The sequence below is a fragment of the Dendrobates tinctorius genome, unplaced genomic scaffold, assembly GCF_039654945.1.
Source record: "Dendrobates tinctorius isolate UK_male_01 unplaced genomic scaffold, ASM3965494v1 ptg000007l, whole genome shotgun sequence".
Taxonomy (NCBI): domain Eukaryota; kingdom Metazoa; phylum Chordata; class Amphibia; order Anura; family Dendrobatidae; genus Dendrobates; species Dendrobates tinctorius.
Genome location: NW_027361675.1, coordinates 54,190,095 through 54,766,810, shown reverse-complemented (window position 1 = coordinate 54,766,810; position 576,716 = coordinate 54,190,095). Strand labels below are relative to the sequence as shown.

General features: G+C 43.3%; 2 protein-coding genes across 5 annotated transcripts; one reads left to right on the top strand and one right to left on the bottom strand.

Annotated features, from left to right (window-relative positions):
* Nucleotides 1-117,755: 117,755 nt before the first annotated feature.
* Nucleotides 117,756-393,292, top strand: CASTOR2 (cytosolic arginine sensor for mTORC1 subunit 2). 2 transcript variants are annotated; one of them, XM_073574914.1, is made up of 10 exons: nucleotides 117,756-118,050; nucleotides 118,275-118,490; nucleotides 241,713-241,783; nucleotides 341,862-342,055; nucleotides 358,541-358,673; nucleotides 362,108-362,231; nucleotides 364,676-364,786; nucleotides 365,877-365,959; nucleotides 367,306-367,400; nucleotides 380,048-393,292. In XM_073574914.1, the coding sequence occupies exons 2-10, from the start codon at nucleotides 118,378-118,380 to the stop codon at nucleotides 380,111-380,113; spliced, it is 990 nt and encodes a 329-aa protein (XP_073431015.1). In that variant the 5' UTR covers nucleotides 117,756-118,050; nucleotides 118,275-118,377; the 3' UTR covers nucleotides 380,114-393,292. The 2 variants fall into 2 exon arrangements, with proteins under 2 accessions (XP_073431015.1, XP_073431012.1); XM_073574911.1 differs by having other exon boundaries at nucleotides 117,756-118,120.
* Nucleotides 393,293-515,670: 122,378 nt separating this feature from the next.
* On the bottom strand, nucleotides 515,671-575,847 carry RCC1L (RCC1 like). Of its 3 annotated transcripts, XM_073574906.1 has the most exons (13): nucleotides 575,689-575,842; nucleotides 575,205-575,555; nucleotides 571,468-571,758; nucleotides 564,999-565,128; nucleotides 562,414-562,542; nucleotides 560,947-561,013; nucleotides 553,163-553,214; nucleotides 541,203-541,287; nucleotides 528,090-528,271; nucleotides 524,193-524,280; nucleotides 519,713-519,886; nucleotides 517,728-517,813; nucleotides 515,671-516,488 (listed from the first exon to the last, which is right to left on the bottom strand). In XM_073574906.1, the coding sequence occupies exons 3-13, from the start codon at nucleotides 571,744-571,746 to the stop codon at nucleotides 516,411-516,413; spliced, it is 1,350 nt and encodes a 449-aa protein (XP_073431007.1). In that variant the 5' UTR covers nucleotides 571,747-571,758; nucleotides 575,205-575,555; nucleotides 575,689-575,842; the 3' UTR covers nucleotides 515,671-516,410. The 3 variants fall into 3 exon arrangements, with proteins under 3 accessions (XP_073431007.1, XP_073430999.1, XP_073430991.1); XM_073574898.1 differs by lacking the exon at nucleotides 575,205-575,555 and having other exon boundaries at nucleotides 575,689-575,847; XM_073574890.1 differs by lacking the exon at nucleotides 575,205-575,555 and having other exon boundaries at nucleotides 571,468-571,752.
* Nucleotides 575,848-576,716: the final 869 nt, after the last annotated feature.

Below are 576,716 nucleotides of genomic sequence, written 5' to 3'. Positions count from 1 at the left end.
GTTCCACTCGAAAGGAAGACTTTTGTTCTTGGCCTTCTTGGATTGGCCCACTAGAAGATCTTGCAGCGGTGCTGCTATCTTGGTGAAGTCCTTGACAAATCTTCGATAGTAGCCTACTAACCCAAGAAATTGCCTCACTTCATGAATAGTCAGTCCCGGATAACGGTGACTTTGTCAGGATCGGGTGCCACACCTTCCACACTCACCACATGGCCTAGGTACTGCACCTTGGGTTTCAAAAGGTGACATTTGGACGGTTTTATTTTCAGGCCAAAGTTTGACAGGGCTTCGAATACCTCGGCCAGGTGCTTCAAATGGTCTTCGTAGGTTTTGGAGAAGACAATGATGTCGTCCAGGTACAGCAGAACGGTTTAAAAGTTTTTATGTCCAAGGCAGCATTCCATTAACCGCTGAAATGTTCCTGGTGCATTGCTGAGCCCGAATGACATGTAGTTAAACTCGCAGAGGCCCATTGGTGTTGTAAATGCTGTCTTCTCTTTGTCTGCCTCTGCCACAGGAACCTGCCAATACCCACTGGTGAGATCTAAGGTAGAGAAATAATTAGCAGTTCTCAGTGCAGCTAGTGATTCCTCAATTCTAGGCAATGGGTAAGTGTCTTTATGTGTAATGCTGTTAATCCGCCTGTAGTCTACACACATTCTCATAGTACCATCTTTCTTTTCAACGAGGACTAATGGAGCTGTCCAGGGGCTACAACTATCTCTAGTTACCCCAGCCTCCATCTTCCGTAACATACTCTTGGCACATTGATAGTGTGCTGGGGTACAGGCCGGTGTCTCTCTTTAATGGGTGGATGATCTCCGGTGGGAATATGATGTTGGACCCCTTTTGCCTGCCCAAAGTCTAGAGGATGTTTGCTGAAGATCCGTTCAAATTCTCGAGCCACCCGGTAAGCCCCATGCTTTTGGTGCGAAGGGGTGGAGTCAGTGCTGCTGACACCAATCCTCCTGCTGCCCTTCAGAGCCATTCTCTTCCACCTTGTCAGACGGAAGCAAGGGTTCTAGTGTCTCTATTGCATTGTTACTGACAGTGAACAATTTAGCAGGGGTGGCATACCAGGGTAACTGGACCTCTCTCTCCCCACAATTTAAGATGCGTATTGGTACTCTCCCATTGCGGACATCAACTACCCCTCTGGCTGTCAGGATAGTGGGTCTACTATCAGAGTACATGGGTTCTACCCGGGCTTGGTAATCTTGACCCCTTAGGCCTATTGCTGCCCGACACCAAATTAACATTTCACTTCTGGGAGGTACTGCAATGGGGAGAGGATCACTTACTCTGACACTGCCGACTTCTCCATCAGACAGCTCTACCTGTTGTCTCTGCAGGGCTCTGATCTCCTTTTGCAGGACCCATTGCTGACTGGAGCTGGCGGTCTCGGCTACCTGTTGTAACAAAGCAATAATTTCTCCAAGACAATTTTCAATTACATTAGTGCCTAAAGTGATCATAGGATGGCATTCTCGTTTGTCAATATCAACTATAATCAAACCTTGCGATTGCAATTCTACTCGGCCAATCTTGATGGTCACCTCTTTATATCCCATCTGAGGCAAGGGCTGACAATTGCTGGCAAAAATGGCAAAGTCTTTATCTGGGCTATGAGTTATGTCTGAATCTGCCCAGTACTGCTTAAAAAGAACATATGGTAACGTTGTCACCTGGGAGCCGGTGTCCAGTAAAGCGTTCATCGGAAAACCATCAATCACGACAGGCAAGACTGGTCGTCCTCCTACGTACTTGTCTCACCAATTTAGTGGGCCTGGTCGTCTTACTCCTGAGGGTTGGCCCTTTGCCTCAGGGGTTGCTTGTTTAAATGACAGGATCTGGCTAGGTGTCCCGCCTTGTTGCAGCGGCAACAGATGGACTGTCCGTCCTTGTCGTAACGATCACTGATCACTGTCTCTCCCTCTGGTCGGTGGGATCCTCTTCTGCTGTTGCCACGGGACATCTTCTGGACTGGAGGCCAGCTGGATCTTCTTCTTTGAAGTCACTTGCAGGGACTGCACAGTTTTTGTGAGTGCAGCCACACTTTTGGTTAGTTCCTTGACTTGGAGACGTAAGTCTGCAGCAGAATCATCATCTTGGGATGGCTTGTCAGTCTCAATAGAGGTCTTTGGAAAGGATGCTGTCTCCTGCTGGTTTGTAATTGCAGGATGCTTAGAGGGCTCTGTGCTGCTAGGATTCGGTTCACGTAGCACCCGTATGGCTCTATCCTTAAAGTATGCAAAGTCCAATTCAGGATTTTGTAGGGCCATTATGCGCAGCTGTGTCCTTTGGTTGTTAGACTGGAGTCCCTATATGAACTGCTCTGTTAGTAATCTATCTTCATCTTGCACGCTCTCAGGGTCAACCTGCTTTACGGCCCATAGCGACTCCTGAAGACTAAGGGCATAGTCCCGTATACTGTCCTGCACTCTCTGTTTGCACCCAAAGAATCTCATTTTTATCTCTGTTGCAGTGTGGGTATCAAAAGTGTTCTTCAGTCTGGCCAAGATTTGTTGGACAGTCCCTTTATCAGTGTCCGGCCAGGACTTTACTTCCCTCTGGGCTGTACCAGTTAACTGGCCAATGATGATGCTGACTTTTTGGCTTTCTGACAGGGGGTACACTTTGCACAAACTACATAGTCTTTCTTTAAAATCGCTCAGAGTGTGCGACTCCCCTGAGTACTGAGGTAACCAGGCTGCTCCTGGTATATATGGCATTGATAGCGGCATTATGGTGGCTGCGGCTGCGACCGCCGCTGAATCTTCACCAGAGTTGGGCATTTTTCTTCCTGCTTTTTCACTTGCTCACAATAGAGCGCAGCTCCAGCTTCACTGGCACGCCCCTCTCTGCTCGCACGCACTGTGTGACACAGTTTTGGCGGTTACTTGAAAGCTCAGTCAAATCTTTAGCACTCAATTTAATAAAGTCTATGGCACAGTGCCCAGCTTTGCTAGGCTCGCTAAATCCTGTTCGTGATGCCAGGTAGAGCACCTGGGAACTCGGTACCGGGCCCGTTGACTTCAAAGGCGGATATCACGGTGGCAGTGACCCGGTCTGTGGCCCTGGGGCATCCATTAAATAAAATGATGAAAGGGGAAGGGGAAAAGTTGTTGGTGATGTGGTAAAAATGAAGATAAAGTTTATAGATGGTTAAATACGTGACGCCACCTGTGGTATTCTGGTCAGAGGTGACCAGCGCTGCTGTGTTGTTCCCCTGAGACTGTTGATGTGGTGCAGCTGAGGTGAAAATAGCTCTTCACAGGTAGAGCAATAGTCCCAGGGCAAACATGTTAGATTGATAGTCAAAATGGCTGTGAACGTTGGGGTGCAGAGAAATTAGAGGAGGACACAGAAAGGTGCAGTTTCTTTACCTTTTACTGGTAATTGGTTGCAATCCGGAGTACCACAACAGGTGATGGAATGAGTCCAGGTCGCCTGGAGGCATTCAAGGGTTCCACCTTGCCAGGTGGGGGTTTAGGACCTTCCTTCTGTGCTTTGTGTGTGGGTCTCCACTGTTTATAACTATGCTGCAACCCTCAATTGCGTGATGATTTCACTAACCTGTACGGCTGTCAGCATGAGCCTATTCCACGGGTACCGTCCTTTTCACCGTCAGCCCCGGGCTCCTTATCTGCTGCCGTGCCCTCAGGTGTTCAATGTCGCACAGGAATTTACAATCCCCTGTACTTTCAGATTCGGCGATCAGGACATACAACTCCTCACCACCAAGGACTCTGACGTCCCTTTTGTCAGAGACACCGCACTGCACTTGCTCATAGAGCCAGTGCGCGTGTCCTGAGTACAGAAGCAGTGCTAAACGAGGTACAGGAGGAATAAACAGACGGGAGGTCAGACAAAGCCAAAGGTCATACACAGGATCACAGTACAGTACCAGGGATGAGACAGAGTGGATAATCAGGGCCAAGCAGAGATCAAAACCAAACAGACATAGGAGGTACCAGGCAGAATCCAAAGCGATATCCAGGAAACAGACCGAGTCATACACAGAGAATCAAGTAACCAGAACACAGCACAAACACACTCAGGGGTCACCACACAATGCCAAGGGCGAAAGTATAACTGACAGGGATGGGAGCGTCCTGAGGCTATAAGAAGCCTCCCCCAGAACCAGGGAGAGGCCACAATCATAGCCCCAGGTGTGCAGGTAAGCCTGCACCAGGATCACAACCTTTAACCCCAGAAATGCCAGTCATCAGTACTGGTTCCATACATTAACCCCACGTGTGCGAGTCAAACCCGCACTGAGATCATGACAGTACCCCCCTCTCAACGGGGGGCCTCTGGACCCCCAGGCTTGCCTGGGTACTTAGCTTGGAAAGCCCGCACCAGGCGATCAGCATGCATGAACCGGGCCGGTACCCAGGACCTGTCCTCCGGTCCATACCCCTTCCAATGAACCAGGTACTGTACCGACCGCCGTACCAACCTGGAATCTACGATATGACCAACCTCGTACTCCACCTGCCCCTCGACCAAAACAGGAGGAGCAGCAGGCTCGGAGTCTCCCCGGACTGCTTCAAAAGGTTTCAGTAGAGATTTGTGGAAGACGTTAGGGATCTTGAAAGAGGGTGGAAGGCACAGCCTATACGCCACTGGATTGATTTTTTCCACAATCTTGTACGGGCCAATGAATTTGGGTCCCAACTTGGCTGACAAAATCTTTAACTTAATGTTTCGCGTGGAGAGCCAAACTTTCTCTCCCACCCGAAACATGGGACCAGGTGTTCGTTTCCTGTCCGCGAAAAACTTATACCTGCCTTGAGACCTAGATATGCGCCGCTGGACTTCTGCCCATGTATCTTTTAACCGCTGAACAGAGTCCTCAGCCCCAGGACACCCCGAATCCAGACGAGAAAACTCACCGAAATGAGGACTGAACCCATAATTGATCAAAAAAGGAGTCATACCCGTGGATTGACTCACCCGACTATTGAAGGCAAATTCAGCCAACGGCAGTGCATCGCACCAGTCATTCTGTCTAGCAGAGGTTAGACACCTGAGGATCTGTTCCAGGGACTGGTTAGTGCGCTCCGTCTGCCCATTGCTCTCAGGATGGTATGCAGACAAAAAGGACAGAGACATACCTAATTTTTTGCAGAAAGCACGCCAAAACTTAGCCACAAACTGCACACCACGATCAGACACCACATTCAGGGGTACCCCATGCAACCGGATCACATGCTGCACAAACAACCTGGACAACGTCTCAGCTGATGGTAGTGCGGACAGGGGTACGAAGTGAGCCTGCTTAGAAAACCTGTCCACCACTACCCATACCACTGTATTACCCTTAGATGGAGGGAGATTGGTAATAAAATCCATGGATAAGTGAGTCCATGGCCTTTCGGGCACTGCCAAGGGTATCAGCTCCCCTGCCGGCCGGCTATGAGAGCTTTTAGAACGAGCGCAGACCCCACAACCAGCAATTAATTTTTTTATGTCCGAACCAAGGGTAGGCCACCAAAAGATCCTAGCCACCGCCAGACGTGTGGCCGAAATACCAGGGTGAGCACTCAGCTTGGATTCATGGAACTCCTGCAAGAGTTTCAGATGAAGTTGCTCTGGGACAAACAACTTCCCCTCCGGCTTGGCCGCCGGGGCCAGCGACTGGGCTCCCTGAATCTCCCGTTCCAATTCAGATGAGACCTCTGCTATCACAACCCCAGGGTGAAGAATGGAGGACGGTGGCTCAGGGGGCGACACCGGCTGAAAACTGCGTGATAAGGCGTCAGCCTTGACATTCTTAGACCCTGGACGAAACGTAATCGTAAACTGAAAACGGGAAAAAAAAAGTGACCAATGGGCCTGTCTGGGCGTTAGTCTTTTAGCAGACTCAATGTACGACAATTTTTTGTGATCCGTGATCACCGTAACCGGGTGACTGGCCCCCTCCAAAAAGTGCCTCCATTCTTCAAACGCCAATTTGACCGCAAGAAGCTCTCTATTGCCTACGTCGTAATTTCTTTCCGCAGCAGAGAACTTCTTGGAAAAGAAAGCACATGGCCTGAGGTTGGTTAGAGTGGCAGGCCCTTGGGACAACACCGCCCCCACCCCCACCTCAGAGGCGTCCACTTCCACGACGAATGGTTTGGACGGATCTGGCTGCACTAACACAGGAGCAGACATAAAACATTTTTTCAGCGTTGCAAAGGCCTCTTTTGCGAGCGAGGACCAATTTCTCACATCCGCAACTTTGCATGTAAGATCCGTGAGAGGTTTGACCACTTGCGAAAACCCCCGGATAAATTTGCGGTAATAATTGGCGAACCCCAAGAAGCGCTGAAGACCCTTAAGATCTCGGGGTTGCACCCAATCCGCAATGGCCTGCACCTTCTTGGGGTCCATGCGAAAACCCTCACCGGATACAATTAACCCCAAAAAGGACAACTCTTGTACACAGAATACACATTTCTCCAATTTGGCATACAAATGATTTTCTCTAAGCCTTTGGAGCACAGTTCGTACATGTTCCAAATGAGAATACTTGTCGGGGGAATATATCAAAATATCATCTAAGTAGATAACGACAAAACGACCAATGAGATCTGAGAATACCACGTTGATGAAATTCTGAAATATGGCAGGGGCGTTGGTAAGACCAAACGGCATGACTAAATTTTCAAATAGTCCCTCGGTCGTGAGGAACGCGGTTTTCCATTCATCCCCCTCCCGGACCCTTATCAAATTATATGCCCCCCGAAGGTCCAGTTTAGAAAACCACTTTGCCTCTGATAGTTGGTTACATAAATCGGGAATCAACGGAAGGGGGTACGTATTCCGTACAGTAATTTGATTAAGCTCCCGGAAGTCGAGACAGGGACGTAACCCACCATTTTTTTTCTGTACAAAAAAGAACCCTGCCGCCACAGGTGAGACTGAAGGACGTATGTGTCCTTTGCGCAGACTTTCAGTAATGTACTCCTTCATAGTCAAGCGCTCAGGACCAGACAAATTAAACAGATGGGCTTTGGGTAATTTAGCCCCCGGGACCAGCTCAATAGCGCAGTCAAAGGGTCTATGTGGCGGTAACGCCTCGGCCTCGCTTTCGGAGAATACATCTTCGAAGTCCTTCAGGCATTCCGGAATACCTTCCAGCTCGACAGATGATACAGACACAGATTTAACAGGTTCAACCGGCAGTGCGGATTTATCACATAACTCAAAATCATTAAAACCCCATTGAACAATCTCCCCCGTTTTCCAGTTAATAACTGGGTTAAGGCGTTGTAACCAGGGCATGCCCAACACCAACCCTGCAGGTAGATTGTCCAGCACAAAACAACTTATGTTTTCCACATGAGTAGCGCCCACTCTGAGCGAAAACACATCAGACATAAAGCGAATTCCCTCCTTAATGAGGGGAGATGAGTCAATGGCCATCACCTTGATCGGAACCTTGAGCCTAACTGTCCCTATCTTGCAGTGTGTGACCAATTGGGAGTCAATAAGATTAATAGATGATCCGCAGTCCACGAAGGCTGTAGAGGAAAAAGAACTACCATCCACAAACAGTTCCACAGGCAGTACTACTTTAGAAAATGAGGAAAATGGTACCTGAGGGTCTGAGCAGCCTCCACGTCGACTACCCAGACCTAGTCGTTTCCCGCCGACCGGGTTTGAAGACGGGCAATTCGGGCACTCCCTTTTCCAATGTCCCGTTTTACCTCAGTAAAAGCATAACTGCTTGTCCTTCCGTCGTTTCCTCTCCATATCCTTCAGGGAGAGGGCGCCTACATCCATGGGCTCAGGGGCAGTCTCTTTTCCACTGGGGAATAATGGAGTATCCACCTGCATCACCCCTCTGGCCCACAGCCTGCGGTCCATCCGGACGGCCTGGGTCATGGCGTGCTCGAGAGAGTTAGGTGGGGGATGTAACGCCAAAGCATCCTGCAGCCGCTCGGACAAGCCTCTGCGAAAGAGTCCTCGGAGTGCGGTGTCGCTCCAGGAGACCTCTGCTGCCCAGCGGCGGAACTCAGAACAAAACCACTCAGCTGAGTGTTTCCCCTGACAGACACTCATCAACATGTCCTCTGCCAATCGCACTCGGTCAGGTTCATCATAAATGTGCCCGAGGGCCTCAAAGAATGCGTTCACTGACATACGTTCAGGAGCAGAGGAAGACAGAGAGAAAGCCCATGCTTGCGGAGCCCCCCGAAGTAGGGAAATAATGACCCCCACCCTCTGGAACTCATCCCCGGAGGAGCGGGGCCTTAGAGAAAAAAAAAGCTTGCATCCTTCTCTGAAAGACCTGAACTCCTTTTTATCCCCTGAGAAAAGGTCTGGCAATTTGACCGGAGATTCGGGGCACGCTAATGACACATCCCTACCCCCAGAACTAGAAGCCCCTGCATCGACAGCCCCCTGCACAGTAACCACCAACTGTTGCTGGGTCTGGGCCAACGTGTGTTGTTCCACATTGAGCTTATGGAACATTTGGGTCAGGTGCTTGACCTGATCAGCCAAGGCTTGTATGGGATCCATGAGGATAACACACACTTTTTTTTTTTTTTTCCTTTCAGAGAAAAAAAAAAAACTGAAATGGTCAGTTATAAAGTCAGAGACACCGCACTACACTTGCTCATAGAGCCAGTGCGCGTGTCCTGAGTACAGAAGCAGTGCTAAACGAGGTACAGGAGGAATAAACAGACGGGAGGTCAGACAAAGCCAAAGGTCATACACAGGATCACAGTACAGTACCAGGGATGAGACAGAGCGGATAATCAGGGCCAAGCAGAGATCAAAACCAAACAGACATAGGAGGTACCAGGCAGAATCCAAAGCGATATCCAGGAAACAGACCGAGTCATACACAGAGAATCAAGTAACCAGAACACAGCACAAACACACTCAGGGGTCACCACACAATGCCAAGGGCGAAAGTATAACTGACAGGGATGGGAGCGTCCTGAGGCTATAAGAAGCCTCCCCCAGAACCAGGGAGAGGCCACAATCATAGCCCCAGGTGTGCAGGTAAGCCTGCACCAGAATCACAACCTTTAACCCCAGAAATGCCAGTCATCAGTACTGGTTCCATACATTAACCCCACGTGTGCGAATCAAACCTGCACTGAGATCATGTCATGACACCTTCTCTCTATTAGTGCTTCGCACTGGGGGCTGCTATACGTAGTTTTTAAGCTTCCCCAGAGCCTCTCCATCTCTGCTCTTGTCCTTTCCCTCTTCACAGATCAGCTCTCCCTCACCAGCTCCTCACAGATCAGCTCCCTGTCTTGAACTGACTGGATCTTCCAGAAAGATCTTTTTACCTCACGTTTAACTGTCTTGTCATTACCTCACAGCTCACAGCTGCTCTCGTTTCCGTGACAACCCCCTCAGCTCATTTCTAGCTGACTTGCCAACCCCCTCTGCTGGCCAGAATTTATAAGGCAGCTTCCTTTTCTGATCTGCAGCAGGAATTGTAATATAATCTATGCTACCTGACATGGGGGTCCCCTTTCTGCCTCCAAGCATGACTTCACCTCTTAGAGGGAGGCAATGTCACTGTGACAACCGGACTCTGGGGTGTCACAAATGCTTTTACTTAAATGTTCTAGTTTCATGATATAATATCCCTGTAGAGTGAACTTTTTACATTTTACATAAATTTCACCCGAAAGCCAAATATCCCTAACTTTTTGTGTGTAGTGGTCTATAATAATAATGCACTTTTTGCCCTGTCTGTAAAAAAAATAAATCCAGTAGAAATACACTGCCGAAAATTATACATGACAGCACGCATTCGCTCTGTTTGCACCATAACTGTCTATGGCCCTGTTGGCGCATACACTTGAATCTAGCTTTGCTTTGGGTTTCAGACGCAAGTCAATGAACAAGTGCCTGAATGTGAAAGCACCCTACCGAACTCTGTAAGATGTAACAATGCTCATTTTCAAGCATCTCTACGCTTCATCGCAGTACTGAAGTCTTGGATCTAAGTTTGACCAGAGTTGTTTTGTCATATTGTTTTTATGCTTATTTGCTGATTTTTTTTGGATTTCCTATGAGCAATTTAGTTTTTCCCCACGCTTCAAAAATATGCCGATACTGATTGAGACTAGCATGCATGTTGCTGAGATATGGACCATGAGTCTCACTGGGATTGGGGTACGTGAACACAGTTAAGTACTACAGCTAAATGTACCAAATTGTAGCTCAATTTGGACTGAAAGCTTTATGTATACGTTTCTTTCAATCAGGATATTTGGCCTGTTTAAAGAGTTTGGTAAGGTAGGAGAGCGACCTAACATTTTTGACAAGTTACGCCAATATTTTTGTGCAATTTAATGGTGTTAAGTTGGACAAAAGTTTTTAAATCTTTTATGACTCTTGGATTTTCTGTTTTTGCATTTTCATTGTTTGCATCCTTCTTCCCAGAGCCATAACGTTTTTATTTTACTGTCAACATGGCCGTGTGAGGGCTTGTTTTATGCGGGATGAGTTATTCTTTTGAATGACACCATTGGTTTTACTATATACTGTACTGGAAAACAGTAAAAATATTCCAAATGCAGTGAAATTGCAAAAAAAGTGTAATTCCACAATTGTTTTATGGGTTTTTTATTACTATGTTAGCTAAATGGTAAACTGACCTGCCATTATGATTCTCCGGGTCCTTATGGGTTTGCAGATATCAAACATGCATGGGTTCTTTTTTATTTAAAATCCAAAGTTTTTAAAAGAATAAAAATGCTGCTATTTTCCGAGACACATAGTGTCTCCATTCTTTGTGGTCTGGGGCTAAGTGAGGGCTTATTTTTTGCACGCCGAGCTTACTTTTTCATTGATACCATGTTGGGGTTGATACAATGTTTTGATTGCCTGTTATTGCATTTTGTTGCAATATTGCACTGACTAAAAAAAACATTATTCTGGAGTTTTGATTTTTTTTATACTCGGTACGCCGTTTACCGATTGGATAAATTCTTTTTATATTTTCACAGATCGGGTGTTTCTGAAAGCGGTGTTACCAAATATGTGTAATTTTTTTAATTATTATTATTGTTTTATTTTGAATGGGGAAAAAGGGGAGTCATTTAAACTTTTATTTTTTTAATATTTAATGTTTTATTTTTTTTTACACTTTTTACCTGCCTCAAAAATTCCCATAGGAGACTTGAAGCTTTGATCTTTTGATCACTTTGGGCTGGTAATGTCACCAAGGAACTTCTCCGTAGAAAATCCAGATGGATTTATAATCTAAAAAGTATGGCCCCAGAGGGACTGAATGAGAAGCTATTGTTTTCTGGGTTCTATAGTTGATCATTAATATTATCTTGGTTTATTGTGGATTCGTTCTCTTTTCAGATCTCGTCTGGATGCCACCACCCTTCCACCTGGAATTGTCTCAGACACAGTCATTTATATGGCCTAAGAATGTGTCTTTGATTCTACTTGTCTTGACAGATAATTTTGTCCCTTGGTTGTCGCCACTGCCAGCCTTGTTCTTCTTGAGTCTCCTTTTCAATAGGAATATATGTATATGTCTTTCACTGAACTGAACTTATCAAATCTTACTAACATATTTCTCCTATCCATGGCACCATTTGCTGTGACATGATAATTATATTTACCTTTGGTCTTTCTCTGGTTGACGGACCGTTGCATCAGTTTTTAATTGTATGGGTCCAAACCACCAACACCAATGTCCACTAATTGCATCTGCCACTGGCCTGTTCACGGTCATTGGCTTTTACCAACAGGTCTTCTTAATTGTATGGGATTTGTCTTGGACCATCAGTGTCTACTATTCTTGAAAGCCTATTCATAGCACCGTATTGGTCTTAATGAACTTTTTTGTTCGACCGGTTTGGGCGTTTCTTTATATGTCGGGGATGTTTACTCATCAATCTTGTTTACAGCACTACATCACTTTATTCTTATCTTCATTCATTATGCCTTAGTCATCCAACTAGTCTTGGATTACAGTTTATTAGTGTGAGGCCTTGGTGAGGGTTCATACTATTATTGTTCATCATATTTTTTTATATGCATTTATATGTTTCACATTGTCTTGTTTGAACATTTGGGTTACCATTTTCTCTAATTCAGGATCCAGTAACATGTCTGCCATGTCCGTTCATCAGTGTTCTATTGTATTGCATCACTTTATCTGCATTGTCTCAAAATCACTTTGAAGTATTATGGCCAATAGGCATCCAAATATTTCACATATGGATACCTAATCTTCCATTATACCTTTTTTTGGAAGATTTATTTCCTCCATCAAGGTTGCTTTCTAATGTGTATAGATATATATCATCAATAGGATCTATTATCTTCTGGCACCAAAGAATATTCACAATACAAGAGAATGTATTTTTAATATGTGAAAAACTGAATTATGGTTGAAGCACACATTTGATCTGTGTCTACCACACAATACTTGTGTTATTTGTCCTCATTACTTATATTTGTCTGACTCAGTAAAGTATTATTGTCAAGGATTCTCTTTTTTTGTTTATAGACTTTTAAATTTATTTTTTTTAATTTTAATTTTTTTTTTATTTTTCTGCCTGCTTTTCAACACTCATCTGTCATCATGTTATGTGTGCAGTTTGTTGTGCATTGGTTATTTTATGTTTCATGGTTATATGTAATTGTCATTCATCAGTCACACTATCGTCATACCACTTTATGTATGTCTTTGATATCTGTCATCATTACGCATCTTTCATTACTTTAGTGTTTGCCATTTGTTGTCTTATTGTCTTTTGTGCATTGTTTTTCTTACAAATGTTTTTTGCTGCTTACAGACAATTGGCGCATGCGCATTATCTTTTTTTGACTAGCATACTTAATATACATTTTTTAATATTTCAGCCATTTTCATTTATTTTCTGAACCAGTTCAGTTTATTTAATTCATTGAGTGCATGTATGCAATATTTAATTTTTATTTATTTTTTCTATTTTTGACGTTGTTCACATCTATTTGAAACGCTTGCTCTTTATCGCCTGCTTTCGGCGCATGCGCCGGCATCTTCCTCTCTATGCTCTCAGATGGCCTTTAGCGTACGGGGCTGAGTGCGCTCTCATTTTCGGCACATGCACAATAGAAACCTCAATGAGCTTTATAGACATGTAACACTCATCAACCATTAACAAGATGGCCGCGACCGTTCTGACCATACATGCGGGCTCTCTTTGGTTAGTACTTTATTCATGCTAATTAGTTGATTGCTTTCCATGATTTGCATTTGCATATATACCCTGCACATCTACACAGCACTCCTGACCACTTGGAGCAGCCTTCTTTTTCTTTCTGGCTCATAATGATTGTGTTCATAAATATGGTGCTATGATTAGGCATATGCAGTTCTATTTATTTGCATTTTTTTGAATGTTGGCATTAGAGCACATTGTTCATCAGTGTGCCTTTTTTCCCTTTCTTTGGAGCCTTGTCTAGTCAATTGTGCTAGCTGTCAGGGGTTTGGTGTGGGATAGTTATTGCCACATTATGGGCATAACTATATGTCTTTTCATCCATTGTTTTTAAATGTTTTTATTGAGCTTTGCTGTGTTTTTTTGCATGTGTTGTCATTATTCAATAAAATTTAAAAACTTTTTGCCTTTTATGAATTGTGGGTGTTCCCAAGGTTCTATGCATGCTTCTTTGTTCTTTTGTTTCCTTCCATCTTCTGATCACTTTTGCTACACATTGCAGGGCTTCAGCAGAATTGATCATCTGCTATGAACGCTGGCCACGGGGCAGCACTCATAACAGATCAGCAATGACAACCACAAAGGTCTCCTGCCAACCCATCGGCGCACCTGCGATCATGTGACAGGGGCACCGATGGGTGGAGCTAATGACGTGCTTCCACCGCAATCATGTTAAATTTCGATGACAGAGATTGACAGCGGCATTTAACATGTTAACAGCTGCAGAAGCATCGCGATTCCACCCGCGACTGTTAGGGGCACATGACAGCTGAACACATCAGTTGTCAAGTACCTGAAAATTTGCAGGCTCAGCCCGTGACCTATACATCATAGGTCGTGAAGTGGTTATCCCTTTTACCCCCCAAGGCTGTTTGCACCCTCATGACCAGGCCAATTTTTACAATTCTGACCAGTGTCAATTTATGCGGTAGTAACTCTGGAACGCTTCAACTGATCCCATTGATTCTGAGAATGTTTTCTCATGACATATTGTACTTCATGTTAGTGGTAAAAAATTTTCAATGTGACTTGCGTTTATTTGTCAAAAAAAATGGAAATTTGGCAAAATTTTCAAAGGTTTCATTTTTATTACTTTAAATCAGGGTTACGACTCACAAAATAGTTAATAAATAACATTTCCCACATGTCTACTTTATATCAGTACAATTTTTAAACCACTTTTTTTGTTAGGAAGATATAAGGGTTAAAAAATAACCAGTCATTTCTCATTGTTTCAACAAAATTGACAATACCATTTTTTTAAGGACCACATCACATTTGAAGTGACTTTGAGGAGTCTATCTGACAGAAAATACCAAAAAGTGACACCTTTCTAAAAACTGCACACCTCAAGGTGCTCAAAACCACATTCAAGAAGTTTATTAACCATTCAGTTGCTTCACTGGAATTTTTAGAATGTAGAAGGAAAAAATTAACGTTTAACTTTTTTTCACAAAAAAATTAATTTAGACCCAAATATTTTTATTTTTGCAAGGATAACAGGAAAAAATTTACAGCAAAATTTGTTGTGTAATTTATCCTCAGCATGTCAATACCCCATATATGGGGAAAACTAATGTTTGGAGACACAGCAGAGCTCAGAAAGGAAGGAGTGCCGTTTGACTTTTGACTGCAAATTTTTCTGTAATACTTAGTGGACACCATGTCGTGTTTGGAGAACCCCTGATGCGCCTAAATAGTGGAAACCCCCACAAGTGACACCAATTTGGAAAGTAGACCCCCTCAGGCAACTTATCTAGGTGTGTGGTGAGCACGTTGAACTCCCAGGTGCTTCACAGCCGTGAAAATTTAAAAAAAAAAAAAATCACATATTCTGACAAAAATATTTTTTTCCCAAAATTTTGCATTTTTCATAAGGGTAACAGGAGCAATTGCATGATATAATTTGTTGTGCAACTTATCCTGAGAATGTCGATACTCAATATGTGGAGGAAAACTGGTAAACAGTGGAAACCCCAAAAGTGACACCATTTTGGAAACAATACCTCTCAAGGAACTTATCTAGATGTATGGTGAGCACGTTGAACCCCCAGGTGCTTCACACAAGTTTATAACATAGAGCTGTGAAAATTTAAAAAAAAATAACTTTTCACAAAAAAAGTTTTTTTTAGTCCCAAAAATTTTATTTTCACAAGGTAACAGGAGAAAATGGACCACAAAATTTGTTTTGGAATTTCTCCTGAATACACTTATATGTGGTTTAAAACTACTTTTGAGGCACAGTACAAAGCTCAGAAAGGAATCTGTCAGCATTTTTTGGCTATTTAATCCCAGAGCAGCATAATATGGGAGCAGAGAGCCTGATTCAGATGATGGGTCACTTATTAAGCTGTGTGCTGTAGTTTCAATACAATCAGTGTTTTCTCATTAGGAGATTATCATTAGAGGTCTACATCTCACGTGCAGGTAAGTCAGGCTAATCTGTGTAACCCCACCACCACCGAGTAGCATCTTGCTAGTGTACACAGGAAGATGCCAGTCAGGGGGTAGCCGTCTACCAGGAAATTTTAGAGCACTTTATGCTTCCTTCTGCCGACAAGCTTTTTAGACATAGACATTTCATTCTCCAGCAGGACTTGGCACCTGTCCACACTGCCAAATGTACCAATTCCTGGTATAAAAACAACAGTATCACTGTGTTTGATTGGCCAGCAAACTCCCCTGACCGTAACCTCATAGAGAATCCATGGGGTATTGTCAAGAGGAAGATGAGAGACACCAGACCTAACAATGCAGATGAGCTGAAGGCTGCTATCAAACCAACCTTGGCTAACAGAACATCTCAGCAGTGCCACAGGCTGATGACGACCATGCCACGCCGAATTGATGCAGTAATTGATGCAAAAGGAGCCCCGACCAAATATTGAGTGCATTTACTGAACATACTTTCAGTAGGCCAACATTTCAAATTTAAAATCGATTTTTCAAGTTGGTGTTATAAAGTATTCTAATTTATTGAGATAATGACGTTTGGGTTTGCACTGGCTGTAAGCCATAATCATCAACATTAACTGAAATAAACACTTGAAATAGATCACTCTGTTTGTAATGAGTCTACAGTATATAATATATGAGATTCACTTTTTGTATTGAAGAACTGAAATAAATTAACTTTTAAGATGATATTCTAATTTTGTGAGATGCACTTGTAAGTTTGTCCGTAATCATGAATTATGTTAGAGAAAATACATATTGTTTAAAAAAAGAGCAAAGCAGAGGTAAGGCTCTGTGGTAAGAAAATGGATTGGATATTGGAGACCTGATAAATAAGCGATTCTCCACTTGTGAGCTATTTGGATTAACTAGAATCTCATATCCAAAAAGCAGTAACTTTGTCAGACCTCCAAGATCCAGTCCATATGCTTACCCCTCCTCCCTTTGTTTTTCTTAGAAGGTGTGCCTAGCTCTGTTTAAACAATGCATATTTCCGTAAACATAATCCATAACTAAGGACAAAGTTATGTCTAAAACCCATAGGATAATGCACCAAAAATGTTTAAATTGTACCTAGAATATGCTGATATAAAAATGAAGAAATAACTTTTAAAATGTATTTATTAGATTGCATAAGAAGCAATAGAGACGTAAAGAACTAAGTATGCCATATTCATAATTAACGGCAAGTAATATAGTACAACGCAGAACAACAAGACGGTGGGGTTCTTCATTCTCGAATAGTTCCGATAGTGACAGTTCCAAAGTTCCTTTTCGTTCATCTGATCAAAAACGGGGAAGAGGACAGAGTAATTGGAATAAAAGAGGAAATCAAGGAGGGACCGATACAACGACAGCTCGTAGACAGACCGGCTCTCAGGTAACTCCAGATCAATTGGTGTACAATATTTCTTCTCACATCCTATCCCCGCCTGAGATTTCTGCCCTTCAAAAGGGACTTTCATTTAGTCCAACACCAAGATTCAATGAATTCATCTTGGATCAACAAATTCATCTTTTTTTAGGTCCCTACGTTTAAAAGTTAATTTCTCTAATGATTTTTCTTCCACACAGCCTTCGTTGGACAATATTTCATCTAGTTCTAGTCCTAATAAGGACCTATTGACTTTAAAGGAATTGAATCTTTACAAGCCTAGTAATGATAATCCACCAAAGTCCTACCATCCAGTAGAGGCTTATATTGGATTGGTTAAAAAGGACATGAAAAAGCAACTACAACAGATTCATAATGGTCAATTTCATATTCTGAACAATATGTCTAGGACTGAACGTATGGCCATTGATATCAAACCGGCTGATAAAGGCGGCTCCATTGTTGTGATGGATAGACAATATTATGTTAATGAGATTTATGCTCAGCTTAATAATGTAGACTTATCTCCCTGTTCCTTCCGATCTATCCTCCTCCATTGCTATTGAGATCCGTGATACTGTTCAACATTTTTTATCTTTGGGCGTCATTGATATTAAATTGAGTGAATTTTTGATTAATCCTCATCCCATCATACCGTTTTTTTATACACTCCCAAAGATACATAAAAACCTCACACAACCACCTGGCAGACCGATTGTTGGTTCTACTAACTCACTATTACCACCATTATCCATAGTTCTCAAAAAGATCCTTTCTCCTCTTCTACATCTGATCCCCTCATGGCTTAGGGATACATCACATTTTTTATCTTGTATAAGAGATTTGAACTTGACTTCAACTAATTATTATTTGGTCACTTTGGATGCTACAAGTCTGTATACTAGTATCAGCCACACAAAGGGTATCCAAGCAGTAAAAAAATTTTGGAGTATAATACAGATTTTTCCAGTGATATTAAAACTTTTTGTATTTCTATGTTAACTCACGTTTTGACAAAAAAAATTTCATGTTTGAGGATAAGTTTTTTAATCAATTAACTGGTACAGCAATGTGTTCAAGTGTGGCGCCCCCATACGCCAATATTTATATGGCAGAATTTGAGCTTGAGTTTGTCTATTCACATCCTCTCTTCCAGCCGTACTCTGTACTATGGAAGAGATATATAGATGACATTTTTCTCATTTGGTCAGGTGATTTGATCTCCCTTAAGGCTTTTTATCAGGATATTAACACAAAAGTGGAGGGTTTATCCTTTACTATGCAATATGATTCGGTTGCAATTTCTTTTCTTGACACCAAGGTTATTAGAGTTATTGATGGTTCTCTCTCCACAGATTTGTTTGTAAAACCAACTGACAAAAATAGCCTCTTACATGTCACCAGCTGCCATCCTTAACACATAAAGAAATCTCTCCCGAGATCACAATTTTATCGAATTGACCGTATAGTTTCGGATAGTCATAATGATAATACTCGTTTTGCGGAAATGAAATTAAAATTTGTATCTCATGGTTATCCGGACTCATTATTGACTTTTCCTCCTCTTTCCACACCTAAACCGACAATGAAAATGAACAGGGTAGCCTTTGTGAATACATACCATCCATTTATGCATCTCTTTCATAAAATTATTCGCACACATTGGCCTCTTCTTTCTAATTCTTACCCACAGATTTCAGAATTTCAGGTTCCACCTTTGATTTGTCACAAAAAACCTCCCAACTTACGGAATCTTTTGGTTAGGGCAGATATAGGTAGCTCACGTGATACAACTAGACAAATGTTATTTAGGCCCCAACGTAAAGGGACATTTCCATGTTTGCATTGCTTGCAATGTTTCAACATTTCTAAAGGTGATACTTTTTCACATCCTAGATCTGGAAAAATGTTCCCTATTAAGGACTATTATAATTGTGAGTCATCTTATGTAATATATTTAATTAAAAGTCCTTGCGGTCTCGGATATGTTGGCAAGACCACCCAACATATCCGTGACAGCATTTCACAACACAAATCTACAATCCGTTGTAAGACAACTTTACTACCCATTCCGGCCCATTTCATTTCTCACAATCACAGTATTTCTCAACTTCGTTATCAAATCATTGACAGTGTACCTTTGGGCCGACAAGGAGGTAATAGAATACAAAGATTGAAAGAAAGAGAGGCCTATTGGATTTTTGTTCTCCAAACATTAGAGCCTTTTGGCCTTAATAGGGAGTATGAGGTTTTTTTTATTGATCCTTCTTTGCATTTCTTCACTCCTACTCCTATTGTTTACGTTATGGAATGGGGCGCCAAAGTCTTCTACTAGTAAAATATTATATCGTGTAAGAATAGTACATTGAGTATGTGTGTGTGTGTATATATATATATAGATATATATATATTTATGTATATATATGTGTATGCACATGTATTTTACATGTACATGTAGGTGGGTGTATGTTTCTGTATGGATACATATTGTATGTCATATATGTGTTTATAGATAGATATTATATTATTATATGTATTGTATCCATACATTATTATTTCACTATGTTCATTATGTTTATATTTATATTGTGGAAATTATTATTTTTCTAATTTCATATTTGTCCCTCCCTTTTTTTTCTCTCTACAGACCTAATTGCTGAAATAAGGTATACACTTTCGTTTTTTTTCTGTTTTCTTTTTCTTTTACTTGGTGATTGTCTTCCTGCTCTCTTTTCATTACATGTAGGCATTCTTGATTATTTCGATATATCTTAACATGGTGAAACATGTACATGGGCAGCTAATTTTGGTGGGACATGTCTGTATATGTTTGTGTACAGTTAGGCCTTTTACGGTTTAATTTATTTTATTTTTATTTTAATTTTCGTTTTTTTCATATGCGCAATTTAGCGATATTTGACATTCTTCCTGTTTACTTTTACTTATTATACCCACTTCCGTCTTTGGTGATGTACTGCGCAGGCGCCATGTTGCCTGCCTTTGTGCATATAACTCATATGCTTCACTTCTGGTTTCGGACTTATTATGCCCCACTTCCATCCTGGTAGACGGTTTGCGCATGCGCGTCATCGGCGCGATCCGGTGTCTTTCATTTCACACAGCTGCACTGCATTTTATCTCACGTTGTGAGTATAAATGGACACATTATTTAGATCTCTCTCACATTTGCATGAGGCAGCAGCGTGGTCCCGTTTTTCCGCTCATCTCCTGACACAGGTGGGTTAATATCAGACATACACCGCTCATATGCATACAGGACATGATGGTCTAATTGCTTTCTTATGCTATATCTTGATCTTTATCTTATTTTTCTTTTAGAACTTTGAAATTGATCACATAGCCACACAGGTACTTATACCCTATATCTTTATTTAACACCGTTTTTCTGATACCCGAAAGCTGCTTTAGGCTGTAGGTGATTTGTGCATTTTGTGCTTCAGTTTTTTGTCTCTTTTGTCTTCACAGCAATTACAATTGATTAATTTCGATGATGGAATCTTACTTTGATTTTTTCGTCATTTGTTTGTCATAATTTACTTTTTGTGGTCTATATGTATTCTATGTCCCTCTTTTATGTATTTGATTTTTTTCTTTTGTACATCAGTCATTAAAACTTTATGAGTGAGATTTCTAATTTGATATTATTGTCATATTTCTTTTAGATAAAACCCTTGATAAAGGCCGAATCGGCCGAAACGTTGGACACTCTGTGACTGATTATGTGAATAAACTTGCAAATTCAAAAACAATTTTTTATAGCCCAAAGTTTCATATTACTTATAGATTTAATTTTCCTGACGTCTTGGCTTGCCTCCCCCATACTTATTATTATTTATAATATCCATAAAGATTGTCATAAGGAATGTGACGTAACATCTTGACTTAAGATCATTAGTCGTACGAAAGTCTTAGAAACAATTATTCACTAAAAAGACAATGTAAAGTCTCTTTATAACATCAACCAAATATAAGATCTAAGACAAGAGAGAACCAGATTGAAGAAAAGAGAAAGAGAAAACAGGAGAGAAGACAGAAGGGTAGAAGGGCGGTGGCTCTATGTTCAGTGATCTTCGATATATATGCCTGATATCCTGCAGAAGGTCTAAAATCGGGCCAGTTAAAACAAGTTCTTTCATCACCATCACTTCACTTATTTTAAAGAACCTGAGGGACATTGTCGGAGTAGTATCTTTTTTCCAAAGAATGGGGAAGCACACAGGAACAGTCAAAATCAATTGTGTCAGTATAGAATGGCCTGTATATTTTTAGTGGGATGTTGCAGTGATGGAGAAGGACAAGAGCAAGAGTCAAGTCAAGCACGAGATCTCTGAATTTTCGTAACGCTAATTGTACGTTATCCCAAAAAGGAGTGATTAGCTTGCCTGTCCAAAAAATGTGCAGTAGATCACCTTCCTCATTGCCACATCTCCAACACATGGGGTTAGTCTCAGGGAAAACTCAATGGTGTCTATTTGAGACTCTACTCTGTACCATGGAGATAACAATTTATAACTGGCATCATGAAAACGAGAACAGATCGACATTAAAGAGAAAATTTACTCTATTGATGTTTCGATAAAGAGAAGCCCAAATGCCCTTCCCACTGTATCTGAAACCTGGAGACAGGCTGGTCTGAACAGTCAATCAGCCGAGAGTATGAGAAAGACAAAGTGTGCCTCAGAGCTTGTGCATTCGAGCAATCTGTATTGAAAGTCATTTTTTACTATGGAATAATTTTATTCTGAACTGGAGAATTAGTTTTGCTGTTAAAAATAAGTTTTAGTAGCTAAACTGTACATCCATTAACAATTTCTTTGAAAACAGGACTGACTTGCTACATGGTCACTATATGGCAACTCGCACTTGACCCCTTAACAACCGCCAATACTTCTTTTAATGGTGTCAGTTAAGGGTACTTATGTCTCAGCGCCGCTTTTTAATGGCACTGAGAAATAAGTGAATAGTGCCCCCCAAAGTAGGAATTTCTCCGTTGTCTCCCCAGAGAACATGATTCGGGTCTTTTTTTGGCGGTTTATAACGGCAATCGCAAAAAAAGTCCAATTTCTTATTTATTTTCTCTCTCCTCCGATGTGATCGCATATCAGAGATGAGAGAAATGGGGTCTCCTGATTTCCCCCGATACCTCCGGTTTCCCTGTCCCTCTTGCATCCTCCCTGGCTGCTGGCATCTTCTCCTGGGAAGAAATTGGCAGGCGCACGCACAGTACGCCCGCCGGTATCTGTGGGCAAGCACCTGGCAACAATAGGAAATTTTTCCTATTACTTCATTAAAAAATTTAAAAAAATATTTATTTCCATTTTTCCATTAGGCTTAGGGTTGGGCTAAAGTTAGGGTTAGGGTTGGGCTAAAGTTAGGGTTGGGCTAAAGTTAGGGTTGTGGCTATGGTTGGGAATACAGTGAGGGTTGGGATTAGGCTTAGGGGTGTGTTAGAGTTAGGTTTGTGGTTAAGGTTATGGTTAGAGTTAGGCATGTGTTGGGGTTCGGGTTGTGGTTAGGGTTGGGATTAGGGTTAGGGGTGTGTTGGGGTTAGAGTTGGAGTTAGAATTGAAGGGTTTCCACTGTTGAAAAAAATGAAGAAAAAAAGGTACTCCAGTGTAGAAAAATATAAAACTGTCTTTAATTGAAAAAATTCATAAAAACAGGCACAATGAGGACAATATATATATCCCAGAGAGCTACCAACAGACGCGTTTCGACACTCGGGTCTTAATCATGGTTCCAAAGTAAACTTTTTATGAAAAAAGTAAAATGTTAATTTTTTCCTTACACATTTTAAAAATTCCAGCGAAGCACCTGAGGGATTAATAAACTTCTTGAATGTGGTTTTGCGCACCTTGAGGAGTGCAGTTTTTAGAATGATGTCACTTTTAGGTATTTTCTGTGATATTGACGCCCCAAACTCACTTCAGATGTCAGGTGGTCCTTAAAAAAAATGGTTTTGTAAATTTTGTTGGAAAAATGAGAAATCGCTAGTCAACTTTTAACCCTTATAGCGTCCTAACAAAAAACATCATGTTTCCAAAATTGTGCTGATGTAACGTTGACATGTGGGAATTCTGTGCGGTATGACGCTCTGATTTAAGGGTGCAAAAATTTAAAGTTTGAAAATTGAAAAATGTTCAACATTTTTGCCAAATTTCCATTTTTTTCATAAATAAACACAAGTTATATCGAAGACTTTATACCACCCACATGAAAACATGTCAGAATCAGTGAGATACTTTGAAGAGTTCCAGAGCTATAACCTCATATAGCGACAGTGGTCAGAATTGTAAAAATTGGCTTGGTAATTACCAAATTGGCTCTGTCACTAAGGAGCTAAGAGGAATCTATAATCAGAAAATGAACTAGTTTCAAAATCAGGATTTTGAGTTACATTTATCTTAAAAAAATGTTGGCAATGTTTATTTTTTTTATATTACAATCTTTGTTAAAAAATGTAAATTAGTAATCTCTATAGAGAGTGGATAACACAAGATCCACCATTCCTAACAGGTAATGTCACAGCTGACCCTATGGATCACAATAACCTTTGTACAGGCTCATTAGACGTTATGCAAAAGATATGGTCGGGTTCTGACCATTATGGCTAATATATATATGTGTTATTTCCTCAAGCTATAATCAGAAAAAGACCAAGTGGCCATTGTGAAAATTGAAAGATTCTTATTTTCATATTTTTAATACAGATTCGGAGATATTAAAAAAAACAAAAAAAACTTTTTTATGTGCATGTAAAACACAAACCTTATTTAAACCATAGGTCATTTTCTGACTACGTCTCTTTAATAATTATACAGCTTTGAACCTGTAACTTCACTTTGTACATTTTAGAGGTAAACAAGGTGCATGTGTCTTTATTCCATCGTTCTGACATTACTGGAATTATCTACTGACTCAGCTACTTGTTTTTCATACTTTGTTCATCAATGCTTTCACGAGCTGCAGCTGAAATTAGATAACAGGTTTTTGTTTTTCACATTCATGAGTCAGTGGCACAGTCATTTAATGATTGTTCACGTAGTGTGAGTGATTCCATAAAATCTCATTCACTTTGCTACTACTATAATATGCAGCATATTTTCCGCAAACAAATCCGTGGTGGAAAATCTGCGGCATATAATATGCTACCCTTATATAAAATAGCCATGGAAACGGGGTTTCCGGTCTAAAGAGAAATGTTTGAAGTCACACTATGAAACAGCGTGTAATGTGCACACTGTCATGATTCCCCTATGTCCCCATGTGGGAGGTTACTTGAAGGTGTGTATGCGATTAGCTGGCTTCTCCCAATAGAAGAGAATTGTAAGAAGCCAGATGAGACTAGTATGTAAATCGCATACATGTGGTCAACTGATTGCAGACTTGCGCAGGGCATGCAGGAGAATGGTAACAGTGTGCACACCTGACACTGTCATTATTTGCAGGGCTGTGGAGTCGGAGTCGGAGCTCATTTTGGTGGAGTCGGAGTTGGTATAAAATGGTCTGACTCCTAAAATATATAATATATTGGGTACAGTAGTTCAATGCAGAATGTGCTGAATATTTTTTCATAGGAATTTGGGAAAGTTATGAAATGTCCTATAAATGGCTGTTCTATTACTGATCTAAGGCTACATTCACACACAGCGTTTTTGCTGTGTTTTTTGAGGATACGTTTTTCGGCTGCAAAAGCAGATCAATTTTTTAAAAAAACGCATCACCTGAAAGGTTTTTGAGCACATAGATGTTTTCAATAGCAAAAGCAGATTAGAAAAATGCTCTATCTATCCATTTATCCATATCTGTCTATCCATATCGTATCTGTACCAAAAAGAATGAAAGCCGGGTAGCACACAGACTAAAGGTACTGTCACACTTAGCGATGTACCAGCGATCCCGACCAGCGATATGACGCGGTCAGGATCGCTGGTACATTGCTAAGTGGTCGCTAGTGAGCTGCCATACAGTTAGATCTCACTAGCGACATCGCTGGGGACGGGGGTCGCTATTTACCTGTCACACTAGGCGATCCTGCGTCCTCCCGCCCGGCTCCACGCGTCGCTCGTCGTCACAGCAGGAAGCGCTGCAGGAAGCTGACGACGAGAAACAGTCCTGGACGTTCTCGCGCGATCAGCGATAACCAGCGGGGGAGCCGGTCGTAGGTAAGTATCAGACACAGCGATATCGCTAGCAATATCGCTATAACGTCACAAGTTATAGCGATATTGCTAGCGATATCGCTTAGTGTGACATGCCCTTAACACTCCTTTTTTTTTTTTTAGCACCAGTCAAGTACACCTCATAGCTGCCCAAAAGGACGCCGAGGACAGGCATTGCTCGTCTTCAGTAACACATCAACATCAATTGATAGTTGGAATAAATAGACTGCATTCACCACATCTTAAGGTGCAGGTTTTATTTTCAAGTGTAGGGGTGTGCAGTATAAGGTTCTGCAGCAGCTGAGGTGTTCAGTATGAGATTCTGCGGAACAGTATGAGGTTCTGCACCCCCTAGTTTTGATCCTGGCTAATTTAAGATCACATCCTCAAAGCACCTCAAAGTTCATAGTAGATTGCTGAAGATAATGTTGCAAAGCTGATTACAAGCTCCAATTTTTACTGGAGAGCGTAGAGCTAGTAACTTGGAATTATGTAGCCTACTTTGTTGTTATTGTTATGAAGACCATAGCTGCTATAAGGACTATATAGATCGCTCTGCTGTCAGGGTCCAAACTCACCTGAAAACTGAAACTCACCCATCAGTCACTGCATGGAAGCTCCAAAACTAAAGTGGCCTATTCAATAGGTATAAATAGGCATATCTGTCCCCTTCCCTGATGGACTCACTAAATATATAGTAAAGACCTAAGCGTGAACAAAAAAGATTATGGTATTCTCCTAATGGTGCTTGAGAAGGACAACCTTTGGCTATAGATAGATATAATAGGTGCACAGCTGGTAATCCTGGTTGCTGCTTTAGAGATACAATGGTTGGCAGGGGGCATTTTAGTTAGTTTTATTATAACATGGCTGGGGCCTTCTTGCCAGCCGTAATTATATTATTGGTATTTATTAACCAATATCAGTGGTACCACTTGAATTGCTTTCAACAGACAATGTATTAAAACTGGTGGAAAGAAAAGTGAGGTGGTTGCTCATGCCATCAAAAAACTGGAGTTGTTGCGTTTGGCAACCAGTGTACTTTTTTGCACCAGTTTTGATAATATCACTAACCATATGCTTCAGTTATACAGACCTGATGTCTGACATGAGCTTAAAGGGGTTCTACAGCAAAATAAAAAATTACATAACAAAAGGAAAGATTATTATAAATAATTTCATAAATACCCTTAATTAGCAAATCATAATAGTTTTGTCTAGGGAGGTAATCACTATAGACTTAAACCGTGATTACTCTTGTAGCACAGACTAAAGGTACTGTCACACTTAGCGATGTACCAGCGATCCCGACCAGCGATATGACGCGGTCAGGATCGCTGGTACATCGCTAAGTGGTCGCTAGTGAGCTGCCACACAGGCAGATCTCACCAGTGACATCCCCAGTGACGGGGGTCGCTTCTTACCTGTCACACTAGGCGATCCTGCGTCCTCCCGCCCGGCTCCACGCTCGTCTCTCCACAGGAAACGCCGCAGGAAGCTGACGACAAGAAGCGGTCCAGGATGTTCTCGCGCGATCAGCGATAACCAGCGGGGGAGCGGGTCGTAGGTAAGTATCAGACATAGCGATATCGCTAGCAATATAGCTATAACGTCACAAGTTATAGCGATATTGCTAGCGATATCGCTTAGTGTGACAGTACTTTAACACTGACAAAAACTTTTCTAGAATGTTATTACGGGTGCCTGTGAGCATGAGCAGTAGGGAGCTCCACTGCAGTGACCTGGAGATAATTTACACTATGTGGGAACTTGATTACTTTGTGGAGGCACAGATGGGAACTATTAACATTTTGAAGGCACAGTGAGCTGCAGACGACACATGGATGGAAGAAATCATGCTAACTTTCTCCACCAAATGTAGAACAAAATGGAAAATTAATGACTATGATCAGAGCTGATGACACTTGTGAGTCACTGGATGTACATGGACTGTATACACATATCTACAGAGCGCTTGTGTAAAACGGATATCAATATATGGTGACTGTAAGATAGTTTTGTTAGTGTCATATAGTATTATAGTGGGGAAAAAAAGTATTTAGTCAGCCACCAATTTTGCAAGATTTCCCACTTAAAAAAATGAGAAAGTCCTGTAATTGACATCATAGGTAGACCACAACTATGAGAGTCAAAATGAGAAATCAAATCAGGAAAATCACCTTGTCTGATTTCGCAAGATTTATTTTTCAAATTATTTGTGGAAAATAAGTATTTGTTCACCTAAAAACATGCAATATTTCTGGCTCTCACAGACCTGTAACTTCTTCTTTAAGAGGCTCCTCTGTCCTCCTGTAGTAATGGCATCTGTTTGAACTTGTTATCAGTATAAAATACACCTATCCACAACCTCAAACAGTCACATTCCAAACTCCATTATGGTGAAGACCAAAGAGCTGTCGAAGAACACCAGAAACAAAATTGTAGCCCTGCACCAGGCTGGGAAGACTGAGTCTGCAATAGGCAAGCAGCTTGGTGTGATGAAATCAACTGTGGCAGCAATAACAAGAAAATGCAAGACATACAAGACCACTGATAATCTCCCTCAATCTGGGGCTCCACGCAAGATCTCACCCCGTGGGGCCAAAATGATGAGAAGAATGGTGAGCAAAAATCCTAGAAAGACACGGGGGACCTAGTGAATGACCTGCATAGAACTGGGACCACCATAACAAAGGCTACCATCAGTAACACACTACGCTGCCAGATACTCAGATGCTGCCGTGCCAGATATGTCCCCCTGTTTAAGCCAGTACTTGTCTGGGCCCGTCTGAAGTTTGCTAGAGAGCATTTGGATTATCTAGAAGAGTATTGGGAGAATGTCATATGGTCTGATGAAACCAAAGAAGAACTGTTTAGTAGAAACAAAACTTGTCGTGTTTGGTGGAGACAGAAAGCCGAGTTGCATCCAAAGAACACCAAACCTACTGTGAATCACGGGGGTGGCAACATCATGCTTTGGGGCTGTTTCTCTGCAAAGGGACCACGATGACTGATCCATGTATATGAAAGGATGAATGGGGCCATGTATCATGAGATTTTGAGTGCAAACCTCCTTCCATCAGCAAAGACATTTAAGATGAAACGTGGATGGGTCTTTCAGCATGATAATGATCCCAAGCACACCGCCAGGGCAGCAAAGGAGTGGTTTCATAAGAAGCATTTGAAGGTCCTGCAGTGGCCTAGCCAGTCTACAGATCTCAACCCCATAGAACACCTTTGGAGAGATTTGAAAATCCGTTTTGATCAGCGACAGGCCCAAAATATCACTGCTCTAAAGGAGACCTGCATGGAAGAATGGGTCAACATACCACCAACAGTGTGTGCCAACCTTGTGAAGACTTAAGGCCCCTTCACACAGCTAGAGATATCGCTAAAGCATCACCGATTTTGTGACGCAACAGCGATATCGCTAGCGATCTCGCTAAATGTGACACTTACCTCCGACCCGCCTCCCCGCTGGATATGGCTGATCGCGCGAGATCGTCCTGGTCCATTTCTTGTCGTCGGCTTCCTGCTGGCGCCGTCGAGCGACTCCATGGGTTTTGGGGCTGGACGCTACGCACATGCACTTTTGTAATGGGTAAGCATGATCACCTTTCTACAAAATTCCCAAAAAAATTCCCCAATTTTTCTTGCACATAGCACTTTATTGGAAAGTTGTTGTATGAACTCCCCATGCTGCGTGCTATGCACTTCACTTTGCTAGTAATACTTGACGGTTAAATGGGAGACTCTTTAGCATGGGTACCTACTTTCATGCATTCCTTTGGGGCGTTGTAATTTGACTTGTTGGTATCATTGCATTTACCATGCATGTGCGGTGTATCCATCCCCTTTATCTTTGTAGTGTCATATCCGACATCTGATCATATGATTATATTTTGTAATGTACACTTTTTATGCACCTGTATCAATAAAGAGCGAATATTTTTTGACATTATAACCTATTTTATTGACTTCATGGCGTTATACTCCATTTTCTATGTAGGTCTATATATTTCCAAGGGAGTTGCCCTCTTGTTTATGCCATTATGAACTTTCTTTTTCCTAGATAGGAAAACGCATTATGTTCATTATTATGTTGGATTATGTTAAAATAAAGACTCCATGGACGCGGGAGGAAGTCATCACCAGAGCTGCCGCCTGACAGGTAAGTAACGACCGCCGACCGCTGCTACGTTGCTGGTGAGATCTGCCTGTTTGGCAGCTCACTAGTGATAATTTAGTGGTGCACCAGCGATCCTGACCGGGTCGTATCGTAGTCGGGATCGCTGGTGCATCGCTAAATGTAACAGTACCTTTACAGAAAATGTTTGACCTCTGTCATTGCCAACAAAGGATATATAACAAAATATTGAGATGAACTTTTGTTAATGACCAAATACTTATTTTCCACCATAATTTGCAAAATAAATCTTGCCAAATCAGACAAGGTGATTTTCTGGATTTGTTTTCTTATTTTGACTCTCAAAGTTGTGGTCTACCTATAATGTCAATTACAGGCCTCTCATCTTTTTAAGTGGGAGAACTTGCACAATTGGTGGCTGACTAAATACTTTTTTTCCCCCACTGTATCTGTGATGTAATATTGGTCTTAAGGTGACATCTACTTCCACTTTAAACAGTTGTCACTGTGTTATTGTGGTGTTACATTATGGCTGCAGGTAACATATACTAGAGAGTTATCACTACGTGTAATCCGGTGTGCTACATCGGACTTTCGGTAATGTCTACTATATTACATGTAAAGGCCCCACATAAAAATTAGCGTAAACTAATCCCACTGATATCGGTGGTCTTGGCCAACATTACAAAGTAAAGTGTATGTGGCTTTACTACTTACTACTAATAGATGATTTTTCTTGAGAGATAAGAAACCAGTATGTACCACTTTTGGACTGCCAATCCTTTTTTTCTCAGTGAGAGATGAGTCGGTGCTGGGAGAGTCTGGCAAGAGCTTTCTCATAGAGAACACAAGAGCACTCAGCACAATCATCATTAAGTCTACAGCTATCCATTTTGTAAAGGGAGCTTAACTTCAAGAAACTCCACAATGCAATTGAGAACTTCATAAAATCCAAAATCTTCTTTTATTGCAAAACAATTGAAACATGTACAGACAGATGTAAAGTAGTAGTAACCTATTTGATATGAGCCATAAAGTTCTTCTACACAGTACCATTATTTTTAAAACAAATTTAAAAAATATTTTGGATTTTTTGAAGCTGTGTAGCACAATGTGGTTTTCGTTGGCGTTACTGATGCCTTGCTAACCTAAAGATCTTGCAATATGCAGGATTTGGATATACGGCTTTCCACTATAAAAGAGATAATCTCCCGTGTTTTATTCTTGTTTTTATACATTAACTGTATGCAGAGCGTTATCACTGTATGATATCAGTGATGCTACATAGGACTGCTGGCAACATGTACCACATATGTACTCAAGAATTAACACTCTTGGTCTGATTAAGGGGTCTACACCAGAATTCTGACATAAAACACCATAAGTTGTAATATTTGGGGTGACAAATAGATGGAATAATAATAATAATAATAATAATAATCTTTATTTATATAGCGCCAACATATTCCGCAGCGCTTTACAGTTTAACAGTTTCAAAACACAAGTCATAAGTAACAACGTTAACAATACAATAATTGAAGCAAAATAAGACGAAATGAGACGACCCTGCTCGTGAGAGCTTACAATCTACAATGAGGTGGGGGAGATACAAGGTACAAGTGTGTATTTACAATTGTGTATTTACAATGAAGGTCCAGCCATCTTGAGGGAGTGAAGGATGGATGGAGATAGTGAATGGGCTACACAAGCACACTTACACAGAGAATTACTTTGATCAGTGAACGTGATAGGCCGTTCTGAACAAGTGTGTTTTGAGGGAGCGCCTAAAACTATGCAAATTGTGGATAGTCCTGATTTCTTGGGGTAGAGCATTCCAGAGGATAGGAGCAGCACGGGAGAAGTCTTGGAGTGGGGAGTGGGAGGTACGGATTAGTGCAGAGGTTAGTCGAAAGTCGTTTGCAGAGCGCAGCGATCGGCTAGGCCGATAAACAGAAATGAGGGAAGAAATGTAAGGGGGTGCTGCACTGTGGAGAGCTTTGTGGGTGAGAACAAGTACTTTGAATTGTATCCTATAATGAATGGGCAGCCTGTTGTGAGTTCATTTTCCCCTTCACTACTGAGGCCCGAGGAACTCCCTCTTCTGGTGAAGAAAGGTAGTGAGCCTGATTGTCAAACACCTGGGGCTGATGATGATGACTGGCTGAGTGGAGTTAATGACTGGATATAAGGCTGCCGTATATAAGGCTGCCGACGCCCTTCTGGCCTGCGGGTGATTTCTCTGTGGACTTCTAGGAAACCAGTCTGATTCCTGCTCATCTAAAGCTAAGATTTCTGCTTTGCCTTTTTGTGTTAGTGTTTTGTTTTCCTTGCTTTTCTGGATTCTGCCATTCCCTGCTGGGGTGAGCTGAATCTCCTTTTGCCTGTTGCTCTGTCTTCAGAATATTCCTGAGTACTGACATAGCTTTTTTGAAGCCTAGCGTCTTCAGGGCCTTTTTTACTGTCAGTTGGTTGGCTCTTATTTTCATAGGGTTTTTCACGGATTGCAGACAGCAGCCTTCCTGTCCTTTCCTATCTAAGCTAGCGTGGGCCCCATCTTTGCTCAGTCTATCTTTCTGTCTGTGTTTTGTTCTTTCTTCTTGCTTCACCGTCATTATATGTGGGGGGCTGCCTTTTGCTTTGGGGTCTGCTCTGGGGCAGTTTAGATTTCCCTTTCTGTCTTTAGGCTATGTAGTCCTCCGGCTGTGATCGAGGGGCCTAGGGCATCGTAGGAGCCCCCCACGGCTACTGCTAGTTGTGTTGATAGGTTCAGGGGTCTGCAATCCGATAGCTGCCAACTTCTCTGGTTTTCTGGACTTAGCTAGCATTTCTATTTTTGCCTCCTACGGTGACTCAATCATAACAGAATCACCCGCCATACCGCAGATTCTAGGGTACTCAATAGCAGGAAAGAATTGTAAAAAAAAAAAAAAAAAAAAAAATGTGTATATTTCTTCCTCTATATCTCTGAGGCCGTAGGGGGAATTTTTTTTTCTCTCAATGGAGATAAAGCAATTGTCTGATCGTGTGGAGCAGCTCGCTGCGGAAGTGCGGGGAATTTCCACCTACCTTGCTCATTCACATGCTGCTGAACCAAAGATTCCTACACCTGATGTATTTTTTGGGGATCGGTCTAAATTTTTGAATTTCAAAAATAATTGTAAATTATTTTTTGCCTTGAAGCCTAACTCGTCAGGGAGCTCCGTGCAGCAGGTTAAAATTGTCATCTCTTTGCTGCGTGGCGATCCCCAGGATTGGGCGTTTTCTTTGAAACCAGGTGATCCTATTCTGACTAATGTGAACGCATTTTTTCAGGCCTTGGGGTTGTTGTATGACGAACCTAATGCCATTGATCAGGCTGAAAAGACCCTGCTGGCATTGAACCAGGGTCGTGATTCTGCAGAATTGTACTGTCAAAAATTCCAAAAGTGGGCAGTACTTACTACCTGGAATGATAATGCCTTGGCTGCTCTCTTTCGGAAGGTGTTGTCAGAAGCCATAAAAGATACTATGGTGGGATTTCCTGTTCCCTCTGGTCTTGACGATTCTATGTCTTTAGCCATTCAGGTTGATCGGCGTTTACGCGAACGCAGAGCTGCACGAGAGGTGTTGCCACCTGTTGAACAGATGTCTGAACCTATGCAATGTGATAGTTTTTTCCAGAGAGCAGCGTCAGGAGTTCAGAAGGCGTAATAAGTTGTGTTTTTTCTGTGGAGATGCCTCGCATATTATTTCTGTCTGTCCTAAACGCGAGAAACGCTTTGCACACACGTTTTCTGTTGGTGGTGTTCAACCTAAGTTTCTTCTGGCTATTACTCTGATCTGCTCCCTGTCCACATTTTCCGCCAAGGCTTTTGTGGATTCGGGAGCAGCTCTAAACCTAATGGACTTGGATTTTGCTAAACGTTGTGGATTTCCGATGACACCTCTGCAGACGCCTGTCCCTTTGAGGGGGATTGATGCTACTCCTTTGGCTAAAAATAAACCTCAGTTTTGGACCCAGGTGGTAATGCGGGTCGCCCCAGACCATCAAGAAAATTGCAGGTTTTTGGTGTTACATAATCTGCATGATACTATTGTTCTGGGGTTTCCCTGGTTACAATTTCATAATCCATGACCACAAAGGTCCCTTTGTGGTCGTGGCATTCTCTTTCAAAAATTCATAATCCAGTTTTGGATTGGAAATCTGTGTCTGTGGTGAGTTGGGGTTGTCGGTGTGCCTTTAGTGAGGCTCCGGTGTTTTCCACCTCTCCTCAGTCGCATGATGTTCCTGATTATTTGGCGGACTTTTATGATGTATTTAGTGAGAATGAGTCTGCGTCTCTGCCTCCTCATAGGAGTTATGACTGTGCTATTGAACTGAGCCCGGGGTGTAAATTTCCCAAGGGTCGGCTCTTCAATTTATCTGGACCCGAGCACGAGGCTATGCGATCCTATATTAAGGAGGCGTTGGAGAAGGGTCATATTAGACCATCCTCGTCACCCTTAGGTGCCGGGTTTTTTTTTTTGTAGCCAAAAAGGATGGATCATTAAGACCTTGTATTGATTATCGTGCTCTCAACAAAATTACTGTTAAATATCAGTATCCGTTACCCCTGATTTCTGATCTATTCTCCAGAGTTAAAGGTGCTTGCTGGTTTACCAAGCTTGACCTTAGGGGGGCGTATAATCTTATTCGCATTAAGCATGGGGATGAATGGAAGACGGCGTTTAATACTCCGGAGGGACATTTTGAGTACTTGGTGATGCCCCTTCTGTCTTCCAGTGCTTCATGAACGATATTTTCCGAGATTTTGTCGATAAATTTTTGATTATCTATCTGGATGATATTTTGATCTTCTCCAAGGATTGGGATTCTCATGTGGAACATATTCGGACTGTGTTCCGGATCTTGAGGGAGAATTCCCTGTATGTCAAAGGATCTAAATGCCTTTTTGGAGTACAGAGGATTTCTTTTTTGGGATTTATTTTGTCCCCATCAACTATTGAAATGGACCCGGCCAAGGTACAGGCCATTTACGATTGGGTTCAGCCCACTTCTTTGAAGGTCCTCCAGAAGTTTTTGGGTTTTGCTAATTTTTATCGGAAATTTATAGCAAAATTTTCTAGTATTGCCAAGCCATTGACTGATTTGACTAAGAAGGGTGCTGATGTGTTAAATTGGTCTCCGGAGGCTGTTTCTTCCTTTCAGGAGCTGAAGCGAAGATTCACCTCCGCCCCGGTTTTGCGGCAACCTGATGTCTCACTTCCGTTCCAGGTAGAGGTGGATGCTTCTGAGATTGGTGCAGGAGCTGTTTTGTCCCAAAAGGATCCTGTAACATCTAAAATGAATCCCTGTGCTTTCTTTTCCCGAAAGTTCTCTCCATCTGAACGTAACTATGATGTGGGGAATCGGGAACTGTTAGCCATGAAATGGGCATTTGAGGAGTGGAGACATTGGTTGGAGGGAGCTAAGCATCAAGTCGTGGTCCTCACTGACCACAAGAATTTGATTTACCTAGAGTCAGCTAAGCGCTTGAACCCTAGACAAGCTAGGTGGGCCTTGTTTTTTTACACGTTTTGATTTTGTGGTTTCTTTTCTTCCTGGAACTAAGAATGTCAAGGCTGACGCCCTCTCTAGGAGCTTCTTTGCTGATTCTCCTGTGGTGACCAAGCCTGCTACCATCTTAGGCGAAGGGGTAGTTCTTTCTGCCATCTCGCCCGATTTGAGACGTGCTCTGGAAGAGTTCCAGGAGGACAAACCTGAGCGTTGTCCCAGTGGAAAGTTGTATGTTCCTGACCAGTGGAAGAACAGAGTGATGTCTGAAGTTCATTGCTCTGCATTGGCTGGTCATCCAGGTATTTTTGGTACTAGAGATCTGGTGAGACGGTCTTTTTGGTGGCCCTCCTTGTCTCGTGATGTCAGGAATTTTGTGCAGTCCTGTGGGACGTGCTCCCGGTCTAAATCGTGTTCTCGCTCTAGTGGGTTGTTGATGCCTTTGCCTGTCCCCAAGAGGCCATGGACCCATATTTCAATGGATTTCATCTTTGATATGCCTGTCTCTCAAAGGATGACTGTTATTTGGGTGATTTGTGATAGGTTCTCTAAGATGGTTCATCTTGTACCACTCCCTAAGTTGCCGTCTTCCTCTGAATTGGTGCCCCTGTTTTTACAACAGGTGGTTCGCTTGCACGGGATTCCTGAGAACATTGTATCTGACAGAGGAGTCCAGTTTGTGTCTAGATTTTGGAGAACTTTCTGTTCCAAGCTGGGAATTCAGTTGTCCTTCTCCTCTGCTTTTCACCCTCAGACCAATGGGCAGACAGAGAGAACAAACCAGACCTTGGAGTCATATTTGAGATGTTTTATTTCTGCTGATCAGGATGATTGGGTTTCATTTTTGCCCGTGGCCGAATTTGCTTTAAATAATAGAGCTAGTTCTGCCACTTTGATGTCTCCTTTTTTTTGTAACTTTGGGTTTCATCCTCGATTTTCTTCAGGGCAGGTGGAGCCCTCTGCCTGCCCAGGGGTTGACACTGTGGTGGAGAGAATGCACCAGATCTGGGACCAAGTGGTGGATAAGTTATCTCTCTCCCAGGAAAAGGCCCAGCGGTTTTCCAACCGACATAGGACCATTGGTCCCCAATTTAAGGTTGGTGATATGGTGTGGTTATCATCAAAAAATATTGCTATGAAGGTGGCTTCTCCTAAGTTTAAGCCTAGATTTATAGGACCTTACAAGATTTTGGAGATTATTAATCCGGTCTCTTTTCGTTTGGCTCTTCCTGTCACATTTAAAATCCATAATGTGTTCCATAAATCTTTGTTGAAGAGGTTTGTTGAACCTGTTGTTCCGGGGGTTGCACCTCCAGACCCTGTATTGGTTGAAGGTAACATGGAATATGAGGTAGAGAAAGTACTGGATTCCCGTCTGGCTAGACGGAGACTCCAGTATTTGGTTAAGTGGAAGGGTTATGGTCAGGAGGATAATTCCTGGGTCTCTGCCTCTGATATTCATGCCAAAAGATTGGTGCATGCCTTTCATTGGGCTCACCCTGATCGCCCTGGTGGCGTGGTTGAGGGTTCGGTGACCCCTCCTCAAGGGGGAGGTACTGTTGTGAATTCATTTTCCCCTTCACTACTGAGGCCCGAGGAACTCCCTCTTCTGGTGAAGAAAGGTAGTGAGCCTGATTGTCATACACCTGGGGCTGATGATGATGACTGGCTGAGTGGAGTTAATGACTGGATATAAGGCTGCCGTATATAAGGCTGCCGACGCCCTTCTGGCCTGCGGGTGATTTCTCTGTGGACTTCTAGGAAACCAGTCTGATTCCTGCTCATCTAAAGCTAAGATTTCTGCTTTGCCTTTTTGTATTAGTGTTTTGTTTTCCTTGCTTTTCTGGATTCTGCCATTCCCTGCTGGGGTGAGCTGAATCTCCTTTTGCCTGTTGCTCTGTCTTCAGAATATTCCTGAGTACTGACATAGCTTTTTTGAAGCCTAGCGTCTTCAGGGCCTTTTTTACTGTCAGTTGGTTGGCTCTTATTTTCATAGGGTTTTTCACGGATTGCAGACAGCAGCCTTCCTGTCCTTTCCTATCTAAGCTAGCGTGGGCCCCATCTTTGCTCAGTCTATCTTTCTGTCTGTGTTTTGTTCTTTCTTCTTGCTTCACCGTCATTATATGTGGGGGGCTGCCTTTTGCATTGGGGTCTGCTCTGGGGCAGTTTAGATTTCCCTTTCTGTCTTTAGGCTATGTAGTCCTCCGGCTGTGATCGAGGGGCCTAGGGCATCGTAGGAGCCCCCCACGGCTACTGCTAGTTGTGTTGATAGGTTCAGGGGTCTGCAATCCGATAGCTGCCAACTTCTCTGGTTTTCTGGACTTAGCTAGCATTTCTATTTTTGCCTCCTACGGTGACTCAATCATAACAGCAGCCAGTGTAAGGACTGGCGAAGAGCGGATGCATCCGATGGAACAGGGAGTGGTGACGCATGCCCATCAAATTCATGAAAAGATACACGACTCTGGTGGTATATTAACACAGTGTCACAAAATTATATAGTGGCAAAAAGCGTTTATTTTTCAACATGAAGATAACACCTCAGATAATGAAGTGAGGAAAGATGATATATTGCAAATTTTTAAGATTACAAAACAAATTTTTATTGTTATTATGACATTGTAAAAATGGAAAAAAGTGTTTAAAAATTAAAGCTATGGAACATGAGGAAGCACTCTAGCACGGAAATAAATTACTTAGAATGACTATAATTGTATGCACAATTATGACTCTGATACTTACTCAAGGTAAGAAAAAGAAAGAGAAATGAAAAATTGCAGACTGCATTCAGAATGTAAAAAATGTGTGATGTCTGTGTACTGTTTAAATTTCAAAGGAATGACCTGTGAAGTGATCACAATATAAATATAAAGTGCAAAGTGCATATGTAATAATGTGGACCACTAAATTGCCAGTGTAAACATCGCAGCAGATATGCAGAGTTGGATTATTTTTCGTTTTTTACTCCCCTTCTTCCCAGCGCGATAACTTTTTTATTTTTCCGTCAATATGGCCATGAGAGGACTTATTCTTTATGGGACGAGTTGTACTTTTGAACAACATCATTGGTTTTACCATGTCATGTAAACGAAAACGGGAAAAAAAATTCCAGTTGCAAAAAAGTGCAATCCCACAGTTGTTTTTTGTTTGAATTTTTGCTTCACTAAATGCTGAAAATGACCTGTCATTATGATTCTCCAGATCATTACGAGTTAATAGACACCAAACATGTCTAGGTTCATTTTTATCTAAGTGGTGAAAAAAAATTACAAATTTTGCAACAACAAAAAAAAAATTGCGGCATTTTCCAAGACCCGTAGCGTCTACATTTTTCGTGATCTCGGGTTGGGTGAGGGCTTATTTTTTGTGCGCCGAGCTGATGTTTTTAATTACACCATTTCTGTGTAGATATGATCTTTTGATCGCCCATTATTGCATTTAAGTGCAATGTCGTGGCGACAAAAAGAACATAATTCTGGGGTTTTCATTTTTTTTCTAGGTACGCCATTTAGCGATCAGGTTAATCATTTTTTTATTGATAGATCGGGCGATTCTGAACGTGGTGATACCAAATATTTCTATGTTTGATTTTTTTTTTACTGTTTTGTTTTGAATGGGGCAAATGGGGTGTGATTTGAACTTTTTTTTTTTTTTTCATATTTTTGAACACTTTTTTTTTTTACTTTTGGCATGCTTCAATAGCCTCCATGGGAGGCCAGAAGCTGACACAACTTGATCGGCTCTGCTTCATAGAGGTGATGCTCAGATTGCCTCTATATAGCAGAATTACAGGCTTGCTATGAGCGCCGTCCACAGGGTGGCGCTCATAGCAATCCGGCATGAACAACCATAGAGGTCTCAAGGAGACCTCTGGTTGTCATGCCGACGCACTGATGACCCCCGATCACGTGACGGCTGGAAGCGCGCGTTAAATGTCGCTGTCAGAGTTTGTCAGCAGCATTTAACTAGTTAATAGGTGCGGGCGGATCGCGATTCCACCCGCGCCTATTGCGGGCACATGTCAGCTGTTGAAAACAGCTGACATGTCCTGGCTTTGAGGTGGGCTCATCATCGGAGTCCACCTCAAAGCGGGGGATTCTGACTTCGGATGTACTATCTTGTCCAACGTCAGAAAGGGGTTAAAAGGTGACTTGTGCAAATCACTACATAGAAAATAATGCAAAATAAGCATAGAGTAAGTAGGCAATTAAAATTCAGCTGAGTTTCAGCAATAGTACTTATAAAGTGACATGTGCATGTTCCTGGCTGCTGCGTGTTCCAGCCCCGACAGCACCGTTTCGCATATGAGCTTCTTCCCAAGGGGAACATGCACATGCCACTTTGTAAGTACTATTTCTGAAACTCGGTTAAACTTTAATTGCCTACTTACTCTATGCTTATTTTGTATTATGTTATGTTCTACTCAGTGATTTGCACAAGTCACCTTTAATAATCCAACCCGGCATATCTGCTGTGATGTTTACACTGGCAATTTAGAGGTCCACATTATTACATATGCACTTTGCACATTACATTTATATTGTGGACCACTTCACAGGTCATACCCTTGAAATGTAAACAGTATACAGACATCACATATTTTTACATTCTGAATGCAATCCACAATTTTTTAATTCCTTTTTCTTACCTTGGGTAAGCATCAGAGTCATAATTATGCATACAATTAGGGTATATTCCCACAGTCAGTAAACGCTGCATGTTTGACGCTGCATACATCTGGAGCATCAATCCCGCAGTGGCCAAATATTACAGCATGGTGGATAGGATTTCAAGAAATCCCATGCCCACTATGCGTTAAGTACGTCTGCGGCATCCCTGCGTGAACGGACATGCGGCACGTCTTTCCAGACCGCAGCATGTCTAATTACATTGCAGAGACGCTCAGTCTCCGCAGCCTAAATTACCCATAGGATCAGGGGTGGATTAAGGGTAGCCAGGGCCTGGGCTGTTCAGACTCTGTGGGCCCCCCGGTCATGTGACGGAGTCATGTGACTGGGTCGGGAAGTCACTAGTTTTCATGACGCATACTGTGCGTCAAGGAGCGGGAAGGGGTGAAATACTGAGGTAAAAAAACTCAGCAAATACACAACGTGTGCACGAGGCCTCACAAATACTGAGGTAAAAAACACCAAATACTCAGCGTGTCCATGAGGCCTCACAAATGCTGAGGTGAAAAACACCAAACACTCAGCGTGTCCATGAGGTTTTAAAAATACTGAGTGAAAAACTCACCAAATACTCAGCAAGTGCACGAGGCCCTATATATACTGGAAGGCTTCCACCCAACATCTAGTCCTGACTCACCTGTACCTAACATCAAAACCAGCTAATAGTCTTCAAACACCCGCTGACATGGACCCATAACCTGTCAGACAAGTTACTTCACATGAGTCACACAGAGGCTTCTGCTTCATGAACTTCCCCAGATAGAAGCAGCCTCCGGTGTGCAGCCTGTGGCCAGATACACAGGAAGAGATGCTCCTCCTCACAGGCTGTGCCCAACATGGCAGCAGAGGGGTTAATGCCACAGACAAGTCGCCATCTCCTCACACACTGGACACGACACTGCATCTGGCGACGAACAAGTGCGCATTGCGCAATGTTAGTCATGTCTCAGATGTTCAGCATGTGGAGGACCAAGGGGAGACAAAAAAGACCCCAAGATTGGAAGAGGAGCATGGGAAAGTGGACGGTGGTCGGAGTGGCAGGGTTTATATAGGGGTCGGAGTAAGTAAATATATATATATATATATATATATATATACATACTAGCTGAAGAGCCCGGTGCTGCCCGGGCATAGTAACTAACTGTGGTTAGTTATAACAAATTATAATTATCCTCCATCCCATAGTCCCGTGCCCATATACCCATCATACATATCCGCCATCCCATAGTCCCGTGCCCATATACCCGTCATACATATCCTCCATCCCATAGTCCAGTGCCCATATACCCATCACACATCATCCATCCCATAGTCCCGTGCCCATATACCCATCACACATCCTCCATCTCATAGTCAACCATTATGACATCATAATGAGCGGCGGGGCTTGCAACCTATGATGAATCAGCATCACCATGGCAACCATTGTGACATCATAATGAGGGGCGGGGCTTGATACGCACACACTGTTTCCCCATTATGTAGATAGGGGCATTATGACATCATAATGAGGGGCGGGGCTTGACATGCACACACTTTTTCCCCAGTATGTAGATAGGGGTAAAATTGTTTGGTGAATTGGAACGTGCGGGGTTAAAATTTTGCCTCACAACATAGCTTAGGACGCTCTCAGGGTCCAGACGTATGACTGTGCCAAATTTTGTGGCTGTAGCTGCGACGGTACGGATGCCTATCCCGGACATACACACACACACACACATACATACATACATACACACTTTGAGCTTTATATATTAGATATATATATACACACACTCACATATTACTACATGCGGGCAGCGCACACATGCACAATCCTCAGGTTGTACAACTTTCAACTGGTCAAAACATTTCTCTCAGTAGGCCAAGAAAGAGAATGTGGCAGGAATAAAGTACACCTCATAGTAACTTATGTGTGGGGCAGAGGTGACAAGACCCGCCATCTCGTGCCCACCTTACTAGAGGTGCCCACTGCTCACATATAACAAAGTTGATGGAAACAGACGACTTCCACTATAATGATTGGTGGTTACCGGCCGCCCGACCACACCCATTTCACAACTAGTCACACCCATGTCCACGCCTCAACCACACCCATTTAGCACTGCTGATCACACTGACTGGCACTGAGGGCACAGTGGCTGGCACTGTGGGCACACTGACTGGTACTGAGGAAAAGAAGGAAAGAACAGAGAGAGAGAAAAAAAGAAAACAGAGAGAAAGAAAGAAAGGAGAGAGAGAGAGAAAGAAAGAAAGAGGGGAAAGAAAGAATAGAGAGAGAAAGAAAGAATAGAGAGAGAGAAAAAGAAAGAAAGAAAGAGAGAAAGAAAGAAAGAAAGAAAGAAAGAAAGAAAGAAAGAAAGAAAGAAAGAAAGAAAGAAAGAAAGAAAGGGGAAATAAAGAAAGAACAGAGAGAAAGAAAAGAGATAGAAAGAAAGAAAGAACAGAGGGAGAAAGAAAGAGGGGACAGAAAGGAAGAACAGAGAGAGAAAGAAAGATTAGAGAAAGAAAGAGGGGAAGAGAGAAAGAAAGAAAGAAAGAAAAAACAGAGCGAAAGAAAGAACAGAGAGAAAGAACAGAGACAGAAAGAAAGAACAGAGAGAGAAAGAAAGAACAGAGACAGAAAGAAAGAAAGAACAGAGAGAGAAAGAAACAGAGAGAGAAAGAAAGAAAGAAATATTCTATAAAGATACCATACCAGTCCAGCTCACATTGTAGTGCCCACCTGAGCCTCCTGGTGCAGAACATATCATGATCCACTCACATGGCCAACATCCCCGAGTCCAAGGCGATCTCGCTGTCCGTGCTGTCGGAAGAGGACATGGTGATGATCTGAAGCATTCCCTGAAGTGCCTCCAATGTTCCGTCACCATCTCCTCCCGAAATTACCTCATTTCCGGTCAGCTTCCAGCACGTCACTTCCGATGGAATGTCACATGCGAGTTTTCAAGTGCTCCTCGAAGCTCCGCTGTGTACTCCTGTGTCCACGGGAAAAGTCAGCTCCCGGTCGGGGCAGACTCTCAAAATCTGGGACGGTTGGGAGGTATGAATGCTCCCCATCATACACCTTGAACACGCATGGCTCCGCACACCTCATACACACACTGTTCCGCTTTGTATGCCTCGTTCACACACAGCTCCACTCAGTACACACATGGCTCTGCTCCTTAAACCTTGTACACATGCGGCTCTGCTACGTACACCTTGTACACACGCGACACGCTCTGTAAACCTTGTACACATGCGGCTTTGCTCCATACACCTCATACACATGCGTCTTCGCTATGCTCCATAAACACACGGCTCAGCTCCGTACACTTTTACACACAGGGCTCCACTCTGTACACCTCGCCCACGCGCGACTCCACTCCATACACACATGCGGCTCTGCTCCATACATCTTGTACACACACGGCCACGCTCTGTAAATCTTGTACACATGCGGCTTTGCTCCATACACCTCGTACACACACGGTTCCGCTCCGTACACCCTGTTCACACGTGGCTCCGCTCAGCACACCCCATACACACATGGCTCTGCTCCGCTCCGATAACACATGGCTCAGCTCTGTACAAACATGGCTCCGCTCCTTACACCTCGTACACACACCCGGCTCCGCACTGTACACCTCGTAAATGTGCGGCTCTGCTCCGTACACCTTGTACACACACGGCTCCACTCCGTACACACTCGGCTCCGCTCCGTACACCTCGTACATGCGCGGCTCCGCTCCGTACATATCGTACATGCGCGGCTCCGCTCCGTACACATCGTACACGCGTGGCTCCGCTCCATACACATCGTACATGCGTGGCTCCACTCCATACACATCATACACACTCGGCTCTGCTCCGTACAACTCATACACACTCGGCTCTGCTCTGTACACATCGTACACACTCGGCTCAGCTCCGTACAACTCATACACACTCGCGGCTCCGCTCCGTACACCTCGTACACACACGGCTCCACTCCGTACACCTCGTACACACGCGGCTGTACCCTTGGCTGGTGGGCCCCCCCACACCACTGGGCCCTGGGCTACTGACCATATTGACCTCATTATAATCCGCCACTGCATAGGATTTAATTAGATGAGGTAAAAATGCATTATATTTATAGTCATATGCATATTAAGTGTGGGAACGCAGCTGACTACGCATGGGAAGTAATTTAAATAAAGATGTACCTTGTGCCACAGCTGGAAGTTCGTGTCCACTGCAGTTCTCACCATGAGCTGAGATGACCGCGAGAACTGCAGTGCACGTGACCGCCAAGGACATCTCCGGTCACTTGCTAAGTTCTCACGATCAGCTGATCATGAGAACTGCAGTGCAGGTGACCGCCGGGGACCAAGTTATCACCAGTGGTCATCTACAAGCTCCACTGTGTCTGGATGTCAGAGGTGGTGTAATGCCACCATTCAGCCAAAGGCATCCAGATGTAGCAGAGCACTACTCGTCGCAGGACAGTATGCATAACTTCTCTGCGGAGAGGTAAGGATGTTGTTTTTTTATTTTATTTCTCTTAAAGGAGATTGAGGGTGTCGGTAGAATTAGGCGATGCAGCAAGTATGGATTAATTAAGATTATTAAAGTAGTCTGTGTATTTATTTCAAATAAAATACTTTATTCTGGCTGTGTCTTTATTTACCATGTAACTATAAGATTAGTAATGGATAGGTGTCTTATAGACGCTTTTCCATTAGTAATCCATGGTCTTTATGTCACCGGCCAATACAAAGGTGACATCAACCCCCAAAAATATTACCCCACTTGCCACAGCTGCATGGCAAGTGGTAAGAGCCAGGTAAAGTGCCACAATTGGCGCATCTATAGGCTGCTATATTTAGGCCGGTGAGGGCCAAAATCCTTGGGCCTCATCAGCCTGAGAATACAAGGCCACAGCTTTCTGCTTTTTTCTTTGCTGGTTAACAAAAATAGGGGGACCCCATGCTATTTTTTTGGGAGGGGATCCCACTATTTTTGTTAACATCCACGGTTAGCAGACTGCTGTGGCCTGGTATTATCAGGCTGGTAAGGTTCATGGACACTGGTTCCTTACCAGCCTGAAATACCAGTCCCAGTAGTCTGCTTCACTCTGTCTGGTTAACAAATATAGGGGGACTCCATGCCATTTTTTAAAATTATTTATTAAAAAGAAGGGGACCTCTCTCTGTGCTTTCCTCCACTTTCTGTGTCATGTACTTCCAGCTGTGTCACAAGATTCACCATTATGTAAATTAGCACAAATGCGTAGTAAGCTGCGTTCCCGCACTTAATACGCATGTGACTAGGAAGATAATGCGGTTTTACTGCATCTAATGAAAGTGTAAGGGTAATTTATACAGTGGAGACTGAGCGTCTCCACTACATAAATTAACATGCTGCTGTCTACAAAGATGCGCCGCATGTCCGTTTCTGCGGGTGAGCCGCGGGCATTGCATCAGTGACCTCAGATGCAGATTTGGTGTAGATATCACCTGTGTGAAATCTGAGCAAATACTGAGCCATTCCTGATCATTTGCACATACCCTTAGAGGCATTCTCAGTAATTTATTTCCATGCTAGAGTGCATCCTCATGTTCCATAGCTTGAATTTTTAAACACTTTTGTCATTTTTACAATGTCATAATAATAATAAAAATAATAAAGATTTGTTTTTTAATCTTAAAAATGTGCGATTTACCGTCTTTCCGCACTTCATTATCTGAGGTTGGGTATGGTCACTACTCTGGTCGTGTAAATTACTGCAGGAATGTACATCAGTCCCTGACTGAAATTCGCTTCTGGCAGCGGAACATGCCAATTAACAGATGCCCCTAATTAATTAAGTGGTGTGGGCTTTTTAATGATTTAGGCTCATTGTACTCCAGCAAGCCCCATCATTGAAACTGAAGTACGAAATGCCATTCTTAGTAAAACGGCTACTCTGTGTTTCCCATTTTGTTACATAGGCCTGCAGGTAAAGGAACCCATACGCATTAGATAAATGTCAGCCAATTGGTCACTCAACCTATAACAATCTTCCCCGATCCCCAATACACAGGACCGCTTGGTTCGGCTGAACGTTTCAGAGATCTCTATGAGAGAGTTGCTACCAGACTGCTCAAGCAGCAGCTTATCTTTCAGAGAATAAAAGAATTGGCCTTACGAAATCCAACAAGTTGGTTCTGTCATCTGTTGGGGGAAAGATGGGAGGCCTTTATACACATTTGACTGTCAGTCGATCACAAGGATATCAGCAGGTTCAGCCAACTTTAGTCTAATATATATGTGTGCCTTAAAATCTACTACATTATCTGAGTCAGATAGCTATGTGAACAATCTTTCTCACTGTAGAATTGCTTTATAAGCCTTCCCAGATTGATAGGCAGAAACAATTACTTCTCTAAGATCACTGCTGATGGCTTTTCTTGGTTTTCTGTTAACACACACCTGAATGCTCCAGACCAGCAAACTTCCAAAACTTCTGCTTTTATATAGGAGGGTCATACTTGCTTATCAACATCTAACCAAGGGCATTTTAAACAAGAGAAAATCCACTAAATAATTGTAGATGCCCTCCTAAATGACAACATATACACCTATAGCAATATGGAGGGAGTACACTAAATCAACATATTTATCCTCTTTGTGACAAAGCCAATTTTGTACCTAATTGGCCAATTTTTACAATGCTAACCACGGTCACTTTATGAAGTTATAGCTCTGGAACGCTTCAATGGATCCCACTGATTCGGAGAATGTTTTTTCGTGACATATTGAACTTCATGTTAGTGGCAAAATTTCTTCGATATGACTTGAATTTATCTATGAAAAAATGTAAATTTGGCAAAAAAATGTAAAATTTTGCAATTTTCAAAACTTTAAATTATTGTGCCCTGAAATTAGAGAGTCATCTCGCACAAAATAGTTAGAAAATAAAATTTCCCACATGTCTACTTTACATCAGCAGAATTTTGGAAACATAATTTTTTTGTCAGGATGTTATAAGGGTTAAAAGTTGAACAGCAATTTCTCATTTTTCCAACAAAATTTACAAAACCTATTTTTAGGGACCACACATTTGAAGTGAGTTTGTAGGGCCAATATAACAGAAAATACCCAAAAGTTACACCATTCTAAAAACTGCACCCCTCAAGGTGCTCAAAACCACATTCAAGAAGTTTATTAACCCTTCAGGTGCTTCACGATAACTAAAGCAACGTGGAAGGAAAAAATGAACATTTTACTTTTTTCACAAAAAATTTACTTTGGAACCAAACTTTTTTATTTTCACAAGGGCTCCAGGAGAAAATGGACCACAAAATTTGTAGTGCAATTTCTCCTGAGTTCGCCGATTTCTGTATGTGGGGGAAAGCCACTGTTTGGATGCATGGCAGGGTTCAGAAGGAAGGGAGAACCATTTGACTTTTTGTACGCAAAATTGGCTGGAATCAATGGCAGGCGCCATGTCGCGTTTGGAGACCCCCTGATGTACCTAAACAGTGGACCCCCCAATTATAAATCCAACTCTAACACAGCCCTAATCCCAAACCTAACCCCAACACACCTCTATCCCTAAGCCCAACCCTATCCATAGCCCAACCCTAACCCTAGCTATAACCTCACATAACCCTAATGGAAAAAAAACTTTTTTTATTTTATTATTTTTAAGGCTGTGTTCACATTGCGTTAGGGGGCAATGCGCTGACGGATCCGTTACATAGCAGCACTAACGCTATGTAACGGACCCGTTAACGCTGCCATTGCCCGCAATGAATGTAGCGCATACTAACGCATGCCAAAATCGGCATACATTAGCAAGTATGCGTTAATTCATGGCGCATCCTTGAACACTGCATGCAGCATTTTTGGGTGCGTTGGCAGTAATGCACAGCGAACGTACCCGTTCGCTGTGCATAGAACTGTATGGGCTAACGCATGGTAGTGCATGGTACCTTAGCGCTACCATGCGTTAATGCATACCGTTAGCGCTAGGTCCTAAAAGATGTCAAAAATGACATCAGCGTTAGCGCATCCGTTTAACGGATCCGTTAAACGGATGCCCTAATGCAATGTGAACCTAGCCTAACTAACTAAGGGGGTGATAAAAGGGGTTTAATTTACTATTTTGTTCTATTTTTTTAATTTACTAATTTTTTTATCACTGGGTCTATCACAGTGATCAAAATGAACCAATAGGAAAATCTCCTATTGTTGCCGGGTGCTGGCCGGCAGATCTCAGTGGTCGCACTGCGCATGCTCCCACTATATTCTTCCCCGAAGAAGACTCCGAGGGCCGGGGGACACCAAAGGTAAGGGGGGAGCTCAGGGGTCCCCATAACGTTCTACTCTATGTACTAGATCATATCAGAGGAGAGAGAAAAATAGGAAAACAAGCTTTTTAGTTTTTTTGCGGTCGCCATTATTTTTAAGAATAATCGCGATCATAACACTGAGTTCAGCAAAAGCCAACCTGAAAGAAGTTCTCCTGGGTCTCAGCTACCCCTTGTAGCCGAGACCATGGAGATTTTCCAATGCTGGGGGGCGCTATAACCTTATTTCTCAGCGCAGTTAAAAAGCGGCGATGAGGAATAAGTACTCTTAACTGCATCTGTTAAGAGGCGTATCGGCAGTCATTAAGGGGTTAAAAAACATTCAAAAGTTTATGGAATATATACAATATGAATAGTTGAAAAAATAGTCTCATATACTGTAAATCAGAAAGAATTATAAATGGATCTCCGCAAAATGCATGGCACACACTCAGAGAATCCAGAAAACGCTAATGCCCCTAGAATATGTATGATATTCAGGCATTGGTAAATACTGCAGATCAGTGGCGTAACTACAAAGTTATGGGCCCCGGTGCGAACTTTCAAATGGGCCCCCCATGCCAAAATACATGCACATCTCCGCTTCGTGCACGCGCGGCTCCACTCTGTACACCTCGTACACGCTCTGCTAACCTCGTACACACACGGCTCCGCTCCGTACACACACGGCTGCACTCCATACACACACGGCTCCACTCCGTACACCTCGTACACACACAGCTCCGCTCTGTACATCTCATACACACGGCTGCGCTCCATATACTTTGCGCACACGGCTCTGCTCCATACACCTCGTACACACACGGCTCCGCTCCGTACACCTCGTACACACACGGCTGCACTCCATACACACACGGCTCCACTCCGTACACCTAGTATACACACGGCTACGCTCTGTACACCTCGTACACACGGATGCGCTCCATACATGTCGAACACACGGCTCTGCTCCGTACACCTCGCACACACACGGCTGCACTCCGTACACCTCGTATATACACGGCTCCGCTCTGTACACCTTGTAAACACGGCTGCGCTCCATACACGTCGAACACACGGCTCTGCTCCGTACACCTCGTACACACACGGCTCTGCTCCGTACACCTCGTACACACACGGCTCTGCTCCGTACACCTCGTACACACACGGCTCCGCTCCGTACACCTCGAACACACACGGCTGCGCTCCGTACACCTCGTACACACATGGCTGCGCTCCGTACACCTTGCACACACACGGCTGCGCTCCATACACCTCGTACACACACGGCTGCGCTCCATACACCTCGTACACACACAGCTGCACTCCATACACACATGGCTCCACTCCGTACACCTCGTATACACACGGCTCCGCTCTGTACACCTTGTACACACACGGCTGTGCTCCATACACGTCGAACACACGGCTCTGCTCCATACACCTCGTACACACACGTCTGCACTCCATACACACACGGCTCCACTCCATACACCTCGTATACACACGGCTCCGCTCTGTACACCTCGTACACATGGCTGCGCTCCATACACGTTGATCACACGGCTCTGCTCCGTAAACCTCGTACACACACGGTTGCGCTCCATACACCTCGTACACACACGGCTGCGCTCCATACACCTCGTACACACACGGCTGCGCTCCATACACCTCGTACACACACGGCTGCGCTCCATACACCTCGTACACACACGGCTTTGCTCCATACACCTCGTACACACAAGGCTGCGCTCCATACACTTCGTACACACGGCTCCTCTCCATACATTTCGTACACATACGGCTCCCCACACCTCATACACACACAGCTCTGCTACATCCACCCTGTAAACCCCTCACCCCACACATAAACTTACCCTCATCCAGCAGTGCACCATGAAAACCAGCACGGCATACACTGTCCTGCATACACTGAGGGCTGTGCGCACAGGATCTGTGATGAGGTCACAGGACGGGAGTCAGCCTCGGACAGAGGACCCTGATCATGTAACCCCTGACTCCTCCCATCCTGTGACCTCATCACAGGTTCTGTGCTCACAGAGCAGCCAGTTGCAGCCAAAGAATGGAGCCAATGAGCAGCTGCAGCTCCGCGATCTGGCCCCTGAGGACTCCGGGTCCCGTCACGGCTGCGACCGCTATGACCGCGATAGTCCCGCAGCTGCTGCAGATCAAAATACAACAACCTATAAATTTGACTTGAGATCTATTATATGAGAGACTTGCAATAGAATATGAATATGCAATTGTTAAAGTCTCAAAAATTCATGCAGAAACTTCTACAATGAAAATAACTTCCATAAAGCAACCAGTGCAATATTAGATGCAAGTCACTGTTGAGGGCAATAATAGTGAAAAGTAGAGTTGAGCAACTTTGGGGTCGGGTTTCGGATGAAACTCCGACTTTTTTTGCCCTAGTCGGACCAGTTTCATCTGAAACGAATTTTGTTTCATTAAACCCGATCAGACTAAAGTCGCTCAACTCTAGTGAAAAGCAGATTCCAAATCAATGCAACCTATGATCAAAGCAGTGATAAAAAGCAGTGATAATATTGATCATTACCTTTTGCCATAATGTGCTCTATTTACTGGATGTTAGACCGGTGACACGATGCTATTACATTGTGGGAATCAGCCTTTACTGAATGTGTCACATGGCACACTATACAGGAGACGCGTCGCTGGAGTGCGCACCTCCCCACAACGCCAAGGCAGAGCATGCTAAGTGCACGCTCAAATCAGTCCAAGCAAACTGTTAAATACAGTAGAAAGTACATAAATAGAGGATACCGCACATAGATATAGCTAAATTAGGAGTACCACAGCTAGTATAAAGTAATTACTTATAATGGTCGAAAAAATATACTAAAGAATGGACTAATATGGGCCATGTTATGCTACAAGTGCAAATGCAAAGTATAAAAGGCTTACGTATTTAATAATAATATGACTAGCAAACCCGTCAAGATTATGGCATATACAGTGGGGAAAAGAAGTATTTAGTCATCCACTCAATGCCGACTTTTATTCTCTATTGACTTGCTTTGGGGTCGGGTTTCGGACGAAACTCCGACTTTTTTTGCCCTAGTCAGACCAGTTTCATCTGAAACGAATTTTGTTTCATGAAACCCGATCCGACTAAAGTCGCTCAACTCTATTGGCCCATTCCTCCATTCAGATCTCCTCTAGAGCAGTGATGTTTTGAGCCTGTCGCTGGGCAACATGGATCTTCAAATCAAAACAAAACAAAGGTTTTGTGCTTGGGATCATTATCATGCTGAAAGACCCATCCATGTTTCATCTTCAATGCCCTTGCTAATGAAAGGAGGTTTGCACTCAAAATCTCACAATACATGATCCCATTCATTCTGTCATGTACACGGATCAGTTATCCTGGTCCCTTTGCAGAGAAACAGCCCCAAAGCATGATGTTGCCACCCCCATGCTTCACAGTGTTCTTCGGATGCAACTCAGCATTCTGTCTCCTCCAAACACGACGAGTTTTGTTTCTACCAAATAGTTCTACTTTGGTTTCATCAGACCATATGACATCTCCCAATACTCTTCTGGATAATCCAAATGCTCTCCAGCAAACTTCAGATGGGTCCGAACATGTACTGGCTTAAGCAGGGGGACACGTCTGGAACTGCAAGATCTGAGTCCCTGGCGGCGTAGTGTGTTACTGATGGTAGCCTTTGTTATGGTGATCCTAGCTCTATGCAGGTCCTTCACTAGGTCCCCCTGTGTGGTTCGGTGATTTTTGCTCAACATTCTTATGATCACTTTGACCCTATGGGGTGAGATATTGCGTGGAGCTCCAGATCGAGGGAAATTATCAGTGGTCTTGTATGTCTTCCATTTTCTTATTATTGCTCCCACAGTTGATTCCATCACACCAAGCTGCTTGACTATTACAGATTCAGTCTTCCCAGCCAGGTGCAGGACTAAAATATGATTTTTGGTGTCCTTCGACAGCTCTTTGGTCTTCACCATAGTGGAGTTTGGAGTGTGACTGTTTGAGGCTGTGATCAGGTATCTTTTATAATGATAACAAGTTCAAACAGGTGCCATTACCACAGGTAATGAGTGGAAGACAGAGGAGCTGTCATGGCTCAGTATGGGATTTCCTTCCCTGTCCTGGGTTTGTCGGGGTTAACTCTGCATGGCCACCCTTTGGTTTGGGGAGGGCTATTTTAACCTGTTCTTGTGCTGGGCTCATTGTCAGTGATACTTCCGTTCTCTACTGAGCAGCTGACCTAAGTGATACTAGTGTATACCGCTTGTTCATCTGTGTGCTTGTACTGTGTATGATTCGGCTTGTCCCTCATTTTGTGTCTGCATTCTGATTCGATACCTCTGATAATTCTCCGATTCTGACCTTTGGGTAAGTTCTCTGACTTCCCAATTGTCTGCGCCCCTTGTTACTACGTTCCTGACTTCGGCTTGTATTGCACCATTCCTCTGTCTCATCCCTAGGACACTGCGTTACCCTCTGGTTACCAAACTCGACTAGTCTGACCTCTCTCCCGGCACCGCTGGCTCCCGCTTTCATGCTCTCTCTCGCACGGGGGTTAGATCCACCTCCTGCCATTCCCCCGGTGGTCACGTGTTAATTTTTTTAAAGTGTTTGTTTGAATAAAGATGGATTATGACTTACCTATATTTGTCGTATACGCCCAAGTTTTTGTAGGTATTTTCTGGAATTGGGCAGGGTAATCTTTGCAAAGGTCATATGAATCAAGCCGCATACAAGGTTATCCTGGAAAAACAGTTGATTCCTTCTGCTCAGGCAATGTTCCCCAACTCTAAGGACTGTTTTTTTCCAGCAGGACAATGCGCCATGCCACACAGCTAGGTCAATCAATGTGTGGATGAAGGACCACCACATCAAATCACTGTCATCTCCAGACCTGAACCCCATTGAAACCTCTGGAATGTAATCCAGAGGAAGATGGATAGTCGCAAGCCATCAAACAAAGAACTGCTTACATTTTTGTACCAGGAGTGGTATAAGGTCACCCAAAAGCAGTGTGAATGACTGGTGGAAAGCATGCCAAGACGCATGAAAGCTGTGATTAAAAGTCATGTTTATTCCACAAAATGATTTCTGAACTCTTCCTGAGTTAAAACATTTGTATTGCTGTTTCCAAATGATTCTGAACTTGTTTTCTTAATTATTTAAAGTCTGTAAGCACTGCATTTTTTTTGTTATTTTGACCATTTCTCTTTTTCTGAAAATAAATACAAAATTTAGTGCTTGGAAATGCGAAGACATGTTGTCAGTAGTTTATAGAATAAAAGAGCAATTTACATTTTACTCAAAAATATACAAAAATCGGACAAACTGAAAATTTTGCAGTGGTCTCTTAATTTTTGCCAGAGCTGTATATATATAAAATATTGCTCAACTGAATTATTAATTTTCTCAATCTGACCACTCATTTGAGGGTTTTAACAGGGAAACATCCAGGGAAATTCTCAACTTAAAAACTTCCTTGACCAAGACTTGAATCAACCACAGAGCAGAAGGCAAACCAGATAATGAGATAAAATGCACAATCTTGGAGATTTGTCAGATAGTGGTGAAATCTTTGCAAGTGGCAAGATCTGTGATAAAGTCCATAGATAGATCAGATCCAGGTTTCTTAAGGAGGGGCAGAAGTTGTAAGGGCCTGAGAGGTGTTAGACAAGAGGACTTTTCACAATGGATACACACAGCAACAAACTCCTTCACATCAGGTCTCTATTTGGGCTAAAAGATTATAAGATCAGGAGACTGTGTCAACTCTTTCTTTCTCCCAAGGAGTGATAGGTGGGGAGGAGAACTTGAACTGAGAAAACAAAAAAGAGTGCCCAATCAATATACATGGAGAATTTAACTTTTTAGAAGATTGAAGTTATTCAAGGTTTTTTTTATCAATAGAGTAGGTGACACTCTTGAGAAATTGCATAGTGTATGCCAGTCTTGAGGAAGTTTATGTACACAGACATGATTCATGAAGTGATGTTCAAATTATGCCATAAATGTACAATGGCTGGGGGCTGGTGTATTTTTCAGATTTATTTAACTTTTAGCGGCGTAACTTTTGACTGAATAGTACTACTATATTGATCATTAACAAAAACCACAGTAACAAAAAACACCAATATTATCAACAGTGTCATTCATTTACAGGCACTTTGTAGATTATTATTATTAAACATTTATATAGCGTCTGTTATTCCATGGCGCTTTACAGGGAAAAGGGGAAATATAGACAAGTACAATAAACATGTGCAAGACAAGGGACACACAAGTACAGAAGGAGAGGACCCTGCTCGTGAGGGCTCACAGTCTACAGGGATGGGTGAGGATACACTAGCATATAGTGTAAGTGTACAGGTAAATCCAGTGATGTCTCCAACTGAAATAATTTATATGAGCTTTTCTTCTTCATCTGGAGCATACCGCTGTGACTTCTTCCCAGAAGCACTCATCTTTCTCTTCAGAATGAACCACAACAACATCTGTGGTTGATCGCTTCTAGAGCGCCCTCCCCACTTTTTCCCTCATTTATACACTGCATCAGATGAAGAAAGAAAAGTGCTGTATGGTCGCCAGGCAGCCTACAAAGTAACAGTACATTTTGTTCCCCCCAGTAATAGGATCAGTTAAAATAAAATATACAGTACCCTGAAAAAGTGAACTTTACCACATTTTTTCAGGTTACACTCACAAACGTAAATGTTTTTTATTGGAATTTTATGTGATATACCAACACAAAAGTAAGAATTATTTTAAGTGTAAAGGAAATGATACATGGTTTTTTAAATATTTTAAAAATATAAATCTGAAAATTGTGACATGTATTTAAATTCAGCCACCCTAAGTCAATACTTTGTAGGACCACCTTTCACTGCAATTAATGCTGAAAGTCTTGTAGAGTATGTCTCTACCAACTTTGCGCATCAAGAGGCTAACATTTTTGCCCATTCTTCTTTGCAAACTCTAAAGGGGGCTTTACACATAGCGATATCGCTAAAGCGTCACCGATTTTGTGATGCAACACCGTTATCGCTAGCGATCTCGCTACATGTGACACTTACCTGCGACCGCCCCCCCCCGCTGGATATCGCTGATCACGCACGAACATCCAGGGCCATTTTCTCCTCATTGGCGTCCCGCTGGCGCCGACTACCAACGCATGGACGCAGGCGGAAGCTGTCATCACCACTGCCGTGTGACAGGTAAGGATGACTGCCAAGCATCACTGGATTGCTGCTGCGTCGCTGGTGAGATCTGCCTGTTTGGCAGCTCACTAGCGACCATTTAGCAATCCTGACCGGGTCGTATCGTTGTCGGGATCGCTGGTGCATCGCTAAATGTAACGGGACCCTAACTCAGTGAGACTGGATGGAAAGAGTCAGAGAAAAGTAATTTTCAAGTCTTGCCACTTTGACGGCGCCATTCAAACACATGAATATGTTTTGATCTTAACCATTTTATTGTAGCTCTGGCAGTTGTCCTGCTGGAAGGTGAATATAAGCCCCAGTCTCGCCTTTTACAGGTTTTCCTCAGGATTGTCCTGTACTTGTCTCCATTCATCTTCCCAACAACTTTTATAAGATTCTCTGTCCCTACTGAAGAAAAGCATCCCCAAAGCATGATGCTGTCACTACCAAGTTTGACAATGGTGGTTTCAGGGGACTGTGCCATGTTCATTTTCCTCCACACATATGCATTTAGCCCAAAAAGTTCTAGTTTGGTCTCATCTAACCAAACCACTTTCTTCCACATGCCTTAAGGTACTGTCACACTTATCGCTGGTCAGGATCGCTGGTGCATCGCTAAGTGGTCGCTAGTGAGCTGCCACACAGGCAGATGTCACCAGCGACATAGCAGGGGTCGTGGGTCGCTACTTACCTGTCAAACGAGGCGATCCTGACATTCTCCCGCCCGCATCCACGCGTCGCTTGTCTCCACAGCAGGAAGCCCCAGCAGGAAGCTGATGACGAGAAACGGTCCAGGACGTTCTCGCGCGATCAGCGATAAACAGCGGGGGAGCGGTCGGAGGTAAGTATCAGACATAGCGATATTGCTAGCGATATCGCTTAGTGTGACAGGCTCTTTAGAGTGCGTGACCCTGCTGATTTGCAGACAGTAGTAGTAGTAGATTGTAAGCTTGCGAGCAGGGACCTCACTCCTAATGTCACTGTTTAAATTGTCTTAACTTGTATTGAATTTATTGTCTGTACATGTCCCCGCTTAATTGTAAAGTGCTGCGGAATATGTTGGCGCTATATAAAAATTATTATTATTAGTACTTCCATGACTCATCGCCCGTATGTTCGGTGAGTGGTGGTAGTGGGGGTGCGTGGTTTGTGTTGGGGTGTTATTGATGCTCCAAGTGCAGCATAGGACAGAGGTTGAATGCTGGACTGAGTAAGAGGAGTCACATGCCGAGAAGTGGGTATGTGACAACGGTGTTTACCAAGTACCGTACATTATTTATAAGCACATTTATAGCAGGGTATGTTTATTTTGCTTCTCTCTTGAGTTTTGTCTAAGTAGAAAAGCAGCCAAGATGCCCAGGGTCACTCTGGAGGAGCTTCTTGCTGAGACACGAGGGTCAGTGGGTGCTCTCGTCCACCAACCCGGCTATCTTTAGTAAGACCACATGGACCAGGTTTCATTCCACTGAATGCCTGCTCTCCTTTCCTATGGGCAGAATACCACTCCAGACAACACAGGGTGAGGGTGAAACAGTGTAGCAATACTTTATTGAACCAACAGACAATAACACATAGTCTCACCCTTCCAATGGCTCGACGGGAATTAGAACATCTGTGACTTTAGGGCTTCCAGGGCCAACTACCCCAACTAGTGCCACCCCGCTTTTGGCAGGCATCCACAGAGAGAAGATAGCAGGAAACTGATAGAGTCCATTGTAGGTATGTGGCCAGGTGGCCTGATTGTCCCAACCTGTGTGCTCCAATTGTCTATCTGCTCAATGATGGGCATTGGATCAAATCTGTTTTCCTCCGGTTGGAGCCATGATGCCTTGCTGCTGTTCTGGAAAGTTTTCCTGTAAAAGGTCCCTTTTTATACCCACATCTGTCTTTCAGGCCCTTATCCACAGGTCAGGGGGAAGGTGGGAAGAGGTCAACTCTCATTGATTAAATACTCAAACAATCGGCATAGTTTATTCTTCAATGTTTCCAGATCAACAAGATGCATGGACTGGTACAATGGGTAATCAACATATCAGCAAACATCGATAGTTAAATGACCCTGTGTCCCTGTCCTTCAATGATAGTAGGAAAATAAGCTGCAAGGACCGATTCACTAGGTAAACAGCAGCTATTCAACAATAAACAAACATCAATTCAACATATAGCAAGAATCAACATTCAGACTCATGAACAATAGCTCATGTCCCTGTGCCTATGGATATACACTCACTGGCCACTTTATTAGGTACACCTGTCCAACTGTGTGTTAAGACTTAATTTCTAATCAGCCAATCACATGGCGGCAACTCAGTGCATTTAGGCATGTAGACATGGTCAAGACAATCTCCTGCAGTTCAAACCGAGCATCAGTATGGGGAAGAAAGGTGATTTGAGTGCCTTTGAACGTGGCATGATTGTTGGTGCCAGAAGGGCTGGTCTGAGAATTTCAGAAACTGCTGATCTACTGGGATTTTCACGCACAACCATCTCTAGGGTTTACAGAGAATGGTCCGAAAAAGAAAAAAAATCCAGTGAGCGGCAGTTCTGTGGCCGGAAATGCCATGTTGATGCCAGAGGTCAGAGGAGAATGGGCAGACTGGTTCGAGCTGATAGAAAGGCAACAGTGACTCAAATTGCCACCCGTTACAACCAAGGTAGGCAGAAGAGCATCTCTGAACGCACAGTGCGTCGAACTTTGAGACAGATGGGCTACAGCAGCAGAAGACCACACTGGGTACCACTCCTCTCAGCTAAGAACAGGAAACTGAGGCTACAATTTGCACAAGCTCATCGAAATTGGACAGTAGAAGATTGGAAAAACGTTGCCTGGTCTGATGAGTCTCGATTTCTGCTGCGACATTCGGATGGTAGGGTCAGAATTTGGCGTAAACAACATGAAAGCATGGATCCATCCTGCCTTGTATCAACGGTTCAGGCTGGTGGTGGTGGTGTCATGGTGTGGGGAATTTTTTCTGGGCACTCTTTGGGCCCCTTGGTACCAATTGAGCATCGTTGCAACGCCACAGCCTACCTGAGTATTGTTGCTGACCATGTCCATCCCTTTATGACCACAATGTACCCAACATCTGATGGCTACTTTCAGCAGGATAATGCGCCATGTCATAAAGCTCGAATCATCTCAGATTGATTTCTTGAACATGACAATGAGTTTACTGTACTCAAATGGCCTCCTCAGTCACCAGATCTCAATCCAATAGAGCATCTTTGGGATGTGGTGGAACGGGAGATTCGCATCAGGGATGTGCAGCCGACAAATCTGCGCCAACTGTGTGATGCCATCATGTCAATATGGTCCAAAATCTCTGAGGAATGCTTCCAGCACCTTGTTGAATCTCTGCCACGAAGAATTGAGGCAGTTCTGAAGGCAAAAGGGGGTCCAACCCCTTACTAGCATGGTGTACCTAATAAAGTGGCCAGTGAGTGTATGTCTGGCATAATTAAAAATAAGTGCTTTGTCGTCACACTTAGCTTTTGTCTGCCTTATGACCTGGGATGTTTAGGTACAGCATAGGTCGCCTTTCTCCCTTTGATTCAGGTCCTGGCTTAGAGCCCACATCTTTTCAAGCACATTACAGCTGATCTGATCCATCTGCAGCCTTTAACCTGTTAAATGCCGCCCTCAATCTCTGACAGCGGCATTTAAGTTGTGCTTACCGGAAGCGTATCACAAACCCCGCCCATCATTCCCCCTATCACATGTTTGTGGAGTGCCAATGGGTTGGCATGACTGAAGATCCCTGTGCCCGTTACTCCAGATCTCTTACGGGCCAGCATTCATAGAAGATGATCATTTATGTGTAGCACAAGCTATCGGATAATTGCAGCTTCAAGTTTCCTAAAGGGACTATTAAAGCTAGTAAGGCTAGTTTCACACTAGCGTTTTGGAGCGCAGCGACGGCCTGCGCACGGCCGCCGCTAAGCCCCGCCCCCTACCGCTCCCCCGCCGGTAGCTCCGCCCACCGGCGCATGACGCTGCATGCGCCCTGCGTCCCCTATCTTTATCACAGGGGGAGCAGGCCGTGCGCAGTATGCGTTTGGCGGCGCATGCGCCTTTTTGACGGTGTGCCGACGCAACCAAAATGCAGCAGGTTGCGTTTGGCGCAGGTCGGCGCACCGTCAAAAGGACGCATGCGCTGCCAAACGCATACTGCGCACGGCCTGCGCCCCCTGTGATAAAGATAGGGGACGCAGGGCGCATGCAGTGTCATGTGCCGGTGGGCGGAGCTACCGGCGGGGGCGCGGCAGGGGGCGGGGCTTAGCGGTGGCCGTGCGCAGGCCGTCGCTGCGCTCCAAAACGCTAGTGTGAAACTAGCCTAAAAAAATTAAAAAAAACCAAAACATTCAAATCACCCACCTTTTTACCCCATTCAAAATAAAACAATAAATAGAAATAAAATACGTTTGGTCTCGCTGCTTTCACAAATGCACAATCAAAATATAAACTAAAATTAATTTGATCGGTAACAAGATAAAAATAAAAACAGACTACGTGGGTTTTTTTGTTACCGCAACAATGCAATAAAATTAAATAACAGATCAAAACATTGTACCTACCCCAAAATGGTATAAAAAATGTCAGCTCAGCAGGCCAAAAATAAGACCTCATTCAACCCCAGATCCTGAAAAATGAAGGTACTGTGTCTCGTAAAATGGCGCTTTCTTCTTTTACAAACTTTTTTTCACCACTTACATGAAAAAGAACATATACATTTTTGTATCTACAAACTCCTAATGACCTCTGGAGAATCATAATTTAAATTAATCCATAAATTATCACTCTGGGAAGAAGGGGAGAAAAAAACGAAAACGCAAAATCTCAAGGTCGTGAAGGGGTAAATGGCCAGTGTGAACATGCTTCTATTTTTCATGAATAACAACTTGTACTCCAGTTCATTTATTGGTTAAGCTTTACTTTTCTATTTGGTAAACTTTTTGCTTGGAATGTTAGTTTTGGGTGAACCCCTATGTCTTGATAGGAGTATCAGAAGGGAAGGAGCGCCGTTTGACTTTTTCAACGCAAAGTTGACTGGAATTGAGATCAGACGCCATGTCGCGTTTGTAGAGCCTCTGATTTGCCTAAACAGTGGAAACCCCCACAAGTGACCCTGTTTTGGAAACTAGACCTCCATGGAACGTATCTGGATATGTGGTGAGAACATTGAACCACCATGGACTTCACAAGTTTATAACGTACAGCCGTAAAATTTAAAAAAATCATGGTTTTTCCACAAAAATGATCTTTTCACCCCCTATTTTTATTTTCCCAAGGTTAACAGGACCCCAAAAGTTATTGTGCAATTTGTCCTGAGTACGCTGATACCCCATATTTGGGGATAGACCACTGTTTGGGTGCATGGCAGAGCTCGGAAGGGAAAGAACGCCGTTTGATGCAAAATTGGCTGGAATTTAGATTGGGAACCATGTCGTGTTTGGAGAGCCCCTGATGTGCCTGAACAGTGGAAACCCCCACAAGAGAACCAATTTTGGAAACGAGACCCCCCCAAGGAACTTATCTAGATGTGTGGGGAGTAGAGTTGAGCGACTTTGGTCGGATCGGGTTTTGTGAAACCTGAATGAAACAAAATTTGAGTCAGACGAAACTGGTCCGACTAGGGCAAAAAAAGTCGGAGTTTCGTCCGAAACCCGACCCCTATGCAAGTCAATGGGAAATAAAAGTCGGCATTGAGCGGATGACATTCCTCCGACTCAAATTTTGTTTCATTCGGGTTTCACGAAACCCAATCCGACCAAAGTCGCTCAACTCTAGTGGTAAGCACTTTGAACCCCCAAGTGCTTCACAGAAGTTTATAACGCCCGGGCGTGAAAATAGAAAAATCATATTTTTTCCACAAACATGATCTTTTAGGCCCCAATTTTTTATTTTCCCAAGGGTAACAGGAGAAATTGGATCCCAAAAGTTGTTGTCCAATTTGTCCTGAGTACGCTGATACCACATATGTGTGAGAAAACTACTGTATGGACACACGTCGGGGCTAGGAAGTGAAGTAGTGATGTTTTGGAATGCAGACTTTGATGGAATGGTCTGGGGGTGTCATGTCGCGTTTGGAGAGCCCCTGATGTGCCTAAACTGTGGAAACCCCCCACAAGTGACCCTATTTTGGAAACTAAACCCCCCCAAGGAACTTATCTAGATGTGTGGTGAGCACTTTGAACCCCCCCAAGTGCATCATAGAAGTATATAACAGAGCCATTAAAAAAAAAATCATTTTTTTCCACAAAAATGATATTTTTGCCCCCAATTTTTATTTTCCCAAGGGTAACAGTAGAAATTGGACCCCAAAAGTTATTGTGCAATTTGTCCTGAGTACGCTGATACAACATATGTGGGGGTAAACCACTGTTTGGGCGCATGACAGAGCTTGGAAGGAAAGGAGCACCGTTTGACTTTTTCAACGCAGAATTGGCTGGAATTAAGATCAGACGCCATGTTGCGTTTGGAGAGCCCCTGATGTGCTTAAACAGTGGAAACCCCCCAATTCTAACTCCAACACACCCCTAACCCTAATCTCAGCCCTAACGGGAAAATGGAAATAAATACTTTTTTTAATTTTATTAGTTTTCCCTAACTAATGGGGTGATAAAGGGGGGTTTGATTTACTATTTATGGCGGGTTTCATGTTTGGCAGCTGTCACACGCCAAAATGTTTTTTATTGTAAAAATAGTTTTTGCATCACCATATTTCGAATGCTATAATTTTTCCATATTTTAACCCACAGAGTCATGTGAATTCTTATTTTTTGTGGGACGAGTTGACGTTTTTATTGGTACCATTTTTGAGCACGTGACATTTTTTGATCGCTTTTTATTCCGATTTTTGGGACGCAGAATGAACAAAAAACATCATCTCCTGAATTTCTTTTGGGGGGGTTTGTTTACACAGTTCTGGGCATGGTAAAATTGATAAAGCGGTTTTATTCTTCGGGTCAGTACGATTACAGCGATACCTCATTTATATCTTTTTTTATGTTTCAGCGCTTTTATACAATAAAAACAATTTTATATAAAAAATAATTATTTTTGCATCACTTTATTCTGCGAGCTATAACTTTTTTTTTGTAGGACAAGATGACGTTTTCAGCGGTACCATGGTTATTTATGTCTTTTTGATCGAGTGTTATTGCACTTTTTGCTCGGCGGTATGATGATAAAGCATTGTTTTTTGCTTTTTTTGAAGGGGGTTCACTAAAGGGGTTAACTAGTGGGACAGTTTTATAGGGCGGGTCATTACGGATGTAGTGATACTAAATATGTGTACTTTTATTGTTTTTTTTTATTTGCAAAAAAGAATTTATTAGGGAATATTTTTTAAAAATTATTTTTATCCTTTTCTTTTACTTCATTATATTGTCCCAGTGTGGGACATTACTATAAAGTGTCAGATCGCTGATCTGACATTTTGCAGTGCACTGTGTCAGATCAACGATCTGACAGGCACTGCAAAGGCTTTCTCAGTTACAAAGAAATAAAGCACTGGCAGCTCACCAGTAACCACCGCAGAAACCTCGGAACTCCGCTGGACAGATGGGGAGCCAATGACGAAAAAAAGAATTTGTAGTTCCAGCTGCGTTAAAAATACTTTAGCTTGCTTTATTCATTTTCAATAAAACATGTGTCAAATTACAAGAAAAACTCTCCAGAAATTGCTGCCAATACACGTGGGACAAGCTTTACGCATTTCGATCTACACGATCTTTGTCAAAAGCCATGTCAGTACCTCTACACAAACTTCTAAATAGGCAAAATTAACCAATGATGTTACATTGTAGAATCATGTGATATGCACACATGTGAAAGTAGAGGAAAACAAAAAACAGTCCCAAAAAGATGAAAGAATTAAAACTATTCTTTTATATGCTTTAAACCATGTCACATATAAAAACGTACATCTAGCAATAGTGTAGCGCCAGATCATTACGTTTATTTAAACCATATGGAAATCTTGTATTGAGGCGGTATATCCAATACGCCTCCCTAGTGAGAAGACGTCGTTTAGCATCGCCTCCTCAGAAGGGTAAATTAACAAATTTCAATACCGTGTACCTGAAAACTATTGGTGCTCCTGGCATGATGAACAATAAAATGATGTGAAGCCGCAGAAACATTTCTCTCGACGGTATTTGTACTTGTAATATCATATAAATGCTCCCTAATATGGGCTTTTAATTTCCTGGACGTACATCCAATATATGATAATTTGCAAATTTTGCAACTTATCTTGTATACCACATTTGTGGAATTACAGTTAATGTAGTTTTGAATTTTAAATTTATTCAGACCACCACTTGCAGAAAAATCCTTAGTCACTATCGCATGTGTGCAAGTTTTACAATTGTTAGAACCGCACCTATAAAAACCTTCACAATTTAATCAGTTCTTTGGAGGTTTTCTTTTATGTAGAAATAACATGCTAGGTGATAATTTGTTACCCAAGGTGGGCGCTCGTCTGGATACTACATTTACACCTGTATGCAGCACTTACCGAGTTTCTCATCCTCATATACTATCGGTAAGTATTTATTTATAATTTCCTTGATTTGCATAAATAGCGGACTGTATTGGAGACATACATAAGGTTTACTATTCCATTCTTTACTATGATCTTTCTTGACATTGGGCACGATTAATTCCGCACGGCTTTTATTCTGTACTATATTTTGAGCCCTGTTCAGCATCCACATTTGGTATTTGCGGTTATTAAGTTTTTTGAAACCTGTTTGAATTCATTAAGGGGATTATGAGTTACTTTTTGATACACTGATTGATCAGACAATAAATGCATAATACTCTCATAATAATCTGTCGAATTTAGAACGACTACCACTCCTCCCTTATCAGACATTTTTATTGTCAGATCAGTCATGTTTTGTAAAGGTACTGTCACACTAAGCGATATCGCTTGCAATATCGCTATAACTTGTGACGTTATAGCGACATTGCTAGCGACATCGCTGTGTCTGATACTTACCTACGACCCGCTCCCCCGCTGGTTATCGCTGATCACGCAAGAACGTCCTGGACGTTCTCGTTGTCAGCTTCTAGCGGCGCTTCCTGCGGAGAGACGAGCGATGAGCGTGGAGCCGGGCGGGGGGACGTCAGGATCGCCTAGTGTGACAGGTAAGTGGCGACCCCCGTCCCCAGCGATGTCGCTAGTGAGATCTGCCTGTGTGGCAGCTCACTAGCGACCACTTAGCGATGCACCAGCGATCCTGACCGCGTCATATCGCTGGTCGGGATCGCTGGTACATCGCTAAGTGTGACAGTACCTTAACTCCTTCAAGGCTATATGTTGATCCCTAGAAAAATTCCTATTTGTTTTTTTTATATTCATGAGATCTGATTTTATTATACAACATAAGCAATTCTTTTTCCACTAGATCTTGAAAGCGGTCCATACAATCTGATCTGGTCTGGGTAAAAATAAGGATTTTTTATGGAAAAACTATATGACTGATCAATGACTCTGTTGTTAATTGAAGATTCCGTGTCCAAAAGCTGCAAAGAGACTAACGCAACTTGCTCTTTAAAGTCCATGTTGAAGAATTCATTATGCGTTTCTTCCGCATCGTTAGTAATAGGCTGGCCATGTTCTTCTTCTGATTGCAAATCATTTAAAAAATGCTTCTTAATAGTCAAGTTGCGCATAAATTTATTAATGTCCAAAATAGTGGTGAATGGATCAAAATCTTGGTCCGGCACAAAATTTAAGCCCAATGATAAGGCTTGTATTTGAGTTGGAGTTAAACTTCTCGAAGATAAATTCAATACATTAGTGCACTCAACTATTTGCTCAGATTCTTCCTCCTGCCTGTAATTATTCCTAAGTCATGTGCGGTGTTTTCTACCGCCACGCCTCTTGCGTTTTTTGATTGCCGATAATCTTTCTTTGGTACTGCTGTAGTGCTCTCATTTAAAGAAATGTCCGAAGTACTTAAGTGATTGTCTGAGGAGTCCGGGTCTGATGATATAAAATAAACATGCGGTTTGGTTACTTTTTTGGAGTTTTTTCTCCTATAACAAGCATGGCTAGATTTCAAAATAGACCTGGGAGTTCTATTCAGATTTTCCCAGTTCCCCCAGTCATAGACCTTATTGGTGGCATAATCAATAAGGTCTCTGGTAAACTTTCTTTTTTTGCGATCCATGATTTCTTCTTCCAATGTTGTGATGTTTTTATTCATGGCAGCAATCGATGAATCAAATTGCGCTAAGGATTTAAATTCAGTCATGGAGGAATTCAAAGCTTCCATTTCCTGCTGAACATCTTTTAATTTGATCTCCTCATATTTGATTATCAAGCGCATTAGATTCAGTGCACAATTGCTTAAAATCTGATTCCAATCCTTATTAAATTCCTCTGAAAACATGGTAGTCTGTATTTTTTTGATGCGCAAGCCTCTCGGGATCATGTCCTTGGCCAAATAATTATTCAATGTTGCATGGTCCCACCAGACTTTAGTTTCATGTGTCATAAGTCTCTCCAGTTTACCAAGACTCATTAAAACCTGGAGCACCTGCATTAGTATCAGGTTGATCAGAAAACACATGTGCTGCCTTGCTAGACCGATCCCTGGTCAAATCAGTGGCCATGGTTAAACAATATAATACATAAAAACAAATGAAAGTCCTTTCGTGTAGGCAATTTAAATAATTCAAATTCAAATGTGCACTTATATTTTTGCTGGAGAGCAAACTGGGGGCAAGGCCGTCAACATGCAAGATACAAAGAAATAAAGCACTGCCAGCTCACCAGTAACCACCACAGAAACCTCGGAACTCCGCTGGACAGACGGGGAGCCAATGAAGATAAAAAGAATTTGTAGTTCCAGCTGCGTTAAAACACTTTAGCTTGCTTTATTCATTTTCAATAAAAGATATGTCAAATGACAAGAAAAACTCTCCAGAAATTGCTGCCAATACACGTGGGACAAGCTTTACGCATTTCGATCAACACGATCTTTGTCAAAAGCCATGTCAGTACCTGAGAAAGCCGCCTCCCTGCAGGACCTTGATGGCCCCCGTGGCCATATTGGATTCGGGGGCCTGCAGTCAGGAGACCCACGGAGCAACGCGAGCACATCGCGATCATGTTTGATCGCAGTGTGCCAGGGGTTAATGTGCCGAGGGAGGTCTGTGATCGCTCCTGGCACATCGTGTCAGCTGTGATAATCAGCTGACACCCGGCCACGATCAGCGGCGCCCCCCGTGAGGGCCGCTGATCGCGGTGACGTACTATCCCGTCCATGGTCCTAGGTCACATGGATGGGATAGTACGTCACATGTCAGAAAGGGGTTAAAGAACAGCTGTAGTTATACTGAGAAAAAAAAAATTACACACAACTTGGCTCAATTTACTAATTATGTGATGTGTGAAGGCAGTTGGTCACTCAGAATTTAATTTAGGGTATCAGCCTACAGGTGGCTGAATATAAATGCACATCACAGTTTTCAGATTTATAAATTTTAAGTACTTAGAAAACCATGTATAATTTCCTTAGCACTTTACAAATAATTGCTACTTAGTATTGGTATCAAATAAATCCCAGTAAAATATTATTGAAGTTTGTAATGTGAAAAAATGTGGAAAGGTTCACAGGGTATGAATACTTTTTAAAGGAACTGTATTATATTAGTGATATTCCCCATTCTGATCCCCTGACAGTACAATTGTCTACCTACAGGGGGTCCCCTATTCAATAATTATGCATATATACCCTTATGTGGCCCCTATATGATAGTAAAATTCCCCTTTGTTCCCCCTGTGATGCAGTGAGGGGAATTATATGCGAGGGTTGGTATGTATCCCCCTGCATTCGCATAGAAACGTATGGAGGCCACAGATTTCATTTAAAAACCCTGCAGCAAAGGTTTGCAAGCTGCAGAGCAGGTGGATCTGCAACATCCGGCTTATGTGTGCTGTGAACACAGAGCCAAGGGAAGCAAACGCCTGGCGCCCTCTCAGTGTGACACAGTGGTGCAGTCACCCACGGCAACAGGTCTCGAATATGGACTATTTTGATGCCCCAGCTGCGATCCAGAGGATACTACTTGCTTTGCATTTGTGAGTTTTTGGACATTAAAGACATTTTGCTTTGAAATTTACTGGGTCATTGCTTCATTATCACACGGTGTGAACACCGCCGCACTACACCCTATACAATAGTAATGTTCATCTTTGTGCTCAAATATAGCAGTAATGTCCACCTCCCCAATGGCAACATACATTTTTCCACCTTTTATGTCTTAATACAGTTGCAACAGCAAAAATTGTGGCCTCATAAATAATATAGGAGACCACAAGGATGGCACTGAATGTATGTGGTCACAATGGAGGACATTATATACCTTATACATTAAAGTTCTCCATGGTGGTGCCATGCAGTACTAATGTCCATTTTAGACCCCATACAGTAATGTCTCCCATTTTGGAGCTCAAACAGTAATAATGTCAACCTTTCTGCCCTAATATAGAAATAAGGCCCCCCAATTGGTATCATAACTGTTACACTCCCAGACTCTTACCCGGGGGTCTCCTCCTCCTGGCACCCTTCCAAGCCGCTCTCACGCCACTCCCCGCCTGGATTTCCTGAACCAGTGCCGCCTCCACCTTGAACTCCTGCCTCTGCAATATCCCACTGATCAGGCCAAGGTGGCTTTTATTGTCTCCCACCTTGAGGGAGACGCTTTGGCATGGGTTAACCCTCTCTGGGAGTGTGACGATCCTGTGGTCTCCCAGCTAGCCACCTTTCTGGAGACGTTTCGTCGAGTGTTCGATGAGCCGGGTCGCCTGGCCTCTACCACGGAATCTTTATTTAACCTTCACCAGGGGTCCCAAACAGTGGGTCAGTACGCCATCCGGTTTCGTACCCTGTCCTCTGATTTGGGATGGAATAACAAAGCGTTGGTGGGGGCGTTCTGGCGAGGTCTTGCGGGTCGAATTAAGGATGAGTTGGCTGGTCGCGATACCCCCACTGCCTTAGAAGATCTGATTTCGCTCGTCACTCGGATCAATCTTCGATTCCAAGAACGTGCTCGTGAGAGGAGGCTTCCTCGTTCTTCCCCAGCCATCCGTGGACTGTCTTGTCCTCAGTCCGGGACGTCCGCTTCAGTCCCTATGCCAGAACCCATGCATGTGGACCGGTTCAGACTATCTGGACAACGTTGTGAGAGGCGCACCAAGGGTGTCATGATCCAGTGTTGGATCTGGCGGTATTAAAAGCACAAAGTGAACGTGGTGGGGTCGCAGTGATGGAGTCAGCGGGAAGTGTCTGCATGGTCTGGTGGAGTGGCTACTATGGAGAGTGGCACTCACCATGTGGGACTTGGCCGCTGAGCTGGACTCAAGCATGCTTGACTTAGTGGCAGAAGCTGAACACTTCCTTGGGACTCTGGTACTAAGCAGCTGCAACTGGTGCTGGACTCTGCTCCAAGGTTGCACTAAGGTGAAGGATCCTGTTACGGTGATGGATCCAGGTGGAGGAGTTATAGTTGTTATAGTTTCCCAGGTTCCCCCTTTATTATTTGATTATTGTATGTATAACGTGTAATACCCAAATTCGCCAGGTGGAGGCGGCGTATCCACCTGCACGTTTTGTTATTTAAATTCGCCCCACTGGAGGCGGTGTATCCAGGGTCACGTGTGTTATGGGTCCGCCTTGCGGTAACATCTGCGACCCGACACACGTGACCATGACATTATCACAGGCCCTACAGTTTTTTTTTCTGGTGAGCTTTGGCCATGTGGAGACCGCTGAGTAATTGCTGCCGGGCCTCACTGATGTGAGTGGGGAGCGGCAAGGTGTTTAGAGCCGCTGCAGCAGCAGTTATCACGGTCTGGGGCCTCTGCTCAGATAACCAGAGAAAAAAAAAATGGCGGCTGCGGTCTGGCAAAAGCCCCTAGAGTCGCTGCTGGGGAGCGGGACTTGCTCTCGCACGGGGAGGTACCCAGGCAGGTGGGAGGAATGGTGCCCCACGGAGCTGCCTGGTATTCCCCGAGGTGAAGGGGTACATCCCTGTGGTGAGCAGACTAGGTGTGTAGTCGCTGATGGGGAGCGGGACTTGCTCTTACAGGGGACGCACCCAGGCAGGTGGGAGGAATGGTGCCCCACGGAGCTGCCTGGTATTCCCCTAGGTGAAGGGGTACGTCCCTGTAGTGAGCAGATTGGTGAATAGTCCGCGGGGCTCATGCCAAATCTTCGATGCCGCCCCTCCTGGTCGTGTGGAGGCGACCAGCGAGTGTATATATTTTCCTCCATATTCCTGCGGCTATGGTACTAATACCCCCTAGAGTCGCTGCTGGGGAGCGGGACTGGTTCATGCATGCGGGCGCACCCAGGCAGGTGGGAGGAATGGTGCCCCACGGAGCTGCCTGGTATTCCCCGAGGTGAAGGGGTACGCCCCTGTGGTGAGCTGACTGGTGTGATAGTCCGCGGGGTTTACGCCATATCTTCTATGCCATCGAAGAAGCCGCCCTCCTGGTCGTGTGGAGGCGACCAGCGAGAGTATATTTCCTCCATTTCCCGGTCCCCTTCTCCTCCTGGTGTGTGCAGCAGGTGTGCTGCGGGGGAGTAGGGACACATCTCTACCCTCGCCATTAAACAACCATAGGAGGCGCAGTCCTCATGGTGAAAGGGTTGGAGGGTGGTGTCCCTTGGTGTATAGTGGGGGTGTGAGTGTGGTGACACAGGGGGACGCCTCTGTTGAGTCCGGAGTGAGTTCACCAAGTTATGACATATGTATGTGTGCAATAAACGTTCAGGTCCGGACCTGTGTGTGAACAAGCATGTATGGGTGCCACCAAAAAACATCTTGTGGAAATTTGTTGTGGAGTCTGATCAGCTCTGAGCAAACCTACACATACATTAACTCGTTCCCCAGGTCGGTGCTGGGGAGATGAGTGGTGCCTCCAAAATGAACATGTATTGCCAATACCAGCGGTGTTTGTCATGAACCTGAAGTGTCAGGTAATGGTGGGGTGAACTCAGGGCCTGGGCGTCCCTGCTGTAGGTGTTTCCCTGATGAGGGGTGGTCTTGAGGGTCCAGAGGCCCCTCATTAAGGAGGGGGTACTGTCATGATCCAGTGTTGGATCTGGCGGTATTAAAAGCACAAAGTGAACTTTTTTTTACTTTGGTTAAGTTCAAAGGTGTTTTGACTGTCCCCGGTGGTGGTTATGGTATTGCACTTTGGGTTTTTGTGCACTTAATTAGGTATCAGGTGTGACACCCTATAAAGGTGTGCTAGAGGTGTGCAATCACTGCCTGTGATATTGTGAGTTTGTGTTCACTCTGTTTTTGGAGAGCCTGGATGATGGATGGAGCTGGTGAGGAGTCCTGCGCAGCTTAGCCAGGGGGGACGTGTTGCAGCTATGGTGTCTGGATGAAGGGCTCGCATGGCGTGGTGGGGGTCGCAGTGATGGAGTCAGCGGGAAGTGTCTGCATGGTCTGGTGGAGTGGCTACTATGGAGAGTGGCACTCACCATGTGGGACTTGGCCGCTGAGCTGGACTCAAGCATGCTTGACTTCGTGGCAGAAGCTGAACACTTCCTTGGGACTCTGGTACTAAGCAGCTGCAACTGGTGCTGGACTCTGCTCCAAGGTTGCACAAAGGTGAAGGATCCTGTTACGGTGATGGATCCAGGTGGAGGAGAAGATGCACTCAGGTGGAGGGCTCTGTTGCTAGGAGCGCATGCAACAGAGCAAAGCTAAGTGGTGTTTCCCCTGTATTGTCTCTTTCCTCATGTGTGTTATTAGTGCAGTGGTGGGATTAGTCTCCGCACCGACCCATTCCCTAGTGAGGGTTTAGGGTCAGGGTGAGCAAGGGCGTTAAGGTACACGTGCGGCGACAGGTGCGGAGCCTGTTTAGGGAATGTAAGGAGTGCAGGGACACTGGCTCAGGGGAGCTTAGGAGGTCTCCATTTCCCAATTCCATATCGCAGGGCCCACCATTGTAATAGTTTCCCAGGTTCCCCCTTTATTATTTGATTATTGTATGTATAACGTGTAATACCCAAATTCGCCAGGTGGAGGCGGCGTATCCACCTGCACGTTTTGTTATTTAAATTCGCCCCACTGGAGGTGGTGTATCCAGGGTCACGTGTGTTATGGGTCCGCCTTGCGGTAACATCTGCGACCCGACACACGTGACCATGACACAGGGTCTCTGTTTCTACTGTGGCAGTGCCTCTCATTTGGTCTGTGCCTGCCCGGAATGTCCAGAAAACTCCTCTGCCTAGGTCAGGTAAGAGGCCTCCCTAGGTGTGTGTGATACCTCTCTACCCCTCACTCTGTCCGTCTTGTTGCACATTGATGGTAAATGTTTTTCTTTGGCAGGCTATGTGGATTCCGGTGCAGCAGGAAATTTTATTAGGCTCGAGGAGGTCCTTAAATTTTCGGTCTCAGTTAAAACTTTGGAAACTCCATGGATCCTCGCTTCCGTAGACGGCAAACCCCTACAAGAGACCATTACCCTAGTCACCCAGGAGGTAGAACTCCAGGTAGGGGCCTTGCACAAGGAGAGAATTGCTTTTTATGTCTTAGTGGGCCTCTCTCATCCTATTCTCGGCCTTCCCTGGTTACGGGCGCACGAGGCTACCTTGGACTGGCATAATGGCAATATTTTGAACTGGGGGGAGTCCTGTAGGGTGAGGTGTCTGCTGCCTGTGCGTCACGTGGGTGGTCCCCATTCCCTCTCCATTTCCACCGGGTTGCCCATTGCTTACAGTTCCTTTTCGGACGTCTTTGACAAGGGGGCCGAGAACCTCCCGCCGCACCGACCTTACGATTGCCCCATCGATCTCGTCCCAAGAGCCATCCCTCCGAGGGGTAGGATTTATCCGCTCTCACCTGCAGAGACGCAGTCCATGTCGGAATACGTTCAAGAGAATCTGGCCAGGGGTTTCATACGAAAGTCTTCCTCTCCTGCAGGCGCAGGCTTTTTTGTCAAAAAAAAATAAAAAAATAAAAAAGGATGGCTCTCTCCATCCGTGCATCGACTACAGAGGTTTAAACAGCATCACGGTAAAGAACTAGTACCCATTGCCCCTCATCCCCGAACTCTTTGATAACCTGAGGGGAGCACAAATATTTACCAAACTTGATCTTCGAGGAGCTTATAACTTGGTCCGACTTCGTGCTGGGGATGAGTGGAAGACCGCGTTTAACACTTGTGATGGTCACTATGAGTACCTTGTTATGCCTTTTGGCCTCTGTAACGCGCCAGCAGTGTTTCAGGAGCTCGTCAATGATATTTTTTGGGATCTCCTCTACTCCTGTGTCGTGGTTTATCTGGATGACATTCTTAGAATCATAGAATCATAGAATCATAGAATCGTAGAGTTGGAAGGGACCTCCTGGGCCATCTGGTCCAACCCCCTGCTCAAAGCAGGATTCGCTAAATCATCCCAGTCAGATGCCTGTCCAGCCTCTGTTTGAAGACTTCCATTGAAGGAGAACTCACCACTTCTCGTGGCAGCCTGTTCCACTCATTGATCACTCTAACTGTCAAAAAGTTTTTTCTAATATCTAATCTGTGTCTCCTCCCATTCAGTTTCATCCCATTGCTTCTAGTCTTTCCTTGTGCAAATGAGAATAAAGTTGTTCCTTCTACAATGTGACAGCCCTTTAGATATTTGTAGACAGCTATTAAGTCTCCTCTCAGTCTTCTCTTTTGCAAACTAAACATTCCCAAATCCTGCAACCTTTCCTCATAAGACAGGGTTTGCAGACCGGTCACCATTCTGGTCGCTCTTTTCTGAACTTGCTCCAGTTTGTTGATGTCTTTTTTAAAATGTGGTGCCCAAAACTGGACACAATATTCCAGATGAGGTCTGACCAAAGAGGAGTAGAGGGAAATAATGACTTCACGTGATCTAGACTGTATGCTTCTGTTAATACATCCTAGAATTGCATTTGCCTTTTTTGCTGCTGCATCACACTGTTGACTCATATTCAGTCTGTGATCTATTAGTATACCCAAGTCTTTTTCACATGTGCTGTAACTTCCTCCCATTCTATATATGCTTTTTTCATTTTTATTGACCAGATGTAGTACTTTGCATTTCACCCTGTTAAAAACCATTCTGTTAGTTGCTGCCCACTTCTCCAGTTTATTTAAATCTTTTTGAATCCTCTCTCTCTCTTCTCTAGTATTAGCTATCCCTCCTACCTTTGTGTCATCAGCAAATTTGATCAGTTTACCCTCAATTCCTTCATCTAAATCATTGATAAAGATGTTGAACAATACAGGGCCCAGGACAGAGCCCTGTGGTACCCCACTTGAGACATTCCTCCAACTGGATGTGTAGCCATTTATGACCACTCTTTGGGTCCGATCACTAAGCCAGTTATGAATCCACCTAACAGTTGCCTTGTCCATTCCATACTTAGTCATTTTTTCAATAAGGATTGTATGAGAGACTTTGTCAAATGCTTTGCTGAAGTCAAGATATACTATATCTACAGCATTTCCTTGATCCACCCAATCAGTGATACCGTCATAGAAGGAAATTAAGTTAGTCTGACATGACTTATTAGTTACAAACCCATGCTGACTCTGTTTAATCACTTCATTCTTATCCAGGTACTTACATACATGTTGTTTAATAATTTGTTCAAAGATCTTTCCTGGTATAGAAGTCAGGCTCACCGGCCTATAGTTGCCTGGGTCCACCTTCTTCCCCTTTTTGAAGATAGGAACAACATTTGCTCTTCTCCAGTCTTCTGGGACTTCTGTTCTCCAAGAATTTTCAAAGATTATGGAGAGGGGTTCAAAAATTTCTTCTGCTATCTCCTTCAGTACTCTGGGGTGTAATTCATCTGGACCTGGAGACTTGAATTCATTTAGGTTAGCTAAGTGTTTCCTCACTATCTTTCTGTTTATAGATATCCTGGATTCTTCTATTCCCTTAATAGGACAGTGAATAACAGTTGATGTTACATTTCCTTTCTGAGAGATCTCAGAAATTGTCTTTTCTCCGGATCTCTCTACCCATCGACAAGACATACGACAAGTTTTACAACGTCTAAGAGAGAACCACCACTTTGCCAAGTTGGAGAAATGCGTCTTCAAGCAACCGTCCCTGCCTTTTCTAGGTTATATCGTCTCGAAGTCTGGTCTGAAGATGGATCCAGAGAAAGTGTCCGCTGTCCTTAACTGGCCCCGTCCCCTTGGACTCAAAGCCATTCAACTCTTTCTCGGCTTTGCCAGTTATTATAGGCAATTCATCCCTCATTTCTCCACCTTAACCAAGCCTATTTCTGCTCTCGTACGCAAAGAGGCAAATCCCAACCGCTGGTCCTCTGAAACAGAGGACGCCTTCCAAACGCTGAAGAATTTTCTACGGCGCCTGTCCTCAACCGTCCGGATGCCAATTGGCCCTTCTGTTGTGAGTTCATTCTCTGGTTCACCAGTTGTGAGTTCTCCTTCCAGACTCCCTCTGGTGGTAACAGGAGGTAGTGAGGCTGATTTGATCGGTGGAGTTCGGCCACCTGTGAATGAGGATGACGTTTGGACCTCAGGATTCTCAGATTGGATTTAAGACAGCCGACGCCCTATTCAGTTGCTGGTGATTCCTTCTGGCTTGTCAGCTCTTGGTTTTCAGCTCTGTTCCAGTCATCTAAAGCTAAGTTTTTCTGCTAAAGTTCACACTTGATTTTGTTGGTCTATTCAGTTTTTTGTGTGGTCAGCCAGCCCCGGCTGGGGGCTGTGCTGAATTTCCACTCTTATTTATCAGTATTTTGCCAATTGGCTTTTTGTCCCTTACTAGTTCGGTCTCTTTTTGCTCTGTCTCAGAATATTTCAGAGTGCTGATATAGTGGGAGAAGTCTAGTAACTTCAGGGTTAATTTTGCTATCAGAAGTGTTGGACATTATTTTTGTAGGGTTTTTTGGAAGTTGCAGACAGTGTCTTTCCCTTCCTGTCTAGTTGGTTTGGGCCCCATCATTTGCTCAGCCTATTTTCCTGCCTGTGTTTGTGCCTTCATCTTGTTTCACCGTCAATACATGTGTGGGGGCTATCTATTCCTTTGGGGTCTGCTCTGGGGCAGTTAGTTTTCCCTTTTCTTGCTTTAGGCTTTAGTCCTCCGGCCGTGACGAGGTATCTAGGTTCATCGTAGGCACGCTCCATGGCTGCTGCTAGTTGTGTGGTAGGATCAGGGATCTGCAATCTGCATAGTTACCAACCTCTCTGGTTTTCTGTGACTTAGCTTGTTTTACTTTTTACTCCTCCGTGACCCATTCATAACAGAATCACCAGCCATACCGCAGATTCTAGGGTACTCAAAAGCAGGAAAAAGTTGTTAAAAAGAAGAAAAAAAGAAAAGAAAAAAAAGTGTCAATTTTTTTAATATATTTTTTCCTCTTTTTTCTCTGGGGCCGTAGGAGGATTTTTTTTTTCTTTTTCCTAATGGTGTGGAGCAGATGGCTGCTGAGGTGCAGGGAATTTCCACCTACCTCATTCAGTCACATGCTGCTGAACTTAAGATCCCTACTCCTGATTTGTTTTCTGGGGATTGATCCAAATTTCTGAATTTTAAGAATAATTGTAAATTATTTCTGGCCTTGAAGCCTAATTCATTGGGGAGCTCTGTGCAGCAGGTTAAAATTGTCGTCTCCTTGCTGCGCGGCGAACCCCAGGATTGGGCTTTTTCTCTGACACCTGAAAATCCTATTCTGACTAATGTGGATGCATTTTTTCAAGCCTTGGGGTTGTTGTATGATGAACCTAATGCTGTTGATCAAGCTGAGAGAACCCTGTTGGCATTAAACCAGGGTCAGGATTCTGCAGAGTTATACTGTCAAAAATTCTGAAAGTGGGCGGTCCTTACTACATGGAATGATAGTGCATTGGCAGCTCTCTTTTGGAAGGGTTTATCAGAGACCGTAAAAGATGTTATGGTGGGATTTCCTGTTCCCTCTGGTCTGGTCATTAGCCATTCAAGTTGATCGGCGTTTACGTGAACGTAAAACTACACGGGAGTTGCTGTCACCTTTTGAACAAACGTCTGAACCTATGCAATGTGATGGGGTTTTGTCTAGGGCGCAACGTCAGGAGTTTAGAAGGCGTAATAAGCTGTGTTTTTTCTGTGGAGACGTCTATCATACTATTTCTGTCTGCCCAAAATGAGAGAAACGTTTTGCACACACATTTGCTGTGGGCAGTATACAACCTAAGTTTCTTTTGGCAATTACTCTGATCTGCTCCTTATCCACATTTTCCACGAAGACTTTTGTGGATTCAGGAGCAGCGTTGAATCTGATGGATTTAGACTTTGCTAAACGTTGTGGGTTTTCCATGACGCCTCTGCGGATGCCAATTCCTTTGAGGGGTATTGATTGTATACTAGGAGTTATTTTTATATGGTTTCAGTCACCAGGGGAAGAGTCTTGAGGAGATCATTTGCATATTCCCAGTTCCTTCTGGGATAAGTGAAGAGTCTCCGCGAGCTCAACAATCACTGGGTTTTGGCCGTTGCAGCTGAAAAGAGGAAATCGGAAAACTGCAAATTTTGGCTCGTCTTTCACCGTTTTTAAGAAATCTGAATATGGAAGAGGCCAGGAGGCATTTGGTGAGCTGCATTTCTTGCTACATGTTCACAGACTTACCAGTGGAAAAGCCAAACTTCACATGCCACAAATGCAAGCTTGTGTCCCTGTTGGAGGAAAAGTTGCAAAATCTCAAAGAGAGGTTAGCTACGTTGAAGATCATTAAGGAAGGTGAAGAGTTCTCAGACAGAGCAGAATTATCTCTTCATGTTACAGAAAGAGAAGAAATTCGAAGTGCACCTGAAGAAACAGAGGAATGGAGACATGTGACCAAGAGGAGCAGGAGGATCAGGAGGCAGTCAGCACCCATACTGCTCAGGAACCAGTACCAGGCTCTCACGCAGGAAAATGATGAAGAAATACATCAGGATAAGACTTTGCCAACAAACAGCAACCTTGTACGCCTTCAGAGTCCTCCTGGATGGAGAAAGAAAAATGTTGTGAAGAAGAAACGGAGAGTGGTGATCATGGGGGATTCCCTGTTGAGAGGAACAGAGGCCGCTATCTGCAGACCGGATATAACTTCAAGAGAAATGTGCTGTCTTCCAGGTGCAAAAATTAAAGATGTGTCTGACAGGATATCAGGACTCTTCAGACCTACAGATGACTACCCGTTCCTGCTACTACATGTGGGGATAAATGACACCGCAAGAAACGACCTGAAAACCATCTGCAGTGACTTTGAAGACTTAGGCAAGAAAGTGAAAGAACTGGGAGAGCAGGTGGTCTTCTCTTCCATCCTGCCAGTGGATGGCCATGGAACAAGGAGGTGGAATAAGATTCTGCAGGTGAACAACTGGCTACGTCGATGGTGCCATCAGCAATGATTTGGATTTATGAATCACGGAGTGAATTACCTTTACGATGGACTACTTGCTAGAGATGGGGTGCACCTTACGAAGACTGGAAAACATGTATTTGGAAGTCGCCTTGCTACACTTGTAAGGAGAGCTTTAAACTAGAACAACATGGGAAGGGAAGCAAAAGACCAGAAAAAGCCATACACCTGACAAATGCTATTGAGAACTCTGCTATTAGAAGTGGAAAGGAAGAACAAAGACAAAAGAATCTAATTAATAAAAATATTGGAGAAAGAGAAAACAATCACAAACTAAAATGTTTCTATACTAATGCACAAAGCATGGGCAACAAACAAGGAGAATTGGAACTACTAACACAGGAAAAGAAATATGATGTCATTGGAATCACTGAAACTTGGTGGGACGATACACATGATTGGAATACAAGACTAGAAGGATACAACTTATTTGCAAGAAACAGACTTGATAAACGAGGAGGGGGTGTCGCATTGTATGTTAGAAACGCGTATATCTGCACAGAGATTGAAGCTTCTGAGACCGGGAATTCTGTGGAAACTGTTTGGGTAAGAATACAAGGACAGAACAATGGAAAGGACACCATTGTAGGCATTTACTACAGGCCGCCTGTGCAAGCTGAAGATATGGATGAACTCTTTATGCATCAAATGGCCAAGTTATCCAAAAAATATGACATAGTTGTCATGGGAGATTTCAACTATCCAGACATTTGTTGGGAATCTCTCTCAGGCAAAACTAACAGGTCAAGAAAATTCTTATCCTCTCTTGCTGACAACTTTATCTTCCAAAAGGTAGGGGTGAAAACAAGGGGAACTGCTACCTTGGATCTAATCCTTATAAACAGGGAGGAAATGGTTGAGGAGGTAAAAGTGGCTGGGACCCTAGGAGGTAGCGACCATGCTATTTTAGAATTTTGGATAACTAGAGGAGGAAGACCTGTGAAGACTCAGACGTCAAGGTTAGATTTCAGAAAGGCAGATTTTAAGGGATTCAGAAAGAGAATTGGAGGGATCCAATGGCTGGATATCCTTATGGACAAAAATGTCCAGGAAGGATGGGAAATCTTGAAAAATGAAATTCTCAAAGCAAAATTGTTAACAATTCCGAAAAGAGGGAAGAATAGAAAGCATTTAAGGAAACCAGGATGGATGAACACAGAACTTAAGCACATGCTAAAAAGGAAGAAAGAAATGTTTATAAAATGGAAAGAGGGAGGCATATCTAAAGAAGAATATAATGCTGTCTGCAGAACCTGCAGGGAACAAATTCGATTAGTAAAGCTGAAAATGAATTGAGGCTTGCAAGAGATGTCAAAAGCAATAATAAAGGATTTTGGGGATATGTCAAAAGTAAAAGAAAAGTCAAAGATGCTATAGGATTTTTACAGGATGAAAATGATGAAATGGTAAGACAGGATGTTGAGAAGGCCGAACTTTTAAATTCCTATTTTGCATCTGTCTTCTCTCAGAAAGGAAATGTAACATCAACTGTTCTTCACTGTCCTATTAAGGGAATAGAAGAATCCAGGATATCTATAAACAGAAAGATAGTGAGGAAACAGCTAACCTAAATGAATTCAAGTCTCCAGGTCCAGATGAATTACACCCCAGAGTACTGAAGGAGATAGTAGAAGAAATTTTTGAACCCCTCTCCATAATCTTTGAAAATTCTTGGAGAACAGAAGTCCCAGAAGACTGGAGAAGAGCAAATGTTGTTCCTATCTTCAAAAAGGGGAAGAAGGTGGACCCAGGCAACTATAGGCCGGTGAGTCTGACTTCAATACCAGGAAAGATCTTTGAACAAATTATTAAACAACATGTATGTCAGTACCTGGATAAGAATGAAGTGATTAAACAGAGTCAGCATGGGTTTGTAACTAATAAGTCATGTCAGACTAACTTAATTTCCTTCTATGACGGAATCACTGATTGGGTGGATCAAGGAAATGCTGTAGATATAGTATATCTTGACTTCAGTAAAGCATTTGACAATGTATCTCATACAATCCTTATTGAAAAAATGACTAAGTATGGAATGGACAAGGCAACTGTTAGGTGGATTCATAACTGGCTTAGTGATCGGACCCAAAGAGTGGCCGTAAATGGCTGCACATCCAGTTGGAAGAATGTCTCAAGTGGGGTACCACCAGGCTCTGTCCTGGGCCCTGTATTGTTCAACATCTTTATCAACGATTTAGATGAAGGAATTGAGGGTAAACTGATTAAATTTGCTGATGACACAAAGCTAGGAGGGATAGCTAATACTAGAGAAGAGAGAGAGAGGATTCAAAAAGATATAAATAAACCGGAGAAGTGTGTAGCAACTAACAGAATGGTTTTTAATTGGGAAAAATGCAAAGTACTACATCTGGGCAATAAAAATGAAAAAAGCATATACAGAATCGGAGGAATAGGGCTAAGCAACAGCACATATGAAAAAGACTTGGGTATACTAATAGATCACAGACTGAATATGAGTCAACAGTGTGATGCAGCAGCAAAAAAGGCAAATGCAATTCTAGGATGTATTAACAGAAGCATACAGTCTAGATCACGTGAAGTCGTTATTTCCCTCTACTTCTCTTTGGACAGACCTCATCTGGAATATTGTGTCCAGTTTTGGGCACCACATTTTAAAAAAGACATCAACAAACTGGAGCAAGTTCAGAAAAGAGCGACCAGAATGGTGACCGGTCTGCAAACCCTGTCTTATGAGGAAAGGTTGCAGGATTTGGGAATGTTTAGTTTGCAAGAGAGAAGACTGAGAGGAGACTTAATAGCCGTCTACAAATATCTAAAGGGCTGTCACATTGTAGAAGGATCAACTTTATTCTCATTTGCACAAGGAAAGACTAGAAGCGATGGGATGAAACTGAATGGGAGGAGACAGATTAGATATTAGATAAAACTTTTTGACAGTTAGAATGATCAATGAGTGGAACAAGTTGCCACGAGAAGTGGTGAGTTCTCCTTCAATGGAAGTCTTCAAACAGAGGCTGGACAGGCATCTGACTGGGATGATTTAGCGAATCCTGCTTTGAGCAGGGGGCTGGACCAGATGTCCCAGGAGGTCCCTTCCAACTCTATGATTCTATGATTCAATCAGTTTAATATAATATACACTGAGATGAGGTAAGCAAAAGGTCACTGAAACTTACTTAAGATAAAGGAATGTAAATTACTGGTCGTTTATCCATCAACAAAGGACCACTGATATTCAAGGCAACTACCTTAATTAGATTGGGTGTGTTAACTTTCCCAAGGATGTTATCTTGTGCTCTGAAGCCCCTCCTCCAGCTTGCTGTATTTCTGCTATGTGGCACACATGAGCCCCCCTCTAGCTTCCTGTATTATATACTGGTTAAAACAGGTATTGAGGGGATGTGTTTATAGCCAATGGACAATAGACTTATGACTTCATTCCCCACATGGTGGGGCTGGACACATCTTTTAGCTGGACATTTAAAAGAACTAGGACACATGTGCTCACTCTCTTGTCTCCTGGAGGATGAGTGGTCGACGTCTATCTGAATAATGTAACGTATGAATAATGCTTGTTTCTGATTAATGCATTTGTATTTATAGTTTTATATTGTTTATTATTTAATCTTATCATTTATTAAGTAAATCAATTTAGTAATTCAATTCTTGTGTGAGCATTTTCTTATTCATTACAATCCATTGGAAACCCTTACAATACAAACTGGTGTCAGAAGTGGGATTGTTTTGAATAAAAATGTTTGCAAAATTGAATAAGTTTGTTAAGAGTAGGAAAGCAGTTGAGAGTAGAATCAGATCTTTGCCAGAATGGGTGTTACCAGGAAAGTGGACTGAAATGGCACAGGAATGTAACAAATATATGGAGGGACAGGGCTTATCAAATCCTCAGGATGTGGCTGGCAAATTTGATCTCTCAAGGTATGATGCAAAAGAGCAGAAAGCAGATTAGGGATTTCCAACCTAGGCTGGCAACGTTCTATCTCATCCCGAAGGTACACAAGAATCCTTTGGATCCCCCAGGACGACCAATTGTGGCCGGAAATGGGAGTCTTTGTGAGGTTGTCTCTGATGTGGTAGATTATTTTTTGAAACCTATTGTCTCTACCCTTCCATCTTTCATTAGGGATACGAATCAGGCTTTAAAACATATAGATCAGGTAGAACTGGAGGAAAATATGGTTCTTGTAACTGCAGACGTGGAAGCTCTTTATACCTCAATAAGGCACAAAGATGGTTTGGCGGCCACATCCTGGTTTCTACGCTCGAGCAATATTGATGGTCATCTGGTGGATCTCATCTTAATCCTATTGGAATTCGTTCTGACACAATGTGTTTACTTTTAATGGAAAAATCTACCGCCAATTACAAGGTACAGCTATGGGAGCTTCATGTGCCCCCTCCTACGCTAACCTTTTTTTGGGAGCGTGGGAATGGGACATTTTCATGGGAGATAATTTTAAAGAAATGGGAAAAGTACAAAATTGGATGAGATATATCGATGATATTCTCTTTGTATGGGAGGGTACGGATGTGGACTTGGTTAAGTTGTTTCACAAATTAAACAATAATGATATTAATGTGAAACTTACATTTAAAACAGGCAGGTCTTTGGAATTTTTGGATATTTGGATTGAGGCAACATCGGATGGAATACTCCACACGGATATATTCAGAAAACCTACTGCCACTAACTCTTATTTGATGGCTGATTCTTCCCATCCAGAAAGTACCATCCATGGTATCCCCATTGGCCAATTTTTAAGGGCAAAGAGAATCTGTTCGGATCCCTTTCTATTTGAAAAACAAAGTCAGGAGCTCACCATGAGATTTAAGGACAGAGGATATAGCCGCAGAATGATCCAGAGAGGGTATGAGAGCTTCAACCACTCCTAGGAATGAACTGCTGTTTGGTGGGAAAAGGAAATTGATAGAAGATAATACACAGGTACGTTTTATATCAACGTTCAATGGCCAGTGGCAGAATGTGCAGGAGATTATCCTACGACATTGGAACATCTTATTAACTGATCCTATCTTAAAACAGATCTTACCGGAGACACCTCAATGTGTTTCTCGGCAATCAGCCAACTTTAAGGACCTTTTGGTCCATAGTCATTATGATGCCGGTAAAACTACAAAAAATGGGAAAGTATCTAATCCAGGGTTTTTTCCATGTGGCCTGTGTAAGGCATGTTTAAATCTCACCAAGAGTAAAACCTTCAAAAATGCTGATGGATCCAGGGTTTTCCATATTTGGAAACATCTTAGGCCGGTTTCACATTAGCGCATTTTATGCGCACGCACGGCCGGGGGTAGCTCCGCCCCCGATCCGGCTCTCTGCCCGGCGTGCCCGCCCCTTCCTTGTAGCGCCGCCTCCTAGCGGACAGCGGCGCCTGCGATCGGCGCACCCTATCTTTAGCATAGGGTGCGCCGATCGTGCGCAGGCCGTGCGCTAGTTGCGCTTTGACCTGCGCTGCGCACTTTTGACGGTGCGCCGTGCGCGCCAAAATCAAACTTTTCGGATTTTGGCGCGCACGGCGCACCGTCAAAAGTGCGCAGCGCAGGTCAAAGCGCAACTAGCGCACGGCCTGCGCACGATCGGCGCACCCTATGCTAAAGATAGGGTGCGCCGATCGCAGGCGCCGCTGTCCGCTAGGAGGCGGCGCTACAAGGAAGGGGCGGGCACGCCGGGCAGAGAGCCGGATCGGGGGCGGAGCTACCCCCGGCCGTGCGCGCGCTGAAAAAGCGCTAGTGTGAAACCGGCCTTACATGCACATCTAAGGGGGTAATATACCATGCGGAATGCTCTTGTGGGAAAGTATATGTGGGGCTCACCACAAGAGAATTCAAACTGCGAGTAAGAGAACATGTTCTCGATATTGAAAAAGCGGCCACGGTAGAAGATATCACTTCTTTAAAAAGCATACCAAGACATTTTAAGGCATATCATGATTGTAATCCTCGGGGGTTACGTCTGAAGGTGATTGATCAATGGGATTTGGGCTTCAGAGGTGGAAACTTAAGTAAGGCTCTAGCCCAATTGGAATGCCGGTGGATTTACCGCTTAGGTACCCTTAGTCCTATGGGCTTGAATGAGAGTATGGGTTTTTCTTCCTTTTTGTAGAGGTGTTTTCCTTTTTATGGCGGGTATATTGTTTTTAGTGTTTTTCTTGATCTGATTTTAATTATTTCTTTTTAAGTTTTACTTAGGCCTTCTTGAGAGTTTTCCTGTGATTATTACGTCGGGGTCGTCTTTGAATGCTAGCACGGAGTTGAATGAAGAAGCCTTAATCATTTTCGTATATATTGCCTTATCTTGTATCTGGTTCCTCGTATCATTGTCTGTGCATATGTCCTATGTTTCATGTTTGTTATTGTTATGCATCTTTCACATTAGCTGCAATTTAAGAGTATAGTCTTGTTACTTGAGTGTAGCACTGTCACTTTGTAGCTCCTTGTTTGGAGAATAACCCCTTTCTTCCCCCCCCTTTTTTTATGGCCCTGTTGGGTCCTTTTATAGTCCTTATATTTGTAAGGATAAGCACTATCACTTTATTTGTCTCCTACATAAACTTATGATTGTGAATGGATGGTGACTTACCATTTTTATTATTCATGTCACGTGATGTATTTATATTAATATGCAGAATCTTCACATTATACTTTTTGTCACTTTTCTTTGTTGTACCCCTTTTTGAGTGAAATTAAATACATAGATAGGAATGTATTCATCTGGGGTTTTTCTGTGTTCCATCTGCTTACTAGAGATATACCATACTGATTTGGAGGCTCCCCTATTTCTTTCTTTTTTCATTTATTTATATCCTCTTGTTTGTGTTTCACGATGGGTATATGAGCGGTTTCGTTTTTGGCTTCTTTCTCTTTGTGCCGAGGTAATCGGTAGTGCGCATGCGCATCCACTTTCACTCCGATGTTTCCAATGATGCTCACACACTGACGCGCAGCACTGGTGGCTGTCGTGTCATTGAGCGCCGGCAGGAAGCAGACACGGGGTGAGGGGCGGGTGCGCATGACGCCGACTATACCAATAGACCCCGCCCCTTACCAATGCCGTCTCTCTATGATTGGCCATTTGTGATTTAAAAACATGGTTACCACCACCGATAGACACGCCCCTGGAAGAAGCAGGTGGCGAAACGCGCGTCGGGGTGTGGGGACACCGCTGTGCCACAGGTAGATATATTTATTTACTCCGCTCCTTTACCTTTTATCCGGTTAATTATATACCGGTTCCATTAGATGGCTATTATGGAGCTGAGTTCTCGGGCATTATTTCGACTTCATTAGCAATGGTATGGTATATCTCTCTTTGCAGTATGGGCTTTTTATGGTGTTTGCTACAGCCATTGTGTCTGGGGATTACTCTATTGTAGAGCTTATATTTATGCATTTACTATAATAAAGCACTGCATATCTTTTATATATATATATCTTTTTTATGTAACCATATGTTTACTGCATGTTTATATGCCACGCTGCATGCATATATAGTCCTGATAAAGGCCTTTGCGGTATGTCCTCTTCATGGCAATCTTGCTGCTATTTCACGCTGGTTTTAGTGATTTTTTCAATAAAGTATACACCTTGTTTATTACATTATATTGTGGGATCTCTTCCTTTTCCTACTATGTGATATGTGGGATTTGTTGTGTAATACTACAACCCCTGCCAAGATTCCCTCATGGAGTAATTATAAAAGTTGTGGAACATCCCTGAAAATTGTTGTTTGAACAGTTTTGCCATTTTTTGATGTCTAATGATGTTTGTTTTCGTTCTAGAGTTTCTTAGAGAAATATTCCTGTGAGCATACTATGAAGTATGCGCTGGCTGATATATGAAGATAAATACTCCTGTGAGCATACTGTGACGTATGCACTGGCTGATATATGATGAATTGGGTTTGGTCTTGGTGATGCATAAATGTGCATTCCTCACCTGAGGGTTTGTAATAGACCTTGATGTTTTAAAAGGCAAAAGACCACAGCAGATATTATATGATTCTGTGTGTGGGAGCCATTGTGAGAGAAACATACAAGGCAAAAAGGGAGTGACAGTACAGACAATGAATTTAAGACTGACCTAAAGTTAGATGTCTGATAATATACTGGGGGGTTGACAAGACAAATAGATGACTTATTTGTACTATGTGCTGTATTGTCATTGTATGTGCTTTGTGTATTTGTCATGGATATCCCTTGATAAAACTGGTTCACAGCCAAAGAAAAAATCCACGTGGTATTTTTATTTTTACTTTTTATTTGGTATATTTTTATTTTTTATGAACTCATTTTCTAAATTTTAATTGTACTGTGTTTAGTATTCTTGGTTTTTAAAGGAATTGTTTCTTCTCTTTTCAGTCCACTACATGTTGGATTGGGGGGGTGGGGGGGTGTAATTAACCTTTTGTTTGTTTGCAGGAGTGAAAGAAGAAACCATGGCCATTTAATTAACATGTAAATACAGTGCACAGTAAATAGTTCATTTCTGCAGTAATGAAAAAGGAGTCCATCTACCTAATATAAGATTATATTTTATGAATTATTTTTGAGTTTTAGCATTTTTATTTTTTACCCAAAGTGTGTGTTTGTCTATATATAAATGAAAATCTCTCCTGCTTACTGAATGAGTGCATTAGGTTTAGCCAGAGTGTGTGTTGATGTAATGTGTATATTATGTAAAAATAATAATTTGCTAGAATTAGGTTAATAGTAGTGTTGAGCATTCCGATACCGCAAGTATCGGGTATCGGCCGATATTAGCGGTATCGGAATTCCGATACTGACTTCCGATACTTTTGTCATATCGGATTCCGGAATCGGAAGTTCCCATCATGCTATGAGCCTGCTTGCTTTGATTAAGCCAATGGGAATCCTCCGAAGTGTGGGCACATACTGTTAGGCATGTAGGCATGTTAACTATTGGCATGGCTGTGATTGGCTGCCGAAATGATGTCATGATGCACTATAAAAGCCACCGCAGCCGCCATTTCTGGTCACTCTGCTGTGAATTCAGTTAGGGACAGGCTGCTGTAGAAGACTGTGAGGGACAGTTAGAAATAGCGATTCCACCAAACATCGAGTGCTTTACCCAGGCTACATAAACCACCACTGTAGCCTTCTTTGCCCTAGCAGCAGTGTTCACAGCTGTCTGCAAGGGCTGTGTGAGTGCAGCTCACGCTGTGGAGTGGGTCCTGCAGCCACGTCAGGCTGTAGGCCACCCAGTGTGATCACTGCTGCCTCATACATCTTTTATTTTTTGAGCTGCATTTTTTACATAATTTCAATCTAGTGTGCTTCCATCCGTATCCATATACGTTGGTTGCAAACACTAGTAGTAGACAGCGGAGCCTTTCTGCAGCCTTTCAGTGCTAGTGTCCACTTTGCTGCACTGTTCACGGCTGTCAGAGAGGTCTCTGACTGTGTGTGAGTGCAGCTCACGCTGAGTAGAGTGTCCTGCAGCTACGTCTGGTTGTAGGACGCTCAACGTGCGTCACTGCCTCACACATATTTGTCTTTGAGTACAGCTCATTTTTTCTTCTCCTATTAGTGTGCATCCATCCGTATCCATCAACATTGGTTGGTTGCAAACACTATATAGGAGTAGATAGAGGAGCCTTTTTTTCTGGCTTGTGCCCTGCCGGCGCAGCCAGATTAGTATTACCCAATTTTTTTGGAGCCTCATCTTTTGCATTGTAGGTTACCTGCCTGCATTGTAATAGCTCCAAAAAGTTGGTGATACTATCAGTTTCAATTCTTTGTTCACATACTTTGAGTTTGTTTCCAACAAAGAAACCACAAAAAAAGTTCACCAAACACTACATTTGGAACTTGTGTAGGCCACATCAGCTCCTATTAAAGTGTAGTCCACACACACACACTTCATAAAATTAGTGTTTCTTGTACCTGTAACCAGCTGTTCAGGAATAAGCACACTAAGGCCCCCCTTTGTACTTTTCTGCCTATCTTAAGCAGTCTGGCAAGATGAAGAAGGCAGGGAGTAAGGCGCGTGGGCGTGGGCGTGGAGTTTCAGCAGGGAGAGGACGTGGGGATTCTGCAGGGAGAGGACGTGGGGATTCTGCAGGTAGAGGACGTGGGGATTCTGGGCCTGCTGCGGGCACCAGTGGATCAGCATCCCCCAGTTTTAGCAGGCAACAGTCCTTTATGCGCAGCTTTGTAGGACCTCAACGTACCCCACTGCTGCGGGAGGAACAAATTGAAGCCGTTGTAGGATGGATGGCAGCTAAAGCATCGACTTCAATTACTTCCGCATCCTCTCAGGATCAGAGCACCTAAGAGCAACCATCTGTCTCTTCACCACCTGCCAAAGTGCCCAGGCAGTCAGAGAGACATGGACAGGAGCCATCACAGTCTCTACTTCTGTTCTCGGAATCTGTTGGCTTGGAAAGAGGGGGCCAGCCAAGCAGCATTCCTGAATGTGAAGAAGAGGGAGTATGCAGTGATGCGCAACTTCTTTGTCCCTCTGAATCTGAAGAGGCGAGTGGGCCAGTGCCTATGGTCAGCACACCTCAGTACGCATCAGATGATGACGAGACTCAGTTGCCACTTTCTGGTGCGTACGGTGCTGGCGAGACAACCCCGGAGAAGCAGCTGTTTGAAGAGGGGAGGGAAGATGATGAGGTCCTTGACCCATCATGGCGTGAGGAACAGGAAGGTGGTGGGAGCAGCTCGGAGGAAGAGATTCCCCTACCGGCCAAAACAGGAGGCAGAGGGAGGGGGAAGACTTGGTTGCCTGTACCCTCCACTTCGGCACCCGTTAGGAGCATTCCTCATTCCAAAGGCAAACCGGGCGCTCCCAAGAGTTGCAGTGCGTGGTCCTTTTTTGACACAGTTGCAGATGACATTTGCTTTGTCAAATGCAAGCTGTGTCATCAGATAGTCAAAAGAGGGAGAAATGTCAGCAACCTCAATACCACAAATATGTGGAAACATGTGCGCACCAAGCACGAGTTGGAGTTGCAGAGACACCCTGAAGACGTAGGCCAACGTACAGCACCACCTACCACCTCTTCAGTTCGTGTTGGGGCCTCTTCCTCCAGCTCACACACTGCTGGTTCGGCTTCCTCACAGGATCGCCAAGGAAGAACCTCTGCCACTGTTGTCCGGAGACCCTGTCAGATTCCACCCATAGCAGCACGTTCCCATCCATCACAGCCATCGGTAGCACAGGCATGGGATAAAAGGCGCCCTTACTCGGCAAACCATCCCCGAGCACAGTCTCTGAATGCTGGCATTGCCAAACTTCTGGCAGTTGAAATGCTGTCATTCAGGCTGGTGGACACTGACACCTTCCGGGACTTAATGGCATTGGCAGTCCCCCAATACAACGTGCCCAGCCGCTTTTATTTCAGCAGGCGAGCCGTCCCTGCCCTGCAGAAACATGTTGAGGGCAAAATAAAACATGCGCTACTAAACGCCGTTAGTAGCAAGGTCCACCTGACCACCGATGCGTGGACCAGTAACCATGGACAGGGACGATACCTTTCCCTCACTGCCCACTGGGTCAATGTTGTGGAGCCGGGTACAGATCTGGAGAGTGGCGCTGTACGTGTTCTTCCAACGCCACGGATTGCAGGACTCCAGTCTGTACACATAGACTCCTCCTCCTACTCAAGTTCCTCAGAAACAGCAGAGGAGGAGCCTGTTACGACCGATATGAGCACAGCCGTGGCCAAACGTCAACAGGCTGTACTCAAATTAATTTCTTTGGGGAATCGAAGCCACACAGCGCAGGAGCTCTGGAATGCTATCAAGCTGGAGAGCGATGTGTGGTTTGGGCCAGCGAATCTCCAGCCGGGCTTGGTAGTGTGTGACAATGGCCGAAATCTGGTGGCAGCTCTTGGCCTAGGCAACCTCACACACATCCCATTTCTGGCACATGTGCTTAACTTGGTCGTGCAGAGCTTTCTGAGGGACTATCCGGATCTTGATGCACTGTTGCACAAGGTCCGCATAGAGTGCGCTCACTTGCGACGTTCCAGCACGGCAAGATCGCGCCTCGCTGCTCTGCAGCGACGATTTGGCCTTCCGGAACATCGCATCATATGTGACCTACCCACCCGGTGGAATTCAACGTTACATATGTTGGAGCGGTTGTGTGAGCAGCAGGCAGCAGTCATGGAGTACCAGCTGCATCAGGCGCAAACAAGTCGCACTGTGCGCCGTTCACACTTCAGCACCATTGAGTGGGCCTCTATGAAGGACATCTGCCTCGTTTTGCGTGCCTTCGATGAATTCACGCGGATGGCGAGTGCAGATGATGCACTAGTCAGCATGACTGTCCCCCTTATCTGCCTGCTTCAACAAACACTGCAAGCACTAAGGGATGAGGTTTCGGAAGAGGTGGAGGATGAGGAGTCCCAAATGCCATCTGCTTCTGGACAGTCTGCGCTACGTGTTTCCTCACAAAGGCCTAGGCAGGGGACACTTTGTGAGGAGGATGAGGAGGAGTCGATGGAGGAGGAAGACATCTCTCCAGAGGAGGGAGGTACACAAACCTCTACTCAGTATGTACAGCGAGGGTGGAGTGATGCAGAGCAGGCCGAGGTCACGCCTCAAACAGGGGACAGCGGTTCTTTGGCAGTTGGGAGTCTGCAGCACATGGTTGATTTCATGCTGCAGTGCCTGAGAAACGACCGCCGCATCGCCCACATTCTCGTCTCGGCTGATTATTGGGTGTACACCCTCCTAGATCCTCGCTACCGGGACAGCGTACAAAGGCTCATACCAACGTTGAACCGGGAGCGTAAACTGCGGGAGTACGAAGAGTCACTGGTGCAGTCCATAATGTTTTCCATTCCACCCGACAGCATTGTTGCTAGTGCTTTACAAAGCAGCTCTGTGCGTCGAGGCAGTGGAGGAAACTCTGCACAAAGAGGGAGCAGAGGCAGCGCCGCAGCACAAGGCAAGACCACTATGGCCCAAAAGTGGCAAAGTTTTGTGTGTCCACCACAATTGTCTACACCATCAGCGACGCCTCGAGTCAGCAGGAGGCAACGCTTCCGTCAGATGGTGTCAGACTACATGTCTTGCCCTGTCGCTGTACTCCCAGATGGCTCTTCCCCCTTCAAGTTTTGGGTCTCTAAGCTGGATACATGGCCAGAGCTTAGCCAGTATGCATTGGAGGTGCTTGCTTGCCCTGCTGCCAGTGTATTATCGGAACGTGTCTTTAGTGCCGCAGGTGGTGTACTAACAGACCGTCGCACGCGACTATCTTCCGATAATGTTGACCGGCTGACTTTTCTGAAAATGAACAAGGCCTGGATCTCCAAAGACTTTGCCATTCCTCTTACAGACTAAATTAGTGGTTGGCAACTGTATACAGGTCTGCTGGTGTGTTCATTTTTCTACCACCTGAACTATAATCCCTGTGCTTCAACACAGCCAGTTGTCGCTCAGATGTGTCGTCTGCACAGAGAAACACACTAGCTCCTGTGTTAGTGGGGTTCAGTAACGCCAGCTGATCCCCTGCTGTGTGGACGGCAAAGTCACCAGCTCCATCAACATTCAAACCACTACTGATTTTTAACCGTGCCCAACTTAGGTCTCTGGCTCCACTGTCTCTACTATTTCCCCTGACCTCCAACCCCGCCATCTACATCTCTGAAGTGGCGTCAGCACAATCTACACTTGTTCCTGTGTTCCTGTGGCTCAGTCCCATCAGTTTATCCCCTAATGTGTGTCCGGCAAGGTCTCCTGCTCTGTCCACATTCCCATAACCAGTAGTGGGAATGAGGACAGAGCTGGCGAACTTGCCGGACAAACATCAGGGGATCAACTGACGGGACTGAGCACCAGTAACACAGGAACAAGTGTAGATTGTGCTGACGCCACTTCAGAGATGTAGCTGGCGGGGTTGGAGGCCAGGGTAAATAGTAGAGACAGTGGAGCCAGAGGCCTAAGTGGAGCATGGTTAAAATCAGTAGTAGTCAACAACCTCCATAAAAACCGCTGCCCATTGGCCTCTGCATGCGGCATGCGTAATCCTGGGCTCCAACAGTGTCAGTTGGTGTTCAGAAGTGTCGTCTCCACAGAGCCAAACACATTCGTTCAAGTGTTAGTGGGGTTCAGCACTGCCAGCTGTTCCCCTGCTGTGGAGATGGCAAGTCTCCTGCTGCCTTCACCTGCCAAAAGCAACAGGCCCCAGCCTGCTCCTCGCCTAATCCTGGGCTCCAACAGCGTCAGTTGGTGTTCAGAAGTGTCGTCTCCACAGAGCCAAACACATTCGTTCGAGTGTTAGTGGGTTTCAGCACTGCCAGCTGTTCCCCTGCTGTGGAGATGGCAAGTCTCCTGCTGCCTACACCTGCCAAAATCCAGTAGGCCCCAGCCTGCTCCACGCCTAATCCTGGGCTCCAACAGCGTCAGTTGGTGTTCAGAAGTGACATCTCCACAGAGCCAAACACATTCGTTCGAGTGTTAGTGGGTTTCAGCACTGCCAGCTGTTCCCCTGCTGTGGAGATGGCAAGTCTCCTGCTGCCTTCACCTGCCAAAAGCAACAGGCCCCAGCCTGCTCCTCGCCTAATCCTGGGCTCCAACAGCGTCAGTTGGTGTTCAGAAGTGTCGTCTCCACAGAGCCAAACACATTCGTTCGAGTGTTAGTGGGTTTCAGCACTGCCAGCTGTTCCCCTGCTGTGGAGATGGCAAGTCTCCTGCTGCCTACACCTGCCAAAATCCAGTAGGCCCCAGCCTGCTCCACGCCTAATCCTGGGCTCCAACAGCGTCAGTTGGTGTTCAGAAGTGACATCTCCACAGAGCCAAACACATTCGTTCGAGTGTTAGTGGGTTTCAGCACTGCCAGCTGTTCCCCTGCTGTGGAGATGGCAAGTCTCCTGCTGCCTTCACCTGCCAAAAGCAACAGGCCCCAGCCTGCTCCTCGCCTAATCCTGGGCTCCAACAGCGTCAGTTGGTGTTCAGAAGTGTCGTCTCCACAGAGCCAAACACATTCGTTCGAGTGTTAGTGGGGTTCAGCACTGCCAGCTGTTTCCCTGCTGTGGAGATGGCAAGTCTCCTGCTGCCTTCACCTGCCAAAAGCAACAGGCCCCAGCCTGCTCCTCGCCTAATCCTGGGCTCCAACAGCGTCAGTTGGTGTTCAGAAGTGACATCTCCACAGAGCCAAACACAGTCGTTCGAGTGTTAGTGGGTTTCAGCACTGCCAGCTGTTTCCCTGCTGTGGAGATGGCAAGTCTCCTGCTGCCTACACCTGCCAAAATCCAGTAGGCCCCAGCCTGCTCCACGCCTAATCCTGGGCTCCAACAGCGTCAGTTGGTGTTCAGAAGTGACATCTCCACAGAGCCAAACACATTCGTTCGAGTGTTAGTGGGTTTCAGCACTGCCAGCTGTTCCCCTGCTGTGGAGATGGCAAGTCTCCTGCTGCCTTCACCTGCCAAAAGCAACAGGCCCCAGCCTGCTCCTCGCCTAATCCTGGGCTCCAACAGCGTCAGTTGGTGTTCAGAAGTGTCGTCTCCACAGAGCCAAACACATTCGTTCGAGTGTTAGTGGGGTTCAGCACTGCCAGCTGTTTCCCTGCTGTGGAGATGGCAAGTCTCCTGCTGCCTTCACCTGCCAAAAGCAACAGGCCCCAGCCTGCTCCTCGCCTAATCCTGGGCTCCAACAGCGTCAGTTGGTGTTCAGAAGTGACATCTCCACAGAGCCAAACACATTCGTTCGAGTGTTAGTGGGTTTCAGCACTGCCAGCTGTTCCCCTGCTGTGGAGATGGCAAGTCTCCTGCTGCCTACACCTGCCAAAATCCAGTAGGCCCCAGCCTGCTCCACGCCTAATCCTTTCGCTCCAACAGCGTCAGTTGGTGTTCAGAAGTGACATCTCCACAGAGCCAAACACATTCGTTCGAGCGTTAGTGGGTTTCAGCACTGCCAGCTGTTCCCCTGCTGTGGAGATGGCAAGTCTCCTGCTGCCTTCACCTGCCAAAAGCAACAGGCCCCAGCCTGCTCCTCGCCTAATCCTGGGCTCCAACAGTGTCAGTTGGTGTTCAGAAGTGTCGTCTCCACAGAGCCAAACACATTCGTTCGAGTGTTAGTGGGTTTCAGCACTGCCAGCTGTTCCCCTGCTGTGGAGATGGCAAGTCTCCTGCTGCCTACACCTGCCAAAATCCAGTATGCCCCAGCCTGCTCCACGCCTAATCCTGGGCTCCAACAGCGTCAGTTGGTGTTCAGAAGTGACATCTCCACAGAGCCAAACACATTCGTTCAAGTGTTAGTGGGTTTCAGCACTGCCAGCTGTTCCCCTGCTGTGGAGATGGCAAGTCTCCTGCTGCCTTCACCTGCCAAAAGCAACAGGCCCCAGCCTGCTCCTCGCCTAATCCTGGGCTCCAACAGCGTCAGTTGGTGTTCAGAAGTGTCATCTCCACAGAGCCAAACAAATTCGTTCAAGTGTTAGTGGGGTTCAGCACTGCCAGCTGTTCCCCTGCTGTGGAGATGGCAGTCTCTCCTGCTGTCACCTCATTCCAAATACAGTAGGCCTCTGCCTACACCCTCCTATTTCCTGGGCTTCAACACAGCCAGTTGTAGCTCGGAAGTGCCGTCCACACGGAAAGAGACACTTGCTCCCGTGTCTCAGTGGGGTTCAGTAACGTCAGCTGATCCCCTGCTGTGTGGATGGCAGTCTCTCCTGCTGTCACCACATTCCAAATACAGTAGGCCTCTGCCTACACCCTCCTATTTCCTGGGCTTCAACACAGCCAGTTGTAGCTCGGAAGTGCCGTCCACACGGAAAGAGACACTTGCTCCCGTGTCTCAGTGGGGTTCAGTAATGTCAGCTGATCCCCTGCTGTGTGGATGGCAGTCTCTCCTGCTGTCACCACATTCCAAATACAGTAGGCCTCTGCCTACACCCTCCTATTTCCTGGGCTTCAACACAGCCAGTTATAGCTCGGAAGTGCCGTCCACACGGAAAGAGATACTTGCTCCCGTGTCTCAGTGGGGTTCAGTAACGTCAGCTGATCCCCTGCTGTGTGGATGGCAGTCTCTCCTGCTGTCACCACATTCCAAATACAGTAGGCCTCTGCCTGCACCCTCCTATTTCCTGGGCTTCAACACAGCCAGTTGTAGCTCGGAAGTGCCGTCCACACGGAAAGAGACACTTGCTCCCGTGTCTCAGTGGGGTTCAGTAACGTCAGCTGATCCCCTGCTGTGTGGATGGCAGTCTCTCCTGCTGTCACCACATTCCAAATACAGTAGGCCTCTGCCTACACCCTCCTATTTCCTGGGCTTCAACACAGCCAGTTGTAGCTCGGAAGTGCCGTCCACACGGAAAGAGACACTTGCTCCCGTGTCTCAGTGGGGTTCAGTAACGTCAGCTGATCCCCTGCTGTGTGGATGGCAGTCTCTCCTGCTGTCACCTCATTCCAAATACAGTAGGCCTCTGCCTACACCCTCCTATTTCCTGGGCTTCAACACAGCCAGTTGTAGCTCGGAAGTGCCGTCCACACGGAAAGAGACACTTGCTCCCGTGTCTCAGTGGGGTTCAGTAACGTCAGCTGATCCCCTGCTGTGTGGATGGCAGTCTCTCCTGCTGTCACCACATTCCAAATACAGTAGGCCTCTGCCTACACCCTCCTATTTCCTGGGCTTCAACACAGCCAGTTGTAGCTCGGAAGTGCCGTCCACACGGAAAGAGATACTTGCTCCCGTGTCTCAGTGGGGTTCAGTAACGTCAGCTGATCCCCTGCTGTGTGGATGGCAGTCTCTCCTGCTGTCACCACATTCCAAATACAGTAGGCCTCTGCCTACACCCTCCTATTTCCTGGGCTTCAACACAGCCAGTTGTAGCTCGGAAGTGCCGTCCACACGGAAAGAGACACTTGCTCCCGTGTCTCAGTGGGGTTCAGTAACGTCAGCTGATCCCCTGCTGTGTGGATGGCAAAGTCTCCTGCTGCCTACACAGTCGTACCACTACTGATTTTTAACCGTGCTCCAATTAGGCCTGTGGCTCCACTGTCTCTCGTATTTCCCCTGTCCTCCAACCCCGCCAGTTACAGCTCTGAAGTGGCGTCTGCACAATCCACACTTGTTCCTGTGTTACAGGTGTTCAGTCCGGTCAGTTAATCCCCTGATGTGTGTCCGGCAATGTCGCCTGCTCTGTCCACATTCCCATAACTAGTTATGGGAATGTGGACAGAGCAGGCGACATTGCCGGACACACATCAGGGGATTAACTGACCGGACTGAACACCTGTTACACAGGAACACGTGTGGATTTTGCAGACGCCACTTCGGAGCTGTAACTGGCGGGGTTGGAGGACAGGGGAAATACGAAAATCAGTGAAGCCACAGGCCTAAGTGGAGCTTGGTTAAAATTAGTAGAAGTCTACAACCGATCTTAAAATTTCTTCAATGCAGACTCAGCCTGCTCCGTGCTTGTCCCTGGGCTTCAACACAACCAGTTGTTGCTCGGAAGTGCCGTCTTCACAGAGTAAAACACTAGCTCCTGTGTTTGTGGGGTTCAGTAACGTCAGCTGTTCCCCTGCTGTTTTGATGGCAATCTGTCCTGCTGCCTCCCAATTGACAGCACATCAGGCCTCAGCCTGCTAAGTGCTTGTCCTGGGCTCCAACATCGCCAGTTGCTGCTCATAACTGACTTTGGCACGGGTACTCCCTCCTGCCCAGCTTGGTTCCAGCCCTGCCTGCTGTTTCCGGGAAGTGTCAATGTCAGTTTGCCACCCCAAGTTGCCATGTCGTGTTGCGGTTGGGTTAGCCGAGGCTAGGGTGCCAGCAGTTTAGGTGCTTCCTATGTGGACTGCGGGTTCTGGTAAGAAAGGCTTGTTCCGTAGTGCCAGTAGGACAAGCACCCCCTGTAGGACTGTGTGATTCGGTAACTGCGGCCAGCTTGCGGCATGCCAACTTTGCTTTTCAGGGGTAACTTCTGCTACCCCTCCAGGTTCCAGCACCGTCAGCTGGTTCTCGTCAGAGCCTTTGGCCTAGGTGCCTCCATCTCGGTATCCGAGTTCCGGCAACGTCTGCTGGTCCTTGGTAGTGCTTTGTAGCACAGGTACCTCCTGCTTAGTAACCGGGTTCCAGCACCGTCAGCTGGTCCTCGGTTGTGCCATTGGCTCTTATTCCTTCTGCTGCCCCTCCGGGTGCCAGCACTGTCAGCTGGTCCTCGCTATTTCCATTTGCTCTTGCAGCTTATGCTACCCCTCCGGGTTCCAGCACCGTCAGCTGGTTCTCGTCAGAGCCTTTGGCCTAGGTGCCTCCATCTCGGTATCCGAGTTCCGGCAATGTCTGCTGGTCCTTGGTAGTGCTTTGTAGCACAGGTACCTCCTGCTTAGTAACCGGGTTCCAGCACCGTCAGCTGGTCCTCGGTAGTGCCATTGGCTCTTGTTCCTTCTGCTGCCCCTCCGGGTGCCAGTACAGTCAGCTGGTTCAAGAGGACAAAGAACAGGAAGACAACCACCAAGATGCAGAACAACAAGAGAGAGAAGACAAAGAAGCATAAAAAAACAAAGCAGAAGAACATTAAGCATAAGACTAATACTCTGAGCAAATGATATTATCTTATTTATAAGCAGAAGAAGACTAAGCAGTGTATGGGGGTGAGTCCGTTCCTCCTCGTGGTGCCCCTGGAAAAGGCCTGCTGCTGCAGGCCAAACTGAACGCGGACAAATCCTGTTGTAAATCTTTTGTGACAGGCAGAACGGAAGGTGTAAACTTCTAACTTTTCTAGATAACAACTACAGGAATGCCTGACACAAACAAGAATATGATGAAGAAGAATAGGAAGAAGATGAAGAAGTTGAATATGTAGAATAATAATTGTTGAATAAGAAGAATATGAAGAATGTAAGAAAAGGAAGAAGAAGAAGAATGTAAAAAAAGGAAGTAGAAGAATTTAAAAAAAGGAAGAAGAATGTAAAAAAAGGAATAAGAAGAATGTAAAAAAAGGAAGTAGAAGAATGTAAAAAAAGGAAGAAGAAGAAGAATGTAAAAAAAGGAATAAGAAGAAGAAGGTAAAAAAAGGAAGAAGAATAAGAAAGAAGAAGAAAGAAGAAAGAAGAAGAAGACATACATGTGTGGCAAAATATAAATGAGGCTAACATAGTCAATATCTTTGTAACTCCTAACGTCTTTAAAAAAAAAGTTTAATTCCTGCTATTCCATTTGATTGGGCTAAACCTCTATGGCTTTAATGTCTCCTCCACCTCCCACAATACATTCTACATTATTCTTAGTTGTTTTTCTTCATGTAGAATTAACCTACAAGGAAAGAAAGGGTTTTTTTCAATTCCGATATTTTGGCCCCATTGACTTGCATTGGTTCCCGGTATCGGAATCGGCGATACCGATACTTTTTTTTAAGATCGGCCGATCCATTCCGATCCGATATTTTCAAGTATCGGCTGGTATCGCTCAACTCTAGTTAATAGCAAATTGGTTTGGGTTCGGTTTTCCTTAACATGTAATTGTACTGATTCTGATTAGTAGTAACATTATTTTGTGATCTCCATGAACATTATTGTACTGGTAATTATGATCATCGTTATTATGCAAATGTGATTGACATGAATTTGATGTGTTTGATCAGTGTATAAGTCCATACACATATGATATATTTTATGTAGTAGTTATTATCTAGAGTAGAAATATTTGCTACAGTAGAAAATTTTAAAGGTCATTCTGGGCACAATTAATTTGGACCAACAAACCTACGGTAATTTTGTTTGATTCATTTGATCAAGGGGTGGAAAACAAGCCACCAGGACTGAGTTCTATCTTGGACTGTGAATATATCATGGACTGAGTTATTTTGGACTGTTGCTTTGGACTGAGTAAGCTCTGCCAAGACTTTGGAACTTTCAAGTATGATTGTGAATTTCACTTTCCCTCAGTGCAGGCTGTGTCTTGTGTATAGACTGAAGATGTCCAATTGAGCGCTGAGACTGAGCCCAGATGATGCTGAACCGTCACCAGGGTGAATCCGCATGACTGCCAGCTGATGCCGAAAACCAAATGGCATATAAAGTGAGGCCCTGAACAGATGCAGCAATAGAAGATGAAAGGACTCTTATGCTCAGTCATTGGGCACCTGCACCGAGGGGTTAAAGTCATGAAGGGCAGGGACAGATTGCTCTTTAGAGTCTGTTCTTTTGCTAACCAGGGAAAGTAGTGAAGTCACCCCAAAGTGATGAGGGCATAATACTCCCCGTGCTTCCCTGCAACAGAGACCCATTTAAAAATTGCGGTGAAGATCCGAAGACAGAAGATTTCTACAGACATTTGATATTTCAGCACCTGTTGGTCCAATGTTGTTTTTGTTTTTTCCGTTTTAAGCCCAGGATGTTGTTTTTACCAAAGCGGTTTTCTATTGGTAGCAAATAAATAAATTTAGATAGGAGCAATGCAAATAATGATAAATGGAATAGTTTAGTGGCAGGTTAATTAAAGTGATTGAAACCAAGGGTGGAATGTATACTATGAGTTATTTTTATATGGTTTCAATCAGTTTAATATAATATACACTGAGATGAGGTAAGCAAAAGGTCACTGAAACTAACTTAAGATAAGGAATGTAAATTACTGGTCATTTGTTTATCCATCAACAAAGGCCCATTGATATTCAAGGCAACTACCTTAATTAGATCGGGTGTGTTAACTTTCCCAAGGATGTTATCTTGTGCTCTGATGCCCCTCCTCCAGCTTGCTGTATTTCTGCCATGTGGCACACGAGGCCCCCTCTAGCTTCCTGTATTATATACTGGTTAAAACAGGTATTGAGGGGATGTGTTTATAGCCAATGGACAATAGACTTGTGACATCATTCCCCACATCGTGGGGCTGGACACACCTTTTAGCTGGACATTTAAAAGAACTAGGACACATGTGCTCACTCTCTTGTCTCCTGGAGGATGAGTGGTCGACGTCTATCTGAATAATGTAACGTATGAATAATGCTTGTTTCTGATTAATGCATTTGTATTTATAGTTTTATATTGTTTATTATTTAATCTTATCATTTTTTAAGTAAATCAATTTAGTAATTCAATTCTTGTGTGAGCATTTCTTATTCATTACAATCCATTGGAAACCCTTACAATCCATTGATGCTACTCCTTTGGCAGAGAATAAACCTCAGTTTTGGACCCAGGTGACAATGCGAGTTGCCCCAGACCACCAAGAAAATTGTAAATTTTTGGTGCTGCATAATCTGCATGATACTATTGTTCTGGGTTTTCCTTGGTTGCAAACTCATAATCCAGTTTTGGATTGGAAATCTGGATCTGTGGTGAGTTGGGGTTGTCAGTGTGTTCTTCGGGACGCTCCTGTTTTCCCCACCTCTCCTCAGTCTCATGATATTCCTGATTATCTAGCTGATTTTTCTGATGTATTTAGTGAGAGTAAGTCTGCGCCTTTGCCTCCTCATAGGAGTTATGACTGTGCAATTGAGTTGATGCCTGGGTGTAAATTTCCCAAGGGTCAGCTTTTCAACTTATCAGTACCCGAACATGATGCTATGCGATCCTATATTAAGGAGTCATTGGAGAAGGGTCATATTAGACCATCCTCGTCACCTTTAGGTGCTGGGGTTTTTTTTGTGGCCAAGAAAGATGGTTCATTAAGACCGTGTATTGATTATCGTTCCCTTAACAAGATGACGGTTAAATATCAGTACCCGTTACCTCTGATGTCTGATTTATTCTCCAGAGTTAAGAGTGCCTGCTGGTTTACTAAGCTTGACCTCAGGGGGGCGTATAATCTTATTCGCATCAAGCACAGGGATGAATGGAAGACGGCGCTTAATACTCCGGAGGGACATTTTGAGTACCTGGTGATGCCTTTTGGACTCACTAATGCCCCTTCTGTCTTCCAGTCCTTTAAGAATGATATTTTCCGTGGATAAGTTTTTGATCATCTATCTGGATGATATTTTGATCTTTTCTAGTGATTGGGATTCCCATGTGGAACATGTCCAGACTGTGTTCCAGATTTTGAGGGAGAATTCCCTGTTTGTTGAGGGATCGAAATGCCTCTTTGGTGTACAGAGGATTTCATTTTTGGGATTTATCTTATCTCCATCGACTATTGAAATGGACCCGGCCAAGGTACAGGCCATTTATGATTGGGTTTAGCCTACTTCTTTGAAGGCCTTCCAGAAGTTTTTGGGTTTTGCTGATTTCTATCGTAAATTTATAGGTAATTTTTCTGGTATTGTCAAACCACTGACTGATCGGACCAAGAAGGGCGCTGATGTGCTGAATTGGTCTCCTGAGGCTATCTCAGCATTTCAGGAGCTTAAGCAGAGATTTACTTCAGCTCCAGTTTTACGGCAACCCGATGTCTCACTTCCATTTCAGGTGGAGGTAGATGCTTCTGAGATTGGTGCAGGAGCTGTTTTGTCCCAAAAAGACCTTGTGACTTTTAAGATGACTCCCTGTGCCTTCTTTTCTCGAAAGTTCTCCCCATCTGAATGCAACTATGACGTGGGGAATCGGGAATTGTTGGCCATGAAGTGGGCATTTGAGGAGTGGAGACATTGGTTGGAGGGAGCTAGATATCTAGTTGTGGTCCTCACCGATCACAAGAATTTGATTTATCTGGAGTCGGCCAAATGCTTGAATCCTAGACAGGCTAGATGGGCCTTGTTTTTCACGCGTTTTAATTTTGTGGTCTCTTTTCTTCCGGGCACTAAGAATGTTAAGGCAGACGCCCTTTCTAGGAGCTTCTTTGCCGATTCTCTTAGTGTGACTGAGCCTACTACCATCCTTGGTGAGGGGGTAGTTCTGCCATTTCGCCCGATTTGAGACACGTCCTGGAGGAATTTCAGGAGGATAAACCTGAGAGTTGCCCTATTGGAAAATTGTATGTTCCTGACCAGTGGAGAAAGAGAGTGATGTTTGAAATTCATTGCTCCGCATTGGCTGGTCATCCAGGTATATTTGGTACCAGAGATTTGGCGAGTCGGTCCTTTTGGTGGCCTGCCTTATCTCGTGACGTCAGGAATTTTGTACAGTCCTGTGGGACTTGTTCTCGGTCTAAACCCTGTTCTCATTCTAGTGGGTTGCTGATGCCCTTGCCGGTGCCCAAGAGGCCATGGACCCATATCTCAATGGATTTTATTTCTGATCTTCCTGTCTCTCAGAGAATGACTGTTATCTGGGTGATTTGTGATAGATTTTTGAAGATGGTCCATCATGTACCACTCCCAAAGTTGCCATCTTCCGCTGAGTTGGTGCCCTTGATTTTACAACAGGTGGTTCAGTTACATGGGATTCCTGAGAACATTGTGTCCGACAGAGGAGTCGAGTTTGTTTCCAGATTCTGGAAAGCCTTTTGTTCCAATCTGGGAATTCAGTTATCCTTCTCCTCCGCGTTTCATCCCCAGACCAATGGACAGACTGAGAGAATAAACCAGACCTTGGAGTCTTATATCTGCTGATCAGGATGATTGGGTCTCATTTTTGCCCTTAGCCGAATTCGCACTGAACAATAGAGCTAGTTCTGCCACTCTGATGTCACCCTTTTTCTGTAATTTTGGGTTTCATCCTTGATTCTCTTCAGGGCAAGTGGAATCTTCGTCCTGCCCAGGTGTGGACACTGTGGTTAAGAGAATGCAGCAGATATGGGACCAAGTGGTGGATAAGTGGTCACTCTCTCAGGAAAAGGCCCAGCGATTTTCCAACCGGCATAGGACCATTGGTCCCCGGTTTAAAGTGGGTGATATGGTTTGGTTGTCGTCTAAATATATTCCTATGAAGGTTGCATTTCCTAAATTTAAGCCAAGATTTATTGGTCCTAATAAGATTTTGGAAATTCTTAATCCTATTTCGTTTCGATTGGCTCTTCCAGTTACGTTCAAGATCCATAACGTATTTCACAAATCTCTGTTGAAGAGGTTTGTTGAGCCAGTGGTTCCTATGGCAGCACCTCCTGACCCTGTGTTGGTCGAAGGCAATGTGGAATATGAGGTAGAGAAAATATTGGATTCTCGTTTGGTTAGACGGAGACTCCAGTATTTGGTCAAATGGAAGGGTTATGGTCAGGAGGATAATTCTTGGGTCTCTGCCTCCGATATTCATGCCAATAGATTGGTTTGTGCTTTTCACCGGGCCCATCCTGATCGGCCTGCTGGCGTGGATGAGGGTTCGGTGACCCCTCCTCAAGGGGGGGGTACTGTTGTGAGTTCATTCTCTGGTTCACCAGTTGTGAGTTCTCCTTCCAGACTCCCTCTGGTGGTAACAGGAGGTAGTGAGGCTGATTTGATCGGTGGAGATCTGCCACCTGTGAATGAGGATGACGATTGGACCTCAGGATTCTCAGATTGGATTTAAGACAGCCGACGCCCTATTCAGTTGCTGGTGATTCCTTCTGGCTTGTCAGCTCTGTTCCAGTCATCTAAAGCTAAGTAAGTTTTTCTGCTAATGTTCACACTTGATTTTGTTGGTCTATTCAGTTTTTTGTGTGGTCAGCCAGCCCCGGCTGGGGGCTGTGCTGAATTTCCACTCTTATTTATCAGTATTTTGCCAATTGGCTTTTTGTCCCTTACTAGTTCGGTCTCTTTTTGCTCTGTCTCAGAATATTTTAGAGTGCTGATATAGTGGGAGAAGTCTAGTAACTTCAGGGTTAATTTTGCTATCAGAAGTGTTGGACATTATTTTTGTAGGGTTTTTTGCAGGTTGCAGACAGTGTCTTTCCTTTCCTGTCTAGTTGGTTTGGGCCCCATCATTTGCTCAGCCTATTTTCCTGCCTGTGTTTGTGCCTTCATCTTGTTTCACCGTCAATACATGTGTGGGGGCTATCTATTCCTTTGGGGTCTGCTCTGGGGCAGTTAGTTTTCCCTTTTCTTGCTTTAGGCTTATTTAGTCCTCCGGCTGTGACGAGGCATCTAGGTTCATCGTAGGCACGCTCTATGGCTGCTGCTAGTTGTGTGGTAGGATCAGGGATCCCAAACTGCATAGTTACCAACCTCTCTGGTTTTCTGTGACTTTGCTTGTTTTGCACTTTTCTCCTCATTGACCCATTCATAACACCTTTCATTCTCAAGGTCGACGCATCATCTGTTGGAGCAAGAGCAGTTATTCTGCAAAGAACCTCCTCTGGTCGGGCTGTTACATGTGGACTCTTCTCTAAAGCCTTATCTCCTCCCGAAGCAATTATTCCATCGGGGACAAGGAACTACTTGCTATAAAGCTGGTTTTAGAGGAATGGCGTTACCTTCTCGAAGGAGCCGTCCATCCCTTCACCATATTTACCGACCACAAGAATTTGAACTACGTTCAGTCTCCTCAAAGGCTCAACCTTCGGCAAGCCAGATGGTCCTTATTCTTCGGGTGCTTTGACTTCGAGCTCCACTTTCGACCTGGTAATAAGAATACCGAGGTCGTTTCTTCCTACCGATGAAGAGGAGAGTCCTGCCCACATCATTGATCCAGCTAAGATCGTCACCTTGGCTCCTCTAAGTCTGGTCAACCCACCACCTGGTAAGACCTTGGTATTGGACCATGACAAAATATGAGTTCTGCGTTGGGGACACTCCTCTAAGGTCACCAGGCATGCCGGAGCCAAGAAGACTCCATCCCTCATCTCCCGACATTATTGGTGGCCCTCGCTCCGCCAGGACGTCTTAGAGTTCACCGCTTCTTGCTCCTCCTGCGCCAGAAACAATGTCCCAAGACAGTTGCCCTCTGGCCTCTTGCATCCGTTGCCTGTACCTCCGGTCCCTTGGAGCCATATCGCTATGGATTTTATCACGGATCTACCTCCGTCTTCCAGCTGTACCGTCATATTGGTGGTGGTGGATCGTTTTTCCAAAATGGCCCACTTCATCCCTCTGCCTGGTCTGCCTTCTGCTCCCGAGGTAGCGAAGATCTTCTTGCACCATATTTTCCAACTTCATGGCTTTCCTTGGCATATCGTGTCAGACCGTGGTGTTCAGTTCACCTCCTGTTTCTGGAGAGCCCTCTGCGGATTAATGAAGGTGACCCTGGATTTCTCCTCTGCCTACCACCCGCAGTCCATCGGCCAAGTGGAGCTAGTCTACCAAGTGTTAACCTCCTATCTTCGGCATTTTTCTAATGCACACCAGAGTAATTGGGTCTCGCTGCTCCCTTGGGGCGAATTCGCCTACAACAATCAGCCCAACAAATCCTCTTCCAAGTCTCCCTTTTTTGTGGTTTTCGGGCAGCATCCTGGTATTCCTCTTACAGTTTCCCCCACCTCGGGCGTGCCGGCAGCGGACTCCTTGTCCTCAGAATTCTCTAAAATTTGGGAGGAGACAAAAGGGGCCCTTGAGAGAGCTAACGACCGGATGAAGAGGTACGCTGACAAGAGACGCCTTGACGCCCCCTTATCTTCCGGGCGATAGGGCATGGCTATCCTCACGCTTCATCCGACTTAAGATTCCCTCTTATAAGTTGGGCCTGCGTTATATTGGTCCCTTTGAGGTTTTGAGTCGCATCAACGACGTGGTCTATAAGTTAAAACTACCTGTCTCTCTGCGAATTCCCAATACCTTCCACGTCTCGCTCCTCAAACCCGTGGTGTTTAATTGCTTTCACCCAGCTTCATCCCACCCTCCCCAACCTAGCACCGCTGAGGACATCTTTGCGAAGAAAACCCATCAGAGGTAGGACCTTTTTCCTTATTGATTGGTAAGGGTTCGGTCCTGAGGAGAGGTCATGAGAGCCCCGGGAGAACATCAATGCCCCTCACATCATGAGGTTCTTGTCCAGACTTTAGAAGGGGGGGGACTAAGAGAGGGGGTACTGTTACACTCCCAGACTCTTACCCGGGGGTCTCCTCCTCCCGGCGCCCTTCCAGTCCGCTCTCATGCCGCTCCCCGTCTGTCTTTGCAGGGTCGCGGCGCGTCGAGGTCCGCGCATGCGCGCTCGCTCTTCCCCAGCTGCTAGGCATTCTGGGAGTTCATGACCCAGTGGCTCCGCCCCATCATGGTGGCGCCCTCCGGGTATTTCTCCTTGGCGTCTTGGCAGGTAAGATGCCTGTTTGTCACTCTCTGTGGCGCTAGCATCCTATGCGCAGCGTCACCCTCGGCTCTCAGGTCCCTGCGCTCCCTCAGTATTGCGGTTAGCCCTTCTGCTCTGTTTGCCACCTGTGCCAATGTAGCAATAAAATTCACCAATTGGCACAGAATAGTAAAATATTTTCCATTCTCACCCACATGCAGAATTAAATCCCTCCATTCTGACCCTAATATACTGTAGCAATCAGGTCCCCCAAAATGGCTCCATACAGTATATTGCCATTTTTGTGTACTGTCCTCAGTTGTGGCACCCAGTAAGTAATAATGTCCCCCATTCTGTCCTCGTACAGTAATGTCTCCCACACAGTATAATGTCCCCCTTTGTGGCCTCCATACAGTGCAAAGTCCCCCTCAGTGGCAATTTATACAACCATTCCACTCACCTGTCCAGAATCCCAAGACAAGCAGCTATTTCTTACTCCATCTGTAGGGCACACTGCACAATGCAGTGATGTCATTGTGTCTTTTGTGATGGCTTAATCAAACTAGTTACTAAGGGCCTTTGATAGGTCGGTGGCATGTAGAAATACTACAGGGCATGATCTCTACTCACCAATAATTGTCAACCGGATGTGCATTGGAGGACACACGTTCATATGAAAATAGCATATAAACCGATGGGCGCTCTAGGATTCAGGGCCCAGTTGATTGCCCAGTTAATTGTTATGCTCCGATTCCTTTGTGAGCTAGTCCAAGCCTATGTAATGAAAATGGGGATTAGGCCTACCGGTAATATTGTTTCCAGGAGTCAATCCTGACAGCACCATGGAGGTTGTCCTTCCTTCCTTATAGGGACAGGAAACACACGAGAGACTGTTTTCCTTATAGTGGGCCTTAATCTCTGAGTGGCTCTAGAAAAACGCGCTACGCATGGGTGAGATGCCAGGGGGAAAAAAAATACTCAGGGCCACCATCTGCACCTTCAGCGTGATTGGCTGTAACCCTTTATTAAATCCTGCCTGGTGGAAATCCACGATCTTTGGGATGTCAGGCCGGGAAAAGTCAATGCAAGAGCTACCACATTCCAGACAAAACTTCTTCCAGATCTTATTGTAAAATGCACCGGTCACAAGTTTGGTAAGAGGGAGCCTGATTAGTAGAGTTACAGTAGTCCAGATGAGAATAAGAGAAACAGTAAGAGTTTTTGTGAAGTCGAAAGTAAGAAGGGGTCGAATTCTAGAAATGTTTTAGAGTTGCAGATAACAAGAGCGAGCCAGTGATCGGATGTGGGGGGTGAATGAAAGCTTGTATGACCCAAGACGGCCGGCATGTTGCTGGGGAGTAATGGTGGAACCACACACGGAAATGGCAATGTCGGGCATAGGTAGGTTAGTAGAGGGAGGAAACACGAGTTCAGATTTTGACAGGTTGATTTTCAGATAGAGGGAGGACATGATGTTAGAGACAGCGGTAAGACAATCACTGGTGTTTTCCAAAAAGGCAGTCGTGATATCAGGAGAAGTGTATAATTGGGTGTCATCAGCATAGAGATGGTACTGGAACCCAAATCTACCAATTGCATGACCAATAGGGGCAGTATACAAAGAGAAGAGGAGGGGGCCTAGAACTGATCCTTGAGGAACCCCAACAGTAAGGGGAAGATGAGAGGAGCCAGCAAAAGATACAGTAAAGGAGCGGTCAGAGAGATAGGAGAACCAGGAGAGAACAGTGTCCTTGAGAATCTCGACCCAGGTCTTTATCTCGTCTGGGTCGAATGGAAGACGGAGCCTGAAATCCCGAGGAGTGACCAAACTCTTCTCGGCGTCCTCCCACTCCTCAATAATCATTGCCCGGATGTGGCCGTTCAGAGAAAACACGAGATGAATCTGTGTCCTCAGGCCCCCAAACATCTCATCTTGTACTGATTGAGGATTCCTCTATCTGCATTGTGCTTCTAACAGCCCGGAGTAGCTCATCTATGTCATCTGTGGAAAAGAGGTACTTCTCGCCCACCTCAGAAGGGTTCCAAGGTAGGTAATCTCCCCCTTTTCCTCTAAGTCCGAGCATATGGACTTGTCTTCCTCCTCTGAGGATTGGTCCATTTCCCATCTTGGTCTCTTAGGACGGGGACCCTGCTGGGGTGATTGAGCTGGTAAAAGGCCCGAGATGGAAGCCTGAACCTAACCTAACCATGGTGCACATTTCCATCAGAAAGGAAGACTGCTTGTCCTTGATGACTTTCAGGATGCATACTTCATAAAGCTGTTTAGCCCATGAGTCTGGTAACTTGCTATTACAGAGAGCGAATCTCTGGGTCTTCCCCAAGGACTTGCCAGTCCTCCTGGGCGCAGGTGTCATCGTGCCTGGCACTGTGTCATCCTAATGCAAATACAGGATCGTTTATTAACTCCTCGAATTCTGGCTATAGTACCCCTGCCTCTAAGGCTAGTCACGATCATTGGTTACCAGGGAGGGACAATGCTCCTTACAGGGTTTTCTGTTATGAATGGGTCACCGAGGAGGAGAGCAGGCCCAGGCTAAGCCACAGAAAACCAGAGAGGTTGGTAACTAAGCGGATTGCAGACCCCTGATCCTATCCACACAACTGGCAGTAGCTGTGGAGCGTACCTACGATGATCCTAGATGCCTCGGCACAGCCGGAGAGCTAACTAAGCCTAAAGCAAGAAAGGGGAAATCTAAATTGCCCCAGAGCAGTCCCCAAGGGAATATATAGCCCCCAAACATATATAGTCGGTGAGACAAGATGAAAACACAAACGCAGGCAGGAAAATAGACTGAGCAAATGATGGGGCCCACACTGACTAGACTTATGATTGGGTCACCGAGGAGGAAAACAAGACCAAGCTAAGCCACAGAAAACCAGAGAGGTTGGTAACTAAGCAGACTGCAGACCCCTGATCCTATCCACACAACTAGCAGTAGCCGTGGAGCGTACCTACGATGATTCCAGATGCCTCAACACAGTCAGAGGACTAAATAAGCCTAAAGCAAGAAAAGGGGAAATCTAAACTGCCCCAGAGCAGACCCCAAAGGAATAGACAGCCCCCAAACATATATTGTCGGTGAGACAAGATGAAAACACAAACACAGGAAGGAAAATAGGCTGAGCAAACGATAGGGCCCACACTAACTAGAAAAGACAGGAAAGGAAAGATACTGTCTGCAATCATGCCAAAAAACCCTGCAAAAATGTCCAACACTTCTGATAGCAAAAAACACCCTGAAGTCACTAGACTTCACCCACTATATCAGCACTCTGGCATATTCTGAAGACAGAGCAAATAGAGGCCAATCTAATAAGGGACAAAAAGCAAACTGGCACAAACAGAAACATAAGGATGGAAATTCAGCACAGCCCCAGGCGGGGCTGGCTGACCACACAAAACTGAATAGACAAAACCAAATAAAATGTGAACAATAGCAAGAACACTTAGCTTGAGAATGCAGGGACTGAACTGGAAACTAAGACCTCAGGAGGCAGGAAAAATCACCAGCAGGGATAGAGGGAGTCGGCTGTCTTAAATCCAGTCAGAGACTCCAGATGTCCAATCGTCGTCCTCATTATCAGGTGGCAGGTCTCTGTTAATTAGATCAGCTTCATTACCTCCTGCAACCACCAGAGGGAGCCCGGAAAAAGAACTCACGACTCCTCTGTCAATACAACCAGCTCCACCACCCTCACCAGCAACCAGAGGCAGACCAGAAAGTGAATTCACAACACTAGACAGGACAGGAAAGGAAAGACACTGTCTGCAATCACGCAAAAAACCCTGCAAAAAGTCCAACACGTCTGATGCACAAAAACACTGAAGTCGCACGACTTCGCCCAGTACTATATCAGCACTCTGGTATATTCTGAAAGCAGAGCAAAAAGAGACCAATCTAACAGGGGACAAAACAAACTGGCACAACCCCAGCCGGAGCTGGCTGACCCGCACAAAACAGAGATAGACTAAACCAGATCAAATGCAAACAGAATAGCAAATGAACCACTTAGCTGAACATGCAGGGACAGAGCTGGAGACATCAGACCTCAGGAGGCACAGGAAGAAAATCACCAGCAGGGATAGAGGGAGTCGGCTGTCTTAAATCCCAATCTGAAACCCCAGATGTCATGCTTACCGCTGCTCCCGTGCCCGCCGCCTCCTTCACGCCCACGGCTCCTGCCGCTGCTTCCATTCTTGGGCCCGCGCTGACCACGGCCTCCAGGCGCGTCCGCCGCTCCCCACGCGCCCCTGCAGCAGGCGCGCATCCTCTGGCTCTCATGCATCCTGCCTCACGGTCAGTCCGCCGCTCCCAGTGCGCTTCTGTAGCAGGCGCGCGCCCGCCCGCTCTCCTGCGTCCTGCCCCGTGGCCAGCCTCTCTGATCAGCCCAGGGCACATGCGCTCATCTCACCCCAGACCTCAGCACTGACTGGCTCAGCCCATTTCTCCGCCCCCGTAACCCTGGAGGCCTGACCTGGAAGTCCTGCTCCTATAAAAAGGGAGCTGCCCCTTCAGACCCATGCCCGATTATCTATTGTGTCCCACGACAGATTCTCGGGTCCACTGTGTCCTGCGTTTCTCTTGCTAGCACCCAGCCCTGTGCCTCTATCCCGCCTTGTGTATTCTGTTGATCCCTCACCGTCTTTGTATTCCCTTCCAGAGTCCGCCATTCCTGTCCGTTCCTGCCGTCACCCGTGTGTGCCTTTCTGATCCGCTCCTGCCTACTCCGGTTCCTCCTGCCTGCTCTCCGTTCAGTCCCTCCTGTGTTCGCCAGTCTGCCGGCCAGCCCAGTGTTCGCCTGTCTACTCCTCCAGTTGTCCCCAAGTACCAGCTTCCGCGGCGATAGTCTCCTCCGGGCCTGCCCCTAACACTCCCTGTATCGGGGGTAGTACACCTGGCCTGCTCGCCCGGGGGTAGGTTCGTCGTCGCGGTCCTGTGGGTTCACCTTTGGAGCCTTCACAGCCTCACACCAGATCTCCAATCGTCATCCTCATTATCAGGTGGCAAGCCTCTGTCAAGCAGATCAGCTCCGTTACCTCCAGTAACCACCAGAGGGAGCCCAGAAAGAAAACTCGCAACCCCTCTGTCAATCAGACCAGCTCCACTACCTTCAGTAATAACCAGAGGAAAGCCAGAAAGCGAATTCACAACAGTTCTCCATGCTGATCCAGAGGTTCACTATGACTCATCCTGACACAGAATAAGGCAGTTTTATTCCCCACCTTATCTTCTCACCACCCGGCAGGTCCCCTTCCGGAATCCCATGGGCTGCACACTGGCATCGTTGCATCTGACGTCACCAGAAAGCGACCTGTGGCACTCTGCCTTCCAGCCTGGAATGCAACCAGAAGTTCTTCTGCCGCCCCGGAAGTGACAGATGCGGCTGCTATCTGCCGACAATGGACGCCGAGAGCCCACGCCAGATGGAAGCGGCTCCAAACCCCGGCGCTCCCGCTCAAGAGGGCACCTGGCTGAGGAACCCCCCTTCGGGGGGTGTCAGCCCCAGACGTCTTGACAGGGGGGGGGGGAAGGAGAGGATGGACCCTCGAACCCTCTGAGCCTGCAAGGTAACTCGGGAAGCGTTGTAGCTCCAACCCCGACCTCCCCTCTTCTCTCGTGCCTGTCCTTACAGGGACAGGAAAAAACACTGGGGAATGTGCGTGGGAGAGGTCTTTTAACCTCTCGTGTGTGTTTCCTGCCCCTATAAGGAAGGAACGACAACCTCCATGGTGCTGTCAGGAGGGACGTCCTGGAGAACTTAGTTCATGCCAATAGATGTCACCACTCTTCCAAGGCTAAGTTACAAGTATAGAATTCAAAGTCACCAATGAAATTATTTTCTGCAATTTGAACTTTTTTTTTTTGAGAAGCAGCAGCAAGGGAAGTTCTTGGTCACACAGGACTGTGTGAAGGTACAACCTACTACTATGGAGGAGGCCAGAAGAATTGGTTGTCAATGTCAAGATGATGTTAACAGTGCCCTAACTATGCCTCAACAAAGTGATAGTGGACCATCTGTGCCTCCATGTGGTAAGTGTTCATCAGTCTCTTCAAAGTAGTAGTGCCCTTTCTGTGCCTCTACACATTAATTGTGCTCACACACAGTAATATTGCCTCTGTTCCACCACACTAATACTGCCCCTTCTGCATTTCCACACTCTAATAATACCTCCTTTTACATCCACATGGCAAAAAGTGCTCCCTCTGTGTGTACATATGACAATAAACCTCTGTTTCTTCACTTGGTAATAGAGCCCCTATCTGTGTATCAGGATGGCAAAAGTTTCCATTATGTCACCTCAAGTCATAGCGCCCCTTTTGGACCTCTTCATGTTGATAGTGCTGCAATTATGCATCCACATAGTAACAGTGCCCCTCTCTGCCTCCACAGAGTAAATAGATGGAGCACATTTACCATGTAAGGGCACTGTGTGCACACGGACAATAGTAAACCTTTGTGTTTCCAAACTATAATAGTGACCCCTTTGTATCTCCACATGTTAATAGCGCTACCTCTGTGCTTTCACAAGGTAATAGTGCCCTCTTTGCACCCACACACTGTAACAGTGCCCTTTTTGTTCTCCTAGATCACTTATGGTGAACCTATGGCACACGTGCCAGAGAGAGCACGCAGAGCCCTCTCAGCTGGCACGCGGCATCACCTCATCCTTGTTCCAGAGCTGCAGTTTCCTGCCTAGCACTTTGAACGGCGCGGCTGCATGATATCATCATTCAGCTCCGCGGCCGCTGTGCCAGTGAGAAGGAAGCACACACACCACGCGCGTAGAGGCGAGTGTGGCCGCTTTGCCAGTGAAGCTGCTGTGGTGTGTGGGTGCGCCAATGAAGCTGCTGTGGTGTGTGGGTGCACCAGTGAAGCTGCTGTGGTGTGTGGGTGCGCCAATGAAGCTGCTGTGGTGTGTGGGTGCGCCAGTGAAGCTGCTGTGGTGTGTGGGTGCGCCAGTGAAGCTGCTGTGGTGTGTGGGTGCGCCAGTGAAGCTGCTGTGGTGTGTGGGTGCGCCAGTGAAGCTGCTGTGGTGTGATGTGTCAATGATGGGGAGAGGGCCAGTGATGGGAGTGACGGGAAGAGAGCCAATGATGGCGGTGAAGGGGAGAGGGCCAATGATGGGAGTGACGGGGAGAGGGCCAATGATGGGAGTGACGGGGAGAGGGCCAATGATGGGAGTGACGGGGAGAGGGCCATCGATGGGAGTGACGGGGAGAGGGCCATCGATGGGAGTGACGGGGAGAGGGCCATCGATGGGAGTGACGGGGAAAGGGCAACGATGGAGTGATGGGGAGGAGGAAATGATGGAGGTGGTGGAATGGGCAATTTCTACATGAAGGGGATCATGATGGGGCATATTACTACAAAAGGGATCATGATGGGGCATATTACAAGGGGATCATGATGGGGCATATTTCTGCATGAAGGGGATCATGATGGGGCATATTTCACATGAATGGGATCATGATGGGGCATATTTCTGCATGAAGGGAATCATGATGGGGCATTTCTATATGAAGGGGATCATGATGGGGCATATTACTACAAAAAGGGGATCATGATGGGGCATATTTTTGCATGAAGGGGATCATGATGGGGCATTTCTACATGAAGGGGATCACGATGGGGCATATTTTTACAAGAAGGGATCATGATGGGGCATATTACTACAAAAAGGGGATCATGATGGGGCATATTACAAGGGGATCATGATGGGGCATATTTCTGCATGAAGGGGATCATGATGGGGCATATTTCACATGAATGGGACCATGATGGGGCATATTTCTGCATGAAGGGAATCATGATGGGGCATATTTCTGCATGAAGGGGATCATGATGGGGCATTTCTACATGAAGGGGATCATGATGGGGCATTTCTACATGAAGGGGATCATGATGGGGCATATTACTACAAAAAGGGATCATGATGGGGCATATTACTACAAAAAGGGGATCATGATGGGGCATATTACTACAAGAATGGGATCATGATGGCGCATATTTCTGCATGAAGGGGATCATGATGGGGCATATTTCTGCATGAAGGGGATAATGATGGGGCATATTTCTACAAGAAGGGGATCATGATGAGGCATATTACTACAAGAAGGGGATTATGATGGGGCATTTGGCACGTGTTGGCACTTCGTCATAAATTGGGTTTTAGGTAGCAGTTCGCCATCACTGTCCTAGATGGTAATAGAACTCCCTTTAATACTACCCCCTCATGGTAATAATAGCACCTTCTTTGTACCTCCACAAGGTAAATGTCCACGCTATCTGCCTTCTTATGGAAAGAAAGGACCGCCTTCACTGTTCATGGTGGTATTGCCATCTATGTACTTCACTGTGTTAACAGAGCCTCTACAGGGCAAATGTGGCTACCTATGTGCATCCTTATGGTGAGGGTACTATCCTTGTACCTTTGCACAGTAATACTACTAACCTACGTGCCTTCTTATGGTGAGTGTCACCTCTGTGCCTCAACGCAGTAATAGTAACCCCAAATGTAATAGGCCCTATCTGTGCCTCCACAATGTTATAATGCCCTGTCTGCCTCACCCATAGGATGGAGTCACACCAGCATATAACATCTGATGCAAGAGCATCGAATGCGATATGCCAATGACCCTCTGCTCCAGCTCTGCTGCGAGCAGGAGACGAGCATCATGCTACTGTGCTCCGATCCTCTCACATGACAGGATTGGAGTACAGCTGCGGAGGAGAGGGAGAAAGTAATTTCTCCATTTCCTCTGCTGCCGGCATATATTGCACTGCACTCGGATGCCATCTGAGTGCAGTCCGATGTGTCAGATGCTCCCAAAGACTTGTATGGGTGTGAGTGAGCAGAGTTTCGGTGGTAATCGCAGCATGCTGTGATTGTTCTTTGATGCAGAATCAGCATGAGAAATTAATCACAGTTCTGAGCTGCTCCACAGAATAACACTGGGCACAGTGCTATGCAATGTTTTATCACATAGCACTCGACCGTGTTATACGGTAGTGTGACTCCGGCCTTACTAGTCTTCTGACATCTGTAGAGTCTACTTAGGGGCCGCAGCAGAGTAGGGAGGACACTGGTGGGCACTACCTCCCTTCCCCAAACCACCTACATTGCACACAGTCTACTGCAGCAGAATCAGAATCTCTAGCACAATAAAAAAAGGAGGCGCAATGTTATCATCGTTCCGCCGGCATGTGGAAACACACAATGCATCTCATAAACGCTTGCGATCCAAGGCGACATTCCGATTTCTCCCAAATTTGCTGCGCTGGCTGCTATTTTAACTACTAGTTATAGAGAACCAGACGTAAACGGCCTGAATCCCATCCATTCATGGCAGGCAACAGGATGGCGGCTAGGAGCATGTCATGTAAGTATAAATGTGCTTGTCTGCAGCTGGCAGCACACATAGTAGATTAGGCTAGGTTCACATTGCATTGAACGGATGCTCTAACTAACACAGATGTCATTTGTGACCTAGCGCTAACGGTATGCGCTAATGCATGGTAGCAGCTCGTTACCATGCGTTAGCCCATACAGGTCTATGCACAGCAAACGCGTCCGTTCACTGTGTGCTAGTCCCGACGCACCCTCGGACCCTGCAGACCGCGTCCGAGGGTGCGTCGTGAAGTAACGCATGCCGATTTTGGCATGTGTTAGGATGCGCTACTGTCACTGTGGGCAATGGGTTTACGCTTCCGTTACAGTGCCGCTATGTAACGGATGCCGTCAGCGCATTGCCCCTAACGCAATGTGAACCCTGCCTAATAAAGTAGTAGACAAGCCCTTCAAAGGCCACCAAGCTCTATTTAAAAGATGTCTGCTGCTACCTTGGATCTAATCCTTATAAACAGGGAGGAAATGGTTGAGGAGGTAAAAGTGGCTGGGACCCTAGGAGGTAGCGACCATGCTATTTTAGAATTTTGGATAACTAGAGGAGGAAGACCTGTGAAGACTCAGACGTCAAGGTTAGATTTCAGAAAGGCAGATTTTAAGGGATTCAGAAAGAGAATTGGAGGGATCCAATGGCTGGATATCCTTAAAGACAAAAATGTCCAGGAAGGATGGGAAATCTTGAAAAATGAAATTCTCAAAGCACAATTGTTAACAATTCCGAAAAGAGGGAAGAATAGGAAGCATTTAAGGAAACCAGGATGGATGAACACAGAACTTAAGCACATGCTAAAAAGGAAGAAAGAAATGTTTATAAAATGGAAAGAGGGAGGCATATCTAAAGAAGAATATAATGCTGTCTGCAGAACCTGCAGGGCACAAATCAGATTAGCTAAAGCTGACAATGAATTGAGGCTTGCAAGAGATGTCAAAAGCAATCATAAAGGATTTTGGGGATATGTCAAAAGTAAAAGAAAAAAGTCAAAGATGCTATAGGATTTCTACAGGATGAAAATGATGAAATGGTAAGACAGGATGTTGAGAAGGCCGAACTTTTAAATTCCTATTTTGCATCTGTTTTCTCTCAGAAAGGAAATGTAACCTCAACTGTTCTTCACTGTCCTATTAAGGGAATAGAAGTATCCAGGATATCTATAAACAGAAAGATAGTGAGGAAACACTTAGCTAACCTAAATGAATTCAAGTCTCCAGGTCCAGATGAATTACACCCCAGAGTACTGAAGGAGATAGCAGAAGAAATTTTTGAACCCCTCTCCATAATCTTTGAAAATTCTTGGAGAACAGAAGTCCCAGAAGACTGGAGAAGAGCAAATGTTGCTCCTATCTTCAAAAAGGGGAAGAAGGTGGACCCAGGCAACTATAGGCCGGTGAGCCTGACTTCTATACCAGGAAAGATCTTTGAACAAATTATTAAACAACATGTATGTCAGTACCTAGATAAGAATGAAGTGATTAAACAGAGTCAGCATGGGTTTGTAACTAATAAGTCATGTCAGACTAACTTAATTTCCTTCTATGATGGAATCACTGATTGGGTGGATCAAGGAAATACTGTAGATATAGTATATCTTGACTTCAGCAAAGCATTTGACAAAGTATCTCATACAATCCTTATTGAAAAAATGACTAAGTATGGAATGGACAAGGCAACTGTTAGGTGGATTCATAACTGGCTTAGTGATCGGACCCAAAGAGTGGTCGTAAATGGCTGCACATCCAGTTGGAAGAATGTCTCAAGTGGGGTACCACAGGGCTCTGTCCTGGGCCCTGTATTATTCAACATCTTTATCAACAATTTAGATGAAGGAATTGAGGGTAAACTGATTAAATTTGCTGATGACACAAAGCTAGGTGGGATAGCTAATACTAGAGAAGAGAGAGAGAGGATTCAAAAAGATATAAATAAACTGGAGCAGTGGGCAGCAACTAACAGAATGGTTTTTAACAGGGAAAAATGCAAAGTACTACATCTGGGCAATAAAAATGAAAAAAGCATATATAGAATGGGAGGAATAGGGCTAAGCAACAGCTCATGTGAAAAAGACTTGGGTATACTAATAGATCACAGACTGAATATGAGTCAACAGTGTGATGCAGCAGCAAAAAAGGCAAATGCAATTCTAGGATGTATTAACAGAAGCATACAGTCTAGATCACGTGAAGTCATTATTTCCCTCTACTCCTCTTTGGTCAGACCTCATCTGGAATATTGTGTCCAGTTTTGGGCACCACATTTTAAAGACATCAACAAACTGGAGCAAGTTCAGAAAAGAGTGACCAGAATGGTGACCGGTCTGCAAACCCTGTCTTATGAGGAAAGGTTGCAGGATTTGGGAATGTTTAGTTTGCAAAAGAGAAGACTGAGAGGAGACTTAATAGCTGTCTACAAATATCTCAAGGGCTGTCACATTGTAGAAGGATCATCTTTATTCTCATTTGCACAAGGAAAGACTAGAAGCAATGGGATGAAACTGAATGGGAGGAGACACAGATTAGATATTAATTTTTGACAGAGTGATCAATGAGTGGAACAGGCTGCCAAGAGAAGTTGTGAGTTCTCCTTCAATGGAAGTCTTCAAACCATGGCTGGACAGACATCTGACTGGGATGATTTAGCGAATCCTGCTTTGAGCAGGGGGTTGGACCAGATGGCCCAGGAGGTCCCTTCCAACTCTATGATTCATAACAACCAATCAGAAGTCAGCTTTCATGATACAAGCAGCTCTACAAAAATAAAATGCTGGACGTGATTGGCTCCTGTGAGTGTAAATCTGACCTACTTGTATAGACCATCGTCCATATGACCGCCCACCTCTGCGGGGGATTCTCAGCAATGTGAGAAGGAGCCATGAGGGGAAACTCTGCAGAAGCCGCCAGTGAGCCTCCCCGCGCCTGATATCAGGGAACAATAGACTGCAGCCTACACGCAGTGTCTCTTTAAATGCGGCGCCATTCAATCAAAACAAGTCGCAGAGTCACGACAGAACGCTCCACAAGCCACAGAAGGCCTTCATATCCGACCGAATGTCCCGACCCCCACACTAGCGCTCAGAAGTCCGTGGCTGCGCCTCACAGCAAGACAACATACAGCGAGTACAAGACACAAACAACCCAGGGTCTTTCTCCTCAGCGGTGGGCAGGACTACATTTCCCGTGAAGCCTCGGGGCCGGCACGCGTGCGCAGAGAGGAGCGGCTTGAGTGGCAAGTTGTTTGTTACAGTGTAGCACCAGCTGCTTTTTGCACTCTGGAGCCGCCGCTGTGCAGCGAGTCTTCCTGAACTCATTCAGCTTCCCCTCTCCCTGCGATCCCCCTCTCTTTCTCCATTTACCGACCCTTTCTTACTTTCCTTTATCAGCTGCACTGGAAGGAGGGGGGGAAAGGAGAAAAAATCTGCAATCAACACAAAAGGCAACAACACTATTCCCTCTAGATGATCTACAAATGAGAAGAAGAAAACGATGGAACTGCATATCCTAGAGCACAGGCTAAAAGTGGCCAGCATAGCCAAGGAGAACATCCAGCTGTTTACCTATGGATTAATCAAACTTGCCTTTCTGTCCTCCAAAACCAGGTAAGGGGCAGGAAAGAGGGGGCAGCAGAGCGGGGGGCACTGCTCACTGGTGGGCTGTGGAGGCACAAAGCCCAGAGAAAAACAACTTCATGTCACTGGATTGTTGGAATCCCACAGGATGACTGTGCCTGTCATTGGGAGGCAGCAGTGAATGAATGGAACAGGTGCCCAGAAAACAAGTATATGGAGATCCATGTATACAGGACGCAGGGTGTATACAGGGCACGGTGTGTATACAGGACCCGGTGTGTATACAGGGCACGGTGTGTATACAGGGCACGGTGTGTATACAGGACGCAGGGTGTATACAGGACCCGGTGTGTATACAGGGCACGGTGTGTATACAGGGCACGGTGTGTATACAGGGTACGGTGTGTATACAGGACGCAGGGTGTATACAGGACGCAGGGTGTATACAGGGCGCAGTGTGTATACAGGGCACGGTGTGTATACAGGGCACGGTGTGTATACAGGACCCGGTGTGTATGCAGGACACGGTGTGTATACAGGGCACGGTGTGTATACAGGGCACGGTGTGTATACAGGGTACGGTGTGTATACAGGACGCAGGGTGTATACAGGGCGCAGTGTGTATACAGGACCCGGTGTGTCATACAGGGCACGGTGTGTATACAGGGCACGGTGTGTATACAGGACACAGTGTGTATACAGGGCACGGTGTGTATACAGGGTACGGTGTGTATACAGGACGCAGGGTGTATACAGGGCGCAGTGTGTATACAGGACCCGGTGTGTCATACAGGACCCGGTGTGTATACAGGGCACGGTGTGTATACAGGGCACGGTGTGTATACAGGGCACGGTGTGTAAACAGGGCACGGTGTGTAGACAGGACCTGGTGTGTATACAGGGTACGGTGTGTATACAGGACACGGTGTGTATACAGGACCCAGTGTGTATACGCCGGCTTCCTATTGGCCAGATGCTCTGTGGATTACCTACAGTGCACGGCCGGAATCTGGATAAACGATTAGCCATCCTTCGCCCTGGTTCCCTCCAGATGTGGATCTCTTACCCCAGGATGGGGGGTTTGCTTTATTTGCTTTCCTTTGTTTTTTTTCTGGGCTTCACCTTGCAGTAAATTTTGTTTTTGAGGCCTGATTGCACATTACTGTCTCTTCTACTAGATTTTCGGATAGCACCTTGTGTCCATTGTTCTGCAAAGGTGCAGCAACTTGGACAAACACATTGGTAAAGTTTGCCCGTCGGATCAATGGTCCATTTGAAACAATGGCTCGGGCTTTTAGAGAAGGGGGAGTGGCAGCCTATGTATGTGCACACATATTACTTGCTGCTTTTGTCTCCCCAGTGGTTGAGCTCTGCTATTGTTTTCAAGGTAATTTATTCCAGACCCTTGTTTACTTTCTTTCCCTCCTCTCTGGGGGGATGCAACTGTTATGTTAGGTGTATCATCCCCTGCAGTTTCCCTAATCACTCCAGTACCACACTCCCCTATTGGGGGGAATGAAGGGGTTAATTTAATTACTTCATAATGGCTACTAAAGCTTTTTTGCTATTTCCAACCCCCCTGGATCAATGAATATCAATAATTATACTTCCATAAGTTGTTTATGAAAATGAGCAAATAAGTAAATAACCCCATAAATTCCGGCACCCTATGACATGTCGATCGGGCGGATGAAATATTTTACTGCTCCCTTTTATTTTAATACGGCCATTTGCTCGGTCGGTTGTTGCTTGTTTGATGAGATGGATGTTTACAAGGAGTGGAAAAAGTAAATGTTTCTTCAGTACTTGACACAAAGAGAAGCTCTGTTTGTGACCGAGGCCTGGCTTTTTCCATGGATGCAATACAAGGTGTTTGGGAATTTAGTGTAACCCAAACCCACCCCCTGTTTTTAAGCTTCCTGGGCCTTGTTGTTGTCAATTTTGCATTATTAGTCTTGCAGTTGCAGAATTCCGAAACACATGGAGAAGTATCAATGAATAGTCTCATTTTCTGCTCAATAACTAAATAATGCTGGAATGGACTTCACAGCAGATTGACTGTCCACTTAATGGTCATTGTTGTGCTGAGTAGACCCCTAATCTGAGGCCAAACAGGTATTTTCTGAGGGTCACCAATAAAGGTCAGTGACATACGCCTCCTATAGGTGTTTGTCTGCGGTGTATCATTGTAGTCTTTGTTTGGATGATTTGCTTGATTATTATGCAGTCTTGTGTTCTTTATCTTTGACACTTGTACATTCATATGCGTGTGTGTGTCAATGTAGAAAACCATTTCTCCCTATAGTTGCATATGGTAACCATGCAAAGGGTGGCCATATCTAGGGAATATAAAATATGTAATGTGTTAAAATTAGTAAGGGCAGGGTATCGTAGGCAAATTTTTGTAGGCTTTTTTAGAAATGGACTACTCGCATGTTGCAGTCTTAACAGCACAAAGCCCTGATCTTACAGGATGTGATGTTTTAGGAAGACACCCCCCCACCTCTCTCACCTCCCTTCCCATTCATGCACTTTCTCCTTCTCTAACCTACCCTTCCCCTTCTGTCACCTCCCCTTTCCCCTTCTGTCACCTCCCCCCCTTTCTCTCACTTCCCCTTCTCTCACCTCCCCTTCCCCCTTCTGTCACACCTCTCCCCTTTCTCTCACTTCCCCTTCCCCTTCTCGCACCTTCCCCTTGCCCTTCTCGCACCTTCTCCTTCTTGCACCTCCCCTTCCCCTTCTTGCACCTCCCCTTCTCTCACCTCCCCTTCCCCTCCTCGCGTCTCCCCTCCTCGCGTCTCCCCTTCTCGTGTCTCCCCCTTCTCTCACCTCCCCCTCCTTCTCTCACCTCCCCCTCCTTCTCTCACCTCCCCCTCCTTCTCTCACCTCCCCCTCCTTCTCTCACCTCCCCCTCCTTCTCTCACCTCCCCCTCCCCTTCTCTCACCTCGCACTTCCCCTTCTCTCACCTCTCGCACCTTCTCTTCCTCCCTCTCCTCCCCCTCTCGCACCACCCACCACTCCCACCTTTCTCACTCCAATGGAAATTTTTGACAAGAAGTGAAAAATGATTCATATATCGTAGGTGATGGGAAAGAAGCCATAATTATGACCCGTAACCTAGTTGCACTGGCATTTCCCCACTGAAAATAAACATTCTTTATATGTCCAAAATGTGGGTTTGGGACACAGTTGAAATATTGTAATCCAGTAGATGGGCACACTGATGAAATGTGAGTTTGTTAGGGTGCTGGGGTTACTTGGAGTCTGTACGATAAACGGTGGCACTCTGTATTCACTGACACAGTCTAATCCAGCTCAACGGGTAGGAAAATAAATGTGGCCCTCACTGATGGTGGGAAAAAAGTGACATATTACAAAGTCAAAACTGAAATGCTACTAGTTTCTGATAGTTTGATGTGCAACTGTCAGAAGCTAGTGATTTTTCTAGCCGTGTAGGAAATCTGTAGTGAATCTATATAGGTCGTACAGCAGTCAGTACTCTACATAATTCAACATAACAGAAATTCACACCCCATCACTCATGACATGTCCCATTTGGAAGACACAATTCAGAAATATCCTAATGGTAATAAGCAGATTGCCAACTTATATCAACTTCTTAATATACAGTATAAGACTGTTGTTGGCCAAACCCGCTGATTTCGACGGGTTAAGCAGATAACCTAATGTGTACGGAGTGCAATTGCTGATGAGGGATGTCAATCATGCATGTCCAATTTTGGAGTGCCGATGGCCGCATTGTTCTGCCATAGGTAAGCCGCCTGCTAATGTATCATACAGTGGTCTCATAAACACGGGGGCACTTGGCAAATAAGTGCTCCTGTGTATGGGAGACTCTTGGATGGTTGTCAGCTAAAGCGTAATTTGTCCAGTAACCACCTAATTTTTATGGGGGCCTTTACTCTTGATTTACAGCTACAACTAAGGCTATAGTCACATGACCAGTAATCATCTGTTAGAACGGATCCAGTGGCAATCTCTTAGCAAAACAGTTGTTAAAACATAACTTTTTTTGCCCAGCTTCAAAAAAAAATTATTTCAACAGGATACTGTTTTTTAACATTGAAGTATATGGAAAATAGATCAGTTACAGTGGCATGTAAAAGTTACTTACTGTAAACAGTAAGGCCTAGATGCAGATGAAACGATCTCCAAAAGTCATCAAGTTAAAGGTTAAAGATGACACATTTCCTTTGTATTTTAAATATATATAATTATATTCATCTTTCACGGTTCCATGACAATTGTGTACAAGATAATTGTGTACGGACAATTGTGTACAGAAAATTGTGTCCAAGGCCAATTGTGTCCAAGGCCAATTGTGTCCAAGGCCAATTGTGTCCAAGGACAATTGTGTACAGGGCAATCGCCTTGTACACAATTGCCTTGTACACAATTGTCATTGTACACAATTGGCCTGTACACAATTGTCTGTACACAATAGTCCGTACACAATTATCTTGTACACAATTGTCCTGTCACCATCTTTCACAATTTAAAAATTAGTAAAAGTAAAATCGTCCGATGCAAAAGTTTGCGCACCCAGAGCATGGTTAGTACCTAGCACCACCTTTTGTAAATATCACAGCTTGTAAACACTTTTTGTAGCCAGACAAGAGTCTTTCAGTGCTTCTTTGAGGGATTTTCATCCATTCTTCCTTGGAAAAGTCTTTCAGTTCAGTGAGATTCCTGAGTTTTCTTGCATGCACTGCTATTTTGAGGTCTAGCCAGAGATTTTCGGTGATCAGGGGACTGTGAGGGCCATTATAAAATATTCAGCTTGTGCCTTTTGAGGTAGTCTATTGTGGAGTTCGACGTGCGTTTAGGATGATTGTCCTTGTGTAGAAGACATCTTTTTAACTTCATTTTTTTTACAGATGGTGTTATGTTTGCATCAAGAATTTGTTGAAACGTCATTGAATCCATTCTTTCTCTACCTGTGAAGTGTTCCACGTACCATTGGCTGCAACACAACCCCAAAGCATGATTGATCCACCCCCATTCTTAATGATTGGCGAGATGTTCTTTTCCTGAAACTCTGCCCTTTTTTCTCCACACATACCGTTGATTATTGTTGCCAAAGAGAACTTTAACTTCATTGGTCCAAGGGGCTTATTTCCAAAATGCATCAGGCTTGTTAAGATGTTCTGAATTTTATGGCGAGGATGCAGTAGAGGTTTTCTTCTGATGACTCTTCCATCAAGGCCATATTTGTGCGGGTGTAGCTGTTCTACTGTTCAGTGTACCACAATTCCAGAGTCTGCTAAATCTTTCTGTAGGTCTTTTGCAGTTAATCGGGGTTCTGATTTGCCTCTTCAGCAATCCTACAAGCATCTCTCGCTTAAATTTTGCTTAGTCTGCCAAACCTTATCTTGACCTCAATTGTTACTGTTAGCTGCCATTTCTTAATTACATTTTGAACTGAGGAGAGGGCAGCTTGAAAACGCTTTGCTATCTTCTTATAGCCTTCTATTTTGTGGTCCTCCACCATTTTCATTGTCAGAGTGCTAGGCAGCTGCTTAGAAGAACTCATGGCTGCTGTTTTTGGCACAAGGTTAAATGAGGCTCAGTTTTTTAAAGCTGGGAAATTTCCATCACCTGGCCTTTCCTAACATTGATGGTGAGCAAGCCATAACCCTAACAGGTTAATTAAGGTCTGAAACCTTGGTGAAAGTTATCTGAGCACACAAATCTCCAAGGGGGCCCAAACGTTTACATCAGCCCATTTTCCTTTTTGTAATTTTTAAAACGTAAAAAAATGACTTTCTTTTGCCTAAAATATAAAGCAAATGTGTCCTCTTTAACTTTAGGTCTTTTAGAGATCGTGTAATCCTCAACTTATTTAACTGTTCACAATAACAGTAATTTTGTCTAGGGGTTCCCAAACTTTTGCATGCCACTGTAAATAGCCATCAGTTTTTCTTTAATTTGAATAGGATCCGTATTGTGCTTACTGGATCAGGTTCGAATGAAACAAAACTGATGGTGAATTAACTGAATTTTAACTCATTGCTAAAAAAAAAAACAGATCCCGTCGAAATCAGTTTGTTTTTTAGCTGCAGATAATTTTATAGATGATATCCTCAATTTTCTATCTGTACGTACATGCGTTTCTTATTGCTACCAATAGCTCTGCTTTTAGTAAACTTTGCTGGAGGCTCATGCCTTTCTGACTGAAGACGGTCACATACCCACTAGTAGTGACTGCAGCTACGAAAAAGACGTCCTGGCCTTCTTCAACAAGTCTGCGTAACAACATTACATCCTCATTTATCCATTCCTATGTGTGTATATACAACCGTGAAGAAAAGCAGCGCGAGCAAAGCTGCATGTCGGTCAACAAGAGACTTCCAACTCTTTAACCATTTACCGGTGCTCATAATGGGTATGTGTGCAATAATGTACAAAAATAAAGCTATGATCTTGTGTAACATTCCATAGAGAAGCAATAAAAATGGCCAGCTGTCAGTATATTCAGGAGATCTTTCTGGGATTTTTTTTTTTCTCCATACCAATGGCTCTGTATTCTAAACCATAATGCAAAAATCAAATTATAAATTTTTATTCATCTCAGAACTAAAATTGTATAACGTGTAAAACGTATACAGGCGAGTCTCCCGGAGAAGGACTGTGTTTATTAAGGTGGTAGGGGTGGTAGTTTGTAAAGTGCAGAAAAGTCTTCTTTTAGTTTTCCAAATGATAACAGTGATGAATAATACATTTTTATGGTTCTACTTGATGGATGTCCATTAATAATAGTGCATTTGATACATACACAAGTGCTATGGACATATTATTGAAACTTAAAGCCCAAAAATGATTGCTTACAAATTCTATTTCAATGTATTACTAAACAATTTGATCAGCCCATGCATAGTCACCACTGAAGTCTAGCTGTAGCTCCTCGCCCCACCGGCCATGTGCTAGTCAGTCCTGGCCTTCTCTTGTGCGGCAGAGAGAGGTTCTTGTGCCTAAAAAATAAACATTAAAACTGACTGTTACCAGCTTTCACCAGGGGTCAAAGTTCAGCGTGTCGCCTAGCCCTCTGTCCAAACACCTAGACTCTTTGGAGGCAGTCAATGGATTTTTCCATTGTTTGAAAACCTTTCGGGTACGCTGCGATTTTTTATTTTTATTTATTTATTTTTTTTTTATTTTGTCTTTACCTCTCAGTACTGAGTTATGTTAGTATTACAATGACGAAACAATTTAAACACCTTAATCTGAGACCAGGCCAACAATAAAAGCCGAGGCGTTCACTGAGAGCTTGTAATATTGTCAATCCTGCCCTTTTCTCACTCTGCTGTGACATTTGTGAAAGACATTACAAAATTTTACACACCATTTATTCAAGTGTTAGGAGTATGTTAATAAACCATATGTGAACATTAAAAACAAAAATATCTTGGGAAAATCACTATGACTAAGACCACTTTAAAGGGTGTTTAAATATATATTTAAATACATAACTTTAAATACATAATTTTATTTTTTAAACGTGTCCGGTCAATCAGCTGTTGTGGGTAATTAAAACTGTCCATGTTGATAAGTTTAATACACTGTATATAATAATAATAATCTTTATTTATATAGCGCCAACATATTCCGCAGCGCTTTACAGTTTAACAGTTTCAAAACACAAGTCATAAGTAACAACGCTAACAATACAATAATTAAAGCAAAATAAGACGAAATAAGACGACCCTGCTCGTGAGAGCGTACAATCTACAATGAGGTGAGGGAGATACAGAGTACAGGTGTGTATTTACAATGGTGTATTTACAATGAAGGTCCAGCCATCTTGCAGGAGTGAAGGATGGATGGAGATAGTGAATGGGCTACACATGCACACTTACACAGAGAATGACTTTGATTAGTGAATGTGATAGGCCGCTCTGAACAGGTGTGTTTTGAGGGAGCGCCTAAAACTATGCAAATTGTGGATAGTCCTGATTTCTTGGGGTAGAGCATTCCAGAGGATAGGAGCAGCACGGGAGAAGTCTTGGAGTCGGGAGTGGGAGGTACGGATTAGTGCAGAGGTTAGTCGAAAGTCGTTTGCAGAGCGCAGCGATCGGCTAGGCCGATAGACAGAAATGAGAGAAGAGATGTAAGGGGGTGCTGCACTGTGGAGAGCTTTGTGGGTGAGAACAAGTACTTTGAATTGGATCCTATAATGAATGGGCAGCCAATGTAAGGACTGGCGAAGAGCGGACGCGTCCGAGTACCGATTACCCAGATGGACAATCCTGGCTGCTGCATTGAGTATGGACTGGAGAGGGGATAGTCGAGTGACGGGGAGGCCAATTAATAGAGCGTTGCAGTAATCCAGGCGAGAGTGGATCAATGCAACAGTGAGGGTTTTTGTTGTTTCCATAGTGAGAAAAGGGCGGATTCTAGAGATGTTCTTTAGGTGTAAGCGGCAAGAGCGGGCAAGGGATTGTATATGGGATGTAAAGGAGAGATTGGTGTCAAACATAACACCCAAACAGCGCACCTGCTGCCGGGGTGTTATTGTGGTACCACCCACGGAGAAGGAAATGTCAGATTTAGGGAGGTTAGTAGACGGCGGGAGCAGAAGAAGTTCAGTTTTGGAGAGGTTGAGTTTCAGATAGAGAGCGGACATGATATTGGAGACTGCGGACAGACAGTCACTGGCGTTCTGTAGTACAGCGGGGGTAAGGTCGGGGGAAGACGTGTATAGTTGTGTGTCATCAGCATAAAGATGGTACTGAAAGCCAAATCTGCTGATGGTCTGTCCAATTGGGGCCGTGTAGAGAGAGAAAAGAAGGGGGCCAAGGACTGAGCCCTGAGGTACCCCGACAGCAAGAGGAAGAGGAGATGACGTGGAGCCAGAGAACAAAACACTGAAGGAGCGGTCAGAGAGATAGGAAGAGAACCAGGAGAGTGCAGTGTCCTTAATGCCTAGTGACTGGAGCCTAGAGAGTAGGAGATGGTGGTCAACAGTATCGAAAGCTGCAGATAGGTCAAGAAGAATGAGCAGAGAGTGGTCACCGTTACGTTTTGCTGTCAGAAGGTCATTGGTCACTTTGATGAGTGCAGTTTCAGTCGAATGTAGGGGGCGGAAGGCGGACTGTGAAGGGTCTAGAAGGGAGTGAATGGAGAGGTAACGGGTAAGGCGGGAGTAAACTAGGCGTTCCAAAAGTTTAGAGATGAAGGGGAGATTGGAGACTGGTCTGTAGTTGTTTGTGCAGGATGGGTCGAGAGCAGGTTTCTTTAGTAGTGGAGTAACGATGGCGTGTTTGAAGGAGGATGGGAAAATGCCCGAGGAGAGGGAGAGATTAAAGATTGTAGTTAGGTGGGTTGTGACGACTGGAGAGAGAGACTGGAGGAGATGTGAGGGAATGGGGTCGGTAGTGCATGTAGTCGGACGAGAAGAAGAGAGGAGTCTGGAGACTTCTTCTTCTGTTATGGGATCAAATGTGGAGAGTGAGCCAGGGGAGATGTAGGAAGGGATGGGAGTCACAGCACTTGGTGGTTGGGAGCAGATTTCTTGACGGATATTATCTATTTTTTCTGTAAAGTGGGAGGCCAGGTCATCAGCACAAATGTCTGTGATAGGAGCTTGTGCTTTTGGCCTGAGGAGGGAGTGAAAAGTGTCAAAAAGTTTCTTGGGGTTGTTGGCTAGTGAGGAGATCAGGGTGGTGAAGTAGGTCTGTTTGGCAAGGTGAAGGGCAGCGTTATAGGTTCTTAACATAAATTTGAAGTGGATGAAGTCTTCTGGTGTGCGGGTTTTTCTCCATAGGCGTTCAGCACTCCTGGAGCATCGCTGGAGAAGTTGAGTTTGCGATGTGAGCAGGGCTCTTTTACTCTGTGTTTGGAGGTTCTGAGGGTGAGGGGAGCTACTTGGTCAAGGGTGCTTCTAAGAGTGTCATTGTAGTGATGAACAGCCAGATTAGGACAGGAAAGAGAGGAGATTGGGGACAGAGATGAGTGTAGGGAATCTGAAAGTGTCTGAGGGTTAATAGCTTGTAGATTTCTGACTGTGTGGTAGGTAGGAATGAGCTGGGGTGGGCGAGGATTTGTGAGTGTGAAGGAGAGAATGTTGTGGTCAGAGAGTGGAAGCGGTGAGTTGTTTAGGTGGGAGATTGAACAGAGCCGGCAGAAGACCAGATCAAGGGTGTTACCGTCCTTATGTGTCTCAGAGGTTGAAAGCTGTGAAAGGCCTAGAGAGGTGGTTAGTGATAGAAGCTGGGATGCAGATGTGGAATTAGGGCTGTTAATGGGGATGTTGAAGTCTCCCAGGATGAGGGTTGGTAGTTCTGAGGACATGAAGTGTGGCAGCCAGGCTGAAAAGTGGTCAAGGAAGAGGATGGGTGAGCCTGGGGGCCGGTATATGACCGCTACCCTGAGGGAGAGGGGACGGAAGAGCCTGATGGTGTGGACCTCAAAAGAAGGGAATAAGAGTGATGGGACTGGGGGGATGACCTGGAAAGTGCATTGTGGGGACAGGAGTATGCCAACTCCACCACCAGGTCTGTTTGTGGGTCTCGGGGAGTGAGAGAATTGTAAGCCACCGTAGGAAATGGCAGCAGGAGAGACAGTGTCAGAATCCTGAATCCAGGTTTCAGTGAGGTCCAACAGATTAAGAGAGTTGTTCAGAAAGTAGTTGTGTAGGAAAGGAAGCTTGTTACAAGCAGACCGTGGATTCCAGAGGGCACAATTAAAAGATTGAGATGAGGGAGTGCAAGTAATGTTAATCAGATTATTGTGGTTTCGATATGAGGTAGGGTAGGGGTCGAGGTTGGGGGATGGTGGACCAGGGTTGGGGGAGATGTCCCCTGAAATCAGTAGGAGAAGGAAGATAAAGAGCCAATAGATGAGCGTGTGTGTATGTATGTGTGTGTATATATATATTATATATATATAGAGAAAAAAAAATGAAAAGACAGCACAAAAGAGAAAAAGGATTTGGGTGCAGGCCCTCCAGGTACATACCAAACCTCCGGATAGTCCATCAAAAAAGAAATCAGCACACTATGTTAGTTTTCAATAAAGTGCTTTTTTAATAGCCAGGGCTATTAAAAAAGCACTAAAAATATATATATATATATATATATATATATATATATATATATATATATATATAGTGCTCAAAAAAATAAAGAGAACACTAAACAATACAATGTATTTTTTTGAGCAGTATATATACAGGGTGGGCCATTTATATGGATACACCTAAATAAAATGGGAATGGTTGGTGATATCAACTTCCTACTTTGTGGCACATTAGTATATGGGGGGGGGGAAGAAATGCTAGCACAGGCTTCCAGTATCCGTTGTTTCAGATGCTGCACATCTCGTATCTTCACAGCATAGACAATTGCCTTCAAATGACCCCAAAGATAGAAGTGTAAGGGGGTCAGATCGGGAGACCTTGGTGGCCATTCAACTGGCCCACGATGACAAATCCACTTTCCAGGAAACTGTTCATGTAGGAATGCTCGGACCTGACACCCATAATTGATGGTATGGTGTGGTATATGGGGTACAAAGATAGTGGGGCCATTCTTCATCAATGGAGACCTCAATGCCACTGGATATCTGAAATTGCTACATGATGATGTATTGCCCTCTTTATGCACTGAATCATAGAATCATAGAATCGTAGAGTTGGAAGGGACCTCCTGGGCCATCTGGTCCAACCCCCTGCTCAAAGCAGGATTCGCTAAATCATCCCAGTCAGATGTCTGTCCAGCCTCTGTTTGAAGACTTCCATTGAAGGAGAACTCACCACTTCTCGTGGCAGCCTGTTCCACTCATTGATCACTCTAACTGTCAAAAAGTTTTTTCTAATATCTAATCTGTGTCTCTTCCCATTCAGTTTCATCCCATTGCTTCTAGTCTTTCCTTGTGCAAATGAGAATAAAGTTGGCACGTTCCCTGAGTTTTTCCAGCAAGATGGTGCACCACCACATTATGGGTGTCAGGTCCGTGCATTCCTACAAGGAATCTGACCCCCCCTTACACTAGCATTTATTCTGTGGTGTTGCTATCAGTGTGTCAAGAGTGGGAGAAGAGGGTTGCATTGACAATCCAACACAATGGGCAGCACTTTGAACACATTTTATAAGTGGTCATAAACTTGTAAATAACTAATGAACGAATAAAGTTACGTTAAAACCAAGCACACTAAAATGGCCGACTTCAAAATGGCCACCACGGTCACCACCCATCTTGAAAAGTTTCCCCCCTCCCATATACTAATGTGCCACAAATAGGAAGTTGATATCACCAACCACTCCCATTTTATTCAGGTGTGTCCATATAAATGGCTACATACAGTGTGTGTATATATATATATATATATATTCAACATGAATAATTTAAATTAACCACAACAACTGGTCGACCGGACACAGTTTTTGGGACTTATTTTATTCCCACTGCCACCCTGAGTATTCCGTGTGTTTTGTTTTTTTTTAATCCACCATAAGGATCCAGAGGTATAGGCATTTTAAATAGTGCTTATCTGAGGGCCGTGGCTCACAGGATCCTCTTGGGTGTGTCTTTAAGCTGCTCTACATAATTACCCTCTAAGCCACATCCCCTTAGTAAGGATCATAAAAGTTAGCACTAAATAAAAAGGCCCATATCTTTGGGAACCACATAGTTCAGCATATATTTAACATGTGCACATATTTTAAACAGCTCCATTGATGTAGAAATCCCCCCCCCCCCACTACTCTCATAAAAAACTGTTATAATTAGACGGACTTGGAGAATCAAATTGCTTGGTCATTTTTATACCACAATGAATGTAGTAAAAACAAAACCCAATTGCAGAACTTCAGCATTTTTCTGCCATTATGCTGCATTTGGATTTTTTTCCTGGTTTCCATCACATTAAATGTTAAAATCAATGGTTGTCATTCAAAGCTACAGCTTGTTCCACAAAAACACAAGCCCTTATAGGGCTATGTCAGAGTTTAAAAAAAAAAAGCCCGGCTCTCAGAAAGAAAGGAAAAAAGGAAGGAATCAAGACATCAACTAATCCAGACATGGACCTAAAACAGGTAACACAAGACATACACAAAAAACCTGTATAATAATATTGGCCAATGTTGCACTATATAAGCAAAACATTCCTGGAGAATTCCTAGAGTGCTTCTTTAAGAAATCCCTGTAAAATCCAATTAAGTGTTGCATTGTAATTGTACTAGTAGCTATAGTTTTCATATAACCTTCTAGTAGGAGGCTGAGGGCTTTAGCTGGGCATTCTAGAATGGAGCAATGTTGTCTTCTCCAGGATGCTTCTATTCTTTTTGGTGAGCGTTCGTTTTCTTTTTAGCACCCACTGACTTAAGACCCTGTCACACACAGCGAGATCGCCAGCGATATCGCTGATTTTGTGACGCCACAGCGATCTCGCCAGCGAAATCGCTGTGTGTGACATGTATCAGCGACCGGCCCCCCTGCCGGGTATCACTGATCGCGCTCGAACGTCCTGGGCCGTTTCTTGATCGTTGGTCTCCCGCTGGCCAGCGCGCATCACTGCATGTGACAGCGAGAGACCAATGATCAGCGACGCTGGGAGCTGGTTTCCAATGTAAACATCGGGTATCTAAGAGCCGCGCTGCTCTTAGTTACCCACTGTTTACCTTGGATACCAGCTTGCTCGCTGGTCCTGATCGCTGGTGGGTCTGTCTAACTATGTCCCAGCGATCAAATCCACGCCGGATCGTTGGTGGGATCGCTGGGACATTGATGCGTGTAATGGGGCCTTTAGGTTCCCTCCTTGTGCTGAAAAACTGACAACTCTGGATTTCTACTCCAATTATTATGTGAACTGCTAGGAGAGCAAGTGTGAACTGCTAGGAGAGCAAATGAGATAAGAAAGATCAATCCCCATTGTTCCTGTTGATGCCTAATAACAAATCTGTCCTGCACATTAACGTTAAAGGCAAATACATTTATTATTTGAAAAAAATCCTATAATTGATTTTAAGTAAACATCTTTAACCATTTTGATTCTGTGTTTGACATATAATACATTGCAAATTATTCCGTGCTGTTCAGTCATGATCCAGACTGCTGATATTCTTGTTGGCTCTGCCTCATCCCCTCCAGTCAAAGCAGTAGTACTAAAGCGGTTGTCTGGGCTTAGGCTACAAGTCTGCAGTTACTCTATGTGACAGCAGACTTGTGAATTCTCCGGCATTGGGAGCGGGTGATTGTGCGACCACAAGTATGCAATTTGCATAGTTCCGGCCACAATCCGACAAGACATGTCCAACATCACGCTACATTTTCATTGAGCTAGGCCGCGCATGTCTAGTCTTTATGTGATCGAATGTATGCAAATCGCATATTTGCGGTCATGCTTCCAGTACCAGCACAGGAGAATCAATTAAATTGTATTGAGCTAGGCTAGGTGGTTCTCTACATTGACACTGTATCAGACAGTTTACAATATATTGTAATAGATGAAAACTGCAGAAATAGCAAAAAAAATTACAGAAATATTTGTTTTTATGCAATGCATGTATAATATTAAAAGATACAACGGTACCAGTGGCCATTATCTATTCTTAAAGGGAATCTGTCAGCAGGTTTTTGCTATGTAGTCTGAAGGCAGCAGGAAATAGAGGCTGAAACACAGAATTCAGGAATGTATCACTTGTCAAATGCTGTGCTGTTGTTTACTAACTGTGAAGGATTTATCACTAAGAGATTAACGTTAGTCCCGCAACTAAGCACTGTCTATGGACTTTGGACATGGAGAGACTGGCGTGGGCGGGGTTAGCTGTAGTGTGGGCGGGGGCAGCTTGCTCAGCTCTTCTGCTACATCTAAGAATTCTGATTGTGTGAGAGCTGCTGCACCCAGTAATCTAAGTGATACATTGTTGGTTTAAGCTTCTCTTTGCCTACATTAGGCTGCTCTCAGAAGAGGTAGCAAAAACCTGCTGGCAGATTCCCTGTAAAGCGAATCTGTCACATTTTTTGGGCTATGAGATGCGGCCACTGCCATCAGGGGCTTATCTATAGCATTCTGTATTGCTGTAGATAAGCCCCCGATGTAACCTGAAAGAGAAGAAAAACGAGTTATATTACACTCACCCAGGGGCGGTGCGGGTCCAGAGGGTGTCGCGGTCCGGTCCTGCACCTCCCATCTTCTAACGATGACGTCCTCTTCTTTGCTTACCGGCGCAGGCGCACTGCTCTCCCCTGTTAAGGGCAGAGCAGAGTACTGCAGTGCACAGGCGCCGGAAGAGGTCCAGCGCCTGCGCACTGCAGTACTCTGCTCTGCCCTCAACAGGGCAGAGCAGTGCGTCTGTGTCGGGAAGCAAAGAAGAGGACGTCATCGCTACAAGATGGGAGGTGCCGGACCGGACCGCGACACCCTCTGGACCCGCACCGCCCCTGGGTGAGTGTAATATAACTCGTTTTTCTTCTCTTTCAGGTTACATCGGGGCTTATCTACAGCAATACAGAATGCTATAGATAAGCCCCTGATGGCGGTGGCCGCATCTCATAGCCCAAAAAATAGGTGTCAGATTCCCTTTAATGAAAGACAATGTTTGTAATTCTGACTAGATTACTAGATGCCTCGGAGGAGTAAAAGCAGAAAGTGCAAAAATTATTACCTAAAGATGAATCCTGCATCTCTCCAGTTTCGATGGCACTGAATGTGCTCTAAGGAGAAGGTGTCCTCTTTGCTGTACCTCTTGTCCTGATACAGCATCTGTTTTTAATGTGGTTGTCCTATCCGAAGTATTTCAGTGAGACATATCCTCGCATTGCTGTCATAGATTAGAGAAAACGATAACCGTTATATTCTCTAGTACCGCATACCATCATCATCTGCCTACACTTCTACAACATCCCTCTTTGTTGCCTTGCATCCAACATCCTTGCACCCATTCAATCTATCCTCGGTTCTGGTACAAACACATGGCCAGATAGTGTTGGATGGATCTCAAATGACATATACTGAATAAGGACATTACTTCACATTTTGTTCAGTTACCAAAAGGCTTAGTCTCTCCATTTTAAAGTAAATTAATAAGAAAAAATCACTAAGTGCAACTGGCATCTATGGCATTTCTAAAGGCCTTTGAAATGTACACTTACCATATTTATTTTCATCTTCAAGCTGTATTCTGTAGAAAAGCTTTAACAGACCAAAGAGGCCTATTTACCGGTCTTTTTTTAAAAAAAAAAAGACCGGTAAATAGGCCTCTTTGGTCTGTTTCTCAATAGAGTAACGTAGATACAACTTGGCAAGGTTAGTGTAACCATTTGTACGGTTGCCATATCCTAATATTAATTGACATGTTTAAAATAGCTGCTATTGTCTTGTTTGTGCTCATCATCCAATCCTTCTAGAAATCCCAGTAATATAGTTGACTAGTGCGAAGGGTACTTTAAACATGTCTATACCTACAGGCTAAATAAACTTTGCCTCTTCAGAAGCTGTAGGAATAGTTTAGGTGTGTTTGAGTTGTGATGATCATCTTTCTATGGGTTCTGCATATCAAAATATGACAATACCTTTGAATAATTAAACTGGGGAGTATTCATAGCTATGTTCAACATAGTAAATAGTTTGTAGAAAAAAAACGAGATAAAGAAGCTCGCCAAGCCAATACTGTTCGGGATACACTGGAAAGTTGGTGAATGGGTGCCAATTCCCGGTGGTGAAGTTCAGCTGTTGTAGAACCGACGAAGAAAAAGGATTTTTCGGCACTTCCACCCAGGGCTGTGGAGTCAGTTTGTGTCCATTTTGGTTGAGTTGGTATGAAATGGACCGACTCTGACTCCTAAAGTAGTACAATGTAGGATGTGCTGTAAATGTTTTCTTAAGAATTTGGGAAAGTTATGAAATGTCCTATACGTGGCTGTTGTGTTCCTGAACTTAGGATCTCCACTTTTAGCTGAGATGAATCTGTGCTGCACTTTATGCACATGCTCAGTAGTGACACAGTGCTGTGGGGTCGGAGACAGGGAAATAGAGGGGGCAGAGGTTTGGCTTACCAACTCCACAGTCCTGCTTCCATCCATAGAATTAATATTTGTATTAGAAATGTATTTAAAAACCAAGAGATCTATCATGAGCACAAAACCTTATATGTTTATGGTGTACACTACACCCTTCGCTATGGGAAACATGAAGTGGATGGAAGTGCCGGAAAATCCTTTTTCTTCATCAGTAGTACATAGGTCTTTATGTATGCTTATTTATTGATTTTATTTATATAGCACCATTAATTTCCACAGCGTTTTATAGACATTATCATCACTGTACCCATTGGTGCTCACAGTTGAAAATACCTATCGGAACGGCTGAGTTTTTCTTCTGGGGAGGTGATCAGATGTGTTCCATTTGTCTTTTGCGGAGGTCAGAGATGTAGCCCCAAACACCTCTAAATCCTCATCTGCTAAAAATGGTTGTTGATAAATGTGTATAAAGCTACTTCATACCTCTCTGAAAACCTCAAATGATCCTCTTTACTAGGAAGATTCTGTTCCTCATTTGTACTTGAAGAAACCAGATCCTCTATTTGATAGCCCTCTCAGCGTGTATTAACAGTTCTTTGAATTCTTATGTTATTTTTACATTTCTCTAACTTGTAACCAGATGACTTGGAAGAAATGGATGATCCATACATCTGTTCTTGAATATTTGTGTTCACATTGGTTATAACGTTTAAAAAAAAAAAAAAATGGTGTCACTTTTTGAGGTTTGGAATTTGGTTCTAAGAAATAAAATAGTGATGAGCGAGTGTGCTTAGATATCGTCTTATTCAAGCGTGCTCGGGTGTTATCGGAGTATCTTGGCCGTGCGCGGTTGGTGTGTTTGAGTCTTCGCGGCTGCATGATTTGCTGCTGTTACACAGCCTCAACACATTGCCTAACAAACGGACAATCCTCACATGTGTTGCGGTTGTCTAACAGCTGCGAAACATGCAGCCGCGGGTACTCGAACATATTAATTGAGCACGCCCAGATACTCTGATAACACACCGAGCATTTCAATAAAGCATAAATTATGCTTTATTGAAATGATTCTAGTCTTGGAAGTTAGGAACCGGAGGTTCTCTTCTTTGTGGTCAACATGCTCTAGAGCTGCTGGAGTTACGCATGCGTGTCCTATGATATGGGCTGACCAAAGTAGTTATGTTCACATCACAGGATGAAAGAGGCCACAATACCAATGATGGGGATATAAGGCTTAGGTAGTCATTTTGACTGAACGTCCTAATAGTGTCTCTATAGGGTCCAAGGGTGACAGAAAAAGCAGTTTTGACCTTATCTAGTTGCTGTATTGCTACTTAATTAATCAGTAACCATTTTGTCCATGCCACTTCTACAATCACAATGACAAACCCACCTAGCTCTTTATTGTCATGACCGTAATGAAGACCATGTTAGGTGGCCAAACATTTTTTGAGTGGGTCTGATTCAAAAACGCCTTAATAATGTTTGTAAGACTCTTCACATTCATTTCTATTGTGAAACGACTTATCTGCTCATCTGTTCAGTCTTTTGAGTCTTTCTTTTTCTTGCTTCAGATTTTTTATGCCGTGTAAACTGATTTGTGGTGCGTTTTCGAAATTTGCAACTTTTTTTTATTGACTTTTTTAACAAGTCAGTATATATTACGTCAGTATCTGTAAGCCAAAACCAGGAGTGGGTGATAAATCCAGAAGTGGTGACGGGTTTCTTTTCCTCTGATTGCTCCTCTCCTGGTTTTGGCTTACAAATACTGATGTAAAATACTGACCAAATACTGAACGTGTGAATGTGGCCTTAGGCTAACTTCACACTATGCGTTTTTGCAGCTTTTTTAAAATGCAAATTTTCAGCTGCATTTAAGTACCAACAAACTCCGAGATTTCAGAAATCTCATGCAGACACATAGTTTGTTTTTTTTGTTGTCAGGATTTTGTGCTTTTTAAGTTTTTTTTGCACAATGGAGCATGTCGCTTCTTTTCAGTGTTTTTTTTGACGTTTTTAACCCATTTGATTAAATGTGTGGTGAAAAAAAACGCACCAAAAATGCAGGGGTCAGATTTTGCTGCTTTTTTTTTTTTTTTTTTATTTGTGCCAAAACCTGATTCTATAGAATAGGACTTTTTTTTTTTTTTTCTAAAAAATGCTTATACACATACCCATGAAACTTGCCTTCTTGTACTCCTAGGATGAAATATGGACACTGAACAGCCATTTTAATCAACTATTTAGAATCATGGAAAAGCTTTTTAAACACTGTTTTTGATCTAGAATGTATACTTTTGGTATGGTTATTACAAATGGTAGTATGGACAACAAGCTATTTCTGAAGGAAAAAAGGCCATGTAAAATAATCTTACTCAACTTCCAGTTTATCAGAATGCAGATAGCATGTACTATTGAAAGAGAGAGACATAAACAGTAATTACCATCCATGTATATGGAAAAATAAAGCGTATAATAATACTTGTCTAAATCTGGTAAAGAAAATGTTTGTCTCTAAATTTTTAGCTTTTTTATTATCACATAATAGTAATAATATTAGTAAATAATTGGGCAAATTATCTGTAGTGATCGATTAAAAGGAATATTGTTGCTTGGTCCTTTTTAAAATGATTCAGGAGTTAAAGAGTTAACCGGTTTGCTGGTAAGGTCAGCACATTGTAAAGTTGGTTTAAGCTGCTGGTTACCAGGCAAGAGAAGATGAAAATGACTTTGCTTTGCATGCTGTGTATACAGAGCGTTAGGGAATATGAGGAAGTGTTTGCATACACTTTATTTGTTGTGACATTTTGATAATCATAAAGATAACCGAGGGCAAAGAAACCAGAGCATGAAAGGTGGGAAATACCACTATCTTAATGCTACAAAATGGTCATCCACAGGGAAGAATAAGCATATTTCTGTTTGACTTTCAGTTATCACTTTTCACGTGGAAAAAAAAGCTGCCATTGAATAAAACATTCACTTAGATATCCATATATTAGCCAAATCTCTGCATTTTTGGCACACGGAATGCATAAAGGTCTTGTCTTGTGTGTTCCAGTAGGCACAGTCTGAAAATGTAGAAAAAGTTTTCTTTCTAGGTACTTGAAGAGCCAGAAGTTTTCAACCTGATTCATTAAAGAGAGCCTGTCAGCACAACTTTGACATATAAAATAAAGATATGGCTGTAAGGGTATGTGCACACGTTCAAGAATCGGCAGCGCTGCCGGCTTTTGAACGCAAGCGAATCCGCATGTGTTCACCGAACCATGTGGAATCACCGGGTCCAACACATTATGAAATTTACGGTATCTTGCAGAGACATGAGTCTCCTTAAGATAATTAGACATGCTGCGGTCTGGAAAGACTATTTCCATGTCAGTCTCCTCGGGTGAACGCGGGCGTCCGCGCACGCATAGTGGGCATGAGATTTCTTGAAATCCAATCCAATGTCTTGTAACATCTGGACGCTGCGGGTTGGACACTGCACAAGAACGCAGCGTTCAACCCGCGTCGTTTACTGACCGTGTGCACCTACCCTAACGGTGCTGTAAAACAGATTAAATTAATACCTTTGATGAAGACCTCTGCTTTGTGATTCTTCTTTAAAGTGAACCTATCAGCAGGATTGTGCTGAGTAACCTACAGACACTGTCAGCTTGGCACCATTATTCTGACAAGGGATAGGGGCATTGCTCTAGAATCACTGCGTTGAGAAACATGTTAAGGTTGTCTCCGCAGTGTTGGATGTTGATCTCCATGAGTTCATTCATCCTCATTTTTCACATTATTCTGACAAGTGACCTGTCATATTCCCATACAGATGAATATGTAAGAAGAGCACCACATAAAGCCCCTACACAGGCTGCCCCAAAGCACGAGAATCTCATTAACTGAAAACTGCAAATATGAATTAAACAACAACCACAAGACGGACTTCATCAACCAAGGTATCATTTTAATCAGTATAATGATGCCAACCTGACAGTGTCTGTTGTTTACTGAGCACAATCTAGCTGACAGGTTCACTTTAAAAGAACTCTGTCAGCACAGAATGATTGTTTAAATTAAGTCCCGCCGCTCGATGCTTCATGGTGAGGCCAATCATTATACAGTTTCACACTCCCTTGTTTTCACTCAATCTCCACCCCCCCCTCTTTGTTAATTGTCAGCAATAGCTTCATAGAGCCAGAGAAGGGTGGAGGTAAATGGAAACCAAGCAGGTGGAGTCACAGCAGTAACTTGCATGCGTTCCCACCACCATGCTATTCACTGCGTTTGCTCCTGTGCTTACCCTCATGTTTTGCCACCGTGCTTAGCTAATGCAGCACTTCCAACTCCGCTGCTTATCCCTGATGTCTCCACTTGGCTATAGGGGGACACGGCCAGATCCTGCAGGAAGTTAACCCTGCTGTGTTCTGCAGGGTTTGGATTCCCCATCCAATCACCAGCCAGCAGGTGCTATATCATGCAGCGCCGCCCTCCACACCTTGCCTAAGCTTATGCTTCAGTTTACTGTTAGCATCTAGTTCCTAGTCAAAGGTGTTTTGTTATTTGTCCCTCTCATTACAGATCTGGCTTGTCTTCTCCTCTGTTCTCTCCAATCCTGACCACGGCTATTCTTCAGTCTCGCCCACCTGTACGCCATGACCCTCTGGTCAGATGCTGCAGTCCTGGGAACTGCCCTAGAGTGGTACCTGGTGTCTACCAGTGGCCCATCCTAACCACACCATCAAAGTTTTAGGGAATACCCAGTAGATACTGAGTTATGCCCCTCCAAGTAAACTGAGCCCGTGGCACAATGGATGCACACCTGTTATGAATGGGTCACCGAGGAGGAAAACAAGACCAAGCCAAGTCACAGAAAACCAGAGAGGTTGGTAACTACGTGGATTGCAGACCCCTGATCCTAACCACACAATTAACAGCAGACGTGGAGCATACCTACGATGATTCTAGACACCTTGTCACAGCCGGAGGACTAAATAAGCCTAAAGCAAGAAAAGGGAAAATCTAAAACTGCCCCAGAGCAGACCCCAAAGGAATAGACAGCCCCCACACATGTATTGACGGTGAGACAAGATGAAAACACGAACACAGGTAGGAAAATAGGCTGAGCAAAAGATGGGGCCCACACTAGCTAAAAAGGACAGGAAAGGAAAGATACTGTCTGCAATCACGCCAAAAAACCCTGCAAAAATGTCCAACACTTCTGATAGCAAAAAATACCCTGAAGTCACTATACTTCTCCCACTATATCAGCACTCTGGCATATTCTGAGAACAGAGCAAAAAGAGGCCAATCTAATAAGGGACAAAAAGCAAACTGGCACATACAGTGACATAAGAGTGGAAATTCAGCACGGCCCCAGCTGGGCCTGGCTGACCACAGAAAAAACTGAATAGACCAAACCAAATCAAATGTGAACATTAGCAAAGACAACTTAGCTTGAGAAGTCAGGAACTGAACTGGAAACAGACCTCAGAAGGTAGGAAAAAATCACCAGCATGGGAATAGAGAGTCGGCTGTCTTAAATCCAGTCTGAGACTCCAGATGTCCACTCCTTTCCTCATTATCAGGTGGCAGGTCTCTGTTAATTAGATCACCACAAGAGGGAGCCCGGAAAGAGAACTCACAACTCCTCTGTCAGCACAACCAGCTCCCTCACCAGAAACCAGAGGCAAACCAGAAAATGAGTTCACAACACACACCCATCAGTGTTACGGTGGATTTAAATGATTGGCCCCTCTGAAGCACCGCGCATAAAATTAAAAGTAATTTCTGATAACCCCTTCTAAAATTTGCCCATGCACAAAGCATCTATAAAGTCCTTCAAGCGTTATCTGTGTGTGCTACAAGGACATCTTTTAAAGAAAAAAAAAGCATTGTCCAAAAAGGATAACCATTTAATCGAATATTCTATTGTAAAACATTTTGGGAGTTTCAATTCTTTATAAAGAAATTGCACACGAATGGTTTACATACAGTAAAATTAGTCACTAAACGTGGCCATACGCATTAGATGACAGTCGCCGAATTAAGCTTTCACTAATTACCGTGTATACGCCGACCCGTGCATAAGCCGACCCCCCCCCCCCCCCTAATTTTGCCACAAAAAAACTGGGAAAACTTATTGACTCGCGTATAATCTAGGGTGGAAAATGCAGCAGCTACTGGTAAATTTCAAAAATAAAAATAGATACCAATAAAAGTAAAATTAATTGAGACATCAGTAGGTTAAATGTTTTTGAATATCCATATTGAATCAGAAGCCCCATATAATGCTCCATACAGTTCATGATGGGCCCCATAAGATGCTCCATGCAAAATGCACCCCATATAATGCTGCACAAAGGTTAATAATGGCCCCATAAGATGCTCCATAGAATATGCTCCATATACTGCTCCATAAAGGTTATGGCCCCATAACATGCTCCATAGATTATGCCCCTTAAGATGCTCCACAGATTATGCCCCCCATAAAATGCAACATAGATTATGCCACTTATGCTGCTCCATAGATTATGCCCCCATATGCTGCTCCATAGATTATGCCCCTTATGATGCTCCATAGATTATGCCCCCATATGCTGCTCCATAGAATATGCCCCCATATGCTGCTCCATAGAATATGCCCCCATATGCTGCTCCATAGAATATGCCCCCATATGCTGCTCCATAGAATATGCCCCCATATGCTGCTCCATAGAATATGCCCCCATATGCTGCCCCATAGAATATGCCCCCATATGCTGCCCCATAGAATATGCCCCCATATGCTGCCTCATAGAATATGCTCCCATATGCTGCTCCATAGACTATGCCCCCATATGCTGCCCCATAGAAAATGGCCCTATATGCTGCTCCATAGAATATGCCCCCATAGGCTGCCCCATAGAATATGCCCCATATGCTGCCCCATAGAATATGCCCACATATGCTGCTCCATAGATTATGCCCCTATATGCTGCCCCCATAAGATCCTCCATATATTATACCCCATATGCTGCCCCATAGAATATGCCCACATATGCTGCTCCATAGATTATGCCCCCATATGCTGCCCCCATAAGATGCTCCATATATTATGCCCACATATGCTGCCCCCATAAGATACTCCATATATTATGCCCCTATATGCTGCTGCTGCAAAAAAAAATGCCATACTCACCTCTCCTGCTCAGGACCCAGCACCTGAGATATTCACCTGTTCGGGGTCCATCGATGCTCACCGCTGTCTGCGTTTCCTGTGTCCGTAACTGTTCAGCCAGCAGAGGGCGCAGCGGGCACTAACCACGTCACCGCGCCCCCTGCTGGCTAAATGTCACTAACACAGGATGCAGCAAAACAGCGGTGAGCATCGATGGACCCGGGACGGGTGACTATCACTACACTTGCCCCCCCCCCCCGCTCTCCACGGTCTCCCTTCCTGCCTTCAGCGGTCACGTGATACCACTCATTACACTCATGAATATGCGCATATTCATGAGTCTAATGAACGGTACCACGTGACCGCTGAAGGCAGGAAGGGAGACCGTGGAGAGAAGCGGGGGGGGATTGCAGAGACCGCTCCAGGGGGCTAAGTATGATCTATGACACCCCTGCTCCCCCTCCCCCGCCGACCCCCCAGGTATATGACTCATATATAAGCCGTGAGGGGGACTTTCAGCCCCAAAAAATGGGCTGAAAATCTCGTTTTATACATGAGTGTACAGTGGGGCAAAAAAGTATTTAGTCAGTCAGCAATAGTGCAAGTTCCTCCACTTAAAAAGATGAGAGGCGTCTGTAATTTACATCATAGGTAGACCTCAACTATGGGAGACAAACTGAGAAAAAAAAATCCAGAAAATCACATTGTCTGTTTTTTTTTCATTTTATTTGCATATTATGGTGGAAAATAAGTATTTGGTCAGAAACAAAATTTCATCTCAATACTTTGTGATATATCCTTTGTTGGCAATGACAGAGGTCAAACGTTTTCTGTAAGTCTTCACAAGGTTGCCACACACTGTTGTTAGTATGTTGGCCCATTCCTCCATGCAGATCTCCTCTAGAGCAGTGATGTTTTTGGCTTTTCGCTTGGCAACACGGACTTTCAACTCTCTCCAAAGGTTTTCTATAGGGTTGAGATCTGGAGACTGGCTAGGCCACTCCAGGACCTTGAAATGCTTCTTACGAAGCCACTCCTTCGTTGCCCTGGCGGTGTGCTTTGGATCATTGTCATGTTGAAAGACCCAGCCACGTTTCATCTTCAATGCCCTTGCTGATGGAAGGAGGTTTGCACTCAAAATCTCACGATACATGGCCCCATTCATTCTTTCATGTACCCGGATCAGTCGTCCTGGCCCCCTTGCAGAGAAATAGCCCCAAAGCATGATGTTTCCAACACCATGCTTTACAGTAGGTATGGTGTTTGATGGATGCAACTCAGTATTCTTTTTCCTCCAAACACGACAAGTTGTGTTTCTACCAAACAGTTCCAGTTTGGTTTCATCAGACCATAGGACATTCTCCCAAAACTCCTCTGGATCATCCAAATGCTCTCTAGCAAACTTCAGACGGGCCCGGACATGTACAGGCTTAAGCAGTGGGACACGTCTGGCACTGCAGGATCTGAGTCCATGGTGGCGTAGTGTGTTACTTATGGTAGGCCTTGTTACATTGGTCCCAGCTCTCTGCAGTTCATTCACTAGGTCCCCCCGCGTGGTTCTGGGATTTTTGCTCACCGTTCTTGTGATCATTCTGACCCCACGGGGTGGGATTTTGCGTGGAGCACCAGATCGAGGGAGATTATCAGTGGTCTTGTATGTCTTCCATTTTCTAATTATTGGTCCCACAGTTGATTTCTTCACTCCAAGCTGGTTGGCTATTGCAGATTCAGTCTTCCCAGCCTGGTGCAGGGCTACAATTTTGTTTCTGGTGTCCTTTGACAGCTCTTTGGTCTTCACCATAGTGGAGTTTGGAGTCAGACTGTTTGAGGGTGTGCACAGGTGTCTTTTTATACTGATAACAAGTTTAAACAGGTGCCATTACTACAGGTAATGAGTGGAGGAAAGAGGAGACTCTTAAAGAAGAAGTTACAGGTCTGTGAGAGCCAGAAATCTTGATTGCGTGTTTCTGACCAAATACTTATTTTCCACCATAATATGCAAATAAAATGAAAAAAAAACAGACAATGTGATTTTCTGGATTTTTTTTTCTCAGTTTGTCTCCCATAGTTGAGGTCTACCTATGATGTAAATTACAGACGCCTCTCATCTTTTTAAGTGGTGGAACTTGCACTATTGCTGACTGACTAAATACTTTTTTGCCCCACTGTATATGGTAATTGGCCGACAGCCATCTTGTCAAACACTCCCATACACAGGTGCACTCACACATCCGAGCGTTGCTGTGTTCCACATGAAAAAGCCGCCAAATGATACCTTGGCCTGTGGCTTATTTCCAGGAGAACAATGCGATCGTCATTCCAAAATCAGAGATGCGTGATCAATATCTCTCCCAATCATCAGTCGGCCTGTGCTCTCCAATACATTAGACCATCAGCCGAACATGTACATATCAGCCGGTTCATTTGACACCAGTCTGTTTGGGGGCCTTTAGGCTCTGAGCATATTAAATCTGGTCCTTTTGTTGGAGACATACTGTACATCAGAAATAATTCCCATTGTGTATCTCTGACATGAGGCTATGGCTTTCTGTTTATAAAAATAACAGCATGGTTTGTGAGTATAATAAAAGTTATTTTTTGTGTCTAGTATAGGGGCTTTTGGACTTATATACAGCATAATAGAAAGCTCTAAATGAGGACTTAAAAGTGCTGGCCATACATTATACTGGGAAAACCTTGTAATGGGTCCCCTTTGACAAAGCTGCAGATTTTAGTCTTCATTGGTAAAGATAAAGATTATGAATGAAATGTAAGTAAATATCATGTTTTTCATTTATATACAGGCATTACTAAAGAAAACCAAATTAATGATCACTTTAGTTGAAACCTGTCTGGAGCTGTATAGACTTAGCCATTCTTAAAAGTGATGCATATAATTATAAAGTGATGGCGCCAAGATTTGTTTTATTAGCATCGTTATTCCAGTGTACCTGGATTTCGCTCCTGGACCACTTGTATTTGAACGATAGGTTTTTATAGAAGCAGATGAGCAGCCATTTTGATGTATTCGGTTAAAATCAATCAGACGTAATCCATGTAGTGAGAATGTCGTCTAGATTTTTTTTTTTTTTTTTTTAAACGTGTCTGTATTTAGTATGACTGCGAGTGATTTATGTCTGTATCGTATGTCACTTTCTGTTTCTATATATCCACCCTAAAATTTTAATGGAACTTGCTGCTTTTGTTCCCTGGGCCGCTGGGATGATCTTTGTTGGAACATATGGTAAATCGCATGTGACCTCTTCCACATTTTCACTTTTAGTTGGATCCAAAGGCTGCAATTTGCCACAATTTTCAAATTTTAGGATACAAAAGTTGTGGTTTCACCACAATTGCAGATTGCAAAATAAAAAAAAAAAAAAACGCAACACGGGTGCGCAGTCTTAGAGCTCATTCAGCCGTTTTTTCATTTCCGAGTTCTCACCATGTTTTTCATAAATAATACTTGTATTATAGGCTTTCCAAATGATCGTGCATTTTTCAGTCCACACCAAAACATAGACGCATTTTTTATTTTCATTAGACTTGCTGATGTAAGTCTATGGGTCCGTGAGAAAAAAAAATCGAACAGCAATCATTTGCCATCAGTGTGCAATTAATGCCCCTTTTTCGTGTTTGTCAAATGGGGGGAAGCTTGAGAAAAATTGATATACTGACTAAACACTGATGAAAATTGATGTTTTCTTTTCATACAGGAGAAGAATCACTGACGTTTGAATGAGGCCTTTGTAAAATGTTTCTTTAACTTTTAATAATGTGTATATAATTAAATAATTGTTCTCCTTTTGCAGCAGATTAATGATCAACTCCACTAGTAGATTGATGCTTTCTTGTTAGCCAGACATGCATTAAATAAGCCATCATTTTAATCTTTTTCTCATGATTTCAGTAAACCTAGATTATTGCATTATGTGATGCCCCTAATGCTTTGGCACTTACCAGAATGAATCCTTGTCATGTTTACTTTGAAGTGAAAAAAATATATTACTGCAGATCATTTTTTTTATCCCCAGTTTTCTTTTTTTTATGTTTCATTCAGTCTGTTAACAAAAGTGCCATTGTTTCCGGAAGAAAAGCTAATTTTTTCTTTTTTTCCTCCTTTTTTTTATTCAACAATTTTGTGTTTTCCATGAAAACTCACACTTTTATTAATCAAATGAGTTGCCAAATGAATTTAAAATCTAGTCCAGACATTGACAAGGTTCAAAAACATTTTTTTATTTGAAATAATAATTTTCTCCTTCAAACTTTGCTTTCGTCAAAGAATGCTCCCTTTGCAGCAATTACGGTACACCATTGTAGATCTTTGGCATTCTAGAAGTTAATTTGCTGAGGTAATCTGGAGAAATGTCATCCCATGCTTCCAGAAGCCCCTCCCACAATTTGGTTTGGCTTGATGGGCACTTTTTGCATACTATACGGTCAAGCTGCTCCCACAACAGCTCAATGGGGTTGAGATCTAGTGACTGCGCTGGTCACCCCATTCCAGATAGAATACCAGCTGCCTGCTTCTTCCCCAAATAGTTCTTGCATAATTTGGAGGTGTGCTTTGGGTCATTGTCCGGTTGTAGGATGAAATTGGCTCCAATCAAGCGCTGTCCACAGGGTATGGCATGGTGTTGCAAAATGGACTGATAGCCTTCCTTATTCAAAATCTCTTTTACCTTGTAAAAAATCTCCCACTTTACCAGCACCAAAGCAACCCCAGACCATCACATTACCTCTTCAAGCATTTTTTCAGTTGTTTTGCGTCTCACAAATGTTCTTCTGTGTGATCCAAACACCTCAAACTTGGATTCGTCTGTCCATAACACTTTTTACCAATCTTCCTCTGTCCAATGTCTGTGTTCTTTTGCCCATATTAATCTTTTCCTTTTTTTTTGACCAGTCTCAGATATGGCTTTTTCTTTGCCACTCTGCCCTGAAGGCCAGCATTTCGGAGTCGCCTCTTCACTGTAGACGTTGACACTGGCGTTTTGCGTGTACTATTTAATGAAGCTGCCAGTTGAGGACCTGTGAGGCGTCGATTTCTCAAACTGCAGGCTCTAATGTACTTGTCTTGTTTCTCAGTTGCGCAGCGGGGCCTCCCACTTCTCTTTCTACTCTGGTTGGAGCCTGTTTGTGCTCTCCTCTGAAGGGAGTAGTACACACCGTTGTAGGAAATCTTCAGTTTCTTGGCAATTTCTCACATGGAATAGCCTTCATTTCTAAGAACAAGAATAGACTGTCGGGTTTCACATGAAAGTTTTTTTTTTCTGGCCATTTTGAAAGTTTAATGGAACCAACAAATGTAATGCTCCAGATTCTCAACACGCTCAAAGGAAGGTCAGGTTTATAGCTTCTTTAATTAGCCAAACTGTTTTCAGCTGTGCTAACATACTTGAACAAGGGTTTTCAAGGGTATTCTAACCATCCATTAGCCTTCTTACACAGTTAGCAAACACAAAGTACCATAAGAACACTGGAGTGATGGTTGTTGGAAATGGGCCTCTATACACCTATGAAGATAATGCATTACAAACCAGACGTTTGCAGCTAGAATAGGCATTTACCACATTAACAATATATAGAGTGTATTTCTGAATCATTTAATGTTAGCTTCATTGGGAAAAACTGCTTTCCTTTCAAAAATAAGGAACTTTCTAAGTGACCCTAAACTTTTGAATGGTAGTGTGTATATATGTATAACTGAGCTCTATAGTGTGTGTGTGTGTGTGTGTGTGTGTGTGTGTATATATGTATATATAATAATTTTTTTTTTTTTTTTCAAAAGAATAAAGGTAATATCACATTAGATATCAGTGAACAAAATATTCCGGTTGAAATCTTTATTCATTTCGTAGTAAAATGCGTTGTGAACAGTAAACGATAAAGATGACCTTGTAAATCAAAACTAATATCCCACGGAAGTCTGGATTTGGAATAATACTCAAACGCAAAGTGGAAAATCAAATTACAGGCTGATCCAACTTCAGTGGAAATGCCTCAAGACAAGGAAATGATGCTCAGTAGTGTATGTGTGGCCTCCACATGTCTGTATAACCTCTCAACAACGCTTAGGCATAGTCCTGATGTGGCGGCTGATGTTCTCCTAGGGGATCTCCTCCCAGACCTGGATTAAAGCATAAGTCAACTCCTGGACAGTCTGTGGTGTTAGTGGATAGAGCAAGATATGATTTCTCAGATGTGCTCGATTGGATTCAGGTCTGGGGAACCGGCAGGCCAGTCCATAGCATCAATGCCTTCATTATGCAGGAAGTGCTGACACACTTCAGCCACATGAGGTCTAGCATTGTCATGTATCAAAGGAATCCAGGACCCATTGCACCTGCATATGGGATCACAATGGGTCTGAGGATCTCATCCTGGTACCTAATGGCAGTCAGGGTACCTCTGGCTAGCACATGGAAGGCTGTGCAGCCCTTCAAAGAAATGCCTCCCCACACAATTACTGACCCACTGCCAAAATTGGTCATGCTGAAGGATGTTGCAGGAAGAACACTCCTCGCTGTCTCCAGAATTTCATGTCTGTCACATGTGTTCAATGTGAGCCTGATCTCATCTATGAACTGCACAGGTCGCCAATGTCAAATCTGTCATTCTTGCTGTTTTCTGGCAAATTCCAATCACCCTGCACAGTGTTGGGCTGTGGCCATCAAGCCCGCATACCACCCTCATGGAGTCTGTTTCTGACAATTTGAGCAGACACATGAATGTTAGTGGTCTGCTGGAGGTCATTTTGCAGGGCTCTGGCAGTGCTCCTCCTGTTCCTCCTTGCACAAAGGAGGAGGTAGCAGCCCTGATGCTGGGTTGTTGCCCTCCTACGGCCCCCTCCGTGTCTCCTGGTGTACTGACCTGTCTCCTGGTAGCATCTCCAGCCTCTAGACACTACACTGACAGACACAGCTACCCTGTTGCCACAGCTCGCATTGATGTGCCATCCTGGGTGAGCTGCACTACCTGAGCAACGTCTGTGGGTTGTAGGCACTACCTCATGCTACTGTACAGTACCTCTAGGGGTGAGAGCAATGACAAAATGCAAAAGTGACCAAAGCAACAGCAAAAAGGATGAGAGCAGAGAAATTAGAAATGGTCTCTGGTCACCCCCAGCAGAAACACTCCTTTATAGGGGTTGTCTTGCTTATTGCTCATCACATCATTTCTACCTGTTGTCTGTTCCATTTGCACAACAGCAGGAAAATTTGATTCACAATCAGTGTTGTTCCATAACTGGAAAGGCTGATATCACCGAAGTGTGATTGACTCGGAGTTCCGTGGTGCTGTTTCAGTGTTCCCTTTACTTTTTTTTTTAAGCAGTGTGTGTGTATAATATAATATATATATATATATATATATATATATATATATATATATATATATATATTATTTTTTTTTTTTTTTTTTTTTTACACAACCACAGGAGAAAATCTCCTTTAATCCAATGACATTTGGCTTTCTGCTTCTAAAGTTAATACAGATTTCCCAGTCCAAGTTACACAGTATGGATGTGAGTATGAAACTTATTGTGCCAGATGGCACCATTCAAACACTATTGATTGAACTAAGCATTTTGCAGTGGAATTGTCTAGAATGTAAGAATGTTTCTTATTGTTGATTTTAATATGAATTACAATTTTCAGACACAAAAAAACCCAATACATTGGTAGATGGTTGAAAAGTCGTGGAAAAAATAGGTGTTGATCATATTCTAAAGTTTCCCTCAGTGATCTTTGTCCTTGGATATATTACCAAGGAGCCACAAACCAGAACTAATGTAAAAGTACACACTCCTACATAATTTCCCTCCTATTCTTTACATAAAACCTCAAGTTCAATATCATATTGTACAAGGTAAATATTGAATGTTATGGATGAGATGTTGCTAATATCTTTGATAGTTTAGCATTAAAAATGCAAGAGCTGAAAAGGAATGTGGTCCCTCCTGTGGTTTCATGTCACGTTTTCCCCTATAATTAAAGCATATTAGAGGGTCTGGCTATTTAGAATATGCTTTAGGATGATATCAATGTAGTAATCAAAGTCAGCAACCGTAGATCAGTATGTGGAACACAAAGCAAGGCATAGGGTGATTATATTAATAATTAGATTGTGAATGCTCACCTTTTGATAGTTGTGAATGGATCGGCACGACATTATTAAGATACGTTCCCACGATCATGAAATAGCAGCTTTTCGGATGCAGCGTATCTTCACTGCGTTCTAATCTTGCAAGTAAATCTGCATGTGTTTATTGAACCATCCGGCTTTACCACATCTAATGAGTGGCTATAGGTGAGACGACATATAATTGACATGCTGCGGCTCATAAACCCACAGCGTTAAATAGAAGTGGGCATGGGATTTCTACAAATCCCATCCACTGTGATGTAGAACGCAGTGTTTTGGGCATAGCGCCGGTGAGCTGCATCCAAATCGCTCCCTTCCTTCTCATGGGCACATACCCTTAAATGTATGAGGTGCTGCCGGATGTCGTCTGTCCTGTGAGCGTTTTGGCTGAAGCACGGCATTACGTTATTTTCAAATCACGTTTTACAAAGATATCTATATATAGGAGTGAAAATAGATTAGTAGGCAGTCCAAGCAATTAGATGTTGGCACCTTTTTTATGTACAAGCTGGAAATCTACCATTTTTGTGCACAGTCTTGTCATTTGTAAAGGGAGCAAATAGTTCCAAAGCGCATTAAAAAAAGTTAGACTTTTACCAAATAAAGTCTCTGATCAAGATGTGTGGTACTAGTTCGCCCTTGGAAGCCTCCCCATTATTCTTCATTGAAAGATTTATCGAATCGCTCTAATAAAATAACATTTTGTGCACTGTTGTGCAGGAAATATAATAATACATAACTATTTTAATATGGCACTAGTCACCAATTGTACAGCGTATATACAATAAACTAATAGGAGTGTACAGATCAATTGGTGCTGGGATTAACTCCACATTTTTTAAATGTGTTCAAGGGGTTACACATCCCTGGTGAGACCGCACATGGAGTACTGTGTACAGTTTTGGGCACCGGTGCTCAGGAAGGATATAATGAAACTAGAGCGGGTACAAAGAGGGCAAACAAAATTAATAAAGGGGATGGGGGAACTACAATACCCAGAGAGATTAGCAAAATTAGGATTATTTAGTCTAGTCTATTTAGTTTTCAACAGCTGACATGTGTCCGCAATAGGCGCAGGTGGAATCGCAATCCACCGACGCCTATTAACTAGTGAAATGCCGCTGTCAAACGCTGACAGCGGCATTTAACCAGCGTTTCCGGCCGCCAGGCCGGAAATACGTGCATCGCCGACCCCAGTCACGTGATTGGGGTCAGCGATGCGTTGGCATAACAACCAGAGGTGTCTTAGAGACCTCTGTGGTTGTTGATGCCGGATTGCTATGAGCGCTACCCGGTGGTCGGCGCTCATAGCAATGCTGTATTCCAGCTCATCGCCTATATGTAGCAGAGGCGATCAGGCTATGGCAGCCTCTAGCCTCCCATAGAGGCTATTGAAGCATGCCAAAACTTAAAAAAAAAGTTTTAAAAAAAATAAAAAAATATAAAAGATTAAATCACCCCCCTTTCGCCCCATTCAAAATAAAACAATTTTTAAAAAATCACACATACACATTTTAGGTATTGCCGCGTTCAGTTTCGCCCGATCTAATTGCTAAACAGCGTAGCGTGAAAAAAAATTGAAACGCCAGAATTACGGTTTAATTGGTCGCCGCGACATTGCATTAAAATGCAGAAACGGGCGATCAAAAGATCATATCTGCACATAAATGGTATCCTTAAAAACATCAGCTCGACGCGCAAAAAATAATCCCTCACCAAACCTGAGATCACAAAAATGGAGAAGCTACGGGTATCGGAAAATGCCGCAATTTTTTTTTTTTGCAAACTTTGAAATTTTTTTTCACCACATAGATAAGAAAAAGAACCTAGACATGTTTGGTGTCTATGAACTCATAATGACCTGGAGAAAAGTTATGGCTCTGGAAAGAAGGAGAGCGAAAAATGAAAAATCGAAAAAAGCTCCGGTCATTAAGGGGTTAAACATTAAGAGACCACTATCGCTTTAAAATATTTCCATTAATGCCCCACCTTCTTTTCAGCATATTTGCAACTCTTCTAATCCCTTCCACTACATATTTACAATCTGTCTTTTAACCCCTTGGTGCTGTATGACTTGTTTATCCGTCATGCGCACTTCAGCTTGTACTCTGTCGAATATACACATCATGCTTCTTTTTTTACTAGTGCATTCAGCTGCAGGAGTCTGACTAATATACACAGCCGGCCCACTGCTCTAATTACTACCGGTAGGTTTGGTATTCTCACCTGGCTCCACAGTTTTAACTTCTCATATGCTCCTTTCAATAGTAACAGCGGCACATGACAGTTTGACAGAGGGAGATTGCTACTTCTGTCAAGCACTTTCACAGCTCAATTATGAGTTGCCATGCTAACTGGAGATGTCATACTCTACAGTTTATCAGATCCTGCCTGGGTTGAGGCCTGAAAGGCTAGTTATCACTGATAGTATAATACATAGTAGTCAAGTAATACAACGTATTTCTAATGCGATCATAGGATGTTCAAGTCCCCTCGAGGAACTAATACAAATTGTAAAATAAAAATAAAGTTAATTCATTCTCACCAAAATCCCAATTTACAAAAAATCATTTAATCTGAGAAAGGATAAAAGTATGTTAAAAGCAAAACACATTTAGTATTGCATTTACATCCATAATGTAGGATACTAAAAAAAAAAATAAGAAAAAAAAAATTGAAAAGCAATATCAGAATTCCCTTTTTTTTTGCTTATGCAGCCTCACAAAAAAATGTAATAAAAAGTGATCAGTACCTGGGCCCCATTCTCATGAATGAGGGCCCGAACATCCAGTGTTTGCTAGTGCGGCAAACACTGCCTCTGATTGGTGGTAAGATCATTGCCGCCAGTCAGAGTGCTGTGCCTCCTTCTCTGTCAGATAACAGCGTGAGTCCGCAGCTGTGACCGGAGGTAAAAAGTTTATCTCCGGTCACAGGCGTTAGCTGATGGGATTTCTACTTCCATAAACCTACGCCTGCTGACGCTAATAACAGCGAGAGCAGCCAGCGGGCGTATTAATCAGCCAGCGCCTGTGCTATAAATAAATACCGTATGTAAATTGAAAAACATGGGTTACCCTGTATTTTTGATGACCAGCCAGACAAAACTTACAGCTGCAGGCTGCAACCCTCAGTTGTCAGCTTTAGTAAGGCTGGTTATCAAGAACAGATAGGTCCTCATGCCATTTTTTTTTTTTAATAATTGAAATAAATGCTAAATCAAAACCTGCATGGGGTCCCCACCATTTTTGACAGCCAGTCAAGCTAAAACAGACAGCTGGGGGCTGGTATTCTCAGCCTGGTAAGGGGCCCCTCCCAGCCTAAAAGTAGCCTGCAGCTACCCTAGAAAAAGCAAATCTATTAGATGCGCCTATTCTGGCGCATTGCCTGGCTCTTCCTACTTGCCCAGTGGCAGTGGCTAGTGGGGTTAATATTTATGGGGTTGATGTCACCTTTTTATTGTCCCGTGATATCAGGCCCATGGGTTAGTAATGAAGCCGTGTCTATAAGACACCTATCCATTACTAATCCTATAGTTCTATTTTAAATAATCACACATCCAGTATAAAGTTCTTTATTTGAAATAAACATACAACAACAAATTTTTTTTTTTTTTTACTTAAAAATAACAAACACCGTTAGGTGAGTATAATGCCCATTCCATTGTAGCCATGGTTTCCTGTAAAAAAAAACAAACCTCAAGTTTTTGAGTTTTTTTTTTAAATTTTTTCTGTAATTTTTTCTCTAAGCTGTTTCAACCATATCCCTAACCAGACTGAAGTTCTGTTCCACGCCGTAATTCATGTCTGAGATAAATAGTGTTCAACCTGGATGGTGCCAAGATGTGACCGTCCAGGCTGAAAACCACTGGAGAACTACTAGCACCGTGAGGAAAAATTCTCACGGTGCAGCGCTCAGTTCAGTGAGTTCACATGAACTGCGATGAACTTATTGAGCTCAGTGATGCACCGTGAAACTTCTTCTCACAGTGCTAGCTGTGATCTCACTGACGTCACTGTAGTTCATTGGCCTGGCTGGGAACGCAGACTCGGTGAACTGCGGTAGCCTCAATGACGCTGCACTCGCAGCAGCTCGTTCTCTAGTAGTTTTCAGCCTGGACAGTTGTATCTTAGCCTTGTCCAGGTTGAGATCTATTTATCGCGGACATGGATTACGGTGTGGGATGCCGTCCTCATTCTTGCTTTGTGTGGATGACTCATCCCTACGTCATCCACACAGTCTCCCCGGCATCATGCTCCTCCTGCACAAGCGTACATCTCTGCCCTAATGAGGGCAGAGTAAGTACTGCAGTGTACATGCGCTGTCTCTCTTTCACCTGTCCAAGCACCTGCGCACTACAGTACTTTGCTCTGCTCTCGTTAGGGCCGATAAATACACCTGTGTATCAGCGCGATGCTGGGGAGACTGTGTGGATGACGTAGGGACTTGGCATCCACACGAAGCAAGAAGGAGGATGGCATCGCAAGAAGAAGGTAGATGCCGGACCAAGACCAGTGATGCCCCTCAGACTGGACTGCCTCACAGGTGAGTATAATAAAAGGTCTTTTTCTTGTCTTGCAGGTCAAGTTGGGGGCAGATCTGCACCATTATAGAAAGCTGTATATGAGCCCTGAAAGGTGATGTTGTCTCAGATCGGTCAAACCTAGTGACAGGTTTCCTTTTCAAATAAAGATGTAAATATGTAAATTAAAGGGGTTTTCTGGTCTAAGAAGGGCATTTGTTTGTGGACCCAAACACTTCTTTAAACTGAATAGAGAATAGTGTCTAAATAAAACTAATATAATGCCAGAATTGCTATTCCATTTTTAAATTCCATCCCAAAAAAAGTACAACCAAAAGTTTTGAAAAAGTTATAACGCTGACAATGGTACCACTAAAACTTGTCATGCAAAAAATAAGCTCTCATTTAGCTCCACTGAAACAACATTGTAAAAGCTATGGCTTAAAAAAATATGATGCTATTCTAAAAGTAAAAGTATGAAGGTAGTAAAACATAAAACTATATAAATTCGTTATTGCTATAATCGTACTGACCCACAGAATAAAGTCAACACTTTATTTGTGTGGCACATGCATGAACCTCAGACACCAAAAATAAACCAAAGTCAGAAATGCTGTTTTTTTTCCCCCTATTTTTTTCCTTAGAGTTTAAAAAAAAATTAAGACAATAGTTATGTGTCCCAAAAAAAAAAAATCAGTAACAAAAAAAAAACAAAACAAGCTCTTATATAGCTAAGTTGACAAGAAAACACAAATGCTATGTCTCCTGAAATGTGACAAAGAAAAAAAACCTAAAAACAATGATGTGTCCTAAAAGGCCCAAAATGGGCGAGTCATTAAGAGGTTAAAAACTGCAGTTTACATGTTAGCAAAACAACCTTTAGCAAATAATCAGCTAAGGATCATAAAATGCAAAAATGTGTATGGCTGGCTTCTTTGTGACCATAAGCGTCTGGTGGAATGAGCTAGTCATGTGTATCCGATAACCCAAATTAGACCTCTGCTAAGAAGCCACACCGAGGTTTAGCTGGAGCTCCAGAGAAGAGAAGCAAACAACATGTATTTGTTTTCAGTCTTGTGTGCTACTTTGTGTTAGGATGAATTGCTTCTTTCTCTCGGAGCGGTTTACTCAACTGGTAATTTAGAAATGCTATAGGAACAAAAGCTAAATTCACCAAATGTCTTTACATCGTTTTGGATGTACCGTAAGCACAAGTTGGTGCCCCTAACCTATAAAAGAGCCACTAAGTGTAAAATTGTACTTTTCACGGATAAAACGTGAAGCTACATTGAAAAATTGTAAGTAATAAACAACTTGGCACTCAAATTGTGAAAAAAGTTATTCCATATTTATTGGCATCCAGATAACATATAGTCTAAACGTTTTCGGCCCCAACATAGGACCTTCATCAGAGATTGTATCAAGATCTGAATATAGTAGGCAGATAGCGCTTTGGTATAGCGATTTATCGCTGTGGAATGGCGCTGTAGTGCGGCCTCATCCGGCGTGCGATATGTCTCGCTGTGAGCATCCATGCTGCCGGAAAAAAATGGACATATGTCTGTGTTTTGGACACAGCACCATAGGTTATAATGGGTACATGAGAGATCCGTGAAAAAAACGGATAGCACATGTATTGGGAACACGGATGTGTGAAAAAGGCCTGTCCGCAGTTTGACAAGCGCTGCTTGCTTTTTCTATGCACTCGTCTTTTCCACACATCGGACCAGAATGGCGGATGCTACAATTTATTTTACACAGATCTATGAAAATGACCTATGTACAGTAGCAAATAGGCTAGCATCGGACCCTTGTGTGGTATGTTTGCCACAATGGCCGCACACAGACCGAAGACATGCTCGTCTGAATATACTTGAAAAAAGAAAAAAGAGAGGTTCTATGCAATTTTATTTAAAAAAAAGGAGTGGGGGTGAAGGTTCAGCCTATGTTCCCACAATGAGTTTTTGACTTTGTATACTGTCATCTTCCCGTTCCAGCACAGTGGATGGGATTTATAGCGATTTCCCATAGATTTACATTTAGATGCAGAAAATCCAAAGGTAAAAAAGCATGTGTGTTTATAGTGAGTTTCCACAGCAAAAATGCATCACAAACGCATGTAATCCATACCTAAGTATAGTACTAAAGTTTTGTCAGAGCCAAATTCCAGGAAGTATCAAAAACAAAACAGCTTTATTTAAAACATGACATACCAAAAAGAGACAAAAAAAAACATAAAAATGCAATGAAAAAACACAAGTAACTTAATTTTGTGCAGAAATGCTAAAGAAAATATGCATTATCAAAAACTCCCCAAAAGCTCATCGTAGCCTAATAGTTTGTATCAAGGGTCAACTACAGTCTTGTTCCATTTAGAGGTAATCTATCGCCAGCCTTCTGAATATACACTGTATGTATTATTGAATGATGGATCTCTTATATCTGATGAGGCTTGTATACTTTCTTTGAAAATTCATTTTGTTTAAAGTTTTCCTGCCTGGTATTAAAAAGAGCATTATATGAGTCCAGCTCTAGCCATAAATGCTCATTTTAATGTCAGGATTATAGAGCCATTCTAATAATTTATACAGGATGTAATTGTAAAATGTGATAACAGATTCCCTTTAAAATGTATGGTCTGCGCGCAGTGTCCACTCTGATGTCGGCTTATGAAGCAGAGCAGTGTCATTATACCCGGCGTGCAGGAGACCAGTGCTGCCCTCTCAGGTGACATCACTGTTCTCTGCAGGGTATAGTGCCATCAGAGCGGATGCTGCGCGCAGGGACAGAACAGGGAAAGTGCTGTGCACAGGGGAGGCACAACAGGCACAAAGAAGGTTCACCACAGCCCCTGAAACGAGTATCACTGATGACACTTTGTTTCAGGGAGGGGGTAGTGTCTCTGACAGTGACCGCAGACTCTGCCCCCTGATGACACTTTGTTTTAGGGAGGAGGCAGGGTCTCTGACAGTGACCGCAGACTCTGCCCCCTGATGACACTTTGTTTTAGGGAGGAGGCAGGGTCTCTGACAGTGACGGCACACTCTGCCCCCTGATGACACTTTGTTTCAGGGAGGGGGCAGGGTCTCTGACAGTGACGGCACACTCTGCCCCCTGATGACACTTTGTTTCAGGGAGGGGGCAGGGTCTCTGACAGTGACCGCAGACTCTGCTCCCTGATGACACTTTGTTTTAGGGAGGAGGCAGGATCTCTGACAGTGACCACAGACTCTGCCTCCTGATGACACTTTGTTTCAGTGAGGAGGCAGGGTCTCTGACAGTGACTGCGGACTCTGCCCCCTGATGACGCTTTGTTTCAGGGAGGAGGCAGGGTCTCTGACAGTGACCGCAGACTCTGCCTCCTGATGACGCTTTGTTTCAGGGAGGAAGCAGAGTCTCTGATAGTGACCGCAGACTCTGCCCCCTGATGACACTTTGTTTCAGGGAGGAGGCAGGGTCTCTGATAGTGACCGCAGACTCTGCCCCCTGATGACACTTTGTTTTAGGGAGGAGGCAGGGTCTCTTGACAGTGACAGCACACTCTGCACCCTGATGACACTTTGTTTCAGGGAGGGGGCAGGGTCTCTGACAATGACCGTGGACTCTGCCCCTTTATGACGCCTTGTTTCAGGGAGGAGGCAGGGTCTCTGACAGTGACCGCAGACTCTGCCCCCTGATGACGCTTTGTTTCAGGGAGGAGTGTTATGATGAGTCACCGAAGGAGGAAAAAACAAAATACCAGATAAGTCCAGAAAAACCAGAGAGGTTGGCAGCTATCGGATTGCAGACCCCTGAACCTATCCACAACAACTAGCAGTAGCCATGGGGGGTTCCTACGGTGCCCTAGACCCCTCGATCACAGCCGGAGAGCTACATAGCCTAAAGACAGAAAGGGGGAAAAACTAAACTGCCCCAAAGCAATAGGCAGCCCCCAACATATAATGATGGTGAAGCAAGATGAAAACACTAACACAGATAGAAAGATAGATTGAGCAAATGATGGGGCCCAAGCTAACTACATAGGCCAGGATAGGAAAGCTGCTGTCTGCCATCCGCAAAAACCCTATCAAAATGAGCCAACCGACTGATAGGAAAAACAGGCCCTGAAGTCGCTAGGCTTCAAAAGACTAAATCAGCACTCAGGTATATTCTGAAGACAGAGCAAAAGATCAACAGATCAGAGAAAAAAATGGAATTCAGCTCACCCCCGGCCGGGGATGGCAGAACTCCCAAAAAACAAGGCAAAACAAAACTGAAGAGTACAAAGCAGAGCAGAAAAACTGAGCTTTGAGACGCAGGAATAAGACTGGTCTCCAAGAATCCAGCAGGAAAATCACCAGCCAGGAAGAAGGGCGTCGACAGCCTTATATCCAGTCCTCAATTCCAGCCACCCAGTTATCATCTAGCTGCCCAGGTGTTTGGTAATCAGTCTCACTACCTTCCTTCACCAGAGGAGGGAGTTCATCAGACCTCAATGGTGAAGGGAAAAATGAACTCACAACAGAGGAGGCACGGTCTCTGATAGTGACTGCAGACTGTGCCCCCTAATGACACTTTGTTTCAGGGAGGACGCAGAGTTTCTGACAGTGACCGCTGACTCTGCCCCCTGATGACGCTTCATTTGAGTATCCCAGCATGCACTGGACTACTCAAATGAATCATCATCAAGCAGAAAATAGGAAAACAATACCATAACTGTTGGATATTGTAGTTATGAAAATGTAGGGAATTTTTAAAGCAAATAAAATATGAAAATATCTTAGATTATAGCACCAAATAGATAGGGAGTTAGGAGCAAAATTGCTTTGCTTTCAGACCACCCCTTTAATATTATTGCACGTATATTTGTCTTTACACTTGATTGAAGCCAGTAGAGATGCTCTATAGGTGTAAATGTTCTAAAATGAAAAATAAATGCAGGGTTTGGTGAGCTGTGAAGCAGGTTCTGCAACAAGATCTCTTGTAATTAGGAGTGCGAGATTTCTCAGTGCTGGGAGTGAGGTTGCAGGATCGTTGCTAATGATTCTCATGTGGAATACTGACAACACATGCGTAACGCATAAGTCTATCAGTAATTGGTTCAGTATTACAAAATGTTTAGTCCTGTTGATCTCCATGATAATTTGATTGTAATTGATTGGATCATTAAATGCAAGTTTTATTTAATTTAGAAGGAGGCTTAAGCCCCCGTCACACATAGCGATCAAGTTTTGTGACGCAACAGCGATTTCACCAGCGAGATCACTGTGTGTGACACTGACCAGCGACCGCCCCCCCTGCCGGTTATCGCTGATCGTCCTGGAATGGCCAGGACATTTTTTTGATCGCTGGTCTCCCGCTGGCCAGCACGCATCGTTGCGTGTGACAGGCAGGAGACCAGCGATCAGCACGCTTAGAAACCCGATGTGTACCTTCGTTACCAGCGCACTGGTGCAGGGAGCTGGTAACCAAGGTACACATCGGGTTTCTAAGTGCCGCGCACTGCTTAGAAAGCCGATGTGTACCTTGGTTACCAGCTCCCTGCACCAGCGCGCTGGTAACTAAGGTACACAGTGGATAACTAAGCGACGTGCGTCACTTGTTACCCTCCTGTCGCTGGTGCTGATCGCTGGTGAAGCTGCCTGTTTGGAAGTGCATTGATCAGCAGGGTGGTGTGCTGGTAAAAGGGGAAAAAAAAACTCTTTTTAATCTTCTGCCTGAGCGAGTGTGAACGAGCTGAGTGTGACCTGAGCGTAAGTGCGAACTGTGGTAAGTGTGTGACTTGTGATTCAGTGACTTTGGATTCAGGGAGTTTCCAAGGGAGGTATTACTGAATTACTTTTATATTTTATTAATACTTTTTATTTTATTTTTGCTTATCTTTTCTGTCTGGTGCAATCCCCATTAGGATGTGCTCCACTATTGCCAATGCCATCCAGTGCACGTCTTGCCGCATGTATGAAATCCTTGAACAGCCGGTCGATGGTGCATACTGCTGTGCGAGATGTGAGCACGTTGTGCATTTGGAAGCCCAGATACTGGATCTAAATGTGCAGCTGGCAACACTGAGATCCATAGACAATATGGAAAGGAGTCTTCTCTTCACTGAGCAGATGCTCAATGGGATAGATGAGGGGGGGATGCTAGATTGGAGCTGCAGAACAATGAAGCAGCTAGCTGGGTGACAGAAGGCGGGGTAGAGGGAAGAGCACCAGGGAGGCTAGTCCTGATCTGGTACACCCCAATAAGTTTGCTAAGTTGGCAGATGAGGGGAGTGTTAGTGCAGGAGTAGCATTGCTGAAGCAAGGCATGTCCTCTGAAAGCCGGAGGAGTGCCTGCTCCAGTAAGGGAGGAAATAGGAGAGCAGGGCAGGCCTGACAGGTTCTGGTAGTGGGAGACTCAATTATTAGGGGAACAGAAAGGGCAATCTGTCACAAAGACGGGGATTGTCGAACGGTGTGCTGCCTACCTGGCGCTCGAGTCCGGCACATCGCTGATCGGGTTGACAGATTACTGAGAGGGGCTGGTGAGAATCCAGCGGTCGTGGTGCACATTGGCACAAATGACAAAGTTAGAGGTAGGTGGAAGGTCCATAAAGATTTCAGGGAATTAGGCTGCAAGCTTAAAGCAAGGACCTCCAAGGTGGTATTTTCGGAAATACTTCCTGTACCACGTGCCACGCCAGAGAGGCAACGGGAGATTAGGGAGTTTAATAAGTGGCTCAGGAATTGGTGTAGGAAGGAGGGGTTTGGGTTCCTGGAGAACTGGGCCAACTTCTCAGTTGGCTACAGGTTCTACGCTAGGGAGGGGCTGCACCTCAATGGGGAGGGTGCAACTGTGCTGGGGGAGAAAATGGCTAGAAGGTTGGAGGAGTGTTTAAACTAGGGACGGGGGAGGGTATTCCTTTTATAGGAGGGGAAGACAGTGCAGATAGAGACCTGGGCACAAATAATGAAATTGGGGGTGGCATGGGGGGTGGGGTTAGAACAGTTAATAATTTAAGAAAGAATAGAGGTACAGAGAGATACATAAAGTGCATGTATACTAATGCCCGAAGTGTTGCCAACAAAATGGAGGAATTGGAGTTAATGTTGTTGGAACATAATTATGACATGGTGGGGATATCTGAGACATGGCTGGACGAGAGCCATGACTGGGCGGTTAATTTACAGGGCTTTAGTCTGTTCAGAAATGACCGTACAAATAAGCGAGGGGGAGGCGTGTGTTTATATGTAAAATCATCCTTAAAACCCATCCTTCGTGATAATATATATGAATCTAATGAAAACGTAGAGTCCCTGTGGGTAGAGATAAGGGGAGGGGGGAAAAATAATAAATTACTGATAGGGGTTTGTTATAAATCTCCAAAAATAATGGAAGCAACAGAGAATATCCTCATAAAGCAAATAGATGAAGCGGCGACTCAAGGAGAAGTCATTATTATGGGGGACTTCAGCTACCCTGAAATACATTGGGGAACCGAAACCTGCAGTTCCAGCAAAGGTAATAGGTTTCTGACAACGATGAGAGACAATTACCTTTCACAACTGGTTCAGGACCCAACAAGAGGGGGGGCACTGCTAGACCTAATATTAACCAACAGGCCAGACCGCATATCAAATGTAAGGGTTGGGGGTCACTTGGGTAATAGTGATCACAAAATAATACATTTTCATGTATCCTTTAATAAGATGTGTAGTAGAGGGGTTACAAGGACACTAAACTTCAGGAAGGCAAATTTCCAACGGATGAGAGATGATCTTGGTGCAATTAACTGGGACGATATCCTGAGACGTAAAAATACACAAAGAAAATGGGAGACGTTTATTAGCATCCTGAATAGGACCTGTGCACAATATATACCATATCGGAATAAACATACGAGAAACAGGAGGAAACCACTATGGCTAAATAGAGCTGTAAGGGGAGCAATAAGTGACAAAAAGAAAGAATTTAGAGAATTAAAGCAAGTAGGTAGTGATGAGGCATTAACTAAATACAGAAAATTAAATAAATTCTGTAAAAAGCAAATCAAGAGCAAAGATTAAGACAGAGAGACTCATTGCCAGAGAAAGCAAAAATAATCCCAAAATATTCTTTAACTACATAAATAGTAAGAAGCTAAAAATGATAGTGTTGGTCCCCTTAAAAATAGTCTGGGTGAAATGGTGGATGAGGATGAGGAAAAAGCCAATATGCTAAATGACTTTTTTTCAACAGTATTTACACAAGAAAATCCCATGACGGATAACATGATTAGGGATAAGAATTCTTCATTAAGGCTGTGTTCACACACAGTGTTTTTTAGCGTTTTTTACCACGGTTTTCACTATAAAACCGCTATAAAATTGCTAAAAATAAGCTTCCCAGTCATTTCTATGCATTTTGCACTTTTTGTGCACATTGATGCGTTTTTTACCACGAAAAAACCGCATCGCGGACCGCAGCATGCTAATTAATTTTGCGGATTTTTCCGCGGTTTTGGCTTCTTCCATGCGGTTTGAAACCGCTGCGGAAAAAGACGCATCAAAAACGCATCAAAACCGCGCAAAAAACGCTGCGGGAAAAATAAGTGCGGTTTCTGGGAAGGGATTTAGGTTTTTGAGCAGAAATTTTCTGCAACGTGTGCACTTAGCCTAAATATCACCTGCTTAACCCAGCAGGAAGTACGGCAGCGTCTAAAAATCACTAAAATTGACAAATCCCCAGGCCCGGATGGGATACACCCCCGAGTACTGCAGGAATTAAGCACAGTCATAGACCATTATTTTTAATCTTTAAAGATTCCATAATAAGAGGGTCTGTACCACAGGACTGGTGTATAGCAAATGTGGTGCCAATATTCAAAAAGGGGACAAAAACTGAACTTGGAAATTATAGGCCAGTAAGTTTAACCTCAACTGTGGGTAAAATCCTGGAGGGTTTTCTAAGAGATACTATACTGGAGTATCTGGAGAAGAATAACCTCATGGCCCAATATCAACATGGGTTTACAAGGGACCGTTCCTGTCAGACTAATCTGATAAGCTTTTATGAAGAGGTAAGTTAGGGACTGGACCAAGGGAATGCAGTGGACGTGGTGTACATGGACTTTTCAAAAGCTTTTGATACGGTGCCACACAAAAGGTTGATACATAAAATGAGAACAATGAGGATAGGGGAAAATATGTGTAAGTGGGTTAAGAGCTGGCTCAGGGATAGGAAACAAAGGGTGGTTATTAATGGAGCACACTCAGACTGCGTCACGGTTAGCAGTGGAGTACCACAGGGGTCAGTTTTGGGCCCGCTTCTTTTTAACATATTTATTAATGACCTTGTAGGGGGCATAAAGAGTAGAATTTCAATATGTGCAGATGACACGAAACTCTGCAGGGTAATCAATACAGAGGAGGACAATTTTATATTACAGGAGGATTTATGTAAACTAGAAGCTTGAGCTGATAAATGGCAAATGAGCTTTAATGGGGATAAATGTAAGGTCATGCACTTGGGTAGAACGAACAAGATGTATAATTATGTGCTTAATTGTAAAACACTGGGCAAAACTGTCACTGAAAAAGACCTGCGTGTATGGGTGGACGACAAACTCACATTTAGTGGCTAGTGTCAGGCAGCTGCTGCAAAGGCAAATAAAATAATGGGATGCATTAAAAGAGGCATAGATGCTCATGAGGAGAACATAATTTTACCTCTATATAAGTCACTAGTGCGACCACACTTAGAATACTGCGTACAGTTCTGGTCTCCGGTGTTTCTTGAATAGTATAATATTACAGGGTATATACACTAGTTTCCTTAATATTGCGTTGATCCAGGGAGCTAGTCTGATTGCCGTATGTGGAGTCGGGAAGGAATTTATTTCCCCAATGTGAAGCTTACTGTTTGCCACATGGGTTTTTTTTTGCCTTCCTCTGGATCAACATGTTAGGACAGGATATGGGTTGAACTAGATGGACTTAAAGTCTTCCTTCAACCTTAATAACTATGTTACTATGTTACTATGATCATGTAGTGACACTCCAGCGATCCTGACAAAGTAATATCGTTGTCGGGATCTCTGGTGCGTCGCTATGTGTGACGTGGCCCTAAGATCGCCCACTTTCTATTAACTAATGGGCACATCAGTGATGTGAGTGAGATATATATTTTATTTATTTATGTTACTCTCTTATATAGCGCCATTAATTCCACATCCCTTTACATACATTATCATCACAGTCCCCATTGGGATCACAATTTGGAATCCCTATCAGTATATCTTTGGAATGTGGGAGGAAACCGGAATACCTGGAGGAAACCCACGCAAACACGGGGAGAACATACAAACTCCGTGCAGATGTTGTCCTTGGTGGGATTTGAACCCAGAACTGCAAGGCTGCAGTGCTAACCACTGAGCCACTGTGCTGCCCTGACCTAACTCAGGAATCCATAGAGCTAGTTTGACACCCAGTATAGAGGTGTCGGCCACTTTCTCTTGTTAGTGCAGATTTCCTCACCAACTTATCCGCACTTCTGTCCATATAATGGCTGCTGGTGGAAGAGCATGTGACCAGACTATTAGCCTCCTCCAATAGAAAAGCAGCTTTTCCTTACAAAGTATTTTCCCATTGGATGCGGCCAATAATCTGGTCAGAGAAGGTTTTGCCTGCGGAAAAAAAAAATGCATCTAAAAAGCAACGTGTGAACATAGCCTAATAGGAGGTCCCCTATATATGTTCAAGTAGCTGCATTTTCACTTTAGGGGTTACAGCCTTCTTTTACAACATAATTTTAAATGTTCTTTTGTTTTAAAGAAATTTGTATTACGGTACTTATTTGACAAAGGAAGACAGTAAATGAGAAGCATGAAGTCTGCGGAGTTTCTTCCTCCATAACATGTTTACTACTTCAGCAGAACAGTTTGTTCAGAAGTGTCTAATAAATAAATTCAATTTGATCAGCAGTTACAAGTCCCTCTTTGTCAGGAGTCTTCAGATATAGTGGCGCTGTTTGGATATGGTTCATGTAAATGGACATGTTAGCTATATTTGACTAGAATACGGTTTCTGTGTTCTAAATTTGTGGGGGAGAAGTCTGTTACCAAAGTATTCCAGATTATTAGAGAGGAAAGTATCAAGATGTGTTTCAACACAGTTTTATATTTCCTTATTACATAAAATATTCCCATTCTTATGTTTCAGAATGTAAGATGTTGAAATAATTTATTATATTGTTTAAAGGGAACCTGTCACCAGGCTTTTCCCATATAACCTGTGACCACCACCTCTCAGCCCTGTGTTACAGCATTCTGGAATTCTGTATGTAAGTCTTCAAGCCTCTCTGCAAAACCTAAACCAAGACCTTTTATTAGACTTGCTTACAGGGCGGTCCGGTCCAATGAAAGTCACTGTTTTTTTTGTCCGGAGCCTCCTCTCTACGTCCTCCACACAGTGTTCCAAATCGCACTTCTGCGCAAGCGTACTTCTCTCTGCCCTGCTGAGGGCAGAGCAAAGTACTGTTGTGCACATGTGCTGGCACTTTTTGTTTTTTCCACGCACATGCGCAGAACTCTACTTTGCTGTACCCTCAGCAGAGAGACGTACACCTGTGCAGAAGCGTGATTCGGAACACAGCGTGGAGGACGTAGGACGCGGACGGCATCGCAAGAAGAGCGGAGGCGCCGGACCTAGACAGTCGACGCCTATCGAATCAGACCACCTCGTAGGTGAGTATAATAAAAGGTCTTTATTTTTTGTTTTGCGCCGTAAGAAAAAAAGGAGGTGCTGGACCTAGACTAGTGACGCTGAATAAAAGGTCTTTTTTTGTTGTTGTTTTGCAGGGCGGCTTGGAGACTTGTACACAGCATTCTAGAAGGCTGTAACACAAGGCTGAAGAGTGGTGGCCATAGGTTATATGTAGTGGTGAGTGAGCATGCTCGGATATCTTCGTATCCGAATATCTCGGGCATGCTCGAGTAGTATGTTTGAGTCCCTGCGGCTGCTAGACAGCCAGAACACATGCAGGAATTGCCTGTTTGTTAGGCAATACCGCATGTGTTGCAGCTGTCTAACAGACACGAAACATGCAGCCACTGGTACTTGAACATATTACTCAAGCACGCCCAAGCTACTCTGATAACACGATATCCAAGCACGCTTGCTCATCACTAGATACAGGTGCTTCTCACAAAATTAGAATATCATCAAAAAGTTTAATTTATTTCAGTTCTTCAATATAAAAAGTGAAACTCATATATTATAGAGTCATTACAAACAGAGTGATGTATTTCAAGTGTTTATTTCTGTTCATGTTGATGATTATGGCTTACAGAAAATGAAAACCCAGAAGTCATTTTCTGAGTAAGTTAGAATAATTAACATAAAAACACCTGCAAAGGCTTCCTAAGCACTTAAAAGGGTCCCTTAGTCTGTTTCAGTAGGCTCCACAATCATGGGGAAGACTGCTGTCTTGACAGATGTACAGAAGGCAGTCATTGACACAGGAAAGTAAATTTTGCATTTCATTTGGAAATCAAGGTCTCAGAGTCTGGAGGAAGAGTGGAGAGGCATACAATCCAAGCTTCTTGAGGTTTAGTGTGAGGTTTCCACAATCAGTGATGGTTTAGGGAGCTATGTCATCTGCTGGTGTAGGTCCACTGTGTTTTATCAAGACCAAAGTCAGCGCAGCCATCTACCAGGAAATTTTAGAGCACTTCATGCTTCCCTCTGCCGACAAGCTTTTTGGAGATGGAAATTGTTATGGTGTGTTTTGGGTTTTGGGTAGGTGGTGAAGGAGTTAACTCTGAGAGCCTCTCTGTGGATCTGGGGAGGGTTTTTATAGCTTCAGGGGAGAGACCTCCCCTGTTGCTTATACTCCTATCTGAGTGTGCCTGACCCTGCTCTGTTACGGTTTACGTCTCTGATTTGCTGACTCTTTGCCTGCTTTGCCTGTGCTGTGTATGACCCTTGGCTTTGTCTGACCTCCCTCCTGAATATCCCTCCTGTACCGCGCTTGCCCATACTGTGTATGACCTTTGGCTTTGTCTGACCTCCCATCTGTATATCCCTCCTGTACCTCACTTGCCCGTACTGTGTATGACCTCCGTTTTGCCTGACTCTGAGGTTTTGTATAGTGTCCTGCCATCTCTGAAAGCAGGGCGCTAAGCTCCGCCCCCTTGCAGTCACATGACCGTAGGTCCTGTGGCTGCTTGCTAACTTGAGCGTCCATAGGTCCTGTGCATCTGTACTTTCCGGTTGTACCTGACCCCGGCCCCCCTACAGTGCGGGTGAGTCCCTGCTCAGCGGAGGCTGCACGCCGGCGCTGTCAGGATCCTGACAGAAATTTCCTTCTCCAGCAGGGCTTGGCACCTGTCCACACTGCCAAAAGTACCAATACCTGGTTTAAAAGCAACAGTATCACTGTACTTGATTGGCCAGTAGACTTGCCTTACAACCCCATACAGAATCTATGGTGTATTGTCAAGAGGAAGATGAGAGACACCAGTCCCAACAATGCAGATGAGCTGAAGGATGCTATTAAAGCAACCTGGGCTTCCATAACACCTCAGCAGTGCCACAGGCTGATCGCCTCCATGCCACGCCGCATTAATGCAGTAATTGATGTAAAAGGAGCCCCGACTAAGTATTGAGTGCATTTACTGAACATAGCTTTCAGTAGGCCAACATTTCAGATTTTAAAATCATTTTTCAAGCCGGTGTTCTAAAGTATTCTAATTTACTGAGATAATGACTTTTGGGTTTTCATTAGCTGTAAGCCATAATCATCAACATTAATAGAAATAAACACGTGAAACAGATCATTCTGTTTGTAATGACTCTATAGAATAAAACTGAAATAAATTAACTTGTTGATGATATTCTAATTTTGTGAGAAGCAGCTGTATAAGGGAAAAGCCTAGTGACAGGTTCACTAATATAGAATGGTGGAAAAGGAGAAAACCAAAGGGAATGGTGTGAAACTTTAGGGACTTAAATTTTAATGTCAGGTGTTATGAATACCCCTAGTATTACTGGATTCATATCTGCTGTTTCTTTTGTATATTTTTTAGCTCTGATTTTTTTTTTTTTTCTTTTAACATGACAAAATTATACAAAAGCAACACCACATTTTTAAATAGAGTACATCAAATATAATATTGTAATACCCAGGAAATACCATGACATAGTGTTAAATATACAAACTGTATCAAACACCACTCTAAGAAACAAGAGACTAAGTGGAGCCAAGAAGAATCTGAGAACAGCATGATGTAGGGATAGAGACTCCGATTTCAGATATGTGTCACTTACTTTACTGAGCTACTTACAGCACCTTTGATAAAAACAAAAATCTCAAATTTATAGCAATGCTGCTTTTAGGTCTACAGGGTATGTGGAAGGAAATTTCTTGCAGGGCATCAATGGCATTGAAGCATCTTTGGGGTTTACTGGCCTTACAATATATTATTCATTCATTGCTATATGTTAGTAAGGTTTGTAAATATTTATAGAATAAAACACCTACAGAGTTGATGAAACTCTTGCTTCCAGACAGGGTGGCGATCGGTACCGGTGAGACTGATGGCACCTGCACAATAAGCACCATCCCCCATTTATTCTAATTATTTGAAGGGTGTGCTGTATGGGAAGTGAATGCAGACTTTGGGTTCCTTCCGCCTTGTATCTTTAATCTGTACCATCGTTATGCATAGAATCTTTGATATTTTTGACTATAGCAGAATACAATGTAATTATATATGATGTCATTAATTAGTTGCAGATCTGGCGATATCGCCTAGTCTGGAGCGGTAGAATCAGGCAGTTCAAGGAACTCAGCCATTGTCATTTTTTTAATAGCCATATATTTTTTTTCTTCACTTCAGGGCAGAATTTGACATAAGAAGTCCTACAATAAGATGAAGTTGTCAGAAAGCAGTACAGTTTCTTTAGATTTAAGTTGCACATGTTCTTGGCAAAGAGATGGAAAAAGGGGGGGAAAAAAGTGACAGTTTGCCAATTGACTCATGGTAATGTTCTGACAGCGGGACTGCTGCAAGCTAGCAAAAGTTTAGCTATTTCCTTTTCTTGTGGTTCCAGGGAAAATGTTTTGACTTGAACAATTGTTTGAAAGAACAAAACTTGTGCTGATGTATTTGAGCCTTGTCACTGTTTGTAGTGGCCCTGCATCCTATTCCAGTCTCAGCTGTTTCCTCTGATGTACAATGAATGGTACATCCTGTCAGTGGCGGACTGACATCAGGTCATGAGAACAAATTACAAGGACAACCTGGAAGTTGGCTTTGAGCTTTCAAATTAAATGGAAGCTGCGCTAGAGAAGCTCAGGGATGTTTTCCAATTCATTCAGTAATTTGTTAGAACGGGCCGCAAATTTGGCAGCATTGTCGCAGCACTTTACAATACAGATCATACGTTTACAGACGTTACCTGACATTGCAGGGTAACACATAATTCAGAGAGGCTTCCAATCTATAGGATTACCAGAGATGGCCTCTGTGCTTTTATGGAGCCGGCTGTAGAGTAGGAACCCACTTTAAAGAAGTTGCTGTAAAGTGGCATGTAGGCTTATACAGTTTCATCAGAATGTGTGAAAGGAACGTAGGCCCTGGTGAAACAAGACCGACATTTTTCACTTGTGTCATAAGGAATGCCGCCGTTCATCAAGAATTTAACTTTTCAGCTCTGCCCACTTTGGAGCTAGGCAAAAGGGGTGTGAAAACGCCAAAAGTTGCAACATTTTTGAACATCTTCGAGGTTCTCAAAGCTTTTTACGGCCGAATCCTGACTTGACACCTTTGAAGAATTGGGGCCTTGGTGTTTGTTTGATAAAACTTGGTTACAGAGGTGATCAGGTCACAGTATTCTCATGACAGGATAGGTCATCAATTTGAGATCGGTGAGGGTTCCACCTCTCATCATCCCCACCAATCACCTGTTATTTGCTCCATGAATGAAGTTGTGCTTTGCACATCTGTTCTATGTGTAGTAGCCACTGCCAAGTTGTGCAGCTCAGCTAATAAGAGTAGTTGTGCACTACCACAGCAGCGGCTGCTACATATTGAATAAAGCTGCGCTTTGCAGCCCTATTTTAGGCTGTGTGCCCATGTTGCGTTTTTAAGCGTTTCCGCAGCGCTTTTAGACGCGCATTTCTGCTGCGGAAACTCTTAAGAAAAGTATCCGATGTAATCCGCACATGTTGTGCTAATGGTGCGTTTTTTTTCGCTGCGGAAATGCTAAGCGGGAAAAAAACGCAGCATGTTATTTTGCGGAAGTGCGTGCGTTTCCGCATACATTCAATTGTATTGCAAAAACGCATAGGAAAACACATGCTAAAACGCTTATCAAAAGCGTCAAAAACGCTTACAAAAGCGCTTCATAAAACGCATGCGTTTTCCCTGGAAGAAGGTGTGCGTTTCCGCTCAGGAATATTTTGCATGAAAAATACTGTGTGGGCACATAGCCTTAGGCTATGTGCCCACGTAGCGATTCTGAAGCAGAATAAACCTGAGCAGAATCGCACACCCTGCTTCAGGGAGAACGCATGCGTTTTATGAAGCGCTTTTGTAAGCGTTTTTTCAAGTGTTTTTGCATTCATTTTCCTAAGCGTTTTTGCCCATATAATTGATGGTATGTGGAATCGTGTGCGATTCCGCAAAATTAATGAACATGCTGCGTTTTTAATCGCTAAGCGTTTCCGCAGCGGTTAAAAACGCACCATTGGCACAACATGTGCGTTTTTCATTAAAAATCCATTGGATGCTTTTCTTAAGCGTTTTTGCAGCAGAATCGCTTGTCAAAAAGCGCTGCAGAAACGCTTAAAAATCGCTACGTGGGCGCACAGACTTAAAGTGTTTCCATCCAGTAGCCACCAGGGCAAACAGCTGATCATTGGGGGTGGATAAGTCATCATGTCCTGTGACCGGTTGACCTCTTTCACTAGAGAGAAGTTTTCAGTAACAACTTCTAGATTGCTGATAAACTGACCACTGACATCCCACTTATTGCTAAAATTGGAGGCTTCTATCCCCGAATGAATGGGAGACCGTGCGCATGCTGGAATACGCCATTCATGCTCCGTCTCATGCAGTCCCATAGAAGTCTCCTATTCGTCTCACCGATCTAGTGGTTGTCACCGCCTGCGGGTAGACAATTATTGTCCTCTTACTGCTTGAACAATAAATGCTAAATATATACATGCAAGCATCTGCAAGGAGTTTGTATGTTCTCCCCGTGTTTGCGTGGGTTTCCTCCGGGTACTCTGGTTTCCTCCCACATTCCAAAGACATGCTGATAAGGAATTTAGATTGTGAGCCCCATTGGGGACAGTGATGATGATGTCTGTAAAGCGCTGTGGAATTAATGGCACTTTATAAATGAGTAAAATAAATAAATGCAAGCATGGGTTACCATTTTTGTAACTTGAATGACAAATTTATGTGTGGGATGCACAAATTGTAGTTTGCCGCTGCATAAATATATCTATAACCAAATAAAATAATTACAATATTCTGCCTAGATAACAGATGTCTTTGGAATGTAATTATCACTGTATGGAACAGTCACTTTCTGTTGAACAGTCACACTTGTGTACCACCTCTCCAAGGCTAAAATTCTACTGGTTTGCCACATTATGAATATATACAATCCACCCCATATTACCATGATTGCCCTCTTCCTTTTATTTAACATTTAAGTATACTGTTGAATTAATAAGTTTAAAAACACCTTAATATATTCTTAATATTTAGAACCTTCCTCCTTTTTTCTTCATATATGATGATGGTCACAATGATTCAGTTTTTTAGTTCTCTTTGCCTGGCTTTTTGATGGAGGTTTTGGAGCAGCGGCGTCTTTCTTGTTGAGAGGCTTTCCAGATCATGTCACTAATGGAAAAGTTCTACAGTTGAACTAGATGGTGTTGAACCTGTTTGTCCAGCATCTTCAGGAGGTCTTTGCCATTGTTCTTGGACTGGTTTCTGTTATTCTCACCATGTCCATTCATCTCTGTTTGACAGAATTCGTCTCATAAATGGTAGGATGGCTCATTAGAACAAATGAATGTTCAACCTTCAATTGTTTGTGGTGGTCAACAATTCTCTTTTAAAGTGAACCTGTCAGCAGGATTGTGCTCAGTAACCTACACACAGGTCGGCGCCATTATACTGATTAAAATGGTACCTGGTGATGAAATCAGTCTTGTGGTTGTTGTTTAATCTTTATTTGCAGTTTTTAGTTAATGATATGTTTGTGCTCCTGGGCGGTCGTGTAGGGGGGGGTCTTCTTGTGATGCTCTGATTAGCTATTCATACTGATGGCTTCTGACAAGTCAGTGATCCCTCAGTGACCAGCGCCCCTATTTTACACACTGCATAAAATTATGCTTTGAAAAAAAATTCACATTCAGCTCTGTAGCAGGATAAGGTAAATAATATGGCTGTTTTCATGTTGTTTAGAAATATAGTTTTGTTAAAAAAGGAAAAAATCCTTAGTCAAAATGGCGCCAGTCGCCACACCTGGGCAGTAGCATCAATCACGTCCCGATAGATGCTATTGGGCAGGTGCCGCTGGCGGCGCCATTTTGCTAGAGAAAAATTTAGGCTTCATCAAAAAGGCGCCTGCGCAGTAGCATCTGTTGGAACCTTGATGGCGCCTATTTTTTTTTCCTCTAGCAAAATGGCGCGGCAGAAGTCTCCAGCAATAACATGAAAACAGCCATATTATCGACCTTATCATGCTACAGCGCTGGTGCCTGTCTGATGAATGTGAATGGTTTTGGGTTTTTTTTTTCAAGCCATAATTCTATGCAGTATGTATAATAGGGGGCAGGTGACTGAGGGATCACTTGTCAGAAGCCATCAGTATGAATAGCTAATCAGAGCACCACATGAAGACCCTCCACAGGCCGCCCTAGGTCCTCGAGAATCTCATTAACTGAAAACTACAAATAAAGATTAAACAACAACCACAAAATGGATTTCATCAACCAAGGTATCATTTTAATCAGTATAAGGGTGTGTTTCCACCTTCAGGATTACATCAGGATTTGCTGCGGATTGGACGCTGCGTACAGCCGCAGCGTCCAGATGTTACAGCATAGTGGAGGGGATTTTATGAAATCCCGTCTCCACTATGCGTGCAAGAACGCGAGTGACATCCCCGAAAATACGGACATGCGGCGAGTCTTTTCAGACCGCAGCATGTCTATTTATCTTGCGTAGACGCTCCGTCTACGCAAGATAAATTACACAGTCTGTGGATACGATGCGGTGATACCGCATGTGTTCAATTAACACATTTGGTATCACCGCGCGTAGAAAGGGGGGCGGCACTTTGGGCGGAGCAGGGTTTCCACAGCGTCCAAAGCGCCGGCAATACGGAAAGTGGAAACATACCCTAACGGTGCCGACCTGACACTGGGGGGGGTCGGGGGGGGTAGTATGCCTTGGATGTTAACCTTATAAAAATATCACATGTATATTTCCAATTTACTTGCATTCTTCTGAAGCAGAGCTGGGCAAAGTGCAGCACGCAGGCCACATCTGGCACTTTAGCTGTTCCAGTCCAGCCTTGGGCCACACAATGCCCTCGCCCGCTGCCGATTCACCGCTTCCCGATGTCCCTGCTACTCACATCCTCAGGATGCTGATAGCGGTGAATATATTGGTGGATGAATAATACGGTAGTTTTAATTACTTCAACCTTAAGTGTTTCTAAACTACTTTTGATTTCAACCATACTTTGTATTAAAATTCTGATGTCAAAAGGCTCTATTGGAGGATGAATATTTCCCCATTGCGCCAGGTTTATGGGGTAGAACAGGGTTTGTAGACTCTTAGGATACTGAATTTTGGGGACTTTGGAGTCATCCAAGTTTTCTGGTACCAGGTGGTAGACACCAGAAACCACGTGCAGGAGCAGAGAAAAGAGGGAAGAGAAAAGGGAACAGCAACTAAACGATTGACATAAGGAGAGGGAATGATGCTGACTGTTTTTCATCAACCGTCCACCTGTCAATTTAATTTTTTTTCTGTCGAATCAAAACAATGTAGTTGACAAACACATACTGTATATTAACAAAACCTTATGATCAAAGCAAGCTTACATAGCATGTTTTTTTTACATTCTACGTTGAGATGACATTGACATATGATGGCTACCTGATGTTTGTCAAATTTTTAATAAGATATAGTCACCTGACCCTGACTTTAATATTTGATAATACCTACCCTCTATTATTTTTTTTATTTTATATACGATTATTATTGAAAACTCTCTAGGCAGTACGTTTTTAGCATTTCAAAATATAGTGTAGCCTAGCAAAAAAATAAAAAATGATAAAGAATAATATTTGGTATGCATTCACTGCAACGCCAGGGATGAGGAAATCATAAGGGAAATTAAGTTGATGTATAAAAACTGGCAGCATAGCTTCCGTCTATTAGCATTTTATTTTCCTTTCTCTGGGATACTAGCAGTTTTAATTTCACTGCGCGGTACGTGTCCTACAAAGTATCTATTAGCATCCCACAATTCCTTCACAGCAGTGGTTCTGTAAAATAGTTCCTCAGATCTTGTCTTTTTCTATATAATTAGTTTATGTAAATATATGCTCATATATAACTAGAGGCATCAAGGATTTTTTTTCCTAGATGGCAGGTGGCTTAATCATTATTTATAATATTACAGTCATCTGCGAAATACATCAATTACATTTTTAGTAGTTACTTTATAATTTATCAGATTGTATGTTTTATTATTTATGTTTGGTTTGTCCTTACGCTTTCACTGCGTAAGGCATACATATGTACATTTTTGTTAGGTTTACGTTATGCCTGATATTTCTTGTTTGGTTTTACATCTTATCTTATTATAATTTATGGCCTAGATATGCCTGAAAGAAAAACAAAAATTGCCTAAGTGGTGTTTTGCTAATATAGAAAGTAGTGGTCTACAGTATATAGTCAGTGGGCGTGCAACTGCCCGGATGCCAACCAATCATCAGAATGCGGATAGTCACTATCAGATAGGGTTATTTTGTCCATTTAGTGCTCAGGGAACGACTACACAGCCCATTTCACTTCAAAGGAGCTATGGTGCAATTCTGTGTCTGTGATTGGTCGGTATTTTGTAGCGAACATCTTAAACATTTTAATATTGGGACAGATCACAGTACCAACCATTAATGTGTCTTTCATGCAGGTCCAACCTTCTTACACTCATCAATGCATAGAAAAGTGAGGCTGTGTTTGACTATTATTTAGGACAAGGTCAGCATTTTGGCAGATGTTTTATAACACTGATGATACCCCTTTTTGTTGATAAACGGGCCTACTAGGTTTCTAGCCCACACTAGTTACATATTAATGGCCTATCCTAAGGATAGGCAATGAATGATGTATTCCAAACAGTCGCTTATCAATGTAATCTTGAGTAATAGTTATATATTAAAGCTCACTGAGACAAGTGTGTATTCAGTCAGTATCCCCATTGCGGATTCTCTCTCCCCGTCTGCCTCCCCCTTTTTATCGCTAACTTCCTCCTTCGGCCATAACACATCTTACCAATTTTCCTACACATGAAGATGGTAATACGCTGGACCTGGTCTTCTCCCGCCTCTGCTCAGTGTATGACTCCCCTCTTCTGCTCTCTGACCACAACCTTCTTTCATTCTCTATCGAGAATTGTCACCCCACTGAGGACAACCCCACTTTCTACACATATAGAAATAGATGTGCCATCAGCACCCAGAAACTTATGAAGAATTTGCAGTCATCATTGGCCCCAATCTCCTTCATCGCATGTCCTGACTCTGCACTGAAACATTATATTGAAACACTGCAAAGTTCCCTGGATGATGCTGCACCTCCTAACACATTGAACAACTCGGCACAGACGGCAACAACCCTGGCACATGCTGCAAACACGTTTTCTATAGCGGGGCTCCAGGTGCGCTGAAAGTCTGTGGAGCAAATCCAATCTGCACAAAGATTTCATCCATCATAAGTTTATGCTTCAAACATACAACTCCGGCTTTCACCTCTCCAAACAACGACTCTTTGACACTTTTCACTCTCTACAAACAAACAGTGTAGTCCCCCACCACCGACCTCAACGCTAAAGATCTGGCCAATTATTTCAAAGAAAAAAAATTGCCCATGTCCGACAGGAAATTTTCTCCCAATTCCTTATGTTATGAACTCTTTTGCCTCCTGCACTGCATCTTACTCTCTTTCTGTCTTTGAACTAGTCACGCAAGAAGTGACCAGTCTCTTTGCATCCTCTAACCCTACTCTCTGCACCAGTGACCCTATTCCCTCACATCTCCAGTCACTTTCCCCTTCTGTCACCACTCACCTAACTGAAATATTTAATCTCTACCTCTCTTGCATACTGAATAAAATGTAGATGTTTGAAAAAAAAAAAAGTTTTCCATTTTTTTATTACTTGCAGCTTATTAACATGTCTGTCAATCCTGTGATTTCCACAATTCCACGACTTTTCTTTCTTGGTGTTGCAATTTCAGCCTAGAGGAATGTGTATGCCAGTTACTTTTTCAAGCTCTTAGCTTTTAATAAATTGTAAAGGTTAAAACTGCTGAAACATCAGTTTTTCTTGTTTAGTTAGGTCCTCTGTCTGTTATTGCAGCTTCCACCTGGGATATGATTGAGATCTCCTACTGAACAAAAAGAAAAAGAACAAGGCTGAACATCCTGACTTTAATAGCTGATTTTCTGCCCTTTTTGTATAATTTACTAATCCTTCTTTATGCTTCCTAGGGAATTTAAAGCTAGAGATATGCATTTGATTTACCTGAAACTGAATCTTCTCTTATTTACTGGTTAATACTAAATTCTTGTGATATCTGATCTAAAGAGTATTTTCTTAGGACACCATGTTATGCCGTTCCTATGGTAATATATGAATAAATTGATTGCTATTTTAGTGTCAATATAGCATGCCCTATACCAGTGGTCCCCAACCTTTCTGACCTTGAGAGCCACATTCTGTTCTTGAGAGAGGGTTGTGAGCCGCATCCAGCTCCGAGAGAGGGTCACAAGCCGCATCCAGCTCCGAGAGAGGGTCGCGAGCCGCATCCAGCTCCGAGAGAGGGTCGCGAGCCGCATCCAGCTCCGAGAGAGGGTCGCGAGCCGCACCCAGCTCCGAGAGAGGGTCGCGAGCCGCATCCAGCTCCGAGAGAGGGTCGCGAGCCGCATCCAGCTCCGAGAGAGGGTCGCGAGCCGCATCCAGCTCCGAGAGAGGGTCGCGAGCCGCATCCAGCTCCGAGAGAGGGTCGCGAGCCGCATCCAGCTCCGAGAGAGGGTCGCGAGCCGCATCCAGCTCCGAGAGAGGGTCGCGAGCCGCATCCAGCTCCGAGAGAGGGTCGCGAGCCGCATTCAGCGCCCGTCCCCTTCACAGTAGTGGCAACCAAAGCCCCCATTACTGGTATAATGATAACCGAAGCTTTTCTGCAGGAATCACCCCAAAGCAGTATACCAAGATCCAAGGGTTCCCACAATACCCCCATTCATTATTCTCCCATCAAGCACTCGCAACACACTGTCACATCCAGCTTTAAGCATTTTGTCTGACAAATAGTATCATCGTGTCTTCAGGGGCTGTGTACACCGGGTTTTTCTGGAGAGGTACTATGGGTAAGAGTGACGCTTTTGATATCTTGTAACTTTTTTCGCTTTTTGTGGCCTATTTTGATCACTAGGATTGTATGTAACTACATTGTGTGGTCACATTTACCATGGTGTGACATATTGAGGCTGCATTTGCACTTTATTAAAGACCTTTAGAGGTCCAATTGACCTTTACGGATTGCTTTTGTGCACTTATTTGTTGCAGATTTAACTTATTCGTTTTTGAGGAACTAGTGCTGTCATTCCCCTCCTCTATACGTATACCATGTAAAACCTGGTTTTGCATATTCATTTGCATGTCCCTATCTCTCCCTTTGTATCCCTTGTCTATGTATTTGTATACTTGGGTGATGTTTTCTAATATAATAAAATATTGAACTTTTTATTATCTCTTGTTTTGGAGGTACACTTTGTATTTTTGTACATCAGTATTTAGCGAGTGTTCCAAATTGGTATTGTTTTTTGGTCCTTTTAAACCTTTTGGATCATTTATGATGAAGGAATAATGCATTCCGTTCTAATTTGCATAAGGAATCGCCCCAAAGCAGTATACCAAGATCCAAGGGTTCCCACAATACCCCCATTCATTATTCTCCCATCAAGCACTCGCAACACACTGTCACATCCAGCTTTAAGCATTTTGTCTGACAAATAGTATCATTGTGTCTCCAGCTTACCATACTTAAATTATGTCTAAACCCCTAAGACCAGTATATGTGTATCCAGATTTGCTCTTCAGTGCAGTGCTGGCCCCCATAATTTACCATTTTGAGCCACAATTCATGGAACCGCAAGCCACATGTGACTGCTGAGCTACAGGTTGGGGACCACAGTCTGACACAATTTGATTGTGGAGCATGAATATTTAGTAAAATTGACATATCGGTATAAAAAAAGTCTTATTTTTCAAATGAATTTCACAGAAGATATTTAAAAGGGAAAAAAACCTGATGGTCCCTTGTTGAAGCAAGTGAAGCCAAACGCTTTATTCTGACCGAAGTTCAGAATTGCTAATTGCACGATACGCTGCAGTTCATTTTTTATTCTTTTGTTACCAGGAGACATAATTTTCACAATCTGCTATAATTTTCAATATGATTATACCATTTTGTACTTGGTAGTTTAGAAAGTTAAGATGTTCACTGCTGTGGTCATGTGGTGCAAAAACATTTCCCCAGGTGGGTGGAGGACATGAGTTCCCAACTGTTTCAGATGGATTTGAAAGCTTTAAATATTCACTTCTTTGGTAACTTGTACGGATCGACATAAAAATGTTTTTCAGCTGTCACTTAGTTTTAGATTTCCTATATATTATAAATAATATAAAAATTGTGTTTGGGAATCTGTGAACCGAAGCCGCTAGATTCTTATTCTCACAGCTGTTAAAGATCCCACAGGAGGTACTCCAACCCAAAAGGCATTTAAGGCATATCCTCTGGATATGCCATCATGCTTAAGATGTGAATACCCCTTTAAATGAAACTTATGGTTACCTAAAATGTGTTTCTACTTCGGAGCTCACCATCCAAGTCGACAGAAGAAGAAGAAAGGACAGTTGAAGCACTATGATATTGCACAGTGTTAAGAGAAGCAGAGAAGTTAAAGTTAGCTTTGTTCATGTAGTTATCTGATAGAAATGGATCCACCATGGACATGCCATAAATCATAAATTGAACCCTTGATGCCAATCTTTTCCTTTCCTTAATGTGTGTTTTCAGTTTAACTTTCACGCCATTTTCAGATTTTTGTTGATACTGAATGAAAAAAAAAATATATATATATATTTCAAATTATGGTGGAAAATAAGTATTTGGTCTCCTAAAAACATGCAAGATTTCTGGCTCTCATAGACCTGTAACTTCTTCTTTAAGAGGCTTCTCTGTCCTCCCGCCATTACCTGTAGTAATGGCTTCTGGCTGTTTGACATTGTCGACAGTATAAAAGACACCTGTCCATAACCTCAAACAGTCACACTTCAAACTCCAGTGTGGTGAAGATCAAAGAGCAGTTGAAGGACACCAGAAACAAAATTGTAGCCCTGCATCAGTCTGGGAATACTTTTTCTGCAATATGCAAGCAGCTTGGTGTGATATCAACTGTGGGGGCAATAATAAGAAAATGGAAGACATACAAGACCACTGATAATCTCCCTCGATCTGGGGCTCCACGCTAGATCTCACCCCGTGGGGTCAAAATGATCAGAAGAACGGTGAGCAAAAATCCCAGAACCACACGGGGGACCTAGTGAATGACCTGCATAGAGCTGGGATAACTTTAACAAAGGCTACCATCAGTAACACACTACACCGCCAGGGACTCAGATCCTGCAGTGCCAGACGTGTCCCCCTGCTTAAGCCAGTATATGTCTGGGCAAGTCTGAAGTTTGCTAGAGAGCATTTTGATTATCCAGAAGAGTATTGGGAGAATGTCATATGGTCTGATGAAACAAAAGTAGAACTGTTTGGTAGAAATAAAACTCGTGATTGGAGGAGACAGAATGCTGAGTTACATCCAAAGAACGCCATACCTACTGTGAAGCATAGGGGTGGCAACATCATGCTTTGGGGCTGTTTCTCTGCAAAATGACTAGGAAGACTGATCCAAGTACATGAAAGAATGAGTGGGGCCATGTATCATGAGATTTTGAGTGCAAACCAAAGAGGAAACGTGGATTGGTCTTTCAGCATGATAATGAACCCAAGCACACAAAGAAGTGGCTTCGTAAGAAGCATATGAAGGTCCTGGAGTAGCCTAGCCAGTCTCCAGATCTCAACCCCATAGAACACCTTTGGAGGGATTTGAAGATCCGTGTTGCCCAGCAAGAGGCCCAAAACATCACTGCTCTAGAGGAGATCTGCATGGAGGAATGGACCAACATACCACCAACAGCGTGTTCCAACCTTGTGAAGACTTACAGAAAATGTTTGACCTCTGTCATTGCCAACAAAGGATATATAACAAAATATTGAGATGAACTTTTGTTAATGACCAAATACTTATTTTCCACCATAATTTCAAAAATAAATCTTCCCAAATCAGACAAGGTGATTTTCTGGATTTGTTTTCTCATTTTGACTCTCATAGTTGTGGGCTACCTATGATGTCAATTACAGGCCTCTCTCATCTTTTTAAGTGGGAGAACTTGCACAATTGGTGGCTGACTAAATACTTTTTTCCCCACTGTATGTATAATAAATTAGTGTTCTATATCTAGACAATCTTCTGTGAGCTAAACAGCCTGGACTCTTCTATTTTACCATTACTGATGCAGTGTAGAAAGCTGACCTGGTTAACAGAGAGATTATTATTGATGCTCTAAAGGCAAACTGTTGACAGATTTTTTTTCTACCCAAAATAATGTAGCGATAGAGACCCTGATTCCAGCGATCTTTCTCCAACTTTACTGGGTGGTCCAGTTTTGAAAATTATCCCTGTTTTCTCTGCTGCAGATCTATTAGTTAATGCTGAGCTCTGTATAACCCAGCCCACATCACTGATTGACAGCTCTCTGTGTTCCCTGTGCATAGGCAGAAATCTGCCAGTGATGAGGGCGGGGGCTTTTACACAACTTATGAATATGGAGAACTACGTGGCAGCAGGTTTACTAGTCCTCTTGCTAATAAAAATGATTTTATTGAAACTACATCAAGAAACCAAGTACATGCAGCTTGAATCAAATGACAGGTTCCTTTTACATAACTGTTTTCTATTTCAGCATGGTCAGGATGATAACAGAGTGTAGACCACTAACCTCTAATGAGAAGAGTAATTGTAGCACAAATCTAAGTAATATAAAGAGGAGCACTGGTATAATATGAAGGGGAGCACTGGTATAATATAAAGGGGAGCATTGGTATAATATGAAGGGGAGCACTGGTATAATATGAAGGGGAGCACTTGTATAATATGAACTGGAGCATTGGTATAATATGATGTGGAGCACTGGTATAATATGATGTGGAGCATTGGTATAATATGATGGGGAGCACTGGTATAATATGAAGGGGAGCACTGGTATAATATGAAGGGGAGCACTGGTATAATATGAAGGGGAGCACTGGTATAATATGAAGGGGAGCACTGGTATAATATGAAGGGGAGCACTGGTATAATATGATGTGGAGCACTGGTATAATATGAAGGGGAGCACTGGTATAATATGAAGGGGAGCACTGGTATAATATAAAGGGGAGCACTGGTATAATATAAAGGGGAGCACTGGTATAATATAAAGGGGAGCACTGGTATAATATGATGGGGAGCACTGGTATAATATGATGGGGAGCACTGGTATATAAAGGGGAGCACTGGTTTAATATAAAGGGGAGCACTGGTTTAATATAAAGGGGAGCACTGGTATAATATAAAGGGGAGCACTGGTATAATATGAAGAGGAGTACTGGTATAATATAAAGGGGAGCACTGGTATAATATAAAGGGGAGCACTGGTATAAAGGGGAGCACTGGTATAATATAAAGGGGAGCACTGGTATAATATGAAGAGGAGCACTGGTATAATATAAAGGGGAGCACTGGTATAATATGAAGGGGAGCACTGGTATAATATGAAGGGGAGCACTGGTATAATATGATGTGGCGCACTGGTATAATATGAAGGGGAGCACTGGTATAATATAAAGTGGAGCACTGGTATAATATAAAGGGGAGCACTGGTATAATATGATGGGGAGCACTGGTATAATATGATGGGGAGCACTGGTATAATATAAAGGGGAGCACTGGTATAATATGAAGGGGAGCACTGGTGTAATATAAAGGGGAGCACTGGTATAATATAAAGGGGAGCACTGGTATAATATAAAGGGGAGCACTGGTATAATATAAAGGGGAGCACTGGTATAATATGAAGGGGAGCACTGGTGTAATATAAAGGGGAGCACTGGTATAATATAAAGGGGAGCACTGGTATAATATAAAGGGGAGCACTGGTATAATATAAAGGGGAGCATTGTTAGTCACTTTAGCTCATAATGCATTGTGGACATAAACTGGGTTCAATTGTAGCAAACTTTCAGCTGTGAGAAGTGTTAGATCAGCACTGGCTTTCAGCCTTTCTATGTAAAGATGAATGTTTTTAGCCAGTGACAGAAAAGACCTTCAGAATGATGAGGATTTTAAAAGTTGTCTTTTAACACAAAAAAATGTAGAAAATTCTCTTCTGGCTGCCCTCATCCCCTACAACAAGTTAAAGCTACTTTTGGGGCACAGACTAGTCTACTATAGCCAGGAACTACCCTGAGTCTTCTGCTTTGGAACTTGCCATCCAGGTAATGGTCGGTTTTGATCCTGCAGATCAGCTGTGAAAGATGAATGACAAACCAGAGCCTTGTTTGATGTTATTGCTCAAAGTGTTATCTCACAACAGGTCCAGGTCTAGTAAGATTCACACCATAATCTGCTTGACAATGCCAAAGAACCTAGCGCAATATAGAATTATTTTACATATTTGTAAAGACAATGTTGAAGCTCTTCTGTCCAACAGATGGTTATAGAAATTGAAATCAAGTTTTCAGGACTTGTGAAACTATTCTTTAAAACTGAAGAAAGGGCAATAATATTTAAGTGGTTGTCCAGCCTTATGCTACACATCTGCATTTATGCTCTCTGCCTGCATACTTGTGACTCCTCGCAGCGCACTGCCCACATTCTCCGAGATCAGCACGACCTTGCTCAATTCAAATATTTTCAGCAAGGTCGGATACAGTCTAGTCGGAGTGTGGCCGGAAGCATGAAAATCGCATGCTTGCAGTTACTTGTGCCCCAACTCCCGGCACTAGAGAATCTTCGCAGTACAGTATGTGCAATGTGGAGGATTCACAAGTCTGCAGTCACATAGAGTGACTGCAAAACTTGCAGCCTATGGCCGGACAGCCTCTTTAAATCTGTGAGGGATCCGATGTTCTCTCCTGCCAATCAGCTCTTTAAAATATATTGTCTGTAGTCAACGGTGGCTCAGTGGTTATCCCTGTAGCCTTGCAGCGCTGGGGTCCTGGGATCAAATCCCACCAAGGACAACATCTGCAAGGAGTTTGTATGTTCTCCCCGTGTTTGTGTGGGTTTCCTCCGGGTTCTCCGGTTTCCTCCCACATTCCAAACACATACTGATAGGGAATTTAGATTGTGAGCCCCATTGGGGACATCGATGATAATGTATGTAAAGGGCTGCAGAATAAGATAGCACCATATAAGCAAAGCCTATTAAATTAATACAAAACCCATATACTTCCGTGGATATCATTGTCTTTATTTGACACACTGCTGTTTGCAGAAGCCTGTATAAACTGTACCATTGGATCGATTCTTCTTTTGTCTTCCTTTTTAATTAAAATGGTCGCGTAAACAGTTATATTTTAAGTAATGGCAAGCAGAGCAGTGTTATTTGGACAACGGATAACCCCATGACCCTTGCATACCAGTAAACCCTTACTATGCACTTAAGTCAATGAAGGATGAATACCTACAGCCAGAGAGTCATGGTGCCTACAAAGTTCTTCCTAACACCTAACTCGTATTTCTGCTTTAAAAGTTGACCCATTCTTAGTGCTATAAAGCCATAACATTCTTGCATTGGTGCAAATGGCTACTATAGCCATAAGATTTTTTATTATTTTATTTCTTTGTATTTTGATGTCTTTTTTTTTTTCCTGAAACTTTTTAGCATGAAACATCTCGGTGTACGTCCGCAATATATATGTTTTTTCTGTACACCCTGAAATGTACACAAAGTTCACATGTGAGCTTACATTTCCATTATGAAATTCTTAGGTATGTAGTGGTAATGTTTCGGAATGTTTGATAAGCTGCAGTTTTATTGAAGGAGAATGATATAGAATTGTTTTCTTTGAAGTAAAAACATGAAAGTTTGCTTTTGTTTTCCTCGATGAAATGGACCATTGTCTGATTTTCCTGAATGTTCCTAACTCAAAAGTATTTTTGAACTGGTGGCAAAGACAAAACCAAATTTTGAGGAATGCTTGTAAATTGTGAATTACATAATCTGTGATGTTTCACTTTAAGAATTACAAGCATTTCTTAACCCCTGTACAGCGCATGTCGTGTCTCTCCCTTTGGTGTGGGCTTCGGTGCTGAGCCCACATCTTTCCCTGCACAAAGTGTTTAAAAATATAAAAAAAAACTAAAATAATATAAAAGTTCAAATCACCCCCCCATTCAAAATAAAACAGTTAAAAAATACACATATTTGGTATTGTCGCATTCAAAATCGCTGAATCTATCAAGATATAAAAAGAATTAATCCAATCTGTAAACGGCAAAGCAGAAAAAAGTCAAAATGCCAGAATTATGTTTTTGTGGTCGCCGCAACATTGCATTAAAATGCAATAATGGGCGATCAAAAGATCGTATCCACACCAGAATGGTATCATTAAAAACATCAGCTTGGTGCGCAAAAAATAAGCCCTCACCCAGCCCCAGATCATGAAAAGTGGAGATGCTATGGGTCTCGGAAAATGGCACTTTTATTTTTTTTAAACAAATTTGGGGATTTTTTTTTTCACTATTTAAATAAAAAACAGCCTATTCATGTTTGGTATCTACAAACTCATAGTGACCTGAGGAATCATAATGGCTGGTCAGTTTAACATTTGGTAAACATGGTAAAAAAAAATCCAAAAAACAGTTGTGGGATTGCACTTTTTTTGCAATTTCACCGCACTTGTTTTTTTTCCCCCATTTTCAAGTACACAGTATGGTAAAACCAATGGTGTACTCGTCCCGCAAAAAACAAGCAAACCCTTTTATTTGTTGACGGAGAAATAAAAAAGTTATGGCTCTAGGAAGAAGGGAAGCAAAAAGCAAACTCAAAAACGGAAAAGGGCTGCTGCGCGAAGGGGTTAAAGTAATGTTATAAGTAGTGTTAGTAAAGGGGTCAGGGCATAACAGAACTCAGCATGGACATATTTATTATACCCAAGCTCAGTGGGGTTTATTGGGGAGGGGGAGATGATAAAATTTTAATTTTTCTACCATATTGAAAAGATAATTTAACTCAATTTAAGATAAATTAAACTCAATTTAATAATTGCAAAAACCATTTTTAATTTTCATCAAGTACCCAACATATTTATATTAAAGGGAGCCTGTCACCAGAAATAATGGAGTTAATCTGCAGGTCAATAGCGTTATTAAGCTGCCCCCAGCACCCACACGCAGCTGAATGCAGCTGGGAGAATATTAACTTTATTCTCCCCATCAGCATTCGATCATGGGGGCAGGAGCACCGTTGGTCCAGTCACTGCTCTGAGGATAAAGAGCGGCCACTATAACCGCGCATCTGGATTTGACTGACAGACGGCCCAATGTAGAGGGAGTATCAGTCAGGGCCGGGGGTGCAGTTACAGTGGCCGCTCTGTCTTCTCAAAGCGATGACTGGACCCCCTATGACTGAAACCGAATGCTGGCGGGGAAAGTAAATTGAATTTTCTCCCTGATGCATTCAGATAATGAGCACGGACTTCCCCAATCTCTCTTTTTTTAATGTTGAGGACTGCCAGTTCCGCTCCATTCAAAGTCTATGGGACTGACGCAAATAGCCAAACGTGGAACGTCTATCAACAGCGTATTTTGATCTCCCGTTCTTGTGATCTGTGGGTTTCCTTTGGTTAGACCCCCCAGTGTTGAGCAATTTGCCCCATTCTTGTGGCGGGATACAACTTGCGGAGGTGATATACTGATTTTTATAAAATGTGTCTAAACTTTCTATAATTCTTAAGAATAAATATATTGTTTCAGTGGCTTTATAGAGACATAGAAAGGAGAAAAATAAACTGCAGTTAGGAATTCTTCAGGGTTTTGGATGCAGGAAATTTTCTCATGTAGTTTTTATCTCTGTGTATTACGAGCATGAAATAAGGTGTTACAAGACTAACGGTATGATGGCACCATTCACAGTAATCCTTGAATATGCTAGGTGCCAAATAGTTGCTTGGATTTTCTTTGTTTGCCCTGAAGGGGATGGCCACATGCTTCACATGATTCAGTTACGTCTGCGAGCAAACATGGAGCACTGTCTTACCGCAAGCTTATCATGTTTATCTGAAAATACCATAGTATCAGAGCATATATAGGCTCTGTGTAGTTGGGTAGCACATAAGAATTACAAGTTTCCCTAAAGTCGAAAATGTTTCCAATCTCCTGTGTATAGGAGTGTTGGCTCAGAATAGCTTTGTTAGAGTGAATTGAGAATAGATAGCGACGAGGTCTTGGGTGAAAGCCAGATAATCTTCCCCAAAGACATGGTGTATTATTTATAACACATTTCTTAATGCATTCATTATTGCCCAACTGGGCTAATAACTAAGACTTTGCATGAAAAGGAAAATCTAATTATTGTGCACTATAGAGAGATCACGTTCGTGTGGAAATCACGTTTCACAAGTGTGGGGGTTCAGTTGCTTTCTTAGAATAGATCTGGATCTCCACAGTAAAACATAGAATCCTTTTGAGTGAAGTTCTGTTTGATGCTTGGATGCAGTGTTACCCGAAGCTTGCAGGTTGTCTACATGTAATTCAGATTTCTTTGCTGCAATTGTAACTTAGAATTTTGTTTTTTTTTGCAGTCAACACAAAAGAATAAAAAAGTAAATGGTAAATTTTGAGCAGTAGCCTCATATTACTTTGTAAACTTGTGATCTGTCACATGCGCAGCATTCTAATTAGTGCAACTCCTGTAACTTGGCACGTCACGGTAACTGCCCGGACACGTTACATGAAGGTGTGAAGGTGGTGGGATGGGTGTGTGAACTTGTGCTGAGTGGGTTTTACTCAACGATAACTTGGGAGGGATTATATACAGTAGAATAGGCACACATCTTGATGAAACTTTCCTTTTACAACATGGAGCATTTTCCTCGCAGAATTTCAATTCCTTCCTCTTTACTCGTTTGTCCTATACTTCAACGTTCTTTTCTACTTTGCCACAACCCAGCTCAGTACTACAGTCCAGTGAGCAAGAGTCCTTTACTCAACTCGCGGTTCTGTGTCTTGTTTTCCCTCTAAAGAACTATTGCCAGTACTTCTCTTCTCAGAGGCTGTGGAACTCCCACCTGGGGCACTTTTTGTCTTACATACTCTGTTTCGTCTAGACCCGTTACCTCTGTGAGTTATAAACTCTCCGCCATACTGCTAGGCTTCCTGTCCCAGGACCTGTCTCCAATCCATCACTCTGTATTTTTCGGTCACTTCTCTATCGTGCTTTCAGCTAGGATTTTGCAATCCTCTCTCATATCTCATTAGGGACTCCCATGTCATGTGGCATTGCTCACGTCAGACCTTAAGTCCTCTTTCTATGCACACTGGACCCTTTCTGATCTTCTGACAGGAAACTACCTCTGTGTTCAGCACTCCCATTCTGGGCTAGTCTATCCCCCTTCACAACCTAGTGATGTTATCTCTTTAAAACCCAATAAGGCTGGCATTCTGGTTGGCATTCCACGGTGCAGACATACAATTGATTTTCATGCCCTCATGGGGCCACCATAAATTCCTTGAGGGGTCAAGCTTCCAAATTGGGGTCACTTGAGGGGGTTTACACTGTTAGATACATCAAGAACTCTCCAATTGCAAAATGATACCCACAGACCATTCCATCAAAATCTGCATTCAAAACGTTACTCCTTCCTTTCTGAGGCCTGCCGTGCGCTGAAACAGTAGTTTTCCCGCACATATGGGGTATCTTCGTACTCAGGAGAAATTGCACAACAAATTTTGGGTTCCATTTTCTCATGTTACCCTTGTAAAAATAAAAAAATTTGTGCAAAACTATTTTTGTGGGAAAAATGTGATTATTTTTTTTCACAGTTCTACGTTATAAACTTCTTTTGAAGCACCTGGGATTTTAAGGTGCTCACCACACATCTAGATATATTCCTTGAGAGGTCTAGTTTCCACAGTGGGGTCTGTTATGAACTCATTTTCGGCTCCACCAGTTGAGAATTCCCCTCCCATTCTCCCTCTGGTGGTGACAGGAGGTAGTGAGGTTGGTTTAAGTGGTAGTGATCTGCCACCTGATGAGGAAGATAACGATTGGATCTCTGGAGTATCAGACTGGATATAAGACAGCCGACGCCCTATCCTAGTGCTGGTGATTCAGTCTGCTTCTCAGGTCCTGGACTTCAGCTCTCTTCCAGTCTTCTCAAGTTAAGTTTGTTTTTTGCTATTGTTCACACTTGCGCTTGTTGGTCAGTTCAGTTTCTTGTGTGGTCAGCCTGCCCCTGCTGGGGCTATGCTGAATTTCCACTCCTATGTATCAGTATTTGCCAAGCTGCTTTTTGTCCCTTATTGGATTGGCCTCTTTTTGCTCTGTCTCAGAATATTTCAGAGTGCTGATATAGGTGTAGAAGTCTAGTGACTTCAGGGTTAATTTTGTTATCAGAAGTGTTGGACAATATTTTTGTAGGTATTTTTTGGCAGATTGCAGACAGTGTCTTTCCTTTCATGTCCTGTTTAGTTAGCCGGGCCCCATCGTTTGCTCAGCCTATTTTCCTGCCTTTGTTTGTAATTTCATCTTGTTTCACCGTCAATACATGTGGGGGGCTGTCTTTCCTTTGGGGTTTTCTCTGGGGCAGTTAGTATTCCTCTTTTCCTGCTTTAGGCTTATGTAGCTCTCCAGTTGTGACAAGGCGTCTAGGACCAACGTAGGAACGCTCCACGACTGCTGCTAGTTGTGCGGTTAAGTTCAGGAATCTGCATAGTTACCAACTTCTCTGGTTTTCTGAGACTTAGCTTGTTGTTTATTTTTTCCTCCTCGGTGACCCATTCATAACAGGGGTCACTTGTGGGGGGTTTCCACTGTTTAGGCACATCAGGGGCTCTCCAAATGCGACATGGCATCTGCTCTGGAGTTCAGCCAATTCAAACAGTCAATTAGTGATCCTTCCCTTCTGAACCCTCCCATGCGCCCAAACAGAAATCGCTGGTCAATTTTTAACAATTCTAACTTCCTAACAAAAAATATTGTATCAAAAATTGTGCTGATGTAAAGTAGACACATGGGAAATGTTATTTATTAACTATTTTGTGTGACATAACTCTGATTTAAGGGCACAAAAATTAAGCTTAAAACTTGGCAAATTCTCAATTTTCGCCAAGTTTCCAATTTTGTCACAAATAAAAGCAAGTCATATCGAACAAATTTTACCACTGTCATGAAATACAATATGTCACAAAAAAACAATCTCTAAATCACTGGGATCCGTTGAAGCGTTCCAGAGTTATCTCTCAGAGTGAAACTGGTCAGAATTTTAAAATTTGGTCTGGTCATGAAGGTGAAAACAGGCTCGGGGGTGAAAGGGGTTAAAGAAGACTTGTCACTTGCTACAAAAAATTGAGTTAGTTTTCTTATAAAAATCCTTGCGTTACCCTAACTAATTCTGTCACACCACTGCACATTTGTAAAAGCGTAATATGTGAAATCTCTGCTTGTAGTTCAATTGGGTGTTTCTTTCTGTGGATGTGCACTTTCACCCCACTCTCCTAGACACTGCCAGTCACAACTTGATAGATGATCCAACAATCTACCAGTCTCAGAAGCTGCTAAGCTGTGATTGGCAATGTCTGGGAGGGTGGGATAAGAGCTTATGTCCACCTCCATACCACCCTGAGAAGACTCTGAAGAAATGCTCAGAACTGCAATCAGAGATTTCTCATACTGTGCTCCAAAAGCAACAAAAATGAATATCTCTTTAATGGTGCAATGCATCTAAAAATGGAAAAGAGTAATATAATCAGGGAAGCACAGGTATTTCACATGGAATTTAACTACATTTTTTGCTGTAGTGACAATTCCTCTTAAACAGTGGCATAGATGTTTAATAGGCTGGCAGTGGTTGCTCCAGCTTATTCCTCTTGGTATCTTTACTTGAAAGAAATACTCAGTGCAGTTTTAGAGTGGCCCGTCAGTCCCACTTTCAGTGGTGTTACATTTCTTTCAGACACTACTGTACTTGGCTAGGATAAAAAAAGGATCAGCAGCCGCACTTTGCAACTTCTAGTAATGCTTTGATTGGAAAGCAGAAGGTGGGTTAGAATTCCAGAGCTCTGAGAGTATGTGATCAGTTTTCTGTTTGCCTTCTAATGTTTCAAGCTTTCTGTTTCTGTGCCGACCACTAGGGCATTAAAATAAGCTGAAGAAGTAAGCTGCAGTAATTTAACTACGGTAGGTTTATTTACTTCAGATATTCAACACACTGTCATCATGACTGATCTCTTGAAATTTACTGTATATCCAGTGTCTGTCATCTAGTAATGCAGAATGTATTAATATATTTTATAGCCATTCCTTCCAGCATAGCTACATAGATATTTAATATTTCAGTATATATCCGCCAGGGCTGGACATACTGTATCCCGGGAGTCAGTTAGTCAATTAACCAGGATCATCTAATTTGGTATAGGAGCATTTTAACTGTCTCCTAATATTTATATTACCGTACTTCTTTTTCCTTGCCATCAATATCCTTAAAGTGGGGGTGGTCCGGCACTTAAAATGTTCTTTTGAAATTTTTATCTTTACACTCTAACCAGTAATTGGCTTTATTATACAATACTCTACACTTCACCCTATCCTGATAATCCCTAAATGTTTTTTTTTTTACCGCACTTTGAGACAAGAGTCTCAAACAGGACGTCACAGGAACCTGGGCAACTCTCACTTGCTGCAGCATTTATCGACTCTCCTGGAACAGGATCTCATTAGGGACAGCGCTGAAATTATTTATTTCTTGCATCGTGGCCCTCTGAAGACATCCTGGTTCCGTGGTGATGGAAGCTGCGGAAGAGGTGAGTGCAGCGCCGGCACTCTGCTTCTAACTGTAAAACAAGACGTCATCCAGTGTCTAAGATAAAAGCGGTGAGTTACACCGGCGCCAACCCACAGCTTCTGGCACGGCCCTCAAATGAATCGTCATCAGGGGCGCATATAGAAGTAATGAGTGTGGCTCTCGTAATTGCAGTATATAGGGGTTACAGAAAGCCAAGCTCTGCTAAATTCACCATTGAGCTTTACTTGCCAGCATTACTGGTTTTTCACCTTTTATGCAAGTCTATGGGTGCATGAAAAAATTGGACATTGCTTGAATGCCATCATTGTGCAATCAGTGTACAGTGTAAGCTTACGGAAACAGACCAGACACTGATGAAATTCTGATGAAAATCGGTCCGTTTTTTTTTTTTTGCGCACAAGGAAAGTCACTGACTGCTGAATGAGACTTCTCTCAGCTGTTTATGTTAGTTAGATAGAGTTGCCATGTCTGCTAATTGAGATTCTGATTTGGCATTTATCCTAAAGCCCCCGTCTCACATAGCGAGATCGCTAGCAAGAATGCTGAAGTGTCACCGATTTTGTGACGCAACAGCTACCACGCTACATGTGACACGCAGCGGCGACCGCCCCCCCGCTGGATTTCGCTGATCGTGCTGGGCCATTTTTTCATCGTCGGTGTCCCGCTGGCCAGCGCGCATCTCTGTGTTTGACCCGACGAGTGACCTCGTTGGCAACGCAGAACTCAGGGACGCAGACTGAAATCGTTAAGAAAAGCTGCTGTGTGAAAAGGTACCAATGACTGCCGAGGATCGCTGGATGGTTGCTGCGTCGCTGAAGAGATCTGCCTGTTTGGCAGCTCACTAGCGACCATTTAGCGACGCACCAGCAATCCTTACCAGGTCGTATAGTTGTCGGGATCGCTGGTGCGTCGCTAAGTGAAACGGGACCCTAAGTCACATTTCAAGGCTCGTTAAAGGGTCAATAATGACTTGTCGGATTGCTGCTTCCAACAGGTGGCGCTTTAGTTCAAGTCCTCTTCCTCTCTGAAGAGGCAATTTGCATCATAGATTTATCAGGAGCCTACATTAAAAGCATATTAACTTGTGATCAGTGGAGGTCTGACCCTAAACTCACAGTCAGCAGAACATGCTTGACTCATGCCAAACACAGCATCACTTCTGTGCTTGCAGTTGTGCTTGATGATGCTCATCGGTATGAATTTTGGAACAACATGCTTGTGACCCTCCATCAAGAATGGCAACCCCTTAGGGTGGATTTACACTTTCCACTAATTGAGAGGGAATATTCCTAGGAACGCTCCTTCTAGATAATCGGCTTCAAGTTATACCAACAATGAGAACTTTGTATAATATATATTTATAAGCTCTGCATAGGAAAGTATGAATATCTTTTTTAAAGCCAAGGCTGCCAAAAAAAACCTAGTTTTGCGTCAACTTCTTGAGGACCTTTTACACAAAGAGATAGTAATCTGAATCATACAATCGCACAAACAATTGTATTTTTATAAAAAATAAAAAAATGGTCTTGATCATATAAAATATAAACACGTAAACAAAAACTGGTCAGTTTGCTTGTTACAGGTATTGTGAAAAGTCCTAAAAAAAAGTTAATTGGGTTGTCCAGGACATTTATATATTTAATCAAGGAGTTGAACTGGCATAATCCCAACAGTGTGTAATGTACTCACTTGGGATTCTGATGTTTCTGTACTCCCTCTCCTCTTCATTTGACCACTCGTATGCTATTTGTATACTTGACATCACCTGTCGACTGCCCTCTCTTGAACTTCTATCAGTGACCTCAATTGAGAGACCTAAGATAAAGCAGTTGGCACATGATGGCAAGTATACAAATCACATGATGAGTAGCAATATAAGAAAAACTGAATCCTAACAGTGAGAACATTATACACTGTTAGACTCCCTGACAAATTCTACAAAACTAAAGTCATTTCAAATGGCAACTGTCTGGCTTTAAGAAACACTAAAAGAAATCAAGAACAAAAAATGTGGTAGTCAGTAATGGTTACTTTTTTAGACCAAGCATAGGGGAAAAATTATGGAATCACTCAATTCTGAGGGAAAAAATTATGGAATCATGAAAAACAAACAAACTAAAAAACACTCCAACACATCACTAGAATTTTGTTGCAACACTTCTGGCTTTTATAACAGCTTGCAGTCTCTGAGGCATGGACTTAATGAGTGTCAAACAGTACTCTTCATTAATCTGGCTCCAACTTTCTCGATTGATTGCTGTTGCCAGATCAGCTTTGCAGGTTGGAGCCTTGTCATGGACCATTTTCTTCAACTTCCACCAAAGATTTTCAATTGGATTGAGATCCGGACTATTTGCAGGCCATGACAGTGACCTTATGTATCTTTTTTCAAGGAATATTTGCACAGTTTTTGCTCTGTGGCAGGATGCATTATCATCTTGAAAAATGATTTAATCATCCCCAAACATCCTTTCAATTGATGGGATAAGAAAAGTGTCCAAAATATCAACATAAACTTGTGCATTTATTGAAGATGTAATGACAGCCATCTCCCCAGTGCCTTTACCTGACATGCAGCCCCATATCATCAATGACTGTGGAAATTTGCATGTTCTCTTCAGGCAGTCATCTTTATAAATCTCATTGGAACGGCACCAAACAAAAATTCCAGCATCATCGTCTTGCCCAATGCAGATTTGCGATTCATCACTGAATATGACTTTCATCCAGTCATCCACAGTCCACGATTGCTTTTCCTTAGCCCATTGTAACCTTGTTTTTTTCTATTTAGATGTTAATGATGGCTTTCATTTAGCTTTTCTGTATGTAAATCCCATTTCCTTTAGGCGGTTTCTTACAGTTCGGTCACAGACGTTGACTCCAGTTTCCTCCCATTCGTTCCTCATTTGTTTTGTTGTGCATTAACTGTTTTGAAGACATATTGCTTTAAGTTTCCGGTGTTGTGGCTTTGATGTCTTCCTTGGTCTACCAGTATGTTTGCCTTTAACTACCTTCCCATGTTGTTTGTATTTGGTCCAGATTTTAGACACAGCTGGCTTGTGAACAACCAACATCTTTTGCAACATTGCGTGATGATTTACCCTCTTTTAAGAGTTTGATAATCCTCTCCTTTGTTTCAATTGACATCTCTCGTGTTGGAACCATGATTCATGTCAGCCCACTTGGTGCAACAGCTCTCCAAGGTGTGCTCACTCCTTTTTAGATGCAGACTAATGAGCAGATCTAATTTGATGCAGGTGTTAGTTTTGGGAATGAAAATTTACAGGGTGATTCCATAATTTTTTCCCTCAGAATTGAGTGATTCCATAATTTTTCCCCTATCCTTGGTTTAAAAAAGTAACCATTACTGACTACCACATTTTTTGTTCTTGATTTCTTTTAGTGTTTCTTAAAGCCAGAAAGTTGCCATTTGGATTGACTTTAGTTTTGTGCCATGTCCGTGATCTGCTTTTTTCCACAAATTTAAACAACTGAATGAACATCCTCCAAGGCCGGTGATTCCATAATTTTTGCCAGTGGTTGTATAATAGTCCTGGTCGACCACTTTTGAAGACTTAGGGTGGTTTCACATTAGCGCTTTTTAAGCGCACGCACGGCCGGGGGTAGCTCCGCCCCCGAGCCGGCTCTCTGCCCGGCGTGCCCGCCCCTTGCTTGTAGCGCCGCCTCCTAGCGCACAGCGGCGCCTGCGATCGGCGCACCCTATCTTTAGCATAGGGTGCGCAGATCGTGCGCAGGCCGTGCGCTAGTTGCGCTTTGACCTGCGCTGCGCACTTTTGACGGTGCGCCGTGCGCGCCGAAATCCGAAAAGTTTGATTTTGGCGCGCACGGCGCACCGTCAAAAGTGCGCAGCGCAGGTCAAAGCGCAACTAGCGCACGGCCTGCGCACGATCTGCGCACCCTATGCTAAAGATAGGGTGCGCCGATCGCAGGCGCCGCTGTGCGCTAGGAGGCGGCGCTGCAAGCAAGGGGCGGGCACGCCGGGCAGAGAGCCGGCTCGGGGGCGGAGCTACCCCCGGCCGTGCGTGCGCTTAAAAAGCGCTAATGTGAAACCACCCTTAATTTCCTTTTTAGTTGCATATTTTCAGTTATGTTGCGTGGAATCTACACGTATATATTTATATGCAGTGACATGCGGCTTTACTTTGTTAGATCTAGGAAAATCCTCTTTTGTCTCGTTATTAATTAGCTTGTGTTTACTGCACGCCTGGACATTCTCTTACCTTGCAGTAACTAGATCATGCTCAGTCCGTCTGAAGTACCATCCAAAAAAACATTTAGGTCTTTCTGGCCAAGCAATAAATAGTTTAAATGTAAAAGATTAATGTCATGCAGCAATAATTTTATTTCATATTCTGCAGAATTTTACAATTCAGAGAAACATTATGTGTACATTTCACAGATCTATACAAAATCATTTTTTGTGCAAAATTCAAGCCACTTTTTTCAAATAAAACTTTAATACAAAAAATAATATGAAACCGAGACCACCACCGACTGCTAGTGTTCACTATTTGATACTATTTTACTTAACGAGGGATTATATTTGTTTTAATGTCACAACAGTCCTACAGAAATGGTGCACATACCCTATAACTAACAATGCTAATATTTTTTTCTGGTCAAATAGATTTTTATATACAGGAATAAAGGGGGTTTTACACTAAGCGATATCGCTAGCAATATCGCTAAAACGTCACTGGTTTTGTGACGTTATAGCGATATTGCTAGCGATATCGCTATGTGTGATACTTACCTCCGACCGGCTCCCCCGCTGTCCATCGCTGATCGCGCGAGAATGTCCGGCTCCATTTCTCGTCGGGCGCTTCCTGCTGAGACTTCCTGCTGTGACGACGAGCGACGCTGGACGCGGGCGGGAGGACGTCTGGATCGCTGTGTGTGAAAGGTAAGTATCGTGCGCTGCGTCGCTGCTGCATCGCTGTGAGATCTTTCTGTATGAAAGCTCACTAGCGATCATTTAGCGATGCACCAGCGATCCTGACCGGGTCATATCGTGGTCGGGATCGCTGGTGAATCGCTAAATGTAAAAGGGCCTTAAGGGTCCGGTGGCACGAAATGCCCACCAATCCTGTACTTGTTTGTGATCCGCAGTCATATAATAGCCTGCTTACACAGGTAGGTCCCTCTTCTGAACATTCTGCAATGACCATTGTTCGCAGCATCGAAGGATCTGATTACACAGAATGATGACTAATGATCCTTTGCACAAAATAAAACTAATTTTTCACCCGAGAAACAAGCGTGTTGCGCGTCCGTCAGGTGATCGGCATCCTGTTTAGGCTAAACAATTATTGTGATATGAGCGTTCCTAACCACGCTCGTTCACAATAATTGTGCCGTGTAATTTCCCCTTAAGTCTGTTACGTTAGATTGTCCCTAAAATAAAAAAAAGCTGACCTAATGCTTTCAAAAAATTAATGGCGTGTGACAGACGTGCCTGGACCAAATGTGGCACCTCTTATCTATCCAGTAGAAAAGCAAGCTACAGCTGGAGTGCCATACAACTAATTTCTGTACTGATAAGTTTAATGACATTTGTAATGAGCTGACTTGTAATGAGACAGTAATCTTGTTGAGCTCTTGCATAATATTTGCTTGCTTATTGCAAAGACTGTTTGAGTTGAAAAACTTAATGGATAAATGCATTTAATGTTGATGAATCCCCTGCATTGGAATTACACCGCTGTAAATTGTCTTTAAAATTCTTCGATTTAACCCTAAAAAAAGCTGTATAAAATATAGTTTCCGTAAAGGTCCTAAATGCTTACGGTCTCCAATATACCACCACTACTGTATCTACAACTTGGTTCTGGAATTCTGTTTTTAAACATGAAAGATCAAGATAAGCAGTGTTGGAGGTTTGGCCAAGATTTACACTGTGTAGAATTAAAGGGAATCTGTGAATTAGATTAATTTCCCCCAAACCGCGTACAGGCATGCAGATCTTTGAAATGTAAACCCATAGACACCTTTTATATTTTATATCTGTTGCTGCATTCACAAGTAATTACCATTTAAAGTAATATGCTAATGAAATGTTAATCATTTTGGGCGTGACATAGCACTTAAAGAACCTCTGTGTCCCTGTGTGGTTCCCTGCCCAGCACCAGCCTCTTTAGCTTCATTGATAGCTCACTGTCTGATTTCCTTGCCTGCTAACTGACATCACACAGACATTGAGCTATCTATCAAGCTGATCAGGTTAGTGCTGGACAGGGAAGCAACCTCTGGCACTAGTGAATCTTTAAATTCTATGCCACACCCAAAGCGCTTAACACCTTGTTTGCAAATTAACAAAAATGCTAATTAATCTGGAATGCAGCAACAGATAAAAGAAATATCAAAGACCTGTATATCAAAAATTGTTGTGAACGGTGTTGCATGCTAGGGTATGCCCCTTTTAAGTAAGGTCACACTTCCTTGCTGGACAATGTGCAGGAAGTGACCAAAATCTATAATAACTGTAGTGGAAGTCATGAATATATTTTTATTTATTTTTTTGCACAAACCATGCCAAAATTCTAGCTCATTTAGCGTGATAAATATGTTGTAGTATGTAAAAACATGTAAATATTAAAGGTAAGCAATGTTGTTTCCTTGGCTATTATACCCGCAGACCTGTCGTGTCAGATTTACTGCACTAATAAAAAATGCTGGCTCATTTCCCATCTATAAAGCAATACAGATATTACAGCACTTAGCTGTTAAAATGTACATTAAATAAATATTATACACGGTATAAAAACGTTAAAGAAAAAAATACACAAAAAGTTGAACTTTTAATAACAGGCTTACGCTGAAAAGTGTAGTGTGTGTTAACTAAACACATTAGATTGTCCTCTGAAATATGGGGGGATTTACTTATGGTTATTTTAAAAGAACACAATTCTGGAAATGTTTAAATTCTGCAGATAACAAATGAGGTAATCTCCTTCTAAGGGCTCATACTCATCTGCGAGGAAAACTGACAAGTGCAAGCCTATAAATAAAATCAGATTGCACTCTGTCCAAAGTTAATCTATGAGTCTGTGCTCACCTGCAATTTTTTTTCTCAGGCGAAATCAGACTGAGAAAAAAATCGCAGCATTCTGTGAATGTCTTCATATCTCGGACGAGACTTGCCAATGCAAGAAAAAATTGCACGGTACTGGGACCATGCAAGTGCCGTCCCAATTTTACACACCAATGTGCTTTGAAAAGCCAGCAATTCATCTGCCGCGTACAGTAAATTCACAGCGGGACCCAACAGTATAGAATAGATATTTACACATAGAATACATAGATATATAGATGTCAGTCACATATATAATGCTTACAGTGCTTGTGTAGTTTAGTGTACATGTATTTTATTACTTACTAAATTATTAAAATAAAAAAACAACCATATTCCTCACCTGTCCATCAAGAAAATAATAATCCAAATGCTACATCTAAATGGCAGACTGTATTGTTGCATTATGTGACTATACAGCCTGCCGTCCAGCAGAGACACTGAGCTGTGCATACTTGCTCAGCTCAGTGCATCGCAGTGAACTCCTTACACCTCACTGACGTCACCGCAAGCGCCAGAAAGTTCTCACTCTAGTGATGCCAATATGAAAATTATAATCCTTAAGGGTTCTCAAATCAAACTCATATATAAATCCCTAAAGCAATACTTTATTATTTAAAAACCACAGATGTGGTACACACCGGAAAAATGTGACAGTAATAGAAAAAATGAAAAATAGGTGTTCAAAATTAAACCCACACTAGGGTAACCCCTACGAGTCCCTATTAGGTAACTATGCTGTACCCTGCCTGGCTGCGGAGGTTGGCACCCTAAGGGGGGAACGTTGTGGCGCCCCCGCTCACGATGGCTATCCCTGGGGGCCCTGATAAACCCTACAGCCACTAGTGGTCCCTTCTACCCAATGTAAGGGAACCCCTCGTTCTAGACAGAGATCAGACCTGCTCTATAGAGGACCCTGTGTCCCAAAAAGAGAGGTTAAAAACAAATTAGAACACACATGGCATAGAGTGGCATATTTGAAGTCCCACAGAAAGATACAGGCAAACTTCAAGGCAGACCAGTGGGGTATCTCAGTTCAGATCATGCCTAATTCTTATATACACAATAAGGAGATGCCATCAATAGTCTCCCACTAATGAAAATATATGGGAAACGCAGAGCTGCAACAGCGGTACTTATCTGCGTTTTTCGCCACCTGCCATCAATTTATGAATGCCTCAAACAAATTAGAACACACATGGCATCAAGTGGCATATTGAAGTCCCACAAAAAGATACAGACAAACTTCAAAGCAGCCCAGTGGGGTATCTCAGTTCAGATCATGCCTAATTCTTATATACAAAATAAGGAGAGGCATCTTTTACAAAAATCGATGTAGAAATAGCTGAAAGATGCCATCAATAGTCTCCCACTAATGAAAATATATGGGAAACGCAGAGCTGCAACAGCGGTACTTATCTGCGTTTTTCGCCACCTGCCATCAATTTATGAATGCCTCAACGCGTTTCGCCTTCCAGGGCTCATCAGGAGGCCCGATGCTACGATATTTCGTGTCCAATATAGGTGCAAATAGCTTACCGATATTCCATAGGTCTCCACTCTTATAATCTGCCGCGCAGAGCCTAAGCTCCGCCCACTGCAATCCCATTGCCTCTTACAACACCACCCATTTTCTGCTGCCCCAATCGGTTACCAGATCTCTGATGCACCGTCATACTAACCAATCACGTGTCCTCACACACAGGGTTCCCCATAGCTCCCCTGTCATCCTGGCTTAGATTGGTTTCTGCACCTAGCCTGCATGCAGCGTCACTGCTGACTCACCAATCCCATATCTTTAGACGGAGAGTCTCTCAGCAATCACCGATCACTGCACCCAAGGCATATTATCATCTCTGCACTTTAACCCCATATGTGCAGCAAACGTTCCACAGACCAGGCGTGTATACCCACATCGCTACATTTAAGAGCTCATGTCTGACGATCTCATTTAATGTGTTATATTGATCATGATAATTAGCGTTCTGCTTGATATATATATATGTATACAAAACCGCATCATCGCCCACAGCAATGTGAGCAGGCGTCTACAGCTACCCATCTCAATATATGTAAACAGCATATGATGTAAATATCTTTTAATATGACCAGGCGTCGATATGCAACTACCCCATCAAGTTCAAAATATCTAATCTCCCAAGATAATCACTGTGAGGCAAAAATGTACAGATATCTATCTTCAGATAATCTATGCAATCTAAAGATGATCCACACTGAAATAATATGCAACCGCCCCGTCAAAGTAATATAAAGAGGCAGCAAGGGTTCAGATTCAAAAATGCTCCTGAATCATATAGGGATATACGTCTGCGGCAGTAAAGAGGGACTTTCTATATAAACAATATTCCACGCCAATACATGGAGATTCCACTACAACAGGGAACCAATAGAACAAAATCAAGGAGGCTGGTATCCTCTAGAAGAGGAACATATAATTCAATTGTGGCTCATAAGAAACAGGCATATGACAATTGCTCATTCAGCCCTCTCGGTTCGAGTGACTCCATCCTGAATATCCATTCACACTCCCTCCTAAGCATCACCTTATCCACATTCCCTCCTCTTGGGTTTACATGGACTACTTCTACAGCACAGAATTTTATGTCACCAAGATCACCATTATGATACATCCACATGTGCTTTGCGAGCGGGGTTTCTCTTTTATGTCTGATATCTCCAAGATGTTCTCCTACTCTTCTTCTGAATTCTCTCCTGGTCTTTCCTATATAATTTTTAGGGCATGAACATGTAGCCATATAGATGACCCCTGTGGTTTTGCAGTTTGAGAAGCCACGATGAAAAAATATCCTACCAGTGCTCGCACTGCAGAAAGACTTCCCCGGTCTCATATAATTACAAAAACTGCAGTCCCCACATTTAAAAAAACCACATGGTCGCCTATCCAACCAGGTACCACCAGCCAATGGTCTCCTATATTGGCTGTGGACCAACATGTCCCTAATAGATCTACCCTTTCTAAAGGTTATGTTGGGACGCTCGCCAATTATATTCTTCAAATCTGGATCCAACCTGAGGACATCCCAATGCTTAGATAGAACCTTTCTGACCTCCTGATGGTTGACGTCAAATGTCCCAATTACTCTTATTAATTCCGTCGAGTCTTTAATCTCACGTTTCTGCAGCAATTTGGACCTATCTGCTTTTCTTGCAAAATCATATGCAGTGTCTAGAACATGTTGCGGATATCCCTTGTTCTTAAACCGACAGAACATATCCCCAGCTTGCCTCTGGAACAGGTCATTCCTGGAGCAATTCCTACTCAACCGTAGGAATTGTCCCTTCGGAATACCTCTCTTAAGAGGGACTGGATGAGTACGAACAGCCTACTACATTGGCAGAGCCACCATCCAGTCCCTCTTAAGAGAGGTATTCCGAAGGGACAATTCCTACGGTTGAGTAGGAATTGCTCCAGGAATGACCTGTTCCAGAGGCAAGCTGGGGATATGTTCTGTCGGTTTAAGAACAAGGGATATCCGCAACATGTTCTAGACACTGCATATGATTTTGCAAGAAAAGCAGATAGGTCCAAATTGCTGCAGAAACGTGAGATTAAAGACTCGACGGAATTAATAAGAGTAATTGGGACATTTGACGTCAACCATCAGGAGGTCAGAAAGGTTCTATCTAAGCATTGGGATGTCCTCAGGTTGGATCCAGATTTGAAGAATATAATTGGCGAGCGTCCCAACATAACCTTTAGAAAGGGTAGATCTATTAGGGACATGTTGGTCCACAGCCAATATAGGAGACCATTGGCTGGTGGTACCTGGTTGGATAGGCGACCATGTGGTTTTTTTAAATGTGGGGACTGCAGTTTTTGTAATTATATGAGACCGGGGAAGTCTTTCTGCAGTGCGAGCACTGGTAGGATATTTTTTCATCGTGGCTTCTCAAACTGCAAAACCACAGGGGTCATCTATATGGCTACATGTTCATGCCCTAAAAATTATATAGGAAAGACCAGGAGAGAATTCAGAAGAAGAGTAGGAGAACATCTTGGAGATATCAGACATAAAAGAGAAACCCCGCTCGCAAAGCACATGTGGATGTATCATAATGGTGATCTTGGTGACATAAAATTCTGTGCTGTAGAAGTAGTCCATGTAAACCCAAGAGGAGGGAATGTGGATAAGGTGATGCTTAGGAGGGAGTGTGAATGGATATTCAGGATGGAGTCACTCGAACCGAGAGGGCTGAATGAGCAATTGTCATATGCCTGTTTCTTATGAGCCACAATTGAATTATATGTTCCTCTTCTAGAGGATACCAGCCTCCTTGATTTTGTTCTATTGGTTCCCTGTTGTAGTGGAATCTCCATGTATTGGCGTGGAATATTGTTTATATAGAAAGTCCCTCTTTACTGCCGCAGACGTATATCCCTATATGATTCAGGAGCATTTTTGAATCTGAACCCTTGCTGCCTCTTTATATTACTTTGACGGGGCGGTTGCATATTATTTCAGTGTGGATCATCTTTAGATTGCATAGATTATCTGAAGATAGATATCTGTACATTTTTGCCTCACAGTGATTATCTTGGGAGATTAGATATTTTGAACTTGATGGGGTAGTTGCATATCGACGCCTGGTCATATTAAAAGATATTTACATCATATGCTGTTTACATATATTGAGATGGGTAGCTGTAGACGCCTGCTCACATTGCTGTGGGCGATGATGCGGTTTTGTATACATATATATATATCAAGCAGAACGCTAATTATCATGATCAATATAACACATTAAATGAGATCGTCAGACATGAGCTCTTAAATGTAGCGATGTGGGTATACACGCCTGGTCTGTGGAACGTTTGCTGCACATATGGGGTTAAAGTGCAGAGATGATAATATGCCTTGGGTGCAGTGATCGGTGATTGCTGAGAGACTCTCCGTCTAAAGATATGGGATTGGTGAGTCAGCAGTGACGCTGCATGCAGGCTAGGTGCAGAAACCAATCTAAGCCAGGATGACAGGGGAGCTATGGGGAACCCTGTGTGTGAGGACACGTGATTGGTTAGTATGACGGTGCATCAGAGATCTGGTAACCGATTGGGGCAGCAGAAAATGGGTGGTGTTGTAAGAGGCAATGGGATTGCAGTGGGCGGAGCTTAGGCTCTGCGCGGCAGATTATAAGAGTGGAGACCTATGGAATATCGGTAAGCTATTTGCACCTATATTGGACACGAAATATCGTAGCATCGGGCCTCCTGATGAGCCCTGGAAGGCGAAACGCGTTGAGGCATTCATAAATTGATGGCAGGTGGCGAAAAACGCAGATAAGTACCGCTGTTGCAGCTCTGCGTTTCCCATATATTTTCATTAGTGGGAGACTATTGATGGCATCTTTCAGCTATTTCTACATCGATTTTTGTAAAAGATGCCTCTCCTTATTTTGTATATAAGAATTAGGCATGATCTGAACTGAGATACCCCACTGGGCTGCTTTGAAGTTTGTCTGTATCTTTTTGTGGGACTTCAATATGCCACTTGATGCCATGTGTGTTCTAATTTGTTTGAGGCATTCATAAATTGATGGCAGGTGGCGAAAAACGCAGATAAGTACCGCTGTTGCAGCTCTGCGTTTCCCATATATTTTCATTAGTGGGAGACTATTGATGGCATCTCCTTATTGTGTATATAAGAATTAGGCATGATCTGAACTGAGATACCCCACTGGTCTGCCTTGAAGTTTGCCTGTATCTTTCTGTGGGACTTCAAATATGCCACTCTATGCCATGTGTGTTCTAATTTGTTTTTAACCTCTCTTTTTGGGACACAGGGTCCTCTATAGAGCAGGTCTGATCTCTGTCTAGAACGAGGGGTTCCCTTACATTGGGTAGAAGGGACCACTAGTGGCTGTAGGGTTTATCAGGGCCCCCAGGGATAGCCATCGTGAGCGGGGGCGCCACAACGTTCCCCCCTTAGGGTGCCAACCTCCGCAGCCAGGCAGGGTACAGCATAGTTACCTAATAGGGACTCGTAGGGGTTACCCTAGTGTGGGTTTAATTTTGAACACCTATTTTTCATTTTTTCTATTACTGTCACATTTTTCCGGTGTGTACCACATCTGTGGTTTTTAAATAATAAAGTATTGCTTTAGGGATTCACTCTAGTGATGCCGTCAGAAAGGTCCTGGGAGTGCACAGCCAATGAACTCGCTCACGTCAGTGCAAGCACTGTGGGAAAAGTTCTAACTTGATGTCAGCTGACAATACAAATTCAAACCCCCCCCCAACTATCACCCCACTTGCCACCGCACCATGGCAAGTGGGAAGAGCGAGGCTAAGTGCCAAATGTGGCGCATCTTATGAATGCGCCATTTCTGGGGCGGCTGAGAGTTGATGCTTTTAGTCTGAGAGGGGGCTAATATCCATGGCCTCTTCCTAGGTTATTAATATCAGCCTGCAGCTGTCTGATCAGCCTTTGCTGGTTATTAAATATAGGGGGACTCTATGTATCTTTTTATTGGGGGGGGTCCACATTTTAATAATCAGAAAAGGCTAAGTATACAGCTGTGAGCTGATATTAATAGCCTGGGAAGCACCATGGGTATTGCCCTTTCCTAGGCTTTAAGCATCATCCCCAAGCTATCTGCTTTCCTTCTGCTGGTTAATAAAATGTCAGGGGATCCAAGCCATTTTTTTCCCAAAAAGAATTTAGTTTACCTTACATATTTTTTTTTTATTACATAAGTACAAAAAAAATTGTACATCTCATTCATATTATTTCTATCTATCTGTCTGTCTATCTATCTAAGAATATTTCCTAGCAAAATTGTGTAAATTGCATAGAGAATTGCCCTTTGTAAAAGTTTGTTAAAATCACATTGCACTCAGATTGCATTTGCATGTAAAACGGATCTAAATCGAATGCTAGGTATTAAAAATCAGATTTTACTACTGTGAAAATCACATGACACTTGACCCACTTTTCTGGACCGAAATCGAGCCCTTTATTTTTTTCACGGTGATGGGTATGAGCCCCAATAACTCGTTATATACGAGTGTGTATAAGCCGACCCGTGTATAAGCCGACCCCCTAATTTTGCCACAAAAAACTGGGAAAACTTATTGACTCATGTATAAGTCGAGGGTGGTGCTGCACAAGGGTTAATTGTGGTCCAAGAAGCTGCTCCATAGATAAAAAAAAACCCCATATGCTGCTGCACAAGTGTTAATGCTGCCCCATAAGATGCTCCATAAATACCCCCCATATGCTGCTGCACAAGGGTTAATGCTGCCCCATAATATGCTCCATAAATACCCCTATATGCTGCTGCACAAGGGTTAATGCTGCCCCATAAGATGCTCCATAAATACTCCCCATATGCTGCTGCACAAGGGTCAATCCTGCCCCATAAGATGCTCCATAAATACCCCCTATATGCTACCGCACAAGGGTTAATGCTGCCCCATAAGCTGCTCCATAAATACCCCCATATATTGCTGCTGCACAAGGGTTAATGGTGGCCCAGGAAGATGCTCCATAAATACCCCTTATTTGCTGCTGCTGCTGCAGTTCAACAGAAAAAATGACATACTCACCTTTCCGTCGCTGGGGGCCAGGTACCGGTGTCCTGAGCCCGGCACTGGCGATATTTAGCGGCCCCGTTTCATCACCGTCCACCGCTGTGTCTCCCGGGTCTCTGCAGTGACATTCAGCAGAGGGCGCGCACTGACTACGTCATTGCGCCCTCTGCTGAACCTCACAGCAGAAGGACCCGGAGACACCGCAGTGCACGGCGATGGAACGGGGACAGGTGAATATTGCTCTGCTCCCATCATACTCACCCCCCCTCCTGGCGCACGGTCTTCTCTGCAGCCCCTGCTTCTCCCTCAGTCGTCGTCTTCCTGCGTTCAGCGGTCACGTGGTACCGCTCATTAAACTCATGAATATGCGCATATTCATGAGTTTAATGAGCGGTACCACGTGACCACTGAACGCAGGAAGAGAAGACGACCTACGGATGCAGAGACGTGGCAGAAGGGGTGAGTATGGTCTCAGACACCCTAGCTCCCCCTCCCCCTCCGATCCCTGGTATATGACTGGCATATAAGCCGAGAGGGGGACTTTCAGCCCCAAAAAATGGGCTGAAAATCTCGGCTTATACTCGAGGATATATGGGTAGTTTTATTTTTAACTTGTGAAACCCTTGAAGCCTGAGGTGAAGGCCCCGGTCAAACTTTTTTCTTGTTGTACTGTATTCAGGTCAAAGGTCAAACAGTGAGGCTGCTGCTGCAGCCATTTGTCTTACTGCCAGACATGGGAGAGTAGGAAGAAATGGAGGTGCGGCAGAGCTCCTGAAACACCCAGAAAGTATTTTCTTTTTACATGTTTCTTATTTTTTTATTGGAGTGTGAGACGAAATAGGATCAAAGTTAAAAAAAAAAAAAAAAAAAAGGCTAAGGGAATAATTTCTTGGATACTTTTTTTCTTCTTGTTTTTATTGTATTGTGCCTTATGATTTTTAAGTGTTAAAGTGATGATATCGTGAATATAATCGCATGTCATAGAGGGGTTCACTCCTCAGGGATAGAGGGGTTCACTCCTTGGGGATACGTGCTTTTTATTTTCTTCCTTGCTTTTTGCTTCATTGCTTTTTCATTTATATTTTCAAGAAAGATCAGTTCCATAAAGTTTCCACATGTACTGGGTCAAATGCCCTTCTGGAGGTTTTGCATCCTTTTGTGTTTTCTCTTTAGCATGATGGCTTCTGACTTGGTTTTTACAGTGCCTTGTGAAAGTATTTAGCTCCCTGAAAATTTTCAACCTTTTCCCCACATATCATGCTTCAAACATAAAGATACCAAATGTAAATTTTTGGTGAAGAATCAACAACAAGTGGAACACAATTGTAAATTTGAACGAAATTTATTGGTTATTTTTTATTTTTTTTGGAAATACAAAAACTGGAAAGTGGGGCGTGCAATATTATACGGCCCCTATACTTTCAGTGCAGCAAACTCACTCGAGAAGTTCATTGTGGATCTCTGAATGATCCAATGTTGTCCTAAATGACTAATGATGATAAATATAATCCACCCGTGTGTATTCAAGTCTCCGTATAAGAAGAAGTTTAAAGCCGGATTTGGATACAAAATGATTTCCAAAACTTTAAACATCCCAAGGAGCACTGTGCAAGCAATCATATTGAAATGGAAGGAGTATCATACCACAGCAAATCTACCAAGACCACGCCGTCCCGCTAAACTTTCATCTCAAACAAGGAGAAGACTGATCAGAGATGCAGCCAAGAGTCCCATGATCACTCTGGATGAACTGCAGAAATCTACAGCTGTGGTGGGACAGTCTGTCCATAGGACAACAATCTGTCATACACTGCACAAATCTGGCCTTTATGGAAGAGTGAGAAATGGCTTTCTTCTTGCCAAAGATATCCATAAAAAGTGTCATTTAAAGTTTGCAACAAGCCACCTGGGAGACACACCAAACATGTGGAAGAAGGTGCTCTGGTCAGATGAAATCAAAATCGAACTTTTTGGCAACAATACCAAACGATATGTTTGGCGTAAAGGCAACACAGCTCATTACCCTGAACACACCATCCCCACTGTCAAACATGGTGGTGGCAGCATCATGGTTTGGGCCTGCTTTTCTTCAACAGGGACAGGGAAGATGGTTAAAATTGATGGGAAGATGGATGGAGCCAAATACAGGACCATTCTTGAAGAAAACATGTTGAAGTCTGCAAAAGACCTGAGACTGGGACGGAAATTTGTCTTCCAACAAGACAATGATCCCAAACATAAAGCAAAATCTACAATGGAATGGTTTACACATAAACGTATCCAGGTCTTAGAATGGCCAAGTCAAAGTCCAGACCTGAATCCAATCGAGAATCTGTGGAAAGAGCTGAAAATTGCTGTTCACAAACGATCTCCATCAAACCTCACTGAGCTCGAGCTGTTTGCCAAGGAAGAATGGGCAAGAATTTCAGTCTCCCGATGTGCAAAACTGAGAGAGACATACCCCAAGTGACTTGCAGCTGTAATCGCAGCAAAAGGTGGCACAACAAAGTATTAAGTTAAAGGGGACAAATAATATTGCACGCCCCAATTTTCAGTTTTTGTAGTTCCACAAAAAATTAAAATATCCAATAAATTTCGGTCAACTTCACAATTGTGTCCAACTTGTTGATTCTTCACCAAAAATTTACATTTGGTATCTTTATGTTTGAAGCATGATATGTGGGAAAAGGTTGAAAATTTCCAGGGAACCAAATACTTTCGCAAGGCACTGTATGGACTAAAGCCGCACTATCAGCTTCTTTTTTTAAAAGTCCACTGGTTATGACAGTTGACAGGCTCCGTAAACTTTGAATGTTATGATCCTTATAAAAGTTTGCTTGAAAATACCTCTTAAATGGATATACTTAAACAGTTAATTGATTCTAAATGTTTGCAATAATTACGGCTGAATTAATACACACAACAGGTACATGACTGAATTGCTACATACTGTATGCATGGCAGGGCTGCATAGTAAGTAGGCTTTATTTGCATGTGAAAGGTGTTGATTTGAATAGCAGTCGGTGTCACAAGAGCTTCTCAGCTGCCTTTGGTATCTGATATTCTCCACTGACACACACATGAAATACTATCTTGTTGTTTACGGGAACTTCTACGGGGAGGACCTGATTTTTGGGATACAAAGACTTTAACCAATTGGAATTAGACGGCTGATTTCTCCAATGAAAGAAAATGTATTTTTTGTTTATAGGCTGAAGGCAAAATGTTACATTCTTGTGTTCATTGTGCTTACATGTCCGTAGAATATACAGCATTGTCTGAGCTGTTGCTACAGGCAGGTAACAATTTAACGCTTGTAAGACCCTGATTGGATAGAAATTACTGCTACAAAATGTTAGAGTAGTGTTGCTACATGACTTAATTCACAACATGATGACTGCCTTACAGTAGTTTTTGATGGCTTGATTAAAAGTACATTCTTTGTTACATCAAAACATGCTTTTTTAATTTTAATAATTATTAATTTTTAAAAATCCTGTTTTAAATCTTATTTGTAGCGGCGCCCCCTGGTGATCTTTTGCTTGCCTCTGAGAATGTTCGCTACATTTGATAAATGAGAGTGTCGTCCATGAACCCTATGTTTGGATGCTCAGGAAGGTGATGAAAGCAGTATAGTATTGCTGCCATTTTTGCAAAATGTAGTTACATTTATATGCGAATGTATATAATATTCTAAGGTCTACTAGGACTGTACCCAACCCCTTTCAATGTCTTTACTGCAAACACAGCTTTAGTAATGTCAGAGACCTCACCGTAGAAATGGCTGGTTGATAAGGTGGTAACCAACAGCTCACTGACATTTTTTTCTTTTCCTCCAAGTTAAAAAAAAGCTGTCCAACAATTATCTCTCTGTGCTTCGTGATCAGGCAGACTGTTCTGTGCAAACTCTAGCTCAAACTGACAGTGTCGCTGTCAGAGATTACTTCATCCTGTTGTGATTGAGATGAGTGAAGTGCCAAATATTCTATAACACCCTTTGCATCCTTCCTGCTAATACACTTTTCGGAGGCAAAAAAGTCCATTTGTAGCGTGCATTTGTAGTACTACTACATGGAGAGCTGATGTCAGTAGTGGTAGTGCTTTCCACATGCTTAGCCATGGTATGGTTATGTTTCACTTTTATTCTAGAAAGTGCTATTTATACTTTTACCATACATTTTGTACAACACTATTATTAAGTTTTGACCTTCTTTTCAACTCTTGCCTAAAGGACATGCAGAAATGACGTGGAAGTGCAATAAGGACTGCGCTTGCTTCTGGTAGAGTAAAGGGTTCCTTATTCAGCCAACGCGTTTCCTGAGCCAGCTGGCTCACTTCATCAGGGCAGATTACATTGGAAGACAGTGAAACATACTCATAGACAAAAAAGGCGCCAATACAGGGTCAAACAGAATCAGCAAAGGTAAAAAAAAAACAAAAAAAAAAAAACAAAAACCAAACAATGAAACTTTATTACAAGCATAAAAAACACAACAATAAGAGTATATATAGAAAATAAAGAATAAAAATATGTAAAAGTACAAAAAATTAAAATATAAAACAGAGTGCTATGGATCACGGGGTTAAAACATGGCTATAGTTAAAAAAGGTGAGTCCTCAAGGGGTATTAGAACCTGGCTCATAAAATGCAAATGGAAGGTATTAGTCCACTAGACCATAAAGCTTGACTGTGGTGGTGTGAAGAATAAATTGAGGGGTTGTTTGTCACTTTATTTAGAAAAAACAAAAAAACAAAAAACAATATAAGCAAAGGTCAAAAATGGTAAAGAATAAAAACAATGAAATTACAAACATAGAAAACACAACAATAAGAGTCTATATAGAAAAGAAAAAATAAAATTATGTAAAAGTACAAAAAATATGAAACAGAGTGCTAAGGATCACAAGGTTGAAACATGGCTATAGTTAAAGAAGGTGAGTCCTCAAGGGGTATTAGAACCTGGCTCATGAAGTGCAAGTGCAGACTATAAAGTGCAGATGTAAGGTATTAGTCCACTAGACCATTAAGCTTGACTGTAGTGGTGTGAAGAATAAATCTTTTCCACCTCTTCTATCAAATAAAAGCATCATTGATAATATTGAGGCCATAGGGACCAATTGTCTTTAATTTATAAATCCAATAGACCTCTTTTCTATTCAGTGCTTGGGTTCTATTGGAAACGTGTTCAGGGATGTGTTCTATAGGAAAAATGATAGCTTTAGAAAAATCTCTTTGGTGAAATAAATCAAAGTGACGTGACAAACCGTGTTTTTGATACCCAGTTTTAGTGTTGTGTCTATGAGAATTCATTCTACAGTGAAGGGGTTGTGTGGTTCTGCCAACATACAATTTAGGACAAGGACAAAGGATGACATAGATGACAAAGGAAGACACACAGGACAGGTGGTTAGTGATGGTGAATTTTTCTGAGGTGAATGGATGTGAAAAGATGAATGTATTATGAGCAATATTACTGCATAGGCTGCACCTGGGTTTCAGGCATCTGAAAATGCCTGGTGTCAAGCCAGTGCAGTTATCAGGAGTACACTGGGTCAATCTGCTAGGGGCCAGATGGTTTTTTAGTGATCTGGCCTTCCTAAAAGTGACAGTAGGTCTATCAGGCAGAACTTTATTGAGTATTGGATCTTTTTTGATAATATACCAGAGGTCACCTAACATATTTTTTATCTCTTTATGTTGGGAGTTATAAGTAGTGATGAAGTTGGCCTGATAGTTATCATGTGCATCCTTTTCTTTAGATCTCTCACTTAAAAGAGTTTGCTGATTAAAATTTTTAAAAACATTATTAAAAGTAGAATGAACCAATTGGGAGGGGTATTTTTGAGCAAGGAATCTTCCCTTGAGGACCTCAGCTTGATTATTAAAATCCTCGTCATGCAGCCTCATGTCTCACAGCTCCCTAGTTTTTTAAAGGATTCTACACAACTGATTAATTTAACTAATAACACACCTTGGAAAGATTCTTATGTTTTTATTTCTTTTGACGTATCTGCTTTGTATTCCAACATTGATCACCACCTGGGTTTGAGCTGTTTTAAAAAATTTCTTTTAACTGACAGTCGACTGTCTGACCCTCAAAAGGAATTTATTTTTAATGGGATGGATTTTATTTTACATAATAATTTTTTTACTTTCTTGGGGGATTTTTATCATCAGATCAGAGGCACCGCTATGGGATCACGGGTCGCGCCAAGAAGAAAAAAAACGAGGATTTTAATAATCAAGCTGAGGTCCTCAAGGGAAGATTCCTTGCTCAAAAATACCCCTCCCAATTGGTTCATTCTACTTTTAATAATGTTTTTAAAAATTTTAATCAGCAAACTCTTTTAAGTGAGAGATCTAAAGAAAAGGATGCACATGATAACTATCAGGCCAACTTCATCACTACTTATAACTCCCAACATAAAGAGATAAAAAATATGTTAGGTGACCTCTGGTATATTATCAAAAAAGATCCAATACTCAATAAAGTTCTGCCTGATCGACCTACTGTCACTTTTAGGAAGGCCAGATCACTAAAAAACCATCTGGCCCCTAGCAGATTGACCCAGTGTACTCCTGATAACTGCACTGGCTTGACACCAGGCATTTTCAGATGCCTGAAACCCAGGTGCAGCCTATGCAGTAATATTGCTCATAATACATTCATCTTTTCACATCCATTCACCTCAGAAAAATTCACCATCACTAACCACCTGTCCTGTGTGTCTTCCTTTGTCATCTATGTCATCCTTTGTCCTTGTCCTAAATTGTATGTTGGCAGAACCACACAACCCCTTCACTGTAGAATGAATTCTCATAGACACAACACTAAAACTGGGTATCAAAAACACGGTTTGTCACGTCACTTTGATTTATTTCACCACAGAGATTTTTCTAAAGCTATCATTTTTCCTATAGAACACATCCCTGAACACGTTTCCAATAGAACCCAAGCACTGAATAGAAAAGAGGTCTATTGGATTTATAAATTAAAGACAATTGGTCCCTATGGCCTCAATATTATCAATGATGCTTTTATTTGATAGAAGAGGGGGAAAAGATTTATTCTTCACACCACTACAGTCAAGCTTAATGGTCTAGTGGACTAATACCTTACATCTGCACTTTATAGTCTGCACTTGCACTTCATTAGCCAGGTTCTAATACCCCTTGAGGACTCACCTTTTTTAACTATAGCCATGTTTCAACCTCGTGATCCTTAGCACTCTGTTTCATATTTTTTGTACTTTTACATAATTTTATTTTTTCTTTTCTATATAGACTCTTATTGTTGTGTTTTCTATGTTTGTAATTTCATTGTTTTTATTCTTTACCATTTTTGACCTTTGCTTATATTGTTTTTTTTTTTTTTTTCTAAATAAAGTGACAAACATCCCCTCAATTTATTCTTCACACCACCACCGTCAAGCTTTATGGTCTAGTGGACTAATACCTTCCATTTGCATTTTATGAGCCAGGTTCTAATACCCCTTGAGGACTCACCTTTTTTAACTATAGCCATGTTTTAACCCCGTGATCCATAGCACTCTGTTTTATATTTTAATTTTTTGTACTTTTACATATTTTTATTCTTTCTTTTCTATATATACTCTTATTGTTGTGTTTTTTATGCTTGTAATAAAGTTTCATTGTTTGGTTTTTTTTTTGGTTTTTTTTTACCTTTGCTGATTCTGTTTGACCCTGTATTGGCGCCTTTTTTCTCTATAAGTATGTTTCACTGTCTTCCAATGTAATCTGCCCTGATGAAGTGAGCCAGCAGGCTCAGGAAACACGTTGGCTGAATAAAGAACCCTTTACTCTACCAGAAGCAAGCGCAGTCCTTATTGCACTTCCACGTCATTTCTGCAATTCTGTCCTAGGACCCTGTGCAGACTTGCTGCTGCTTCTTAAGCGTTCATGGGTGTTGTGACTTCCTCACAACCCCAATAGGTGAGCACCTTCCTTACTGTTCCACAATTTTAATTGTTTTATACGGATTTCACACAGTGGATGCGCCCTGTATCTCTCCTAAAGGACATGGTAAGAGATGTGAGGTACACATACTGCAACCTGTTATCACATTTTGCTTTCAGTATAAGTATGGCATGTAGGGTTGTCAAATTGGACTAGTAAGACAGGTATGCAAAAACAGACATGCAGTTAAATATCTACATTTAAAAAAAATAAATAAAAAATATCCATAAATTCACCCTGTTCCCAAAATATGACAAGATAAGTAGTGCTTGGGTACATGACAAGAAAGCCAGTACCAGCAGTGCTCTATATTGGTGTAGAGTGTATGGATGCAAAATTTATTTAGTAAAATAGGGAGAAAAATTGTTTGTAATACGCCCAGGTTGTGAAGTAGACAGTCAGTTAAGTGTCTGGATTTAAATAATTTCTTTTGTATTTAAAAAAAAAACAAAAACAAAGCAAAACATTATTTCCCCCTTCACAAAATGTTTCATAAGAAATGCAAATACAATCACTTGTGACAATCAAGCACACCATCTGACATTAACACATTAATTTCAGCCTTTTTTTTGTATAAAAAATATTATGCTGTCGTGACTCTGCTCTCTGCCCAGATGTCACCTCTCTGCTCTCAAGAATCCCAGAGTGTCTATCAGCCATATCCTCCTCCTTCTTCTCCTCTCGCTTTCTCAAACTTAAGGGCATGTCACACTAAGAGATATCGCTAGCAATATCGCTATAACTAGTGACGTTATAGCGATATTGCTAGCGATATCGCTGTGTCTGATACTTACCTACAACCCGCTCCCCCGCTGGTTATCGCTGATCGCGCGAGAACGTTCAGGACTGTTTCTCGTCGGTCACTTCCTGCGGCGCTTCCTGCTGTGAGGACGAGCGACGCGTGGAGCCGGGCGGGAGGACGCAGGATCGCCTGGTGTGACAGGTAAGTAGCGATCCCCGTCCCCTACGATGTCGCTAGTGAGATCTGCCTATGTGGCAGCTCACTAGCGACCACTTAGCGATGTACCAGCGATCCTGACAGCGTCATATCGCTGGTCGGGATCGCTGGTACATCGCTAAGTGTGACAGTACCTTTAATGTGGACAAATCTGAACAAATTATCTTTCTTCCATCTCGCATACCTTCCCTACCTGATCTATTACAAATAAATGAATTCACACTTTCCCCTGTCCCAGTAATCTGCTGCCTAGGAGTAAAGGGCCTGTCACACTAAGCGATATCGCTAGCAATATCGCTATAACGTCACTGGTTTTTGTGACGTTTTAGCGATATTGCTAGCGATATCGCTATGTCTGATACTTGCCTCCGACCGCTCCCCCGCTGGTTATCGCTGATCGCGCGAGAACGTCCTGAACTGTTTTTCGTCGTCCGCTTCCTGCTGGGGCTTCCTGCTGTGACGACGAGCGACGCATCGACGCGGGCGGGAGGACGTCAGGATCGCCTCGTCTGACATGTAAGTAGCGACCCCCGACCCCTGCAATGTCGCTGGTGAGATCTGCCTGTTTGGCAGCTCACTAGCGACCACTTAGCAATGTACCAGCGATCCTGACCGCGTCATATCGCTGGTCGGGATCGCTGGTGCATCGCTAAGTGTGACAGTATCTTAACTCTTGACTCTGCCCTGTCCTTCAAACCGCACATCCAAGCTGTCGCCACCTCCTGTCGCCTCCAGCTCAAAAATATGTGCAGAATCCGTCCTTTTCTCAACCCTCACTCTACCAAAATGATTGTGCATGCCCTAATCATCTCCCACCTTGACTACTGCAACATACTCCTGTGACCTACCTTCTAAAGGGCCCTTTACACATAGCGATATCGCTAGCAATATCGCTAAAGCATCACCGATTTTGTGACGCAGCAGCGATATCACTAGCGATATCGCTACATGTGATACTCACCTCCGACCCGACTCCCCGCTGGATATTGCTGATCGCGCGACATCGGCCTGGTCCATGTCTCGTCGTTGGCTTTCTGCTGGCGCCGACAAGCGAGCCATGGACGCGGGCAGAAGAAGACATTATCGCTGCGTCTGACTGTAAGTATCGACCACCGACCACTGCTGTATTGCTGGTGAGATCTGCCTGTTTGGCAGCTCACTAGCGACCATTTAGCGATGCCCCAGCGATCCTGACCGGCTCATATCGTGGTCGGGATCACTGGTGCATCGCTAAATGTAATGGGGCCTTTACACTCTCGCACCCTTCCAGTCGGTCCTTAACTCTGCTGCCCGACTAATTAATCTCTCTCCTCACTACACTCCTGCTTCCCGTCTTTGCAAATCCCTTCACTGGCTCCCAATTTCCCAGCGTATCCAGTTTAAACTATTAACAGTGACCTACAAAGCCATCCATAACTTTTCTCCTCTGTATATTTCCAAACTAATCTCTCAATATCTTCCCTCATGTAATCTCCGGTCCTCCCAAAACCTTCTCTCCTCCACACTTATGCGCTTCTCACCCAATCGCCTCCAAGATTTCTCCCGAATATCCCCCATCCTCTGGAATTCTGTGCCCCAACACAATATCAGGATCCTATCATCGCCAGTGGGCTTCCGCGGCTGAACAGGGTAACTCACCCAGACTACGGGAGGACCCGGGGTCCGATACTGCAGGGAAAGTTCAGACAACAGGACCTGTGACACTGAAAGTAGTTTAGCAGCACAAGGACCTACGATCATGTGACCACAGGGGGCATGGCTTAGCGTCCTGCTGCAGGATAGGGTTCTATTACAGGAATCCTGGAGCAAAGGCTAGGGAAACTCGTAAGACAAGCGGGGGTCATACACGGGGAGGACGGCGCGGTACCAGAGGGACAAGCAGAGAATAGTCAAAACGTAAGCAATGAATCATACACAGAGATGGCAACGCAGTACAAGTGAGGCAGTCGGAGAGTAGTCAGGTCCAAGGCAAAAGAGTCATACACGGGAATAGCAGAGCAGTACAAAAGGAACAGGCAGAACTCGTAACAGGGACAGAACAGGATCAAAACCAAGCAAGCATAAAGTATCACAGTCACAAAGCACACCAGGGTCACACACTCGGCCAAGGGTCTGAGTATAAGCGACAAGGAGTGAGCGCACAATGAGGCTATAAAAAGCCTCCCAGAATCTGAGTGACTACCTGATCCCACGAACTCAGCAGATCATGACAGTACCTCCCTCTCAACGGGGGGCCTCCGGACCCCCAGGCTTCTCAGGATGCTGGGCATGGAATGCACGAATCAGACGGTCCGCATGTACTGATCTGGCTGGTACCCATGACCGATCCTCCGGACCATACCCTCTCCAATGCACCAAATACTGCAAAGACCCCCGAACCCGCCTGGAATCCACAATATGTTGTACCTCAAACTCCATATGTCCCTCAACCAAGACTGGAGGAGGTACAGTTTCAGTATCCTCCTTCACTGCCCCCAATGGTTTAAGTAACAACCTATGAAAAACATTGTGGAGTTTTGAGGAGGGAGGAAGACGGAGGCGGTAGGCTACCGGGTTCACTACTTCGATGACCTCATAGGCGCCAATAAATTTAGGCCCCAGTTTGGCGGAGGGCAATCGAAGATTTATATTTCGTGTGGACAGCCACACCTTATCCCCGCAAAGCAGTGCCTGAACAGAATCCCGTTTCCTATCCGCAAAATGTTTATATCTCTCCTGAGCCTTGGCAATATTCAAACGAAGCTTTGTCCAAAGATCCTTGAGACGATTGACCCCGTCCTCTGCCCCCAGACAACCAGAATCTATCCGAGAAAATTCGCCAAAATGAGGGTTGATCCCATAATTAATAAAAAAAAGTGGTGACCTACCGGTAGATTGGTTTACCCGGTTGTTGAAAGCGAATTCTGCTAATGGTAAGGCATCAGACCAGTCGCTCTGCAGGGAAGAAGTCAAGCACCGAAGAATTTGTTCAAGCGACTGGTTGATGCGTTCAGTTTGTCCGTTGGTTTCTGGGTGATACGCTGAGGAAAAGGACAGAGATATCCCCAATTTTTTGCAGAAGGCCCGCCAGAATTTAGATACAAACTGAGCCCCCCTGTCTGACACAATGTTAGTGGGAACCCCATGTAAGCGTACCACCTGGGATAGAAAATGTCTAGAGAGCGTCTCTGCTGACGGTAAACTTGTCATGGGTACGAAATGTGCCAACTTAGAAAACCTGTCCACCACTACCCAAATTACAGTATTACCACGGGAAGGTGGAAGATTGGTGATGAAGTCCATGGATAAGTGTGTCCATGCCCTTCCTGGGACTGGCAAAGGCACCAATTCCCCGGCCGGCCGGCAACTAGAGCTTTTAGAACGGGCACAAATCCCACATGCTGCGACATATTTCTTTATATCTAAAGCCATTAAAGGCCACCAAAAGACCCTTGCCACTGCTTCTCTTGTGGCGGTTATACCAGGATATGCACCCAACTTTGAATCATGGAACTCCTCAAGGAGTTTGTTGCACAAATGCTGCAGGACAAACAACTTGTCTACGGGTTTGGAGCTTGGAGCCACAGATTGAGCCTCCACAATCTCTCGCTCCAATTCCGACGAGACCTCGCAACCACGAGACTGGGTTGAAGAATGAGGGACGGCGGATCAGGGGCGGATAACGACTCAAAACTACGTGATAGGGCATCGGCCTTTACATTCTTAGACCCTGGCCGAAAGGTAATCGAAAACTGAAATCTGGAAAAAAAAAGTGACGAGCGGGCCTGCCTGGGAGTCAGTCTTTTAGCCGATTTGATGTACTCTAAATTTTTATGGTCAGTGATAACCGTAATAGGGTGAGCTGCCCCCTCCAAAAAATGCCTCCATTCTTCGAACGCCAATTTAATAGCCAAGAGCTCCCTATAGCCTACGTCATAATTTTTCTCTGCGGGACAAAATTTCTTAGAAAAATAGGCACAAGGCCTGAGATTGGTTAGGGAAGCCGGTCCCTGTGACAACACTGCCCCCACCTCAGAAGTATCAACCTCGACCACAAATGGCATCGAAGGGTCGGGTTGAACCAGGATAGGAGCAGATGTGAAACAGTTCTTTAACATTAGAAATGACTGTTTAGCTAACGGGGGCCAGTTCCTGACATCTGCCCCTTTACAGGTGAGATCCGCGAGGGGTTTAGTTATCTGTGAGAACCCTTTAATAAACTTGTGATAATAATTTGCAAATCCCAAGAAGCGCTGGAGTCCCTTAAGGTCCTGAGGCTGGACCCACTCCACAATAGCTTGCACCTTCTTGGGATCCATGCGAAACCCCTGAGGTGAGATTGAGACCTAAAAATGACAATTCTTGAACAAAGAATGAACATTTCTCGAGTTTGGCGAACAATTGATTTTCTCGGAGCCTCTGGAGTACAGTTTTAACATGTAACAAATGTGACTGTTCATCAGTAGAATATATCAGGATATCATCCAGGTATACAATTACAAAGCGGCCGATGAGGTCCGAGAATACAACATTGATAAAATTTTGGAAAATCGCTGGTGCATTGGTAAGACCAAACGGCATTACCAAGTTCTCAAATAGCCCCTCCGAAGAAAGGCGGTTTTCCACTCATCCCCTTCCCGTATCCTTATCAGATTATAGGCCCCTCTGAGATCCAGTTTAGAGAACTATCTGGATCCCGAGCGCTGATTACATAGGTCGGGAATCAAAGGCAGAGGATATGTGTTCCTGACCGTGATTTTATTTAATTCCCGAAAGTCGAGGCAGGGATGTAGGCCGCCATCTTTTTTCTTAAAGAAAAATCCAGCTGCTACTGGGGAAACTGAAGCTCTTATGTGCCCCTTATGGAGACTCTCAGCAATATATTGTTTCATAGCTAGACGCTCCGGACCTGACAAATTAAACAAACAAGCTTTGGGCAATTTGGCTCCTGGAACAAGATCGATGGCACAATCAAATGGCCTATGGGGTGGTAACGCCTCTGCCTCACTTTCTGAAAAAACGTCCTCAAAGTCCTTTAGGTACTCTGGAATACCCTGCGGACTGACAGAAGACACAGTGACAGGTTTTAAAATTTTCACACAAGAAACAGATTTAAGGTCACAGTCAACACACTTGGACCCCCACCTGACAATTTCCCCCAATTCCCAGTCAATCACTGGATTGTGGCGTCGAAGCCACGGCATGCCCAAAACCAAACCTGCGGGCAATTTGTCCATCACAAACCATTCGATTTCTTCCATGTGGGAAGAACCAATTTTCAACACAGACTTTAAGTGGAGTATGAAGCCTGACTGTCCCTATCTGGTGTTGGGAAACGATATCGGAGCTGACCAGATTGAGCGATGAACCACTGTCCACCAGTGCTGTAGAGAAAAAGCAATAATTGTCTACCAACAGTTCAACCTTAAGAAAAACCTTAGCACGTGAGGAAGAAAGTACCTGAAAGTCTGGGCAGCCTCCTCGATTGCTACCCAGGCCTACTCGTTTCCCGTCGCCTTGGACGATGACGGACACAAGGGACACAACTTTTTCCAGTGACCAGACTCTCCACAGTAAAAACAGAGCTGTTTCTCCTGGCGACGTCTTCTCTCTTTTTCTCTGACGGAGGTGGCGCTAACTTCTATAGACTCAGGAGTGGCAGGTGCGATACCAGTCTCTTTGCTGCCAAAGAATAGAGATGTCACGGACTGCATGATGCCCCTAGCCCGAAGCCTGCGGTCCTTACGCACTGCTTGCGTAACGGCCTCCTCCAACGTGTCTGGTGGAGGGTGAAGGGCTAGTGCATCCTGGAGGCGTTCGGACAGGCCTCTGCGGAACAGACCCCGAAGGGCCGCATCATCCCACGAGATCTTCACTGCCCAGCGGCGAAACTCCGCACAAAACCACTCAGCCGAGCGTTTACCCTGATGCACACTCATGACCATATCTTCAGCCACACGTACCCTGTCCGTTTCATCATATATGCGGCCCAGGGCATCAAAGAAGGCATCCACTGTCATTCTCTCGGGGGCAATGGGAGACCGAGAGAAAGCCCATGTGTTGTGAGTTCATTTTCCCCTTCGTCACTGAGGTCTGGTGAACTCCCTATTCTGGTAAAGGAAGGTAATGAGCCTGATTATCAGGTACCTGAGTCTAATGATGATGACTGGCTGAGTGGAGTCACGGACTGGATATAAGGCTGCCGACGCCCTTCTGCCCTGCGGGTGATTTCTCTGTGGACTTCTAGGAAACCAGTCTGATTCCTGCTCCTCTAAAGCTAAGCTTTCTGCTTTGCCTTTTAGCATTTGTGTTTTGTTTTTGTTTGCCTTGCTTTTCTGGATTCTGCCATTCCCTGCTGGGGTGAGCTGAATCTCCTTTTGCCTGTTGCTCTGTCTTCAGAATATTCCTGAGTACTGACATAGCTTTTTGAAGCCTAGCATCTTCAGGACCTTTTTCACTGTCAGTCTGTTGGCTCTTATTTTCATAGGGTTTTTCACGGATTGCAGACAGCAGCCTTCCTGTCCTTTCCTATCTAGTTAGCTTGGGCCCCGTCTTTGCTCAGTCTATCTTTCTGTCTGTGTTGTGTTCTTTCTTCTTGCTTCACCGTCATTATATGTGCGGGGGCTGCCTTTTGCTTTGGGGTCTGCTCTGGGGCAGTTTAGATTTCCCTTTCTGTCTTTAGGCTATTTAATTCTCCGGCTGTGATCGAGGGGTCTAGGGCATCGTAGGAACCCCCCACGGCTACTGCTAGTTGTGTTGATAGGTTCAGGGGTCTGCAATCCGATAGCTGCCAACCTCTCTGGTTTTCTGGACTTAGCGAGCATTTCTGTTTTTGCCTCCTACGGTGACTCAATCATAACACCCATGCTTGGGGGGCACCCCGCAGAAGAGAAATAACAACCCCCACCCTCTGAAATTCGTCCCCAGAGGAACGGGGTCTTAAAGAAAAAAAAAAGCTTACATCCTTCCCTGAAGGACCTAAATTCCTTTTTATCCCCTGAAAAGGAGTCGGGCAATTTGACTGGAGATTCAGGGGATACCACAGATATGTCCCTATTCCCAGGAGCAGGAGACTCTGCTGCCACAGCCCCTTGCACGGTGCCCACCAACTGCTGCTGTGTATAGGCCATCGTGTGCTGTTCCATATTCAGTCTTTGGAACATCTGGGTTAGACTCTTGACCTGATCGGCCAAAGCCTGCAGGGGATCCATAGTGCTAATTTACACAGAGAATAAACACAACTTTCCCAAACCCTAAAAAATGTGTGGTCGCTTATAATATCAGGATCCTGTCAGCGCCGGCGGGCTGCCGTGGCTGAACAGGGTAACTCACCCAGACTGCGGGAGGACCCGGGGTCCGATACTGCAGGGAAAGTTCAGACAACAGGACCTGCGACACTGAAAGTAGTTTAGCAGCACAAGGACCTAGGATCATGTGACCACAGGGGGCGTAGCTTAGCGTCCTGTTGCAGGATAGGGTTCTATTACAGAAATCCTGGAGCAAAGGCTAGGGAAACTCAGGTCAGACAAGCGGGGGTCATACACGGGGAGGACGGCGCGGTACCAGAGGGACAAGCAGAGAATAGTCAAAACGTAAGCAATGAATCATACACAGAGATAGCAACACAGTACAAGGGAGGCAGTCAGAGAGTAGTCAGGTCCAAGGCAAAAGAGTCATACACGGGAATGCAGAGCAGTACAAAAGGAACAGGCAGAACTCGTAACAGGAACAGAACCGGATCAAAACCAAGCAAGCATAAAGTATCACAGTCACAAAGAACACCAGGGTCACACACTCTGCCAAGGGTCTGAGTATAAGCGACAAGGAGTGAGCTCACAATGAGGCTATAAAAAGCCTCCCAGAATCTCAGAGTGACGCTGTCCAGATTAACCTCTAAACTACCTGATCCCACGAACTCAGCAGATCATGACACTCATCCAGTTATCCACCACATTTGGATCCTTCCAACGGAACTTGAAAACTCATCTCTTCAAAAAAGCTTACAACCTGTAATGACCACACGGCCACCTCAACACCATTGGTGCTACTTCAACTCCTAACCTACTGTCTCCTTCCCCTTAATCTTGTAGAATGTGAGCTTGCAAAGGCAGGGTCCTCGTCCCTCTGTGCCAGTCTGTCATTGTTAGTTTGCTTACTGTAAGTGATATTTGTATTTTGATGTAACCCCGTCTCATGTACAGCACCATGGAATTAATGGTACTATATAAATAAATAATAATAATAGTGTATTATGAATGAAACAAAAAAGTCAGATTGTAGATGAAAATGTAGCTCGACAAATGCTATCTACCCCATATCCTTATCACACTGTCGGGCACTACTACTGTCCACTCTATTCCTCTCCACCTATGAACTGAATCTCTGCAATTTTCAAAGACTCATATTCTTTAGTGCTGCAGTTATACAACTCATTACTGTCTGCAGTATGTTTCCAGTGTTTTAGGGAATTCTCTTACCTATATCGCTGAGCTGTGTGCTCGGACATATTTTCATTATTTTAAAATAACCCTAAAATGGCTGCTGTATTCCCTACCTTAACTTTTATACAGGCTTTGACAGTCAATCCTGATTTAGCTGTGATTCACAATGTGATGAGATAGCTGCAAGGCATTTTGGGAAAACTCATGCTCCTGAGGTCATGTAGGCTTGTTTTTTGGGGGGGAAATTAACGTGAAGTGAATCGTAAAGTATTCAAATTCATGGGGGCCTGGGAATTTTCATAAAATTTAACTCAAATTCGATTCCCATGTAATTGATTTGGTGATCTCAACTCATCAACTTCCTGCTGGCTGTCTCTAGTGAATATTTCAATGAAAGGCTCGTGTTCAAATATCAAAATGGTCCATAGCTCTTCCTAAAGAATAGCCGGCACACTGTTACGCTTATGTTTCACTCTGGAATGTTACCAAATATCAGCAGAGAACATTTTGATCTATTTGTGCTAAACTTTATTCTAGATATGCAGTATATATTTATTGTCAATATAGAAAGTATACAAGGAATGAAAGGATGATAAGCGACCCCCATCCTGACCAAATTAGTCTTGCTGTTTTTTAGACAAGATTCCTTTTGGGAGTCAGTAAGAAAAATCGCTTGTCACAGTGAGGTTATGGTAATGAATTTTTATTCCTATAATTTGACATGTGTTTTAAATTTTAATATCCAGAAGGATTGTCAGACTTTCTAAATATTTTTTTTTATTCAGAAAAAGAAACTCATAGCAATAAAATATTTCTTTCTTTTATAAATATAAGTATTCCTAAAAAAAACTAAATACAATACAGTGCTGGACCATTTAAAGACTGAGAATTTCTTGGATTGCCATTTTAGCACAATTTCGTTTGTTGCCGGAGCCTGAAATGTCTTTTCATGGTAAAGCTCCTTCTGCTTAGCTGGCATCCATACTTGCTGAATTTGCTGGGCCAAACACAGTTAATCCACTGGTCGTCAGCGGCACAAAAATCAGTGACTAAGCCAGTGTGTTCCTGTGGGATCAAAGTCTCTCGGCAATGTTCGCGGTATATTTCAGAGTTTTATATAAAGGTTTGACTTTTTGTCACAAACAAAATGAAATGCAAACCATATATTTAAGGGAATTCTTCAAAAGAATTGCTAGTGAAAATTATATAGTTTTAATTTTTCTATTATCCATGTGATTTGATTTGTATGCCTTGTACTAATGTCGCATAAATGAATTGTCCGGTGATATTGGGTGGTTAGTGTCTGACCGATGGCACCTGCACCGATCGACAGAACAGGAAAACGTTCAACCCCCCTAGAAGGAAGCATCAGTATGCATGCTCAACCCCTGCCCGTTCATTCTCCATTGGGCTGATGAACCCCACAAAGTATGAATGGAACGGTGGTCCAAGGTCTGACCTGCCACACCGATAATTTTTATTAAACATTTTTATCCCCAACATAATACAAACTTCATAAGAACGCATTCCCAATTCCTAAAAACCCACCCAAACTTCAGACTCTAGGAAAAGTCCTGCAGAATAATGTTCTAGTTGAATCCAGAAAGGTATGTGTCTTCTTTGTAGTAGATGAATTCAAAGAATGTCCATAGTTTCCTTACCCTTCTTGGCACTGGTCCACCCTTCAGCCTGCAAGTGGTGAGATACATCCAAGTATTCCTATAAACAGTATGTAATAGGAAATCTTAATATATACTTATGTCCTTTCTCCAATAACATGCTGCACCATTTTGTAAGGAAAAAAAGGAAGTTCCTCATAAGAGATAAAAATTCTGCTGATCGGTGCAAGTCCTGGTGATGGGACATGCACCGATTAGAAAGTTATCACCTATCCCATGAATAGGTGATAATTTGCTTTCACTGGACAACCCTTTCAAGGGGGTTGTCTGGCTTTGGGATAAAAATACTTACTTTGCACGCACTGCATACTGTCTGGATTCTCCAGTGCCAGTCCCAGGAGCTGTCAGTCATGTGGCCGCAGTATGCAATTTGCATAGTTTTGGTCACATTCCGACTAGACTTGACGGCCTTGTGCAATACATTTGCATTGAGCGAGCTTAGTCAGTACGTGACCGTATTTATGCAAATTAAATGCTCACGGTCACCCGCTGCTGCTGGCACTACAGATTCCTTACAGTGGGCATTGCGCACAATGTGAAATTCCCAAGTCTGCAGTCATAGTGTGACTGCAGACTTTCAGCCTAAGGCCGGACAACCCCTTTAACTTTGGGCCATTGGATCATACCATCTGAAAAGTGGTAGGTAGAAATTTACTGGTTTAAGTATGAACAGTAGTGTTGCCCAAATTGAATGGTCAGATGAAGACTTGATTTTTGCCACGTTATTACTGAGTGTTGACATTGCTCTCTGCCTAGGATATAAGTGATTGTTTTGTCTTGTTTTCTCTGCCATTTGCATCTTTATGTAGCACCAGTGTAGTTCACTTTGCCTGTAAAAAAAAACCAAACAAAAGGTTCACCAAAGAACGTTTAAAATGGACATCTGTCACCAGCTAAAGGCATACCCTACTTTAATGTAAAGGGTCCTTTAGGTATTCCAAGAAACTCCTAAACACAGGCGCTATTGGCCTGTTTGGTGCATGGGCACTACTGCAATAACAGCTTAGCTTTATAGTTAACTAATATTACCTGGAACATTGTATCAGAAATCAACAGAGTTGTTGTTTTTTAAAGTGCATAAATAAAATGCCACTATTGCTACTGGGATTTTTTTTTTTTTGTTAGAGCGTACGATAGCATAATGCATTATGGAGATGCTCAGTTACTTTTTCTGTTCTTTTCTGTATTTTATGTAAAACCTGAAAAGGAATTTGGTTGCTAGAATAGAACGAGCAGAAAAGGCTGATCTCTGTACAGTCATGGCCAAAAGTTTTGAGAATGACACAAATATTAATTTTACAAAGTCTACTGCTTCATTTTTTCTAATGGCAATTTGCATATACTCCAGAATGTTATAAAGAGTGATCAGCTTAACAGCAATTACTTGCAAAGTCAATATTTGCCTAGAAAATGAACTTTATCCCCCAAAACACATTTCAACATCATTGCAGCCCTGCCTTAAAAGGACCAGCTAACATCGTTTCAGTGATTACTCCATTAACACAGGTGTGGGTGTTGATGAGGACAGGGCTGGAGATCAGTGTGTCATGATTAAGTAAGAATGACACCACTGGACACTTTAAAAGGAGGCTGGTGCTTGGCATCATTGTTTCTCTTCTGTTAACCATGGTTATCTCTAAAGAAACACGTGCAGTCATCATTGCACTGCACAAAAATGGCCTAACAGGGAAGAGTATCGCAGCTAGAAAGATTGCACCTCAGTCAACAATCTATCGCATCATCAAGAACTTCAAGGAGAGAGGTTCCCTTGTTGCCAAAAAGGCTCCAGGGCGCCCAAGAAAGATCAGCAAGTGCCAGGACCGTCTCTTAAAAGTGTTTCAGCTGCGGGATCGGGCTACCAGCAGTGCAGAGCTTGCTCAGGAATGGCAGCAGGCAGGTGTGAGTGCATCTGCACGCACTGTGAGGCGGAGACTCTTGGAGCAAGGCCTGGTCTCAAGGAGGGCAGCAAAGAAGCCACTTCTCTCCAGGAAAAACATCATGGACAGACTGATATTCTGCAAGAGGTACAGGGAGTGGACTGCTGAGGACTGGGGTAAAGTCATTTTCTCTGATGAATCCCCTTTTCGATTGTTTGGGACATCTGGAAAACGGCTTATTAGGAGAAGACCAGGTGAGCGCTACCACCAGTCTTGTCTCATGCCAACTGTCAAGCATCCTGAAACCATTCATGTGTGGGATTTCTTCTCAGCCAAGGGAATGGGCTCTCTCTCAGTCTTGCCTAAAAACACAGCCATGAATAAAGAATGGTACCAGAATGTCCTCCAAGAGCAACTTCTCCCAACCGTCCAAGAGCAGTTTGGCGATCAACAATGCCTTTTTCAACATGATGGAGCACCTTGCCATAAAGAAAAGGTGATAACTAAATGGCTCGGGGAACAAAACATAGAGATTTTGGGACCATGGCCTAGAAACTCCCCAGATCTTAATCCCATTGAGAACTTGTGGTCAATCATCAAGAGACGGGTGGACAAGCAAAAACCTTCAAATTCAGACAAAATAAAAGCATTGATTTTGCAAGAATGGACTGCTATCAGTCAGGATTTGATCCAGAAGTTGATTGAGAGCATGCCAGGGAGAATTGCTGAGGTCCTGAAGAAGAAGGGTCAACACTGCAAATATTGACTTGCTGCATTAACTCATTCTAACTGTCAACATAACCTTTTGCTGCACATAATATGATTGCTATTATATTTCTGTATGTGATAAAAACATCTGACAAACACACATAAAAACCAGAGGGCAGCAGATCATGTGAAAATATAATATTTGTGTCATTCTCAAAACTTTTGGCCATGACTGTATTTAGGACAGTCACTAATCTACCTAAACTCCCTAATTACGCTGCCATTGTGGGAGCTCCTTAAAGCAGACATGGGAATGTTATTACTTGTATCTCTTAGACCTGAGAAGGTTAGTGTACTTGCTATGAAATCCATATCCGAATGGCTGTATAATCTTTTTTTGACCGTTAACGCTCCACTTCTGCCCACCTAGCCTGATTCAGTCTCCTTGGTGTCCCTCCTCTCTGCTGCTGCTGAAAACTCACACTGCTCAGTACAAATTGCAGATATCAGTCCAACTTGATTGGGTGGAGACTGAATTAACTTTGGCTCATGAGCTCGTTCAATCCTTAGCTGAATTAATAACTTACTCCAGTTTAATATCAGGAATATATTGCCATTCTGACATAATATTTCAGAGTATGTACATCAGCCTCATCTGGTGTAAGAAATGTATTTAATAATATAGTTTGTGTTGTGGAATCTGGTAACCGATCCACTTTTAATAGGCTGTGATCTGTTAACACCCGGTCTGAGTCTAGGAAGAGGTGGCAGTCTGTGTGAGAGTCAACCATCATAACTTTTATGAAGTAACTATGTGTTTTGAGGTGCTGGGCAGTAATTTCTGCTAGCTAGGGGAGATGCTGCGGGTATTTAAAAGAGAACAGATGGTACTGGATTTATTTTGTATGAGAAAATAAAGGTGGTTGTAAAAATCCACTGTGTTGTAGAGAAAGTGTTTTGTGTACACACCATCTAACTCACAGGAGGACCCATAAGCTAACTGGCTGTAACTCATTGGAGCGTGCTACAAAAAAGTAGCAACAACGTTTTATCCCCCTCTGCGGCCACTATTCCGTTCTACGTCCAGTCCATAGTGTGGTTCTTTTGTACTGCTGTAGGCCTAGGTATAGTCGGTTAGGAGCTCTATGCACATCGATACTGATGCATCTAGCCTTGCTATTGTGATCGTTCTTTCCCCATACAGTGTCATTATCGGCAGCACGTTTCCTGTTTACACTTGGCAATGTGCTGCTGATAGTAGTGATGCTTTTGGCAGCATTAGTGATCCAATCCTCTATATTTATTCATCTGGTGATTGCTGGCACATTCACACTAACAGAATCAAGAATGAGCTTGCAAACAAGCTCTTATTCCAGACTTTTTACTGACGATTATGAGGGATAAGGATTAGTACTTTACTTTTTGGAAATTGTAAAGACCCCCGTACACATTAGACTAGCCCGATATCGACGGGTTTGGCTGATGCTAATGTGAATGAGGGACTTCTGTCAGAGCAGTTAAGGATCCGGCATGTCTCATTTTAGACTGCCGTTCCTTTTAGAGATGTCTGAAAGCTGCTCCTTCATAGAGGACACAGGAGCGCTCAGCAGAGCCTGTTTATGGGACAGTCAGCTGAGATGGCTTCCATCTCAAACCGATCGACTGAGAAATATTTATCCGGCAGCTGTCTAACGTGCATGTGGGGGCTTAATAGTCTTTTACATTTCTCTGACCATTGGCTCCCATTCATTGCTGCTACCACAAAGCACACATACAAAAGGGCAGATGTTTTTTTTTCTACAACATATATAGATTTAAATGAAATCTGTCACCAGGTTTTTGATATGTAATCGGAGAACAGCAAAATGTAGGGACAGGAGACCTTGATTGCTGTGATGTGCCACTTACTGGTCTGAATGTTATCATATTGACATAATCACTGCTTTCTCTGTTGCTGCAGATCTAGCAGTCCTGGAATGTTTTGTATAACCCAGCCTATACCACTAGTTGACCACTTTCTGTGTACACTTGCAGAAAGTTGCTAATCGGTGGTGGGGTGGGATTACACAGAGCAGGAAGATTACATGGCACAAGACAGCTAGTCTTGTAGTGACAATCTCCTGCTGATAAAACACTGATTTTTATTGAAACTGCAATAAGCAGCCTAGTGACACATTGTTAAAATAAGGCCTTTTTCCTGTATTCAGGCTACAAGCCCAGGCTCTGATCAACAACCTCAGCGCTGACAATCTGGCCGATTATTTAAAAGAATAAAATTGCAATCCCATAATATCATGGATCATCTTCACTCCTGCACTTCATCAAGCTCACATTCTGTCTTTGAACCGATCACAGACGTTACTAGACTCCTCGCTTCTTCTTGCCCTACTACCTGCATCAATGACCCTATTCCAGCTCAATTTCTTGTCTCTCTTGCTGGCTCTCACTACCCATGTAACCGCTATTTTCTCTCCTCCAAACAGGCCATCATACACGCATTATTAAAAAAATACCTTGAATAGATCTTCACTGCTAACTACAGACCTGTTTCTAATCTTCCATTCATCTTTAAACTCCTGGAACGCTTATTCCTCTCTCCTCTAAACCGTGATCACTCAGATAATTCTCGTCTTGAACTTTTACAGTCTGGATTCCGCTCACTACATGCTACAGAAATTGCATTTGTTAAAGTCTCTAATGATCTACTAATAGCTAAATCCAATGGTCACTATTCCCTTCTGATTCTCCTGGATCTGTCTGCAGCATTCAACACTGTGGATCACCAGCTCCTCTTCACTATGCTCTGTTCTATAGGTCTCAAGGATACTTCCCTCTCTTGGTTCTCCGATCTCTGACTGCTCCTTCACTTTATCTTCTTACTGCTCCTCTTCCCCTTACTGTCAGAGTTCCTCAGGGTTCAGTCCTAAGCTCCTCCTCTTTTCTCTATACACCGCCCTATTGGACAAAACCATCAGCAGATTTGGTTTTCAGTACCACCTCTATGCTGATGACACCCAATTATACACTTCTGATATCACCCCCGCATTACTACAAAATACCACTGATTGTTCGCTGTCTCTAACATTATGTTCTCCATCTATCTAAAACTGAATCTGGTAAAAATTGAACTCCTTGTATTTCCTCCCTCCATTAATCTACCTAAACCTGAAAATGCTATTTCCGTGTGTGGTTCTATCATAATCCCCAAGCAGCACACCTGCTGTATTGGGGTTTTATTTGACTCAGATCTTTCCTTCACTCCCTATATGTGATCACTTGTTTGCTCATGCCACCTGCACCTCAAAAACATCTCTAGAATTCTACCTTTTCTTCCCTTTTGACTCTGCAAAAAACTCTTTATTGTTGCTCTTATCCATTCTCGTCTGGACTATTGCAACTCTCTTACTAATCATTCTCCCTCTTTCTGAATCCACTTCAATCAATCCTTAATGCAGCAGCCAGGATCGTATTCCTCTCCAACCATTACACTGATGCCTCCCTGCTGTGACAGTCTTTGACTGGCTGCCCATTCACCACAGAATACAATATCAACTTATCACTTTCACACACAAAGCTCTCCACAGTTCTGTACCACGCTACATTTCCTCCCTCATCTCTTTCTACCACCCTACACCTGCTCTTTGTTCCACTAATGACCGTAGACTAACATCTTTAATAATCCAAACCTTCCATTCCATTTCCAAGACTTCTCTCATGCTGCGCTGCTTTTTTGGAATGCATTACCCCTAACAATTCAATTAATTTCCAGTATCCATTGTTTTATAGGAAATATGTCACCCTATTTTTCGCCTATCAGCTGCCGGCACCAACATCAGGGGCTTATCTACAGCATTCTGTAATGCTGTAGATAAGCTCCCCCCTCAGGTAACCTGAAAGATTAGAAAAACACATTAGATTATACTCACCAGGGGGCGCTCCGGTCTTGGTCTGATGGGTGTTGCGGTCCGGTGCCTCCATTCTTCTAACGGTGACGTCTTCTTTGCTGCCGTACGTGGCACCGGCGCAGGCGCACTGCTCTGCCCTGTTGAGGGCAGAGCAGAATACTGCAGTGTGCATGCGCCAGACCTCTCCTGGCACCTGCGCACTGCAGGACTCTGCTCTGCCCTCAATAGGGCAGAGCAGTGCGCTTGCGCAGGAGCCACGACAGGCAGCAAAGAAGAGGACGTCACCGTTAGAAGATGGGAGGCTCCGGACGGGACGACGACACAAATCGGACTGACCAAACGCCAGGGTGAGTATAATCTAACTCTTTTTTTCTTATCTTTCAGTTTACATCGGGGGCTTATCTACGGCATTACAGAATGTTGTAGATAAGCCCCTGATGTCGGTGCTGGCAGCTGATAGACAAAAAATAGGGTGACAGATTCCCTTTAAGTGTGCCATAAAAATACATTTCACCTCATTAATATAAATATTCCCTTATTGCCCTTCCTAAATTTTTTCACAGCTTCTGGTCCCTTATATCTGTTTACACACTCTCCATGCACTTAATAACACTCTTTATCTGTACTTGTACAGATACTGGCTGGTGCATGGTTCATATAGCATTATTTCAGTCCCCTATTTATTATATAACCAAATTTATTTTGAGGGCTTGATCCTACAATACAAACACTTTTTACCATTCACCTTTTGTGTCTCCCCCAATTCCTCATTGATTGTAAACTTGTGAGCAGGGCCCTCATTCCTCTTGTCATGTGTTGAATTATAAGCTACTCCTTAATGTATGATATTTGTTGTATATGTTCCCTTTGAATTGTAAAGTGCTACAGAATAGATTGGCGTTATTGAAATAAAATTATTATATCGGAACGCTCTCAGCTCTCATAGCAAAAACCTGCTGACATATATATATATATATATATATATATATATATATATATATATATATTTTATTTTTTTTTTAATTGCTGTAACTAAAAATGAAATGCCTGATATATTTGTTGCCATTAGTTTCTAAGAACGTAAAGTAACTACCAAACTATATCTGATTTCATTCTTCATCCAATAATTGGAGGTAGTTATCATGCTGTGTATCATACTTTCTACTTTTCCAGATCATCCAAGAATTTACCAAAATTTGAGAGCTTTCCAGGTAGAACAGCCAAGTAGACTGGCATTGAGCTTCCCTGTGGCTGCGGCATTTCAGTATGCAACTCTGGTGTAAGATTTTGATAAAATGGGCCATTAAGCCTTAGGGTACCGTTACACTTAGCGATGCACCAGCGATCCCAACAACGATATGGATCGCTGGTGCATCGCTAAGTGGTCGCTAGTGAGCTGCCACACAGGCAGATCTCACCAGCGACATAGCAGGGGTCGGGGGTCGCTACTTACCTGTCAGACGTGGCGATCCTGACATCCGCCCGCGTCCACGCGTCGCTCGTCGGCGCCACAGGAAGCCCAGCAGGGAGCGCCCGACGAGAAATGGTCCAGGATGTTCTCGCGCGACCAGCGATGAGCATCGGGGGAGCCGGTCGGAGGTAAGTATCAGACATAGCGATATCGCTGCTACGTCACAAAACCGGTGACGTTACATCGATATTGCTTGCGATATCGCTATGTGTAACGGGGGCTTTATATAGTTATATTAAGGCACAGTAAATACAGCACAGCTGCACCTGGGCTGCACTTCTCGGCAAGCGTACCAAGTTGTTCTGTTCCACTTCAGTACAATGTTTACATCCAACCACCTCCCGAATTGATACCATATCGGTGGGATGCAAGATATCAAATCGCCACAAATTTGATATCGATGATCTATCTTTTAGGAAAAGTCCCCAATATCAAGGTAGTAGACAAGCCCTTTAGACAATGACAGTTTGTACTACCTAGCATCAAGCAAGCACTGGAAAAGTACAAAGCAAGCAATGGGGAGCAGGGGGCAGTAGTAGTACCATGAAACTTTCCATCATGATTGTAATGTTTTGAAAGTCATGCCTTTCCACACTCCATTTTATTGACATCACTTGTAATAACGCTGGTGATAAATACATTTTATCAAAGTTTAATAATTCCTACAGTCCTCAGTGTACTCTGTGTGAAATAGGATATTAACACCTTCCACTTTGAAGAATTCCTCTATCAATTTTATGACACTTTTATCAGTGGAGATAAAATCCAAGTGCTCAGCTTTATAACTCTAAATTTCAGAAGTAATTTTTCCAGTAGAATGCATAGACAGCACTGGGTAAGAATAGACGTTTCCTGATGTCTATCGTAACTGTTAGTGACATCTAGGTAATTATTCCAACATTAAAAAGTCTTTCCGCAAAGTGTGCTCAATTTAGTTAAAGTAACTGACCAAATTAGAACACTGTGTTTAGTTTGTTTGTATCGAAGATCCCAAATTTAGCAATTTGTGTAATGAAATCCAAATATAGCTATAGAGTTAAGTGATACAATTTGTGTGTGCGAATCTAATATTGAGACTAATGGGAGCTTTTAGAAATCCTAGTTGTGACTTTACACAGCAAGAATATTATGATTTAATTCTAGAGAGGCCATCACTCATGATAAAAATCTACTCCGGTACTTTTAGGCTCATTAGGTGAGGTGGATCCTCATAGCCTAAGGTCCAGGTGGGCATAAGGAATAGGTCCTGGAAGACTGGGAACAGGTGCAAGTGCTACTAGAAGCCATGGGTGGATATTTAGCAGAAGTACTGAAAGCCGCAGGTTGACGGGAGACGTTCTGGAAGCCGCATGTCAACACAAAGCAGAGGTCCTGGAATACAGAGATCAGGACTCAGGAGTAAAGTCTGAATACTAAGATGCAGGTGTGTGTCTTGGTAAGCCTTATAGAAGTCCAGGCAGATCACATGGAATCACGCCAGGCCATCTGCAAAGCACGATGTAGAGCACAACAGAGTTAAACAGACTGGGATGAGGGGAGCAAAGCCCGGAACCAAGACAGATGCGTAGCAGGTACTCTATATGGTGCTCCGTTTTAGCAAATTTCATCTTGGAAGATATTCAGAGATTTAAAAAAAAAAAAAAATCTCTGCTTAGTGTTTGAATAACACATCTTCATACGTCCAAAAGTCTTCTCATTTTGATTTCTAAGGCTACATCCACACGGTCGTAATTGGCTGTGCTTTGGACACACCACATATCTGCTGCGTCCAAAGCTCTGCCGGCTTTTGAACGCAGGTGATTCCGCATGTGTTCATTGAATCGCCGCATCCAATACATTGCGTGGCGATATTTATCTTGCGGAGACTCGCATCTCCGCAAAATAAATAGACATGCTGCAGTCTGGAAAGACGCGCCACATGTCATTCTCCGCAGGTGAGCCACGGGCATCTGTGCCCGCATAGTGGAGATGGGATTTTTTGAAATCCCATCCACTATGCTGTAACATCTGGCTGCTGCGTGGTGTATGCAGCGTCCAACCCGCAGCGTTTACTGACTGTGGGAACATACCTTTAGGGAGTTTATCACGGTGAACATGCCGTTTGATCTGCAGGCCATATGTTAGAGATCTGAGCAGATATAAATATACTTTTGTGGCAAAATATTCAGTATGATTTGTAATCAATTTATTTATTTTTTAACTCCCCGTTCTTTATATTCTTATGAGTCCAGTGGGCGGTCCATACATACATTCATAGCTGTGAGTCACTAAGTAGGACCACCACTAGACTCCTAAGCATATAATAAGCAATTTCTACTGAATCTTTTCCCACAAAACTAAATATTATTATTCTGATTCACTTTTCCTATACCATGCTACGCTCTCTGCAGTGCTTCAGCAAAGAAAATTAAGCATCAAATATGTTTCCCAGTTCTATAGAATTGATTCCTTTTCCTTTTTATAGGACATTAATGTCAGATTGGTGAGGGCTCAGTTTTTGGCACCCTCCACACACCAATCAGCTGCTTTAGGGCTGATCAGGGAGGGCTGCAGTAACCCCCACCAATCTGCTATTGATTGCCTGTCCCATCAATTTTATCGAATTTGTAAATCCATTTAATGTCTCTGGGGCCTAAATCCATAAATAGTCACGTTCGGCCATTGATTTTATGTCCGTTAATCTACTTTATCTCTCTTATCTGTTCCATTGTAGGTGGTGGTAGACGGAAACACCTTTTCAACAGATAAGTCTTATGCGCTATGTACTTCTGTTTTTCTTCAGTGTGTAAGAAAACATTGCAAATGGATCGGATTAATATAATGAATCCGTGTGACATAATAACACAAGGATTTATCCTGACACTGCGGCTGTCACGCTTGATCTACCGCTGTTCTCTTGGTCATGCAATCTGACCCAGCCAAGTAGTTTCTGAGACATTTTCGTGAATACCGCTGAAAGAAAGCAGCATCTTTCACCAAGGTTCATGACTATTTAATAATGTGGAGCTACCCGGAGATGAAAACATATCATGGAGTTATTCAGGCCATTTAGCCATCAGCATGCATATTAGACTGGATTGCCGAGCAGAGTTTTTACAATGTAGTTTATGAGATCCTGTAAAAAGTTCATTTTTTTTTTTCCATCATTACGAATGCTGAGCAGTAACTTCTCCTCTCTTCCTTGTTCTGCATATTAAAACCACACTTCTTCAGGTTAAATTTGACATTTATTGACTCTGTATTCAATGTAAAAAAAAATTGCATTGTGTTTTCACATGAACCTGTTGTGATTGTAAGGGCTCATACTCACTAGCAAGAGACTCGCACGATACTCGTGTGAGTCTCTCACATGAAAACCTGGCACAGCCACCGGCGCTCGGACCAGAGCGTGTGCCTACATGTATTTCTATGCAGCCGCACGCTCCGGTCCGAGTGCCGGTGGCAGTGCCAGGTTTTCATGTGAGAGACTCACACGAGTATCGTGCGAGTCTCTTGCTAGTGAGTATGAGCCCTTAGAAACAAGTAGGTTTTCAGGACCCCTGTCATCTCAATGAAGAATGTTCCTAATACTTCTTCTGATATGTTAAGTCTGCACAATAAAATGTCATTTATATCCTTATATTTGTTTTCTTATTGTAGACTTCTTGTGTAGTAATGTATCAGGAATAACTTGAGAACAAACTACTAGAAGTTCTCCATGCTGGTTCTGTTGTAGGTTTAGGCCAGGTTCACATGTGCATTGGAGGTAGAGGTAGAGAATGGGCAGAAATCTAGCCACACACTTTGTGTCTTAAAAACACATCCATTAGAAGATTGTAAATCCGACAAAAGGTGAGAAGTTCTTAATCTTTGCTTTCCTATGTGGTGAGGAACGTGGAGTGGGAGTAAGTTGGTTAAGTTCATAAATGTAAAGCTGCACTTCAATGCTGGCAAGCCAACATTCTGCAGGGGTGTAGATAATAATTCTGATTTAAGGGTTCAGCCAAGACTTAGTTTTTAGTCCCATTAGTAAAAAAAAGACAAAAAAAAAACCAGGCAGGTAGTTGCTACCTACCTGCCTGTTGTGCTCGGCGCCAATCTCCGCTTGCACAGAGTGGTCACAGACCGCTCCTGCTGGAGATTCAGTGTTTTCCACTAATGTCACCTCGATAGAGAAGAGTCTTTTCTGCTTGGCTTTGTTGACAGAGTATAAAGGGCCTGTCACACTAAACGATATCGCTAGCAATATCGCTATAACGTCACTGGTTTTTGTAACGTAGTAGCGATATTGCTAGCGATATCGCTATGACTGATACTTACCTCCGACCGCTCCCCCGCTGGTTATCGCTGATCGCGCGAGAACGTCCTGGACCGTTTCTCGTCATCAGCTTCCTGCTGGGGCTTCCTGCTGTGACGACGAGCGACGCGTGGACGCGGGCGGGAGGACGTCAGGATCGCCTCATCTGACAGGTAAGTAGCAACCCCAACCCCTGAGATGTCGCTGGTGAGATCTGCCTGTGTGACAGCTCACTAGCGACCACTTAGTGATGCACCAGCGATCCTGACAGCGTCATATTGCTGGTCGGGATCGCTGGTGCATCGCTAAGTGTGACAGTACCTTAACTGCTGACATCATGCTGATTGACAACCGTCTCCCTGCTGCCTAACTGCGGGGAGCAGTCTGTCAATCAGCATGACGTCGACAGAGCAGCCCAGAAGAGGAAGAGCTGCTCTGTTGACGTTGAGCTGCTGAACCGCTGGCAGGAGTGGTCAGTGTCCGATCTGTGCCTGCGCTGGGTAGAACTGGCAGGTAGTTAGCAACTACATGCCTGTTAGTTTTTAAGCCCATAGTAAAAAAAAGAGTCCTGAATAAATCCTTTACATTCTAACACTATTGTACCTTTAATGTTGTTAATGTGGTCTACAGAATGTTTTCAGTGGGAGAAGTTGTGCTGATATATATATTATACTTTCCTACTGTAGTCCTGAAATGCCGGAACATATAGATTTGTGGATCCTATTAATATCCGTTTCATATAGGCCAAGTGTTATTTTTGTGTTAGAGACCTGTCATCTAAGAAAAGCATATTTCCATTGCTATATATAACCATCTTCCTCTCACCTTGGAATCTGCTTGAGTTTGGCAGTGTTGTTGCATCTCGAAGAATAAATTGGCTGTGATAGATTGCTGCTTAAATGGTTTAATTACCGAAAATATAGATTAAAGGTTTATTGAGAGGTGCAGGGAAGTGGCAATCATCATTCCTAGTGCTGCCATTTGTGTGTTACTAAGAAGGTGTGGGGTTGGAGGGGTTAGTCGGTGAGCCACACTGATGTAATCGTGCCATGGGTTAAGCTTTTGTTCACTATGAGGTTTGTCTGATCTAATGATACATCTACATTCTGCTGCCAAGATATAAATAAGACATATGTTTTCCACCATTTCTACACTACATGCCTCCCAGGGAAATGGAGATGCTTGAAGATTAAATACCATATCGAAAATATGTTATTAGAAGTCTTCACTACTACGGAATGTTGAACTTTTGCACAAAATTTCGGCTGACCACTTTTCATTGTGTGGTCCATGATTACATCACTGCTTAGTGGGAAATAATGCTGTTATATGGCTGGGATGCTTTATGGGTTCCTAGGGACCACAATGTTATGGCTTGTATGATTTTTCTTTCCTTTGTTTTCCCCCAAGACTATTCCAGTTAAACCGATTTGTAAAAGTATCTTTTAATCTCATAATCTAAAAATGCAAGCTTGTTAGACAGTTAACTAAATAAACGTAATGGGTATGTGTCCCAGGTGCCACCTATACCTCTATAGAGAGGTGGTCTATACGTTCCCTATACGATGCGGCGGGATATTTTAAAAGTCTAGATTTCTTTTCTTGCACTGGTTTGTGATGAATTGTGGCGGTAGTAGTGTAGTTGTTTTTTTTTTTTTTTTTATTCTACATAAGACTACAGCACAGGGCTTACGGTAATTCACTATATTATGCCAAAATGCTTCGTACCCGTGGTGGGCTCAGCAGTCAGATCTGCAGCAATCAGTAAGTTATCCACTATTTTGTGGATGGAGGATGGTTTTAAAAGTAGGTAAAATACCTTTGTTCCCATCTTTGTAGATGGGTACTTTTAGATATTACTTGTAAAAACAAGCACTTTTGCAATTTACTGTAAAAAAAATTTTTTTAGCCATTCTTGATAAATTAACACTTTTTTCTTTTGTATGAAACTCATTGCCTAGGCGACCGACCACAACTGCTGTCTAACCGCAGTGGTTGAGCATGCACTGTGCTTATAATCTTTTTACTTTTAAACTTGCAAGCACTGCTTTAAAGCTAGCAAGATTGCAGGAGCGCACTGTTCTATTAAACCCAGCCAGCTTCAGTGCTACGCTTACAAGATGGCAAGATGGTCTCCTAGGCAACAAGCTGTAAACAATAGAAAATGGTTACTTTTTCAAGACGAGGCTTCCCATTTTAATAAACAGTAAATTGCAAAAGTGCTTGTTTTTATAAGCATTAACCAATAAAATTCATCTACGAAGATGGGATTAACCCTTTGACCAGTTTGAGCGATTTAAACTGGCCACATCCTGGAATAGTGGCTCCAGAGCTAAGTAAAACATAGGTTTTTATTTCTTTAATTTTTCCTCTCTTTATGGCGATATTGGCCATTGGAATTTAGATCTGACTAATCATAAGTAGGCAGCATCTCACAAGGGAGAAAAGAACACTCTCTCCTCACTGATATCTGCAGCGACTGTGTAGAGATACAGCAAAGCTCAGTTTTGAATCATTACAAACACTTCCAGATCTCATCTCATGGCAGTGAGGGCAACAGCTGACAGCACTGTGAGACTAAGAGGAGATCTGGAAGGGTTTGTAACAATCCACAACTTAGCTTTGCTGTATCTCTACACAGTAGCTGTAGAGATCAGTGAGGAGGGAGTGTTCTTTTTTCCCTGGGTGTTTTCTGCCTGTTTATGATTGGTCAACCACGTGCAGGGGATGAGGTATACAACTCCAGAGACCAATCTCTGGTAACTCCCAGTTAAACTATAACATAAATCATAATGCAAAGTGTTCAAACTAATATCATCGTAACAGAGAGGAGTAATGAATCAATAAATAAAAACTACATTTGTCTCAGCCCTGTCAGCCACTATTTCATCATGTAGACAGTTTAACATGCTATAAGTGGCATTTTACCTTGAAAAACTGGTTAAAGGTCCTCTTTAAGTGGGAAATATGAGAATTTTGGGTACCTCATTGAGGGTTACTGCACATAAAAAGGGTTGAAGTCCCTAATATCTTGGGAACTAGGCTTCACTGTTAAATGTCTGTCTTTTTCTCATTATAGGTGCAAGTTTTTCAGTCTGACTGAAACTCCAGAAGACTATACTATTATCGTGGATGAAGAAGGGTTTCTAGGTATGGATTTTTTTCTTAAGGCTGTCTTTCTTTTAAAAAAAGGCAGTTTTAGTTCTCAAATTTTATGTATATATGTCTCTTAAATACCGTATTTTTGGCTTTATAAGTTGCACCTGAATATAAGACGCACCCCCAAATTTGGTGAAGAAAAAGAGAAAAACACAATTTTTTATGTTAAATGGGCATCTGTCTTATAGTGCCAGTGTCTGTCTTACAAATCATATATATGTCCCTCATCCTAGTATCTACATAACCCCCATCCTGGCACATGGCCCCCTTGTGCTGACACATAGCCCCCCTGTGCTGGCACATTGCCCCCCTTTGCTACTGGCACATTGCCACCTTGTGCTGGCAAATTGCTCCCCCTGTGCTGCTGGCACACTGCCCCCTTGTGCTGGTACACTGCCCCCTTGTGCTGGCACATTTCCCCCCTGTGCTGCTGGTACATTGGCACATTGCCCCTTTGTGCTGGCACATAATCTCCCCATCCCATCCTGGATATGGCCCCCCAATCACTATATGCCCCCTGCTGGCACACACTTGGCCCCCCTCTCTCTATATGCCCCTCTTCTGGCACACACATGGCCCCCCCGGTCACTATATGCCCCCCTGCTGGCATGCACATGGCCCCGCCCCGCTGCTGGCTCGCATATGCCCCCCGGTCACTATATGCCCCCCTGCTGGCACGCACATGGCCCCCTGGTCACTATATGGCCCCTGCTGGCAAGCACATGGCCCCCCGGCCACTATATGCCCCCTGCTGGCACACACATGATAAAATAACAAACACTTAACTCAACTTACGTTGATTGCACCGTGCTCCCAGCTCCCCCCGTGGCTCTTCCTGTGTTTGTGCCGACATCCGATCATGCCAATAAATGCAGAAATATTACTGAATGTTTTGTTATATTTTCATATAGTGTATTTTCTTATGGAATGTTGATTCCCTCTCCTCCCCCTTAATATAATAAAACCAATGAATTGCACGGGTCACTATAAGTTTTGGAGACCACCCCAATTTATGAAAACTGACAATAGTCAGCAAATTTTTTATTTAGGGGTGGACACTGACAGTGAAGGGCTCCTGTGTAGAATATGTCTACCCCCCCATTACCTACCCATTTATGCAAAAACATGATCATCTCAATAGTAGATGTAAAATATAGTATATAAAATCTGTGCATACACATATATAAATTTTACATTTATTTGCTATAGTTTAAATTGGAAAAAAGTAAATAATTTGCCCCTTTTATTACACCAGTTACTTTATAATGTTTTCTGTATTGTTTGGGTTGTTGCAATAAAAGGGATAGTATATATGACCTTGTTATTTACTGGTTTATGAAGAGAAGAAAGGTAAATTATAAAAATGTGATTATTAATTTTAGCAACCTTAATGGGGAAAAAAATCCCTGGACTTTATTTTTTCAGCTTCATTTTACCCATAAGGCCTGTTTCACACTTCCGTTTTTGACCATCAGTCAAAATCCGCCAGTTTTTTAAAAAAACGGATCCGCCATTTTTTTTGGCGGATCCGTTTTTTTCCCCATTGAGTTGCATTACCGGCGGATCTCTCTCTCTCTTTCTGTCTCTCTCCCCTTCCCGGCCAGCGGTTCCTTTAAAATTCTTCATTCGGTGGATCCGTCAAAAAACGGTTCTGGTGGCATCCGTTCACATCAGTTAGGAACGGATCCGCTTTTCCGCCTTTTTGGCGGATTTTAACTGACACAAAAAACTGAAGTGTGAAACAGGCCTAATGTACACATGTACTGGTATATAGCGATGTATCTCTCTATTGATACAACAGTACAGCAAAGAAGAAGAATAACATTTAGATTTGTGGGTAGAGAAAAATATCTTTGGCTCACTGTTAATGTTTCAGATTTCCATGTCACAGGTTCTGAATTTGAGTCACGGGTAAGCCCACCATGGAAAAAAAGAAATTGGTGAACCCCTTGACGCAACATCCCGTACATGTGATCAAAGAGCAGGCTGAGCTTCATGGAAAGCTGGCATTTTCACTATATATACAGGTCCTTCTTGCAAGATTAGAATATCATCAAAAAGTTAATTTACTTCAGTTCTTCAATACAAAAAGTGAAACTCCTCTATTATATACTTACCTAAAATTGTCTGTCATCCGCTTCCATCCGGACGTCCTCAAATCCCACAATCCACCGCGCCACACCGGAAATATACTGACCGCCATATTGGAATATCCAAGTGATGGGTATTCCAATATGGCACCCGCTGGTGGTACCAGGCCCTTCGCAGTACCACCAGCGGGACACCCACGCCAGACCCCCCGCTGCCAACGCTGGACCCGCTGCTGGACCTCCAATATGACCCACCGCCGGACCTCTGCCAGGACCCGCCGCCGGATCGCCGCCAGGACCTTCCGCCGGACCCCCCGCTAGGACCCGCCGCCTGACTATATGCGCCAGATCCCACCGCTGCCTGCCCACCCACCTCCGTGCAGTCACAGCCGGCAGGAAAGACCGCGGCTTGCGGCCTGTGCTGGAGATGGGGTGCGGGTGCCCTCAGTGCCGCACCCCATCTCCAGCACAGACCGCAAACCACCATCTTTCCTGCCGGCTGTGACTGCACGGAGGTGGGTGGGCAGGCAGCTGCGGGACACACTGCCCTCCCGATGCAATAGCATTGTGCCCACATCTAGTATATTATAAAGTCATTACAAACAGAGTGATGTATTTCAAGTGTTTATTTCTGTTAATGTTGAGGATTATGGCTTACATAATCATACCACAGGTTCAAGTCGTGTGATTTAACATTTTTTTTTTTTTTATTAAAAAAGAAATACAAATTCAAACCATTCACTTTTGTTGGCTAAAATGAGAATAATCCATCCAGCCTCTGACTATTGGAAATTACCTATTATTTAAAACCAGCTTTTGTGCTTTTTTTTTTTTTTTTTCTATTTCACAATATATTTTGTTCCATATTATGTATTTTTCTTTAAAGCACTTAATGGGCCTGGGCAAAGGTCATTGTGAAGGGAGAGGGAGCAGGGAAGACCATGACATCACATACTGTGATTAGTGAATCCTATGTTATTCGCTGTATATAGAGGCGCTATCGGTCATTGTAATACTGCCTCTGATGATAAGAAAACTCCTGTAAACTCTTTCTGAAAGGGCAAAATTTGTAGTCTAAAAAGCCCTAGTGGCCAGAGTGAAAATAGCAAGATTTACTAATTTCTGTTTGTTTTTTTCATAAAGATCGTGATATGAGGAAAGAAAAATATTACCAAAAAAATACATGTAACACATAATCCTGATTTAAGCAATGGATCCTTTTCTTACGATATGCTTTGCTTTTAGGAAGAAGGCTAGCACTCCTATATTAATGTGCAGGATAATGTATGCCAAGACATAGGCCAATATACTATATACTGTACATGTGTGGGTAGAATACAGTTAGGTCATGAAATATTTGGACAGTGACAGAATCTTTGTGATTTAGGCTCTGCATGCCACAGTTTTTTTTATTTAAAATGAAACAACTGAGAAGCAATTGAAGTTTTAGGTTTAATACAAGTAGTTGAACAAAAATCTCCTATGAAATATTTAGCAAGTGCAACCATTTTTCTGCAAACAAACCCACGTATGAAAACGAGTGCACACAAAGGTCTCATAAAAGCTAACAATTTATTAAATATACTTAAAAAAATATTTTTTTAAAATACAAAAGACATACATATAACAAAGCAGAATGTTCTTAGAACTGGCACCAGTAATGTGTACAAAGTAAGAGCTGTAAAGTAACACAACAGATTCCAAATAGGGCAAAGGACCTCATCAATGTAATAATCCAAGTCAAATAACAAGTGTCATGACTGGTAGTAAATAAATTAGTGAAAAATGCATAAGGTAAGTACTTACACAAAAGATGGTATGACAGTGAAAGGGGGTCTACTACATGCGTCCTGGTCCATCTGCCCCAATGCACGTTTCACCCAGAGGCTTCGGCAGGGGGCGTGTCATATCTCTTACTTTGTACGTTACTGGTTCCACTTCTAGGAACTTTCTGCTTTTTGGTATATGTATGTCTTTTGTATTTAAAAGAAATATTTTTTAAGTATATTTAATAAATTGTTAGCTTTTATGAGACCTTTGTGTGCACTCGTTTTCATACGTGGGTTTGTTGATTAGTTTCAGAGTGTGTCTCTTTAATGTTTTCTCCTTGTTTCCTCAGTCTTTTGTGTTGGTATTTATTTTTCTACAAAGCCTCCTTATTTCAGGGGCTTAAAAGTAATAGGAAAAATGAATTTTATCATAAACAAAATATTCATTTTTAATACTTTGTTGAGAATCCTTTGCAGGAAATAACTGCCTGAAGTTTGGAAACCATGGATGTAACCCAACACTGTGTTTCCTAATTTGTTATGCTTTGCCAGGCCTTTACTGCAGCTGACTTCAGTTGTTGCTTGTCTGTGGGTCTTTCTGCCTTAAGTTTTGTTCACTCTTATTACATTGATGACCTATCCTTAGGAAAGGTCATCAGTGTCTGATCCGCCGAGGTGGTCCAACACCTAGCGCCCCTGCCAGTCAACTGTTATCAGTGTTGTCAGCTGCCAGATGTACTCGCTTGCTGAGCTGCTCTGTCTTCTGGCAGTGTCCAAGGCTTGGTACTGCACAAAGCAATAGGATGCGCATGTTCAGTAACCTGTGGCATTCACTACCAGAAGACAGCTAGCTCCGCAAGTGAGTACTTCCAGACGGCAGCTGCTGCCTCCAACAGCTGATCATCGGGGGTGATAGATGCTGAACCTTGCCAATGAGACATTGATTAATCATCCTAAGGATAGGTCATGCCCATGTAGTCCATTAAACAGCTTTTGAGGTAATACAGCCGTGTGATTTCCTGATTTCCTATTCTTTTAAGTGTTTGTCACACGTAAATGTTTCAGATCACCAAACAAATTTAAATATTAGACCAAGATAACAAATAAACACAAAATTGAGTATTTAAATGAAGGAAAAAGAAATCCAAACCTACAGGTCTCTGTGAAAAAATGATTGTCCCCTCCCTTAAAACATAAATTAACAGTGGTTTACCACATCTTCGTGAAGCTGAGTTCAAATTTCCTAGCCACACCCAGGCCTTGATTACTGCCACACCTGTTCTCAATCAAGAAATCTCTTAAATAGGACCTGTCTGACAAAGTAAAGTAGACCAAAAGATTCCCAAAAGGTAGACATCATTCTGCGATCCAAAGAAATTCTTGAACAAATGAGAAACAAAGTAATTGAGCTCTTTCAGTCTGGAAAAGGTTATAAAGCATTTTCTAAAGCTTTGGAATTCCAACGAACCACAATGAGAGCCATTATCCACAAATGGTGAAAATCTGGAACAGCAGTTAACCTTCTCCAGAGTGGCCAGCAGACCAAAATTACCCCAAGAGCACATACTCTCATCGAAGAGGTCACAAAGGACCCCACATCAACATACAAAGAACTGCAGGCCTCACTTGCCTCAGTTAACTTCAGTGTTCATGACATCACCATAAGAAAGAAGCTGGGAAAAAATGGCCTTCATGGCAAAGTTTCAAGACAAAAACCACTGCTGAGCAGAACATAAAGGCTCTTCTCAGTTTTGCCAGAAAACATCTTGATGATACCCAAGACTTTTGGGAGAATAATCAGTGAACTTAAGAGACAAAGTTGAACTTTTTGGAAGGTGTATGTCCCATTACATCTGGCGTAGAAGTACCACAGCATGTCAGAAAAGAAACATCACACCAACATGTTGATGCACATTTGGGTTATGCAGCAGGACCATGATGCAAAACACACCAGCAAGTTGACCTCTGAATGGCTTAAGAAAAACAAAATTAAGACTTTGGAGTGGCCTACTCAAGGTCCTGATCTTAATACGAGATGCTGTGAGATGCCGTGGCATGAGCTTAAAAAGGCGGTTCATGCTCTGAAAGCCCTCCAATGTGGCCGAATTACAACAATTCTGCAAAGATGAGTGTGCAAAATTCTTCCAGAGCATTGTAAAAGACTCATTGCCAGTTATCACAAACGCTTGATTGCAGTTATTGCTGCTAAGGGTGGCCCAATCATTTATTAGATTTAGGGGGCGATCAATTTTTCACACAGGGTCCTATAGGTTTGGATTTCTTTTCCCATAATAGTAAAGACTTTAAATTAAAAACTGCATTTTGAGTTTACTTGTGTTATCTTTGTCTAATATTTTAAATTTGTTTTGTGATCGGAAACATTTAAGCGTCATATACGTGCAAAAGTACATGATATCAGGAAGGGGGCAAAAACGTTTTCTCACAGCTATATATCCGATTTTTAAATATGTTTTAGTAAAGAGCTAAAATGCCCAAACTTATAACACTGTCCAATTATTCCTGGACCTAACTGTACCTGTGTGTGTAATATATATAATATGTATTTGCGTGCATGAATATATAGATTCAGCTATTGCTATGCACACTCTTGCGTAGTGCTTGCACATATAGGCACAGGATAAGCCATAAATGTCTGCAAGTTGCAGGTCTCGCCTATCTTGAGAATGGCCAACGAGAATGGAGAGGGACAGGTGTACGGCCATCTGTCCATTTTCAACTCTGCAAGACAGAGATCCCTTGAGCCATAATACTTTAATGTTACCAAAAATTTCTCAAACTTCATATCATGTAGGGTGTAGTGTTGTATGTTCTAATTATTTTACACTCTGAGAAATGTGAAGGTTGGCATATGTAATCGCCTTGCTATCGTTCTACTTGCGCAGAAGCCACATCTGTTTTCATAATAACAGATCTCCTTTGGTGATTTGAAATGTTTGGAAAGAATGCAGAGGATTTGACTACAGTTTAAATGAGATCCAAATGAATAACCCTAATAAATAAGCTTACCTACGGTTTTGGATGAAAAACAGAAGATCACTGAACTGCTTCATGTTTATGGTATGCATGATACATAAGTCCCAAGTGTTCCTCTTATTTGAACACTTGGGACTTATGCATCATGTAGAGCTTTCATGTTTTTCTGCATGAAAGGGGCCTTTTAGTTTTTTTATTATTCAGAACCGTTGTGTTGGTGGTTAATGCTCAGAGGTCTATGGAGAAAAGAGCTATTTATACTCCAAAACCCAAATCCTTCTTAAAGGTCATGTCTGCTTGTGTACCATCTTACATTGCCATAAATCATAATCCTGCAGTTGTGTTTTATATATTGTCACCTAGAATGTCAACTTCTTATGTGTTAGCAGAATGCAGCCATTTGGACTGTGATTTTCATCTTTGGCATATCACATTGTGACTTTCAAATTAAAAATCATATGTACGTATAGTCATTAATTAATACAGGACTTTCCCTCTTTGGTTTCCCTCTTTGACTACATTCTGCCTTAAACCGGCTAAACTTTTATCCATTGGGCTACATTCATGAAACCATTTCTAGCTTTCTAACCGTTTATGTTTTGAGGGTTCCAGAAAGGATAGTTTAGAAAATGTAACTATGAGCTTATCCTAAGGATGGGATTTCCACTGTTCCTATATGTTACAGTAGGAATTCCCTGTGGTGAAGATGAAGCAGTGTTACTAATGGTGATTTTTTAGTTTATTTTTGGTAACTCTTAAATTTCTAGCAAACAATGAATGCATTCTGCAGATTCCAATGCCTGTTTTAAATGCAGTGAGAAAAATAAGCATTTGATATGCTGCCGGTTTTCCCACCTAAAAAGAATGGAGAGGTCTGTAATTTGTATTGTAGGTACACTTCAACTGTGAGAGTCATAATCTAATAATAAAAAAACAGAAAATCATATTGTATGATTTTTAAATACGGTAATTAAATTGCATTTTATTGCATGAAATAAGTATTTGATCACCTACCAACCAGCAAGAATTCTGGCTCTTACAGACCTGTTAGTTTTTCTTTTAGAAGTCCTCCTACTCTGTACTCATTACCTGTATTAATTGCAAGTATTTGAACCCGTTACCTTTTTAAAACACACCTGTCCACATACTCAAACAATTACACTCCAACCTATCCACCATCGCCAAGATCGAAGAGCTGTCTCAGGACACCAGGGACATAATTGTAAACCTGCACAAGGCTGGGATGGGCTACAGGACAATAGGCATGCAGCTTGAGAGAAGGCAACAACTGTTTGCACAATTATTAGAAAATGGAAGAAACACAAGATGACTGTCAATATTCACATACAAAATACATACTCGCCGAATGCCTAATCCCCGATGCCCGTGTCTCCTGCAAAAAATCAAAAATAAACCAATATTTACTCGCCTTTCCACCATAGTCCATTTAATACCGTGTATCCCTCGGCGATCTCACCCGGCCTCCGGCGATACACTGACAGGAGGTAATCACTCCGCAATGTATCACTGAGCTGCCATGTGAGTTCACCGGAGTTCATCAGCTGATCAGCTCTGGTGCTCTCACATATGGCAATGCTGTGTGAGACACTTCTCACACAGCGGTAGTGCCGTAAGTGAGCGCATCGGAGCTGATAAACTCCGGTGAACTCTTACGGCAGCTCATTGATGCACTGCGGGAGCAATTACCTCCTCACAGCGGCGGGGTAGAGCGGTCACATCTCCTGATGTGACTGTTCTACATGTGATATCGCCGTGGGACACTTATTATTAAGTGGACTATGTCGGACAGGTTAGTATTATGTGTTGGTTTATTATTTTTTGATTGTGTGCAGGAGACGAGGGCGTCCGAGATTAGGCGTTCAGTAAGTATGGCAAAATTTAGATTCAATAAAGGAGTCTGGGTGATTATTTCAAATAAAGGACTTTATTCTGTGTGTCTATGGTTTTTATACAATATCACTATGGAGTCATAATGGATAGGTGTCTTATAGACGCCTCTCCATTTCTAACCTGTGAGCTTGATGTCACGTGACAATACAAAGGTGACATCAACCCCACAAATATGACCCCCACTTGTCACCGCTACAGGGCAAGTGGGAAGAGTGAGGCTAAGTGCCTGAATTGGTGCATCTATGAGATGTGCCATTTCTGGGGTGGCTGAGAGCAGATGTTTTTTACCTTGGGGTGCCAGTATCCTCGGCCCCTTCCCAGGCTATTAATATCAGTCTGTAGCTGTCTACCTAGACTTTGCTGGTTTGATTTTATAGGGGGACCCATGTAAACTAGCCAGTAAAGGCTAAGCGAAATGCTGTGAGCTGATATTAATAGCCTGGAACCTTTATGGCTAATGGCTCCTTCCCAGAATATTAACATCAGCCGTCAGCTTTCCCTTGGCTGGTTATGAAAATTATACTGGAGCCCACGCAATTTTTTTATTTTTTTTGAAAAATAAACAGATATTGCATTTCACTCAGATTTCTGACAGTTGCTGTTTTGTTACAGCATATGTAGGTTAATGCATCTATATAGGCTGGTGACTGTGTGTGTGTCTATATTTAACCCTTTATGTATCGTTTTATTAATGAGAGTATCTGGCTGACACCTGTTCATTACTAAACCTCGGGCTTGGTATTGTATATGTATATTCACTTATATTTTGTGTGTGTGTAAACATTATAAATTTGAACATGCTATGTAATGACATTATGGTCTTAAATTCTAAAATGGAGAAAAAAAAGAAGAGATTGAACAAGGAAATGACATCACAATTCTTTTTTTTTTTTTTAAATAATATATCTTGGCTCTATGGATTTACAAAAACGCATGAGAAAATGCATGCAAAAACGCACAGAAAAGCGCACATTTTCCTCTATGTTTTTCTGCCAAGAGATGAAGAAACCTTGCAGAAATTTCTGCAATCAAATAAGCAATGTGCGCACATAGCCTTTCTGTCATTTAGAACTCCTGTAACTGTGACCACTCTTTTTGGGTTATCAAATTCCTGACCATGTATACCGCTTTGTGGTCCAGTACTGCCAATATGCACAAGTTGAGGACATTAAATCGCCCTCCCTTACACCTTAGATAGCTGTGGCTAAACAGTCATTTGACCGCTGTCTCTTCAGACCCAACCATACACATTGCTGCTCCACTTTTCAATGAAGACAATGGAGTAAGTCAGTACCAGAAATAGCTGACAGCAGCTTATCTCCAGTGGAAACAGAAGAATAGGCTATAATACAACATAGTTAGGGAGAGTTAGGAGGCCCCTTTCAAAGAAGCCCTCTCATGAACTTTATTTTTCCATAAATTTGTGTATAGTCTGTCACCAAGTTTTTGCTATGTAATCTGAAAGCAGTATAAAGTAGGATCAGAGACCATGATTACATTTACAACGATGTGTCACTTGCTGGGCCGTGTTTTGCTTTTTCATTATAATTATTGTTTTTTTTCTGCAGATTATCACTACTGGACAATTGTCCTTATGCATTCTAGTCCAGTCATACCCCATGGCTGATTAGTAGCTCTGTCACTTTTCAATGTGCACAGAAAACAGCTAATCAGTGGTGTGAGTGAGGTTATATCACAGTACAACCACTGAGCTTTGCTAGGTCTGCAACAAAAACCCGGTGACAATACCATAATTGCTGCACCCAGTAAACTAAGTTATACATCACAGGAATTGGCGTCTCTGCCCCTACCTCAAGGTGATGTCAGATTACATAAGAAAAATATGCTGACAGATGCTTTTTAATATACTGACATATCGACATTTTCTCTGGTATCCAACACCATTCCGTTCCTCTTTTGAGTCATGTGATGGAGATGCAGACTATGCATGCTCACTCTATGCCCTATGCGTGAGCCGGAAGTCTCTTTTATAGTGTAAACTTTTGGAGCCTTGTAACAGTGGTGGGAGCCCATGGATTGCTCACAGATTCCCAAAGGGTTAAATGTGTTTAATGTACTTGTATGTGGTACAGGTAGAATACCCCATGGGGCTACAGTTAGCTGGGACAGGGTTAATTGAAGTGACCAGCCTATATGGCAGAGGGTATTGAGTGTTGGAGACAGAGGCAGGAAGTAACAGTTCAGCTAATGCGAGGGCAGGCGCGCATGTGCGGCAGGAATAGTGGGCTGCTAGGGACGAGGTGAGCTCAATATTTGGGACAGCAGATTGCCATAAATACCTTCCGTATGATTCAGTCTAATGGCCAAGGGCAACCTTGAGATGGACGTCGGGGCCAGGGGCATACTCAGCTTGTAAAGCTAGATGAAAGGATGGACTCGGACTACATGGGCCAGAAGGTATCGCAATCCAGAAATGCTGCTAGAGGTGAGGAAGATCCCCATGGGCTAGGAAAGCCAGAAAGGGGAATATGCCACCTATCCCAAGAACCAGGGCTAAAGTTGTATCCAGTACCTGTGGGAAAGATGACAAGCCGGTGGGCCTTATCCTTTAAACCTGCTTGTAAATACTGTACAGACTCCCATTCTCCGTTTGTATTAACCACGTGTCTCATGAATTGCTTGCTGCCCTGGCTCCAGAAGAGGGATTCCTGGACCCAGAAGAGGCCTGCTGGCCAGAAGTAAGTAGGAAGCACCACAAACAATGTAACATACCAGGACTGAGACACCCCTTGTCTGTAGGATGCCAGAGCGAGTGTGGAACAAAGCTCACCCATGACTACTTCGCTTGGGCATCTTAGGGTACCGTTACACCTAGCGATGCACCAGCGATCCCGACTAGCAATATGACGCGGTCAGGATCGATGGTGCATCGCTAGGTGGTCGCTAGTGAGCTGCCACTCAGGCAGATCTCACCAGCGACATCGCTGGGGACGGGGGTCGCTACTTACCTGTCAGACGCGGCGATCCTGCGTCCTCCCGCCCGGCTCCACGCGTCGCTCGTCGGCGCCACAGGAAGCAACCGACGAGGAATGGTCCAGGAGCTTCTCGCGCGATCAGCGATAACCAGCGGGGGAGCCGGCCGGAGGTAAGTATCACATGCAGCGATATCGCTAGTAATATCGCTATAACGTCACAAAATCGGTGACTTTACAGCGATATTGCTAGCGATATCGCAGTGTGTAACGGGGGCTTTAGAGCCTGATTCTAATGCTCGATGACCTTGCCCTATTATGTCCATTTTCAGGTTACACAGATCGCAGTGGTACCCAGAGAATCTGAACTCTGAATAGCAGTGATGCCATTTAGAAGGAGAGTGGAATGGTTATGGATTTAGAAAACAGTAATATGTATTTTAACACATTGGCACTACAGTACATGCACATATACACTGATTTAGGGAAAAAAAATTAATGGGAGGACTTTTTAATCCAACATGTATAAGAGCTTAAACCTTGGTGGCAGCAGACAAGTTTGCTCTTCTTTGACAAAATAAGGTAGAAATGTCAAAAGACTAAATGTAAGGGCTTGTGCAGATGACCATGTTTTCGGTCCGAATCCGATCCAACAAAACATTGGATCACACTTGGACCAGTGTTACTCTATGAGCTGTTAAAATGCCCGATTATTTTCCTCAGACAGAGTTTGTCTAAGGGAAAAATTGCAGCATGCATGAATTACATCCAATATTCAGATCACACTTGGACATGGTGCAAGTCATTGAATGCGTTGAAAAAATTGGACCTCACTTTGATGACATCCAAGTGTGGTCTGATTTTCACAGACGGACAAGATGAAGAAATGTTTTTTTCCATCTACTCATCCGAGAAAATCGGATCACAATATAATCAACCCAATTCTCTCGAATGGGAGAAAATATGGTCATGTGACCCTAGCCTAAAAAAGGGTAGGCATAATAGAACCTCAGCTTTTAGGAAGCAACATTACATCTCTAGTAAACTATGGGTTTAAAGTATAGAAGTTCAATTATACAGGTTGGTTACGATATGTACCGTAAGAGTAATGCTGCAGTTGCCATAGTTACCAGTCACCCCCATATAGCCTCATCAGTGATTTTGATAATGGTAGATGTTGTTGTTAGCACTTTATGGTCATGAGACTACAGATTTAATGAAGTAATCAGATCAAAAAACAAAAAGCAGAAATCCTTTACAAGGTTTGCAATTTGTCGGTTATGTTGTCACTTCCACCTTCATATTACCTGTTGCATATAATTACCTATACGTTGAATGGTAAAAGCAGGACCCACCTTGATTATAACTTTCACAACTACTTATTAAATAAATAATTGGTAAAAAAGTGCCATTGTAAATGGAATAATAAAATGTCTTTTAATGGTTTTATTACATAGGTGTTAGCCTCTTCTGAAGTGTGGGTGGTATGAATAGCCCTGCTGGTGTCATTATTTTCTCACCTCCCCAGAAATTACAGAACAGTGTTGTTACATTGATTATCTCTTAAATTATTGCCATTTCCTTGAGAAGCAAAGTGCAATGTTCAGTAAAGAATGCTCTGAATAAGTTCTATTATGACATCTAAAGCTAAGTTGGACTGAACAGTCATGTATTTAGCCACTGCAAAAGAGCCAGAACTTTGACAGGAGCCTACAGCCCTTCTTCTAGAAACTCTTACAAATCTTGTTCTTCCTTGCCATAGAGTTCACTTACATGCAATAAGCTTCATCCATAAATCTAATTATCACAGGGATCCCCTACGTTCCAGTGTCAGGATTAGTCCACGCTGACAATAAGTCAATAACTACAGTGTATTGATGCTAATCTCAGCCTGATTTCATGTATGGGGATGGTGGCATCCATCGGACTGTGGCATTTTTAACCAGCCAGACGTCCGTCAGTCACATACATGTTCGATCTGTGTTTTTCACAGATACGCTGTTTATATGTCTGTTATTTTTACGGAGTGTTCCGCAAGAATTTGCAACAACATGTCTGTTTTCAATCTAAGTCACAAATCAAAATTAACCATAGAAGTTTGTGGAAAGAATGGACCACACGAATGGCAACAGTGGGCAGTCCATGGTTAACATTGTAATTTATCCGTGAAGCTTTGCAAATGATTTATTGATTATTTATTGATTTTCATCAGTGAAAATGACTAATGAAACACTGGTGTTAAAAGCTGACACCCTGATGATACTCTGATTCAAAATTATGAATAACAGTACGTATTGATACATGAGAAAGCACACTGACGTGTGAAAATGAGACCTTATTGATATAAGATGATGGCTTCTTATGTCACAGAAATTTCTTTCTGTTTTTGTTGCTGGCCTGGTTTTTGCAATGCCAGGCAAGTCACTGCAAAATGTGTTCATTCTTTAGAGTAACGAAACCTTCACCACTTTTTCTTTTTTTTTTTTTCCAGTTTAAATGCCCTTTTAGGCCTCTTTCACACATTCGGTTTGTGCCGTCAGGCACAATCCGGCATGTGTGCAAAAAAAGGATCAATTTTTTTTACCGCCGGATGCGTTTTTTTGTCATTGAGAAGCACATGCGCCGGATCGCGCCGCATGTGCTTCCGTTTGTTCCCGTTTTTACCGGATCCGGCTGAATTCCTCTGTCCGGCTGCCGGACAGGACGGGTGCTGCAGCGTTTTTTTGTCCTGCGAAAAAAGCCGGACATGGACGTATGCGGCCCTTCCAGCTCTGCAGGACAATGTTTCTCAATGGCACATTCCGGCCGCCGGATCAGGCTTCTACCTGATACGGCCACCGCATGCACGGTTTTACCCTGTGCCCATGCCCGGATATCTCTCTCTCTTTCATACCCCGTTCTCTCTCTTCCATACCCCGGTCTCTCTCTCTCTTTCATTCCCCGTTCTCTCTCTCTTTCATACCCCGGTCTCTCTCTCTCTCTTTCATACCCCAGTCTCTCTCTCTCTTTCATACCCCGTTCTCTCTCTCTTTCATACCCCGTTCTCTCTCTCTCTTTTTCATACCCCGTTCACTGGCTCGTGGATCCTTTTCTTCCCTGGCGACTCCTTTGCAACATAGCCATGTCAGGCGCCGTAAGATGCGCCGCATATACTTCCGGTCCCTCCGTTCACGGCTGGATCCGGCACTCCGTCTTTTTGCCGCACGGCGCCGGAATGCCACCGAGGGACATGTGAAAGTAGCCTAAGTTGCAAGCAGTTGGATGGAGTTTCAGCTCTTTCGTACCCTATATTTTCTTTTGAATGTTTGAATGTGCACCACTGGTCTGATTGCGCTCTTAGTTGGGAGATGGGATTTTTTGGCAGAGGGTCTAGCGATCAGAGGGGTCTCAGAGTTCCCATTAAACTATTTGCAATTAACACGGCACTTTAATATATATGGGATAATTGGATAGTTCTTACATTAAAAAACTCCCAAAAGCATTACCTCTATGGACCATGGGCCAGACCATTCTCAGTCCACTGTATGATCTAAAGTAGTGATTTATTTGCACATCATTGTATCTGGTCCAACAAAATATATAATGTCACAAAAAAATGCACTCCATCAGATCTCTCTTTGCAGTATCCCAACACATCGTTTGAAAATCTAATGTAGGATTTTTTTGAAATATTTAAAACCAGATACATAAATCTGATTGTTGATTTATTTAAATTTTATTTTCTGTAATTGCTCATGGGGGCTTCCATTACGCCTGGGCTGCTAATAGCATTTAGAGATTTGCTGTTACCGCAATGGACCATAGAAAGCGATAAGTGGGATTTAACTCGACTACTATGAGATAATGTTGTGAGCTTTCTCTATGAATTATATGGAGGTTATTGTGCAAGGAAAAAAGGAAGTAAGCTCTGTCCATAACTGAATCATCGGAGAGCATGACTGTGTGCACCTTTGCCCATTCATGATGGAGGTGCAGAGTCCATTCTTGGGATTGCTAAAGGTCACAGATTTTAGACCCCCCAGAGATCAGCAAGTAATCCTCTTTCTTTCAGATAGGGGATTACTTGCTATTAGATAGAAGATACCTTTTTTTATAACTGCAAATTTTTATTAAAGTTTTCAGGTTTTAACAGAAAGACATGAGTCGCAACATACAATTAAATTCGAAAGACATCTTAAAAAAAGAGAAAAGAAGAAAGGTTACAAAAACCAAGCTACGTGATATGGAACATGGAGAAATACTCCCTCTAGTATTTAGAGTACCCAATTGTAAAATGAAGCCATGACTGCCACTTTTTCCATGCTAATCTAGGTACCTACGGTTGTGGCCAAAAGTATTGACACCCCTGCAATTCTGTCAGATAATGCTCAATTTCTTCCTGAAAATGATTGCAAACACAAAATCTTTGGTATTATTATCTTCATTTAATTTGTCACAAAACACAAAAGAGAATGAAGCAAAAATGGGCCAGACAAAAGTATTGGCACCCTCAGCCTAATACTTGGTTGCACAACCTTTAGCCAAAATTACTGCGACCAACCGCTTCCGGTAACCATCAATGAGTTTCTTACAATGCTCTGCTGAAATTTTAGACCATTCTTCTTCGGCAAACTGCTCCAGGTCCCTGATATTTTAAAGGTGCCTTCTCCAAACTGCCATTTTTAGATCTCTCCACAGGTGTTCTATGGGATTCAGGTCTGGACTCATTGCTGGCCACCTTAGAAGTCTCCAGTGCTTTCTCTCAAACCATTTTCTAGTGCTTTTTGAAGTGTGTTTTTGGTCATTGTCCTGCTGGAAGACCCATGACCTCTGAGGGAGACGCAGCTATCTCACACTGGGCCCTACATTATGCTGCAAAATTTGTTGGTAGTCTTCAGACTTCATAATGCCATGCACACGGTCAAGCATTCCAGTGCCAGAGGCAGCAAAGCAACCCCAAAACATCAGGGAACCTCCGCCATGTTTGACTGTAGGGACCGTGTTCTTTTCTTTGAATGCCTCTTTTTTCCTCCTGTAAACTCTGTGTTGATGCCTTTGCCCAAAAAGCTCTACTTTTGTCTCATCTGACCAGAGAACATTCTTCCAAAACGTTTTAGGCTTTTTCAGGTAAGTTTTGGCAAACTCCAGCCTAGCTTTTTTATGTCTCGGGGTAAGAAGTGGGGTCTTCCTGGGTCTCCTACCATACAGTCCCTTTTCATTCAGATGCCGACGGATAGTATGGGTTGACACTGTTGTACCCTCGGACTGCAGGGCAGCTTGAACTTGTTTGGATGTTAGTCGAGGTTCTTTATCCAACATCTGCACAATCTTGCGTTGAAATCTCTTGTCAATTTTTCTTTTCCGTCCACATCTAGGGAGGTTAGCCACAGTGCCATGGGCTTTAAACTTCTTGATGACACTGCGCACGGTAGACACAGGAACATTCAGGTCTTTGGAGAAGGACTTGTAGCCTTGAGATTACTCATGCTTCCTCACAATTTGGTTTCTCAAATCCTCAGATAGTTCTTTGGGCTTCTTTCTTTTCTCCATGCTCAATGTGGTACACACACACATGGACACAGGACAGAGGTTGAGTCAACTTTAATCCATGTCAACTGGCTGCAAGTGTGATTTAGTTATTGCCAACACCTGTTAGGTGCCACAGGTAAGTTACAGGTGCTGTTAATTACACAAATTAGAGAAGCATCACATGATTTTTCGAACAGTGCCAATACTTTTGTCCACCCTCTTTTTTATGTTTGGTGTGGAATTATATTCAATTTGGCTTTAGGACAATTCTCTTTGTGTTTTTTCATTTAAGACAAATTAAATGAAGGTAATAATACCAAAGAATTTGTGTTTGCAATAATTTTCAGGAAGAAACTGAGTATTATCTGACAGAATTTCAGGGGTGTCAATACTTTTGGCCACAACTGTATATACCCTTAGCCAAAATCATTCCGCAATATACAGGGTGGGTCATTTATATGGATACACCTGGGTGGGCCATGTATATGGATACCCCTAAATAAAATGGGAATGGTTGGTGATATCAACTTCCTGTTTGTGGCACATTAGTATATGGGAGGAGGAAAACTTATGTGCCCCAAACAGGAAGTTGATATCACCACCGATTCCCATTCTATTTAGGTGTATCCATATACATGGCCCACCAAGGTGTATCCATGTAAATGGCCCACCCTGTACAGAAAAAAAGACATAAGAAAGTAAACTTGGATATTTTATAATTGTACCTCACATAGACTAACATAAAGATGGGACACTCACACTTAAGGTAGAGAAAGGGAAGGACGCAGGCTCCAGAAGAAAGTAAGTGATCTAATAAATCCTAACCATTTCCCTGAGTAGTATTCCCACGGGGCCCATACGGAGTCAAACCCATCCACCCTCTCCCCCAAAAGAGCCGTCATTATTTCATTCTGCGTATGTCATTTATTCTAGACAATAACTGCTGATGGAAAGGAGAAGTAGTCTGCTTCCAGTGAAGGGCAATCAAGCACCTCGCTGCTGTAAGGATATGTAGTAGCAATTTGGCTGAATTTTTACCCATCCCCTTAGGGGGATATTTAATAAATATATAAACGGGTCTAATCCCACCTCGACATATAGAACCCTATTCATTAGTACTCTCACTTGCTCCCAAAAGCCTATGATTGCTAAATAGGGCGAAAAAATATGATATTGGGATCCCACCTCCGATCCACAATGCCAACATAACTTTGAGAGTAGGGGGTTCAACCTGTGGAGGTCAGGTGTGTGATACCAGAACATCAGTATTTTGTACTGACTTTTTTTTTTTAGAGAGCGTACTAATGGAGGTCTTGGCAGCCCTTTCCCAAATAATATGCTAATTTTGAGGTGATATCTCTTTACCTAAAACAGACTCCCAGCTGCTCATGTAAGGATGCTTAAGTTGCTGACCTTCCCAAGGTGAATTCAGCAGCTTATATATCTCTGATATTAGATGTTTACTCCACCGGTCCTCTTCTGCATATCCTCTCGAAGTCAGTTGTTAAGGAAACTTTTGATACACCATAAAGCGAGGTAGCAATGTGTTTGACCTGCAAATACTGAAAAAACTCTTTATTAGAGATAGCAAATTTGAACTTGACAGCATCAACTGTAAGAAGCTTCAGCATGTCCACGTCTACCAGATCTGCAAACTTAAATACACCCGCGGAGGTCCAGTGATGGACCATTGCATGATCCAAACTGTTTGGTAGCAAGGGCTGAAATATAAATGAGATCATTGGGGAATTAGGGAAGGCCAAGCTGAACCGCTTCATGTATGAAATCCTTATCTCCCTCGTGAACCTCATGGGACCCAGCGAAAAAAACATTATTCTAAAGGTCCTAATTGACAATAGTAGTGAATTTGGATGAATTGGGGTGAGTCACAACTTTTCTATTTCTATCCATTTGCTATATGCCCATAGCGAAGCCCACAAGGGAATCCTTTGTAAATGCGTGGCCCAGTAGTATTTAAGGATGTCAGGGACCAAGAGGCCCCCTTGTGATTTATGGAAGACAAGAACACGCCTGAGACCCGATGACGCTTATCATTCCAAATGAACTTCATCACTGCTGTTTGGAGGGACTTAAGTTCCCTCATGGGTACCCTGACTGGTAAGGACTCAAAAAAGTAGAGTAACTTAGGAAGGAGTGACATTTTAATAGAAGTAATTCGTCATATTGATGAGAGCGAAAGCGGTTTCCACTTATCCAACATTTTTCTCAAATCAGTCAGAAGTAGTGGAAAATTGGTGTTATATAGGTTACCATAGGAAGAAGACAGATTAAATCCCAGATATTTAATAGCCTCAGTCTTCCATCTAAATTTAAATTTTAGTTTTAAATAGTCTAATACCTCAGGGGGGGATATTCAATGGCAAGGCTTCTGTTTTTGAAGTGTTCAGCTTATATCCCAATAACTCCCCATACCTTTTTAAATCCTCCATGAGATTAGGCAGTGTAGTTTGTAATTTGGTTAGGGTTAGAAGGAAATCATCTGCAAATAAGGAAATCTTAAACATTTTGTTTCTAATCTCATGCCCTGAAATGTTAGGAATTTGTCTTATCATAGCCACCAGTGGTTCTATGCATAAGATGTAATGTAGAGGGGAAAGGGGTCATCCCTGGTGAGTGCCGTTCCATAGCTTGAACGAGGGAGAGGAGTGGAAGGGAAGCTTAATTGAGGCTGAAGGGGAACTGTAAAGTGCCCTTATGGCTGTCAAGAAAGAACCTGAAATGCCAAAGATCTTCAGGATCTCAAACAGAAAACACCAATTTAGGCGGTCAAATGCTTTCTCCGTATCTAAACTTAATATAAGGGACTGAAGATTATTATTATTGGCAACTTCTATCACACCTATGACTTAGGGTGAAACAGCTAATCTATTTTCCTCCTTAGCTAATTGAGAGGTTAATTTATTAAATTCCATTTTAGCATTTGTTAAAATCTGGAACCCTCTTTGATACAATACCCCCTCATTACAGCCTTGTGAGCTTCCCACAGTACTGAAGTGGAAGACACCGATCCCTCATTCAGACGGAAGAAGTCAGTGAGATGGTCCAATAAGGTCTTTCAAATAGCTGGGTCCTTAATAAGGAACTCATTCAATCGCCAATGGCAAGTCCTATTACACGGCTAAATGGATTTAAGGTTCAGCACAATCGGAGCGTGGTCGGACAAGCTAATGTGACCCATCTCCGCTCCATCCATAATTCTTAGGGTCAGTATATTTGCAAAAAAGAAGTCAATTCTGTTATGGGTGTGATGAGGGGGAGAGAAAAAAAGAGAAGACCCTGTCCCTTGGATAGTCTATTCTCCATAGATCAAATAAGGAATTAGTCCTAATTAGTTTTCTAAATTCTCTTGTCATTCTAATTAGATTTTGTGAAGAGTGTTTATTATTAATAATCTATCAAATACCTCAGAGAAGGTGACATTAAAATCACCACCCACCAATAATGCTGCCAGCAAAAGTTTTTGAATCAGGGGGAAAAAACCTTTCACAAAAATTTTGTCTTACCTGTATTTGGAGCATGTAGATTACATAAAATGTTAGACTTGCCCCTCAAGGAGGCTTCTAAAATTACAAATCTCCCCACAAGGTCAATATGTGTCTTGTTTACTTACAAGAGGCATTTTGATGATTTTAATATTGCCACTATAAAGATCCATAGTTCCCAGGAACAAATTACCTGGTCTGTGGTTATACCTGTGGAACAAACCAAACCCACTAGGTAGGAAAAAAAAATCCCCTTAGCCACAGAAGTGAGTTTTCAGGGAGACGTAGCCCAGTGTTTAACCTACACAGAGAAGATCAAAAATAAAAGAAAAGGAACTATCCTGTACAGCAGGGCACACCAGGACTCCCTCAGTCAAATATCTGTATTACATTACAAAAAAGAAGAATGGACAGCGAAGGCCTAAAAATTCTTCTTTTTTGTAATGTAATACGGGATAAGTCCAGAAATAGTTGAATTGCAGCATCCATATATAACATTTCTCCTTGGGACCTGGCTTGAGCCATAATTCTTTCCTTTGTTTCAAAATTATGAAGGCAACAGATGATGTCTCTTGGATACGGTAATCATCCCTTGGGCTGTAGGGCCCGATGTGCTCAATCAAATTTAATGGGCTTTGAAGTTGGTTCTCCCAAGATGGAGTTAAAGATGTCATGAAGGATCTTTTTAGTATTTTCCTGGTCATTAGATTCAGGGACCCCCCTCACCCTAATGTTACATCTTCTAAGTTGTCTAAGTCCTCTAGTTGGACCCAGAGGTCTCTAATCGTTTTCTGGTGCAAAATAGATATCTAGTGAGATCGTGATCCCCCTCCAATGAATCGATCCTGCCTGACATAAGCTGCAAGTCTTGATGCAGGCAAGCAATTTCAGACCTGCATGTGTCTTTAACCTCTGTTATTAAAGCTTTACTATTATTATTATTGTTATTATTATTATTATTATTATTATTATTATACATTTATATAGCACCATTTATTCCATGGAGCTTTACATGTGAAAAGGGGAAATATAGACAGGTACAATTAGCATGTGTAAGACAAGGGACACACAAGTACAGAAGGAGAGAGGACCCTGCCCATGAGGGCTCACAGTCTACAGGCTTTAAAGTCTGCTTTTGAGGGGAAACATGAAATGAACCTCATCCATTGTAGGGGAAGATGCTCATCTGAGTGGTCTCCCTCCTCATCAGAGGATTCTTCCATATATTCACTCCCATCTTCTTCACATGTGATGGTTGTAGTTAACTTTTGAGAAGCCCATACCCCTTTTACCCATTTTTATTGTTACTCCCTTCCATGTGAGTCAGTGAACTTTCAGGCAACCCCTCAGGTTCAGCAACATGAGACTGTCCCAGTGAAGGAGAAAGGAGATCTCCCCTGTCTGCATGCGGCAATCCGCCATCTTGTTCAACAGGATGACCAGGGGGGAGAATGACTGCAGAGCCCCTTCTGTGCAGTGCTTCCCTGAGTCTTCTATTATTAGATTCTTACCCTGTGTGGATCCAGTGCCCGCCGGGAACAGTAGCTCCTCTCCCTCCTCCAGCACTCCATGCGCCGCGTCCTCCATACATTCCTCAGCCGCCTCTTCCATCCTGCAAGATGGCTCCCGAACCGCAGCTTCACTCTGCTACCACTAAAGGAAGACATCCAGAGCGGTCGCAGGGCCAGAAGATACCGCTCCTGAAAGCACGACTCTACTGCTGATTAGGTAGGATGCCTGGCAGGAGCTCTGCAGCCACACTTCTTCTCAGTCCAGCTTCTGGACATGCCTCCCCCTCACATCATTTTTTTTTTTATCAAAAATTTTTAATTAAAACAAAGTAACTTTCAAATGACAAAAACCTGTACAAAAGACACTAGTGACCAATGGAAAACTATTTGGGAGTGTTTTTTTTTTAAATTGTTTGTTCTATGAATCAATAATATCCCCCCCCCCAAAAAAAAGTAGAAACATAATAGCAAATTGTGGTATATGCAGTAGAGCAGGTGAGCAAAACCAGGGGGAAACATGCAATGCGGCTCCTAACCTTCTGTATACATTAGTTCCGTACCAGAGAAAAAAATAGCACGTTGCTAAGGAACATGTATGGGCAAGCACTAATGGAGCACTGTGTAACCATACTTGGGCCCCCCATACATCAAGAGATGATGGTTTCTTGACTCTGTTTAGCATTCCGGACAGGTATATGTGAGTTATAATGCTGCCTGCCTATATGTGGAGATCTCGCTGTTCTCTTTTAAAGGTATTGTGAAATGCAGTCAGTTACTTCAGCTGCCGTAGTTTTCAATGGAGAGAGTTACACTACCGTTCAAGTTTGGGGTCACCAGACAATTTTGTGTTTTCCATGAAAACTCATACTTTTATTAATCAAATCAGTTACTAAATGAATTTAAAATCTAGTCCAGACATTGACAAGGTTCGAAAAAAAGATTTTTATTTGAAATAATAATTTTCTCCTCCAAACTTTGCTTTAGTCAAAGAATGCTCCCTTTGCAGCAATTACAGCATTGCAGACCTTTGGCATTCTAGCAGTTAATTTGCTGAGTTAATCTGGAGAAATGTCACCCCATGCTTCCAGACGCCCCTACCACAAGTTGGTTTGGCTTGATGGGCACTTTTTGCATACCATACGGTCAAGCTGCTCCCACAACAGCTAAATGGGGTTGAGATCTGGTGACTGCGCTGGTCATCCCATTCCAGATAGAATACCAGCTGCCTGCTTCTTCCCTAAATAGTTCTTGCATAATTTGGAGGTGTGCTTTGGGTCATTGTCCTGTTGTAGGATGAAATTGGCTCCAATCAAGCTCTGTCCACAGGGTGTGGCATTGCATTGCAAAATGGAGTGATAGCCTTCCTTATTTAAAATCCCTTTTACCTTGTCCAAATCTCCCACTTTACCAGCACCAAAGCAACCCCAGACCATCACATTACCTCCACATCTTTTCAGTTGTTCTGCATCTCACAAATGTTCTTCTGTGTGATCCAAACACCTCAAACTTGGATTCGTCTGTCCATAACACTTTTTACCAATCTTCCTCTGTCCAATATCTGTGTTCTTTTGCCCATATTAATCTTTTCCTTTTATTAGCCAGTCTCATATATGGCTTTTTCTTTGCCACTCTGCCCTGAAGGCCAGCATCTCTGAGTCACCTCTTCACTGTAGACGTTGACACTGGCGTTTTGCGTGTACTATTTAATGAAGCTGCCAGTTGAGGACCTGTGAGGCGTCGATTTCTCAAACTACAGACTCTAATGTACTTGTCTTATTGCTCAGTTGTGCAGCGGGGCCTCCCACTTCTCTTTCTACTCTGGTTAGAGCTTATTTGTGCTCTCCTCTGAAGTGAGTAGAACACACTGTTGTAGGGAATCTTCAGTTTCTTGACAATTTCTCACATGGAATAGCCTTCATTTCTAAGAACAAGTATAGACTGTCGCGTTTCACATGAAAGTTCTTTTTTTCTGGCCATTTTGAGAGTTTAATGGAACCAACAAATGTAATGCTCCAGATTTTCAACTAGCTCAAATGAAGGTCAGGTTTATAGCTTCTCTAATCAGCCAAACTGTTTTCAGCTGTGCTAACATACTTGCACAAGAGTTTTCAAGGGTATTCTAACCATCCATTATCCTTCTTACACAGCTAGCAAACACAAAGTACCATATGAACACTGGAGTGATGGTTGTTGGAAATGGGCCTCTATATACCTATGAAGATATTGCATTACAAACCAGACATTTGCAGCAACAATAGTCATTTACCACATTAACAATGTATAGAGTGTATTTCTGAATCATTTAATGTTAGCGTCATTGGAAAAAACTGTGGTTTTCTTTAAAAAATAAGGAAATTTCTAAGTGACCCTAAACTTTTGAACAGTAGTGTACATGTGCAGGGTCTTCTCCATAATTGAGTGCTGATTGGGAGAAAAGAGTACCGGTAGTCTCTAGATATGTTGAACTTCTGGTTTTGGAATCTGCACTTCTTAGATATTTATAACATATACATTTTGATATTGTGCCTGTAAGTTTTAATGCGGGCATTGGAAGTCATTCAGTATGATAATATGGTCCCCGGACCAGAAAATGTTGTGCACCGCTGCAGTAGAGGCAAAGGTGTATCTAGGTTTCCCAGCACCCGAGGCAAGAGTTCAGTTTGTTGCCCCACCCTCTGTTGGAGTAGTCCTCATGTGACCAATCATTCAAATGCGATTTGTGCACTTGGTCACATGCCAACTAGCTGCTCTTTCTAATTCTCTCAATGTTCAGTGAAAACCTGAAAGAAGTAGGAAGAGAAGCTAGTTGTCACATTACCATAAATATGAAAATTGCATATTAGTGAAGTGGCCATGTGATGACTGCTGCAATTAGCAAGCAGAGTTGAATCTTGACAGTGAGTATATTACATGCTGTTAGGATTGCCATGCTACCGTGCTTCAATTTTATAAATAAAGGGCTTGTCCAGGTTTGAGATGAAAGTCTGCAGTCACTCTGTGACTGCAGACTTCTGAATTCTCACCGCACATGCACTGCACATTTTTAAGATTCTCCCTTGCTGGTGGCAAGAGTGGGCAGTCATGTGAGAAAAAGTATGCGATTTGTATACTTCTGGCCACATTCCAACTAGATGTGTCTGGCCTGTCTCAATTACTTTACATTGAGCGAGGCCACTCATTTCTAGTCAATACGTGTTCACATGTACGCAAATCACACACATGCGCTTTCGTGACCTCACACTTTCACCACTGGCACCAGAAATTCTTGATAGCGTGCTGTGCGCTTTGTGAGAATCCAGAAGTGTGCAGTCACACAGAGTGACTGCAGATTCATTACAGACATGGACAAACCCTTTTAATGCTCCTGACATAAATAAAAACATAGTAACCCTTAACTTGTCAGACAGCACAACACTTTAATATATCCATGTATCACATAATCTTACAAGTTATAGTTTGTTACATGTGTTCAGGATCAGAACCAACATCACAAGAATCCTTAGGAAGAACCACCAGCAATACAGAAATACATTATTAGATCCCCCTTCAGTAAAGAAACACCGCATTACAACCCACATCAGTACAGAAATATATCACCAGCAGTACTGAAATTCATCATCAGAACCACCAGCATTACAGAAATACATCTGTATAACCTCTATCAGTACAGAAACACAGCATCAAAACCCTCATCCGTGCAGGAATACATCACAAAAACCACCATCAGTACAGGATTGCATCACTAGGACATCATCACTACAAGAATTAATCACCAAAACCACCATCAGTACATAAATACAACACTAGGATCACCATCCGTACATGAATTCAGCACCAGAACCACCATCTGCTGACCTGATCACACTGCTGACGTTGCACTGACCCGGAACTTCCGGCGATCAGGGCTTCAATTGAAAGACTCAAGTACAATTGATCACTGGGATTCGGCGTGATGCTCCTTCTCAGCTTGACTATGGGGGGGCAGCAAAGTGCATCTGCTGGGGAAGACATCTCAGACACCTGCATCAGGTGAAGAGACGGCACCCCTCTGCGGACCGCTGTCTGGGAAAAATGCCACAGCTGCCTTGACATAGCTGCCTGAGTAGATGAGCTGTAGAAAGTGGATAGGGCAACACATATTGTCAGGATTAGGTTTAGTTGGAGAATGGTAGACTAGAATAAATATTTGCACTCCTTTATTGTTTCCTTTGTAGTGATTTTGTTTTATTACTGTAATTCTTGTTTTACTGCTTCAATTCAACTTGTTACTTTTTATATTGGTTTATATTTTTGTTTCTATTTTCTCTGATTTTATGAGAACATAATGTAGGACAAGATTTGCCCAAATGCAAGTGGAATAGTGAGTCATTAAAAGACACAAAGATTTAGCATTTGTTGCCCTAGTTCAAATCATGCTGTGCAATTCTCTGAATTCAATATGATGAACGACGGAATCTGCTGCTGCACAGTTATTTCTGCTAATCTTTCTCTGGTGAAGGATTACATCATCATTAATCATCTTTCAAGAAAAAGTTTTAAGTAAAATCCTTTCAATTGCAGGTAATTGGAATTTGCCAGTTATTACATGCTATTTCTCTCTAGATGTGCCTGTGAAATCCGGGGCGTTCATATTCACCGTGGTGAAGATTGTGTGCTTATTTGTTGTTCTGGACTGTAAGATTCATCAGAAATATTACCAAGAGGAAAAGCAGAGTGGTAAACCTCATTGGAATCGTACAACCAGAATTCTGTATGGTTGTTTAGGGCTCCTAAGTACAATGGAAATGCAATTTATTTTCTCGTGTAGTAGAATGAGCACATATAAGAATACAGTTATAAGGCTATGTTCACATATGGCATTTTTGCATCGTTGTTTTATTCTTTCTGAAGCCAAAACCTTCATTCTTAGGCCTGTTTCACACTTCAGTTTTTTGTGTCAATTAAAATCCGCCAAAATGGCGGAAAGCGGATCCGTTGCAAAACTGATGTGAACGGGTGCCACCGGACCGTTATTTTAACGGATCCGATGAATGTAGAATTTTAAAGGAAACGTAGCCCGGGGAGGGGAGAGAGGGAGAGAATTTTTTCCGTCCGCCAGAAATGATTTCAGGGTTAAATTTCCAGCTGACTTCCTCCGGGCATCCACACTCTAAAATGCGGATCCTGCAGCAAAAAAAAGTTGCACGGTCCGTCCAGGCATGTTGGCGGATCCGCAAAAAAACGGATCCAACGGATGGCCATCCGTCAAGATCCGCCGGTAATGCATCTCAATGGGGGAAAAAACGGATCCGCCAAAAAGATGGCGGATCCGTTTTTTTTAAAAAACGGCGGATTTTGACTGATGGTCAAAAACGGAAGTGTGAAACAGGCCTTAGCAGTAAAACTGCGTTTTTCAGTGGACTACATGTGTGATTTGTCTTCGGTACATGTCAATAAAGTTTTATTAACTAAAAATGCGGCACAAAATGTTATGTTGCACTTTTTGCAGTGATTTTGCACCTTCTCATTGCTTTCTATGGTTGACATAACGGTACTGAAAGAATTGACCTGCTATAGGTTTTCAAAAACACTACAGTGCTTGTGTTCAGTCAAAGTAAAAAAAGCCGAGTGTGAATGGGATTTCAGAAATGTCATAGGTTTTGCTGGTAGTGTAAAATACAGCTTTTTTCTGCATAAAAAAAGCTTCAAAAACACCACATTTAAACATTGCTTAAGGGGTTGCTCATCATATGCAGGACTTTCTACACCATAAAGCTCATGACTTGATAGACTTTGTCACATTCAATGAAAATGCGCACATTTATGGACACGTTAAAGGGGTTGTCACCCTGCGAGAACATTTTCAGCAAGCCCTGCAGCTTTCCCAATTCTCATAGTGTGTAAGGGCCCCGTCACACATAGCGACTCACCAGCGATCCCGACAACGATATCAACGTGTCAGGATCGCTGGTGAGTCGCTACATGATCATTAGTGAACTGTCAAACAGACAGCTTCACCAGCGATCAGCACCAGCGACGCTGAGCGCGCGGCATTGCTGTGTACTTTAGTTACCAGCGCGCTGATGCAGGGAGCTGGTAACTAAGGTACACATCGGGTTTCTAAGGGACGTGCGTCCCTTAGAAACCCGATGTGTACCTTAGTTACCAGCTCCCTGCATCAGCGCGCTGGTAACTAAGGTACACATCGAGTTTCTAAGTGACACACGTCCCTTAGATACCCGATGTGTACGTTAGTTACCAGCTGATCGCTGGTCTCCCGCCTGTCACACGCATGCTGGCCAGCGGGAGACCAGCGATCAAAGAAATGTCCAGGGCTTTCCAAGAGCGATCAGCCATACTGGCAGGGGGGCCGGTCACTGATCGCTGTCACACACAGCGATCTCGCTGGTGAAATCGCTGTTGTGTCACAAAACTTGTGACTCAGCGCGATCTCGCTAGCGAGATCGCTATGTGTGACGGGGCCCTAATGTACTCGCTGTTAAGATTCGGTTTCCCTTGCCGGTTCCAACTGTCATCAAGTGACGGTGAGTAGGTAATTTGTATAGTTGCAGTCACATGTTGACTAGAGTCTCAGATGCTTTTCTCAATGTTCTATTGGATGCCATAGAAGGAAGGTTTAAAAAAATGGAAGCAAAATCAATGCATATCATTTCTCATGTTCTGTAAGGTAGACCCTAAGCTATCTCTAGAATACCCTGATGAGCAATATACAAAAATGTCATAAATGTGAATGAGAGGAATCCGGTCAGTTGCATCACTGTACTGGCAGATCAGGCTGTATGTTCAGAGTAGGAGAATCTGAATGGATTGATATATAGATTTGTTGGAAACATGAAGAAAGCTTATATTTAATTCATGGAAATCCTTGCTCACTCTGGGTTTAGCAGTCAAAAGGGCGGTGTTAGTCAGGGATGGAACGAACACTGAAGGCTTTCGGTCACTCATTGATTGGCGCACTACACAAATATTGTATATGACCAGTAATGTGAGAGAAATTGTTACATTTGGTTGTTTATATTGGGAGACTATTTCCATCAATGAATGTTGAATGAATATCCTTCAACGTTAAAGAGGTTGTCCACCCCTAAAGAAATTTTCTGCAAGCCCTACAGCTTTCCAAATCCTAGTGTTGTGTAATGTATACACTGATAGGATTCAACTCTGCTTGCCGTTCCAGCCATCGTCACGTGATCACAAGTATGCAATCTGCATATTCAAGGTCACATGCCAACTAGAGTCTCAGATGCTTCTTTCAATGTTCAATTGAGAGAAGCGGATGAGGAAGTAATTGGAATATATTTCAAGGATTAGATATTGTGATACTTTAAAACTGTTTTGTTGAATCATTTCATTACTTTGAATTTATACTGCCCAAGGGCCTAGTATTTAGAGAGAAATACCAACGTTTACCCTTGATCAACCCTCATATTTTTATCACAAGGAAATATGTGATGCTTTCCAATTTTACAATAAGTATTCAGCGATATTATTTTGGTTTGACTGACTGTGTTTTTTGTAAAATATTGCAGTGTACAACTACCCAAATGTGTGGAAAAGGCTTGGGCAAATGCGTCCATAATCTTGGATTTACCCTAAAGATGCTAGTTAGGTTTCTGCTGAGTTATACAGTTGTGTGAAAAATTGTTTGCTCCCTTCCTGATTTTCTATTTTTTTAACATGCTTCTCATACTTCAAGGTTTCCGATCACCAAACAAATTTAAATATTAGACAATTAAACACAGAATGCAGTTTTTAAATGAAGTTCTTTGTTATTAAGGGTAAAAAAATCCAAACCTACAGAGCCCTGTGTAAAAAAGTGATTCCCCCCCTCCCAAACATAGATTAACTGTGGTTTATCACGTCTTTGGGAAGTGGCGTTCAAATTCCCTAGCTACACCGAGGGCTGACTACTGCCACACCTGTCTCAATCTAGAAATCACTTAAATAGGACCTGCCTGACAAAATGAAGTAGACCAAAATAACCTCAAAAGCTAGACATGATGGTTGGGACAGAGTTACAATTGAACATGTCCAATTTCAGACTACTGATCACATTGTGTTTGCCAGAAATAAGCCGCCGGCAGACTTTTCAGCTTTTCAGCCAGCAGATTTGTCATAAAGTGCACAGGAGCGCTTGGCCGAGGGAGCGTTCCTGTGTATGGGTGAGTTGGCATAGATGGCTATTCGGCCGTCAGGTTTAGACTGTCATTAGTTATGGTTTGTTATGTGATAGAAAACCGTTACGCAGGCTGGAAAAAAGTATTCACCAACAAATCCTTTCTATGAAGTTGTACACTGTTCTATTTGACATACTGTATAGGTGTAACCTGACGATCAATATCCTAATTTCTAGATGAAGTATGAGCAAAGGCCAAACTCAGGCTGTATACGCTTATATCAGGTTCTGTTCCCAATAGGGCTTCCATTCCAATATCCATACACAGAATTGGAAACCAATTTCCTAAGTCACTTGTTCGCAAGTACCAGGTACTGTATATTCTCACTTTCTGGACAGCAGTACATAAACATACAGCTTATACTTGGAACTTCTTTACCAGGCCTACCTTGCTATGTCTCATAGCATAGACATTGCTCGTATATGGCTTTCAGACACAATTTTCATTTTGGGTGTTGCTCAAGTTATTGTGGTCATCTTTGCTGTTTTTGTTCTCAAAAGCAAATACAGCCATTTCTAAACCACTTTAAGGCTGCGTTCACACGTCACTTTTTTTGTGTTTTCGCGGCGTTTTTTAACGTGCTGCGGATTTTCCCGCGGCGGAATCGCATCGTGGAAAAATACGCAGCATGCTCATTATTTTGCGGAATCGCGGCAATCCCGCACCCATAGGATTGCATTGTTCTGCTTACTTTCCGCATCTGGCTGTGCGAAAAGTAAGCAGAACATTTGCGGATGGTACCCACGGTTCGGAGGAGAGGAGACTGTCCTCCGGGCTGTGGGTACCATATATCTGTAAAAAATAGAATAAAAACTAAAAAATGGTGTTATATTCACCTTCCGGCATCCCGTGTAGTCTTCCCAGGCCTCAGCAATGCGCCCGTTCCCAGTAATGCCTTGCGAGACCTTGGATGACGTTGCGGTCTCGCGATAATGTAGCGGTCCCTATTCCTCCCGAGACCGCTACATTATCGCGAGATCGTGACGTCATCCAAGGTCTCACAAGGCACTACTGGGAACGGAAGCACCGCTGAGAAGCCGGAAGGTGAATATAACACCATTTTTTTATTTTTTTTTATTATTTTTAACATTATATCTTTTACTATTGATGCCGCATAGGCAGCCTCAATAGTAAAAAGTTGGTCACACTTGTCAAACACTATGTTTGACGAGTGTGACCAACCTGTCAATCAGTTCTCCAAGCGATGCTACAGATCGCTTGGAAAACGCTAGCATTCTGCAAGCTAATTATGCTTGCAAATCGCTAGTTTTTCCGCTGGAAAATCGCAGGAATTTAAAATGCGATTTTCCAGCGGAATGGAATTCCAGAATTCTCACGGTAACTTCTGTGAGAGTTCCGCTATGTGTGCACATAGCCTAATTAACTGCTGTCTGCAGTGTGAGATATTGGCAAAGACAATGTACATCAATTAAACATGAGCATAATCAATCAGAAGAAGAATTTGTGACAATTCTGAGGTTCAGCTGCTGCAAATATGTAGGTTAAAGAATTTAACCCCTTAATGACAGCCAATACCCCTTTTTTCTGATCTGAGATATAAGAGAATAGCATCCCCATACAGGTGACAATCCAGCAGCTGTCAACTGTACATTATAGCTGATAACTTGCTGTATCACAAACTATCAGTGTTTACACCGGCCATATCTGTTTAACCCCTTAGTTGCTGCTGTCAAAAGTGACTACATCAAATAAAAGGTTAATAGATTGTGGGGGCTTCCACTTTAACCTAATTGACACACCGAGATCATGATTGTGTGGTCCTGATGTTTGCCATAGCAGTTCATGGCCAAATAGCGGCCTTAGAGTCTCCCAGCTATAGCGGTCGGTTCAGAAGTTAGCGATATTCAGGTGGTAAACAAGCACTTTTTCATTACTGCTATACCACTTTGCATTAATTCCTGAAAATCACCTAAAGGGTTAATAAACTATCTGACAGAAGTTTTCAGTATGGCAGGGGGTGCTGTTTTTAAAATGGTATCACATTTGGGGTTTTCCAATCTATAGCACCCCCAAAGTCACTCCAAACCTGGATAGGTCCCTCAAAAAAATAAATTTTGTAAATTTCCTTGAAAAAATGAAAAATTCCTGCTACATTTTTAAACCTCCTAAAAGGCTAACAAAATAAAATAGCATTTTAAAAATGGTGCTGATGTAAGGCAGACATGTGGGAAATGTTATTTATTAATGTTTTTGTGTGGTATGACTATCTGGATTAAAGCGATAATCATCCAAAGTTTGAAAATAGCAATTTTTTTACATTTTTGTCAAGTTTCTGATATTTTTTATAAATAAACACAAAACATATCAACCTAAATTTACCATTATCATAAATTATAATGTGCCACAAAAAAACAGTCTCAAAATCAATGGGATTTGTTGAAGCGTTCCAGAGTTATCACCACATAAAGTGACATTGGTTAGAATTTATAAAATTGGCCCCATCACTAAGGCTGGTTTCACACTTGCGTTTTTTTGCGCTGCGTTTTTGCGCATACATGCGCATGCGTTTTTCCCCTATATTTAACATGGATGCGCATTGTCATGCGTTTGTACATGGTTTTTACAAAAAAACGCATTCGTTTTTAAACGCAGACGTGCGCATGACCATGCGCACGTCAGCGCTCCCATAGACTTTAATGTGTTTTTGGGTTAATTCCGTGCGCATGCGTTTTTTTTGTAGTGTGCGCCCAGGCGCACAAAATGCAACCTGTTGCATTTTTGGTGCGTCAGACCTGTCTCAAAAAAACGCATGCGCATGGAATTAACCCAAAAACACATTAAAGTCTATGGGAGCGCTGACGTGCGCATGGTCATGCGCACGTCTGCGTTTAAAAACGCATGCGTTTTTTTGTAAAAACCATGAGCAAAAAAACAAGAAAACGCATTAAAAACGCATGATGTGTTTTTTATGCGCGTTTGCACTGCGCACGCAGTGCAGCAAAACGCAAGTGTGAAAGCAGCCTGAGGCTGTGTGCACACGCTGCGGATTTTGCTGCGGTTCCGCAGCGGTTTTGGCCGCTGCGGACCCGCAGCAGTTTCTGCTGCGGTGTACAGTACAATGATTCCCTATGGGAATCAAAAACCGCAGTGCAGACGGTGCAGAATTTTCCGCGCGGATTATCTGCGGTTTTCAATCCGCAGAAAGAATTGACATGTCAATTCTTTCTGCGGATTCTCCTGCGGTTTGCCATCTCCTCCATTGAGGAGATGAAAAACCGCAGGGCAAAACCGCAGAGCAATCCGCAGGTAAAACCGCAGGTCTTTTGACCTGCGGTTTCACCTGCGGATTGTACAAAATCCGCGCGGATGAATCCGCACCTTTTCCGCAGCGTGTGCACACAGCCTAAGGGGTTAATGGGGTGATGCTCAGCAGAAAAGGATGCAGCAAACTTTAGGCACTGCCAATAAATGCTGAGTGAGGCAAATGCAGACAATGGACAACCAGATAATGATGTCCTGGAAGTAAACATTTCTAAACATCCTAGCAACTATCTTTCTCAAGTGTTGGAAGTGGGAGAAGTTTGTTTTTGTTTTTGGGTTTTTTTTGTTGACCAATATGGATCTCCTGCCAGGGCAATGGGGATACTCGGTGCCAGGCCGGTATTCAAAGGAGATGTGTCACGGCAGCAGTGACCCGGTCTGTGACCCTGGGCTTCCAATTAAAGGGATATTTACATGGGAATAAAGTTTATAATAAAGTGTTTGTGACGCCACCTGTGGTTTCTGGTCAGAGGTGTCCAGCGCTGCAGAGCAGATCCTCTGGGACTGATTGTCATGCAGTTAAGTTGGTGCAGCTCTCCACAGGCAGAGCTTTGTCCCAGGGCAGTTGGTATGTAGATGTTAGAGGTAGTGATGATAGATGTAGCAGAGGTGGGTAGGTGACACAGGAATAATTAGAGGACAAAGCTGGGTGCAGTTTCCTTTACCTTTTACTGAGCAATGCAGGTACAGTCCAGGGCTCAGGTTACAGATGGTTCTGGAGTCGGTCAGCCTGAAAGCAATTTGGGAATCTCCTTATTCAGGTGGGTTGTGAGGCCTTCTTTCTAGCACCATTCTCTGAGGTACTTGCTGCTGTAAACTCTACTCAAGTTCCTCTCTCTGTCTGCTACTTAGGTAGAACTCCACTCGCATGACAGGCAGCTGTAGCCTACTTCAGGGATCGCTCCTATTTGATGTCTCCGACTCGCACGTGCTGCTGAGTCATCGAGTATCAGTGGGGGACAGAGGACCTGCGGTCTTCTGTCCTCCGGATTCTGCTGCTGGGGCTTTAGTACCTCGGGCTCCGGGGCCCGGTCTCTGGTGCTCAAACCTGGGGGTGAGCTAAGCTATAGCTCCTGTCCCCCAGCTCCTCTCCACATGTTCTGTCTCAACCCTGTTCAGGAACTAACTAACTCCACTAACTTCCTCCTCCTGACCAGAGCGAGCAGCTCCCCTGAAGTCGGGTTTAGAGCACCCTCTGCTGGCCTGGAGCAGGAACTGTGTTCTATGCTGGAGCTACCTGGTAAGGAGATTCGTTCTTTGCTTCCAGGCATGACATCAGTTCCCCTTGGAGGGAGGCAAGGCCACTGTGGCAACCGAACTCCTGGGGTGCCACAGATATATGACAGAGATCCTGCTCCTGGAAACAAATGCTGTAAACATTAGTTGAACATACAGCAGCTGCAGAGAAATGGGGACAATGTAAAGCGGACATTCAAAAGCTAGGCATAACCAGTAATTTGAAAGGCTTGTCCCGGACTTTTATATTGATGACCTATCCATATTAATATCTAATCAGTGGGGGTGCAACATCCAACAACCCCACTGATCAGCTATTTCTGTTGCCAGTCAGAAGTGCTTAGTTAAGCTGCACCAAACTGCTCCATCAGTATAGTCGCCTTGTCCGGTTACTGTACATCTTATTCTTATTCAAATCAATACTATACTGTTGGCAGAGGTGTTTTGCAGCCCTGCCACTGACCGCTTCCACCCACCGTTGGAACCGAGAATAGTTGATCTATGGGGGTACAAGTTGTGTCGCACCCCCACCAAACTCATATTGATGATCTATCTTAAGGATGGGCCATCAATCTAAATACGTCACACTTCCTCTGACGAAGCTGCATTGGCAGCAATATGCTTGGGGTTTCCCACACACCCTTGGTCCCGGGACTTTCTACCTAATATGGTAATGTCTGATTACCTGGCCTGACGATCTGACTGCCCCACATGGTAACGTCCATTATTTTTCTTACTGATTTTCTTATATTGTCCCTTGGTTTACCTGCATATTCTCCCCATTGCTGGACCTTCCAATCTACCTTTCCATGACAGGACATTTCACCATAGGGCTTCCTACTCCATTACCGTCTTGCAGCTTACTACGTATTTACACCACCCTATTAGGATATTATCCTCCCTTGTGTTACTTTATACATATGGCCACTTTAGAGGGATTTTACTACCAGGCCTTTTCTTCTAGCATGCCTTTCCATACCAATCTTAGGGACACCTAATTTCGACTGTATATATGCTATTATGCTTATGTCAGACCCAGGGATAGTTCTCTTGTACTCTTGTGCCAATAATTTATAGATGTTTGCATTACAATTTCTGGTTTAATAACTTATATATTTAGCCACATGGACCCGAGCGGTACTCTGGGTGTTGTATTGTTCTTTTCCTGTTTTTAATGTTTTTTATCCCTAGATGTGCGCATCATATATGCATTGGTCTTTTTCGCTTTTTCATTGCTATTTACCTCCCCATACCTTGTGCAGCACCCTCATCTTTATATACCTCTTATGAACCTTTATTTATCATGTAGTGCACCCTACTGCCCATTTATATAAATTGACCCCCGACCGCATCTCCCTGGCAGAGTCTATGTTACGTCAGCTTCTGTAGGGAGACCGGCCAGTGGAGGAGTATTGCTCCTACTTTCAGAGGTGGTCCACTGAGACCAAGTTTAATGACCCCGCATTCGGTATCCAGTTCTATCAAAAGTTATCTGTAAGGATAAAAGATACCTTTGCCCTGCATGAGACCCCAGACTCCCTTGAGGTGGCCATGTCTCTGGCCATCCGTGTGGACCAACGTTTTAGTCTTAGACATAAGGAGACACTCAAATTTGTGGGGTGCCAAGAATAAAGTGAACCTGGGTCGGACTCTACCAAGAAACCCATGCAGTTGTTGAGGCAGCACATTCTGTTAGTGCATTGGTAGTTTGTCGTAAAGGGGAGTGTGTTTCTTCTGTGGAGGAAAGGGTCATTTTGTGGGTGCTAGTCCTTCCATACCTCACCATAAACAACCACCGGAAAACTAAGGAGCCCAGGTTGCGGGGAGGTTGGCAAACCGGGTATACTTATTTCCTCCATTGGTAGATCTCATTTTTTTTCTACCTGCCGAGATCCATCTTGGCAAAGATAAGGGTCATTTCTGCCTTTCTGGACTGTGGGGCGGGGTTTCATTTGATTGACGCTAGCTTTGTCCAGGGTCGTGGCCTCAAATCACAAATATTATCTAAATCAATGCCCATTATCACTATTGACTCTGCACCCTTGAGCCAGGGGTATTTTACTCAGGTCATTTATATGTTGCATTTACAGGTAGCACAATCTGAATTTATTGACTGTTATGTGCTAGAGGGCTTGCCCACTCCTGTGATTCTTGGACTACCTTGGTTTACGCTGCACAACCCTGTGGTAGACTGGCAGACTCAGGAGGTGGTGAGATGGAGTGCGTATTGCCAAGAGCACTGCTTAGGCACCTAATCTCTGCTTGTATACCTGTGACATTGGGTATGTTTTTTCAGCATTTCGACGTGTTTATGGGCATCATTCTCATGATTGCACTGTTAATCTGATTCCTGGGGCCAAGCTGCCAAAGAGCAGGTTATACAATATCTCAGGTCCAGGAATGCAGGCCATACAAAATCTCAGGTCCAGGAAGGCAGGCCGTAAGGGACTACAGTATATTCCTAAAAGTCTAGCAAAGGGTCATATCAGACCTTCTTCATCTCCCATTGCTTCAGGGTTTTTGTCAGGAAAAAAGAAGGGGGGGTTACGCCCTTGCCAAGACTTTCATAAACTCAGTTGGCTCACGGTCCGGGATCCATACCCTCTCAACCTTATTCTTGAGCGCTTTAATCCCTTTCCGACATTGAGCGTAATCGTATGCCCACGTTGGACTCCTCCTGTTTGGTGCGGGCTCTGGCGCTGAGCCCACACCTTTGTGGGCACATGTCAGCTGCTCTGTATAGCTGACATGCGCCCACAACAACCACGGGTGAAATCGTGATCCACCGGCAGCTGCTAACTAGTTAAATGCCGCTGTCAATCTCTGACAGCTGCATGTAACTCGTGCTTACCGGAAGCATGTTATAAATACTGCCCATCGGCAGAGCTGGAAAGTTTTCAGGGCCCCCTTGAGACTCTGCCCATGCTCCATCCCAGTCCCACCTCCACCCCTTGAACTGTCCACAGCCCCACCGCTCTCTCTTGGAAAAACTCCACTTCTCACCAATCACACATTAACAGCTCCCATCACCAGATCACACATAGCCAGCAGCTTTTGTTTTGGTCAAAATATTTATTAAGCCGCTACCATAGTAAGGTAGACTCTTTTGGCCGAGCCCTACTCTACTCTATCCTATTAATCATTTGTTAAAATAACCAATACAATTTTGGTATATTTTTATTTAGTTTTCAATTTTTAAAATGACCAACAATGTCACATACAAGGGACAAATACCATTGCACCATGACCAACAATACCACATACAAGGAACAAATACCGCCACACCATGTCCAGACCACATATTACCACCACAGTAACCGAATAATATCACATACAAGAGACAAATACCACCACACCATGTCCAGATGACTTATTACCACCACATAGTGACCAAATAATAGCATATATAAGGAAAAAATACCACCACACCATGGCTGGACAGCATATTGCCACCACATAGTGACTGAATTCAATACTGATCATTATTTAAAAAAACTACTAATATCACCATAAGTGCCATTATACACAGGAGATCTATACTTACTGTAGTATGCAGTGTCTGTGTACAGGTAACACAGTGATTACTGGTGACATTATACACAGGAGCTCTGTATATAGTGTACAAGTAATATAGTAATCAACAGTGACATTATATACAGGAGCTCTGTATATAGTGTCAGTGTAAAGGTAATACAGTGATCACTGGTGACATTGTACACAGGACCACTGTATATAGCATACAGTGTATAGTGTCAGTGTACAGGTAACACACTGACTCACCAGTGACATCTCTAGGTGAAGTCCTTCATCTTTGCTTTTCATCTTCATTCAGCATAGACCGCCATCACTTCTTCCAGCCAGGGCTCATCTCTACAGGAAGTAAAAGTTATCTAGAGCAGTGCTTGCAAAACACATTACTTAATTTTTTCCCAACTTCTACACTACCCCAGATGAAGAAAAAAAAAGGCGACGTAGTGTTGCTCTGCACAGTAACAGGACCGCCCCCCCATTCAAAACCGTATCCTAAAAAAAATAAAATAAATACATCCCTTAATATATCCCTTAATTAGCTCCTATGGTAATAATATCCCCCATCCTGGCCCCTGTGTGTCTCATTCCTGGCTCCAGCCATATGTTCTCCCATCCTGGCCCCATATGTTCTCCCATCCTGCCCTCATGAGTATCCATTCTGCCCCCATGTTATGTTCCGTGATCCTGCCCCATCTGCCCCGTGATTCTGCTCCATTGAAGTAGTGCAGCTTCTAGTCTCCCATGGAGACTATTGAAGGATGCAAAAAGTACAAAAAAATGTTTTTAAAAATATTATTAAAACAAAAATATAAAAGTTCAAATCACCCCTATTTCACCCCATTCAAAATAGAGCAATAAAAAAATGAAATATACATGCATTTGGTATCACCCGATCTATCAATATAAAAAAAGAACCCAATCGCTAAACGGCGTAACGAAAAATAAGTCAAAACGCCAGAATTATGTCTTTTTTCGTCATCACAACATCGTATCTACACGAAATTGGTATCAATAAAAATGTCATCTCGGCGCGCAACAAATAAGTCCTCATGAAACCCGTGATCATGAAAAATGGAGACGCTGTGGGTATCGGAAAATGGCACAATTTTTTTTATACAAAATTTGAAATTTCTTTTCACCACTTAAATAAAAAAGAACCTAGCCACGTTAGGTGTCTGTGAAAACACATAAGGACCTGGAGAATCATAATAGCAGGTCAGTTTTAGCATTTAGTGAACAAGGTAAAAAACAAATAAAAAACAACTGTGTAATTGCACTTTTTTGCAATTTCACCACACTTGGATCTTTTTTCCCATTTTCCAGTACATGATATGTTAAAGCCAATGGCGTTGTTCAAAAGTACAACTTTTCCCACAAAAAACAAGCCCTCACATGGCCATATTGACCAAAAAATAAAAAAAGTTATGGCTCTGGGAAGAAGGGGAGCAAAAAAACGAAAACGCAAAAACTGAAATACCCCTGGTCGTTAAGGGGTTATTCAGAGTGTGGGAACCAAATGGTTTTCTAAACTGGATCTTAGGAGTGCTCATAATCTCATGCACATCAAGAATGGGAATGAGTGGAAGACACATCAAAAATGCCTGAGGGGATGCTATGAAAAACTTATGATGCCATTTGGGTTGACCAATGATCCTGCAGTCTTTCAACGCTTAGTTAATTTTTAGTAACCTGGCAGGTAGGTTTGTTGTGATCTAACTTTATGACATTTTGATTTATTCACTTGACCTCGAGGCACATTAGGTACTGTACATGTCAGGCAAGTCCTTCAGATACTCAAAGACAATAAATATTTTGTCAACCACAGAAATGCATGTTCTCGGTTCAAGAGATCCCTTTTCTGTGTTATTTTTTATCGTCCACCGGTTTTCGCATTGGATCTGGCGGAAGTCCGGGCGGTACTGGATTTGACCTAAAGGCCTTACAAAGGAGGTTTTTGGTTTTCTCCAGCTACTACTAAAAGTTCATCAAAAACTTTTTGGTAGTGGCCAAACCCCTGACTGATACAACAAGGATTGGAATAGACTTTTCCAAATGGTCTAGTCCGTCCCAGGAATTTTTTGACACTTTGAAAAGATGTTTTGCAACCTCGCCAATCCTTATACAGCCTGACGTCACTCAGCCATTTATAGTAGAGGTTGATGCACCCTATGATAATACATCCCCCACACACATAGTTCAGATGCCTCTCCTAGTAAATGGCCTCCGTGTGCATATTTTTGTAAGAAAAACTACGACATTGGTAACATGGTACTCTTGGCAAATAAGTAGGCTTTTGAAGAGTGGCGTCATTTTCTGTGAAGGAGCAGTCTGTCTGGTCAATGTAATCACTGATCAAAAAAATCTTTTATATTTAGAATATAAGCGTCTGACACCCAGACAGGCAAGATGGTCTTTGTTCTTCACTAGATTCAACTTTTTTGTGACGCATAGGACGTGGAATAAGATTAAGGTGGATACCTTACCATGTTGTTTTCCTGGAGGTGGAGATAATTGTGAACGGGTTTTGATAGTACAGATGGGTAGTTATTGCTGTTGTAAGTTCTGACCTTGAGAGAGAGGTTGGAGAGGCATAGGGAGAAGCCCCTGCTGCCTGTCCTTTAGGTAAACTGTTTGTACCTGTGAGTCTCGGTCTAAGGCTGGGATCACACATGCGAGAAACTAGGACAAGTCTCGCATGTTAATACCTGGCACTGCCGCCGACACTCGGATCAGAGCGTGCGGCTGCATAGCAAAACATGCAGCCACACCCTCTGGTCCCGAGTGCCGGGTATTAAGATGTGAGACTCATCCGACTTTCTCGCATGTGTGATCTCGGCCTTAAAGTTATAAATAAACATCATGATTCGGACTTGGCCAGACACCCTGGTAGGAAAGCCACCACAGATCTCTTTACCCGATGTTTTTGGTGGTCTGGATTGCATCAGGATGTTCGGGAGTATGTTGCTGCCTGTAGTCTGTGTGTGTGTGCGCATGCGTTCTAAGACCTCTCATGCTCATCCGTCTGGGTCTCTCCAATCATTGTCAATTCCCAGTAGACCTTGGACTCATTTTTTAGTAGATATCATAACTGATTGACCGTATATGCAGATAAGTTATATTGGTGGTAGTAGACAGGTTCAGCAAGATATTTAAGAGCAAACAGATGAACGGCATACTAGGGCACACAAATCACCACATTACTGGACCCGTAGAAGCGAGTAATCGCGAAACGGCCGTTGTCCGGCACCTCCCTCCCCTAGCATTCCTCTAACGTCCTGCATGTCCACACATCTATTGATGGAATTTATGTGAAATAAGTATGCACAGTTTTTCAGCTATATTGGTGAGTGCTGCATATTTTTTCTTTTTTCGTTTCAGCAAGATATTTAACACGATTCCCCATAAGACATAAATGTTGAGGAAAAGAAACTCAAGAACTAAATATGGCACAAAAAAAAAGGAGTCCTGACACCCACAGACTATATTCCTTAAATGTTTATTTTGTTTGAATACATTTAAAACTGCAAACAACAATTAAAACACAGTCTGCTGAGCAGAGATGCATGGAAAAACACTCATCAAGTAATGTGCAAGGTGCAACACAATTACCAACTTATATACCAGCTGTCATGGTAACGCGTGGCTGGACACAGCGCCTCCAGCAGGGCGGATTTAGATGACACGCGTGACCCTGGATACACCGCCTCCAGTTGGGCGAATTTAAATAATAAAACGTGCAGCTGGATACGCCGCCTCGAAAATACACGTATGTCTGGAAACCCCGCCTCCAGTAAGGCGAATTTAAACAATAAAAGGGAAAACCTGGGTAACAATAACAATGGTGGCCCTGCAATAGGGAACGGGGACGTGGAGACCTCCTGCACTCCCCTGAGTCAGTGTCTACACTCCTAAAGTTCCCTAGGCCGGTTCCCCACCGGGCGCCGATCAGGAAACTAAAAACCCTGACTCGCCCTGCACCTAAACCTTCACTAGTGAAGTGGACGGTGCGGAAACTAATCCCACCACTGCACTAAAACACACATAAGGAAAAGAGACAAAACAGGGAAACACCACTTAGCTTTGCTCTGTTGCTTACGCTCCCAGCAACAGAGTCCACCACCTGAGTGCATCTTTTCCTCTGACCGGATCCAACACCATAGTGCAGCCTTGGAGCAATCAGAGTCCCCCACCTGCGTGCAACTGTCCAGAAACAGAGTCCAGCATATGAGTCCAGCTTTCCAGCAAATGAGTCCAGCATCATGAGTGCAGCTCTACACCATAGCTGCCACTCCACCAAGTCATGCAAGAACTCCTTGCTGACACCATAGCTGCAACTCCACCAAGCCATGCCAGCCCTCCTCGCAGACACCATAGCTGCCACTCCAGGACTCTCACTGAGCTGCCCGGGACTCTCCTTCAGCTCCATCCTTCACCCAGGCTTGCTTGTAACTAAGGACTATCACCAACAGTGATTACCACACCTGACACTCTTTTATAGAGCAATCACACCTGTTTTATAATTACGTGCACAAAACTAAAGTAACCAAGTGCAGTGACGCTCACCACCACCGGGGTGCAAATTTAGAACAAAAGACACCACAGTGCAATAATCCTAATGGCCACCGGGGGCAAAAACCAAACCTAAGCACAGAAAAAAAAGGTTACCACAGTGCAGGAAAACTTACAAGTGTAAATGCAGCAGTATAGAGTGTCCCCGCCTACCCAACGCACAATTTGTTAAGACTTCTTCATATGCTCCTGAAGAAGTCTTAACGAAATGTGCGTTGGGGTGGCAGGGACATTCTAAATTGCTATTTTGGTCTAATATGACCATATGACCTTCTCGCATGCCTCCTCTGGCGAACTTCAAACCGGCCTGTACAAGTGCCTGCGTGAGTATGGAGAGTATGGAGACCTTGCGTTCACTGCAGGATTTTAGTCAATGACAACAGTGTGTTACTAACGGTAATGGTTGAGACACTGGTCCCAGCTCTCTTCAGGTCATTGACCAGGTCCTCCCATGTAGTTCTGGGCTGATTCCTGACCTTTCTCTGAATCCGCCTTACCCCACGAGGCGAGATATTGCTTAGTGCCCCAAACCGAGGAAGATTGACAGTCATCTTGTGTTTCTTACATTTTCTAATAATTGTTCCAACAGTTGTTGCCTTCTCACCAAGAGGCTTGCTATTGTCCTGTAGCCCATCTCAGCCTTGTGCAGGTCTAGAATTTTGTCCCTGGTGTCCTTAGATAGCTCTTTGGTCTTGGCCATGGTGGTGAGTTTGAAGTAAGATAGATTGTGTGTGTGGACAGGTGTCTTTTATACAGGTAACAAGTTCAAACAGGTACCATTAATACAGGTAATGACTGCAGAGTAGGAGGGCTTCTTAAAGAACAATGAACAGGTCTGTGAGAGCCAGAAATCTTGCTGGTTGGTAGGTGATCAAATACTTATTTCATTCAATAAAATGCAATTTAATGATTTAAAAGTCATACAATGTGATTTTGCTTTTTTTATTTTTAGATTCTGTCTCTCACAGTTGGTGTAACTAAGACAAAAAATACAGACCTTTCAATTCTTTTAGGTGGGAAATCTTGCAAAATCGGCAGTATAATCAAATACTTTCCCCACTGAATTGTAATGCACTTCAATATTAGTATAGCGCACAGCCCATAATCCTTCCTTTAGCATAATGCACTCCCCTAGTCCTCCATAAAATGTACTGCAGTCCATATTACTTTATTATTTTTTTTTTTTTTTTTAGAAGATGAATAGAAAAAAAATCTGATGTTTTTACTTTTAAATAACATGGGAGGTGGCCATAATAAATATTGGCGATATGAATATTAAGAATAATTAATACCAATGTATACATAATATAAAAACCAGGTAGAGGCAACAAGGCAATTTTTTTATATTTTTTTTATTCTATTTATTTTTCGTATTTGTTCTATTTTTTACCATTTACGTGCTGTTTTTTTGTTACCTACAGCCAGGCACTTGTTGTTTTAGAATGTGTCTTCCCCACTTAATGATGGTCACTTTGATTCCCATGTGCATGCTTTGATTAGTTGATGATGCATCAATTAATGTCTGTTTCTATTTTTGTATTAGGTAGCAAAACAATCGTTTGTATTGTTGAGACTGTGTCATATTTAATTAGCCAGGTAATCAGTTTCTCATCTCTGTGGAAAATTGACATTAGTCTGCTTTGCATAATGAGAAATCTCATTAGTTTATCTTAGAAGCTCTCCTCTCGCCACCTCTTGCTTTGACCTACTCTAAAGCCCCCGTTACACATAGCGATATTGCTAGCAATATCGCTGTAATGTCACCGATTTTGTGACGTAGCAGCGATATTGCTAGCGATATCGCTATGTCTTATACTTACCTCCGACCGGCTGCCCCGCTGCTCATCGCTGGTCGCGCAAGAACGTCCTGGACCATTTGTCGTCATCTGCTTCCTGCTGGGCTTCCTGTGGCGCCGACGAGCGACGCGTGGAGGCGGGCTGGAGGACGTCAGGATCGCCACGTCTGACAGGTAAATAGCGACCCCCGACCCCTGCTATGTCACTGGTGAGATCTGCCTGTGTGGCAGCTCACTAGCGACCACTTAGCGATGCACCAGTGATCCATTTCGTTGTCAGGATCGCTGGTGCATCACTAAGTGTAATGGTACCCTAACAGGAATAACTGAACATTTCAATTTCTCGGTTAAAACACCGAGTGCTGTGCATTATTTGAAATACATTACCAGATGTTGATTGTTCAGTTTTTAACCTTTAAATTTATTTAGATTTGAATTACAGTGCAATCAAACAATTCACATTATGGCAGTAGACCTGATAAGCTAATTTTGGTTAAAGGGATTCTGTGGGACGTGGCTTGCTGATGGCTGGATAAAGGCATGCTTTTGCTGAGCTCCTGCTGAACTCATGGTGTTATCGTGTATCTGCAGCTTTTCTTCACCTCTACAACTATGTCCATGTATGCAGGAAAAGGACCTCCACAACCCCTGGTGTGGGACCAAAGACCTTGAAAGCAGATATTTTCCACTACCTGCGGCACAGACCATCTCACTCCGCAATGGAGACGCCGTCAAACATGGCGCTTGTGCCAGACAGCATCAGCGAGTCCCTGCTTTCTGACTCGGGTATAAAGATAGCGGCGGTCGTAGGCCCTCAGTATTCAGCAGTGCAAGCGGCGCCAGCATTTGTTGACCCCTTCCCCCAGCCCTCCGGAGATGAGTGGGTGCTCCATACCCACAAGAAAAGATATGGAGGCCATGTTTGGCAGGCTGGAAGAGATCCAGGCATCCGTTAAAAAAGACAACACCCAAGTTGGTATTAGGGTGGCTAATAAGAGCATCAGCTTATCTTATCTGAGCATAGTACCCATATCTTGGACCTTCTCTCACACCTCGATAACATTGAAAACACTATTTGTGTATCCGTGGAGCAAGGAGGATTACAAATTTTAAAATGGTTAAATAATTTTTTGGCACTCAACTTGGAAAATAGGTTTATTATATTTGCAGTCACAGGTAAACGTTTCGGTCAGTACATCTGACCTTCATCAATACACCAACTGGTCCTGAGTTGTCTATGTAAACAAGACATGGGAGATACTCTTAGGAGTTTTACTCCCGAAAAATAAATGTACAAGGTATTGAGGGGGTCCTGTGATTAAGCGTGGATCAAAAAGGCTCAAGATGTGAGACCAATATTGTATGTGGTATAGGTGTCTTTCACCTGTAAAATCATAGATGTCATATGAAGATCAATGGGTCTGCGTTTTTGTATAATGGGGAGACCATATAAGATCGCATACAACAAGGACCTCAGTAATGGACCAATGAAACGTAGCGACTATCGGTGTTGGATAGTGGTATCCCCTTCCAGGCAAGAACATGGCATCTACCGCTCGTTCAAGGGCCCTTGAATCCTGTAATGGGTTCCTCAACTCCACCTAGGCTTAGGGGCCTGTTTAATAGGCATTCCCTTCTCCTTTTAGGCATTAACAACTTAGTTTGGCTTTTGGAAGCTAGCTCTTACAATATTGCATGTTTCCCCCCTATCTGTTTTGTTCATCTTGTTTTCCATGTTCATTTGACTGTTCATCCCTTTTAATAGTGTTTATTGTTAAGTTGACTTTTTCATCCTTCAATGTCAGGGGGTTAAAGCTCAGTGAAATGCAGCCAGATATTGTACTACCTACATAAAAAAAGAATTGCAAGTCATGTTTCAAGAAACACACTGTTAAGTCATCCTCTGTTCCTAAATGCTCAAATGGGTACTATAATACCTTATCCCATTCCACCAATTCGAATAATAAAACAAAAGGAGTTTCTGTCGCTTTTCAAGTCTCTACCCGTTAAGATTTTGGAGTAAAAATCTGATGCTGATGGTAGATCTTTCTCAGAGCCTATGTTGCTAGCAGGAATATTGTAAGTGCTAATGTTTATTTTCCAAACACAGATAAAAAATCATTTGGAGGCACGGTTCTTCAAGTGTTGGACGAATTAGCTGGGGGTTCATCTATTATTCTGGGAGGAGACTTCAACATTCCCTTTGATCCTTCCAATTATTCTTCTATGGGTAGGTCATCAGTTTTTTCCTTAGCGGTCCATAGAATCAGGGAGTTATTTTTGAAGCTTCATTTAATAGATCTGTGGCGCATTAGCCACCTGGGAAGGATGGAAACAATGCTGAAAAAGATTGGCCTAGGTAATGATCACACGTATCATGGGTCTCTGCAATTCCCCTGTGGTGCAGATTAAGGTTAACAGTGGTTTTTCTAAACCTTTTAAAATATATAATAGTACACGTCATGGGCGTCCCCTGTCCCCTATTGTTTACATATTGGTTATAGAAGAGTTGGCCAATGCTATTAGATCCTTCCATTCAAGGTATTTCAGTTGGTAATAGAACACATAAAATGTCAGTTTTTACTGACAACCTTTTAACTCTATATAACTTCTCTAAGCATCTCCAACCCAGTGATCTTAGAAGAATTTAAAAGTTTTTTTTTTTTTACTTTCATCCACCTTTAAAGTGAATATTACTAAATCAGAGAGTCTTAACATTAAGATAGCAGGAATGTAAGCTCTATGCCTTAGTTACTTAGTCCCTTTCAAGTGGGCATACAATAAAGCTTAATAGTATCTTACACCTAACAATAAAACTCTCCAATAAAATATGGGCAGAATTGGAGGTGTCCTTGAGCCCGATGTCACAAACTAGACTTCTCTGGGGGGGTCGCATCTTACGGTACAAAGTAACATTCTTAAAACTGTGCAGAAGCAGCTGTTCTCTCCATTCTCCCGATGTCGATTTCTTTCATCAAGAAAGGACTCTTTTGATTTTTTTTTTTGGCAGCAACAAGACAAGTTATTCCTTGACACTGAAGATTGCCTACTCCTCCATCCAAATTAAGTAAAATCTGTGGATTTGCTAATTCGAATGGAAGACTTAATAATCTTTGGTTACGTTCTGGGTCATATGAATATGAGGGCCTTGCTTCCTTGGTCGACTTTTAGAAGCTCCCCTGACCTTGAGACTTGGTTAAACACACCTTATTGATTTAGATATGCTGCAAACTTATTAATATCATGATTGTACATCTAGCTTTTATCATTGTGATTTCCCGTTTTTTTCTTCCCTCAATATGATATGTGTTTCGATTCCTCCCCACTCATCCCCTAGTGGGTGGTACTGTTTTAGGTATGTTCCTCATATTAATCTCATATTCGTTAAGATTGTAATCTGGATTGATTTCTTAAGGGAGCAAGAAAGCATTTTCTCATTAACACATACCAGTATCCATATTTTGTTGCAGTTAATATCATATATGTTTATGTCTATTTGTTAAAGCTTGTTTTCTGAAAACAATAAAAATGTTATTGAACCATAAAGGGATTTTGTAACATTTAGGCCCCGTTCACACAGACCGAATTTGGTCAGTATTTTACATGAGTATTTGTAAGCCAAAACCAGAAGTGGGGACAGTCAGAGGAAAAGTATAATAGAAACACGTCACCACTTCTGTATTTATCACCCACTCCTGGTTTTGGCTAACAAATACTGATGTAAAATACTGACCACATACTGAATACTGTATAAGAACATAGCCTTAAACAATCTGTCTGATCGGCAGACATAACATTATAGAGCAGAAGGAGCTGAGATGATTAGTATATTGGTTTGTGCTGGTTGTCATGGTGCACTGCTGGATGCGGGTAAGTTTCTGTGTGGGAGCAGGAGGGGTTTACAGGGAGGATGTAGCAGAGCCGTGTGTGTACGAGGTGAATGTGAGCGGAGCCGCGCGTGTACGAGGTGTACGGAGCGGAGCCGCGCGTGTACGAGGTGTATGGAGCGGAGCCGTGTGTGTACGGAGTGGAGCCATATGTGTACGGAGCGTAGCCAAGTGTGTACGAGGCATACAAAGCGGGCTTTTCCTACGGACACAGGAGTACACGGCGTAGCCCTGAGGAGCATTTTAAAACTCGCACATGACGTTAAACATGAAGTGATGTGCTGGAAGCTGACTGGAAATGAGATAATTTCATGAGGAGATTGTGACGGAACTAGGAATGCTTCAGATCCATCACCATGTCCTCCGACAGCGCAGACAGCAGGATCGCCTTGGAATCGGGGATGCCGGCCATGTGAGCGGATCATTATATGTCCTGCACCGGGAGGCTCAGGTGGGCACTACAATGGGAGCCGGGCTGCTATAATATCTTTATAGAATCTTTCTTTATTTCTTTTTCTCTTTCTTTCTTTATTTCTTTCTCTGTTCTTTCTTTCTTTCTCTGTTCTTTCTTTCTCATTCTCTGTTCTGTTTTTCCCTCATTTTCTTTCTCTCTCTGTTCTTTCTTTAATCTTACTTTTTTCTTTTTCTCTCTCTGTTCTTTCTTTCCCCTCTTTTTTTCTTTTTCTTTCCTCTTTCGTTCTCTTTGTTCTTTCTTTCTTTACTTCTTTCTCTCTCTGTTCTTTCTCTATCTCTCTGTTCTTTCTTTCTTTCCCCTCTTTGTTTCTCTCTGTTCTTTCTTCTTTCTCTCTCTGTTCTTTCTTTCTCTTTTTCTCTCTCTCTCTGTTTTCTTTTTTTTCTCTGTTTTCTCTCTTCCTTAGTACCAGTCAGTGTGCCCACAGTACCAGCAAATGTGCCCATAATGCCAGCCACTGTGCCTTCAGTACCAGTCAGTGTGATCAGCAGTGCTAAATGGGTGCAGTTGGGCGTTGACATGGGTGTGACTAGTTTTGAAATGGGTGTGTCCGGGTCGTGGCCTAAAATTTGCAGTCTTTGTCCCTCTTTCCCTTCTTCAAAAGTTGGGAGGTATGATAGGGGTGGCTTATGACCAGGGGGTCTGGTTGCCCAATGGATAGCAGTTCTGACAGGAATTCTGTCACCGCACGTACAAAAGGGGACAGAACTTTGGGAGGAGTACTGCAACTAAAAGCAATAAATAGGACTGAGCTGAAATACTGGGCACAGCTGTGACTACATGTTATATAGTCGTGTTAATCTCCTCTCACTTCTTGTAACCTACAAGCAGGGCCGGTTTTAGGCAAAGTGGGGCCCTAGGCAAAGTTTAAAATGGGGCCCCAAATGCTAACATATTGCACATCACACAGAAGCATTTCGACTGTATTTACATGCACTGAGTTCAGGCCACTAAATGAGTGTGATCGACAATATTGAAGTCGTTCAACACTGGTTTCCCGGCCTCTTACTATCGTCTGAGAAAGAATGATGGGGACAGAACAATCACTAAGGGATTACTAACAGATAACCATACAGTATCATGTTATCAGCAGCACATCTACAGTTTACGCCCCATAGTCATCCATATAATATAGTGTGCCCCATAGTCCTCCATATAGTATAATACACTCCTCAGTCCTCCATATAGTATAATACACTCCTCATAGTCCTCCATATAGTATAATACACTCCTCATAGTCCTCCATATAGTATAATATACTCCTCATAGTCCTCCATATATTAAAATACACTGCTCAGTCCTCCATATAGTATAATACATTCCTCATAGTGCTCTATATAGTATAATACACCGCCAGTGATCCATGTAGTACAATTCATTTCCCATAGTATAATGCACCCCATAGTTCTTCACATAGTATAATGTATTCCCCATAGTGCTCGATACAGTATAATGCAGCCCACATAAAGTATAATGCAGCCACTCCATAGAGCATAATGCAGCCACCCCGCAGAGTATAATGCAGCCCCGCCATACAATATAATGCAACCATCCATACAGTAGAATATAATGCAGCCCCCCTTATAGTATAATGCAGCCACCTCACAGAATCTAATGTAACCCCCCATAGAATATAATGCAGCCTCTCCATAGAATATATGGCAGCCACCTCATAGAGTATAATGCAGCCCCCCATAGAATATAATGCAGCCCCTTATATAGTATAATGTAGCCCCTCCATAGAATACAATGTATACCTCCTCATATAGTACTGTATAATGCAGCACTAATAGAATATAATGTAGCCCCCTCATAAAGTAGAATGCAGCCCCCATACAATATAATCTATCCCCCCATAGAATATAATGCAGCCCCCCATAGAATACAAGGTTGCCTCCTCATATAGTATAATGTAGCCCCCTCAGTGTATGATGTAATCACCCCCATAGAATATAATATAGTACAGCCCCCCATAGAATATAATGTAGCCCCAAATAGAATGTAATACAGCCCACCTCCCCATAGAATATAATGTAGCCCCCCATGGTATATAACACAGCCCCACATGGTATATAGCACAGCCCCACATGGTATACAGCACAGTCTCATATGGTATATAGCACAGCCCACATGGTATACAGCACAGCACCACATGGTATATAGCACAGCCCCATATGGTATATAGCACAGCCCACATGGCATACAGCACAGCACCACATGTTATAAAGCACAGCCCCCCTCCCCCAGCACAGCCCCCCCTTCCCCAGCACAGCACCATGGTATACAGCACAGCCCCCCCAGCACAGCACCATGATATACAGCACAGCCCCCCCCAGCACAGCACCATGGTATACAGCAGAACCCCCCCAGCACAGCCCCATGGTATACAGCACCCCCCAGCACAGCACCATGACATACAGCACAGCTCCCCCTAGCAGAGCCCTTCCAGCACAGCACCATGGTATACAGCACCCCCTCCCAGCATAGCACCATGGTATACAGCACCCCCCAACATGGCACCATGATATACAGGACAGCCCCCCCAGCACAGCACCATGGTATACAGCACCCCCCAGCACTGCCGTCACATGACAATTTTGTCCTGCCCATTTTTGGGGTTTCGTGTGATACTATGCCAAATTTGCCTTTTTCCCTCTTTTTTTTCATTTTCTGGAACAATTTCAAGGGTGCCAACACTTACAGCCATGGCTGTAATGTGTGTATGTATATATATATATACATACACACATTACAGTATACAATATATATATATATATATATATATATATATATATTTCTTAGTTAAAAAAAAGTTAGGTACCACCATAATTGTTCTGACTTGTATTGCCAGGTTGTTTTTACAGCAGATTAAATGTCATGAAAATTAAACTCTGTATATACTGTAAAGGCTCAATTGCATTTTTTACCTTTTACATACATGGATTTTTTTCCAGTTTTTTTTTGTGTGCATTGTATGGTAATGTGAATGGTATCATTCAAAATTCATTTTCACCCAGCAAAAAAAACAATCCTATGGTTAGGATGACAAAAAGAGAGAAGAGGTATGGCTTTTAAAGGGGCATTTACTCTGCAAGATAATAATGAGCGATTGTTCTTAATAACACTTGTTTCATGATTATCTTACATGTGACCCCAAGATTTGCATACTTTTGGCCACATTTCAACTAGATATGCCAGGCCTTGCTCAATTCACTTGTATTGAGCAAAGCCATTCACGGCTAGTCTGCATGTGACCACATGTATGCAAATCGCATATTTGCGGTCACATGACTGCCTGCACCCGGTGAAATCTGCAATCACTTCGGGCGACTGCAGACTTTATCCCCTAGCCTAAACAAACCCTTTAATGATATAAATTAAGAAATTATGTTTTGAGTCCCTTTTGGGACAGGAAACAATTTAAGAAAGTGTATTTTATAGGTAGTGGAATATATGAGCGCTATAAAAGTAATAAATTAATTCAGACAAGTTTGGACTTGAATGCAAAACCTCTAAAAATAGAAGTAGCAAAATCTAGAAAGCATGCTGATCTTGACAAGGATCCGTCACACCTGACTGATGTGGGAATGGTGCAGCGTTAATCTGACTCGCACAGTATGAAAAGTGAAATGTGTAATAACTGGTGCAAAAAAACCATGTTTCACATTGCAGCGTATAAGAATAGCTGCCCATGCCAAATCTGAGACCCCTATATATTCCATAGTGTAAAATGTTTGTCATATCTTGGCACTTCACACTTTAATATCTATGGGTGTCCTCTTTTAAGCAGCACAAATATTATTAGAAATGTGTAATGTAGTGTTACTTTTTATGTATAGATTTTGAGAGCGTTTATCTGTCTTATGTGTGTTTATATTTTTAGGTATTTATTAAAGATGAGCATTGAGCTTCCATTGAATAAAGAAGGATTTATCTATAGCGCAGCCATCTGATTAATCCCTTTGCTTGCAGTAGTGCACAGTGTGTTAAGCTTCTCTCACCTTAGCACCAAACATTTAATGACATTGCAATGTGTAACCCTATGCCTCCACCTTCACTCGCAGTGCTGGTGTTTGTTCATTCTCATATTTTTATGAAGTCTGCGATCCACTATTTTTGGCCGCCTAGGGTCATAGAATCATAGAATCGTAGAGTTGGAAGGGACCTCCTGGGCCATCTGGTCCAACCCCCTGCTCAAAGCAGGATTCGCTAAATCATCCCAGTCAGATGTCTGTCCAGCCTCTGTTTGAAGACTTCCATTGAAGGAGAACTCACCACTTCTCGTGGCAGCCTGTTCCACTCATTGATCACTCTAACTGTCAAAAAGTTTTTTTCTAATATCTAATCTGTGTCTCCTCTCATTCAGTTTCATCCCATTGCTTCTAGTCTTTCCTTGTGCAAATGAGAATAAAGTTGAGCCTTCTACAATGTGACAGCCCTTTAGATATTTGTAGACAGCAATTAAGTCTCCTCTCAGTCTTCTCTTTTGCAAACTAAACATTCCCAAATCCTGCAACCTTTCCTCATAAGACAGGGTTTGCAGACCGGTCACCATCTGGTCGCTCTTTTCTGAACTTGCTCCAGTTTGTTGATGTCTTTTTTAAAATGTGGTGCCCAAAACTGGACACAATATTCCAGATGAGGTCTGACCAAAGAGGAGTAGAGGGAAATAATGACTTCACGTGATCTAGACTGTATGCTTCTGTTAATACATCCTAGAACTGCATTTGCCTTTTTTGCTGCTGCATCACACTGTTGACTCATATTCAGTCTGTGATCTATTAGTATACCCAAGTCTTTTTCACATGTGCTGTCACTTAGCCCTATTCCTCCCATTCTATATATGCTTTTTTCATTTTTATTGCCCAGATGTAGTACTTTGCATTTCTCCCTGTTAAAAACCATTCTGTTAGTTACTGCCCACTTCTCCAGTTTATTTAAATCTTTTTGAATCCTCTCTCTCTCTTCTCTAGTATTAGCTATCCCTCCTAGCTTTGTGTCATCAGCAAATTTAATCAGTTTACCCTCAATTCCTTCATCTAAATCGTTGATAAAGATGTTGAACAATACAGGGCCCAGGACAGAGCCCTGTGGTACCCCACTTGAGACATTCTTCCAACTGGATGTGCAGCCATTTACGACCACTCTTTGGGTCCGATCACTAAGCCAGCTATGAATCCACCTAACAGTTGCCTTGTCCATTCCATACTTAGTCATTTTTTCAATAAGGATTGCATGAGAGACTTTGTCAAATGCTTTGCTGAAGTCAAGATATACTATATCTACAGCATTTCCTTGATCCACCCAATCAGTGATACCGTCATAGAAGGAAATTAAGTTAGTCTGACATGACTTATTAGTTACAAACCCATGCTGACTCTGTTTGATCACTTCATTCTTATCCAGGTATTGACTTACATGTTGTTTAATAATTTGTTCAAAGATCTTTCCTGGTATAGAAGTCAGACTCACCGGCCTATAGTTGCCTGGGTCCACCTTCTTCCCCTTTTTGAAGATAGGAACAACATTTGCTCTTCTCCAGTCTTCTGGCACTTCTCCTGTTCTCCAAGAATTTTCAAAGATTATGGAGAGTGGTTCAGAAATTTCTTCTGCTATCTCCTTCAGTACTCTGGGGTGTAATTCATCTGGACCTGGAGACTTGAATTCATTTAGGTTAGCTAAGTGTTTCCTCACTATCTTTCTGTTTATAGATATCCTGGATTCTTCTATTCCCTTAATAGGACAGTGAATAACAGTTGGTGTTACATTTCCTTTCTGAGAGAAAACAGATGCAAAATAGGAATTTAAAAGTTCAGCCTTCTCAACATCCTGTCTTACCATTTCATCATTTTCATCCTGTAAAAATCCTATAGCATCTTTGACTTTTCTTTTACTTTTGACATATCCCCAAAATCCTTTATTATTGCTTTTGACATCTCTTGCAAGCCTCAATTCATTTTCAGCTTTAGCTAATCTGATTTGTGCCCTGCAGATTCTGCAGACAGCATTATATTCTTCTTTAGATATGCCTCCCTCTTTCCATTTTATAAACATTTTTTTCTTCCTTTTTAGCATGTGCTTAAGTTCTGTGTTCACCCATCCTGGTTTCCTTAAATGCTTCCTATTCTTCCCTCTTTTCGGAATTGTTAACAACTGTGCTTTGAGAATTTCATTTTTCAAGATTTCCCATCCTTCCTGGACATTTTTGTCTTTAAGGATATCCAGCCATTGGATTCCTCCAATTATCTTTCTGAATCCCTTAAAATCTGCCTTTCTGAAATCTAACCTTGACGTCTGAGTCTTCACAGGTCTTCCGCCTCTAGTTATCCAAAATTCTAAAATAGCATGGTCGCTACCTCCTAGGGTCCCAGCCACTTTTACCTCCTCAACCATTTCCTCCCTGTTTATAAGGATTAGATCCAAGGTAGCAGTTCCCCTTGTTTTCTCCCCTACCTTTTGGAAGATAAAGTTGTCAGCAAGAGAGGATAAGAATTTCCTTGACCTGTTAGTTTTGCCTGAGAGAGATTCCCAACAAATGTCTGGATAGTTGAAATCTCCCATGACAACTATGTCATATTTTTTGGAGAACTTGGCCATTTGATGCATAAAGAGTTCATCCATATCTTCAGCTTGCACAGGCGGCCTGTAGTAAATGCCTACAATGGTGTCCTTTCCATTGTTCTGTCCTTGTATTCTTACCCAAACAGTTTCCACAGAACTCCCAGTCTCTGAAGCTTCAATCTCTGTGCAGATATATGCGTTTCTAACATACAATGCAACACCCCCTCCTCGTTTATCAAGTCTGTTTCTTGCAAATAAGTTGTATCCTTCTAGTCTTGTATTCCAATCATGTGTATCGTCCCACCAAGTTTCAGTGATTCCAATGACATCATATTTCTTTTCCTGTGTTAGTAGTTCCAATTCTCCTTGTTTGTTGCCCATGCTTTGTGCATTAGTATAGAAACATTTTAGTTTGTGATTGGTTTCTCTTTCTCCAATATTTTTATTAATTAGATTCTTTCGTCTTTGTTCTTCCTTTCCACTTCTATTAGCAGAGTTCTCAATAGCATTTGTCAGGTGTATGGCTTTTTCTGGTCTTTTGCTTCCCTTCCCATGTTGTTCTAGTTTAAAGCTCTCCTTACAAGTGTAGCAAGGCGACTTCCAAATACATGCTTTCCAGTCTTCGTAAGGTGCACCCCATCTCTAGCAAGTAGTCCATCGTATAAGTAGTTCACTCCGTGATCCAGAAATCCAAATCGTTGCTGACGGCACCATCGACGTAGCCAGTTGTTCACCTGCAGAATCTTATTCCACCTCCTTGTTCCATGGCCATCCACTGGGAGGATGGAAGAGAAGACCACCTGCGCTCCCAGTTCTTTCACTTTCTTGCCTAAGTCTTCAAAGTCTCTGCAGATGGTTTCCAGGTCGTTTCTTGCGGTGTCATTTGTCCCCACATGTAGTAGCAGGAATGGGTAGTCATCTGTAGGTCTGAAGAGTCCTGATATCCTGTCAGACACATCTTTAATTTTTGCACCTGGAAGACAGCACATTTCTCTTGAAGTTATATCCGGTCTGCAGATAGCGGCCTCTGTTCCTCTCAACAGGGAATCCCCCATGACCACCACTCTCCGTTTCTTCTTCACAACATTTTTCTTTCTCCATCCAGGAGGACTCTGAAGGCGTACAAGGTTGCTGTTTGTTGGCAAAGTCTTATCCTGATGTATTTCTTCATCATTTTCCTGCGTGAGAGCCTGGTACTGGTTTCTGAGCAGTATGGGTGCTGACTGCCTCCTGATCCTCCTGCTTCTCTGGGTCACATGTCTCCATTCCTCTGTTTCTTCAGGTGCACTTCGAATTTCTTCTCTTTCTGTAACATGAAGAGATAATTCTGCTCTGTCCAAGAACTCTTCACCTTCCTTAATGATCTTCAACGTAGCCAACCTCTCTTCGAGATTTTGCAACTTTTCCTCCAACAGGGACACAAGCTTGCATTTGTGGCATGTGAAGTTTGGCTTTTCCACTGGTAAGTCTGTGAACATGTAGCAAGAAATGCAGCTCACCAAATGGCTCCTGGCCTCTTCCATCTTGAGATTTCTTAAAAACGATGAAAGATGAGCCAAAATTTGCGCGCCGATAGGCGCGCGGTTTTTCCGATTTCCTCTTTTCAGCTGCAACGGCCAAAACCCAGTGATCGTTGAGCTCGCGGAGACTCTTCACTTATCCCAGAAGGCACTGGGAATATGCAAATGATCTCAAGACTCTTCCCCTGGTTTTCCGATTTCCTCTTTTCAGCTGCAACGGCCAAAACCCAGTGATCGTTGAGCTCGCGGAGACTCTTCACTTATCCCAGAAGGCACTGGGAATATGCAAATGATCTCAAGACTCTTCCCCTGGTTTTCCGATTTCCTCTTTTTAGCTGCAACGGCCAAAACCCAGTGATCGTTGAGCTCGCGGAGACTCTTCACTTATCCCAGAAGGCACTGGGAATATGCAAATGATCTCAAGACTCTTCCCCTGGTTTTCCGATTTCCTCTTTTCAGCTGCAACGGCCAAAACCCAGTGATCGTTGAGCTCACGGAGACTCTTCACTTATCCCAGAAGGCACTGGGAATATGCAAATGATCTCAAGACTCTTCCCCTGGTTTTCCGATTTCCTCTTTTCAGCTGCAACGGCCAAAACCCAGTGATCGTTAAGCTCGCGGAGACTCTTCACTTATCCCAGAAGGCACTGGGAATATGCAAATGATCTCAAGACTCTTCCCCTGGTTTTCCGATTTCCTCTTTTCAGCTGCAACGGCCAAAACCCAGTGATCGTTGAGCTCGCGGAGACTCTTCACTTATCCCAGAAGGCACTGGGAATATGCAAATGATCTCAAGACTCTTCCCCTGGTTTTCCGATTTCCTCTTTTCAGCTGCAACGGCCAAAACCCAGTGATCGTTGAGCTCGCGGAGACTCTTCACTTATCCCAGAAGGCACTGGGAATATGCAAATGATCTCAAGACTCTTCCCCTGGTTTTCCGATTTCCTCTTTTCAGCTGCAACGGCCAAAACCCAGTGATCGTTGAGCTCGCGGAGACTCTTCACTTATCCCAGAAGGCACTGGGAATATGCAAATGATCTCAAGACTCTTCCCCTGGTTTTCCGATTTCCTCTTTTCAGCTGCAACGGCCAAAACCCAGTGATCGTTGAGCTCGCGGAGACTCTTCACTTATCCCAGAAGGCACTGGGAATATGCAAATGATCTCAAGACTCTTCCCCTGGTTTTCCGATTTCCTCTTTTCAGCTGCAACGGCCAAAACCCAGTGATCGTTGAGCTCGCGGAGACTCTTCACTTATCCCAGAAGGCACTGGGAATATGCAAATGATCTCAAGACTCTTCCCCTGGTTTTCCGATTTCCTCTTTTCAGCTGCAACGGCCAAAACCCAGTGATCGTTGAGCTCGCGGAGACTCTTCACTTATCCCAGAAGGCACTGGGAATATGCAAATGATCTCAAGACTCTTCCCCTGGTTTTGGCCGAGTTTATAAATTATAGCATCTAGCCACCAAGGTGTATAAATATTTATGAAGCCTGACGTAGAGCGGGAGGGAGAATGTCCACGTATCTCCTCCTGCAGTGTCCTGGCAGGACCTGTGTGATGTCAGAATCATGTGATCAGTCACATGATTGAGGAGTCACAAGGTCAGAGCTTAAATGGCTGGAATGCCAGAGCTTCCAGTGTTCAGTGATTCCTAGAGAAAATGGAATCCAGGGAGTTTTGTGCTCTATGTGAACCAGGGGCATTGCTGTCTGTGAGCGGGCTGATCTGGCTAGGAAAAGGACTGTGTTTCTTTTTTGTTTCTTTGTTTTGCTGTTTTGCCAAGAGGGCTGTGCTTACTTTTCAACTTGGTTTATGCTGCTACTGTTAGGAACGGCGGAACGCACTAAATAAATAAATAATAAAGTGCGTTCGCCACTCGGGGTCCACCGTGCGGAAGGTGCTCACTGCTGCTAGATAATGGCGAACACTAAATAGGGCGGTATTATCGCACGTGGGTTGGACGTCACCCGGTGTGCGCTGGGCGTACTCTGTTGGCTTCACAGAGATGCCTAAGGCATTAACATAAATACTGAGCCTCTGTTTAGAGGAGCTGCTCCGAGCAAAAGAGGCGCATGCCTGAATGTATTTTTTAGTGTCCTGAGCCCTGTGCGGCCACCAATAAGACCTTGCCAGGAGTTTTGTGGTCCGCTTGTAACCAAAGTGACCACCCATCCTGGACGCGTGTGCCCACGCTAGAACCTTGAACCGCAGGTGAGGCGGGACAAAGGTCTCGGTCGACGGCACTGATTCAAGGGCGGCCGTACCCGTGGACCTCAGATTCGCAGTGGAGGGCGCGGAAAGACCCGCGGGAACCTCCGCAGAGGCTACTTGGACAGTGCCCCCCATGCACCTTCCCACACAGTCCTTGCTCCAGCCCAGTATACTCCCCGAGGACCACTCTATATGAGGGGAATGGCAACGAACCCAGGGAAGCCCGAGAAGCACCTGGTCGATGCCCTTTGGCATAATGAGCAGGGACAACGTCTCGTGATGAGACGGGGAGATTGAAAACCCCAGGAGTGCTGTCTGGTGCGTAATCTGAGATGGTAAGGTAGATCCATTGACCACCTTGACAGTTACGGGGTGAGGAAGTGGCACCAGTGGAATAGCGTGCTTTTGGGCGAAGGCCACCGTGACCTCTACCTCCCAGGTGGAAGCTCCACTGTCTAACATCCCTCGGAATACCGGTTTGGAGGAGAAAGATCTCTGAGATGGACCAATGAGATCAGGAGAAGGACCTGAGCATGTGACTCCCGATCTTCAATGGGAGATCGTCTCGTGAGCATGCCCAGTAGCGTGACGAGAAGACTTAGCCTCTGGAGCGTTTTGCTGCAAAGCAGCCTGCATTGCTATTGCTGACCCAAAGGTGGCAGCAACAGCCATTCCCGCAGAGCGTCTGGGATGCTGAGACTACAATCTCCTCTGCGGTCAATAGACAATGAGAGACCGCAGAACGTGAGGCTCTGGATTCCTGCTGAGCCGCTGCAGGAACCCGACGCCTAGCAGCTACAATAAACAAAGCATTTTCTTAAAGAGACAGTGTTCCAGATATACCTCTGTGTCCAGCCGAGTGAGGCGCTCTACCACAAAATATAATGCGCTTTAGCATGTCCTTTGTCAGTTTGTATCTGAATTACTGCCACCATGTGACCGGATGACTACATGACGCACTAAGACATTTCTATATGTGGATCAATAGAGGAGGACATCACAACTAATTGTTTATATGTACTGTAGAGTACAGAGTGGGGGGTGGGCAGAGGTCACTCTTGGTGGTGAGTATGTGCATACTTTTTTTTTTTTTAACTGTTTCATAAAGCAAAGCATAGAATAAACAAATGGTGTTTTTGTAAAATAGTGACCGAATGTGTCTAGGCTACAACTGCGAACAAATCACTTTGAATATCACCAGATGGACTTTATAATCTTTATTTTTGTTTCATGTTCTTTTAAAATGTTGCAAATTTTTATTGTGCATAAAATCAATCCAAGGTGGGACCGGCGTGTATCTTTGTGCAAAAATGTTGGGCCTTTATTTTTTTTTTTTAAAGTCGCAAATGATGAGTAAGGCGAAAATATCTGGAACACCTAAACCCTATTCCCAGTGGCAAACAAAACAAAAAAACCCAGATGAACACATATAAAAAGTGACTTTAAAAACAGGCGCAAATGAAAAGATGACTATGGCACAAAAAAACTGGTACAAGACGTTCAAAACTGGACAAGAACAGGCCCGATAGCTATAATGAATTGGCCCCTGTGTTTCCTTATACACTTCTCTTATTTTCTTCAGTCTTTTCTTTACAAATTGGTCTAGCTCAATGGAACAGCTAGGCAGCATGAAGCCTGGACCTTCCCAGCGATTCCATGGGGAAATAGCACTGTGGCTGACCTTGAGATGTTAGGATGATTTGGCAAAGCGAAAACAGTCTTCATGTTTTGTCCTGTCAATTGCTAGTCATCTGTCAGCCATTTGCAGAATGAATGTCCTACACATACTGCATATAAAGCTCATGCCCTGCAGTGAAAAACATGTTTTCCATATCACTACCAAGTAAACACGTCGAGCTTGGCCTACTGCGTACATTCTCATCTATGGCTTCTTTGTTAATAGATGAATGACACCGAGGTTTCATGGTAGCTGTATAAAAAGCTGGGTGTTAATTTTCTTGTGGAAATCAAAGGGTCCATTCATCGCTATATTTCTCTGGTCCACTGTTGGTGCGCGTTTTCTGTGTGAGAAACACAACAAATACCATTTATAAAAAAATGGATAAACCAACACCAACCTCATAGAAAAACAGGAGCCTCCACCTTTTGCGTCTAAAACATGACAAGTCATAATGTTTGTGCGAATCAACGTTGCGCAACTTTTTTTTTTTTTAGAGTGGTGGCGATGAAAAAAACGATGTTGCATATGGGCGCAGTCACCTACAACTTAAAGAGTATCCGTTGTTTTAATATCTACCTCTTAAATCATTAGTACACATGAACGTAAGAAATTTTGTAATATGTTATCAGAGAACTCTGATTTTTTTTTTTTTTCTAAATCTTATCAATCGTTTAAAAAATTCTCAATTCACAAGTAAAATCTGTATTCAGTGAAGACAGATTGTTACCTCACCGAGATAGGAGATGGCAATTAATCTTTGTAAATTGTATGTAGTGGGGGAATCTGGAGGCAGATAAGATATATTACAAAGTTGATTATTTCCATGTATACTATTGATTTATAAAATAAAAATTAAAGAAACGCTTACATTTCAGTTGAAGTCAATGAAGTAAAGGCTTGTGTGATGAATGATGAGAAAAAAAATACAACAGTTTAGTAACGACTTTGACTGTCTTCATATTGCATGACAGATATCGCTGTGTAGCCCTAGCCCAAAGAGGATGTTTGACAATTATAAATATGTTCTGTGGTGTTGATATGTGAAATAAAATATTAATAATTATTTTTTTATTAAAAACATAACTGCCTAATTTGTAGTTGTCTTCTAACCAATGATGTTGGAGAGTCTTCTGTGAGCTGGAAAGCTTTGGTTGTTTCCACATAGAGCTGGAAGGCTTTGGTTGTTTCCACATAAGATGAGGTGTCATAGCTTAGGGGAGAACTTCTGAGTCGTTCTTGACCGTGATTGATCAATCTCAATTGAAATGAACAGGATTCTTAAAATTCTTCCATTTAGTTGGTAGTGACTGCTCATACAAGGCCTTATTTCCATTAAGACAGTGGTCTCCAACCTGTGGCTCTCGGACCCCGGTTGTATGTCAGGCTAAGTTCACACGTAGCGGAACTCTCGCAGAAGTTACCGTGAGAATTCCGGAATTCCATTCCACGGGAAAATCGCATTTTATATTCCCGCGGAAAAACTAGCGATTTGCAAGCGTAATTAGCTTGCAGAATGCTAGTGTTTTCCAAGCGATCTGTAGCATCGCGTGGAGAACTGATTGACAGGTTGGTCACACTCGTCAAACATAGTGTTTGACAAGTGTGACCAACTTTTTTACTACTGATGCTGCCTATGCAGCATCAGTAGTAAAAGATAAAATGTAAAAAATAATAAAAAATATTGTTATTCTCACCTTCCAGCGCCCCGCGCATCCTTCCCGCCTCTGTCCACGCTCCCGGTCCCAGTAATCCTTTGCGAGAATGACTGCGAGACGTCGCGCTCCTGCGAGATCGCGAAGTCATCGTGGTCATTCTCGCAAAGGATTACTGGGACAGGAGCGTGGAGAGAGGTGGGAAGGCTGCGCGGGACGCCAGAAGGTGAGAATAACAATATTTTTTATTTTAATTCTATTTTTTACAGGGATATGGTACCCACAGCCCGGAAGACAGTCTTCTCTCCTCCGGACCATGGGTACCATTCGCAAATGTTCTGCTTACTTTTTGCGTGATGGGCACAGCCACATGCGGAAAGTAAGCAGAACAATGCATTCCTATGTGGGCGGAATCGCCGCGATTCCGCTAAATTAATGAGCATGCTGCGTTTTTTACCGCAAAGCGATTCCGCCGCGGAAAAAACCGCAGCATTAGCACAGCATTGCGGAATCCCATAGGATTGCATGGAATGCTTATTTTTTGCGTTTTCGCAGCAAAATCGCGCATTTAAAACCGCCGCGAAAAAACTGCGGCGTGTGAACTCAACCTTACAGGTGTGTGCCAGCTTGGTGCACTACCGCTAGGTGTAGCAAACAACTAAGAAGAGAAAGTCTCCAGTTGGTGACTTTTGAGATTAGCCCTGGACAGAAGAGCAGATCTGATTGTGTGTATACTTGGTTGAGTCGAGGATAAATATAGTAAGCTTGAGATAGGATGATATTGCCAGTTATAGGGATTGCTTGAAGCTGGGTGCAGTAGTGTGGAGAATGTGGTTGATCCAAGAATATAGAAAGGGAATAAAGTGGGAACCCCTGAATATACAGGGTGGTCCAAAAGTAGGTGGACAGAAAATAATAACATTTATTTTGATTTATATATAAAATTATATTTACTAACACAAGCATAACATTGACAATTTTATTCTGAACAATAATACAAAAGCCCTTAAATTTTATCAACGCAGGTGCTCAAACTGTTTTCCATCACAATTTGCACAGCTTTGAAGTCTGCCTCTTAATCTTCGACAAACATTTTTGCACAAGTCTCTTTGGGTATTAATTTGTTGAAATGCATCTCTTATGTAATTTTTCAAATCACTGACACTTTTTGGGTTTCAACTATAAACTTTGTCCTTGAGTACTCCCCAAAAGAAAAAATCCATTGGGGTCAAGTCTGGTGAACGTACTGGTCAATCAAGTGGGCCTCTTCGGCCAATCCATTTATTAGGAAATGTTTCATTACCCTATTATGCTAATTATGCAAATTGTCTCTTCAGAGAGGAAGAGGACTAGAACTCTAGTGCCACCTATTTGAGGTAGCAATCCTAAAAATCAATGTTGACCCTTTAACGAGCCTAGTTACATGACTTAGGATAAAAGTCAAACCAGAATCTCCAACATTGACTTTTAGGATTGCTACCTCCAATAGGTGGCACTAGAGTTCTAGTCCTCTTCCTCTCTGAAGAGACAATTTGCATAATTAGCATATTTCCCAGAGGAGCATTGCGGCTTTAAGTCTCCTCACCTCGACATGCTTAGCATGTCATTCTCCGCAAGGAGAAATGATACTTCTTGGATATTACCCTATTACACATACTGTCCACCTACTTTTGGACCACCCTGTATGTATACTGCCTTTAAGGGAGGAAACACCAGGTTTGGGTGTGCTTTCTATGGAGAAGCGTTTGCTCTAATTGTATCGGAGTGTGGGGCTAGTGTTATCACTATGGTTTAAAGGGAATCTATCTACGCCCATCTATCAGAGCTGAATGTGGCTCTTAGGGTAAGAAAGGTTGGTGATGGTGACCACGGCATTTACAGAAAAGCAAAAAACTCTCAAATCTAGTATGACCAGTATGCACCAGTCTGAACCAGTTTGTGAATCCTTCATATGCAAACTGTTTAACTTGTGGTGAAAATCCCTTTATTGGCCATTAGTAACACTCAGTTGTGTCATTTCTTATCAGCAACCCCTGATGTTGGTGATATTGCAATATCCTTTTTGTTGGTACAGCTTAAAAAATCTGAAACTGTATGTGTGGCACTATGCAACCTCGGAAAAAAACATAGCCATCTGCCAGAAGCCTCATCAAGTATGAGAGCAACGATTGAACAAAATTTGTAACTGGTTAACCAAGGTCTACCAGCAGTAAGTAAGGTTTGTTTTAGGCAGTACGGCATGCAACAGACGGTAATGCCCATCATGGGCTTGATGAATTAGCCCATTTATCTCCATTTTCTCCTCTCGTGAGAGGTCAGCATGGGTTTCCAAGGTTTTCCTAGTACTGAGCAGATTATTTGAAATATGTATATTGCTGGGAGGATTTTATCAAGCCATTCCTTCCACGCGTAAAGTTAAACATTTTGTCTTCTGGAAATAGACAAACTCTACGCAAGCAGCTATTCGAGCAGCTGTACTACTGTGTTCAGTCAAACAAAATGAAATACTTACATTAATAGGGACTCGTTATGCAATCTTTGTTATGTAATTTCATTCTGTGCCAAAAAGTATTTTAAAATGTTAGATATCCCCAGCACCATATAAATGTTGTCTCAAAGTGTCGACACAGCGAAGTTGGATTTATAGAGAATAAATATTGGGTATATTATATACCTGGATTTATAGAGAGAGAGATGGCTTTTTTTCAATGAGATGGAAGAATTAAGTCTTATTATATTGGCTTTGCAATGCCTGGTATATGACATGTGCCTCTTAGGTGTGGCAGGCGCTATATGAAAAAAAACTGAAACTGATTTCTAGGAATTTTTCAGAGCTGTAAATAATGTTCTCATAGCAAATAATATCTGCCTGCCAGCTAAGTAAACAGTAATGTCCGTATATTTGAAGATGCACTATGTAATTTATATTTTATATTTTTATATAGCTAAAACCTAATAGAAAAAGAAACGGTTGGGGCACAGTTGTCTCTTTCCAGCTGTTTCTCCCCAGCTCCATGGACTCAGTGTTTCTAATATCAACCTTTGTTACATTGATCCCTTTTATTTTATGGCTGAATTTTTATTGTCAGTATTTGGCTTGAAAATTGCCTATTATGGCTGAAATGTTGCATCATATACTTCACTTTTGCCATGTGTTGTTTTTTTTTTTTAAAATGGATAAAAGCTACATTTTATCCCTATGAAAAGTCTTTGGTGCCCCGGATCTTCCTTAAATCGTGTTGCCTTGGACCTTGTGGGCGGTCACCCGAGTTTACACAGAGTGGCCATTGATACATGAGAAATATCTACTTGATTCATTGATCCCTCTTCCATGAGCATGTAGAAAAATGATTCAGAGTTTCATCCAGAAAATTCGGGTGATTTTTTTTCTTTAGCAGCAGTTATAAATCATCCACATGATCATTTGGCATCTGGTTTACTTTTTTTTTTGCACACCCATTGACTTGATTGGGTGAGTCTCATACAATTTATGTAAGAAAGTTCATGCTGCAATATTTTTCACACTCAGACACATCTGCACTGCCCCTATTGAAAAACATTGCTTATTTTCACAGACAGCACTTGGACTGAAAAAATGGTCTTGTGAACGAGCCATGACGTGTGTTTCAGTCTTTTAACAACTGTAAGGTAGTGACGCCTGTTGCAGCTAGGGGGCGCTGTGTGTGCTCCTCGGAGTGCGCACGGAGGTGTGTTGGGGACATGGGACAGCGTGGCAGTCGCAGACGTATCTGTGATTATGATGGTGAGACAGTGACTGGCATGATTGTAAATGGCCGGTATGTGTCACAGAGGTCCTCTGCGCTGTAAGCCCGAAATAATGTTGTTGTGCTGGGACTTGTAGTTCCATGAGTTTTGCTTAGTATAATAGGGGGGCTTATAGGGTTAGTTGGAGAGCTGGGCGGGACTGACTAACCACACATACACCACCCACCTATGGGGGTGGTTATGGTGATATAATGTGACTAAGGTCTGTCACATGGTCCGTGTGTATAGACCTGAATGGTCAGTGTGTAAGGTCGTGAAGGTTCTGTGTTGGAAGGTCCTGTGTGTGTGTATCGGATTCCTGGAAGCACGGGTTGAGGCCTTGGACCTGCATAGCCTGTGACGTCTACTGCATTGAGGAAGCTACCGACCTGCTGAGGATCTGGACTGTCAGGTGGCCTGGTGAGCAAGGCACTATCCGGGACGGTGATCCCGGCTAGGCAGCTTCCTCAGGATCTTGGACTGACGAGGAGTCAGCATGCGGAGCAGGAGCTCCTGGAAGGTAACTCAGAGTATGGGGGAACTGTGTGCACTGGCAAAGATCATTTAATGAACTGTCCGGTCACCCATGGGAACTGGACGGAGTTTGGTCCAGCTTGTTTAGAGATCGCAAACTTAATGTTATGTTTCGGTGATGTATGTAAATGGACTGTTTGTGGTACGGTTTATGATTGCATATAAACCGCATGGACTTGTTTATGTAATAAAACCATTACTGTATGCCTTCATCCTGCTGCCAAGCGATTGTCTCCCAACACACTCAGTAAGCGCTGTCTTAGGGTACTGTCACACTTAGCGATGCACCAGCGATCCCGACCAGCGATATGACGCGGTCAGGATCACTGGTGCATCGCTAAGTGGTCGCTAGTGAGCTGCCACACAGGCAGATCTCACCAGCAACATCGCAGGGGTCGGGGGTCGCTACTTACCTGTCAGACGAGGCGATCCTGACGTCCTCCCGCCCACGTCCATGCGTCGTTCGTCTCCACAGCAGGAAGCCCCAGCAGGAAGCTGACTATGAGAAACGGCCCAGGACGTTCTCGCGCGATCAGCGATAACCAGCGGGGGAGCGGTCGGAGGTAAGTATCAGACATAGCGATATCGCTATAACGTCACAAAAACCAGTAATGTTATAGCGATATTGCTAGCGATATCGCTTAGTGTGACAGGCCCTTTACACAACTGATTCCTTTCTCATAATGTACAATCCTGTCAATTACCATCTCAACCAATATAAACCTGCCCTTTTTGTTTATACTAATTGTGCTTTAAATCCAGTGGCATAACGTAAAACTCAAGGGCCCCAATGCAAAACCTCCAACAGGGCTCACACTTATAATAGGTATTTAATTACTGTTTACATCTGTGATGTATCTGCCTCGGTTTTATTTGTAGGCAGAGGTTCATCTTTTTCTGTAATGGTATGTACACACAAAGGCCCTGATTCATTAATACTGGAGTTGTATATGCAAGTCTTTAATGAGAAGCCGAGATGGAGCAAGAGGTGCCTGTTTAATTAAGAGGTGCACACTACTTAATGATTCAGGCACATCTTGCAAGTGGCGTGCGCTTCTGGGCACCTCGCTATTGGTCTTACTTCAGTCTCAGACAGTCATTACTTCAGTCATTAGGTGCCAAATACTTTGAATGCAAATCTCTCCACAACGAGAGGTGAAATTAAAACCAAATGTTTTATTCTGCACTACTGCCACTTTTGCATCATGTGTCCATGTAAAATTTAGTGAGACATGTTTGCAGATCAGCGGTTGTTTAATATCCTGTTTATAAAGACCGGCCACTCTTCCGATGAGCATAGATTGGTCTGTAATGGATTACTCTGTGTGCGTATACTGTCATTGTATAAACTTAAAATTCATTTCATCCGATGATGGAGTGTTCCTCATTCATGACAACCTGCTAATGTAAATTTCTCCCTTAAGCCCCCCCCCCCCCATAGACTTTAGAGTAATATCGGCTGAACATGCCGATATTGACTGGTTCGGCCAATGGTCTAAGGTTTGTTGAGGTGCAGCCAACTGATCGTCAGGGCAGATTTCCATCACGCATGTCCAGTTTCAGAGCGAATACTCCTGTGTATGGGAGTGACGGCTGAGTTGGCTCTTGATTGAATGATCAATGAAAGCATTGTTCGTCGCCAGCCATCTTTTGTGTATGCATCATTGATTAATGCATTCAAGGATGTTGTGTTTTCAGGATGGCATCATCAGGTTAACATAATATATTTAATTTTACCTACGGTAAATGTAATTTACGGTTTGTCAGTGATTTCCTTTATGTGTCTGTACCTTTTTAAATTCATATATGCATGTGGATGATATATCCATGCCTCCACCAGGCTAAGGAAGCTGTGCTATGCAACTGAACATATTTAGGCTGTTGCCTGACAAAATCTATGCGTCAAATAATTGTTCATTAGGGATTCTAAAGGAATGTAACTCATTTTAAATTATAGATGTAAACTTCAACATGAAAAAGTAAAACATATATGTTACGTTGTGTCATGCTGGCACCTTGGCAGGTTGGCGTGAGTGAGTGTGTTGTGGCCCCACTGTGCCACAAACCAGACTACCCTGGAAGGGGCATGACTAAGACAGCTACCTCGGTCTTCGCTGGAGCCTCTGATGTTGAGGTCAGGCTTGTGCGGCAGGTAGCTGCCTGGTGCCACTCCAGAGTGGTGTCTGGCTGTGACTGCTGATCCCACTGGGGAACAGGACGCTAGAACAGGTGCGACTGACAGGCAGGTGAGCACTGCAGACACGGCTGGTACTCTGGCAGGCGGGCACGGCTGAGACACTGGCAGGCATGGCTGAAGACACTGGCAGGCGGGTACGGCTGAGACACTGGCACGGCTGACTGGGAAGGCACAGGGACACGGGCAGGAAGGAGTGGTGTATGGAATAGGTAGAGGTCTGCTCACACAGGAGGTGCTGGTACAGGAAGGATGGAAATATTGATGGGTATGAAGGAACAGGTTTGGACCTGTTCACACTGGAGAAGAACCGCAAGGCTGCGGTGAGGAGCTGCAGGTAGCAGCAAGAGGTTCTGCAGCAGCAAAGCAGAACCACAGGAGTGCAGAGCACCGGCAGAGCCGCAAGAGTACGGAGCAGGCAGAGCTGCAAGAGGGCGGAGCAAGCAGAGCCGCAAGAGTGCGACGCACAGGCTGAGCCGCAAGAGCGCGGAGCACAGGCTGAGCCGCAAGAGCGCAGAGCCCCTGCAGAGCTGCAAGAGCGCAGAGCACAAGCAGACAGAGAGGACACAAGTATAGACACAGCAGGGAAAGGAGCCCCAAACAAGGAGACTGACAGAGGTAGGACAGAGTTCAGACAAGGTAACGATGCGAGACAAGGTACTGGAACAAAGACACTGAGCCAGATATACTGCCTCCTGGAGGGCAGAGCAGACAGATGCGAGACAAGGCAAGGAACAAAAGCACAGGGACCAGGATATACTGCCTCCAGGAGGGCAGACAGGACAGGTACAAGGCAAGGAACAATAGCACAGGGACCAAGATATTCTGCCTCCTGGAGGGCGGACAGGACAGGTACAAGGCAAGGCTAGGAACAATAGCACAGGGACCAAGATATTCTGCCTCCTGGAGGGCGGACAGGACAGGTACAGACACAGGACTAGGAATCAAGCCTCCAGAGAAGGCGAAATACAGGACAGAACCTGGCAACTCAGCTGCAAGACACTGAGTAAAGACCATGCTCAGGCAGCTACCACCGGGTGGAGCTGCCCTAAATACTAGAGGCCTCTTGGTGATTGGCCAGGGACACATTAGACAGGTGCACCCTGATTCCATAAGAACCAGAGAGACCCAGCGCTGCCCCCTATGCACACAGCCAGGAAGCATGCAGAGAGCAGGCAGGAAGCAAGAGGCACACAGCATGGAGCCAACAGCAGACAGAACACACAGCAAGGCTTGCAGCAGTGAGTAAGTTGGTGTGTGGGGGATGGGAGGCCATGCAGTGATGCCAGCAGGGTTGTTACACACGTTGCTGTGAACTGAATGATTATTTGGATGATGGATGTCTCCTCCGACTTCAGACAGCTGCTGCCAGACTCCACTGGACAGTTTATTGTCTGGAGAACAAAATTAAATCCTACAAGAGGGATCCTTCTATCTCCCAGACATCAACTGTTGTGGAAGAGACAGGAGGCCGCCAGAGACATTAGACTGTCGGCTGGTCCTTACAACATCATAGAATTTAGTCGACTTTAACCTGTGTATATCAACAATAAAATTAAAAAATGTCAAGGTTTTACATGGTTTAAGTTAGTAGAGTTGGTGTGTAAGCAGTTGGTGTAGAGCTAACAAAGGTAAAGTAGGGTTGGTGCAAATCGATTTGCAGGACCTGGTCAATTGATGACATTGGTAATCTCTAATCATAGGCTGGATAATTTGAGAACCTCCTCTTTCCTGATAGCATCTGCAAAACTACTTTTGATTAGCCAGCCTGGTTCAATGTAATGTCATGGTTTTGATATGATGTACATCTCTCCGACTGGTAAGAAGAGGCTCATAGGGTTCCTGTCAAGTAGCCACAAATTAATAATGTTGCCCATTGACCAGGTCCTGGGAATCGATTCACACCAACTCTACAGGAAAGTACTAGTTATAAAGGGGGTTTTACACATAGCGATATCGCTAGCAATATCACTAAAGCATCACCGATTTGGTGACGCAGCAGCGATATCGCTATGTGTGATATTTACCTCCGACCCGCTCCCCCGCTGTCTGTCGCTGATCGCACGAGATCGCGCAACTCCATTTCTCGTCGGGCGCTTCCTCCTGGGCTTCCTGCTGGCACCGACAAGCGACACGTAGACGCGGGCGGGAGGACGTCAGGATCGCCGCGTCTGAAAGGTAAGTAATGACCGCTGTATCGCTGCTGCATCGCTGTGAGATCTGCCTGTGTAGCAGCTCACTAGAGACCATTTAGCAATGCACCAGCGATCCTGACCGGGTCGTATCGTGGTCGGGATCGCTTGTGCATCGCTAAATGTAAAGGGACCTTAAGTATCTGTTTACTTTTATCACCCCATTGTCTCCGGTTGGGAGTTAAGTAATCGGCTTTGTAAAGGTGTGATAATCCTCTTTAGCTGAGCCTGACAACAAAATGAACTGTAGGTGATGTCATTGGGTTTGGACAAGGCATTAGTTACACTTAATGTCCATTTCTGGACATGTTGGGAGGAGCCACTGCATGGTCATAACAAGATCCAGTTTAAGTCAAGATCAGTGTAGAAATCTGGAAAAGGCCCCACATCAATGATATGATAAAAGTTGCATTTCATTATCAATTTTAGTTAGAAATGATTCCACATTTTTTTTGCTAAATAGCTACACTGCATTCTTTCTTCGCCTCAAGTTTGTCAAAAGGATTTGCCTAAAACATATACTGTATGGTTACATTCCTTTTATTTTATATATATAGAAATTAGTTAAAATCATGATCAGATGATTCCTTGTGTGGTTTTAGGTTTGGACACAATAATGAGGTTCAGACACAACAAGATCTTTGAGGTAAATATTTTACAATATTCAAGGATGCAAGAATAAAAAGATTTACACACAATGGCTGAGTGAAATAATAGGGTTTACCTAAAATAAATCTGTCATGAAGACCAACCACCTCCCCTTCACCTATTCACCGCAGCTTTTTGAAAGGTGCGTCAATCTGCGCCTTTTTATTTATTATATCCTTCTCCATAAATGAAAAATTCACGTTTTTAATCAAGATACAAATGAGGCTGCAGCACCCTGGGTGTGATCACAGCCTTTGCTTTCCTTCCGGAGGGTACATCAGTTTTTTGCCATCAGTCACAATCCGTTGGCTAGCGGATCCGGCAAAAAGACGGATCCGTCGCATCAGTTTTTCCATCCGTTTCTTCCGTTTTTCGACAGATCCGTTTTTTAAAAGCCGGCAATTCAGTGCGCTGTACTGTAAAATCACACTGACATGTTAGAATCGAAAGAATAGATATATACACATAGAATACATATATATACTGTATATGTCAATGAGACACATATATATTTATAGTTCATAGAGTTCTACATGGCATAATAGCCGCTAAATCAATTGCCGGCTTCTGTAAAATCATTCCCGAACCCAACATGATATGACACATGGTTTACGTATAGCAAACCATGTCATATCAAAACGATTTATGTATGTCAGTGTTTAATCAATTTAGTAGTTTGTTTTAGGAAAAATTTGGAACTCTAGGGGTTAAATTTAAGGCTATAATCGCGGAAAAAAAAATTGCGTGGGTTCCCGCGCAATTTTCTCCGCCAGAGAGGGAAAGCCAGTGAGTGAGGGTAGATATTAATAGCCTAGAGAGGGACCATTGTTTTTGCCCCCCCCAGCTAAAAAAAATCTTCCCACAGCCACCCTAGAAAAGTCACATCTGTAAGTTGCGCCTTTTCTGGCACTTAGCCTCTTTATTCCCATTGCCTTTAGCAGTGGCTCATGGGTTAATAATAATGGGTTAATGTCACCTTGCTATTGAAAGGTGACATTAAGCCGTGTTAATAATGGAGAGGTGTCAATAAGACACCTCTCCATTATTAATCCTATAGTAGTAAAAGGTAAAAAAAGACACACATTAATTAAAATTATTTTAATGAAATAAATACACTAAGTTTTTGACCAAGTTTATTCTGCCAATCCAACAAAAGCCCTTGTTCTGTAAAAAAAAATAAATAAAAAACCAACAATATCCATACCTCTCCGCCGTTCAGTCAGGTCCCCCACTGCAATCCATCACAAGAGGTTAACTAGTTTACAACAGGGACCGGTGCTAATGCTACCAGCCCCACTGTAAACCACTGCAGAATGAAGGAAATCATGTCTGCACAGGCGCCCTGGCTGACCGGAGATGAACTGATTAGCGTGTGAAAGTTTCTGAACTTTTTCCCACACTGTCAGTTCACTTCAGGTCAGTGGGGAACTCTGTGCAGCCTCACCGACGACTGATGACGTCACTGAGGCTGCGCTGAGTCCCAAGCTGACCTGAGGTGATCTGACAATGTGGGAAAAAGTTCAGAAACTTTCCCACACTATCGAATTCACTTCAGGTCAGCCAGGGACTCTGCGCAGCCTCTCTGACGTCAGCGGTAGTCAGTGAGGCTGCGCGGAGTCCCTGGCTGACCTGAGGTGAACTCAGGAGCATGGGAAAAAGTTCAGAAACTTTCCTACGCTAATCATTTCATCTCCGGTCTTATTGATACCTCTCCATTATTAGCCCGGTTTAATGTCACCTTTCAGTAGCAAGGTGACATTAACCCATTATTAACCCATGAGCCACCACTAAAGGCCATGGGAATAGAGAGGCTAAGTGCCAGAAAAGGCGCATCTTATAGGTGTGCCTTTCCTGGGGTGGCTCGGGGCAGATTTTTTAGCCTTGGGGGACAAAAACAATGGTCTCTCTCTAGGTTATTAATATCTGCCCTCACTCACTGGCTTTCCCTCTCTGGCGGAGAAATTTTTTTTTTCCGTGATTATAGCCTTAATTTTAACCCCTAGAGTTCCAAATTTTTCCTAAGACAAACTACTAAATTGGTTAAACACTGACATATACAAATTGTTTTGATATGACATGGTTTACTATATGTAAACCATGTGTCATATCATGTCCGGTTCGGGAATTCTCAATGATGTGTGTATGTGTGTGTATATATATATATATATATATATATATATATATATATATATTCTTTCTTTTGTGTTTTAACCTTTCTGGAGCATGCTCAGTTAAAAAAAAAACTCATCCGTTACCGGCATCCGTCATTTGATGGATGACGATGGATCCTGCACCCATAGGCTTTCATTCTAGCAAACGACGGAGAGAGACGGATCCGTCGCTTTTGATTTTTCGATGGACACAAAAAACGTTGCTTTTGCGTCGTGTCCTGCCGCCGGCGAATGACAGACGAAATGTGAGGCCATCCGTCGCTAATACAAGTCTATGAGAAAAAAACGGATCCAGCGGCATCAGTCGCCGGATCCGTTTTTTTTTTCAAAAAACAACGGATTGTGACTGATGGCAAAAAACTGATGTGTGAAAAGGGTCTTACCTAGCACCACCTTATTCTGCTTGCATTAGAGGGGATAGCCAATTTATCCTTATTTCACCAACTTGGTGATATGATTTTGTGGCACTTACTAATACTGAATAGAAGTGTGACATGCTCTCCTCATCAGTCTGCTTGTAGTGCAGCCTCCCTCACAGATTGCACAGCTCTTCTGTCCATAAAATGGCTGCTTATGGAGAAACATGATATCAGACCTGTCCATCTGCCTAGTCCAATGGTAAAACCGCTTTCCCATAAGGAAAGGTTTTGAATTGGAGGAGGATGATAAAGGTCTGGTTATATTCTCTACCACCTGCTGCCATTTTGTGAACAGGAGAAATGTGCAATCTGTGAGGGAGACTGCACTAACAATAGCAGTAGGAGAATCTATAATACTATATATTAGTGCCACAAAATCATGTCCCCAACATATAAATTGAAGAACCCCTCTTAAGGGAAGCTATCATCAGAAAAGTACCTATTGTTTAAATCGACTTTTGTGTGGTAAATGAATATTGAAAAAAGGTAATGATTTTTGTATTTTTTCATACCCCATTCTTCATTAGAAAAAAGAAAAGCAAAAGAAATAAATAGAAATAGTAATCTTGCAATTTTTCACATTGGCCACTGGGTCTTTTTTTAGTACATCTGTGGTTTCAGGAAGAGTTTTCAGCAGGCTTCTTATCAGTAGAGGCAGGATTGCAATGACAGTAAGTGATGTTACAGATAACCCTGCTCTCATTGCCTTCACATTGACAAATGCACAGGCTTATTAGATGATTTAATATTAAAGATAGGGTCCGCGTCTGACCACTGCGATTAACATGTGTTCTTTCCTGAAAGAACCGAAAGTTAAGGAGGTTGTCCACTACTCGGAAAATCCCTTGTGAATCCCAATGTTTAACCTTTTGAAATTAATAACCTATACTCACCTCCAGTGTTGGCTCCATTGCAGCCATATTGACACTGGCTCTTCGAGGGATTACGTGACATTATTATGAAAGCCACTTTTGAGCTACTGCTCTCTCATTTCCTCCAAATGAATATGGTTCATCTGAAGGTGGGGAGACTAAAGTCATGGCTGATTGGCCACAGGGATCGCGTGACATAATGTCACATGATCCCAGGGAGAGCCAGTGCCAACACTGCTGGATCAACGCCAGCAGTGGAGTTGAGTAAGCTGTTAATCCCCCGTCTCACATAGCGAGATCGCTGAAGCGTCACCGATTTTGTGATGCAGCAGTGACCTCGCCAGCGATCTCGCTACATGTGACACGCAGCGGCGACCGCCCCCCCCCCCCCCCCCCCGCTGGATATCGCTGATCGTGCTCGAATGTCCTGGGCCATTTTTTCATCGTCGGCGTCCCGCTGGCCAGGGCGCATCGGTGTGTTGGACTCGACGAGCGACGTCGTTGGCGACGCAGAACTCAGGGACGCAGGCTGGAATCGTTCAGAAAAGCTGCTGTGTGACAAGGTACCAACGACCGCCGAGGACCGCTGGATCGTTGCTGCGTCGCTGGTGAGATCTGCCTGTTTGGCAGCTCACTAGCGACCATTTAGTGACACACCAGCAATCCTTACCAGATCGTATCATTGTCGAGATCGCTGGTGCGTCGCTAAGTGAAACGGGACCCTTACTGCATAACAAGGTGAAAGCATAGGAAATCAGAAGGGGTTGTCTGAGTAGTGGACAACACCTTTGCCCTAGTGGCCAGTGTGAAAGTTTCAAGATTTTTCTTTTTAAATACAAAGTAAATTATGATATGTTAAAAAATAAAAAAACAACCATTTTTAAATAAAAAAATGTAACACAAAAATAAGTGCAAAAGAAAAAAGACTAAAAAAAAGAAACATGCAAAAATATGCAAAGTATAACTAAAAGCTACAAAGAAGACAAAAATATGTCAACAAATATATACAGGTATATACATAGTATATCAATGAGGTAAGAAAAAAAGAAACATGCATTATTTTCAGCTTCCATTATTTAATCTGGGTAACCCCTGTTTTTTCTTGCAGGATTGAGATTTTGAGAGTGAGAGTAGAATTAACCTCTGCACACTTCTAGCATTGATCTGGTCTCAACTGTTGATTGTCTAGCACAGACCTAATGATATGACTATTTATTGGCTAATATACCCCTGATGATACAATTTGCTCTTTGCACCTTGTTTAACCAGTGGTCGGGTTTATCAGTGTATGACGGTCATGAGCTAAACATTCTGGAATGTTCTTGTTCTGGATTATATTGGTATACATAACCAAAGGGTTAATATCAACAAATCTAACTCTTACGATAAAGCAAGAGTCTAAAGGGGAATTAACATCGCAAGGTAACCATGAATGAGCGTTGTTAAAAACGCATGTTTAGCGATTATCTTGCCGTGTTGAGGCTGCCGATCACCCGATGAAACCGCGAAATGCACAGTTTCTGTTCTACTTTGGTTTGGGTAACCAGGCAGTCAGACAACTATTGACCAAAGTTTAAAGAGCAACCGTTGTTTTAATTTTTATTTCAGAAATCAATATTACACTTAAAAATAAGCAACATTTGTGGACTGATTTATTGATTTTTAAAATTCTCAATTCCTGAGTAAAATCTGTTGGGTGAGGACAGATTTTTATATTACTGAGATAGGAGATGGCAGTTGGTACTGATAAGACTCTATGTAGATGGGAGGGGAGGGGGAGAGAAGGGAGGGGAGGGGGAGAGAAGGGAGAAGTTCTGTCTCTAGCTCCCCCTCTGTCCTACATAGATTTTCATAAGTAGCAACTATAATCTCCTCTCTCAGTAATGTAACAATCTGTCTTCACTGAATATAGATTTTTCGTGGAAATTTAGAACTTTGAAAATGAAAGCTAAGTCAGGAGAAGAAAGAAGCAGATTTCTTTGATCACATATATTACAAAGTTGCTTGTTTTCACATGTACTATTGATGAAATAAATAAACATTAATGTAACAGTTGCCTTTCAAAAGTTTACCAATCCACAGTCATTTTGTGCTGCCAGTAGGCCTTTGTAAATGGACTCTAGAGCATTTCTTCTTTTGCAAACTGCCATGCTGTTGTAAGGAGACTTATAGGCCATGTAATTCTTCTCTGGGAAGTAAATATGCAAATAGCGTCTTCAGAGAGGACTAGAGCTCAGTGAGCTCTAGCTCCACCTATTAGAGGTCGCAATCCTAAAAGTCAATATTGACCCTTTTAACAACCTTTGTCACATCACTTAGGATAAAAGGCCAAACCAGACACTCCATTAGAATGACTAATTTGACTATGTCCCATGACAGAGGCCTATTTTCTAGCCAAATCATACCTCCTGCTTTGCACTGATGAGGGACAAACACCCCAAAACACGTGTTTGGTTTGGCTTTTTATCCTAAGTTCTGTGGCAAGGCTCATTTAAAACATTGACGTTTAGGATTGCTACATCCAATAGTTGGCACTGGAGTTCTAGTCCTCTTCCTCTCTGAAGACGATTTTTACCTATAAAGCAGGACAAACTTATGGCACATAGTTTGGCACATAAATAGACTCTCATTAATGCGTATAAAAAAAGTTGTAAAGTTTGGCAAGTCTGATGCAGTAGAACACATATGTCAAACTCTGGCCCCCGCAGGGTGAGTATTTGGCTGTGGGGGGACCGGGGAGAAGTGAGTATTTATTTTAATGTGGGGCCCATTCTGTATAGAGGACAATGCAGGGCCCTTTTATACTGTATGGAGCACTATGTTGGGCCATTATACTATATGGAGCATTATGTAGGTCCCATTATACTGTGGAGCACTATGTAGGGCCCATTAGATTGTATGCAGACCTATGTCATGCCCATTATACTGTATGGAGCACTATGTGGGTCCCATTATATTATACGGAGGACTATGTGGGCTCCACTATACTGTATGGAGCACTATGTAGTGCCAAAATACTGTATGGAGTAATATGTGGGGCCCATTATACTATGGAGCACTGTGTGAACCCTATTTTACTGTATGGAGCATTATGTGGAGCCCATTATACTGTATTGAGAACTATGTGGGGCCCATTATACTGTATTGAGAACTATGTGGGGCCCATTAAACTGTATGTAACACTGTGGGGCCCAATATACTGTATGAATCACTCTGTGGGGCCCATTATACTGTATGGAGCACCATGTGGGGTCCATTATACTGTATGGAGCACTATGTGTGGCCCATTAAAATGTATGGAGCTATATGTGGGGCCCATTATAATGTACAATGGGTATGGAAAGTATTCAGAGCCCTTTAAATGTTTCACTGTTTCATTGCAGCCATTTGGTAAATTCAAAAAAGTTCATTTTTTTCTCATTAATGTACACTCTGCACCACATCTTGATAAAAAAAAAACAGAAATTTAGAAATTTTTGCAAATTTATTAAAAAAGACAAACTGAAATATCACAGGGTCACAAGTATTCAGACCGTTTTCTCAGTATTGAGTAGAAGCACCCTTTTGAGCTAATACAGCCATGAGTCTTCTTGTGAACAATGCAGCAAGTTTTTCATACCTGGATTTGGGGATCCTATGCCATTCTTCCTTGCACATGCTTTCCAGTTCCATCAGGTTGGATGATGAAAGTTGGTGGACAGCCATTTTCACGTCTCTCCAGAGATGCTCAATTGGGTTTAGGTCAAGGCTCTGTGTGGGCCAGTCAAGAATGGTCACTGAGTTGTTCTGAGGCCACTCCTTTATTTTAGCTTTAGGGTTATTGTGTTTTTGGAAGGTGAACCTTCGGCCAAGTTTGAGGTCCAGAGCACTCTGGACGAGGTTTTCATCCAGGATATCTCTGTACTTGTTCGCATTCATGTTTCCTTTAATTGTAACCAGTCGTCCTGTCCCTGCAGCTGAAAACACCCCCATAGCATGATGCTGCCACCACCATGTCTCACTGTTGGGATTGTATTGGGCAGGTGATGACCAGTGCCTGGTTTTCTCCACACATACCGCTTAGAATTATCACCAAAAAGTTCTATCTTCATCTTATCAGACCATAGAATCTTATTTCTCATAGTCTGGGAGTCCTTCAGGTGTTTTTAGAAAGTCTATGAGGGCTTTCATATGTCTGGCACTGAGGAGAGGCTTCCGTCAGGCCACTCTGACATAAGGGCCCGATTGGTGGAGGGCTGCAGTGATAGTTGACTTTGTGGAACTTGCTCCCATCTCCATACTGCATCTGTGGCGCTCAGCCACAGTGATCTTGGGTTTCTTCTTTACCTTTCTCACCAAGGGTCTTCTCCCATGATTGCTCAGTTTGGCTAGACAGTCAGGTCTAGAAAGACTTCTGGTTGTCCTAAACTTCTTCCATTTAAGGATTATGGAGGACACTGTGCTCTTAGGAACCTTGAGTACTGCAGAAATTCTGTTGCAACCTTGGCCAGATCTGTGCCTTGCCACAGTTCTGTCTATGAGCTCCTTGGCCAGTTCCTTTGGCCTCATGATTCTCATTTGGTCTGACATGCACTGTGAGCTGTGAGGTCTTTAGACAGGTGTGTGCCTTTACAAATCAAGTCCTATCAGTTTAATTAAACACAGCTGGACTCCAATGAAGAAGTAGAACCTCAAGGAGGATCACAAGGAAATGGACAGCATTTGACTTAAAAATGTGTCTGAATACTTATGACCATGAGATATTTCAGTTAATCCTTTTTAATACATTTGCAAAAAATTTCTACATTTATGTCTTTTATTCAGTCAAGATAGGGTGCAGAGTATACCTTAATGAGAAGAAAATGAACTTTTTTGAATTTACCAAATGACTGAAATGAAACAAAGCGGAAAAATTTAAAGGAGTCTGAATACTTTCCGTTCCCATTGTATGGAGCATTATATGGGATCCATTATACTGTATGGAGGACTATGTGGGGGTCCATTATAATATGTGGAGGGTTGTGTGAGAGTTACAGTGGGGAGATCATACTTTGGGGTCACCATACTTTGCTGGGGTAAGGAGAGGGATACAGAAGATCATCATACCGTTTGTGTGGAGGGATAATGTTGAGGAATTCACTGGGGTATCATATTGTATCTGGGGGCACTATTGCTGGCACTATAATTTATTTGTATTCAAGGTTTTTTTATCTTCTGTTATTACATATTTAAATCAGGCCATTGGGCCATAAGCTTTTTCCTGCTCTTATATAGCATTTATAGTATTCCAATATTTTATTCTAAGATCTATTAATAATGTATTTTGTTAGTGGGACAACCCCTTTAAGTTTGTTTCCATATGGAAAGATTCATTGTTATATTTCATAATAAGGAAAAATGTCCTCAGCTGTAGACATTTTTAAAATAAATATCAAGGCTGGCGGGTGACTTTGTCCAAGCTTTAAATACCTTTTCCAAGGTTGATTATAATAATACACCCAAGTCAGACTCCCCATGTTTGGTGCGGGCACCGGCGCTGAGCTGGCACCTTTCCGGGCACATGTCAGCTGAACTATAAGGCCGGGGTCACACTAACCGACGCAAAATACGGTCAGTATTTTACATGCGTAATACGGATGAATGGCCCCTAAACAGTGCTCTGTATGTCATCCGCAATCAAGGTGTGGTCGCGTATTTTGCACATGTAAGCATCCGTATGGAATCCGTATGGCGAGATTTTCTCGCAGGCTTGCAAAATGGACATATAATGGAGCCCTATGACAGGGTTTCTAACACAAACCAAAGAATAGATATAGACACATAGAATGCATATATATATATATATATATATATATATATATGTATTCTATGTGTATATATCTACTCTTTCGTTTCTTTATTAAAACTGTCAGTGTGAGTTTACTGTATAGTGCACTGAATTGCCGGCTTTGCTAAAAGACACCTGGTGCGTATTTCTCGCAAGTCACATGTGTGGTCCGTGTGTAATCCGTATTTTTTGCGCACCAATAGACTTGCATTGGCGTACTACGGTCGTAGTACGCTGACAATCGCAGCATGCTTAGAACTTTATTCACAACTTTTCTGTGCACAGCAATATTCCTGGCTGCCCACTGTGCAGTGAATGACAACACTGCCCCATTTATTCAAATAGAGCTGTTTTGTAAAGGAATGTAGATCACTTTGTAGAAAAGCAAAAGTGGAGTATATACAAGTACAAGAACAATATAATCTATTATTGTATCGCCCAATAAAAACATGTTTTTTTTTGTTACTTCTGAGCTCTGGATACTGTTTTATTTCCTGGATTACAAATATACTCAGCACGGGAATAATCCATTCAAGGCAGTGAACATGTGGGCAACTGGTTTATCCGGTTTTCTACATCACCATCAAAACATGGTCATTAGCGGTTTGACAAATGACACACATGAATGGAAGGCAAGTGCCAACTGCTTCTTTAGGAAAACATAGCTGCGAAATTAGCATGGAAAGATGGGAAGGAGTCCCATCTAATAGAAAGTCTGTCCGTTCAAACTAACCATATAGCTTTCTTGGGTTCTTGGTACCTATAAAAATCATACATTTTATTTAGTTATCGGTCCCTCCATTTTTGCAGAAAATCATCCTTAACCTTAAGCTAACGTACAGCGATTTCTTAATGGGCGAGCGGTGAGGTTATGGAACCCTACCAGAACATACCATAATGGTCGATTCATTAAACAATTTCATGGAGGACGTGGATGACTTTCTTAGGGCATAATATTACAAGTTATGGATACTAGATTCTGCAGATGAGATGTTGAGCAGCAGAACTAGAACTGTCATGTGGAGTCGGGAAGCAAATATTCCCCTAACATGGGGCAATTGGTTCCTGTCTCATTGGGATTTGCCTTCCTCTGGCTCAACATGATAGGTTATAAAGTATCAGTCAAAGTTTGTACACACCTGTTCATGCATTGGTTTTCCTGGTTCTTGTTGAAATGTGCACATTGTAGATTCAGAGTGGAGGCAGCAAAACAACAAAGGTACATACACATATGGAAATAAGAAATGAAGAAACACGTGTGAAACAAATAGGAACATGTGTTTAACCTTAAATTCCTCAAAGAACTATTTTTACTCTGATGACAGCTTTAAACACCTTTGACATTCTCGCAACCTTCACTAGGTAGTCACCTGAAATGGTTTAGGTAGTAGCATTAGAGGTCCCACAATAGTCTTGATATTTTTTTGAAGTTTCCCTGTGGTACTAAGACTGGGAAGCACTGTTGCAGGTTGTACCCATATTTATCAACTTATATATTGAAGCAACATATTGTCATGGTAGTGGCATTACCCTAATATAGCACAGGGTACTTAGCTTGAAGGGAATCTGTCCATCATATTCTGCTGCACATAGAACAGGCAGCTGATTCCAGCTAGGTATGTCTTTATCTGAAATGCTAGAGCGTTGGGGACAACAGACAGAAACCAGGCTATTTCATCGCAGCCCCAGACGGCTTCACCTAGCACCGCTCTACCTGTCAATCAACTAAAGTGGTCAGAGAAGAAGGCAGCAGTGGTACCACCGGCTAGTCTTGTCTCTACCTGTGGCTCTACCTGTAGTCGCTGGACCGAGTTTTTTAAACTGTTTGCTTTGAATTATGCAGCCAGGCTCTGATTCTTGCTGCCCGTGGTTTTAGTAGCACAAATCAACTGACAGATTCCCTTTAAAAAGGTCGAGAAGCCCCGAGCTAGATCGTTTCACACTGATGCCCACTGATGCTTCTTAGAAAGCTAAATAGCACCCTATAAGACCCTGTAAGATCAGATTCATTCTTAGGCTTTCATTCACCCTCAGCAATGATTCCGTTTTCATTTGCCCTGTATCTTAATACAGTAGGCAAACCAGTGAAACTTGTGGGCTAACCTCTAGCGCTAAGCATTCCAGGCACTTGCCTTTCATTTGGCGAGGGAATGAGTTCAGAAATGACCCTATGTGTCACTTTCTTCAAAACGTGGGGGAAACTTACTCAGTAAAACAAAATTAGTTTTTTGATAAATTTCCAAATTCCTCAGACCTACTATGTACTAGTTACTCTTTATACAATATTCTCTGTTTGTGTTAATTACAAGAACTAAATTCATAAAGCTATGGACAATAGCATCTATATGCCATTATTTAATGGTCTGAGGGATAATATTGTATCTTACTATGTTTTATGAAACAGAATAAATAATTGGACTTAAACAGTAAACTTTTGTTTGCCCACCCCTGATACAAAGTATGTGGAATGTCCTCCATGTTCATCTTATCAGCATGGTGCTTTGTTTGCCCATGTAATTCATGGATATCTTATCACATCAGCTTGATTTCAGTGTTAAAGCTTCATTGTTTCTAAAGAATGCTGCACCTCCTCCTGGAAAGTTGAGTGTGTCTGGTGTAATGTCGCTTAGGGCCCCGTCACACATAGCGACTCACCAGCGATCCCGACAACGATATCAACTTGTCAGGATTGCTGGTGTGTCGCTACATGATCGCTGGTGAGCTGTCAAACAGACAGCTTCACCAGCGATCAGCACCAGCGACGCCGAGCGCGCGCGTCGCTGTGTACGTTAGTTACCAGCGCGCTGATGCAGGGAGCTGGTAACTAAGGTACACATCAGGTTTCTAAGAGGCGCGCTTCACTTAGAAACCCGATGTGTACCTTGGTTACCAGCTCCCTGCATCAGCGCGCTAGTAACTAAGGTACACATCGGGTTAATAAGCACCGCGCGCTGCTTAGAAACCCGACATTTACCTTGGTTACCAGTGCGCTGGTCGTTGCTCTCTCACCTGACACACGTAGCGATGCGTGCTAGCCAGCGGGAGACCAACGACCCAAAAAAAGTCCTGACATTTCATGAACGATCAGCGATACCCGGCAGGGGGGCCGGTCACTGATAGCTGTCACACACAGCGATCTCGCTGACGAGATCGCTGTTGCGTCACAAAACTTGTGACTCAGCAGCGATCTCGCTAGTGAGATCGCTTTGTGTGACGGGGGCTTTAGTCATAACCTAATATATTAACTTTAGACCTTTGTGTGAAATGGTATCTTCATAGGGATTAAGTGCTTATCACTTATGTCAATTCCATCTAGGAGCTAAGGGGCCCTGCAGAAAAGCATATGAGAAATTATTGGCGTTTTGATCCAGAAAACTTTGACAATTTTTTTTTCTTCCTTTCATCCGTGGGCCATCTGTGAGTCATTTTTTTATTTTGTACATCAGTGTGAGATCCGTTTTCATACATCTACACTAAAAAAAAAGTACATGAGCAAATACAGTTTTCTAGGTCTATGGTAGAAATGTATCCATAAAAATCTGCGTTACTGCAGTATCAGAGAGAGCACAACTCACTTATGCTGCCGGTCCATACAGTCAATCTTCCGGAGCACACTTTCCCTGGCAAACAGTAAGCCAAGAGGCAGGGGAGCATTATGCTCTCTGAGAGAAAATTTAGAAGAAACTGAATAAATTGTATAAAGATTACATAATGTGTGATAATTAAACAGTGACCTACAGAAAACACATAACCCAATAGAAATATCAATTTATTTATAACATACAAAAAAATGACAAAAAAAACTACGGTATATAAAAATGAGCAAGGTCATGCTGAGGAAAAATATGGAAAAAATTATCATATAGATGAGGGTCAAATACATGGTAAAAAATACAGAAATATTCATTATTTAAAGAAAGTAGCTATGCATAGGACAATATATATGTAATATACCACAGTGGTATAAAGTGCAAACAATAGAATTAAGCTGTCAGATGCAAACATACCATATGTCTAAAGAGTAGCTGACCAAAGGGAAGATGATCCAGAACTCCGACGCACGTTTCACCTTTAGCTTTCTGAAGGAAGCTTAACTTTTAACTTAAGCAGTGATGTATTTTGTGTGAGAAACCACTTTATAATATCTTAACTATTGAGAACACCGAGAGGACAATACATAAAGATAGACGACTATGTCTAAGGTCGATTTCACACATCCTTCTTTTTTCTCAAATTTAAAATATGGACTGTTTTTTTTTCAGTGTGCTGAACACATTTATGATCCATATGTCAGTTTTCACAATCCTTACTTCATCCATTGTTCTCTCTTGCACGCACAAAATAATCTTAGCTCCTACTACTTAATAAATGTTAAAATACAGACAGCATATGAACCAACAAAGCTAACAGACGAAATGTGCATCGGGGTACTGGGCAGTGTGGTTTACTAAATGGTGCTTTGATGATGACGAGTGCTGATGGGTGTTGGTGCTATTGTAATATGGCACTTTATTAGAAGCTCTGGTTGAGTCGTCTTTCTGATATCAATTGTTATTTATTGTAAATATTAGCTTATTTTGATCAGTTTCATTTAAAGAGAACCTATCATAAGGGTTATGCATATTAACCTAAAGGTATGCCCACAATGGTGCTGTTATACTGTTAGTGAAGAAATCCAAATCCTGGTTGTTTTAAAATGATGATTAGATGTTTTGGGTGGAACTGTGGGTAGGGTCTTCAGCTCTGCCACAGCCCTTCCGCTGCCTCTGGTGTCTTTATCCTCTCCCTTATTTAAATTTCCCACCTGCACTGTTCTAGACTCTTGCGCAGAATGAACTCCAGGAAAATCGCACCAGTGCTGGCGTTTCGCAAATTAAGATCTCGACTCAATGACGATCCGAGATTTCAGTCTGGGCATGCTCCCCCACTGGCGCCATTTTACTGAAAATCTCCAGAGGGCAATCTGCGCCTGCTCCATTTTACTGAAGCCCATTGCAAGATAAGTCTACGCAAGGGCCGCCTGCGGCATGAAATTAAAGCTTTTATAATCGTAATCATGATATTCCTGTTTACAATAATTTTTTGATTCCCTGATTATTATCATGTTTGATTCTATGTTTGTGTAGGCCCTATAGAACCCCCCACCACTTTCTTTGATTAATTACAGATATATTTTTTCATTAATCTTGTTGCCATATTGTCATATATTGTTGACCATACTGCCTTTTCCGTTTTGTAAGGTTTTAATGGGAGTGTTTTTAGTTCTGTTTTCTTCAGTTTTTGTGTATGTAATTGTAGTTAAGGAAATTATATTTATGCATATGTTTTTTTAATTGTTTTATTTATTAGTATAATATTATTTTGGGTGAGTTAATTATAATTTTAGATCAACATACGAATGACGTCTATGCTGTCTGTTTTCATGGGGCCAATGACGAGCATTAGCGAGTTTGATCTGCAACACGGATCATATTAGAACATGTCTCAGGTTTTTTGTGGCAGACCATCAGTCCACGAAAAAAGGACATGAGAAAAGGCCCATTCATTGTAACAGGACCATAAATTATCTGCCAAAATAGCAGATAGCACATGTACCAAAAACTGATCTGTGAAACTGGACTCAATAGAAGTTGTAACTCGCTTTAATTAGTGACACCAATTTCCCAAGGGAACAGCTGGGTTTAAGGTACCAATAGATTTTGCCCATGATTATAGGTTTTAATTTCAGTCCGATTTTGGCACAGTGTAATTCTTCAGATGTGCTCTCACTCCTTTCATAAAGACACCTTTAATTCATCTGCCTTAATCTAATAATTGTGTTGGATTTTACATCATGTTTTGGATCCAGAGGGAAATCCGCTTCCGGGCCTAGGGTGAATAACGTGACTCAACTGATGGAAATAAATGCACAGGGCAAAATTAGAGACTTCATGTGTTCTAAATAATGGGTCTACTTGCCAAGGAGGTCTTTTCACCGATGACAGAGAGAGGGATGAAGCGTAAAATTGCCAGAAGTTCTGTAGCAATGTATCAGCTGAACTTTACCTCAAGCTAGTGAGCCATCACTGTCCTAATATATAGTCTGGTGACTTTCAGAAAAGGTCTTGGAAATGTTTAGGTGAAGTCCTGAAGTGGTGTCTGACAGTGTCACAGCACATTGTCTGCCCTGTAAGATATCTTGTACATGTATTGATCCTTGTAAGCCCAGGGATTCTCTGCAGGAAAGCAATATAGCAAGACAGTTTGTGAAAATCATGGCGCTGGCAGCGGCAAGTGTTACACAAGGCTGTAAGATAAAAAATATACTAAATAAACTGTAATTGTGAGTAGGGACTGTAGCAAAGGGTCAATAAAGAGTATTAGGCACTAACATGTGGGCTTCTATGGTATCTAGATTTTCTATAATTTGGGATGTTTCCACTTTACTAAATGCAAACATGACTCATACTTATACCATTAAAAGAAAATTCAAGAAACAAACTGATACATTGAGGTTTCCTTGGTACAGGGAAGGAGGGGATGGGGTAGTATAAAATGGGGAATCCTTCAGTGGTACCTATTGAAGCCCTTTGTCATGTACTTACCCCTGTCAGGCCCTGTGCTAAGCATAAAACAGACATCCTTATTGTCATGAGTGTTCCTTTACTTGGAAAGTCTGTTAAAGGGAACCTGTCGCTTGATTCATTCTGCCCAAACTACATCCAGCATGAATCAAAGCCCAATTGCACGATTGCAGCCAGGTGTATTTTTCTGTGAATCGCTATGGAGTTTCAGCTAAAATAGAGTTTCAAGACCTGGCCATTGACCATAGGCAGAGATGAGACTAGTCTGGTGACACCCATGTCTGGCTTCTCCCAGCGATGTTTGAGGAGATTGACAGGTCTCACAGAAGAAACTTGTCAATTACCTGGAGTGGCACTGGGAAAAGTCAATCTATGGTCCACAGCTGAATCTTCAAAATTGTACAGCTAGACTTTTATTCATGCTGCCTGTGGTTTAGACAGCATGAATCAAGCGACAGGTTCCCTTTAAAAGTACTGTCCTGTCATATTTATTGTGTAAATACTGGGCAAAAACCGAGAACAAGGATGAATTCGCACCGCCACACAATAAGAGAAAAAAGAATGGATCTACCTGTGGCAAAACATTTTTGTATGCCTGATCACAGGACCATACACATGAAATTATTGGTATTGAAAGAAGAATATTTAGAATTGAGAGTCCTCAGTGGTTGATACCTTTTAATGGCTAACACGGTACAAATATATATATCTTTCCTGTATGGTATTGAAAGGTAACTTCACATCTCAGAGAGACAGAAAAGTTTGGGAGTACAAGCTCATGACGACCCTTGACACTCTCAATGCTGGAATGAATGTGTTGCATGGATTTATGTCTTTTTACATCAATTAAGGAATTTGCTCCTAAGACCTTGTGGGGCATCACAACACAGAACCAGACTCCAGAGGACAATAAAACTTCCACTCCATATCTATGAACTGGTCCAATATTTGTCTATCCCTATCCCATAATGATAATTCTGCTTCACGTCACTTGTCTTATCTATTTTAGCATTTCTTTCTGTGCTGTGTTGTGCCTAAATATGTGACTCTTCAGATTTTGTATTAGTCAATGCCTGATGAAGAGACCTTTTCAGTTAGTCATTAAAAGGTATCAACCACTGAGTTTTTTTTCTTTGTGTGCTTCAGGACTTTCATAAGACAAACCCTTAATTAAATAGGACCTATCGCCAGGTCAAAATAGGCCAGTTTTTCCTCTGATTTTATTTTCACTGCTCTCCTGAGAATTCCATTGTTTGTTCATTAGTTCCAGTTCCAGAGAGAAGGGCTTTTTTGTTTTACGACTAATTTTTCTGGTATTTACCAAGGGGACATGGCAGGCAGGATTCTCTAGAGGCGTATACTTAGGATGCTCTTCATCATTAGCCTATGAGCCAACTTGTTAAAGATCATAAAAAAAAATGCACTAAATAAAAAAATTGATATCTCTTGAACTGTATGGTAAATTAAAAAAAAACACTCAGGGTAGCAGCAGAATAAAATAAGAGCAAAATTTGGCCCCTTTTGACATGCTGACAGGTCCTCATTAATGGCATTTTTACATCACTGATATTTGGTGCTATGCCATTCAAGAATAATTCTACACTGAGGTTGATGCCTCAAATTTAGTAAGTGGTATATTCTTAAAGAAAAACCCCAAGCTCATTGGCCATATACCACAGTAAAGGGAAACTTCAAATATAGCATAAATCTGCTGATAAATGGCTTTTTTAAGGTGACCGGTTCCCTAAAATAATAATTGTGGGTCAAAGAGTGTGACACTATTTCAAGGGACACTGCAGCCTTACATTCGTGCAACTAATTTGCCGCTTTTACAGGTTGACCAGTCACACTACTTCTGTTGCTTTTTTCATATGTTTTGCATGAGTGGAGACCTCCATTTTCTTTGTTCTTGTAAACTTTTTTATCTGATCCTTTGCTTCCAACCTTGTTATAATGACATGAATTGAGTATGCCTAAAAAAAGGGAAATGCAATAACGCTAGTGACGTAGTACATGGCCACAAAGCTACTTGACAACCTCTAAACGTTATAGGTGACTGTTCTCTCCTGGGTTCAGCCCTTCAGAGTACAATACCGAGTCGTTGTAGAGGTCAGACTGATTCATGCAAGAAGATTTTTTTCTCATTTACTAAATCATTTATTCTGCATCTAATTTAAAGGTTAATCTTCATGGGATGGATTTGCTGAGGATTCTACCTGTGTATTAGTGGAGGTAAAATCCACAGTGGAATACAGTAGCGGGCAAGAAATTACAAATCATAACCCCATTCTGCTAAAATTTTCCTTATGGAAATTGACTTGCTGCTATTACAATCAACACAGCAGGTCAACTTTGATAATTTTTCACAGCATATTTCCCCCTTTTAATGGTTCATGCATGAAATCTGCAGCAAAAACTGCATGTTATACAATTTAGTCTTGTGTGCAGCTGTCCTTAGTCTTGTACATTTATCCTATATATGTCATATATACTGAGATTTCTCATATGTCACATAGGAACACAGTGGTAGCGGTTTCCATCTTGGCTAGTCTAAATGGGTTGTCTCATCACAGTCCGTTGCTTTCAGAGTAAAGTTGCCATGTGACTTGGCTTATACATGCAGGTTTAGATCCCCTTATCCCAACTCATTACTGCTGAATTTACCTGCATGAGCTACATCTACATGGTTAGTGTCATGGCGTTCCTAGTATAGACCCTGGCTCTGTGACTTCCTAACAGAAAATATGGACATGTGTCTTTCTTTATAGGACAATTCTTTATTATCATGAACTGCTTCAGATATACTGTATTCATTTGGAATTTTGTACATTAAGAAGGGATTCTGTAAATAAAGTTGCATAACATTTCATTATACAGCGAAGAACTTTTATTCAAATTAGTCATCAACTTCAAGACCTTTAATGTCCGTGAAAGGAAAATTTGGTTTATCCTCAATTTTGAAATCTATGCTGATAAAGTCCCCATTACACAGGTGCACGGTTGTCTCTGGAAAGGAAGGAACCCTGCAGTTTTGTGATCAGGATTAGTTTTCTGCCTAGAGATGTAAACATTAATGTTTCTAGTTGATGACGATCAGGACAGCAAGAAGAGAATTTTAAATTAGTGAAACAATAACGTTAAGGATAGTGTTATCTCAGAAAATTAGGACAGAATATTATTTATATTATACCAGTACGTTTGTGTGTGTGTGTGTGTGTGTGTGTGTGTGTGTGTGTATATATATATATATATATATATATATATATATATATATATATATATATATATATATATATTATATAATTTATTTTTTTTTAACGAGACCACTGCACAGTTATATAAAAATCAGCTTCTCTACATGTCTGACAGCCATTCCATTCCAGTGTCAGTTGAATTCCAACCAGAGTACACCTCTTTCTTCTTAATGTGCTTCTGATTAGGTATTCACCAGAACTAAATCTTATTTAACGAAGGAAAGTATGAAAAACCCTGCTGTGGTGTTCACAATCCTCTTGCAATAGGACAAGCTGGATGGCAAAACAAGTGCTAGTAATATCCCAAAAGTAATAGGAATGAAAAAATAATTTTTAACCATGCCAAAGGAGTTGAAAAGAAAAGTCTTGGGTGAGGAAAAGAAGGGCTCAATTCTGGCTTTACTAGCAGAAGGATATAGAGAGCATCATGTTGCCTCCATCATTAAAATTTCTAAGAGAGCAGTCTATTACAACAAGGTCAATCAGTAGACATTAGGGACAACAAGGCTACAGACCGACAGAGGGCTAAAACGACTTCACTGACCGGGATGACTGTGATCTTATTCGAATGTCACTCAGCAACCGCAAGATGACATCAAGTGACCTTCAAAAGGAATGGCAAATGGCAGCTGGGGTGAAGTGCACAGCAAGAACAGTTCATATCAAGCTCCTAGAGGCAGGGCTGAAGTCATGTAAAGCTAGAAAAAAGCCTTTCATCGATGAGAAGCAAAAAAGAGCCAGGCTGAAGTTTGCCAAAGACCATAAGGATTGGACCGTAGAGGACTGGAGTAAGGTAATCTTCTCTGATGAGTCTAATTGTTAGCTTTGTCCAACACCTGGTCGTCTAATGGTTAGTCGGAGACCTGGAGAGGCGTACAAGCCACAGTGTCTTGCACCCACTGTGAAATTTGGTGAAAGATCGGTGATGATCTGGGGATGCTTCAGCAATGCTGGAATTGGACAGGTTATTGTTTGCGAAGGACGTATGAATCATGCCTTATACAAAGTTATCCTGGAAAAACAGTTGATTCCTTCTTCTCAGGCAATGTTCCCCAACTCTGAGGACTGGTTTTTCCAGCAGTACAATGCGCCATGCCACACAGCTAGGTCAATCAATGTGTGGATGATGGTCTGGCCAGCCCAATCTCAAGACCCGAACCCTATTGAAAACCTCTGGAATGTAATCAAGAGGAAGATGGATAGTCATAAGTCATCAAACAAAGAAGAACTGCTTAAATTTTTGTACCAGGAGTGGCATAAAGTCACCCAAAAGCAGTGTGGAAGACTGGTGGAAAGCATGCCAAGACGCATGAAAGCTGTGATTTAAAATCATGGTTATTCCACAAAATATTGATTTCTGAACTCTTCCTGAGTTAAAACATTAGTATTGTTGTTTTTAAATGATTATGAACTTGCTTTCTTTGCATTATTTGAGGTCTGCAAGCGCTGCATTTTTTGTTCTTTTGACCATTTCTCATTTTCTGAAAATAAATACAGAATTTATTGCTTGGAATTTCAGAGATGTGTTGTCAGTAGTTTATAGAATAAAAGAGCAATTTATATTTTACTCAAAAATATACCTATAAAGAGAAAAATCAGACAAACTGAAATTTTTGCAGTGGTCTCTTAATTTTTGCCAGAGCTGTATATAAATAAAAATTTTGTAACGGTAGAGGACAGATAACACATTACACTTCCATTAAATTAGTCCTCTCTGTTGTCATGTCATCCCACTTCATCCAGATGTCAGTGCTGACTCCTACGCCCGGACTAAAAGTGGACATATCCACCTAGCAACTAGATCATTTGCTCTGGAAAGACAATAACAAGTGGGATGTGGTGTACACCATTTACTGAAATAAGTGTACTGAAAAGCTTTGTGCTTAAAGGTCGATATGTATATTTTAAATTACAAGTTTTGGAGGACCATTTATTTTATTGGACATACAGTACTTAGAAAAAAATAATGTTTTCTGTAGAGCTGCTCATGTAAGTATGGATACAGAAAAAGTCAATATAACTGGAAATGCAGGAATTATTTTTTGAAGAATCAGGGTTTCTATGAAATATTTGCATAACGTGTAGACATAAAAAGAACTAGTCTTACAAAAAAGGCCTTATTAAGGCTTGCTGATAGATGTAAACATAAAAAAGTTTTGCAATCTAGAATATCAAGACAAAAAAAATGGTATGGTTCTGGAATCAAAAACTGCCTGATCCTTAAACAGACCTAAACATTAGATGGCTGTCAGCTGATCGTTCAGCTGACAGCCATCCCGGTCGTAAAGCCGACAGCCATTCCGGTCTTCTCTCCCATATACCGGAGCGCAAGCTTGGCTGAAGTCTCCTGTGTTCTCTGAGAAATCGATCAACTGACAAGTCGGTCAACGGAGAACAAAGCAATCGGCAGTCTGAAATTGAACATGTCTGATTAACATATCTCACAAAGATAATTTGGCCAGCACCTCATACACTAGAGTGTTGGCCGAACTTGTCAATATCGGCAGGTTCGGCCAACCTTAGTCGGATGTGTATGGGGGCTTTACTCTGCACTCTCTAAGGCTAAGTTCACATTAGCTTTCGGGGGCTCTGCGGACAGCTGCGTTCCCACGTGGTCCATGGGCGTGTCAAAACGACGCATCCGCATACATACGCATTTCCTGCTTACCCAATGTTAAAGATAGGTACGCAGGATGCATGCAGAAGTAGGCGGACCTTAACAGAAGTGCGTATGTGGGCAGAGCTTCAGGGAGGAAGTATGCAGCCATCCGCAGAGCCCCGGTATGCAAGTGTGAACCCAGCCTTAGGGTGCCATGAAGTAGTATTGACACATGGTTTCAGTGGTATATAATTTGTGTTTTGGTGTAGTTTTAAAACATTTATTTTTTTTATCTACAGTACAGTCATGGCCAAAAGTTTTGAGAATGACTCAAATATATTTTCACATGATCTGCTGGCCTCTGGTTTTTATGTGTGTTTGTCAGATGTTTTTATCACATACAGAAATATAATTGCAATCATATTATGAGTAGCAAAAGGTTATATTGACAGAATGAGTTAATGCAGCAAGTCAATATTTGCAGTGTTGACCCTTCTTCTTCAGGACCTCAGCAATTCTCCCTGGCATGCTCTCAATCAACTTCTGGATCAAATCCTGACTGATAGCAGTCCATTCTTGCAAAATCAATGCTTTTATTTTGTCTGAATTTGAAGGTTTTTGTTTGTCCACCCGTCTCTTGATGATTGACCACAAGTTCTCAATGGGATTAAGATCTGGGGAGTTTCCAGGCCATGGTCCCAAAATCTCTGTTTTGTTCCCTGAGCCATTTAGTTATCACCTTTGCTTTATGGCAAGGTGCTCCATCATGCTGAAAAAGGCATTGTTGATCGCCAAACTGCTCTTGGACGGTTGGGAGAAGTTGCTCTTGGAGGACATTCTGGTACCATTAGGCAAGACAGAGAGAGCCCATTCCCTTGGCTGAGAAGCAACACCACACATGAATGGTTTCAGGATGCTTGACAGTTGGCATGAGACAAGACTGGTGGTAGCGCTCACCTGGTCTTCTCCGAATAAGCCGTTTTCCAGATGTCCCAAACAATCGAAAAGGGGATTCATCAGAGAAAATGACTTTACCCCAGTCCTCAGCAGTCCACACCCTGTACCTCTTGCAGAATATCAGTCTGTCCATGATGTTTTTCCTGGAGAGAAGTGGCTTCTTTGCTGCCTTCCTTGAGACCAGGCCTTGCTCCAAGAGTCTCCGCCTCACAGCGCGTGCAGATGCACTCACACCTGCCTGCTGCCATTCCTGAGCAAGCTCTGCACTGCTGGTAGCCCGATCCCGCAGCTGAAACACTTTTAAGAGACGGTCCTGGCGCTTGCTGGTCTTTCTTGGGCGCCCTGGAGCCTTTTTGGCAACAAGCGAACCTCTCTCCTTGAAGTTCTTGATGATGCGATAGATTGTTGACTGAGGTGCAATCTTTCTAGCTGCGATACTCTTCCCTGTTAGGCCATTTTTGTGCAGTGCAATGATGACTGCACGTGTTTCTTTAGAGATAACCATGGTTAACAGAAGAGAAACAATGATGCCAAGCACCAGCCTCCTTTTAAAGTGTCCAGTGGTGTCATTCTTACTTAATCATGACAGATTGATCTCCAGCCCTGTCCTCATCAACACCCACACCTGTGTTAATGGAGCAATCACTGAAACGATGTTAGCTGGTCCTTTTAAGGCAAGGCTGCAGTGATGTTGAAGTGTGTTTTGGGGGATAAAGTTCATTTTCTAGGCAAATATTGACTTTGCAAGTAATTGCTGTTAAGCTGATCACTCTTTATAACATTCTGGAGTATATGCAAATTGCCATTAGAAAAAATGAAGCAGTAGACTTTGTAAAAATTAATATTTGTGTCATTCTCAAAACTTTTGGCCATGACTGTATATGTGCTGTGAATTAGGAGTCCAGCATATTCATGATCTGTTTATTTCACCTCCATCTTTCGCCATTGACAAGTCCCCACTCATGACTATTAATTGAAAGAATGTGATCAGTCTGTGGTATGAGCCGACAGCTAATAATAATAATAATAATAATAATAATCTTTATTTATATAGCGCCAACATATTCCGCAGCGCTTTACAGTTGAACAGTTTCAAACACAACAGTCATAAGTAACAACGTTAACAATACAATAATTAAAGCGAAATAAGACGACCCTGCTTGTGGAGCTTACAATCTACAATGAGGTGGGGGAGATACAAAGCATAGGTTTGTATTTACAATGATGTATTTACAATGACGGTCCAGCCATCTTCAGGGGGTGGGGGTTAGATGGAGATAGTGAATGGGCTACACACACACAAACATAACATGACTTTGATTACTGAATGTGATAGGCCGCTCTGAACAAATGCGTTTTGAGCGAGCGCCTAAAACTATGCAAATTGTGGATGATCCTAATATCTTGGGGTAGAGCATTCCAGAGGATTGGCGCAGCACGGGAGAAGTCTTGGAGTCGGGAGTGGGAGGTACGGATTAGGGCAGAGGTTAGTCGAAAGTCATTTGCAGAGCGCAGCGGTCGGTTAGGCCGATAGACAGAAATGAGGGAGGGGGTGCCGCACTGTGGAGAGCTTTGTGGGTGAGAACAAGTACTTTGAATTGTACCCTGTAATGAATTGGCAGCCAGTGTAACGACTGGCGAAGAGCGGACGCGTCTGAGTAACGATTAGCCAGATGGACAACCCTGGCTGCTGCATTAAGGATAGACTGGAGAGGGGAGAGTCGAGTGAGAGGGAGGCCAATTAATAGAGCATTACAGTAGTCCAGGCGGGAGTGGATCAGGGCGACAGTGAGAGTTTTTGTTGTTTCCATGGTGAGAAAAGGGCGGATTCTAGAGATGTTCTTTAGGTGTAAGCGGCATGAGCGTGCAAGAGATTGTATATGGGAGGTGAAGGAGAGATCGGAGTCGAACATAACACCCAGACAGCGTGCCTGCTGTCGGGGTGTTATTATGGTGCCACCCACAGAGAGGGAAATGTCAGATTTAGGGAGGTTAGTAGATGGTGGGAGCAGAAGAAGTTCAGTTTTGGAGAGGTTGAGTTTCAGATAGAGAGCAGACATGATGTTGGAGACTGCAGACAGACAGTCAGTGGCGTTCTGTAGTACAGCGGAGGTAAGGTCAGGGGATGATGTGTACAGTTGTGTGTCATCAGCATAAAGATGGTACTGAAAGCCAAATCTGCTGATGGTCTGTCCAATTGGGGCCGTATAGAGAGAGAAGAGAAGGGGGCCAAGGACTGAGCCCTGAGGTACCCCAACAGTGAGAGGAAGAGGAGATGAAGTGGAGCCAGAAAACAGAACACTGAAGGAGCGGTCGGAAAGATAGGAGGAGAACCAAGAAAGAGCAGTGTCCTTAATGCCTAGTGACTGGAGCCTAGAGAGTAGGAGAGGATGGTCAACAGTGTCGAAAGCTGCAGAAAGGTCGAGAAGAATGAGCAGAGAGTGGTCACCATTACGTTTTGCTGTCAGAAGGTCATTGGTCACTTTGATGAGTGTAGTTTCTGTCGAATGTAGGGGGCGGAAACCGGACTGTGAAGGGTCTAGGAGGGAGTGAGTGGAGAGGTAACGGGTAAGGCGTGAGTATATCAGGCGCTCCAAGAGTTTAGAGATGAAGGGAAGATTGGAGACTGGTCTGTAGTTGTTTGTGCAGGATGGGTCGAGGGTGGGTTTCTTTAGTAATGGAGTAATGATAGAGTGTTTGAAGGAGGAGGGGAAAATGCCAGAGGAGAGGGAGAGATTAAAGATTGTAGTTAGGTGAGTTGTGACGACTGGGGAGAGAGACTGGAGGAGATGTGAGGGAATGGGGTCGGTTGTGCATGTAGTCGGACGAGAAGAGGAGAGGAGCCTGGAGACTTCTTCTTCTGTGATGGGATCGAATGTGGAGAGTGAGCCAGGGGGAATGCAGGGAGGGATGGGAGTCACTGAATTTGGTGATTGGGAGCGGATTTCCTGACGGATATTGTCTATTTTCTCTATAAAGTGGGAGGCAAGGTCATCAGCGCAAATGTCTGTGATAGGGGCTTGTGCTTTTGGCCTGAGGAGGGAGTGAAAGGTGTCAAAAAGTTTCTTGGGGTTGTTGGATAGTGAGGAGATCAGGGTGGTGAAGTAGGTCTGTTTGGCGAGGTGAAGGGCAGAGTTATATGTCCTTAACATAAATTTGAAGTGTATGAAGTCTTCTGGTGTGCGTGTTTTCCTCCATAAGCGTTCAGCACACCTAGAGCATCGCTGGAGAAATCGGGTTTGCTATGTGAGCCAGGGCTGTTTCACTCTGTGTTTGGAGGTTCTGAGGGTGAGGGGAGCTACTTGGTCAAGGGTGCTTCTAAGAGTGTCATTGAAGTGATGTACAGCCAGATCAGGACAGGACAAAGAAGAGATTGGGGACAGTGATGAGTGTAGGGAGTCTGAAAGTGTATGAGGGTTAATGGCTTGTAGATTTCTGACTGAATGGTAGGTAGGAGGGTGCTGGGGTGAGCGAGGATTTGTGAGTGTAAAGGAGAGAATGTTGTGGTCAGAGAGGGGAAGCGGTGAGTTATCTATGTAGGAGATTGAGCAGAGCCGGGCGAAAACCAGGTCCAGGGTGTTACCATCTTTGTGTGTTTCAGAGGTTGAGAGCTGAGAGAGGCCTAGAGAAGTGGTTAGTGATAGAAGCTGGGATGCAGATGTGGAAGTGGGGCTGTTAATGGGGATGTTGAAGTCTCCCAGGATAAGGGTTGGTAGTTCTGAGGACATGAAGTGCGGCAGCCATGCAGAGAAATGGTCCAGGAAGTGGGTGGGTGAGCCTGGGGGCCGGTATATGACCGCTACTCTGAGGGAGAGGGGACGAAAGAGCCTGATGGTGTGGACTTCAAAAGAAGGGAATGAGAGTGATGGAACTGGGGGGATGACCTGGAAAGTGCATTGTGGGGACAGGAGTATGCCGACTCCACCACCAGGTCTGTTTGTCGGTCTCGGGGAATGGGAGAATTGTAAGCCACCATGGGAAATGGCAGCAGGAGAGACAGTGTCAGAATCCTGAATCCAGGTTTCCGTGAGGGCCAACAGATTCAGAGAGTTTTTCAGAAAGTAATTGTGTAGGAAAGGAATCTTGTTGCATACAGACCGTGGATTCCAAAGGGCACAATTGAAAGAAGGAGATGAAGGAGTGCAAATAATATTAGTAAGATTATTAAGGTTTCGATGTGAGGTAGGGTAGGGGGTTGAGGTTGGGGGATGGTGGACCGGGGTTGGGGGAGATGTCCCCTGAAATCAGTAGGAGCAGGAAGATAAAGAGCAAGTAGTTTTTGGAATTGTATGAAGATTTTTTGTGCAGTGTGTTTGGGCAAGATGGGCTGAGGTTTTTTAAGAAGGTGAGAAGTGCATGGGAGCTGTACATGGGAGAAGGAAAGAGAGAGGAGCTGATGTATATGAGTTGTGATGGAGGGGGGATTGGTCGGTGAAAGTGGATTGCAAGAGAACATAGGAGGATAGGAATAAAGCACATGGTTAAAAGGGACAGCAGAGTGAGGGTTACCTGACTCCTGTCCTGACTAACTGCCATGTAATAACTGCTGTATCCCGACGCTTAATAAATACCTTGGATGTCCAAACCCCACCATCGCCACACATAAGTGATATAACTTTGAAATCGACATGTCAAACACTAATTTATAAAAGGTTTCCTTTAACTGTTTCATAATAAATCCCATTTAAGAGGTCTTGGAGACCATTTAAATTAGCTGAAAAAAAATGACAATGTAATGTATTACTCAGGCTCTCTTCACATGTCCAACATTCATGGTACAAGTCCAGACCAGATCTCCTGAACTGAATTCAACAGTTTCATATATGACTGTGGCTTTTGAGTTCAGTTCAAAATAAATGTGGTCCGTCCAGACATCAGACAGTGTTTTCTTTACTCGAATCGGGAATTTTGGATGTGTGAAACTGGTCTTAGTGTGAGTACATCATCTCTTCAGGATATGTTATTAGTGCAGAATCCCTCCCTGAAGAGGACATAAGAGTTAATTTCTAGCTGGTCTATTTAATTTTTGGCTGGTAAAGTGTAGACGAGATGAAGCTTAGTCAGTACACCTGGTATATCTACACACATGCTCTACTGCGGATAAAAATTTTTTGTGGGGGGGGGGGATTTTCTCTTTAGCTTTTCCTGAGAAGTCCAAGTCATGTCCTATTGATTTCTATTGTACTAACTACCAGAATGGATTTATTGATTTGTTTTTACCAGTTTTTCATAAAGAGCAATAAATGCATATTCTAAGCTGTACAAGTTTTAACAGAGTTTTTCTTTTATCTTTCTTCACAGAACTCCCATCTTCAGAACATTTAAGTGTAGCAGATGCAACATGGTTAGCCCTTAATGTGGTCTCGGGAGGTGGGAGCTCCTCCAGCTCCCAGCCAATTGGAGTGACCAAAATAGCGAAGTCAGTCATAGCACCACTTGCAGACCAGAACATCTCCGTATTTATGTTATCCACATATCAAACAGACTTTATATTGGTAAGACTTTTGAATGCTTTTTCTTTTTTTATTCTTTGTTTTTATTGATTACAGGGTGTAATTCATTTTTTTAATTTGTTCCCTATCGTCATGCCTTTAATGTTAGATTCGTTGAGGGTTGACACTTCGCAACCCCCACGACCATACCCCCACTATTTTGGGAAGGTGAAAAATGGGATTCCGAGTAGAGGAATGGTGGCATAAATGGCAATACTTTTAACAAATGTAGTCAATACAAGCTTGTTTTGTCTGGATAATCCCATTATAACTTAAGGTACTGTCACACTTAACGATGCACCAGCGATCCCGACCAGCGATATGACGCATTGCTAAGTGGTCGCTAGTGAGCTGCCACACAGGCAGATCTCACCAGCGACATCGCAGCAGTCGGGGGTCGTTACTTACCTGTCAGACGAGGCGATCCTGACGTCCTCCCGCCCGCGTCCACGCGTCGCTAGTCGGCGCCACAGGAAGCCCAGCAGGAAGCTGACGACGAGAAACGGTCCAGGACGTTCTCGCGCGATCAGCGATAACCAGCAGGGGAGCGGTCGGAGGTAAGTATCAGACATAGCGATATCGCTAGCAATATCGCTATAATGTCATAAAAACCAATGACGTTATAGCGATATTGCTAGCGATATCGCTTAGTGTGACAGGCCCTTAAACCACAGAATAGGTGTTACTTACTGATCAGTAGTTGTTCCACCAATGCAACAAACACCAATTGGGAAATCCGGCAATGATTATCCCTATTACAAAATAAAAATCAAAAGTGATGAACTAAAATATAAGTTGCCAAGGGGAAGAAGAAGAAATGTCAGCACTCACCCACTTTGCCGGGAAATCAGTCCATTTTTATTTTCTTAACATCTTGGACAATATCATAAAGTGTGGTAGTGCTAATATTGCAAATGCAGGTGCAGGGATTTCAGAAAAAAATGTGGGACATGGCGGACAACGACCGTTTCACTAGCGCTTCTACAGGTCCATAATTATTTCAGAAAAAAACGTGAGACATGGTGGACAACAACCGTTTCGCGCTTCATCAGCGCTTCTACAGGTCCATAATTATTTCAGAAAAAAACATAAGACATGGTGGAAAACGACCGTTTTCGCACTTCACTAGTGCTTCAACACACAGGCTCTCCATGCATGTGCTGTGACAGTGACACAGCGGCGACACATGCAGCTGCGGCGGCGATCAGCTGTTCAGCCGGCACGATCCAGGAAGCTGGGTTTCCTCTGCAGCTTATTCGACAAGCGCTATAACTTGCCGAATAAGAGGGAACCCAAATATATTCGCTCATCTCTAGTCGAGTAACTTCAAAAGTCCCTGGCAGGGGGAGGAGGGAGCAGCTGGATCGTGAGTTAAAGACAGGAATGAGAGAAAAGAGAAGAATCTACTGGGTAGAAAGTAGAGATGAGCAAATATTTTAAGGTTTGGTTCATTTAGGATCAGCAAACTTCCCAATGTTCACTAAACTTGTCTGATCCCCACTTAATTCAATGGGAGGCAAAACCAAACGCATAGGCAGCACCTTGAGGGGGGCCTAAAAGCTGCCAAAACAGCTCAAATTAGTGGCAGACACCAGGAAAATTGGCATCAATTGACTCAGAGTACAAATAGTATAATTGTGCAGCATGGATGCATGGGACAGGGCCTGGGACATGGTTTGGACCAGCATTTATATCTTAACCATTGATCAGTAACAGGTGGATGAGTGATAGGTGTAGGCCTGGTGCTCTGAGAGCCCTGACAAATTCAGACAACACACATGAAAGAGGCCCAACTTGGAGTCCAAACATTTAAAAAAATGAGGAGCAGATACCAGGAAAAGTGGCATTAATTGACCCACAGTAGAAATTTTATAGTGGCGCAGTATGGATTGGTGGGACAGGGCCTGGCCCAGCATTTCTAGCTTGCAAATTGATCAGTGAGAGGTGGATGAGTGACAGGTGTAGAACTGGTGCTCGGAGACCCCTTCCACTACAGGCAACCCATCAGATGAAGACCCAACTTGGAGTCTCCACATTTCAAAAAATTATTGACACACGCCACTTAAGTGGCATAATTTTCCCCAGATTAGAAAACGTATAATGGTGCTCTGAGATGCTTTCCACTACATACAACCCACAAGATGGAGACCCAATTTGGAGTCTCCACATTTCCAAAAAATATCGGCACACAACATTAAAGTGGCATCAATTTCCCCAGAGTAGAAATAGTATAGTGTTGCTCTGAGACCCCTGCTACAACAAGGAGACCCAAATAAGAGTCTCCATTTACCAAAGATTTGGCTTGTCTTGACTCAGGAGGAAGCAAAAGGAGGAGAAATAAGAGGAATATTAGGTGCTTCATAGAAAAAAAAACTAAAACAAACTGTGAACATAACAGTAGTGGACACACCTTCTGATTGTTGCACCACCAGTTTGTCTGGTACCATGAACCCCTCTCGATCACTGTAATCTACCCTCACATGGCATACGCTTGTGTGACGACAGTCCGGAACTTGGAGATCTTGTTATCCTTTCCGCATCCTTTCTTCCTCTGCAACCACCACCTCCTCCCTCAGACTAGTCAAAGTGTGCTCCAGCATGTAGATGATTGGAATAGTGATGCTGATGACTGCTTCATCAGCGGTAACATCTTAGTAGCCATTTCAAAACCGTTAAGAAGGGTGCTGAGGTCCTTTATCTGTGCCTACTCCGCAAGCTTGATTTGCTTCACGTCTGTACTGCGTTGGCCCAGGCTATGCAAATTGACATACTGCACCAGGGCTCTTTGCTGCTGCCACAGTCGCTGTGTGGGGGGGCCGCATTATGCTCTGAGGGGGGCTGCATTATACTCTGTTGACAACTATGGGTTGCATTATACTATTATGGGGGCTGTATTATACCTTATCAAGAAGCATGGGGAATGCATTATACTATATGAAGGATTATGAGGCGTTTATTATGCTATATTGAGGGCTATGGGGTGTGTATTATACTATGTGGAGGACTATGGGGTGTATTATACTTTATGGAGGACTATAGGATGCATTATGCTATGTGAAAGACTATTATTATTATTATTATGCATTTATATAGCGCCATTTATTCCATGGCGCTTTACATGTGAAAAGGGGAAATATAGGCATGGAGTATATTATATTAAACAAGCAAAATGCTGTCTATTCATCGAGTGATTATATTGTTTTCCAAAACAAAAATCATTGTTCTCAGCAGCACATCGCCTGGTGAAAACTGCAGATATGCTGCTGTTGGCATGATGCTGTGGGGACAGATTGATCTAATAGTGATCTTTCTGTGCCCATCACTCATTCTCAGTTGGTGTAAAGAGGCCGGGAAACAAGCGGCAAACAAATTCATTATTGTCGATCACACTCGTTTAGCTGCCTGAACTCAGTGCATGTAAATACAACCAAAATGCTTCTGTGTGTTGGTGCAATATGTGAGCATTTGGGGCCCCACTTTAAACTTTTGCCCAGGGCCCCGCTATGTCTAAAACTGGCCCTGTTGACAGTAGAGCAGTTTGCAGTATATTGTAATGTGTGCAAGCTGTTAAACAAATTATTACATTTTTTTAAATTAAAATCAATGGCAAAAATGTTGCATAACACATTTATACAATGCATAAAAAAAACATACAAAGGTGTCTGTAGTCTTTACGTTTCATAAGTTGCAAGGTGGGATCTTCATGGATCAGATGTATTTTTTTTTCCAGCACATCCCATAGATGCTCCATCAGATAGAGATCTGGGGCATTTTGAGGCCAAGTCAATAGCCTGAAGGGAATCTGTAACCATAATTTTGCTACCCCATCTGAGAGTAGTGTGTGTGCAGAACTCCAGGAGCCTGGAGGTCAGACGTAACGGTCCCTAATCAGTACAATATTAAAATCAAGAAGTGTCACGCCTGGAAAAATCAGTAAAGAATTTGTCAAAAATAACTTGGTGTTCCAGCATTATTTCTGCTCCTCCATAGCTTGAAACTAGAGTTGAGCGAAACGGGTCGGCCAAATTCAGAATCCGCCGACTTTTGCTAAAGTCGGGTTTCGCCGATCGAAAGCCGACCATAGCGTGAGGTCGGCCATGAGGTCGCCGACTTGACCGCCAAAGTCCCGTTTCCCACAATCCTTCCAGCACCTATTTTCAGCCAATCATGAAGGAGGCACACTGTGGGCAACGCAATTACGTCGGCAGCGGCCCCCACAATGTTAGAGAAGGGCATGCAAGTGATTGGCTGGCTTTGTGTGGCGTCACAGTGCCTGTAAAAGGCCGTGACCGCCGACCGCTATCTTACTTCTGCTGATCTTAGCATAGGGAGAGGTTGCTGCTGATCGTTCTCAATACGGAGATTGTTTAGGCAGGGAAAAAGTAAAAAAAATTGCTTGTGCTGATAGCGAATGTCACTGTAAAACACACCTGTATATTGTGCAGCAGCTCTGTTGGTGATTAGGCTGCCTTATAAGGCTCCCTGATAGCTGCATTGCTGTTTGCACACTGCTGTGCAGAGTGCTTTTTTAAAAGCAAAAATATTTTTTTCCTTTTCTCTGCACAGTTACCAATCCTTATTTTTTTCACACTTTTTTGTGCAGCAGCTCTGTTGGTGATTAGGCTTCCTTATAAGGCTCCCTGATAGCTGCATTGCTGTTTACACACTGCTGTGCAGAGTGCTTTTTTAAAAGCAAAAATCCTTTTATTCCTTTTTTTCTGCACAGTAGATACTGAGCGTACATTTTTTCACACACCGTAAAGAGGTGTATGCTCCTCACACACTACCGTGTACCGGCTCGTATCACGGAGAAATACATGCTATATGTGTGTGACTCCGTAAAAAAATACACGGAGATAAACATTTTTCCATACATACACCATATAGAGGTGTCCGATTATCAAACAGTATCGGATATCTGGTGTTCTTATTACTGTCACATCTACACAGAGTCAGCGTGTGTGTGTGACACTGCATAAATACATATACGGACATTTCCATTTCTTTATACACCGTATTGAGCAGTGCGATTGTCAAACAGTATCGGATATCTGGTGTTCTTATTACGGTCACATCTACGCAGAGTCAGTGTGTGTGTGTGTGTGACATTCCGTAAATACATATACAGAGATTGACAGTTTCACCAACAACGTATACAGCTGTACACCTCTGATACAGTACCGTATATCTGCTTGTTGGATTACGGTGAAATACATACTGGGTGAGCGTCTGTGACTCACAAAATATGTACGGAGATTTCACTTCTTACATACACCTTACACAGCTGTACGCTACTCATACAGTACCATTTCTCTACTGGTATTTTTGGTACATTTTCCCAAACATGAGGAAGTCTAGTGGAAGAGGCCGCGGACGTGGGCGGGGGGGCGCAGCTGGTACTGATGGTGGTGGTGCATCGGCTGGTTCTGGCAAAAGCACAATAGCAGCTAAGGCAGGAGGTGTTGAGCCTGCGTCATCATCTGGCACAAGAAGGCCTTTAAGGTTCCCTTTTCTGGGAGTAGGTAAACCGCTTTTAAAGCCGGAGCATCAGGAACAGGTTTTGGCTTAAATTGCCGAAAAAGCCTCCAGCTCTATTGCCTCCTCTTCTGAAGTTACAAAATCTGCAAGCACAGAGTCGTCAGTACAGGCCTCTGGTCAGGAACAACACCTTTCCTTGTGTACTTCACCCACACCAAAAGTGAAGGATGCTGCAGCACACACTTCAGATTACTCCATGGAGCTCTTTTCACATACCATTCCTGGGTTATCAAGTCAAATCCTGAATTCCCCAGTCCAAGATGAATCTGACATGGAGTGCACTGATGCACAGCCACTGCTAAACAAATCTGCTGGTACATTCACCCACAGCACTACATTGCCCTCGCAGTCTACTGAGCCCGAATCAGACCCTGATGAAACTCAGGTGCCCCTTCCCGCATACTATACCACCTCACACGGTGACACAGAGGAAGGTACAGAGGAAGGTGCAGATGATATTGAAGACGAGGTCATGGATGACCCAGTTGATGACCCGGATTGGCATCCATTGGGGGAAGAGGGTGCTGGTGACAATAGGTCAGAACAGGAGAAGGATCCGCAGCAGGCATCGTCATCGCAGCAGCGGTTATCCGGCAGGCCCGTAGCTGTCAAAAAACTTGGCAAGAAAACTAAAAGAGTTGCAGGACAGCTTGGGCCAGATGGTCAAATTAGCACAGCGTGCAAGCCCTGAAAATTTGTACCATAGTAGGAAAAGTGCAGTGTGGCACTTTTTTGAACAAAATCCTACTGATGACTCAAAGGTTATCTGTAAGAAGTGCCGAAGGACCTTTAGCAGAGGGAAAAATCTAAGAAATTTGAATACCAGTTGCATGCTTAGACATTTAACCAACATGCACTTGAAAGCATGGACGGACTACAAAAGCTCAGGTAGCACATGTGCACCTGCTCCAACTCAAGTTAGCTGGCAATGCTCCATCACTTCCCCCACTGTAAGGCCACCGCTAAGCACACCACCATCAAGAAATGTTGAGGTGTCGTCGCTAGGCCAAACCAGTCACGCAAACACAATATTTTAGCGAGGAAACACTAAATCTAGGCCATCAACACCCTCACCATCACCAACTCCTTCTCAGTCCGTCATGTCCAATGCTAGTTCCTCCATATGCAGCTCTCAAGTCCAGCTCACCCTACCAGACACTCTGAGTAGGACCAGAAAGTACTCATCCGCATACACTGGCTTTGAACGCCTACATTGCCAAACTGATCTCATTAGAGATGATGCCCTTCCGTTTGGTAGAAAGCAAAGCTTTCCGAGAGCTCATGGCCTACGCTGTCCCACGCTATGACCTTCCCAGTCGGCACTTCTTTTCTCGAAAAGCTATCCCTGCCCTCAACCGGCATGTGAAAGACCGCATTGTCCATGCACTAAAACAAGTGAGTGGAAAGGTGCACCTCACAACAGATGCATGGACCAGTAGGCATGGCCAGGGCCGTTACGTGTCCATCACTGCGCACTGGGTTAATGTGGTGGATGCAGGCTCCACAGGGGACAGCGGCGGTGGAACAGGGCTGCCAAGCCCACAGAATAGGAAACAGTTGGGTGTAGGCGTTCGACCCTCCTCCTCCTCCAGAAGCGAAAGCTCATCGACAGAGCGCAGTCGCACGAGCACTCCATCCACATCTGTCAGTGTTGCACACGAGGTGTCCCACTATCGAACGGCTAGTGGTAAGCGGCTGCAGGCCGTTTTAAAAATGATGTCTTTGGGCGACAGTAGACACACCGTGGAGGTACTGGCCGAGTAATTGCATCAACAAACTGAGTCATGGCTGGGCAGTCTACATCTTGAGCCAGGCAAGGTAGTCAGTGACAATGGGCGGAATTTTGTGGCAGCCATATCCCTTTCAAAACGCACACACATACCTTGCCTGGCTCACACCTTGAACCTGGTGGTGCAGTGCTTCCTAAATATCTGGAGTTAACAGCTCTGCTCCATAAGGTGCGAAGACTGTGCTCGCACACCCGTCGCTCAAACGTCCACTCCAGTTTTCTGCAGAAACTGCAGTGGTCACTCAACCTCCCAAAGCACCACCTAATCATAGATGTTGCTACAAGATGGAGAGGCTGTGCGAACAGAGGCAGGCTGTAATGCATTTGTGGGAGGATACACGGGCAGGTAGTTTGAGGGCAGACATGGAATTGTCGGGTGTGCAGTGGTCAAAGCTGAAAGACCTCTGTAAAGTCCTTCAGTGTTTTGAGGAATGCACATGACTGGTAAGCGCAGACGACGCCTTCATAAGCATGAGCCTACCACTTATGCGTCTGCTCATGCAAACTTTGACGCACATCAAGGATCAGGCGTCTGCAGCTGAGGAGCAACAGGAGGTGGAGGGAAGCCTTGATGACAGTCAGACATTGTCTGGTCAGGGAACTGGCGTGGACGAGGTGGAGGAAGAGGAAGATGAGGAGGATGAGGGGGATGATTATTTTGGGGAGGAGGATGTTTCTCAGGTGGCAAGAGAACATGTGGGCGTGCCAAAGTCAGGTACAAGGTTTGTGCGTGACTGGAGGGATGTGGATTTGCCAGAAAGTGCTCCTCCACCCACCACTGGCAGTGCAGCATTGACACCTGGAACATTGGCCCACATGTGTGACTGTGCCTTGCGGATCCTAAAAAGGGACCCCCGCATTGCCAAAATGATGAGGGATGAAGACTACTGGTTGGCCAGCATCCTCGATCCACGCTATAAAGGCAAATTACACAACATCATGCCACAGGAGAACCTAGAGCTAATATTGGCTAACAAACAAGCAACTCTGGTAAACAGGTTGCTTGAGGCAATCACAGCACACAGCAGCGGAGCTGGTTCTCCCACGAGCCATAGTGGGCAAAATGGAAGAGGTGTTCGTGGTGCCTACAGCCGAACTGGCGTTGGAGACAGGGGTTTCCTGACCATGTTGTGGTCTGATTTGTCAAGTCCCACGCACACTACAGCTAATACAGAATCGATTGCAAGTTACAGGAGACAGCAGTTGTCAACTATGGTTACAAACTACTTCTCCCATATCGAGGTTCTCCCTCACAGGTCATTCCCCTTTGATTATTGGGCCTCAAAACTGGACACATGGCCTGAATTGGCACAATATGCCTTACAGGAGCTCGCTTGCCCTGCTGGTAGTGTGCTATCTGAAAGAGTCTTCAGTGCTGCTGGATCAATCCTGACAGAACCTGTCTGTTGACCCAAAATGTTGATGATCTAACCTTCATTAAAATGAACCATGCATGGGTTTCAAAAGATTTTGTCCCACCCTCCCCTGATAACACATAGGTTGCCAGAAAAAAGGCTCGCTTTTGTCTTCCTCTTCCTCTGACTTCTCCAATTCCTCCATTTGCAGCAGCTGAAAGTCCAGCCTACACATCAACATATGTCATTTTTTAAACCACCCGAAATGGGCTGCCCCCCACCCCAAGCCCGGGGTCAACACCTGCCGCACCCGGGCAAGTGCTGTTGCCCTGAACAGGTGTGTGGCCCAACCCTTGGGCGACGGCACTGGCACAGGGCCTCTCATAGTACAATAAAGTGTCTCTAACGGTGGGGGGGCCCGCTCGTCGTCAGACACACTGGCGTACTATGAGGGGCCCTGTGCCAGTACCGGCACCCACGAGTGGGTCCCCCCTGCTTGCTCAGGTACACAGCACTTGCAATACTTACTTCTCCCTGCTCCACCGCTGTGTAGTCTGGCCAGTTAAATCCGTCACAGGGACGGCCACTACAAATTTGGTGTACTGATCGATGATGGTTAAGATGTAGCTATGTCCTGTCCTGCTGGCCTCTACCTTCAGATTACCAATGGCTACCATTTGTAATGGACGTTAACTCCCAGTCGGATGCAATGGTGCTTTATGATCCCCTTTCACATTTTTCATAGTCACAGACATGTGACATTCCTGCCAACATTTTTCAATGTCTTCCCTCATGGCAATCCAATAGAATCCCCTACGGTCTGTGGCTTGTGTGTTTTGCACTCCAAAGTGACCAGACAGTTCATGATAGGCAGTGAGGACCATGTCTACAGCTCTCCCTGTGATCAGAATTTGATGGAGACGAGTTACGGTGATGGGATCGACGCAACTGCGATACAGCAACCCTTTCTTCACTAATTTACGTTTTAGCTGTATCCACAGTTAAAGTTATTGAGGGTCAGCATCGCCTCTGCGAATTCTCCCGGGAAGTTTTCCCGTGATTACAAATTCAAAAACATCTAAAATCACTCGACTTTACGTCTGTACATTTATCCATCTACCTTCCTCTAGCAGAGAGTCTGGACTGGCAGACTGACACTGAAATATAAACGAAGATTTCAAAGTACTCCAACACTGTACACTGGTGTACGTTTCGAATACATTTCCCTTTTTCTCATTTTTATATTCGGGTGTAATCCATACTGAGCCTGTGAGAGTTTGTGTCTTTTACTCTGGTAAAAAATAAGGAGATTTAAAATGACACCAACACTGTATGCAGCTGACCGATTGTAAAATATTACCCTTTTGCAAGTTTTTATATTCTTGTGCAATCCATACTGAGCCTGTGAATGTCTATCTGTAACTCCAGAAAAATATTTGTAGATTTAAGATTAACACAACACTGTATACAGCTGTACGCTTGTGATACCTTACCCATTTACTGCTTTTTATATAGTGGTCTAATCCATACTGGGCCAGTGAGAGTCTGTTTCTGACTCTGGAAATATCTACTGAGATTTACATTTACCCCAACACTTTATGCAGCTGTACGCTTCTGATCCATTACCCTTTTACTGCTTTTTATATTGTGTAATCCATACTGACCCTGAGAGCATCTGTGTCTGCCTCCTGAAAAAAATAAGTAGATTTATAATATTTAAACACTACTATATGTACCTTGTGTCTGGTGATACCGTAACCTTGTTATACTTTTTATATTCTTGGCTAATGCATACAGGGACTGAGAGCATCTGTGTCTGCCTCATGAAATGTCTATGGAGATTTAGAATGTTTAAACTATACTATATATACATTTTATCTGGTCATACTGTACCCTTTTTCAACTTGTTACATTATTGTCACATCCATACTGTGCATGTGAGCATATGTGTCTGGCTCCTGAAATACATACGGAAATTTTTTTGTATTTTAAGTAGACTATATATACCTTGTATCTGTTGAACCAGTACCCTTTGTGCCCGAAATTCATCCTCCATCCACCACTCAAAGTGCATCATTGACACCTGAAACATTGGCACACGTGTGATTATTTCTTGCGGATCTTCTTTTTATATTATGGTGTGATCCATACTGAGCCTGTGAGAGGCTGTGTGTTACTCTTGAAATATATATGTAGATCGCCAAATGACCTGTATACAGCAGTACGCTTGGGATCCATTCCCCTTTTACTGCTTTTTATATTGTTGTGTAATCCATACTGGGCCTCAGAGCGTCTGTGTCTGCCTCCTGAAATAAATATGGAGATTTTGAATGTTGAAACTATACTATATATACCTTGGATCTGGTGATACTGTATCCTTTTTCTACTTTTTAGTTTGTTGTCGAATCCATACTGGCCATGGCAGCATCTGTGTCTGCCACCTCAAATATATACGTAGATCTATAATGTTGAAACTATACAATATATCCCTGTTATCTGGTGTTAAAATGAAATACCATGCAGGGCCGGGGGTTACTCAGTACTGGGCCTTTCAGGATTTTTTAAGGGGGAAGTATGTCACGGTGCTGATTGGGTCCCGGTCCGTGGCCCTGGGTGTCCAATAAAGAATATGACAGTTCAGATGAGGGGGAAGATGGTATGATAATTAATTTGGAAAAGGGGGATCGTGACGCCACCCGTGGTACTCGGCTAGGGTAGCCGACTCTGCAATGCAGATCCTCTGTGCCGTTGTTAAAGTAGACAAGATGATGAAGCTCTCCACGGGCAGAGCTGTATCCCGGGGCAGTTGAGATGGTGTTTGTGAGACGGTGATGGTGAGTGTAGCGTGTGTAACAGGCGAGTTGTAAAAGCCACCAAGGACGCAGTTGGGTGCAGTTTCTGAGTTTTTCCTCAAAAGTTTTGTGCACAAGATGACCTGACTGGTACTGTGTCATTCGAGGGAGGGGTCCGGCAAACTCAAATGTAGATCAGGAACACCTGTTCAAGACTCCTCCTTGTGTATCCTTTCTAGGCCGTGTCTCTGCGCTGATCTCTCCCTTCCTTCCTGCTGTGGGCCTTCACAAACAGTGTCCCAAGCTGGCAGCCACAGATCACACCGGGCGACGTGGGTCAGGCTCCGGGGTCCTTTATTCCAACTGCTGCCTTTTTGAGTATTGAATGTGGCTGCAACTGAGGCACTTAAAGTTACATCAGCCTCCGTCTTTCTAGCTGAGCCCTGGATTCGCCACTACCTTCAGGAGCCACCTTCCCCAACGAGGCCTGCTCCTTCCTTCTCCAGAAACGGGCTTCACAGGTGGCTTATTGCACTTCCTGTGCCCCATGGACCCTTTCCTTCTAGTCTAGGAGCTTGGACAAGATTTTTCTCTCTTCTCTGACCCTCAGCCCTCTCACAGCAATCCTGCTCTTACTCTGTCCTGTCACCGACTGACAACTCTCTAGAAAGATCCATTTATCTCAGACTAGCTCCACCCATCAACTGTCAGCTTGCTCTCTCTGATTGGATGCCCACAATCACTCCACTACCTAAGCTCCTCCCACTGTACCTACCTTCCACACTAACCCCCAACACCCTTTCCTAGTTAGTCTGGGATGAGGCCATCCTCCCGCCGGGTACACCCAGAAAGCACTGACTAACGTGTGTGTGTTGAGTGCAGGGTTAGGAGTCCTGAGTGGTGATCCCTCCTTACCTGAGGGTGGGATACCACACCTTTTGGATGAGGGGCAGTACCTCTGTGGCGCCCGTACCCTCAGGGGCTCCATAGTACCCTTTCTCAACTTTCTATATTGTTGTCGGATCCATACTGGGCCTGAGAGCGTCTGTGTTTGCCTCCTGAAATCTATACGGAGATTCAGTATGTTTAAACTTTACTATATATACCTTGTATCTAGTGATACTGTACCCTTTTGCAAATTTTTATACTATTGTCTAATCCATACTGAGCCTGCGACCATCTGTGTCTGACTCATGAAATATATACGGAGATTTACAATTATCCCCAGACTGTATAGAGCTGTCCGCTTCTGAAATGATACCATATATCTGCTGGTATTTTTAGTACATTTTCACAAAAATTATTACGTATGGTGGAAGAGGACGTGGGTGTGGGGGGGCCAGCTGGTACTGATGGTGGTGGTGCATCTGCTGGTGCTGGTATTGCCAAAAGCACAATAGTAGCTAAGGCAGCAGGTGTTGAGCCTGTGTCGTCAGCTGGCACAAGAAGGCCTTTAAGGCTCCCTTTTCTGGGAGTAGGTAAACTGCTTTTAAAGCCTTGAGCATCAGGAACTGGTTTTGCCTTACATTGCCGAAAAAGCCTCCAGCTCTATCGCCTCCTCTTCTGAAGTTTAAAAAAATGCAAGCACTGAGTCCTCAGTGCAGGCTTCTGGTCAGGAACCACCCCTTTCCTTGTCTCCTTCACCCCCACTAAAAGTGATGGATGCGGCAGCCCACACTTCAGATTACTCCATGGAGCTCTTTTCACAGGCTATGCCTGTGTTTTCAAGTGAAATTTTGAATTCCCCAGTCCAACATGAATTGGAGATGGAGTGCACTGATGCACAGCCACTGCTAGATGATTCTGCTGGTACATTGACCCGCGGCACTACATTCCCCTCGCACTCTACAGAGTCAAAATGTGACACTGATGAAACTCAGGTGCCTCTTCCCGCATACTATACCACTTTACACGGTGACACAGAGGAAGGTGCAGATGAAAGTGCCGATTCCCTGAGCAGGTGGTGGGGTCCTATTCGTGGGCGACGGCAGTGGCACAGGGCCCCTCATAGTACGCAAACGTGTCTCTGCCGGTGGGAGGGCCCACTCGCCATCAGACATACCGTCGTACAATGAGGGACCCTGTGCCAGTGCCGTCGCCCACGAGTGGGCCCCCCATGCTTGCTCAGGGCCACAGCACTTGTAATACTTACCTCTCCCTGCTCCACCACCGTGACGTCTTCCGCCTCTCCTGACAGTGACATTCAGGTTACAGAGCGCGATGACATCACGTCTGTATGCCCTCTACCGAAACGGTACAAGTGCAGAGAGCTTTAAAATGGCAATGCTGAGGAGTCCAGAGTAGAGCAGTGCCCAGCGAGGAGAGGTATTTAATTTTTTTAAATGTTGGGAGCATTTTTTGGGGAGCAATATACACTGGAGAATGATATATGGGGCCCATCATACACTGCAGCATCATCCATTTGGCCCATCATATACTGGAGCATTCCAAATGAGGGACATCAGACACTAGAGCAGCATTTATGGGGCCCATTATACACTGGAGCATTAGAAATGGGGCCCATTATACACTCACTGGCCACTTTATTAGGTACACCATGCTAGTAACGGGTTGGACCCCCTTTTGCCTTCAGAACTGCCTCAATTCTTCGTGGCAGAGATTCAACAAGGTGCTGGAAGCATTCCTCAGAGATTTTGGACCATATTGACATGATGGCATCACACAGTTGGCGCAGATTTGTCAGCTGCACATCCCTGATGCGAATCTCCCGTTCCACCACATCCCAAAGATGCTCTATTGGATTGAGATCTGGTGACTGAGGAGGCCATTTGAGTACAGTGAACTCATTGTCATGTTCAAGAAACCAATCTGAGATGATTCGAGCTTTATGACATGGCGCATTATCCTGCTGAAAGTAGCCATCAGATGTTGGGTACATTGTGGTCATAAAGGGATGGACATGGTCAGCAACAATACTCAGGTAGGCTGTGGCGTTGCAACGATGCTCAATTGGTACCAAGGGGCCCAAAGAGTGCCAAGAAAAAATTCCCCACACCATGACACCACCACCACCAGCCTGAACCGTTGATACAAGGCTGGATGGATCCATGCTTTCATGTTGTTTACGCCAAATTCTGACCCTACCATCCGAATGTCGCAGCAGAAATCGAGACTCATCAGACCAGGCAACGTTTTTCCAATCTTCTACTGTCCAATTTCGATGAGCTTGTGCAAATTGTAGCCTCAGTTTCCTGTTCTTAGCTGAGAGGAGTGGTACCCAGTGTGGTCTTCTGCTGCTGTAGCCCATCTGCCTCAAAGTTCGACGCACTGTGCGTTCAGAGATGCTCTTCTGCCTACCTTGGTTGTAACGGGTGGCAATTTGAGTCACTGTTGCCTTTCTATCAGCTCGAACCAGTCTGCCCATTCTCCTCTGACCTCTGGCATCAACAAGGCATTTCCGGCCACAGAACTGCCGCTCACTGGATTTTTTTTCTTTTTCGGACCATTCTCTGTAAACCCTAGAGATGGTTGTGCGTGAAAATCCCAGTAGATCAGCAGTTTCTGAAATACTCAGACCAGCCCTTCTGGCACCAACAATCATGCCACGTTCAAAGGCACTCAAATCACCTTTCTTCCCCATACTGATGCTCGGTTTGAACTGCAGGAGATTGTCTTGACCATGTCTACATGCCTAAATGCACTGAGTTGCCGCCATGTGATTGGCTGATTAGAAATTAAGTCTTAACACACAGTTGGACAGGTGTACCTAATAAAGTGGCCAGTGAGTGTATATGGAGCATTATTTGGGCCCATAACACACTGGAGCATCGTCCATGGGGACCATCATATACTAGAGCATTCCAAATGGGGGACATCAGACACTGGAGCAGCATTTACGGGGCCCATTATACACTGGAGCATTAGAAATGGGGCCCATTATATATGGAGCATTATTTGGGCCCATAAGACATTGGAGCATCATCCATGGGGACCAACATATACTGTAGCATTTTGTGGAGCTCATCATATACTGTATGGAACATTATATAGGACCAATTATTCTGTATGAAGAAATATATGGGGCTCATTATTCTGTATGGCGCACTAGGTGGTGGCCATAATACTGTATGGAGTAATATACTGTCCGGTTTTTGAGCTATTGTAGAATTTAAAATAGATATCACTCATGTCATGTAAGCAGTGTAGTATTTTTCATTGTACTATACCTATTTTTCTGTGCCGTATCGGAGCATTATGAATTGTGGTATGTGTTAAAAGGGCGCACTGACACTCTTTGGCCCAGGGCACACGAAAACCTGGCGCCAGCCCTTCCCCCCCCCCACAACTTTAGCCAAATAACCCCCAGTTTTCAATGCGTAACTATTATTATAAAGTAAATTATGGTTGCCAAGCTTAAGTATTAAGAATTGATGTTTTTGGAATTGAAATGGGCACTGTAGGTGTGTTTCCTGTCCTCCACTCCCTGCCGACTTTGCTTCCCCATTGACTTGCATTGGGTCTCGTGTTTCAGTCGGACCCCCGACTTTTCCCTATAGTCGGACGATTTCGTTCGACCCGACTTTTTAGAAAGTCGGGTTTCATGCAACCCAACTCGACCCGAAAAAAGGCAAAGTCGCTCATCTCTACTTGAAACATTGCTGGATCACTGCGTGAAATCTTGACTCTTAACCTGAATTTAAGTCTTGTATGCCAGAGGGATCAAATACTTATTTCTCACTGCAAAATGCAAATACATTTTATATAATTTATACAATGTGATTTTCTGGATTTTATTCTTGATATTCTATCTCTCAATGTTAAAATTAACCTACCCTTAAAATTATAGACTGTTCATGTCTTTGTCAGTGGGCAAATTACAAAATCAGCAAGGGATCAAATACTTATTTCCTTCACTAATTAGGGCAATTTTATTCAGTTCACTTTGTTACTGGTGTAATGTTGCAGACCATAAAGTTTTGTGAATTGTAAGCGAGTGAATTGTCATCCTGCGAATAATAAGAAGCTGACAGTTCATTTCTTTTTTTTCTCTCAGGTACGCGAGAGGGATCTGCCTTTTGTGATGCACACGCTGGCTGCAGAATTTACCATTTTGCAGGTGGTGAATGGAGAAACTGTAGCTGCTGATAATCTTGGAGTAACAAATGGATTTGTGAAACCCAAGCTTGGTATGAACCATGTAAAAACAAAGTATCGCTTTTATTAAAAAAAATGCAGCATCTCTACAGAAGTGACTATGGCTGAAGGAGATTAGTTTGTGCTTTCTCGGTACCTGCGTATAAATTGAGCCCTGTCATTTGAAGGCACATTGGCCCATGTGGTCTCCCCTTAGAGCTCCAGATGGGAATGTATATTAATAATATTACCCTGCCTGGAAAAAAAATCAAGATTTACTATAAGACCAATATTTCTAATAATACTGATAAAACTTAAAAATAACAATACCGCAATAATAATATTGTAATTTCACAGACAAATATTACCAAACCATATCCAGTTATTACCAGTAGTGATAATATTGTCCAGGCTTGAGGTTAAAATCTGCAGTCACTCTATTCGACTGCAAACTTCTGAATCTTCTCAGCGTGCGCTGTCAGGATCCTCTGGCACTATGTGCAGGCGATCATGTGATTGCAAGTATTCAATTTGCATACGTGGTCACGTTCCGACTTGACGAGCGCAGTCTCGCTCAATACTAGTGAATTGAACGAGGTATGGGCACGTGTCGTCGGAAGCATGAAAATCACATACCTGCGATCACATGGCCGCCCGCTCCCGGCAAAGGGAGAATCCTGAAGAGAGCGTGATACACATAGAGTAACTGCAGACTTTAACCTCAAGTTTGGACAACACCTTTAACCAAAACCACTGTACTAGGACTGATATTACCACCATACAGAGACCACATAATGATATCAGTTTTACACCAGTGCTCTGTAGACCATATATGTATATTTTCACCAGTGCCGTTGATTGTTTCCATTCATTTTCCCTTTTTCTTTTTCCATTCGGTACTCGGACACGTCCGCTCTTCGCCAATCATTACACTGGCTTCCCATTCACTATAGGATCCAATTCAAAGTACTTGTTCTCACCCACAAAGCTCTCCACAGTGCGGCACCTCCCTACATATCCTCCCTCATTTCTGTCTATCAGCCTAACCGACTGCTGCGCTCTACAAACGACTTTCGACTAACCTCTGCACTAATCCGTACCTCCCACTCCCAACTCCAAGACTTCTCCTGCACTGCGCCAATCCTCTGGAATGCTCTACCCCAAGAAATTAGGACTATCCACAATTTGCACAGTTTTAGGCGCTCCCTCAAAACGCATTTGTTCAGAGCGGCCTATCACGTTCACTAATCAAAGTCATTCTATGTGTAAGTGTGCGTGTTTAGCCCATTCACTATCTCCATCCATCCCTCACTCCCTCACGATGGCTGGACCATCATTGTAAATACACCATTGTAAATACACACCTGTACTCTGCATCTCCCCCACCTCATTGTAGATTGTAAGTTCTCACGAGCAGGGTCGTCTTATTTTGCTTTAATTATTGTATTGTTAATGTTGTTACTTTGACTTGTGTTTTGAAACTGTTAAACTGTAAAGTGTTGCGGAATATGTTGGCGCTATATAAAGATTATTATTATTATTATTTCCATTCAGTCCAGACCACCATGACCACTTCATTCATCCATAACTCGTCCCTGCAAAATATAATACAGGGATATCTTTGCCTCACTACTCTCTTCATATTCCCCCACCTCTACACTACCATATAGTGCTACAGCTGTGCCCTGTATAATAATAATACTTCTGTGCCCCTAAAGAGCGATAACGTTTCCTATGGATTTCCTCATCACAAAAATGCTGCCCTGTGCCTTACAATTACACAGCACCTTCTAGAAATAAAATCCCCCTGTGACTTCTGGTGATAATAATGATAATAATAATAATGCTCCCATGTGTTTCTTTACAGCTGTACAACACCATATATTAATAATGTCAATGTGTTTTTTTATAATAATAATAATAATAATAATAATGCCTCCTGTGCTTCCCCTATAATGTTAATGATCCACCACTTTGTGCCTCCTTGTAGTAATGACCTTCAGTGCCTTTGTATTGCAATAATGCCTCTGAGTATGGGTTTACATAAAAATCACAGGGCCCCATAACAAAAGTCCTATCAGGGCGTATATGCGCAGTCAAATTAAGGCATACCTCCCAACTTCAGAAACTGAATGGGATATGTATTACAGCATTTACAGTCATTTTGCCCCTCCTAAAGCTCTTAGTATTTCATGGCCCCCATAGAGTATCATGGCCGCACAACCTCAACAAAAAGAATGATGCCTCACAGCACCCCAACACTGTAGGATGGTAACCACAGCCTCCTATACAGTATGATGATTTCCCATAACCTCCCATTCAGTATGTAGGGACATCCTACATGCAGTATGATGATCCCCCCACAGCCCTCTATATAATATGGTGATATCCTCCCCCCACAGACCCCCATACAGTATGATAGTCCTACCATGGCCCCTATATAGTATGATTGTCTCCCACCTTCCCCATAAATTTAAAAAAAAAATCATAGGTTCGCCTAATTCAGACTCCTTGTCCTCTGCAGCCTCGATCTCCTCTTCTATACTGTCACTCTGTGGAAACGGACACTGCGCCGCCTGATATCCCAACGAGTGGCACCGGTCTCCAGCAGACCGCAGACCAAAAGTATCCTGCAGCCTGCCGGAGTAAGTGATGTGGCACTTAGCCAGTGGCTCTGTGCTCTGTCACAGCTGCTAACAGTATCCGCTTCCTGTGGACGCCTGTTAACAGTGTAGCAGGCAATGCGGCCCGTGGTCTGAAGAGCCCATCTACCATTTGTCAGATTTTCCCAGTGGCCCTGTATAGCAGCCAATGTAAAATCTTTAGGCTATACATGTGCAACTCCAATTCCAAAAAAAAATCCTTTAAAACATGAAGGCAGGATGATAGCTTACAGAGTGCAACGCAACCAGACGATGGACATTCCGCATATTAATATGCTTCTACTGGTCTAAACTGACTAATTCAGCCACTTGTTATCCATGTCCCAACTTTTTAAAGATGTGTTGTTCCCATCAATTTCTAATTTAGCTATTATAAATTATTAGACATATTTCCATTTCATTTGACAAACAATAACTTTCAACTTCTGATATACGTTCCATGTTCTGTTGTGAATATTATATGGCAAGAGATTTCCAAATCATTACGTTCTCGTTTCCTTTTACATTTTACCCAGCGTCCTACCTTTTTTGCAATTGGGGTTGTACATGCTTAGTTCCTGTAATCAATAGACGATTGATATAATGCATGAGCACTTGTAGTAGACAACTTGTTGTTGTGCTGTGGATGCAGTGGTCGAATATAGCAATTTGTATAAGATATGTGCAGTCTTATCCCCTAAATGCTAAAATACAATACAATACTTTTACGAGGGGCACACGCTATTTTGTTGAAGTGTAATCCTGATATATACAGCTGTATAGAGATATTTTGTTTTATATATTTTGTCCTAACTTTATCAATTCTGTACCGTTTCATCCATTAGTTCAGAGGCCAGTTATCCATCCACTTTCCAGTCCAAGCAATATGTTCTGTGTTACCAGCCTGGATCCCTATACCCTTCCAAGTGTGACTACACTCCTAATGGATGTTATGTTTTACTCCAATGGGTATGTACCTGAAATTGTTAGCTGTTGATATTAAACCCCTGTTCTTCATTGATTAACATTCACCGATTTTTAGCTCTAGCCCATGTCCCAGTGGAGCGTCCATATTGTTTTTTGTTTGTTGTTTAACATGAGTCAGTAGGCAAGATATCTAACAGTATGACAATGAGCACCTCAAACATGCAAAGCTTAATTCACTTTGGAAAGATGCACCAATTACAGTTGTAATCTGATAGTCCTTTCAGCAAGGACAACACGTGCGCTATACAAATTTTTATCAAGTCATGAACTCATTCACTGGCTTCAAATAATACCCTTGTGCCTCCATACCTTCAAGAGTGGTCTCAAAGACAATCCTTGTACATATGTCCTATAAAGGTACAGTTGTGCTCAAAAGTTTACATACCCCGGCAGAATTTTTGCTTTCTTGGCCTTTTTTCCGAGAATATGAATAAAACCCAAACGTTTTCTCCACTCCATGGTTAGTGGTCGGGTGAAGCCATTTATTATCAAACTACTGTGTTTTCTCTTTTTAAATCATAATGACAACCCAAAACATCCAAATGACCCTGATCAAAATTTCACATACCCTGGTGATTTTGTCTTGATAACATGCACAGAAGTTGACATAAATTGTTACTAAAGGTAACATCCTCACCTGTGACCTGTTTGCTTGTAATCAGTGTGTGTGCATAAAAGCTGAGTAAGTTTCTGGGATCCCGACAGACTCTTGCATCTTTCATCCAGCCACTGACATTTCTGGATTGTGAGTCATGGGGAAAGCAAAAGAATTGTCAATGGATCTACGAGAAAAGGTAGTTGAACTGTATAAAACATCAAAGGGGAACAAAAAGATATCCAAGGGGAAAAGCAAAAATTCTGCTGGGGTATGTAAACTTTTGAGCACAACTGTATATGGATATAATAATGAACGGGTCCCTGCAACAAGACCTCCCTTTGTCACCCAAGCAGACTCCTTTGAATAATCGTCATGTAATACTACATTTTCCCTGACAGTAGTTTCCTCTTACAAAATCAGCGGTTTTCAGGGACATTGAGAACCAGACTTTTAATGGATGATTCATATTTGGCTTGTAAGCAGCCATTCTCTGTTATGATCAGTGTAGTGTAATGACAGTGCTATCTAAATGTTGTATGATAAAATATCTTTTACATACTTGTAGATATATGTTCTTTGTTTCATAAATATATGAGTTGCATTGGTTGATACCATTGTCTGCTATATAGTTTGATCAGGATTACAATCTTATTACTCCAAATGAACAATTAAATTACATTAAGTATTTTTTTCATTTGCAATCACATTCATACTTCCCACGTAGAAATATATGATTTGCAGTTTTTCTTTTTCTGCTTTAAAACTGCTTAGATGGTCGCAAAAATTAACTTATAAAGTGATTGGCTACCTGCCAAGTTAAACTGAAGCAGCTACAAAAATGAAAATGACAGCGAGAACTGTAATGAGTAAATTGTCTAATAAAGAAAAAAAAACCCTCACGTATAAGCTTGTTTTCCAGAAAGCAGCAGAAGGCGTTTGATGACAATGATGGCAATTATTTTATGAAACATTGAGGTTTGAGGTATAATGAGCACAACTTGCGGATGGACCATAGACCGCTGCTGGGTGTTTTTTCACACATTCCACTATTTCCTTCCAACTAAGATAGAAATAGAATACCGAATGGTTGGGACTACAACCTTCTCGGATTAATGGGGTTATCCACTATGAAACCTGTTTTAAAAGTGGGCCCAAGAGTGCAAGTGAGTACAATTTCTTTTTTAATTCTAGCACCACTATAGGCCCACTTTTTAAAGTTTTTCTTGTAGTGGACAACTTCTTTCATATCTCTGTGGCAGATGCCCTCTTTTGGATATTGGAAGGAAAATAAATGCACCATATAAATCAGCCATATGATTTTTATCCACCTAGACCAAGGGTCTCCAACCAGCTTGGAAGCCACGTGTGTCTAACTTCTGTGTGCTTCCCTAGCTTTTGGCATACACCGATAATGATTTGCACCTTTCCTCTGACATCTGCCATTGGAGAGAGTATGATTATAGTCAGTCACATTAAATGGTCAGCCAATACAGCTGAAATTATAAGTTTTATCTGATAATTTAGCTGATATTTATAGTCACCTTTTTATACATCTGGCGATATATAAGTGTATATTTCCCTACAAATAATCTTTTTTCTAAATTGTTTGCTACCAGTCATGACTGTGTCTTAATAATTTTTAGGCAGTCAAATTTTCAGACAATTGGAATAAATTTCCAGTGATGTATGTAAACGATTGTTCCCGAAAGTGCACCTAATATGTATCTTTAGATTTGCTTGGAGCACTAGAGAGCACTGGATCATAAGTATGCTTGTGTAATTCACAGTGTGCTCTCTTTAATCATGGCACTTACCATTTGTTTTACAGAGTAAAAGATTCGGTGGTGGGCAGTGAGGAATCTGGTCATATCCGCTTCTTCTCCTTCTCCCTCATTGAGGGCTACATTTCCTTGGTAATGGATGTACAAACGCAGCAGAGGTAAGCAGGTAGCAAGACAATAAAGAAACTTTTCCATGTACTTTTGTTTGATTACAAATGTGTATGTAGTGTAGTGTGTGTTAATATACACAATTATCGGTGCCTTCTCCAGTATCCAGCGCCGTTTTGCTCCTCTTCCAAGTGAGGTCACGGCTCTTCGGACTCCCCAGGTCACGCTGCGCTCTATGACCCAGAAGTGACTTTTATAATGGAAGACTACAGAGCATCAGAAGGATACTCTACAAGCTTACATTGTAAAAGAGACTTCCAGCTCAAGCGTAGAGGGATCTAGGGAATCTGAAGTGTGGTGACATCACTGAGAAGATGAGCAGAACGGAGCTGAATACCGGAGAAATGATGAGTATATTAATACCTACGCACTACACTACATACACATATACACATGTTTAAGCAAAGCGAAAGTTCATGGGAGTGCTTCTTTAAAGTCATTCACGATATTGCACAACCTTCAGTAAATTACATAAGACTCTATAATGTAAAGAATTTAAGTCATGGCAGTGGTCCAACATAAGAACACAAACAATTAAATTATAGAATAATATTGACAGAATTTCCTTTATTAAAATATTTTCGGTTGAAGTTTAATTTCAAGCAAAATGTATTTTTTCCCTATGTAACTGTGCTGGTGCAGGGATCCCTTATTGTCCTCTTCTAGATCGTAGTGGTGTGTGCTAGCTATGACCGCATGATAACTGAACAGTTTTGCCATGAGTCATTAGATAGTTTGTAAATACTTATAATGCCAAATGCAACAGTCATAGGGTACTTCTAGTGTTACCGGTTTTCATGACTCCTACCAGTGGTAGGAATGTGACAGTAGGACACACAGGTGACAGTGGGACACACAGATTGCTTGCCTCTACTACATGTGATGTTTCGACCATCATATGATCTTCTTGGCAACAGTACTGCTCAGTTTTCCAAGTGTTCCTCTCATTGTCACATTTCAACTTCTTTCAGGAGTCTTAACTTCTTGAGTCACCTTTTAAGAGAAACTTCAAAAACTGTGAGAAAGTTCCAAAAGTGTTTCTAAGCCTAAGTTCGTCTCATGTCTCTTCTGTTTTTCTAGGTTTCCTAATAATTTGCTGTTTACAAGTGCGTCGGGCGAGCTTTGGAAGATGGTTCGTATAGGCGGACAACCTCTAGGTTTTGGTATGTGTAAAATATGAATTTATTATTACTATAAGTGGTTACAGTGCTTTTTTGGGTGGAGGTGTGTAGCAAGACAGTGGTAAAGCAAGGCTCCAGAAACCTGAGGACAAGGTTGATGTTTTAGATTAAAAGCTAGCCCACATTTCACAATAACAATTCACAATAGATGAATATACAAAATATGACGTGCCTTTTTACAATGTTTCTGGTGCAGTTTCTCCCATTTACAGTCGTCCTCTCTTTAGTTCTTTAAACTGACTGCCAGCTCCACGGACTACTCTATGCACAATGTGCTTTCGAGGACAATTCTTCTGTCATCGGTTGATCCATCTACGGGAATGAAAATCGGGGGAAACCTCACCAGAGAGATTAAAAAGAAGAGATCCAAGTACAGTATCTGAACTGTCCACAATGCATTTATTGTGAATTATTATTGTGAGCCGGAAGGTTGCTTTAAGCCCCCGTTACACACTGCGATATCGCTAGCAATATCGCTGTAAAGTCACCGATTTTGTGACGTTGCAGCGATATTGCTAGCGATATCGCTGCATGTGATACTTACCTCCGACCGGCTCCCCCGCTGGTTATCGCTGATCGCGCGATAAGCTCCTGGACCATTCCTCGTCGGTCACTTCCTGCTGGGCTTCCTGTGGCGCCAATGAGTGACGCGTGGACGCGGGCGGGAGGACGTCAGGATCGCCGCGTCTGACAGGTAAGTAGCGATCCCCGACCCCTGCGATGTCGCTGGTGTGATCTGCCTGTGTGGCAGCTCACTAGCGACCACCTAGCGATGCACCAGCGATCCTGACCGCGTCATATCGTTGTCGGGATCGCTGGTGCATCGCTAGGTGTAACGGTACCCTTAGTTCACAGTATAGATACTGGTCTGTCCCTGCCATTTCATCAGCTCAGAATTGACTTAAAATAGGGAGGAAAGGTAAGACTTATTTTAGATAATTTTTTCATAGAATTTTCACAATCTGGTCTTAGAAAAATACAAAGAACATGGCAATTTTTTAAAGGAAATACATAGAGGAGAAAAAAGAGAAGGCGCTCATAAGTATAGAAATCAGTATCGGAAAAGGTTTTAAAAAAGGCTCACCTTTTTAAAGTTGTGCCAAAATAGCCAAAGGGATTGTGTGGCTGTGTCTGGACTGATGACCATTCAATAAAGTATTTGTTCTTCTATAGACCTTTGGCTGACTCAGTTTTCTAACAGTAAGCCACCATAGATGTCTATTTGCTTCTGGTGAAAGCCGTCCAACTATTCTCTTTTAGAAATTACAGTACCTATCCAAACACACAATAATTCTTAACATGTCATTCTAATCATTTTCTTGTTTCAGATGAATGCGGGATTGTTGCCCAAATTTCTGAACCTTTAGCTGCTGCAGACATCCCAGCATATTATATCAGTACCTTTAAGTTTGATCATGCACTGGTAAGTTTTCTTTACGGCTGGAGAACTTGTTGTTTTTTTTGAGGCACAATATTGTATATATTAAGCGAAAGAAATTAATTAAATTATATCCTGGTTTTAAAGGGGTGTCTCATGAAGGCAAGAACCTTTTAAGGTTGAAATTGTCCCCTGCAGCCAGCTGAGTGCTGCTTTTCTTCATCTCTTGACTCTGACTATTAGAGGAAGGTGGACTTCCTTTATGGCACTGACATATCAAAAGAGATTATATGTACAGGGTGTACCATTTATATGGATACACCTAAATAAAATGGGAATGATTGGTAATATTTACTTCCTGTTTTTGGCACATTAGTATATGGGAGGGGGGAAACTTTTCAAGATGGGTGGTGACCATGGCAGCCATTTTGAAGTCGGCCATTTTGGATCCATCTTTATTTTTTACAATAGGCAGAGGTCATGTGACACATCATACTTATTGAGAATGTCACAAGAAAAACAATGGTGTGCTTGGTATTAACGTAACTTTGTTCTTTCATGAGTTATTTACAAGTTTATGACCACTTATAAAATGTGTTCAAAGTGCTGCCCATTGTGTTGGATTGTCAATGCAACCCTCTTCTCCCACTCTTGACACACTGATAGCAACACCCAGAAGAAATGCTAGCACAGGCTTCCAGTATCCGTTGTTTCAGATGCTACACATCTCGTATCTTCGCAGCATAGACAATTGCCTTCAGGTGACCCCAAAGATAAAAGTCTAAGGGGGTCAGATCGGGAGACCTTGGTGGCCATTCAACTAGCCCACGACGACCAATCCACTTTCCAGGAGACTGTTCACGTAGGAATGCTCGGACCTGACACCCATAATTGATGGTATGGTGTGGTATATAGGCTAAATTGTAAAGCGCTGCGGAATATGTTGGCGCTATATAAAGATTATTATTATTACAAAGATAGTGGGGCCATTCTTCATCAATGGAGACCTCAATGCCACTGGATATCTGAAATTGCTACATGATGATGTATTTGCCCTCTTTATGCACTGAAGATGGCACGTGCCCTGAGTTTTTCCAACAAGATGGTGCACCACCACATTATGGGTGTCAGGTCCGAGCAGTCCTACAAGAAATCTAACCACCTTAGAATAGCATTTCTTCTGCGGTGTTGCTATCAGTGTGTCAAGAGTGGGAGAAGAGGGTTGCATTGACAATCCAACACAATGGGCAAACTTATATCTGGTAACCAGCTTTTCCAATCTCTGCTCTGAATCCACTCCTGTGTCTCCATTCAATGTCAGCAAGCAGTTAATCCTGAATGCTATCTGTGTTTTCAACTCTGCAAACTTATATCTGGTATATAGTTTTTTTCAACTTACTCTGCTTGTCCCCTTATGTTGTGAGGTCAAGAAACTTTTCAAAGTGCTTTATGATCCATGTAGTGCTGGACATGTGTTTATTTGACCACAACATTTTATTGGGTCCTGGTGTCTCAATTTAGTGTGATTGATTAACGATAAGAGAGCCAAAAAAAAACCAAAAAAAAAAAAACTTAGCCTTAACCTCCTATATATTCAGACATAGCTAGGGGGAGCATTTATGCAGGGGTGGCATTTATGCACATGTAATCGAAGTACATGTATCAAAGTACTTCTGGCAGTTATAACATGGCAGTTAGACAGGGCAGGAGACAGGTAAGACATTTATATACATCTACTCCCTGTACATTTGGAGTACAACAAATATATACCATATGCATTTGTGTAATGTATATCCTTGCCGCTGCATTCACACACATCCACCGCCCTGGCATTAACTCTCCACACTCCATCCATATTGGCCCCTCGCTTCTTTCCTCTCCTATGTATAGCACTCACGCTCTTTTCACATTGTTAAATTGCACAGATCCAGGCAGTCCCACCATTCAACACCAGAGACGCTCTCACAAATCACTTAACCATCTGCTCACTCTTTCTATCCTCCTTCTCCTAGTCGCAGGAGACATTGCTCCCAACCCTGGTCCCCCATGTTATAGAAAGTCAAACCCCCCCCACTGCTACACTCAGAAACCCCTCTAATCTTATTAATATTCCCTGCATGCCATCTGTCTCTCTTAATTGTGCACTTTGGAATTCTCGCTCAGTGTGTAACAAACTCTCCTTCATTCATGACTTCTTCCTTTCTAATTCTCTTAACCTCCTGGCTCTTACTGAAACCTGGATCCAGCAGTCAGATACTACCGCTGCTGCTGCTCTTTCATACGGGGGGGCTACACTTCTCTCATACCCCAAGATCAGACAATAGAGCTGGTGGAGGCGTTGGTCTGCTCCTATCACCAAAATGTACCTTTCAGGTTATCCCTCAAGTACCCTCACTTGTCTTCCCTTCTTTTGAGGTCCATGCCGTCAGACTCTACACCCCTTTTTCCATGCAAGTGGCGGTGGTGTATCGTCCTCCTGGCCCCTCCCATCAGTTCCTGGATCATTTTGCCACTTGGCTTCCACATTTTCTCTCCTGTGACATCCCTACCCTCATCATGGGAGATTTCAACATCCCCATTGCTCTTCCCCTCTCCCCATCTGCTACTCACCTTTTATCTCTAACCTCCTCATTTGGCCTTTCGCAGCTTACTAATTCTCCAACGCATGAAGACGGAAACTCCCTCGACTTGGTCTTCTCTCGGCTTTGTGCAGTGGATGATTTTGCAAACTCCCCTCTCCCGCTCTCTGACCACAATCTTCTTTCATTCTCTATAAAGAACTGCCAGGCTGCTCAGGTCACCCCCACTGTCCAGACTTATAGAAACATACAGGCCATTAACACCCAGAAACTTTTGAAGAACTTGCAGTCTTCATTGGCCCCTATCTCCTCCCTCTCATGTCCTGATTCTGCATTGAAGCATTACAATGAAACACTTCAAAGTGCCCTGGATGAATTTGCACCCCCTATAAATAGAACACCACAACACAGACGGCGACAACCCTGGCACACGGTGCAAACACGTTTCCTGCAGCGGTGCTCCAGGTGCGCCGAACGTCTGTGGAGAAAATCCAATCTACACGAAGATTTCATCCATTTTAAGTTTATGCTTAGAACATACAACACTGCCCTTCACCTCTCCAAACAAACCTATTTCAACACCCTCATCACCTCACTGTCCAACAACCCGAAACGTCTCTTTGACGCTTTTCATTCTCTACTCAATCCAAGAGTACAGGCCCCAACCACGGAGCTCCGAGCTGACGATCTGGCCAATTACTTCAAAGAAAAAATTGACCAGATCCGACAGGAAATTATCTCCAAATCCCCTCATACCATGCACTGTCCTCCCTCCCCCACTGCATCTAACTCACTCTCTGATTTTGAACCAGTCACAGAAGAAGAAGTAAGCAGGCTCCTTGCATCTTCTCGCCCAACTACTTGCACCAGTGACCCATTTCCGTCACATCTCCTCCAGTCCCTTTCCCCTGCTGTCACCCCTCACCTAACTAAAATATTTAACCTCTCTCTCTCTTCTGGTATTTTTCCCTCCTCATTTAAGCATGCCATCATACATCCACTACTTAAAAAACCATCCCTCGACCAAAACTGTGCCGCTAACTATAGACCTGTCTCTAATCTTCCCTTCATCTCTAAACTCCTGGAACGCCTGGTCCACTCCCGTCTTATCCGCTATCTCTCAGAAAACTCTGTTCTCGACCCTCTCCAATCCGGTTTCCGCTCTTTACACTCCACCGAAACTGCCCTCACTAAAGTCTCTAATGATCTGCTAACAGCTAAATCAAATGGTCATTACTCCATGCTAATTCTCTTGGATCTCTCTGCAGCATTCGACACTGTGGATCATCAGCTCCTCCTCACTATGCTCCATTCCATTGGCCTCAAGGACACCGTTCTCTCCTGGTTCTCCTCCTATCTCTCCGACTGCTCCTTTACTGTTTCTTTTGCCGGTTCCTCCTCCTCTCACCTTCCCCTTACTGTTGGGGTTCCTCAAGGATCGGTTCTAGGCCCCCTCCTCTTCTCCTTGTACACTGCCCCTATTGGTCAAACAATCAGTAGACTTGGTTTCCAGTACCATCTCTATGCTGATGACACCCAATTATACGCTTCTTCTCCTGACATCACGCCAGCCTTTCTAGAAAACACTGGCGATTGTCTAAACGCTGTGTCTAATATCATGTCCTCACTATATCTGAAACTGAACCTGTCAAAGACTGAACTCCTGGTGTTTCCTCCCGCTACTAATGTACCTATACCCGACATTGCTATTTCTGTGTGTGGTTCCACTATTACTCCCCAGCAACATGCCCGCTGTCTTGGGGTCATACTTGATTCCGAGCTTTCCTTTGCCCCCGACATTCGATCACTGGCTCGCTCTTGTCATCTGCACCTCAAAAACATTTCTAGAATTCGACCTTTTCTTACTTTTGACTCTGCAAAAACTCTTACTGTTTCTCTTATTCATTCTCGTCTCGACTATTGTAACTCTCTTCTAATCGGTCTTCCTCTTACCAAACTCTCCCCTCTCCAATCTGTCTTGAATGCTGCAGCCAGGATCATATTCCTCACCAATCGTTACACCGATGCCTCTACCTTGTGCCAGTCATTACACTGGCTACCCATCCACTCCAGAATTCAGTATAAACTTATTACCCTCACCCACAAAGCCCTCCATGGCTCAGCACCACCCTACATCTCCTCCCTTGTTTCAGGATACCACCCTACCCGCGCCCTCCGTTCTGCTGATGACCTGAGGTTAGTATCCTCAATAGTCAGAACCTCCCACTCCCGTCTCCAAGACTTTACACGTGCCGCGCCAATTCTTTGGAATGCACTTCCCAGGTCAATACGATTAGTCCCCAATCCCCACAATTTTAAGCGTGTCCTGAAAACGCATTTATTCAGACTGGCCTATCGCCTCAACACATTAACCTAACCTATCCCTGTGTGGCAGAGCCAAAAGTTTTACCATAACCAGGTTCCCAGCATCATGTTCCCACATGCTTTATGCATCCATTAGCCCTCTGTGTCTGTACTGTTACACACTTAATATTATGGCTGGTCCATACAATCAGAGCAACTGTTACCACCCACCTTTCGTGTCTCCCTCTTTCCTCATAGACTGTAAGCTTGCGAGCAGGGCCCTCACTCCTCTTGTTATTTGTTATAATCTACTGTATGTGATTATTGTTATGCTGTAATGTCTATTGTCTGTACAAATCCCCTCTGAAATGTAAAGTGCTGCGGAATATGTCGGCGCTATAAAAATAAAATTTATTATTATTTATTATTATTATTATTAATGGGCAGCACTTTGAACACATTTTATAAGTGGTCATAAACTTGTACTTGTAAATAACTCATGAAAGAATAAAGTTACATTAAAACCAAGCACACCATTGTTTTTCTTGCGAAATTCTCAATAAGTTTGATGTGTCACATGGCCCTTTTCCATTGGAAAAAATAAAGATGGATCCAAAATGGATGACTTCAAAATGGCTGCCATGGTCACCACCCATCTTGAAAAGTTTCCCCCCCTCCCATATACTAATGTGCCACAAACAAGAAGTTGATATCACCAACCATTCCCATTTTATTTAGGTGTATCCATATAAATGGCCCACCCTGTAGATGGTTTGTATAGGGCTTTGCTGTGGCCGAAAAGCTCATTTAAAAATAACAATTGCCATTAGAATTTGCACATTTCTTACCAATTCTAATGATAATTTCCCAATGTAAATACACAAAATGGTCAATTGTACAAGTATTGTTTATGAAAACATAAACATATTGTTTGCCATGTAAGTGATTATTATAGGACTCTTCCTATAGAACAACGGTAACTTGCTGTCATGATGATAATTCTAAACATGTAGACTGGACATTTACAAGGTTTGTGGGAGGATATTTGCTATGACCTGAGTCATTTATTCTTGTTATATACATGATTTGTTTAACCTGTACATAAATTAATGGTTGTAATATGTAGTATTAGTATAGAATAGTGTTGTAGCGTGACTTTTTGGCAGGCGGTATTAAACTCCACACTGACACGTGAAAACTAATTGGCTCCATTTGGATACTGCACTTTACCATTTAATCTGGATCATTACCTCCAGACCCATGAGGAAAACGGCATTTACAGTTCAGGTGCCTGGCAAAGCATTTAATTTTTGACTGCAGTATCTGCAAAGATTTTTTTTTATATATACAGTTTGTATTGTAATGAGATCTAATTCAAAACTATTTATTAGTTATATCTAATGTTTTGTATTTGTCAAAGTATGCCTTCAATTATGTATGAATAACTTTATGTGTAATGCTCTAATATGCTAGAATATGCTATCTATCGTCTGTGATTCAGGGTCAGAGAGCACAGGCAGCCCAATGTGACTTATTATGCACTCATATGATCCTCTTATCAATGTTTTTTACATACTTTACCCTTGGTCATTCAAGGCCATGACAAGGGGAGCTGACACAGTAATGTTCCTCATGTGGTAGGTGTAAGGGCGTGCCAACAAGCACTCTGTCTTGGACAAAACCTCTAAATACGGGGCTCGGACAGTTAACTAAAATTTTACCTCAGGTGAAGTAAATGTTAGCTTTACCTCTATGCTTATTTTTCTCTTTGAATCTCAAATAGTGCACATTAACCTCCTTTATCACAATACTAAAAATGTATGGACTCCAGAACCCCTGCAGACCTTAGACCAGATTCCCCAATGAATCCCAAACCAGACCCTATAAATAAATGCACATTCCAAATCCTCTAAGTAATTACAGACCTTACACCCCCATGTAAGTGACCCCTGACCAGACTGCCTAAACAGATTCCAAACCTGACCATCCAAAACAAATACACATTCAATATCTTCTAAATAATGACATACCTTATACCTCTTTAGCAAAGACCCTTGACCAGATTCCCTAAACGAATACAAATTCCACACCTGACCGCCTAATTAAGTACGGTGTTTCCAATAGCCCCTGAACTAATACATATCACTTACTAACCCCCCCAAAAATACTGACATGGGGCAAGATTTACAGATGGACATTGTTTGCAGCTACTAGGGACTACAGGAACATAGAGAGGTGGTGCCAAAGAAATTTGGCTGCTCTTCTAGCAGTCTTGGAGCTCTTCCCTTATCCATGAGGCATTGAGGAAGAGTAGCGTAGGGCACCTATATTCCCTTGGAGATTAAATATAAATTATTGTGCGTTCTGCAAAACCAGCTACATGTCTTGTAAGTATTCTCTTTTACTTACTGGACAGCAACATCAATAAGGTGCACTTTTTATGGCTAGTCCCATCACTCCTTTTGACCTTGGATTCATAGACCCTGCACATTGTGCATACTCCATTCGGCTGCTGTTACGCTTTCACTGCCACATCTATTGACAGCTATGGTTTTCGCTGAAATAAAATGAAGCTATAAAAGGGAGCTTTCTTTCTTTTCTCCTTTCTTTCTTTCTTTCTTTCACAAGTCTGTCAATACACCAAGCCTTAAACTGTGTTTATTATCTCCAAAGTCATTGAAATCTGTGAGCGGACTAATTGATGGAGTCCATGTTATTCATTAGTTAGAACTACCACGTCAACATGAATGATTTGAAATGTGGTGTATGTAATGTCATCATTAATCATTTATATAGGCATAGCTACTTTGAGCAGGTTTAGTGTTAGCTGGCCATAAGCATTTTTTTCAAAAAAGGCATCTTTTATTACAATTGCTGCAATTTTACAACTGCATATAATTACAAGTGTGCTAATAGGTCCATGAATAAACAGTGATTTTTGTGGACTAAAAAACAGGAGCATTCCAAGACTTTTCACTGATGTTGAAATGTAAGGTCGTTCTCATTCAGAGGAGACTGGGGCAAATAAATGTGCGTTCTTCGACATAGTGGAACAGATTTAAATGACACGACTTGTTGTTATGGGCAGTTTCTTCTCTCTCGTCTTCCATTAATTTTTCTTTTTTTAGAAATTTCTTACTAATACTATTACTGAGCAGCACGGTGGCTCAGTGGTTAGCACTGCAGCCTTGCATTGCTTGGGTCCTGGTTCAAATCCAAGGAGAACATCTGCAAGGAGTTTGTATGTTCTCCCCGTGTTTGCCTGGGATTCCTCCAGGTTCTCTGGTTTTCTCCCACATTCCAAAGACATACCGATAGGGAATCTAGATTGTGAGCCCCAATGGAGACAGTGCTGATAATGTCTGTAAAGCTCCATGGTGTTAATGGTGCTATATAAGTGAATACAAATATTACTAACCAAGTGCTCTAAACACTTAGTGTTGAGATCATGTGAATTTAATATTTTTTTTCTAACCATGTTTCTCTTGATTTGAAGAAAACACAATTCAAAGAGCAAAACATGGTGTAATAGATGGAAAAAAAGCTCTCTTCCAGAATGAAGAATACTAATCATCTTTGACGAGCTTTGAAATGGCCTTGAACCATGACTATTGTTTTCAGCAAAAGCAGTGCAACAGTACACATGCTATCTCACACATCCATCCAGAACCCTACACTGTACTGATGAGGAGCAACAGCATCCCAACATTTTTTTTACAGATACAGTTTTCTGGCTTGGCTGATATCTCTAGTCATGTTTCAAAACTGCTTGGACAATCCATTCTTAAATGCTTTGTTCTCCTAAATAAAATATCTAAAAAAAAACCAAAAACCTTAAATTTACCACCCACACCTACATAGTTCCAGCAGTGTCAATGTCAGGTCTCTTGGCACTCATGTGACTTTGGCTGCATTGCATACCAATAAGCAGCTTCTAATGCACTGCTTCACTTAGCACAAACTCTAACATTAGTGGAGTGTGAGAGAATCAGCCCATCAGTGGCCTCTGATTGGCTGCAGCGCTCTCATGATATATAGCAATGCAATGCAAACATAAGGAGACCTTGTGCAGGAGGCGAGTGTAAGGGTTTGTTTTATTATTTTGCTACAAAATTTAAGAAAAGGTTGTCCAAATAGTGGACAACCCCTTCAACTAAAACTGCCCATACACATTAGGTAGCTGTCAGACAAACTATTACTTGTCCAACTTCCCCATACACACAAGCACTTGGCTTGACCATACTTTTTGTTTCCTATGAGAGAGATGCTGCCAAGATCATCCGGCAGTGGCTTATCGATCCACCAAACAAAATAATTAAAATTCAATTGCCTGATCCATATATTCCCCTACATAATCTTTCAGGGAAGAAATGGGAGACCTCCATACACATTAGATCCCCCTGAAATCATATGACTTTTACATAGTATATAAGGAGGCTTATTCAGTGTAACCATTTATACTGTATGTGGCACAACAGAGACCATTTTCCTTTTAAAGGAGAGCTATACAGAATGTGTGTTTTTGAATTACAATATTTACTGTGATGTGAATTGAGGTTTCTTAAAGACGCAATCAAGATACAGCTGGAGAAAAAAAAATCCTTAATTGATAATATGATCTCTATGCTAAGCACTAATGACACGAGTACTATAGATACTGTTTCCTTCTGTCTTGGGGGAGCTGTTTTGCATACTTTTTTACCAGGAAGCATTGTCCTAAACGTTCATCACCATATGGATTCCCACAAAAAGAACAATAAAATCTGAGATGTAATACGGAAAGAAAAAACTACCAAGAGGTACTAAAAGGTATTAAAATATGACAGCTTGATCTTCCGTCAAACATTAAATGGAACTTGTCATCAGATTTTTATACTCCAAACTAATGCCAGCTATGTAAAGACACCACAATGCTGATTACATTAATACCTGTATTTTAGAAATTTGAGTCTACGTTTTAGAGAGTACTGCAATGTTTGTTATTCAAATGAGCTGCATGTGCAGTGGGCGAGCACTGCACTTACAGCTCTGTTGCCTCTCTTCCCTATGTCCCGATCACTGCCTGTCTCCCATCAGTGATTGACGGGTCGCTGTTGTTTCTGAGACCTGCTTTTTCCGCCCGACATCTAGTGCAAGCGCTCTCATTCCACGGGGTGGTGCATACATTGTAAAGTCCTGATGTGGAAGTGTGTCAGTTTCTGGCAGGATCAGCATCGTTTGCAGATTTCAGTCTCCTTCCACTTACAGTGTCCTTTCACAGGACCTTATTGTGCATGGATCGCCCAAGGGAATGACAACATGTGCACAAGACCTTGGGCAGGAGAGGCAAGTCTCTGAAAGAAACACTTACAAAAGACAGGCGGCAGGCATGGAATAACGAAGAAAGGAAGCAGAGCTGTAAGTGCAGTGCCAGCCCACCGCACTTGTGGCTCATTTGCATGAGAATTCAACAATAAATTTCTCTAAAACATAAAAACCCAGGTTTCTAAAATAAAGATAAGGATGTAAACAGCATTACAGCGCCTTTACATTGATGGCATTAGTTTGGGATATAAAAACCTGATGACAATAAGTTTTCTCCACGTGAGAAATAAAGGAAAGAATAAAAATAACTAAAAAGCTGAAATGAAATCAGAGCCCAGTGGAAGTATAACTAAAATACAAAGAGAATAAAGACTAAGATTCATGAAGTGTGATGCACAGTGGGAGAATTAGTTTAGAATTAGATGAGTTTAAATAAATCTCTTCATAATTTGATTTTTTACATTCATTTATTAATTTATAATATTTATAATTACCGTATATACTCGTGTATAAGTCGACCTGTGTATCAGCCGACCTGTGTATAAGCCAACCCCCCTAATTTTGTCACAAAAAACTGGGAAAACTTATTGACTTGCATATAAGCCTAGGGTACACAGTGAGTGTCCCCAGTTTTGCTGCACAGTGAGTGGCCCCGATAATGCTGCACAGTGAGTGGCCCAGATAATGCTGCACAGTGAGTGGCCCCAGATAATTCTGCACAGTGTGTGACCCCAGATAATGCTGCACAGTGAGTGGCCCAGATAATGCTGCACAGTGAGTGGCCCCAGATAATTCTGCACAGTGTGTGACCCCAGATAATGCTGCACAGTGAGTGACCCCAGTTTTGCTGCACAGTGAGTGGCCCCAGATAATGTTGCACAGTGAGTGGCCCCAGTTTTGCTGCACAGTGAGTGGCCCCAGTTTTGCTGCACAGTGAGTGGCCCCAGTTTTGCTGCATAGTGAGTGGCCCCAGTTAATGCTGCACAGTGAGTGGCCCCAGATAATGCTGCACAGTGAGTGGCCCCAGATAATGCTGCACAGTGAGTGGCCCCAGATAATGCTGCACAGTGAGTGGCCCCAGATAATGCTGCACAGTGAGTGGCCCCAGATAATGCTGCACAGTGAGTAGCCCCAGTTTTGCTGCCCAGTGTGTGGCCCCAGTTTTGCTGCCCAGTGTGTGGCCCCAGATAATGTTGCACAGTGAGTGGCCCCAGTTTTGCTGCACAGTGAGTGGCCCCAGTTTTGCTGCATAGTGAGTGGCCCCAGATAATGCTGCACAGTGAGTGGCCCCGGATAATGCTGCACAGTGAGTGGCCCCAGATAATGCTGCACAGTGAGTGGCCCCAGATAATGCTGCACAGTGAGTGGCCCCAGATAATGCTGCACAGTGAGTGGCCCCAGTTTTGCTGCACAGTGAGTGGCCCCAGATAATGCTGCACAGTGAGTGGCCCCAGATAATGCTGCACAGTGAGTGGCCCCAGTTTTGCTGCACAGTGAGTGGCCCCAGATAATGCTGCACAGTGAGTGGCCCCAGATAATGCTGCACAGTGAGTGGGCCCAGTTTTGCTGCACAGTGAGTGTCCCCAGATAATGCTGCACAGTGTGTGGCCCTAGATAATGCTGCACAGTGAGTGGCCCCAGATAATGCTGCACAGTGAGTGGCCCCAGATAATGCTGCACAGTGAGTGGCCCCAGATAATGAGGACAGTGAGTGGTCCCATCATGTTGCTGCTGCTGCCTCCGTTACAAAAAATAACAAAAAACAAAAAAACTGTATACTCACCTCCATCGCTGCCCGCTGCTCATCAGCGTTGCCAGCTCTGCAGTGACTGTTCAGACAGAGGGAGCGTACTAACTACGTCATCGCGCCCTCTGACCTGAATGTCACTGCAGAGGATGCAAGACAGGAACAGGGACAGGTGAATATGGCTCCCCCCATTCATACTCACCCCCTCTTGGCGCTCGTCTCTGCAGCCCCCCTGCTTGTTCCATGTTCTCGGCGCCGCTGCTCTTCCTTCTTCAGCGGTCACGTGGTACCGCTCATTAAAGTCATGTATATGCACATATTCTTGACTTTAATGAGCGGTATCACGTGACCGCTGAAGCAGGAAGAGCAGGGGTGCCGAGAACATGGAACAAGCGGGCGGCTGCAGAGAGGAGCCAGGAGGTGGGGTGAGTATGATCTCTGACGCTCCCCCTCCCCCGCCTATCCCCCCCGGTATATGACTCGCGTATAAGCCGAGAAGGGGGGGGGGGGGGTTTCTTTCTGCCCAAAAAATGGGCTGAAAATCTCAGCTTATACATGAGTATATACAGTACTTTATATTGTGATATGTAGGGACATAGACTTTTGGCACTTGCGTGTTACAGTGAAGTTGTTTACATATCCGTTTGCTGATCTCTTCTACAGCGCTAATGAAAAGCTATTGATTACTTTATTTGTTCTTATTTACCGGCATGTTAGAACAACAAATTTCTACTTCATATTCTGTTTGATCTTTGTAGGTTCCCGAAGAAAACATCAATGGTGTCATTAATGCTCTCCAAGTCAGCCAAGCAGAAAAGCATTAGAAGTCTTCTGGTGCAGTATTTTGAAACAAGATGAAACTCAGGAGGTGCCATGAAGGAAGAGAGACACTGAAATGGAGATGAACGTGAAAATCTCCAGCAAGTTTTTGTTTTCTTATATTCGCCTATGGTTTCTCTTATGTTAGTTTCCAAAAGTGATCTATAACGTTCCTGCAAACTTGGTATGGAAAAAGAAAAAAAAAAAGAAAACAAGAAAAAAAGGAAAAAAAAGTATATATATAAAAAAAATCATTGCACAGTTGCAATTAGTTGTTACCGAGATGCAGTGAAGCCTTGGCTGTAGACCTATGATCTGCACCTTATAGGGGAGTGTGAAAATTAAATTTGGAAGCGTCTATGTGGAAAGTTTTACAAGCGAACGAATATCGCAAATTGGTAAAGAATATTGCACTGTAGTCATCTATTCTTCTTCACATGCCTCTCGTAAAGATTGTAATATTGTAATACCACAACTATTACTACATATTGAATAGTCTTGCGCTTCTTATCCATGCTAGTTCCTGAGAGCAATAGATTGCGGGCTGCTCCTGCCTGGGACACGGAACGAAGTTGGGTGTAACCAATGATCTCCATCAGCTGATCTCACTGCAGTTTCCATGTAGAGATGAAAGCGGGAGTGCTGGCAGCTTTGTATAGTTCTTTGCACCTTGACTCTGCTTTGACCCCCTTTTATTTCTATGCATGGTGAACTCTGTTATTGTTGTGTTTTTTGTTTTATAGTGACTTTTCTAGCCAAAAAAAAACCATTTTGGAGGTTTTAATTGGTGAATCAACCATGTCCAACCAGATCATGCAAGCAACATCATCACTTTGGCCTTGCTTTCAAAGCCACCTCTATGGAAAAAAAAAAGTTTCAAAAATGTAATTTTGACACACCATGAGCTAGTGATCCGTAAACTGATTTAATTTTAATTAGCAAGTCAAAATTGATAAAGTATGCTGCATGTTGAAAGAAAGTGGTTCTTCACTTTTATAATTTGGTTCTTTGGCCTAAACTTTCCTTGTTACACTACAGATTCTGGATTAACCTTTGAAAATACTGTCAGCATTATCTGGTGTGGATTTTGACATCTAAGCTCTTATGTCATATAGGGAGCTGTGATTGAATGCAAAGTTGTGGTAGAATTTCAAATTTTAAGTTTTTTTTAATTTCTTTTCTACTACATTATTTTGATGGCGTATGTTATGTTTTCGAGAGGTGACCTTAACCGCTCACCATTAGGGGGGTATACATTTGTTTGTTTTTTTTTTTCATTTTTAACATAAGTTTCACGAGAATTGGTGTGCATCAACTCTCACATCCCATTCCATCAGCAACGACCGTTGTCTGTGGTTGCTTGAATGGGAAAGGGCATACTGCCTCTTGATGGTGTTTGTGGCTTAGGTAGACTGGCGCACAATGTCATAAGATAAGCTACAAATACCGTCAATTAAGAGGCAGTATGCCCTCTCCCAGTTCGACAGCCACAGACCACTTTCTTGGCTGATGGAATGAGACGTGTGAATAATTTCTCAACGACTCTGTAATTGTAACCTTTTCAATTGTCAATAACAGGCTGACCAGTAATGGTTTAACCACAAAGAAGATGTCTCTGTTAGGGGAGGAGTCTATGGAATAGTCTAGAAAAAGTCTATCATAACGGCATTGATCAGAAATTTGCACTTCTTGGAAATATCACATTTTGATCAATTTGTTTTGACATACCGGTATTTGGTCATAAATGCTTATCATCTATTGAGGATTCGGTCAATGTTAAATGCAATTAACTTAATTTTTTAGTGGTAATTTTGATATTGCATTCAGCTACATCTATTTTACTGTGTTATTACTTGGAGTAACTTAACCAGCTAAAAGTTTAGACCACTAATTTCCCCTTCGTAGTTTTTTAATGATTATTATTCTTTTTTTGTATTGATTTGAAGACACTAATGATCCTAAGGGCTCATGCTCACTTGCGAGAGACTCCTGGCACTGCCGTCGGCACTCAGACCGGAGCTTGCGGCTACATGTATTTCTATGCAGCCGCACGCTCCAGTCGTAGCGCCGGGTTTTCATGCAAGAGACTCCCACGAGAATCGTGAGAGTCTCTCGCATGTGAGTATGAGCCCTAATATTGTTCACAGATCCCAATCACCTTATGAAATACTAGTAACCTACCTAGGAAACATATCTTGGTGGTTTACGATAGTTTCCAGTTTCTCCATATTCGGCTAATAATACATATCATTGTATTTAAAAAATAGTGAAAGTAAAATGTAAGACAATAACATTACAGATCACTAGTCCTTCATGTATTTAACTAGTTTTACATCTCTTGAACACTCGTTGCAAACACTTGTGAAAAGGCACCATCGCGTGACCATTCATACCGCAGATTTTCTGTCAGTACAACAATGCACTCCTTCACAAAAATAAATATATCCACAAATTGATAAAACTTTTTTTTCAAGTTATTTTTTGGGATACAAAAATTGGTTTGACTGGAAAGTTACTAGAATTTTGGTGACCGGAATGTTGTAGTTTCCAGGTTACTAAGCTTACAAGAAATAATGGCTACAACCAGTGTCAGACTGGGGTGCCAAGGGCCCACCAGTAACACTGACTTTGGGGACCCACTTGCATACAAATATTACACTACCCTCGATCACATATTTACCTATATCTCTATATAATAATAAACTGGGTAGTTTGATTAATGAATGATGAGATGTTGCCTTTTTCTATACAGAAGCGATTGAATTATGCCTAGTACTTCTCATACAGTGGGGTTGGGTGCCCAGATCTGCACAGGGACACACCGGGGGATTCCCTATGGGCCAGTCCGAGCCTGGCTACAACCATTGTAAAGATCAGACTGTCAATTCTTCTTGAAAGCTTCAACAAGCTCCTCACAGATGTGGAACCTGAAGCCACAGAGTAAGCCAGTGCATATCGCACACATTCTCGAAGGGCTCATATAAGCTTGCTCTGCTGCTTTCAGAACTCCCATAGAAGTGAATTGACAGAGCTCTGCATACATGGCCAGCTTTCCAGCAACAGCAGCCGTAACACAATTGTTAGAGGACCCTCATTCTCATGTTGCAGGTCTCCCCTTTGGGAAATATATCTACCACACATTTTAAGCCATATAATGTATTATGGTGCAAATAGCCTTTTAAAAGAACCAATGAAAGAGCTTAAAGGGGTTGTTTCTTCTAAAGCAGGAGCTTAAGGTTCGTCTGCCCCCTGACTTCTTGCTTACAGAGGGGTGGTGCTCTCATGCTTGTTTCACAGTTTGGACCAGCAACTTATGGTTCCCAACCTTACTTACAGCTCTGAGATGGTCTTGAAACACATTCAGCACCCACTTCCCCTACAGTAAAAAGACAGCCAAAGCTTCCCCACAAAAAGCACACCATCACCTTGTGTCCCTTCCCTTATAAGCCTGTTACTTATATCCAGGAGTGCCCACTTTATCCCCAGTAGTATTCCTACATCAAGCAAACTTACCACTCTATTGCATCCATCTTCAAACACCCCTCTAACTGACAGTATCATTGTGTCTCCCCCAGATCCCCACACACGCAGTAAGTATTTGAGCATCTAAATCTGCTCTTCTATGTGGGGATACTCAGGAAAGTCATCTTCGTGTGATCTTCTCTTCATAGCTGTTTACTACTACACTTTGTGCTAATGCACCAAGCTGGCGGACAGACGTGCGCCACACATCAGGGGCCCCCGAGCCACAGGTTTGGGAACCCTGCTCTACAGCATCGGAAGAACGCAGTTGCAGTGACACTGGCCAGATAAGAGGAAAACTGTAAAATACAAAAATGCTTGTTTTTGTAAGCACTTTGCAGTTGTGCCAATTTTAGATGATGAGAATAACCCTTTAAAGAGTACATTTTTTTTTTTTTTTTTTAAATATGTGTAGCAGATCAGTTATAGTTTGGATTTTGAGACCCCTCTCAAACAGCCCACTCGCACACCGTTTAGCAGGTAGAATCATTGAGCTTCTCCCTGAACACAAGCGCAAAGTGAACATTCAACAAAGAGAGCTTGAGAGCCCATACACTCTGCACAGGCTCATAGGCCCTGATTTATTAAGCGTGGCTTTTCAATGAGGGGCATGCAGTAATATAAGCTCCACCAAATTCATCTTCAGGCACATACCACTTAATGAATTTGCCACATCTTATCAGTGGTGTGCGCCCCTTATGAAATGTTATTCCATTCTTCCATAAAGAAATAACTTCACGTTCCATGAAGATGAAGGGTGGGCTTAGCCACAACTCTGCTCTGTCTTATTTTTTACAGAACTGCTTGGAACTGGGGTGAGAATGCCAAAAGTCGCAAAGTTTCTGCACAACTCTGCATTGTTCAAAAATGTTGCGCTTATTCAAAGCTGTTTACAACAGTTTTCTGGCAAAAACACTTTGATTCATCGGCCCCATAGATTTTTTTAATGGGACCATACACGGGTCTGTGCACACAATCAGAAAGAAACTCTTCATTTCTGCCTGCTGAGCAATCAATGGGGGTCTCAGGACCTGAACCCCAGATGATCTGCTGAAAATATTAAATAGCTATCATTTAAAAGCAAAAAAGTACTCTTCAATTATACTTTAAAAAAAAAATCACAACTCGTTTAAATTATCCATAAAACCAAGATGAAATGTCATCAATGAACATTTTTGTTCTATGGTAAAAGACATAAGAGGGGATTGTTTTCAGAATTCCTTAAGGTACTGTCACACTTAGCGATGCACCAGTGATCCCGACCAGCGATATAACGTTGTCAGGATCGCTGGTGCATCGCTAAGTGGTCGCTAGTGAGCTGCCACACAGGCAGATCTCACCAGCGACATCGCAGGGGTCGGGGGTCGCTACTTACCTGTCAGATGAGGTGATCCTGATGTCCTCCCACCCGCGTCCACGCGTCGCTCGTCTCCACAGCAGGAAGCGCCGCAGGAAGCTGACGACGAGAAACGGTCCAGGACGTTCTTGCGCGATCAGCGATAACCAGCGGGGGAGCGGGTCGGAGGTAAGTATCAGACATAGCGATACCGCTAGCAATATCGCTATAACGTCACAAAAACCAGTTACGTTATAGCAATATTGCTAGCGATATCGCTTAGTGTGACAGGCCCTTTAGTGAATCTTATTTTTGCTTTTAATGGGGTTGTCTGCATAACTATTTGGCCAGCTTTATCGTGATTCTGCGATGAGCACTGTAGCATTACAAGTGGGATTCTTCTACATCGAGCATGCTGTTCCTTTAGAACGAGCCTTGTTTATAGGTAGAGACACTTTTGGGAAAAGTGCCTGCGGCACAAGGACTGGAATTGGCTATGACAACAGATAAAATAATCTGTTTAGTCGCTTCCATTAACTCTTTCAATCTCACTTTATTGCACATCTCTTAATATTGCACATTTCTTTTTAGATCTCTGCTGGAACTTTAAACTCCAGTTAGCAGTTGTAAAGAAGAGACTAGACTAAAATGTTTTTCATCCTTTGGTCTGATAATGATTAAGGTCTGGTTTGTCTTTCACATCTAATATGCAGAAGGTCCAAGAGTAGAACCTTAGAGTTGACCTACATAACCTGTTTTTTTTCTGGTACCTCCAGGCATTATTTTTGGAAAGTTGTCACCTTCTTTTCTTTTTTACATTTCTAGTGTATAATGCGATAAAGTTGATAAAAGAGCTCTACAAGGAGATGATGTGGGTGCTAGGTAAAAATTGTCATTGTTAATGTTCTGATCGGACATATGAGGATGTAACTTACCGTATATTCTCATGTGACAATTTGGGTCATGTTGTGACCACGTAGTCAAATTACATAGTCTATAGTGGAATTGGGGAGAACAGTGTCACCCATGAGGCCTTAGTCTGTCAACAATTCTACTAAAGATATTTCTTTGATTTTTTTTTAGACCCAAAGATAAATCCTGGCTCGGCTTGCCCCTAAATATTTGATGTTTGTTTGCTTTTTTTCAGGAAACATTTTTGGTGTTCCATGTTGGCTTATTGTACAGTTAATGGACAATGCTAACTTATATTTGGAAAGTTTCCAAATGTTCATAAAACTTAACAGGTTTGATATATGATATGAACAGATCATCACATAGGTGGCTTCCTGTCATTGAGCCCAATGAAGAACTGCTACTGTCAGAAATGTCTTGGGATGTTGTTTTAACACATTGTAACATAGCTCAAGGTGAATGACCAATAGACACTTTACGTAAGACAATTACTTTATATAAGATTTGAAAGTTTTCTGAAACACAGGTTCCTTCGAATGCTGTCTCTTTAATCCTGACCCTCATGGTACATAAAATATAGGTATTAAACATGTTGTCAAGTACTTTTATACTGATGGCCTATCCTTAGGATAGTTCATAAATATCTGATTGGTGGGGGTGTGACACCCAACAGCCCCACTGATTAGCTGTTCCCAGTGCTGGACGGATGTGATTGATTACAAAGTGGATCAGCACAGCTCTGTCAACTGTATTGTGGCTTGCATAAGTATTCAACCCCTCGACATTTTTTGTGCTTTGCTACCTCACAACCTGGAATTTCACAGTTTTTTTTAGGGCTTTTAGTGCCCGGTGCCGTTTTCTGCTGAAACAGGGCAGTCACAAACCTCTCCTTCTTGCGATTCAGCAGCTTCTCATCCACTTTTCTCTGTTGACGGGGATGGACTGCCCATGTCATGCTGATTGACAGCTGGCTCCCCACTGCAGGAAGCCAACTGTCCATCAACATAATGTCGGACGTCTTGTTGATGTGTGACAGCTGAATTGCCAACAGGAGCGAACGGTGACCACTCTGTCGGCGCCGGGTACAATAGGCAGGTAGTTGCCTCTGTTGGCAACTACCTGCCTGTTGATTTTCATGCCTGTAGTGGAAAAAAATATAAGAAAAAGACCTGGACAAACTTTTTAATTATAGGCCATCAATATAAAAGTACTGTACAAGCCCTTTAACAAAGTTAAAGAACAGTCCAATTAAGTTCATTATTGGTTTATTTAGATCAATAGTAAATTGACTTGCTGGTATTGGCCCATAGATTGATTTGACATTATTTTTTTTGGTTGATGCCTACACTTTAAATGGATTAGAGAAAAGTCTGTCCTAGATCAGTTATAAAGTGATAACCTAGTTAGTAATAGTGAGCATGCCTTGAATTAATTCATTTATTTACTGCGTAGCCTGTTCTATGAGAGGTTTGCATTCTCAGCATTTCAACTTGGCTTATTTTACTGCATTGCCAAAAACTTTCATTAAAAATGTGTGTAATGTAGGTTAAGAATTATTTCTAGCATTTGTGCACCAGCAAGTAGTTACTATTCGTAGTTTTGCTGTCTTGAAGGACCATGAAACCAGGGATTACTTGAATTTGGCAGCAACCATTCTGAGCCTTAATGGAATTAACACATTGATAGTTTTTATTTTTCTAAACATTGCACTCAGGCCATTTGTTGATACAGAATGTGTGATACCTTTTTATCCCATGTTTTTAAACCCAAGAGGTAGCCCAGTGACTCTCAAGAGCTTTCTTATTCCCACCAGCAGTACTGGAGTAAATCATTGGACTATGTGACTTGTATGCCAGCAATATCAATTATTCAAAACCTTTAAGTTTATTTCATGTACAATTTGCAAAAGATGTTGTAAATTACCGTAAGTGCACAGTAATAATTCACAATTATAGTAAAAGTAAGACCCCACCCAAAAAAAGAAAAATTCAGCTTTGGATGAAGATTGCAGGGTCCACTGACCTTTATTTTATGTTTCCGGAGTTCTTTGGGTTCTCCATAATGCACTGATTGTTTAGTGGCAGCTATGAGGTTGCAAGTAGTGGGTTAGCGGTGTTGCAACCCACTGTGTTAGATTTTGCTCTCCCTCAGTAGTTTCTGTTTTTACAATGGCTTTTAAAATTGAGACAGTAGGCAGGATGCCTTGTTATGAAAACAGTAGGTCAGGGCTAACTGAGTTCTTTTAACACCCAGGTGGAGCGTCAGCACGTGCAGCAGCCAAGGAATTGTAGTTTAGAAAGTAGCTGGGGTGTAAAAATAGACACAAGTCAGGAGACACAGGATACCAATGAGCCTTGCAGAAAGGTTCTTTAAAGGGAATATATCCCCAGGTTTTTGATATGTAATCTGAGAGCAGCATGACGTAAAGGCTGAGACTCTGATTCCAGCGATGTTTCCCTTGCTGGTCTGCATGCTATAATTTTGATGCATTCACTGTTTTCTCTTTTGTAGATCTAGCAGTGCTTAGAATGCTGAGTCCTGTATAACCCCGCCCACACCACTGATTGGCTGCTTTCTGTGTATATTGACAGAAAGCTGCTAATCCATGGCGGGGGTGTGGTTTCATACAGCAGTTGACAGGGAGGCACAAGACGCCTAGTCCTGTATTGATAATTTGCTGATATTAAAACAGCGACACATCAGGCTTTCTGCCCCTACATCATGCTGCCCTCAGATTACGTAACAAAAATCTGACAGATTCCGTTTAAGAACCTGGATTAAGCAGGTCATTGGTTGGGAAGAAGATCTTTGTTGTGTGTCATCCATTTTAATGGTCAATGCACACTAGAGATAACTCAAGAGATCTGACCAGGAGGGTAGTGGCAAGGAGAAAGGGCCGTTTCTGTAATCTGAGGAAGAGCAAAAAAAGCAGGAATCGCCTGCACCCAGGAACAAAGTTTCAGCAGAAAGAGAGTGAGACACCTGCTTTGTAAGGTACATAACTCTTGCAATAGAGGTTCAATGAATATTTTTAGTGGTTTCTTAAAAAAATATTCTAAATATTGAGCTGCATATTTTGTTTTTTTGAGCTTTTGTATACACAGTATAAAATGTCCTCTGTAAACTTTTTCTCACAATCTTAGTAAAGAGGACCTTTCACCAAATTTTTCATATTTAACTAGACACATGATTCAGAGTGACATAAAACTTTTTTTTTTTTGTTTGTTTTAATTCAACCTCTCCACACAGGCAGTGTGGGGGAAGGTGCAGTACTGCAGAGGTGAAAGGGCTGAAGGAAGGGTGTGTAATGTGACACAACTAAGCTCAGCTGCACTGCCCCTCCCTCCCCCACTGACTCATGCTTGAGGTTAAACCAGGAGATCAGAACTGTATCATTACATCTCACACTGAAGAACGGCTCTAAGGGGTACTTCACACTAAGCGAGATCGCTAGCGAGATCGCTAGCGAGATCACTGATGAGTCACCGATTTTGTGACGCAACAGCAATCTCGCTGTGTGTGACACGTATGAGCGACCGGCCCCCTCCCGCCGGGTATCGCTGATCGTGCAGGAACGTCCTGGGCCATTTTTTGATCGTTGGTCTCCCGCTGGCCAGCACGCATCGTGTGGCAGCGGGAGACCATCGATCAGCAAGCTCCCAGTGCTGTAAGCAGATACTGGGAGCTTGTATCCAAGGTAAACAGCGGGTAACTAAGCGCCGCGCGCGCTTCGTTACCTGCTGTTTACCTTGGATATCAGCTCCCAGCTCGAGCACGCTGGTATCCAGGGTACATAGCGGGTAACTAAGCCACGTGCGCGCTTAGTTACCTGAGTCGTTGCTGGTCCTGATCGCTGGTGAGATCTGCCTGTTTGACAGCTCAACAGCGATCATGTAGCATCACACCAGCGATCCTGACCAGGTTATATTGTTGTCGGGATCGCTGGTGCGTCGCTTAGTGTAACGGGACCCTAAGATATGGAGGGGATGTGTACTTCTTTCCTTTGAGTGTGTTGTTTCCTGCTTGTCATTGGTCAGCATCATACAAGGGGAAGAAGCAGACTCCCTCACTGAAAACTCTCTGATAACAACCACTCGCACTGAATGAAAGTTAACTCACTAGGGGGCAAATACTTTGATTGCTAATATCTCTACAACAGAAAGGCGACATTAAAAACAAAGCAAAATAAAAAAAGTGTTTTTATTCCTCTCTGCAGCCATTATTACATAGTGTCTAGTTCTCCTCTCTGCAGCCATTTACATAGTGTCTAGTTCAACATGAACATTTGGTAAAATGTCTTCTTTAAGTGACTTCTGCTGAGGTGTATAGTTTATCTATGGTACTGCAATCAGACAATGAGTAACTGACATACTGACTTATTTTGGATTTTATCTTTTGAAATTCAAATTCAGTTTACCATGCACACTGCGTCAGCATATTGTAGCCTTTTTCTACCTATTTATTGACTTTCATAGCTTTTGCTAGATTTTCAAAAAGTATGCATGTTACTCCAGGCTTTCCTAGAAGGTGAAATAACCAGAAAGGTCATGATCATGACCATCTTCTAAACCCCAGTGTCCTCAGGCAATAGTAAAATGCCCTATAACCCTGTACTCAGGCCATATTTTACTTACAACTGGATTGTGAGTGTTTTGTGCAATTTTTAAAGGAGTTGTCTGGTTTTCTGATAAGTCTGCAGTCACTCTATATGACTGCTGACTTGTGAATACTGATAGCGTGTGGTGTGCACTGTCAGGATTCACCCGTATTGTCAGTGAATGCGGGGTTCGCTCCATTCACTTGTGCCTGGCTTCAATCAATACATCTAGTCAGAGTGTTACTGGAAGTATGTAAATCTTATACTTGTGGATGCATGGCCACTAGTGATGAGTGAGTATACTCGTTGCTCAGGTTTTCCTGAACATGCTCGGGTGGTCTCCGAGCATTTTGGCATGATTTGCGGCTGCTGGATAGGCTGAATACATGTGGAGATTCCCTTATAAACAGGCATTCCTCACATGTATTCAGCCTGTCCAGCACCCACAAATCTGAGATGACGAAAACTAAATCTCCGAGCACGCCAAAATACTTGGAGATCACCCGAGCAACGAGTATACTCGCTCATCACTAGTGACCACTCACACCGACAATACCAGTAAATCTTGACAGTGAGTGCACTGCACGGTGTCAGGATTCAGAAGTCTGCAGTCACATACAGTGACTTCAGTCTTTCCTTCGAAGACTGCCAACCCTTTTAAGTTATTAATTATAATCTGACATTTACAGTAATGTGAAAAAAATTGAGATCTGAGAATTGAAGTAAAAATTCTCCGTTTGAATGCTTTATGATGGTTTTTACTCTCTTGACGTTAGCTTAAATGTGATTTTGCCGACAATGTCCTTTTTAAACAAGATGTCAAGCCGCAATGGAGTTCATATATTAAACTGGCGCACAGTAAAACACTAGTCCACCCAATCAGCAATGGGTTTTATATATGATAACTCGACCTATGTAAAAAGATATGCAATATAGAAATAAAGTGACAGGTTTTTTTTTTTTATTTTTATGTCCGCTTACAAAAGAAAGGTAAGATTTCTGTAAGACATATCTAGTGTGCGGAGAAGCTGCTCTGATTATATCAAATTTTGAATGTTACATAAAAGAAAATCGCATACAAGGGCTTGTTCATAATTTGTGTTTTTGATGCATTTTTACTTTTTTTTTTCTTTACTTTGTGTTTTTCGACTTGTGGTGCATTTAAAAAAAAAAAAAACACCGCAGCTTTTGAATTTTTTAGGCTTTTGGCCGCAATCTTTACCCATTCAGATCAAAATGGGTTAGTAATAATAATAAAAAAAACCCTGCACCAAAAAATGCATCAAAAACATGTAGTATAGGCTGCAAGTTTCTGCCCATAGTCTGCAGTTTTTTTGCAGAACAAAAATGCATCCTAAAAGCTACGGGTGAAAATACTCTAATGTGGCTTTTTTTTTAATAACTTGGGATAGAGACATAAATTCGATTTACGCTCTAGCAAACCAAGAGTTGTTGGTGTTTAACTTGCACAAAACTGTAGTAAAATATCTTTACTATTTTTAGATAAAAATGTATAGCTCCTATTGGGGTTGTCAGTATGCTCTGCACTATCTTCTCTATTTCTCTAGATAATTTTCTAGATTTGAAGAGGTTTCATGAAGGCTGGGAGTCCTGTACCATAGTGTAGGGAGGATGAGTGCCCTTTAAATCTACTTTAATGACAACTTTTATTGTCCAATTTTGAAATCTGTATTAATGTGTAAATCAATCCCGGTAGAACCGTACAGGAATTCATGATGTGTGGTAATTATGCAGCAGGGGTAAATTGGATGATAAATTTGGTCCGTATGTTTGACAATCCTCTATTTAGTATGTTATTTAATTTGGTCTTTCGTAGGGAATCTCTAGTCTTATATTTTCATTTTCTTTTATTGCAAGGCTGGCTAATATGTTAACTATTAAGGATTTATTTTGTACATTTCTCATTTCTGTTTAATATCAGTGCAGATGTGTTAGTAATGGGAAACAACGGTAGAATTGTTCCGGTTACATTGTGTTGTGTTACTTTGTCTCTTCTACACCTTTGCTCTCTAACCCCTATAATCCTATTTGATAAAATTGGAATTTCTCTGGTGTGACCCATATTAACTGAAAAGGCGTCTTTATCATACTAAGAAAGGAATATTAAATACAATACATTATAACAAATGTCACTTGTGCACAGTAAGAGTTGGTCTGTGTTATTTGATTCCGCTACCATATCTATATGATGTCTAAGGGGGCTGTTCTCCAGAAACACCAGCACTCTTCTCTCACCTAAAACCAGACTCGGCCTATGGATCTGGGAGAGTGACACCGTTTTTAGGAGAATTTTTATTTTTTTAAATTTTTTTTTTGCTAATCTTACACAACCAATTTTAGTAAGCCTTGGGGGTGGGGTGTTGGAAGCCTGTGCTGATGTTTTGCCAATTTTTATTATAAGGGGATGAAAACAGATTAGTGAAATTCCCTACCTAAAATTGCAGCAAGAAATCATTGTATCTTGGTTAACTTTTTTTTTTTTTCCATTTTTTTTCTGCTGTACATTTCCAAATATTGTTCACACTCCAGTTTGAAATGTTATCTTTAAAAAAAAAAAAAAAACATTAATATTTTAATGTTAATTTGCACAAGGCACAAGTCATCCAAAGAAAAGAAGTATTACTTTTATAATAAAAAAGAAGCAAATCTGTTCTCATTACTTTGCTCATTTTCCTTAGTATTGGTGCCTTTCTCATACCTCTATTTTGAAATTGTGTTTTTATTGATAATTATACCCTTGGATTTAGTCTCATTGTGTAGGATTTGTGAATGAATAGATAAAAGCAAATTATTTTACTTTTATGCTTGAACGACCATATTTCTGTGTGCTGCGTCTTTATTTGTGTCATATGTTATATGTATTGGCGAACACAGTTATTGTAAGATGTGGAAACCTCATATTTTCAGGTAAACACTGCTCAGGCTATGGTGCTTGCATTGCTTGTCACACACATAAAAGGGTCTATGCATTATGTAAGCGTGATAGGTCCCCGATGCATTTTAATGATGGTTCAACCTATCGTTTGCCCGACTGCAATGAGAGAGCTGCTGCCAGACTTCTTGATGGCAGCTTGTTTCTTAGAGGACAAAAGGATCCGGCAATCCAAAATCAAACATTCCGCATCATTATCTCTCCCAACATCAAGTGTGGTTAGTCACCCTTAAGCCCCCTTTACATTTAGCGATGCACCAGCGATCACGACCATGATATGACCCAGTCAGGATCGCTGGTGCATCACTAAATGGTCGCTAGTGAGCTGCCAAACAGGCAGATCTCACAGCGATGCAGCGACGCAGCAGCGGTTGTTACCTTTCAGACGCGGCAATGAAGACGTCCTCCCGCCCTCCTCCACGCGTCGCTCGTCGGCGCCCGCAGGAAGCAGCCTACGAGAAATGGACGTGGACGATCTCGCGCGATCAGTGATAGCCAGTCGGAGGTAAGTATCACACATAGCGATATCGCTAGCAATATCGCTGCTGCATCACAAAATCGGTGATGCTTTAGCGATATTACTAGCGATATCGCTATGTGTAAAGCCCCCTTTACACATTAGATTGTTGGCCAAACCGATATTTGCCCAATGTTGGTATAAAGTGTATAGGGTCCTTTAGGATTAGCCTTTAATATTAGATCAGCCTAAATCTCAACACTTCAAGCTATTTGAAGACCCCCATAAACTCTAGGTATCTTTCAGTTGAACAATGGTTTGGACTATCACATGTCCAGCAGCTGTCTTGCCCGACTCAAGAACACTTGTTCTGTTTTCTATGAGAGAGCTGCTGCCAGATATTTCTGGCGGCAGCTTATCCTTTAAATAACAAAAAAGTCGTGAGCCTAAAATCGGACATCTAAGATCAGTATCGAGGACACCCATACACATTAGACTGTTGTTCAATCCCATCAATATTCGGGTGATATTATGTATTGAGGGCCTTGAGGATTGATATTAGATCAGTCTCTCAACCCTCTAGTTATCTGACACAGCAACCATCGTTAACCAGAAAAAAAATCTCTATTTCTTGTAGTACCAATGTCTGTTATAACAGCTTCTTTTCATTCAAGTGAATGGGACATGCAATACCACCGTCGCTCATCTAATTATGTGCGCCTAGACAGGCAGTCCATTATGAAAGCTTGACAACCCCTTTAAGATATTTTCCCTCACCTAACATACTGTAGGACTGTATCCTCTGTGTAAAATTACATAAAAAGATAGAAAGTTTGCGGTCTTCTCTTAATCAACACTCTTCAGTAGAGACCTGGTATTCTCTGTCTAGCAACTGAAAGGAAGACGAAGAGCATTTTACGTTAATAGAGATGAGCAAATTTGTTCGGGTTCCCTCTTATTCGGCAAGCTATAGCGCTTACTGAATAAGCTGCAGAGGGAGCCAGGCTTCCTGGATCGCGCCAGCCGATCAGCGCCGCAGCTGCATGTGTCTCAGCTGTGTGTGTCTCAGCTGTGTGACAGTCAAGAACCATACATGGAGTTCCCAACAAACAGGCTCTCCATGCATGTGTTGTGACTGTCACACAGCCGCGACACATGCAGCTGCGGCACTGAACAGCTGATCATCAGGAGCACTCCAGGTATCTGAGTTTCCTCTGCAGCTCATTCGGCAAGCGCTATAGCTTACTGAATAAGCCCTGACCCGATCAAATTCGCTCATCTCTATCACGTACTGGAAGATAGGTCTGTTTTGAACAATGCAGCATCGTAGAAAAGCATATCAAGAGTTCAAGAATTAAATCCCCCTGGTTGCCAGTTCACTTGGATATGACATACGAGGAAAGGAGGGTCAGACAGTCATTTTACACAGGCATTTCTCCCATTAAGGAGCACTAATGTAGGCCTTTTACAGAGGCACATGGAAACTGTATGGGGAAGAATGATTAATACTTTCAATTATTCACAAACAACACATACCCTGTTCACATGGAGAGATGAGCTGCTAACGACAATTATTTTAGGTTACAGATTGCTGTCATTTCTTACATGGGCTGGTAACTGAGAATGTGTGCTATTATAAACTCTCACTTTGCCATTTTTTACTATTTCCCTTCCTCTCAATTTTATACTGTGGTGTTCATGGAGGTGGCAGCTCTAAGCATCTCGAGCCAGTTAGAGGGTCTGTCTCACAAGAAACCGTTATGGCATATCCATGGAACGTGTCATAAAAGTCTAGAGGTGGGACTTGTACCTTTCTCCAGAACAGGGGCTCCTTGATGCCTCTCCAGCTTTCAGCCTGCATCAGATCAACAGTGAGTGATGGTGGCACATGTGGTGATTCTCCAGTATTAAGAGTTTCGAATACAGCTGAGCAAATACTCTCATTTGTATTTGGAAGTCCCATAGTAATGAATCATAGGAACTGGTGCATGCGTACCCACCTCCACACTCACTGCTGGCTGGAACAACTGATTGAGGCACCCCCATTCTAGATTCATTCGGGTACCGGGGTGGAACCCACATCTGTCAGACATTTATGTAATCTTTGAATATGCCATAAATGTCTTTTGTGAGAAAGCCCTTTAATGAAGAAACAAATAGTGACTACTTGATATCTAGCCTTTCCTGTTCACAAGAGTTATCCCTATGGTAAGTATATACTTCTGTAAATACTTTTCCAAACCTCGGATGTAAGTACAGATGGTGTAGGACTGTAAATCACCTTTGGAGTCTTAAGAGGGCCGAAATTGACCCATATGAGAAGGCCACTACTGTTATATACCTGTGATAGTTGGTGGGCCACAAGCTTCAAGTTAGACCATCGGTCATACTGTAACCATCTAACAGTTCTCTTTAAGGGACCTAATGTGAATAGGTTTTTCAACATTTTGCAACCTAGACTCATTGATTTGATATTGGAATTTAAATCCACAGGCACGGGGACACGAGATAAAGTCGGGTACTCCGTTACCATCAAGCACAACAAAACGAACAGAAGCTACACTTTAATATTAAACAAAATAAGGGAGACTTTCCTGGAAGAGCACATGCGAAAATGTGAACTGAGTCATTAGAGCGCATGCTGAGGTGGCATCGAAAGCAGCATCTCTGGCGTGGAGTAAATAATAAGATTGGTCTTTTGCAGCCACTGATTACAATCTGTAACTGTTTAATAGAATAACTATGGGGCATTGACTTTCAGTGATGGAAGAAAAATATCCTTCTTTATCAGCAATTCCTGTGCTGTTATGAATTTACTACATTGCATTATTCCATTTGTATAGAGCCGTACAGAACACAAGAGGTAAATAATGCACATGCTTGTTGGAGGACACCAAAGCTGTTGAGCAAATAACAGTCCTCCGGTTATGACATGCCATGCTGAGAATTATTCTGATGCCATCTGTCTCAAACACAGTCTGTATCTGTAGGAAAACATCTTGCAATTCTACAGTGTTCTTTCTACTGTTGCTTAACCTGTGCCGGTTATAAAGCCTGTAACAGACTAGTCTACATAGATACATCAACAGTATCAGAAGTTACAGTCATTATCGTTAAGCTGCTGTTTTCTGAATAGTTTTCTTACAAAGTCTTTTGCTTAATAGGCCATGGAAATTTCTGTTCTAACAGTGGGTGCATAGTAAAGGTGGCCGAATGCCAACTGCAAAATAGCATTATTAGGACATGGAAATTCCTGTTGTAACAGTGGGTGCATAGTAAAGGTGGCCGAATGCCAACTGCAAAATAACATTCAAAGAAAGCTAAATCTATATGTCTAAGCATCATTGAAATTCTTTTGCATTCCTCACCCGGGCCCTAAGATCCTACAACAGTGGATGCACACGAAAACGGGCCATATGCCCACTGCATTCCTAAAACAGAAAATCTGTGTCGTCAACCAGTCTTAACATACTTTGAATGCTTTGGTCCTTTGTTGTTATAACTAACAATTTCCTATTATGGGTAAATATGAAATATAGAAATATGAATATTTGATACATTTAGAACAACATTAGTGTAGAACAATACATACTCATTTCAGATGTTATCAGATGGAGATTGTACCACCTCTTTCTGCATCGTGGACGGTTTGTAAATATATCTAAAGCCCATAATACAAGTATTTGAAAACGGCATTTACTTCTTACAATCAGAATGCAAATATCATATAGTATGTAATGAGTGCAATTGTAGCACCTGCTTATGGATCTATCTGTAATAACTAGTCCAGCTTTTAGAATTACTAAGAAGTGATGACTTGTGTTCATGCCATCTACAAAGTCTCAAATGCAGTTAGGTCCTGAAATAATTTGGAAGTGCAAAGTTTAGACATTTTAACTGTTGGCCAAAACATATTCAAGATACAGTGTTATAATCAATATGGTCTTAACCCCTTAAGGACCAGGGGTATTTCCGTTTTTGCGTTTCAGTTTTTTGCTCCCCTTCTTCCCACGGCCATAACTTTTTTATTTTTCCATCAATATGGCCATTTGAGGGCTTGTTTTCTTTGCGGGACGAGTTGTACTTTTGAATGGCACTATTGATTTTACCATATTATGTACTGGAAAACGGGAAACAAAATCCAAATGCGGTGACATTGCAAAAAAATTGCAATTCCACAATTGTGTTTTGGATTTTTTTTTTTTTACCATGTTCACTAAATGCTAAAACTGACCTGCCATTATGATTCTCCAAGTCATTTCGAGTTCATAGACACCAAACATGTCTAGGTTCTTTTATATTTAAGTGGTGAAAAAAAAAATTCCAAAATTTGTAAAAAAAAAAAAAAAAAAGTTGCCATATTCTGAGACCTGTAGCGTCTCCATTTTTAGTGATCTTGGGTTGCGTGAGGGCTTTTTTTTGCGCTCCGGTCTGATGTTTTTATTGATACCATTTTGGTTTGTATACGATCTTTTGATTGCCTGTTATTGCATTGTATTGCAATGTTGCAGCAACCAAAAAAATATAATTCTGGCATTTAGATTTTTTTCGCGCTACTTCGTTTACCGATTGGATTAATTCTTTTTATATATTGATAGATTGGGCGATTCTGAACGCGGTGATACCAAATATGAACATTTCACTTTTTTTCATAAAAATTTTATTTTAGACTCAAAATTTTCAGTTTTCACAAGGGTAACGGGATAAAATAGATCATAAAATGTGTTTTGCAATTTCTCCTGAATACGCTGATAACCCATACATGAGGAAAAACCATTGTTTGGGCACATGACAGGACTCTGAAGGGAATGAGAGCAATTTGACATTTTGAATGTAAAAGTTGCTGGAATCATTAGCGGATGCCATGTTGCATTTGGAGAGCTCCTGATGTACCTAAACAGTAGAACCCCCCCAACAGGTGACCATATTTTTGAAACTGGACCCCTCAAAGAACTTATCTAGATGTACACTACCGTTCAAACGTTTGGAGTCACCCAGACAATTTTGTGTTTTCCATGAAAACTCACACTTTTATTAATCAAATGAGTTGCCAAATGAATTTAAAATCTAGTCCAGACATTGACATGGTTCGAAAAAAGATTTTTATTTGAAATAATAATTTTCTCCTTCAAACTTTGCTGCAAAGGGAGCATTCTTTGACTAAAGCAATTACAGCATTGCAGACCTTTGGCATTCTAGCAGTTAATTTGCTGAGGTAATCTGGAGAAATGTCACCCCATGCTTCCAGAAGCCCCTCCCACAAATTGGTTTGGCTTGATGGGTACTTTTTTGCGTACCATACGGTCAAGCTGCTCCCACAACAGCTCAATGGGGTTGAGATCTGGTGACTGTGCTGGCCACTCCATTACAGATAGAATACCAGCTGCCTGCTTCTTCCCTAAATAGTTCTTGCATACTTTGGAGGTGTGCTTTGGGTCATTGTCCTGTTGTAGGGTGAAATTGGCTCTAATCAATCGCTGTCCACAGGTTATGGCATGGCGTTGCAAAACGGAGTGATAGCCTACCTTATTCAAAATCCCTTTTACCTTGTACAAATATCCCACTTTACGAGCACCAGACTCCCCAGACCATCACATTACCTCCACCATGCTTGACAGATGGTATCAGGCACTCTTCCAGCATCTTTTCAGTTGTTCCGCATCTCACAAATGTTCTTCTGTGTGATCCAAACATCTCAAACTTGGATTCGTCTGTCCATAACACTTTATTCCAATCTTCCTCTGTCCAATGTCGGTGTTCTTTTGCCCATATAAATCTTTTCCTTTTATTAGCCAGTCTCAAATATGGCTTTTCTTTGCCACTCTGCCCTGAAGGCCAGCATCCCGGAGTCGCCTGTTCACTGTACTGTAGACATTGACACTGGCGTTTTGCGTGTACTATTTAATGAAGCTGCCAGTTGAGGACCTGTGAGGTGTCGATTTATCAAACTGCAGACTCTAATATGCTTGTCTTGTTGCTCAGTTGTGCAGCGGGGCCTCCCACTTCTCTTTCTACTCTGGTTAGAGCCTGTTTGTGCTCTCCTCTGAAGGGAGTAGTACACACCGTTGAAAGAAATCTTCAGTTTATTGGCAATTTCTCGCATGGAATAGCCTTCATTTCTAAGAGCAAGAATAGACTTTCAAGTTTCATATGAAAGTTCTTTTTTTCTGGCCATTTTGAGAGTTTAATGGAACCATTAAATGTAATGCTCCAGATTCTCAACTAGCTCAAAGGAAGGTCAGGTTTATGGCTTCTCTAATCAGCCAAACTTTTCAGCTGTGCTAACATACTTGCACAAGGGTTTTCAAGGGTATTCTAACCATCCATTAACCTTCTTACACAGTTAGCAAGCACAAAGCACCATAAGACCACTGGAGTGATGGTTGTTGGAAATGGGCCTCTATACACCTATGAAGATAATGCATTACAAACCAGATGTTTGCAGCTAGAGTAGTCATTTACCACATTAACAATGTATAGAGTGTATTTCTGAATCATTTAATGTTAATTTCATTGGAAAAAACTGTGCTTTTCTTTCAAAAATAAGGAAATTTCTAAGTGACCCTAAACTTTTGAATGGTAATGTATGGTGAGCACCTTGAACACACAGGTGCTTCACAGAAGTTTATAATGTTGAGCCATGAAAATAAAAAAGTCACATATTTCCCACAAAAACGTTTTTAGTCCCAAATTTTGCTTTCTCACAAGGGTAACAGGAGAAAATTGCACCATAAAATCTGTTCTGCAATTTCTTCTGAGTACACTGATGCCCAATATGTGAAGGAAAACTACTGTTTGGGTGCACAGCAGAACTTGGAAGGGAAGGAGCGACATTTGACTTTTTGAATGCAAAATTTGCTGGAATAATTAGCGGACGCCATGTTGTGTTTGTAGAGCCCCTGATGTGCCTAAACAGTGGAAACCCCCTACAAGTGACCACATTTTGGAAACAAGACCCCTCAAAAAACTTACATAAATATGTGGTGAGCACCTTGAACCCCCAAATTCTTCACAGATGTTTAAAATGTAGAGCGCTGAAATAAAAAAAATTTCCCACAAAAATGTTTTTTATTTTCACAAGCGTAACAGGAGAAAATAAACCCCAAAATGTGTTGTGCAATTTCTCCCGAGCACGTGGTTACCTCATATGTGGGGGGAAAACTATTCTTTGAGTGCACGGCAGGGCTCAGAAAGGAAGGAGAAACCCCCCCAAGTGACCTGTTTTGGAAACTAGACTCCTCAAGGAATTTATTTAAATGTGTGGTAAGCTCCCTGAACCCACAGGTGCCTCACAGAATTTTACAACGTGAATAAGTAAAAACAAAAAATATTTTTTTTCCCACAAAAATGTTGTTTTAGCCCCAATTCTTTTTCATTTTCACAAAGATAATAGGAAAAAACGGATTCCAAAATTTCACCCCTTCCTGACATGTGACGTACTATCCCGTCCACGGGCCCCGGGCCCTTATGACTGGGGACAGGATAGTATGTCATCGTGATTAGCGGCGCTCACGGGGGGAGCACCGCTGATCGCAGCCGGGTGTCAGCTGATTATCACAGCTGACACCCAGCACTATGTGTCAGGGGCGGTCATGGACCACCCCCGGCATGTTAACCCCTGGCACACTGCGATCAAACATGATCACCGTGTACCAGGGGTTTAGGGAAGCATCAGCAGGGAGGGGGCTACCTCCGTGCTTCCCTGAAATCCCCACAGCAGCGCGATCTGCAGGTCCCCGGATCCAATATGGCGGCGAGGGCCTTCAGGGAGGCATCTTTCTCAGTGCCTGCTCAGAGCAGGCTCTGAGAAAGCCTCCAGCAGTGCCTGTCAGATCGCCGATCTGTCACACTGCTGTGCAAGGTGTCAGATCAGCGATCTGACCTATTACAATAATGTCCCCCCCCAGGACAATGTAATAAAGTTTAAAAAAAAAAAAGGTGTAAAATTAATTTATAACAAATCGCTAAATAAATAAAAAAAAATTCCCTAATAAATTCATTTTTTGGAAATAAAAAAAAAACAATAAAAGCACACATGTTTAGTATCGCCGTGTCTGTAACGACCCGCCCTATAAAATTGTCCCTTTAGCGAACCCCTTAAAAAATAAATAAAAAAACAAAGCAAAAAACAACGCTTTATTATCATGCTGCCGAACAAACAGTGCAATAATGCGCGATCAAAAGGACGAATATAAATATCCATGGTACCGCTGAAAACGTCATCTTGTCCCGCAAGAAAACGATCCGCCATACAGCATCATCAGCGAAAAAATAAAAAAGTTATAGCTCGCAGAATAAAGAGATGCAAAAATAATTATTTTTTATATAAAATTGTTTTTATTAAAAACAATTATATATATATATATATATATATATATATATATATATATAAGACATAAATGAGGTACCGCTGTAATCATACTGACCCGAAGAATAAAACCGCTTTATCAATTTTACCGCACGCGGAATGGTATAAACGCACCCCCCAAAAGAAATTCATGAAATGCTGGTTTTTGTTCATTCTGCATCCCAAAAATCCGAATAAAAAGCGATAAAAAAAGTCAGAAGCCCGAAAATGGTACCAATAAAAACGTCTACTCGTCCCGCAAAAAATAACTCAGTGGGTCAAAATATGGAAAAATTATAGCTCTCAAAATGTGGTGATGCAAAAACTATTTTTACAAAAAAAAGCGTCTTTTAGCTTATGACAGCTGCCAAACATAAAAACCCGCCGTAAATAGTAAATCAACCCCCCCCCTTTATCATCCCCTTAGTTAGGGAAATATAATAAAAAATTTTAAAAAATGTATTTATTTCCTTTTTCCCATTAGGGCTAGGGTTAGGGCTGAGATTAGGGTAAGGGGTGTGTGGGGGGTTTCCACTGTTTAGGCACATAAAGTGCTCTCCAAACGCAACATGGCGTCTGATCTCAATTCCAGCCAATTCTGCGTTGAAAAAGTGAAATGCTCCTTCCCTTCCAAGCTCTGCCATGCGCCCAAACAGTGTTTTACCCCCACATATGGGGTATCAGCCTACTCAGGACAAATTGCAAAACAACTTTTGGGGTCCAATTTCTCCTGTTACCCTTAGGAAAATAAAAAATTGGGGGCAAAAATATCATTTTTGTGAAAAAAAATAAGATTTTTTTTATTTTCACACCCGGGCGTTATAAACTTCTGTGAAGCACTTCTTGGGGGTTCAAAGTGCTCACCACACATCTAGATAAGTTCCTTGGGGGATCTATTTTCCAAAATGGGGTCACTTGTGGGTGTTTCAACAGTTTAGGCACATCAGAGGCTCTCCAAACGCGACATGACACCCGCAGAACATTCCATAAAAATCTGCATTCCAAAACGTCACTACCTCCTTTCCAAGCCCCGACGTGTGCCCATACAGTAGTTTTCTCCCACATATGGGGTATCAGTGTACTCAAGACAAATTGGACAACAAATTTTGGGGTCCAATTTCTCCTGTTATCCTTGGGAAAATAAAAAAATTGGGGACCAAAAGATCATGTTCGTGGAAAAAATATGATTTTGTTCTTTTCAAGCCCGGGCGTTATAAACTTCTGTGAAGCACTGGGGGGTTCAAAGTGCTCACCACACATCTAGATAAGTTCCTTGGGGGGTCTAGTTTCCAAAATGGAGTCACTTAAGGGTTTCCACAGTTTAGGTACATCAGGGGCTCTCCAAAGGCAACATGACACCCGCAGACCATTCCATCAAAGTCTGCATTCCAAAACATCACTACTTCCCTTCCAAGCCCAGACGTGTGCCCATACAGTAGTTTTCTCCCACATATGGGGTATCAGCGTACTCAGGACAAATTGGACAACAACTTTTGGGGTCCAATTTCTCCTGTTATCCTTGGCAAAATAAAAAAAATTGGGGACTAAAAGATCATGTTTGTGGAAAAAATGATTTTTTTTATTTTCACACCCGGGCGTTATAAACTTCTGTGAAGCCCTTGGGGGTTCCGAGTGCTCACCACACATCTAGATAAGTTCCGTAGGGGGGGTCTAGTCATTTGTGTGGGGTTTCCACTGTTTAGGCACATCAGGGGCTTTCCAAACACGGCATGGCATCCGATCCCAATTCCAGCCAAAAAAGTCAAATGGAGCTGCTTCCCTTCCGAGCTCTGCCATGCGCCCAAATAGTGTTTTACCCCCGCATGTGGGGTATCAGCGTACTCAGGACAAATTGCACAATAACTTTTGGGGTCCGGTTACCCTTGGAAAAATTGGGGCTGAAAAGATCATTTTTTGTGGAAAAAATGTGATTTTTTTTTAATTTTACTGCTGTACGTTATAAACTTCTGTGAAGCCCTTGGGGGTTCAAAGTTCTCACTACATATCTAGATAAGTTCCTTGGGGGTCTAGTTTCCAAAATGGGGTCAGTTGTGGGGGGTTTCCACTGTTTAGGCACATCAGGGGCTCTCCAAACATGACATGGTGTCCGATCTGAATTTCAGCCAATTTTGCATTGAAAAAGTCAAACGGCGCTCCTTCCCTTCAGAGCTCTGCCATATGCCGAAACAGTGGTTAGCCCCCACATATCAGGTATCAGCGTACTCAGGACAAATTGCACAATAACTTATGCAGTCTAATTTCTCCTGTTACCCTTGGTAAAATAAAAGAAATTGGACCTGAAGTAACTTTTCTGTGAAAAAAAGTTAAATCTTAATTTATTTTTAAACATTCAAAAAATTACTGTGAAGCACCTGAAGGGTTTGAATGTGGCTTTGAGCACCTTTAGGGGTGCAGTTTTTAGAATGGTGTCATTTTTGGGTATTTTCTATCATATAGACCCCTCAAAGTGACTTCAAATGTGATGTGGTCCGTAAAAATAAAATGGTGTTGTAAAAATGAGAAATCACTGGTCAACTTTTAACCCTTATAACTTCCTAACAAAAAAAAATTGGTTCCAAAATTGTGCTGATGTAAAGTAAACATATGTGAAATGTTATTTATTAAGTTTTGTGTGCCATAGCTCTGTGATTTAAGGGCATAAAAATTCAAAGTTGGAAGATTGCGAAATTTTCAAAATTTTCGCTAAATTTCCATTTTTTTCACAAATAAACGCAAGTTATATCAATTAAATTTTACCACTAACATGAAGTACAATATGTCACGAGAAAACAATGTCAGAATCACCGGGACCCATGGAAGCATTTCAGAGTTATTACCTCATAAAGGGACAGTGGTTAGAATTGTAAAAATTGGCCCGGTCGTGAACGTGCAAACCACCCTTGGGGGTTAAGGGGTTAATGTGCATCTCTCCTGTGTATGCCAATACCCCATACGTAATTTAAACCTTTTGAGGCACAGTGCAAAATGTCAGAAAGGAAGAAGCACCCTATTGGAGTTCAGATTTTGCTGGACTGGTTTGAGTGTGCCATGTCCATTGGCAGAGCCCCTGAGCTGCTAGAACAGCAGAAACCCCCTATAAAAGACCCCATTTTACAAAATACACCTCTCAATGAATTCATCTTGGTGTTCAGTGATTATATTGACACCACAAGTGCGTCACAGAATTTTATACCATTGGGCAGTGAAGAAAAATTTTTACCACCAAAAGTTTGCTTTAGCCCAAGATTTTACATTTTCACATTGGGAAATGGGTAAAAAAAAGGGCACCACAATTTCTGTTGAATGTAGAAAATACCCCATATGTGGCAGTACAGTACTACTTTGCCAAACGGCGAGACTCAGGAGGGATGGAGCGCTATTTGCCTCCTGGAGCGCAAATTTTCCTATAATAATGTGCGGATTCCATATACAGAGCGACTAAGTGCAAGAATAGCAGAATCCCCCCTCAAGTGACGCTATATTGGAAATTACACCTCTTTCGGAATTTATATACAGGTGTAGTGATGATTTAGACTCCATGGGTCTTTTCCAGAAACAAACAGCTGCGGATGTTAAGTGAAAATTGCAAACTGCTGTTGTAGTGACCACTACATTGTAGTGACCACTAAATTGTGCCCAGCTTGTGCTTCTGATGAAACGCACCTGTAAAATAGGTGGGCTCTCATCGCTACAGAAATTCCAAACATGTGGACGCTAACTGCTGTTTAAACACACTGGAGCTCAGAAGGGAGAGAGGGGTTTGGGTTTGGCAGCGTGGAATTTGCTGAATTTGTTTTTGGGGTGAGGAGCCATAGCGCTTTTCAATAGCCTTTGTGCTCCCCATAACATGGAAGCTCCCTATATTTTCGTTAACAGATGGCGGACCTGAATAGGAGCTTGCTTTTTTTTTGTGTATTTATTTGAAGCTTTTGTGATTCAAGCGAAACCCCTGAGGGATACATTCACTATAATGATGCAGCTCTGGACCCTGTTAAGTGGTGTTCTTTTTTCAGAGGTGCACAAAACTGTGGTGGACCGCGCTTTTATGCACTCTTAATAAAAAGATGGACACCGCCGCATCACAGGTCAGAAGGCATCCACAATGCCTCCATCTGCCACATTATAGGGAATCGTCAACCGGGGTTTAATCAGAATCGCATATTTCAGAGATTTAAGTGCTCAGCGTAAATGTGCCCCAAGCCTTACTGCGATCTTTTGGGAGGCAGAATGAAAAAAATCAACAGCGAGTGAAGAATAATGTATTTTTTACATTGTTCCTCGTGCGGTATAAGTGATTAGACGACCGTATTCTTGGGGTCGGTGCGATTACAGAGGATACCAGATTTGTATCGGGTTTTAATGTTTTGCTGCTGTTACACATTAAAAGTCGTTTTTATTGCAAATACTACTTTTTTCATTGCCATATTTTGAGAGCTATAATTTTTCCATATTTTGGCCAACACAGTCATGTGAGGGCTTGCTTTTTGTGGGACAAGTGGATGTTTTTATTTAAATTTTTGGGAGGCAGAATGAACAAACACCATCAATTCAGGAGTTGTTTTGTGGGGCTTTTATTATGCCGTTCTGCGTGTCGTAAAATTGATAAGGTAGCTTTATTCTTTGGGTCAGTATGGTTACAATGATACCACATTTATATAGTTTTTCATGTTTTGGTGCCTTTACACAATAAAAACAGTTTTATAGAAAATAATAATTTAAATATTAATCTAGATAATAAATATAATAAATAATCTAGAGCACCACTTCCAGAGCACATTCCCCACTTTTTCCCTTTCTTCTACACTACACAGCTGAATACAGATGTGCACCCACCATTAATATACAGTTGAAACCAGAAGTTAACATACACTATAAAAAAAAGACACACGCATGCTTTTCTCCATATCTGATATGAAATCAGATTAAACCTTTTCCGTTTTAGGTCAATAAGAATTACCATAATTATTAACCCCTTCCCGACCTGTGACAGCGTATGCGTCATGAAAGTCTGTCAATGAAAGGTCACCCGGCCCGCTGGTACAGGGGGACCTATACCTGACCCCAGGGGGGGTGGCTTAGCCCCCCCCGGGTCTACGATCACTCCTGGTGACCTTTTTTTCACCCCCCTCAGATCTGATTGGAGGGGTGGAGTAAAACAATGTCTGCCACGTCAGCTTCATCCCATCCGTGGAAACTGAGGAGCGAGGTGCCTGACCGCTGACCTGCCCCACAGAGCCTGCGATCGCCGCTGCTGCCGCCCGCTGCCACTGCCAGCACCACCACTGCTGCTGAGGACAGGTACTCCCCCGCCTGTCCTCCACTCCTCCCAACCTCCGCTCCCTCCCCCCTGTCCTCAACGCCCCCCCTGATCACCACCTGAACGGTGATCACCCCCTACCCCCCTAATCACCTGCTGCTGCCTTTGCTCACCTCCTCCTGCAGGCTCCATTTGCTCCCCTCCTCCCTCCTGCCCCTGACAGCTCTATTTGCTCCCCAGGTGATCACCCCCCTAGTGATCACCCCCTGATCACCGCCTGCCCCCTAATCACCTGCTGCTGCCATCTGCATCTTCTGCTTGTCCTCTCCTCCCCTCCAGCCCCCAACAGTGCCTGACAGCCCCATCCTCCCCTGGTGATCACTCCAATCACCCCCTGATCACCTGCTGCCGACTTCATCTACAACTGGTCCTCTACTCCCCTCCTGCCTCCCCCACACCCTCCCCTGCGCCTGACAGCCCCATCCTCCTCTGGTGATCACCCCCCAGTGATCACTCCAATCACCCCGTGCCCCCCTGATCACCCCGTGCCCCCCTGATCGCACTCTGATCACCCCCTGATCACCTGCTGCTACTGCCGGCTCCATCCTCTGCTCCTCTCCTGCCACCCGCACTTAACAGCCCCATCCTCCCCTGGTGATCACCCCACCAGTGATCACCCCAATCACCCCGTGCCCCCCTGATCACCCCAAGCCCCCCTGATCACCCTCTGATCACCTGCTGCTGCCAGCTCCATCTGTAGCTGGTCCTCCGCTCCCCTTCTGCCCCCCCGCAACTGATAGCCCCATCCTACCCTGTTGATCAACCACCCAGTGATCACCCCAATCACCCCGTGCCCCCCTGATCACCCCGAGCCCCCCTGATCACCCTCTGATCACCTGCTGCTGCCGGCTCCATCTGTAGCTGGTCCTCCGCTCCCCTTCTGCCCCCCTGCAACTGATAGCCCCATCCTCCCCTGTTGATCAACCCCCCAGTGATCACCCCAACCACCCCGTGCCCCCCGATCACCCCGTGCCCCCCTGTTCACCCCTAATCACCTGCTGCTGCCGGCTCCATCTGTAGCTGGTCCTCTACTCCCCTTCCGCCCCGTGACTAACAGCCCCATCGTCCCCTGGTGATCACCCCCCAATGATCCCCCCCGTGCCCCCCTGATCACCCCGTACCCCGTGATCACCTGCTGCTGCTGGCTCCATCTGTAGCTGGTCCTTTGCTCCCCTTCTGCCTCCCCCGCGCCTGATAGCCCCATCCTCCCCTGGTGATCACCCCCCAGTGATCACCCCAATCACCCCGTGCCCCCCTGATCACCCCCTAATCACCTGCTGCCAACTCCCATCTCCATCTGCTGCTGCATCTTCTCAGCCCCTTCCTGCCCCCCACGCCTGACAGCTCCTCCCGTGCCTGACAGCTCCCCCCGTGCCTGACAGACCCCCTTGCACCTGACAGCCTCCTCTTGCAGTAGAAAGTTTCACCAAACACTCGCACATACACACGCACACACTATAATAAAGTTTAGATTTTTTACACGCACACACACCAAACTCACAATGTCCCGCACATCCCAGTCACAAAGGATCTACTCAGTTGAGGAGGCATATGAAATTACTGCCTCCGAAACTGATAGTCAGGATGAGGACCCCACCTTTCTCTATTCCTCCCACTTCCTCTTCCAGCGACACAGACTTACCAACACCAAGATGTCGCAGCCCAGGGAGGAAGAGTCGGAGGCCTTAGAGGAAGTGTCGGAGGCCTTGAAGGAAGTCCCACAGCCAAGTGTGAGTTTCCCCCAACCTAGTGCTAGTCACGCCCAACCTACCAACCTAGTACTAGTGCTACCTCCTGGACCCCCGTCCCTGAAAATTTTGCTCCACGGATTCCTGATTTTGTTCCACAATCAGGAATCCAGTTTGAGACTGCCAACTTCAGGGAAATAGACTTTTTCAAAGTCTTTTTCTCTGAGTCAATTGTCAATCTCATGGTGGAGCAAACAAACTTGTTTGCCCAGCAATTTTTGGCTGAACACCCAATTTCTTCATTCTCTACTTGGAGTCCCGTTGACGCTGTAGAAATGATAAAATATTGGGGACTGGTCCTTCACATGGGGATTGTGAAGAAACCAGAAATTCGCCAATACTGGAGTACTGATATTTTATATCAAACTCCAGTATTTGGCATGGTTATGTTTTGCAAATTCATTCATAAATTTCTCCATTTCAGGGACAACACTGAAAGCCTTCCCCGCGATGACCCGAATTTTGATAGACTGTTCAAAATTCGGCCGGTCATCGAACACTTCAGCAAAAATTTTGCTGAAGTGTACATTCCCGAAAGGGAAATTTGTGTGGATGAATCACTCATCCACTTTAAAGGGAGACTTCAGTTCCGTCAGTACCTGCCCAGCAAAAGGGTGCGGTACGGGATAAAATGCTACAAGCTGTGTGAGTGTACCTCAGGGTACACTCATAGCTTTAGAGTTTACGAAGGAAAGGACAGTAGGATCCAGCCCCCAGAATGTCCACCTGCTCTGGGGGTGAGTGGGAAAATAGTGTGGGATTTGGTCCACCCAATGCTTGATAAAGGTTACCATCTGTACGTTGATAACTTTTATACAAGCATCACACTATTTCAATCCCTCTCTGCCAGAGCTACCGTCGCTTGCAGTACCGTGCGCAGAAACCAGAGGGGTCTCACTTTGCCGCTAATTGAGCAGCCTCTCTGAAAGGGTGAGAGCCGAGCCCAATGTAGCGGCAACATGCTTGTGGTCAAGTTCAAAGACAAAAGAGACGTCTTTTTCTTGACCATAATCCATGGTCCCGGCACCACAGCCACCACTGTTCGAGGTACCCCAGCACAGGTCCACAAACCGGACTGTGCCCTGGTGTACAACCACCACATGAGGGGAGTTGATCTTTCTGATCAAGTCCTCCAGCCCTTTAGGAAGGCGAAGGTGTGGTACGAAAAACTGGTTGTGAGCATCATACAAATTGCACTGTATAACGCATGCATGCTATCACAATGTGCAGGCCAGACCCACACCTTCCTTCAGTTCCAGGAGGCGATGATAAAGGACATGATTTTTTGAGAGGAGGACGGAGCGCGACCCAGCACCCCTGGAACTCAAGTTTCCCGTATGGTACCAGGGCAACATTTTCCCAGTGAGGGGATAACAAGAAAAAGGTGCCGGGTGTGCTATAAGGGGGACAAGAAAAACAACTCGTTTCCAATGTGAAACGTGTCCTGACAAACCTGGACTGTGTTTGAATGAATGCTTCAGAATTCATCACACGTCCGTGGACTAAACACATCCTGACATTCCATGACAGAACTCATCCACACCAGACTGACATACACAACACCACACACACCAACCTGACGTACACTACGCCACACACAACCTGATACTACATCAGGTTGGTGTGTGGTGTGGTATAGTGTATGTCAGGTTGTTGTGTGTGGTGTATACTACGCCACACACACCAACCTGACATACACTACACCACACACCAACCTGACGCACACTACACCACACACACCAATCTGACGTAGTGTGTCAGGTTGGTGTGTGTGGCGTAGTGTACATCAGGTTGGTGTGTATGTGTGGTGTATACTACACCACACACACCAACCTGACGTAGACTACACCACACACCAACCTGACATACACTACACCACATGCCAACCTGACATACACTACACCACACACCAACCTGACATAGTGTGTCAGGTTGGTGTGTGGCGTAGTGTACATCAGGTTGGTGTGTGGTGTAATATAGTGTACATCAGGTTGTTGTTGTGTGTGGTGTATACTACACCACACACCAACCTGACATACACTACATACTTTCCATAAGTGACATGGTGTCCGTTAACGATTGGATCTAATTTTCCATTCAAAAAGTCAAATGGCGGTCCTTCCCTTCCGAGCGCTGCTGTGCACCCAAACAGTGGTTTATGACCACATATGAGGTATTGATGTACTCAGGAGAAATTGCCCAACAAATTTTAGGATCCATTTTATCCTGTTGCCCATGTGAAAATGAAAAAATTGAGTCTAAAAGAAAATGTTTGTGAAAAAAAAGTACTTTTTCATTTTATGGCTCAATTTGTGAAGCACCTGGGAGTTCAGAGTGCTCACTATGCATCTAGATAAGTTCCTTGGGGGGTCTAGTTTCCAAAATGGGGTCACTTGTGGGGGTGCTCCAATGTTTAGGCACACAGAGGCTCTCCAAACGCGAAATGGCAACCGCTAAATATTCCAGGATATTTTCCATTCAAAAAGTCAAATGGCGCTCCTTCCCTTCTGAGTCCTGCGTACGCCCAAACAGTGGTTTATGACCACATATGAGGTATCTGTGTACTCAGGAGAAATTGCCCAACAAACTTTAGAATCCATTTTATCCTGTTGCCCATGGGAAAATGAAAAAATTGATGCTAAAAGCAAATTTTTGTTGGAAAAATTAAAATGTCCATTTTTTCTTCCACATTGCTTTAGTTCCTGTGAAGCACCTGAAGGGTTAATAATCTTCTTGAATATAGTTTTCAGTAGCTTGAGGGGTGCAGTTTTTAGAATGGTGTCACTTTTGGGTATTTTCTACCATATAGACCCCTCAAAGTGACTTCAAATGTGAAGTGGTCCCTAAAAAAAAAATGGTTTTGTAAATTTTGTTGTAAAAATGAGAACTCGCTGGTCAACTTTTAACCCTTATAACTTCCTAACAAAAAAAAATTTTGTTTCCAAAATTGTGCTGATGTAAAGTAGACATGTGGGAAATGTTATTTATTAACTATTTTGTGTCATATAACTCTCTGGTTTAACAGAATAAAAATTCAAAATTTGAAAATTGCAAAATTTTAAAAATTTTCGCCAAATTTCCGTTTTTTTCACAAATAAACACAAAAACTATTGACCTAAATTTACCACTAACATGAAGCCCAAAATGTCACAAAAAAACAAGCTCAGAATCGCTAGGATGCGTTCAAGCGTTCCTAAGTTATTACCTCATAAGGGGACAAAATAGGCTGGGTCATGAAGGGGTTAATATTTGGCAAATGACAGTATGATGAGAGAATGTTTTAAGGCATTTTTTATTACTTACTGCAGCTTCAAAAGTTTACATACACTAAGATTACTCTGGCTTTAAACAATTCTGGACTGCCCATATGATTGTCATGTGTTTGGAAGCTTCTGTTTTTGGCAACACCTGAGTTAATTAGAGACACACCTCTGTATGTATTTTACTGCACATCTGAAACACACTGCAGATTTGTGAGGCATTATGGGAAAGTCTAAAGAAATCAGCCAAGATATCAGGGAAGAGAATTGTGGACTTGCACAAGTCTAGCTCATTCTGGGGTACAATTTAAAGATACCTGAAGGTGCCTCGTTCATCTGCACAATTATACACAAGTACAAACAAGATGGGAATGTCCATCCATCACACCGCTAAGGAAGGAGATATGTTCTGTGTCCTAGAGATGAACATGCTTTGGTCCGACATGTACATATCAACCTAAGGGCAAAAGACCTTGTGAAGATTATGGCGGAAGCTGGTAAGATTGTGTCAATATCCACAGTGAAATGAGTACTGTATCAACATGGGCTGAAATGCCACTCTGCCAGGAAGAAGCCATTACTCCAAAAGAAACATGAAAAAGCCAGATTAATGTTTTGCAAATGCACGCAGGAACAACAACCTTAATTTTTGGAGACATGTCCTGTGGTCTGATGAAACTAAATTGACCATCGTTACGTTTGGAGGAAAAAGGGAGAAGCTTGGAAGTCTAAGAACACCATCCCAACTGTGAAACAAGGGGGCGGCAGGATCATGTTGTGGGGTTGTTTTGCTGCAGGAAGGACTGGTGCACCTCACAAAATAGATGGCATCATGATAAAAGATTATGTGGCAATACTAAAGCAACATCTCAAGACATCAGTCAGGAAGTTAAAGCTTGGACGGAAATGGGTGTTCCAAATGGACGATGACCAGAAGCATACTGCCAAAATGGTAACAAAGTGGCTTAAGGATAGCAAAGTTGGAGTAGCCATCACAAAGCCCTGATCTCCATCTTATTGAAAATTTATGGGCTAATCTGAAAAGGCCACTTTCAATTCATCATTTCCTTTCCTCTCCTCATCTTCAATTCATCATTTGCTCTCCCCACCCCCACCTTCAATTCATCATTTACTCTTCCCATCTTCAATTCATCATTTGCTCTCTATCATCCCTCCACCCCCACCTTCAATTCAATTGCCTTTCCTCATCCTCCACCCTGAATTCATCACTTGCAGTCACCTACCCTAAATTCATCACTTGCAGTCCCCCGTTCCTCATCCTCAATTCATTATTTGCAGGAATGCTCAGTCAAACCAATATATCCAGGGTACAGGGGTGTCAAGAGATAGTTTTCCTTTGTCTAGATGCCTTATGCAGCAAGAGACCTTGATATCCATGTCCCTTTTTCCATTAATAGGGTCGATGCTTGTGTACTAACCATGCTCCATCGGCCCCTGCTGCTACACCCAGTCCCTATCCTGGCGCGGTGCCCAGGTCTGTCACTGTTACACCTGGTCCCCGTCCTGGCGTTGCGTCCAGGTCTGCCACTGCCCCTCATTCTGGGCACTCACCTCGTGCCTCGCACGCTGTCCTTAGGCAGCAGCCGGCCTCCTTTGTGTCCCATGCTGCTGCTCAGCATTTAGGTCTCTTCCCTGCCTCCACCTCCTGGCGTCCTGTCGGCAGATCTGTAACTAAAGCTATTACGGCATGCCCGTGGGCTCTCCTGCCTTCTGAAAGGGACAGAGTGCATTTTTCAAAAAGAACAATTAACCAATGACAGCGCACTGGCTGCTATTTCTGGCCTCTCCTCCATAGGGAGAGCATTAATCATTAATGAGTATTAATCATTGCTACTTCCGGTTCTCTTGCTAACCTGTCTGCGCTGTGTCAGCAGTCTCTGTGCATTCTCTAATGCTATCTGTCTCCACAGAGTATCAGTATCCTAATCTTCCTGGTTATATCTGCAACCATCTGGGCGAAAGCCATCTTGTTCCGCCAACAGCCATCCGAGTCCGAGGACTGTGTGAAGGTCACTGGAACCAACTACTTACCAACTACCCGGATCCAGGACCCGTCTCATTACGGACTCTGCTGTAACTTCTGTTATCCCTTTTGGTCCCGCTGGGACAGCTGCCACGTGTCCGGGGTCTAACTGGAGGTAGCACCTGTGTCCTCCGGGTATTCCATTCTGGTCCTGTCTGAGGGGTTTTACTACGGGTACCCGGGGCTCACTAGTCACGCCCCCTTCGGAGCCCCCTGGACCGTGGTCATAAGGTTCCACTTTAAAAATAAAAAACGAATTTGAACTTCACCACAGCCTCCGCTTCCATTCGTTACAGATTGCTCCGGCCATGGAATCCGCTGGACCCCAGAGGCCTCCGACTATGGAACTGTGCCAAGAGGTGACCCGCTTAAAAGATCAACAGGACAAGATCATGTCTTATCTACGTAACCTGTCCACCTGCATGAATTCTCTGCTGAACCCGGCTAATCCTGATTCACCTAGCAGCACCCAGGTACCTGGTGTTACGGCAAGCAAGGGTCCTCGCCTGGTGACTCCTCCCCACTTCCATGGTTACCCCACTCAGTGTTGGGGTTTTCTCAATCAGTGTACCCTACACTTTGAAATCTTGGGGCACATGTTCACTTCTGACCGTGCCAAAGTGGGCTTCATTATGTCGCATCTAGCAGGAGAGGCTCTCGCCTGGCTAAACCCGTTATGGGAGAGAGGAGACCCGCTGGTTAATGATCTTCAATCTTTCCTAGAGACTTTTCGCAGGACCTTGAATGAACCTGGTCGGGCCTCGTCGACCGCTTCTGCCTGCTTCGCTTATGCCAAGGAACCCTCACGGTGGCTCAGTATGCTGTTCAGTTCCGCACCCTCTCGTCTGAGTTATCCTGGAACAACGAGGTCTTGCTGGCTACCTTCTGGGAGGGCCTATCTGGAAAAATTAAGGATGAGCTGGCGGGACGGGACAGGCCTACTATCTTGGATGACCTGATTTCCTTGGTGACCCGGATTGACCTGCATTTTCAGGAGCGTTCCATGGAGATTAAGCGAGACAAGAAGTTCTACCCCCTGGACTCTAGTTCTTCCAAGATGGCTACCTCATCTTCTCCCAAAGCTATGGAGGTAGATCGCGTAAGTCTGGCCAGTCACCACCAGGAGGCACGTCGCAAAGACGGAGGCTGTCTATATTGTGGTAGCTCCGAACACCTGATCCGCTCCTGCCCAAAGAAGTCGGGAAACTCCTGTGCCTATGCTCGGTAGGAGAGGCCACCCTAGGTAGAGAATATTCCTCTCCTTCGTTGCAGATCTCTGTCTCCGTGACCTGCGGAGCAATAACATTTTCTGGACTATGTCTGTTGGATTCCAGAGCCGCCGGGAGTTTTATCCAGCAGACGCTTGTGGATCGTTACCACTTACCAGTTCAGGCTCTTCCCAATCCGTTGCGGGTCACCGCTGTCGATGGCCAGCCACTGACCGAACCCATCCAGTTCCAGACTGAGCCAGTGGAACTCTGGGCAGGTCTTATGCATTCTGAAAGAATCTGTTTTTATGTGTACCCTGATTTGTCTCACCCCTTGCTTTTAGGCTTGCCTTGGTTCCAGAAACACGAACCAGTCCTTAATTGGAGAACAGGCGAAATTCTGCATTGGGGAGATTCCTGCTCGGACCGTTGCTTAAACCAGATTGGACCGGGGGTGAAATTGGATCAAACTGCTACCCTGCCTGGATTACCATCCGCTTACTGGTCCTTCTCGGATGTCTTCGAGAAAAAGGAAGCTGAAAAACTTCCCCCCACAGGTCGTATGACTGTTCCATAGATCTTCTTCCTGGAACATCTCCTCTTTCCCAGGCAGAAACCCAGGCTATGTCGGACTACATCAAGGAGAATTTGGCCAGAGGGTTTATCCGAAAATCATCATCGGCAGGAGCAGGCTTCTTCTTCGTGAAGAAAAAGGATGGATCCTGGTGGCCCTGTATCAACTACCGGGGACTGAACCAGATTACGGTAAAAAACAGGTACCCTTTGCCTCTAATTTCAGAACTGTTTGACCGTCTCTAAGCGGCTGAAATCTTCACCAAGTTGGATCTCAGAGGTGCCTACAACTTGATCCGAATCAGGGATGGAGACGAATGAAAAACAGCCTTCAACACCCGTGATGAGCACTACGAGTACCTGGTAATGCCATTTGGTCTAAGCAATGCACCTGCTGTTTTCCAAGAGTTCGTCAATGACATTTTTAGGGATCTGCTTTACACCTGTGTTGTTGTCTATCTGGGCGACATTCTGATTTTTTTCCACTGATTTGGTCTAGAGTTGAGCGACTTTTGGTTTTTTAGGGTCGCGTTTCGTTTCGTGAAACCCGACTTTTCCAAAAGTCGGGTCGAGCAAGATCGTCCGATTATAGGGAAAAGTCGGGGTCGTCCCGAAACACGAAACCCAATGTAAGTCAATGGGGAATAAAAGTCGGCAGTGAGAGGAGGACAGAAAACACACCTACAGTGCCCATTTGAATGCCAAAAGCATCAATTCTTCTTACTTAAGCTTGTCAACCTTAATTAACTTCATAATACAAGTTACGCACTGAAAAATGGGGGTTATTTGGCTAAAGTTGAGGGGGGGGGAGGGCTGGCTGCAGGTTTTCATGTGCCCTGGGCGAAAGAGCGCCCCTTTAACACATACCACAACTCATCATGCTCCGATATGGCAGATAAATAGCGGTATAGTACAATGAAAAATACCTCACTTTTTACATCTCATGACGAGGCCCATCTATTTCTCCATACAGAATGGTCCCATATAATGTTTGAAACAGTATATGTTGGTCCCCATGGATGAAGCTCCACTGTCTTATGGGCCCAAATAATGCTCCAAACATAATGGGCCCCATTTCTAATGCTCTAGTGTATAATGGGCCCTGTAAATGCTGCTCCAGTGTCTGATGTCCACCTTTGGTATGTTCCAGTGTATCATTCTCCAGAGTATAGTGCTCCCCAAAAATTGCTGTCCCAACATTGAAAACAATCAAATAAGTCTCCTCGCTAGGGAATCCCTGTACTTGTCTGGACAGGTGCTGTAGCTTGCTTAACAGCTCGCCAGCCGTTCTCACGCCCAGTATGGATTGCACGTGATTGCACAAAGGTTAGAAAGGGTACCGTATCCCTGGATAACATGTATGAATAGCGTACACATTCAAAATATATGTCTCAGGAGGCAGGCTCAGACGGTGTTAGGCCCAGTATGGATTGCACGTGATTGCACAAAGGTTAGAAAGGGTACCGTATCCCTGGATAACATGTATGGAGGATAGCGTACACATTCAAAATATATGTCTCAGGTGGCAGGCTCAGACGGTGTCAGGCCCAGTATGGATTGCACGTGATTGCACAAAGGTTAGAAAGGGTACCGTATCCCCGGATAACATGTATGGATAGCGTACACATTCAAAATATATGTCTCAGGAGGCAGGCTCAGACGGTGTTAGGCCCAGTATGGATTGCACGTGATTGCACAAAGGTTAGAAAGGGTACCGTATCCCTGGATAACATGTATGGATAGCGTACACATTCAAAATATATGTCTCAGGAGGCAGGCTCAGACGGTGTCAGGCACAGTATGGATTGCACGTGATTGCACAAAGGTTAGAAAGGGTACCGTATCCCCGGATAACATGTATGGATAGCGTACACATTCAAAATATATGTCTCAGGAGGCAGGCTCAGACGGTGTTAGGCCCAGTATGGATTGCACGTGATTGCACAAAGGTTAGAAAGGGTACCGTATCCCTGGATAACATGTATGGATAGCGTACACATTCAAAATATATGTCTCAGGAGGCAGGCTCAGACGGTGTTAGGCCCAGTATGGATTGCACGTGATTGCACAAAGGTTAGAAAGGGTACCGTATCCCTGGATAACATGTATGGATAGCGTACACATTCAAAATATATGTCTCAGGAGGCAGGCTCAGATGGTGTCAGGCCCAGTATGGATTGCACGTGATTGCACAAAGGTTAGAAAGGGTACCGTATCCCCGGATAACATGTATGGATTGCGTACACATTCAAAATATATGTCTCAGGAGGCAGGCTCAGACGGTGTTAGGCCCAGTATGGATTGCACGTGATTGCACAAAGGTTAGAAAGGGTACCGTATCCCCGGATAACATGTATGGATAGCGTACACATTCAAAATATATGTCTCAGGAGGCAGGCTCAGACGGTGTTAGGCCCAGTATGGATTGCACGTGATTGCACAAAGGTTAGAAAGGGTACCGTATCCCTGGATAACATGTATGGATAGCGTACACATTCAAAATATATGTCTCAGGAGGCAGGCTCAGACTGTGTCAGGCCCAGTATGGATTGCACGTGATTGCACAAAGGTTAGAAAGGGTACCGTATCCCCGGATAACATGTATGGATAGCGTACACATTCAAAATATATGTCTCAGGAAGCAGGCTCAGACGGTGTCAGGCCCAGTATGGATTGCACGTGATTGCACAAAGGTTAGAAAGGGTACCGTATCCCCGGATAACATGTATGGATAGCGTACACATTCAAAATATATGTCTCAGGAGGCAGGCTCAGACGGTGTCAGGCCCAGTATGGATTGCACGTGATTGCACAAAGGTTAGAAAGGGAACCGTATCCCCGGATAACATGTATGGATAGCGTACACATTCAAAATATATGTCTCAGGAGGCAGGCTCAGACGGTGTTAGGCCCAGTATGGATTGCACGTGATTGCACAAAGGTTAGAAAGGGTACCGTATCCCCGGATAACATGTATGGATAGCGTACACATTCAAAATATATGTCTCAGGAGGCAGGCTCAGACGGTGTCAGGCCCAGTATGGATTGCACGTGATTGCACAAAGGTTAGAAAGGGTACCGTATCCCCGGATAACATGTATGAATAGCGTACACATTCAAAATATATGTCTCAGGAGGCAGGCTCAGACGGTGTTAGGCCCAGTATGGATTGCACGTGATTGCACAAAGGTTAGAAAGGGTACCGTATCCCCGGATAACATGTATGGATAGCGTACACATTCAAAATATATGTCTCAGGAGGCAGGCTCAGACGGTGTTAGGCCCAGTATGGATTGCACGTGATTGCACAAAGGTTAGAAAGGGTACCGTATCCCTGGATAACATGTATGGATAGCGTACACATTCAAAATATATGTTTCAGGAGGCAGGCTCAGACGGTGTCAGGCCCAGTATGGATTGCACGTGATTGCACAAAGGTTAGAAAAGGTACCGTATCCCCGGATAACATGTATGGATAGCGTACACATTCAAAATATATGTCTCAGGAGGCAGGCTCAGACGGTGTCAGGCCCAGTATGGATTGCACGTGATTGCACAAAGGTTAGAAAGGGTACCGTATCCCTGGATAACATGTATGGATAGCGTACACATTCAAAATATATGTCTCAGGAGGCAGGCTCAGACGGTGTTAGGCCCAGTATGGATTGCACGTGATTGCACAAAGGTTAGAAAGGGTACCGTATCCCCAGATAACATGTATGGATAGCGTACACATTCAAAATATATGTCTCAGGAGGCAGGCTCAGACGGTGTTAGGCCCAGTATGGATTGCACGTGATTGCACAAAGGTTAGAAAGGGTACCGTATCCCTGGATAACATGTATGGATAGCGTACACATTCAAAATATATGTCTCAGGAGGCAGGCTCAGACGGTGTCAGGCCCAGTATGGATTGCACGTGATTGCACAAAGGTTAGAAAGGGTACCGTATCCCCGGATAACATGTATGGATAGCGTACACATTCAAAATATATGTCTCAGGAGGCAGGCTCAGACGGTGTCAGGCACAGTATGGATTTGACGGCCCAGATTACACAGCGGAGGAGCAGGGAGAGGTAAAGATTGCAAATGCTGGGGGCCTGCCCAAGCAAGGGGGGTCCACTCGTGGGCGTCGGTACTGGCACTGGGCCCCTCATAGTACAGCGGTGTGTCTGACGGCGGGTGTGCACCACCGCCGTCAGAGACACTTGATTGCACTATGAGGGACCCTGTGCCAGTGCCCGCGCCCAAGAGTCGGCCTACCCACCTGTCCAGGGCAACGGCACTCGCACGGTGTCGTGCGGTAGGTGGTGACTCCGGCCATGGGGGGGGAGGCAGCACAGTTAGGGAGTTTTAGAAAGTGGCATATGTTGATGTTGGACATTCAGCTGATGCAAAAGGCGAAATAGGTGAAGTACCAGGAAGAGGTGGACCAAAGCAAGCCATTTTTCTGTCACCCTATGTGTCATCAGGGGAAGGTGGGACAAAATCCTTGGAAACCCATGCGTGGTTCATTTTAATGAAGGTTAGATCATCCACATTTTGGGTTGACAGACGGGTCCTTTTTTCTGTCAGGACTGATCCAGCTGCACTGAAGACTCTTTCCGATAGCACACTTGCAGCTGGGCAAGCGAGCTCCTGTAAGGCATATTGGGCCAATTCAGGCCAGGTGTCCAGTTTAGCGGCCCAATAGTCAAAGGGGAATGACCTGTGTGGGAGAACATCGATATGGGAGGAAAAGTAGTTTGTAACCATAGTTGACAACTGCTGTCTCCTATCTCTTTCCATCGATGCAGTATTACCAGTTGTGTGAGCGGTATTTGAAAAATCAGTCCACAACATTGTCATGAAACCCCTGTCTCCAACGCCACTTCTGCTGTGTGCACCACGAACACCTCTGCCAAGCTGCCCCCGGCCCGTACGGCTCGTGTGAGAACCATCACCGCTGCTGTGTGCTGGGAATGCCTCAAGCAACCGATTTACCAGAGTTGCTTGTTTATTAGCCAATATTAGGTCAAGGTTCTCCTGTGGCATGATGTTTTGTAATTTGCCTTTATAGCGTGGATCCAGGATGCTGGCCAACCAGTAGTCGTCATCGTTCATCATTTTGGCAATGCGGGGGTCCCTTTTTAGGATCCGCAAGGCATAATCTGACATGTGGGCCAATGTTCCCGGTGTCAATGATGCACTGCGAGTGCTGGGTGGAGGAGCACTTTCTGGCAAATCCACATCCCTCCAGTCACGCACAAACCCTGTACCAGACCTTGCCACGCCAACATTTTCACTTGCCCCACGAGATGCATCCTCCTCCCCTAAGTAATCATCCCCATCATCCTCCTCCTCCTCCTCTTCTTCCTCCACCTCGTCCAGGAGAGGTCCCTGAGCAGACAATGGCTGAATGTCATCAAGGATTCCCTCCTCCTCTTTCTCCTCATCAACATTGGCTGCAGACGCCTGCTCCTTAAGGTGCGTCAAAGTTTGCATGAGCAGACGCATAAGTGGGATGCTCATGCATAGGATGGCGTCGTCTGCGCTTACCAGCCGTGTGCATTCCTCAAAACACTGAAGGACTTTACAAAGGTCTTTCAGCTTCGACCACTGCACGCCTGTCAACTCCATGTCTGCTCTCAAAGTGCCTGGCCGTGTATCCTCCCACAAATGCATTATGGCCTGCCTCTGCTCGCACAGCCGCTCCACCATGTGCAGGGTGGAGTTCCACCTTGTTGCAATGTCGATAATGAGGCGGTGGTTGGGAAGGTGGAGCAATCGCTGCAACTTCTGCATACGAACGGAGTGTACAGGCGACCGGCGGATGTGCGCGCACAGTCTTCGCACCTTCTGGAGCAGGGCTGTTAACTCCGGATAATTTTTGAGGAAGCACTGCACCACCAGGTTCAAGGTGTGAGCCAAGCAAGGTATGTGGCTGAGTTTTGAAAGGGCTATGGCTGCCACAAAATTACGGCCGTTATCACTAACTACCTTGCCTGCCTCAAGATGTACACTGCCCAGCCATGACTCAGTTTGTCGCTTCAAGTACTCGGCCAGCACCTCGGCGGTGTGTCTGTCGCCCAAACACATCATCTGCAACACAGCCTGCTGACGCTTTCCACTAGCTGCTCGATAGGGGGACACATCGTGTGCAACAGTGGCAGCTGCAGATGGAGTGCTCGTACGACTGCGCTCTGTGGACGAGCTTTCGCTTCTGGAGGAGGAGGAGGAGGGTCGAACGCCTACAGCCAACTGTTTCCTATACCGTGGGCTAGGCAGCACTGTCCCACCACCGCTGTCCCCTGTGGACCCTGCATCCACCACATTAACCCAGTGCGCAGTGATGGACACGTAACGGCCCTGGCCATGCCGACTGGACCATGCATCAGTTGTGAGGTGCACCTTTCTGCTCACTGACTGCTTGAGTGCATGGACAATGCGGTCTTTCACATGATGGTGGAGGGCTGGGATGGCTTTGCGAGAGAAGTGGCGACTGGGTAGGTCATAGCGTGGTACTGCATAGGCCATGAGTTCGCGGAAAGCTGTGCTTTCCACCAACCGAAAGGACATCATCTCAAACGAGATTAGTTTGGCAATGTGGGCGTTCAAACCCAGTGTACACGGATGAGAGACTGAGTACTTTCTTGACCTACTCATAGTGTCTGGGAGGGTGAGCTGGACTTGAGAGCTGCATATGGTGGAAGTAGCGGTGGACAGGGCGGACTGAGAGAGGGTTGATGATGGTGATGGAGTTGGTGTTCTTTCTGATGGCCTAGAATCAGTCTTTCGTTGATATAACAGTGGGATTCCCTGACTGCTGTGGTCTTGCAACGACACCTCAACATTTGCTGCTGTGCTAACCGGTGGGCTTACAGTGGGGGAAACAATGTAGCGTTGCTGACTACCTTTGTTGTGATCAGTTGCACATGTGGCACTTGAGGTTTGGTGTTGTGTCCACGCTTGCAAGTGCATGCTGGTTAAATGTCTAAGCATGCAACTGGTATTCAAATTTTTCAGATTTTTCCCTCGGCTAAAGGTCTTTGCGCACTTCTTACAGATAACCTTGGCCTGATCATGAGGATTTTGTTCAAAAAAGTGCCACACTGCACTCTTCCTACTTTGGCAGACATTTTGCGGCCTAGCACGCTGTGATCTTTTGACCCTCTGGACAAGCTGTCCAGCAACTCTTTTGATGTTTGGAACCTGTCTTTGGAGTGCTCCGGGCCTGCCAGATAACAGCTGTTGCGATGTCGATGTCTGCTGTGGATGCTCCTCATCTGAGCTATTGGAAGCAGCACCCTCTTCCCCCAATGGATGCCAATCTGGGTCAACAACTGGGTCATCCATCACCTCCTCTTCTATGTCATGTGCACCTTTCTCTGTGTCACCGTGTATGGTGGTATAGTGTGCGGGAAGGGGCACCTGAGTCTCATCAGGGTCAAAATCTGGCTCTGTACACTGCGAGGACAATGTAGTGCTCTGAGTGAATGTACCAGCAGAATCATCCATCAGCGGCTGTGCATCAGTGCACTCCATGTCAGATTCATCTTGGCCTGGGTAATTCACCATTTCACTTGATAATCCAGGCATGGTATGTGAAAACAGCTCCTTGGAGTAATCAGTAGTATGGCCTGCGTCATCCTTCAATCTTGGTTGGGGTGAAGGACACAAGGAAAGGTGTGGTTCATGAACATGAGCCTCCAATGACGACTCAGTGCTTTTACTTTTTACAACTGAAGAAGAGGAGGCGATAGAGCTGGAGGCTGAGTCAGCAATGTAAGACAAAACTTTATGTAAGAGAAAACTAAGCGTTCGAGGCCTTATGTAGCCAGACGATGACGCAGGGTCAGCACCTCCTGCATTCGGTCCTATTTTGCTCTTGCCACTACCATCAGATCCACCACCAACACCATCATTACCAGCTGCCAACCCCCGCCCAATTCCACGGCCTCTTCCACCAGCCTTCCTCATTTTTGGTAGAAATGTAGACAAAATCCAACAAACTATATAGTAATGTAAAACAAGGTACAAGGTGTCTATAGGACAGGGGAGATTTAGAATTTCTGCACACACTTGTGGTCAGTGGACACTTTTGGATTGTGTGAGGCCCACTGATTTCTGAGCGCTATGTGACAGGCTCGATGGCACAGCTGCCTGTCACCAAAGTGACGAGAGGATAATGGAGATTTTGAATCTCTGCGCACACTTTTGGACACTGGACACTTGTGGATTGTGTGAGGCCCACTGATATCTGAGCGCTATGTGACACGCTCGATGGCACAGCTGCCTGTGACCAAAGTGACGAGAGGATAATGGAGATTTTGAATCTCTGCGCACACTTTTGGACACTGGACACTTGTGGATTGTGTGAGGCCCACTGATATCTGAGCGCTATGTGACACGCTCGATGGCACAGCTGCCTGTGACCAAAGTGACGAGAGGATAATGGAGATTTTGAATCTCTGCGCACACTTTTGGACACTGGACACTTGTGGATTGTGTGAGGCCCACTGATATCTGAGCGCTATGTGACACGCTCGATGGCACAGCTGCCTGTGACCAAAGTGACGAGAGGATAATGGAGATTTTGAATCTCTGCGCACACTTTTGGACACTGGACACTTGTGGATTGTGTGAGGCCCACTGATATCTGAGCGCTATGTGACACGCTCGATGGCACAGCTGCCTGTGACCAAAGTGACAAGAGGATAATGGAGATTTTGAATCTCTGCGCACACTTTTGGACACTGGACACTTGTGGATTGTGTGAGGCCCACTGATATCTGAGCGCTATGTGACAGGCTCGATGGCACAGCTGTGACAAAAGTGACTAGAGGATAAGGGAGATTGGATTGCTTTTAAAAAAGCAGTTTGCGGAGCAGTGGGTAAACAGCAATGCCAGCGTGTCAGGAAGCCTTAAAAGGCAGCCCAACAACCAACACCACTGATACACCACAATATAGCCTCCCCTTGCACTGCACACACAGTGACTTGTGTGTTGTGCAGGCCAAATCGCTAGCAGCAGAAGCAGTTTTTTTGTCTTCTTCCCTGCCTAACGCTCTCCCTACAGAATCAGCAGCAACCTCTCCCTATACTAAGATCGGCAGAAGTAAGATGGCGGTCGGCGTGCACGCCCTTTTATACCCCCTGTGACGCCCACCAAAGCAAGCCAATCACTTGCATGCCCTTATGAAAGATGGTGGTGACCCGTGCCTAGGTCATCACGTTGCCCACAGTGTCCGTGGATCCTGATTGGCTGAAAAAGAGCGCAAAACAAACTTTTGAAACGCGACTTTGGCGCGTAAGTCGCCGACCTCGTGGCCGACCTCATCCTAGGGTCGGGTTTCGTTTCATGAAACCCGACTTTGCCAAAAGTCGGCGACTTTTGAATTTTTTCGACCCGTTTCGCTCAACTCTAATTTGGTCACGCTCCGGAGGCAAGTACGCCTAATATTACAGAGGCTCAGGGAGAACAGACTGTATCCCAAGATTGAAAAGTGCCACTTTGAGCAAACCTCTTTGCCTTTCCTTGGTTACATTGTTCCTCCACAGGATTGAAAATGGATCCAGAGAAGTTATCGGCTGTACTCAAGTGGCCTCGTCCGTCTAGGCTGAAGGCCATACAGCGATATCTGGGCTTTGCCAACTACTACAGACAATTCATCCCTAACTTCTCCACCCGAGTGGCGCCCATCTCAGCTCTGACCTGGAAAGGTACGAATCTCAAGGATTGGCCTCCTGATGCTGAGGAGGTTTTTGTTTCTCTCAAAAAGGCCTTTGATGTCGCACCTGTTCTTCATCGCCCTAACTCCAATGAACAATTTTTTCTTGAGGTCGATGCAGTAGGTGCAGGAGCCGTACTTACCCAGAAATCGTTTTCTGGGTGAATGAATTCCTGTGGTTTTTTCCCCAAGGTTTTTTCTTCCGCAGAGAGGAATTATTCCGTTGGAGATCGGGAATTGTTGGCTATCAAATTGGCTCTGCAGGAGTGGAGGCATCTTCTAGAAGGAGCTCTTCATCAGGTAGTCATATACACCGATCACAAAAACCTTGCTTACCTCCAAACTGCACAAAGGCTGAATCCTCGTCAAGCCCGCTGGGCTTTGTTTTTTGCTCACTTTAATTTTGTTGTTAATTTTCGTCCAGCTGACAAAAATGTCAAAGCAGACGCACTTTTCAGAGCCTTTCTACCTACAGATCCAGACGAAGAACCACAGCACATCATTGAACCCTCAAGGTTAGTCGTTGTCACTTCTGCTGATCTTACCCGGCTTCCCCCTGGGAAAACTTTTGTGTCAACTTCTGAATGTACTCGTGTCCTTCGGTGCGGTCACTCCTCCAAGTTGGCTGGTCATGCCGGTCAGAGAAAGACTCTGCAACTCATCACCAGGTACTACTGGTGGCCTGCTATGGCTAAGGACATCCAGGAGTACTTCACAGCCTGTCCTTCCTGTGCCCGTAACAACATGGCCAAACACCTACCTACAGGTAGGCTTCAGCCTCTTCCAATTCCATCCGCTCCCTGGCAACATATCGCGATGGACTTCATCATAGATCTTCTGATCTCATCTGGCTGTTCTGTGGTGTGGGTAGTGGTGGACCGCTTCTCTAAAATGGCTCACTTCATTCCGCTACCCGGTCTTCCAACTGCTCCTGCGTTGGCGGATCTGTTCATCTGGCACATCTTTCATCTCCATGGTTTCCCTCTCCAGTTCACCTCAAGAGTCTGGAGAGCAGTTTGTAAACTGGTAAGAATTGAACTGGATTTTTCCTCAGCTTACCATCCCCAGTCTAATGGACAAGTGGACAGGACAAATCAAATCCTGGCTGGATTCCTGCATCACTTTGTCAACGCGCATCATAATGACTGGGTAGACTTACTGCCCTGGGCCGAATTTTCCTACAACAACCAAGTAAGTGAATCATCTAGAAAGTCTCCCTTTCAGATTGTCTTCGGACTGCAACCCGGAATACCTCTTCCCATCTCTGGATCATCTGGCGTTCCGGCTGCCGATACTTTCTCCAAAGATTTTTCTAAGGTTTGGAAGGACACCAAAACTGCTCTGGAGAAAGCCTCCCAGCGTATGAAAAGGTATGCGGACGAGAGACATTTGGATGCACCTATCTTTCACCCCGGAGACAAGGTATGGCTCTCTTCAAGGTATATCCGTTTAAAGATGCCATCCTACAAATTGGGTCCCCGGTTCATCGGACCATTTGAGATCTTGAGACAAATCAATCCAGTCTCTTACAACCTCAAGTTGCCTACTTCCCTACGTGTGCCTAACTCCTTTCATGTTTCTCTCCTCAAACCAGTAGTTTTGAGCCCCTTCATTAAGGATCCAGGTACCACTCCTGACCCTGTCTCGGAGAATGATGTTTTTGAGGTAAAACATATCCTGGCCATGAAGAAAGTAAGGTGTTATGAATGGGTCACCGAGGAGAAAAAAGCAAAACAAGCTAAGTCACAGAAAACCAGAGAGGTTGGTAACTATGCAGATTGCAGATCCCTGACCTTACCAAACAACTAGCAGTAGCCATGGAGCGTGCCTATGATGTTCCTAGATGCCTCGTCACGGCCGGAGGTGTTATGAATGAGTCACCATAGGAGGCAAAAACAGAAATACTAGCTAAGTCCAGAAAACCAGAGAAGTTGGCAGCTATCGGATTGCAGACCCCTGAACCTATCAACAACAACTAGCAGTAGCCGTGGGGGGTTCCTACGGTGCCCTAGACCCCTCGATCACAGCCGGAGAACTAAATAGCCTAAAGACAGAAAGGGAAATCTAAACTGCCCCAGAGCAGACCCCAAAGCAATAGGCAGCCCCCAACATATAATGACGGTGAAGCAAGATGAAAAAAACACTCACACAGATAGAAAGATAGGCTGAGCAAATGATGGGCCCCAAGCTAACTAAATAGGACAGGATAGAAAAGCTGCTGTCTGCAATCCGCCCAAAACCCTATCAAAACAAGAGCCAACAGACTGATAGGGAAAAAAGCCCTGAAGACGCTAGGCTTCAAAAAAACTAAATCAGTACTCAGGTATTTTCTGAAGACAGAGCAAAAAGGAATTCAGCTCACCCCAGCAGGGAATGGCAGAAATCCAGAAAAACAAGGCAAAACAACACCAAAACACAAATGCAAAAAGCAGAGCAGAAAACTTAGCTTTTGAGGAGCAGGAATCAGACTGGTCTCCTAGAATCCCTCAGAGAAATCACCCGCAAGGCAGAAGGGCGTCGGCTGCCTTATATCCAGTCAGCAATTCCAGTCACCCAGTCATCATCATCCTGCACAGGTGCTTGGTAATCAGCCTCACTACCTTCCTTCATCAGAAGAGGGAGTTCATCAGACCTCAATGGTGAAGGGGAAAATGAACTCACAATACGGAGGACTAAATAAGCCTAAAGCAAGAAAATGGAAAACTAACTGCCCCAGAGCAGACCTCAAAGAAATAGATATCCCCCACACATGTATTGACGGTGAAACAAGATCAAGGCACAAACACAGGCAGGAAAATAGGCTGAGCAAATGATGGGGCCCAAACTAACTAGACAGGAAAGGAAAGACACTGTCTGCAACCTGCAAAAAACCCTACAAAAATCATGTCCAACACTTTTGATAGCAAAATTAACCCTGAAGTCACTAGACTTCTCCCACTATATCAGCACTCTGAAATATTCTGAGACAGAGCAAAAAGAGACTGAACTAGTAGGGGACAAAAAGCCAATTGGCAAAATACTGATAAATAAGAGTGGAAATTCAGCACAGCCCCCAGCAGGGACTGACTGACCACACCAAAAAACTGAATAGACCAACAAAATCAAGTGTGAACATTAGCAGAAAAACTTAGCTTTAGATGACTGGAACAGCGCTGAAAACCAAGAGCTGACAAGCCAGAAGGAATCACCAGCAACTGAATAGGGCGTTGGCTGTCTTAAATCCAATCTGAGGCACCTGAGATCCAATCGTCATCCTCATTCTTAGGTGGCAGATCTCCACCGATCAAGTCAGCCTCTCTACCTCCTGTTACCACCAGAGGGAGTCTGGAAGGAGAACTCACAACTGGTGAAACAGAGAATGAACTCACAACAGTACCCCTCCCTTGAGGAGGGGTCACCGAATGCTCATCCACGCCACCACGCCGATCAGGATGGGCCCGGTGAAAAGCAAGAACCAATCTATTGGTATGAATATCGGAGGCAGAGACCCAAGAATTATCCTCCTGACCATAACCCTTCCATTTGACCAAACGAGAATCCAATATTTTCTCTACCTCATATTCCACATTGCCTTGAACCAACACAGGGTGAGGAGGTGCTGCCATAGGAACCACTGGCTCAACAAACTTCTTCAACAAAGATTTGTGAAATACGTTATGGATCTTGAACGTAACTGGAAGAGCCAATCGAAACAAAACAGGATTAAGAATTTCCAAAATCTTATAAGGACCAATAAATCTTGGCTTAAATTTAGGAGATGCAACCTTCATAGGAATATATTTAGACGACAACCAAACCATATCACCCACTTTAAACCGGGGACCAATGGTCCTATGCCCGTTGGAAAATCGCTGGGCCTTTTCCTGAGAGAGTGACAACTTATCCACCACTTGGTCCCATATGTGCTGCATTCTCTCAACCACAGTGTCCACACCTGGGCAGGATGAAGATTCCACTTGCCCTGAAGAGAATCGAGGATGAAACCCAAAATTACAGAAAAAGGGTGACATCAAAGTGGAAGAACTAGCTCTATTGTTCAGTGCGAATTCGGCCAAGGGCAAAAATGAGACCCAATCATCCTGATCAGCAGACATAAAACATCTCAAATAAGACTCCAAGGTCTGGTTTGTTCTCTCAGTCTGTCCATTGGTCTGGGGATGAAACGCGGAGGAGAAGGATAACTGAATTCCCAGATTGGAACAAAAGGCTTTCCAGAATCTGGAACCAAACTGGACTCCTCTGTTGGACACAATATTCTCAGGAATCCCATGTAACCGAACCACCTGTTGTAAAAACAAGGGCACCAACTCGGCGGAAGATGGCAACTTTAGGAGTGGTACAAGATGGACCATCTTCAAAAATCTATCACAAATCACCCAGATAACAGTCATTCTCTGAGAGACAGGAAGATCAGAAATAAAATCCATTGAGATATGGGTCCATGGCCTCTTGGGCACCGGCAAGGGCATCAGCAACCCACTAGAACGAGAACAGGGTTTAGACCGAGAACAAGTCCCACAGGACTGTACAAAATTCCTGACGTCACGAGATAAGGCAGGCCACCAAAAGAACCGACTCACCAAATCTCTGGTACCAAAAATACCTGGATGACCAGCCAATGCGGAGCAATGAATTTCAGACATCACTCTCTTTCTCCACTGGTCAGAAACATACAATTTTCCCATAGGGCAACGCTCAGGTTTATCCTCCAGAAATTTCTCCAGGGCGCATCTCAAATCGGGCGAAATGGCAGAGAGAACTACCCCCTCACCTAGGATGGTAGTAGGCTCGGTCACACTAAGAGAATTGGCAAAGAAACTCCTAGAAAGGGTGTCTGCCTTAACATTCTTAGTGCCAGGAAGAAAAGAGACCACAAAATTAAATCGCGTGAAAAACAAGGCCCATCTAGCCTGTCTAGGATTCAAGCGTTTGGCCGACTCCAGATAAATCAAATTCTTGTGATCGGTGAGGACGACAACTTGATGCCTAGCTTCCGCCAACCAATGTCTCCACTCCTCAAATGCCCACTTCATGGCCAACAATTCCCGATTCCCCACGTCATAGTTGCGTTCAGATGGGGAGAACTTTCGAGAAAAGAAGGCACAGGGATTCATCTTAGAAGTCACAGGGTCTTTTTGGGACAAAACAGCTCCTGCACCAATCTCAGAAGCATCGACCTACACCTGAAATGGAAGTGAGACATCAGGTTGCCGTAAAACTGGAACTGAAGTAAATCTCTGCTTAAGCTCCTGAAATGCTGAGCTCTCCTCAGGAGACCAATTCAGCACATCAGCGCCCTTCTTGGTCAGATCAGTCAATGGTTTGACAATACCAGAAAAATTACCTATAAATTTACGATAAAAATTAGCAAAACCTAAAAACTTCTGGAGGGCCTTCAAAGAAGTAGGCTGAACCCAATCATAAATGGCCTGTACCTTGGCCGGGTCCATTTCAATAGTCGATGGAGATAAGATAAATCACAAAAATGAAATCCTCTGTACACCAAAGAGGCATTTCGATCCCATAACAAACAGTGAATTCTCCCTCAAAATCTGGAACACAGTCTGGACGTGTTCCACATGAGAATCCCAATCACTAGAAAAGATCAAAATATCATCCAAATAGATGATCAAAAACTTATCCACAAGGTCACGGAAAATGTCATTCATAAAGGACATTTTATGGTCTCTGATAAACCCTTCCGAAAGAGAGCTGCCAATGCACTATCATTCCATGTAGTAAGGACCGCCCACTTTTGGAATTTTTGACAGTATAACTCTGCAGAATCCTGACCCTGGTTTAATGCCAACAGGGTTTTCTCAGCTTGATCAACAGCATTAGGTTCATCATACAACAACCCCAAGGCTTGAAAAAATGCATCCACATTAGTCAGAATAGGATTTTCCGGTGTCAGAGAAAAAGCCCAATCCTGGGGATCGCCGCACAGCAAGGAGATGACAATTTTAACCTGCTGCACAGAGCTCCCCGATGAGTTAGGCTTCAAGGCAAGAAATAATTTACAATTATTCTTAAAATTCAGAAATTTAGACCAATCCCCAGAAAACACATCAGGAGTAGGGATCTTAGGTTCAGCAGCATGTGACTGAATGAGATAAGTGGAAATTCCCTGCACTTCAGCAGCCAGCTGCTCCACACGATCAGACAGTTGCTTAATCTCCATTAGGAAAAAAAAATAATCCTCCTACGGCCCCAGAGTAAAAAGCGGAAAAAATATATAAAAAAAAAAAATTCTGACCCTTTTTCTTTTTTTAACAACTTTTTCCTGCTTTTGAGTACCCTAGAATCTGTGGTATGGCTGGTGATTCTGTTATGAATGGGTCACCGAGGAGAAAAAAGCAAAGCAAGCTAAGTCACAGAAAACAAGAGAGGTTGGTAACTATGCAGATTGCAGATCCCTGATCTTACCACACAACTAGCAGTAGCCGTGGAGCGTGCCTACGATGTTCCTAGACACCTCGTCACGGCCGGAGGACTAAATAAGCCTAAAGCAAGAAAAGAGAAAATTAACTGCCCCAGAGCAGACCCCAAAGGAATAGATAGCCCCCACACATGTATTGACGGTGAAACAAGATGAGGGCACAAACGCAGGCAGGAAAATAGGCTGAGCAAATGATGGGGCCCAAACTAACTAGACAGGAAAGGAAAGACACTGTCTGCAACCTGCAAAAAACCCTACAAAAATCATGTCCAACACTTCTGATAGCAAAATTAACCCTGAAGTTACTAGACTTCTCCCACTATATCAGCACTCTGAAATATTCTGAGACAGAGCAAAAAGAGACTGAACTAGTAAGGGACAAAAAGCCAATTGGCAAAATACTGATAAATAAGAGTGGAAATTCAGCACAGCCCCCAGCAGAGGCTGGCTGACCACACCAAAAAACTGAATATACCAACAAAATCAAGTGTGAACATTAGCAGAAAAACTTAGCTTTGGATGACTGAAAACCAAGAGCTGACAAGCCAGAAGGAATCACCAGCAACTGAATAGGGTGTCGGCTGTCTTAAATCCAATCTGAGACTCCTGAGATCCAATCATCATCCTCATTCTCAGGTGGCAGATCTCCACCAATCAAATCAGCCTCTCTACCTCCTGTTACCACCAGAGGGAGTCTGGAAGGAGAACTCACAACTGGTGAACCAGAGAATGAACTCACAACAGTAAGGGGTAAGACTTACTACCTGGTGGACTGGAAGGGTTTTGGTCCTGAGGAGAGATCTTGGGAGCCTAGAGAGAACATCCAGGCTCCTCTTCTCCTTAAAAGATTCTACGCAGGCTTGAAGAAGAGGGGTTGTAAAGAGCGGGATACTGTTACACCCGATCCCTGTCCTGGCGTGGCACCCAGGTCTGCCTCTGTTACACCTGGTCCCTGTTCTGGCGTTGCATCCAGGTCTGCCGCTGCCCCCCATTCTGGACACTCACCTCGTGCCTCGCACGCTGTCCTTAGGCAGCAGCCGGCCTCCTCTGTGTCCCATGCTGCTCAGCATTCAGGTCTCTTCCCTGCCTCCACCTCCTGGCGTCCTGTCGGCAGATCTGTAACTAAAGCTATTAGGGCACGCTCTCGGGCTCTCCTGCCTTCTTAAAGGGACAGCATGCATTTTTCAAAAAGAACAATTAACCAATGGCAGCACACTGCTGCTATTTCTGGCCTCTTCTCCATTGGGAGAGAGCCGGAGCAACGAGTATTAATCATTGCTACATCCAGTTCTCTTGCTAACCTGTCTGCGCTGCGTCAGCAGTCTCTGTGCATTCTCTAATGCTATCTGTCTCCACAGAGTATCAGTATCCTGATCTTCCTGGTTATATCTGCAACCATCTGGGCGAAAGCCATCCCGTTCTGCCAACAGCCATCCAAGTCTGAGGACTTTGTGACAGTCACTGGAACCAACTACTTACCAACTACCCAGATCCAGGACCCGTGTCATTACGGACTCTGCTGTAACTTCTGCTATCCCTTTTGGTCCGGCTGGGACAGCTGCCACATGTCCGGGGTCTAACTGGAGGTAGCACCCGTGTCCTCTGGGTATTCCATTCTGGTCCTGTCTGAGGGGCTTTACTACAGGTACCCGGGGCTCACTAGTCACGCCCCCTTCGGAGCCCCCCAGACCGTGGTCCCGAGTTTCCACTTTAAAAATAAAAAACGAATGTGAACTTCACCATCTCTGCCTCCGCTTCCATTTGTTACACCTGCATTGTGATGATGGTTGCCCGGTCTCCTCCCCTCACTTCCTCATTTGCAGTTCATAGTCCCCCCTCCTCATATCATCATTTGCATTCACCCTCCTCATGTCGTCATTTGCTTGCAAGCCTCACTTCTTTACGGACTTTCGCTCTTGTAACATTTTCCCTGCAAACCTCATTAAATTCTTCTTTACATATGCTCCCCTCTTTCCATTTGATATACATTTCTTTTTCCCTTTTTAACGAGTGATTAAGTTCTTCCTTCCCATCTTTCTTGGACATTTCTGTCTTTTAGAACATCCAGCAATTGGACCTTTCCTATGCTCTTGTTGAGTCCATTAATATCTGCCTTTCTGAAGTCCAACCTTAATACATTGGATTTGTAGTAGGTAGAGGCAAAATCAAACTCCAGATCAATAAAGTGGACGTAATACAGAACTGGCCGAGACCACACCCACAAAAGCAAGTTAGGGTCTTTCTGGGAATCGTGGGTTACTACAAGAGGTTCATTCCAAACTAAACCATGGTGGCTGCACCCCTGACTGACCTCCTTAAGGGGACAACCTCACTTAGGGTTAAATAGTTATCGGAGGTGGACAAAAGAAACCATGTGTAAGCAGCTGGGCCTGGTAGACCCCGACTTTAATAAGAAATTTGTACTTCATACGGACGCTTTGGAAGTTGGATTAGGAGTGGCCCTTTCTCAGGAGAAACATGGAGAGAAGCTCCTTGTTCTCTAACTAGAAACTGTCAGCATGTAAGAAAAATTATTCCACTGTAGAAAAGGAATGCTTGGCCATAAAGTGGGCAGTGGACATTTTGCAATACTTTATCTTAGTGCGAAAATTTAAGTTAGTGTCAGACCATGCCTCAATCAGGTGGATGAGGGAGAAAAAGGGGAGGGGAAATGCTCACATTTCTATCACTGCAGAACCGGGAAACATAGAACCGGGAAGTTACATGGTAATGCTGATGCTGTCTCTCTAATCTCGTGTCTATTGGTAGAAGGTGCCAAGCTCCATAGCTTAAGGCAGAGGAGGAGGTATGTAAGGTGGCTGCCAGAGCGAAATTTATCACAGAGGTGGATGTCCTTTGTGATGCAAAACCTGGAGTAATGCTCTAATACACATAGTACTAAGAAGGGTTAATCGGCCATAACAGGGCTAGGTTTTAATAAGAGCATCTGAAGAGTTGGGCGACTCCTGCGTGTGGTTCACATTGTAAAATAAGGTCTGTCTGTCTCATAAAGTTTTTCTTTTTTAATAAATTTGCAATAATTTCTACATTTGTTCTTTTTCCGTCAAGATGGAGTGCAGAGTGTAACTTTTTTGAATATACCAAATGTCTGCATTGAAACAAAGTGAAAAATTTAAAGGGGTCTGAATACTTTCCATACCCACTGTATATACTAGGATGGGACACAGGATAAGGGACATATATACCAGGATGGGTGATATATACACCAGGATGAGGCCCAGGTAAAGGACATCTACCAGAATGGGGGATATACTGTATATACTGTATATACCAGGATGGGACCAAAGATAAGCAACATATATACCAGGATGGAGGACACATATATATGAGGATTGGGGGGAGGCCTGTTCCAAATCTCGTACTGGGGCCCATCAGACTCTAGTTACACCACAGGAAGACTATCATCTTCACCTTTAGGCATCATTCATTGTGTTTTTCACATATGCAAAAAAAAAATAAATAAATAATACCTTGTCATCAGTGATTTGGATCACAGTGAGTCATCAGTGTATGGTTAGTGTGTCCGCTTTTGACAGTGTTTTTCGTGTATGGATAAGCAAATAATTAAATTACAAAGCTTCTTTAATCCCTTGCAATTCTAATCATAGACATCACACTGATGCCACCCATGTGCTGTCTGTGTTTTTCCCAGATCCGTAGACTTATATTTGCACTTTTCATGGATGCTGCAGTAAGTAAACGGACATGTCTCCATGAATTTTGCATGGACATACGTTTTGAGATAAAAATATGGACATGTCAATACCACCATAGATTATAATGGGTATGTGTTGTATCTATGAAAATGAGGATAGAACACGTTTGTGAAACACTGATGACATTTGAATTAGGCCTTATAAAGTATTTCAAAATGGGTTTTCAAAAGTAGGCAATTCTTTTAAGCGATACGTTCATTGTAAAGTCACACTACCCCTTTACAGAATAATGACAGTGACAGCACTGGACATTTGCTTGTGACATGACAAAAGTTCATTGGTCGGACACCAGAAGAGCTGGCAGATGTTCAATCACGTAAGTCAACTGTAAAGTCAGCTGTTGAATCTGCAGTTGTTGGTTATTCCATGATGACTTCAGACATTTCTTTGATATAGCTGCCAAATCTAACATGAAAACACATCACTTGCCCACATTATTGTAGAATATTAAAGGAATGTATGCCGACCGACCTACTAGAGAGGAATGGCAGCCCATACAGAACGGTACAGCATACCAGGCACAAATATTTAATCTCATTGCACAATGAATAGAATTTCTACTCAAAAAGGTCATCAATGGTTTTTGCTATTATCAGCTATGTACCTTTGTGAACATGTAACTGCCCCCTCAATTTAAGAACCATTTATGTGTTTTTTTAGTAACATGGAGCAAAAATCTTCTAATTTATCAGTCTAGAAAGAAAATTTCAGGATTTCGCAGTTATCTCCAAAATGGAAAACCCTTGCATTTAAAGAGCCAGAACTTTTCTATTTTCTGTTCCTGTAGGGCTAGAGTCAACCGACCATTTACACCACATCCGAGAAGAATAGTGTTATTATTCTGATCAGAGTTTGATCAGAGTGACATCAGTCTTTCTCCCTCTCCAATCGATCAGTCTGTGAAAATCGGAGCACACACGTATGTCATCTGAACGCGGTCCAATTGTTTTTTAATGAACCATAGACTTGCATTGCCGATTTTGATTCAACCATGGGATCAAAACTGGACATGTCTCCTATTCTTTCCTCAAATCACTCAGTCAGAAGTAAAAAAAAAAAATCAGACATGTGCAAAGTCCCATAGAATAATATAGGTACGAGTGCTATCTGTAAAAACCACAAATAGCGCTCATGAGAGAAGCGGTGGTGTGCATGAGCCCTAACTGTAAGAAAATGTAAAAACTCGGCAATCTCGCCACGGTTCTTTTGCTCTTTTTTTCTCTACTGATTGTAGCATATTACATCTATTCTACATGTTTATATGAATGATAAAATACCAAACAAGTATCACAACTGCCTTATTGTGCTATTCTTCCCAAAATAAGTGTTAGAATGCTGCAACAAAATGACTTTTCTTTCCATAAGGGCTCATACTTGCAAGAGACTCTCACGATTCTCATGCGAGTCTCTCGCATGAAAACCTGGGACTGCCGCCGGCACTCAGACCGGAGCGTGTGGCTACATGTATTTCTATGCAGCCGTACGCTCCGTTCCCAGTGTCGGCAATGGCGGATCCTAATAGGGGCGGATGGGGCGGTCGCCCCGGGCCCAAGGTTTTTTGGGGGCCCAGGGGCAGGGGCAGGGGCGGGCTGGGCCGGGTGGCAGAGAGGCAAATGCCACCCGGACCGCTCCCCCAGCACCTGTACAGGGCCGGCCGTGCCCTGTGCTGCCTGTGACGCCGCCGGCAGCAGACAGCCGCCCGCATCACATTCTATGAGGGGCCGGGAGCTGTGCACGGCCGTCACCTTGACGGCTGCTCAGCTCCGGCTCCCTCCGGCTATACTTCCGGGTCAGATGTCGGGCGTGCGCGATGACGTCATCGTGCACGCGCCGACATGTCCCGGAGGATGCTGAAAGCAGAGGCGCTGCTGGGGAGCGAGCCGGCTGTGAGGTAAGTATGGGGAACTTTTTTTATTTTTTTTTATTTATAAAATGAATTAAATGGGGGAGGGGGTGAGTGGGGGCTGTACACAATGAAGGGGGGGTGACTGGGGCCTGTATATGATGACGGGGGGTGACTGGGGGCTGTATATGATGAAGGGGGGTGACTGGGGGCTGTATATGATGACGGGGGGTGACTGGGGGCTGTATATGATGACGGGGGGGTGACTGGGGGCTGTATATGATGACGGGGGGGTGACTGGGGGCTGTATATGATGACGGGGGGGTGACTGGGGGCTGTATATGATGAAGGGGGGTGACTGGGGTTGTACAGGATGAAGGGGGTGAGTGGGGGCTTCACAGGATGAAGGGGGGATGAGTGGGGGCTTCACATGGTGGAATGGTGGCGGGTTTTCCGTATGGACCCGCAGCAAACCAAGTGCTGCGGTCCGTACGGCTGTCAATTCCCGCACGGGGACCGCAGCGCTCAGGTGGGAAGGGGGGTACAGGGGCCCAGGTTTTATGAACAGCCCCGGGCCCATAGTCCACTTAATCCGCCACTGAGTGTCGGTGGCAGTGCCGGGTTTTCATGCGAAAGAATCGTGAGAGTCTCTTGCAAGTATGAGCCCTTACGGAAAGAAAAGTCATTTTGTTGCAGCATTCTAAGAAATACTGTGTAATGTTTGAATTTTAGGTCGAAGAAACTGTATAGGTTTTTATTTGTCTACGCAACCAAGTAGGGATCTTGTTTTTTGTGAGAAGAGTCACAATTTTTTTCATTAGTACCATTATTAGTGGGTACATATAAATCATTAAATATTTCTAAATACATTTTTTTTGTTTGGTGCGGCGAGTGATAGAAACAGAAAAGGATCAAATGATACCAGCAAAAGGTGCCCAGTAGTGTAAACTTGGCAGCAACTGCAAAATCATTATGTGGGTAGATCAGCATAACCATTACAACCACTCAAAACCAATAAGACGCAGGTCTAATTTTTTTCATTCTGGTAACATTCCAAACTTTTCCTATTACTGTAGCCCCATCACTAATGAACTCACTATTGGTGGAGCACATGCATCTCTTCTCGTTCATGCAATGTCCTGCCCTAGGAGGTCATCTGCCCCATCGGTCAATGGCTTGATGCATTCTTCTATTTTCTCTTCTAATGTGCATCTAATGTCCATCTCTGAAGGACTTTTCCCATGCTAAGTATTCTGATCAAAGTTTTGGGTAGCCCTGTGTTTTCCCATCTTGTTGGAGCAGCCTCTAGTGGTGGATTATGATATTACATTTACTACAGAGAACAAAGAAAGCTTGCGTAAAAAGATGTTACATTATAAATATATATACACTCACTGGCCACTTTATTAGGTACACCATGCTAGTAACGGGTTGGACCCCCTTTTGCCTTCAGAACTGCCTCAATTCTTCGTGGCAGAGATTCAACAAGGTGCTGGAAGCATTCCTCAGAGATTTTGGACCATATTGACATGATGGCATCACACAGTTGGCGCAGATTTGTCGGCTGCACATCCCTGATGCGAATCTCCCGTTCCACCACATCCCAAAGATGCTCTATTGGATTGAGATCTGGTGACTGAGGAGGCCATTTGAGTACAGTGAACTCATTGTCATGTTCAAGAAACCAATCTGAGATGATTCGAGCTTTATGACATGGCGCATTATCCTGCTGAAAGTAGCCATCAGATGTTGGGTACATTGTGGTCATAAAGGGATGGACATGGTCAGCAACAATACTCAGGTAGGCTGTGGCGTTGCAACGATGCTCAATTGGTACCAAGGGGCCCAAAGAGTGCCCAGAAAAAATTCCCCACACCATGACACCACCACCACCAGCCTGAACCGTTGATACAAGGCAGGATGGATCCATGCTTTCATGTTGTTTACGCCAAATTCTGACCCTACCATCCGAATGTCGCAGCAGAAATCGAGACTCATCAGACCAGGCAACGTTTTTCCAATCTTCTACTGTCCAATTTCGATGAGCTTGTGCAAATTGTAGCCTCAGTTTCCTGTTCTTAGCTGAGAGGAGTGGTACCCGGTGTGGTCTTCTGCTGCTGTAGCCCATCTGCCTCAAAGTTCGACGCACTGTGCGTTCAGAGATGCTCTTCTGCCTACCTTGGTTGTAACGGGTGGCAATTTGAGTCACTGTTGCCTTTCTATCAGCTCGAACCAGTCTGCCCATTCTCCTCTGACCTCTGGCATCAACATGGCATTTCCGGCCACAGAACTGCCGCTCACTGGATTTTTTTTTCTTTTTCGGACCATTCTCTGTAAACCCTAGAGATGGTTGTGCGTGAAAATCCCAGTAGATCAGCAGTTTCTGAAATACTCAGACCAGCCCTTCTGGCACCAACAATCATGCCACGTTCAAAGGCACTCAAATCACCTTTCTTCCCCATACTGATGCTCGGTTTGAACTGCAGGAGATTGTCTTGACCATGTCTACATGCCTAAATGCACTGAGTTGCCGCCATGTGATTGGCAGATTAGAAATTAAGTCTTAACACACAGTTGGACAGGTGTACCTAATAAAGTGGCCAGTGAGTGTATATCCAAAAATGCAAAGTCATCAAATTACAAATACAGTAAGTAAAAAATGTATGCGCTAATAAATTTAATTAACACGGTCTCATGAAAAGTTATAAGGACAAAAACCGTCAGAAATAAGATATACTTATGCACATCCTCATATGATGAGATAGATTAAAAATTAAATCTTTATTATCGTGAAAAAATTTAAAAATTATTAGTATAATTAAAATCCAAGCAATGGAACAGAAAGAAGCATACAGAGTCAGATACTGAGAGATGTATATCAAAGTTGACAATAAACATATGCACAATTGCAATAATAAATATAATGGAAAGGTGGAAAAAGTGAAAGGACAAATGAATCTTGCAGTCACTCTAGGACAAAAATAGACAATACGTTTGTATGTATATAGACAATGATTCAATTCAAAAAAATCCACCATAAAAATAAAGTGCACAGTGCAGCTGAAATAAAGTATATCACTGAACTGTCATACTGTGAATCACAAAAAAATGTGCAAAAGAAGATGTTCAAAAGGGACTAGTGCAAATGTCTGAGTAAATCATGGTGCAAAATATGCAGGACGTAGATACATCAGTACTTACAAATCTAGACCTAACCTTGCCTGAAATGGTTGAACCATAAGTAAGATACCAGTGGTTATTATTTGGTGTCAAACAGAAACTACTTTTCCTGGAAAATATGTAGGAAATTAGGACCTATTGGGGGTAGTGGATGGTGCTTTGAAATAGAAGCTTGTTGGGGGGGAGGTTTGCTATTGAATTAACCATTAGTGATTTTCTTATAAAATACATTATTTTGTGACCAGAAGCTACTGCCTATTACTATACTGCACCCCCAAACACAATACGGTCAACTAGTGCCTCCTTCTCCCCCTTTTTGTCCTCTTATTTAATTCTATTCATAGCATCTTTGGGAATTATGGACTGATCATAAGTCAAAGACAATTTAGATATTAAGGTACTACTGTCATCAGTCAGGACAATCATAACGGCAGCCAGTCGCTGACACAGAGCTGCTCTCATTCTTGGTCACCTAAGTGGAAAAGTCATCTAGATGATAGGAAAAGTGAACTGCACCGTAGCCTTATATATTTGGTGCTCTAATCGGACATTGGTTTAACTCTTTAAGGGCAACTTGCTCTTCATAACTTACCTGAGACTCTTATGTTAATTATGATATTATGATTTATTCCAAGGGCTAGCCCTAGAGATATAACACACCATCATATATTATGTATCTACAGTATATAATGCAGTTAGGAAATGCTGGGGGACTTGCACTTACATGTGATGGGTTTAGTAGACTACCCACTTTACTAGGAGAACAATAGATTCAGTTTCTTCGAAAAGATTTGCTCTAAAATTAAATCAGTAGATTTGGTGGACAATTTTATCTTAGTAAACCAACTTGCTTATTATAAAATGACCAAATTAATGCCACCTTTAGGGCCCACTTTCTTTAGGAAGAAAAAGTGCAATGGTGGTATGTTATCAGATCGCTTCCACCCACCAGTTATATAAACTGGTATATAGCTAGAGGTTGTTCAGATCATATAAACCCTTTAAAGGGAATCTTTTGCCCTATGAGATGCAGCCACCGCCATCAGGGGCTTATCCACAGCATTCTGTAATACTGTAGATAAGCCCCTGATGTAACCTGAAAGATAAGAAAAACGAGTTATATTATACTCTATATCTGACCTCCTAGTGACCCCAGCTAAGGCTGATGGAATCCCAGCATTCCGGCAGCCTTAACTGGAGTTACCAGGAGGTCAGATCCATTACGGATCGCCTCCTGGCAGACCCCAGCGCCAATGAGAACGCAGCCTAAAATGTGAATATTTCAAAACATAATTATGTGCGAAAAAACAACAATAAAGTATGTAAACGGGCTTAAAACGCCCAATATATGCATTCTATATACAGTTAGGTCCATATATATTTGGACAGAGACAATATTTTTCTAATTTTGCTTTTAGACATTACCACAATGAATTTTAAACAAAACAATTCAGATGCAGTTGAAGGTCAGACTTTCAGCTTTCATTTGAGGGTATCCACATTAAAATTGGATGAAGGGTTTAGGAGTTTCAGCTCCTTAACATGTGCCACCCAGTTTTTAAAGGGACCAAAAGTAATTGGACAGATTAAACAATTGTAAATAAAATGTTCATTTCTAGTACTTGGTTGAAAACCCTTTGTTGGCAATGAGTGCCTGAAGTCTTGAACTCATGGACATCACCAGACGCTGTGTTGCCTCCTTTTTGATGCTCTGCCAGGCCTTCACTGCGGTGGTTTTCAGTTGCTGTTTGTTTGTGGGTCTTTCTGTCTGAAGTTTAGTCTTTAACAAGTGAAATGCATGCTCAATTGGGTTGAGATCAGGTGACTGACTTGGCCATTCAAGAATATTCCACTTCTTTGCTTTAATAAACTCCTGGGTTGCTTTGGCTTTGTTTTGGGTCATTGTCCATCTGTAGTATGAAACGACGACCAATCAGTTTGGCTGCATTTGGATCTGAGCACACTGTATGGCTCTGAATACCTCAGAATTCATTCGGCTGCTTCTGTCCTGTGTCACATCATCAATAAACACTAGTGACCCAGTGCCACTGGCAGCCATGCATGCCCAAGCCATCACACTGCCTCTGCAGTGTTTTACAGATGATGTGGTATGCTTTGGATCATGAGCTGTACCACGCCTTCGCCATACTTTTCTCTTTCCATCATTCTGGTAGAGGTTGATCTTGGTTTCATCTGTCCAAAGAACTGGGCTGGCTTTTTTAGATGTTTTTTAGCAAAGTCCAGTCTAGCCTTTTTATTCTTGATGCTTATGAGTGGCTTGCACTGTGCAATGAACCCTCTGTATTTACTTTCATGCAGTCTTCTCTTTATGGTAGATTTGGATATTGATACGCCTACCTCCTGGAGATTGCTGTTCACTTGGTTGGCTGTTGTGAAGGGGTTTCTCTTCACCATGGAGACTATTCTGCGATCATCCACCACTGTTGTCTTCCGTGGGCGCATTGCATTGATGAGTTCACCAGTGCTTTCTTTCTTTCTCAGGATGTACCAAACTGGGGCGTGGCTATGCAGCGGTGAGAGAACGACGCACCCTGAGGGAGCTCCCATTACTCCTCAAAATATCCTGCACTTACCGCCTGCATTGAGCACAGGACGTGGCAGCGCTTGGTGCCCGCTGGTGTCGGGACCCCCCGGGAGCTCTGAGGAGAGGCGCAGAGCGACTCCGGTGAGCGGGAGCCTTGGAGGACGGGGGTGTACAGCGGGGCCTGTGGGGAGCGGCGGCCATCTTGGATGCGCGCTCTATCAGAGGGAGCGCGGCGTCCAGTCTCCAGCGCTGCGGGGACAGCAATCCACATCCTGCAGGATCCAAGAGGAGTGCGGTGAGTGCCCTGAGAGATGGGCCCTGCATGATTCCCTCTTCCCCAACTGAACTGCTGGCCTGCTAATACCGTTACACTGCCAAACAGGCAGATCTCACCAGCGACATAGCAGTGGTTGGGGGTCGATACTTACCTGTCAGACGAGGTGATCCTGACGTCCTCCCGCCCGCGTCCACGCGTCGCTCGTTGCCACAGCAGGAAGCCCAGCAGGAAGTGGCCGATGAGAAACGGCCCAGAACGTTCTCACGCGATCAATGATAACCAGCGGGGGAGCCGGTCGGAGGTAAGTATCACACATAGCGATATCGCTAGCAATATCGCTGCTGTGTCACAAAACTAGTGACGTTATAGCGATATTGCTAGCGATATCGCTTAGTCTAACGGGCCCTTTATTTAACAAAAGAAAGTATTAAAAAAAATCCTGCTGTGGTGTTTACATTCCTCTTGCAATAAGACAAGCAGGATGGCAAAACAAGTGCTAGCAATATCCCAAAAGTAATAGGAATGAAAAAATAACTTTTAACCAAGCCAAAGGAGTTGAAAAGAAAAGTCTAAAGTGAGGAAAAGAAGGGCTCAATTCTGGCTTTACTAGCAGAGGGATACAGTGAGCATCATGTTACCTCCATTCTTAAAATTTCTAAGATGGTAGTCCATTACAACTAGGTCAAGCAGCAGACATTGGGGACAACAAAGCTACAGACCGGCAGAGGGCGAAAATGACTCTTAACTGACCGGGATGACCGTCATCTTATTCAAATGTCACTCAGCAACCACAGGATGACACCAAGTAACCTACAAAAGGAATGGCAGCTGGGATGAAGTGCACGGCAAAAACAGTATGTAACAGGCTCCTAGAGGCAGGGCTCAAGTCATGTAAAGCTGGAAAAAAGCCTTTCATCAATGAGAAGCAGAGCAGAGCCAGGATGAAGTTTGCCAAAGACCATAAGGATTGGACCATAGAGGACTGGAGTAACGTAATCTTCTCTGATTAGTGTAATTTTCAGCTTTCCCCAACACCTGGTCATCTAATGGTTAGAAGGAGACCTGGAGAGGAGTACAAGCCACAGCCACTGTGAAATTTGGTGAAGGATCGGTGATGATCTGGGGATGCTTCAGCAAGGCTGGAATTGGGCAGGTTAATCTTTGCGAAGGACGTATGAATCAAGCTGCATACAAGGTTATCCTGGAAAAACAGTTGATTCCTTCTTCTCAGGCAATGTTCCCCAACTATGAGGATTGGTTTTTCCAGTAGGACAATGCGCCATGCCATATAGCTAGGTCAATCAATGTGTGGATGAAAGACCACCACATCAAACCCCTGTCATGGCCAGGCCAATCTTCAGACCTGAACCCCATTGAAAACCTCTGGAATGTAGTCCAAAATGGTGTCACCTGTGGAGGGTTTCCACTGCTTAGGCACATGGCTTCTGATCTCAATTCCAGTCAATTTTGCATTGAAAAGTAAAACGGCGCTCCTTCCCTTCCAAGCTCTGCCATGCACCCAAACCGTGGTTTACTTGCATATATGGGGTATCAGCGTACTCAGGACAAATTGCACAACAACTTTTGGGGTCCAATTTCTCCTGTTACACTTGGTAAAATAAAAAAAAATGGAACTGAAGTAATTTTTTTGTGAAAAAAATTAAATGTTCATTTTTTTTAAACATTCCTGTGAAGCACCTGTAGTGTAAATAAACTTCTTGAATTAGGTTTTGAGCACCTTCAGGGGTGCAGTTTTTAGAATGGGTATTTTCTATCATATAGACCCCTCAAAATGACTTCAAATGTGTTGTGGTCCCTAAAAAAAATGGTGTTGTAAAAATGAGAAATCGCTGGTCAACTTTTAACCCTTATAACTTCCTAACAAAAACATTTTGGTTCCAAAATTGTGTTGATGTAAAGTAAACATGTGGGAAATGTTACTTATTAAGTGGTTTGTGTGCCGTATCTCTGTGTTTTAAGGGCATGAAAATTCAAAGTTGGAAAATTGCTAAATTTTCGCCAAATTTCCATTTTCTTTTTTTTTTACAAATAAAGTCATATCAAAGAAATTTTACCACTATTATGAAGTACAATATGCCATGGGAAAACAATGTCAGAATCACCGGGATCCATGGAAGTGTTCCAGAGTTATTACCTCATAAAGGGACAGTGGTCAGAATTGTGAAAATTGGCCCGATCATTAACGTGCAAACCACCCTTGGGGGTAAAGGGGTTAAAGTGAAGCGAGTGGGATCTTGCCTATAAGTAGTATGTCACTATTTCTCCATTTACATGGATTATTTTTTATTTTAATTCTATCTGGTGAAAGCTTTATTTCTTTTGAGATACAGAAGCAAAAAATTAAATTAGAATTCTGAAAGCTTAATTATGTTTTCTTATTATTCCCGACAGTTCTTACCAGAGAGCAGCTATGGTTACTTTCACAGACTCCAAGATTAAAAACAATGGTAGCTAAGGCAGGTTAATATTATTCATATTTACTGCTGCTTAGGAAGTGAATGGCGCAGTAATTGCTGCCATCTTTCTTTCGCTGAGGCTAGTTATGCCTATATACAGCCCAGTGTTGGAAGCATTGTGTTCGGCCAGTGAGTAAAATTCAGAAAAGGTCTATGGATTTGTACTGAATATTGACCCTTACTCTACAATACAAAGAGAGTGCAAAGCACCCCAGGGGTTCTTACCAGAAGTTTGATTTAACCTTTACGTTGCTGAATATAGTAAAACAGACCACAAAGCCACTACACAATGTTCAGTCCTGGATGATCACATTTTTACAGCAGCTTCTAAGGTAGCCGCCTTGACTACATGCAGTGCACGGCGGGGCTTTGCTAAATATTGATGGGATTCATTTTTATTCATGGTGTGACTGTGCCGCCAGCTGGGCTTTGTTATGGAATAGTCTGTCTTTGTGATAGCAGGATTCAGTTACCACAAGGCAAACGTGAAAACAAATATTCGGTTAACCAACCTGTAGCAATTTAAATACAGTAATGAATAATAATTAGTGTCAAGATGAAACAATGCGCCGAAATCCTGGAAACACCTTCACCGCGGCTAGTAACGTCCTTGAAATGAAAGGAGCTATTATGATTTCTAGGTCACGGCTATTTTCTAATTCAAATTAGAAAGCAAGACTGCACAGGGTCTTGGTAAGAAACACATTTTGCCATTTTATCCAGAGAGATTGACTCGGATAGCAGCAGGAGGGAGCTGGTGATTTCAAGGGTTCAGTCTACAGGCGCTGATGTCGTATTGTGGCTTAAGGTATATCATTAAATGCAGCTCTGTTCACTACAGAGGATAGTAAGAGCATTCATCTACAAGAAAAGAACTGCCAGATTTACCAATAGCTGGTCACATTAGTAATGTGGCCAGGTGTTGGTAAACAGGGCTGCCACTAGGAATTTCGGGGCCACATACTTGCAAAATTTTTGGGGCCCCCTTAAGATTCCACCTAGGCTCCACCCCTGCCCCACCCTCCACCACTCAAACTGTCCACAGTTCCACCACTCTCTCTTGGAAAAACTCCACTTCTCACCAATCACAATAACAGTTCCCATCTCCAGATCTCACACATAGCCAGCAGCTCTTGTTTTGGCCAAAAGATTTTTTAAATCTGCCACCACGACAAGGTAGACTCTTTTGGCCAGGCCCTACTCTACTCTAACCTATTAAACATTTGTTAAAATATTCAATACAATTTAGGTATGTATTTTATTTTTCAATTTTTAAAATGACCAATAATATCACATCCAAAAGGGACAAATACCACAGCACCATGTCCAGACACCATATTACCACCACATGGTGACCAATAATACCACATACAAGGAACAAATATGGCTACACCATGACCAGACCACACAGTACCACCAGTGACAGAAAAATAGCACATACAAGGGACAAATACCACCGCACCATGCCCAGACCACATATTACCACCACAGTGACAGAATAATAGCACATACAAGGGACAAATACCACCGCATGATGCCCAGACCACATATTACCACCACATGATGACTGAATACTACAATAATGATCATTAAAAAAAAAACATAAAATCACCATAAGTGCCATTATACACAGGAGATCAGTACTTAGTATGCAGTGTCTGTGTACAGGTAATACAGTGATCACCGGTGACATTATGCACAGGTCCTCTGTATATAGTGCCAGTGTACAGATATTACAGTGATCACTGGTGACATTGTACACAGGAACTCTGTATATAGTGTACAGTGTCAGTGCACAGGTTATACAGTGATCACTGGTGACATTGTACAAAGGCACTCTGTATATAGTGTATAATGTCAGTGTACAGGTAACACACTGACTCACCAGTGACGTGTCTAGGTGAAGTCCTTTATCTTCGCTTTTCATCTTTCATCCAGCACAGAACGCCATCACATCTCCCAGCCAGGGCTCGTCTCTGCAGGAAATAAGGAAATAACACAGTTATCTAGAGCTCCACTTGCAGAACACATTACTTAATTTTTTCCCAACTTCTACACTACACCAGATGAAGAAAAAAAGGAGACAGTGTCGCTCTGCACAGTAACAGGACCTCCCCCCATTTAAAACAGTATGCGCAAAAAAATAAAATAATGCATCACTGCAGTAATAATATACCTTAATTAGCCCCTATGGTGATATCCCCCATCTTAGGCTCCAATATCCTCCATCCTGGCTCCAGCCATATTTTGTCTCATCCTGCCCTCATGAGTATCCATTCTGCCCCATATGATCTCCCGATCCTGCCCCATCTGTCTACATCGTATCCATCCTGCCACATGTGTCTCCCATCCTGCCCCCTCCTGTCTCACATTCTGCCCCGTATCCATTCTGCCCCTCCTGTGTCTCACTGTCACATTCTGCCCCATGTCTCATATTCTGCCCCCTCCTGTGTCTCACTGTCACATTCTGCCCCTGTGTATCACATTCTGCCCCCGTGTCTCACATTCTGCCCCTCCTGTGTCTCACTATCTGTCACATTCTGCCCGACACCATTCTGCCCCTCCTGTGTCTCACTGTCACATTTTGGCCCATGTCCATTCTGCCCCCGGCCCCCGTGTCTCACATTCTGCCCTCATGTCCATTCTGTCCCCATGTCTCACATTCTGCCCCCGGCCCCCCATGTCTCATTCTGCCCCCATATCTCACATTCTGCCCCCTGACTGCCCTGGGTTCCTGTGGCTGTGGTGGGACTGCTGCAGTGCTGATTGCTGCGCCGGGCCCCACTGGCCCTTGCCTGCCCTGGGGTCCTGTGGTGAGACTGCTGCAGTGCGGCTGGCTGCGCAGGGCACCCCCTGGCCCCTGCCCTGGGGCTCTGTGGCTGTGGTGGGACTGCTGCAGTGTGGCCAGCCACAGTCAGCCCCCAGCCCCTGTAAAATTCTGTGACACACCTATGGTGTCAATATAATCACTGCTCCCCTAGATGAATTCACTGAGAGGTTTAGTTTGTAAAATGGGGTCACTTATGGGGGTTTCTACTGTTCTGGACCTCAGGGGCTCTGCCAATGTAACATGACACCCTCAAACCAGTGCAGCAAAATCTACACTGTAATATGGCGCTATTTCACTTCTGAGCTTTGTACTGTGCCTCAAAAGTAGTTTTCCGTCACATATGGGGCATTGGTGAACTCAGGAGAAATTGCACAACAAATTTTTGGGTTCCATTTTCTCCTGTTACCCTTGTCAAAATACAAAATTTGGAGCTAAAAAGGTTTTGTGGCAAAAATGATTTTTTTATTTTCACGGCTCAACATTATAAACTTTTTTGAAGCACCTAGTGTCACGATGACCCGTCCTGTGTGATATGGCCCGCAGGCCGGTAACTAAAACAACAAGACGTGGCACGTGATACGGTCCTGTGTGATGCGGCCCGCAGGCCGGTAACTAAAAAAACAAGACGTGGCACGTGATACGGTCCTGTGTGATGCGGCCCGCAGGCCGGTAACTAAAACAACAAGACACGGGGAAAGGGGAAACAGTTACAACGGTGGGCCCTGCGATAGGGAAAGGGGACGTGGAGACCTCCTGCACTCCCCTGAGTCAGTGTCCCTAACGCTCCTAATGTTCCCTATGCCGGTTCCGCACCAGGCGCCGCTCAGGAACCTGTCGCCCTAGCACACCCTACACCTATCCCTTGCTAGGGAGCTGGGTGGCGCAGGCACTGGCCCCACCGCTGTACTAATACACACTAAGGAAAAACACAAACAGGGAAACACCACTTAGCTTTACTCTGTTGCATTTGCTCCTGGCAACACAGTCCACCACCAGAATGCAGCTCTCCTCCTGAATAGTTGCCACCAAGCTCTGTCAGAGCAACAAGGAAATCCCCTCTGACTCCTTCCACACCAGGGCTAAGACAGTGCTGCAAGGAACGCTCTCCAGCTCCTTCCTCCACCAAGGATAATAATCCTAATGGCCACTGGGGCAAAAACCAAACCTAAGCACAGCTAAAAAAAAAAAAAAAGGTTACCTGTGCTTTATCAGTCCTGATCCGGCATGGATCATGACAGTACCCTCCCCTTAATGAGGGGACTCTGGACCCTCAAGACCACTCCTCATCAGGGAACCACCTACAGCGGGAAGGCCCAGACCCAGAGTTCACTCCAGCAACTACCTGCATGTCAAGTTGATGACAAACAAGCCCGCTGATATTGGCAACGTTTCTGGAGGCACCACACGTCTCCCAAGCGCTCACCTGGGGAAAGAGTTGTGTATGTGTATGTTTGGTATGAGCTGGTAACACTCCACAACACACTTCCACTGGATGTTTTTTGGTGGCCACCCATACACACTCGTTCACACACAGGTCCGGACCTGAACTCTCCAGCAGCACATCTGCTGCTCTCACTGGAGAGGAAGGGGTCCGTTGAAGTGAGACGGCAGAGACAGTAGTTCCTAGGCAGCAGCCCTCACACGAGTGCCCCCAGCTGACCACTTCCCTTGCCCGCCAATCTATTGCCGGGTTGTGTCTTTTCAGACAAGGGAGGCCTAAAACAATAGGTACTGGCATTCCCTCCAAGACGTAGGATGACAAGGACTCCTCATGATGTCCTATACGCAGATGGATATTCTCTACGACTTGGGTCAAGCTCTCCTGGCTCAGTGGAACAGAGTTTATGGCCTGGACGCTTATAGGCTGAGCTAGCGTCCTACACCTCAGACCATGAGTCTGGACAAAGCGAGCATCCACCAGACTGACTCCTGCTCCGCTGTCCACAAGCACCGGTATCACCTCCGATGCCCTGCCAGCCAAGACCTCTGCTGACATGGTACCTTGGGAGGGCAAAATGGAGGAAATGTATACTCCCTGGTCGCCTCCCTCCAAGCGACCAGGGGAATGCGGCTTCTCAGATGGCACAGATAATTTGGCGCGCAATGGGCAAGCCTTCAGGACATGACCAGTCTGCTCACAATACAAACATGCCGTCAGCACTCCCGAAACCATAGGCAGCTCCGAATGCAAACTAGCTCCTCCTACTTGCATAGGTTCGTCTGGAGACTTGGCATGAAATGGGCAGGCTCTCATAAAATGGCCAGGCTTCCCACAGGAAAAGCATACCCCCCCACCACGACGAGCCGCAGACATCCACTTTTTTGTATCAACAACACCGGGCTGTCTGGGTTCCTCCGTCCGCACTGGTGGGTCCTCTTCCCTAGCGAGGACATCAGGAGGCACTTTTTGTATATGTCTTTCCCTGAAGTGTCTATCCATTCGGATGGCAAGGGACATGGTGGCCTCCAGCGACCTGGGGGCGGCGTACTGCACCAGAGTATCCTGCAACTTTGGAGACAAACCCTGCACAAATTGACTCCTAAGTGCAAGGTCATTCCACTGAGTGTTAGTGGCCCACCTCCTAAACTCTGAGCAGTACTCCTCAGCAACCCAGGCTCCCTGTGTACACCTACGGAGTCGGGATTCCGCCAGGGCGACGCCATCAGGATCCCCATACACAAGCGCCAAAGCTGCAAAAAACTCATCCACGGACACCAATGATGGAGAATCGTCCGGTAGGGAGAAAGCCCAGGATTGGGGATCCCCTTTAAGAAGGGACATAATGATTCCCACCCATTGCTCTTCACTCCCTGATGAACGAGGGCGCAGCCTGAAATATAATTTGCATGCTTGTTGGAACACCAAGAATTGATCTCTCCCTCCAGAAAATCTGTCAGGGAGGGATATCTTGGGTTCTGGCTGAGCCTGTTCCTGAACCAAGCCCCCAGAGCCCACCAACAGCCGTAGCTGCCGCCCCAACCCTCCGCGCAGCCCCCTAATCTCATTAGTAAGGATCTGCAGCATTTGAGCAAAAGGGCTGAACTGGGTCCACGGCTCAGCAGAGAAAAAAAAAATTGTCGGTTGGTGATAATGTCATGATGACCCATCCTGTGTGACGCGGCCCGCAGGCCGGTAACTAAAACAACAAGACACGGGGAAAGGGGAAACAGTTACAACGGTGGGCCCTGTGATAGGAAAAGGGGACGTGGAGACCTCCTGCACTCCCCTGAGTCAGTGTCCCTAACGCTCCTAACGTTCCCTATGCCGGTTCCGCACCGGGGGCCGCTCAGGAACCTGTCACCCTAGCACACCCTACACCTATCCCTTGCTAGGGAGCTGGGCGGCGCAGGCACTCGCCCCACCGCTGTACTAATACACATTAAGGAAAAACACAAACAGGGAAACACCACTTAGCTTTACTCTGTTGCATTTGCTCCTGGCAACAGAGTCCACCACCAGAATGCAGCTCTCCTCCTGAATAGCTGCCACCAAGCTCTGTCAGAGCGACAAAGAAATCCCCTCTGACTCCTTCCACACCAGGGCTAAGACAGTGCTGCAAGGAACACTCTCCAGCTCCTTCCTCCACCAAGGATGGTTGAAATGAACACTATCACCAACACTGATTGCAACACCTGTGACTCTTTTATAGCAGAGCCAGAGAAATCAATCACACGTGCATTATAATCATGTGCACTAACTAAAGAAACCAGAGTGCAATGACGCTCACCACCACTGGGGGGCAAATTTAGGACAAAAGACACCACAGTGCAATAATCCTAATGGCCACCAGGGCAAAAACCAAACCTAAGCACAGCTTAGAAAAAAAAAAGGTTACCTGTGTTATCAGTCCTGATCCAGCATGGATCATGACACCTAGGGGTTCAAGGTGCTCAATACACATCTAGATAATTTCACTAAGGAGTCTAGATTTCAAAATGGTTTCACTTGTGGGTGGTTTCCACTGTTTAGGCACATAATGGGCTGTCCAAACGCAACATGGCGCCTGTTAATTATTCCAGCAAATTTTACATTCAAAAAGTGAAATGGCGCGCCTTCCTTTCCAAGCCTTGCTGTGTGCCCAAACAGTGGTTTTCCCCCACATATGGGGTATCGGCATTCTCAGGAAAAATTGCAAAACAAACTACATGGTCTATTTTCTCCTGTTACCCTTTTGAAAGTAAAAAATAGGTCTAAAGGAAAAATTTTGTGAAAGAAAATGAAGTGTTTATATTTTCCTTCCATATTCCACTAACTCATGTTAACCACCTGAAGGGTTAATAAACTTCTTCAATGTGGTTTTGAGCACCTTGAGTAGTGCAGTTTTTAGAATGGTGTCACTTTTGGGTATTTTCTGTCATATAGGCCTCTCAAAGTTACTTCAAATGTGGTGGTCCCTAAAAAAATTGTTTTACAAATTTTGCTGTAAGAATGAGAAATCACTGGTCAACTTTTAACCCGTATAACTTCCTAACAAAAAAATATTATTTTTCAAAAATTGTGCGTTGGAAGCAACCTCAAGGGTCATTGTGTCCAATTTCCTGCATGATTCACTAAACCATCTCAGACAGATGTCTGTCCAGCCATCTTGAAGACTTCTATTGAAGGAGAACTCACCACCTGTCGTGGCAGCCTGTTCCACTGATCATGCACCCTCAATATCAGAAAGTTTTTTTCTAATATATAATTTGAAACTTCTCCCTTTCAGTTTCATTCCATTGCTTTTTGTGTTTCCATGTGCAAATGAGAATAAGGATGATCCCTCTACACTGTGACAGCCCTTCAGATATTTGTAGACAGCTATTAAGTCTCACTCTTAGCCTCCTTTTTTTGCAAGCTAAACATTCCCAGATCCTTTAACTGTTCCTCATAGGATACACTATGCAGGATCGGTTAAAGGATCTGAGAATGTTTAGCCGGGATATGTGCACCACAGATAGTGGTGCACAAAACATTATAATGAGGAAAATCTGGTGATAGGTCCCCCGGAGCTTCAGGCCCTGAGCGGTAGCCCAGAATGCCCTCATTATAATCTGTCTATGCATTGTAGATCTAGCCACCAAGAAATTTGACCTGGAATGTCTGGATTAAGGAGGACCAGCTCTTCATTTTCCCCATATAGGAAAATGGAAAGCTGGACCTTCTACATTCTGTGAAGGAAATTTGGTTAAGATAAATCTATCCCTATGTGTGCTGTGGCCGTTCCCAATTAAGGTACTGTCACACTTAGCGATGCACCAGCAATCCCGACCAGCGATATGACGCAGTCAGGATCGCTGGTGCATCGCTAGTGAGCTGTCACACAGGCAGATCTCACTAGCGACATCGCTGGGGACGGGGGTCGCTACTTACCTGTCACACCAGCCAATCCTGCGTCCTCCCGCCCGGCTCCACGCGTCGCTCGTCGTCACAGCAGGAAGCGCCACAGGAAGCTGATGACGAGAAACAGTCCAGGATGTTCTCGTGCGATCAGCGATAACCAGCGGGGGAGCGGGTCCTAGGTAAGTATCACACGCAGCGATATCGCTAGCAATATCGCTATAACGTAACAAGTTATAGCGATATTGCTAGCGATATCTCTTAGTGTGACAGGCCCTTTAGGCTAAGTATTTTGTGCGCTCAAGAATGACACTGTACACCGAGGTGACAGGATAACATTCCATCAAATACTGACCCTTTATTTTAGCACATACATGTTTTTATAGTTGCATATAGAAAGGGGTGGTTAGTTAATTACATCTGGTGTTGTTCCTCTTTTTTGTCTGAAAAGTCCCAGTCAGTCTGGTCTGTGGCGGCCATTTTAAGCAATTGATTATAGTGTATATATTAGCTATGTGTATATATGCACGTGAGATCTATATGAAATATATATTTCCATCACACATCCACAGCCCATGGGTTGCTGAACAGAAAGGCATGGAGCTGCAAGCCGGAACTCAGAATCCAAGAAGAGACGTTCCCCCACTGCTAAGCTCTTTACGCCACAACATTTAGAGCCAGCGTCGGAATGGAGCACCTTGGGTCCACCAGAGAAAATCATTCTTGGGGCCCACTAAGTAGTTACATAGAAATAAATACAAGACCACCAATTGTGCTGTAAAACATGCTAATATGAGTATAATTGTCATGATCCCAGTGCTGGGTTTGACCTGCACGTCAGGGGTTAATGTCTTGAGCTCAGTGCTGGCTTTGACCTGCACACCTGGGGTTAATTATTGTGGCCTCTCTTTGGCTCAGGCAGAGCTTTTTATAGCCCTGATAAACTACAATCCCTGTCAGTTATACTTTTGTCTTTGGCTGAGTGTTGTGACCCCTGTGTGCCTGTTCGTTCTTATAGCTTGCTTATATGGTTCTGATCCAGTTCTGTCCCCCCCGTTGTGAGTTTGCCTGTTGATTCTGTACTGTATATCTGCTTCTCTGGTTTCTGACTTCTTGGCTACGTCTTGACTATCCGTTCTGTCTTGCCCTTTGGTAATTGTCGTGCTATCTCGTGCTTTGACCCCGGCCTGATCTGGTTTATTTCCCTGTCTATGCCAATAAGTAACTTTGTTCCGTAGTTACCTTCTAGGAGTTTTTCTGCAGCTCCTAGCTCTCTGGAGTTTAGGCCATGCCTCCAGCAGTCACATGCTTCAGGTCCTGTGGGTCTGAAGCACGCATCTTCTCTGCTGCTGCCTGCTCCACAGGTATCTCTGAGCACAGTTTGTCTTGCTCAGGACACGCGCACTGGCTCAGTGAACAAGTACAGTGTGGTGTTCCTGACATAAATATAAGGTAGTACATGCCCTAATTATGCAGCAGGGGTTGGGGTATCCCCCTCATAGAATATAAAGTAGCCCCTCATAGAGTATAATGCAGCCAGCCTCATATAGTCTAATGCAGCCTCCACAGAATATAATGTAGCCCCTCAGAGTATAATGCAACACCCTCTTAAGGTATAATGTAGCCACCCTCATAGGGCATAATGCAACCAAGACTCACTCACTGATATATTCACTCTGTACCCCATCGTGACTGAAAAAAAACAGAAACGTAGAAAAACTGAAATATCACATGGTCATAAGTATTCAGACCCTTTGCTCAGTATTGAGTAGAAGCACCCTTTTGAGCTAGTACAGCCATGAGTCTTCTTGGGAATGATGCAACAAGTTTTTCACACCTGGATTCGGGGATCCTCTGTTATTCTTCCTTGCAGATCCTCTCCAGTTCTGTCAAGTTGGATGGTGAACAGTGGTCGACAGCCATTATACGTCTCTCCAGAAATGCTCAATTGGGTTTATGCCAGGGCTGGGCCAGTCAAGAATGGTCACAGAGTTGTTCTGAAGCCACGCCTTTGTTATTTTAGCTGTGTGCTTAGGGTCATTATCTTGTTGGAAGGTGAATCTTTGGCCAAGTCTGATGTCCAGAGCACTCTGGAAGAGGTTTTCATCCAGGATATCCCTGCACTTGCCACATTCATGTTTTCTTCAATGGCAACCAGTGATCCTGCAGCTGAAAAACAACCCCCATAGCAAGATGCTGCCACCACGTTTTACTGTACGGATTGTATTAGGCAGGTGATGAGCAGTGCCTGGTTTTCTCCACAACCGCTTAGAATTATCACCAAAAAGTTCTTTCTTCATCTCATCAGACTAGAGAATCTTATTTCTCATAGTCTGGGAGTCCTTCATGCGTTTTTTTAGCAAACTCTATGTGGGTTTTCATATGTCTTGCAGTGAGCAGAGGCTTCCGTTAGGCCACTCTGCCATAAAGGCCCGACTGGTGGAGGGCTGCAGTGATAGTTGACTTTGTGCAACTTTCTCCCATCTCCATACTGCATTTGTGGAGCTCAGCCACAGTGATCTTGGGGTTCTTCTTTACCTCTCTCACCAAGGCTCTTCTCCCATGATTGCTCAGTTTGACTGGACGGCCAGGTCTAGGAAGATTTCTGGTGGTCCCAAACTTCTTCCATTTAAGGATTATGGAGGCCACTGTGCTCTTAGTTACTGCAGAAATTCGTTTGTAACCTTGGCAAGATGTGTGCTTTCCCAAAATTCTGTCTTCGAGCTCCTTGGCCAGTTCCTTTGACCTCATAATTCTCATTAGGTCTGACATGCACTTTGAGCTGTGAGGTATTATATAAACAAGTGTGTGCCTTTCCAAATCAAGTCCTATCAGTTTAAACACAGATGGAGTAGAACCATCTCAAGGAGAATCACAAGGAAATGGACAGCATGAGACTTAAATGAATGTCTGAGCAAAGGGTCTGAATGCTTATGACCATGTGATAGTTCGTTTGTTATTTTTTAATAAATTTGCTAAAATTTCTACATTTATGTTTTTTCAGTCAAGATGGGGTGCAGAGTGTACATTAATGAGAAAAAAAATGAACTTTTTTGAATTTGCCAAATGGCTGCAATGAAACAAAGAGTGAAAAATTTAAAGGGGTCTGAATACTTTCCGTACCCACTGTGTGTGTATATATACACTCACTGGCCACTTTATTAGGTACACCTGTCCAACTGTGTGTTAAGACTTAATTTCTAATCAGCCAATCACATGGCGGCAACTCAGTGCATTTAGGCATGTAGACATGGTCAAGACAATCTCCTGCAGTTCAAACCGAGCATCAGTATGGGGAAGAAAGGTGATTTGAGTGCCTTTGAACGTGGCATGATTGTTGGTGCCAGAAGGGCTGGTCTGAGTATTTCAGAAACTGCTGATCTACTGGGATTTTCACGCACAACCATCTCTAGGGTTTACAGAGAATGGTCCGAAAAAGAAAAAAAATCCAGTGAGCGGCAGTTCTGTGGCCGGAAATGCCTTGTTGATGCCAGAGGTCAGAGGAGAATGGGCAGACTGGTTCGAGCTGATAGAAAGGCAACAGTGACTCAAATTGCCACCCGTTACAACCAAGGTAGGCAGAAGAGCATCTCTGAACGCACAGTGCGTCGAACTTTGAGGCAGATGGGCTACAGCAGCAGAAGACCACACTGGGTACCACTCCTCTCAGCTTAGGACAGGAAACTGAGGCTACAATTTGCACAAGCTCATCGAAATTGGACAGTAGAAGATTGGAAAAACATTGCCTGGTCTGATGAGTCTCGATTTCTGCTGCGACATTCGGATGGTAGGGTCAGAATTTGGCGTAAACAACATGAAAGCATGGATCCATCCTGCCTTGTATCAACGGTTCAGGCTGGTGGTGGTGGTGTCATGGTGTGGGGAATTTTTTCTTGGCACTCTTTGGGCCCCTTGGTACCAATTGAGCATCGTTGCAACGCCACAGCCTACCTGAGTATTGTTGCTGACCATGTCCATCCCTTTATGACCACAATGTACCCAACATCTGATGGCTACTTTCAGCAGGATAATGCGCCATGTCATAAAGCTCGAATCATCTCAGATTGGTTTCTTGAACATGACAATGAGTTCACTGTACTCAAATGGCCTCCTCAGTCACCAGATCTCAATCCAATAGAGCATCTTTGGGATGTGGTGGAACGGGAGATTCGCATCAGGGATGTGCAGCCGACAAATCTGCGCCAACTGTGTGATGCCATCATGTCAATATGGTCCAAAATCTCTGAGGAATGCTTCCAGCACCTTGTTGAATCTCTGCCACGAAGAATTGAGGCAGTTCTGAAGGCAAAAGGGGGTCCAACCCGTTACTAGCATGGTGTACCTAATAAAGTGGCCAGTGAGTGTATATATATATATATATATATATATATATATATACATACACATATATATATATATACACACACATACAGGGGGTGGGCAAAATAATGGAAACACCTGGAAACAACAACAAAAGTTAGTTTAATAGGCTGTAGGCCCACCTTTTGCGGCGATTACAGCCTCAATTCTCCGAGGTATGGATTCATACAAGGTGTGAATTCTTTCCAAAGGAATTGTAGCCCATTCTTCAGTTAAAACACCCTCCAGTTTTTTGAGCGACGATGGCGGCAGAAATCGACGTCTAACTTGAATCTCTAAAATCGACCATAAGTGCTCAATAATGTTGAGGTATGGGGATTGTGGGGGCCAGATGAGATGCTCAACTTCATTAGAATGTTCCTCGTGCCATGCTTTAACGATTCTAGCTGTATGAATTGTGCATTATCATCCTGAAAGATGGCGTTCCCCTGCGAGAACAGTGCTTGAACCATAGGATGCACTTGGTTGCCCAAAATGCCTAAATAATCTTGGCTATTAATTCTTCTATGAAGGGATATCATTGGCCCGGCGGATCTCCACGAAATAGCACCCCAGAACATCACAGAACCTCCACCATGTTTTATGGTTGAGAGAAGGCAGTCTGGATGGAATGCTTCTTTCGGCTGTCTCCAAACGTACACTCGGCCGGAGGTCGGAAATAGGGTAAACGATGATTTGTCTGAGAATATCACGTTTCCACTGCTCGAGGGACCAATTCTGGAGGTTTCTACACCACTCTAAACGCTTGGAAACATTTGTCATTGAGAGCAGCGGTTTTCGAATTACAGCTCTTCCGTGGAATCCAGATTTGTGCAGCTTCCGACGAACAGTCTTCATGGAAACTGGGTTCTGTAGGTGTTCATTGAGCTCAGCAGTGATTTTCGGAGCCGTGGTCTTGGGATCCTCTCTCACAATTCACTTTAGAGTCCGACGGTCTCTCTCAGTCAACTTCGACTTTCGGCCGGACCTGTGCTTTGCTGCGGACGTTTTTCCTTCTCTTTCAAACGCAGTCATTACTTTGGAGACTGTACCTCTTGACACACCAAGCATTCGGGCACTTTCTGTTACACTAGCACCTGCCATACGAGCACCAACAATTTGGCCTCTTTGAAAATCCGAGAGGACTGCCATTGGTATCAGGTTTTCATCAATGTTCTTACAATTCTGCAAAACAAACAGTTAATTTACATACACATCACATATCACAAATAATCAACTACAAAACATTACCATATGTCACGGTTTGCATGTTTATAACATGTTCGAAGATTATGATGCCAAAACGTTAGGTGTTTCCATTATTTTGTCCAACCCCTGTATATACATACACATTTATATACACAGCTCTGGCAAAAATTGAGACCTCTGCAGAGTTTTATAAAAATCAGCTTCTCTACATGTCTGACAGCCATTCCATTTCACTGTCAGTTGAATTCCAACCAGAGTACACCAATGTGTTTGTGATTAGGTGGTCACCTGAACCAAATCTTATTTAATGAAGGAAAGTATTAAAAAAAACCCTGCTAATGTGTTCACAATCCTCTTGCAATAGGACAAGCTGGATGGCAAAACAAGTGCTAGCAATTTCCCAAAAGTAATAGGAATGAAAACAACTTTAACCATGCCAAAGGAGTTGAAAAGAAAAGTCTTGAATAAGGAAAAGAAGGGCTAAATTCTGGCTTTACTAGCAAAGGGATACAGTGCGCTTCATGTTGCCTCCATCCTTAAAATTTCTAAGATGGCAATCCATTACAACAAGGTCAAACAGCAGACAATGGGGACAACAAAGCTACAGACCGTCAGAGGGCAAAAACGACTCTCCATTGACCGGGATGACTGTTATCTTTTTCGAATGTCCCTCAGCAACTGCAGGATGACATCAAGTGACCTACAAAAGGAATGGCAGCTGGGATGAATTGCAAGGCAAAATCAGTTTGTAACAGGCTCCTATAGGCATGGCTCAAGTTCATGTAAAGCTGGAAAAAAGCCTTTCATCAATGAGAAACAAAGGAGAGCCATGCTGAAGTTTGCCAAAGACCATAAAGTTTGGACCATAGAGGACTGGAGTAAGGTAATCTTCTCTGATGAGTCTAATTTTCAGCTTTGCCCAACACCTGGTCATCTAATGGTTAGACGGAGACCTGGAGAGGCGTACAAGCCACAGTGTCTTGCACCCACTGTGAAATTTGGTGAAGGATGAGTGATGATATGGGGATGCTTCAGCAAGGCTGGAATTGAGCAGGTTAATCTTTGCGAAGGAAGTATGAATCAAGCTGCATACAAGGTTATCCTGGAAAAACAGTTGATTCCTTCTGCTCAGGTAATGCTCCCCAACTAGGATGATTGGTTTTTCCAGTAGGACAATGCGCTATGCCAAGCAACTAGGTTAATCAATGTGTGGATGAAGGACCACCATATCAAATCCCTGTCATGGCCAGCCCAATCTCCAGGCCTGAACCCCATTGCAAACCTCTGGAAAGTAATCAAGAGGAAGATGGATAGTCACAAGCTATCAAACAAAGAACTGCTTAAATTTTTGTACCAGGAGTGGCATAAGGTCACCCAAAAGCAGTGTGAAAGACTAGTGGAAAGCATGCCAAGACGCATGAAAGCTGTGATTAAAAATCATGGTTATTCCACAAAATATTGATTTCTGAACTCTTCCTGAGTTAAAACATTAGTATTGTTGTTTCTAAATAATTGTGAACTTGTTTTCTTAGCATTATTTGAGGTCTGCAAGCACTGTATTTTTTTGTTATTTCGACCATTTCTCATTTTCTGAAAATAAATACAAAATTTAGTGCTTGGAAATTCGAAGACATGCTGTCAATAGTTTATAGAATAAAAGAGCAATTTACATTTTACTCAAAAATATACCTATAAAGAGAAAAATCAGACAAACTGAAAATTTTGCAGTGGTCTCTTATTTTTGCCAGAGCTGTATATAAAATTAAACCACAATAATCACCTCTCCTGCTCGTTCCCATGCTGATTCCGGCACTGCAGTCTGCCCAGCACATAGTAGGTACGCGATAAAGTGACATCATCGCCCACCCGCTGTGCCAGAGGGGAATGATGGAAGAGGGTGCGTCATGTGATGCTCTCTCACCCATTATTGCTTTCAACTGTATGGGCATCATAGATGCCCATACAGTTGAATGCGGCACACACTGGGGGGCGGCACTGGGTCCCCCTGACTCACGGCATAGCGGCCACGTGGGCTGGGGGCCCCTGGTTGAGCGAGGGCCCTGGTCTGCAGGCCCTGATAGCGGGTAGTGTTAGCCGCAGCCTGCGAATAAAACACTGCCTGCTATTAAAGTGAAATGAATATTCATCCCTCTCCATGTCCATGGGGGGCATAGAGAAGAGTGAATATTAATTTCACTTTAGCAGCGGGGACAGGCTTTAGCCGCGGGGACAGGTTTTAGCCGCAGCAGCCAGCTTCCGCCTCCTGTCACCTGCTTTGCTGGCACTGGGGGGGGCCCACGAAGCAGCTGCATGGTGTGCCGCTATTAGCGACACACCACAGGCTGGAGGCCCCTGGAGCAGCAGGGGCCCTAGGTAGCTGCTGGGCCTGTATGTGACCCTCCGGTTCTCAGGTGGAGCAGTCCGACCCTGCTTAGAGTCCTACCCTTGACACAGCTCTGACATGTTTCAGAACATGATCATCGGATATAGAAGGTGTGTGATATTGTGTTGCGGGTTCATTAATATCTTGAGGATTAGTTACATTTATAGTTTTACAATTATTTCTCTACTTACAACATGCACTGACAGTGAGGTCTGCTGCTGGCTCCTCACTTCTGATCAGAACCAGCTAGGGAGCACATTGCCACTATGCATATTGCATATATATCAAAATTAACTTAGCAGATCAGCGACAAACTCAGCACCTGAAACAGACGTTACTGATGATGCTTAATTTCAGGATGGGGGCAGAGGGTGCCCCCTGATTACAACTCGTTTCAGTATCCCAGCATGCACTGGGATTCTCAAACAAAGAGTCATCAAACAGGTAGTAAAAACTAAATTAAATAAAGCATTTAGATAGACTAGTTAGGGATGATAGCGACTTTTTAATTAAAGTATGTTAGAAAAGAGATTATGACATTAAACATTAAACAGACACGTAGGATTAAAATAAATTTTAGTGTCTGAACACCCCTTTAATTGAATGCTATAACACCTGACATATCATGGGTACAGGCTCATCTACCTAAGAAACCTTAGTCACAATATGTTCTCTAATTGCCATCTTGTTACTGACTTTTGGCATCATGAACATGCCTCTTATACTGGAAGTGTTTTTCCCATGAACAAAATATATTTTAATTAATAGATCTTAAAACAATAATAATCTCCACAATTGGATGTGTTTAGAAAAATGTTCCTGTGCTGAGATAATCTTATAAATGTGCCCCTGTGTAATGAATGGACAAAGTCTCTCAATTTCATACTTTTTTTTACAGTAATTACATACTGTAAAATCTGTAATATTCGAAGCCTTCCCTGCCCAGGTGCTGTGATATGATCAGACCATGTTCCAGCACGGTGAGACACAGCCACTACACAGTACACAGCAGGGGAACATTTATAAGATTATCTCAGCACAGGAACATTTTATTTAAACACATCCAATTGTGGAACTTATTATTATTCCAAAGATCTATTAATTAAAATGAACTTTATTCGTTGGAAAATCCCTTTAATGGGAACCATAGGTAGCATGAATCAGATAGTGGCTGCATTATTGCAGCCATGTACAGTTGGCAATATTTTAGTCAGCCACCAATTGTGCAAGTTTTCCCACTTAAAAAGATGAGAGAGGCCTGTAAGTGACATCATAGATACACCACAACTATGAGTCAAAATGAGAAAACAAATCCAGAAAATCACCTTGTCTGATTTGGCAAGATTTATTTTTCAAATTATGGTGGAAAATAAGTATTTTGTCATTAACAAAAGTTCATCTCAATATTTTGTTATATATCCTTTGTTGGGAAAGACAGAGGACAATTTTTTTTTTAAGTCTTCACAAGGTTGGCACACACTGTTGGTGGTATGTTGGCCCCTTCCTCCATGCAGATCTCCTCTAGAACAGTGATGTTTTGGGCCTGTCGCTGGGCAACACGTATTTTCAAATTCCTCCAAAGGTTTTCTATGGAGTTGAGATCTGGAGAGTGGCTAGGCCACTCCAGGACCTTCATATGCTTCTTATGAAGCCACTCCTTCGTTGCCCTGGTGGTGTGCTTGGGATCATTATTATGCTGAAAGATCCAAAGTTTCATCTTCAATGCCCTTGCTGATGGAAGGAGGTTTACACTCAAAATCTCACGATACATAGCCCCATTCATTCTTTCATGTACATGGATCAGTTGTCCAGGCCCTTTTTCAGAGAAACAGCTCCAAAGCATTATGTTGCCACACCCATGCTTAACAGTATGTATGGGTTTTTTGGATGCAACTCAGCATTCTGTCTCCTCCAAACAGAACGAGTTTTGTTTCTACCAAACAGTTCTACTTTGGTTTCATCAGACCATATGACATTCTCTCAATACTCTTCTGAATGATCCAAATGCTCTTTAGCAATCTTCAGATGGGCCTGGACATGTACTGGCTTAATCAGGGGGACACATCTGGCAGTGCAGGATCTGAGTCCTTGGTGGCGCAGTGTGTTACTGATGGTAGCTTTTGTTACGGTGGTCTCAGCTCTATGCAGGTCATTCACTAGGTCCCCCGTGTGGTTCTGGGATTTTTGCTCACCGTTCTTGAGATCATTTTGACCCCACGAGGTGAGATCTTGCGTGGAACCCCAGATCAAGGAAGATTATCAGTGATCTTGTATGTCTTCCATTTTCTTATTATTGGTGGTGTAGGGCTAAAATTTTGTTTCTGGTGTCTTCGACAGCTCTTTGGTCTTCACCATAGTGGAGTTTGGAGAGTGACTGTTTGAGTTTGTGGACAGGTGTCTTTTATTCTAAGTTCAAACAGATGCCATTACTACAGGTAATGAGTGGAGGACAGAGGAGCCTCTTAAAGAAGTTATAGGTCTGTGAGAGACAGAAATCTTGCATGTTTTTAGGTGACCAAATACTTATTTTCCACCATAATTTGAAAAATAAATCTTGCCAAATCAGACAAGGTGACTTTCTGGATTTGTCTCATTTTGACTCTCATAGCTCTGGTCTTCCTATGATGTAAATTACAGGCCTCTCTCATCTTTTTAAGTGGGAGAAATTGCACAATTGGCTGACTAAATACTTTTTTCTCCACTGTATGTTTCACTCTAAACCCTACAGTGCCTACCAATGTTTCAAGGTATGTTTTCTCAAAGAATACCATACATTTTATAACGCAACCATACATGGCTGCAATTAAAATACCTTTATTGACAAAGAGGTAAATGGTAGCACCTGCATACAAGAGATGCCTGCACCATACAAAATATAAATAAAATGATCTTAAAAGGTCAACGTCAAGGTAACAGATAAATATAATAAATAAATTTAAATATATACAGTTCTGCTCAAAAGTTTACATACCCTGGCAGAATTTTTGCTTTCTTGGCCTTTTTTCAGAGAATATGAATGAAAACATCAAAACTTTTTCTCCACTCATGCTTAGTAGTTGGGTGAAGTCATTTATTGTCATACTACTGTGTTTTCTCTTTTTAAATCGTAATGACAACCCAAAACATCCAGATCAAACGTTTACATACCCTGGAGATTTTGTCCTGACAACATGCACAGAAGTTGACACCAATGGGCTTGAATGGCTACTGAAGGTAGCATCCTCACCTGTGACCTGTTTGCTTGTAAGCAATGTGTGTGCATAAAAGCTGAGTGAGCTTCTGGGATCCAGACAGACCCTTGCATCTTTCATCCAGTCACTGACGTTTCTGGATTGTGAGTTATGGGGAAAGCAAAAGAACTGTCAACGGATCTACGGGAAAAGGTATTTGAACTGTATAAAACAGGAAAGGGATACAAAAAATATATCGAAGGAATTGATAATGCCAGTCAGCAACATTCAAACTGTAATTAACAATAGGATAATAAGGGGCTCTGTAAAAACAAAACCACTGTCAGGTAGACCAACAAAAATTTAGTCCACAACTGCCAGGAAAATTGCTTGGGATGCAAAGAAAAACCCACAAATAACAGCTGAAATACTGGACTCTCTGAAAACTAGCAGTGTGGCGGTTTCAAGATTTACAATAAGGAGGTACTAGAGGAAAAATGGGCTACATGGTTGAGTCACCAGAAGAAAGCCATTACTGCGCAAATGCCACAAAGTATCTTGCCTACAATATGCAACACAGCACAGAGACAAGCCTCAAAACTTCTGGAACGAGGTAATTTGGATGAGACCAAAATTGAACTTTTTTGCCACAACCATAAAGCTATGTGCCCACGCTAGCGTTTTTAAGCGCTCAGAAAACCGGACTCCTTCCCAGAAAACGCGCGTTTTATTTCCGCACGTTTTTTGCACAAAAAACACGCGTTTTTGATGCGTTTATTTCCGTGCGTTTTCTGGGAACATTGGAAACAGCTAAAAATGTGGACCTATGTGGAAAATGAGCATGCTGCGTTTTTAGCCGCTAAGCGTTTTCTGAGCGGAAAAAAACGCATACATTGGCACAAAAAGGCCAAAATGCATTAAGTTGAATGGGAAGCTTATTTTAAGAGTTTCTGAAGCGTCTGATCCGGCACAAATGCTTCAAAAACGCTTAAAAAATGCAACCTGGGCACACAGCCTAAATGTTATATTTGGAGAGAGGTCAACAGGGCCTATGATGAAAGGAACTCCATTCCTACTGTAAAGCACGGAGGTGGATCGCTGATATTTTGGGGATGTGTGAGCTACAAAGGCACAGGAAACTTGATCAAACAAGAAGCAAATTTGCAATCGTCAGCCCAGAAGCTGAGCATGGGACATACTTGGACGTTCCAACATGACATCGATCCAAAACACAAGGCCAAATTGACCTGTCATTGGCTACAGCAGAACAAAGTGAAGTTTCTGGAGTGGACATCCCAATCTCCTGACCTCAATATCATTGAACTACTCTGGGGAGATCTAAAGCACGCAGTTCATGCTAGACAGCTCAGTAATTAACAGACACTGGAGGCTTTTAGCCATGAAGAGTGGGCAGCTTTACCATCTGAGAAAATGAAGAACCTCATCCACAACTACCACAAATGACTTCAAGCTGTCATTGATGTTAGAGGGGGCAATACACATTATTTAGAAATGGGTTATGTGACTTTTGATCAGGGTCATTTGGATGTTTTGGGTTGTCATTATGATTTAAAAAGAGAAAACATAGTGGTTTTGTGAAGTACAGTATTCAGATGTACGGGACATTTTGTTCTTCAGACTCCATTTTTGTGCTTGCGACGCCATTTTGCTGTTTACGAGTTAAATTTTGTAACTTAACTAGATGAAAGTTCACGGTTGTTATGAAACCAGACTGTTCCAGCTTGTACAAGATATGAGATATGAGATGAGACTCTAAAAGAATGTGCTATTGTTCTATAGTCTACGTATCGCAGCTAGGGACATATTCCGATTTTCTTGCAATACTATTGGCTTAAATGTATTACGATTCTATTGGTAGTTGAGAACCTTGCATAATTAAGCGAAAGATTATAAAAGATGTGACTAAAATAAAGAGGCTTAGTGATCTGCCTGGATCCTCCCATACAGAGACACATCTCCGTGTGGTTATTCTCAGTTGCTAGCAACATCCTGTGAACTAATTTGGAAATCACTGGATCAACCGTGAAGGGTTAATTTAGCCCTACCTCAACAGGCTTGGCGCCCAACGTGCGGCTCCCGAACAGGGACACCTCTGCCCCCGGAGGACAACAAGACAAAGGACCCTCGGAGCGGAAACGGGTGCTGGAAAATTGGGACTGATCACCCCCCACGACAACCATGGTAAGTTGGCAGTTATAGTGTTCAGACTGACCATTGGTGTGGTTTTCCGGTGCTTGTTGCTGCAAAGAGGATCTGAGGTTTGTCCCCGTGGTGGGGTGATTCATGGGTGGAATCATATAGAGGTGTAGTCCCGTTGGGGGCCCAGTGCTCGAACCGTACCTCATAAGGGACGGACACCCCGGATTGACCAGTGATTGTGACTCTCTTTATAGTCAAAATATCCTGAATTCCTGATCATTGTTAGTAATCAGGCGTGGTCATGTGATCGAACTCAGGTATATATATATATATATATATATATATATATAAAACCAGAGGTGTCCGGAGGGATAGTCTGAGACGCCCTCCTCCTTTCACTGAGTACCACGAATTTTGGGCTTCCCAGAGGGGGTTGACCCGGTGGAACAAACTGAGACGGCCGCTTCGGTATTGTGCACAACTGAAGGATATTTAGCTCTAAATGAGAGAATCCGTGGAAGGAAAAGAAGAATTTTGTGGCTTGGCACATGAATTGTGTGACGAAGGTGTTAGGAAGAACAGAGGAAGTGAATTCTGATTGTTTCTGTTACTGCTATGTTGAAGAAGGAAAAATTGTCTATTATTATGGCAGGGACGGGATGAATTGTGGTTCAAGACAGTGACTGTGGTGTGAGGAAGTGATTGATTAAGAAGGAACTAAGATTGATACTGTGTCAGGCAGACAGATGGTTAAGAATGATTTGAAACAAGAAGTTTCCCTGCTAGATGATAAGGTCCTTCCCCAGGAAATCAAGCCTCTCCTCCCGACTGTAAGCTCTGTGCCCCTTAACCCTAAGGCACCGATGTATCCTGGACTACCGAAACTCAGTATTCCCCCACCCTATGATCCTGTCGGGTGGATCTGTGCTGTATGTGGAGTTACTACTCCTCAGTGGAGAGAGGTCTGTTATAATTGTGGCACAAGGAGACCGAGAGTCGCAGCCCCCACCTTTGCTGATGGCACCTATTATCATCCGCCGCCAGCCTCAATCCCCGTTCACCTGATCCAGAAAAAAAAAGCAAGCTAGCAGCCAGCAGCTGCTCCAGCCCCCACCATTGTGCCCAGCGAGGCTGCGAGTACACAGTCCCTTATCAGTATCAGTGTGCCCTTCAGCCCACACAGCAAACTCTGGCCCCCCCTCAGACTTCAGCTACTGGGAAACCTGCTCCTCAGCCCCTCCCTGCTAATGCTGGCGCTGTGCCAGACTCTAACACTTTCAGAGATTGTCATTCCCCTGCTGTTTTGATCGGAGTAGATGGCAGACCCAATTAATATACTTTTATAAACCCTATTTCTGTGGGACCTTTTCCCAAGGTTACTGTTCAGTTTGTAATCTCTCCCATATGTCCAGTAAATTTACTAGGGGCAGATTTATTATCACAGTTCCGCTCCGGAATACAATTCCAAGATGATGGTCAGATGGCTCTTACGTTATGAAGACAGTGAGGAAATCTGTATTTTGCATGCCCTTCCTACAGTTATGATGGCCCTGATAGGCCCAGATCCACCCCCAATATTGCATGAGGATCAATGACTCACCCCATACCTCTCAGAGATACTATCTAAACTCTGGTCAAAAGGGCCAAATGATATATTGAAAATGCCTATAGAACCAGTAAAAGTGTTTCTCAAACCTGGTGCCTAATCCTCATACTCTTTTGTCCCAAATACCCCAGGATGCTGCTTGGTTTACAGTTATTGATCTTACCAATGCCTTCTTTAGCATTCCGTTACACCCAGACTGTCAGATTCTATTTGCATTCACTTATCAGGGATGACAGTTAACATGGACAGTTATGCCACAAGGGGCCCAAAACAGTCCCAACCAGTTTGCAAAAAAATATGAGCAGGTGTCTTTTGCCATTTTTGCCAATGTTAGCCTCCTCAAGCATCTGGCAGCACTGAACTGTCGGGTTTCGGCCTCGAGACTTCAGTTTTGCCTTGGTCAAGTGATATTCTTGGGTCACTGTCTCCTTCAGGGTGCCAGACACCTTGCAGAAGAAAGAAAAATAGCTGTGAGCTCCCTTCCTTTCCCAAAAGATGAAACTGAACAACAGCGTTTTCTTATGTACTTATTGTTGTCAGTGGATACCGGATGCATCCCGCATAATGCAACCCCTTTACAATGCCTTGAAAGACGACATAATCAATTATAAGGAAATATGGCAGTGATGAGGATTACCTCCAATATGATTGTTCCCAACGTCTGACTGAAGAAACAGCTACTCCACCAAATGTCAGTGAGAATCCACTCCCAAATCCTGATCTGGTGTTATACACGGATGGTTCAAGATATGCTGATGAGTTTGGTAGATTCCACACGCTGTTACCACAGAGGACACTGTAGTGCACGCAGCTGCGCTCCCGCCCTCACTGTCAGCACAAGAAGCAGAACTCCAGGCTCTGTCTACTGCATGTACTTTGGCGAAGAACAGACGGGCTAATATATACACGGACTCACGGTATGCATTTGGTATTGCTCACAATTTTGGGGCTCTATGGGCCAATCAAGGGTTTATTACTACTGCCGGAACCCCAGTGAAAAATGCTGAAGCTGTTAAAACCCTCATGGACTCGATCACATTACCTACTCAGGTGGCCATTATCAAAGTTAGGGCGCACGGTCCTAGGAACAGTCCACAGACTGTTGGCAACACATTTGTGGATATGCAAGCAAAAGCCGCCGCTCTCTTACCCGTTGAACCAACCATACCAACTATGGTGACCACACGCTCTCAGCGTAAACAGTTACAAGAAGCATTGACCCTACAAGAACCTGATGATTTACAACAGACTGAAGTTTTCTGTTGGACCCCGCGAGACCGCTTAATGACGATGCAGAGAATGTCTCCAAAGGAAGAGGTGAAGCAATGGAAGACTGATGGGGCACGAATGGATAATGGTCTCTGGAAAAAGGACCGACTTGTGTGTCTTCCTAAGCGGATGTACCCTGCTATTGCCATATGGGCACATGGACCTATATATCAAGGAAAGAATCAGGCCCCCGCACTGGTGCAAAAATTCTACTGGGCCCCGGTTCTCCAGTTGGCCGGAAGCATTTCCAGTTACCAACATGACTGCAAAAACCACAGCGAAGAAACTGGTGATGGAAATTATATGCAGATATAGGGTTCCAGAAGTTGTTGAAAGTGATCAAGGCCCGGCCTTTTCTTATCATGTGTACTAAGAAGTTCTGAAAGTGCTTGGATCCACTGTAGCCCTCCATACTCCATACCACCCACAATCCAGTGGGGAAGTTGAGAGGCTGAACGGCACACTGAGGGGACAATTGACCAAAATGATGCAGGAGACTACGGCTCCATGGCCAGAGCTCCTACCCATTGTATTATACCACCTTCGTACTACCCCTATTGCAAAATATGGCCTGTCCCCATATGAGATAGTTTGGTGCTACGCCCCCAGTTGCAAATTTCCAGCCTCAGCAGTTATCAGAAGAAACTGACCGTGCTGTTCAATATGTTATTCAGCTTAGCAAGATTTTTTTACTAACACCTATGTTCTAGTTTCCTTTTCTTCTCCAGATTCAGTAGAAACTGACACCTGTTATAACCTGAAGCCTGGTGATTTGGTAATTGTGAAGAGACATGTCAGGAAGCACGGACTAGAACCCTTGTATGACGGTCCCTATAAAGTCCTCCTCATCACCCAACAAGTCAATAGCAAATAAAGGGGCATAATGTTTTGGTTTTTCACATTTTTCATATTATTATTGGTAACTGCATGGGACAGCCTAAATTCCCCAACGTCCTTGAATAATAAGTTTATACAACATCATGAAAAATTACTGAGAGATTTGTTGGACAATTCCCAGTCTCTGGCAGACTGTTGGATTTGCACGTATTCACCAGTGTCAGCCACAAGCATCCCCTTTTTGGCTATCCCTGTTCCACCCGAGGAGTTATTTGCTTGGACTGACTGTTCTGACACACTCGCTAATAATGCCACAGATAATGCTAAGTTATGGAATTTAACTGTTGGTATACCTATTGTGAGATGGGTGGGATACCCCTGGTGGCAAGGTAACCTTTCAGGAAGTAATACACAACTTCAATATTTGGCCTACAAAGGAGGGGCTTGGGTCCCTAAGAATAAGACTAGTCTATCCAATCTAGGGCAAATTCCAACATATGGTTTACAAGTCAGTTTCAATGTAACTTCACACTCTACTGATGCCTGCAAACCAATGTTGCTAGAAAGAAGGTTACATAACACGTCATGGGAATTTTCTAATTTGTTTCCCCAGGGTTCTAACGAAACCTGTGCCAGTATTCCTGGCAATATATCTTGTAACGAGTCCTCTGAATATGTGCCAGGAACCCCCACTTGTGGAAATCCTGATGTAGGTGATTGTAGTCCTTTAGGACAATCTCCAGCTTGGTGTATGCTTGAGAATGCATCTGCATTCATAGACTTAGCTCATAGATTGGTACTGCAACATTCAGCCCTATGGGATTTACCTGATGACATGTTCTGGGTATGTGGAGACAATGCTTATAAATGGTTGCCAGTAGGGGTAAGAGGTACTTGTACTCTGGGTCACTTGACCCCGGCCACCTTTGTTATTCCGAACAAACAGTTGGATACACAGGCTATACTCAAACATACATTATACAAAAGAGCTGTGGACAATTCACCCCGCCCTTCAGGTAGACCACATATAGTGCAGATGAGTGTGGCCAATAAAATTGTCAGTTCTATTTTCATTTACCAAATGATTACACAAATGTGGGATAAATTGGTTAGAGCCACAGATTATCTAGATGATCAAATTTGGGATATATTGGACATACTTAACACTACTGTTGCTGTCCAAAATCAACTTATTATAGTCACTAATCAACATACTATAGTGCTGGACTACTTAGCAGCACAAGGTGGTAAGTGTCAGGTCATTGGTCCCGCTTGCTGTCATTATATAGATCCTAACAGTACTATGAAGTTAAAGTTAGAAGATATTCAAAGACTCAGAGATCAATACGATAAAGACAATGATCGTCATAAGGACAGTTGGTGGTCAGACACCTTCTCCTTTCTCAATCCAGCCAATTGGTTCAAGGGAATTTGGGGCTGGGTAGCTGGGATCTTACAAAGCTTGCTACATATTGCTGCCTGTATCCTTATGGTATATGTGATACTAAAACTTGTTTTTGGTGTATTTCTGTATGTATTAGGAAATTCTGCACTAAGCCAGCTAATGATGGTGTCGTTGCCCCTGCTCTTCTCTGCACCGATCTTAAAAGGCTACTTGATGAAGATGTTGAAGCCAAGCACATGGCTGCTTTCAAAAGATCTCCACCACCGTCATCAAAAATTGTTATTCGTGAACTGCAGTATACAGGGGGATGGGTGCGCCGTGACAGCCATGACTGATAACACGGCATCAGTCATGTGAAGACCAGTACCCCTCAAGCTGTTAGCTTGGGATAGCACATCTGATGCTGCATATGTGTTATCAAAATTTATCTAGGGGGGAATTGTGAAGTACAGTATTCAGATGTACGGGACATCTTGTTCTTCAGACTCCATTTTTGTGCTTGCGACGCCATTTTGCTGTTTACGAGTTAAATTTTGTAACTTAACTAGATGAAAGTTCATGGTTGATATGAAACCAGACTGTTCCAGCTTGTACAAGATATGAGATGTGACCCTAAAAGAATGTGCTATTGTTCTATAGTCTATGTCTCGCAGCTAGGGACATATTCCGATTTTCTTGCAATACTATTGGCTTAAATGTATTACGATTCTATTGGTAGTTGAGAACCTTGCATAATTAAGCAAAAGATTATAAAAGATGTGACTAAAATAAAGGGGCTTAGTGATCTGCCTGGATCCTCCCATACAGAGACAAATCTCCGTGTGGTTATTCTCAGTTGCTAGCAACATCCTGTGAACTAATTTGGAAATCACTGGATCAACCGTGAAGGGTTAAATTTAGCCCTACCTCAACAGTTTGACAATAAGTGGCAACCAACCACTAACGATGAGTGGAGAAAAGGTTTTGGTGTTATTCATATTCTCTGAAAAAAGGCCAAGAAAGCAAAAATTCTGTTGTGATATGTAAACTTTTGAGCACAACTGTATATCTGTTAACTTGGAGTTGGCCTTTTAATATACTTTTATTATATTTATATATTTTTTAATTTTAGCTGGCGGGCACCTCTTGTATGCGGTGCTACCCTTTACCACTTTGTCAATAAAGGTATTTTATCATTATATACCTTCTTGTCCCGTATTTTTTTGATCACATGTTCAGCTTTTCTTTTCTTGGGTTCCACTATGCTTCCGAATGGTCTACCATTCATCCACTAAGCAGATGTATATCATTTATTTCATAAGAAAGTATATGCACTGATTTACCTTAGTTGGATATACAGTAAATCTACTGCTGCGTCCAGTACCTGTTTTTTTATGGCTGCCATTAAAATAGGTTCCCTGGATATTGCCACAATTCCACCTTTTAGTGTGTCTGAACGCAGCGAATAACTATCTGCCATTCAATCTAGAGCAGTGATGTGCAGAGCTGTCAGCATTTGATGGACAGCTCAGCTGCCCAATCGGATGCTGCGGTGTGCTGAGCCGTCAGCTTTTGGATGACAGTTTAGTCAGGCAATCGGTGTGGGATGTTGCTTGAGCTTCTTTTAGGTGTCTCCTGTTTGCATAATTACCTATTTAGCCAGCTCTCTTCCTCAGACTAGTGACAATTGTAGCTTCTTGCTCACTGGTGTATGTTTGCCTTGTTTTACTGTGCTCAGTCCTCTGATATACAGCTGCTTGACCTCACTGACCATCTGTTTGCCTCTAGCCTTTGCTCGATCTACCATCTTCCTGGTATTTTGACCCCTTGACGTGACATGACTATTCTTTTGCATCACCCCTCTGTCTATTATGTACCTTCCTGGCTTTTGACCCCTGGACTGTGACCCGACTATTCATTTCTATCACCCCTCTATGACAAACCGTCCTGGCTTTTGACCTCGGAACTTGATTACCCAGCCATGCATCCTGTCCGTGAGTAGTGACTAGCGTCACAGATATATTCTCCATGAAACAACAATTCTGGATTACATTTTCTTAGAAATCTGCGTTATGACATTTTTCCAAGAAATGTAGAAATAAATTGACAACAGGGTGTTACCATTCTCCATGCGATTACGACATGTTGCCACACTCTCATACTATGTAAAGACACACCATGTTGACAAGGAAAATGTAGTTGTCAGTTATCAATTTATTTACATTTCTGAAGGAGGAATAGCAGGCACAAAGTTTTATGAAAGGAAGCTCAAGCATTGATAGGCCATGGATAATACAAAATGTCTATTAAACCCGACAGTTCAGGAGAAGTGACAGGTCTGCTGTAATAAAGATCAGCGAATTCTCCTAGAATTGGGTGCAGCAAAGTCAACTACAGTAATTACACTGCTCAACAGAAATTAAGGGAATACAAACATCACAGTATAACGCCATGTCAATTAAATTTCAGGGAATTCAAGCTGTAAAGTTAGAAAGCAAAAGCCATTATGAATACATTATCTGCTTTGGTGCAAATTAAAGTAATAAAAGCAAACAACTCGAAAAAGGAAATGGTTTTGCAGGTGTTGCCCACACCTTTTGCTTTTTGATAAAGTCCTTCTCACTACTGGTATCATGTGGCGGTATCTGCATCTCAGTCAGGTTACATTGGCTGTCCAGCTCCACCAGAATGCTACATCTCTGTGTACTATTACAAAGTTTGCTCTATCCCTCAGCACAAGAGCATTGGGCAGATATTATGACATGGGCCTTTAGGCTAGGGTCACAAAAGCGTATAACACGGCCAAGTGCTATTTAATGTTTTATTGGATAGCACTCGGAGCAGTGTTATACTATGGGGCAGCTCAGATCTGCGATTATTTTCTCATACAGATTCGGCATGAGAGAACATTTGCAGAATGCTAAGATTGGCAGTGAGAATCGGCTCACAAACACCCATACAGGTCTATGGCAGCGTGCGAAACATCGTACTGCACTCAGTTGTCATCCTAGTGCAGTCTGATGTACGCAGAGTCAGGCCATGGAGGAGATGGAAAAATTACTCTCTCCGTCTCCTCTGCACCTGTACTGTGATCCTCTCATGGGAGAGGATAGGAGCACAGTAGCATGATACTTGGATCTTGCTCGCAACAGAGCAGGAGCCGAGGGTCATTAGCATATCGCATCTGATGCACTCGCAGCCTTACATGAAGAACACCAGACAAGACCATTAAAGGGCAACTGCAAGATTATCTGCTTTATTGTGTGAGGAGGAACAGTGACAGAGCTCTACAAAATTACCTCCAGCGGGTACTGATGTGTATTTTTGACCAAACTGTCAGAAACAGACTATTAGTGTGGCATGAAAGCCTGATGAAATGCAAAGGGACCTGTGATAACAGCCCAACAATGTGCAGCTTGATTAGCATTTGCACGAGAACACCAGAATTGGCATGTCCAACATTGGCAACTTGTTCTCTTCGGAGATGAATGCAGATTTACACTGAGCAAGTATGTCAGATGTGGAAGAGACTGGAGATACCATGGTGATCGATAAGTTGTCTGCAACATCATCCAAAATTATTAATTTGGTGGTTGGTCAGAGTGCAAGAACTGTAGAGGCATATCACTGGAAAGTTGCACAAACTTCCACATGAACCAATGGTACATTGACTACCGTTAGGTACCGCGATTAAATTCTCAGAGCTGTTGTAAGTCCTTGCACTGGTGTTACATTCTTCCTGGTGCAGGACAACTATCAGACTCACAGCCAGAGTGGGTGTGAAGTTCCTTGATTTTGAATGCATCGATGCCATTGATTGGCCCTTACATTTCCCAGAAAATACAAGTTGTGAAGAATCTTGTATATATACTTTCATGTCAATCATTTGTATTCCCATTTGGCATGAGACCATAACTCCGGTTTCTTTGTGCATCAGAGAAAGAAAACCTGGCTCAGCAGGTTGTTCAGCATTTTCAAAGCCTCAATGAGAAAGCTGACACCTAGGTCAGCTGGTGGTCAAGCCTCAAAAGGATGTGAGTGACATATCTCACACCTTTTGCCAGGTAAGCTCACCACAAAGACTTGCTTGTGATACGGAGTCATGCTAAATTGATGCTGCCAAAGAAAGCTTCTAAAACACTCAAGAAACATACTACCATAAGGAGTTATGGAGATCCTATATGTCCTAGCCGTACATCGTGTATATTTCAGAGCTCCCTAGAACAGGGCGAATTCCTTCCAGGTTCTCGATCTGTTCTAAAAACCCAGGGTGGGGGGTACATAGAATACCTAGTAGGAGCCAGGTAGCAAAGCCATGTTTGGTCTCAAAAACATGTAGCAGGGGCCTGGCCAATTCTGATGGAGTGAAAACCGCCTCCCTAGGTCAGCCCTTTAAGAAGTTATGACTCATCTCACATTTTGGATCTTGCTAGATGCAAGGGGAGGGGATTTAGGTCTAGTCGAAAGGGCAGGAGCGGAGGGACCACAAGGAGATAAATGCTTGTGTAAAGCATGGCCTATTGCTTTTCTCTGGGGAGGTCGTGAAAACATATGTTGGGAGAAGTCAAGGAATAGAGGGGACCACCAGCCTCCCTCACAAGCCAGGTCTTTCATCTGATGGTAACTGACTAATATTCTGCATACTTTTATACTATCACCATTTGCATATCTGACCATTGTATATGTATAATCATTGTGTATATGTTTGTCTAGTTTGCTCTTAAGCTGATTAAATAAGTAATCTTGGGATGCTCTTTTATCTCGATCCACGAATCCACACGTCTCTGTTCTAGTCCTTATCTTTCCATGCTACCTGGGCTGGTTTTTGCCCTGATATAATTCTGTTAACTGACCGGACTTATATCTAATGAGTAACTGGTAGCAGTCCTACTGGGCTGGCAGCACTCTGTTTCACTAGTGCTAGTAAAAGGGGCCTCTCAGCCTGTCAGGGTTGTGAGCAAGTGTGGTGCCACGTCAGCAGTGGACATGTTTGGGTAAAACTGTGCAAAGCAGACCTAACGTGTCCCCAGAGGGTGTAGAACATTACGTTGGTGCAAGTGAGACCATACCGCGTGATCCTTCTGACAGAAAAGTGACGTCAGGCTGGCTGGCAAGGTGCGGGTTCTTTACATGTGGTGGCAGCGGTGGGATTCTGTGGGATCTCTCTGGCGCCATCCTTCACACATGTCAAAAACTTAAAAAAAACTCATTGTGGTAAAACAGCCTAAGGCTGAGTTCACACGTAGCGTTTTTTTCGCGTTTCCGCGGCGGTCTTAACCGCGCGATTTTGCCGCGAAAAATAAGCATCCCATGCATTCCTATGGGATTCCGCAATGCTGTGCTAATGCTGCGGTTTTTACCGCGGCGGAATCGCTTCGCGGTAAAAACCGCAGCATGCTCATTAATTTGCGGAATCGCGGCGATCCCGCACCCATAGGAATGCATTGTTCCGCTTATTTCCCGCATGTGGCTGTGCCCACCATGCGGAAAGTAAGCAGAACATTTGCGGATGGTACCCACGGTCCGGAGGAGAGGAGACTGTCCTCCGGGCTTTGGGTACCATATGCCTGTAAAAAAAAGAATTTAAAATAAAAAATATTGTTATTCTCACCCTCCGACGTCCCGCGCAGCCTTCCCGCTTCTCTTCATGCTCTCGTTCCCAGTAGTCCTTTGCGAAAATGCTCACGATGACGTCCGTTCTCGCGGGATCGCGAAGTCTCGCGGTCATTCGCGCGACGTCATCGCGAATGACCGCGAGACGTCGCGATCCCGCGAGAACTGACGTCATCGCGAGCATTTTCGCAAAGGATTACTGGGAACGGATGCGCGGGACGTCGGAAGGTAAGAATAACACCATTTTTTATTTTTTTTTACATCCTATCTTTACTACTGATGCTGCATAGGCGGCCTCAGTAGTAAAAAGTTGGTCACACTGTCAAACACTGTGTTTGACAAGTGTGACCAACCTGTCAATCAGTTCTCCAAGCGATGCTACAGATCGCTTGGAAAACGCTAGCATTCTGCAAGCTAATTACGCTTGCAAAATGCTAGTTTTTCCGCGGGAAAATCGCGGGAATTTAAAATGCGATTTTCCCGCGGACTGGAATTCCGGAATTGTCGCGGTAATTTCCGCGAGAGTTCCGTTACGTGTGCACTTAGCCTAACTGTGAATACATATAGCTCTGTGTTAGAGTTGTATTCACAAAATGGAAATATTTTTTTTTAATATATATATTTTAGAGACATGTCAGTAAAAAAATAGGTTGAACAGAATCACTTATATTTAACTCAAAAATGGTTATGAATTGCTGAATGGCAACGTTGCACCACAGAAGTTTGCCCCTATCCTATCACACAGGTAGACCTATAGATTTTATCCAAGTTAAATGAGGTCAGCACTCTAAAGTATAGTGCTTAGTAGTGTTGAGCATTCCGATACCGCAAGTATCGGGTATCGGCCGATACTTGCTGTATCGGAATTCCGATACCGACTTCCGATATTTTTTCAATATCGGAATTCGGCATCGGAATCGGAAGTTCAAAGTTGATTGACAGACTGACGTCATCATGATGCGCGGTGTGTGCGCATCATGATGCGCCGTCATTTCGGGCCTTCCGGGGGTCTCTGCCGGCCTGCCGGGGGGCTGTGCCGGCCTGCCGGGGGGCTGTGTGGACTGCCCGGGGTCTGTACCGGCCTGCCGGGGGGCTGTGCCGGCGGTCTGTGCACCCTGTGGGGGTCTGTACCGGCCTGCCGGGGGGCTGTGCCGGCCTGCCGGTGGTCTGTGCACCCTGTGGGGGTCTGTACCGGCCTGCCGGGGGGCTGTGCCGGCCTGCCGGTGGTCTGTGCACCCTGTGGGGGTCTGTACCAGCCTGCCGGGGGGCTGTGCCGGCCTGCCGGGGGGCTGTGCTGATGTCCGGGGGTCTGTGCAAGCATCGTCCGATGGGACTACAAGTCCCATCGGGCGATGCCTGCTACCATGACAGTGATTGACACATTAGCCAATGATGGGACAGTAGTAGTCCCATCATCCGGCTAATGTGTTAAATGTTAAAAAAAAAAAAAAAAAAATACTACATACATACTACATGCTACATACATACTACATATATACTACATACATACTACATACATGCTACATACATACTACATGCATGCTACATACATACTACATACATACTACATGCATGCTACATACATACTACATGCTACATACATACTACATATATACTACATACATACTACATACATGCTACATACATACTGCATGCTGCATACATACTACATACATACTACATGCATGCTACATACATACTACATGCATGCTACATACATACTACATGCATGCTACATGCATGCTACATACATACCACATACATACTACATACATACTACATACTACATATATACTACATGCATGCTACATACATACTACATGCTACATACATACCACATACATACTACATACATACTACATACATACTACATACATACTACATGCATGCTACATGCATGCTACATACATACTACATGCCACATACATACCACATACATACTACATACATACTACATGCTACATACATACTACATATATACTACATGCATGCTACATACATACTACATGCTACATACATACCACATACATACTACATACATGCTACATATATACTACATGCATGCTACATACATACTACATATATACTACATGCATGCTACATACATACTGCATGCTACATGCATGCTACATACATACTACATACATACTACATGCTACATACATACCACATATATACTACATACATACAATACATTCATACAATACATACATAGACATACAGTACATATAACATAGAGTAACATACTTACCAATACTTGTCACATTGTTCCCCGAAGCCATTGTCTTTTCCGGAATAAATATTAACATAACAAACCACAAAAATACTCACCCACGATCCGAAGCAGTCCACGAGTGTGTCCCACGACGATCTTGGGTAGAGAACTGCAGCATCAGATGATGCTGCCGTTCTCTACGGGCTGCAGGAATCCAATGACGGAAGGTAGGTATCCTTCCGCACTGTATTCCTCCGCCACTTAAAAAAAAAAGTCCCTAGTCTCACTTTATGCCATTGCTGCGTGGGAAATTCCCACACAGCAATGGCATAAAGTGAGACTAGGGACTTTTTTTTTTTTTTAAGTGGCGGAGGAATACAGTGCGGAAGGATACCTACCTTCCGTCATTGGATTCCTGCAGCCCGTAGAGAACGGCAGCAACAGCTGATGCTGCAGTTCTCTACCCAAGATCGTCGTGGGACACACTCGTGGACTGCTTCGGATCGTGGGTGAGTATTTTTGTGGTTTGTTATGTTAATATTTATTCCGGAAAAGACAATGGCTTCGGGGAACAATGTGACAAGTATTGGTAAGTATGTTACTCTATGTTATATGTACTGTATGTCTATGTATGTATTGTATGAATGTATTGTATGTATGTAGTATATATGTGGTATGTATGTAGCATGTAGTATGTATGTAGTATGTATGTAGCATGCATGTAGCATGCAGTATGTATGTAGCATGCAGTTAGTATATATGTAGTATGTATGTGGTATGTATGTAGCATGTAGTATATATGTAGTATGTATGTAGCATGTAGTATGTAGCATGCATGTAGTATGTATGTAGCATGCATGTAGTATGTATGTAGTATGTATGTAGCATGTAGTATGTATGTAGCATGCATGTAGTATGTATATGGTATGTATGTAGCATGTAGTATGTATGTAGCATGCATGTAGTATATATGTGTTATGTATGTGGTATGTATGTAGCATGCATGTAGCATGCATGTAGTATGTATGTAGTATGTATGTAGTATATATGTAGTATGTATGTAGCATGTAGTATGTATGTAGCATGCATGTAGTATATATGTAGTATGTATGTAGCATGTAGTATGTATGTAGCATGCATGTAGTATATATGTAGTATGTAGCATGTAGTATGTATGTAGCATGCATGTAGTATATATGTAGTATGTAGCATGTAGTATGTATGTAGCATGCATGTAGTATATATGTGTTATGTATGTAGCATGTAGCATGCATGCAGCATGCATGTAGTATGTATGTAGTATATATGTGGTATGTATGTAGCATGCAGTATGTATGTAGCATGCATGTAGTATACATGTAGTATGTATGTTGCATGTAGTATTTATGTAGTATGAATGTAGCATGTATGTAGTATGAATGTAGCATGTATGTAGTATGCATGTTGTATGTATGTAGCATGTAATTTTTTTTTTTTTTTTACATTTAACACATTAGCCGGATGATGGGACTACTACTGTCCCATCATTGGCTAATGTGTCAATCACTGTCATGGTAGCAGGCATCGCCCGATGGGACTTGTAGTCCCATCGGACGATGCCTGCACAGACCCCCGGAGCCTGCACAGCCCCCCGGCAGGCCGGCACAGCCCCCCGGCAGGCCGGCACAGCCCCCCGGAGCCTGCACAGACCACCGGCAGGCCGGCACAGCCCCCCGGCAGGCCGGCACAGCCCCCCGGCAGGCCGGCACAGCCCCCCGGAGCCTGCACAGACCACCGGCAGGCCGGCACAGACCACCGGAGCCTGCACAGACCCCCTGGCAGGCCGGCACAGCCCCCCGAAAGGCCCGTACAGACCCCAGAGAGGCTGTACAAGGGCAGGAAAGGGTTTTTCTTATTCCGATACCGGAAGTCCCATAGACTTGAATGGGACTTCCGGTATCGGAATCGGCGATACCGATACTTTTTTTAAAGATCGGCCGATACCATCCGATACGATACTTTGAAGTATCGGACGGTATCGCTCAACTCTAGTGCTTAGTAAACGTTGTATTAAAAACATTTCTGAGAAGAAACACTAGATTGCTCAGAAGCACACAAAAGCAGCAGTTTATTTTCATTATCTCTGCAGTGCACATAGGTTTCTAGCAGAAATTAATAGGGGATCTGTGAATTCAGTTTATAGAGAGAACATAATTTCTTTCTACAGATAATCAACAATGAACTCACTTAAGGTTACTTCCTTTCACAGAAGATTGCATTCTGATTATCCGGACTGCAGAGACCCGTGTGTCATAAGCAGTGCCTTTCCGCCTCCCACCAATCCCGTAATAACAAAACACTGACAAGCATGGATGTGTTGAACAGGTCGGTCACAGTTTATTAATAAGCAGAGAGAGGCAAGTACAATTCTCAAAGGACTCACAGCTGGAAGCCCGTCAACCGCCGGGCAAGGAAGCTGAGAGGTTAAGAACCTTGCCCCCCTCTACACTACCGCCACGGGGGATCATGTGTATGACCTACACAGGACTCCGACCCCCACACAAAATCATTAAGGCCTGTTCAACCCCGTCCTGCAAATTAGATAAAAACATATCTAGCCCGATATCCGTTAGATGAACGCCGTCCGGTTTCAGATTGTGGTGGTGCACCACTATGCCATAGTTCTCTTTGGCAAATTTTGCCATCTTCGAGTTTATCTTTCTCCTGGATTTGTCGATGGCTTTAGGGTCTTTAGCTCCATTCCAGACCGTTCGTGATATTATATCAGACCACACCACCACCATATTTGGTATCAAACAAACAGCCCACTTCATGTCTGTTTTCATTGTTGTGAAGAGCTCCGCACCTGTTTGCTTGCACAAATCATTACCATCAGCGTGGAACACCAATATCAGCGGCCCATTGGCCATTTTAGAAATTTTTACCATCTCCGGGAATATCTGATCCCACTGGTGCCCTCTGATGCCTCTCCAGTTGACCTCTATTTGTGGGAAGTTAAAATTCTTTCCACAAGGGCGTATCTCGGCTCTTTTGCATGCCCGATAAATAAGAGTCACAATACCCTAACTGTGGGCTTATGACCTCCTGTAAGAAACAAGATGTGTTATAGCAGGTCTGGTCTTATGTATCTTGCAAAGCATGCGGATTTCCAACGACCCAATCTCAGCTTCTGCTACACCGGCCCTAGCTGCTTCAGTGGCTGCTCTGATTCTAAAAGAATGCGTCCCGTATTCTTTAGGGTTTACACCGACAGCTTGTATACATTTCTTAAAAATTGTGTGAAATTGATATTTAGTAAGCGGGGACCCGTCGGTGTGAGAGAAAAAAATCTACTTTCGTGTCTTATAGCCGCGTAGTGTCTATTTTGACAGGGCATATAGGGCCATCTAGGGCCTTGACCAGGACCCATGACCCTCTACCGGTGGGGTCACACTTGGATTTCCGCACTCTAATGCGCAGAGCGTCGCTGCATATAACAAGATCCTCATTTATTAACCCGCCTATTAATGCTGTTTTTGACTGCGGCACCGGTTCGCTGATTCGTAGTGCCCCAAAGAATGCGATAAACGCTGTAGAAATAAGGGTTGACTCGTATTGTGACCTGCATAACGTTTTAGATATTGTTATATCGTGTAACAGACTTAAAGAAACGGGACGACGACATTCCTGACTAGGTTGGAGCCTTTTTCAGCCTTTAACGGCTTGCTTTATGAAAAAATAGTTACATCGGCCCATCCCACTAGCTGAAAGAAAAAGGCTATTCCTGATAAGTGCCGTTGCGCTAATGTACCTGACGCACCTCTACTCTTGAGCTGATTCAGGAGTTAAACCACCACGTCGCATCTCGCCCAATCACACGTATCGACTGGCCTCCCTTTAATTAGCGAGCACCACTCTTCCCATGCCTTACCATAAACCTGCCAGGTAGCCGGTGTCACTGAGGCGCGCATCACGGGCATCAGTGATTGGTCACTGTGTCCCAGAGAGAGGGACAACAAAGTCGGCCCATTGGTTCTGCGCTCGGAAGGAAGACTTTGAAGGCCTGCCAATCGGAAGACGACAGAGAGTTAACCATTTTATCGTCCACAGTAGACGTCACTCTGGCTCGTCACCAGATGTGTCTAAGGCATAATAGTGCAAGGCGGCGCAACAGCGCAAGAATTGGTGGCGAAGAGGAAGACATACTGTTTTGCGCTTCCTGGGTTTTTGATTAGAAATCTGATATTTGCATTTTTCAGTTTGTCACCCCATAGTTCGACAGATGTAACTATAGCAAATATCTCCAACAAAACAGGGTTGCGGCCCCATGTGGCTGAGGTCCATAGGTCCGGTCCGCTGCTTTTGCACCATTGGTTGTTGTAGATTGCGACAAAACCATTTGTGAGATCCGCACCCACCAGTAGACCTAGGGCATTGTTTAGCGTTTCTTGAGACATGACACATGTATGCCCATTGTAAGATTCCAAGAATGTTTTCCAGACCAACAAATCCGCTTTCATTGAGTGATTAAGTCTGATTCTATGGCCCGGCTGGGCGATGCCCTTTGTTGCTAATGATAATCTGTGCGAGAAAGCCCTGCCAACTGGCATAACTCGACAAGCAAAGTTGAATAAACCTAGTAAGGACTACATTTGCTGAAGGGTGACTTTCTTTTCAACTATGAAATTTTTAACCGTTTGGAGTGTTTTTTTCCAATTTATCCGCCGGTAAACGGAAAATCATCTCATTTGTGTCTATTTCGATACCGAGGAAAGGGAGCACATTGCATGGACCGATCGTTTTCTCCGGCGATAGTGGGACCCCGAAACACCTAGAAATAAATTTAAACTTCTGAAGAAGGAAAGAACAGAGTTTAGATTCCCTAGGTCCGACAAACAAAAAATCATCAAGGTAGTGGATTGTTGAATTGCTGCCTGTTTCATGACAGACTACCCAGTCTAAGAAGGTGCTGTAAAGCTCGAAATAGTGACAGGAAATGGAACAGCCCATTGGTAGGCACATGTTGAAGTAAAAAAGCTGGCTCACCATACAACCTAACAGATGGTAGCATTCAGGGTGCACCGGTAAAAGAGGAAAAGCTGACTCGATATCGATTTTTGCCAGTAGGGTGCCGGGCCCCGCCACACGCACAAGTTCAACTGCTCTGTCAAATGAAGCGTAGGTTACAGATGAGTCTTCTGTGGGCATTGCATCATTGACCGAATCGCCTTTTGGTTAGGAGAGGTGATGAATTAGCCGATATTTACCGGGTTATTTTGGGCACAATACCTAAAGGCAAGATTCTGAAATTTTTGAATGGCAATTATTTAAAAGGGCCCGCCATCCTGCCTAGTTCGACCTCTTTTATGATTTTTTGCTGTAAAATCTCAGGGAACTCTCGAGTTGATTTTAATTTTTTTGCTGATGTTGGTGTACGGTTAAGTTTAAAGGGGATGAAAAAGCCGTACTTAAAACCGTCGTATAATTGCTGAGCAGCATCTTTATTGGGGTAAAGGCTTAGCCATGGGCCCATTGCGGCTACGCTCACCGGTGTTACACCTTGATGCAGGGTGTCCGCCTCCGCAGGCTGAGCAATCGTGTCTATATCTGCATGTCGCCTGAAAGCGGCAGTTTCCATCATTGTATAACAGATTAAAACCACATGTGACACGCACAAATGTGAACAAGTCGGTCGGACAGTGTTCACACCACCCACTGACTGAAACACAAAAAGAAAGCACAGAATAACAAATGTGCAAAAATACCCTGCAGTAAAAAATGACAATAATCAGCAAGTGCTGGTAAAAAGATGACAACAAATACAGGGTATTTAGTCAATACTTTTTTTTGCATAAAAGTGTATACCAAGCCACTCCACCTCGTCAAGGTAACCCTTAATGGAGCAGTCCCTATCTAATGTATTTAAAACCTGAACATATGAACAGTGTCTAAATGAACAGGATTAATACAGGCGCTTCCTAGTGTGGGCACGTGGTGTAAGACGGCTCTTTATATGCATGTCACACAAAAACCATTGCTTTTGCATGGTTTGAGAGACCCCACCCCTCTCTTATGCGACATGCACATAAAGAGCAGTCTTACACCACGTGCCCATACTAGGAAGCGCCTGTCTTAATCCTGTTCATTTAGACACTGTTCATATGTTCAGGCTTTAAATACATTAGATAGGGACTGCTCCATTAAGGGTTACCTTGACGAGGTGGAGTGGCTTGGTATACTTTTTTTTGCAAAAAAAAGCGTATCGACGAAATACTCTGTATTTGTTGTCATCTTTTTACCAGCACTTGCTGATTATTGTCATATTTTTTACTGCAGGGTATTTTTGCACATTTGTTATTCTGTGCTTTCTTTTAGTGTTTCAGTCAGTGGGTGGTGTGAACACTGTCCGACCGACTTGTTCACATTTGTGCATGTCACGTGTTTTTAATCCATTTTTTCCCTTGCTTTTGCATGGTTTGAGACCCCACCCCTCTTGTGTGACATGCACATAAAGAGCCGTCTTACACCACGTGCCCATACTAGGAAGCGCCTGTCTTAATCCTGTTCATTTAGACACTGTTCATATGTTCAGGTTTTAAATACATTAGATAGGGACTTCTCCATTAAGGGTTACCTTGACAAGGTGGAGTGGCTTGGTATACTTTTTTGCAAAAAAAAATCGACTAAATACCGTATTTGTTGTCATTTTTACCAGCACTTGCTGATTATTGTCATATTTTTTACTGCAGGGTATTTTTGCACATTTGTTATTCTGTGCTTTCTTTTTGTGTTTCAATCATTGCATAACAGGTAGGCCCTGGTCTCCGTATGACCACAGTTCTGGCCTGCGGCTGCTGAGAAACTAGTGGCTGATGCTGAAAAGGGAGGATGTTTTTGTGTAAGCATTAGTCGTAGCCAGACATCTGTGGCTTTTACTCCCCATCCTAGATCTGGTTGCAGGGCTAGCCGCCTGCAGAACTCCTCGTCATAGCGCCTCCATGCGAAACCACCATGAGACTTATAGGAGTTATAAATTAAATCTTGGTAAATGAATAACTCAGAGCAGCGTTCTGGGTGTTTTTGACCCATAATACATCCTAGGACTGCGAAGGCCTGCAGCCAGTTGTTCATTGTATGCGCTATTTTACCTCTATTTCTATCGTATGACCACTTGCCAGTCCTCCTTTCCTTATCTACTGACTGTTGGTCTGCTGATAACAGTGACCATATGTCTACATAGTCATTATTCAAGATCTTTTCTTTTGTTTCTAGGTCTATGTGTGTGCCTAGTGGACTAATTCCGCAGAGAAAGGAGTCTTTGTGTAGCTAGCTGATTGAGATATATTCCTGGTGACGGTTTGACCTCCAGGCTGATTTAGGTGGTCGACTAGCGCCCTGATGGCAGATGCCAGGTCACTCTCTTGTGTTGTGTATTTTGTTAAGTGTGTTGGTTATACGAGACACACCGCTGTCCGTCGCTGATTGAGCATCTCCAGGTGAAGGAGGTACCCCAGCGATGTCCTGCTGCTGGCTGGTGGCCTGATATGGTCCGGAAATTTGTTGACCATCGGAACATGGCAGAATTCTTGCTTCAGTGATAGAACTTTGATGATGTTGGGCCATGATGAATACGGATGGATCTCCTCGGCTTGCTGACGACGATGGAGCACGTGACAGTCGAAGGCTGTCGTGAGCCTGTGGCAGCTCCACTGTTAGCGGCTCTCTTGCTTCTTCCTGAACGATGGTCTGGCTGGAGGTCGCAAGTTGTTCATCAGTGAACCTCTGGCTAATGGTCTGAGATGGAGATTTCGTGCGACGTTTTCTGCTGGATGCCCAAGAACATCTGCTGCGGTGACCCTCGGATGCATCTGACCAATCAGATGTGGAGGGTGAGTGCCATCTTGAGGAGCGTGACCTGTGGCGGCTCCTGTTGGAGCTACGCCTTCGCCTGTAATGGGAACAGCGACAAACAGAGGGACAGCGAGAATGGTGGTGGTGGGAATCCGCTGAGGGTGTGGAGGATCTGTGATGTATGAGACTACATCCGTGATGGTTGGGTGTATGCTGGTTGAAAGGTACTCAAATAAATGGTGTGGAGTTATTATTGCTATAACTATGGGCGCTAACTGGCTGTCGAGGGGGATGGCGTTCTGACCGCCGATGGAGTAGTGTGCGACAAACGTGTTTGTGACATAGGGGGGGGATTGGCGGTGTGTAGTGTGCTGATTGTTTCGTGTTACACATTGCTTTTGCTGCAGAGTCCTGAAAGGTCTGGCTGGACCAGACAGCACGCTCGTCAGCAGCGTTGTTATTCCCACCTGAACGCCCGACGTCCCGCACGGGCGGCAATGCTGCGCCCGCAGGGGAGACGTGGGTGACCAGGCTTGGTAGTGGGACGTTTGTAATACTGGAATGGCTGATTCTAGGCTCCGTGTTGCTCTGCATGCTCTCTAGAGGCTGCTGTCCTGGCCTCAGTATTGTTGTAATGGAGGGGACGGTGATGGGCGGGCCACTGGATCTGTTGTGACGCTGGGTGGGCGGAGCCTGCGGCCGGGTCAGATGCCTGGCACCTAACAAAAGGTTAGAGGTGGGCGTACTGGTGGGTGGGCCTCTGTTTTGACGCTGGGCGGAAGTGGGCGGAGCCTCCGACCGACTCAGACGCCCACTGCTCATCAATAGACAAGGGGTGGGTGGGGAGATGGGCAGAACGTTGGAGGAGGAAGTGGGCGTGGCCTCTGGCCTGGAGACGTCTGGAATCTAACAATGGCATCCGGGCCTGCGGCCTACGTGGGGTGGCGCGAGTGGACAGAACGGGGACCGGGGCAGCTGCAGCTCTGGTGGGCGTGATGAGTGTTTAGAGCGCCTGCCAGGCCTCACCGGGTCTGCAGATGATGAGGCCAGAGCAGCCCCAGATAAACCGGGTGGCTGCTGTGAAGAGGATGGCGCAGGGGGTGATGCCAGAAGGCCAGTAGAGGAGACAGGTAAGGTTGGGGCCCGGAGGGATGAGGAGGCGGCGTGCAGTGAGGGCAGAGCAGGAGCTGGAGCAGGGGGTGACAGAGAAGCCTGGGGTCCGGGGGAGGATTGTGTCCAGGGAGATAAAGGGGAGGCCAGCGGCAATAGGGGATCAGGAGAGGGCACAGGTGGGTGAGCGTCCAGTTTAGATAAAAGGGCTATAATACATGGATCACCCCCCTGTGCTGCTCTCTGCCGCAGGGCCGCAATCAATGCCTGCATGGCTACATGGCTGCAGGGGTTCCTGGAGGTCAAAAGCTTCTAGGTATCGCCCGGGGAGGAAAGAGGAAGACCCCCACCCAAGCACCTGAATTTAACACCTGTGGGTGTGGCCGGACGCCCCTTCCGATCTTCCCGTTGGCCAGTGGGGCGTCCTAATTATGGCATCAACTGGGTGGGAGTAGTGGGAGGGGGAGGCACTGCACGGAGTTCGCTTCTAAATCAAATCCATGGGGGCTCTACAGTCAGATGCACGATCCTTAAGCACTACCGTGCCTGCCATTCTATATTCAGATGACCCCAGTCCAGGAAAATGTAAGAACTGAACATTCTATAACAGAATATAGATACATTATACACACAATTATAGAAGTGAATCTTAACTGGTACAAACTCCCTGCACAAACCTCTGCCCACCTCTTTCCTCCTGTGTTGGCGGGATGTGGAAGGAATGCAGCAATGTCACATTTTATATGCATTACAAAATATGAATGTATAAAACTGTCAAAGGCTTATCTGCTCTGTAGAATTACTTTTTATTAGATTGGACCCATGATGATAGGCAGTCTCATGCTGTCTTGCTGCTGAGCTTTCCCAGCAATCAGCAATAAATAGTCATCTGTGGGGGAATTCAGCAGCATATTTTCATTCCTTCTGCAGCGTGCCTGTATGGAGGTGCTGGGTACTCCTTGAGAAAACCCATTTTTTGCATTCATATACTGTATTAGGGAACACATTTCCAACCTTAGATGAATAGGTAAGGTTGCCTCCCCTTGCTTGCTGCAGGCTCTAATGATGAGCTCGCAACTTTCTGGCACATGGCAGCTGATTTCATTAGCTACAATGTGCCCATAACAGTCATGGGTGGAATCGCGATCCACCCGCGGCTGTTAACATGTCAAGTGCCGCTGTCAATCTCTGACAGCGGCATTTAACATGCTCTTGCTGGAAGCGTGTCACAAACTATGCCCCATCAGTGCCTGTGTCACATGACCGCGAGTTGCAGATGGGTTGGCATGACAACACGGGGTCTGCAGGAGACCCCTGTGGTTGTCACGGCCAGATAGATATGAGCGCCGCCCAGTGGTTGGTGCTCATAGCAAGTGAGCATTTCTACTACACAGAGCAGGGCTGAAGCCCTCATGATTGCAGCCTCTAGTCTCCCATGGAAACAACGGGCCAATTTTTACAATTCTGACCACTGTCCCTTTATGAGGTCATAACTCTGTAATGCTTCCATAGATCCTGGTGATTCTGACAATGTTTTCTCGTGACATATTGTACTTGATGATAGGTGTAAAATTTCTTTGATATGACTTGCGTTTATTTGTGAAAAAAAATGGAAATTTGTCGAAAACTTTGAAAATGTCACAATTTTCCAACTTTGAATTTTCATGCCCTTAAATCACAGATATGTCACACAAAATACTTAATAACTAACATTTCCCACATGTCTACTTTTCATCAGCACAATTTTGGAACCAAATTTTTTTTGTTAGGAAGTTATAAGGGTTAAAAATTGACCAGCGATTTCTCATTTTTACAACACCATTTATTTTTAAGGAACCACAATCACATTTGAAGTCACTTTGAGGGATCTATACGATAGAAAATACTCAAAAGTGACCTCAAGGTGCTCGAAACCACATTCAAGACGCTTATTAACTCTTCAGGTGCTTCAAAGGAATTTTTGTAATGTTTAAAAAAAAATGAACATTTAACTTTTTTTCATAAAAAACTTGCTTCAGATTCAATTTTTTTTATTTTACCAATGGTAACAGGGGAAATTGGACCCCAAAAGTTGTGCAATTTGTCCTGAGTATGCTGATACCTCATATCTGCAGGTAAAACACTGTTTGGGTGCATGGAAGAGCTCAGAAGGGAAGCAGCGCCGTTTGACTTTTCAATGCAAAATTGGCAGGAATTGAGATCAGACGCCATGTCGTGTTTGGAGAGCCCCTGATGTGCCTAAACAGTAGAAACTCCCGACAAGTGACACCATTTTGGAAACTAGACCCCCCCCCAAGGAACTTATCTAGATGTGTGGTGACCACTTTGAACCACCAAGGGCGTCACAAAAATTTATAACAGAGCCGTAAAAATAAAAAAAAAAAACATTTTTACCACAAAAAATTATCTTTTTGCCCCCAATTCTTTATTTTCCGACATACCTTAAATGGGACAGTTTCCATCCAAAACACATAAAAAAAAACTCTATTGTCTACAGCCAAGCCATCAGATACAATCGTATATGTTCCAACTCCATGGATAGAGATGAACACCTTGGTCGCCTCAGAAAGACCTTTTTGAATCAGGGCTACCATCCAAGAACAATTGAAAACCAAATTACAAGAGCAACCAGAATATCAAGGAATCACCTGCTACATTACACAAAGCTAAAGAAGAAAATAACCGGGTGCCTCTAGTGGTCACCTACAATCCAAATCTTGGGGTGCTAAAGGGAGCTGCACGGAAATTACAACCATTACTACAAAAAGATGCCCGATTACAATCCATATTTCCAGACTCCTCACTGCTGTGTTTTAGGCAGCCCCCAAATTTAAGAAGCATCATTGTCAGAAGCTCCCTGTCCTCTCCAACAGCTGCAGGAACCTTTCCTTGTGACCAGAAAAAATGTAAAACCTGTCAATTTATAATGACCACGGACAAGATAAAGATCCCCAACTCACATCAGTACTACAAGATCCCAGGTACTTTCAGCTGCATCACATTTAATGTGGTGTACGTAATATTTGTACTAAGGGTACGCGCACACGTTGTGGATTCGTGTGCAGATTTTTCCGTGCGGAATCTACAGAATCCGCAGGTTAAAATACCCGCGTTTTTACTGCGGATTTTGTGCGGATTTGGCATGCGTTTTTACACCTGCGGATTCCTATAATGGAATGGGTGTAAAAACGCTGCGGAATCTGCACAAAGAATTGACATGCTGTGGAAAATAAACCGCTGCATTTCTGCGTGGATTTTTTTGCAGCATGTGCACAGCGTTTTTTTTTTTCCATAGGATAACATAGTACTGTACATCACTAGCGAATCTGCAGCGGATCCGCAGGGCCGAATCTGCAAAGTGTGCATATACCCTAAATGTCCAACTGGTGGTCTTGAATATGGGGGAGACTGGGCAAAAACTGAGAACAATGATAAATTCTCACCGCCACACAATAAGAGAAAAAAGAATGGATCTACCTGTGGCAAAACATTTTTGTATCCCCGGTCATAGCATCATGGACATTAAATTACTTGTTTTAAAAGGTAACTTCAAGTCTCAGAAAGACAGGAGAGTCTGGGAATATAAATTTATGACAACCATTGAAGAATATTTAGAATTGAGAGTCCTCAGTGGTTGATACCTTTTAATGGCTAACTGAAAAGATGGTAACAAATTGCAAGCTTTCGAGACTGCTCAGGTCTCTTCATCAGGCATTGACTAATACAAAATCTGAAGAATCACATATTTATACACAAGACAGCACAGAAATAATGCAATAGATACAATAAGAGAAAAAAGAATGGATCTACCTGTGGCAAAACATTTTTGTATCCCTGGTCATAGCATGATGGACATTAAATTACTTGTATTGAAAGGTAACTTCAAGTCTCAGAGAGAAGAATCTCTGAGTACAAATTTATGAAAACTTTCGACACATTCAGTGCAGGTATGAATGTGTCGCATGGATTTATGTCTTTTTACAGTTGTGGTCAAAAGTATTGACACCCCTGCAATTCTGTCAGCTAATACTCAGTTTCTTCCTGAAAATGATTGCAAACACATTATTTGGAATTATTATCTTCATTTAATTTGTCTTAAATGAAAAAACACAAAAGAGAATGAAGCAAAAAGCAAAACATTGATCATTTCACACAAAACTCCAAAAATGGGCCAGACAAAAGTATTGGCACCCTCAGCCTAATACTTGGTTGCACAACCTTTAGCCAAAATAACTACGACCAACTGCTTCCGGTAACCATCAATGAGTTTCTTACAATGCTCTGCTGGAATTTTAGACCATTCTTCTTTGGCAAACTGCTCCAGGTCCCTGATATTTGAAGGGTGTCTTCTCCAAACTGCCATTTTTAGATCTCTCCACAGGTGTTCTATGGGATTCAGGTCTGGACTCATTGCTAGCCACCTTAGAAGTCTCCAGTGCTTTCTCTCAAACCATTTTCTAGTGCTTTTTGAAGTGTGTTTTGGGTCATTGTCCTGCTGGAAGACCCATGACCTCTGAGGGAGACCCAGCTTTCTCACACTGGGCCCTACATTATGCTGCAAAATTTGTTGGTAGTCTTCAGACTTCATAATGCTATGCACACGGTCAAGCAGTCAAGTGCCAGAAGCAGCAAATCAACTGCAAAACATCAGGGAACCTCCGCCATGTTTGACTGTAGGGACCGTGTTCTTTTCTTTGAATGCCTCTTTTTTTCTCCTGTAAACTCTATGTTGATGCCTTTGCCCAAAAAGCTCTACTTTTGTCTCATTTGACCAGGGAACATTTTTCCAAAACGTTTTAGGCTTTTTCAGGTAAGTTTTGGCAAACTCCAAGCTGGCTTTTTTATGTCTCGGGGTAAGAAGTGGGGTCTTCCTGGGTCTCCTACCATACAGTCCCTTTTCATTCAGATGCTGACAGATAGTACGGGTTGACACTGTTGTACCCTCGGACTGCAGGGCAGCTTGAACTTGTTTGGATGTTAGTCGAGGTTCTTTATCCAACATCCGCACAATCTTGCGTTGAAATATCTTGTCAATTTTTCTTTTCCGTCCACATCTAGGGAGGTTAGCCACAGTGCCATGGGCTTTAAACTTCTTGATGACACTGCGCACGGTAGACACAGGAACATTCAGGTCTTTGGAGATGAACTTGTAGCCTTGAGATTGCTCATGCTTCCTCACAATTCTTTCTCAAGTCCTCAGACAGTTCTTTGGTCTTCTTTCTTTTCTCCATGCTCAATGTGGTACACACATGGACACAGGACAGAGGTTGAGTCAACTTTAATCCATGTCAACTGGCTGCAAGTGTGATTTAGTTATTGCCAACACCTGTTAGGTGCCACAGGTAAGTTACAGGTGCTGTTAATTACACAAATACTTTTGTCCACCCTCCTTTTTAATGTTTGGTGTGGAATTATATCCAATTTGGCTTTAGGATAATTCTTTTTGTGTTTTTTCATTTAAGACAAATTAAATGACGATAATAATACCAAAGAATTTGTTTGCAATCATTTTCAGGAAGAAAATGAGTATTATCTGACAGAATTGCAGGTGTGTCAATACTTTTGGCCACAACTGTACATCAATTAAGGAATTTGCTCTTCAGACCTTCTGGGGTCATCACAACACAGAACTAGACCCCATCAGAGGGCAATAAAACTTTCAGGCTCCTTATCTATGAACTGCTCCAATATTTATGTTTAACCCTCTCCCATAATGACTATTCCACTTTACATCACTTGTCTTATCTATTGCGTTATTTCTGTGCTGTCTTGTGTATAAATATGTGATTCTTCAGATTTATAAAGGGCATGTCACACTAAGAGATATCGCTAGCAATATCGCTATAACTTGTGACGCTATAGCGATATTGCTAGCGATATCGCTGTGTGTGATACTAACCTACAACCCGCTCCCCCGCTGGTTATCGCTGATTGCGCGAGAACGTCCTGGACTGTTTCTCGTCGTCAGCTTCCTGCTGTGACGAGCGACGCGTGGAGCCGGGCGGGAGGACGCAGGATCGCATGGTGTGACAGGTAAGTAGCGACCCCCGTCCCCAGCGATGTCGCTGGTGAGATCTGCCTGTGTGGCAGCTCACTAGCGACCACTTAGCGATGCACCAGCGATCCTGACCGCGTCATATCGCTGGTCGGGATCGCTGGTGCATCGCTAAGTGTGACAGTATCTTTAGTCCAGCCTGATGAAGAGACCTGAGTAGTCTCGAAAGCTTGCAATTTGTTACCATATTTTCAGATAGCCATTAAAAGGTATCAACCACTGAGGACTCTCAATTCTAAATATTTTTTTTTATCTACTGGCTAACACGGTACAAAGATATATATCTTTCCTGTGACAACCATTGACACCCTCAATGGATGTGTTGCATGGATTTATGTCTTTTTTACATCAATTAAGGAATTTGCTCTTCAAATCTTCTGGGGGCATCACAACACAGTACCAGACCCCAATCAGAGGACAATAAAACTTTCCCACTCTTTATCTATGTACTGTTCCAATATTTATGTTTAACCCTCTCCCATAATGACAGTTCTGCTTCATGTCTCTTGTCTAATCAATTGCATTATTTCTGTGCTATTTTGTGCATAAATATGTGATTCTTAAGATGCTGCATTAGTCTTTGCCTGATGAAGAGACCTGAGTAGTCTTGAAAGCTTGCAATTTGTTACCATCTTTTCAGTTAGCCATTAAAAGGTATCAACCACTGAGGACTCTCAATTCTAAATATTCTTCTATCTACAGGCTAACACGGTACAAAGATATATATCTTTGCTGTAAAGACATGGATACGGTGTGGGACAGAGCGACAGACAGGTATGGTATATTGTTTTTTTTATTTTACTTTTATTACAGGAGAACAAGGGCTTCGGTAGAATTAAGCGAGGTTGTAAGTATGGTTTCATTAAGATTATTAACCCCTTTACCCCCAAGGGTGGTTTGCATGTTAATGACCAGGCCAATTTTTACAATTCTGACCACTGTCCCTTTATGAAGTAATAACTTTGGAACGCTTCCATGGATCCTGGTGATTATCATAGAATAGAATCGTAGAGTTGGAAAGGACCTCCTGGGCCATCTGGTCCAACCCCCTGCTCAAGGCAGGATTCGCTAAATCATCCCAGTCAGATGTCTGTCCAGCCTCTGTTTGAAGACTTCCATTGAAGGAGAACTCACCACTTCTCGTGGCAGCCTGTTCCACTCATTGATCACTCTGTCAAAAAGTTTTATCTAATATCTAATCTGTGTCTCCTCCCATTCAGTTTCTTCCCATTGCTTCTAGTCTTTCCTTGTACAAATGAGAATAAAGTTGATCCTTCTACAATGTGACAGCCCTTTAGATATTTGTAGACAGCTATTAAGTCTCCTCTCAGTCTTCTCTTTTGCAAACTAAACATTCCCAAATCCTGCAACCTTTCCTCATAAGACAGGGTTTGCAGACTGGTCACCATTCTGGTCGCTCTTTTCTGAACTTGCTCCAGTTTGTTGATGTCCTTTTTAAAATGTGGTGCCCAAAACTGGACACAATATTCCAGATGAGGTCTGACCAAAGAGGAGTAGAGGGAAATAATGACTTCACGTGATCTAGACTGTATGCTTCTGTTAATACATCCTAGAATTGCATTTGCCTTTTTTGCTGCTGCATCACACTGTTGACTCATATTCAGTCTGTGATCTATTAGTATACCCAAGTCTTTTTCACATGTGCTGTCACTTAGCCCTATTCCTCCCATTCTATATATGCTTTTTTCATTTTTATTGCCCAGATGTAATACTTTGCAATTCTCCCTGTTAAAAACCATTCTGTTAGTTGCTGCCCACTTCTCCAGTTTATTTAAATCTTTTTGAATCCTCTCTCTCTCTTCTCTAGTATTAGCTATCCCTCCTAGCTTTGTGTCATCAGCAAATTTAATCAGTTTACCCTCAATTCCTTCATCTAAATCGTTAATAAAGATGTTGAACAATACAGGGCCCAGGACAGAGCCCTGTGGTACCCCACTTGAGACATTCTTCCAACTGGATGTGCAGCCATTTACGACCACTCTTTGGGTCCGATCACTAAGCCAGTTATGAATCCACCTAACAGTTGCCTTGTCCATCCCATACTTAGTCATTTTATCAATAAGGATTGTATGAGAGACTTTGTCAAATGCTTTGCTGAAGTCAAGATATACTATATCTACAGCATTTCCTTGATCCACCCAATCAGTGATACCGTCATAGAAGGAAATTAAGTTAGTCTGACATGACTTATTAGTTACAAACCCATGCTGACTCTGTTTAATCACTTCATTCTTATCCAGGTATTGACATACATGTTGTTTAATAATTTGTTCAAAGATCTTTCCTGGTATAGAAGTCAGACTCACTGGCCTATAGTTGCCTGGGTCCACCTTCTTCCCCTTTTTGAAGATAGGAACAACATTTGCTCTTCTCCAGTCTTCTGGCACTTCTCCTGTTCTCCAAGAAGTTTCAAAGATTATGGAGAGGGGTTCAAAAATTTCTTCTGCTATCTCCTTCAGTACTCTGGGGTGTAATTCATCTGGACCTGGATACTTGAATTCATTTAGGTTAGCTAAGTGTTTCTTCACTATCTTTCTGTTTATAGATATCCTGGATTCTTCTATTCCCTTAATAGGACAGTGAATAACAGTTGATGTTACATTTCCTTTCTGAGAGAAAACAGATGCAAAATAGGAATTTAAAAGTTCAGCCTTCTCAACATCCTGTCTTACCATTTCATCCTGTAAAAATCCTATAGCATCTTTGACTTTTCTTTTACTTTTGACATATCCCCATTCTGACATTGCTTTCTCATGACATATTTTACTTCATGATAGGGGTAAAATTTCTTTGATATGACTTGCGTTTTTTTGTGAAAAAAAATGAAAATTTGTCGAAAACTTTAAAAATGTCACAATTTTCCAACTTTTCATGCCCTTAAATCACAGAGATCTGTCACACAAAATACTTAAGTAACATTTCCCACATGTTTACATTAAATCAGCTCAATTTTGGAACCAAATTTTTTTTTTGTTAGGAAGTTATAAGGGTTGAAAGTTAAACAGTGATTTCTCATTTTCTCATTTTTACAACACCATTTTATTTTCTAGAGACCACATCACGTTTGAAGTCACTTTGAGGGGTCTATATGATAGAAAATACCCAAGAAAATACCCAAAAGTGACACCATTCTAAAAACTGCACCCCTCAAGGTGCTCAAAACCACATTCAAGAAGTTTATTAACCCTTCAGGTGCTTCACAGGAATTTTTGGAATGTTTACAAAAAAAATGAACATTTAACTTTTTTTCACAAAAAATTTACTTCAGATCTAATTTTTTTTATTTTACCAAGGGTAACAGGAGAAACTTAACCCCAAAAGTTGTGCAATTTGTCCTGAGTACGTTGATACCCCGTATGTGGGGGTAAATCACTGTTTGGGAGCATGGCAGACGCTTTTTATTACAAAAAATAATTTTTGCATCACCACATTTTGAGAGCTATAATTTTTCCATATTTTGGCCCACAGAGCCATGCGAGGTCTAGTTTTTTGCGGGACGAGCTGACGTTTTTATTGGTACCATTTTCGGGCACATGACATTTTATGATTGCTTTTTATTCCGATTTTTGTGAGGCACAATGAACAAAAATCAGCAATTCATGAATTTCATTTGGGGAGGGTGTTTATACCGTTCAACGTGTGGTAAAACTGATAAACCAGTTTGATTCTTCGGGTCAGTACGATTACACAGCGATACCTCATTTATATTTTTTTATGTTTTGGCGCTTTTATACAATAAAAACTATTTTATATAAAAAATAATTATTTTTGCATCGCTTTATTCTGAGAGCTATAACTTTTTTATTTTTCCGGTGATGGAGCAGTATAGGGGCTTGTTTTTTGCAGGACGAGTTGTCGTTTTTATTGGTACCATTTTCGGGCACATGACATTTTTTGATCACTTTTTATTCCGATTTATTGGAGGCAGAATAAACATAAACATAAACCAGCAATTCATTAATTTTTTTATTTTTTCAATGATGACGCTATATGGCTTGTTTTTTTGGGGGGAGAAGATGACGTTTTCAGCAGTTCCACGTTTATTTATATCCGTCTTTTTGATCGCATGTTATTCTACTTTTTGTTCGGCGGTATGATGATAAAGCTTTTTCTTTTGCCTAGTTCTAACTTTTACACTTTGTCCCACTCATTTTGTGCAGGCTTATCACTTCTATAGCATGCAGACCTGCATGCTATAAAAGCTGTCAGCTCTGCATGCCTTTTACATTGACCTCTTGATCATCACTGCGTATGACAGGAAGTCTTTCAACTCTGGAGACCCAGATGTCATCATGACGACATCGGGTTTCCATGGCAGCGATCGGGACGCTGCGATCATGTTTGATCGCAGTGTTCCAGGGGTTAAAGTTCCGGGAGCGGTCTGTGATTGCTCCTGGCACCAAGTGCCGGGTGTCAGCTTTGAGAATCAGCTGGCACCCGGCTGTGAGCGCAGCCGATGGTTAATGATGTACTATCCCGTCCATGGATGGTAAGTCCCAGGGTACCTGGACGGGTTAGTACGTCTACTGTCAGAAAGGGGTTAAAGGAGTCTGTGTGAACGATTAGTAATGGATAGGTGGTCTTATGGAGGCCTCCCCATTAGTAAGCCGTGGGTTTGATGTCACCTGACAAAAGTAACAACCCCACAAATATGAACCCCACTTGCCACCGCTACAGGGCAAGTGGAAAGAGGTGGGAAAAGCGCCAGAATTGGTGCATCTGATAGATGTGCCTTTTCTGGGCATCTGCAGGCTGCTATTTTTAGGCTGGTGGGGCAATATCCATGGCCCCTTACCAGCCTGAAAATGCCAGCCCCCAGCTGTGAGCTTTATCTCTTGCTCAGCCCTAAGCTGAATCCTCCACCCAGTGAGTCGTCAAACCACCAAAGCCCACACAGTAATGACAGGGAGAACTTAAACCGCACCTCGCCACATACACACGGGATAATACCGTAATGTGAACAGGGCAAAACAAAACACAAATATAGAAAGGCGAAAAGGTAACAACTGATCATACGCCACCAGCTACGAATTTCTATCTCCAACACCTCCTCTCCAGACCGGAACCACTTGGCATAAAACACAAGCTATAAATCGGCGATGCCCATAGGCCAGCACGACTATTTAAAGACCGTGGGCGTGAACAAACATCCCAACTGATTTCCAGCTAGATTAACCCCCAATAACCTGAGTAAAATCAAGCCGGCGCCACTGAGGCTATAGTGGACGGAGATGGAACTACCGCTGCCTGCCGGACGCTGTGGTGTGAATAGCGTCCGACATGACACTGATGTGGCCACACGTGTGCCGCAAGTATTACACACACGGACACTGACATCTCCAATACTGGAAATATCAGAACGTGTGAAAGAAGTTTTTTATGTTTGGCAGCTGTCACACACTAAAAGATGCTTTTTGTTGCAAAAAATAGTTTTTGCATCACCATATTTTGAGAGCTATAATTTTTCCATATTTTGGCCCACAGAGTCATGTAAGGTCTTGTTTTTTGGACGAGTTGACGTTTTTACTGGTACATGTACTATGCAAGTTTTCACCAGTGACATTCTTGTTGTTTGCCATCATTCATTTTCGCTTTTGTTTTTCATTTGTCCCAGATGACCATGACCTCTTCTTCCATCCATATCTTGTTCCTGCAAAATGTAATACAGACATTTTTGGCATCCTGTTTTTCCAGGACCCTCTTCTCAATCCCCACCTCTACATACACTATATAGTGCTATAAGCAGTGCCCTAGACAGTAATAATGTCCTCTGTGTCCTGTAAAGTAATGGCACCCTCCTTTTAGGCCCCACACATTAAAAGTGCCCCTTATGTGTCCGTACACATTAATACTGTTCCCTCTGTACTCCATCCTAGAAATAATGTCCCCATGTGCCACCTTTAATAGTAACCCCCCTTGACCTCGTACAATAATGACCACAAAGCTAGTCATGATAATACAAACAGCCCCTGTGCATTCGTATTCTGTGCTCTCTCTATAATGATTCTCCATTGTGCCTTCTTATGATATCCCCTTATCAGGGGTGCATAAAGAAATCACAGGACCCCTTTGCACATAGAAGCAGTCACAAAAGGTCATACCTCAAGATAGAGAGATATGTATTGTGGCACTTAGGCTAAGTTCACATTAGCGTTTGTGTGCGCAGCGTATCATCTGCATGCGCAAACACATGTCAAAACGCATACAAAGCATGTTTACGCAGTGTCTTTTTTCGCATCAGCTTACACATGATGGCAAAAAACGCTGCGTTTGCATTTTTTTTTAATGTGCTCGCTTTTTTTCAGCGCATGCGTTCAGAGAATTTCCTTGACACAAGCCACACCCAATGGGCGTGTCTCATTTCCCGGACATGATTATGTGAAAAATGCATGTGTTCTGAACACATGCATAAGCATGTCCTTGCGTACGCATGCGCTTCCATAGACAGTAATGCGTTTATTTGATGGCATTTTGACACAACAAAAAAATGCAACATGTTGCATTCACGAGACACCGCATGCGTATGCGTTTTCATGCAAATGCTAGCCCCTGCGTACACCATGTTAATGTTAGGCAAACATGACGCATACAGATACCTGCGGATGAAACTCTGCGCAAACAGACGCAAATGTGAAACCAGCCTTACACAGTTATTTAGCCCCTACTGAAACACCTTAGTGTTCTTACCCACGATCACACCCCTTCCATGGCCCTCATAGAGTATGATGTACGATGTCCCCAAAAAATGCCACCATACAAAATAATGTTATCATATGCCTCCACCTACACAGCATGTTGGCCCCACAAACCTCACACAGCAATATTGTCGACCCTTCCCCCCACACAGTATGTTGTTCACCCCAGACTCCACACAGTATGATGGTCAGCATAGACCCCCAACACAATATAGTGATCACCAATGCACCACACATATTATCATTGCCACCACTCACTCCCACATAGTATAATGTCCACCATAGCTCCCCCCACATATTATGATGGTTCTTTCACAGCATGATGGAATCCACAGCCCCCACAAATTATGAAGGTTACCACACAGTACAATGGTTAACTCACAGCTCCCTACAAAGTATGACAGTCACCAAATACAGTATGATGGTCTCCACAGGCCCAATACAGTATGATGTTCCCCCACACACCCTATACAGTATGATTGTCCTCTATACAGTATGATGGTCCTCCACAGTCCCACATATAGTATGACGGCCCCTCACATTCCCACATACAATAGGATGGTCCCCCCAGTGTCCCATATATAGTATGATTGTTACTCCACAGCCCCGTGTATAGTATAATGGTCCCTCTCACAGCGCCAAGACAGTATTATAAGCACCACAGGTTGTGTTTGCTAGAACTTGTGACTTAGGTCAGTACTTGTGTTAGCAAGTCCTACTGATGGTAGCAGCAAGAGTTTTTAAATAAGTTTTCTGGTTTCAGCAAATCCCTGTCCCCAGGTGCAGTTTAATTTAAATAAAAAAAAATTGCAGTTTACTCACAGTACCCCAATCTTGCACACAGTCTTCACTACCTCTCCTGATGTCTGTTATTGTCTGCCTATTGTCGTTGACAGGGCTGCAGCTAATCAGTGAGCTCTGCGGCTCTGAGTAGATTGTGCTGTAATGCTCGGGCAGAACTGCTGAGCTCACCGAATGGCTCCGGCGCTGCAGACATGAACAGTCATCGGGAGCGGCAGCGGAGACAGCACTGGACCTGGGGAAGGCGAGTATGGTCCAGTATGTATTTTTATGAAAAACGGCGCCAGAAGACAGAGGTATTCTGAAAACAGAAAACCCCCTTTAAAAGGTATAAATAATAATAATTTTTATTTATATAGCGCCAACATATTCCGCAGCGCTTTACAGTTAAGCAGGGATATGTATAGAAAATAAATTCAATACAAGTTAAGACAATTTAAACACTAGGAGTGAGGTCCCTGCTTGCAAGCTTACAATCTACAAGGAAATGGGGGGGGGGACACAGTAGGTGAAAAGTGCTTGTTATTTCAGGTCTGACAATTATAATAAATAGGGATTTTCATATAAAGCTGCATGATCCGGTCATCAACCCGTGTGTTTAAGTGCAATAGTCAAGTATCAAGTGCAGTTATCGTGTGCATGGAGGGTGTGGAGACAGATGAATAGTAGGGTGCAAATTCAGAATAATATTTGGAAGGAGGGAACAGGGCAAAGTTAGTTTACTGAGTAGTTGATTTGGTAGGCTTGTTTGAAGAGATGGGTTTTCATAGCGCGCTTGAATAGGTCGGGGCTAGGTATCAGTCTGATCGTCTGGGGAAGTGCATTGCAGAGAGCTGGAGCAGCACGAGAGAAGTCTTGGAGACGGAGGTGTGAGGTTCGGATTACGGGGGATGTTAGTCTTAGGTCATTGGTAGAACGGAGGGCATGTGTAGGGCAATAGACAGAGATGAGAGAAGAGATATAAGGCAGTGCAGAACTGTGGAGAGCTTTGTGGGTGAGAGAGATGAGTTTATACTGGACCCTGTAGTGAATAGGTAGTCAGTGTAATGACTGGCACAGGATGGAGGCATCGGTGAAGCGGCTGGACAGAAATATGACCCTGGCTGCCGCATTCAAGATGGATTGGAGAGGAGAAAGTTTGGTAAGAGGGAGACCGATCAGAAGAGAGTTGCAGTAGTCCAGATGAGAATGAATAAGAGCGACAGTAAGAATCTTAGCAGTTTCAAAGGTGAGAAAATGTCAGATTCTGGAGATGTTTTTAAGATGCAGGTGACAAGAGCGAGTGAGTGATCGGATATAGGGAGTAAAAGGAAAGTTCGGTGCCAAATATGACCCCAAGACAGAGGGCATGCTGCTTGGGAGTTATGGTTGAACCCTCCAGGGTTATTTCGATGTTAGGTAGAGTAAGGTTAGTAGAGGGAAGAAACACAAGAAGTTCAGTTTTGTAGAGATTTAGTTTCAGATAGAGGGAGGACATGATGTTAGAGACAGCAGACAGACAATCCTTGGTATTTTGAATGAGGGAAGGGGTGATGTCAGGGGAAGAAGTGTATAATTGGGTGTCATCAGCATAGAGATGATACTGGAACCCAAATCTACTGATTGTTTGTCCAATAGGGGCAGTGTATAGAGAGAAGAGGAGGGGGGCCTAGAACTGAGCCCTGAGGGACCCCGATAGTAAGGGGACGATGAGAGGAAGAGGAGCCGGCAAAAGATACAGTGAAGGAGCAGTCAGAGAGGTAGGAGGAGAACCAGGAGAGGGCTGTGTCCTTGAGGCCTATAGAGCGGAGCATAATGAGGAGGAGCTGGTGATCCACAGTGTCAAATGTGGCAGAGATCCAGGAGAATCAGCACGGAGCAAAGGCCTTTCGATTTAGCTGTTATTAGGTCATTAGACACTTTAGTGAGGGCAGTTTCAGTGGAGTGGAAATAGTGGAAACCAGATTGTAAGGGGTCGAGAAGAGAGTTATCCGAGAGATAGCGGATTAGACGGGAGTGGACCAAGCGTTCCAGGAGTTTAGAGATGAAGGAAAGGTTAGAGACCAGTCTGTAGTTAGCAGTGCAGTTCTGGTCCAGGGATGGCTTTTTAAGTAAAGGGGTTACGATGGCATGTTTAAATGAGGGAAATATACCTGAAGAAAGAGTGAGGTTAAATATTTTAGTCAGGTGAGTGGTGACCACTGGTGAGAGAGACTGCAGGAGATGTGAAGCAATGGGGTAACTGTTGCAGGTTGTAGGCCGAGCAGAAGCGAGGAGCTTGGAAACTTCTTCTGAAACAGGCTAAAAGATATCTAGTGAGCTTGAGGTGCGGCAGGGAAGGGGATCCAGGCACGGAGGAGATTGGGCTGAGATATCCTGATGGATGTGGTTGATTTTTTCTAGGAAATAAGTGGCCAGATCCTCACCGCTAAGGTTGGTGATGGGAGCCTGTAATTAAGGTTTCAGGAGGGAGTTTAAGGTTTCAAAAAGTCGTTTTGAGTTGTTGGACAGTGAGGTGATGAGGGTGGTGAAGTAGGATTGTTTGGCCAGATGAAGGGCAGAGTTATAGGTTTTGAGCATGAACTTATAGTGGATGAAGTCTTCTGCTAAGAGAGATTTTCTCCACTGCCACTCTGCACACCTTGAGCAGCACTGAAGAAAGCGTGTTTGCATTGTGTGCCAAGGCTGCCGTTGTCTGTATCGGGTCTTTCTGCGTGTAGAAGGTGCTGCTTCATCTAGGGCATTCTTCAGTGTATTACTGAAGTGTGACAATGCTAAGTCTGGACAGGAGAGGGAGGAGATGGGGGCTAAAGATGTGTGGAGATTGTCCATAAGCTGCTGGGTATTAATGGAACGTGTATTCCGATAAGTGTGGTAAGTGGGGGTGTCCCGGGTGAGGAGACAATTCTTGACAGAGAAGGAAAGAAGGTTGTGGTCCGAGAGCGGAGTTAGTAAAGTCGTGCAGTGAGCCGGGACGGGAGAAAACCAGGTCCAGAGTATTCCCGTCCTCATGTGTAGGAGAATTAGTAAACTGTGAGAGGCCGAATGAAGAAGTTAGAGAAAGAAGATGAGAGGCAGATTGGGAGAGGGGATCATTGATGGGGATATTAAAGTCTCCCATGATGAGGGTGGGGATGTCACAGGATAGAAAGTGAGTAAGCCAGGTGGCGAGTGGTCTAGAAACTGGCGGGAGGAGCATGGAGGGCGATAAACCGACACTCGTAAGGGTAAGGGCTTAAAGAGTCTGACGGCATGGACTTCAAAGGAAGGAAACGTAAGTGAGGGTATAAAGATCCGAAGACCTTACGTCTCACCCAGATGAATACATTATACCCAATTATAACTGTCATTGACATAGTAAATGAACTAGCAAGCAGAATGCCATTATTCACTCATGATCAATTCTGTACAGGTGCTTATCACAAAATTAGAATATCATCAAAAAGTAATTTATTTCCGTTCTTCAATACAAAAAGTGAAACTCATTATATAGAGTCATTACAAACAGTGATCTATTTCAAGTGTTTATTTATGTTAATGTTGATGATTATGGCTTACAGCCAATGAAAACTCAAAAGTCATTATCTCAGTAAATTAGAATACTTTATAACACCCAGCTTGAAAAATGATTTTAAAATCAGAAATGTTAGCCTATTGAAATGTATGTTCAGTAAATGCACTCTATACTTGGTCAGGGCTCCTTTGACATCAATTACTCTATCAATGCGGCGTGGCATGGAGTCGATCAGTCTGTGGCACTGCTGAGGTGTCATGGAAGCCCAGGTTGCTTTGATAGCAGCCTTCAGCTCGTCTGCATTGTTGTGTCTTGTGTCTCCCATCTTCCGCTTGACAATACCCCATAGATTCTCTATGGAGTTAAGGTCAGGCGGGTTTGCTGGCCAATGAAGCACAGTGATACTGTTGTTTTTAAACCAGATATTGGTACTTTTGGCAGTGTGGACAGGTACCAAGTCCTGCTGGAGAATGAAATTTCCATCTCCAAAAAGATGAAGTGCTCCAAAATTTCCTGGTAGATGGCTGCACTGACTTTGGTCTTGATAAAACACAGTGGACCTACACCAGCAGATGACATGGCTCACCAAACCATCACCGATTGTGCAAACTTCACACTAGACTTCAAGCAGCTTGGATTCTGTGCCTCTCCACGCTTCCTACAGACTCTGGGACCTTCATTTACAAATGAAATGCAAATTTTACTTTCATCTGAAAACAACACCTTGGACCACTGAGCAACAGTCCAGTTCTTTTTCTCATTGGCCCAGGGAAGACGCTTTTGGTGTTGTCTATGGGTCATGAGTGGCTTGACACAAGGAATCTTGTATCCCATGTCCTGGATACGTCTGTCTTTGGTGGATATTGAAGCAACGACTCCAGAAGCAGTCCACTCCTTGTCAATCTCCTCTAAATTTTTGAATGGACTTTTCTTAATCCTTTCAATGCTGTGGTTATCCTGGTTGCTTGTGCACCTTTTTCTACCACACTTTTTTCCTTCCACTCAACTTTCCATTAATATGCTTGGATACAGCACTCTGTGAACAGCCAGCTTCTTTAGCAATGACCTTTTGTGGCTTACCCTCCTTGTGGATTGTATCAATGTCTGCCTTCTGGACATCAGTCAAGTCAGCAGTCTTCCCCATGATTGTGGAGCCTACTGAAACAGACTAAGAGACATTTATAAATGCTTAGGAAGCCTTTGCAGGTGTTTTTTGTTAATTACTCTAATTTACTGAGATAATGACTTTTGGGTTTTCATTGGCTGTAAGCCATAATCATCAACATTAACAGAAATAAACACTTGAAATAGATCACTCTGTTTGCAATGACACTATCTAATATATGAGTTTCACTTTTGGTATTGAAGAATTGAAATAAATTAACTTTTTGAAGATATTCTAATTTTGTGAGAAGCACCTGTACCCTGCTCTATCTTCACATACACATTGAATTTATACCAACAGGCGTGCAGGCCCATTTGTTTTAGTTTGGCTTTAGTTCCTTGGAATTTGTAGATATAGGGACATGGGCCCCCTTTCTGGGCATTGCAACCTGTCTATATGGCTTTCCTCAGGCAGGTGTGAAACAGTCAGGTCAAAGTCTTACTCTGTCCCTGTCTATTTTGAGGCCTGCTAGCACATAACAAAGGTAAGAAACTAGAGTTAGGGATCATCCTGATTGGGTACAACTTGTGGAATTACTTTTACACTCTTTTGATCAAAATAATGTCAACTGAGTACCCTATTTTATTTACAGGTACTAGTAATATTCATTTTCTTACTGCAGAGTATTTGCATATTGATTTTATCCTAGGTTTTGTTTGTTAATGGCCACAGCGTGAATGTGAACTGTAAGACAGTGGCAGTAATGAGGCCGTGACCCAAGAGAGTTCAACGCAAGATGTCTTTATTTTGGCAACTTACGAAAATAAAATCCATTATCCTCTGGCTTGCAGTCGGATTGCCATGGAGGACTGCACCACTGTGTAACTCGTGGGCCGGGCAATGGCTTTTCAGGCTGAGTTCACATGTCACGTTTTTTTCGCGGCGGTTTTAAACGCGCGATTTTGCCGCGAAAAATAAGCATCCCATGCAATCCTATGGGATTCTGCAATGCTGTGCTAATGCTGCGTTTTTTTTCCGCGGCGGAATCACTTCGCGGAAAGAAACGCAGCATGCTCATTAATTTAGCGGAATCGCGGCGATCCCGCACCCATAGGATTGCATTGATCCACTTACTTCCCGCATGTGGCTGTGCACACCATGCGAAAAGTAAGCAGAACATTTGCGGATGGTACCCATGGTCCGGAGGAGAGGAGACTGTCCTCCGGGCTTTGGGTACCATATCCCTGTAAAAAAGGAGATTTTTGTGTACTCACCGTAAAATCTCTTTCTCTTAGCCTCTAATTGGGGGACACAGCTCCCACCCTGTTGCCCTTATGGGCCGTTGTTTTACGGTTGAGTTCTCATATTGTTCTTTGAGCTCGTACATAGTAGCCTTCTTACAGGCATGGTTATGTTATTTGGTTACGTTCCTCCTAATGCTTTGGCACAAAACTGGAGAAGGCTGACGCCGTCCAGGGGTGTATACTGCAGAGGAGGAGCCATAGTTAATCTTTTTCAGATTATGCATAGTGTCGCCTCCTAGTGGACAGCAGCATAACACCCATGGTTACTCTGTCACCTCATTGGGGGACACAGAACCATGGGACGTCCCAAAGCAGTCCCTGGGTGGGAAGCAATGGACGAATATTGTGCTAGCAGATCCCTAAATTTGGGGCACTGCCACCTGCAGAACCAGTCTACCCAGGCTCGCATCCGCTGAGGACTGGGTATGAACACTGTAGTGTTTCGTAAACGTGTGTAGGCTGGTCCAAGTGGCCGCCTTACACACTTGTTGTGCCGAAGCTTGATGCCGAATGGCCCAGGAGGCCCCTACTGCCCTTGTAGAGTGTGCCGTGATACCGGCCGGAAGAGGGGAACTGTTAAGTCGGTAGGCCTCATGTATGGTGGACTTGATCCACCTGGCAAGGGTAGCCTTGGAAGCCGGCAGCCCCTTGCGACTAACTTCCGGAAGAATGAAGAGGGAATCAGACTTCCGGAAAGGTGCAGTCCTGGACACGTAAATCCGCAATGCTCTGACGAGGTCAAGCGTATGCAGAGCCTTCTCCACTCTATGAACTGGAACCGGGCAAAGGGATGGCAGTGAAATCACCTCATTGAGGTGAAAGTTGGACACAACCTTCGGAAGGAAGGATGGCACCGTGCGGAGAACCACCTTGTCCTGGTGAAAAGCTAGGAAAGGCCGTCTGCAGGAAAGTGCTGACAATTCCGACACTCTGCGTAACGAGGTGATCGCCACTAGAAAAAACTCTTTCTGAGACAGAATGGAAAGTGGAACTCCTCTAAGAGGTTCGAAGGGTGAAGCTTGCAATGCTGTCAGGACCAGATTGAGGTCCCACGTATCCAGGGAGGAACCAATCGGGAAACTCCCTGGATGAAAGTCCTGACTTGCGGTTTAATAGCAATGCGCTTTTGAAAAAGGACTGAAAGCGCCGACACCTGACTCTTAAGCGAGCTTAAGGATAGCTTGGCGTCTAGGCCCGATTGAAGAAAAACCTAGTACCTTCGGGAGGGAATAAGGGAGTGGGACTTGTCCATGAGATTCGCACCAAGAAAAGAAAGCTCTCCAGGTACGATAATAGAGCTTGGCGGAGGCAGGCTTCCTTGCCCTGATCATAGTTGCAATGACTGCCGGTGAAAAACCTGCCTGGGTTAGAATCCAGGTTTCAAGGGCCATGCCGTCAAATTGAGAGCCCCTGAATTCTGGTGGAAGAACGGACCTTGGGACAGAAGGTCGTGACGGTCGGGTAGACGCCATGTACGTCTGGGCCAGTCTGGCGCGATGAGGATGGTTGGAACTCCCTCTTGCTTGATCTTCCTCACGACCCTGGAGATTAGGGGGAGGGGTGGAAAAATGTACAGGAGTCGGAACTGGGACCAGTCCTGGACCAGGGCATCCGCTCCGAGTGACCGCGGGTCGTGTGTCCTGGCCATGAAATTGGGGACCTAGGTATTGAGATGGGATGCCATTAGGTCCACCTCCGGGGTTCCCCAACGTTGACAGATCTGGTAAAAAATCTCGGGATGGAGAGACCACTCCCCCGAGTCCATTCCTTGCCTGCTGAGGAAGTCGGCTTCCCAGTTTTCTACACCCGGAATGTGGACCGCAGAAAGTACCGACCTCGTGTCTTCTGCCCAGTGGAGGATATGCGCCACTTCTCTCATCGCCTTGACGCTGCGGGTCCCGTCTTGGTGGTTCACGTATGCCACAGCCGTGGCATTGTCCGACTGTATCCGTATGTGCGAGGCTGCAAGCAAGTGATGAAAGGCTCTCAGTGCCAAGAGGATGGCCCTGATTTCCAGAATATTGATGGGCAATGTCACTTCCCTCGGTGACCACTTGCCTTGTGCCCTGTGATGTAGGTGCACCGCCCCCCAGCCTGTCAGGCTTGCATCGGTAGTCAGGATCTTCCATTGTCCTGAGAGAAAGGGCTTCCCTCGTGAAAGCGAGGTTGGTTTGAGCCACCAATGCAGGGACCTCCTGGTTGACGACGTCAACCTGAACTCCCTGTCGTGGGAGAAGGGATTCCTGTCCCAAGATCTGAGTATGGCTAGTTGAAGGACCCTGAGGTGAAACTGGGCAAATGGCACTGCCTCTATTGCTGCTGCCATCCGGCCGAGGACTCTCATGGCAAACCGGAGAGATAGAGGAGGACTGCGAAGGAGTGTACGAACTCCCAGACGGATGGCCAGTGTCTTGTCCTTGGGAAGGAGCACCAGGCCCCTGGAGGTGTCGAATAACATTCCCAGGAATGTTAGAGTCTGACTTGGGATAGTCGACGATTTCTGTAGGTTGACTAGCCATCCCAGGCGACTCAGTGTGTCTATTGTGATTGAGACACTGACCTCGCAGTCTTTGAAAGTGGGAGACTTGATGAGGAGGTCGTCCAGGTACGGGATGACTAGAATGCCTCTTGAGTGCAGAGCGTCCATGGTGGCCGCCATGACTTTGGTGAACGTTCTTGGAGCCGTGGCGAGTCCGAACGGAAGGGCGACAAACTGGTAGCGGTTTTGGTTGATCGCGAACCTGAGAAACCTTTGGTGGGCGGGGGCAATTGGTATGTGCAGATACGCATCCTGTATGTCTATGGAGGCAAGGTAGTCTCCCTGCTCCATGGATGCAATGATGGACCGGAGGGACTCCATGCGGAAATGACGGACCCGTACGTAATTGTTGAGCTGTTTTAGGTCCAGTATGGGTCGGACACTGCCTCCTTTCTTGGGGACTACGAACAGGTTTGAGTAGAACTCTCGGAATCTCTCGTTCGCGGGAACCGGCACCACAACTCCTGCTTGAAGGAGAGAGGAGACCGCTTGGTGGAAAGCACGAGCCTTGTCTGGTAGTGTTGGAGGAATAGAGAGGAAGAACCGGTTCGGTGGAGCGGAAGTGAACTCTATCTTGTATCCGGAAGACACTATTTCCCTGACCCACTTGTCTTCTGTAATAGGCAGCCAGACTTGCTGAAAGAGTAAAAGTCGGCCACCTACTGGTGGGGTGTCTTCCGGAGTTCGTGAGTCATGATGAAGCGAAGTTCTGAGGTTTTCCTCCCTTGGGTTTCGCTTGGCCTGCTTTCGACTGACAAGACCTGTCCGGTCGCTGCTGCGTCCGTGGGTTGTCCCTGCGTGGAGAGCGGTTACGGTTTTGCGCTGGGCGCGAAACGGACCAGCCCGAGGAATTCCGAAAGGATCGGAATCGTGTCTGGTTTCTTCGTTTAAACGTGCGTTTCGGTTTTAGTTGAGGGAGAGAGGTACTCTTACCCCCAGTGGCATTGGCTATCATTGTGTCCAACTTTTCGCCGAAAAGTCTTCCAGTAAGATACGGAAGTCGCGTGAGGGACTTCTTTGAGGCTGCATCCGCTTTCCATTCTCGCAGCCAGAGGATGCGTCGGATCGTGATGGCGTTTGATGCTATTCCCGCTACACCTCTTGCGGAATCCAGGGCTGCATGAATCATGTAGTCTGCTACCACTGCTATCTGGACCGCTTGGTCCGAGAGCTCAGGATTTGAAGCTTGAAGACCCTCCTGTAGTTTTTTGGCCCAAGCCAGAGAGGCACCTGCCGCTTCGAAAATAGAACGAGCCATGCGTTCTACTTGCCGGTCTGCTGCGTCCCTGAGAGTTGAGCTATCTGGCAGAGAGAGTAAGGTCTGCGCTGCTAGCCTCGAAACCAGGGGGTCCACTTCAGGTGGATCTGTCCATTGTTTGGTGTCTGTCTGTGGGAAGGGGTACTTCGCTTCCAAATATTTGCGATTAGCAAATTTTTTCTCAGGCTGCGCAAACTGTTTGGTAAGTATTTTCTCAAACTCATGGTGATTAGGGAAGACCTTAGGTGGTTTCTGAACACTTTCGAAGCAAATCCTATGTTCCGGGACTTCCGGGGCCGACTCTGGAATTTTTAGCACCTGATGGATGGCAGAGATTATATCCTCAACTAGCGCTGTATTGCTAGGGGGAGAAGGTACCACAGACCTCTCCGTCTCGTTATCTGAGTCGGAGTCACAGATGCCCTCCGAATCCTGTGCCTCGCTAAGGTGATCCCTGGAGGGCTACCTGGGGTGGGGATCTTCTGTGATGGGGGATCTCTGTGGTAAATTGCACTGTCTGTCTGTGACAGGAGACTGCCTAGGAGACTTGGAATGACGCTGTCTCTCCCTGGAGGGGGACGACCTTGTGCTATAGGATGACTCAGGTGATCGAGACCTGTGGGTCCGCTTACGTCTGTGAGAGTCGGAAGCAGCATGTTCCAGAGACAAGCTGTCCGTTTGCTGTGTAACGTCCATAGCCGGAGCCCGACTCTGCAGAGCTTGCAGCAATGTGGCAGTTAGGTTGTCTATGGACTGTGTCATAGACTGTCACATCTGAGTTGCCCATTCCGGCGTGGCCTGTGACACTGAAGCATCAGTAGGGACTCCCTGGGGTTCTGACCCAGAGTTCTGGATGCAGTCCCGGCAGTGCGGATACGTGCTGCCACTAGGGAGCGTGGCTTTGCAGGCTGTGCAGAATGCATAGAAACATTCCTGCCTGGTTCTCTTCCTTGAGCCCGGCATAGTGCACAGAGGCTGGCTATAAGGGATCGTACAGGGGTGGCTACGCAGAGGGAACCCACAGAGAGCCTTATAGGAAGTATAGATTCACAGCTGAGTAATGAGAACCCAGCTGTGAGCTTACCCCACCGGTGTGCCCCTAGGTTCAGCGCCGACAGATCCAAGTTCTGTGCCCCCCGGAGACTGCTGTGATGCTCCTCTCCTGGATCTCATCCAAAAAAAATGGCCACCGGGACTCTGAGGAGAGGGAGGAGGGGGCGGAGAGCTGAAAAGGGCGCGCTGGGCTGTGTAAAAACGCGCCCTTTCTGCCTCAATCCGCCCCTTCTATGACACTCCAGTGTGTCATTTTAGTCATCCGGGGGGCGGGCCGGGGGGCGGGGAAAAGGCGGCAGCTTCGGCTAGGCCGAAGCCGCGGTCTAAATTAGAGGCCTGATGCCAAGGAGGGCTCCAGAGCGGCGCGGTAGTCCGGGGGGGGGGCGGATTTGTACCAAACCCCCCCAGAATGGTCGACTGGATAGCGGTGGGGGTAGCAGGGGTAGCGGTTCCTGTATGTGGGGCCCCCGGAGCGCTATGAAGCCGCTGCTGCTGCAGAGACCGGGACGCAGAAAACCCTGTCTCTGCTGTGCCATCCAGTCCGCACCCTCCCCCGGCCCCAACAGGATCCCTCAGCTGGTCTGCAAAAGAGAAGACTGAGAGGAGACTTAATAGCTGTCTACAAATATCTAAAGGGCTGTCACATTGTAGAAGGATCAACTTTATTCTCATTTGCACAAGGAAAGACTAGAAGCAATGGGATGAAACTGAATGGGAGGAGACACAGATTAGATATTAGAAAAAACTTTTTGACAGTTAGAGTGATCAATGAGTGGAACAGGCTGCCACGAGAAGTGGTGAGTTCTCCTTCAATGGAAGTCTTCAAACAGAGGCTGGACAGACATCTGACTGGGATGATTTAGCGAATCCTGCTTTGAGCAGGGGGTTGGACCAGATGGCCCAGGAGGTCCCTTCCAACTCTACGATTCTATGATTCTATGATTTTTTTCTGTTCATAGTTTAATTTGCTGTTGTTGCTATGAACATAATGGTGAAAAAATAAATTGTCAAAATCTACAGCTGTTATATGCTGCCATGTGTACAGGGCATCACCCATAGCAGTAACAGATGTGTGAAAGCAATGTGTTTTATACACATCACATTTCACTGTAGGCTACTACATATGACACCAAATTAGGAGCATAACACTTACACATCATGATCCTCCTCCAGGTCTATCTCTGGAGCTGCGTTAAAGAAAATAATTGTGTAAAATACGGCAGCTTTTTCTTTCCTGTTTTATGCTGAAAGACTGAATAATGACCCACAAAATGTGTGAATACAGACTGTGTCCACAGCAGATTGACATAAAATGCTGACAGCACATAGGAATAATAAATGCCGAAACTATCGGTGGTCAGATTTTTTTTCTTAACTAGAATTTTCTCAAAATTTGGAGAAAATCTCTTTAAAAAACTGAGATATCTTGAAAATACCAGGAATGTTATAGAGACGGTACAGTAATTGACTAATCAGCAATGTTTTACTAATTTTTTGCTTAGACTTATCCATAATAAAAAAGGTTTGTTTTAAAAAGATTCATATTTACAGTCAATTGAAAGCTATATTTATGCCATAAGTACAGCTCATTTACCAAAACACATGGCATTGTGGATCAAGTTGCACCTTTACACTATTATACAAGAGTATTTTAAGGAAATCTGTGGGTAAGACCAACCTCCCCACCTCCAACTGCACATATAGGCATGCAGGTCTTTAAAATGTAAGTTCATCAACACCTTTATATCCTCTATCTGTTGCTGCATTCCAAAGAAATTATCATTTTCATTCAAGTGCTCTGGGTGCAACAGAGCACTCCACTCTGACAAGCACTAGCAGATTTAGCTTGATTTATAACTCACTATCTGATTTCAAAGTGTGCTGCCTGACCACACATATAAAGTAAGCAATCAAGCTAAAGAGTCTGGTGCTTTCAAGGAAAAAAAAACCTTGGGAGGCAAAAGGATCCTTATGTGCTGTCAGACACAGAGCCCTGAATACCTCATTGGCATATTAATTAAATGCTAGTCAATTGTGAATGCAGCAACAGATAAAAAATATAAAGGTGTTGATGGATTTACATTTCAAGACCAGCATGCCAATAAATGCAGTTTTAGAGATTTCTCTTACTGGCAGGTTTGCCTTAATGTGTGCAACCTTAAGAACAGCACATAAAATGTAATATCGACTATTTTTCTTCTTTATCAGTTAAGTGACTTCACAAGTGCTACCATATGGTCAACACCACAGGCGACTTCCACTACTTCTCCAGGTACAGTTACCTTCAAGGAAATAAAAAGAGTGAAAAGAAGAAAAAAAATAATAGGCAACACATGATTATGTTCAAAACAATATTAAAAAAAGAGGATTGTTGGTACTCCCCACAAAATCTCTTTCTCGTAGCCTTCAAAGGTGGACACAGGAAACCATGGGTGAAGTCTGCTGACGCTAAGAACACACCTCTAAAAAAAAAAAAGGCCGACCCCACCCCAGCAGGAAAAACCTGTCTATATTATGGTTTCTTGTGTCCCCCAGTGAGGCATCCAAGAAATACTTTATTTGTCATGCTCATGAAACATTTCTTACAGATAGGATGAAACTGGAGTCAGTAAGATTACAATTCCTGTCCCTGAAAGGAAAGATCTAAGGCAAGAACATTGGCCCTAACTCATCAAAGTGGTTTTGAAAGATAACTGGGGTAAACACTTCACTTGACTTGAACATAAATTTTGTGGCTTTTGGTGTTTACACGCCTCTTTTCACAGTTCTAAGAAAATGAGCGGGGCTGGAGGTGAGTAGGAGCGTGGCTATGCCCCTCCACCTAATTCAAAAATAGTGGTGACGGTTCTTACACCAGGAATGCTACTCCAGTCCCTGAATGAATGAATATGGTGCATCTTATGCCTGCATGCATCTCATTAAGCCTGGCATACAAAACGCTGGTCTTAATGAACCAGGGCCATTGTCTTTATTCTCCCCAACTATAGTATTAAAGGGGTTTTCCACCAAATTAAATAATGGGTATGTAGTAGACGAAATCTCCATCATCCTTGCTACATTCTGGGCCACAGAAGACCCTCGTCCGGTCTCATCCTTCATACAGGATAGTGTGTCCTATGCCGGCACGAAGGGGGCTGGCTGACTGCTTATTTCAATAGTTAAGCCAGTCCCCTTCTCCGATGTATAGAGATGGAACTAGCTTGACAATTGTAATTAGTAATCAGCTCACTCCGGTATCAGGACCCGGAATGCAGTGACTAGAGGATAAAGGCTGGATCTGGCTAATGAGACTACATTAGTAAATTACTACATTTACTATGCACAGATCATTTAGCAACTTTCTATTATTTAGTCCCTTCAATAATAACTCTGTGCTGGATTCCTTAGCATATGTGAGTGTACCCTGGATATTTTCGGATCCTTGCAGCCCTGCCCTGATACCATACATGACCCTCAACTCAAACAAAAACAAGAAAGAAATTCAGACTAAAAGTTTGTCGATAGGTAGGAAGGTCTCTTACCCGCCAGGGAAAATACTGATCGTCATATCTTCCTGTACCCAAGCAGCCTCTCATATTTTTACCCCAAACAAATAGTTCCCCAACATCTGCAAAACACAAAATAGTTTTAAAAAAAGGTACAAAGTAATGTACATGAGAAATATTCTCAATGCTAAATGACAGCACTTTACTAAAGTGGTTAATAAATGAAATGCAATCTTATGATAGCTGTGTTGCTGCTCTTGGTCTGTGCACAGGTAAGGTATTTGCTGCAGATATTTCCACACCATTCATGTGTTTTTCCCATTCTTTTCAATGAGTGAAAAGCGCTGCGAAAACGACCAGTAATTTTGTTGGTACTGAAAATTGCAGCGCTATGACGCAGATATTTCTGGATGTGCACAAAGTATTTGCCAAAGCATTTCCTAGTACCAGCAAAGAGAATGACAATCCCGACGTCTCATGCACACATCGCTTGTTTTTTTCCTTGCAGCTTTGAAGCAGTTTCAGATCTGCAACATGTAACTTCTTTCATTGCTTTTCACCTATTCTAATAACTGGAAAAATAACCCCCTGAAAAACGCGCATTTTTAAATGCAGGATTTTTACTGCCATGAGACACATTTTTAGTGGAGAAAGGGCTGCAACAAATCCTTAATGTATGCACATACCCTCAGGGAGAATTCAGACATCCATGAAACGAGGTTTCTCTATGGACGTATGTGATGCACAAACCGGCAGCGTGTTCCCTGACTAAAACTTAACAGCCGTATTACAGGCATGTACGAGGCTCTTCAGTTCTGGTCAAGGGACCTGCGGCCAGCCTGCGCACAAGCGACCCGCGGCCAGCCTGCGCACAAGCGACCCGCGGCCAGCCTGCGCACAAGCGACCCGCGGCCAGCCTGCGCACAAGCGACCCGCGGCCAGCCTGCGCACAAGCGACCCCGCGGCCAGCCTGCGCACAAGGGACCCGCGGCCAGCCTGCGCACAAGCGACCCGCGGCCAGCCTGCGCACAAGCGACCCGCGGCCAGCCTGCGCACAAGGGACCCGCGGCCAGCCTGCGCACAAGCGACCCGCGGCCAGCCTGCGCACAAGCGACCCGCGGCCAGCCTGCGCACAAGGGACCCGCGGCCAGCCTGCGCACAAGCGACCCGCGGCCAGCCTGCGCACAAGCGACCCGCGGCCAGCCTGCGCACAAGGGACCCGCGGCCAGCCTGCGCACAAGCGACCCGCGGCCAGCCTGCGCACAAGCGACCCGCGGCCAGCCTGCGCACAAGGGACCCGCGGCCAGCCTGCGCACAAGCGACCCGCGGCCAGCCTGCGCACAAGCGACCCGCGGCCAGCCTGCGCACAAGCGACCCGCGGCCAGCCTGCGCACAAGCGACCCGCGGCCAGCCTGCGCACAAGGGACCCGCGGCCAGCCTGCGCACAAGGGACCCGCGGCCAGCCTGCGCACAAGCGACCCGCGGCCAGCCTGCGCACAAGCGACCCGCGGCCAGCCTGCGCACAAGGGACCCGCGGCCAGCCTGCGCACAAGCGACCCGCGGCCAGCCTGCGCACAAGGGACCCGCGGCCAGCCTGCGCACAAGGGACCCGCGGCCAGCCTGCGCACAAGCGACCCGCGGCCAGCCTGCGCACAAGGGACCCGCGGCCAGCCTGCGCACAAGCGACCCGCGGCCAGCCTGCGCACAAGGGATGCACAGATATCCCAATTTGGCCCCAAATGTTTTAACTGATTCCATCAGATGAATAGTGGCAATCAGTTCACTGTCTGGTGAACATGTTCTATCAGACATGAGAAACAGTTTACTTACACAAAAAAAAAAAAAATTTGGGGCTTCTGCTGTTTAAAAATGCTTTTCTTTTCCCATATTAACCCACTGTTCCGGAAGAAAGCAGTGCCATCAACTAACACATATTCCTTCTATTCGAATAAGGGAAGAAGTATATTTGTAAATTATCAGTTTTTGGATGTAGATCTTGTTAAAAATTTGGCTTAACTTACTTGTTACTGCAGCAAAGTGGCCAAGGCCCGAAGAGATCATGGACACCCTCACATCTGGGTTGAAGTCATTTAAACCAAACAGAGTAGGAGGAATTATTTCTGGGATGGGTGACTCTGTAAAGCTTGGTCCCTTTCCAAGAATACCATAACCCCATACAAAGACATTTCCATCCTCTACAATAACAGGGAAAATATAATTATTCCACAAAAAATGTAATATTCCTAAAAGAATATTTTTCTAGGGCTTGTTTTTTGAGGGCAGAATTGGACTTTTGAATGGCATCGTTCATTTTACCATATAGTGTACTGGAAAAAGGAAAAAAAAAAATCCAAGTGCATTCAAATAGCAAAAAAAGGGAAATTCCACAATCGTATTTAGGAAATATTATTTACCATGTTCACTTTATGGTAAAACTGACCGGGCAAAATGACCCCCCAGGTCAGTATGAGTATAGTATGCAGATTCCAAACGTGTATAGGTTTTTTTTTTTTTTTTTATTTAGGTGGTAAAAAAAATTGGAAATCTAAAAATAAAAATAAAATAATAATAATAATAATGTTGTCGCCATTTTCCAAGATCCGTAACATTTTCATTTTTTGGGATTTGGGGCTGGGTGGTAGCTTATTTTTTGTCCCTGAGCTGAGCAGCTGTTTTTAATTATAGCATTTTGAGGTAGATATGTTTTGATTGCCCCTAATTGCAATGTGGCAGCAAAAAAAATTCTGGCGTTTTGATTTTTTTCTCTCGTTACATTGTTTACCGATCAATTAATTTATTTTATATTTTAATAGATTGGACAATTCTGAACGAAGTGATACCAAATGTATGTATTTTTTAACCCCTTAGTGACAGCCAATTTGATACTTAATGACCAAGTCAATTTTTTACAATTCTGACCACTGTCACTTTATGAAGTTATAGATATGGAACACTTCAACGGATCATACTGATTCTGAAATTACTTTTTTTCTTTTACATATTGTACTTCAAGTTAGTGGCAAAATTTCTTCTTTTTTATGAAAAAAACAGATATTTGGTAAAAATTTAAGAAATTTTGCAATTTTCAAACTTTCATTTTTTGTGCCCTTAAATCAGAGAGTCATATCGCACAAAATAGTTAATAAATAACATTGTCCACATGTCTACTTTACATCAGCACAATATTGGAAACCTAATATTTTTTGTTAGGATGTTAAGGGTTAAAAGATGACCAGGGATTTCTCATTTTTCCAACAAAATTTACAAAACCATTTTTTTGAGGGACTACCTCACATTTGAAGTGAGTTTGGGGGGGGGGGGGGGTCAATATAACAGAAAATACCTAAAAGTGACACCACTCTAAAAACTGCACCTCTCAAGGTGCACAAAACCACATTCAAGATGTTTATTAACCCTTCAGGTACTTTACGAGAACTAAAGCAATGTGGAAGAAAAAAATGAACATTTTATTTTTTTTCACAAAAAATTTACTTTGGAACCAAAATTTTTTATTTTCACAAGGGCCCCAGGAGAAAATGGACCACAAAATTTGCTGTGCAGTTTCTACTGAGTATGCCGATAACCCGTATGTGGGGAAAGCCACTGTTTGGGTGTATAAAAGGGCTCAGAAGGGAGGGAGCACCGTTTGACTTTTTGAACGCAAATTTGTCTGGAATCAATGGCGGGCACCATATCGCGTTTGGAGACCCCCTGATGTACCTAAATTCTAACACCAACCATAACACAACCCTAACCCCAACACACCCCTAATCTTAATCCCAACCCTAACCATAACCCTAACCACAACCCTAACCCCAACACCACAACCCTAAATTCAACACAACCCTTACCCTAGCTCTAAACCAAGCCGCAACCCTAACCCTAGCTATAACCCCATCTATAACTCCAACCATTACCCTACTGGAAAAATACATTTTTTTTTATTATTTTTATCTAACTCAGGCTAGTTTCACACTTGCTTTTTTTTGCAGCGCGTTTTTCCCGCAAAAAAACGCATTGAAAAAACGCATACAAAAGCATACAACTGCTGCGTTTTTTTCAAGCATTTTTATGAGCATGCATGAAAAAAACGCAGCGTTTTTATGCGTTTGTATGCGTTTTTAGTGCGTTTTTACCGCGTTTGCGTTTTTTTCCAACATTAGGTGGCCCCTCACACTAACCCAAACCATGACTTTACTAACCCTAACCCTGACCCTAACCCTAACCCTGACCCTAACCCTTAACCAAATCATACTTAACCCTAACCCAAACCCTAAACCCTAACTAACCCTAACCCTAACCCTGACCTTAACACTAACCCTGACCCTAACCCTAACCCTGACCCTAACCCTGACCCTAACCCTTAACAAAACCATACTTAACCCTAACCCTGACCCTAACCCTAACCCTGACCATAACCCTAACCCTAACCCTAGCCCTGACCCTAACCCTGACCCTAACCCTTAACCAAACCATACTTAACCCTAATCCTGACCCTAACCCTGACCCTAACCCTTAACAAAACCATACTTAACCCTAACCCTGACCCTGACCCTAACCCTGACCCTAACCCTTAACCAAACCATACTTAACCCTAATCCTGACCCTAACCCTGACCCTAACCCTTAACCAAACCATACTTAACCCTAACCCTGACCCAAACCCTAACCCTGACCCTGACCCTAACCCTAAACCCCCTTAACTAACCCTAACTCTAACCCAAACCCCTAAATTCCATGGTTAAAAAAAAAAAACGCATATGCAAAAAAACGCATACATGAGCATGCCAGTGCGCACATATGCGCATCCATAGGCTATAATGGCCATTTTTAGCGCAAAACGTGCACATATGTGCGCATGCGCTTTTTTGCAGGGCCAAAAAATGCAACATGCTGCGTCTGGAAAATACAAACGCACACCCCAAAAAAACGCAGCGCATGAAAATCGCATACATGCGCTTACAAGCGCGCAGGTATGCGCACCCATGTTAAATATAGGGGAAAAAACGCATGCGCACATATGCGTTTTTTTCCAGCGCTAAAAAACGCAAATGTGAAACCAGCCTCAGGGGGTGATAAAGGAGGGTTTGATTTACAATTTTTTTTTGATCACTGTGATAGGGTCTATCACGGCAATCAAAATGAACCAATATGAGAAATCTCCTATTGTTGCTGGGTGCCGGCCAGCAGATCTCGGCAGGCGCACTGCGACCGCCATTTTCTTCCCGGAAGAAGACGCCGAGGGCCGGAGGTACTGGGGGGGGGGGGTCTCCATTTCTCTCTCCTCTGATGTGCTAGATCATATCAGAGGAGGTAGAAATAAATAGGATTTTTTTTTACACCGCCGTTATTTTGTGAATAACGGTGATCGCAGCACTGGGGTCAGTAAAAACCGACCCAAATTATGTTCTCCGGGGTCTCAGCTACCCCTAGTAGCCAAGACCCCGGAGATTTTAAGACACTGGGGCGCTATAACATTATTTCTCGGCGACATGAAAAAGCGGCGCTGAGGAATAAGTACCCTTAATTGCTGCCGTTAAAAGGCGTATCGGCGGTTGTTAAGGGGTTAAACATTTTTTTTTTTTTTTAAATAGTGCGATTTTAACTTGTGTTCTTTATTTTTGTCATATTTTTAAAATTTATTTTTTTTACTGAATTTAATGGTCCTCTTAGGAGACTTGAAGCTGTGATTGTCTGATCACATGTGCTTTACATAGCAGTGCTTCAGGACTTTGGGACACATGCGCTGTAATTTTACCTGATCTTGACATCGTGGACCAAGTGCTGAAGTTCCCAAAGGCTTCTACTTTTTAAAAATACCACTCAGAGTGAAAGTGAACCTGATATTTGATGCATGAAATGGGCACAATGTATCAGACACTGACTGTGCAATCTCAGCCACCTATGTTTGACTCTGAAACGATGCGTCGTTTCAGATAAAAGCATACATTTAATAGCTGCTCAGGACAGACCTCATGCTATGTACTAGTTGGACAAGCGGGTCCCCGGCGGCTTTTCCCCGCCCGCTAACACTGACTGACATGTATCTGTCTATACGTAGAAAAGACCTGTCAATCACAGTCAGCGGGCGGGAAGGAGCCACCAGGAACCCACCTGTCTGACTAGTGTGCCAAATGGCTTGGTTCCCGGGTGGCTTTTAAAAGGTACGTTTCAGAGTCAAACATACCTGACTGAAATCGCCCAGTGTCTGACACATGCTGCCCATGTCAGGTTCTTCAAAATAGTGGAATATTTAGGTGGAAGGAAATTTAATGAACTGACTTTTGCAACAATGATTTGCAACAGCACCATACTTGAATTAATAATGACCCATTCTTTCACAAATGTATGTAAAGGCAGATTGTGCTAGATTTTATACACGTGACAATGGCAGAGAATGAAAAACCTGAATATGATCAATAAGAGGGGCATCCCAACACTTTTATCCGTATAGTATGTAAACATGGACCTTTAAATTTACACCACCATAGCTTATACTAACCATTTAAAAGAGCACAACTTGTCCCACCGCATGCCACGTTTTTCACTTTCCCAACATTTTTGAACGGTAAGAGTCGTGGAACATTGACCTAAAACAAATAAGTAAAATTCATCTGTTACTCTCAGTACATACGGCAATACTTCATACAAGAAATATAGCACCTATCGGAAAATAAATGGATATAGATATGTCCGGAGACATTTATATTATTATGCAAAACGTAAAGAAAAACTTTAAATATCTAAGGTTATGACAACAATAAAATATAATGGAAAATAGAATTCATGAAACCAAACCCATCAGTGCTAGTCACACACAGATCTGCATCTGGCATTACTACAATTGTAATGTTTTTAGAAAATGACACTTTAATAAAAATGTTGAGAACATATAAAGTCTGATACATTTTTGTTTAGGATGAGTTATGTGGTAAAGCCCATAATGTCCTCTCAAAAGAACATGACAATAAATCTAGCAAAGAGGCTTAATGCCAGGTGAAAAATTTACTAAGCAAGGCATCTGTATACTCATGGTTCATTTTACTTTGTATATATTGTTAATTATAGTCTGCTCTGAATCATCCAAGTGCAGCATCTAAGTGTACTGCAATGAATTGGACCAGAGTTGAACCAGAAGGTTACTGAAGGTAATTGGACAGTCCACTGTAAGCAATGTTTCTGACTGTGTCCACTGTCACCCCCATAGTCCTTCCCTTCCAACTAACCCCTCTAATCTCTACACCTAGTAAGGAACTGGCCATTTATCCCTCCATCCTCCCCATCCATCTCACCACCTCCTCAGGTCTGTTGCTAAACATATAATCCTTTGTCTCCAAACACAGACAGCCACCTCTCATGCTCATGCCCGCTCTCACCTAATACTTTCTCTGCTTCTTCTCACTCCCGGTGATATTTCTCCAAATTCAGGCCCTCCTCATCTCATCCCCACAGTCAATTCCACCTTTTATCCATGATCTATCACAAATCTCCGCAAAGTCTTTAATATTATACCCATTCACCACTAGCCCAGTCCCTCTAACAGGAGTCCTATGGAATGCTTGCTCTGTCTGTAACAAACTTTCATAAATCCATGATATTTTCATTACTAACAAACTCTCCTTGCTCGGCATCACTGAAACCTGGCTCACCCCTCTGACACAGCCCCTCTAGTTGCATTTTCTTATAGTGGATTCCATCTTTCTCACACCCCCTGACCCAGCAACACGCACGGTGAAAGAGTTGGTTCTCTCCTGTCAGGTAACTGTTCCTTCACCCAAATTATACTGCCATCCTATTTTATTCTCGTTGCTTTTGAGGTGCACTCTGTGTGCATCTACTCCCCCTCCAACTGGCTGTCATTTATTGACCTCCAGGGTCAGCCACCAGCTTTTGTGACCCCTTCCGTTTGAACATCCCCATTGACACTTCCCACTCAGCTGTCTCTAAGATTCTATCTCTCTTTTATTCCTTCAGCCTTGCTCAATGGTCCTCCACAGCCACTCAAAAAGATGGCCACACTGGACCTCATCTTCACCCGCCTGTGTTTCCTATCTAACCTCTCTAACTCATATCTCCCTTTGTGTGACCTCAACCTACTCACATTCTCTTCCCTCTCCTCTCCAGGTGCACAATCCCCACTCCACAAACTTCCACCCTTGCATAAATCTCAAACACCTTGATTTACTCCCACTTTGAGTCCCTTCTCCCTCTTACAGACGTAAATTCCTTACACAATGCAGATACTGCCGCCACTTTATATAACACCACAACAGCTATAGCTGTCGAATCAGTAAGTCCTTCACGCATACCAGAGCTCGCACAGCACCCCAGGCACAACAGCCTGACTAAAGAACTGGAGCAGGCATCCAGGTTTGCTGAGCGAAGATGGAAAAGATCCCACTCCAAAGACCACTTCTTCACATTCAAACAGTCCCTTACCACTTTCAAGTCCACAGTCACTGCAGCAAAACAAACCTACTTCTCATCTCTCATAACCTCCCAGTCACACAACCCTAAACAGCTATTTAACACTTTCAATTCTCTCCTCTGCCCCCAGCAACTCCTCCCTCTCCTCTCAGCTGAAGACTATGCCTCATTCTTCAAGCAGAAGATTAACGCCATCAGAGAAAGCTTTGGCCTACAGTCCTCACAGCCCTTCTTCATAACTGCTCAGTTGTTCTCCTCCAAAATCAGCATTACAAAAGACAAAATTTCCTCTCTCCAGATCCTGTCCCACCTCATCCCAAACCACACCAGTGTTCATCCCAACCCTAACCCATCTCTTTAAACTATCACTAACAATTGGTGTCTTGCCATCATGTCTCGATCACACCGATCCTCAAAAAGCCCTCTCTTGACCCATCCTGTGTGTCTAGCTATCACTCCATATCACTTCTCCCATATGGTTCAAAACTACTGGAAGAACAAGACCATCTTGAACTGTCCTCCCACCCTCTCCTCCAGCTGCCTCTTTGACCGCTCACCATCTGGCTTCTGACAGCATCAGTCCAATGAAACTGCCCTGACTAAAGTCACCAATGACCTACTAACTGCCAAATTCATGCGACACTATTCTGTCCTCCTCGTTCTGGACTTGTCATCTGCCATCGACATAGTGGACCATTCCCTCTTACTACAGATTTGCTCATCTACTGGCATCATAGACTTGGCCCTATCTTGGATCTTTTCAAACCGAACAGATCAGACATTTAGAATGTTCCACTCACACACTACCTCCTCATCTTGTCCCCGATCTGTCTGTGTCCCCCAAGGTTCAGTTCTAGGACCTCTGCTCTTATCCATCTACACCTTCGGCTTAGGACAGCTCATAGAGTCCCACAGCTTTCAGTATCATCTCTATGCTGATGACAAACAGATCTAACTCTCTAGAACCGACATCACCTCATTACTAACCATAATCCCACAATGTATGTCCGCTATTTCATGCTTATTCTCTGCTAGATTTCTAAAACTCAACATGGACAAAACCAAATTTGTCATATTCCCCCCATCTCACTCAACCAACAACAGACCTATCCATCAAAATCAATACATGCTCACTCTCCCTAGTCCTGCAAGCTCACTGCCTTGGGGTAACCATAGACTCTGATCTCTCCTTCAGACCACATCTCCAAGCCCTTTCCACTTCCTGGCGACTACAACTCAATAATATTTCCCAGAGCCGTACATTCCTTAAATCAAGAATCTGCAAAAACACTAGTGCATGCCCTCATCATGTCCCACCTCGACTACTGCAACCTCCTGCTTTGTGGCCTCCTTTCTAACACTCTTGCATTCCTCCAATCTCCCCATTGGCCAGAGACTTCAGTTCAAAACCCTAACCACGGCATACAAAGCTATCCACAGACTGTCTCCTCCATACATCTGTGATCTAGTCTCCCGGTACTCACCTGCACTCAACCTCCGATCCTCATAAGATCTCGCTCTCTACTTCCCTCTTATCTTCTCTTCCCACAATCTCATACAAGATATTTCCTGTGCATCCCCCCTACTCTGGAACTCTCTACCCCAACATTTCAGACTCTCGCCTATCATGGAATCCTTCAAAAGGATCTACATGAAGGCCTACTTCTTCTGACAAGTCTACAACCTGCAGTAAGCCATGTTCCACTATAAAGCTGCACGGCCACTTTTACCCTCATCCACTGTATCCTCACCCACTACCTTCATCTGCTGTATCCTCACCCATCCCTTGTAGACTGTGAGCCCTCACAGGCAGGGTTCTCTCCCATCCTGTACCAGTCAGGGACTTGTATTGTTCAAGATTATTGTGTTTGTTTTTTTTATTACATATAAACCTTTCACATGTAAAGTGCCATGGAATAAATGGCACTCTAATATTAAATAATAATAATACTTTTGTCAGTGATCATCTTACCTGTGTGAGATCTGTTATAGACGCAAGCTGCAAGTATTCAGAATTTCCCCAGCCATAAACTTCTCCTTCACTTGATACTGCCAGACAACAATCTCCAAAAGTGGCAACCTGTACCACATTCACACCAGCCAAATCCCCAGAAACTTTGGTAGGTTTACTACTAATGTTGTAATGCCCATGACCTGTAAAAACATAAAAGCAAAGAGCGTTAACTACAAAATGCACAGTTCTTTGAGCAAGAGAGTCTATCATTGCAGAGGTTAATGGACATTTAACTCACTATAACAATGGGATCATATCCACTCACTCCAGTTAAGATAACTTTTTGATTGGTGGGTGTTCGATCAATAGGACCGCCAATTATTTTTATCCACACTCAGAAAGAAGTGGCTGTGCGCATGCCTGACTGCTGTTCTATGCATTCCCTATGGAGATAAAATGCTCCTGTTCTGCCAGTGCATGGAGCAGAAAGTAGGGAACCCAGTGGACCTCCACCGATCTATAAGTTATCACCTATCATGTAGATAGGTGTTGGAAGCCAACATGGACAATGTATGTATCATAGGAATCACTGAACTCTGAATATTTCCATAACTATCAATGGGCTAACCAGATACAGGGATGCAAACCTGTTAGGTGAAAAGGCCCGTGTTCTTTTATGTGATGTCCTGTGTTTTAGTGATAAAGTAAAGTTTGCATCTACATACGAAATTAATATTGGCCCTTCAACCTTAGAAGATACAGGTGTAACACATCCTCGGTGGTGATCTTGAATGGATAGCCTTTATCCTGTTTGTGACCTATCGTTATCTACATATGTACACAGCCCTGTGGGTTTCCATTATAAACCACTGCTTCTGAAGTAGACATCCTGTCTCCGGCCTATGGATATGTACAGTTGTGGCCAAAAGTATTGACACCCCTGCAATTCTGTCAGATAATACTCAGTTTCTTCCTGAAAATGATTGCAAACACAAATTCTTTGGTATTATTATCTTCATTTAATTTGTCTTAAATGAAAAAACACAAAAGAGAATGAAGCAAAAAGCAAAACATTGATCATTTCACACAAAACTCCAAAAATGGGCCAGACAAAAGTATTGGCACCCTCAGCCTTATACTTGGTTGCACAACCTTTAGCCAAAATAACTGCGACCAACCGCTTCCGTAACCATCAATGAGTTTCTTACAATGCTCTGCTGGAATTTTAGACCATTCTTCTTTGGCAAACTGCTCCAGGTCCCTGATATTTGAAGGGTTCCTTCTCCAAACTGCCATTTTTAGATCTTTCCACATGTTTTCTATGGGATTCAGGTCTCGACTCATTGCTGGCCACCTTAGAAGTCTCCAGTGCTTTCTCTCAAACCATTTTCTAGTGCTTTTTGAAGTGTGTTTTGGGTCATTGTCCTGCTGGAAGACCCATGACCTCTGAGGGAGACCCAGCTTTCTCACAGTGGGCCTTACATTATGCTGCATAATTTGTTGGTAGTCTTCAGACTTCATAATGCCATGCACACGGTCAAGCAGTCCAGTGCCAGAGGCAGCAAAGCAACCCCAAAACATCAGGGAACCTCCGCCATGTTTGACTGTAGGGACCGTGTTTTTTTCTTTGAATGCCTCTTTTTTTCTCCTGTAAACTCTATGTTGATGCCTTTGCCCAAAAGCTCTACTTTTGTCTCATCTGACCAGAGAACATTCTTCCAAAACGTTTTAGGCTTTTTCAGGTAAGTTTTGGCAAACTCCAGCCTGGCTTTTTTATGTCTCGGGGTAAGAAGTGGGGTCTTCCTGGGTCTCCTACCATACAGTCCCTTTTCATTCAGACGCCGACGGATAGTACGGGTTGACACTGTTGTACCCTCGGACTGCAGGGCAGCTTGAACTTGTTTGGATGTTAGTCGAGGTTCTTTATCCAACATCCGCACAATCTTGCATTGAAATCTCTTGTCAATTTTTCTTTTCCGTCCACATCTAGGGAGGTTAGCCACAGTGCCATGGGCTTTAAACTTCTTGATGACACTGCGCACGGTAGACACAGGAACATTCAGGTCTTTGGAGATGGACTTGTAGCCTTGAGATTGCTCATGCTTCCTCACAATTTGGTTTCTCAAGTCCTCAGACAGTTCTTTGGTCTTCTTTCTTTTCTCCATGCTCAATGTGGTACACACAAGGACACAGGTTGAGTCAACTTTAATCCATGTCAACTGGCTGCAAGTGTGATTTAGTTATTGCCAACACCTGTTAGGTGCCACAGGTAAGTTACAGGTGCTGTTAATTACACAAATTAGAGAAGCATCACATGATTTTTCGAACCGTGCCAATACTTTTGTCCACCCTCTTTTTTTATGTTTGCTGTGGAATTATATCCAATTTGGCTTTAGGACAATTCTTTTTGTGTTTTTTCATTTAAGACAAATTAAATGAAGATAATAATACCAAAGAATTTGTGTTTGCAATCGTTTTCAGGAAGAAACTGAGTATTATCTGACAGAATTGCAGGGGTATCAATACTTTTGGCCACAACTGTATATTGATACACAATAGGATAAAGTTCCTTGGATTTTATGCAGTTATACAGGGGACAGTACCAAATAGAAAGTGTCAATGTGACAAAAGGAAATTAAAGCAGATTTCTCCTACGTGGAGTGGTATCAGAATACAACATAAATTGTGTATCCGGTGTGTTCACTTTTTGTGCATTTTTGGCAACTAGAAGTATAAACCTGTAGACGTAATAAGCTGTACATACAAAGCGAGTTATTACCTAAGCAATAATGCTGCGCGCATTTATAGCCAGCAGATCAGAGCATTCCGTAATGGTGGGTTAGAATGATAGAATAGTAGAGTTGGAAGGGACCTACTGGGTCATCTGGTTCAACCCCCTGCTCAAAGCAGGATTCACTAAATCATCCCAGACAGATGTCTGTCCAACCTCTGCTTGAAGACTTCTATTGAAGTTCCACTCATTGATCACTCTGTCAAGAAGTTTTTTCTAATATCTAATCTGTGTCTCCTCCCATTCAGTTTCATCCCATTGCTTCTAGTCTTTCCTTGTGCATATGAGAATAAAGATGATCCTTCTACAATGTGACAGCCCTTTAGATATTTGTAGACAGCTATTAAGTCTCCTCTCAGTCTTTTCTCTTTTGCAAGCTAAACATTCCCAAATCCTGTAACCGTTCCTCATAAGACAGGGTTTGCAGACCGGTCACCATTCTGGTTGCTCTTCTCTAAACTTGCTCCAGTTTGTTGATGTCTTTTTTAAAATGTGGTGCCCAAACTGGACACAGTATTCCAGATGAGGTCTGACCACAGAGGAGTAGAGGGCACTAATGACTTCACGTGATCTAGACTGTAGGCTTCTGTATGGTTCTTTTGAGGACACTTTTTTCTCCTGAGGAACATCTCTGAGTAAGGGGAAATGCATGGAGATAGATGAATACACCTATCAATTATTACATATAGCACTGACCTTTTGCTATACAGGTTCGTGTTTAGCACTGTCTGGGTCCAATGGAGATGGATTAGCCTACAAACTAGTGATCACTTAATGGTCTTATCTGACATGGGTTTGATGTAATTTCTGTGACTGCCTATTTGACAATAAACTGACTCAGAGCTGACCTAGTAACTACAAAGGTCAGACGGCGGCGAATGGGGGCACCAGTATCACATTAACTTTAGAGTGCATATTGGGGTCCAGTAGTTTCTTCATGACTAATTTACCCTTAATATCATTATCGTTTTTTTGTAAAGGAGTTTTTACCCTTTCTGATGTAGACTTTCATTTTTTTCCACTATTTCTACTATTATAAAATGATGCCCAATTTATTTATAGGCACTTCTTTTGTCCTTCTCATGGGACCACTTCTTATGGTCCTTTTTACTGCATATCTAATGAATGCTACTATTAGGTGGTTTTCTTACTTTGAAACATCCTACCTGGAGAGCTAACAAATACACTAGATATATAATTTATGTTCTACTTACAAGGTGACAAGTCTCCCAGCCTACCTGGGGTGATTGACAGGTGCTGGGTATAGGGACAGGTGGTGCCCACCCATCATGATTTCTCATGGCTCATAAACTAGGTGTCTGGTGTGTTCATTTTTGTACCTGTGTGAAGTTGGCACCCCATGTTCTCAAAAGATGAATAAAAATACACCATTTGTTTGTGCTGCGTTTGTGCTGGTTTGTGCCGCAAAAATGAACGTTTGCGCCGCTTTGGTTCCAGAGATATTGCGCGTTATATTTTTATGAAGCTCCGCCCACTTTCCACCCCATGTTCTTAAATCTTAAAAATGAATACACCATTCGTTTGTGCTGCGTTTGTGCTGGTTTGTGCCGCAAAAATGAACGTTTGCGCCGCTTTGGTTTCCGAGATATTGTGCGCTCAATTTGCTGAAACTCCACCCACTTTCCACCCCATGTTCTTAAATTTTAAAAATGAATACACCATTCGTTTGTGCTGGTTTGTGCCGCAAAAATGAACGTTTGCGCCGCTTTGGTTCCAGAGATATTGCGCGTTATATTTTTATGAAGCTCCACCCACTTTCCACCCCATGTTCTTAAATTTTAAAAATGAATACACCATTCGTTTGTGCTGGTTTGTGCCGCAAAAATGAACGTTTGCGCCGCTTTGGTTCCAGAGATATTGCGCGTTATATTTTTATGAAGCTCCGCCCACTTTCCACCCCATGTTCTTACATTTTAAAAATGAATACACCATTTGTTTGTGCTGCGTTTGTGCTGGTTTGTGCCGCAAAAATGAACGTTTGCGCCGCTTTGGTTCCAGAGATATTGCGCGTTATATTTTTATGAAGCTCCGCCCACTTTCCACCGCATGTTCTTAAATTTTAAAAATGAATACACCATTTGTTTGTGCTGCGTATGTGCTGGTTTGTGCCGCAAAAATGAACGTTTGCGCCGCTTTGGTTCCAGAGATATTGCGCGTTATATTTTTATGAAGCTCCGCCCACTTTCCACCCCATGTTCTTAAATTTTAAAAATGAATACACCATTTGTTTGTGCTGCGTTTGTGCTGGTTTGTGCCGCAAAAATGAACGTTTGCACCGCTTTGGTTTCCGAGATATTGTTTGCTTCTGCAGTTTCTTCTACGGACCAGGTAAGAACATCTGTGGACTGCTGGTGCCCTATTTACATTCTGCCACTACCAGCTGTAACCCTAGGGCCCCCACCCTAGTCAGGTTGGAGACAGGAGTGAGACTAGGGAGATGGTGGTCGGGTGGATCGCCCTTGCGGGTGTGAAGTCTGACGGTCTAGTTAGGGTTGCAGCGTAGGGAATCTAGATCGGCGGGGGCACCAGTGGTCCGCACCTGGTCTCAACGTTATTAAATTATTGTATATATTTTCTGTTGTGGTTTCTCAGCCAGAGGTGTGTCTGACTTTTCAGCTGCAGTCTTATTGGTTATTTTTGTCACGTGAGTGTTGGCTGTCCTCTCCCTGCTGACGTCACCTTGCAGGGAGGGTTTTAGGACCCAGTGGCTCCCATAGTTCCATCTGGGCCTGCTGAGGGGTTTTGTTTCTTTTTTTTATATTACCCAGCAGGCCTAACACATTGTTTAGCCAAATTACGTTGCACTATAAAAAGAATTCCAGGGAAAAAAAAGATTGTGATTACTTTTGACGTTGGCCAGTTTATGTAAAGTGACTGTCATCTTCTATGAAAATCTTTGCATAAATATGCAATGACCGTAGACATCACCACTTTGTGTGTGATGGCTTTGGATTGCAGTGTGAATATGGCTGGGTTAACATTACATTTGGGCATACTGGGCATACGCTCCATTCATTTCTATGATCTGGCTGGGGTCCGCAAGTGACCCTAGTTGGCTCATTTTTGCTCCATATGTGGTTTTCTTGCTGGACTCAAAACCGTGGTAGACCATGATTTTGTGTCTGGCTCAAAACAAAAGTATTGTTATTTTAATATAGCTGTCCAACTAAACAGGACCTTCAGAGCTTAATAAATCTTTGCAAATCAAACACAGATAAAAATGGAATTACCAATAACAGATGAAACTTTGTAGACAGCAGAACTGTTTAAAGAACCATGAAACGGTTTAATCATAATGGGAAATCCACATTAACAAAATGTTAACAGAATAAAAAAATATTGGTAAGGCATATTTTAGGTTATTTTAAACATACACTTTAAGCAGCAAAACAACCTTAGAGGAAAGCATTACTAACACTTTGTTTGGTGCCAGGATACTTTTAAACTTTCCACAACAATCTTGGAGCCTGTGACTTGCCACGGGACTCATGATGAGACAGATTCTCCACATATTCACTCCTCCTTTGTAAATATTACAACATGGGGTTGTATCTTGGTCTTTGCAGAGGCTGTTGTAATAAAGTCACACAGGTCATCATATTTCTCCCAGCCATTACATTTTCTTCTACAATAGGCAACATAATGACCAAGAGACATATTGCCAGTTCCTGGAATGAAGGCAACAACCCCTCGTAGCACAAATGAATGACTGCCCAGATGTATGTTCACAGGTATTTCGGACAGTGTATACTGTGTTTCTGCACTTATTTCAATACAAAGTACTTGTCCAGTGGTGCAGCTGTGCGTGACCGAACCACTGCAAAGGAATTTCAATGAAGATGCATCCTGAATTTTCAAGCCATCTGGACACTCTTGAGGTGACTTTAATGGCTTTAGACATTTTGAAACATTTAGGTGTAGCCCATCTTCCAATGCTAGCTGAAGGTTTCTAAAATATGTATATTGATTGGCAGAAGAGGGATTGCTCTTGAATTAGCTATATTTCTATTGCAGTACACAGAAGAACACTGTGTTTTAATGATTACACTTGGTACCTGTCTCATTGTCATTGAGATTATGTGTGCAACATTACATTCAGCATTGACCTGCCTCACACCTGACTTCAGCTGAACATATTCAAATATTCCAGACAGTATTTTAGCCCTCATTGCATAAACTTCCTTTCCAACTCCCTTTGTCACAATTGTCTGCACCAATTCAAAAATTTCAACGGTGTTTTCTTTGATGACATAATTGCAAAATAATCCACTGTCCCAGAATGCACAACAAAGACACTGGCAAAATGAATCAAATGCACAGGTATTAATGATACTTATAAGCTTTTTGTTTACTTGTATTGGTTTTTTAGCTAGATGGTTACCATTTTTCAAAATGCTCACCTTTTTTTTTCGGTTAAATTTTGTGTCCATGTGCAGCAACTCGGAACATGGGGTTAGGTAGGACAATCTCTTTTTTGGAGGAATACTGAGACCTTTCCAATTTTCAACAGGCTGCTCCTGCAAGCTACTTTCATCACCCAATTTTATGTGAACTTGTGAATCCTCCTCACAGTTGCTGTTTTTTTGCCCATTCTCTTGGCTCATATTTTCACTGCTTTCGGTTTTCTTTATGGGAGCTGAGGAAAGTCTCATTTTGCCTTCCAAAAATTCAAGGTGACGAATTACAAATCGGTCGGTTCTAATAGGGAGACATTCATGTTTAAAGAGTCCATTTTTTATGTTCTTAAATTCAGCCTCAACATTTGCAGAACTTGCTGTCATGTTCACACTTTTAAAGTGTGGAACCATTATGGCTGTCCAAAGTGGAAGGTAACATGCCATTCTTAAAAGATTTGGAACAAGTTCTGGAAGGAAATGTAAATTGTCTCGGTCACCATGATTTGCTGCAAGCATCTTACTCCTTTCACAAATTTCTGTTGCCCATATTTTCAGGTCTGTTTGGCATGGTTGAATTGGCTCATCCTCTTGTTCTTTCATCTCTACTCCATAGTCATCTTCAGTGACAGTGGGTAAAACACATCCCTCTGCAATCCGTCTCTCCAGTTGAACTTTGCTAGTCTCTGATAAAACTGGTGTGCCTCTGTCATCATTCCCTTCTGATTCACTAAAAGCAACAACTGAAATTGAATGAATGAGTTCTCTCGCATCATCAAGTGATGTAGACTGTAGAAGTTGTGCCATTGCTCTGAGATAGAATTCCCTTACTCTGTTTCCAGCTTGCCTCAGACATTCCCATCGGCTAATAAGCTTGATACAGTGCGCAACATCAATTCTAATAAAGCATGGTGGTAGTTTTGATGCAACATTCCTGGTCAACACTCCAAAACACTGATTTATATATGTCTTCAAGTCGGGGTAAGGAGTGAAAGCCTTAACTAGAGCTTCAAGCAAAGCGAGGGAGAAATCACAAACTGCTTCCTTTGGAACAGTAGCACCTGCTTGTTTCCATTCAGTCAGCCATTGTGCTATAGAATTAACAGTATGGCTCTCAGAAAGCATCTGCACTACTGGGATATGATCTCCACTCGAACACAAAACCCCTTGGTACAAAAAGATGTGTGCAGAAATGCCAACAGGTCTTTTTAGTTTTCTCACTACTGAACCTGTTGCATCAAAACTTACATAGGAACCCAAGTTCTTTGACTGGGTCCAGTAATGGCAAAAAAATTTATCTAGACCAATGTTGTGTATGCTTCCAGTCTGAGGAACACTGTATTTCAGGAGATGTAATGAAAGAATTGGGTCCTTGTGCATTAACTCTCTTTCGCCAATCTCTTGCTTGGCTTTTCTTAACGTTGCTAGATTTGGTAGATGGCTAGGCTCAGGGTCACCAACATCCATAACTTTATAAGCCTCAGCTGCTCGCCATACATGTGCTTGTTTTCGTCCTTCCCAGAGTTCTTTTGACAACCTTTTTCTTAAATCTCCTGATAATTTACGTTTTGATTTTCCTGTGTGGAGACTGTCATCAATATTGCAGATCATACACTTAAGCACTACTGGCTTAGCAATCTCTGGTATTTCTTCAACTTTTATGGATAGTTGTGCATCACACTCTGTGCAGCACCCTGTTATATCTATGTAGTTAGATACAACATTTGGATAAACCTTTGCCCTCCTGAATTTAAGTGTGCACGATGACTTGATATTTTTCCAGATCTCCTCATTCAATATGTGAGTCCATGTACCAGGTTTTAAGATTGTGTATTCTCTTTTATCAGCATACATAGATTTGTCATTGTAAATTACTTTTTCAGGCCAAATTTTGATCCAGCTCTGAAAAGAAAGACTGAACTCAAACTGAATGTCATAGCACTGAACTGATGAATGACTCTCTGTTCCTTCTGAGCTCTCACTGTTGGAAGGTTGTTTTGGGATATTTGTAACATCTTTGTACAGACCAAGGGCTTCCCATACATTGTGCCGATTTGTCTTTACAAACGTGTAAAGGTTTTTTGGTGACATTTTGTTATTTAATTTTTGACACAAGTCTACCCATACTTTTTCTGAGGGGAATGCTATTGCCTGTCCTGTAATAATTTTTTCATGTGAAGAACAGATGACATTTATAATGTCATCATAGTCACAGGCTGGCTTCCTGGGCATCTGATCAAAACAAAAAATGTTTTTATTAGTTTTACATGCAGTGTATTATATGGAAAATAATTGATTACATAATTTTTAATAGTTAAGATACAGTGGTCCCTCAACATACAATGGTAATTAGTTCCAGGTGAATCATCGTATGTTAAAACCATACTGGAGCAGCAGGTGATGCTGCGTTCAACAGAGTCCTTCATATGTTGAAATGATCGTATGTTGGGGCCATTGTATGTGTTGAGGGATCACTGTACTGAGATTAAATAATCCTATTCTTAGCATGCTCACTTCTCTCTACTTTTACAGATGAAAAGTGTATTGTGTATCTCTGCCTCTCCCATAGTAATAAATGGTGGGGGCGTGCCTGCCACAGCAAAGCCCTGTGGTTGGCAGTCACTCTGCACAGGGCGGTGATTGCTCCATGCAGGGGAGCACTGAGGGCCACTGCAGGAGATTGCAGGGGGTCCCAGTGGTCAGTACCAAACCCCCCCCCCGGGGGGTGGGATAGGGGATAAGTTTTGCAGCAGAGTACTCTTTTAATGGGTTAAAGCATTACTGTAATTACAAACAACTTGATGTGTTGGAGAACTACAACCCCCAGCATACCCGGACAGCCTTTGACTGTCCGGTCATGCTGGGAGTTGTAGTTTTGCAACACCTGCAGGCACCCTGCTTGGGAAACACTGTTGTAGACAGATAAAAGTACAACTCCATGATTGAACTAAAGTTTCTTTGCTCAGGTAATAGCTTTGCAGAAATCTACCAAGACAGTTTAGCACATTTTCAGTTCAAATAAGTAAGTACACTTGATTTACCCTGGGAGTCTCTCAGCTAGTAGTCAAATTGTTAGGCCTTTCCCCAAGTTACAGTGTGTGGGGGAGGGGCATCACAAGCAGGAAATCGAAATGAAGTATGGGGTCTAGTAAGGAACAATTTATACATTTTTTTATTATAAAATTGCTATGGCTAGCCGGTGTTTTTCATTTCTTTTTATCTCCCTTTATCCATATATCAGTTACAGTGATTTGAGGCACAAACTCAGTGCGAGATACAGCACAAACGAATGATGTATTTATTTATTTTTAAAATTTGAGAACATGGGGTGGAAAGTGGGTGGAGTTACAGCAAATTGAGCGCACAATATCTCGTAAACCAAAGCGGCACAAACGTTAATAAACCAAAGCGGCACAAACGTTTTTTTTTGCAGCGCAAACCAGCACAAACGCAGCACAAACGAATGGTGTATTCATTTTTAAAATTTAAGAACATGGGGTGGAAAGTGGGCGGAGCTTCATAAAAATATAACGCGCAATATCTCTGGAACCAAAGCGGTGCAAACGTTCATTTTTGCGGCACAAACCAGCACAAACGCAGCACAAACGAATGGTGTATTCATTTTTAAAATTTAAGAACATGGGGTGGAAAGTGGGCGGCGCTTCATAAAAATATAACGCGCAATATCTCTGGAACCAAAGCGGCGCAAACGTTCATTTTTGCGGCACAAACCAGCACAAACGCAGCACAAACGAATGGTGTATTCATTTTTAAAATTTAAGAACATGGGGTGGAAAGTGGGCGGAGCTTCATAAAAATATAACGCGCAATATCTCTGGAACCAAAGCGGCGCAAACGTTCATTTTTGCGGCACAAACGCAGCACAAACGAATGGTGTATTCATTTTTAAAATTTAAGAACATGGGGTGGAAAGTGGGTGGAGTTTCAGCAAATTGAGCGCACAATATCTCGGAAACCAAAGCGGCGCAAACGTTCATTTTTGCGGCACAAACCAGCACAAACGCAGCACAAACGAATGGTGTATTCATTTTTAAAATTTAAGAACATGGGGTGGAAAGTGGGTGGAGTTTCAGCAAATTGAGCGCACAATATCTCGGAAACCAAAGCGGTGCAAACGTTCATTTTTGCGGCACAAACGCAGCACAAACAAATGGTGTATTCATTTTTAAAATTTAAGAACATGGGGTGGAAAGTGGGCGGAGCTTCATAAAAATATAACGCGCAATATCTCTGGAACCAAAGCGGCGCAAACGTTCATTTTTGCGGCACAAACCAGCACAAACGCAGCACAAACAAATGGTGTATTCATTTTTAAAATTTAAGAACATGGGGTGGAAAGTGGGCGGAGCTTCATAAAAATATAACGCGCAATATCTCTGGAACCAAAGCGGCGCAAACGTTCATTTTTGCGGCACAAACCAGCACAAACGCAGCACAAACAAATGGTGTATTCATTTTTAAAATTTAAGAACATGGGGTGGAAAGTGGGCGGAGCTTCATAAAAATATAACGCGCAATATCTCTGGAACCAAAGCGGCGCAAACGTTCATTTTTGCGGCACAAACCAGCACAAACGCAGCACAAACGAATGGTGTATTCATTTTTAAAATTTAAGAACATGGGGTGGAAAGTGGGCGGAGCTTCATAAAAATATAACGCGCAATATCTCTGGAACCAAAGCGGCGCAAACGTTCATTTTTGCGGCACAAACCAGCACAAACGAATGGTGTATTCATTTTTAAAATTTAAGAACATGGGGTGGAAAGTGGGCGGAGCTTCATAAAAATATAACGCGCAATATCTCTGGAACCAAAGCGGCGCAAACGTTCATTTTTGCGGCACAAACGCAGCACAAACGAATGGTGTATTCATTTTTAAAATTTAAGAACATGGGGTGGAAAGTGGGTGGAGTTTCAGCAAATTGAGCGCACAATATCTCGGAAACCAAAGCGGCGCAAACGTTCATTTTTGCGGCACAAACCAGCACAAACGCAGCACAAACGAATGGTGTATTCATTTTTAAAATTTAAGAACATGGGGTGGAAAGTGGGTGGAGTTTCAGCAAATTGAGCGCACAATATCTCGGAAACCAAAGCGGTGCAAACGTTCATTTTTGCGGCACAAACGCAGCACAAACAAATGGTGTATTCATTTTTAAAATTTAAGAACATGGGGTGGAAAGTGGGCGGAGCTTCATAAAAATATAACGCGCAATATCTCTGGAACCAAAGCGGCGCAAACGTTCATTTTTGCGGCACAAACCAGCACAAACGCAGCACAAACAAATGGTGTATTTTTATTCATCTTTTGAGAACATGGGGTGCCTACTTCACTCAGGTCATTTTTTTGTGTGCAGTTTTGTCAACTGGGAGTATAAACCTGTAGCTGTAGTAAGCTGCTCTAATATAGGGCTGACAGATTTGCCATGAGACAAAATTACAGTTTTTTTTTAATTAATGAAAGATTTTAACTCTTTCCAGAACAAAAAACAAAAATTCCCCACATCCAAAACAAAAAAACGGTACTTATTGTGCACCGTCATGTTAGAAAACACATCATGTACAACATGAAACTGCATTATGTATACAGTATGTCTCCTGCATGATCATCCTTCACCCCCCTTGAACTACCTAGAATATTTGGTGGGCCACATAGGTATCAGAAAATATACTATACCTCAAGTCTACCCCTACAAGAGTGCAGTCTATTGCCTTCTGAATATAGGACCCCAAGAAATAAAATGCCTTAGTGGTGTTCACTCCGGCTGCACCAACATAAAATAAAGAGCACTGAGATGGGAGTTCCCTTTAACATGTCTGTGAATGCCATAAAATACATTACAAATGTACCTGAACAGACACAACACTACATAGCCAACAAGATGTGAACCCATTTTGAAGTTACCCGTTTGCCCATCTGCTCCCCAGCCACAGGAATAAACTTCTCCTCGCTCTGTCCTGAAGAGAGAATGATCTTGACCGCAAGCAACCTGCAAGCACAAACATGAAGCTTTGGACATGTGGATTTTGCTATGGAATTGCAGCAGATTTTGCTATGGCGCGATCCCGAAGTATGTGAACTGATCCTTAGGCTTTGTTCACACGTTGCATTTTTTTGCAGCTTTTTTTTTGGCTTTTTTTAATGCAAATTTTAAGCTGCGTTTTACAGTACCAGCAAAGCCTATGAGATTTCAGAAATCTCATGCACAGACATTTTTTTTATTAAAAGATTTGGAAAACTTCTGCATTTTTGAGAACTGCAGGATGTCACTTCTCTCACTGTTTTTTGCAGCGTATTTGCAGCGTTTTTTCACCCAAAGGAAACAATGGGTAAGTGCAAGTGCGTTTTTGGTGCAAAAATCTAATGAAGTTAAATAAGGCTTTTTTTGAGCCACTAAACTTTATCAACATGAACAAGAGACAACAAAAGCAGCAAAAACGTAGGCAGCTTCTTTACTGCCAAAAGAGCAGGTTTTGTCTGAGTGGAAAAACGCAGAAAAAAAAAGCTAGGCACATGGCTTTACTGTCTAGCAGACAATGATATAAGACTTTTGTTACAGGACACTATTTTATGTATTGCAAAAATATAAACCTGCAATTTAAAATGTCTATGAAATGGAAAAAAAATGTTTTTACATGTTAGCACTGCAGTTAACTTTAGATAATAAAATTACACTAAGTTTCAGTCTGCCAACTTTATGTTTTCATTCATTTTCAGACGCCCAGATACCGTATATACTCGAGTATAAGCAGACCCCCCTAATTTTGCCACAAAAAACTGGGAAAACTTATTGACTCGAGTATAAGCCTAGGGTGGAAATGCAGCAGCTACTGGTTAATTTTCAAAAATAAAAATAGATACCAATAAAAGTATAATTAATTGAGACATCAGTAGGATGTTTTTTAATAGCCATATTGAATCATGAGCCCCATATAATGCTCCATACAGTTCATGATGGGCCCCATAAGATGCTCCATACAAAATACACCCCATATAATGCTGCACAAAGGTTAATAGTGGCCCCATAAGATGCTCCATAGAATAATATGCCCCATATGCTGCTCCATAAAGGTTATGGCCCATAAGATGCTCCATAGATTATGCCCCCATAAGATGCTCCATGGATATGCCCCCATATGCTGCCCCCATAAGATGCTCTATACATTATGCCCCCATATGCTGCTCCATGGATTATGCCCTCATATGATGCTCCATATATCATGCCCCCATATGCTGCCCCCATAAGATGCTCCATACATTATACCCCCATATGCTGCTCCATAGATTATGCCCACATATGCTGCCCCCATAGGATGCTCCATAGATTATGCCCCCATATTCTGCTCCATATATTATGCCCCCATATGATGCTCCATATATCATGCCCCATATGCTGCCCCATAAGATGCTCCATACATTATGCCCCCATATGCTGCCGCTACTGCTGCAAATAAAAAAAAAAAAAAAAAAGACATACCCACCTCTACATCACTGAGGGCCAGGTGCCGGTGTCGCTGCTGGCTCAGGACCCGGCACCTGAGACATTCACCTGTCCAGCGTCCATCGCTGATCACCGCTATCTGCCACGTCATCTGTCAGTGACGTTCAGGCAACAGAGGGCATGGCACGCACTAACCACGTCACCGCGCCCTCTGCTGTCTGAATGTCACTGACAGAGGACACATCAGACAGCAGCAAGCAGCGATGGAGCGGGGACAGGTGAATATAGCCTATACTTAACCCGTCCTGGTGCTGTCTCTGCAGCTCCGTTCTCCCACTGTCTCCCTTACTGCCTTCAGTGGTCACGTGGTACCGTTCATTAAACTCATGAATATGCGCATATTCATGAGTTTATTGAGCAGTACCATGTGACCGCTGAAGGAAGGAAGGGAGAACGTGGGACAAGCAGGTGGACTGCAGAGACCACGCCAGGAGGGGTAATTATGACCTGACACACCCGCTCCCCCTCCGACCCCCTGGCGTATATGACTCGAATATAAGCCGAGAGGGGGACTTTCAGCTAAAAAAAAAAGGCTGAAAATCTCGGCTTATATTCGACTATATACGGTATGTAGATTTTTCTCATGTGGGGGTAATACAGGCTGGATGTCGTATTTGTGTGTATCCCGTCTTCACTTGCTTTCATGTATTAGCAGATCTCTAATACTTTACTTATTTTCTCTCAATGTGCTTTCCTCCTTGTCTACAGCAGGTTTTCTCTGCCCTCAGAGATACAGATGCTTCTCACAAAATTAGAATATCATCAAAAAGTTAATTTATTTCAGTTCAATACAAAAGACTTAGTTTCTTACCGGTAACAGGATTTCTCAGATCCCTTGACGGCACTTCGGAGAGAGGGGATCCGCCCTTTAAGGACAGGAAACCTACAGATAAAAAGGGCGGTATCTCTCTCCTGACGAGTAAAGGAGAATCTGTAGTTCCAGCTGCGTTAAAACCACTTAAACTTGCTTTATTCATATTCAGTAAAACAGGATGTCAAATGACAAAAAGGTCTCTCCAAAATATGCCAATACACATGGGACAGGTTTCAGGATTTACGCGTTTCGATCTGTGCGATCTTTATCAAAAGCCATGTCAGTTCCTCTGCACAAACTTCTATATAAGAAGAACAAACCAATGGTATGGCAGCATAAAGTCAAATGACAAACACATATGTAAAACTAGAGGAAACAACAAAAAATAATTAAAATGGCTAGATTAACCTTTATTCATGCCTACTGTACCAAATAGCATATACGCATTAGTTTAATTATAGTGAAGCGCTAGATCATTTTGTTTGTTTAAACCACATGGAAATCTCGTGTTTAAACGATATATCCAATAGGCTTCTCTTGTGAGAAGTCGTCTTCTGGCATCACCTCCCATAAACGGAGTGTTAACTATTTCAATGCCATGAACCTGGAAACTGCTAGTACTCCTGGCATGTTGAGCAATAAAGTGTTGGGAAGCCGCAGACACATTTCTGTCCGCAATTTTTATACTAGTGATATCATATAGATGTTCCCTTATGCGATCCTTCAGTTTCCTAGAGGTGCAACCGACATATGACAACTTGCACACTTTACAAAAAATCCTGTAAATCACATTAGTGGAATTACAGTTAATATAACTCTTAATTTTAAATTTACTTTGGTCACTACTTTCAAAAGAATCCTTAATAATTACTGCATGTGTGCAAGTTTTGCACTTATTAGAACCACATTTGTAAAAGCTCACACACTTCAACCAATTTTGTGAGGGTTTTTTGTTCTGCAGAAAAAACATGCTAGAGCTAGAAGATATTTTATTGCCCAAAGTCGGGGCTCGTCTGGATACTACATTAACCCCTATACTAAGCACCTCTTTCAATTTATCATCCTCATAAAGTATCGGTGGATACTTGTTTATAATTCCTTTAATCTGGTTGAATTGGGGACTGTATTGAAAGCATACATAAGGTTTAGTATTCCATTCCTTGTTAGATTTTTTACCAGTATTTGACATGATTAATTCCGCACTATAATTAAACTAATGCGTATATACTATTTGGTACAATAGGCATGAATAACTACAGATTCTCCTTTACTCGTCATTGATTCTACGTCTGTCTGGACGAAGTTCAGAGGTCTCTGCGGTGGTTGCTGGTGAGCTGGCTATTCCATTTTTTTTCGGTATCTCTCTCCTGCACCAATTGTTTACAGAGCACAAGAGGACCTCCAGGTTAATAATAATTAACAATATTCAACATTACTATGACGCTTAACAGGAACACCATGTGACTACATATAAATAACGAAAAATAAGTGTGCACACCCACACGTGAAGAGAGGGGATGTACGGGTGCCGTCATGGGCTCTGAGAAATCCCGTTACCGATAAGTAACTACGCCTTTCTCCTTTCCCATGACGGCACCACCTAGAGAATTACAGAGAAATGAATCATTAGGTAGGGACCACCGCTTCCAGAACACTTCTACCAAAAGTAAGGTATGAAGAGGCTAGGTCCAGCCGATAGTGATTCAAGAATGTAGAGTGGGAAGACCATGTAGCAGCTCTACATATCTGCTTTTCTGGAGGCACCAGCTCTTTCCGCCTAGGAGGCTGTCACTGCCCTTGTCAAATGAGCTTTCAGTTTCTCCAGGGCGACCACTCCACGTGAGAAGTATGACAGGGTGATAGCGTCTCTTATCCATCTTGCTAACGTGCCATTAGAAGCTTTTTGCCCCTTTCGAGGTCCCTGAAAGCACTCAAAGAGAGCCCCTATCCTTCCTGCACTCTTGTTTGGCAGCTAGGTATTGGAATAGGAACCTTCTGACATCTAGTGTACGTAATTTCCTTTGTCCCTTGTTCTTGGGTTGGGGCATCTGAGATCTATGAAATCGTGACACCACTTTTGGTAGGTAGGCTGGGTTGGTTTTAACAATAACTCTATCCTCCAAGATTTGTGTGAAGGGACGGCCTGCATATAATGCCAGCATGTCACTGACTCTACGAGCTGACATGAGAGCTACTAACAGTGATGTCTTAAGGAACAGGATTCTCAATTAAACATCTGCCAGGGGTTCGAAAGGAGGTTTGGTTAGGGCTCTAAGAACTAAGTTTAAATCCCAAGGAGGAGGATTCCGGGTGGGGACTGGTCTAGATCTAGCCGATGCATTGATGAATATGGATATCCACTGATTCCTAGCCAGGCGGCAATTGTAAAGGGCCCCTAAAGCTGCGACTTGAACCTTCAAAGTGCCTGTAGCTAGGCCCTGTTCCAACCCCTTCTGCAGAAATGCTAAGATGGCTGTTAGTGGAACCCCTCCTTCTAACCTGGAACCTGAAGATGAAAGGAACTTTCTCTATGTTTTCCCATAAAGTTTGGTGGTTACAGGTTTCCTACTTTGTAGCAAGTGGAGATTAAATTCAGGGAAAACCCTTTATCCCTCAGGAGAACCCTCTTTAATTCCAGGCTGTCATGTGCAAGTTTGTTACCTGAGGATGAAGAACCAGTCCCTGGGAAAAAAGGTTCGGAAGCTCCGGAAGTACCCAGGGGTCGGAGATGGACATCATCCTCAGCCAAGAAAACTATGAAGGGGGCTATTAAGATCAATTTTTCGCCCTGTCTTCCCGGATCTTCCTCAGAACCGCCGGAATCAGGGTCATCGGAGGAAAAGCATAGGCTAGATGGTGGTCCAATAGAATCCTGAAGGCATCTAACGCTATGGGGTTCCTTTTGGGGTCTATTGAGCAGAATGCGCCTACTTTCCTGTTCTGACTGTTGGCAAATAGATCTATGGAAGGACAACCCCACATTTCTGCAATCTGATCGAACACTGACTGATTTAGTTCCCACTCGCCCTGTCTCAGCTAGGTCCGACTCAGGAAGTCCGCTTTACAATTTTCTGTCCATCTTATGTGGAGTGCAGATAGAGACCCCAAGTTGCCCTCGGCTAACTGAAAAATGGACTTTATTACTTCCATCAGAGGGTGGGACCGGGTTCCTCCCTGGGGATTTAAGTGTGCTACCACTACCCGATTATCTGAGAATACTCTAACGTGGTGTCCCTGAAGAGTGTTCAAGAATTCTAAAAAGGCGAACTTTACTGCCAATAGTTCCTTCATGTTTGAGGATACTGATCTTAAGTCCTCTGTCCAGACCCCTTGAGATATCTGGTTGTTCAAGTGAGCCACCCAACCCCTAGGGAGAGAACCGGAGAGACTGAAATCACTCACGGAATACCCCCAGTTAAAGTTGTCTATCCTCATCCACCATCCTAAAGAAAGTGCCATTTTTGATGACAAGGTTAGCTGACCTTCTAAATGCCCTTTTAGAGAATTTTTGGCTGTTAAGATTTCCCACTGCAAAACCCTGGTGTGTGTCTGAGCCCATTGAACGGCCGGGATACAGGCAGTCATGGAACCTGGGAGGGACATAGCTTTCCGCAAAGTCGTAGAGGGGAGGTCCCTTATCCGAGATATCAGATCTGTGATCTTCTGAAGTTTCTCTGCCAGGAGGCGACACTCCTGATTTTTTTTTAATCTAATATGATACCCAGATGTTCCTGCACTGGGTTCAGTATGGTATTAGATTTCTTTAGATTCAAAAGCTAGCCTAAGATTATCAAAGAATCCAAGACTTTCTCTAGTTGGTTCTTGCAATGATGGAGGGAGTTGCCCATTACCAGAAAATCATCAATGTATGGGACAATTAGGATATCTTGTTCCCTCAAATGTGCTATTACCTCTGCCACTATCTTGGTGAATACCTGTGAAGCTATGGCTAGGCCGAATGGGAGGGCTGTGAACTGACAGTGCTTTACTGCCCCTTTTATTGGGACTGCTACCCTGAGGAATTTCTGATAGTCTCTGTGGATGGGGACGTGATAGTAGCGGTCTTCTAAATCCAGAACAGTCATGAAACAGTCCGGAAACAGCATTTTTACAGATGTTTTTACTGTTTCCATTCTGAAGGTTTGAACCTTCAATAACTTGTTCAGTTTCTTTAGCTTTTTAGATTTATGATTGTCCTGAAGGTTCAATCTGTTTTTTTCCTCAGGAACAGAGGGGAGTAGAAACCTTCACCTTTTTCACGGTAAGGCACCTCTTGAAGGACTGTTTTCCCTATCAGGCCTAGAACCTCCTGCTCTAAGGGCCCCGTCACACATAGCGATCTCGCTAGCGAGATCGCTGCTGAGTCACAAGTTTTGTGACACAACAGCGATCTCACCAGCGAGATCGCTGTGTGTGACAGCGATCAGCGATCGGCCCCCCTGCCGGTATCGCTGATCGCTGCAAGAAACCTCTGGACATTTCTTTCGTCGCTGATCTTGATTTTATTAGGTCTAGATCTAAGAGCTAAAACAAAAATGGAGAGGACAAACTGGCGCTCCAGAAATGCAAAATGTGAGCTCAAGCTGCTGATGTCAAGACAGACTCTGTGCCTCTTCTGTCACTATGTGATTATGAATAAAAATGGGAAAAAAGACACCGCACTAGAGCTATGGTGATGATATACAAATGAAAGCACACAGCCCCAGCAATCTATGAAAATATAGAACGAGTGCCAGCAACCAAATGATGTCACAAGGTGGTTATCAGGGTCAGTATAAGAGAATACAAAAATTGCTCACTAGTAGATGAGTGTCTCACATGTGCAGTCATTGGTGGTATACAGTGGTAAGCATACTCCACATAATAAGTGACCAATAGAATTGTAAAAAGCAGTTGTCAGAATAATAGTATGGATAGCGATAAGAAACTTACTTGTAGTAAGATAGAGCACAAGATATGCGTTCAAAGTCTAGTGGATCAGGCTGCTTGCAGGTGGTGAAGAGAACGCTTGCTAGGCTGAACGATAGGATGAGATGCAGGAGCTGCTGCGGAGGATAGGCGGAAGCGATCGTGGGACACCTGGGGAGCATCCTCCCCTGGTGGTGGGATACCTACGAAACCTCCATGAGCCAGTAGCAGGGCGCCTGCGGTGCACTTCGGCCAAGAGGCGAAGCCGTGCAGTGGCGGTGTTTGAGGGGGGCGTGGGTGATGTCTCCAGAGCAAGAGGATGGGTGCTCAAGAGGGCCAATCTGCCAATGTGTTTCGAAGGTGCTCGGACCTTCTGCTACAAGGAAGTTGACCCTTGCTGGGAGCTGGCCATACATATGGAGACCCGCGACCCCCCACTGTGTCCCGCTATTGTTTATAGTTCAAATGCGCATCTGAATGCTGACTGCAGTAAGAAGAGCTGCATGAAACAAGGCATGGAAAAACAGGTAAAAATTATGGAAATACATGCGAATGTTAATTGATGAACATGTGCCCCTTACATTAAATTAGATATTTATGGAGCGGAGATACTGATAAGTATGCCCACATCTTAAAGATGGCCTGAGATTTTAGATGGATAAGTGAACCTAAAGCAACATGTGCATTAAATTAAAAGATATAAATACTTTATTCAAAATGTTCAATAAGAACATGATTCAGACAAACCTATTGGTGCCTGTCCTAAAAGATAGAGATATAAGTTAGGCTATAAAAAACATGATGCTTCTTATAAGAGAGGAAAAAAAGAAATTCCTACAATAAAATTATTTTTTTTAGGGAGAATAGTAAAAAACAGAATACAATGCTTTTTCTATGTATTAATCATAGAAAATATTCTGTACACTCATGAAAAGGTGTGGAACTCTATTTCATGGTTGGGACCAAACAGTCCAGGGTGAAAATCCACTTGGATATGTTTCTGCGGACAGTTTGAATCCCGCAAAAATGAACCCCTTTTGCGGATTTGTTATGATATTCCCTGAAATGCCTAGAAAGGGGGTGCCCAATAAAACATTTCTAAATGTTGTTAAGGTGTTCCTTATTCAAGATCAAAAAGCTATCGGATATTCTTCCCCAGGCCAGGATAAAGAGAGATAACCTTTCCCCCAGATGATGAAACCCTCATTGTGATGGCTTCCTGTTGTCATGGGGGAGGGGGGTCTGTTGAACAAGAACCCTTTGGTTTTTCTCCTTCCATCCTCCCACTTATCCTGGTTCCTGGGGGCCTTCCTCTGGACTACCTGTGACTTTATTATGGACCTAAGCTCTGAGGCAAACTTTGGGGTTCCTTCACAGATTGTTTGATCTATACAAGAGCTGCAGAGCCTTTTTTCCCACGTAGTGGGTAACGCCACACTGAAGTCCTTGCTGTGCTGGGATGATCTGCCAGAACACCCACTCCCACTGTTACCAAGCTCATGATGATGGGAAGGGTCCTCTTGATGTCCGGTCTCCTTGTTCTGTATTCTCTTTTGCTGTCGCTGCTGCGGCAGCTGCTACTGCTGGGGTGGTGACTAGGGATGCAGAGTCTGCAACTCCTGGTGCTCCTGCTCACTAATGACTGAAAGGAAGACTGCCACAGCTCTATAAGAAGCACTCTCCTAGTGCTTTCTGGTGGTAAATAAGCACCTCACTCACAGCGTCTCCAGAAGAGGACGTGCGAATACGCCGACTAGCTTCCCAGTTATGCCTTGCGGTGCCGGGTCATAGCAGCGCCCGCGCACTGGAACCCGGGCTTTTGGTGAGCACTTCTCACCAGCGCTGGCCCGGGCTGCCTGCAGAGCAGGCATTGAGGATCCAAGGAGAGGCAGCACGTCCACAGCGATAATCCATCTTCTCTGCTGCCTCTCCTCGCACACCCTAGAGGCTCACTGACCCCAGTGGTGGCACCCTCAGGACACCGTGCCAGCCGAGGCAGGGAACTCGCGCTGCCTGAATCAGTCTGGCCGAGCCTGGCATCCCACGACGATCCTTCCCTTCTGGTACTCAGGTATGCCTTTACAGGTACGCCGACAGTAGGTTTCCCGTCTAGGACAGAAAACCAAGTGATGTGTGCACTTTTTATCTGTATGTTTCTTGTCCTCGAAGGGCGGATCCCCTCTCTCCGTGGTGCGATCATGGGGGAAGGAGAAAAGTGAAATTCATATATATTCATTTAGAGTCATTACAAACAGAGTGATCCATTTCAAACGTTTATTTATGTTAATGTTGATGATTATGGCTTACAGCCAATGAAAACCCAAAAATCATTATCTCAGTAAATTAGAATTAACAAAAAATATGTGCAAAGGCTTTCAAAGCATTTAAAAAGGTCCCTTAGTCTGTTTCAGTAGGCTCCACAATCATGGGGAAGACTGCTGACTTAACAGATGTCCAAAAGGCAGTCATTGACACAAAGAAGCCGGCTGTTCACAGAGTAGCCAAGCATATTAATGGAAAGTTGAGTGGAAGTATGGTAGAAAAAGTTGAGCAAAAAGTATGTAGAAAAAGATGCACAAGCAACCGGGATATATGCAGCTTTGAAAAGATTGTTAAGAAAAGGCCATTTTTTTTGATCTTCTGAAGAAGATCAAAATCGAAACGTGTGTCAAGGGGTACACTGGATGGTTCCTAACTCTAGCTATTTGTATGTTTCTAATTTACATGCCTTATACTTAATTACCTTGAATTATGATGTGTACTATTTATTCCTGACCCTCTGTGTATTAGTCACTTGATTTTTTTCATCTTGCTAAGAGATCATTATATCTCTATAGAGACGATCAGAAACAACATTCTAGCAATGCTGGGCATTAATAATATTTATTATGTATCCTGCATTGTAGCACAATTATATTCTTTTTGCACTATGCACTTTATAAATTAGATTAGTGCTACTCTCAGGTCTAATTTCATAAATATATACATAGTGTTTGATGCATTTTTTGCTCTGATTTTTCTTGGACATCAGTATTTTATCCATCCAGTGTTTTGCTTTTCCAGTTTCTGTATGGTTTGCCTTCATCTCCTACATTTATTAATTAATTTTAACCTAATAAAGATTATATTATGTTGTATTCAGTTGCTGGAGGACTTCTGTTTTCCTACATAGTTCTTGTCTTGTTCACAGAGTAGCCAAGCATATTAATGGAAAATTGAGTGGAAGGAAAATGTGTGGTAGAAAAAGGTGCACAAGCAACCGGGATATCCACAGCTTGGAAAAGATTGTTAAGAAAAGGCCATTCAATAATGTAGGGGAGATTCACAAGGAGTGGACTGCTGCTCAAGTCATTGCTTTAAGAGCCACCACACACAAACATATCAAGGACATGGGCTACAAGTGTAGCATTCCTTGTGTAAAGCCACTCATGACCAATAGACAATGCCAGAACCTGGTTTAAGGAGAAAAAGAACAAGACTGATACTCAGTGGTCCAAGGCATTGTTTTCAGATGAAAGTAAATTTTGCATTTCATTTGGAAATCAAGGTCCCAGAGTCTGGAGGAAGAGTGGAGAGGCACACAATCCAAACTGCTTGAGGTCTAGTGTGAGGTATCCACAATCAGTGATGATTTGGGAGCCATGTCATCTGCTGGTGTAGGTCCACTGTGTTTTATCAAGACCAAAGTCAGCGCAGCCGTCCTCCAGGAAATTTTAGATCATTTCATGCTTCCCTCTGCTGACAAGCTTTTTGGAGATGGAAATTTCATTCTTGAGCAGGACTTGGCACCTGTCCACACTGCCAAAAGTACAAATGCCTGGTTTAAAAATAACATCACTGTGCTTGATTGGCCAGCAAACTCGCTTGACCTTAACTCCATAGAGAATCTATTGGGTATTGTCAAGCGGAAGATGAGAGACACCAGACCCAACAATGCAGATGAGCTGAAAGCTACAATCAAAGCAACCTGGGCTTCCATAACACCTCAGCAGTGCCACAGGCTGATCATACCCATACCACGCCGCATTGATGCAGTAATTGATGCAAAAGGAGCCCCGACCAAGTATTGAGTGCATTTACTGAACATACATTTCAGTAGGCCAACATTTTGGATTTTAAAATCATTTTTTCACGCTGGTGTTATAAAGTATTCTAATTTACTGAGATAATGACTTTTGGGTTTTCACTGGCTGTAAGCCATAATCAGCAACATTCACAGAAATAAACACTTGAAATAGATCACTGTTTGTAATAACTCTATATAATATAGGAGGCTCACTTTTTGCATTGAAGAACTGAAATAAATTAAATTTTTGATGATATTCTAATTTACTGAGAAGCACCTGTACTTTCCCCATTCTTGAATGTAGAGCTATGTAGAACCCCTCCCTCTTGTTATCTCTAACACTGAAAAGAAGGAGACGGAGCAGAAACAGAAGTTCTGATGGATTTGTAGAATGTTTGCAAAAGCAAAGCACTGAGTTATATAAAGAACTTACAGAAACACCCAGAAGAAAAATCATGGAAAACCTTTAGAGAAGGCTAATTAGAAAAATGCTTAATTTTGCATTTAGGAAATAATAATACAAATTCTGTGTTAAGCGGTATGTAGAACTTAATCACATCAGTACTGTGCCTTACCTGAACAACTGTGCTGTCAAGCTGCATAACTCTGTGAATCAACTGGCTTTCACTAGCATTAAAAAAATACAATAGTTAGTGTTTCCTGCATTCATTTTACTTAGGTTTACCTAAAATGCGGCTGGTCATGCCTTACATGGCTTATGCAAAGAACTTTTAAGAAAAAGTTCAGCTTTTTACTGTTCTTAAAGAAAAATGCAACAACAATTTCCATATTAGCTATAAAAGACAACAAATCTGACATGGTCATAATACAAGTCTATCAAGTACACCAACATCATTGCGGAAATTTCCCCCAATTTTTCTACCATGGACCAAACACTACTAGTCTAATGGTGGAACGGATGATGTAAACTGAAGTCATTAGAGATGGAGGATTGTAGAGGGCTCCAGGTTTCAGTTTGAAATGCACTCATTATTACACCACTCAACAATCAAAGTATTGATGGATATTTTAAAATGTTATATGAAAAAGTATTTTTACTGTGTGATAGCAGCAAACATAAAAAAAAAATATAAATCTGGTATTGCTGTAATCACACCGAGCCAAAGAATACAGTCTAATAACTTATACCACATGAGGAACGGCATAAAAAATAAAAGGACTATTCTATTGCTATTTGTTCATTCATGTTACTGGTAGAACAAAGACTCTGTAAAAGCGACATGGCTTCCACCCCTTCAAATAAAATCCAGAGAATTCTGCACTCCCAAATCCAAACGCCCCCTTCCTGATCCCCACTGTGCCTAAATTACAATAAGTGGCCAACATGTTTGGCTTTATTGCAGTGGGGAGAGCACTTAACAATTTACGGGATGTGTGTCGCCAGAAGCACAAGCCTGGCATAATGTATGGGGGCTCTACACTGTATGGGGGACACAATGTATAGGCACTAGACTGGCAGGTTTGAAATTCTCCAGAAAAAAACCTGGCATGGATAGTCACTGCAGTCGAAAATTAATTCATTGAGGGTGCAATTTCTACAATGGGGTCACTTTTGAGGCTTCTCTGTTGCCCTGGCACCTTAGGGGCTCCGCAAGTGTCGCCCGCAAACAAATCTGGCAAAATCTGTGCTCCAAAAGCAAAATAGCGCTCCGTCCTTCTCAGCCCTGATGTGTGGCCTAACCATAAATTCTGACAACATAAGGGGATATCACCACGTTCGGGGAGAAATTGCGCAATAAATTGTAGAGTAAGTTTCACCTATTAACCCTTGTGTAATTAACAAATTTGCAGCAAATATAAAAAGGATAGCTGTAAAACTAAAATGCTGTATTTCTAAGTGCCAACGTTATAAAATTGTGAGATGTTCCTGTGGGTTCAAAATACTCATTACACAGCTAGATGAATTTCTTTAAGCAGTGAAGTTTCCAATATGGGGTCACCTGGGGGAGTTTCTGATGTTCTGGCACCTCAGGTGCTCTGCCCAAGATCTATTCAAATGGACTCTAGGTTCTAAAAGCCAAGTAGCCCTCCTTCTCATCAGATCCCTGCTGTGTGCTCAAATAGTAAAAACACATCACGAAAAATAGCCTGACCAAACCTTGTCCAATGACTAATGCACTAGCAGGATGCAGCAGGCTCCCAAAGATAAAGGCTGGAGCAGTGCAGGTGCCCACCACTGATGAGATCTGCCACCCTATCACTATAGCAGTGATGATGAAGGTGTTAGCTGCCTAGCGGAAAAAAGCACACAGATGGAGCTTGCTTAGGACATAAGTCACACAGGGAAGTGCAGTGCACAGTTTCTGGATGACAGCCTATTTAAAAACGCCTATAATGGAAAGCGGGCTGTTCAGCACTATACAGTCATCAAAAGGAGCCCAGCTGCATCCTGCAGAAAATGATAAAAAGTGCAATAAAAAGATACAAAAAAATGCATATGATAACTGCATTCAATGAGGTTTTGGTTACTATTTTGGCCAAAACGTCAAGGGTCCCCATTTTATTGTGAGTACCTAACTAAACATCAACTCAAAGCTCAAAGACAGGGAAAAAAAGGACTTAAAAATCCTGTAAAATTCTAGCAAAAACACATCATGAAAAATAGCCTCACCAAACCTTGTCAATCACTAATGTATTAGCAGGATGCAGCAGGCTCCAAAAGATAAAGGCTGAAGCAGCACAGGTGCCCACCACTGATGAGAACAGCCACCCTGTCACTATAGCAGTGATGATGAAGGTGTTAGCTGCCTAGTGGAAAAAAGCACACAGATGGAGCTTGCTTAGGACATAAGTCACACAGGGAAGTGCAGTGCACAGTTTCTGGATGACAGCCTATTTAAAAACGCCTATAATGGAAAGCGGGCTGTTAAGCGCTATATATGCATCACACAGAAAACACAGCCATCAAAAAGGAGCCCAGCTAAATTTTTGCTGAAATTTTACAGGATTTTTAAGACCTTTCTTCCCGGTCTGTGAGCTTTGTACCCCACATATGGGGTACTGCCTTGATCGGTAAAAATTTCATAATAAATTATGGGGTCTATTTTCTACTATTATCCCTCATGAAAATGATAAATTTGGTGCTTAACCCCTTCACCCAGAAGGGTGGTTTGCACGTTCATGACCGGGCCAATTTTTACAATTCTGACCACTGTCACTTTATAAGGTAATAACTTTGAAACGCTTCCATGGATCCTGGTGATTCTGACATTGTTTTCTCGTGACATATTGTACTTCATGTTAGTGGTAAAATTTCATTCATATAACTTGCGTTTATTTGTGAAAAAAAACGGAAATTTGGCGAAAATTTTGAAAATTTCGCAATTTTCCAACTTTGAATTGTTATGCCCTTAAATCACAGAGATACGGCACACAAAAAAACTTAATAAGTAACATTTCCCACATGTTTACTTTACATCAGCACAATTTTGGAACCAAAATTTTTTTTTGTTAGGAAGTTATAAGGGTTAAAAGTTGACCAGCGATTTCTCATTTTTACAACACCATTTTATTTTTACGGACCACATCACATTTGAAGCCACTTTCAGGGGTCTATATGATAGAAAATACCCAAAAGTGACACCATTCTAGAAACTGCACCCCTCAAGGTGCTCAAAACCAGCTTCAAGAAGTTTATTAACCCTTCAGGTGCTTCATAGGAATTTTTTGAATATTTAAAAAAAAATGAACATTTAACTTTTTTTCACAAAAAAAATATTTCAGGTTCAATTTTTTTTATTTTACCAAGAGTAAAAGAAGAAATTGGACTGGAAAAGTTATTGTGCAATTTGTCCTGAGTACGCTGATACCTGATATGTGGGGGGAACCACTGTTTCGGCGCATGGCAGAGCTCAGAAGGGAAGGAGCGCCGTTTGACTTTTTCAATGCAAAATTGGCTGGAATTCTGATCGGACGCCATGTCACATTTGGAGAGCCCCTGATGTCCCTAAACAGTGGAAACCCCCCACAAGTGACCCCATTTTGGAAACTAGACCCCCCAAGGAACTTATCTAGATGTTTGGTCAGAACTTTGAACCCCCAAGGGTTTCACAGAAGTTTATAACGTACAGCTGTACAATTATAAAATCATATTTTTTCCACAAAAATGATCTTTTCACCCTCAATTCTTACTTTCCCAAGGGTAACAGGACCCTAAAAGTTATTGTGCAATTTGTCCTGAGTACGCTGATACCCCATATGTGGGGGTAAACCACTATTTGGGCGCATGGCAGAGCTCGGAAGGGAAGCAGCGCCATTTGACTTTTTTGGCTGGAATTGAGATCAGACACCATGTCGTGTTTGGAAAGCCCCTGATGTACCTAAACAGTGGAACTCCCCCAGTGCTTCACAGAAGTTTATAACGCCCGGGCGTGAAAATAAAAAAATCGTATTTTTTCCACAAACATGAACATTTAGTCCCCATTTTTTTTTATTTTCCCAAGGGTACCAGGAGAAAATGGACCCCAAAAGTTGTTGTCCAATTTGTCCTGAGTACTCTGATACCCCATATGTGGGAGAAAACTACTGTATGGGCACACGTCGGGGCTCGGAAGGGAAGTAGTGACGTTTTGGAATGCAGACTTTGATGGAATGCTCTTCGGGTGTCATGTTGCCTTTGGAGAGCCCCTGATGTACCTAAACAGTGGAAACCCCCCGCAAATGACACCATTTTGGAAACTAGACCCCCTAAGGAACTTATCTAGATGTGTGGTGAGCACTTTGAACCCCCAAGGGCTTTACAGAAGTTTATAATACCCGGGCGTGAAAATAAAAAAATCATATTTTTTTCCCACAAAAATGATATTTTGCGCCCAATTTTTTATTTTCCTAAGGGCAACAGGAGAAATAGGACCCCAAAAGTTGTTTTGCAATTTGTCCTGAGTAGGCTGATACCCCATATGTGGGGGTAAAACACTGTTTGGGCACATGGCAGAGCTTGGAAGGGAAGGAGCACCATTTGACTTTTTCAACGCAGAATTGGCTGGAATTGAGATCAGACGCCATATTGCGTTTGGAGAGCACCTGATGTGCCCAAACAGTGGAAACCCTCCAATTCTAACTCCAACCCTAAGCCCAACACACCCCTAACCCTAATCTCAGCCCTAACTCTAGCCCTAACCCTAATGTGAAAATGGAAATAAATACATTTTTTTAATTTTATTATTTTTCCCTAAGGGGGTGATAACGAGGGGTTTGATTTACTATTTATAGCGGTTTTTATTTTTGGCAGCTGTCACACTCTAAGGCTGTGAGCCCACAATGCTATTTTTAAGCGTTTTTGCTGTGATTTTCGGCACGAAAACGTTTAAAAATCGTGTACAGAACGCCCCCATTTATTCCTATGGCATTCCACACATGCTGTGCTAATGCTGCGCTTTTTTCCGCGGCGGAATCGCATCGCGGAAAAAAATTGCAGCATGCTCATTCTTTTGTGCGGAATCGCAAAGAATTGCCGCGATTCCACACCTATAGGAATGCATGAGAATCGCTTACTTCCCGCATGTGGCTATGCCCACCATGCGGGAAGTTAAGCGTCTCATGTGGGGTTGGTACCCACGGTGTGGAGGAGAGGAGACTGTCCTCCAGGCCCTGGGTACCATACCCCTGTAAAAAAAAATAAAAAATAAAAAAATCGGGGTATATTTACCTTCCGACGTCCCGCGCTGCCATCCCGGGCCACAGCGTTCCCAGTAATGCCTTGCGGCAAGGTCCTGTGATGACGTGGTCTCGCGAGATCACTATAGTAACGTGAGACCAACGTCATCACAGGTCTCGCAAGGCATCGCTGGGAACGCTGAGGCCCAGGAAGGCAGCGTGGGACGTCGGAAGGTAAATATACCCCGATTTATTTTTTTTTTTTTATCATTTTTAACATTCTATCTTTTACTATTGATGCCGCATAGGCGGTCTCAATAGTAAAAAGCTGCTCACACTTGTCAAACACTATGTTTGACAAGTGTGACCAACCTGTCAATCACTTTCCAAGCGATGCTTCAAATCGCTTGGAAAGTGCTTGAGAAAATCGCGAACAGAATCGCGGTAAAATCGCGCGGGAAAAAAAGCTCGATTTCTGGGAAGGAGTCCGGTTTTCATTGTGCGTTTTAAAAAGCTACGTGGGCACATAGTCTAAAAGATGTTTTTTATTGTAAAAATAGTTTTTGCATCACCACATATTGAGAGCTATAATTTTTCCGTATTTTGAGCCACTGAGTCATGTGAGGTCTTATTTTTTGCGGGACGAGTTGACGCTTTTATTGGTATCATGTTCGGCACGTGACATTTTTTGATCGCTTTTTATTCCGATTTTTGGGACGCAGAATGAACAAAAACCAGCGTTTCATGAATTTCTTTTGGGGGGTGCGTTTACACCGTTCCACGTGTGGTAAAATTGATAAAGCAGTTTTATTCTTCGGGTCAGTACGGTTACAGCGATACCTCATTTATGTCATTTTTTTTATGTTTTGGCGCTTTTATGCAATAAAAACAATTTTATATAAAAAATAATTATTTTTGCATCGCTTTATTCTGCGAGCTATAACTTTTTTATTTTTTCTCTGATGATGCTGTGTGGCGGCTCGTTTCCTGCGGGACAAGATGACGTTTTCAGCGGTACCATGGATATTTATATGCGTCTTTTTGATCGCGCGTTATTGCACTTTTTGTTCAGCGGTATGGTAATAGATCATTATTTTTTGCTTCGTTTTTTATTTTTTAAGGGGTTCGCTATAGGGGTTAACTAATGGGACAGTTTTATAGGGCAGGTCAGTACAGACGCAGCGATACCAAATATGTGTACTTTTATTGTTTTCTTTTTTTATTATTTCCAAAAAATGAATTTATTAGGGAATATTTATTTTTTTTTTTATTTATTTAGCGATTTTTTTAAAATTATTTTTACACTTTTTTTTTTTTTTTTAACTTTATTAGGTTGTCCCAGGGGGGACATCACTGTCCTGTGACAGATCACTGATCTGTCACATCACAGATCACTGTGACAGATCAGCAATCTATCACAGGCAGTGTGCAGGTTTCCTCCTTGCCTGCGCTTTGCAGGCACAGAGGAAGCCAGCTCCCTGCAGGCCCCCGAAGGTCCCAGTCGCCATCTTGGATCCGGGTACCTGCAGGGAAAGAGCCCCCTGCAGCAGCGCTGCACATTGCGCTGCTGTGGGGGGCTCAGGGAAGCACGGAGGGAGCCCCCTCCCTGCCGATGCTTCCCTTTAACCCCCGGTACACCGCGATCGTGTTTGATCGCGGTGTGCCAGGGGTTAACGTGTCGGGGGCGGTCCGTGACCGCCCCTGACACATAGTGCCGGGTGTCAGTTGTGATAACCAGCTGACACCCGGCCGCGATCAGCGGCGCTCACCACGTGGGCGCCGCTGATCGCGCTAGACGTACTATCCCGCCCATGGACATAGGGGCCCGGGATAGTGCGTCTGATGTCAGAAAGGGGTTAAAACTGTATTTTATGTAATTTTTGGTTATCATATCTAAATGTTATAAAGTTCTGTGAATCGCCTGTAGGTTACAAATGCTGAATAACTCCCTAGATGAATTCCTCGAGGGGGTCTAGTTTCCAAAATGGGGTCACAAGTGGTGGATTCTGCTGTTCTGATACCTCAGGGGTTCTCCAAATACCAAATGTCGCTTCTGCCCTCCCAAGCCCTGCCGAATGTCCAAATAGAACTTTTTGACTACATGAGGAGTATCGCCAAGCTCAGAAGAAAGTGGGTAACAAACTTTGAGGTCCACTTTTTCCACGTTACAACTTGAAAAAGTGAAACATTCGGGGCTAAAGCAACATTTTCAGAAGAAAAAAAAGAACTGACCTAATGTTATTAAATTCTGTATAGTACATCTAAGTTCAAAATTCTCACTATACCCCTGGATAAAATCCCTTAGGGGTGTAGTTTGCTAAGTGAGGTCACTTGTGGGGGGGTAGGTTTTATTTCAGCCAAATCTGTGTTCCAAAATTCAGATGCTGCTCCTTCCCTTCCGAGCCCTGTCATAACTGACTGGTTTAAGGATCAAAAGATTGAATATTTTCAAAATTTTCGGCAAAATTCAAATATTTTCACAAATAAATGCAAAACATACAGACCTAAATTTACCACTAACAAAGTACATTGTGTCATGAACAAACAATCTCACAATCATTGGGATTCATTGAAGCGTTCCAGAGTTGTTACCACATGAAGTGACACTGGTCAAAGTCACATTTTAGATTACTCCGTTAAAACAGTGCAAACTATCATTTCCTTATAATAATTTATACTTAACTGCACAATATATGTGGATAATTTAGGCTTTAGAAGTTGGTATGCTTTCAATATATCTTACCTGTAAATCTCATCTTCCACAATACGTCTTGCGCACTGTCCATATGAATTATTCCCAATACTGAAAACTGAAACAACAATGCATATTAGTGCGGGCATGCTGACTAAAGGCCCCGTCACATATAGCGAGATCGCTGCTGAGTCACAATTTGTGTGACACAACAGCGATCTCACCAGCGAGATCGCTGTGTGTTACAGCGATCAGCGACCGGCCCCCCTGCCGATATCGCTGCAGGAAAGGCGAGGACTTTTTTTTGGTCGCTGGTCTCCCGCTGGCCAGCACGCATCACTGCGTGTGACAGGCGGGAGACCAGCGATCTGCTGGTAACTAACGTACACATCAGGTATCCAAGGGACGTGCGTCCCTTAGATACCAGATGTGTACGTTAGTTACCAGCTCCCTGCATCAGTGCGCTGGTTACTAATGTGCACGCTGGTGCTGATCGCTGGTGAAGTTGTCTGTTTGACAGCTCACCAGCGATCACATAGCGATTCACCAGCGATCCTGACACATTGATATCGTTGTCAGGATCGCTGGTGAGTCGCTATGTGTGACTCCAGCCTTACAGTCCAGAGCAGTATAGTGCAGAGCCAACACAGATTCAGCTTTGCACTTTCAAGTGGGCATACTCCAGTATAGAAGAGATCAGGATTTATTCACACAATGGGTCAAGATGCCTTGTATTCATTGTTGTGATTTTTGGAATTCTTCCACTGTAGATTTGATTCGGACACACTAAACCTCAAGCGCCATATTTATTTATAGGTGTACTATATAAGTAACTTCTTACAGTGTTAGTAAACCTTATCACATTTTTATAATTTATTAAACCAGTAGTGATATTGTGATCAGATAAGAAGATCTATCAAGACATGTTTATTTCCAATAAGATTTCAGAGTATTTAAAGGGGTTTCCCCACGAACAAAGTTAATTTTAATCAACAGATCTTGGAATAATAATAAGTCCCACAATTGGATGTGTTTAATTAAAATGTTCCTATGCTGAGATAATCATAAATGTTCCCCTGCTGTGTGCTGTGTAATGTGCTGTGTAATGGCTGTGTCTGTCTGTGCAGGGACATGGTCTGATCATACCACAGCACCTGGGCAGGGGGGGAATCAAGAGTATGCAGAGACTGTAATATCTGCAGGAATGCAGTGTGAAACCACCCCAATACATCCATATGCCCTATATGTGCAAATGCTAAGAGGCAGGCTAAAGTAGGCAACATTTTTAATGATAGGCTGGTTTCACATGACTGCCATGCCCTCTCTGGGTACAGACTGCAATGTCTGAAATACTCCTGGCATGAACTTAACAGATTCATAGGCATATAAGAGGCTGGTAAGTTCAGGAGAGGAAACCGGCGGCGGTCCGGTCATCGCGATCTGAACTCGGACCGTGAATGCCATATGTGAAACCAGGTTTGCCCAAACAAAGCTTCTTGATGTTCAGACTTTATTTACCTCCTTCATTGTCTGTCAAAATAAGGGAGTGTGCTCTGCCACAAGACACTTGCAAAACCCGGGTAACCTGCGGTTTGTCCAGCGGTAAGGGGACAGGTGACGGCTCTAGGATGTATTCATAACCTTTAGCTTTAAGGAAAGAAACATCATTAAATAAACCTCCTTCAGTGACATAATGGAGAAAAGAATGAGGCATAGAAATCCACAACTCTGCCTACTTCACAAAGGCATGTGCAAAAATTCGATGAAGGAAGAGGACTGGAACTCTATTGTCACCTACCAGATGTAGCAATCATAAAGTTAATATCAACCCTTTATCAAGCATTGTCACATGACTTAGGGAAAAAAGCCATGCCAGACATGCTATTCACACTGTGCAGCAGCAGAGTACTGCAGAAGAGCTCTTTTTCTAGAAGACCCCCATCAATTTGATACGGAGGATCTACTACAAGGATAGGTCAAGAATATCAAATAACCAAAGAGTCCCTTAAATGCCAAATTATCTGCATAATGTGATAACCTGCTGATTCACCGTGAAGAAACAACAATATTTTGGCCCATTTTTTTCCAACACTCTAAAGGCCCCTTTACATTTAGCGATGCACCAGCAATCCCGACCACGATACGACTCAGTCAGGATCGCTGGTGCATCGCTAAATGGTCGCTAGTGAGCTGCCAAACAGGCAGATCTCACAGCGATGTAGCGACGCAGCAGCGGTCGTTACTTACCTTTCACACGCAGCGATGATGACGTCCTCCCGCCCGCGTCCACGCGTCGCTCATCGGCGCCAGCAGGAAGCGCCCAACGAGAAATGGACCCGGCCGATCTCGCGTGATCAGCGACAGACAGTGGGGAAGCGGTCGGAGGTAAGTATCACACATAGCGATATCGCTAGCAATATCGCTGCTGGGTCACAAAATCGGTGATGCTTTCGCGATACTGCTAGCGATATCGCTATGTGTAAAACCCCCTTAAATCTAGTCATAGTTGGTGCAAACAATTTTGAACTTTATTGAGATAACACAGGTCTACAAAAAATAATTAAACATTTCAAGTATCAAAGTTTTTTGAATGGATTTAGGGGGCTGATATCAAAAATCCCATTTGTTGTGCTGAATTGGTTCTAGTTTTCTAGATAATTCATCCATGACTTGTGTTGGATAACAAATGCAATAGTGTTTGGTCTTTTGACTCTTTTACAACGTCTTAGGTAAGGAAATATCCCATATAATTATTTTGTATTTCAATTTGTAGGCTTACAATGCTATAAAAGTTACTTTTTGAAGCCAGAATTCTACTGTAATTAATTATTAAATATGTCAGAAACTAGATACAATCTGGCAAAAACCAAAGTCATATTCTTAATCAGCACTATAAACTTAATAAAAATACGGTTCAGACATCTTTGGCACCAAAATCGCTGTATACCAGTGATCATCAGTCCCAATTGCAACAAATGTTTATTTTAAACGATTTCCCATTTTGAAACACTCCTGTCCTCCGTTTGCTTGAAAAAACAAAAACATCCGTGCTTAACTAACCCTCCCTGGGTCCAGTGCAGAGATTACGCTGCTCCTCCCTACCTCTGTTATTGTCTGCAGCGCTGATATCACTGCAGGCCAAGCAGTGTGCTCGGTGACTTGTGCCATATGTTTGGGGCAGAGCTGCCGAGTTCACAGTTTGGCTGCTGCATTCGTCATAGTCTGCGATACAGGCAATAATAGACATTGAGAGCAGAGGGAGGACCCAATACTGGACCCATGGAGGGGGAGTTAAGCTCAGTTTTATTTTTTTTAACAAACTGCAGTGGGAGAGGGGCTCTCCGAAACCAGAAAACCTTTTAAATCATGGCACATATTAATATATTAGGTGACAGGAATGACTGGCATCTATTAGACATATATCACCACTAACCTGAGATAAAGTAGGAATTGGAAAAAATTTGCTTGTACTAGATTTCTTCCTAGCAGAAACTGCCACTAGATTACTAGGCTGCACACAGTGATTGAATGCTTATGTATCATGTCATAGCATCAGTGGTGTAACTAGAGTCCGATGAGCCCCGGTGCCATGCCAGATTTGGATTGGGGCCCTCCCTACATCCTGGTATATTCGTCCAATATCCTGGTATATGTCCCTTATCCTTGGCCACATTCTGGTATATATTCCCCATCCTGGTATATGTCCCTTTATCTTCCACAGTTCTTTTAATGTATATAAAAACTATAAACCAACCTATAAACTCACCATCCCTCTGCTCCCCCGCCGCGCGGCGTCCTCTTCTGAAGCCGGAGGCTGACTTCAGAGTGCAAGTGTCAGGAGCGCATGACGTCATTGCCCCCAGTCATGTGCACGCCGTCAACTGCTGGAATCTGATTGGCCAGCAGTGTGTACTGCAGCGCACGGACCTAATGGATCTGTGCGCCGCAATACACTTCAACTGGCTGTACATCTGAGGATGCACATCCAGTTGCAGTTTCTGCTGGCGTCGGCGGACCGTTCAACCACACAGACCCGGTCGCATCCTCTGTGACCATGGTCGTTACGCCCCTGCATTGCATAACGTGTATGAGGACATGCTTACTTCGATCCCGCCGGCTTCTATGGAATCCTATCTGTGAATCCTTATTTAATCCCATTCCCCACACTTTTGTGACATCGCTCGTCTTGGATGATAGCAGTGTAAAGCCGTAACCACAGGCTGCAGATGAGATCTGAGAGACGATACAATGGAGAAAAATATAGATATCTGTACATCTAAAGTGTAGAAAAGCTTATGCATCATGAGGATTACAAATGTCATTTTTATTTCACATCATAACACGATTATTCTTTTTTAAGGCTCCGTTCCGACAATGAGTTTTTGGTGTTGCAGACTTTCTGCAGCATTTTCGCATATATCATGTAAATTTGGTTCCTTGTGAATTTATGGTGTTTTTGTTTTTATTTCTTTTTGATGAGTCATATTTGAAGTAAATCAGCTTTATTTTTGTATTTTTCATTGACAAAACTTTGTGTTCAGATTCCATGAGTTTTTAGTACGTTTCCGGTATGAAAGTGCACCAAAAGCTCATCATGGGCGCACAGCATTAAAGATTTCTTAGCCATTTCATCATATTACATATTTTGTATTCCGCCTTTAAGTGATAAGCATCAGACGTAGATGCACTACGTTGAGTACAGTGTCCGGCTGTTTCCATCTGTCCCATAGATAATAAAAGGAGCAGCAGCCACATACTCATTATACTTCTAACATGGTTGTTTGGCGAGAAGGAAAGAAAAGACTTGGGACCCAAATGTATAGCAAATTACAAGGGTCATCTAACAACATTCACTTTTGCATCGGAGGTGAGCAGTGCTGATGACATTACATCCTGCTGAGACGAGTGCATGATCAACAGACAACATACAGGAAATGAAAAGAAATGAGCCTGAATATATGTTGGTATAAATGCAATGAGGGGGTGAAAATTCACACTGTGGCTATTTAACAGACAAAAGAAGATAAAAATAAAATGAGCAAATACCCTACAGCAAATAAATAAGTAAATTGTAGTAGTAAATTAAATAGGACACTTAGTTAATACTATTTTGATAAAATAAAGCATAAAAGTCATCCCACCATGTCAAGGTGTACCCAATCGGGATGGTACCTAACTTGTAGTTCACCTCACTATGTGTCAACAAAGTCAAAATAGATGGGAGCAGATGTCTGAACAGTCGGGTCTGAGTCCTGCTCTGCCCTCATCTTTTTATGAGTCTGCGGACACATAATGGGAACTACAAGAGTTAGGTACCATCCCGATTGGGTACACCTTGTCGTGGTAGGATGACTTTTACACTTTTTTTTTTTTAAATCAAAAATAGTATCGACTAAGTACCCTATTTAACCCCTTCACCCCCAAGGGTGGTTTGCACGTTCATGACCGGGCCAATTTTTACAATTCTGACCACTGTACCTTTATGAGGTCATAACTCTGGAACGCTTCCATGGATCCCGGTGATTCTGACATTGTTTTCTCGTGACATATTGTACTTCATGTTAGTGGTAAAATTTCATTCAAATAACTTGCGTTTATTTGTGAGAAAAACGGAAATTTGGCGAAAATTTTGAAAATTTCGCAATTTTCCAACTTTGAATTTTTATGCCCTTAAATCACAGAGATACGGCACACAAAAAACTTGATAACTAACATTTCCCACATGTTTACTTTACATCAGCACAATTTTGGAACCAAAATTTTTTTTTGTTAGGAAGTTATAAGGGTTAAAAGTTGACCAGCGATTTCTCATTTTTACAACACCATTTTATTTTTAGGACATCACATTTGAAGCCACTTTGAGGGGTCTATATGATAGAAATTACCCAAAAGTGACACCATTCTAAAAACTGCACCCCTTAAAGTGCTCAAAACCACATTCAAGAAGTTTATTAACCCTTTAGGTGCGTCATAGGAATTTTTTTGAATATTTAAAAAAAAATGAACATTAACTTTTTTTCATAAAAAAAATACTTCAGGTTCAATTTTTTTTATTTCACCAAGGGTAACAGGATAAATTGGACTGCAAAAGTTATTGTGCAATTTGTCCTGAGTACGCAGATACCTGATATGTTGGGGGGAACCACTGTTTCGGTGCATGGCAGAGCTCAGAAAGGAAGGAGCGCCGTTTGACTTTTTCAATGCAAAATTGGCTGGAATTCAGATTGGACGCCATGTCACGTTTGGAGAGTCCCTGATGTACCTTAACAGTGGAAACCCCCTACAAGTGACCCCATTTTGGAAACTAGACCCCCCAAGGAACTTATCTAGATATGTGGTGAGAACTTTGAACCCACAAGGGCTTTACAGAAGTTTATTACGTACAGCAGTACAATTAAAAAATCATATTTTTTCCACAAAAATGATCTTTTCACCCCAATTTTTATTTTCCCAAGGGTAACAGGACCCTAAAAGTTATTGTGCAATTTGTCCTGAGTACGCTGATACCCCACATGTGGGGGTAAACCACTATTTGGGCGCATGGCAGAACTCGGAAGGGAAGCAGCGCCATTTGACGTTTTTGGCTGGAATTGAGATCGGACACCATGTCGCGTTTGGAAAACTCCTGATGTACCAAAACAGTGGAAACCCCCCACAAATGACACCATTTTGGAAACTAGACCCCCTAAGGAACTTATCTAGATGTGTGGTGAGCACTTTGAACCCCCCAGTGCTTCACAGAAGTTTATAATGCCCGGGCGTGAAAATAAAAAATTTGTATTTTTTCCACAAACATGATCTTTTAGTCACCATTTTTTTATTTTCCCAAGGGTACCAGGAGAAATTGGACCCCAAAAGTTGTTGTCCAATTTGTCCTGAGTATGCTGATACCCCATATGTGGGAGAAAACTACTGTATGGGCACACGTCGGGGCTCGGAAGGGAAGTAGTGACGTTTTGGAATGCAGACTTTGATGGAATGGTCTGCGGGTGTCATGTTGCCTTTGGAGAGCCCCTAATGTACCTAAACAGTGGAAACCCCCCACAAATGACACCATTTTGTAAACTAGACCCCCCAAGGAACTTATCTAGATGTGTGGTGAGCACTTTGAACCCCCCCAGTGCTTCACAGAAGTTTATAACGCCCGGACGTGAAAATAAAAAATTCGTATTTTTTCCACAAACATGATCTTTTAGTCACCATTTTTTTATTTTCCCAAGGGTACCAGGAGAAATTGGACCCCAAAAGTTGTTGTCCAATTTGTCCTGAGTATGCTGATACCCCATATGTGGGAGAAAACTACTGTATGGGCACACGTCGGGGCTCGGAAGGGAAGTAGTGACGTTTTGGAATGCAGACTTTGATGGAATGGTCTGCGGGTGTCATGTTGCCTTTGGAGAGCCCCTAATGTACCTAAACAGTGGAAACCCCCCACAAATGACACCATTTTGTAAACTAGACCCCCCAAGGAACTTATCTAGATGTGTGGTGAGCACTTTGAACCCCCCCAGTGCTTCACAGAAGTTTATAACGCCCGGACGTGAAAATAAAAAATTCGTATTTTTTCCACAAACATGATCTTTTAGTCACCATTTTTTTATTTTCCCAAGGGTACCAGGAGAAATTGGACCCCAAAAGTTGTTGTCCAATTTGTCCTGAGTATGCTGATACCACATATGTGGGAGAAAACTACTGTATGGGCACACGTCGGGGCTCGGAAGGGAAGTAGTGACGTTTTGGAATGCAGACTTTGATGGAATGGTCTGCGGGTGTCATGTTGCCTTTGGAGAGCCCCTAATGTACCTAAACAGTGGAAACCCCCCACAAATGACACCATTTTGAAAACTAGACCCACTAAAGAACTTATCTAGATGTGAGGTGAGCACTTTGAACCCCCAAGGGCTTCACAGAAGTTTATAATGCCAGGGCATGAAAATAAAAAAAATCGTATTTTTTCCAGAAACATGATCAATTAGTCCCCAATTTTTTCGTTTTCCCAAGGGTAACAGGAGAAATTGGACCCCCAAAAGTTGTTGTCTAATTTGGCCTGAGTACGCTGACACCCCATATGTGGGAGAAAACTACTGTATGGACAAACGTCGGGGCTCGGAAGGGAAGCTGTGACGTTTTGTAATGCAGACTTTGATGGAATGGTCTGCGGGTGTCATGTGCGTTTGGAGAGCCCCTGATGTACCTAAACTATTGAAACTCCCCACAAGTGACCCCATTTTGGACACTAGACCCCCCCACGGAACTTATCTAGATGTGTGGTGAGCACTTTGAACCCCCAAGTGCTTCACAGAAGTTTATAACACTCGGACGCGAAAATAAAAAAATAATTTTTTTCCACAAAAATTATATTTTTGCCCCCAATTTTTTATTTTCCTAAGGGTAACAGGAGAAATTGGACCCCAAAAATTGTTTTGCAATTTGTCCTGAGTAGGCTGATACCCTACATGTGGGGGTAAAACACTGTTTGGGCGCATGGCAGAGCTTGGAAGGGAAGGAGCACCATTTGACTTTTTCAACTCAGAATTGGCTGGAATTGAGATCAGATGCCATGTTGCATTTGGAGAGCACCTGATGTGCCCAAACAGTGGAAACCCCCAATTATAACTCCAACCCTAACCCCAACACACCCCTAACCCTAATCTGAGCCCTAACCCTAGCCCTAACCCTAATGGGAAAATGGAGATAAATACTTTTTTTTTAATTTTATTATTTTTCCCTAACTAAGGGGGTGATATCGGGGGGTTTGATTTACTATTTATGGCGGTTTTTATATTTGGCAGCTGTCGCACGCTAAAAGACGCTTTTTATTGTAAAAATAGTTTTTGCATCACCACATATTGAGAGCTATAATTTTTCCGTATTTTGACCCACCGAGTCATATGAGGTCTTATTTTTTGCGGGACGAGTTGACGTTTTTATTGGTACCATTTTCGGGCACGTGACATTTTTTGATCGCTTTTTATTCCTATTTTTGGGACGCAGAATGAACAAAAACCAGCGTTTCATGAATTTCTTTTGGGAGGGTGCGTTTACACCGTTCCGCGTGCGGTAAAATTGATAAAGCGGTTTTATTCTTCGGGTCAGTACGGTTACAGCGATACCTCATTTAGGTCTTTTTTATGTTTTTGTCGGTTTTATGCAATGAAAACTATTTTATATAAAAAATAATTATTTTTGCATCGCTTTATTCTGCGAGCTATAACTTTTTTATTTTTTCGCTGATGATGCTGTGTGGTGGCTCGTTTTTTGCGGGACAAGATGACGTTTTCAGCAGTACCATGGATATTTATATGCGTCTTTTTGATCGCGCGTTATTACACTTTTTGTTTGGCGGTATGATAAATCATTATTTTTTGCTTCGTTTTTTATTTTTATTTTTTAAGGGGTTCGCTAAAGGGGTTAACTAATGGGACAGTTTTATAGGGCGGGTCATTACGGACGCGGCGATACCTAATATGTGTACTTTATTGTTTTTTTTTTTTATTATTTCCAAAAAATGGATTTATTGGGGGAATATTTTTTTTTTTTTCTAATTTATTTGGCGATTTTTTTTTTTTATTATTTTAACACTTTTTTTTATTTTTTTTTTTACTTTATTAAATAGTCCCAGGTGGGACATCACTGTCCTGTGACAGATCGCTGATCTGTCACATCACAGATCACTGTGACAGATCAGCGATCTGACACAGGCACTGCAGAATGCTTCCTCATGCCTGCGCTTTGCAGGCACTGAGGAAGCCAGCTTCCTCAGGCCCCCGAAGGCCCCCGTCGCCATCTTGGATTCAGGGGCCTGGAGGAAAGGAGCCCCCCGTAGCAGCGCTGCACATTGCGCTGCCGTGGGGGGCTCAGGGAAGCACGGAGGGAGCCCCCTCCCTGCCGATGCTTCCCTTTAACCCCCGGTACACCGCGATCATGTTTGATCGCGGTGTGCAAGGGGTTAACGTGTCGGGGGCGGTCCGTGACCGCCCCTGACACATTGTGCCGGGTGTCAGCTGTGATAATCAGCTGACACCCGGCCGCGATCAGCGGTGCTCACCACGTGGGCGCCGCTGATCGCGCCGACGTACTATCCCGTCCATGGGCATAGGGGCCCAGGTCCCATGGACGGGATAGTACGTCGGATGGCAGAAAGGGGTTAATTTACATTTACTTACAACAGGGTATTTGCTCATTTTTTTCATCTTCGGTATCTTCTGTGAGTGCCGCCAGTTGGGTGGTAGTGTAACTTCCTTGGCACTGCTCACCTCTGACGCAGAAGTGAGAGGTGCTGGATGACCGATTTAATAAGAAATAAAATTGCAAATTCTGCAGAATACAGTGACTTGTCGATAAAGTGTGCAAACACACAGGAAATATTCACACTGCTTTCCTATGTGTACAAGCCCCTATGGCAAAATCATTTATTTCTTTATATTTAAACAGTCAGAACTTTTTTTTGGACTGAAAGCATCAAAAATTGAGTGTGGGATATGTACATTGATGAGATACATAGTGGTGCCTTAAAATATCACATCTATACGGTATTTCACGAGTATTTCATGCTTCGAGGTAACAATTTACCTTTTCATCCACATCAAGCCGATAGGGAGTTAGCTGATATTGTTTAGGTTTTTTGTTTCCTTTATCAGGTACTACAAAGCTTGGGATCCCCAACGCTCCTGTGTAAGAGAAGCCCCATACAAAAACTCGGTCCTTTCTTCTAAGCTTGCGCCCAACGTACTGGAAGGTCGGAAGATCATCTCCTTGTTTGCTTCTCCCCACGGCCGTTGCCAAGGGGCGCACGGAGAGGAACTTTGGCTTCAAGATGTTCAGGCAGAAAAGTAATGATGAAGGCCGCATTGTACCCTATAGCTGACGAGAAAAACATACGCAGTATTAATGATCTACAACTACCGTAACATTCTACAACTCCGTACATGCACAGCATTAGAGATGATGGGCATGGACCATGGCCGGCTCCTGGGTTATGTGGGTCTTTGGGCAAGAGAATTCCAGGGGGCCCCTCTTCGCTTTCAAAATTTCCTCCTAACCTTTTGAGAACCTTTTATATTTTCAGTAGATAGACTTGTACCAGGTCTCATTATTCTGCATTACAAGCTGTAGTTTTTGTGATCACCATTTTCAAATCTTTTATTATTTCATTTTTGGAGAGGCGAAGTGACCAAAAACATTAGCGATTTTGCCATGTGTTTTTTTTTTCAGCTTTGGCAGAAATATTGTGTTCTCCGTTTTCATAGCTTTTGTCCTTGTGTGGCGTCTCATGTAGATGCATCAGGACTCACTCAGCCATTATATGCCTATGAGGGAGACAGTCATGTACACCACAGGATGCAGCGTTAGATATGTAGCACTACTTTTGCAATTTGCAGTCACATTTTGCATACTTAGGTTCTAGAACTTCTTGCACATTATTGTGCATATACAGTGAGGGAAATAAATATTTGATCCCTTGCTGATTTTGAAAGGTTGCCCTCTGACAAAGACATGAACAGTCTATAATTTTAAGGGTAGATTAATTTTAACATTGAGAGATAGAATATCAAAAATAAAATCGAGAAGCTCACATTGTATAAATTATATAAATGTATTTACATTTTGCAGTGAGAAATAAGTATTTGACGCCTCTGGCAAACAAGACTTAATACTTGGTTGCAAAACCCTTGTTGGCAAGCACAGCAGTCAGACGTTTTTTGTAGTTGATGATGAGGTTTGCACATGTCAGGAGGAATTTTGTTCCACTCCTCTTTGCAGATCAATTCTAAATCATTAAGATTTTGAGGCTGTAGCTTGGCAACTTGGAGCATCATCTCCCTCCATAAGTTTTCTATGGGATTAAGGTCTGGAGACTGGCTAGGTCACTACATGACCTTAATGTGCTTCTTTTTGAGCCACTCCATTGTTGCCTTGGCTGTATGTTTTGGGTCATTGTCTTGCTGGAAGACCCAGCCACGACCCATTTTTAATATCCTGGCAGAGGGAAGGAAGTTGACAATCAGGATTTTACGGTACATGGTTCCATCCATTCTCCCACTGATGTGGTGAAGTAGTTCTGTGTCCTTAGCAGTGAAACACCCCGAAAACATGTTTCCACCTCAATGTTTGACAGTGGGGATGGTGTTCTTTGGGTCATAGGCAGCATTTCTCTTTCTCCAAACACGGCGAGTTGAGTTAATGCCAAAGAGCTCAATTTTTGTCTCTTCTGACCACAGCATCTTCTCTCAATCACTCACAGAGTCATCCAGATGTTCATTGGCAAACTTCAGATGGGCCTGCACATGTGCCTTCTTGAGCAGGGGGACCTTGTGGGCACTGCAGGGTTTTAAACCTTTACGGCGTAATGTGTTACCAATGATTTTCTTGTTGACTGTGATCCCAGCTGCCTTGAGATCATTAACAAGTTCCCCCTGTGTAGTTTTGGGCTGATCTCTCACCTTCCTCATGATCAAGGACACCCTACGAGGTGAGATTTTGCATGGTGCCCCAGACTGATGTCGATTGACAGTCATTTTGTATTACTTCCAATTTCTTACTATTGCACCAACAGTTGTCTCCTTCTCATCCAGCGCCTTACATATAATTTTGCAGCCCATTACAACTATGTGCAGGTGTATGATCTTGTGCCTGACATGCTTAGAATGCTCTTTGTTCTTGCCCATGTTGTAGAGGTTAGAGTTTTACTGATTGAGTCTGTGGACAGGAGTCTTTTATAAAGGCGACCAAGACAGCGGTCTTTAATGCAGGTAACGAGTTGATTAGGAGTGTCTAACAGGTCTGTAGGAGCCAGAACTCTTAATGGTTGGTAGGGGATCAAATACTTATTTCTCACTGCAAAATGTAAATACATTTATATAATGTATACAATGTGATTTTCTGGATTTTATTTTTGATATTCTATCTTTCAAAGTTAAAATGAACCTACCCTTAAAATTATAGACTGTTCTTGTCTTTGTCAGTGGGCAAACTTACAAAATCAGCAAGGGATCAAATACTTATTTCCCCCACTGTAGTGTTACGGTATATCTTTATTATTAATTTTCTATGACTTGCTCATTTATGTACTGCGCACTTTTTCCCTGTATATCTACCTCTATGACTGATGACATTGCATTATTGTAGAAAAAAAAATCCTATATATTAGGAATGTCCAATAGTGATGAGCGAGTATACTCGTTGCTCGGGTTTTTCCGAGCATGCTCGGGTGATCGAGTATTTTGGCGTGCTCGGAGATTTAGTTTTCGTCGTCTTAGCTGCATGATTTGTAGCTGCTGGACAGCCTGAATACACGTGGGAATTCCCTAACAAACAGGCATTCTTCACATGTATTCAGCCTGTCCAGCAGCCGCAAATCATGCAGAAACTAAATCTCCGAGCAACGAGTATACTCGCTCATCACTAATGTCCAATATTTTAAGAGGATTCGTCCCTCCCATAGTTTACTATTTTGTATGTCTCTTCAACACTATATATCAATTGCTGGATTTTTGAGCCTTTTTTTAGATATATTATAATTTATAGAATTCAAGAGCTTGTCCAATACTTGAACAACCCCTTCTCAATCTCTCTATTCCCCCATGTAAAATATCAGCCTATACTCACACTTGGTGCTGGCGCCGTTCCGGCAGTGACGGTACTGGCTGTCCCAGGGCTTGCGTGACGACGTCCTGTTAGCCCTCGAGCCAATCAGTGGCATTATCATTCTCACTTCCTTCGGACCAAACGAACTCCTGGAAGTGAGAGCTGCTGCTACTCTCTGACTATCTCCAATGTCAGGTCAGTGAGAGGTGAAGCAGCCATAGATTGGCGCCAGTGCCGTCGCTGCCGGAATGGCGCCAGCACCAGAGGGAAGTATAGGCTTATATTTTTTATACAAGGGGATACAAGAATTGAGAAGGGATTGTCCAAGTAGTGAATAACCCCTTTAATGTTATATGTTGGTTGATAATTTGTATGATTGTCACGTTTTAAAATGTTTTATATCTTTATAATAAAACCATTTGCAGTATGTGTAAACTTTGTTTATAGGTTTAATATCATGATTAACAGTGGGATCTAACAGGTTAAACAGTAGCGATCAGATCTGGCTCCTGTGGCTGCTTGTCAGAGGCAGATGACAGCTGCGTAACACCGCTGACATCCACCCTAGGGAGCGCGCAGCTTCTGAGCCTGCCTCATACATGCAGGGCACAAATCTACCAGTACATAGAGTGCAAACAGTCAGCTACAAACGGACAGCACTAAATAGCCAAAAATATTCACATAATAGCTGGATGTGTAAGAGAATAAGAATTTACCCTCACCAAATAGGCAGTGCGGAGTGTGGGCACGGTAATGGAAAACGCAGGGTCAATTCACATGCTAAGTCGCAGCGCTGGCCCTGGTGGTCTCCGCGCTGGCCCTGGTGGTCTCCGCGCTGGCCCTGGTGATCTCCGCGCTGGCCCTGGTGGTCTCCGCGCTGGCCCTGGTGGTCTCCGCGCTGGCCCTGGTGGTCTCCGCGCTGGCCCTGGTGGTCTCCGCAGTGGTCGCTGGTTAGGGTCTGTTCACACTCGGCAGACACAGGCAATGATCTGTCATGGATCCTACAGATCCCACCGCTATCACTGGGGATTCAGCTATATTGCCACTATCAGGAAGATTTAACCCTGAATATCCTGGCAAGTGTAAGAAAACCTCTAATCAAACATCACTGCCACTGAGAATCGCCATTAGGGACCTGCGACAGTATCATAGACTGCAGGTCCATACAGCGCTGTTCACACTTGTGCGCTTCTACCTTCCACTCACCATTAGGTCACAGACGTCTGATGCTGTACTGCCACATGCTGTCACTCACTCTCCACCAGACGCCAGCATGGGCGCAGCCATATTGCTGAACTCCGCGAGAAAACTACAAATCCCGGCATGCACCAGGCTCACGTCAGGAGGCGTGCCAACTAGGGGAACTACTTCTCCAGACAAGAGTTGATTGGCTGCAGTATACGGACCGTACCATTTCATAGTGGCGGGGGACGTACTGTTATTTACATGAATAAAACGAACACTTGTTTCTATTTCCGCTGCTGCAGGTCATAGAGATGTAAACGTTGCGGGAAAGATTTATCGGGGGGGGGAGCTACTATACACTTCACCGCTATTCTGCGGCAGAGCAGGGAGAGTCGATCTCCCTACTCTGCTGCCCGGCCGCTATGGGCCCTTGAGAAGGGGTGGGGGGCCCCGGTGCCAGCAGTGCGCCCCCCCCTCACAGCCAGCAATGTCGTCCTGGGCTATTCTGTGGGCACAGGGCCTGTGATGAGGTCATAGGAGGGGCAGAGTCAGGGGCTTCAGTGTCTGCAGGACTCTGCTGTGCTGGTTGTCATGGTGCTGGATGAAGTGAAGTTTATGTGTGGGGTCAGGAGGGGTTTACAGGGTGGATGTAGCAGAGCTGTGTGTGTATGAGGTGTACAGAGCGGAGCGGTGTGTGTAGGAAAGTGTACCGAGCAGAGATATGCATGTATGAGGTGTATGGAGGAGCGGAGCCGTCTGTGTATGTGGTGAGCGGAGCCGTTTGTGTAAAGGTGTACACAGCGGAGCCGTTTGTACAAGGTGTGCGGAGCCGTGTGTGTACAAGGTGTACGAAGCGTAGCTGCGTGTGTACGGAGCAGAGCCGCGTGTGTACAGCGTGTATGGAGCAGAGCCGCGTGTGTACAGCGTGTACGGAACAGAGCCGCGTGTGTAAAGAGTGTACGGAGCAGAGCTGCGAGTGTTCAGCGTATGCGAAGCCGTGTGTGTATAGGGGGTATCAGGAGCAATATTAGGGACACATACGGCAGCAG

Excerpts from the sequence above, each read along its gene's own strand:
- RCC1L (XM_073574890.1), bottom strand. Across the intron at positions 528,272-541,202 it reads GGGAGCAGATGGGCAAACGG|GTCATGGGCATTACAACATT; the intron begins GTAACTTCAAAA and ends ATGTTTTTACAG. Across the intron at positions 519,887-524,192 it reads AAGTTGTGCTCTTTTAAATG|AGGATGGAAATGTCTTTGTA; the intron begins GTTAGTATAAGC and ends CTGTTATTGTAG.
- CASTOR2 (XM_073574914.1), top strand. The coding sequence starts at position 118,378 with ATGGAACTGCATATCCTAGAGCACAGGCTAAAAGTGGCCAGCATAGCC. Across the intron at positions 342,056-358,540 it reads ATCAAACAGACTTTATATTG|GTACGCGAGAGGGATCTGCC; the intron begins GTAAGACTTTTG and ends TTTTTCTCTCAG. Across the intron at positions 365,960-367,305 it reads CGGACAACCTCTAGGTTTTG|ATGAATGCGGGATTGTTGCC; the intron begins GTATGTGTAAAA and ends TTCTTGTTTCAG.